The following is a 576,716-nucleotide window of genomic DNA, read 5'->3' as shown; positions in this document are numbered from 1 at the left end:
CTAAAACATACGAACGATATAGTACGAATATAACCATACATGTAACTGTGACTTGAACACAAATGTACCTACCTGAATCATGCAAACATGAACACTTAAATAAGGATGTAAGACAGTAGTGAGACTGTACATAAAGTAGTAAACCACATTAAGTATACCCTCACTAGGGGGCCCATGGACATTTGGAGAAAGGGAAAAGAAGTTTTTTTTTATGAGATGTGTGAACCATAAATTATCTATAGACTAAGTGTGTCTGCGCGATGTATAACAAATAGTAAAGATTGTAAATTATTATTATAAAAAACAAATATCGATGTAATTAACAAAACACAGTCTTTTTGTACAATCTCTGTGTAACATAGGCCATGAAGATCAGAGGCAATGCTTTGATTGAACCATCTCTCCTGTTTTGTTTCGTCTAGCGGTAGGCCGCCATTGTAGTGCTGTCTGATAATTAACGTAAGTTTTATCTGTATTTTTGAAAAATATAATACTAATTGTTATTAGAAAGTGTGTATTATTGACTTAGTTGTCACCTCTCATGATCGCAACCATTAATTATAATTATCAAAATTTTTACAGAACTTCGTAGTGCAGGGAGCTCATCTCCCCTAGCAGGGTTTAGTCGGCCATTACGCTGACAATTCATGTTATTAAATGTAAATGTGAAAGACTTCTCAATTTTGATCTTTCATTAATTTCAAAGTTAAAAAGCATAGCAATAAATTTCAGTTACTAAAATCCACAGCTCTGAAAGAGTTCAGTATGCTTCAATGTGGCCGCCTAATGGCAGATGAGATTCTCTCCAGTTTTGCCTTGCAAATAATGAACAAGAAATATTGAAAATCATTACATTCCGCAATACCTCAGTTAATCTTTGTGTAGTTTGGTACATAAATAACCAGTAGCCCCTCAGACCCATATTAATAATTACAGTTTGCGTAAGAATACGCATATTTTCTTTTCTAAATGGCAGCGCCCACGCAAACTATTTATTAGAAGGTGGTGAGTTGCGCATTGTGTTTGAAAAATATTATATCGTACGAGTGTTATCGCGGTATAAGTTAATTAAAAGTCTCATGCTAGCCCACAAATTTTAAAGCCACCCCAACCAAAATCATAAAATATAAATATAAAAATAAAAATATGTAATTATCCTGTTATAGAGTGGCCACACACACACTCCTATACACTTATAGCGTGATAGACATAAAACAGATACAGTGCAAAAGAAATAATGAAAATTGTGTCGCTCCTTAGTAGCGTTGCAGTATAATCGTGTAGCTGTCAAACATACCAAATACTATGTTGTCTGTGACCTCCCAGGAAGTACTTTAAATAAAAAATGTCTTTTCAAATAAACAAAAATGTTATAGTAAAACCTCATTAGCAGTATGTGTTTCAAGAATGTAAGCCTTATAGTCGTTACGTAGTCCTGCGACCAGCAAGCAAAAATATGCACACAATACACTGTGTAGTCTGTTCCCTATGAAAGTGAATTCGTAAAATTACTATCTTAATAAACTCCTTAGGTTGTTGACTGGATAGTCAACTTCAAAACATCGCTGCATGGGAAATGTGACAAAGCATAATAGTAACCTTAAGTGAAAAATTTAATGGCATAGACTACGTCGGAAAGTAAATTGTTTCTCAATAATCAGTTTTACACGAGATATGTGGTATAATCTTTTGTAATTTTTTTTGGTACATTAATGGCCAATTAGGAGGAAAGCAATAAGAAATTTCATGAAGCCAAGTCTTTTGGTGTATATCATTTCTAGAATTCTTGAATGTTCTGAATTTACGCATTGTGATGAAGAGCTTATAGTGAAAGTCAACATGACGCCGATTTGCAAATCTTGTCTTATATGTCAACGGTTCCATCTCAAAGTTCAGTGCACCCTGCCGACTCCTTTCAGGATCTCCGAAATACCAAGTATTATTGCTTTGTAACCTTTCCGTATTTATAAATACCTCTTCAATTGTCGGAGAACGAGTATCCTCTGAAATGTGTAACTCTTGTAGCACGCGAGCCAACTGATCTTGTACTTCGCGCATTTTTGTGTTGCGTGTTGATTTGTTTCTGACTTTGTTCGAATTTCCTTGTACTCCTCTGTGTCAGTAAGGGCTACCGGTTTTGTAACATTCAAATCAACAGCTCCCTTCGTAGATAAATTTGAGAGCTGATCCGAAAGATCGGCTACTTTTTTCGATAATGTGCTGATTTCCTCCGTGTGTTTTCTGAACCACGTTTTAGTGTGTCCATTTGTATTGTAATCGTATCTACCGTGTCCTTTAAGTTTTCCTGATTTTTTGCAAGGTTCGTAACCTTATCGACAGATGCAACTGAGTCAGTATTTGCCTGCAAGGTATAGTGATTTTCACGTACAATGTCCTGCAGCTCTTTTATGGCTGCTTCATGATTCTGTAATGTGTCTTCATGTCGCTAAAAGATAGGCCGAAAATGATCACAAATCTGTGTATTTACATCTTCAGAAACTTTTTGATATTTCGATTCGATTTCGGGTGTCTCAGTGGCTAAATCTTAACGTGTTAGTTCAAGTGGTTGTTAAGTTGTATGAAATTTTTGGAGCTTTTGGAGTGTGTTTGTTTCTGATATTGCACCATTGTGTCTAACTTTTGAAGCTTTTGATCTATTACTTTCTGATTTTGTTCCATTAGTTTCTGATTTTGTTCCATTTGTTACATAAATTGCAATAACAATGTGTTAATGTCTGAAACATGTTCCATTGTGTCTTTCGTCAGTGCGTTTGCACCGGCAACATTCATATTTTCAAAAGTAGAAAATGTGTTTTAACTTAACTGAGGGAAATGCAATGACGCAAAAACTAAATCTACGGTATTTGCAAGATTTTGTTCTGTCATTTCGCATTTCTGAGGCGAACAGTGACCAACCGATCGATCGGCAATACTTCTGTGATCACAAATTGTTTCCATTTCTACACCGTTATTTATCACCTGAGCCATATCCCTATGCACTATTACCAAATTATTATGTTAAACATTTGTAATTCATTACTAGGTAGTGCTAACAGCTACGCTTGTCTTCACTGAAATTCCTTAATTTGCTTTCAGCCTAGTGTTACACTTGTCACATGCCATAGTTGTCACACTGTTTCACACGATAACACACAAAAAACACAATTTGAAAAACAAAAATTGGAAGACACACTAAAATAACACTGAAAACAATAGATATCTAATTAGTTGCAAATGCAACTGCAAGATACTTAATGCAAATTTATATGCATCCCACAACTGCTTTGCTTATTCCAATACAGTACAACACTAAAAAACTACAACTACAAAGGAAATTCTCTATACAATTACGTGCTAGCAGTAAACAATAACTAATTTCTAATCTAGCACTAATTATTCAAACTACAAGAAAAATCAGTATATTGCAGTGCGGTATCGTCGGCTAAAGGCCGACAGGTGAAACTCGTTTATTTAAAAATTTTCTGCTTATATTGCTGAGAGAAATTTGCTATATTGAACCTACTGTCTCTTTGCTATTTTGTCATTTGAACACTGACCTACAGAATTTGCCATGAGAAACAGAACTCAAACTTTTCCTATTCATTAACTACTCACAACATTCAACGGTAATGCGATCTGACTGCTTTCAAATTAACACAAAAGAATGGCCCTGAATGAGAAGAAATCCTGACAATAACCTATACATATCATAAGTAACTTACCTCACAAAAACGTTCATTACACGAGCTACTGCAATACAGCAAGCACCAATACTGCCAGCTGAATAAAAGATTCTAACTACTGAAGGCCTCTAACTACTGATAGGCATGTAGTTAGCAGAGGAATGATTTTAAGATTTTTTTTGGAGAGCAAACAATGTATAGTGGTGGATATATTTATTGCAACACCCCTTACAATTAACAATTTTTCTTACAATAAATTAAATAACTGAGCTAAATTTGCCAGATTTCTCTTGATTTCTATCAGAAATGAATATACACAATAATTTTTGTCAATTTGGTTTTGTTCTTAATTTTTGTTTCTATAAAAATGTTTGTTTTCATAATTCAACACTTTTTTGAAAAATGAGTGTAAGTGAATATGTCAGCTATTCTGAAATATGAATGCTAATGTTGAAAGAAATACCGCATATTAATGTTGTAACATAATACTGATCGATTTTAGTGTTTGTACTGCCTCATATCAACACACTGTTGCATTTAATACTTTGTTGCTCCACCATGCCCGTTACTCACCGCTTGGCATCGTGAAGGCATTGAAACAATTAACTTTTTAATGTACTCCTCACTCAGTTCCTGAAACCACACACACACAAGGGTCTCCAACAGCTCCCGTTTATTCCACGGCTTTTTGGTGATAGCATTTCCCATAACCTTCCAACAGTTCTCAATAGGATTGAGATCAGGGTTGTTTCCAGCCCACTCTAATACTCAAACCCCATTTTGTCGAAGGAAATATTTTACCCAGAAATATTTTACGTGATAGTTAACCAAGAAAGTAATCTGCTTCGTGTTTGGTACAAATATTAGTCATAGGACTCACCTTCAAAGCTCTACGGCAAGGAGCGGAGTTATCCTGAAAAATGCAATTGAAAACATCTCCAAACTGGTCTCTAATGGTTGGCATAAGCTTCCTTTCAAGGATGCTTATGAAGCCATCTGCATTGCCAGTGCCACTCATACAGTCCAGACAACCTACTCTGTGACTGGAAATGCACGCCCAGACCATCAGTCCCTGTGGGACTGTATGTGTTACGCATGATGGCAAAAATTCTTCACCTTTTCTTCGACACACGAACACTTTTCCATCTGAGCCATGCAGATTAAATTTGAACTTGTCTGAAAAGATTACTTTGTTCCACATCTTTGCCCATTGTAGTTGCTGTTGTTGCATTACCTTGGTCAATAAAGGCTTCCTTCTAGGACGTCAGGCTGAGTTCAGCCTACAGTAGTCTATTTCTTACAGTTCTACTGGTTACTGAGATGTCGCAAATTTCTTCCCAGTCTCGCTTTAGTTCAACTGACGACGATTGTTGAGCGAAAGCCTTTTCCTGTTTGACAGTAGACGCCCATTTCCGACCTCTTCCTTTCTCACAATCAATATTTCCTTTTCCCCTGTATTTTTTCAGTAACCTCGAAATCGTGGACTGATTAAATCCTGTCTTAGAGGCTATCTTTCTGGTGCTGAGACCAACAGACGAATAAGCAAGTATTACAGCTTTCTTTTCTGGCGTTAATTAAACTGACCTGCCCATCTCTTCACTGCAGTCTCAACTCAGTATGGCAGTATAAACACTTGATTCATTGTAAAACCGAACGACAACAACAAAGAGTTGTGTATTGTTGGAAAACATGCGTGAAGAAGTCAGATTATTAAGGCAAGAATATGTCAACAATGTTTAGCAACAATTGGACTGGTATAACCTAAAGCAAACTGCTACAAAAGACAAAAAGACAAAGTGATTCATTCATGGTGATGCAATAAATATTTTCTCCACTGTATTTACGAAATTTTACCTTATCCAAGTGACAACCAATTCAAACAAATTATATTATCATCAGTAATAAATCTCCGTAACGGATACACATTCAGACCGTCCGTTAGCGCTAATACTGCAAACCTCCAACAATGCTAATTATTAACCTCTAACTTCCTTCACTGCTGTCTGCTCACTTCCAACTTCCATCACTGCTGGCTGTTCACCTCCAAGTGCAAGTCCGACCTGCCACAAAGAGTCTCTTACACAATGCCACAGAGCAGTCAGAGCTTTAATACAGAGTGCTACATAGTGCTACCAACATTCAAACACATAAACAGCCTACTTACAAGTGGAGCTGTTGAAGCAATATTTTCTGTTTCATACACGAATTATTGTTGCACTGTTTATTTTTATTGTAGTGGCTTTATTTCTGTCATTTGAATTTAGATTTGTCTTGTGTTACTCATTGTCGTACTTTCTCTTCTTTCCAGTGTTTTTCGTTGCCTTCGAAATCGCAAATGCTCTGGCATCTGAGCCATATTGTATCAACAGTGTTGTACTTGTTGATTTTCGGAACAGCATATCATGCCCAAAATTCCTGTCGCCGATAATTATTATTCATTGTTCATATTTCCTCCACTTTTAAAAAGCATTCTGGCTAGAACAGCCAGAGACAGTGGTCATGTGTGTGTGAGTTTTGTGTAGATGTTTGCATGAAAGTGTATGTGTGCTTTGCTGCCTTTCTGAAGAAGGCTTTGGCTGATAAATTATGTGAACACTTTTCGTCATGCCTGCCTTATGTTCTGCGTGTGAGTAGCAATCTGTCTGTTCTACAGTATAGTTTTCCCCACATAAAGTTTGTTGTTAATAATTCTCTGCACTTCAATGGGAACAATGACGTACATAATCACAATACCAGAAGAAAAAAATTACATTTATTACGACACATTAAGGTGGTCGTTTGTAACACAAACAGGAAGTCAAAATTCTGCAGCCAAAAGTTTTAATCACTTACTCATTTATATAAAATTGCTGACAGGCAACAAATTTAAAATTTGAAACTAAACTGAAAACGTCTCTCTTTGGTAACTCCTTCTATTTTGTGGAAGTTATCTATTACTGTAGGGTGTAAATGATGATGGGGAGGAATTACTGAGTAACATATGTCTGTCATTAATTAAACAAACGTAAAAACTAATAAATAATCAGCATCGAGGTATGTTCACAAAAAAATTGATGTCAGTATATAACGGCTGGTTCCATACCATAACGATTGATCATGCAAATGATACATTGAACATGAAAGTAACTAAGTGACTAAGTATTGGTATACCACAAACCGTGGTATAGACTACTATACTTTGAAAACCTCAAAATGAAATTAAAAACCAAAATCAAGCAAATGATCAAAATAGATGTACATGCAATGGTGATATGTTTTGGTTATTCCTGACAAGAAATATTCTGGAAAAGAAGCAAATAGGCTACAGTTGGAAAAGTAGGTCTACATGTTACACAGATCAGGCTACCCTTTCTAAAAATGACTTACATACGCGTCAGAGCAAAATATGCATTTTGTGGGGTCTAACCGCTTGAGATCATTCCCTTTATCACTTTTATAGCATTGCACGATGCTGTACATGTAAAAAAAAATCGTTTTTTATCCTGTAATTGGCAATGCACTGAATGACACATCTTAGGTAAGATTTCAGAGAGGGGAGATATGTGAACTACATTGAGACAATTGCACAGACAGTCTAACAAAATAAAAATTCTATTCTCTGTGGAGGTACACGTCTATGCACTTCACTTTGTTGACATGCACAAGATACAATAGTGTCCCTTGCTTCTTTCCTTGTTGCACATGTTTATAGGCTAACGAAGCACAAGTAGGTAAATTTCCTGCAGATGGGAGCATTAAAAATGTTGTGCATGCAAGGTGAAAGCTGAAAATGTAATGAACTGGAAGCTGTACCAGTAAGCAAATAAATAGATTAAGTGGAATTAAACGGATTATGAAAGTGTGTCTTTCACATCACTTCCTTCTCTTCTTCGTTATTCGAAATATGTCGAAAAAACACAAGTTACATTAATGAGCCAAGTGTGTCGTATTACTCATTCAAGAACAGAAAAAGTTTGAAGCTCTTTCCTGACACTATGTTCTTCATGTGAATACTGTAATTTTTAGTATTTAAAACAGTTGTTACATTATCCATGGAGATAAGAAGAGGAGGGAGTTGGCATTACATTACAAACTTGAAGCCGATGTCCGCCATCTTAGGTAGCCTAAAACATTAGGTTCACCGCATTCATACCACCATGGTTCACTGCCTTCATACTTCCCTGTGACGTCACTCTGGCGTGCTTGTGGCCAGTTTCGACCGTGCTGAGCGCTTTGATTGTGCAGAGATATAGTTGTTTCGTCAAAAATTAAAGCTTGCGTTGTTTATGGCTGTAATAATCAATCCGATCATAGACTAAACTTTAATGGAATTAGATTTCACTCGTATATGGAGCTGTTCAAGTAATATTTTCTTTTGTACACATGAACTGTGGTTGCACTGTTATCATAATGGGTATCTTTGTCATTTGACTTTTAGATTTGCCTAACTTTACTCAGTGTCGATCCTTTCTCTTCTTTTCTCTGTTTTTCATTGCCTTCCATATCGCAAATGCTCTGACATCTAAAGCACGCTTTATCAATGGTCTTGTCCCAGCACAACACAAGGCTATCTAGCCATGCTGATTGTTAATGGCAGCATCTCATGCCCTAAATTCTTGTTGGTGACAATTATTATTCATTTTTCATATTCCCGCCCCCTTAATAATATTCTGATTAGAACAACCGGAGGCAGTGGTTATGTGTGTGTGTGAGTTCTATGTGTATGACAGTATGAAGGTGTATGTATGTGTTGCTTCCTTTCTGAAGAAGGCTTTGGCTGAAAACTTATGCGAACTCTCTTTTCGTCGTGTCTGCCTGCTGATTGGCATGTGAGTAGCACTTTATCTGTTTCACAGTATAGCCATTCCCTCATGAAGTTTGTTGTAAATAAACCACTACACTTCAGTAGCAACAATGTTGTACATAATTACAATACCAGAAGAAAAAATTACATTAATTATGACACATTAAGATGGTTGCCTATAGCACAGATAGGGATTTACAAAGCTGCAACCAAAAGTTTTGATCATTTAGTCATTTATATAAAATGCCTGAAAGACACCAAAGTAAAATTTGAAACTGAACTGAAAACGTTGCTCTTTGAAACTCCTCTTATTCCACAGAAGATTATATGTTACTGTAACGTGTAAATGGTGATAGGTAGGAATTAAGTATTTAACATTTGTCTGTTTAATTTAAAAACCGAAAAAACTAATAAATGACGAACATTGAGGTAATTTACAAAGACATTGATGTCACAATAGTGACTCGTTCCACATCTTTGTGATTTATCACGCAAATGATACACGAAGCATGAAACCTTTTTTACCCTGTAAATTGATATTATTGGCCACAAGTAACTAACTATTGGTACATCACAAAGTATGGTATAGGCTTATATACTTCGAAAACCTCAAAATGAAATTCAAAAACAATCAGACAATCAAAGTAGATGTACATTCCAGTTGTACTATGTTTCGGTTATTCCTGGAAAACTGATAGAGTTACTGGCCAGAAATATTTCGAGAAAAGAAGCAAATAGGCTGTTGTTGGAAAAGGTAGGCCTACATCTTACACAGATTTGGGAATCATAGTGAAAAAATTACTTACACACAAGGTAAAGCAAAATATCCTTTTTATTGGGTCCTAACCGTTTGAGACCAATGCCATAATCATATTACTGGAAGATGTTTAAAAAATTACATCCTTTTTTTTACCCTGTAAATTGATATTATTGGCCACACACTGAATGATACATCATGGGTAAGATTTCAAAATGAGAAGATATGTAAACAATAGTGAAACTGATGCACTCTCAGCCTAATAAACTAAGAACTGTATTCTGAATGCAGGTATACCTCTATGCAGTTCTGTTTCTTAGACGTTTCAATAACTGTTCACTTTGTTGAAATGCATAAGATACGACTGTATACCTTATTTCTTACCTGATTGCAGAGTTTATGAACCAACAAAGAACATGTAGATTATTTTTTGCAAATCGTTAACATTAAAAACCTTATGCATACAAGTCGAAACCTGAAAACGTGATTAACAAGAAACAGTAGCAGTCAGCAAACAGCAATTAGTTTTGGAGATCCACCTTCTTTTGCTATCGATTCATTTATAGTGAGAGTGGAATAAAATGTATTATGAAAGCATCCTCTTGACATGAAACCCTTCTCTTCTTGGTTATTCGAAATGCATCATAAAAAAAGTTACGTTAACGATGCCAAATGTGTCGTAGTACTAGTGCAAATACGCAGACGAAAACAGAAAAATGTTTTAAGAGTTGCGTTGCATGCAGATATAGTAATCGATGGACGACAGGAAGTGGTATTCAATTCCACCTCTAATTTACGTATGCTTTAATGTATGGTGAAGGAAACAGTGTTCACGAAATTCAAATACTGTAAAAAGATATCTAAAATCTTATCAGTTTTCCTCACTTGCATCGAGAAATTTTAAAGAACTTGCTGCATGCAGTATGAAGGGAATACTGGACTCCATCGAAACATAACATCATTCGTATCTGTTATTTTACAAAAGACAGCTACACGTTTCAACCAGGAGTTGATAGACGTTACACAAAGTTTATTCAGTTTTCCAGGCCATTTGCAAGTGAAAATCAATCGGAGAAAGCAGCTTGCTTGGAATAAGCCACCAGTTTCTGAGGTAAAACCATGTATTTAACTAGCAACAATGACACACATTGCTGCTAATGTATCTTTCTGAATTTTTAGTAGCTCGTAATTGTTGCTGATAGCTTCTTTTAATTTTGTTGCAGGAAAATTAGTGATATCATAACTATAAATACGTTGTGTTTATCCGATGGCCATGATGAGAAGCGTCATGTAAGTATTCAGACTGATACCTCTCACAGAATTGTGGCCCCTAGGAAAAAGTGAGACGATTGCAGATGAAACTGAAGCAGAGTGAAATAGAGGTGGAAACAATGGTAGAATTTATTGCAGTGCTGGAAAAAAGAAATTACGTAAATGACAACCTGGAAAGTGTTCTTCAGGAGCATTTTAGTGGCTTCCCTTTAGAATTGATTGTTACAACATTGAAAAACAGTGGAGCAAAGAAGAAGTCCAGGTACAACAGTGAACTAACTAAACAATTTGCCCTCACTCTTCATTTCTGTTCTCATACGACATATAGATTTGTATGCTCTATGTTTCTTTTGCCCCATCCCAATATTCTTGCCTATCTACAAGAGGTTTTAAGCTATCTAAAACATAACACCAGTGACAAACGATACTCACGGAGTGTACACTTATTTTTGATAGTATGTTAATTAGGAAGCAGCTTGTATGGAACAACAAATAAGTGGGGCTGTAACAGAGACCCTCCAAGATAGAGGGCAAATAAAAATCACTAATGTCGTGTGTGTTCGAGTGCTGCATGGGTTGTTTGTAAATGGTTCCAGAAGTCAAGATGGTATTTTGCTCGATCTTGAAAAAGCGAACTGACCGCACCACTTTACCCACTTAATGGCGTGATATTTGGTGGCGGGAAAATATGTGTCCTTCTGGTACAGAAATATTCGCAGTTCGATTGCATAAGGCTGCACCCAGATGTAGCAGGCAGTCATTTGCTGCATGAATCACCAGATGTTGTGTGAAGAGTCGAGTTAACAGCAAAGGAGGCAAAGAGGGGAATCTAACAAACATGTTTTGAGTCACTTTTTTGTGGCATATTTCGTGTTGAATGTCCATTGCCCAGACATCGGTAGGGAGGAAAGACTGGTGGATGGTGTTCCGCACTATGGGCCACGAAACAGAAGGATATTTGGTCTCCAGTACAGTTCCTATACACAATGTCGCAGTTCGCATCGGGATAGTGATGAGTCTATTTTGATGCCACATAATTAATGAACTCAATGCAGGAGGTTCTAGTAGATATCAGTGTAGCTGACGTGTAAGAAGCGACGAAAATGCGTCGTTGCTGTGCGTGTGGTAGAGAGGATAAAGGCAGCGCCCAGGCGCTAAAAGTCCACACTAGTGGCAGGGGTCACCTCTCCTTCCTAGTGGCCTCATAGGACGTACATTGCATATGCTTGGCAACAAAAGGCGTGTTGGCATAGGGTGAGTCCAGAGAGCTCAGTCGACAGGCCCACGATGAGGGGTTCTTGGGCAATAGCATACAGGAGGGTAGAGAGGGTACAACCTAGCCAAATTGAGCGGTGGATAGATACCAGCCCTGCTAAATGTCTGTTGACTTGAACTCAGTCAATGAGCACCACTGTAGCGGTGCCAGATGACATCGATGAAGGGATGTGGGATGCCCATGCGGGCTGCCATCGACAACGGGAAATAATAGTGCACTTTATCAAAGGTGATACAGATGTCTGTAGCGATGATCATTGTGTGGAGTCTGTAGGTTGCCACTATCGCAGGTAAGTCATGGCATTCCCCTTTGGACGCTCGTATGTCAACCTGCTTCATACATTGGTTGCTCTGGGGAAAGGACATGAGGGAGTATCGTTTGGAGATGCATTACCAGTAAGTGAGCGAAGATCTTGTAATTTGCATTGAGTAGAGAGATTGGATGATAGTTTGTGACTGTTGAACTGTGGGATGGTTTGTGAATCGGAATGATGACATCCTCAACAAAGGCTCTTGGGACTGCTTAGTCAGATGTCATCAGTTCCTGAAACACAGTCATCCATCACGATGCCATGAGCTCTGGAAGGCTTGGTAAAACGCAGTTGGTAAGCTGTTGGTGCTGGGCAATCTGTTGACTGCACCCTTATCGACTGTGTCATTTACTCTGATTCGTGTGTCAGCCACTGTTTAAGTATCCTCCTCCATCTGGGTGAGGGTGACACAACATGTTGTAACATGGACTCATTCATACCGGCACTGACATCACCTCCTGTTTAAGTGCATTTGTAGTGTTCAAAGAATGCATTAACAATGTCAGTCTGATTGGTCTCCCATAGGTCATGTGGCATGACCAGAGTGTCGATGTGCTGTCGACAATGCCATTATCTTCCAGATTCTATGTGATGCATGGATGGAGTTTCCAGTCCCACATGGTCATGGCGTCGTGTTCGTATACCACTTCCTGCAATTTGGGGCATGCCAGTGCAATTTTCCTCGCCTTAGCTGTATGTTATCCCATCTGGTTGTCTGGGGTTCGTGGCTGGCTATCCAAATCTCAGTGAACTGCATAGTAGACGTTGACGTCTTGCAGAATGGCTTGTAAGATATGTGTGGACAGAATATTTGCCATGTAAAACTTGCCAAATGTCATGGAGCAGGAAGTCCCGCACCACTAAACGTAGTTCTTGGCACATAGTATAGTGGGGAGCCTGATGTCATGGGTGCAGAATGCAGTTAAAATCACTTCCTAGCAGGCAGTGTTGGTATCGCCCTAACAGAGGGACGATGTCATCAGAATAAAACTGGATCCTATCATGCCTTTAGGTGGTGTCCAGTGGGGTATTGACATTAATGAAGTGTGTCCCTATGGCAGTGAGTGCCATGTCCCTCCCTAGCTGATGGGAGGAAGGTGACATTGGTGACAGGAATCCATTTATGGACGTAGATGGCCATTCCACAGCCGAAGGGATCAATCTCAGAGCGTGGACAGTATAACCATTTATATCTGGGAGACTGGCCATGTGAACTTCCTGCAGGATGGCGAAATCAATGTCAGAAGTCCAGAGCGTTTCCTGCGTAAGGTGATTTTCACTCTTGCTGTTGGTCGTTGCTATCCAGTAGGCCTGGCGGATGACTGCCAGAGGTGAATCTGCCATGATGTCAGTGGAAGGACAAGGGCGTTGAGGTGGAACCTCGTTTCACTCACCCACATGGGGTTCAGAAGAGAGTATGACTAGCGGATGGTGTCAATGATGCAGGGCCCCATAATGGGTCCTGGTCCTTGACTCTCTTTGTTCCACACCATGGAGTAGGGTACCAGTGTGTCGTACATTTGGACTTCCGAAGATGAGGTAGTGGTTTGTGATGCGGTATTAGCAGAGTTAAGCCCATTAAAAATTTCAATGGTCTCACAGTGCTGTGGGGGATGGGTGCAGGCACACCAGTAATTGTTGATGTGCCCACATCGTCTCCACCAAAAGTCAATGCAACAGAAAACCAGCCAAAGTTGCAAATTTCACACGTTTATGTATTTGATGACTGGTTTTTTGCTGGGACCCTGTTTCAAATCATCCAGATAGTCACAATGGAATTTTAAAAAAAGAACCATATCAAAAATATATACATGTTATGAAGCATGAATGAACAGTAACGATACATAAGTGGTGGCCTTTTGAGCGTTTGGAAAGATGGCAGCATCGTCTTCATCCAGAAACATTTCCTCTTGTACTGAGATGGTTTGGTGCCTTCTCTTATGACTCTTTGGAGAACATTGTTTCCTCATGTGACCTTCCATGTCTGATGACAGCAGAGAATTACGTCACTCTGGCAAGATGGCTGCCATAGGGACAGTGAACGAGTCGATCTCCATCTTTCTACCAAAGACTGGATCAATTGTCAGCAGCGTCAGGACCGTCGGAACAGGGTTGATGGCTGGCTGAAGCAGTGGGTCATCCCAGGCATGTGACTAAGTTGTGGTATCTGGGCATCGTTGCGAAGCGGCAGTAGAAGCAAGAGCAATAGTATAGGTCAATGGTAGCAGTGTTGTTTGCGATGTGCATGGCCAATTGGTAGCAGGGAGTTACATAATGCGCAGTTGTAGGCGTTCAGATCTAAAGTGGCCTTCTTAGCCACACCCAGAACAGGTCCGTGATTGGCCATTGTATCTGATTGTTGCATGGCATCCGCCTATCTGTAGGAAGGATGGGACGTGGTTTTGGAGATCAATGGTGATCTGTAGGACGCCGTCTGGGACAGGATATGTCTGAAACTGAATCCACTTCTCCACAGTATGTTCATGGACTGTGCCATATGGTTGGAGTGCCGCAACGCTTCCTCTACTGGAAACTCGAATGGCAGTTCAAAAACGAATATCATATGCTTGCCTTACCCAGCATGGTCAATGGTCACCGTCCCGACATTTCCTAGACATGACAGAAGCGGAGCCCCTGTTTGTCTCACGTAGTATGTGTTCACATGCCACATCACTGACAATTTTAACACAGACAGAGATGTTCACAATCGAACAAGTGTATTCCTATTATGTCGGTCGCCAGAATCTTCGCTTTATCTCTCAGAAAACACTCTGGCTCATGAGCCTTGGGTCAGATGTAGTCGTTGCAGAAAGTACGTTAGAGTTCAGATTTACGGTAACGGTTCACCATGTATTCTAGACGCTAAGCCGGCATGTAAGTAATGGATGTCAAATGTAAACAGCGTGAGCTGTTGCTCCACGCACGGAAACACAACAATACATCCGCACTAGTGCACTGCCAAAGGCACACTGTTGGGATTCGAACGTTATACAGACATAACCTGAGCCTCATAACATGATACCTCGATTCGCTACGCCAAGCTGCAGCTGCGTTGTAACTGACTTCGTATTTTATCTTACATTCGTTTATAGGCTATTGACATATTATTGCAACAAATCCTAACAATAACTACACGTTTATCATTAATATAGAATGTGTCATTGCCTTAAAGAGGTTACTCTGATAATATGCGAGTTATAACGCGATAATAACGAAATACGGTAATTCTTTAACCGCCAATATCGTTCCAACAATAATTCGTTCTCGAGACATTTAATGTACTGGTGCTTAGAAACAACATATATTCATGTGGTGTAGGGTATAACATAAAACCCATCGAATATGGGCTTCTACTGAACACGACAAGTACAATATGGCGTCTTCGTTTCTGTGGTCCTCAAGTTTCCTGCTTGTATTGTAGGGAACATTCTTGCTTCCTATAGATTCTGCTTTACGTAACAGGTCGCCGAAATATCATACACTTTATTCCGTATTTCAAGTGGTAAAATGGGTCCTCAATGAGAAATAGCAGGAAGTGACGTCACCAAACTTGTAGAGTGCCAAGTCAACTTCAGCTAACTCGTCGTGTGTACCAACGGCTTAACCGACACCACTGAGAATGTAAGGAAAGTCAACATCTTTGTGAAGTCAGACTTACAATCCCACGTGAACTGCAACATCGCGAGGCCTGCTGATGTTCGTTACTCAGCTGTGAAATACTGTAAAGAAATCACGACTGGAGCTCGTAATCACTCTGCTTTTAGTCTTTATTTAGCAATGAAAAATTATACTTAATGAGCCGCCTTCCGTTTGAACTTGTTAACGAAAAAACAACCTAGTAGCGGATTACTTCACGGAGATGCAGTTTTGTTTGTTAACATGAGAAATACTGATTATACACCATATATTTTAGGTAATAGCCATGCAGTCAAAGAGGGGAATAACAGATGAACACCGAAAAGTTTTGTTTCCTCACACAGTCAGTTTCTCTGAGAATCAGCATGCATTACTTATTTAAATCTGATACCATAAGTACATTAATTACTAAAAACAGAACCTCTGACATAAAGTCAGTTGGGACATTGTAGCTTGAAATTCAAGAGAATTTGTCGTTTGTACTGAGTGTATCTGGAAGTACAAGCAAATTTTATGCAGGAAGCAGTGTTTATTAACTTTTCAAAGGGAAGTTTATGTCAGACTGTACCCTAAAACTTCAGACTTTTTGTTTCTTGCCGTTTTCAAGGGACTACGCAACAATTTGATTTTACATTTATCAGCGGGCACATTATGCACTGCATCAGAGGGGAAAAAAAACATTTTGCTAAGGAATGTGGAAGGGAAATTCACGTGGGAATTCAGACTGACTCAGCCCAATTGTCTAATTCAATTAAACTTCTTATCAGTTGTCAAAGACCTATCAAATGTTAAAAAATCTGTGTGTTCTGTACAATGAAGTTTCCTTATCAGTAAGTCACAACAGGAACCGGTAATGTGTGTTAAAACAGGGAGATTAGATTAAAAAATGTTGAAATCATCATTACTGATATTGAAATTAAAAAATTAAACCAAATATAACACATATATGGTTCTCAGTGTTTTCATCACAACTATGTATCTCTACAATTCTCAGCTTCTTTTGTGGGTGCACATTTACTTCTAAGATACTCATGTGACTTACCTTCTTTTCAGTTTCCAACAATTGCGTAAGTGAGATATGGTACTAACATCCTGATAATTGTCTTTACAGATCAAATCTTGATTCTAGAAAATCAGTCTGGAGCTTGCCTGGCAAGATATATGATATATTTAGTCCCTTGCTCCAGTATTCAGTTATCTGCATAATCTACACTGAAGAGCGAAAGAACCTGGTACAGCTGCCTAACATCATATAGTGCCCCTGTGAGCACGGAGAAGTGCCGTGACACGACGCGGCATGGACTCGATTAATGTCTGAACTAGTGCTGGAGGGAACTGACACCATGAATCCTACAGGGTTGTCCATAAACCTGGAAGAGTATGAGGGTTTGGACATCTTTTCTGAACAGCACGTTGCAAGGCATCCCAGATATGCTTAATAATGTTCGTGGTCTGAGGAGTTTGGTGACTAGCGGAAAGTTTAAACTCAGAAGCGTGTTTCTGGAGATACTCAGTAACAATTCTGGACGTGAGGGGTGTCGTATTGTCCTGCTGGAATTGCCCAAATCCGTCGGAGTGCACACTGGACATGAATGGATGCAGATGATCAGACAGAACGCTTACGCATGTGCCACCTGTCAGATTCGTATCTAGACATATCAGGGGTCCCATATCATTCTAAAGGCACATGCCCCACACAATTACAGAGCCTCCACCAGCTTGACAATCCCCTGCTGACATGCAGAGTCCATGGATTCATGAGGTTGTCTCCACATCTGTACACATCCATCCGCTTGATACAATTTGAAACGAGACTCGTCCGACCAGGCAACATGTTTCCAGTCATCAACAGTCCAATGTCAGAGTTGAAGGGTCCAGGTGAGGCATAAAGCTTTGTGTTGTGCAATCATCAAGGGTACACGAGTGGACCTTTGCTCCAAAAGCCCATATCGATGGAGTTTCGTTGAATGGTTCCCACATTCAAAAGGGTTGCACTTCTGTCACGTTGAAGAATTCTGTTTGGTCGTCATTGGACCCATTCTTGCAGGATCTTTTTCCGGTCGCAGCGATGTCGGAGATTTGATGTTTTACCAGATTCCTGATATTCACTGTACACTCGTGAAATGGTCGTACGGGAAAATCCCCACTTCATCACTACCTTACAGATGCTGTGTCCCATAACTCAAGAGGCGACTACAACATCACGTTCAGACTCACTTAAATCTTCATAACCTTGCTGTCTTACACAGGCGTTGTCGACTGTAGCGACGTATGCTGTCTGTTTACATATCTGTATATCTGAATACGCATGCCTATACCAGTTTCTTTGGCGCTTCAGTGTATAAAATGGGATGTTTATCGACTTCTCGTACAAAGCTAATGTTACAACCAGTTAGTTTATCTTCAAGTTAAACCAATATAGGGCTGTATTCGAGGAAATGATGCAGCTCCTATCGCCATGAGTTTTCCTACAGTCTCTTTCACTGACGAGCTGCCAGCAGTACGGACATCGACAGTTACAAGTGCATTTTCACGCCCTATGTTCCCATGCTGGCACAACATAACATGACCAGCTCCTTTAATGAGCCGTGGCTCACACAGACTGCACAATGTCCACATGTGCGGCAGCTGACATAAGAACAACCTTCGCCACAGAGCTCCACAGCATTTGAAGCGATCACATTTCCTGCCAGCCCGACACATGAGCACAACTTCTGCCCAACTCACATGACATTACGTTCTCACGTCAACAACTGGCAGCTGCGTTCACAACCACCACTACGCCTGTACCTACTGGATTTTCTCCTGCACCTCCCGTGCCTTGTATGTCATGTGGACAGATTCTTCCTTGTGCTGCAGTAAAGACATCAGATCATATACCAGTTTCTAGGTACATGCTGCCCACCATCACCATTTTCCAACGACGCTACAGCAGCCACCTGTCAGGCAGTTTCCAAAGCTTCTACAACTGCAGAATAACAACCCTACAACATCGTTCATGCATGTGGATAATATCCTGGATATCTATGGTGTGATGGGGACAACACACACCTCTTCTATTTGGTGAGTACAACAAGTCAGACCTGGCCAGTGATCTATTGCTCATGCCACTGTGCTAGCACAAATACACAGCCACAAGAGCTCACATCGTCAAGTGATTAACTTGTCCTCCTCCAGGGGCCATCCACTCCACTGATCATGAAGTGTCTTTACGAAACTGTATGCCTTCTCAACCTTGGTACCACTTACGAGCTTAGATCAACATGGACGAACTCCCCAACCTCGTATTTTGGTCGTTGTGACTCGTGAAATTGCCATCAGATTTTCAGGTACATCGGTTGACTCACAGAAACGCCTCTCTGGAAGAAAAGCTGCATCTGGCGGATCAGGCATACAACATCATCAAACTCTGCCAGTTCATGTCCTCCTGTTTTTCTGGCGCACCAAAAGTTGGTAGCACAGCGTTCTCCACAACACCTGCATTTCATCAGCTAGGCAGTAGAGGTCGAAAGTGCAGCACTCAACACCATCTGGTGGCCAGGCCACAGTACCTGCTGCCTTCCTTGCCCGGCTGACCACCCACTTCCATACCACAGCGGAACACCCTACCCTATGCTGCCAGCTTACCGGCCCAGGCGGAGCACACAGCATACTGATTACGTTGGTACCACATTACCACTGGGATGATGCACATTCTACATCTACATCTACATCCATACTCCGCAAGCCACCTGACGGTGTGTGGCGGAGGGTACCTTGAGTACCTCTATCGGTTCTCCCTTCTATTCCAGTCTCGTATTGTTCTTGGAAAGAAGGATTGTCGGTATGCTTCTGTGTGGGCTCTAATCTCTCTGATTTTATCCTCATGGTCTCTTCGCGAGATATACGTAGGAGGGAGCAATATACTGCTTGACTCCTCGGTGAAGGTATGTTCTCGAAACTTCAACAACAGCCCGTATCGAGCTACTGAGCGTCTCTCCTGCAGAGTCTTCCACTGGAGTTTATCTATCATCTCCGTAACGCTTTCGCGATTACTAAATGATCCTGTAACGAAGCGCGCTGCTCTCCGTTGGATCTTTTCTATCTCTTCTATCAACCCTATCTGGTACGGATCCCACACTGCTGAGCAGTACTCAAGCAGTGGACGAACAAGCGTACTGTAACCTACTTCCTTTGTTTTCGGATTGCATTTCCTTAGGGTTCTTCCAATGAATCTCAGTCTGGCATCTGCTTTACCAACGATCAACTATATATGATCATTCCATCTTAAATCACTCCTAATGCGTACTCCCAGATAATTTATGGAATTAACTGCTTCTATTTGCTGACCTGCTATATTGTAGCTAAATGATAAGGGATCTATCTTTCTATGTATTCGCAGTACATTACACTTGTCTACATTGAGATACAGTTGCCTTTCCCTGCACCATGCGTCAATTCGCTGCAGATCCTCCTGCATTTCAGTACAATTTTCCATTGTTACAACCTCTCGATATACCACAGCATCATCCGCAAAAAGCCTCAGTGAACTTACGATGTCATTCACAAGGTCATTTATGTATATTGTGAATAGCAACGGTCCTACAACACTCCCCTGCGGCACACCTGAAATCACTCTTACTTCGGAAGACATCTCTCCATTGAGAATGACATGCTGCGTTGTGTTATCTAGGAACTCTTCAATCCAATCACACAATTGGTCTGATAGTCCATATGCTCTTACTTTGTTCATTAAACTACTGTGGGGAACTATATCGAACGCCTTGCGGAAGGCAAGAAGTACAGCGTCTACCTGTGAACCCGTGTCTATGGCCCTCTGAGTCTCGTGGACGAATAGCGCGAGCTGGGTTTCACACAACCGTCTCTTTCGAAACCCATGCTGATTCCTACAGAGTAAATTTCTAGTCTCCAGAAAAGTCATTATACTCGAACATAATACGTGTTCCAAAATTTTACAACTGATCGACGTTAGAGATATAGGTCTATAGTTCTGCACATCTGTTCGACGTCCCTTCTTGAAAACGGGGATGACCTGTGCCCTTTTCCAATCCTTGGGAACGCTACGCTCTTCTAGAGACCTACGGTACACCACTGCAAGAAGGGGGCAAGTTCTCTCGCATACTCTGTGTAAAATCGAACTGGTATCCCATCATCCATCATTCTTGTCTTTTGCTCTGCAACTACCCAAACCTGAGGCGTGAGTCCCATTAGGAGCCAAAGTTCGCATCGACACTTCAGGGTGCTGATCACATTCTCAGTCAATCACTCCCGCCGCTCATCACACTGCCAGACTATGCATCTACAACAGGATCAGTGCGCTCTATTACCTCGTAGACACAGGCGCCGACACTAGCGTCATTTCCAAGTAAGGTACCCTGCCTGCACTCTTTCCATCTTCTACTCCTCTCCAGGGATCCAAAAATTCCGCGATTCAAGTCCCTGGCTCAGCCGAACTTCAACTGCATCTGCCTTTCGCCTTCCACTGTCCCTGGACATTTTTCGTCGCCAATGTCAACTGCTCCATTATTGGCATGAATTTCTTATGCAACTTCGGGTTCTCACCGGACCTTGAACAGGTAACCTTCCTGCACCACACTGCCAGCAACCAGACATCAGAGGTCTTCACTACCACCCTACCACCTCTCGCGCCACAGTGTGATGCCCTGTCTGTTGCTACAACCAAATGTGCCCACCTCACGGCAGAGCTCAGCGTCACCATGGCCCACCTAACAAATCAGCGCTCTGAGACCACCAGCCTACATGCTGAGAACATGCAGCTACAACAACTGATCACCACAACATCAGCTAAATTGACACGTGCACTCAAAGTAGCAGAGGATGTGGCCCCATTGCGGGAACATGACCACGCCAAAGATTGTCAAAAAGGGTACCACCAGATCCCATTGCATTAGGATGACATCCCCAAGACCGCAATAATCACCCCTTTCTAACTCTACGAGTACTGCTACATGCCATTTGGTCTAAAAAATGTCACAAGGACCTGGCAACGCTTTATCGATTCAGTACTATTCTTGTTCCTGTGCTGTATGCGTATCTAGACAATATTCCTGCTTTGTCAATTACAAAATTTAAATGGCTCCGAGCACTATGGGACTTAACATCTGTGGTCATCAGTTCCCTAGGACTCAGAACTACTTAAACCTAACTAACCAAAGGACATCACACACATCCATGCCCGAGGCAGGATTCGAACCTGCGACCGTAGTAGTCGCGCGGTTCGGGACCGAGCGCCTAGAACCGCTAGACCACCGCGGCCGGCTTTGTCAATTACATACAAGGCGCACAAACAATATCTGCCAAGAGTCCTCAATATACTCACTGAGAATGAGTCGCAATCAATGATGATAAATCACAATTGCGAGCCGCTAGTGTGACATTCCTAGGTTATGGAAGGGATCTGCCCCATGTCGGAATGAGTCGTCTTTATCCGTGACCTTTATCTGCCTGAGACTTACTGCAGTCTACGCCGTTTCCTAGACATGATAAACTTTTTTCGAGGACACATCCCGCATGCTGCATCCCTGCAAACACCATTAAGTGGTGCACTTTAAGGAAAGAACACTATGTGACTTCACAAGGTTCCATGGTGCGATGCGCTTTCGATGCATTAAAAACTGCTCCCAGAAACGCTGTCACTGTCGCACACCTGGTCTCCGACAATGATATTGATCACGGTGGATGCGACTGACACAGCCATCAGCTCCGTGCTTCTTCAGCCGGTCAAGAGTTCTGTGCAATCACTTCGTTTGTTCTCGCATAACCTGTTCACCTCCCAGCGTAAATTGCCCCAATTCGAGCAAGAACTTTTTCCCGTTTATGAAGCAGTTCGATATTTCCGCGAGGGTGCGTCAGTGACTAGATATACAGACCACAAGCCGCTGGCTGATGCATTGTTTAACCTTACAGCCGACCTCCCTTCCTGACGCTTCCGACACATGGACCTAATATGTTCATTACATCAAGGGCACAGACAAAGTTGTTGTCAACTACATGTCACAAGTTGGTAAGATGTCGTCCTCTTGGGACTTCAGTGAACTAGCTGTCCAGCAACAAAGAAATAATGAAGTACAGTATTTACTCCTTAATGTGTCTACCTCACTCTCAATTGAGACTCGCCGAATTCTGGGTTCTTCCTTACCAGTCTGTGATGTTTCCACAGGCACTTTCCGGCGTCTAGTTCTATCTGTCTTGAACCATAAATTATGTGCTGCTATCCATGACCTCACAAACCCTATTATTCAGGCCACCACATGCCTAATAATGGAGCATTTCGTATGGACAGGGGTTAGGGCAGACAGCAAAAACTAGACCCATGCATGCATACACTGCAAAGGCTCCAGGGTTGGCTGCCATGCGTACCCACTGTTGAGTTTGCGATACCTAAGGCAGGTTCTGTTATGTACAGCTCGACCTGGTCAGCTCGTTCCCTCCTTCAGATGGTTTGCGATACATCCTGTCTATCATCGACCAAATTAGTCGGTGGGTCAGGGCCATTCTGATCACAGTTATAACTACCGATTCTGTTGCATGGGCTTTTATCGCCTCCTGGATCGTGCAGTTCATCTGCCTTCTTCAGTCATGACAGACACACCAGGGACGACAATTTACAGCTGTTATTTCTCCAAGCTGTGTGACCTATGTGATGTAAACAAATTATGTACAACAGCCTACGGCAGGCAGTGCAAAGCGTGGGTCGAGCGCTGGCACCACACTTTAAAAGCGGCACTGATGTGCCATGACACCTCTTGGTCAGAGGCTCTCCCCTGGGTTCTGCTTGACGTCTGTATGGCCTATAAAGAGGATTTACAAGCCTCCCTATGTACAGGGAACCTCTCATCCTTCTGACACAATTAATTGAGGACCCCAATCCTCCAATATAGTCAGAACTTCCAGTGTTAGTAGAATGCAAAAAAATGGTTCAAATGGCTCTGAGCACTATGGGACTCAACTTCTGAGGTCATTAGTCCCCTAGAACTTAGAACTAGTTAAACCTAACTAACCTAAAGACATCACAAACATCCATGCCCGAGGCAGGATTCGAACCTACGACCGTGGCGGTCTTGCGGTTCCAGACTGCAGCGCCTTTAACCGCACGGCCACTTCAGCCGGCAGTAGAATGCATCCGACACTTTACTTCGCATGTTCACCTCCCAGCCACCAAGGGCACACACTGTCTCTTCGCGCACAAAGATCTACAAGTTTGTGACTATGTGGTGTTGCTTGATGACATGGTGTGCCCTGCACTACACCCGCCCTACTTGGTGCCACTTAAAGTATTACAGTGCTCGTTACAGACCTTCGATATTCTGCTTAAAGATAAAAGACAAACAGTGTCCATCTAGCAACTCAAACCAGCTTGGTGAGTCGACAAAGACGCAAATTCAGAAGACTCACTTCTTTGAGACCCCTCACTCCCAGTAGCCCTAATAAGCCTAGCTCTTCCTCCAGCTCTGATAGTACATGTGACGATGCTTTGTGTTCTCCACCCAGCTTGAAGGTTGTGTGATGTCACTTGTGAAAGATTCCCTTTACCTTCCCCCACCCCAGTGATTCCACTGACTGGCCAACGCATCTGATGACACCTGCATCTTCCACGTCGATGTGTCATCCTTTCCCGTCGAGGCCCTATTTCCACAGCTCAGTGATGACACACAGTTTTTCCTGCACTCCCCTCCATGCACACTGGACGATTTGATAGCCCAAGTCATGCTTCTAAGCGCATTTGCGATCTCGACAGATGCAGGAGACAGGCGTCGCCACCTCAATTGACGATGGTGGCCATCTCTCTATTCACGTGCCACTCACAGCACGCCATGCTCCTACATAACTGGGCAGCCTAATCCGGTTTCCTGGCTCGGCCACCAGCTCCACCCTCTGACGTGGCAGTGTGACTTTGTCATTAACGTGATCTACACCCACTTCTCCTCTTTCCTACAGAGACATCTTTAGGCACAACCGTAGATCGAGTGCCACGCCAGCCTACATCACCAAATTTTCCCGTACTCCGTACCGGGGAGGTGGGGCCTCTGTGGTGGTCATCACCCACCAAAATTGAGTGTCGACACAATGTGCTATCTTTGAATTCACAAAATTATTTGACTTCTCAAACTTGCGCCACCACTGCGGTTTTTCCCGTCCCTTTCCATCACTTGGCATGTGATGTTGTATTGTATACTGCCTTCATAATAAATACTGAGTTTCATATACAGTGGTGTTCAGGTTATTAATATGAAGACTGTATGACCTGTTACCCGTAACTTTATTAACCAGTTTAACATTTTGTATTTCTAAACCTTAAGGTCACAGAGATTCCACTGACATTCCATAACTATATTTTTAAAAAAAAATTGGAAATTTGTGGTACGGTCTTATGGGACCAGACTGCTAAGGTCATTGGTCCCTAAGCCTACACACCACTTAATCTATCTTAAACTAACTTACGTTATGGACAACACATACACTCATGCCCGAGGGAGGACTCGAACCTCCGACAGGGGGAGCCGCATGGACCATGACAAGGCACCCCCGACCGCACGGATACTCCGTGCAATGATATTTGAACAGATTTTGGCTTCCTGTATCAAACACTTCCCTGATTACAGCAAAAAATGCATAGCTAACAGAATCAAAATCAGGATAGCAAAGTGTGTGCCTATGGTTTTTTGGGTTTATCCAGTTGTCTATGCATTTAAAAATGTAAACAGTGTAATGCACAAAAAAAGGTCTTTTACTATCTGCAGAAGATGGATACACAAAACTGACTTATGATGGATTTGCAAAATGTGTAATACATATCTCTTGATGACATTATTATCTGCAACAAGTGGAACAATGTAAGAGCTAACAGCTTCTACACCTACTACTAATGTCTCTACTACATTAAACAAGCTTTCTGCATTCAGTTTCTTCACAGGCAATACCTTTCTGAAAAGGGAAAGAGTACTCGGAATCATTAATATCTGCACATCGTTTGCTATATCAGCAGTATCCAAAGTCAATTCAGTAATAGTTCCTACCCTAAAATTTACATATGTCTTGATGTGAATCTCATCTAGCATAAAAGTTCCTAACATGAAACTTCATCCTTCAACTGACTTAAGAAATTAGAATTCATTTGGTTCAGATTTATATTGCAGGTAAGTTTCCTCAGTGATTTTGTTGAGGTAGATTAACAAAACCAGATGATCTCAAAAACTTATAAGCATGTGGAGAAATAGTTAATTATATAGAACAAAGAATCAAAAGTGCTGGATCAAATTTATGAGGAATCTTGATTGAAGAGGCAATCTAGTTTGTAACTTCACGAGTGAGAAAATGTTCCTCTTACCTTCTTTCACTAACACATTTAAAGAAGGGAGTGAATGAATGGCATGCATAAATCAGCCTCTCTGATCACAATTAAGTCTGTACACAGCTTCATATCGTTTTCAACTTCAGTTACAATGATAACTGTCTTCAGAAATGTGTTGGCAACGATATCTACACCCTTCATATACAATTTAAAACTGAGTTTCCTACAGGCTGTTATATGCACAATGTTATCTGGAGTGTTCCCCAAATTAAAATACAGAAACAGTACAGAATTTTTTTACAACTTTACTCCACAGTTCTTTCACAGTCACTTTTTCTCACAAAATGATCATAATCTTGAAAACTGTCTTTTTTACTTATATGCAGAAGCTGTTTTTATGCTTTCAGATATAGCTGTTCTCAAAGCATCTGCTTCCAGCCTCTGCCTTCTTTGACTTGGCGGTTCCCATTGAACATATTGGCTTGAGCTCAAAATATGACACTTCTTTTCAACTTGGTTTCCCCAAAGTAAGCTTTAACATTCTCCCTGTTTTCCAATCAACTGCAGTGGTTTGGAGAATAAGATTAGTCCGAATAAAGCATTCTTGACACATCTGGAAAGCAAGTGAAAAGGAAATTATTCCAAAAAAATTTTGAAACAAAGTTATTGTACTTACTCATCATCTTACTTTAAAGATTTCAAATTAGCAAAAGTATGCTGCACGTCTTCGACAGCAAAACGAGATCAGTGCTTTCCACTTTAAAAATATTTTGTTATTCATAACGCAGAAAATGCTAGTCATCAAACTAAAAAAATTAGGAGCAGAATTTCTTGGATGCCAGATGACGTTTGTAATTACTGCAGGGAGATTATATTAATAAGCTGTTCATGCTGTTTCTTATACACTGCCACAAAAAATAGTAAATTCATTTAGAGGTTCTCAGTTCATTGAATATTTATTGTTGCAACAGTGCATATGGAGTACATGAAATGATTATATTTACAGTTAATAGAACCAGGTATTAACTCATGCCGAAACACCTATGTCAGTACATGTTGTAGCCTCCACAGGCGGCAAAGCTGGTGCTGGCTCTGTCATTCAGTCGACGTGCAGATAGCAAATGCTGTCCTGGGATACGTTATGCCATGTCTGCTCGACCTGATCATGTAGTTCTGTAAGAGCTGTTGACGAGTCACACAAGTCACTTCTCATACCACAATATCTAACACCTGCTCCATTGGAGACAAGTCCAGAGATTGTGCTGGCCAGGGAAGTTGCTGTACATCTTGTAGAGCACGCTGCGTTTCACAAGCAGTGTGTGGGTGTGCATTATCATGTTGGAGCAGTACATCACCTTCCTGTTGCAAGAACGGCGAAAGTACAGGTTTAACAACATTCTCCATGTGCCGAGCGCTGGTTAGCGTCCCATACAGGAACCCAAAGGCGAACACGAGTTGTAGCTTACTGCACCCAAGCCATAAGGCCTAGTATGGGGCTAGTGTGTCTTCAATGAATGTACTCTACAAGACAGCACTCACTTGGTCTACTTTATAAGCGCAAACGACCACCACTTTTGCGCAGGCAGAATCTGCTTTCATCGCCGAAGACCACGGCGTGCAATTCCATCTTCTGAGTGATCTTCCGACGGCACCAGTCGAGTCGTGCATGAAGATGTGTACCGTGAGCGGAAGACAGGCTAGAGGTTGAATAAGATTTTCGCTCTGCAGCGGAGTGTGCGCTGATATGAAACTTCCTGGCAGATTAAAACTGTGTGCCGGAGCGAGACTCGAACTCGGGACCTTTGCCTTTCTACCAACTGAGCCACCCAGGCACAACTCACGCCCCGTTCTCACAGTTTCACTTCTGCCTGTAGGTCCAGAGTTCGAGTCTCGGTCCGGCACACAATTTTAATCTGCCAGGAAGTTTCAGACTAGAGGTGATGTCCCACTGCCAATAACCAGTTTGTAACAGTTCTTGTTGACATATCTGGGCTCACAAGCCCTCTTATCTGTGTTACGATAGCTCTAGGATATTTCACTGCTGCCCTTACAATACCATGATCCTAGTGGGTGCCTGTGCTGCGTGGACATCCAGAAGCTCGTCAACCAGTGTGAGAATGTTCACATGACCACTGATATCAGCATCATTGCACTACCGACGCAGATCTTTCAGCTTACGTTGCGATCCTCCAAAAGACCATCCTGCCACTCGAGGGACACAATTTGATCCCTTTCAAACTCACTCAGTTGGCTGTAGGAAGCACAAGTGCGTTTCTATGGCATGGTTGCCTGCATGCTTCACACGTTAGCACCACATTGAGCCTTCTGGCTGTGAAAATTCCCCATTAAATGATAGATACATATGGCATTCTCGTAGTTATGCCGCAATGTTAACTGTTGCTGGACGACGTTGAAACCATTACCAGTACATATAGTATCTCTCGCGCGGCATATGCTGTCGTTGGATCAAAATCGACGTCCTCTTTCCAGGCGTACTAATTTTTTTCTGCTGGCAGTGTAGTTTCATGTAACTTACACACTATTAGTTAACATGCACTAAATCAATCTATACTACTGGCCAATAAAATTGCTACACCACGAAGACGACGTGCTACAGACGCGAAATTTAACCGACAGGAAGAAGATGCTGTGATATGCAGATGATTAGTTTTTCAGAGAATTCACACAAAGTTGGAGCCGGTGGCGACACCTACAACGTGCTGACATGAGGAAAGTTTCCAACCGATTTCTCATACACAAATAGCTGTTGACCGGCGTTGCCTGGTGAAACGTTGTTGTGATGCCTCGTGTAAGAAGGAGAAATGCGTACCATCACGTTTCCGACTTTGATAAAGGTCGGATTGTAGCCTATCGTGACTACGGTTTATCGTATCGCCACATTGCTGCTCGCGTTGGTCGAGATCCAATGACTGTTAGCAGAATATGGAATCGGGGGGTTCAGGAGGGTAATACGGAACGCTGGGCTGGATCCCAACGGCCTCGTATCACTAGCAGTCGAGAAGACAGGCATCTCATCCGCATGGCTGTAATGGATCGTGCAGGCACGTCGCGATCCCTGAGTCAACAGATGAGGACGTTTGCAAGACAACAACCATCTGCACGAACAGTTCGACGATGGTTACAGCAGCATGGACTATCAGCTCAGAGACCAAATGGCTGCGGTTATCCTTGACGCTGCATCACAAGACAGGAGCGCCTGCGACGAACCTGGGTGCACGAATGGCAAAACGTCGTTTTTTCGGATGAATCCAGTTCTGTTTACAGCATCATGATTGTCGCATCCGTGTTTGGCGACATCGCGATGAACGCACATTGGTAGTGTATATTCGTCATCGCCATACTGGCGTATCACCCTGCGTGATGGTATGGGGTGCCATTGGTTACACGTCTCGGTCACCTCTTGTTCGCATTGACGGCACTCTGAACAGTGGACGTTACATTTCAGATCTTTTACGACCCGTGGCTCTACCCTTCATTCGATCCCTGCGAAATCCTATATTTCAGCATGATAATGCACGATCGCATGTTGCAGGTCCTGTACGGGCCTTTCTGGATACAGAAAATGTTCGACTGCTGCCCTGTCCAACACATTATCCAGATCTCTCACCAATTGAAAACGTCTGGTCAATGGTGGCCGAGCAACTGGCTCGTCACAATACGCCAGTCACTACTGTTGATGAACTGTGGTATCGTGTTGAAGCTGCATGGGCAGCTGTACCTGTACACGCCATCCAAGCTCTGTTTGACTCAATGCCTAGGCGTATTAAGGCCGTTATTACGGCCAGATGTGGTTGTTCTGGGTACTGATTTCTCAGGATCTATGCACCCAAACTGCGTGAAAATGTAATCACATGTGAGTTCTAGTATAATATATTTGTCCAATGAATACCCGTTTATCATCTGCATTTCTTCTTGGTGTACTAATTTTAATGGCCAATAGTGTAAATCTGAACGATGAAAGTTGTTTGCACTACACTTTCAATAAAACTGCAGGCTGATAAAGGAGCCTTTATGGTACTGCACATATGCATTGAAATTAACTTCGATATCTTGTTGTAAATGTAACTTGACAGTGCTTACCAGACAACATTTTGATGGAGTGAAGTTCTCCTGTCGAATAGCATGAGTCCATTTCATCCTAGTACATCGTCCTTTGCAAATATGAACACAGATATCTTTTTACTAGTCTAGCCTGGTACACAGAACTTATTCACCATAGTGTGACGTAAAGCAAATACTGTCTGATGGTGAAAGAGATGTGTAGCAAAAGCAACACTTTCAACAACTAGAGCTTGACAGCAATCCACTCACACTAAAATACTGTCACCATATTACCAAATACATGTAGATGTAGATGAATGCCAATACACGCTCTATCTGTGGGTCATTTGGCGTGAAATCACTGAGACGTAGCGAAACTCTTGGCTGACCTTGTTTTCTAGGAGATTTTGCCCTAAAGGTCATTTGGCGTGAAGTCACTTGAGACGTAGCAAAACTCTTGGCTGACCTTGTTTTCTAGGAGGTTTTGCCCTAAAGGTACACAGCGCCTCTTCCTCGTGTGCAATCGCAGACATACGTAAATAAAAGAACACGCACAAAAGTTTTTGAAAAGACCGCATGTACGTATGGACGTTCTCCCCGCCACACGTTGCCTCACTGCACAAGCAGTCTGCTATGATTCCCTTCTTTGCTTGGGAGTTGGTGCTGCTTTTTTTGTGACGAAAAGGCGACAGAAAAAGAAAACGCAAATGCGCCTATAGGTAAAGAAATAATTAAATAATAGAGGTATGAGAAATACGAAGTGATGACATTTTGTTTGGAAATTTCAGGAGGTCACAGAGATATTTTAGATTTTCTGCTTGGGAAACTGCTGCGATAAGGCTGGGAATGACATTCTATTAGCTATTAACAGCTGACTTATATACCAGTTTGAACCATTTGCTTCACATTTCAAAACAAAGCATTCCAGTGATTATTCTTGAAACTTAAAAAAAAGGGGTTCTTAGTCGTTACGTGAAAGTCAACTAACTTTCAATGCTTCATTTGTATTTTATTTTATAAAAGTTATTTATTCCGTTTCGATCGTGAAACATTATCTGTAGATTAACACCTTTAGCCTCGACAAATTTGGGAATTTCGTCGACGCTAAAACCCAATTTATATTTTTCGCATCAACAATGTCCTTCTTTTCTATTTCTAGTAGTTTGTGAGGAGCTACACATAACACATCTTTTTTTTCTTTTTTTCAGATGTCCTGTAAGTGCCGGCCAGTGTGGCCGAGCGGTTCTAGGCGCTTCAGTCTGGAACCGCGCGACCGCTACGGTTGCAGGTTCGGATCCTGCCTCTGGCATGGATGTGTATTATGTCTTTAGGTTAGTTAGGTTTAAGTAGTTCTAAGTTCTTGGGGACTGATGACCCCCGATTTTAAGTCCCATAGTGCTCAGAGCCATTTGAACCATTTTTGTTCGGTAAGTCGCCATAACATGAATATTCGTCCAAAGTTTTAATACATTAAATGTGTACGCAATTGCGAATATGGACAACCATCAGGTGTATAATGGAATGATGACAATGAAAATTTGTGCCTGACTGGGACTCGAGCCTGGATTTCCCTCTTATCGGAAGGGGTTGCCTTATCATTTTGGTGTCTGTGCACGACTCATGGCCAGGCCCAATCTTCCATATGCTGTCAACCACGCGTCTGCAACCTGTATGCGTGCAACCATTGTGCCTATTCCCACAGGTGAGACATTTGTTTGAAAGTCACTTGCGTGGTATCGACAGATAAATTAGGTAGTGCTGTCAGTGCTTGTGTTATTCTAATTTACGATGCAAAGTTCTGCAAGCAGTTCCCAGGCATGTTAGATAGGGTCATGTCTGGAGAATATGCTGGCCACTCTAGTCGAGTGATGTTGTTATCCCGAAGGAAGTAATTCACAGGATGTGCACGATGGGGGCGAGAAGTGTCATCAATGAAACTGAATACCTTGTGAATATATTGCCAATATAGTGGCGCTATCAGTCGGAGGGTGACATTCATGTATCATACAGCCGTTACGGCACCTTCTGTGACCACCAGCAGCATATGTCAGCTGTCAGCCACACATAATACCAAAAAAAAAAAAAAAAAAAAAAAAAAAAAAGCAGCAGGGAACCTCCACCTTCCTGCACTCACTGGACAGTGTGTCTAAGGTGTTCAGCCTGATTGGGTTGCCTCCAAATACTTCTCCGATGATTGTCTGGTTGAAGGCAATGTGACACTCATCGATGAAGAGAACGGAAAGTTCCATGGGACTGGAAGAAGGCTCAGGTCATAGCAATCTATAAAAAGGGTAGAAAATTGGAGGCACGTAATTACTGACCAATTTCACTGACATCGATTTGTTGTAGAATCATGGAACATATTTTGTGTTCAGACATAATGACCTTTCTAGACTCTGAGAAGCTCATTTGCAGAAACCAGCACGGTTTTAGGAAAACAGCGGTCATGTGAGACAAAGGTGGCCCTCTTGGTGCATGATATACAACAGGCTCTAGATACCGGCTTCCAGGTTGATGCCATATTCCTCGACTATCGAAAGGCATTTGACTCAGTTCCTCACTGTCGCTTGCTCCGAAAAGTGCACTCTTACGGTCTATCTGCTGACATATACGGTTGGATAGAAAGTTTTTTAACAGACAGAGAGCAGTATGTCATCCTGAATGGGGAGACTTCAGCAGAAACAAGTGTAACATCAGGTGAGCCCCAGGGCAGCGTAATAGGTCTGCTGCTTTTTACGATTCACGTAAAATATCTGGTTGATGGTATTGACAGCGGCATTAGACTGTTTGCCGAAGATGCTGTAGTCTACAGGAAAGTAGTATCACTAGTATCACACGGAAGTTGTGAACAAATCAATGAGGATTTGCAGAAAATAAATGCGTGGTGTAAAGGTTGGCAGTTATCTCTCAATATCAGTAAGTGTAACCTACTGTGTATATCAAAGCCAAAATCCCCATTAATGTACGAGTACAAAATAAATACCCAGTCTTTGAAAGCGGTAACATCCGTCAAGCATCTGCGTGTGACTATTCAAAATGATCTCAAATGGAACGATCAGATTACACAGGTAATGGGTAAGGCGAACTCTAGATTGCGGTTTATTGGTAGAATCCTGAAGCGATGCAGTCTTTCAACAAAGGAAATTGCTTACAATACTTTTGTTCGTCCAGTCTTAGAGTATTGTTTGTCTGTATGGGACCCTTACCAGGTGGGTCTGATTCAAGAGATTGAGAAGGTCCAAAGAAGAGCGGCAAGATTCGTGACTGGTACATTTAGCCATTGCGAGAGCGTTACAAATCTCATAGAAAGATTGAAGTGGGACACACTTGCAGATAGACGACGTGTTAAATGGAAGGGGCAGATCACTTAATTCCAAAATCTGATCTTCACCGAGGATGCAGAGCATATATTATTACCACCAACTTTCATATCACACAATGATCACCATTCTAAGATAAGGGAAATTAGAGCTCGTACTGAGGCATTTAGACAGTCACTTTTCCCTCGCGTGATCCGCGAGTGGAACAGAAGGGGGGAAATATGACTGGCGCGCACTCTGCCAGACACCTCTTGGTGGCTAGCGGAGTATATACGTAGATGTAGATGCCAATCCTGAGCGGTCCATTTGGCATGTTGTTGGGCCCATCTGTACCGCTCTGCATGGTGTCGTGGTTGCAAAGGTGGACCTCGCCATGGACATTGGGAGTGATGTTGCGCATCATGAGCCTACTGCGCACAGTGTGAGTCATAACACAACGTCCTGTGGCTGCACGAAAACCATTATTCAACATGGTGGCATTGCTGTCAGGGTTCCTCCGAGCCATAATCCATAGGCAGCGGTCATCCATTGCAGTAGTATCCCTTGGGCGGCCTGAATGAGGCATGTCATCAACAGTTCCTGTCTCTCTGTACCTCCTCCATGTCCGAACAACATTGATTTTGTTCACTCCGAGATGCCTGGACGTTTCCCTTGTTGAGAGCCTTTCTTGGCACAAAGTAACAATGCAGGCGCAATTGAACTGTGGTATTGACCGTCTAGGCATGATTGAACTACAGACAACACGAGCTGTGTACTTCCTTCCTGGTAGAATGACTGGAACTGATTGAATGTCGGACCACCACCGTCTAATAGGCGCTGCTCATGCATGGTTGTTTACATCTTTGGGCGGGTTTAGTGAAATCTCTGAAGAGTCAAAGGGACTGTGTCTGTGGTATAATATCCACAGTCAACGTCTGTCTTCAGGAGTTTTGCGAACTGGGGTGATGCAAGACTTTTTTTGATGTGTGTATATGAAAATTATTTTAATTTCTATTATTGTGGTTGTGAATTGCAGTGTACATCTTAAATTCACTCTTCTTATTAATCACATGTATTTATCAAATCTACTTAATGTTCATACTGAACACTCTGGTAGAATAGATGCTTTTTTCACCTTAACTGCACTGCCTCAGAAAATTAAGCTACAGCACTGTACTGAATGAAGGTTTACAAAGTATGCTAGCAGTCTCAGGTGAACATCAACACAGTTAGAAACATTTCTAAGCGCCAAGCAGGAGTAATTGGTTTTATTGGTTGATTATCGAGATGCTTCTGCCATCTCAGTTTCTCATCCATCTGGGTCCCCAAAAGCTTGAAACAACACCAAATTTGGGCACATTAAGCTCTATTCCTGGTAGCTCTACATATTTTTGATTTTCTGGAGTTGCATAATACAAATTTATGAAACATTAAGTGTTAAGATGTGAGCTTATAACAACTCTATGCTTTCAACTTGCATCTGAGTTATGAAATCCTGGCTGAGTACACCAATTATTACTACTCAGCTATCTGAACATGGTACCTTTACAGAGAAATGTTTGTCTTTAACACTTGTATTTTGTGTTATTTGCAGTTATTTCATGACAAGAAAAGACACACTGGAGACTGCTGTAATGGTGTTAAGTTCTGGCACTTATGTACAGTGATGATGACACAAAGTTAATTTGTAAACTCAGTGACAATATTTTGGTTTAGGGGTTCCACATCATTATACGTATAAATTGAATCACTGTTGGCTGAACAGTCCATTTATTATTTCTCCATGTGGTGGCATCTTCTATGAACACTTCAAATAATACTTATTTTTTCAAAAGATGAACACAACAAAAACACTTCTTTCTCAAACAGTACATAACAATAGAGCTCACAAAAACAGCATGTTTGGAACAACTGATGTTCACCTTGTATGTCAGAAAATTTGCAGTGCAGTTGGTGCTAGAAAGCTAAGTAACAACTTAACTGAGTTTGGTTTAAAAATGTGTGTGAAATCTTGTGGGACTTAACTACTAAGGTCATCAGTCCCTAAGCTTACACACTACGTAACCTAAATTATCCTAAGGACAAACACACACACCCATGCCGGAGGGTGGACTTGAACCTCCTCCGGGATCAGCCGCACAGTCCATGACTACAGTGCCTTAGACCAAGAGTTTGGTTTAAATTTACATTTTTTATAGCCTCTGGTTATGTGTCAGAAGTTTATTGAGTATTACAATTTTCAATTACAATAGCTTAATAATTGAGGCCTCTGTGATAGCAAAATCATATATTATCAGCAGTGACAATTTTAAGGCTGTAAAACAAAAGCCATTATTGTTAATATAAATTTGAAAATCCCAGCTGAAAATTCTAGAATTCAATGTAGTTTTTGAATTTTTCAGTCTGTATTGTAATAGGAAGTACAAAAGAAAAGCCAGTGATAACTAATGTAATTGTCACATATTTATTCCTGTTTTAGTTTATTTATTCCAAAAGTGAAAGAATAAGATGACAGACTTCAGTTACCAAATAGTAGCCCAAGGGCAACTACTGCTACCTACAGATTATGGCTTGGAGGAACCCTGACAGCAATGCCACCATGTTGAATAATGCTTTTCTTGCAGCCACAGGACGTGTTGCTATGACTCAAATTGTGCGCAATAGGCTGCATGATACGCAACTTCACTCCCGATGTCCATGGCGAGGTCCATCTTTGCAACCACAACACCATGCAGCATGGTACAGATGGGCCCAACAACATACAGGATGGACCGCTCAGGATTGGCATCACATTCTCCTCACTGATGAGTGTCATATATGCCCTCAATCAAACAATCATCAGATACATGTTTGGAGGCAACCCGGTCAGGCTGAACACCTTAGACACATTGCCCAGTGTGTGCAGCAAGGTGGAGGTTACCTGCTGTTTTGGGGTGGCATTATGTGGTGCTGACATATGCTGCTGGTGGTCACAGAAGTTGCCGTAATGGCTGTACGATACATGAATGCCACCCTCTGACCAGTAGTGCCACCATATTGGCAACATATTCACAAGGTATTCATTTTTATGGATGACAATTCTCGCCCCCATCATGCACATCTTGTGAGCTACTTCCTTCAGGATAACAACATCTCTCGACTAGAGTGGCCGGCGTGTTCTCCAGACGTGAATCATATCGAACATGCCTGGGATCGATTGAAAAGGGCTGTTTATGGATGACGAGAGCCACCATCACTCTGAGGGATCTACGCCAAATCACCATTGAGAAGTGGGACAATCTGGACTAACAGTGCCCTGATGAACGTGTGGATAGTATGCCCAACGAATACAGGCATACATCAACGCAAGAGGATGTGCTACTGGGTATTAGAGGAACCAGTGTGTACAGCAATATGGACCACCACCTCTGAAGGTCTTGCTGTATGGTGGTACAACCTGCAGTGTGTGGTTTTCATGAGCAATAAAAAGGACGGAAATGATGTTTATGTTGATCTCTCTTCCTGTTTTCTGTACAGGTTCTGGAACTCACAGAATCGAGGTGATGCAAAACTTTTTTGGTGTATGTACATTATTCATTCCTATGTAAGGCTGAGACTGCAGTTTTATATTCTGGTGAAAAATTATATAAAAGGTTACCAGCAGACATCAAGCAGGAACTAAAAATCTCCAGATATTAAAAAACAATGTACAGGCATACTTTATTAACCACTCTTAGAATTTATCAGAATATTTACCATCAGCTTTTGTACAAACTTTATTAAAATACTGTACTGGTTTTGATCTATGTGGTCAGTCTTCTGGCACTGGAGGGAAATTAGATTTTAGGGTCTTGCTTTTTAATGTAACCTATCAAACATAGTTGCCTTTGGGTTTTCTTAAACAATAAACACTTGTAGACGTATCACATGCCACTGATGCCCTTTTGATAATTGGAACATCTCTGCTCTCAATGAAAAGGTTGCTCAGTGGTTGAATACTGTAACACGCCATGCGGATACTATAAAGGCCAAATTATCACACACGAATATCATTCCAACAATACAGCTCTAAAACTTCTAAACTTCACAAAACTGTCTGTAGCTACATCAGCATTAGTCACGGCACGTATCAAACATGAGGAAATCAATATTCCCTCATTTTACACATTATTTTGACTCGCACTAGTAACATGACCGTTTGCGTTCAAAGCTAGTGAGAGACTCTGTTCTTGTGGCCTCACTCCCAGTATAACTATCAGGTGACGAGCAGGAAACATCTCAATTCTGATTGGCTAACCATACTCGCTGCCAGTCAGAATGCTTGCTCATGATTGTACTCACACCAAAACTGGCCTGCACCAATCCTTACATAGAGACGCATCTATGTCATTCTGATATACAAATATTAAAGTAATGTTTAATAACTGAAAACAAAAAGGCAATAAATCTGGAAATATCCTTTAGATACAGATAATACTCCAGCTGACTTTCTGGCTGCTCTGTTACAATAGCAATCATACCTAGACATACTTCATCAGCAAAGTGTGTAAATTCCCTATGAACATTTTTCCATGACAGGCTTGCATAACTCTTGCAGGTTACTTAAGATGGTATAAAATGCAACCTTAAAATTTGACAGATGTACCATGTACACACTATCATTCACTCACATATACTCCCACAACAATCTTAGACACCAATAATAATTTTGTCTGATTTTTATATCACGAAAACAAAAAATAATTAAAGTTTTAATATGAAAATCTCAATTAATTAATTCTGCACCCTGCGAGTTCTGTTTATGTTTCTAGATAATACCAAAGGATAAACTATTATATTTCCTAACTGAATATAGTTTCATAGTTTCCTAAGTGTCAGTTTTTGACTTTTTTAGCAATTTTTTATCTATGTAACTATGATAGTTATATAGCTGAAATTTGAATACAATCTTCTCCTGAATGTCAAAAGGTTGTGTAGCAATTTTGAAAATGATCGAATAATATTTAATTTCATTTATTTAGGTTCTTATAGGTGGTGAACGTATGTGTCCAGTAAGAGACACTGGATAGCTTTCCCATGGCAGGTAGTGACAGATGCTCGTGTGTCTCCCAGTTAAGCTGGCAGATGTCAGCCCCCAAAGTTACATGCAGCTAGCTATCCTAAAACAAATGTTCACTTGGAACAGACTTGTGATGCTACAAGTCTAAAGTTATATAATAAACTGCCACAATCAGTCAAAACAGTCACTCTCTTTAAATTAAAGGAGGTATTAGAAACATGGTTTAAAAATAAAGCATATTAATCAACTGAAGAATATCTTGAAGTAAAGTATAAACAATGAAATAATGTAACTCTTAGTAACTAAATGCGTAAAACTATATAATTAATTCTTGAATGAAATAAACAAAGAAATAGAATAACTATCATTAAATAAATGTGTAAAACTGTATAATTAATTCTTGAATGAAAACCATATATAGATTATTACTGAAATCTTCTGATTAGTAAGAAGTTTATGTATTTATGTATATATGTAAAATGATGATGTGTGTAAAATGTTAAAGTTACTAACTACTAAAAAGTTGTATGCATATATATGCATAATGTATTATGTAAAAATTAGTAACAATACTCTTATGAATATGTAATATGTATTTTGACAAAGCCAATTGCATGGTAAACATGCTGAACAGCTAATAAACATACATTTAAAACATACAAAAACAGGACAAATAAGAGAGAAATTGCACATCACAATTTTAAAGTATTTCAAGCCAACTAAACACAGGAAAGAGATATTAACAGATCCTTTTAGAACATTTTTACATATTGCCCTCTTCTCAGCCCCATCCCCATTTCTAAGAATACTAGGGGTTTCTTACTCCTACACCAGTCTTAAACAAAAAAAGTTCCGTGCATACCAGGTTTAGTTAAAAAGGTTTCGTCAAAATGATCAACAAAAAATTAAAGCTCTCCTCTAATTTACCTCCCCCCTTTTGTTTCTTTCAGCTCTCTTCCAACTGCCTCCTCATGCACTACATTTTCCTCACCCATCTCCACCTCCCCTTCTCCCTATCCATCTCCTTCTGTTCCCTCTCTCTGTCCATCTCCTAATTTCCCTTTACCTTGTGCATGTCCTCCTCCCCCTCTCTCTGTCCATCTCCTATGTCAATTCAGTTTTCACTGCCACCTCCACTTCAATCAGAGGAGGTAGTTCTTGTCCCCTGTTTTTCTTTCCAAACAATAATTGGTATTTGTATCAAGTTTGGCTGACATCAGTTCAATGATTTATGAGATATGGAACATGCATACTGACTTTCGTTTTATAATATATTAGGATAATTTATTTACACACAATAGGTTCTAGGCAATTTTCTCCTCCTCTGTATTTCTAACTGCCCCAATGCAAACACAAATATGTTAGTTTCTGAAAATTTTTGTTTCCAAATATATCTTTCATTTCTAATGAAAACAAAAGAAAGTCAACTTGTAACAGAGTAGGGTGGGACTACCCAACTTATTCTTATACTACTCCTGACTTCAGTAGTACTTTCCTTTGAAAAACAACAACCTTTTTTTCGTAACTTTCAAAGCTAATTTGGATTGCCTGATGAATTGTTAAGTCATTAGGAAGAAACCATATAGGTAATTTCACCTTTTGAGCATGGCAATGTGATTTCCAACAACTTCATTGCAAATTATTGGCTAATATTACGTCCATCCATTGGCAGGACCATGTATTGTTGTTTCATTAGTTGCTATTAGAGCCCCTTATTTATAGACAATTGGATACAAAAGCATCAAATATACCGTAATGTATTTTATAATGTTATAAACCAGTAACAATTCTTTCATACTATCAACTTGCTGTAATATCGTTTAACATCATTGCATCTAATTTCTTTATAATTAATGTAATTCAAAATATGGAACTAATTGATAATGCAAACAAAGTATTTATTTATGCTACTGGATTATATATTGAAATTCCATCTACACTAAAAAATAATGTATTTTAAGTAGAAGCATGATAGAAATACTTGGGATAACGTTTCAGTTTCAGTACAATTAACAAAAATATTAGCATTGTTTATTTGAATCATTTCATTTATTTTTCCATGTAAATGACAAACATGCATTTGACATTGCATCCTATTTCATGTATTTCAATTGCAATCTCCAAATGATAACATTTTCTGTTAACCAGAACAACTTCTATGATTGTAATAAATGAAATTACTATATGCAACAATGTTTAAATTGTTAGTGAGAGTATATAAGACCTACAAGAAATCACATGAGGGAGAGCCAATAGGTATTGTGAGAATTTGATCTGAACTGTGTGACATAATCTCAAATAAATTTGTGTGTGACTTTTCACATTATTAGAGATTCATGATGTTCTTTGACACATCAGCACTTCATAAATTTATGGGAAGAATTAACTGCAGTGGAGCAATGAAAAGGAATTAATTTCTCACCAACATTTTTTAACAATCTGTGTTACACCTGCAAAATTTCAAGAACTTTTATTTCATCCATGTTTTTCAAGATTAGTATTTGATATGTTTTCACTATGTGCAATGAAAGTAGGGCTGACAATCAAGAGCTAGAAGAGGGGGTAAAATTGATACAAGATAATGAGGAGACAATTAAAGATAATGTTAGTGAAGCAAAAGTCTGAAAGGTGCAGGGAAGGGGAAAGGATAGCAGTGTACTATTGGAGACAAGAGAAGAATGCTATGCAGCAGAGATTACAGGGACTAGACTGCCTACAGGTGCAGCATTGGGAGGCTGTGTCACAGGGAGGTGGGGAGGGGTCATTAAACAGGGATAAAAAAAGAAGAGGAGGAAGGAAAGAAGAAGATGGGCATATATGTTAGCACAGAGTGGCATCCGAAGAGGGTGAGAGATGAAAGTAGGGAGGAGATGATACAAGAAAATGAGTGCAAAATGTTTGGAGGGAAGGGGAAAGGATAGCAGTGTACTATTGGAGACAAGAGAAGAATGCTATGCAGCAGAGATTACAGGGACTAGACTGCCTACAGGTGCAGCATTGGGAGGCTGTGGCACAGGGAGGTGGGGAGGGGTCATTAAACAGGGATAAAAAAAGAAGAGGAGCAAGGAAAGAAGAAGATGGGCATATATGTTAGCACAGAATGGCATCCGAAGAGGGTGAGAGATGAAAGTAGGGAGGAGATGATACAAGAAAATGAGTGCAAAATGTTGGGTGGAAGGTACAGGGGCAATATGTTACAGTAGGTTGAGGCCAACATAATTTTGGGAGCAGAGAATGTATTGTAAGGATAACTCCCAATTGCACTGTTCAGAAAATCTGGTGGTGGAGGGGAGGATCGAGGTGGCTTGGGTAGTGAAGCAGCCATTGAAATCAAGCATGTTCAGCTGCATGTTGTGCCACAGGGTGCTCTACTTTGATTTTGGCAACAATTTGATTGTGGCCATTTATCCTCATGGACAGCTGGTTGGTAGTCATACCTATACAAAAAGCTGTGCAATGATTGCAGCAGAGCTGTTATACGAAATGCTTCATTCACAGGTGGACCAGCCTCTTGTGGTGTAGGATAGGCCTGTGACAGGACTGGAATAAGAAGTGATGGATAAGTGAACTAGGCAGTTCTTGCACCTGAGTCTTCCACAGGGATATGATAACTGGGATTGGGACTGTCAGTGGGATAGGGATTAATTACGATGTTGTGGAGGTTGGATGGGTGACATAACGCCACTTTAGGAGAGATGGGAAGGATCTTGAGTATAATTTCTCTCATTTTAGGGCATTATGATAGATAATCAAAGCTCTCACAAAGGATGTGACACTGTTACTCCAGTCAGGGGTGGTACTGGGTGATGAAGGGAGTATGACAAAAGGAGCACTCTCTTGTGGCTGGTTCTTGAGGGTGGTGGGAGGATTGAGGTGTGTGAAAGGAAATGTCATGGGAGACCTGCTTGTGAACTAGATAAGTGGGCTAGTGCATGTGTGTGAAACCCCTGGTGAGACTCTCAGCAACATGGGCAAGGGAATTCTTGTCACTGCAGATATGCTGTCCTCGGGTGGCCAGCTTGTACAGGAGGAATTTTTTGGTGTGGAAGAAATGACAGCTGTCAAAATGTACATACTCTTGGTAGTTGGTGGGGTTAATGTGTACAAATACATGGATGAAGACATCAGAGAGGAGAAGGTCAATGTCCAGGAAGATGGTATGCTGGGTTGAGTAGGACCAGGTGAAGCTGATGGGAGAGAAGGTGTTGATGTTCTGAAGGAATGAAGATAGGATGTTTTGTCAATGATTCCAGATCATGAAGATGTAATCAATGAACCTGGACCAGACTAGGGGTTTGGCATTTTGGGAGGCTAGAAAGGTCTCCTCTATATGGCCCATAAACTGGTTGGTATAGAAGGGTGCAATGCAGATGGCCACGACTGTGGCGCAGTTTTGTTTGTATACCCGCCATTGAAAGGATAAGTACTTGTGAGTTAGGATAAAGTTAGTAAGTTGTATGCAGAATGAGATAGTGGGTTTTGAGGCTGAAGTCATAGGAAAAGTAGTGTTCAATAGTGATATGACCAAGGGCACAAGGGATGCTGGTGCATAGGGAGGTGGCGTCAACAGTAATGAGTAGGGATCCAGGATGTAAAGGAGTGGGTATGGTGGCAAGTCAATGAAGGCAGTGGTTAGTATCTTTGACCTGGGAGGCTAAGTTATGGGCAATAGGTTGGAGGTGTTGGTCAATTAGGGCTGAAATTTTTTCAGTGGGAGCTCAATAACCAGCCACAATGGGTTTTCCGAGGTTGTTGTGTTTGTGGATTTTGGGGAGTATGTAGAAGGTGGGTGCGCAGGGTGTCATAAGGGTGGATTCAGGGAAGAGGTTCTGGGGAGGGCTTATGGCTTTAAGCAAAGATTGGAGGTTATGTTGGGCTTCTGGGATGGGTTTGCTCTGGCAGAGTTTATAGGTGGAGGAGTCAGATAAATGGCAGAGGCTTTCCACCAGGCAGTCACTGTGTTTCATAACAACAGTGGTGAAACCTCTGTCTGCAGGTAGGATGATCAGACCAGGATTTCTTTTGAGATTGTTTAATGGATGATTCACTACCCAAGCCATCTAGATCTTCCTCTCTACCACCTGCTTTTCTGAACTGCTCCTGAAATTATCCCACCACAATCTACAGTAACATACTGTACCCACACTGTCTACCCAACAGTTTCCACCCTTTCTGTCGTATCAACTCCTCCCTACTCTCATCTTCCACGCTCTTTGTATGCCACCCTCTGCTAACACATATGTCCATCTTTTCCTTCCCTCATTCCTGTCCTTTTTTGTTTCCTGTTCCCCTCCCACCTTCTCCTACCCACTGCCTCCCCACCTTCCTGCCCCACAGCCTCCTCACACTGCACCTGTTGGTGCCACACAGCACTCTTCTGTTTCCCCCACCATACATTGTGTCATCGTCCACACATTTCAGTTTACTGGAAATTGCTCTCCTTGCAATTCTGTCATCTTTAACTCCTTGTAAACATCTTGATGAAGCTTTGAAATCAGCAGTGGTGTTCATACTTCTAGGTAAATGTATCATCTTTGCTTTCTGCATGTCACCACTGATAGGTAGAGCTGCAGCCCGTTTTCGCCAGAAGCATGTAAAAAGTGCCTTTTCCAAATCTTCGTATCTCCCTTCTTGCTCATGGCTTAATTTGTTTGATTTTGGACCCAGTTTTAAAAACTCATTGAAATACTGTTTCTTTTGCTGATAACTGTTCATGTTGTGGTATAGGCAATTCTGAAACAATTTCATAATTTGTTTTTTGTAGATTAGCATCCATCTCTCATATTAATTTTACTTTAGGATCTAGTACGTAACTTTTTCTTTATCTATTCTCCATGGTAGATCAAAAGTGACTGAAGGACAGAACCACTGTTCAATAATAAACATCAGGTGGCAAATTTTAACTTCTCAATTGCTACCACAACAGAAATTCTCATACTCAAAACAAAAGTGAAAGGAGTGTCTTCATTTCCACACTACCCTCTCTCATTAACCTGTCTTCGTCCCTTGTCTCCATGGTATTTCCCTCTCCCTGTACTGGCATATATCAAGGAAGTTAATGAAAATATCACAGGGCTTCTTTTCAAGCAACAGTGCTCAATACACCTATATAGAAGTCAATATACTGCTTTGGAATTTGTTACATACAACAGCAAATTATGTGAAAATGCATTACAAATATATAATGTTTAATTAACACTTTTTAAGTTATATATTTTAGCAGGACCAACAAAACCTTCCATATAATAAGAATTACACAGGACACAGTTATGTAAAAATGAGATTCAACTGTAATTCATGTATATGTGAAGGACATGCATTTAAAATGATTCCTTTCTGTCCTATAAAGTGGTACATATCTGAATTTAAATATTCTCTCTCATGGTCACATCTCCATTTCTTAATGGATATACCAGTCAAATTTTCAATTTCATTAACATATTTCACAAAACAATCAAACTTGATTTTTAGATTTGATAGTGTAGACTACTTGCTTTACTAAATCATGAATAAAAGTGAAAAAATATCTTTCCCCATGCAAACCATGAGTTGACTGAGATCCATTCAAATCAGTATGAATAATCTCTAATATTTCTGTTGCTTTACTTCTATTGTTTTCAAAAGGTAAATTATGTATTTTGTTTTCATTACAAACTATATAATTCACAAAATCTGATTCTAAATTTGTTGGTAATCCAGCTGCTAACTGATATTTATGCATTGTGTTGAAATCGTTAAAATTTACATGTCCAAGTAAACAATGTCATTTCCCCTTTACTGACATGCTATCCTTACTACTGACGCTATTTGTATTGATCTCTTTCTTGTAAATTTTACTTGTCATTTTATACAGTCTATCATCTTTCAAAGCAGCTACAAGTAAGTTATAGTATTTATCAAAATCCATTGAAATATTGCCTACAGAAACGATTTTACGTTTTTCTATTATTTTAGCATAGCTAATCAAATTCTTGTCCATGACTTTCACATAAAATACATTTTCCATTTCAGTGGGAATCACATCACCATAAACTGTAAAATAATGAATTGTATTTCCTACTCTTGTAGTTTGTAAAACTTCACCATCCACAATTTTTACATTCACAGGCTTATTTAAGGTTATGCATTCAGAAAAATAAATTTCATTATTAGTAGGATTTATGCAACTACCATCTAATGACTAATCAAAATTATTATGCACCACTATAGGTTGTACCTGCATTACAAAACTGCTCATGCTGGTTCCATTCTGTTGACATTCTTGGTATTCTGAGTGATGACTGTCTCTTGAACCATAATATTTGTTCCAACCATGTGACCAGTTATTGTTGTCCCTGCTGTGCTGATCACTTTGCCCATGTTGCCAACTGCTCCAAGCACCTCCTCAATTATATCTGCCAATCTGTCATGAACCTTCACTTGTTTCTGACCAGCAATAGTCCCTCTAGAAACGTTCTGGTTTGCTCACACTGACCATAACTGCTTCTGGTAGCTCATATTGGTTTTCTTCTGTGCATGAAATGTATTAGATTTTATACTTTCACTTCCATCCTTGTCCTTTAAGTCCATCATCTCAAGTTTACTTGTAACATATTTGATTGCCTGATCTTCTTTCAAGACATTGATCAAGTCCTTGACAAAGCTCAAAGGTTCTGACAAGGTTCTCAAAATGTAGTTTAGCTTCTCCTTTCCTGTCACTTTCACACATGCTAACTTTAATTCATTCACTGTTTGTTCAAAAATTCTGAAAAAATTGCCATGTCATTACAGTCTTTTAACCTCAGTTAGACCATTTTGCTTCCACACAAAATTTGTAGTGCTGTTCATTCTTTGGAGTATAATTCATCCAACTTTTTCACTATCTCAAACGAGGTTTCCGTATCACTCACGAGGTCTAGGTGCTTGTTCTAGACTGCTCCGAATATGTACTTGTGGCAGTCAGATTTTTTTCATCCTAACTATGCCCCTTGTTCATGCTCACTTTCACTCTTGAAACTACTGTATTGCATTTCTTCATTTTCAGATACATGTCCATTCTCCATTTCCAGTTCCCATAGTGTTCTCCAACAAACACTGGTATCTTAGTGACTGTTGTGTCCAATTCTACAAACCACATTTTTTGAATAACAATTTTCTTCTTAGTTCTACTTTTTTGAATGACTCTTTTTTTAGTTTACAGCCATGGACTGCAACCATGTTAAGAAAATTTATTTAGAATATCTAAATACAAATCATTTGTCTTTACATAGTGCACATACAGTGGAACTAACTGACTAACTTTGTGCAGCAAAAATATAAAACTCGTTGTTAATATCTCTATTGGCAACATCAATACTGTTGCAAGACTAATTGTATTTACTTAATTGCAACATAAAAACACACGATATCTCATACGACTCCTTCACTAGAAAATTAAACAACAGAACAGCATAAAAACAAATGAGGAAACATAAGTCAGAGACTGTACCAGAGATAATAATCACAAATGGCAATCACTCGCACACAGCATTACACTGCACATAACACTGCACTTCACCACTCCTCCCTTAGTGCCGACGGTACTTTCTGTCGAAACGGACATGTTGTCAGACTGGGTTACAATGGGTCATGCACAGACTGCTGATGGTGCATTACAGGTAGCTTCAGACGTCCGTTGAGGCTGACCTGTGATGTGCAGTGGAGTGGCTGAGCTTTGGTCATGTCCTTAGGGTGTGCAGATGCATCTGTATCAGTGTAGGGAGTGTGAAAAGGTGGTTTGAGCCTGTTGACGGAGATGGTGGTTGGTTTACCCATCACATAGATATTCAGTCTTGTCCACGCTACTGATGACACGATAAGGTCTGTCTTAGGGTGGCTGCAGTGGCTTGTGTACTGTGTCATGCCATAAGAAGACATATTGGCATTCCTGTAGCTTGTCCAACACAAATGGGCGACGAGTCTGCTGATCCCTTGGAGCAACAGCGTGTAGTTGCCAGATTTGTGTACGCAGCTTTTGTACAAAATCTCAAGTGTCAATGCCGTTGTCTGGCACATTAGCAAAGAACATGACAGGAAGTTGTATTTGCTGGCCACAAACAAGTTCTGCAGTCATGCTGTTCAGGTCTTCTTTCAGTGATGCACGGAGACCCAGGAGGACAATGGGCAATGTCTCTGTCCACCGCTGAGTCCTGACATCAAAGTGACACTTTTATTTGGCAGTGCATGAGTTCAATTAAACCATTTGCTGATAGGTGGTAAGCTGTAGTTCTAATGTGCCTTGTACCCAGTAGGATAGAGAGTGTTTTGAGCAAATATGAGTCAAACTGTCTTCCTTGGTCTGTTGTAATTTATAACGGCACTCCAAAATGGGCGATCCATCCCCTAAAGAATGCAGTCGTGACAGTTTTGGCGGTGATGTCGGCAATCAGGAACACCTCAGGCCAGCGTGTAAAACGATTGATGGCTGTAAGGCAGTAGGTGTATCCTTCTGATGGTGGAAGAAGTCCTACTAGATCTAGGTGGACATGATCAAATCTCTCATTTGGAGGAAGAAATGTGCTAATAGGTGACCTAACCTGCTGGTTAACTTTATTCCGTTGACAGTCCACACATTGTTTCACATATTGCTTGCAATCTTTGTCTGTGTGTGGCCGGACAAAAGCTCACTTCACCTTGTTGGTAGTAGCTCGTATTCCAGGGTGCAACAAGTTATGTAAAGAGGTGACTGCCTGTTGGTGAAAGTCAATAGTCACAAAAGGTCTCAGTTTGGTGGTGGTGACATCACAATACAATACTGTCAAGTAGGTGTACCACATTCCACCAGTCTACAGAGGAGATGGTTTACAGAGAACTTGTGTAACTCATCTTAGAATATTTCCCTAAGTGTGTGGGGTCCATACCAAACAGGACTAACATGAAATACTGAATGTATACAGAGAAAGGCAGCACAAATAGTCACAGATTTGTTTGACCCATGGGATAGTGACACAAAGATGTTGAAAGAACTGAACTGGGAGATTCCTGAAGATAGACTGAAACTATCCTAAGAGAGTCTGCTAACAGAATTTCAAGAACCAGCTTCAAATGGTGACTCTAGGAATATTCTACAGGGTTATGTAGCTAAAAATAGCTCACCTCCCCTTTGAATGTGAATGAAGTATTTTGACTTCTGAAATAGAGTAAACTGTTACAGCAATGGACATTGTTATGCAATAATTGGTTGTCAGCATTCTTCTTTCAGCATTTCAATGTATTTCTTCACTGAAGTTGGATGTTTCTCTTCACAATCTGCAAAATGACTTCCTTCATAGAAGAAAGAATTGAAAGCATATGTGGAAATGGGTTCAGTGAATGAAACTCACAAAATTTTTGGGGTCAAGTATCCAGATAGCAGACAACCAGTAAAGAGAGCAATACAGAGCCTGTACAAAAATTGCACATGTATGGATCTGTGAAAAATATACAATGACAAAGAATTCCATCAGTTCACATACCAGAAGTTATTGCAGATGTTTACAGAGGAATTATTTAGAGCCCAATGAAGTCTCCATGTAAATTAGCTCAACAGGCACACGCAAGTAGTTGCCAGTGAACACAGAAAAGTCTTGATTTGAAGCCATGTGTGACAACTGTGCAGAGGGGGGAGGGGGGCGGGGTCATGGGTTACTGTTGACAAGTGATCAGTCAAGGCTATCCAAACAAATATGGATATAAAAGGATGGTAATAAGAGGCAGATGTAATACCACTTACCACTATCACGGAATAAGTTGCTCTCCCTGTCTTCTGGCAAGTAATCTATATGCTATGTAAAAGTACTAGCAGGTATTTATTAATATGATTTAACTTATTTTTCTATTTTACTTTTAGAAATGTCAGATGACCTGTCTATTGAAGCTGTAGAAACTTTGACACCAATCTAGTGATTCACTTCCCTCTCTACCAGATGCACGTGCAATGTTAGGATGGGATTCAGACATATCTGATGATATTACTACATATTCAGACAAAGAATCACATAGAACCATTTCTGATACACAAATAAAAGAATGTTTGAAACGTATTCATTTTCAATGCACAAAAGACATAAGAAGTATAAATCCATTGAACAACACAACTACATCTCAACCTGATGTATTTTCTTTTGAATTAACATGACCTAAATTTAGTTTTAATTCATGCATTTGTCAAGTTATTGGACAAACAACTTACAATATATATGCTAATGACAATAATTTTCAATGATATTTTGACTGAAAATTAAAAGAATTTAGGAGATATGATCATTTTATGTGGTATTTGGCTATAGCACCTGATATATGTTGTATAAAATGGCCACGACAAAGTCAGTATAAGTTTCCCATAACAGAAATTATTTTGCTTAATTGTATATATCATGTATGTAATATTGGAAAACTCCATCTTTTATGTAATTTACATAAAGATAATATTTATAAACCACAATTATTATCAGCAGTTTGTCCTAAATGTTACATAAATGAAATTGTTAATAAGGAAGATAATGAGGCATTGAAAGAATTAACTAATGTACATGCATATGTTGGTACCAGACCCTATATCTATTCAACTTATTCTCCAAGTCAAGATCATTATGCTTTTCAAACAATGGAAATTAGGTGTATGGATGTTACTAATATGTCTGAAACAATATCGCAAATGAGTTCAATTCTCTTTTGCAAAGTATGTTTAAAAGCATAATTTGGAGAAAGAACACATACCAGAGTGTAATTTTGATATATTTTAGGTTAAAAAAAGAAGTAAAGGAAGACATATATTAATTTCATCCAAATCAAAAAGAAATTAATTTATTTGTGTCGAAAGCCATGTCCAACAATAAAATTAGAGATACTGTTTCATCTTCAGATTATTCAGATACAGAAGGTGTTATTGATAAAGAACCTACTAAAACTCCAGGCAAGGTCTGTAAGTTATTGAAGCAGAAGAAGAAGAAGAAGACACCAGTGCAAATTCAACATCAAAGAAAAGAGGTAGGAAAAGAAAACTTGAAAGTACTGACAGTATTGATTCACTACCATACCTAGAAATTATAACTCTATTAATTACAACTGTTAAGTTATATAGATCGGAACAGGAATGTATAGATTTCTTATATGATTGTATAACCACTTTATCAAAAAATATATGAGTATCACTATTCAAAATAGTGAATTGTATACAGTACAAATGGAAGCATTCCAAAGACCAGAATATTTAGTTAATTTCTGCAATATGTTCAAATTCCAAAGCAATTGGAAACAACATCTTCTGGCAAAACCAATATAAAAGCTATTATAAAATCATTAAAAAATTTTATAGAAAATTCACACAAAATACAAAACATGGAAAATTCATCTTCCTTTTTCTCAAAATGCAGGAAGTAATTGATAACACATACATTTCGTTCATAACTGTAAATGACATAATGGATCATGCAAATGTATCTTCCACAACAGCATCACTTCTATCTTTAGGCGGGCCAAATTTACTATGGTCATCGGACCTTATGACATTGACAGAATATTAATCTCCTCAAGTATTTCATTTTAAAACCAAGACGAATATGTTTCTTTGTCACGGTTGGACAAACCGGAAAATGTATTTATGATTTGTCAGTTTTAAAATGGACAGAAAATCAGAACATTACCAAGTAATGTTTGGTACAAAGCCAAATTAAGGGAAATTCAAATGTATGTGAATCTGGATAATCCTAATTGACTCAAGCAGTCCAGAATTTGATAACCAGTACACAAATTTATCTAATCAACACTTGCCAACAGAAACCCACAATTCACAACCCGCCCCCCCCCCCCACCACCACCACCACATTATCTGACGTCAGCAGTGTTCAAAGGAAGTGCAAATATATCTTGTTTTATCTTAATTCCTCAACATCCTTTACACTTGAAGTAGGTGATCTACTATGATCATGGTTCCTACCTTTCTTTTCTTTATTTTGGTTTAGGTACATTTAAATTACAAGCAATATGTTCAGAGGATCCAGGCAATATATTAGAGCTACACATTGCATTAGAGTCAAAACAAATATCTCTAAAATCATCTACAAAATATTTAGTAGAAGAAGTAATCCAAATTTCATCAGCATGACTTAATGCACATGTTTGAGTAACATCAACGATGGTTTGTTAGACCCTTTCCATTACATTATTAGTGATGAACTGTGGTTTCATTTTTCTGGTCAACTGAATTCATAGAACACAAGGTAATGGGCCACTGGAGAACTCTAACATTGTGTTTCAGCAACCCCTCCATTTAAATGAACATTTAAACAATCTGTGCTCAGGTGCAGTAAATGAAACATAAAAATAAAAGAAAGTCTGCTTGCACAGACTTTACTGCAGTGTGTAACAGCTTACAACTAACGGCAGACAAAGATGTACACACAGAATTAGCAGCAAAAGCAAAAGCATCTAAAGAATGGAAGATAATGCAACTCAAAGAAAAACAGTGTTACTTCTTTAAGATAACATTAACATTGTACCATTAACACAATCATTCTTCCTGCACTCCATAAGTGATTGGAACCAGAAAATCCCTGATAACTGGTACAATGGGCTGTACTCTCTGGCATGCACTTCACAGAGTAAAGGTGTAGACATAGACAGCTGTAGCTTTTGTGAAAGAGGAACAGCAGATCCAGTTAGAATTAAGGTAGAGGTGTTTCTTTTAAATGTCTAATAACTATTGCACAAATGAGTCACAAAGAAGTTCACAATTATATGTTGAGACATGAGGAGTTTGAATTATATTGGTATGATCTATATAGGCATGTACTGAAGCATGAGGACAGACTCAAGGTGATACAAAAATTTATAGAGCAGGCATTTAATAACATTAAAAGTAACATCAGTAATTTGAATTCAAATTTGGACAAAAGCAGTATTAGATTTACATTCAAAATTAGATCAGTAGAAAACTAAAATTTGCAGTTTAAATTCATATTTGAGCAGTGATGCTGATGGGGTAACAATCTAAATTCAATGACAGCTTGTTTAGAAAGCAAAATTCAAGATGTAAGAGAAAATTTGAAATTGAAATCAATTGCTTTTTATATGTTACACTGTAAAGAGGAAAACAAATGGAAGTGGTTATTGATTCCTATTAGGCTAAAGAATGTAGTAACGAATGTGGTAATAGTTTAAATTGTTAATATGAATGTGGATACAGTGAATGATATTATGACACACAGTCAAATAGATAGAACAAAAAAATTGACACGGAGAGGCACAGACACACACACACACACACACACACACACACACACACACACACACAGTAGAAATTCATTCATTTATTTCTGTGTCCGGTCAGCTTTTCCAGAAGGTAGCAACTCAGATGGCCTTGTTGTTTCCCTCAGTCAGGTCCTGTGTTGTGCAGGGTTGTTCAAGTTGAGGACAAATTAGCAGATGGGCTGGATGGATAGAACAAAAAAATTGACACAGAGAGGCACACACACACACACACACACACACACACACACACACACACAGTAGAAATTCATTCATTTATTTCTGTGTCCGGTCAGCCTTTCCAGAAGGTAGCAACTCAGATGGCCTTGTTGTTTCCCTCAGTCAGGTCCTGTGTTGTGCAGGGTTGTTCAAGTTGAGGACAAATTAGCAAATGGGCTGGGTCTTGTGTTGTTCTGCATTCACAGGATGTATCTCCATCAGCTGGAAGAATGCCCCATTTTCGCATGTTGGTCTTACAAAGAGGAACGCCTACCCTAAGATGACTGAGTGATCTCCGAATAGTGTAGGGTGGGTCATTTCCTGGAGCTAGCTCTTCCTTTACAGGGATCATAAGTTTGCTTAGCCCTCTCTACATCAGTAGCAACAGCCTTTCTAATAGTGGGGGGGAGCTATTCCAACAATTGGATAGATTTATTGACTGGAGTTGGCTTCATACATCCCGACAAGATTCGGATGGTCTCATTGATTGCAATATCAACCTGCTTGGTGTGAGTGGATGCACTCCACACTGATGAGGCAACCTTACACACTTTCCTCCAGAGCTTGCGAATGTATAACCTTGATACACATTCATTAAACATTCTAAGCAGCCATTGCAGAGTACTTTGATGTCATCAATGGCAGTAGCAATCTATCCTTTTCATAATATTGTCGCAGAAGAAGCTGACTAGCACTGTGGTGTGGTTTTGATACTAAACTGTTGCATGGAGGGTCGTGAGTTCAAAACTCACCTGGACTGTGCAATTTCTGAATTTGGTTCGAGTACATTCTAGAAGTATCGACAAATGGCAAGAATCATTGTACTGGAATGTTCTGTAGCTGTATATATACTGTATGTGTTCTGGCCGGAGGCAGTTCGCTCTGCACTCTTGTATGAGCAAGTGCTGAATAAACCTTCGTTAAGTGAAGTTAGTGTTCGTCATTCATCTAATCACACCTTTTTCTGCGTGACATTATTCAGGTGGAGGCGCTGGGAACTGGAACATGTGATAGCACACATTATCGACGACACAGTGGCTCCCATTAGGCCGCGACAGAGCCACCGTTTACGTGGCGAGAAACCAGAGTTCGAGCCATATTCGACATATCGCAATCTACCGGAGACAGAAGAAGAAGAGGACGTTACGATGACAGCAACTGTGTGCCACCACATGAGACATCCTTCCTGTTCTGTGGTGACGATGGTCAAGATCCAAACAAGTGGTTGAAGGTATATGAGCGTATAGCTAGATTTAAGAAATGGGATGACACCATATGTTTGGCTAACATATTTTTCTACTTGGAGGGCACAGCCAAGCAATGGTATGAGAATAACGAAGAGAAGTTCACAAGCTGGGAAGTATTCCAGGTGGAACTGCGCAAGTATTTCGGCGATACACAACGACAGAAGTGCAAGGCTGAAGATAAATTAAAATGCAGGGCACAGCTTTCAGGAGAAACTACTGCATCCTACATTCAAGTCGTCTGCGAGCTGTGTAAAATAGTGAATCCTAGAATGAAGGAGAAAGACAAGGTTGCACATCTCATGAAGGGTGTTGCTGAGGACATGTACCAAGCCCTACTCCTGAAGGAAATTTCGACAGCAGACGACTTCATAAAATGGTACCAGTATATCAAGACAATGCATCAAAAAGAAATTACACATAAGAAGTTTGAACGGCTTCCAAGCGTCGTATCGATGTCTGTGATGGAGGAAGCAACTGATTTCACAAGTGTTCTTCGTCAGATAGTGAGACAGGAAGTTCAGAAGGCACTTGGATTGCACGGCGAGCATAAAACCGAGACGCTTCATGAGGTCATAAGAGAGGAAGTGGAACAGATATTTAACCCAATCTCTCGACCTTCATTTCCCTTTAAAACGCTGAAAAAGTTGAGACCCAGGTGGAGTTCCGTTCCTACAATGCCGCATGAGAAACCTGTTTGGGCACCAAGGAAGACAGACGTCTGGAGGACCCAGGATAACCAAACAGTATGTTTCCACTGCGGACGACCGGGACATGTGGTGCGCTATTGTCGAGAAAGGCGGCGGATATTGATAACGCCCGCGCCAGAAGACAGCAGACCAATCTTTGCCGACACCAACTCCGGGGCGACCAAGATGAACAAGATGTGTGTGCAGGACGACGTAGGTTATCATCGCCGCAAGCTAGCCGCTGGAGAGGGAACTTCCCAACACGCCACTCAAGGTCTCCATCGCCGTTTAGAAGCTCCAGCCGATCACCTAGCCACCGCAACCCGGAAAACTAAAGGGTGCGACCTTCCTTCGAGGTGAGGCTGCCGAAGAGAAAAATCCTCCGCCGTCGACCACTACAAAAATGAGAGGAAACTACATCGATATCCTCATGGATGGCCTACCAGCCCAAGTGTCTTGTGGCCTCTGGAGCATCATATTCAGTCATTTCGGAGAAGTACCATCGCCAGTTGCAGAAAACTGTATTCGTCTACAACAAAACATCTCTGCTGAAGGTGGCTAATGGGAAATATGTAAAACCTACAGGAAGATGTACCATTCGTGCACCCACGTGTGGCCATACACAGCCCTTGGAATTCACCATCTTACAAGAGTGTAGTCATGACATAATTCTTGGATGGGACATTTTGAAAGCTTGTCAAGCAATTATAGATTGTGGTCACTCGAAGATTTGCTAGACGAGATGAGATGCTGTGGACAGGAAGATACGCATCTGAGTGTATGGAGGCTATGTGTGCTGGATGAAGTGATCATTCCTGCAGTCGGCGCTAGAAAGGTAACTTTCAGGTGTCATGCCATGCATCAACCCATGGATCTTGTAGTGGAATGTAAGAGAAGCTTACCACTGAAGAATAACTTGGTCATCCCAGCCTCTGTCGTCTCGTTTAAGAATGGATTCGGCGAACTGTGGACAATTAACTGTCACTGAGAACCACACATCCTTCCAAGACGCACGTGTGTAGCAAACGCTGAGCCGTTAACTGAAGAACAGCTGAGCGTCTATGGGCGAAATTAGCACTACCAATACGAGACAAGATCTTCTAGCTCGACTATCACCAGATCTCACTAAGGAACAACAGAAGAAGCTACTTGCCATTCTTCAAGAGTTCTCTGAATGCTTCAACCCACATGTGAAGAGCAAATTAGACAAATCGATGGCGAAGCACCGGATTAGCACTGGAGACCATCAACCAATAAGCCAGAGAGCATACTGTGTGTCAGCAATGGAAGGTCAAATAATTCACGACGAGGTAGAGAAAATGATGAAGAATGACATCGACATCTTGGGTTGTTGGGTGTTCTGCTGGATATCAGCGTCGTACTCGCATGATATTTCGGTAGCGTAACTCGTTACCTTCATCAGGTGCGACCTGAGACTACTCCTCGAGTGGACCTGGTGCAGTATTTACTCCTGTGGCCTTGCCCCTTCACCAGGCGCTCCCTCTGCGGTCCGCACCCGCTCGCTGCGATTTTCTGAAGAATTTCCATTTCCTTTTCCGTCCGCTTCAGTCCTGGGTGTTCTCTTTGCGGTCCACGCCCGCCAGACACGCTCCAGGGTGTTCCATCTTCGGTCTGGTGCGTTTGGAATCCCGTCTGTGGTACCAGGCACTCCCCCTGTGGTCCTCTCCCGCTCACTGTGATCTGCTGGAGCGTTGCCGTTCCATTTTCGGTCCGCTGCGGTTCTAGATGTTCCCTCCGCGGTCCGCGCCCGTCAGTTCCAACCCTGGCCGTTCCATCTTCGGTCTGGTGCGCCTGTAACGGAAAAGTGAACGGCAATGCACCAGAAGATCGCAGCGAGCGGGCGCGGACCGCAGAGGGAGTGCCCATAGGCGGAAGGCCACAGGAATAAATACTGGACCAGATCCACTTGAGGAGTAGTCTCAGGTCGCACCTGATGAAGGTAACGAGTTACGCAACCGAAATATCGTGCAAGTACGACGCTGATATCCAGCAGAACAACTGACAACCTAAGATGTCATTAGATCGCCGGGAAAGCCTGAAGAATTATATAAGAATGACATCATTCAACCTTCACAGAGCCCATGGTCGTCACCAGCGACCATTGTCAGGAAGAAGGATGGCAGTTGGCACTTTTGTGTTGATTGCAGGAAGCTTAATAATATAACTAAAAGGACGGTTACCCTCTCCCACGAATGGATGATACACTAGATTGTCTGAAGGGGGCTAAGTTTTTCTCAACCATGGACATATGCTCGGAATACTGGCAAATCGAAGTAGATGAGGCTGATCGTGAGAAAACTGCATTCATTACCCCTGAGGGCCTGTATGAGTTTAAGGTAATGCCATTTGGTTTGTGTAATGCACCAGAAATTTTGAACGTGTGATGGATAATCTTCTACGTCACCTGATGTGGACGATGTGCCTTTGTTATTTAGATGACATTATAGTGTTCTCAGCGACATTTGATTAACATATAAAAAGATTGAGGGCAGTTGTTAAGTGCTTCCAACAAGGCAGACTGAAACTTAATCCAAGAAAGTGTCTCTTTGGAGCGAAAGAAATCAAAATACTTGGACACCTTGTGTCAAACGAAGGTGTGTGGCCAGACCCAGGAAAGGTGAAATTTATAACGGAATTTCCTATTCCTAAAAGTATTAGAGACGTGAGAAGCTTCCTCGGATTATGTTCTTAATACCGTCGTTTTATCAAAGACTTTTGTATCAAAGCCAGTACAGTTCAAGAGTTGTTAAAAGCTGATGCTAAATTTATCTGGGGTGCTCAACAAGATTATTTCGATGTGCTGTGAAAAGCTCTGACGACTGACCCTGTACTTGGTCTGTATAATGAGAGAGCACCTACAGAACTACACACAGATGCCAGTGGGTATGGGATCGGTGCTGTTCTGGTGAAAATTTCGGATCGAAAAGAGAAGGTTATAGCTTATGCTACTAGGACACTTAGAAAAGCCGAGAGAAACTACTCAACTACAAAAAGAGAATGTCTTGCTGTGATCTGAGCCATGTGAAAATTTCGACAGTATCTCTATGGAAGGGCATTTACAGTTGTTACAGACCATCATTCACTTTGTTGGCTCACAGATCTTAAGGATCAAACAGGACGACTCGCCTGGTGGGCACTACGTCTTCAAGAGTATGGCATTACCATAGTGTGCAAAAATGGAAGAAAACACCAAGATGCTGACTGTCTCTCAAGAAACCCTGTGCAAGACCATCAAGACTTTGATGAAGATGGTGACTGTCTCGCTGCACTCCAGGATCTCTCTGCTGAGCAGAAGAAGGACATCAAGATATCTCAAATTATGCTTGCCGTAAATCGGTCAGATAATGTGAAAGGAAAATTTAAGGTAATTAATGGATTATATTTGCAAGAAAAACTTTGATCCGTTTGGAAAGAGGTGGCTACCAGTGATTCCTAAACACATGCGCTTAAATGTTCTATAGAAATTCCATGGCATACCTGAGGCCAGACATTCAGGATCTATTAAGGCATATGATAGAATCCGCAAGAGATTTTTCTGGCCAGGTTTATTTTGAAGTGTCCGTCAACATGTGTCGCACTGTCAAGAGTGCTAGAGGAGAAAGGCAGTTTCTCAGAAACCACCTGGCATACTCATACCCATCCCATGAGCCTAAACGCCTTTCCAGCGTGTTGGGATTGATCCCCTTGGACGATTTCCAACGTCTGCTGGTGACAATAGATGGATTATTGTTTGCACTGATTATCTGACACACTATGCCATTACAAAAGCCGTGAAAACAGCTGAAGCATCTGAGGTAGCCAAATTCATCATGGAAGACATTGTATTAAAACATGGTGCCCCAAGGTCGTTAATTACGGATCGAGGGAAAGTTTTTCAATAGAATCTTTTGACACAGATAAACCATCGGTTCAACATTACTCATCACATGACGGATGCCTCCCATCCGCAAACTAACGGGCGTACTGAACGCCTTAATAAGACCTTGACCAACATTCTATCAATGTTCATCAATGTTGAGTAGAGCAACTGGGATGAGGGGCTACCTTTCGTGACGTTTGCCTACAACACTGCCAAACAAGACACCACAGGATTTACGTAATTTTTCTTGGTGCAGGGGTGTGAGGTGACTACGATGATGGGCACTGTGTTTCCGTTACATCCTGATGACATGGACGATGACTACATCGGCCAGATGTTAACCAGAGCTGAGGAATCTCGGCAGTTAGCTCGACTCCGCATGCTGCTGGCTCAAGGAAACAATCACCGAAGGTCTGGCGTGAACCACTGCCCTGTTGTCTACCAGCCTGGTTGCCTCGTCTGGATCTTCACTCCTGTTCAGAAGATTGGTCTCTCTGGGAAGCTACTCAGGCGCTACTTTGGACCTTATAAGGTTGTAAGACAGCTGTCTGATGTTACTTAAGAAGTTGAAGATTTCGACCCCAATACAAGACAATGAAAGATCAGAATGAAGCCCTACAAGGATACTGCACCCAAGGTAAATTCGCAACTCCAGCGACAGGGAAGAGGTGGAAAGGTGACGCAGAGTGTAGTGGCAAAGCAAGTTCTAAGAAGATCACCACCAGGGCAAGTATCAGTCATCGGGAGTCGGAGTAAGCAGGACTGATGGCTCATTCTAGGACTAGGACGACCTAACACTGAGACACTGTTCACTTAAGGAGGTAGCAATGTCACATAAGAAGCTGGGTAGCACTGTGATGTAGTGGATACGATACTAAACTGTTGTATGGAGGGTCGTGAGTTCGAAACTCACCGGGACTGTACAATTTTAATTTCCATATTAAGTTCAAGTACATTCTAGAAGTAGCCACAAATGTCAAGAATCATTGTACTGGAATTTTCTGTAGCTGTATATATACTATATGTGTTCTGGCTGGAGGCAGTTTGCTCCATGCTCTTGTATGTGCATGTGCTGAATAAACCTTCGTTAAGTGAAGTTAGTGTTCGTCATCCATCTAATTATACCTTCTTCTACATGACAATATTGTCATTATTCCATCTAGATTTTCCATTGCTTAAAGTTAAGACAGAATGTATACAGGTTGGAAAGGTAAAGGCTGATGAAGTAAATGAAACTGTGACAAAATCCCCTGTATTAAATATACCTGAAATTTTTGAAGTAGGCTGCAGTATAGCCAGTGTGCAAAAGGCAACTTTCAGTGAGTATACATTGTGCATTGGAAGAGTATTTGTGTGTTGTATGAGGTTCAGTAGGCGCGATGTAGCGAATGCTGTATATCCATTTGCGTTAAATAGTTAAACTGGATTTCATCCAATGATTTAAAACTCAGATGGGAAGCAGGGGGTTAGAACAGTTCTGCACACTGTTAAGCATTCTGGTGGTACCTCCCACCCCCCGCCCCACCCTCTTTCAGAGTTTTGAATAACAGCTTGTAAATTCCAGTGTTCCAGTTATATTATATAAAAATGATTGTCAATGAATTTACAGATGTTCACAAAAACAACAAGATTAAAAATGGGATGTCAAATAGTGCTTAGTAATTTAAACTTTTTTGCATAATAACTGACATGGTGGGTTAGGCAATAGGGATTGTGTGGTTCATCAATAATTTACAAACTTTAAGATTACGTGGACTTGGTTCAAATGGCTCTAAGCTTTGTGGGACTTAACATCTGAGGTCATCAGTCCCCTAGACTTAGAACTACTTAAACCCAACTAGCCTAAGGACCTCACACACATCCATGCCCGAGGCAGGATCCAAACCTGCAACCGTAGCAGCAGCACAGTTCCGGACTGAAGCTCGTAGAGCTGCCCAGCCACAGGGGCTGGCATTACCTGGACTTTTATGAATAGAGTTAACACAATATATTTTTTCTAATGAAAATAACTGTACTCTTCCAGTACCTGTCATCCACTTTAGTTTATGACACACACACTGTCAGTTTCTATGGTTAAAATACTGTGAGTTCTGAATGCCTGTTTTGTTGTTTGGAACTGTCAACTATCACTGCCTTGCCTGCTTAGCATGTTATTTTTTGCAGTTTTTCTCAGTTTTTCAATTGTTACTAGACAGGGAAAAAGGAAGGTAAAAGAAGATTCTCGATCATGAAGAAAATCAGTTTCTTCAGGTTCTGGAAGCTGTGAAAAATGAGGTGCCCAGAGCACCTGCTAGTACACTGTATAAAATTCCCAGATCAGCTCTGGTGTATAAAAGTCCTGGAAAATACTCAGTTCAAAGACCTGTATACTGAGTGAAGAACGTGAACCTCACATAGGTAAGACCTATTGGAGAGTCAAAGGAATGGATTCCCCATTAATACAAGTCAACTAATAGAAAGTGCCCACAAACAAGTTCAGAGCTGGAGCTGGATATTCTATTAAAATATGGGAGGCCAAGCAAGAAAGACACTCAGAGATTACACAAAGAACTCCTGAGACAAAGACTCCATCAATATGCAATGTTACTGAAGGGGATATTGTTTCATGGACTGACAAAACTAAGAAATATTTGGAAGTGAAAAATCTGAAAGATTTATTTTTTTCCAATTGACAATGTGTATTTAACACAGATTAAACTGCTTTCGCCTTCTGCTAAAGGTGATTAAGTTGCTATGAACAGGTAACAGATATATTCACAAGATTGGGAATGACAGCAGCAGTGATGACTACCACTGTTGCTGGACAGATCCATTCCCACATGACATTTTTAAATATGAGACTCTCTGCTTTTATAACAAATCTTATACTAGATGAATAGGAAGTAGATAAATTTGAGTATGTATGGCTGTGTATGCCTATATTTTTTGAATTCATGCCAAATGTCTTCATACTGTGGCAAAAAGAACAACAGATCCAGCTGCCAACAACTTTTTTGGTGGATGATCATGGCTATTATCTGCCTTTCTTAATTTTATGACCAAAATGGTGGTATTTTAGTGTGTCTGCCAGCAAAATCAACACAGTTGATGGGTGTTGCTGTCTTTCATCCAATTAAAGTGGCTTGTATGAGGACATTTGACAGGTTTAAACATGCCAAGTGACAAGCATTATTTAGCACTTGTGAAAACATAAGTTTTGATCAAATTTTTTATTGTACTTTTGTTATTTTCTGTCTGTTTCACAATTTCAATACCTTTTGAAATATATTTAGAGCTTATTAAACTATAGGTTTGCCTGTGCATTCAATTCAGTCTGTCATTTCCTAGGTCTCAGTTTTGTTTGCATACTGAACTCAACACTCATAAGAACTGCGTACATGAGCACATATTTTTATAAGTAACTTTTTGCTGTCAGTAGCTGGAACCTGTCTTTTTTCTTGTCATTTGGAATCTGTCATTAGATTTAGGAAATATTTTTAATTGTTTCAAATTTCTCTTACATCAAATTACGTCTAAGTTTTGCTTACACATATCTCATGTTACTAAACTCATGCTAGTAATGAACTTAACACATTGTCAGAGGTTACATTCTTTTTGTGGTGAAATAAACATAATGAATTTCATAATATTCCTTTAGCTCTACATCTAAATCAAAAGCTAATACCTTGCAAGCCAACACGGTGTTTGGCAGAGGGTACTTTTATACCACTGTCACTTTCCCCATTTCCTGTTCAAGTCATTAATGGTTCATGGGGAAGACCGATTGCTGATGAGCTTCCAAGCCACCATTCAGCAGACAGTATGGTTTACTGACAGGTCACAAACATACATAGGTGCTGGCACTGGGGTATGTAGGGAGACTAGATAGAGAAATCTCTTGAGAGGAGCTGGCCACTGTACACCAGGCAGATATATGTGTGGAGGAGAATCCGCAAACTTGCTTGTAGCATCTACAGTTATTCAGACAGCCAAGCAGCCCTGCAATGAGTTCAAAGACTTTAGCAAAATGCCATGATGCCCTTGTGAGACTAGGGAAAAGCAACAGGGTAAACCAGCTGTTGGTCACCGTTCACTCCGGAATTAATGGAGAAGAACAAGCTGACAGGTTGGCCAGGACAAATGTGATGACTTTATTTATTGGACCAGAATCTGTCCTATCCATCACTGAGGTGATAGTAAAATCAAATCTATGTAGCTGGAAGAGGAGGCAGTGTGTAGAATGCTGGATTATCATGCAAAAACAAAAACTTGACAAATACCAAATTTAAGTTGAATTACAGTCTATGAACAGCATGGCAGGATACATTACAGAGCACTGGTGTAGAGAATGTGCAAGTTGCTTCTATACACCTCTAAGGTTGGGGAATTGTGTGCTTATATCAGAGACTTCACATATTTTAAAGCTAGAGAAGATCTGACCACAATTAATGTAGAAAAACATTTTGAATTGGCAGCTGTTGAACTAACAAAGCTAGACATCTATAAGAAGTTAATCATTCTGTGTGTGTTTGTGCATGCCACTTACCTAGTGGTAATGTGGACACTTTCTTAACAAATCAACTGAAGTCCTGGAAAGAATCTCATCTCCCAAAAGTAACATAATAATATGTGGAGTTATGAATATTAAGACAGGTGTTGAGGGTGAAATTAATAATAGCTTCCTAAACATATTGAGCACCTTTGCCATGGCACAAATGGTAAACACTGCTATAAAGGCATCAAAAAGATCGGCCTAAGTTTTAGACTATGTACTTACATATACAGACAGCAAAAATTGCAAGATACACAGTTTTCTGACGAATTGTTAAGTCAACTCTAGAATGAGCTGTGTATGGAAAATAATGTAGATGCTAAGTTCTGTAAATTCTGCACATTGTTTAAATTTGTTTTTGAGGAGATGTTTCCAAAAGAACCCATTTCTACTGCAGTCACTAAGGAAAATAGACTGATAATTGTGATTATTAGAAAGTCCTCCCAGGCACTTAAATTTCTCAGTTCTTTACAAAAGTGCTATACTAATCAACAGTTCCTAGATTAGTATCACAGGTATAACAAAATATGCAGGAGGGCACTGCTTGCTGCAAAAAGTAATCATTTAATGGCAAAATAATATATAATGCAGAAAGCAAATGTATAATAATGTGGAGTGTTATAAAACAATAAATTTAAAAAGTCAAACATGAGTATAATAATAACAAATCAAATGAGAGGCAAAACAATAGAAAGTGCTCAGGAATTAGCAAATTTTGTAAATAATTGTTTCTCTGGTATTGTGAGAAAATCTGCAGCAACATTTTCCTGAAACACTTATAGCACCTATGATGACTTACACAAGCAAAATAATGATGTTTCCCACAACAGAGCTTGTAGTCAGGAAGACAATACAAAAAATGAAAAATCAGAAGTTGGCAGGCATAGATGAGGTTAGTGTCTCTGTTCTGAAGGCATACATAGACAGCCTACAATCTCTACTGTCGCCATTTTCAAAAATAACTGAAACAGTCATGAAAGAAAGAATAATAAGTTATATGAATAAATACAACCTTTTTAATGAAGCCTAGTTTGGTTTCTGAAGAGGGAAGTACAATATTGACTATTACAGAATTCAAGAGAGTGGTTCTTGAATCTCTTGAGAAGAATGATTGTGGTACAGACATATTCTTAGACTTGTCCAAGGCTTTTAATGCTGTTGGCCATGAAATACTACTAGACAAGCTAGAAGCACTAGGTATTAGAGGAATAGTTAATGAGTGGTTCAAGTCTTACCTGGCAACAGGGTGTAAAAGGTGGCAATAGTTCACACATGTGCTGATAATACAATTTTAGTGAGACAATAGTCATAGAAGAAACATGTAAACATAGGTATTCCTGAGGATAGTGTACTGGGTCCAATTCTGTTCCTAATATACTATATCAATGATTTTCCAGACACTGTAAGATATGGAGAAAAAGTTCTCTTTACTGGTGGCAGCAGTGTAATAGTTACTGATAAAAAAAACCAGGAGTCTTATTAGAAAAAGCAATGTTGAACATAAAGAAAACAAAAACTGTGTCACTTTAAACATAGATGACAAATCTACAGATTTATATAGCACAGAATTCTTAGGGATACACATTGATTGTCAGCTAATGATGAATGAACACATAAAATTGTTGGGAAAAGAGTGTTATCATCATGTTATGCATTTAGGGATCAGTTTGTAACAGCCTATGTCTTATGGTGACATTCTATGCTTACATACATTCATTTCTTAGCAATGGGATTCTTTTCTTGGTATTAAAGGCACAAGGCATGGAAAGAGCTTGTAAACTATAGAAATGGCCCATAAGAATAATAATTAAGAAGTATTAGTATTGGTTGGGATCATTGTAAGAGCAATTTAAAAAACTGGGTATCCTTACAGCACCAAGTAGGTACATCTTCCAATTTGTTGTGCATATCAGGGAAAACATTCCAAATATTTCAATAAGAGTTTCAGCTATAATTATGGAACAAGAGCCAGTTTTGGACTTACATTTACCCAGGGAAAACAAATAAAAAAACTTGAAACATGTTGTATCTGGCAATAACACTGTATAATAAATGGAACAAGGAAATGAAAAACGTTACTACAATATGCTTTTTTAAAAAGGCAGCTAAAATGTTCTTCATAAATAATGCATTCTACACAATTAAAGGTTCCTTAGAATGTTCAGAGAAGTGGTTAGTAATGAAAAGAGATAACTACAACACCTTGTCACATTTCAACGCATGACCCCGATTTAGTACATTCACAAAAAATCATGTGTCATGATACTCTTAAGTATTTCATGTATCCTGTGTGTTGTATATTCTGAGCTATTGATTTTCATTGTACTTCCAAGACAATTCCAATAACATTGTGAAATTATACTTGGATAAATAATGATGATTAAATAAGATGTGTCAATGTTCTGCAACTTACTAACTAAAGATAAAAGCAAAATTTGTGTTCTTGTAATTCATGAGGATAAATCTTTTAACCTACCAAGTATAGTTTGTATTTTTAATCTATTAGACCTTTGTTTATTTTTATTTTTTTTTCTTTTTTTTTTTTGGCATGTGGCAATGTATTAAACGCAGTACATGCTCTAGAATCCACTGATACTTTACATCTTCCTTTAATAAGTGTGTGTGGGGTCATTCTGTAACTGAAAACCACATTACCTGCTTCCTATAACAATTCACTAGCCTCAAAAACAAATGTAATTCCTTGCTCATCAATGGTGTTGAGAAACTTTGTGCAGTATACTCTAATCTCCAATCTGTATTTACTCCATTCTGACTAATTACATGTCCCAATTAATTCACTTCCGTCAAAGCTACTCAGAGGCAAGATGCTAGATTTGTTACTGGTGGTTTTGATCAACATGTGAGTACAGTGGAACCTCTTTACAACGTTCCTCCATATAATGTTTTCCTCTACGTTACGTTCATTTTTTTCAGTCCCGACTAAAAGCCCATGTAAACAATGTTAAATTTTCCTCTTTACTGTGTTTCCTCTATATTACAATTTCCTCCATGTAACACTCATATTTTTGGAACCCTGGTCAATTATTTACCTCTTTGTAATGTTTAAGTGACTGGATGTAGACACATCATTTTCCGTTTTGTGGATTCACAGTTTGCACTGGCTCAGCAAGCCCACGCTGAGCATGTTTCATATGTCAGCGGCAGAACCCGGTCATGTGACATGTGACACACATTCTGCTTGCCATCTTTTTGGCGTCATTTCAGTTGATGCTTTGTATTCATAGAGTGGTGTGTGAGCTGAGCAGCAAACAGTTCATGTGTCTAGTGAGAGTGTGTCTTTGATATAATGTTTTTTTTAAGCTTTCATCAGTCGACATGAGTGAAAAGTGGAAGAACATTTCCCTGGAAGAGAAGGTTGCTGTTATTAAAAAAGTGGAGGCATCTCCTGGTGTGGGTAGTGTGGAGCTAGCAAAGCAGTTTGAACTGGCCCCCTCAACACTCAACACTATTATGAAAAACAGATCATCAATAATGGAAGGGTTTGAAAATTGAGGAAATTCGAAATGCATGCATTTGAAACCATTGACTTACAATGAAATGGAGGAAGTTTTATTAACTTGGTTTCAGAGAATTTGATGCCAAAATGGGGAGTGCTGCAAGAAAAGTGCTGCTGTTTGTGGATAGATGTGTGGCACATCCACCAGACGTATCCTTTCTGAGAAATGTGAAAGTAATTTTCCTGCCACCCAACTGCACCAGCCATATGCAACCTTTGGACTTGGGAATAACACAAGCCCTTAAGGTTAAATATAGGGCAGCCCTTGTAAAAAAGGCTTTGACCAAAGAAAACCGGGAAGCCAGCAGAGCTCACAACTGAAACTGAATGTTTTAAAGGCAATGAATTTAATTATGCACTCATGGAGGGAAGCCAGTGCTGAAACTATTAAAAACTGTTTCACAAAAGCGGGATTCTGTCAGAATGAGATGGCAGCTAGCTCCTGTGGAAGATGTTGCAAGTGATTTGCAAGAGTTTCAAGAGTTAATAGGCAGTTATTCTGTCACTTTTGAGGACTTTGTGTCTGTGGATGACAACGTGGCAACCACAGGAGTACAAAGTATTGAGGAGCTGACTGCAGAGAGAAGCTTGGAGAATAGCAGTGGTAGTGAAAGTGACAGTGACAACGAAGATGACCCTCTTCCCTCATATCCTAAGGCAGCTGAAGCCTTTGAAACATTCAGGAGATATATGATGGCCCATAGACATGAGGACAGAACAGTAGTTCAACTTGCTCATTTTGAGCAAGAAATGATTGCCGTAGAGTCTAGGAGAAATAGAAAACAAACATGCTTGCTTGAATATTTAAAAAAATCATAGGTATGTGGTTTTCAGATTGCATAGGTTCCTAGAGTTTTGTGCAAATTTAAGTTCCATTTCATAATTTAATTATTAAAGTTATTTTTTTGTAACTTAATCTTTTTTAATCTGTATCATTTACTGTGTTTTTATGTAATATGTTCAGTATATCATAAACAAAATTTGGCTCATATTCTATAACTGGGTCAACTGAAGAATAGGATACCACCTGTCAGCTTTGGACAACGATGTCATATCTTAGGAATCTGTTATAACTTTTTACAGTACAAACTGATCCATTTACTTTCACCCATTCACCTACCAGGCCCTATGTTTTAATTACAAAACACTAATCATTTGATACATTGATCATTTGCAATGAATATCACATTATAGTGTTGTGAAAATTTAAAATGTCATCTGTGGCACCATTTATCAAAGCTGATTAGTGGTATCCTGATCTTCAGTAATGCCCTATAATTATTAATTGGAATCCTTCCTCTTTATAGTGTTTTCCTCTATACAGTGTTCAGAATTTGTGGTCCCTTGAAAAACGTTATATAGAGGTTTCACTGTATTACAGAGATGCTTTGTGAACTGAAATGGGAATCCTTGGAGGGAAGGAGATGTTCCTTCTGAAAAACACTACTGAGAAAATTTAGAGAATCAATATTTGAAGCTGACTGCAGAACAATTCTACTGCAGCCAACATACATTTCACATAAGATCCACAAAGATAAGATAGGAACAGGAAAGGAAATGACAAATAGCGGTACAAGGTACCCTCCACCATATGGTGGATTGTGGATAATGTATGTACATTTAAATGTGAAAGACATTTTTCTATGTTCTGGGTCAGGCTTGCTGAATGCAACATTTTAAAAAGTTCTGTGACCATTGTATAAGTACCTTCATGTATTTTCCAAACAATAATATCATTGAGATACATCACGTATTGTTCCAGCTTCAGCCCCTTCAGAATTCCATCTCACAAGCATCAAAATGTGCCTGGTACACAGTTATCCTCCAAACGTTGTACAAAACCAAATCTCCCATGCCTTATCTTTCCAGTCTCCCACCACCTCCCAGCCTCATCATCTGGCCACATAACGCAGTACCACTCAGGGCTGGAGCAACTGAATTACATTCTCTGCCAGGCTTTTGATTATCTCTCATGCCCTGTAATGAGAAATGTCCTGACCACTATACTTCCAACCCCTCCCACAGTGGCATTCCACTGTCCACTGAACCTACACAATATACTTGTCCATCCTTACACAACCCCCGCTCCCAATCCCTTACCTCATGGCTCATACCCCTGTAATAGACCTAGATGCAAGACCTGTCCCATACATCCTCCAACTACCACCTACTCCAATCTGCTCACTAATATCATCTATCCCATCAAAGGAAGGGCTTGCTGTGAAACCAGTCATGTGGTCTACAATCTAAGCTGCAACCACTATGCTTCATTCTATGTAGGCATGACAACCAACGACCTGTCTGTCCACATGAATAGCCACTGACAAACTGCAGCCAAGAAACAAGTGGACCACCCTGTTGCTGAACACGCTGCCAAACATGATGTCCTTCATTTCAATGACTGCTTCAGAGCCTGAGCCATATAGATCCTCCCCACCAGTATCAACTTTTCTGAATTGTGCAGGTGGGAACTTTCCCTGCAATACATCCTATGTTCCCATAACCCTCCTGGACTCAGCCTTCGTTAGTCACTGTCCTCACCCATCCAGCCCCTGCTCTGTTCCCATTCCAGCACTACATGGTTGTCATTCCACCACCAACCCAGTCTTTTTATTTCTTTCCTTTTCCGCTACTCCCCCCCCCCCCCCCGCCCCCCACTTCTCCCCTTTCTCTCCTGACCACCGTCCGACCTGCAGCACTTCACTCTTCGCCAGCCCCACAGCCCCACCTCCATACCCCAGCCTCCTCCTTGCCCCCACCCAGTCGCCACTCCCATCATGCACTGTGTGTGTGTGTGTGTGTGTGTGTGTGTGTGTGTGTGTGTGTGTGTGTTTCCATTTGTGAGTCTAGTGTTGACAAAGGCCTTAATGGCTGAAAGTTAAGTTTTAATTGTGAGAATCTTTTTGTTGCGCCTATCTGTGACTCGGCATCTCTGCTATATGGTGAGTAGCAACTTTCCTTCTCATAATTGTTACATTCTATCCTGGATTTTCAATTGTTTGACATAACTTTTTCTATATTCTTGTAACACAGTGAGTGAAAGAAGGGCAACAAAGATTCAAATTACATGCACATGATACCTCTGGATTCTTACATGACAGAGCTGAGAGTAATATCACAAATCACAAAAATTTACTCCCAAGGTATTACAATGACCCTAATGGTGGCAGGCACTATTTACTATTTACATGTGACTGCTCCAATTCTGACTTAATTTGCTTCTCTATTTAGCTACAGTTTAATTTTATAGAAGGCTCATTATTTTCACAGCTTCATATCTTTTGTTCTTTCTCTCTCTTCACTTTAGGACTAACATGAGAAGGTACAGATAGGAATATATTGGGATTCAAGGTGGTTATTTTACAGTTGTACATTAAAATATCCATATAAGTCATGATAAAGTGACACAGAACAAGAGAAGTTTAAATTAGAAAAATTCCATTACATTTCACTTCATTTATAGGTGTACAGCATGCATTCACTGTCTCTGTCTACTTGTGAGGTTGCTTTATATCTTTCATGCTGGAATAAAATTTTCTTTGTGCTGCTCCAACTTTTGGTCAGGTTGATCGTAGAATGATAAATTTTGATTTTGGTCAGATTCTTACAGGAGACCAGGGAAAACCACAGAAGGAGTCTTCAGCTTCATGAGATATTTCATCTTTTTGTATGCTTTATCTTTTATTATAGTATTCCTGATAGGTGATACATACAATAGTGAGCTGAATACAGCACTTGTTCTGAATTGTTTTGACTACTTTTGATGTGTCTCAAGTGGGAGACTGAAAGATCGTTGAATTTAGATGTCGTAACATGCTACATGTTGAATAATGAAATATTATTGAAAACAATTTCAGTAATCTTTGATTATACAACATGTAGCAACACGGATAGTAGGTAGCATCGAAGCTCCAACCAAAGATGTAACATGCTTGGTTTGTCTAGGACCTTTGGGATGGTAAATGGTACTGCTCACATAATAGTCATCCAACATAAATGGCAGGAACATATTAACTATTATGTAACAAATGTCAACAAATATACAACAGCAATATCTTCCTGAGACCGGCAGCCTTGCTGCCAGTGCAGTTTGGCTTGGCTAGGGTGACTGTCTGGTCTGCTTAACACTGAAGCACTGTTGACAAATGGGCTGCACTCAGCCCTTGTGAGGCCAATGGAGCAGCTACTTGACTAAACAGCTCTGGTCACAAAAATCAACAAAGCCCAGGAGAGTGGTGTGCTGCCCACACACATTTTCTTTTAACTTGAGGCAGAGGTGCTTGTCGTTCTGTAAGCCATCTTAACTTAACAAAAACTATAATCTTGAGGATTCATGTAAAATGGTCTGCAGTTCAACTTGTTTAACAAAGGCAAGCAGATTTTGTCTGCCAGCTGAAGCAGTTCACTAACTAATTTCATGATTTGCAATACACATAATATTTAGTATCAGTTCAGCACTACTCGTAACAACAACAAATGTATTCACAAAGTGTCTTTGCAGTTAAATGCAGTGATGAAAAGCTTAAATTGCATATTATGAAGCTGTGTAATGCACACAGTTCATCACCAATGATACTACTTGGGAAATTTGATTGTCATCACAGTGGCAGCGACCCAGTAGTAATTGGTATTTATTAGTGTTTGTGTATGTGTTACTGAAGTGGGTTCTTCATGACACATCAACACATTGGGAATTTTGTCCATTTCCTTGGAGAATTATGCCCAACTGCTCTAAAACATATTGTGATAAGTGATCTGCAATTTGATTTTCTGGAATAAAGAATCCCCAAAAGTGCTCACATATTTGTCCACTCAATACATAGTACAGAACAATGACCATTTGAGTGTTATGAAATTTCACTCATAACAGTTACAAAGGAAGCTTTTATAATTTCCACCCTTATCTCCTCCTGACACATTCATAGCAAGCAGTCTCATTCTGAATGGTCTTTGAAAGGTCTTTGAAAACTGCATTAATTTCTTCAAATTTGAATCTAATTTAGATACAAAATTTTCTAATCCTCTAAATATCCCTGCATTTTCTGGATGATATTTTACATTATGTCCATTTATGGGGACCTCATCATTGATGACATAAAATATTATGTAAATGACACTCTCAGTAATATAAGTTTAGCTCTCCTGCAGAGAGGAATATATACACCCTGGCCTGCTTAGTTTGGTATGAACAATTTTAGTGTGTGTGTGGATTTCTGTTGTAGACGTATGTCTGTTTTCAGTAATAAAGTGTGTGTCAACTGCATTTACAAGCATTCTGCTTAATGCTGTTTGTGTTTTCCCGTTGGAATCAATACATATGTAAGGGAGTTTCAAAGTTTCCATAAAAATGCAAAATGCAGTCTATTAAATGCCGATTGACTGAAAGTCTGTTTGCCTTGCTATGTTGCACCTTCGTAGTTACGGTTCCTAAAAGTGACAGTGAAACTATAAAATCAATTTGCAAGAGCTAACATGGAAATCAAAATCATAACAGTGCAAGGTACCATTCAGAATCAAAGCTACAAATATATTTATTGTTGCTGCTTATGAATGGCAGAGGTGTTAGAGTACCTGGTCTTGATTGACATTTTCTTAACTGTAACTTTCTCATTGAATGGTGAAAGCTTAAGCTGTTTCAATTCACTCACAGTGAGGACTGCAGAACTTATTTCTTAGGGATGCAAGGCCATTGTTAAAGTATTGTGTACAATAAAAGAATAACAAAAATGAATCAAATTAATCAGCTGAAATTCAGGAGGATAGTAATCTTATTCTACACTACCACATTCAAGAATATGTTACGTGGTTTGTAAGCACAAAAACACACACACACGCAAACCATTTTCCACAAGACTACCAGCATTTGTACTGAGGAAGAGACAGTGCTCTCATTCTTTGTAGCCTCACATGCACCTCCATATGTGCACATGCACACAACAGACAGACACCACACTGCTGCAGTTCACATGCAATTTAGTGCAACTCTGATACAGCTAGATGAGCACCAACATGTAGGCAAGCGATTACTGAGGCATTTGTGTGTTTTCAATGTGCATGAAGTAAATATGAGAATGTTTTCTATGATGACTTTATTGCCTAACGCTCCAAGCAGCACCAACATGCTGTCATTCTTTTCTGGGTCACCAGAGTTCAAACACTGGTAGTCCTCAGTAAGAGAATGAAGAACGTGTATGGGGCAGCATGTCTAGAACCACCATTGTGGAATGGTGTGCCAAGGGGTACTGCTACTTCACAATAACATCATATCACAAATGTTGTAATGCAGAAGTTACACCATCATAAGTGGGAATATTTGAGCAGCTGCCCTGCAGTCCTGATGTTTCAAAAATGACCGGTATATTTGAAATGGCAATAAAAACTAAACGAGCAGCGATAGAAATACACCGTTTGTTGCAATATGCCTGGGACAACAGTACATTTTCAGGCGGACACACTTTCGAAATTACAGTAGTTACAATTTTCAACAACAGATGGCGCTGCAAGTGATGTGAAAGATATCGAAGACAACGCAGTCTGTGGGTGCGCCATTCTGTACGTCGTCTTTCTGCTGTAAGCGTGTGCTGTTCACAACGTGCAAGTGTGCTGTAGACAACATGGTTTATTCCTTAGAACAGAGGATTTTTCTGGTGTTGGAATTCCACCGCCTAGAACACAGTGTTGTTGCAACAAGACGAAGTTTTCAACGGAGGTTTAATGTAACCAAAGGACCGAAAAGCGATACAATAAAGGATCTGTTTGAAAAATTTCAACGGACTGGAAACGTGACGGATGAACGCGCTGGAAAGGTAGGGCGACCGCGTACGGCAACCACAGAGGGCAACGCGCAGCTAGTGCAGCAGGTGATCCAACAGTGGCCTCGGGTTTCCGTTCGCCGTGTTGCAGCTGCGGTCCAAATGACGCCAACATTCACGTATCGTCTCATGCGCCAGAGTTTACACCTCTATCCATACAAAATTCAAACGCGGCAACCCCTCAGCGCCGCTACCATTGCTGCACGAGAGACATTCGCTAACGATATAGTGCACAGGATTGATGTCGGAGATTTGCATGTGGGCAGCATTTGGTTTACTGACGAAGCTTATTTTTACTTGGACGGCTTCGTCAATAAACAGAATTGGCGCATATGAGGAACCGAAAAGCCCCATGTTGCAGTCCCATCGTCCCTGCATCCTCAAAAAGTACTGGTCTGGGCCGCCATTTCTTCCAAAGGAATCATTGGCCCATTTTTCAGATCCGAAACGATTACTGCATCACGCTATCTGGACATTCTTCGTGAATTTGTGGCGGTACAAAATGCCTTAGACGACACTGCGAACACCTCGTGGTTTATGCAAGATGGTGCCCAGCCACATCGCATGGCCGACGTCTTTAATTTCCTGAATGAATATTTCGATGATCGTGTGATTGCTTTGGGCTATCCGAAACATACAGGAGGCGGCGTGGATTGGCCTCCCTATTCGCCAGACATGAACCCCTGTGACTTCTTTCTGTGGGGACACTTGAAAGACCAGGTGTACCGCCAGAATCCAGAAACAATTGAACAGCTGAAGCAGTACATCTCATCTGCATGTGAAGCCATTCCGCCAGACACGTTGTCAAAGGTTTCGGGTAATTTCATTCAGAGACTACGTCATATTATTGCTACGCATGGTGGATATGTGGAAAATATCGTACTATAGTGTTTCCCAGACCGCAGCGCCATCTGTTGTTGAAAATTGTAACTACTGTAATTTAGAAAGTTTGTCTGCCTGAAAATGTACTGTTGTCCCAAGCATATTGCAACAAAGGGTGTATTTCTATCGCTGCTCGTTTAGTTTTTATTGCCGTTTCAAATATACCGGTCATTTTTGAAACACCCTGTATGTACATATGTGAGTATCATGCCTTTATTCCCATAAAAAAAGGCCTTGAAGGTTCATTGATTCCTGACAGACAAGGATTTGCAGCAGGCAGTGATGGACTTCGTCATGCAGTAAGACATGGTGTTTTACCAAAAGAGATCTTCAACCTGGTGCATTAGTGGGATGATTATCTCAATGCTCAAGGTAATTTTGCATGACTCGCATACTGACCCAGGACTGTATGGCCTTTGAACAGAATTTTTTGAACATGCCTTATATCTTTTCCACAAACTGGCAGATGGCTACAGACATTAAGCTTCACAATTATATATTGTACAAGTAAAAAGACGGAGTACAGAAAAATGGGGCTCATTATAATAAATGTATGAAATGGCTTCACAGTTGTGAATATGGACAACGATCAGCTGTATAATGGAATGACAACAAAATTTGAGCCAGACTGGGACTCAAACCAAGATTTGCTGCTTAACCTGAGCGGTTGCCTTATTGTTAAGCTATCCGAGCATGCTTCATCACCAGACCCAAACTTTCATACATAATCAAACATGTGTCTACAACCTGCTCTTGTACCATCCATTATGGGTATTCCTGTACAGAGGAGACATTTTAATTGAAGGTTGCTTGCCTGGTGTCAATTGCTAAGTTTGATATTGCAGTGCCTGTGTTGTTCACAAATACAATGCAATTTTATGATAAATGTTTAATATTACAGAAATCTAACCCAAGGATCATGCAGTACCTCTCACCTATATGGAGCAAGACTTCCATATTGCCGGCCGTTGTGACCGAGCAGTTCTAGGTGCTTCAGTTTGGAACTGTGCTGCTGCTACAGTCACAGGTTCGAATCCTGCCTTGGGCATGGATGTGTGTGCTGTCCTTAGGTTACTTAGGTTTAAATAGTTCTAAGTCTAGGGGACTGGTGACCCCAGATGTTAAGTCCCATAGTGCTTAGAGCCATTTGAACTTCCATATTTTTCGGAAATCCCTTTAATCCAACCTGAAAACTTAACACCACTGAACCTGTGGCTCCTGAGTTCCACATAACTCATAGTAAGAAGGGTTTAACTGCCTAAACAATGAGATCCAGACCCGCCACAGTCCTGTGAGTCACTGTGTCTAAAAAAACTGTTTCCTACCATGTACTACTATCTCCTATGCCAATAAAACAACACACTGCCCTTGGATATGTTTTTGTAGCATCAGAACGTATTTGGAATACCGTTCGGCGTGTTTTTAGTTCCCATTGCTTTTTAATGACTTATTGTTTGGGCTCTGTCCTTTCCCATTATGTCTATTACTTCTGCAGTCTTGCTTCCAGTGTCACATTTTCCCACATTTTCTATACTTTCAATACGATCCGAACGTCCAAAATGATAGCACCTCACGTCAGTATTGACTACAAGTTCTACATTCTAGTCACATAATTCTCAATAGACTCTTACTATCTTTGCAACAATCTATTTAGTTGTCAGCGTTCGATTATAGCTGAAGTGCAACGTAGGTCCATTATCACAGGCCAGTGAAAATTGATAGATGTTCTAATGCATTAATGAGGAACCACTTTATTCTGAAAAAAAAGTTGAAATTTTGGCTACCAGGTGTAAATCTGATGCTATGAATGCAAGAAATACGCAGAGACATGCTTCCATACGTAACAGATTAGGAATGGGACATGGACAGAAAAGATTAAATAAGTGAGAAAGGAATAATGTTGATTCTATTATTAATCACAGCACCCTATGGTGTAAAATGTACCTCGTCACTCCATAGAATAGTGTCCAGCCACATGTCATGAACTTTGATCCATATCAGAAGCCGAGGAGCAAATTCAGAATGTTGCTTCTGATCACGAGGTTTCAGTTGTTGCACCGTATGGATCTTGTATGGGTATCAGTGTAAAATAGACTGCAAAGTTTTACATATTGTTTATCATGGCATGGACAATTCTCGTGACACTGCAGGAGCACCAACACTACCTGGGGCACATGTTGCATGGTGTATTAAAGCAAAAGCAATTTCATCAGTAGCTTCAACCAGCACAGGACGCCTTCCTCTCCCAGGTATCACACCAAGCTCATACATGTTTTTGAATTTCATTGTCATCTTCTTTAAACTATTTAATGACATTGGGTCTCTCCTCAGACGTTTCAGTCGGCGATACTCTCTCAAAACAGCACTGTAATTGCTGCCATTCACATACAGGGTGTCCAGAAAAGGGCTCCCTGATTTCAAAATTAAATATCTCGAAAGCAAAGATCGATAGAGGAATGCAGTAAATAGTGTGTTTATTGTGAAAGCTGTAAGAAGTTTATACAGCAGTTTGAAATAATAGTTACAAAAGCTGCTAACAGATGACGCTGTACGCTGTACAGCTCATATCAGCATACATCAGTGAAATAATCTTATGAAAACAATCTTTGCAAACAATCACATCACAATGTTTTCAAAATGTTCACCATTGGCACTACAGAGATGGCGCAAACGAAGAATGAAATTCGCCATCACATTTCGTAGTGTCTCAACCGAAATGGATTCACATCCCACAGAGATCGCCGATTCAAGCTCGTCCAGCGTGGCGGGATGCTTCGGGTAGACCATGTCTTTCACTGTGTCCAAAAAAAAAAAAAAAAAAAAAAAAAAAAAAAAAAAAAAAAAAAAAAAAGTCACAGGGAGTCAAATCCGGCGAATTTGGAGGCCAATCCATGCCTGCACCAGTAAATTTGAGATATTCCAAAGCAATGACTCGATTCCCGAAGTATTCCTCAAGAAAGCGAAACACTTGTTCGGTCCGATGTGGCCGGGCTCCATCTTGCATAAACCATTCAGTACCTGGTCTATCCTCTAACGCTTGCTGTGTGGCGACAAATTGTTCCAAAATTGCAACGTAACGTGCACCAGTGACCGTTTCTCGAATGAAAAAAGGGCCAATAATGCCTCTGCTGCATACTGCAGCCCACACAGTAGCTTTAGGAGAATACAGGGGTTTTGCTTCACACCAATATGGCTTTTCGGAACCCCAAAATCGCCATTTCTGCTTATTCACGTATCCATTCAGGTGGAAGTGTGCTTCATCTGTAAACCAGATGCAGCCAACATCAAATCCTTCACTATCAATCATTGTGAGCATCTGATTGGCAAAGGCAACTCTTTGTTGCACAGCTCGTGCGGGTATGGCCTGGTGCATTTGAATTTTGAATGGAAACATGTGTAGGCTCTTTCTCAGTATTTTCTGCGTGCTGGAACGCTTCAAACCAGTCTCAGATGCAATTCTATGGACGGATGACATTGGATTTCGCTGAATAATTCCAGAAACTGTGGCGATATTTTCAGGCGTAACTGCGGTTTGCTTACGGCCAACATGCTCCACTAGATCATCAGTTACGCAGCCTGTTCGCTGAAATTTTGCGAAGAGCGTACGAATGGTTTTCGCATCGGGTCCTTTTGGATCATTAAGTCGTGCTTGAAAACTTCGCCTTGTTGCCGTAGGACTCTCTTCTAACCTGTGGTACTCTAGCACCAGAAAAACGCGTTGTTCAATGGAGCACATGGTTTTAATCTCTGCCCTCGGTACACGAACCTCCTTTCACGTTTCAATAGTGGAACTGATCGCTCTGGGCTTTAAATCACTATTTATACTAGGCATTACGTATGGCGATTACAGCGTCATCTCTTAGCAGCTTTTGTAACTATTATTTCAAACATCTGTATAAACTTCTTACAGCTTTCACAATAATCATACCGTTTACTGCATTCCTCTATCGATCTTTGTTTTCGAGATATTTAATTTTGAAATCAGGGAGTCCTTTTCTGAACACCCTGTAAAACAGTATCACTAACAGTACACGGTCTCTCTTCTCGAAAGCCATACTGTTCACTCACGTTATGGCTTGTCAAGTGACAGAGTGGATGTCATACGGTGTACAGGACCAAGTTTACACCTAGTAACCAAAACTGGAACCAGTTTTTTCCAGCGGAAATCGGTTCTACATTACTCCTTTAGCATAGCTACGAAGTTTCGCTGCCATTCGATAACTACAGCCCATACTGGACGTCTGTGAGTAGCTAGACTTTAATTACAACCGCTTGGTATTACCAGGGGCATTCGGTAATAATGCAGTACATTTTTCTCTCGGCCAATTTCGGTCGAATAAATACGGAATTTCTTGTGGGTCATCGTGGAAAATTCCTGCTTCCGCCCCTATAGTTTTATGAAGTTCCGATAGTTGGCGGTGCTACACTCCTGGAAATTGAAATAAGAACACCGTGAATTCATTGTCCCAGGAAGGGGAAACTTTATTGACACATTCCTCATCACATGATCACACTGACAGAACCACAGGCACATAGACACAGGCAACAGAGCATGCACAATGTCGGCACTAGTACAGTGTATATCCACCTTTCGCAGCAATGCAGGCTGCTACTCTCCCATGGAGACGATCGTAGAGATGCTGGATGTAGTCCTGTGGAACGGCTTGCCATGCCATTTACACCTGGCGCCTCAGTTGGACCAGCGTTCGTGCTGGACGTGCAGACCGCGTGAGACGACGCTTCATCCAGTCCCAAACATGCTCAATGGGGGACAGATCCGGAGATCTTGCTGGCCAGGGTAGTTGACTCACACCTTCTAGAGCACGTTGGGTGGCACGGGATATATGCGGACGTGCATTGTCCTGTTGGAACAGCAAGTTCCCTTGCCGGTCTAGGAATGGTAGAACGATGGGTTCGATGACGGTTTGGATGTACCGTGCACTATTCAGTGTCCCCTCGACGATCACCAGTGGTGTACAGCCAGTGTAGGAGATCGCTCCCCACACCATGATGCCGGGTGTTGGCCCTGTGTGCCTCGGTCGTATGCAGTCCTGATTGTGGCGCTCACCTGCACGGCGCCAAACACGCATACGACCATCATTGGCACCAAGGCAGAAGCGACTCTCATCGCTGAAGACGACACGTCTCCATTCGTCCCTCCATTCACGCCTGTCGCGACACCACTGGAGGCGGGCTGCACGATGTTGGGGCGTGAGCGGAAGACGGCCTAACGGTGTGCGGGACCGTAGCCCAGCTTCATGGAGACGGTTGCGAATGGTCCTCGCCGATACCCCAGGAGCAACAGTGTCCCTAATTTGCTGGGAAGTGGCGGTGCGGTCCCCTACGGCACTGCGTAGGATCCTACGGTCTTGGCGTGCATCCGTGCGTCGCTGCGATCCGGTCCCTGGTCGACGGGCACGTGCACCTTCCGCCGACCACTGGCTACAACATCGATGTACTGTGGAGACCTCACGCCCCACGTGTTGAGCAATTCGGCGGTACGTCCACCCGGCCTCCCGCATGCCCACTATACGCCCTCGCTCAAAGTCCGTCAACTGCACATACGGTTCACGTCCACGCTGTCGCGGCATGCTACCAGTGTTAAAGACTGCGATGGAGCTCCGTATGCCACGGCAAACTGGCTGACACTGACGGCGGCGGTGCACAAATGCTGCGCAGGTAGCGCCATTCGACGGCCAACACCGCGGTTCCTGGTGTGTCCGCTGTGCCGTGCGTGTGATCATTGCTTGTACAGCCGTCTCCCAGTGTCCGGAGCAAGTATGGTGGGTCTGACACACCGGTGTCAATGTGTTCTTTTTTCCATTTCCAGGAGTGTATATGCAGTCTTCAAAATGACGGCTGTATAGAGATGCGTTCCAAAGGGAGTGCTATCATTGAGTTTCTTTTGACGGAAAACGAGAGCATCGTAGATATTCATAGGCACTTGCAGAATGTCTGCAAATACCTGGCAGTGAACGAAACCACTCTGAGTCATTGGGCGAGGCGTCTGTCACCATCGCAACAAGGTAGCACAGACCTGACCGACCTCCCGTCTGCCGGCTGGCCGCACACATCTGTGACTTCTGCAATGCTGGAACGTTCGGACACTCATTCGAGGTGTTCGACGGATCACAATGAAACAACTCACTGCACGCCTGGACGTCTCTGATGCTAGTGCCTACTGACTCTTCACCAGTTGGAGTACTCAAAGGTGTGTGACCACTCGTTTCCTCGCCGCCTAACAGAAGACCATAAAAAATCAACGAATGACCTTCTGTTCAGATTTACTAGCGCATTACGTGGCTGACTGTGGCAAATTTTTGTGGAGCATCATCACAGACAATGAAACATGGATTCATCACTTCGAACGGGAAACAAAATGGAGGCGGCAGAGGGCGAAAAATTAATTTGAACCCAAACAGCGAAAAAAACAGAGCAAATGAGGAGAAAAATGAAAAAGAGGAAAAAATAAAACACCGAATTCGTTTCGAAAGCATACTGAACAGTTCCTTAATAAGTTGTTGCCCACTTTCACGAAAGTAAACAAATTCCCTCTATCTGCCTCAGAACTAAAGCAGCCACTGTTGAGACTTTTGACTTGGAGTTGAACGACCACAGCGAGCAACTCAATGGGCTGTAAGCAGTGGCCAGGGAAGGGAACACAACATCCAGGTCTCACCAGGATTCGAATCCTGACCCATCTCGGATGAATGATCAGAAGCAAATTGCTTCTACATCTGCTTCTATAATCCGCAAACCACGGTGAGGTGCATCGCAGAGAGAATGGCTTAGGCCACTGCGCAAGACAGTGGAAGCTGAAAAAGATGAGATTTATTTCTCATTCTAAAAATATTTCACTTAATACAGAAATGAAATAACGCCATGATTATCCAGATGACCTAGTTTTATGTTATGGCATGTCTCCCATCAGGATGGCATAATTTCTAAATTCAACGAAAAATTCATTCTAACCATCAAATGGTTCCACACCTTTATTAGTCCATTTTCTTCCAGTTAAATAAAATAAGTAGCTGATGCCAAATTTGGTTGCGCTGGTATATTCAGTTGAGTTCTAATTTTAAATGTTCAGCACATTCTTCATATGAACTGTTTTGGGAAATTTCAGAAATTGAGGACAAAAAATTAGAAAGTGGGGAAATTAGTTGCCCTCAGTCACTGTTAAAGGAACTGAGGACCGCATTCAGAAAATAACAATGTCTGGTCACCATAGTTTACTAATTAAAAGTATAACAGGAGATTTGCGTTGTTGTGCCGTTGGATGTTGTTCTTGTTGTTGTTGGTGGTGGTAGTGGTGGAGGGAGGGAGATGTCAGGGAGTACGATGCTAGAAAAAAAGAAAGGGTGTAATTTTTTAATTCTCGCCTGGAATGGCAAAACACCTGCTAGCACCTTAACAGCTTCCATAAAAACATACAGATCACTCTAGCGGTAAAAAATAATGAAGGGATTCGTTTCATGGGGTAGAAGAGAAGAGCATCTAGCGGCAAACTAGGGCGTTAAATGTACAGGAAACAGATGCACACTAAAAGACACCTGCATGCGAAGTCGCACCACCATCCAGAGCAAAGGAACGTTGTGCTACGTACACTGGCGGCCTAAGTTCACCAAATTACCAAACAATATGAAACCTCCAGAGAACATTCCGTGTCAATGGATACAGCAACAAGAACATACAACGAGCTATGGGATACAACGAAGATAAAACAGGCAACGAACAGAAGAATGCCCTCCTGTTCAGTGTTTATCTCATGTGAGAGGCTTCAGCGCATATTTAGGCAGGGTGCTGCGTCGCAGAATTATGTCTGTATTCCAGAGCAAGAGCGCCCATACGATCGTTTATAAGAAGGGGGGGGGGATGAAGTATTTTTAGTATTCAGGAAGACGAATGGCGACTTGTAAGTAGCCATAAAAAAGTTTCAGCTCTGACTCTGTTGAAAACCTGCGTAATACCTGCTTTTAAATCATTTTATTGAAAGAGAAACGCCTGACTACACTACATCTACACTCCTGGAAATGGAAAAAAGAACACATTGACGCCGGTGTGTCAGACCCACCATACTTGCTCCGGACACTGCGAGAGGGCTGTACAAGCAATGATCACACGCACGGCACAGCGGACACACCAGGAACCGCGGTGTTGGCCGTCGAATGGCGCTACCTGCGCAGCATTTGTGCACCGCCGCCGTCAGTGTCAGCCAGTTTGCCGTGGCATACGGAACTCCATCGCAGTCTTTAACACTGGTAGCATGCCGCGACAGCGTGGACGTGAACCGTATGTGCAGTTGACGGACTTTGAGCGAGGGCGTATAGTGGGCATGCGGGAGGCCGGGTGGACGTACCGCCGAATTGCTCAACACGTGGGGCGTGAGGTCTCCACAGTACATCGATGTTGTCGCCAGTGGTCGGCGGAAGGTGCACGTGCCCGTCGACCTGGGACCGGACGGCAGCGACGCACGGATGCACGCCAAGACCGTAGGATCCTACACAGTGCCGTAGGGGACCGCACCGCCACTTCCCAGCAAATTAGGGACACTGTTCCTCCTGGGGTATCGGCGAGGACCATTCGCAACCGTCTCCATGAAGCTGGGCTACGGTCCCGCACACCGTTAGGCCGTCTTCCGCTGACGCCCCAACACCGTGCAGCCCGCCTCCAGTGGTGTCGCGACAGGCGTGAATGGAGGGACGAATGGAGACGTGTCGTCTTCAGCGATGAGAGTCGCTTCTGCCTTGGTGCCAATGATGGCCGTATGCGTGTTTGGCGCCGTGCAGGTGAGCGCCACAATCAGGACTGCATACGACCGAGGCACACAGGGCCAACACCCGGCATCATGGTGTGGGGAGCGATCTCCTACACTGGCCGTACACCACTGGTGATCGTCGAGGGGACACTGAATAGTGCACGGTACATCCAAACCGTCATCGAACCCATCGTTCTACCATTCCTAGACCGGCAAGGGAACTTGCTGTTCCAACAGGACAATGCACGTCCGCATGTATCCCATGCCACCCAACGTGCTCTAGAAGGTGTAAGTCAACTACCCTGGCCAGCAAGATCTCCGGATCTGTCCCCCATTGAGCATGTTTGGGACTGGATGAAGCGTCGTCTCACGCGGTCTGCACGTCCAGCACGAACGCTGGTCCAACTGAGGCGCCAGGTGTAAATGGCATGGCAAGCCGTTCCACAGGACTACATCCAGCATCTCTACGATCGTCTCCATGTGAGAATAGCAGCCTGCATTGCTGCTAAAGGTGGATATACACTGTACTAGTGCCGACATTGTGCATGCTCTGTTGCCTGTGTCTATGTGCCTGTGGTTCTGTCAGTGTGATCATGTGATGTATCTGACCCCAGGAATGTGTCAATAAAGTTTCCCCTTCCTGGGACAATGAATTCACGGTGTTCTTATTTCAGTTTCCAGGAGTGTATTTATTCCTTTCTCTGAGAGCCAGGTGTATGTGTGTGTGTGTGGGGGGGGGGGGGGGTGCTATCCCTTCCCCCTTTGTTCCCGGGTGTGGACATCCTTGTTTGTTCCAGGGCAGTCCGAGATCTTTTGAGACCCACGAGAGATTCCGTAGATGCTCTCTCCGAGGTGCTCTTCCGAAGTGCTTGCTCTCAGGCACTGAGCCACACCAATTTAGCTTTCGTCAGAGTCGCATAAAACAGCGGATTTCCGCATTTGCGCCACTTATAGACCCTAGAAGGATTCTCCATTCGTCTCGGCTCCGCTCATACAATTCTACTGCCGCATCACGTGGGCAGTGGTCATAACGTTTTGGCCCATCAGTGTAATTGCGCCTGTCTGCAACTTAGCAATTTCAGCAAGACAACGCCCACTCGCACCCGGCGAAAGTTCTGCTACTTGTCTTCGTGCTTGCCCAACCCTACCATGCCCAGCAAGGGAGCCGGAAATCTCGCCAATTGAGAACGTTTGGAGCACTATGGGCACGGCCTTTCAACCAGCTCGTGATTTTGCCGATTTAACGCGCAAATTGGACAGAATTTGCTCGATTTCCCAGGAGGACATCCAACAACTCTATCAACTAATTTCAAGGCTAACAACTGTTTGTATAAGAGCCAGAGAGGGACCAACCCATCATTGACTTGCTCATTTTGTGAGCTCTTTCTCTTAAATAGGTCATTCAATTTTCCTGAAATTGTAATCATTTATTTGTACGTATACATCAACATCACAACTACCGGTTCCCATCTTATTTGGATAATTACTTCGTGATGCGTCAGTTTTTTGTCTTAGAGTGTATTTAAAAACTATTGTGTCTGAACTTGCAAACTGAAAAACAAATTCACTTTCTGACAGTTATTATAACTTTTATTGACTTTAAAAATTATAATTCATATCATGGCTCAGAGAATATATAACAAAAGGATTTTGATCCTGATTCCTGAACCAAATAACAATGACTTTGGAAGCTGATCACCCCTGTCTGTACATTTCATACAAAATTTATATTGCTGATACATATTATACAAAACAGCGCCAAGTCTTTTACACAGTTATACATCTGTAGCAGTTTGATCTTACAGTTTTTATTGCTGCAGACGTGAAGTAGAAGCTCGGTGGCGGCAGCGTTCTATCTTTCTACATGATGCTGTCTTGCAGATTTGAATGTTTCTGACACTTGGCTATGGTGAAGTGATTGCTGCAATGGATTTCAGAGCCTCATCATTAGTAGCCAGCATACTGTGACCCCATGTCCAGCCCTAAAGTTGACAAGAAGTAGCTGTTCTCTTTTCCGTTGCGACAAAGCCACTGAATGCCACCGGCCCCCCTCCCCTACCCCTCTCTCATTCTCTTATTCTCTCTCTCTCCCTCTTTCATTCGCTCTCTCTCTGTCTCTCTCTGTCTTTCGTACGCTCTCTCTTTGTATCTCTCTTTATTTTCTCTCTCTCTCTCCGTCTCTCTGTTTGTCTCTGTCTCTCTCTACATCTCTGTATCTCGCAGCTGAAAGCCTACCACTCTTCTCCCAGAAGATCCTAAGAAATTTTGGTACCATTCAGAAGAATCTGCTGTGCATTACCACCACTTTATCGAATATCCTAGTAAATGGCTACCCCGGTTCATGGTTCATGGTGCACATCCCAGTTGCAGGCTACCTATGTTGGGCCACAAAAATTCGATTTTCAACATTTCATATAATTCTTCTTCTGCTCGTTGGGTGTTAGGTCAGTTGTAGTCTGTTACGGTTCCCATCTTTTTCTCGGTCTCCCGGAATGTCAGTGCCCTTTCGGTTTAAAGTTTGTAATATAATTGTTGATGGAATTAAAAATTTAAAATCATGTCATAGTCTACTTTTCAAGAAGTATACTCTTGTGTTAAAGGTTAACACAGTAAGACAAGTATTACAGTAAGTAACAGTGTATATGTCTTGAAGCAAGTTAACTCAATATCCCGGAAGTTACCCAGATTATATCCATTCATTGTATGAGAATGAACAGCGCTTAGCGTCTTCCAACAAACTCGATATGTAATTCCAAACCTATTCGAAACTTTTTTCGCTTCCATGTTGAAGTCAAATATTTAAACACAACTCATTTATAAAGTTACGAGATGTCTGAAGTTGTTTTATACATGGGAGTTCTATTCTTTAAGGAATCAGTGGTTTAGTGGCATAATACTAAGTCCTTGATATTACAAAATGTGTACTACATGTTTTTATAAAATTGACTTTACATTTCACGAATCATTGCACTTATGAACACGTAAAAACTTACACATATTTGTTGGTCTTATAACAATATTCGATGTTAATCAGTGACAATAATAAATAAACGTAATTACGTATGAGATAAAAGGGAAAAAAACCCGCGTTGTAGTGTCATAATGGACTGCTTATAAGTCATGATCGAAATTCTACAGCTGATGCTAATTGAGTGTTCAAGAAGACCAAACAAGAAAGGTTAACAGTCTTCTATTCATCCCACAGAACAGAAGCAGTGTGTCCAAACTGTCTGCGTGTAGAGTAAATTCTGTGTCTAAGTGTGGCAAAGCGTTCTAAGTGTTTGTGTAGTGGGTGTGTGACAAGGGGATCATTAAACCTGTTAATCACGGATTTTGATGACTTAGACGTCTTATAGAGGGGCCTTTCCAGAGTACCTGGTTATCGGCTCTTCATGCGGCCCTAGTTTCCGAGAAAATCGATGTTGAATTTCGGGGCATACCTCGCATACCCGCAGCGTTAGTTCTGTGCCGACTGAGCGAGCCTAGTCCAGGGAATGAGGTTCACAGCTACCTAAATGGCCGTACGATTCAAACTTTTTTTTTCAATCTCAATTTACAAAATATCATTAAATAGTATATGCTATGCAAAATGATTCAAAAATATTCATTTTCGAGGTAGTAACTTCGTTAATAAATCAATCATTACAGCACACTTTCTTCAAATGGGTATTACATTTGCGGCTAGTAGTTAAAAACCCAAGTATCTGGGCAGCTCAAAGAGTTTTCAAAGACAGACAAAGTATCAGCAGCTAAGGAAAGTTTCCAGATAAAGAAGAAAGTACTCATTCCTAATTTTGACCTCGATTATGTAGCTACTACCGATGAAAGCGGCTGCCAGTACCAATAGGCAGACAATAGATCCCTTGCAGAGCAAGGGGCGAAAACCCATTGTAACAAGATTAATTTCTTCACTGCTTAGTATACAAAGTTTTCTTACCTGTGCAAGAACGATTTTGATCGAATTGTTCAAGAAAAAAGTTTGCGAGTTGCACGAAATCAGGTAAGGTCACCAAAGTGCTGTACTAACAGTTTTTTAAATCTGTCATCGTTCCATACGTGGGACAGGAAACTTTAATTTACATTATTGAATCTTAGGGAGGGCAGACTGATCAGACACGTTACGATCAAATCTCTGTAGATGAAAGACGAGCTCACATTTCCATCGTAAAAATTATCTCATCCAAATTTACTCTACTTTGCAAACCCTGCGATGATTATTTTTCCAGGCAGGTTAATAATTTTCACGAAAGTAATTCTAAAGGCCAATAGGGAAATCTCTCCAAATAAAGGTTTCATAAAAATACTTTCATTTATTATGCATCTGTTTAGTGCACCTGCTTATGATCAAATACGCGTGGTTCACATCGAAAGTAATCGAAAGAGAACAAGCTTTTTGAATCCAACCACCCTGTGTTTCCCGGCATCGCTTCCGAAAAATCCGTATGCCTGCTTTGTTTGAATGTCTGTGGTGGTCTACGAATTTGTGTGTCAGTTGCTTCTACGAGAAACACCATCCGAACTTCTGTTCTAGCATTGCAAGCGATAGCGAGTAAGACGATTCTGTAATCTATTCTTGAACAAATGAATAGACGTTTGAAGAAAGTTTTGCGTAATGATTGATTTATTAATGAAATTACTACGGCGATAACGACTATTTTTGATTCATTTTGCGTGACATACTGTTTAATGATATCCTGTGCAGCATTTCCTGGAGCCATAGTATAAGGAAGGACGGAAGCGATTGATTGAGTCACAGCTACATTAACACATTGCTCATCATTAATATTGTCACAGTTTTAATAAATTTACAACGTGTGTGCTCTATACAACAATTTCTTGTAAAATTTTCACATAGTTCAAACAACTGGTAGATTCAATAATCCAATAATCTGAACCGTGATGACTATTCAATACAGGAATCAAGAAGTAAGCAAAGTTTCAAAAATGCTCACATAACTAATCCTGATACTCTTGAATTCAACAGATCTACATGAATTAAAATTTACTTCAATTGCTGAAGGGGCATAAGAATGAAAGATTGCTCTCAGCAAAACCACCACAAGGATAACGGTAAGTTTTACAGAGCTCTTCAGATTTTACTTAACTCACACATAATCGTTCGAGATGTCGTGGTATAGCTACCACTAATGAACATAGAATAGAGGTAATATTTGGAACGGTTCCTTCCTTAGTTGCGTAGCTTGCTTAGGTTCGAGGCGCTGCGCGGTTATACGCAGTATTTATATCATCAGCCTTCGAGTTCCTTCATATTACAAATAGAATACAGTGTCTCATTGTGTATTTGAAAGAGGCCAGTGTTGGAAATAAGCACTACAAAATTTTACTGACGCAAACACCATGCATAAGCATGTTATGAATCAGGAAATAACCAAGCATACAACATACACTTTTTAATGAAATATCTATAACACCACAGACAGAAGGTGGATACCGGTGGGTGGTTTAAATCAGGCAGATGTGTCTGTAATACAGTGTGTTCACGAATATATTGAATCTCTATCGCTCATGTCCCACATGAAATACATACGAACAGTTTCGTGAGCACATAATAGTACGTTATAAGAATGGGAAGTCATGAAATGGCGACAAAGTCATCAGTGGGATACAGAAAACCTAGAATAACAGGTTAGATGTTGCCAACTTAGGCCATAGTGGCGAACACGGCATGAAAAAAAAAATGAAACGTACCGCTAGCTTGGTGGCCGTCAACTTCAGCCGCTGCGCTACATTCACTTTGTCGGCACAAAACTGAAGTTACAAGTATGGACGGTACGCATAAAACTTCACTATCAATTTTCTCGGAAGCTATCTTCCGCCACATGAAAAGCCGCTAGCTAGGTACTAAGGACAGGTCCCTCTACAACATAACTTGGATCAAAATCTGTGATTAATAGGTCTGATGATGCTCTTGTGAGGCAGAAAATGAGAACCAGTCTGGTATTCAGCAAGTGGGATGTGGTAAACCGCCTAAAACCCACATCAGGCTGGGCGGCACACCAACCCATCGTCGTTAACACGTCGGGTGGCCTCGATCCGGGCCATCATCCCTCCCCGTCTCGGATGTGGTCGCGTTAACACACTTGGCCACCCGGGCGGGTTTCTACAGGGTCCGGCAGGGAGGTGTTACGTTTTAGAGTCCGCCATAGTTTAAGTGGTGGGGGAACTAGCACACGTGCAATGGTTGATATGCATTCTTTATTAGTTACCATTTCAGTAACCATGGAGCCTTGGTCAACAGAACAGCGCATCTTTGTTTATGACATCTTTGTTGCAACCGCTCATTCGGTAGTGCGGACGCAGCAAAGACTTCGCGGTCAGTTCAGTGTTGGTCAAAACGGTGCTGTCCCGTCTCGCTCAATTATAATGAAGTTGTACCACAACTTTAGAACTACAGGAACGGTGAGAACCTGGAACATCTCAGGGAGATGTCTGGAAAGTCAGAATAGCAGAAAACATCAAGAAAGTTAGAAAAATTGTGGAGACCAGTTCTCAGCGTTCAGCGTTGTGACATGTTGCCACTTTGCAAATTTCAGACAGGTCAGTTCGCCATATTTTGCACTTTGACCTCCACTTTCATCCTTTTAAAATTGTGGTGGTTGAACAATTGATGCACAAATGATGCTGGTGACCTTAGAAAACGACGGTATTCTAATGCTGATTGGAGGAGGAAGAGGAGATTAGCGTTTAACGTCCCGCCGACAACGAGGTCATTAGAGACGAAGCACAAGCTTGGGTTAGGGAAGGATGGAGAAGGAAAGCGACAGAACCCTTTAGAAGGAACCATCTTTGCATTTACCTTAAGCGATTTACGGGAATCATGGAAAACCTAAATCAGGATGACCGGACGCGTGTTTGACTGTCGTACTCCAGAATGCGCGTTCAGGGTGCTAATCACTACGCTACCCTGCTCGGTAATAATGAATCGTGAGGCTCATTTTCACTCATCGGATACACTGAATAAACAAAAGTGCCGGTACTGGTTAGAAAACAATCCACGGGATCTTCACGAGAGGCCTGTGTATAGTGAGAAGGCAACTGTTTGATGCGAGTTAGCACTATTTGGCATCACTGAACCCTACTTTTCCGAGAAAAATGGACGCACTGTGACTGTTAACTCGCAGCGTTACCTCCCGATATTGCAAGAACTTTGTATACCAGAACTGGAAAGATGCCAGATTTACCTCGATAATGTTTGGTGTCAACAGTAAAGGGCTACTTCCTATATTTCAAGACCACCCGCGGCCTCCTAAAGGAGCATTTTCGAGGTCGCCTCATTTCTTCGCATGGGGATGTGGAGTGGCCTTCTCGATCTCCAGATCTTTGTCCACGCGATTACTTCCTGTGAGGCTACCTTAAAATCGGGTTTACATTGGGAAAAAAACAACGGACTCTAGACCCTCTTTCAGAAGCTATTACTCGGGAAATTCGAGAAACTCCCTTTGCTATTTGTGCAAGGTGTATGGACAATTTTCCACTCACCTGCAACAATGCTGCCACTGGGATGATGTCATTTTTCGCACCTGAATTGCAATGCATTGTTGTTTGTGCTTTATGTTTACTAAATGGCACTGTATTTGTAATCTCAGATAAATATAAAAACTGACATGTATCAAAAAAATGTCAGAATTTTTTGAAAAGTGTAACACATCCCTGCCAGAACCTGATGAGTGTGAATTACCGCTTAGTCTGGGATAATCAGCTTTTGAGGAGGCTTTGGACTCAATTCCAACTAAATCTGAACTAGCAGACCTTGAGAAACAAGCAGTTACCCTCTCTTCGTTAGTTTACTGAGGGCTATGCAGGATGATGCCTAACTCTGCCGTCAATGTTTCGCATGTTGTCCAGAGATATTTTTTGAGTATTTTAGTATAAAAGCCCCCTGCTTTCCGGAAGCTAGTTACGGAATAATAATTTCATTGTGATTTATTCAGTTTGTTGCACGAATTACCCATGCTGCTGTGGAAATACTCCACAGCCGTGAAAAGCGTGTTAGTCATCAAATGTACAACACAAAACACCGAGTAATAGAATAAAACTCAAAGTATATTACATATGTGGTTGAAATCACTGCGGGAACAGCTCAACATAGCGTTGTTGTTCCGTTATTTCATATGTTCAGTGAACCAGTAGACGAGGTGCATATAGGCCAAATCTTCATAAGTAAAACCATCAATACTGCTGTGAATCATTGTTAATTTTGAAAGGAGTCTACTGCGGTACACTTGCATGTGGTACCCGAATATTATAATAATACCATAAACGATGTATGTCTATGATAGGCTTTATAAAGCGGTTCGCTGACTATGTACGACCGTAGAGCCGAAGATACTGTTTCTGGTCTGATGTTCTAGTGTTGGAGCAAGAGAGCGCTTGGCGCACAGTTGTAGGTAGCTGTCTGTGAATGAAAGAGGATGATGTGGGCAGTTTTTGTGATGTTCTCTGTGATGCCACCAAGCGTTAGACTAATGTAGGAATTACGAGAACATGAAAGGAGAAGTCTTCATGCTACAAGATAAAGATGTCAAATAATTATGATTTCCATTTTGCCAGCGCGTTAGTACAATGAGTTGGCCTATGATTTGTAATTGTTGAGTAACCCCAAAATGTACGTAAGCTGATTGATAAACAGACTAGTTAGATATTTCACTTTTTTAATGTTTATAAGATTTGTTAACAGAGCTTTTTGTAATTTAGTGATTTGCATTTATGCTGGTGAGGTTAGATAATACTTGCTGTGTAAATCTCATTGTTCGTGAATCAATTAGTAAATATGATGTAATTCTATGACTAATGTAACTTTAGCGGTCAGATTTTTTGAAAAGAGAAACTTAACTTGCAATATAATTTTGCTAAAGAAAAGAATCAGTGTTACTAATTCATCACAATCAGTACCGCCTTCATTTCCAGGTCATATGTTTTTCAAACAAGTCTGATTTTTCTTAAATGTTTTCATTTATCAGCCAAATGAATTTCGTCTGAATTTGAAAGTATTAAGGCCAGCATTGCCCTTTGCTGAGCCTGTACCTGGCATATTATTTTATTTTTTATTAGAGAACAGAATATACCGCTGTTCACCGTTTCTGCTTTAGAGGTAAGACAGTTTAAAATGGTTCAAATGGCTCTGAGCACTATGGGACTTAACAGCTGTGGTCATCAGTCCCCTAGAACTTAGAACTACTTAAACCTAACTAACCTAAGGACATCACACACATCCATGCCCGAGGCAGGATTCGAACCTGTGACCGTAGCAGTGGCACGGTTCCGGACTGCGCGCCTAGAACCGCGAGACCACCGCGGCCGGCGCAATAAGACAGTTTAATTTATTGTTACGTGCAAAGGGACCAAGGTTATCAGTTCTGAACAGAACCAGAGGGCTCAGTGCCTAAGGGGCTGAATGCATTTTGCAGTGACTGTATTTCTTTATTGGTACTGGGAGTTGCATTGTCCAAACAGTTAGTATAAAATTTTTGCGAACAGTAACACAGAATAAGCACACCACTTGCACTTTTAACACGCTACACGATGATTCGTGTTTAGTATCCATTCTACGGTTCATACATTAATTCAACGTAATCCTAAATTTTTTTTAAAGAACGTTACAATTTACAGCTAATGACGTCTGGAAAACGAGAATCGAGCAGCGCCGAATACAAGCCTGAAATCGAAGAGTAAAGTGGGCGCCACTTACTGCTGACAACGGTAAGTAGCATGAGCGAATGGAAATAATTTGTTTCCAAACAAGATCGCAGTGCATACTGTTGACGCTTATTTGTCAGACATTTTCTGTACAATGCAGGTACAAATATAAAAGGCATTTAGAAATCAAGTCGAATACAATTACTCTGAAATGAGACAGAGGAGGAACACTGGTCCATTATTCCAAAATTCTCATTGCTATGTCCACGGACAACAGACGAAACAGATGCTCAAGACGTAACAGGAATTAAGTTTATTTCCTGCAAGTAAATACAAGTCCTTTTTAGTGGAGGTAACCTGAGAGCTCAAGGCCTAATTAAGAAACAGGTGGGCTGAAGAACGAATTGCAAAAAGAACAAATAATTTCTGGGTAAATGCCCAGACAACAAAATAACTTTTAGAAAAAGGCAAGTTCTAATAAGAATATCTGTTTATACATCAACTAATTAGTTCTGGTGGATAATCATGAATAATGACAAGTAGGACTGTTCCTCGAGTGAGAAGGTTTAGAGTTCAGTGTAGCCAAAGTTAAGAGCCAGTATTAATTACAAGTCCAATCTGTGGATATTGCGTCCTAGGCCACACATCGATCTGGTAATGTCCCGGAGTCTTGCTGGCGGTGAGCTGCGACGTGTCGTCCTGGATGCCCCGCAGTAAGTTCCTGATTGTGGCACAGCCGTTGCTCTCGGCGTCTGGCCCAGCGGCTTACTCGGTGAAGACTGCTTTCGGTGGTCTGTGTGAGGCCTTAAATGGGCTACCCGTCTTAGAATATTCCGCGCACTATTTTCAATTAAGTGCCCATGCTAGTTCGTTTACGTCGAGACCTCTAGCGGTGTATCTGACGCCTCCTTGCGGCTGCCGGCTTAACCTGGTTTCTGCTTGAAGGCCGACAGGGGGCCCCTACCCGGTACGGGACCCGCCATATGGATGTGTTGCGCAGGTAGCCTGTAAGTGTAGGCGCTCGGCCGAGATATATTACTCATGAAGAATCCCCGAACAATCTTTGAAATTCTGACGGGAAGTTCGAGTTCACAGTTCAAAAATGGATCTGAGCACTATGGGACTTAACTTCTGAGGTCATCAGTCCCCTAGAACTTAGAACTACTTAAACCTAACTAACCTAAGGACATCACACACATCCATGCCCGAGGCAGGATTCGAACTTGCGACCGTAGTGGTCGCTAGGTTCCAGACTGTAGCGCCTAGAACCGCTCGGCAACCCCGGCCGGCGAGTTCACAGTGTTTCAGCGTATACGTCCGCATCAGACATTTCATCCATTTTCATGACGATAGTGAGAAATTCGAAACTGGAAGAGGAGTTGGGTAATGAGATTTCATGCCACCGTGGTCCTAGAGCAAGTTTTCAGATCCTTAAAATGGGGAAACGATGATAAAATATATGCTTACAGAAAGTTTCCGAAGCACCTTCTGGTGAGATTGTACAGTTTGCCAGCAATGAAGATAAGCTTCAACAGCTAGTCAAATAACTTAACTGAACAAGTGTCTAAGTGGCCATGAAAGTCACTTGTAATAGGACTAAAATAAATTATAATGAAATCATATGTGTCTAGAGGACAGAATACTGTTTGCAGCAAGACGAATATCAACACAGACAGTGCAACGGTGTCTGCAGCGCCAAGCGCCAGGAATTGTCAACTGGGTGACCACTGTTGCGGCTTCGCTTGGTGCAGCAATAGAGACAGGCTGGCCCTCTGTAGTACATCCAGCGGTGACTCTGGATGAAAAATACGTCCTGGTTCTATGTGCAGGATGACGATGGAGGTATTCGTGTGTGGAGGCTCTGAGGAAAAAGAACGTTGCAAGATTGCATTTGTCATCTTTTTCCAGGTGCAGCAATTGGCGTAATAATTTGAAGTGTTCTTAGATATACAACGCATTCACCTCTGGTTTGCGTAGCTGGTAATTTGCTCAGAAGGTGTTACGTGTCCGTTTTTGTGGAAACAATCCCTTAACATATGTAAAATCATAATGAAAGACCCATTTGACAGGAATATTTAATCGTGGCTGATGAATGTTATACATAACATTACTAGTTGTTGTTGGTAAGGAAGCGAAGGAAGATTGGGTCTAACGTCCCTTCGACATCGAGATCATTAGAGACGGAGCGCGAGCTCGGATTGTGTCAAGGATAGGGAAGGAAATCGGCCGTGTCCTTTCAAAGAAACCATACTGGAATTTGCCTGGAGCGATTTAGGGAAATAACGGAAAACCTAAATCTTAATGGCCAGACGCGAGTTTGAGCCGTCGTCCTCCCGAATGCGAGCCCAGTGTGCTAACCACTGTGCCACACTGTTCGGTCATCATTGTTGGTAACTGACTAATGGGACGTTACTGTTCATTTATTCTTCTATTTGGAAAACAAGTATTATATATAAAGAGGACGTTGAAAGCAAATTTGCGGCGGTGCAGATACACTCGGGCAGTCAGGGGATCAAACGAACGAGCCAGGAGAGATGCAGCTCAATGGCTCGTAGGCTGCTAGACATAATTTTGTAATCCCGCTCCGGCCGGGGTGGCGGAGCGGTTCTAGGCGCTACAGTCTGGAGCCGCGCGACCGCTACGGTCGCAGGTTCGAATCCTGCCTCGGGCGTGGATGTATGTGATGTCCTTAGGTTAGTTAGGTTTAAGTAGTTCTAAGTTCTAGGGGACTGATGATCTTAGAAGTTGAGTCCCATAGTGCTCAGAGCCATTTGAACCATTTTTTAATCCCGCCTGTGGCACCCGGAGTATTACAGACAAACACAGAAAGGATCTTATGTGGAGCAAGTCTCCAGACATTACTGATTTACAAACTAGGACTGGAAGGAGGAGGAATGCTTTTTAGCAGGAGGAAATATTGTGCACAAAAGTAGAAAACTGAGATTCTCTCCAGAAAGAAGCAGACGCCACAGGTAAATATCTCGAAAATGAAATGGGAACAGACAGTTACGGACGTTTGAAAATGTGAGAAGGAGCTGGACGTTTAACTTCACAGAAACCAAACGTTCACGTAACTTAAGAGTCGCTGGGATTGGGCAACATAAATAAACTAGAGAGTAGACAGAAAAGCTCTATTTTGACGATGAGGACCCGCCTCGTTGGTCACAGAGAGAGAGGGAAAGAAAGTGAGATGACTTTTTTCTGTGTTAAATGGTAGAGCGCACGTTACTTGTTAACCAGCTAGACTATAGCCCAGAGGAAATTAATATATTCTAAGGAGCAGTTCTACCGGTCAGTGCTCGAAAGATACGAAGCCCAGCCAATCTAAATATAGCCAGGGAAGCAAAATGTGGCAATGCGAGGTTTGCTTTTACTAAACATTCGATTAGAAATTACTTGACCCTCGGGTGTCTTGATCTTCGGGAGGCTTCGCCATCAGATTTCGATTTTGAGAGCCGCCAATGGCCCGCCGCTATTTGAGCTGATGTATCGAGGGACTTTTCAGATTGATTTGCATTTTGCCATTGGTGTGGGTCGTTGGTGCCGACAGTGACTAATTCTGCAGCCACTTCAGCCTCCATCTACAGTGTACTATGGTGAGAATGAGTGACAACTGCGAGACAATGCGTATGGACATTAAAGTCACTTTTTAGTATTTTGATTACTTCAAGCTTCCTTTTACTGACTTGCAAAATGGTTCAAATGACTCTGAGCACTATGCGACTTAACTTCTGAGGTCATCAGTCGCCTAGAACTTAGAACTACTTAAACCTAACTAACCTAAGGACATCACACACATCCATGCCCGAGGCAGGACTCGAACCTGCGACCGTAGCGGTCGCTCGGCTCCAGACTGTAGCGCCTAGAACCGCACGGCCACTCCGGCCGGCACTGACTTGCCTTTTACAGTCAATGAGCAGTCTGCTTTCAGCTCCAACCACACATGCAACATATTCCGTTCTGTACTACTACCTGTCTTTTCAATTAACATCATGACAATCAAGGTGCAACTTCGCTTTTGCAATTATTTCACTTGCGCTATTATTAGAATCTTTCCCACCGACCATTTTGTCAGATGTGGCAAAGATATTATAATAATATTGTATTTACGAATAGTTTTAACGGAATAAACTGAAGTAATTCTGTATGTCAGATATGGGGTCCATTTACATATATAACTTCCTCCACCCACCAAATGGTTCAAATGGCTCTGAGCACTATGGGACTTAACATCGGAAGTCATTAGACCCCTAGAACTTAGAACTACTCAAACCTAACTAACCTAAGGACATCACACACATCCATACCCGAGGCAGGATTCGAACCTGCGACCGTAGCGGTCGCGCGGTTCCAAACTGAAGCGTCTAGAACCGCTCGGTCACTCCGGCCGGCTCCACCCACCAAGTCAACTTACACAGGCGTTACATTTCTGACATGTTAAGGCTGATGGCTGTGTCCTATTTTCGAGAACTGCACGATGTTATCTTTCAGCAAAATGGCGCAGTATCGCGTATTTTCAGTGCTGTCATAACCTACCTAGATACAGTTTTTGACAGTTGCTCTGGGTAACACGTTCTCCAGATCTCTCACCCAATGAAAACTTCCTCTGATGGACTGTCGGGAGCTAATCATGCCAACCACTACGATTTATGAACTCTGGCATAGAGTTGAAGCGTATAGAATGACGTATTCTTATCTGTGTCCAAACTCACAAGTAGATCGCACTTATTTATGGTACATGCAGCGCTCGACTCAAAAAGGTAAATGGCAGAAGCGGGAGTTCCAAATGCCCATACATTCAAAATATATAGCAGTTAATGCATCATTTCACCAACTACTGGCGAAGATAGTTCGTGATATGCAATGGAACTTACTTCTCGGTTTGTGACTTCTCCTTCTTTGTCAAGGACGTAAGAGCTGTTACTGAAGCTTTTTGATCAAATTTTTAAGCTGACGATAAAAATAGACATCGCAGGGTAGCACTAGCGGTGTTCATATCGTGAGAATCACTTTAATACTGCACAACGGCAATCTTTCTTCATCTTGAAAAATCTCGTATGATTGTGGACTTGTTTATCCTTCCCACGAGACAGGTAATACAAGAAATTTGTTCTCCTGCATACAGGGTTTCATCACATCCAATACAATATATTGGACGTTATCTCCGTTTATATGCAGAGTAAGAAACGTGAGAACTGAAAATGAAAAATAAGCTTTCCGTATAGAGATTCGATTCCACGACCCTGGGATTAGTGTTCTGTACTCTTTCCACCGGCTACTGTTTCGACCGAGCGAGGTGGCGCAGTGGTTAGCACTCTGGACTCGCATTCGGGAGAACGACGGTTCAATCCCGCGTCCGGCCATCCTGATTTAGGTTTTCCGTGATTTCCCTAAATCGTTCCAGGCAAATGCTGGGATGGTTCCTTTAGAACGGCATGGCCGATTTCCTTCTCCATCCTTCCTTAATCCGATGAGACCGATGACCTCGCTGTTTGATCTCTTCCCCGAAACAACCCAACCCTACTGTTTCGAAACTACGTTCCCGTAAGTGACTCATACCTCTCCGGATCCACACCAAAAAATGATATTTTTTTTTAGACGCTCGGTAATCTGCGGTTCCCAATTTGGTCATTCTCGTTTCTGGCCAAAATTCGATATACCACAAATTTTGAAGATATCTATGATGACGAGTGGGCGGGTCCTCTGATCAGTGCGACTCGAAGCCCCTCCGGATTAGAGCCGTTGTTACTGCCAGGGATGTCACCTTTGTGTTTTAAATTTCGCACCCTGTACACTCCCAACTCGCCTACAGATTTTATCATATATTCTTCCTATTATACTGGAAAAGCACAATAAGTAAAATAGAGTTATTTGCTATACTTGCTGGTGCTGCTTCTTAATCGCCAACAGTGTTTTCCCAGTAGGGACTCCCTCTGCCCCACTACCATGGAATATTATTCGAACAGTTCGATTTACTGTGAGAGTTGACAAAAAGAGAGAAAGAAAATAGCTTCAGCGTATGGAAGGAGCGCCGTGACCTCTGACAGTGCGCCCGGGCGGAGAGGCTCGGCGCCGGTTGCGCACGCAGCCGGCAGACTGCGCTGTCGTCGCGGAGGAGGGCCCGGCAGCGCTGCGCAGCCCAGACTGCACACTCGACACTCGACAGCTGACGGCGCGGGCGCACGGCCTGCTGTTCATCCCGACAACGTGCACGCACAGCCGGCACCATTTACTGTTGGCTCAGCTCGTCCGCCAACACGGCCAGACCCTCCTATGTCATGCCAGGAGGTGTCAAAAAGGGTGAGTGCGCCGCTCTGACTTCGCAGCCGCTCCGCGACGCCCCCTCTACCTGTGGCGCTTCAGCGTGCCGCACGTCGCTAAAAGCCAGCCAGTTGCCGACAAAGAAGCTAGCGTGGCTCTTACATAGAGATATGTGTCTGTTAAGTGTTTATAATTCATTTCATTTTCCTCGTTAAGACCTAAGTTTCGTCACAAACTGTTAATGCGTAGTAACATTACATCGAACGTAGCATCGTTGGTAACCGTAGAATATTTACCGCAATTTTGACGTATTCTGCTTCCTCTGCGTCTGCGTCTGATAATCAGCAATCAATAACTCGTATTACCATCATATCCCACTCTTCCTTTTCCACTCCACTCCATTCCATTCACAGAAGGTCCAGGCTTTGGTGGTCGTCCTAATAAATTTCGTCGTTGCGATCCTTTTGTATATAAGGAAAAGAACTTCGGTCTAGAAGACAGATTATCGAAATTTTAAGACGTGATTCACAACTGCGATCTTATAGTCTGCATTTGGAATTTTTTAGTGTCTTTATTGCATAGAGCGTAACTTACTTGAACAGTATTATCGATCGCTTGTACTTCTCTAGGACCCTGGAAAGGATTTCTTGAAATAACTGGCCTTTGTCATCGTGGGTTACTTCCGCTGCGCCACGAAGCAGACACTGTCGGTTAGAATCTCACGCCGGCCATGGGCGTGGGTTCTGAATGTACCGTTATTGTATATACGGTAAAATACAATTCGCAATTCTTCCTTGCTTATTTTTCATGTGAAATACAGTGAGCAAATGAACTTTTTGAAAAGTAATTGTATGTAATTAAAATATGTGGTAAATATTTCTAAAGATGCTAGAGATTTAAATATTAATGTGCTACCTGAATGATTGAAGTAGGCGAACGGAAATTAATATGAACTTACAGTGACTTCTTTCTTAAATAAACTTTATCTCCTCTGAATTATTCTGTTTTAATTTGTGTTTCGCATTAAAATATTCAGTTCGTCGATAGAGCTAGTTCGCAGTTGCTGAAGAAGAAGCTGATTTTTATACTCATAGAATTGATTATTATTTTGAAAAAAAAATTTGTGAGTAAATATTAACTTCGAAAATACACCATGAAACGATGAATGAAGCTTTACTGAATTTTCAACAGAGAGACGGTTCAATCCCGGAAGTGCACAGTCTTCTTTCGGAACGAAATAACCCATCTAGAGTGCTGGGTGCATTTCATTATGACTATATGCTTCATCTAGGACTTAACCTGCAGAGGAATACATATTTTGTATGACATTATTTCCTTTCTGCCTCGGTAGAGTGACAGTCGGTTTTCTGAAATTTGATACGTTTGTGTGACGTATTACAAAGGCTGAGGATGAGAACGGGTTTTTTACGGTTTTTGCATTTAAGATGACCTCATTCTTTCTCGTTAGTGTTTCCAATCTCAAATCGTTTCAGAGTGGACTAAATCGTTTTTCCAGTAATGCACGAAACAGAAGGTGACGGTTTGCCACAGCAGCGGGCGGACGCATGCCGTCCTCCCCCTGGTGGAGGAATAGCCTCTCCCGCCCACGGACTGCCGTGGCGCCCGTAGGTTGGGGCGAGCATTTCAGCCCTTGCTTGCTTCCAATTCTGAATCGTCCATTAGTTTCGTTGGGGAGCTCTATAATGCTATATTTATAACTATTTACTTGTTATGATCTCACATGTCGATCGCTTTTTTTTTAGTCTATGCAAAATTTGAAATTGTAAAGATATTACTGTATGTAAAACCGAAATTTACTTTGGATGCTCGTATTTATACAATGATCCCATGAGAATTAACTTAAACCTTAAAGACCAACATTACTACGCAGTACTTTACTATTGGTTTTTACAGTTTCAGGACGTTAGAGATCGAATCGTCGCATTACTGTATTTTCGACTTGCTCTAGGATGACTCGCCTCTCTTATACATTGACAAAATAAATTTTGAGTCAGTTTCCAGTAAAACGGTTGCACCCACATAGTGCAACAAAGAGCAGCTAGAGACTGGAACAGCTATGGAGAATTTATTTTCTGTTTTTATTTGTTAGCGGTTGGTGTAGAATTGGTGCTGGCAGCATCTTAATACAAGGGTGGGGTAAATAGCGTTAAAGTAACTTGTGTAAGGATACGCAAAGCACATAACAGCTGATAACAGATCGTAACAGCACATCACAGTTATGAGCTATAAATATTAAAATGCAATATCATGGAAGCGCCATTCAAACAAACTTCGAATTAAAATTTCAGCAACGGGAAGGATGGTTAGAAAACAACGAATTTTACTTATTGTGCCTATACAACATGCACTACTAGCCATTAAAATTCCTACACCAAGAAGAAATGCAGGTGATAAACCGGTATTCATTGGACAAATATATTATACTAGAACTGACATGTGATTACATTTTCACTCAATTTGGGTGCATAGATCCTGAGAAATCAGTATCCAGAACAACCACCTCTGGCCGTAATAACGGCCTTGATACGCCTGGCATTGAGTCAAACAGACCTTGGATGGCGTGTACAGGTACAGCTGCCCATGCAGATTCAACACGATACCACAGTTCATGAAGAGTAGTGACTGGCGTATTGTGACGAGCCAGTTGCTCGGCCACCATTGACCAGACGTTTTCAATTGGTGAGAGATCTGGAGAATGTGCAGGCCAGGGCAGCAGTCGAACATTTTCTGTATCCAGAAAGGCCTGTACAGTACCTGCAACATGCGCTCGTGCATTATCCTCCTGAAATGTAGGGTTTCGCAGGGATCGAATGAAGGGTAGTGCCACGGGTCGTACCACATCTGAAATGTAACGTCCACTGTTCAAAGTGCCGTCAATGCGAACAAGAGGTGATCGAGACGTGTAACCGATGGCATCCCATACCATCACGCCGGGTGATACTCCAGTATGGCGATGACGAAGACATCCCCATCTATTGACTCAGGGATCGATACGTGGCTGCACGATCCGTTACAGCCATGCGGATAAGATGCCTGTCATCTCGACTGGTAGTGATAAGAGGCCGTTGGGATCCAACACGGCGTTCCGTATTACCCTCCTGAACCCACCGATTCCATATTCTGCTAACAGTCGTTGGATCTCGGCCAGCGCGAGCAGCAATGTCGCGATACGATAAACCACAATCGCGAAAGGCTACAATCCGATCTTTATCAAAGTCGGAAACGTGATGGTACGCATTTCTCCTCCTTAAACGAGGCATCACAGCAACGTATCACCAGGCAACGCCGGTCAACTGCTGTTTGTGTATGGGAAATCGGTTGGAAACCTTCCTCATGTCAGCATGTTGTAGGTGTCCCCACCGGCTCCAACTTTGTGTGAATGCTCTGAAAAGCTAATCATCTGCATATCACAGCATCTTATTCCTGTCGGTTAAATTTCGCGTCTGTAGCACGTCATCTACGTGGCGTAGCAATTTTAATGGCCAGTAGTGTAGTAGGAAGAATACACGACTGTCACTCGGTAAGTAATGCAACACATTTTTTTTTGAAAGCTTGTTGGTTTTATTGAGGATTCCAATAAAACATATTGTTCTCCACTCTTTTGTCTACAAAACCCTGTTTTTCAACATAACTTCCGTTCACTGCGACGGCTATACAGCACCTTACTGTGAGGGCCGTTATGCCCGCATGGTACCACTCTACCGGTGAACTACAGAGTCAACGTCTTTCTGCATCAATAACCTCATCATCCACGTAATGCTTCCCGCTCAGTGTGTCCTTCATTGTGCCAAACAGATGGACTTATTCAATCAGACGACGAGAACACAGCGGGCACACACACATGGATGACTGTATCCACACGTTAAATAAATGCAAGAGTGACAGCTGTGTGCGGCCGGCCGGCACGCAGGAGATCGGACATGTTTGCACCACCTTGTTGCGATGATGACAACTGCCTTGCCCAACGACTCACCGTGCTTTTGTTCACTGTCAGAACTCCGTGCGTAGACACTCTAAAAACGCCTATGAATATCTGTGATTCTCAGGATGTCCGCCAGAAGCAACACAATGACGGCCCTCTGCTTGGAACGCACTCCCGTTACAGACGCCAGTTTGAAGGCTACGTATAGCGCCGCTACCTACAGGAACTTCATGAAACTGTAGGGGGCTGAAATGGGAATTTTCCAAGATGTCCCACAACAAATTCCGAATTTTTTCAACCGAAACTGACCGAGTAAAATAGGTGTTGCTTTACGTATTGAATGCCCCTCGTATCATTAAATTGGCATTGATTTTCGGGTGTACACTGAGCTGTCACCAGCAATGGCTATATCTCGGATGGGCATCCAGCCGAACTAAGCTTGGCTGACAAATAAGGGCAACAAGCGGTTTTGCGTTGAAAGATAGTCATCGACAACTTGACAATATGGTACAACACCGATGTTGACACATCACAAAAGCAGCGCATGCTATCCAAATTATCTGTTCTGTGAGGATGACGTGATGGTTTTGTGTTCCCAATGGTATCCAATAAACATGCCCACCAGAAGCAAAAAAATGGTTCAAATGGATCTAAGCACTATGGGACTTAACATCTGAGGTCATCAGTCCCCTATAACTTAGAACTACCTAAGCCTAACTAACCTACGGACATCATACACATCCATGCCCGGGCAGGATTCGAACCTGCGACCGTAGCAGCAGCGCGGTTCCGGACTGAAGCGCCTAGAACCGCACGGCCACAACGACCGGCTTCCAGAAGCCAGGCGCCGATTTTTCAGGCTGGCGCTAATCATCGACAAGCGGAATAGCCTGCGAACACCCTCCTTCCTCCCTCTCTTTCTCGTCCTGACAAGCCTATTGCATTCTAGGGCCAATAAAGTTCCACAAAAATGATGTATTTACACCGATAATTTTTAATAAATAGGATCATCTTTCCTCTTGTAAAACCAGTATTGCCCTGAGGAAGATCGATGTTTTATGTTTTATATTCGAAGTATTTTATTTTATACAGAGGCATGGCACAGAACCCTAAAGACATTTCATGATATATCCTAACACTTGTGCTCAACGGCTTGTGGGCTATGCCCGAAGAGCGCAGATAAAAATGTGTTAATTAAAAATGAGTTTTTTTTAGCCTTCAGTTTTCTGAGTAATTTGATGTGACCCGCCACTATTTCCTCTTTTGTGTCAACCGCTTCATTTCAGAGTAGCATTCGCACCCTAGATCCTGAATTACTTGTTGGATGTACACCGTCCAACAAAAAAAGGGAAGTACCAAGAAGACACGGTCGGATGTCAACGTAACTTCGTACTGTACCCACCATCGATGGGTATCTAAATTGATAGAACTGTAATTCACTATGACCTGCAAACGGTCACTAGAGTGTCGTTCGTGGTTAGTGTTGTTACCAGGCCTGTTAGGGTATATATGGGACGTGAACAGCGTCAGAAGTTGAGTGATTACGGTTATGGACCGTTAATGGGGCGTATTCGTGCGAGACAGCGTAATCATCACTTGACAAGAGTTTGAAAGAAGCCTCCTTGTGCCTCTCCATTTGGCCGGTTGGTCGTCTAGTACACCAGCCAGAATTGTGGGGCATTCGGATGTTAACGTGGCATGGTGGACTGCATAGGGACGTGGGGACAGGCATGCCCGTCGTCAAGGTTCCGGTCGACCACGCCTTCCCATCACAAGGGGCGACTGCCGTATCGTGTGGCAAGCACATTGTAACGCCTTCACATCTGCGTCTGCCATTCGAGAACAAGTAATGGAATCTCTGCGTCGTCCCACATCACTTGTCGGAGACTAGCAGCGGCAGAACTATGGAATTACCGTCTCACACGTAGATTTACCTTAGTTCCACGACAGAATGGCCACTTCTGGAGGGGCACCATAACCGAGAAACATGGATTGCTGATAAATGACGTCGTACTGTGCTCAGCGAGGAACGGCGGTTCCGCACGACCATCGCCAGGACGGTGATCGGAGCAGCGGTCCATTCTTCCGTTGTCTTGGAGAGACACAGCGGTGTTACTCCTGGAGTCAAGGTGTGGTGAACAATAGCGTTTGACTTAAAGTCGCAGCTGATTGTGATTAAGGGAACTCTGACGGCATAGCCGTACGTCATGGATATCCTGCGTCCTCATGTATTACCGCTCAAGCGACGGCACCATGGTGCCATTTTCCTACAGAACAATGGTCGTCTATATATGACATGTGTCTGTATGGAATTCTTGTGTTCAGGTACCCCTGTGTCCCAACATGAATCCAGATCTGATAGTATGTGTGGGTTCAGTTTGGATGTCATCTCCACCCCGCTGCTAGTACCCACGGATATCAAGCACCCAGTGAAACACTTGTGGGTCTTTCTATAGCATCACACTTCAAACACTTCTCTTCTCTTCTCTTCTCTTCTCTTCTCTTCTCTTCTCTTCTCTTCTCTTCTCTTCTCTTCTCTTCTCTTCTCTTCTCTTCTCTTCTCTTCTCTTCTCTTCTCTTCTCTTCTCTTCTCTTCTCTTCTCTTCTCTTCTCTTCTCTTCTCTTCTCTTCTCTTCTCTTCTCTTTCTCTTCTCTTTCTCTTCTCTTCTCTTCTCTTCTCTTCTCTTCTCTTCTCTCCGGTGTTCCCATAGTCCATAATTCGCTATCCTACAATGCTATGCTCCAAACGTACATTATCAGAAATTTCTTTCCTCAAATTAAGACCTACAGAACGGTAATAGGACGGAATCACAGTGGAACGCGGTTTTTTGCAGTAAAAAGTTAGTATCTGGTTTACTCATGGCTCTATTTGTTAAGGGGTTTTTGGTCAGACAACTCGCTTAATAATACGTGTAATATTAAATGATGGCATCTTACTACTCTGCCAGATGAACACCCCTGTCTAAAGATCCTTCTCTGTTCCCCAACGCATTATACACCGACAAAAGCCGAAAATGTTACGGCCTGCTGCTTAATACGTGTTGGTCCACCTTTGGAGAGCATTACAACAGCGATTTTGCGCGCCATGAACTCGACACGTCCCTTGACAGAAGGACGAAGTGTCGAATTCGATCTTCCGAAATTATTTCACTGTGGAAGATCGTAACAGGGACCTTACTGTCAGTATGATACGAATTTCGAAATGTCGGATACTGAGATAACCACCGCGGAATAGAAAAGCAACTACAATCTCTGCGTAGTGGAAAGGCATCAGGACCAGATGAGATGCCTATAAGATTCTACAAATATTATGCGAAAGAACTTTCTCCTCTTCTAGCAGCGGTTCATTACAGATCGCGGGAGCCACTGAGGGTACCTGGTGATTGGTAAAAAGAGCAGGTCATTGCTGTTTTCAAGTAGGGCAGTAGGACAAATGCACGTAATCCGAAGGCAGAGAGCTTGTGAAACTCAGCTGGCTCTGTTCCAGTGTGAGATCCACAGCGCTGCAGACGACGGCGCTCAGGTTGATGCTGTGTTCATTGACTTCAGGAAGGCATTGGACACTGTCTGCACTGGCGTTTAGCAACAAAGAAACGAGCTCATCGAGTACCGCACTAGCTTTGCAAGCGGATACAAGACTTCCTTGGAGATGGGACTCAGCATCTCTTTCTCGACGGAACAAAATTGGCAGATGTAGAGGTAATTACGGGGGTTCCTCAAGGAAGTGTGACGGGTCCGTTACTGTTTGTAATCTATGTAGAAAGCGTCGGAAGCTCTTTAAGACTGTTCGTAGATGATGCGGTTCTCCATAAGAAAGTAGCAACGCCAGAAGACAGTATCGATTTTCAAACTGACTCGCAGATCGTTGATGAACGGTGCAGGCTCTGGCAGCTGACCCTGAACGTGAATCAATCAATGTACGAGGTGCATTCAACTTCTAAGGCCTCCGATTTTTTTTCTAATTAACTACTCACCTGAAATAGATGAAACTGGCCTTACTTCTCGACGTAATCGCCCTGCAGACGTACAAATTTTTCACAACGCTGACGCCATGATTCCATGGCAGTGGCGAAGGCTTCTTTAGGAGTCTGTTTTGACCACTGGAAAATCGCTGAGGCAATAGCAGCACGGCTGGTGAATGTGCGGCCACGGAGAGTGTCTTTCATTGTTGGAAAAAGCCAAAAGTCACTAGGAGCCAGGTCAGGTGAGTAGGGAGCATGAGGAATCACTTCAAAGTTGTTATCACGAAGAAACTGTTGCGTAACATTAGCTCGATGTGCGGGTGCGTTGTCTTGGTGAAACAGCACACGCGCAGCCCTTCCCGGACGTTTTTGTTGTAGTGCAGGAAGGAATTTGTTCTTCAAAACATTTTCGTAGGACGCACCTGTTACCGTAGTGCCCTTTGGAACGCAATGGGTAAAGATTACGCCCTCGCTGTCCCAGAACATGGACACCATCATTTTTTCAGCACTGGCGGTTACCCGAAATTTTTTTGGTGGTGGTGAATCTGTGTCCTTCCATTGAGCTGACTGGCGCTTTGTTTCTGGATTGAAAACTGGCATCCACGTCTCATCCATTGTCACAACCGATGAAAAGAATGTCCCATTTGTGCTGTCTTTGGGTGTCAACATTGCTTGGCAACATGCCACACGGGCAGCCGTGTCGTCGTCCGTCAGCATTCGTGGCACCCACCTGGATGACAATTTTCGCATTTTCAGGTCGTCATGCAGGATTGTGTGCACAGAACCTACAGAAATGCCAACTCTGGAGGCGATTTGTTCAACAGTCATTCGGCGATCCCCCAAAACAATTCTCTCCACTTTCTCGATCGTGTCATCACACCGGCTTGTGCGAGCCCGAGGTTGTTTCGGTTTGTTGTCACACGATGTTCTGCCTTCATTAAACTGTCGCACCCACGAACGCACAATCGACTCTTCCATAACTCCATCACCACATGTCTCCTTCAACTGTCGATGAATTTCAATTGGTTTCACACCACGCAAATTCAGAAAACGAATGATTGCACACTGTTCAAGTAAGGAAAACGTCGCCATTTTAAGTATTTAAAACAGTTCTCATTCTCGCCGCTGGTGGTAAAATTCCATCTGCCGTACGGTGCTGCCATCTCTGGGACGTATTGACAATGAACGCGGCCTCATTTTAAAACAATGCGCATGTTTCTATCTATTTCCAGTCCGGGGAAAAAAAATCGGAGGCCTTAGAACTTGAATGCACTTCGTAACATATTGCCCATACGCAGGAAAAGAAATCCACTACCCTCCATCTACACTACTGATGACAAACTGCTGGAAGCAGTGTCATTAGTAAAATGTGTGGGAGTAACTATCCAGAGCGACAGCAAGTGGAATGACCATATAAAACAAACAGCAGGAAAACAGATGAAGATTGAGATTCATTGGAAGAATACTAAGGAAATGCAACTCATCTATGAAAGAAGTAGCTTATAAGGCGCTTGTTCGAACGATTCTTGAGTATTATTAATTCATACAGGATCTTCTCTACCTCGTCCATTAGTCCTACCTGGTGAGGATCCTCGCCAGGTAGGACTAATGGACGAGGTAGAGAAGATCCAAAGAAGGGCGATGTGTTTCGTCATGGGATTGTTTAGTCGGTTCGAAAGCGTTACAGACACGCCAAACAAGCTCCAGTGGCAGATATTGTAAGAGACGTGTTGTGTATCACGGCGAGGTTTACTACTGAAATTTGGGGAGAGAACTTACCGGGAAGAGTAGGACGACATACTACTTCCTCCCACATACATCTCGCGAAATAAGTAAAATGAGAAAATTCGAGAAATTAGAACTAATACAGAAGCTTATCGACACTCATGCTTCCCAAGTGCCCCAGTGCCCCAATGCCCCAATGACCAATGACCGATTTGGTCCCTTCCCCTCCGCCCCTCTCCCCCCTGTTTTAAACCAACCAACCATCTTCCCACGTGCCATTCTTGAGTGGGACAGGGTATGGGGATCAATTGATGGTGCGGCAGATCTAGCCGCATGTGGCAACAGATGTGTGTATATAGCAACGAGCTGGTTGTGTGTGAGCGCAGATTTGGCGACCAATAACGTTCCGTGTGCGCTACAACGGGTTAATATATGGTGAAGTTAGTGACCAAGACACTAACGTGAATTCACTATCATACTCCTCAAACCACTGTACCATGATTCTGGCCTCGTGACACATATAGCTATCCTGTTGGAAGATATCATCGCTATCGGTGAAGACAACGAAGGGATGCAGGTGGTCCGCAATGATGTTTACGTTGTCAATAGCTGTCATCGTACCTTTCATAACAGATGCAGGTCCCACGGAATCACAGGTGAATATCCGCCAGATGCCCCCATCAGTGTCGGTCCGTGGCAGTGCATGTTCCGAGCAACCGTTCTTCTGGATGACGGTTTTCGGACACGACCATCGATCTGGTGTAGCAAGAAGCATGATTCGTCCGAAAAGTGACATGTTTCCATTGATCCATGGTTCAATTGAGATGATGCCCAGTTCTTTTTGGGTCGTGGGCCTTACACCACCTATTGGCATCGAATTGGTTGAAGACAAACCTCCGAATGTGCCTGTGGTAAAGAAGGCACGCCAAGACTTCTACATCTGTATCATACACCACAAACCGCCTAATGGTGTGTAGCGGAACGTACTTCTGGTACCAGTAACTGGTCCCTGTTAGACCCGCGATTTTCTCATCGTTGTCATTAAGTGAGGTGCGAGTAAGAAGAAGTAATGTTACCCGACTCTTACCGGAAAGTACTCTCTATAAATTGCAATAATAAACCTCTCCGTGATGCTCAACGCCTAACTTGTAATGTTTGCGGATGATGTTTGTTGAACATTTCAGTAAAGCTCTCGCGCCGACTAAACGATCCCGTTACGAAGCGCGCTACTCTTCTTTGGATCTTCTCTGTTTCTTCTATCATCCCTACCCGGTATGGATCCCATATTGGTCTCTTAGACAAGTGCCTTGTAAACCACTTCCTTAGTGGATGAGTTATATTTCCTTAAGATTCCTCCAAAGAATCTGTCTGGCATTTGGTTTTCTTATATTGTTTTTAATTTTTTTGTTTGGTCATTCCCATTAAAGTCCCTCTCGATGGTTACTTCTAGACATTTTTCGGCAGATACTGTTTTCAGCAGCTTCTCACCAATACTGCAGTTGTACAGTAGTACAATATGTCCGGGGATGTCCGCTATATGCCGACGTTGCTGATACTGATCGGCAGCGTCTGAATCGAAACGGAGGGCTTGATGTCAAGAAGATACTACGTTGCGAGGTAGAAAGGCGGACCCTAGTCAATATCGACGACGCTATTCGAAGAAAGGCTTGGGTAACTCGATATCAATCAAGTCCTGGGTACTGAACTACGAGAGATTGTGATAGAAGACGGGATAGAATTGCTGTGAAGACATCTGGCAAGGAGAGGCCCCGAGCGGTGGAATCGACTTTTTGGAACCATCTACACGGTTGCTACAGCCATTCACCCCGGTGAGCCCTCGTTTGCGAGTAACTGACGAAAAGAAATCTCGGAATTTTGTGTGACACTCAATAGCATTAAAAAAGTTGAGTTACATAATCTAGTTGCGTGGTGTAGTAGATTCTATGACACCTTCGGAGGCAGGAGGTTATGGGTTCGAATCTCGTCAGGTACAGTAAATCTTTTATTTTTAAATATTTATCGAAATGATCAAAGTCGTTTCGATAAGATTTAAAAATAAAAAAAATTACTTCTCCTGACGAGCTTAGAGCCCACGACATTCTGCATGTGAAGCTATTATCCTGTCTTCTACACTAAGCAGCCAGTCTATATAATACGATAATACGACCTTTTGTTAATGTTATTGAGGATCATGTAAAACTCAGATTTTTTTGACTATTACCTGCAAACTCGGGCACACCACGGTGAATGGCTGCAGGGTGTGATACCTGCGATCTTAACCCAAATCACCATAGGTTTCATTCAAAGAAGTAGATCCCATCGCTGGGGAGCTCTCCTTGTCAGATCAGCAGTGGCGGTAGACTAAGAGCCAACAGCGTATATACGGTGATGGTAACACCAGAGTAGAGCCACAATACCCTCTACAGTGGTCCAGCAACCGGTATGGTGTACCCGCCAACCACGCAAATGTGGAATATGGTATTACAGTTTGTACACTGTTTCAGTTATTACAGTGTATACTAGTGAGTATAGGATAACAATAGCTATAGACATAGATTTGGAAGTGAATGTAGTTTTATTAACTATAACAACAGTTTCGGTGATAAACAATATTTTGCAGGATGTAATAATTTTCTCTTGATATTTATAATTTGTGTAAGAATGAATATAGCCTGTGTTAGAATTATAGCCAAATGGCTACAATGTAGTAAATAAACTGCGATGATCCTGTGCACACTGCAATCGTAACTGACGATGTAGTTGATGGTTCAAATGGCTCTGAGCATTATGGGCCTTAACATCTGAGGTCATCAGTCCCCCAGACGTAGAACTACTTAAACCTAACCAACCTAAGGACATGACACACATCCATGCCCGAGGCAGGGATCAAACCCGCGACCGTAGGAGTCGCGCGGTTCCGGACTGAAGCGCCTAGAACCGCTCGGCCACCGCAGCTGGCCGATGTAGTTGAATGATCATGGGAAAACGGAGGGGTCGTCTGATGCGAAGCCCCATGTTCAACGTTGTGCGCTGAACCGTATTTTCGGAAACACTTGTGCCTGTACCAGCATTGCGCTGTGTCGTCTAATCTGCCAAAGATCGCCGCCTATCTATTTCACAGAGAGAGTAAGGCTCCATGCTCCACGTTCTGTAATGAAGCGAGGACGTCCACGATCTGTAGTGCAGCGAGGACGTTCAACACTTCGTCGCCTGCTCATGGTTTCACCGTCTTACCACCACTTTCCATAGATTCTCACGACAGCTGTACGGTAAAAGCCGGCCAGTTTCGACGTTTTCGAAATGCGTGCTCCCAGGCTCCAGGCCACAACCGTCTGCCCTTTGTCAAATTCGCTTACATCATTGCATTTCTCTGTTTCTAGCCCGATCGTCGTTAGAATGATTCTCCATTCGTCTCTGTCTCGTGTGTATACTTTCCTTGCCCGAGGCGCAGACATTTTCCTCACGACGACTGGGAGTTGTGTTGTCCTTACATTCGTATCGTCATAACTGACATTCCGCTATTGAGATGGTTGTATGGACAATAAGTAAAACAATGCTTTCCTCACCGCGTCACATGTCCGTGACGCCACCAGGCGCTTTTCAGGCTGGCGATGATAATTGGCCATTTATGATTTTGGTCGTCAGTGTAAATATTTTGCCGCCCGGGGTGGCCGAGCGGTTCTAGGCGCTACAGTCTGGAACCGCGCGACTGCTACGGTCGCAGGCTCGAATCCTGCCTCGGACATGGATGTTTGTGATGTCCTTAGGTTAGTTAGGTTTATGTAGTTCTAAGTTCTAGAGGACTGATGACCTCAGAAGCTGTCCCATAGTGCTCACAGCCGTTTGAACCATTTTTTTTGTAAATATTTCTGAAGTGTACTTGCGGAACATCCGATAATTAGCACAAGGACGCTCCATTAACCAAGGAAACTAGTGATTATTCCAGTAGCTCCAGGTTAGTAATGTTTTATGAGCTGGCCTTCCATTGAAAACTCCAAGTTCTCGATCGTGAAGAGTCTGCTCCGCCGTGTTGAGAAATCAACCAAAATCGTCTTCCCCCCACGCAAGCCAAAATTTATCACCTTTTCTGTGAAAATTTCTGTTAAATTAACCCAACAAAATTTTGTAAAGCGTAAAATTTCGTACCAACATGCATTTAGAATTTACTGCTATCTCTTATAAATTCCGAGGTATAAAAACACATAAGTAGACGAGTACGTCTGATTTTTTTTCTGAGTACCGCTTTTCTAGAGCAATTTTGATAAAAGTGAAGTAACAACGGTAGAGCATAAAATTCCATATAAGACTTCTATATTCCGTACTTTTTGGTCGAATGTCTGAGTGAAGCCAAAACAAAGACACTCTTTAAATCACACAGATTTTTATTCGAATTTTCATAGTTAAACGAACAGTGGGAAACCTAGAAGTAGAGCATCACATTGACCAAAGTGAGGTCTAGTTCTGAAAAAAAAGAAAAGAGACGTCCTGGCAGATTAAACTGTGTCTCAGAGAGGATTAGAAACCCGGGACCATGCTTTTTACGGGCAAGTGCTCTACCCGTTGAGCTATCGAAGGATGACTCACTGCCCGCCCTCACAGCTGTGCTTTCACCAGTACCTCATCATTTACCTTCGAAACTTACCGGAAGTTCTCCTGCATACCTTGTGTGACTAGCACTCCTGGAAGAAGCATGTAGGCATGAAAGGTGTAGCTATATGTTGAGATGGACTACAGTTTGAACGGTGTCCAATATTCACTCTCACAGATAAGTGTCCAAAGTCGCTGATATCAAGATATGGAGCTGTAGTCCGTTGAGACCAAGATTGCAGAGCGCTGCTGGTGGAAACCGGCTGGTAGCTTGTTGAAGGCTCAGAGGGCGAAAGCGTCCATGGATGGCAGCTGGGTCTGAGTTCAGTGCTTTAACTGCTGGCTGGTTTGAATAGATGATCCTTGGTCGGCTCGGCGAAGTGCACTGCTTTCGTAGCGGCCGGGCAGCGCCCTAAATATCTGCCCAGCTGAAGGATCTCGGCTCGTCGCTCGGAGGACACGCGATTCGCGAAGGTAACTTGCAGCGATCCTTTCGTCGATTGGCGCGCTACTGGTGGACGAGGCTGGCACCTCCCATTGCGAGGCTAGTGCCACACCTTTCCGTGGCCGCTGTAGTAAGTTCCTTTGACAACAGCCGGCCATATTAGTCGGTCACAGTATTATTGCACCTGGGAATAAGGGCGATTTTGTGCAGTTATCGTGAGACAGGGCGTAATCAGGGATGATAGTACATACACTACTGGCCATTAAAATTGCTACACCACGAAGATGACTTGCTACAGACGCGAAATTTACCGACAGGAAGAAGATGCTGTGATATGCAAATAATTAGGTTTTCAGAGCATTCACACAAGGTTGGCGCCGTTGGCGACACCTACAACATGCTGACATGAGGAAAGTTTCCAACCGATTTTCATACACAAACAGCAGTTGACCAGCGTTGCCTGGTGAAACGTTGTTGTGATGCCCCGTGTAAGGAGAAGAAATGTGTACCATCACGTTTGCATCTTCGATAAAGGTCGGATTGTAGCCTATTGCGATTGCGGTTTATCATATCGCCACATTGCTGCTCGCGTTGGTCGAGATCCAATGACTGTTAGCAGAATATGGAATCGGTGGGTTCAGGAGGGTAATAAGGAACGCCGTGCTGGATCCCAACGGCCTCTTATTACTAGCAGTTGAGATGACAGGCATCTTATCCGCATGGCTGTGACGGATCGTGCAGTCGCGTCTCGATCCCTGAGTGAACAGATGGGGACGTTTGCAAGACAACAACCATCTCCACGAACAGTTCGACGACGTTTGCAGCAGCATGGACTATCAGCTCGGAGACCATGGCTGTGGTTACCCTTGACGATGCATCACAGACAGGAGCGCCTGCGATGGTGCACTCAACGACGAACCTGGGTGCACAAATGAGTAAACGTCATTTTCCGGACGAATCCAGGTTCTGTTTACAGCATCATGATGGTCGCATCCGTGTTTGGCGATATCGCGGTAAACGCACATTGGAAGCGTGTATTCGTCATCGCCATACTGGCGTATCACCAGGCGTGATGGTATGGGGTGCCATTGGTTACACGTCCCGGTCACTTCTTATTCGCACTGACGGCACTTTGAACAGTGGACGTTACATTTCAGATGTGTTACGACCCGTGGCTCTACCCTTCATTCGATCCCTGCGAAACCCTACATTTTAGCAGGATAAGGCACGACCGCATGTTGCAGGTACTGTACGGGCCTTTCTGGATACAGAAAATGTTCCACTGCTCCCCTGGCCTGCACATTCTCCAGATCTCTCACCAATTGAAAACGTCTGGTCAATGGTGGCCGAGCAACTGTCTCGTCACAATACGCCAGTCACTACTGTTAATGAACTGTGGTATCGTGTTGAATCTGCATGGACAGCTGTACCTGTACACACCATCCAAGGTCTGTTTGACTCAATGCCCAGGCGTATCAAGGCCGTTATTACGGCCAGAGGTGGTTGTTCTGGATACTGATTTCTCAGGATCGATGCACCCAAATTGCGTGAAAATGTAATCACATGTCAGTTCTAGTATAATATATTTGTCCAATGAATACCCGTTTATCATCTGCATTTCTTTTTGGTGTAGCAATTTTAATGACCAGTAGTGTATATAACTGACACTAAAGCATTAACAGTGTTAAGCGGTTTCCCTTAGTCATCGCGTGTTTTCGATGAAGGCCAAGTACAGTAATGTCGTGGTTTAGTAGTATCTGTCAGCATTGTTTCCAGACACACGATTCGCGCGCTGGCCAGTTCTGGTTTGTCGGCTGATGTGCTGGCTCCGGCGGGAGCTTGCGGTACTAAAACGCGCCGCCCCGTCAGTCGTGAGTGTGTGCCGGGTAGCGGTAGCGGCAGGAGCACAGCTGGCATTCGTGGCCTTCGTTCTCCAATTCCACTTCTGACCTTTACATCTCGGAACGTGTAAGAAATTGAGGAAAAATTGCAAATACATGTTTGTGGGAAATTTTATACTCTACACAATTTCTTCGAGCTACTTTACATGAAGTTTGCGTTGGAAAGGAGATACACGGGGGAGAAGCGATGTTCGGCTGGCTGCTTCTTCAAGGTGGCGCGTGCACGGACAGGCTCTCTAAAGCCTAGAACTGGGATCTTACAATAGAGGGCCAATTTATAAACCATATTACAAACTGGAACTGCGGATAATTACCATTGGGACAGCTTTTCTTGCACTAACTGGACTGTCCTACATTTCATACTGCACAGTTTAATCGCAGAAGTAGTTAACCATTTGTCTGCGGGCAAAGATGATCCGTGGTCGATACAAACAGTTCTAGGCAACGCAGCTATTGTAATATACTGAAGAAAACGGCCATGCTATCCTGCTGGTGTCTACATCTTTGCGTCTGTGCACACGAAACCATCAGTCGGGCCGAGAGAAGAGACTGTGTGAGCGTTTCAAGGTCGAAAAGATGGCCGCTCCATGGAACATGGAATCATAGATTTACAAATACTGCACAGTGATGTGTCAAACTGGGGAGAAGAGGATTATCTTCGTTCGCAGGCTTCTAAAAGTCGTTTCTCTCGGCAGATTATAGCGTGATTTTGAGAAGTATTCTACACAGATCTGGTCGAACGTCGGCATTAGTTCACATTACAGAAACAGTCCCAAAATGTAGCTTTCAAAACTCTTTTTTTTGTTTAGTCATCCCCGTCAACATGTAATAATGAAAGGTATGAAAATAATGCAATAAATCCATTAATGTTGTCAGATTTTAAATTGTGTAAGCAAATAAAATGTGATAAATAGCATCCTGTAACTGAATTGTAAACCAACAGGCAAGGAGATTTCATTTTTTCAGTTTCTGTCACAGTTGTGTTCAAAACTTTTTATGCGTTATGAACCCAACTGGGACATAAATTGAAAAAATAAAATTTAATAATCCAAGTTTTCGGTCTTCGCTCCTATATTATGTCGGAACTTCATAGATAAGTAGATTCTGTAGTCTCTCTCATCTCTTCCGGGTTCGATTCCCGGCGGGGTCAGGGATTTTCACCTGCCTCGAAATGACTGGGTGTTTATGTTGTCCTCATCATTTCATCATCGTTCCTGAACGTGGCGATATTGGACTGAGCACAGTTTGGGAATTTGTACGGGCGCTGATAACCGCGAAGTTGAGCGCCCCACAAACCAAACATCATCATCATGATCATCATCTCATCCTTACGACTTACCAAACGAACCAGAACTGCTCAGTTCCATTATTTCGATGATGAGGCACAGTTTTGTTAGTGAGTCGCAAAGTGTAGACCTAGTTATGTTACTACAGACATCACAAATATAGAATCATCATCAACTGTATTTAAAACTTAAAAATGTAATACTTTTCGTCTCTGGTAGTCTGTCTAGTGCTTTCTTTATTCTTTCTGGGTATTCATCACGGTCTCGCTGCCAGTCTTATCTGGAAAATACAAATAATTCTCCTATTATTAATTTTCTACGTCCACATATCCACCTGTCAGAGAATTCTGTGAAGTGAAAAGTAAATGGTGGATACACTTCGCAGTATTCCCTTTGCCATCAGTATTCCCTTTGCCACAGACATAACGGAAATAGCATCCATACAAGCCTTAATTGTGTGCAACCGCTATCTGTGACCGGATAGCATCAGAATATGCTATTTGGTGCTGACAGTTCGATTTCAGTCCCTCGCGCACAGTTAGAGCTCATCATTACGGATACAGCAATTCATCTGTCACGTAATTTGAAACGTGTTCATTTATTATTAAAGCTTCATGATTTTAAATAAGATTCTAGGGTTACTTCCACAACAGATCTGAAATACTGTCTGCTTTCTAGCTAGTGACACATTGCGTAGCTGACAGTGATCAGACGAAAACTTAGAAATGTGGTCGCCGATGAATTGTTATTAAATTTATGATGAAGATGAGGCGGGTCACTCATAGTTTAAGCATATTACTGTGAGAGATGATGTTCCTTTTTATAAGAGGGTTTTGTTTATTTAATATACGTGGATATTCTCTTCGGCTGAAACAAAAGCACAAAGCATAATTTGTACTGTCCTTTATGGTACTCTTTATTGTGGGCATGACACGAAATTCCAGGGCGCAACCGAGATAAGTATTTATCGGTGATCAGGTATCTACCTGTTTCCGTCGCCTTGGTGTCATTTTAGACATCTAACTGTCCGTTAAATCTAATAAGAAAGAAGTAGTAAAAGATAATTATAGGTGAATAGTGTAAACTAGGTTTCGAAGACTAGATGGTAATTCAGCCTGGCATTCGCTTAATGGTGTAGGAAACACAGTGGTAACAACACAATGGCTTGCCGGTGTACCAGTGCGGCGCATGGGTAAGATTTAGTGTGTGTCAAACTCAGCTATTCTCAATATACCCTACTCCTAAAACTGTACGATCCGTAACTTTTCTTCTTAAAAATTTAAATCTGGCTACCAGTTTACGACGTTTCATGTGCGGTTCATCTACGCTGACAGAAAAAAATTGCGACACCAAGAAGGAGTTGTGAACTATAAACGAAATTTTTCAGGCGTGTTTATACATCTGAAAGACGATGACTTTTGCACAACTCGCATAAGAATGGCGCTAGTAGCGCCACCATGAGAATGCAAATCAGGTGTTCTTTAAAAAAGCGCTGAAATGATCGTGAGCTTTAGTTATATTTGAGACTGGACGTGGTGAGGTGATGTTAGTCAAGAATGTCTTCAAAGCGACGAAGACGGCATTATCAGTGTCTCACAGAGTTTGAACGAGGTCGTTCAATAAGGCTGCGAGAAGCTGGATGTTCCTTCCGTGATACTGCAGAAACACATCGCAGGAATTTAGCACTGTAAATGATTGGTGACAGCGGTGGCCACGAGAATGAACGGTCGCTAGAAGACGATCTTGTGATTATCCCGCGCACTCTGATTGCAAATTTGTACGTCATTCTTGTAATTCGACCTCTTGTGCTGCCGTTTATGAGCAGTATTTCAGGAGGTGTTTCCCAACAGGATAAAACTACGTTCACACTGAGAGATTTGTCGCGGAGATTTGTGGCCAGCACATGTATCCGATGGAATGTGGCACAAGTTGCAAGTTTCTGGGACATGTACCTGCAAACCGGCACTAAAATTCAGAGAAATTCTCTGTTCTGCCACATGTGCCTGTACCTGTCCGCTTAGCGAAAACACGGCACAAATTCCAGATACATTTTCTACTGCACATACGCAGTTCGCGGGCTGACTCCTGCTGTATCTTGGGAACAAGCGAGCAGCTGTGTACAATCAGAGTGATTGTATACTTTCGATAGCAGGCTAGTATTTCCTTTTATTAACAGTTTACGAAGATGGAGTGATGAAAAAAAAAATAATAATAGAATGAAATTAATTGAAGGATTTTGCGAAAGGCATTCGTTGTGGGATCCCACAATCCCCGATTATAAAAACCGGAACGCGAAACAGGATGCAGTTCACCAGCTAGACCGTTTATTTAACGTTTCTGATAAGGAATTGGACAGAAGGCTCCATAACCTGAGGTCACAATTCCACCGTGAGTTCAATAAATGTGCTTCGTCGAAGACATCAGGATCGGGAAGAGAAGATGTGTACATTTCTGAATGGTATGCCCAAATATCGTTGCTCTTCCTGAAGGGTGTGAACAAACCCAGAAAGAGTTTATCCACATTTGAGGTAAGTTATAACATATTTATTTCACACTATTTTTAACACAAATATTTATTTACATAACAATGAATAATGTAAATGTGTTGTTTACTGTTGCGCGTGAAATAGAAAGCATTTTCTATGAACTTGATAATTGTTACTGAACTATCTTCGACAGTAAGCAAACAAATATCGCCTTTCCACTTGTAACAAAATATGCTGCAAATTCATTCATCAATTCTTAGCGTCTTCGGCAGCATTAATGCCGATTCTTGATAGCTATGGAAGTGGTAGGTGGTCTCTCCATCTCCCAGGTTTTACACTCCTTCTTTCTAAGTTTTCAGAATCAAAATTGCCTGGTTGTTAATAAGTTAGGCGAGCTTCTCGATTTCTTCTTAGGGAATTGTGTAGGTGAACGCAGCGCAAAGTCACAATAGTTGCTGTATGTGGATAAATGTGAATAGGTTTTAGTAGAACATGAGAAACAGACGATAGTATGCCAACTGAGCCTGTATGAGCCTGTAAATAAATATTATTTCTGTGCTGCCTTTGTTATGATTACCTGGGAAGTGTTTCATTACATGTTCTTGTATTGCAAAGGCATCCTCAGCAACAATTACGCAGGGTGTTGGCTCATCTCTTCCAGACAGAGGTGTCGGTTCTGGTATGTGCAATTCGCCTGCTTGAAGGGCTTTGTTGGAGGTTGTACGATCAAACACACTCCGACATTTGCTTATATAAATTGATAGTCTGCATCCACTAATGCCAGTAATTCAAGGCTGAAAGTGTCTTTATAGTTGTAGTAAGTGCTTCCAGCCTGAGCAGGACTAACATTTTGCATGTGTTTCCTGTCTAAAGCCCTTATGCAATGAGGAAAGTTCCAGCGAATCTCAAATTCTCGGGAAATTTCCTCCCATAGTCCTTCAGAATTCGGTTCCCTAAAAAAATATAAACAAAAAATCTGAAGAATGCTTTTTGCCCTTTTTTTTAGTGTACATCGGAAGAGAGATGCGAAGACTCGTCAACACCACTGGAAGAGGAACAAAGTACTTAACGTACTAATTCGAAGCCTTCTACCAATCTACCACGGAAGAAGGTTAAAGTTACAAATCAAAATTCCGCAGATGACGCATTCAAAGATTTTAAACGTACTAGCGAACACATTCTTGCGCAAATGGAGGCCAAGTTAATGTTTTTTTAGAAGTATGTAGAATGCGAACTTTGAGAAATTCGCAACAAAAAAGTCTTGCTATTCACCAAAAGAGGATATAAGACGTAATTTTACAGCTAAAGTTGAGGAGCTTTAAGAATTTGGAAACATGTCTTCAAGTACAGTGACTGAATTAAACTTAAGTGAGAGGCAGTCAGAAAATGTTTATATTTTAACATAATATAGCAATGTTATGTAATGCAGTGTTTGGTATTCTAAATAAAAGATCGATAAATATAACAGTTCCTATCTTTGTTTCTCTCTGAAGAATCTTTGTTATAACCTGATATACTTTTGGTATTATTTCACTGATTTTGGATTTGGAAATCATATGCAAGTACATGAAGTATCTATACAATCTCCAGTAGTTAAAAAGCGTAATGTAACGTGCAAGTACATAAAGTAGCTATACAATCTCCAGCGGCTAAAAAGCGTGATGTAACGGGAAGTTTTACTGCAGGGCTTCCAGCTTCTCGAAAATTTTTACCTTTCAGTGTGTAGTATTGTGCTGTCGTATTTAGTAATATTTCAAAGTTCATCGTAGACATAAGAAGAAAATTTTTGAAATCCTGTGTGTCTTGAACTTTTAGGTCACTCCTCACTGAACTGTAAGCTCCATGACTACACCGTTTACTGAGAAAGTTACGCACCCACATCCTACGTTCCTTTCTCCTCTTATTCACCCTTTTCACGATTATACCCATAGCGTTAGCGCAAAAAAATAGAAGTTCTGGATCGGACTCCATGTTCCGTAACACTGACGGGCTACACGTGGCCAGTAAGAACGCTCGCTAAGACTACTTTTGCCGGGCACATATCCCTGACCAAAGTCGTGGTATGCATGTGCCGGGATACTTTTCTCCGCGGCTTGTACCAGGCACAGATCTCCGCTACAAATCCCTCACTGTGAAAGTAGCTCAACGCTTTCCCACGTACCGCTGTTGTAATACTCTAGAGCAGGCTCGTCCAAACTGTGCCCCCGGGGCGCTAGCGCCCGCAATCGCCCGCGGCCAGCGCCCCGGGCGAATTCGTACGTTGCTGCAGTGGCCGAGCCGTGCCGCTCAGCTGGCCGTGCGGACCGCCCGAACGCCAGCCGATGGATATATTTGTTCGCCCGTTTTCCCTTCGAGCAGAGGACGTTTCACAAGTGCTTCAACTAGAGCTGATTGACCGACATTGCCATATCCGCCTGAAGGACCGCTTCCTTATGTGTAAAACTTTGGATGACTTTTACAGCTGTCTTCCACGAGAGAAATATCCTCTTTTGCACAAGCACGCGGCCAAAGTTCTCTCAATGTTTGGTTCCACGTATATTTGTGAGCGCTTTTTCTCTCTTTTAAAGCTTGCTAAAACTAAGAACCGTTCATTCCTTGGCGATAAAAATTTGACCAGTTCTTTGAGGTTAGCAGTCTCACGGAATATTGTACCAATCCTAGACAAAATCGTTTCCTCGAAAAAGAAAAACGTGTAAAATGTTAATTGTCTTCTTTAACAATGCTGACTGTAAGAATTAAAGCGCCTTATAACCTTAATTCTATTTTAATAAGTTTTCGAACTTGGTCAGTTAAAATTATTACGTACAAAACAGCAAACTAAGGATCCGATTTCTAAACTCTGAAAAGAGATACAAAAAATTGTAGCACGAAGTATAACAAAAAATACTTACTTGTAACTACTAACAGTAAGAATGAGACTCTATATCCCTTACATAAAATCAATTCTAAAATAGAATATTTTGTTTACGTTAGATATGACCGCGGGACAGTCCAGCGCAGAGCAGTGCTGGGCAGTCTCACTCGCTCTGGAGCTCTCTCTCTCTCTCTCTCGCTCGCTCGCTCGCTCGCTCCTATGGCGACACTAGCCACACACGGTCGCGGACGGGGCGCTGAACTACACTGTCTTGCGCCCCGCGCAATTCTTGGATGAGCCTTGGATGATACTAGAGAGTATCGACATGTTGCCTTGACCTACTCCATCACCAGATCTGTCCCCAATCGAGCACATATGTGACATTATCTGACACTTCCAGTGTCATCCGCAAACATCATTAACCCTCCCTGTATTGAATGACCAAGTGAACAGACGTGAAACGCCATCCCACAAACTGACATCCGGCACCTGTGAAACACAATGCATGCACGCTTGCGCGCTTGCATTCATCATTCTGGCGGTTACACCGGTTATTAATGCACCACCATTTCAAATTTGCAATAGCTTAACTCGCGTTTACATTAAACGGTGGTCCTGTACGTTAAATATTCGAATATGTCACCTTGACAAATGAATTCTGGAAATTTCATCAGTCTAGATTATTTTTTGCTGTTGGAATATTTTTGCCGTCAGTGTAGACTGTAAGGATGACAGATGACTTATTCCACCTGCCATTAAAATAGTGGAACATATAAAACCCTCTGTGAGGAACAGAGGTAGGGATGAAATAGTTCTTGATCCAGTCGATAAGCACGTCGAACAAAACATTAATCATATCCAGGAAATATCACACTAACTGCGTATAACACGACATGCGGCAATGGTTATGGTATCTATTCGGCAAGGAATTTTCTTCATATTTCGCATATTCTGCGGAAGCCACTTACTGTATACTTTAGAACTGCCGCGCGGGGTAACTGTGCGGTCTCAGGCGTCTTGTAACGGTTGGCGCGGCTTCCCCCGTCGGAGATTCGAGTCCTCCGTCGGGCATGGGTGTGTGTGTTGTCCTTAGCGTAAGTTAGTTTAAGTTATATTGAGTAGTGCGTAAGCCTAGGGACCGATGACCTCAGCAGTTTGGTCCCATAGTCCTTACCACAAATTTCCAATTTTTCCTTAGAACTACCAAATTGTTTGAGTATTGACCGCTATGTTTCATCTGTTCTTCCAAATAGTCCCATAAATAATCCATAGGCTTAAAATCTGACCAGTCAAGGCGGTATAGGGCGCCCGAGTGTACGTCTAACAAGGGATACAAACATGCAGCCCTGTGAACACAAGTATCCACAGCGTACTCACCATGAAAATGTTGATGAATGTCGAAATAAACATCCTAAATGAGTGGGACCAAGTCATGGTACGAAAAACGCCACCGGAACTTCATAGAATCACCTCCGGCCTTAATTACATCTTCCATACACTAAGGATTGAACGTTTCACTGGGCCGTCGTTGGATTTAACGTCGTCCTTCGTTTGGAAACAGACAATATCGCGACTTTTGCGAAGTACCCGGCTCCAAATGTCCATTTCATGCCGTTCTCTTTGCAGTGTTCGCTTGGAAACTGATAAAGATGGTCCTGCATTCACTGACAGCGGCAATTCCTATCGGATCTGAAACTGATTATTACTGACAAGGCGTGACAATTTTTTCCGGTCTCTGACAGTTACGACAACTGTTTGAACGGCATGTTACATGGGAGCGAGTGGTACACCATTCCTAGTACTACGGTGACTCAAACAAAGTGCTTCACTGATAGTTTAGCGTCTGGTACCATTTCTGTAGGTTCTAATGGGCTCCAAGACATCTAGTTTGATTCTTTAAGGGGATGGCTAACATTTTATCCTGTGAGCTTACCTCAGTTATTGAATTATTTTAGGAAATACTGACCACCAAATGAGGTAGTTATCCCACATAAGATAATTCCTAAGACATTAGTGATTGAAGGTATTCAAATTAAGGCATCGCTCGTAGCTTCAGTTCAACATAGTGGGAGACATTTCAATGTGGAGAACATACTCTTCGCCTAACTTACCTATATACCATAATCTTTTTCATCACCCAGCTGGACCTCGAAGTATGTTAAGGAGACGAGGTACTGGCAGAAGTAAAAGCTGTGAGGACGGGGCGTGAGTCGTGCTTGGGTTGCTCAGTTGGTAGAGAACTTGCCCGCGAAAGGCAAAGGTCCCGAGTTCGAGTCTCGGTCCGCCACACAGTTTTAATCTGCCAGGAAGTTTCATATCAGCGCACACTCCGCTGCAGAGTGAAAATCTCATTCTAGAAGTATGTTGTTGTGGTCTTCAGTCCAGAGACTGGTTTGATGCAGCTCTCCACGCTACTCTATCCTGTGCAAGCTTCTTCATCTCCCAGTACATACTGCAACCGACATCCTTCTGTATCTGTTTAGTGTATTCATCTCTTGGTCTCCCTCTACGATTTTTACCCTCCACGCTGCCCTCCAATACTAAATTGGTGATCCCTTGATGCCTCAGAACATGTCCTACCAACCGGTGCCTTTATCTTGTCAAGTTGTGCCACACACTCCTCTTCTCCCCAATTCTATTCAATACCTCCTCATTAGTTATACGATCTACCCATCCAATCCTCAGCATTCTGCTGTAGCAACCACATTTAAAAAGCTTCTATTCTCTTCTTGTCCAAACTATTTATCGTCCATGTTTCACTTCCATACGTGGCTACACTCCATACAAATACTTTCAGAAACGACTTCCTGACACTTAAATCTATACTCGATGTTAACAAATTTCTCTTCTTGAGAAACGCTTTCCTTGCCATTGCCAGTCTACATTTTATATCTTCTCTACTTCGACCATCATCAGTTATTTTGCACCCCAAATAGCAACCTCCTTTACTACTTTAAGTGTCTCATTTCCTAATCTAATTCCCTCAGCATCACCCAACTTAATTCAACTACATTCCATTATCTTTGTTTTGCTTTTGTTGATGTTCATCTTATATCCTCCTTTCAAGACGCTATCCATTCCGTTCAACTGCTCTTCCAAGTCCTCTGCTGTCTCTGACAGAATTACAATGTCATCGGCGAACCTCAAAGTTTTTATTTCTTCTCCATGGATTTTAGTACCTACTCCGAATTTTTCTTTTGTTTCCTTTACTGCCTGCTCAATATACAGATTGAAAACATCGGGGAGAGGCTACAACCCTGTCTCACTCCCTTCCCAACCACTGCTTCCCTTTCATGTCCCTCGATTCTTATAACTGCCATCTGGTTTCTGTGCAAATTGTAAATAGCCTTTCACTCCCTGTATTTTATCCCTGCCACCTTTAGAAGTTCAAAGAGAGTATTCCAGTCAACATTGTCAAAAGATTTCCCTAAGTCTACAAATGCTAGAAACGTAGGTTTGCCTTCTTCTAAGATAAGTTGTAAGGTCCGTATTGCCTCACGTGTTCCAATATTTCTACGGAATCCAAACTGATCTTCCCCGAGGTCGGCTTCTACCAGTTTTTTCCATTCGTCTGTAAAGAATTCGCGTTAGTATTTTTCAGATGTGACTTATTAAACTGATAGTTCGGCAATTTTCACATCTGTCGACACCTGCTTTCATTGGGATTGGAATTATTATATTCTTCTTGACGTCTGAGGGCATTTCTTGCTCACCAGATGGTAGAATTTTGTCAGGACTGGTTCTCCCAAGGCCGTCAGTAGTTCTAATCGAATGTTGTCTACTCCCGGAGCCTTGTTTTGACTCAGGTCTTTCAGTGCTCTGTCAAACTCTTCACGCAGTATCATATCTCCCATTTCATCTTCATCCTCTTCCATTTCCATAATATTGTCCTCAAGTACATCGCCCTTGTGTAGACCCTCTATATACTCCTTCCACCTTTCTGCTTTCCCTTCTTTGCTTAGAACTGGGTTTCCATCTGAGCTCTTGATATTCATTCAAGTGGTTCTCTTCTCTGCAAACATCTCCTTAGTTTTCCTGTAGGCAGTATCTATCTTACCCCTAGTGAGATAAGCCTCTACATCCTTACATTTGTCCTCCAGCCATCTCTGCTTAGCCATTTTGTACTTCCTGTCGATCTCATTTTTTAGACGTTTGTATTTTTTTTGCCTGCTTCATTTACTGCAATTTTATATTTTCTCCTTTCATCAACTAAATTCAATATTTCTTCTGTTACCCAAGGATTTCTACTAGCCCTCGCATTTTTACCTATAGAGTATTATTAATTGAAGTGTAAACAGTCATGACTATTTTTTCCTAAATATCGATTCTGTGTTTTGGAAACTACATGAATTTTTGCGAGTTTAAGTCACACAGTAAGCAGCTTATCATCTAGGCTGTTACGTAGGGATGAAGAAGCTTGCGAAGTATTGCCTAGTACGGAGAGCTGCATCGGATACAGTCGAACTCGGCAGCTTTTAAAGACCACAAGAAGAGTACTGTGAAAGGGTCCCTTAAACCCACACTCGAATTCGGCAGTTATGTACATACGTAGTAGGAATGGTGGTTGTCGCTGAAACAACAGGTTTTCGGTTATACCGGGTTTTTTCGTCTCTCTAGTTTAATTTTACTGTTGAAACTGCTGAAAATAACCGTTTTCAGAAATAACCGATTTTCGATTTTTTATTGTTATTTTTTTCAAGTAATAAACATAGACTTCGAACAAGGATTGAAAAATTCTAATGAAGGAGAAGGAGTAAGAGATCTGGACCAATATTATGTTCAGACTGTGGCAGAAATTGGTTTCCAGCAAAGAGCAGAAGGTCACAAGTCGACGACTTTCGTTCATCCTCACTTTTATAAATTTTTCGCCCTGAAGAAACTACAAAATAAATTGTTTTTACTATTCCAAGTTCAAGGCATGTCACTGAAACTATATGTGGATAACGCAAATTTGTTGTGCCTCCTCTTGTTTTTAATTTTTTAAAGTAAGTAGTGCATTGTAGTCCTTTGCTACCGCATTTCTTGAAATACTTCATAACTAGGCAAAGTGCTATTTTCTGATAGAACCAATTTCTGGGGACGACAATGAGAATTACTGTACAGACCAGGTCGGAGCAAGTCTTGCACACTGCACGTCCGTGTGTACCGTCTGCTAGGCCACATCACACCAACACGTACGTCATTATCTGCATTGCTATATCGATTTTGTATCATGCCTTTGTTCCTACTTCCTAACCGTCGTCGTTGTTATCATTGATCGTTTCTCCCAATATTTCAAAGCAATGGAAAATTTTGGAATAAACATTTCTCGTTTTCGAAAAATGTTTTACTTAAAAACCAAAAAATTTAGCAGTGCTGCTACGGCAAACTGATATGTCAGTTTCATACCCGGTTATTAGTACAAAACATGAAAAAAAAGATTTTTATAAGCGAGGCCAAATAAATACCGAAAGATACTGGTTATACAGAACTAAAATACTGGTACTGGTTTTAACCAGTCGGTTTTTCCCATACCTAGCAGATAGCAGGACTGCCTGACCCTAAGTTTGAGTAAACGGGGTGGTATTCCTGGTCCTAACCGAATTCACAGTCGCGTGAATGACAGCAACTCGCTAACATCTGTGAGAATCACATAATGTACCGTTGTGTAGCACAAGTCATTCATCGAGCCGAAAAATATGGCACAAAACCACGTTTTGAAACCTATTTTTAGTAAGTGTGGTAACATATATTTCACCTGCGATGATTATAAATTAAAACCTTAAGGAGAGTTCTACGAAATGAAGAACATGGATGGCCATGTTGTGGTAAAAATTTGCTGCGTTCTGTTAAATTATTTAGACAGCGAAAACTTATTTTCGCGTTTGGAAGGCGCTCATCACCACAAATCAGTTCCAAAACACTTATTAAACAGGGGAATGTTATCGAATACTGCAAAAACTGAAGGCGAAGCTTTGGGTGAATAGCGAACAAAGATCATATTCAAAGAAGTAGATGAGTCCGACAACTGTGAACACATTAACAATAGAGGATATAAGGTAAATTAGTAACAAATTACTCACTCTAGTTTGAAGGGTGTGCCGAAACTTCAAAACTCCGCGATGGAAATTTAGGTTGCCTGATCGCAGATGGAGGTGACAGCTACAAAAGGTGAAGGCTTTGTTCTTAGTCTCCCCTAGGGCTCACATTTCTTTCATGAATTCGTGCGTGGCGCACACGGGGCCCCGAACTATTGCTGCCCATTCTTCGTCCCCAGGCTTCATTTACTTACCCATGCCCCTCCCTCTCCATCCTCGCTCCTTCCTGCTGCCCCCTCCTTTCCCTCTCTCGGTGTTCTTACTTTCTCACTTAAGTCTACTATCTATTCACCTGCTTCCTGTATTCCTTGCAGTTTTTTCCCCTTGCCATTTCTCTTTCATCCTTCCTTTTTGGCGTTTTTGGTTGCCTTTGGGGTTTGACCTCTACTTCTAAATTTTTTCTCCGTAGTGTGAGTCAATTGTCTCCCTCTTTCCACGTCCGATGGTGATGGGGCTCCCGCCCAGGACCCCTCCCCCTGACGTCTCAGGCTGAAGGAATGCTACCACAACACAGCCTCCCTAGCGTCTACTTCCCTCCTGTTCTTCACTCTTCCTGCTGCCCTGGCTGGGCTGTGCTGTTTGTGTTATTCCTCCCTTGATTTCTGCCATCCTAGATCATGGAACCGATAACCTCGCTGTTGGGGCCTCTCCACCAAATCAACTAATTAACCAACTTTGCCCTTAATAATGATATGGAAGATAGTCATGTTGTTTATTCAGCCGACTCCACTTACAATGCCTATGACAGATACTAATGAATGATACTTTTCAGTATGCATCGAAATATTTTCTAGAGTTATTCACAATCAACAGTTACTCTGGAAGTTCATACAGGCCATTAGCGCTCAGACTTATAGAAGACAAGAAGAAGAAAAATATTTGAAAATGATACACTGTAATCGAGATGAACCAAACGGCGGTAACTGGCGTCGTACAGTCCTACCACGAGCGTATAAAGTTTGCATTCCTATCAGTCAAGATTACTGGTTGTGGGATTCTCCTGGCTCAAACTTGGTAATTACAACTGGAACTGTTATTTTAACAAAACCTTATCAGTGTTGAACGAGGGGGTAGGTCGAACTGGTTTTAGCGCTACGCGTGTGTAATCTAAGATGGTGGACGTGTCAGAGAATGTATTTCAGTTATGAAGGACGATGAACGATGTATGGTGAGCGGTACTGAGAATCCCAGCGGCTAAGAAGCCGCTGAAGTACGTAGCAGACACTTAGGTTACACGTCTGGTCGCATCATGTCGCATCCATTTTTAATACAAGATGTATCACAACTAACAGCGGAAACTGACACAGATGATCCTAAACGATAATGAATGCAAATAAATGGTTGCGCAAAGGAGAATTTTAAGAGATAACATCCACTGTGTGGTAACGAGCCGCCACCGGCTTAAGGATTAGGTTGTGGCCTAAGTGCGTAGCGTTTTCGTTTGGCATGCTGGTATTTCGCTAACTATGGGTTTATTTATCGAAGTTCAAAAAAAAAAAAAAAATATCGGATCAGTGATTCAGAAATTAGTACGTACTCCATGCGAACCCAACGCCGAGTGCGTCACTACCGCTAAGGAAATTGGTGTTCCCTGGCCCTTGCCGTGGCGGTGGCCTGCGAGGTCGTTAGCCCAGGCTGGCTGTGGCAGAAGTGTCAGCCGGCCGTCGCCGGCATCGACCGCTGGCGCCTGCAGCCTAGCAACGCCCGGCCTCTAGAAGGGCCGCCACCGAAGCTGGCGACTCCCCTCCCAGATGCGCAGTTTACTGGCGCCACTCCCCGAAGGATCTAGCCCAGACACTCTAGCGACACTCAGTCTGCCTTGTGTAACTACGGAGTTAAGACCAGCTGTTGCCTACAGATGGTCCAACTTACTAATAAGATGAGTCGAAAAATAGCCGGGTATTTTGCTTAACACATTGTGACATATCTTTTGCTAAAACCAAACAGGTGGACTTTCGTGCCTGACTGAAGAGTCCGCAAGAGACCTGATAATAACTCAAGTAATGTTCCTGCTTATAGACTCCTTGTAATAATTTCTAATGTTATTTCAGTTTAAAAGTTTGTGGAATTATTTTATCTATGGAAAAAACGACATCAGATTACTTCTTTCTTCCATACCTTTCAGCGGCACGTTAAGTGTGTGTCTTCATTGCTTCATTTTTGACAATAATAATTGGATCATTATGTTTCAAACTTGGTTTTATTTTGTAAAATGACAAATCTCTCAGTTCCCCTATTTTAATTACATAATACAACTAATTTCTGACCGTTTAAATTAAGCTGGAAGCTATTTGGTTGGTGAGGCAGCGATCGAGAAGCGTAAGTGCTCTATCGTAAGTTATTTTATTATTACAAAGTCGAACCTGCATATTAATTCGAACTCCGATTAACTTTTTACAAAATAATCTCTTTCTTTTGTATGAACATTAACTGCGTACACGATCATTCGTCACCAAGTGCACAGTTAATCAACATGGCCCTTTTGCCATTAATTTAATTTTTGTTCAAGCAAGTAAAGCCAGTGAACTTGATTTTATTTAATGTTAAAGAAATAATCAGTATTTACAATTTCAGTTGCAAATAACAATAATTTCGCTTCCTTCTTTTCTATGTCCTTGAGGTGGATTCTTTTGTTTGAGACTTTATGACGCACGTGGACAGAACACTTAATCAAATAATGCGAGAGGAACCACTTTAACATTTAACGGACATTTGTTTTTGGCCTAGTGTCGCACACGAGTGAACAATACGCAGATATGGTTAATGCTTACGGTTTGTGTCGAAGAAACCCATTGGCGCTTTGGAAATTTGTGGTAAGGTCTCATGGGAAGAAACTGCTCAGGTCATCGGTTCCTAAGCTTCCACACTATTTAATCTAACTTAAACTAACTTATGCTAAGGACGGCACATACACACCCATGTCGGATGGAGGACTCGAACCTCCGACGGGGGGAGCGTCGCGGACCATGACAAGACGCATCTTCGCTTTCAGACACGTCAAATTCCTGACCGTAGAGTGTTTACGCTACGCGACTTCTCAGCACATTCCGTGAAACAAGTATTCTTCAAAGTTCCTGATTTTCTTCTGAACATGTAGTTCAACAACTTAAGAAGGAATAGGACCATATTGTTGAAATGGTACAGTGTAGTCCTATTACCAACACACAGGGAATTTCTGCTCGTGTTAATGTCCGACGAACACTTGTATGGCGAAAGCGTTATCGTGCGGAAAACTTGTAATTGTTTCAAAAACAGCGAGTCCACATTCCTCACATTGGCGACAATGTAATACGATTTGGATTTTGTTACTGGTTAAATGACAATAATCATCTACATCCATTAACACTATTCACTGATGAAGCCACATTTACACTGGGTGGAAACCAAACACACGTAATAATCATTCATGGTCTCAGGAAAATTCAAGCGCTACCTTGGAAACCACGTTCCAAGTTCGTTTTTCGATCAGTGTTTGGTGCGGGATAATCGATAACATGTTGACAGGCCACTAATTTTAGAAGAGCTAATGACGGGACAGAATTACTATTTTATAAGTGCACTGCACTTCCAGCGTGACGGAGTCCCTCCACATTTATCAGACGTGGTGAACATCTCAACTGTACCGTAACTGCTGGATTCGTTGAATTAACTGGTCACCGAGATCGCCAGATCTTACGACATTACATTTTTGTGGGGTTGGATAAAGTCTGAGTTGTACAGAGGAAAGGTGAACAAGCGAGATGAACTACTTGGTCGCATCATGTTCATGGATGCTATTGCCCTCATTAGGGAACGCGCAGAGGCACACAGACAAGCAGCACATGCTTCTCTCAAGAGAGCACAAAGTCATTGAAGTTGACGGTGGAATACACGAACACTGAATGTTAACTATACAATAGCGATAATGCGGCGTGTAGGATAACGCTTGAAGGTGAATGTGTTAAAAATACGGAATTCTCCGTTGATTTTGGTAAAACGCATCTTGGAATGTTTACTAACCGTTGTACATGTGTGCACGTGACATTGTATTGAATAATACAGACAATAACAATGTACGTTAACTGCGTTCTATCTCGAAAATCGTTCAGAACATGGTATACGTCCGTACTAAGTCTTTTGTTTTAAATGATTGTTCCTGTCATATCCCTGACTCATCTTTGCAATGGTGCGATAATAAAGTTGGGACAATATTCCTTGGTATTCGTTCGTAACGGAACATTTGAAACCGGAGTTCAGCGTTTCTGGTTTTATGTAAATTGTAGGTGGATGGGAGAGAGGAAAGGAAAGGCAAGGAACTAACGCTATCAGCTGCATCGGGACTTTATGAATAATCAGCGGAGACGGGTGACAATGTGTATCGGATCGGGACTCGAACCTTGGATCGCCTGCTTACTAGATAGCTCCGTTAACCACTGCGCCACCTGCACCGTCTTTACCGTGAATTCGCAATCTCGGAAAGCTCCCAAGATAGCTACATTACCAAGAAACGCCACCTATCCGCAGTCTCGTTCATGTCCTCCATGCTCACTAATTTTAGATTCTCGCTGGAGGTCGAACGTCCATGCACATCTGCACCGAAAGTTTTGGATTCAGTGCCCATCGAGGCGAATCAATTACGTATGAATGCGTAGTATCTGCTCTTTCGGACATGTCTGAAAGAAAAGACATCACTGATTAATTTATTTAGAAACTCTAAATTTCAGTTCCTGTCTCGTTCACGAGTGTTCTGACATTAGCTTTGGTGCCGCTAACACCATTTACATTTGAACAGAACTGTGTTGATTTCTGTGTGGGATCGTTCGATAATATTCTGCTGCGGTAGTCGCTGAAGGCTTCGTGCATAACCCTCTTGTCCAGCCTACCGTGTTTCATTCAGCGTCTCTGTCTAAAGCAGCATGCTTTGTTTTACACCTTCTTCAGAAGTTTTTTACAACGGAGGTAAGCTTTCTTTACAAACTGTTCTGGCAGATACACATCTGTCAAGTACATGATCAACTATTCTTTTAAACCTGATTCACGGTCTTCTACATGCTCCTGCCCAAAGCAAAACGTTTCGAGTCTCTCACTGTGTTACTGCCTCTTCACCCAATCTGCAAAACAAATACATTTTTTCTACTTGATTTGGATGTCCTTTGTGCTTTACCAATCATTGTTGCGACAACTGCTTCATTGTCATTGACACCAGTTGTGACGTGATCGTCCTCAAAGAGGCCAGGTCTACATCTGAAGTATATTTAAATAACGGCATCATGGAACCACCTAAAGCAATTGTAACGAGTATTTATTCACTGACAAGTAGTGTTCACTAAGTGATCATCTTCAGTTCACGGATTAACACCACATCAAGTATAAGGAAGATTCCTAGACGTCAAATACGTAATTCACTTTAGTTACAGCATCTGTAACATACATAACTGTATGATACCACTCATTTTTCATGAGTGGGCAAATGCAAAAATCAGCAGTCCATAGACCATAATTGAACACACATCAATGTTACAGATGCTGCATCTAATGAAGTAATGTGTCTGACGTCAAGGAGTCTTCCTTAACCCTGATGTAGTGCTAATCCGTGATTCGAAGATTCCCACTTCAGTGAAAATTAGTTGTCTGTGAATAAACAGTATTTACAATAGATTTTGGCGGTACGGTGATGCCATTAAAAAAAATGGTTCAAATGGCTCTGAGCACTATGGGACTCAACTGCTGAGGTCATAAGTCCCCTAGAACTTAGAACTACTTAAACCTAACTAACCTAAGGACAACACACACATCCATGCCCGAGGCAGGATTCGAACCTACGACCGTAGCGGTCGCGCGGTTCCAGACTGTAGCGCCAGAACCGCTCGGCCACCAGCTGGCGGCGTGATGCCATTAGCTAAAAGCTCTCAGCTGTGCAGCGTTGTCAACAGAAGACATTCTGAAAAACTTGTCGTTCAGTTTAGATTGTTGAAATGGTAGAAGTCTTAGATAGATCGATTCATAGCATCGTGAATAACACTCTGCATATGGAATTACTGGATGCATAATTAGTGTAGCGCTTCTTTACTCCATGCCTAAAAAATTTCAAACCCATGTTTAAGAAAGTTAAAACATAATGTAAGTTAATTCAGAGTCGTTGTGTGGCTACAAACAGAACATGATCACACCATTACATTCGGAATAAAAATTGACACTCGATACGACGAAGGTGAAAGAGCTATCTGAAAAGTGATGGGCATAGTTTTTGTGGAATTCACTTCATATCACAACGATTTTCCATTTGGCGAGCGGAAATTTCTTTGCAGAAGCGACCAACATTTGCGAGCAAACAAGTCATTTCGTACCAGGACAACGCACATGCTCACACATGACCAGCTGCGATGATAAAAGTAAGTGACCTAGGTTTAGAAATAGTCATCGACGGACTCTGTTCCCCAAAATTACCACCACTTGGCTTCCTCCTAACCTCAAAACATTGCTTGAATGGAATAACGCTAGTGGACTGCAGAGGTTATCGGTGATTGAAACGGGTGTTATGCTAATTTGTAGACATTGATTTTCTGGCGCAGTTAGAAAAAGGAGAAAACGCTGGCCGAAATACATGAGTTCGCGAAGAATGTGCTTTTGTAAGTGAAAAAATTACGCTTTTATTTTTATCAAAATTGAGAATCTGTCTCATAGTATTCAACTTGTTTTCTTCATTTTTCTCTCGGTTACTAACACATTGACTTCGTTACATTCATTGTTTCGCATGCATTTGTGTCGATAGAGGTCACACTTCATATTGATGTTAATGGTGGACGTCATTTACGAACAGAATCAAAGTTTAATATTTAACACATGTTAAAAAAACTTGTGGAAGCCGACGTTGGGAATATCAGTTTGGATTCCGCAGAAATGTAGGAACAAGCAAGGCAGTACTGACCCTACGACTTATCTTAGAAGATAGGTCATGGAAAGACAAGGCTACGTTTATAGCATTTGTAGACTCAGAGAAAGTTTTTGCAGTGTTGACTGGAATACCCTCTTTGAAATTATGAAGATATCAGGGATAAAATACAGGGAACGAAAGACTATTTACAACTTGTACAGAAATCAGACGGCAGCTATGGGTCGAGAGGTGTGAAGGGGAAGCAGTGGTTGGGGAGGGAGTGAGGCATAGTTGTAGCGTATCCCCTATGTTATTTAATCTATACACTGAACAAGTAGTAAAAGAAACCAAAGAAACATTTGGAGTAGGAATTAAAATGAAAACTTTAAGATTAGCCGATGACATTGTAATTCTGTCAGAGACAGCAAAGGACTTGGAACAGCAGTTGAACGGAATGGATAATGTCTTGAAAGGTGGATATGAGATGAACACCGACAAAAGCAAAACAAGGATAATGGAATGTACTCGAGTTGAATCAGATGACGTTAAGGGAATTAGATTAGGAAATGAGAAACTTAAAATAGTAGGCGAGTTCTGCTATTTTGGCAGCAAAATAACTGATGATGGACGAAGTAGAGACGATATAAAATGTAGACTGGCATTTCTGCAGAAGAGAAATTTGTGAATCCTGACTATAGGTTTAAGTATTAGGAAGTCGTTTCTGAAAGTATTGTATGGAGTATAGCCATGTATGGAAGTGAAATATCGACGGTAAACAGTCTAGAGAAAAAGAGAATAGCAGCTTGCGAAATGTGATGCTACAGAAGAATGCTGAAGATTAGATGGGCCGGTCACGTAAGTAATGAGGAAACACTGAATAAGACAGGGGAGACAAGAAATTTGTAGCTCAACTTGATCAAAAGAAGGGATCCGTTGATTGAACACAGTCTGAGACATCATGGGATCACCAGTTTAGTATTGGAGGGAAGTGTGGGTGGTAAAAGTCGTATAGGGAGACAAAGAGATGGATACAGTAAACAGATTCAGAGGGATGTAGGTTGCAGTAGTATTCCGGGGTGAAGAGATTTGCACAGGGTGGAGTAGAATGGAGAACTGCAACAGACCGGTCTTCGTACTAAAGAACATAACAACAGGAAGTTATGAACATCTACGCAAAGATTGATAAATATCGGGTTGCTGATTCAAGATGTAACGTTTTCCATTCTAATACTGAAAACGGCAGACGCTTTGGGTGTCGCTGCGGTGAACACAGCCTGTCAGCTTACATTGATGGCCGGCCGAAGTGGCCGTGCGGTTAAAGGCGCTGCAGTCTGGAACCGCGAGACCGCTCCGGTCGCAGGTTCGAATCCTGCCTCGAGCATGGATGTTTGTGATGTCCTTAGGTTAGTTAGGTTTAACTAGTTCTAAGTTCTAGGGGACTAATGACCTCAGCAGTTGAGTCCCATAGTGTTCAGAGCCATTTGAACCTCACATTGATGAGAAAGCAGTGGACAAACACCAGGTCTAGTGGTCTGAAGCGACACTGGACGCAACATACGAGTTAGACAACCGTGGGCTGAGGGCAATCTGAACAGCAGCAACTACACCGAAAGGTTACACGCCGCAATTCAGGAGCAAAATTGCCCGTTTTTCGAGTCCAGCAACGTGCAAGAGCTGGCCGCGGTGGCCGATCGGTTCTAGGCGCTTCAGTCTGGAACCGCGTGACTGCTACGGTCGCAGGTTCGAATACTGCCTCGGGCATGGATGTGTGTGATGTCCTTAGGTTAATTAGGTGTAAGTAGTTCTAAGTTGTAGGGGACTGATGACCTCAGATGTTAAGTCCCATAGTGCTCAGAGCCATTTGAACCATTTGAACGTGCAAGATTTATTCGAAGAATACCAGTAATTGAAGCGTGGGCGTTGCTTCATACAATACCGAATTGTTAGATTTATGCACAGTTTCATACTGTCAATAATTTGTAGATACTACTTTTCATTAACGTGTGTACTGATTTACTGATTACTATTTCAAGATATGAAAAGGTGGTTCAGGAGATGAGACTCTCACGTTATAATCCACCGCCCATATATATATATATATATATATATATATATATATATATATATATATATATACTCCTGGAAATGGAAAAAAGAACACATTGACACCGGTGTGTCAGACCCACCATACTTGCTCCGGACACTGCGAGAGGGCTGTACAAGCAATGATCACACGCACGGCACAGCGGACACACCAGGAACCGCGGTGTTGGCCGTCGAATGGCGCTAGCTGCGCAGCATTTGTGCACCGCCGCCGTCAGTGTCAGCCAGTTTGCCGTGGCATACGGAGCTCCATCGCAGTCTTTAACACTGGTAGCATGCCGCGACAGCGTGGACGTGAACCGTATGTGCAGTTGACGGACTTTGAGCGAGGGCGTATAGTGGGCATGCGGGAGGCCGGGTGGACGTACCACCGAATTGCTCAACACGTGGGGCGTGAGGTCTCCACAGTACATCGATGTTGTCGCCAGTGGTCGGCGGAAGGTGCACGTGCCCGTCGACCTGGGACCGGACCGCAGCGACGCACGGATGCACGCCAAGACCGTAGGATCCTACGCAGTGCCGTAGGGGACCGCACCGCCACTTCCCAGCAAATTAGGGACACTGTTGCTCCTGGGGTATCGGCGAGGACCATTCGCAACCGTCTCCATGAAGCTGGGCTGCGGTCCCGCACACCGTTAGGCCGTCTTCCGCTCACGCCCCAACATCGTGCAGCCCGCCTCCAGTGGTGTCGCGACAGGCGTGAATGGAGGGACGAATGGAGACGTGTCGTCTTCAGAGATGAGAGTCGCTTCTGCTTTGGTGCCAATGATGGTCGTATGCGTGTTTGGCGCCGTGCAGGTGAGCGCCATAAATAGGACTGCATACGACCGAGGCACACAGGGCCAACACCCGGCTTCATGGTGTGGGGAGCGATCTCCTACACTGGCCGTACACCACTGGTGATCGTCGAGGGGACACTGAATAGTGCACGGTACATCCAAACCGTCATCGAACCCATCGTTCTACCATTCCTAGACCGGCAAGGGAACTTGCTGTTCCAACAGGACAATGCGCGTCCGCATGTATCCCGTGCCACCCAACGTGCTCTAGAAGGTGTAAGTCAACTACCCTGGCCAGCAAGATCTCCAGATCTGTCCCCCATTGAGCATGTTTGGGACTGGATGAAGCGTCGTCTCACGCGGTCTGCACGTCCAGCACGAACGCTGGTCCAACTGAGGCACCAGGTGGAAATGGCATGGCAAGCCGTTCCACAGGACTACATCCAGCATCTCTACGATCGTCTCCATGGGAGAATAGCAGCCTGCATTGCTGTACTAGTGCCGACCTTGTGCATGCTCTGTTGCCTGTGTCTATGTGCCTGTGGTTCTGTCAGTGTGATCATGTGATGTATCTGACCCCAGGAATGTGTCAATAAAGTTTCCCCTTCCTGGGACAATGAATTCACGGTGTTCTTATTTCAATTTCCCGGAGTGTATATATCCTGTTACAGGCTCTTGTTGCAGGAAATATTGTCTTTCAAAAGACATGACCCCACGGCTGCTCCAAAACATTCATCATTATTTCCAGAAGATGCAGGATCGGTACCTGGACGTCATACAGTGGCTGTATGTAGGTTTTGAACCAAATTCGGATGTCACAGATTCACGTACCATGAAACCGCTTCATTTTTAAGTAAATCGCTGAGCTACCATGCCGGCACCAACTGAGCTACCCAAGCACGACTCGCGACTCGCCTTCCTTAGTCTCAACAGTCTGCAAAATTCTACCATCGTCTGCTCCATTGTCACATTAATAGGCACAGCCAGTGCTGTTAACATCATAAAATTATTGATGATGACACAGATTAGAAATGAGTGCTAACGGAGATGGTGAAATGTGCAAGCTAGTTGCTTAAGTTTGGTAAGTGATGATATGCTAATTATGGCAGAAGAGACCCTGTGCTGAGTGGAGTGAGTTTCAAACATATCCCAAAGAAGAATAAGCAAAGTGCACACAGTAAATAATTTACTGACTATACTGATATATATGTTGTTCGGCAGCAATTTCTGCATAGTCGTTAAAATATAAAGGAATTCAAATTTTGAGGAAACTTCTTTGCGCCGGAACTGAACTTCAGAACTAGCAAGGAAACTCTCGGATAAAAGTCGAGTGTGTGTAGGATTTGATTTCAAAATGTACCACAGTGGAAGAGGCAACATGTACGAATGGGACAACATAGTTTCAAAATAGGCAGAATTAAAACGGCCATTGGCTTATTCAGACCAAACGAGGGTTCATACTCTGTGAGTAGCACATGTCATCACACCGATGATGAACGAGGAGTTTCTACGTCAAAAGTGCCGGTCAGTGTGCTACGCAGAGCGTGGGTGTACAGAAGTGTAGCGTGTGGTTGCCATCTCGCTAGAATGTAGAGAATGGTCAGAAACACTTTGAAAAGCTAGTAGCCTGCCGCTGTGGCCAAGCGGTTCTCGGCGCTTCAGTCCGGAACCGCGCTGCTGCTACGGTCGCAGGTTCGAATCCTGCCTCGGATATGGATGTGTGTGATGTCCTAAGGTTAGTTAGGTTTTAAACTGACACACAATATTTTTAGCACAACGCAATCTGACTTTCAAAAATCCCTACAAAAAAAAAATGGCCCTGACTAACATTAACCTATGCGTTTCACAAATCGCTTACCTCACAAAAATCTTGGGTTACTCGAACTACTGCAATACAGCGAGCGCCACTACTGCCAGTTAAATAAAAGATTCTAACTACTGAAGGCACTAACTACTGATAGGCATTGTTAGCAAATGAAAGATTTTGATAGAGAACAAATGATGTATTTACCTTAATAGTCATAATATATATAGGACTCAGCCATCTCTCGCCCCACATCCACCACTGCTGGCGGCTCACCTCCAACTGCGCAACGCTACGCGCTGCTCACATCCAGCTGCCCAACACTACAACGGCAGACAACAATGCAAACCAACCACAGACTGCACACAGCACAGCCAGTGATTTTCATACAGAGCGCTACGAGGCGTTACCAATATAAAAACCTTAACAGCCTTCTTACATAGCCCCATCCAGCTGCCCAACACTACAACGGCAGACAACAATGCAAACCAACCACAGACTGCACACAGCACAGCCAGTGATTTTCATACAGAGCGCTACGAGGCGTTACCAATATAAAAACCTAAACAGCCTACTTACAAGGTTTAAGTAGTTCTAAGTCTAGGGGACCGATGACCTCAGATGTTAAGTCCCATAGTGCTTAGAGCCATTTTTTGAAAAGCTTCTAAGAGTATTGCAGGGTAGGTTGTGCTGAGAAATAACTGTTAAGAAACATGTTCGTTGAGCTGCTCTGTTTCCGATTTAACTGGCGTTGAGGTTAACCAGTGAGGCCATTGCGCGCGCCGCCAGATACAGTCAGTGTCAGTTGTTGTCATATCGTACGTAGATCGTAGCACAGGAGACTGCTCAGCCTTTGACTCGAATTTGATCCTTACTGCAGTCCCACGTTCAATTTTTTGTATCGCCCTCTTGCTTGGTTTTAAGAAACCAAACGAAGAACACATTTTGCGACAACCATTCTGGAGGACTACTTGAATCTGAATGCACAATGGCATGACCGGCTAACTTCAATGCTAATTAACTGGAAAACGGCACAACGTATCGAACTTTTTTTCTTAACAATTATTTCTGAGCACAACCTACACTGCAATACGTTTACAAGCTTTTGAGACTGACCGCCCTACATACTAGGGTGTACGCCACTCCCACTTGTTCTCTCTGTTGATATTACGTAAACATTATAGTGTTGCTACCCCCAGCCAGGTTTTCAGTTGATTTCCCGAATAACAGTTTCTATTGTGGTGTCTTGCGGGAAGGAATTTACATAGTTACGTCTGCATGGGACGCTGCAGGTGGTTTGGGGCTGTCCATATATCTGGCCAGGATGCGCGCGCTTTAGTTCCCGAGTAGGCCATTGCAAGGAGATACGCAATGTAGTCACATGGGAAAATAGTTGTTAAAGAAGGTAGGCCACATTCTGGCTTCATGGGCAACAGAAAATATAGATTCAGAGTTATAATCCGAAAAGCATTTGCGCAGTGTAGTCTTTTGACGTCATTACCCTTCTCTTAACAAGGATGTTACGTAATCTGAAAGTGGTGAGTTACATAACCTACACCAACCGAACCCGCATCCTTCCCTCAACGCAGGTGTAAGCGCCGTAATAATCTGCTGTGTGACGAAACGCAGGTGCTCGTGTGTGTGCGGCGGGCTGTAGGCTGTAAGCTGCCTCCCCACGCCGCCCACGGCTGTGCCAGGGCTGCGACCTACCATCCCCACCCCGCCAATCCTGCCGGAAGCCGCCCACGCCTGTCCACGAACACAGAGCGTGGGCGGCGGCGAGGGCGGCGCAGCATGCTCCGTTGTCGGCAGCGGACCACTCGCAGTCACAACCCCATTCACATCCTCGGATACGAGTTACGGAATATGACACTGAAGCGCCAAACAAATAGCAGATTGGTGGACAAGTCCTGTATTGTCCACTAGCTGAAACATTCTGTAATACAGTTCCGCATCGTCGTCAAATGAATCAAATATGAGAACACGTAATATCAGACAACCTTCTCGATTGGACTGAACAGTTCCTAACGAACGGGACGCAGTAGGTCATTCATAACGGAGAGAAATCTTCAGATGGGAAGGTTTATTCTCGAGACCATTACTGTACAGAATATACACGGTGAGGCGCCATGCTTAATTCAACTCAAATAAATTTTAATCAGACATTTGTAATCTGTTTTCACCTACACGAACAGTGACCAAGGGCTCGTGAAACAAACGGCAGTGCGTTCAAGCTTTATTATCAACGGACATTTTTTGAGTCACCCGCTACGAATTCCTCTCCTGTGCCATCCTCTTCGTCTCAGAGAAGCACTTTTAACCTACGTCCTCTATTATTTGCTGGATGTATTACAGTATCTGTCTTCCTCTACAGTTTTTGCCCTCTACAGCTCCATCTAGTACCACGGAAATAATTCCCTGATGTCTTAAGATGTATCACCGTGTCCCATCTCCTTATTAGTGCTTCCCACATATTACTTTCCTCTACGATTCTGCGCAGTACCTACTCATTCTTTATCTTATCAGTCCACCTAATTTTCAACATTCGCCTGTAGCACCACATCTCATATGCTTCGATTCTCTTCCGTTCCGGTTTTTCCACAGTTCCACTGTTCCACTGTCACACAAATCTGTGCTCCAAACATACAGTCTCAGAAATTTCTTCTTCAAATTAAGGCCTATGTCTGATGCTAGTAGCTTTCTCTTGGCCAGGAATGTCCTTTTTGCCAATGCTATTCTGCTTTTGATGTCCTCCTTGCCCCGTCTGTCACTGGTTATTTTGCTGCCTATGTAGCAGAATTCCTTAACTTCATCTACTTCGGAACCATCAATCCTGATGTTAAGTTTCTGGCTGTTCTCATTTCTGCTACTTCTCATTACTTTTGTCTTTCTTTCATTTGCTCTCAGTCCACATTCTGTACTCATTAGACTGTTTACTCCATTCAGCAGATCACGTAATTCTTCTTCACTTTCACTCAGGATAGCAATGTCATCAGCAAATCGTATGACTGATATCCTTTCACCTTGAATTTTAATTCCACTCTTGAACCTTTATTTTATTTCCATCATTGCTTCTTCGATGTACAACTTGAACAGTAGGGGCGAAAGACTACATCCCTTTACTACACCCTTTCTAATCCGAGCACTTCGTTCTTAGTCGTCCCCTCTTTCTATACCATCCAGCCTCTTGTACATATTAACCGTCTCTCCCTATAGCTTATTCCTATTTTCCCCAGAATTTCGAACATCTTGCACCATTTTACATTGCCGAAACTTTTTCCAGGTCGACAAATCCTATAAACGTGTCTTGATTTTTCTTTTGTCTTACTTCTATTATAAACCGCAACGTCAAGATTACCCCTCTGGTGTCTTTACCTATCCTAAAGCCAAATTGATCGTCATACTATTTTCTGCTGCTGTTGATTTTACCCTATACTCATCTGACCAGAAATCCTTATCTTCTTTCCATTGAACTTCACTGACCGCCGGCCGCAGTGGCCGAGTGGTTCTAGGCGCTTCAGTCTTGAACCAGGCGACCGCTACGGTTGCAGGCTCGAACCCTGCCTCGGGTATGGATGTATATGATGTCCTTAGTTTAGTTAGGCTTAAGTAGTTCTAAGTTATTGGGGACCGATGACCTCAGATGTTAAGTCCCATAGTGCTCAGAGCCATTTTTGAACTTCACTGACCGCTGCTATATCAAGACTGAACCTTTGCATTTCCCTTTTCAGATTTTCTAGCTTGCTTACCACGTTCCGGCTTCTGAAATCCCACGCCCCGACTCGCCATCACTTCGTTGGCTATGAAATCTTTTTCTCGTCGTCTCCTCCGCCTTTTCAGTCCCCTCGCAGATATCAGAATAGGGAACTACTCCGGAATCTTTTGCCAATGGAGAGATGATGAACATTTTTTAGTTGCAGGTCACATGTCTTGTGGATACGCGTTACGATTCTTTAATGCAGTGGATTCTCTTTTGTAGATCTAATAAGAAATCTCAAAGTTAAATTGTCAAATACTGGGATTGTTTCTGTCATAGCGGCCGTTGAATGGCCCACCACCTGAAGGCTTACGCCACTCTCCGAGGAAACTTGTGCTACCTTATGTCTCGACGGATACTTGCTGTCGAGACAAAAGATACGTCAGTTGTGTGTTGCCTTTGGGACGAATCAACTGAAGCGCAGTGAAATAGCTTTCTAAGTACATCAGATTTGTTTCGATGAGTGCTTCAATTTGTTTACAGTGTGGTGCCTGGAAAATATTGTCATAGTCGAACTGCTAATCATACGAAAACCATTTTCAGGAGCACAGTGCCGTTCACTAAAGAAGAATTGGTCGACATGCACTTAATTTATGGTGAGTGTCACCTAAATGTACAGTGTCTGTCTAAAAGTATGGTGACACCTCTGTGTAATTCAGTTTGACCCGCTGCCATAAAAGGAGGCGAGGAATTTATATTTTCAACGTGGGATAGTCACTGGACGTCATCTAAGTAACAAATCCATCAGGGACATTTCATCCCATCTAAAGGTGTCCAAGTCGACTGTTGGTGAGGTGACTGTGAAGTGGAAAAGCGAAGTAACAGCCAAACCTAAACAGAGACCACACAGATCGCATGTACTAGACGGACGGGGACATCAGCCGCTATGGAGGGTGGTTGTAAAAAATCGCATGAAATCTGCGGAGGGAATCATCCCTTAGTTGCAAATTGCTATCAGCTGTCCAGCTAGCACAATGAATGTGTGTAGGTAGTTAACAAGAATGGTCTACAATGAACCAGCTTATCATTTGTCACAAGCCCTATCTGTAGTCAGAGCTGAGTACCCCCTTGAGGTGATGTAAAGAGCGACGCGTCTGCACACTGGATGACTGGAAAGGAGTGATCGTTGAATCACACTGTACCTTGCAGCAATCTGATGGAAGGGTTTGGGTACAGTTAATGCATGGAGAACTTACATGCCATCAAGTTAGTGGCAACAATGAATCAATGAAATACGGAGGAGGCGGCGTTACGGCATAGTTTTTTATTTTCTTTCTTTTTTTCGTTGTGATTGTATTCGTTTGCAACAAACTGAAATTATACACTGGATAAAATCTCAGTTTCAGACAAGGAGGGCGACGTGAACTTCCTTCAAAGCTCAGCTGGACGAGCAGTCAGTTAGTGGAATACGACAATTAGTCTGACTCCGACGAATCAGAGGAATAATACCAATTTCCTCCTGTGCAAAGGCTTGTACAAGTTCTGCCACCTGCATCTTTCCTAAACCAGCGAGATTCACTCCATTGGTCTTCGTTAAGATATTCACACTTCTCCTTTGTCATGAGCTTTATTACAATATCCTAGTAGTCTCCTCCTTCCCCTTTCCTTCTTGGCGGTTCTCTGTCGTACTTTGGTCTGCCAGCTTATGCAGATTAATTTGCAAACAACCGTAACAGTGTTCACTCAGCGGTGGAATTCCGAGAGGTTCAAAATGAATTAGTCTGTCTGAGACCAGTGGTCAGAATTTAAACTACACTCCTGGAAATGGAAAAAAGAACACATTGACACCGGTGTGTCAGACCCACCATACTTGCTCCGGACACTGCGAGAGGGCTGTACAAGCAATGATCACACGCACGGCACAGCGGACACACCATGAACCGCGGTGTTGGCCGTCGAATGGCGCTAGCTGCGCAGCATTTGTGCACCGCCGCCGTCAGTGTCAGCCAGTTTGCCGTGGCATACGGAGCTCCATCGCAGTCTTTAACACTGGTAGCATGCCGCGACAGCGTGGACGTGAACCGTATGTGCAGTTGACGGACTTTGAGCGAGGGCGTATAGTGGGCATGCGGGAGGCCGGGTGGACTTACCGCCGAATTGCTCAACACGTGGGGCGTGAGGTCTCCACAGTACATCGATGTTGTCGCCAGTGGTCGGCGGAAGGTGCACGTGCCCGTCGACCTGGGACCGGACCGCAGCGACGCACGGATGCACGCCAAGACCGTAGGATGCTACGCAGTGCCGTAGGGGACCGCACCGCCACTTCCCAGCAAATTAGGGACACTGTTGCTCCTGGGGTATCGGCGAGGACCATTCGCAACCGTCTCCATGAAGCTGGGCTACGGTCCCGCACACCGTTAGGCCGTCTTCCGCTCACGCCCCAACATCGTGCAGCCCGCCTCCAGTGGTGTCGCGACAGGCGTGAATGGAGGGACGAATGGAGACGTGTCGTCTTCAGCGATGAGAGTCGCTTCTGCCTTGGTGCCAATGATGGTCGTATGCGTGTTTGGCGCCGTGCAGGTGAGCGCCACAATCAGGACTGCATACGACCGAGGCACACAGGGCCAACACCCGGCATGGTGTGGGGAGCGATCTCCTACACTGGCCGTACACCACTGGTGATCGTCGAGGGGACACTGAATAGTGCACGGTACATCCAAACAGTCATCGAACCCATCGTTCTACCATTCCTAGACCGGCAAGGGAACTTGCTGTTCCAACATTACAATGCACGTCCGCATGTATCCCGTGCCACCCAACGTGCTCTAGAAGGTGTAAGTCAACTACCCTGGCCAGCAAGATCTCCGGATCTGTCCCCCATTGAGCATGTTTGGGACTGGATGAAGCGTCGTCTCACGCGGTCTGCACGTCCAGCACGAACGCTGGTCCAACTGAGGCGCCAGGTGGAAATGGCATGGCAAGCCGTTCCACAGGACTACATCCAGCATCTCTACGATCGTCTCCATGGGAGAATAGCAGCCTGCATTGCTGCGGAAGGTGGATATACACTGTACTAGTGCCGACATTGTGCATGCTCTGTTGCCTGTGTCTATGTGCCTGTGGTTCTGTCAGTGTGATCATGTGTCTATGTGCCTGTGGTTCTGTCAGTGTGATCATGTGATGTATCTGACCCCAGGAATGTGTCAATAAAGTTTCCCCTTCCTGGGACAATGAATTCACGGTGTTCTTATTTCAATTTCCAGGAGTGTATATTAGTAGTTTAAAAAATTCGGTTGCCTTAAGTAGTTTCTTCCAAAGTTTGTACGAATTTCCTGTGATTCGAGTATTGATCACCATTGCGCTCGTTGCTAAATCCTTGTGGACTGAAGTACAGGGTTTAAGAATTTCCGCCCGCATCTCGTGGTCGTGCGGTAGCGTTCTCGCTTCCCACGCCCGGGTTCCCGGGTTCGATTCCCGGCGGGGTCAGGGATTTTCTCTGCCTCGTGATGGCTGGGTGCTGTGTGATGTCTTTAGGTTAGTTAGGTTTAAGTAGTTCTAAGTTCTAGGGGACTGACGACCATAGATGTTAAGTCCCATAGCGCTCAGAGCCATTTTAAGAATTTCCGTTGTTCGGCTGAACTGACAAAACCGTACCAGTAGACAGTTCTCTCCGCTCACTGCAACGATCACTACGACGAGTGTGGCAACCAAATGTTCCGTGAGTTTGGGCTTATCGTGTACACCAGTCAAGGCGGACCAGGAACTGTGGTGTCGGCTATATACACTCGTTATAATATGAATCGCTTCTTTTCTTATAGTCACACAGTGTGTTGCACCCTGTTCCTCCGTGTGTAGTAATTACATCACGTTTGGTGAGAGGAAACAGTTTTCTCAAAAGGACAAGAAATTTAAAAGATTTGCTCATCGAAAACCGGCAACTTTCTCTAAACTTCTCACGCCTTAGCACTTACGAACTATTTATGTACTATTTAAAAGCTCAGTTCCCAAAAAGCAGCCGACAGACCAAAGGGCACTGATTTTATGACCAACCTATCTCTGTCTTGGGCAGCAGTTCTGGAAAAGCCACTTACGGCGTTAGCTTGCACGGCACTGATGATTCCTAACTGCCAACTTGATCTTGCCGGCATATCACTGCACGTGAAAGCTTTAAAATCCCTTCAAAGACTTTAGTTTAAGGAAAATCGTCATCTTGACGGTGATGAATAGCTTTTACTGTAACCAGGTAATGACTTGCAAAAATCAGAGAAAATTATTTCTATAAATATGCATCGTCGTTCGTTGTTTGTCATCTCTCGTCTGCCATCGTATCACACACAAAATTGATACGTAAATTTGAGCAGTCATTAATTTTCGAAGTTTCTGAACTGATTTTTATCCTCTATTGCTTTATATTTTCTGATGTAAATAATGATGAATTTTTATTGCCATCTCTTCAGGTTGTAACATTACAATTCCCACCAGCCTTATTTAATTCGTCCTACTCCACGTTCTATCCTGAGTGATTTCAACCATCTTGCTTGCTACCCCTCCTCTCCCCTAATGTATCTATCGTACCAATAATAACCCATTCAACCTTTTCGGCACTAAATCAAGTCTCCAGCCTACTAGTCTTGCATAACTACAACAGTACTCGCCTCCTACCACAGACTATGTATCTCGGTATTCATCCCACATCCTTCTTTCATATCACTCTCAATCCCATTCCGAGAATGGTACCAGGAGCACATAGCAGCTGCATCCTCACAGGGTTCAAAACCACAAGCATTAATACGTAACCACCCAGCATTTGGATTTTTGTATATATTTTTTATGTTAACGGGGCGTGATGTTCAGAACTCAAATATCAGTCCTCATAGCAGTTCGATGCAACTCTCGAAAATAGACTTTAAGGTTCCTGAACATGTTTAGAAACCTAAACTAACGTTGATTTTTTTTTCTACAAGCAGTATGGCACTGTAGTAGTGTGTTCGTCGGCCACGAGCTTGGCCTCAGTTCGAGTCCCAGCTGATGGAAATATTTTTTTTAAAAAAGTGCATGTTCTACGAGCGTTAACGTGGAAAGTAAAATCCGTAAAGATGAAAATAATTAATTTGTAATGTCCTTTTAATTTAAGAAGTATTTACAAAAGATAGGTAACAAAGAATCATATTTCTAAAGAAAACTGGATTTTTGTGTGTAGTTTAGAAATAAGACGACGTGTATTTTTCATTACCATGGCAAATAGATATATGTAAATTAGCAGTTAATTGATGAAGTTTATATTTAAATGACGCAGGTATTCGAACTCAAATGAAAAAAAAGAAAAAAAAATTCTATCCGAAACAAGATCAATCTCGAGCACTACCGATTTTTTCCGTCTTTGTGTATTTCACGCTTTACGGTAATGCCCGTAGAACATGGACCTTTCTATAAAAATTTGCGTCCCCCGGCAATCGAGCCTGGACCGTACACATGGCAAGCGAGCACTTTAACACGAAACCATCGTGCCTGCCGAAGAATCGACCTTAGTTTTGGGTATTACAGATGCTCAGAAAACTTCAAAGCCTTTTTTTTTTTTTTTTTTTTTTTTTTGAGGATTTTTGAGATTTGCATCGGGGCTGATATTCGACTTCTGAACTTCACGTACCATAAATACAAAAAATTAAAAAATCGGATTAGCATTTGATCTCTTTGTAAGTATCATCAGTTGCACTCTCTCGGAATTATCTGTGTATTCGTTATTGTTTTATTCAAAGGTTGAAGAGCAGCAATATATTGTCTGCAGTCCCGCTCCCTGTTGGGGATTTCAAAAGGACAGATAAATAAATAAAATAAAATCTTTTAGTTCTGCAGATATATATAATATGTGTCGTAATAAATAGTGAGACCAGACAAAGGTGAAAATATACGGTAATAGAAGCAACGTCGTTCCAGTAAACATGAATCCAGAAATGAGCCGCTTCAGTATGAAATATTATCTGGTTAGTTCAAAATTATATGAAAATTAAACTTTTCTGTTGACTCCCCGTCTCATTTGCTTCGAATTTGATCTATGACCAATGGCAGGGGAGTGTGGTACATGCGTGACGAGGCACCAGAACATTCCGCTGCAGCTGACGCCAGACGGCAACTAACACCCCACCAAGTCTAAGATGTTTAGGTTGAATGAGGCCTGTACCTTGGCATCCAAATTCACTGACCTCAGTTTATATCTGGCATCATCTTAAAAGTGAAGTTACAGCACTCTCGTTGATACGATTGAAGATCTGGAGCAGCGAAATCTACCATGAGAGTCAAAAAGTTTGTCCGGTCCGAATAACGCACATGCCGAAGTTCAGAAACGCCAGCGTTCAAAACCTTAGCGGTCTGTGAAGCTTCAGCTTGCTGTTTACATCGTCAAAAAATGGTTCAAATGGCTCTGAGCACTATGGGACTTAACTTCTGAGGTCATCAGTCCCCTAGAACTTGGAACTACTTAAACCTAACTAACCTAAGGACATCACACACATCCATGCCCGAGGCAGGACTCGAACCTGAGACCGTAGCGGTCGCGCGGTTCCAGACTGTAGCGCCTAGAACCGCTCGGCCACCCCGGCCGGCACATCGTCAAAAAGATGCAATATAATAGTTAGGAAACAGTATTGGTCGAGATTCATTGAAAATCACTATTCGAGCACGTAGAAACGGTACCTCCACGTTGTTTCATTGGCTGAATGGATAGGTTAACACTTTACGAACGTAAAGGACGGGCGTTTGAATCCAACTGGTTTCAATCGTCTTCTTTTATTTAGATCTGTGTATGTAATATTTTAAACCTTAATTCGCCACAAATTATGGAGTTAAAGGCTCTTCTAAGTTCTACATTCTTTCAAAAGATTCCATTTTATAATAGCCTAATCTTCAAACAAATAAACGAATGGTTATAGTAAAAATATTGAAAATGGATGTATTTATTTCTAATTATTTCGACCGCCACCTGGTGCCTCAATAGTTTTCAGCTAAGAGAAATGTATCAGCTGATTGTCATAAGTCACAGGTCTGCTTCAAAAAGACTGATGTGAATGTTCGCGAGCGACTAATTGCTCTCTTTGGAAACGATGTTAGTGAATGTGAGGCAGGATGTCGTTATGGTGTTAATGCTTTCACAGCAAGAAGATGGATTATACGATTTAGAAGTAATGGTGAGGTAGCGAGACGTTCAATACCGTTAAGACCACGAGTCTCTACTCGTAGACAGGATGAAGAATTGATCAGGGCGGCCCAGAATGCTTTTTTGCCACCCATCCGGGAAGTAAGGACAGCTTCACATTTCCAGGACTCGTCGAGAACTGCTCTCAGAAGATTAAAAGGACCATGGAATCAGGTCCCGTCGTGCTCTTTTCAAAGAACTGTTTTCTGATGAACAAGCTGTGGATACACTAGCAATTGTGAGTTCCTGGGAAGAGGAAAGTAATTTTCTCCGACGAGTACACAACTGAGTCCTCGAGCAGAGGTCCTGCTCTGTTTTACCGCACAGATGGGCGACGACGTAGGCGCGCTTCGTGGCCACACGCGCTGGAAGCGGACGCGTAAAGGTGAAATGTTTTGACTGAATGTCTTACGTGGGTGCAGGAACTTCAGAGCGTATCAAAGGCAAATTCAATTCAACACGCTATGAACATTTCCTTGAAAATGTAATCATCTCTGGAGCCCGACTTTGGTACCCCGAAGTACGTCTCATTTACCAACGTGATAATCATCCATTACACACTAGCATTAGGATTCAGAGCTTGTCTTAAAGGAGGAAGAATATTATTCAGTGCCTTCTGTGGCCTTGAAAGTCATCTTATTTCAACCCCGTACAGCACGTATGGGCTCAACTTAATAAGACTCCGCGGGAATTTGGCCAGAACTGTGAATGTCCTATGGCATTCGGTTCATTCTTCATGGGAGAGAACTGCCACGGATGCGGACTTTGTCAATATACTTGTCAATCCTTTGCCTCGATGAATCCAAACGCTTCTTGATGCCAATGGCATGTGGACAAAATACTGAAGCTTTACGTAGCCTACTCTTCATTTTATTTTATTTCATTTTTCTGTGAAAGGCCTACAGAATTATTAGGCCTACAGAATTAATTTCAAAATACAAATCTACTTGCTACTATGTTACTTCTATTTTTATGGGAAGTCAGATAAATATTATCTTCCAAGGAAGATTATTTTTAGAATTCAAATTCACAAGTCATAATTATTTACTGCAAAGAATATGGAAAAAAGTAAAAAGAAAAAATAATTAATAACAGAAAGTAAATAAAGCAAGAAACATTTGCGACGCGATAAAAAAAAATCTGTGGTGAGATTCGACTCAACACATACTACAGCTACCAGTACAGTAAGCTGACACGCTACAAAGACGCTACCCGTCCATTCTTTTTAGCGTAACTGTCGAATAGGCCTACCGTAGTTGAAGAACGGATATCAAACCGGAAACAATAGATACTGGAAGGCACACTCACTCGCTCGTGTTAACCACGCGTAAAGACTTAGTAAAATATGTCAATCAGCTGATACGTTTCTCTTAGCTAAAAACTATAGAGACACTAGGTGGCAGTCAAAGTAATTACAAATAAACACACCCATTTTCAATATTTTTACTATGGCCATTTGTCTGTTTGTTTAAAGATTAGACTATCATAAAATGAAATACTCTGAAAGAAACCTAGAAAAGTCTATAACTGGACAGTTTGTAACGAATTAAGGTTTAAAATGTCTTCTGCACAGCTCTAAATGAAAAAAATGACAGTTGACTACAGTTAGATTAGAAATCTCGTCCTTAAGTTCGTAAACCGTCAGCCTATCCACTAAGCCTTTTCTTTTTTTTGAAACTTTTCGTTACATATTTTTAAAATAAACCAGTTCTCCTTTTTTCCTTTTTTTTAAGTTTAAGGTGGGAGACTTCAATAGTGAGAAAAAAAAAGAACAGAAAGCTTGTAAGACAAAGTCCCCCATGTTATTCACGTAGACAACAATAATTATGCCATTGAAACAGACGTGAATCTCGTCGTCGTAGTAATTCTACTGCCGTGGAGTTCTTGTACAGGGTGATTTGTTTTCCACCATCTACAAACTCTAGGGATTGATCGATGAAAGCATACGGAACAGAAAATGTCTAATGAAGTTCGGAAATGCATGGTTTCCATGCTGGAGACCATTTATTCAATCATACCTTGTTACAGAGACTGCGGTCTTAATACGCTGTGTACTATGCAGCCACACAGTATGTGTCGAAAATGGTTTCCATGTGCCTCAACGCTTGTACGCGCTGTAGCATGTTCTATCTCACACGTTCATAATGGCCAGCCTGCAACCGAATAATGTCAAAGGCAGCATGAATACGCTGCTTCATTGTCTCCACATCTGGAATGGGCTCAGCATACACGATACTTCTGAGATGGCCCCATAAAAAGAAATCGCACGGATTGAAATCTGGTGAACGAGCAGGCCGTACAACTGGACCCCCTCGTCCGATCCATCGAAAAAATGGCTCTGGGCAATATGCGACTTAACTTCTGAGGTCATCGGTCCCCTAGAACTTAGAACTAGTTAAACCTAACTAACCTAAGGACATCACACACATCCATGCCCGAGGCAGGATTCGAACCTGAGACCGTAGCGGTCGTGCGTTTCCAGACTGAAGCGCCCAGAACCGCACTGCCACACCGGCCGGCCTAACGTGGAAAGGTAGGTCTTTTATTTCTTGTTAAGGTAGGCCAGGCATAAATAGACGGAAACTTAACTTAGAAGTTGACATTCGAGTTACCATGTTACTGTGATTCTTTTCTATTTAGGTATACTTCCACCCGGGCAAGTTTTCACCATTAATTATGATGTATAATATTTTCCGTCAGAATGACCACATCGACCCGACGTTGAGTTCGGCATTCACAGCTTGCGCCCCTGTTGGAGCTCCTCGGCGTTGTCTTTCACAGCTTCTGGGTCAGGACGCCGCGCGTTAATTGCAGTTCCGAGGACGGCAACGAAGCGGCGCAGGTGTAATTAGCGCACAAATCGAGCGAGCTTCGCCGACCTTTCCTAGAGTCTCCGAGGCGAGGCGTGGAGTCTGGAGTGCAGCCGAACGCAGCCGAGACCAGCCCTGCTCTCGCGCCGCGGCGCCGCATTCGTAAGCGCCGGCCCATTGTCCTCGCGGGCTCGTTATTCCTTTGTAGCGGCGCTGGGCGCCGGGGAGGGGCCGGCTTCCTTCTCTGCATTCTCCGCTGTCCACTCGGAGACACCTCTTATTCTCTTATTTTCGCCTTTGTCTGGCGCGCCAGCTGTTCCCTACCGCTACGCATAGGGCCCATGCATCTTGCTCTCTCATATAGTGGAGGGGGATTCCAGAAATGAAAGGGAAACCCACAGAGGATTTACTGAGTGGGACATCGTTTTCTGTTCTTTTTCCTATGCGACATCTTTTAAATAACGCGCATGACCTTTGTTGCCTAAAAACAACGTCAATTGGCGAAGCAACGAAATCCTCGATCATCGTTGCATGTGTTTTCTACTCTGATTATCTCTGCATGTTATATACACTCCTGGAAATTGAAATAAGAACACCGTGAATTCATTGTCCCAGGAAGGGGAAACTTTATTGACACATTCCTGGGGTCAGATACATCACATGATCACACTGACAGAACCACAGGCACATAGACACAGGCAACAGAGCATGCACAATGTCGCCACTAGTACAGTGTATATCCACCTTTCGCAGCAATGCAGGCTGCTATTCTCCCATGGAGACGATCGTAGAGATGCTGGATGTAGTCCTGTGGAACGGCTTGCCATGCCATTTCCACCTGGCGCCTCAGTTGGACCAGCGTTCGTGCTGGACGTGCAGACCGCGTGAGACGACGCTTCATCCAGTCCCAAACATGCTCAATGGGGGACAGATCCGGAGATCTTGCTGGCCAGGGTAGTTGACTTACACCTTCTAGAGCACGTTGGGTGGCACGGGATACATGCGGACGTGCATTGTCCTGTTGGAACAGCAAGTTCCCTTGCCGGTCTAGGAATGGTAGAATGATGGGTTCGATGACGGTTTGGATGTACCGTGCACTATTCAGTGTCCCCTCGACGATCACCAGTGGTGTACGGCCAGTGTAGGAGATCGCTCCCCACACCATGATGCCGGGTGTTGGCCCTGTGTGCCTCGGTCGTATGCAGTCCTGATTGTGGCGCTCACCTGCACGGCGCCAAACACGCATACGACCATCATTGGCACCAAGGCAGAAGCGACTCTCATCGCTGAAGACGACACGTCTCCATTCGTCCCTCCATTCACGCCTGTCGCGACACCACTGGAGGCGGGCTGCACGATGTTGGGGCGTGAGCGGAAGACGGCCTAACGGTGTGCGGGACCGTAGCCCAGCTTCATGGAGACGGTTGCGAATGGTCCTCGCCGATACCCCAGGAGCAACAGTGTCCCTAATTTGCTGGGAAGTGGCGGTGCGGTCCCCTACGGCACTGCGTAGGATCCTACGGTCTTGGCGTGCATCCGTGCGTCGCTGCGGTCCGGTGCCAGGTCGACGGGCACGTGCACCTTCCGCCGACCACTGGCGACAACATCGATGTACTGTGGAGACCTCACGCCCCACGTGTTGAGCAATTCGGCGGTACGTCCACCCGGCCTCCCGCATGCCCACTATACGCCCTCGCTCAAAGTCCGTCAACTGCACATACGGTTCACGTCCACGCTGTCGCGGCATGCTACCAGTGTTAAAGACTGCGATGGAGCTCCGTATGCCACGGCAAACTGGCTGACACTGACGGCGACGGTGCACAAATGCTGCGCAGCTAGCGCCATTCGACGGCCAACACCGCGGTTCCTGGTGTGTCCGCTGTGCCGTGCGTGTGATCATTGCTTGTACAGCCCTCTCGCAGTGTCCGGAGCAAGTATGGTGGGTCTGACACACCGGTGTCAATGTGTTCTTTTTTCCATTTCCAGGAGTGTATTTAAAGCAGAGTGTATGTGCGTACATATGTTTTTTTCTGGTATCTCCTCCCAATCCCCTGGATCGATTTCAGCCAAATTTGGCGCAGAAACAGCAGGCCTCACAAGTATCAACAGGGGGGTTTCTAATCTCCTAGTCCCACTAGGAGCGGAGATACGGGCAAAGTGTTTTTTTTTCCCAGCCCCTGGTATGGAGGAGGTTGCTCTGCACAAAATGCACGTTGTTGGGTAACAGGATTGGCCTGCCGAATCGACCTGCTATGTAGGAAGCCGGCCAGAGTGGCCGTGCGGTTCTGGGCGCTACAGTCTGGAGCCGAGCGACCGCTACGGTTGCAGGTTCGAATCCTGCCTCGGGCATGGAAGTGTGTGATGTCTTTAGGCTAGTTAGGAATAATTAGTTCTAAGTTCTAGGCGACTGTTGACCTCAGAAGTTAATTCTCATAGTGCTCAGAGCCATTTGAACCATTTTTTTTTTTGCTATGTAGGCCTACATTTCAGGGGCAAGGAATGGTTTTATTGGGCCCTGACATATAGGCTACCCTGAATGAGAAGTGTGGCGTGCTGGAGTAGGGAGTAGTATCAGCCTGGCTTATCAACTGGCTTTTCATTGCCGCCTGTACGTCAGGGGCAAATAAAACGATTTTCAAACCCCTGATGTCTAGCATGCTCTGGATGACATATATGTTGTAGCAGTAGTATCGACCTGTTTTATTGAAATGAGCATGGCTGGACCAGGTAGAGATGGATAGAGGAGCCGATGAGCAGTGCAATAGGGAGGAGCAGTTGGAAAGAGAGGGTGAAAGAGGGGAGATACATGAAGCAGGTGGAACGTGTAGGCAGTAGTGTGCAGGTGGAAAAGGAAGAGGGGGAGTAGGATATGGTCAGAGAGAGGCAGAAAATGTGGCCAGAGAGAGGGGATGAGGAAATTGACTGAGGGTGGAGGAGGAGAGGAAAGAAGGAGAATGTGGTGGGAAGGAGGGAGAGAGAGAGAGATGGACACAGAGAGGGAGAGGAGGTGTGTCAATGTATCTGTCGAATGCATAAGAGAGAGAAATTGCAGGAAAAAAGCTAGAGTGTGAATATTTCTTAATAGGTTACACTGACGGAAATATTATACACCACGAAGCAGCAGTCTATTTATTGAACACTGCAGAGGTATTAAGTGTTTACATTTTCATTCCATTCGGAATTGATGTCCATCTACAGCTACATCAGTACTCCGCAAGCCACCTGACGGCGTGTGGTGGAGGGTACTTCCGCTACCACTAACTGTTCGCCCTTCGCTGCTCCATTCGAAAACGGCACGTGGGAAGAATTATTGTCGGTAAGCCACTGTTTTAGCTCTAATTTCCCGAATTTCCTCATCATGGTCTTTGACTAGACGTTTGTGGAAGGAAGTAATATGTTGTCAGACTCTTCCTGGAAAGTACTCCCTGGACATTTTAATAGGAAACCACTCCGTGATAGCTCATATTTTCTTCACTGAACAGCAGTGCGACACAATGTCAAATGCCTTCCTGAAGTCGAGCAACCGGCATCAGCCTGAGCGCCGATGTCTACAGCGCTGTGGATCTCATGGAGGAGCAGAGCGGGCTGAGTTTCACAAGATCTCTATTTGCAGAACGCATATCGATTTTTGTAGAGATCTTTGTTCTCCTAAAACGTCATAAGACAATAGCATAAAACACGTTCCAAAATTCTACATCAAAGTGATGTCAACGGTATAGGCCTATGTGCATAGGTTAGGCGACACTTCTTGATAACAGGAATTAGCTCCTTAGATACCCTTCGTTGCTCAGGCGATCTACGATAAACAGCCGCTAAAAAGGGAGAAAATTATTTCGCATAGAATATTAAAGGATCTCATATGGTCCTGATGCCTCTACAATACAAAGCGACTTATTTGTTTTCCTAATCCACTATCAATTATCTCAATACCTGCCATTTCGAAGTTCATAGGGTGATTGAAATGAGGGACCGCCTTACGATACTCCGCAGTGAAACGGTTTCGGAAGACCGATTTCGGTCACCATGAATGTTCACACTGCTCTTCTTGCTGATTCCTGTCAGACAACAATTGTCTAAAGGTGAAGTTAGCCACTGTTGCTTCCGCTAAAGATTGACTCGTGAGCCCTCACTTGCATCTAAACGAAGAGAAAAATGGGATGAAAAAAAAAAAAAAAAAAAAAAAAAGCACTGTTCCTAGGGCCTCTTAATACGTGGTTGTATTTCAGATTATTGGTACAAACAACACATCTGTCCCACTAAACCTAAATAAACACCGAACGAGGTTGCACAATGGTTTGCACACTGGACTCGCATTCGGGAGGATGACGGTTCAAACCCGCGTCCGGCCATCCTGATTTAGGTTTTCTGTGATTTCCCTAAATCGATTCCGGCAAATGACGGGATGGTTCCTTTGAAAGGGCACGGTCGACTTCCTTTACCATCCTTCCCTAATCCGATTGGACCGATGACCTCGCTGTTTGGTCCCCTCCCCCGAATCAACCAACCTACCCTAAATGAAATTAGTCACAAGTTTAATATGGGTAGGCAGGAGTTTGTGGTGAAATAATCTTCACTTCACACAAGGTATTAAATTTAAAAAAGGAAAAACAAACGGGATTTGTTCTGTATTCGCTTAAACTTTCGAAATTCCACGAAAAATTTATAAAGTTTCTTTAGCACAATTCTAAGTTGAACTTCTGTGATCGTGAAGTAACGATATTCTAAGTATTGATTACTCTCAAAGTTAATTGAAGAACATATCTGAAAGTTTAGACTAGGCGGTCTAACATGAAATTAATCACTCCAAATCAACCATTCTTACCCAACGGTGGATTTTTCTAAGTCCTCACGAGTTAAAAATATTTGAGTCCTTGCGATCGTTACACGCGAAATTTTTTATAAGTCCACATTCAAATATTTAGAAAACGTCTGATACACACGAAAGGCTACGTCCAGCTGCACATACGTCCTGTCTGTGAACTTCGCTCCAAATGGCCGTGGAATACCAAGTGCCCCCACGCGAAAGTAGCCTCCCTTACTTAAAGCCTTCCACTGACGTGGGTCAAGCTCTCACACTACAGACTTACGAAAGCATACATTAACTATAAATTTAATGTTATATTACACATTACACATGAACCTGGACGAAAATTTCATCGATTTTCCAATACTGCTCCTATTTTTCGTGGAGATTTAATTATTCGGTCACAAACAGTGTTTTTATTCATATAGATGTCATTTTGCGTCGCTATGTCATCAATAAATATTAAACTAATTAGTCATACATCCCTAGTTACATCTATTTACTAATACTGCCCCTATTCTCACTATTTCATGTTTTACTCTCGAGAAAATTCGCTTTTTCATCTGCGGAAGGGGCATTCTGATCTGTGATTTAAAATACGTAGTATTCACAAAAAAATCTACAATAACAATTGGATAGTACTCACTGAGAACTATCCATCGACACCACGTTTGTACAAACCGCTAAAGGCGTTAATGAGTTATTAAGTCTTAAAGATCATGCTGTATGCAAATCATTTAACGTTAAATGACATCAGAACTAAATATCGTAGCGAGGGCAGGACTTTACTCGTGCGCTCGTGTAATTTTTGTCTTTAAAACCATGTGACAGGCTTCTCTGTCACTGGTTTGGTTTTTGTTTAGAGTTTTCCTGATTCAATATTTTCTTTATTCATTCGATTTGGCCATGTCGGCGACCTCTCAAGTCTGCTAAAATGGCAAAGTTTTTCCCACTGCGTGTTCAGAGCTTCAGCATGGTTGACCTGCATTCAGGTTTCTCATATTTTAAGGTCTGCCAATCATCGCCCCTCAAAGGTGCCGCCTGCTATTGACGTCACCCCAAAAGCTAGTCTCGCCTACATGCTCCCCCTCCCCCTCCCCCTCCCCCTCCCCCCCTCCTCCTTCGCTCTCACACTCCACACGGCACTCAAAACAAACTCTCTTGACGGTCGCAGTTCTCCCCAACTTGGCTGCTAGCGTTATAACAGATCGCGCGCGCATGGCCGCGTCTGCTGTTAAACATTTTCGTTGCCGTTTCTCACAGTTCATGACGAGTGCTCGCTGGTGGCTGGTATGAAAGTATACGTCTTCCAATAGCGTCCCAGATATGCTCAGAAGACAGGGCTGGACTCTCAGGGATCCCTAAATTCCTCGTTCCTTTCTAGCGTGAACTTCAGCGAGGACTCTTGTATTCTCCCGCCGGAATGTACCACTTGGCGAAAGGTTTACCATTCTTACCACATACTGGCGAGTTCTTCAGCCTTCCTTCAAAAGTTATGAGGTTAATACTAACGTTACATCCAAATGGATCCCACGGGAAGATTCGTGTATTTGGAGAGGTACTGCTCTCGAGAATTGCTGCTTCCTGTGACCTTCCAGCACTTCATCTACGAACGCATTGCCGTTAATCTGAAAGGGTAAGACACATCACTGAATGCTAAATACCACTCAATGTCCCAAAAGAACTTAGCTTCACACCATACAGGTCTCTGTTGCGTATTGTCAGAGATAAATGACGCATAGTAATTCAAGATCACAATCCAGATTCCAGCAATCAGTTCGTGACGGTACGCGGTGACTCTCTGTGTGAACCCTCTGCCCGGATTTCTGCCATCGTCAACCGTCCATTCGTCAGAATCAGTTGAGCAGTCGCACGATCTTCTCGTGGTGCATTCCTACCGGAAGGACTCGTGCCTGCTCTTCTTGCGACACTATTGTCCTATTTGCTCTACAGTCAGCACACTGCGCCTAAATACCTGCAAGATCTGTGTGGTGCTCCCATGTCTCTCACGCTAGTTTTTCGACGTTTCTGAAAGTCCGAATGACGACGTGTGAGCATGTTCTAGGCATGCTTTGTTGCGGTCTCCACCTGGAAAGTTTGTTACGTTAGCCTCCCCCCCCCCCCCCCCCCCCCACCCCTCGAATACCTATCATTTACTTACATACCTATTTACCTACGAAAATCGAGTTTTTTCTCTATATAATTCTGAAAATAAGCTTGCGTAAGCATGTGTTTTAATCAGCATATCCCACATGTATGAATGGAGAAAAGCGCGTAATTTCTTCTGCATGGCTTTATTGCTAATTACTATAATCAACTTGCCGGACAAATTAGTTACCCCAGCGCGCACGTACAGATGAATCATCAAGCCTTTACAGTTTAGAATCACGTGCTCAACCATGCGCGCACTGCCTGTACGTGAGTGTAAGGCAGCTGCAATCAATGACACGTTTGTGTTTCAAGCGGGCACTGTACGTAAACATGGTTAAATGTAAGGACTTGACATTGTGGCAAGAAGGGGTAATCTCATTTGGTCGTACTCGTGGCCATTTGGCGCGTGAAGTTGCTGGATTTGTTGATGTTTCGCGGAGGACTGCTCACCGTTTCTACAAGCAGTGGTGTAACACACATGGTCACGATACACGTCGTCAGAATTTTGGCCGGAAAAATATTCCGACCGAGGAAAGGGAGGTGCTTTTCAGGGCTTTCAAGACATGAGATATACGTCACTAGCTATGTGCGAAGTGCCAAAAATTATGTAATGTACTGGACCCATTCAGGTCTGAAGATGAGCTTAGATGACCGAAAGTAGTTACTGACCGGATTTATAACAAAAAATATATTTACAGATCGCTGCGAAACCTTCTTGAGAATATACCGAAACTGGTCAATTTTTTGTCGAGTATTTAAACGTCATAGCAGGAAGAGAGAGTTTCTGGGAAAGATGTAAAGCAAAAGCGCCTAAAACGCAGCCATGCTTTTGTGGAACTTAGCGACGACACCACTGTTTTTCAAAGATCTGAAAGTATTTTTTTAGCAAATATTACTAAAAAGACCGAGTGACTGGTAATTTGAATCGTAGTGGATGTTCTTTTAGTCACGTTAATACAAATAAAAATATTAAATTTAATCTAACATGAGCAAACTGTTTAAATGAGTTTTGAAATTTAGCATCACATTCATCCGTTTTGCACTGACCTTTAAATTAGGCAGTTATAAGTTAATTTCGATATGGATATAACTCGATGTTATTAGATTCGCCGACCGTAGTGGTCGAGCGGTTCTAGGCGCTACAGTCTGGAACCGCGCGACCGCTACGGTCGCAGGTTCGAATCCTGCCTCGGGCATGGACGTGTGTGATGTCCTTAGGTTAGTTAGATTTAAGTAGTTCTTAGTTCTGAGGGACGGATGATCTCAGAAGTTAAGTCCCATAGTGCTCAGAGCCATTTGTTATTAGATTCTGTGTCTATAACATTAATGTTTATGGAAATTACTGTCCGCAGCTCGTGGTCGTGCGGTAGCGTTCTCGCTTCCCACGCCCGGGTTCCCGGGTTCGATTCTCGGCGGGGTCAGGGATTTTCTCTGCCTCGTGATGACTGGATCTTCTGTGATGTCCTTAGGTTAGTTAGGTTTAAATAGTTCTGAGTTCTAGGGGACTGATGACCATAGATGTTAAGTCCTATAGTGCTCAGAGCCATTTGAACCATTTTTATGGAAATTACAAAAGAAAAACAGTTAAATGCGTGTTTGAAATGAACGCATTTGAACCAAAATGCTATATGACAACACAGATAATTAGTAAATTTAGATCAAAATGTCATTGGTGAGGTGGCAGCGCTTTACGTGAGAGGAGGCCCTCCGCTACTAGTTTTCCATTACCATCTTCTTCATGTCGTAGTATCACTTAACAATACTGGATGTATCGGAATCTCTGTTTTCCGCCACTGTTTTTGCCCCTGCTGCTCTCAGTAGTATCACGGGAGCTACTTCGCGCTATCGTCCCCTGAGCCGCATTCGCAGACGACGGCGTTTTCGGCACACCACTACCCTCCCTCTACCCCCCCCCCTCTCCACCCCCGCGCTACCTTTTCAGATTCCACACTTCGCTCTATAATAGTAAGAACCCATGTTACTAACAATGCAGTCAGTAGGCTCCACAGTTAAAAGCTATTTTCCTGCTTACAGTCATCTTTCTGCTATAAAAAGGAAAACTGCATGGGAGAGAGGGGGAACAAACTCGACTTACGTGGTCTCGCGACTGTAGTCAGAAGGGGCACGTAGCAGGGAAACACAAAAGCCATTGTCACGTTAAATTAACAATCAAACACATCACACTAATGTGATCATTCACAGAAAGGAGAAAAATTAAATGAATTTTGATGTGAAATGATACAAACATGAAACTTGGAAGTTAAAATTACACTTAGAAAAGTTTTCGTTCAGACTACTTGTCGATAAAATTAACAATTATGGCGTCACAGTCAATCCTGTTTACAGTTGCACTTTAAATTTTCAGTGCGGATAATGCGTTAATTATTCTTTTCAAAGATAATTTTAATTCCCATGAAAACAGAACACGCCCTTTACACTGAACAAACAGATACTACTGTTGACAATTGCATTCTGATTAGAACCATTAAGTTTGGATTAATTTATCCAGTTCTTGTTGTTGGAGGAACAACGAAAGCTTCGATGCAGTCCTTACAAAATTCATCGCCATCAATACTTTCATTATTTCGTGTTAAAATTTCACCTTGACTGTTAATGTTATTAGTACTGCATTCACACGCTTTGACAGCATCTTTCTTTTTACAATCAATAGTTCGTTTCGTATTATCTGCACAGATTACCCCCTCCACGCTGGTTACCGTATTTTTTTTTTAAATAAATAGTTAACATTCACAGTTGTGACAAGTGACTGACACAGCAATGTCAAGTTGTACGCGAATCGATACCACATACTACTACCCAGCGAACGAAGACCAAAAATGGCCGAATAGGGGAAAAAAGTCCTGTAGTCCCACATTTTTGTACAGCGGTGGGAGGGACTGTCATGAGGAACATACTAAAAATCCTGACCGGTGGGGTGGGGTCGGGTGGAGTAAAGGGCTGAGTTTAAAGGTAACTTTTAAAAGATTTTCTTGAATATCTCGAAAACGCCGCTTCTAGCGAAAATGCTTCTCCGTACGCTATTAAACGACAATAAATGCAACACATAAAAGGGCATACAGGTTTTTCTGGTGGGACAGTCCCCGCTCTGCAGACGATGGAAAAACCGCATTTCATTAAATATAATATTTAATTTTATATAATTGTTTCCTCTATTCCTGAGTTTCCCGGAACGCTTTTGTACTTCCCCCTTTCATCGATCAATTGAAATATTTCTTGTTACCCATGGTTTCTTCGCAGTTACCTTCTTTGTACCTATGTTTTCCTTCGCAACTTCTCTGATGACCCTTTTTAGAGGTGTTCATTCCTCTTCAACTGTACTGCCCACTGAGCTATTCCTTATTGCTGTATCTATAGCCTTAGATAACTTTAATCGTATCTCGTCATTCCTTAGTACTTCCGTATCGCTCTTCTTTGCATGTTGATTCTTCCTGACTAATGTCTTAAACTTCAGCCTACTCTTCGTCACTACTATATTGTCGTCTGAGTCTATGTCTGCTCCTGGGTACGCCTTACAGTCCAGTATCTGATTTCGGAATCTCTGTCTGATCATTATGTAATCCAACTGAAATCTTCCCGTATCACCCGGCCTTTTCCAAGTATACCTCCTCCTCTTGTCATTCTTGAACAGAGTATTCGCTATTACTAGCTGAAACTTATTACAGAACTCAATAAGTCTTTCCCCTCTCTCATTCCTTGTCCCAAGCCCACATACTCCTGTAATCTTTTCTTCTACTCCTTCCCCTACAGCTGCATACAAGTCTCCCATGACTATTAGATTTTCATATTCCTTTACTTACTGTATTACTCTTTCAATATCCTCATACACTTTCTCTCTCTCTCTTCATCTTCAGCTTGCGATATCTGTATGTATACCTGAACTATCGTTGTCTGTGTTGGTTTGCTGTCGATTCTGTTAAGAACAACCGTCACTGAACTGTTCGTAATAACACACTCTCTGCCCTACCTTCCTATTCATAACGAATTCTACTCCCGTTATACCATTTCATGCTTCTGTTGATATTATCCTATACTCATCTGACCAGAAATCCTTGTCGTCTTTCCACTTCACTTCACTGACCCCTACTATATCTAGATTGGGCCTTTCCATTTCCCTTTTCAGATTTTCTAGTTTTCCTACCACGTTCAAGCTTCTGACTTTCCACACCCAAACTGGTAGAACCTTATCCTTCCGTTGATTATTGAATCTTTTTCTCATGGTAGCCTCCTCCTTGGCAGTCCCCTCCCGAAGGTCCCAATGGGGGGACTATTCTAGAATCTTTGCCAATGGAGAGATCATCATGATTCGTCCGCCTTTAGGGGCAGTTTCCCACCCCAAGGACAAGAGAGTGCCCTGAACATCTGTCCGCTCCTTCGCCATCTTTGACAAGATCGTTTGCAGAATGAGGTATGACTTCTTTTGCCGGAAGTCTTCGGTCGCATCAAACCGTTCAGAAGACTGATGATAAAAAAATTGTTTATTGTAAAATGGAGTGGTTTAAGAACAAATATTAAACGTGAGTACCACTCCTAAGTGCAGCAGAGCCATATAAGGACTAAATGATATTCAGAGGATGTAACAGGTGAAGGGGGAGGTAGAAGTGTGAGGGAAAGTAGGTCGCCGGATTGTGGTCAAGCACTGCCCTCCTTCACAGGTCGCAAACTAAAGAGCAAGCAGGCGATTTCCCACTCTCTCTACCACACTATGTCAAAAGAAGCAACGACAGGCAGATTCACAGAGTTATATCGACCTTTCAGCAGTTCAGCTTATGAATCACTGGGGATACAGAGGGCAGACATGCCCGGGGCGTGTTTTTTTTTTCCACAATGCGCGTTGATACTAAATGGAATAAAGGTACAACACACTAATGATACTAAAGCCTATGGACAGATTCTACATAAATCTGTGCAAACTACACTGCAGTGACAAAAGCCACGGGATACCTCCTAATATCGTGTTGAACCTCCTTTTGCTTGGCATGGAATGGACTTAACAAGTCGTTGAAAGTGCAATCCAGAAATTGAGCCATGCCACCTCTATAGCATTCTATAATTGCTAAAGTTTTGCCGGTGCAGGATTTTGGGCACGAACTGACCTCTCGATTATGTCTCATAGATTTTAGGTGGGATTCATTTCTTGCACTCTGAGTAGGAAAATTAGTCTCTCGATTTGTCCAGAACGTTCTTCAAGCCAATCGCTTACAATCTTGGTCAGGTATGCCGCGATGATACAGCACGTCGTCATGGGAACATGAAGTCCATGAATGGCAGCAAATGGTCCTCATCTACAGAACATTAGCACTCCCAGTCAATGACCGGTCCTGCTAGATCAGAGGACCCATTCCGTTCCGCGTAAACACAGCCCACACAATTATGGAACCACCATAGCTTGCATAGTGCCTTGCTGACAACTTGGTTCCATGGCTTCGTGGGGTCTGTGCCACACTCGAACCCAACCATCAGGTCTTACCAGCTGAAATCAGGACTCATCTGACCAGGCCACGGTTTTCCAGTCGTGTAGCGTCAAATCGAAATGGTCAGATCCCAGGAGAGGCTCTGGCCGCTATGTTGTGCTTTTAACAAAGGCACTCGCGTAGGTCGTCTGCCCCCATAGCTCTTTAACCCAATGTTCTGCCGCACTGTTTTACCGGATCCGTTCGTCGTACGACCCACATTGATTTCTGTTGGTATTTCACACAGTGTTCCCTGTCTGTTAGCACTGAAAACTCTACGCAAACGCCTCTGCTCTAGGTCTGTCTCTGCGTTGTCCGTGGCGAGAGGTAATGAATGCCTGAAGTGTTATTCTCGGCACAGTCTTGACGACTGTGCTTCTCGGAATACTGAATTCCCAAATTATTTCCGCAATGGAATGTTCCGTGCGTGTAATTCCAACAACCATTCTGCGTTCAAAGTCTGTTACTTCCGTAGTGCGGTCATAATCAGGTTGGGAATCTTTTCGCTTGAATCAGCTGAGTACAAATGACAGCTCCGCCAATGACCTGCCTCTTGGGAAAAGCGACTTCCCCCATCACTAACATTGTTTGGTTTTCAGTTTACAGACAGACCACACCTCTTCAGCGTTTTCTGTCCAGTTATCTTATTTCACTAGACAAGATAACTTCGGTAAGCTTATGTTTATATAGTGAATTTATTTTCAGTTTATTGAATGAGTACTAATCTCAGTTGTTAAGCTATTATGTAAAAAGCTCAACAGCTGGAAATGTCAGCTGCCTTCCACACTGAATAGACTGCCACAAATGTAACTTGCTGTCAATATGTATTCGACAATGTTGTTTTATTGCCTTGTCTATCGACGGATGGAGTACTTTCACACCCTAAGAGCTGTCGAATGAGCAATCCGAGTATCATCTCTTCCAACATCTGAGGAGGCACAGAGGAATATTGTGAACGACTGGAGAAGGATGGCCTGGACCAACTGGGCCGTCAACAGCCGATTGTCGTATGCGAACTGAAAAGACAAACAACGAGGAAACGGTAGAACAGAGTAACAAAGTCCAAGAGTAATCCGGAGAGAGAAAATCTGGCCGGCCGGTGTGGCCGTGCGGTTCTAGGCACTTCAGTCTGGAACCGCGCGACCGCTACGGTCGCAGGTTCGAATCCTGCCTCGGGCATGGATGTGTGTGATGTCCTTAGGTTAGTTAGGTTTAAGTAGTTCTAAGTTCTAGGAGACTGATGACCACAGATGTTAAGTCCCACAGTGCTCAGAGCCGTTTGAACCATTTTAGAGAAACTCTGCCGTATCGAAAGCGGAGGCCTAGAGCCGGCATTGTATTACGGCAAAGAGACGATAACGAACGAATACATCACTGACGTGAGTTACATGCTGCTGTTCAGCTTAACTTACAAGGCACCGACAGAACACCGTACAGCTCCGCGGTGGGCGACTCACGCGCTTCATGGTTATAACAGCTCCACCCAGCGGTCGAAGCCCCACTTCCATGCTCTGTGGTGGGTATTGAAAGTCGCTGGGTGCGGATACCAGAAGGAAGAATACATAATTAAATTTTTGGTAATTTTTCAGTATACACGTAGCGAAATTCAGTACACAGAGCTGCCATAGCTGGCAGCAATAGTGGGTGTGTGTACGGCAGAGATCATCAGTCGTAGCGAAGCAGAGGGGTGACATGTCGTTCTGCAACCGATAACACCATGTTTTCTATGCGCAAGAGATCTCGAGAACGTGCTGGCCAGAGCAATAGTTGAACACCTAAGCGTCAAGATTGGCCAGGACAGAACGAACAAGCGGTATTGGGTTACCCAGTTGAAAGACAACTCCACAGCGACCTCAAGTATAGGACTCTGCCTCTAGTCTCATCCCGTCCGAAATGTAACTGCACTTTGCAGATTGCCTAATGCGTGAACCAGAGGTCGTATTATGTATCCAGCGACATCGTGGATTCACATATGCAGACGTCCATAGTGGTGGCTGCAGGATGGACCGGCACTTGTCTGCAACGATGTCCTGGAGTCACTTCTGTGTCCAGGGTGTTGCGGGTCGGCCACTGCCCCCGAGTAACGGCAGGTCACAAGAGTGGCTGCTGAGTTGGCTGTCCGAGGTGCTCCTAACTTCATCTCATTGTGAATGCTTGTCTCGGAAAAATAGCTCATTTACCGACTCAGGGTAAATGAACTGGATGTAAGACACTGCAGAAGCAAACGAACTGTTCGATATGCAATAAAATCACGGAGTGCAAAGTTTTCCAAACTAGAAGCCTATTAACATAAAGCAGGATAAAGGTGAGCAACAGCGACAGTGAGCCACGCTTGACCAGCTTTAATATCAGCATCACTAAATGCAAAAACTACACGACCACAACGAAACGCTGATGTATCTCGTAGAACATCAATAATCCTAGCAGTGTCAACATTCATACTGTAGTCCATCTCCGCATCAAAAACAGACTCGTAAATACTTGGACGGCAACGAAACACATGACGCACACAATGACGAGGTGTATAGCAAGGCATAGACTCGATGACGTAAGTCACAGATAACGGAGTTAGAACCATTTCAGATGTCCAGATACGTTATCCCGTACGCTAAGTGGTCTAGTACTGCGCGAAACGTGTGCGCCGCAGCTTACCATGTAAGGTCAACAGGCTGCAACAGCGTTTTATGACAGATTATGTACACTCCAAAAGAAAAAAAGAGACTCCCTAAGAAGCAATTATGCAAATTGGATGGAAATCGGAATCTCTCCAAACAGTTTGCAACAAGCCTTGTGCGAACTTGCAGCGCTGCTGTTGGTAAGATTCACATTAATATGAGCACCTGTCGAAAGCCTGATAACCACCTTATGCAGCTCGGGACGTGAAGAAAGAAAATCGATGTTGTTCTGGGAAGTATCGACAGGGATGTGGAGCCATGTCAACTCCAGTGCCGCGGCCAGCTTCACTATGTTGGGGATCTATGGCGCGAAGAGCCAGATCGAGGTGGCCCCACAGATTGTCGACAAGGTTTAAATCTGGGGAGTTTGGTGGCCAGGGTTGTGTGACACGTTGCATTGTCCTACTGGCAGATAGATACCGTTGTGGAGATTGCGACTTTTGCGGCAGTGAGCAGCTTCAACGAGGGGTATTCAGCAAGTCTGAAGACCATGACAACGATGGACGTCACTCTGGCACTCTATTCGACGCAGTTCGCCAAGCATTCGGACGACCATCGGACTCAATCTGCCGAAAACCGCTTGTTACCGGCCGTACGAGCGGCTCTGGAGCAGCGCAGTATGGCCCAGATCGAGCAGAACGCCCTCTATGAGGAAGAGGAAGGACTAGTTTATGGGCCCGGAATAGCGGATTGAACGTAAGTTGCATAATATTTCATGTATATGTAGTCAAAACTTCAAACGCGTTTTCCTCGAAATGACTTTTTTATCGCGCGCTATGGTAACTTCAAATCTACTGAACCGATTGGCACGATTCTTTGTTTCCGAGGAAGCAAACTAAATTGTCTAGGAGTTGTACCACTTTTCTTCCGATCCATCAACTATAAATATTTTTACTTGGCCGACGAAGTCGAAAAATCGATGAAAAACCCCTATTTTGTTTCAAATGGCTGCCATTTTGTTTCCTATGCTCCAAATAACTTAAGCGAGGTACAACTCCTAAAGAATCTTATATACTTCTCTAAAGTCAACTCAGTTTTCATTTCAGACGAGCCGGCTGATCTGTGACATACCGCGCGTGGAGGTCTACAAAGAAATTTTTTTTCGTTCCGACGGCGCTTCCGCCTTTGCTCTTTGACATTTCCGGTCGAAAAAATTCCAGTTTCTAGAGGAAATATAAATAAACATTTTAACCAAATTTGACATTGATATCTATAACACATCCCGAGAAAAAAATTCTCAAAGGACATGCTTTTTTAGGGCCAAATGTAGTAAACCTCCTCTTAAAGAATTTTAATTAAGATTTTTTTTCTGAGAATGAGTTTACATTTACTGATAGAGAGCCACATGCTAAACGTTGCAGTTCATTTTCCATTGTAGCGCCGTTCGAAATACTGCTTGAAATTGCGCAGTGCATCGCTCGTGTGAGGTAATATCGAAAAGAACGACAGATTGCAGCCGATATTGTCGTCGAGATTACCAGTCGTGTGTCGCTATCGTGTGGCGGGCAGCCTTATTGAAGTAGATACAATGGGCAGGGCAGGGCCGCGCGCCAGCAGGCGAGGTTGAGCCGTCAGCGCTGGCAGGTCCACACACGCTGCATTGCTCCAGGCAGGAGCCAGCTCTGTGTACCAAGTGCTGTGCATTATTACTGAACTCCTGCACTGAACAAAGTACAACACAATTACAATCAATAATTTACAGAAGTAGTACATAAGCCGTCGACGATACTAACACACCGGCCAGATCAAACAACAAACACAATCAATACAAGCCCATCGTGGAGCTGCCAGATTTTTTGTGAAGAAAATCGAGATTTTGTACGAAACCTAAACAAAAGCCACAGAAGCCTAAAATTCATACTGAAATACAACAATGTGTTGCATTTTACGTTCGATATTTCTGCTCGTTTTTCAATCTCCTTACTTGGATTTATTTCTTCCCCGTCGAGAAACCGACAGCACCTAAATGAGTAGTCCATCTTCACCACCAACTCTGTTCCATATTGACAAAAGGTTTGTTTCAGCTCGACGAGACTTCATGGAAGTGAAAATCCTTTCTGAAGCAGCATTCGAATGAGATGTACAAAACACGAAACACACAACTCTGAACAAGTTTTCACAGTTTTCATAACGAAAAAATTTCATCCTCTAATCGGACTTCAGCTTAAAATTTCTATTCTTCCTTAAGAATTCTCGTCTACACGAGGAGTCACGTGTACAAATTCTGAAACAAAGAACTGTCTCCCTGTTAATGAAAATAGTTTGAAAACTTTGTACACGCTTACTACGAACTCAAATCGTTCGTCAAGATAGCCCATACCATGCCGCAAATAATCAGCCGCTTCTCTTTTGAATGTTTTGACACGATAATTATCTACTGACTTCAAGATGACCGAGGATGTCACAGGGCCATAAAATTGGTCTTCCTTTTTTTGTTCAGAGATATTTTAAAATGGTTCATAATGTCAGATAACTCTGTTATACGTGCATCGTCAGACTGAAGTTTTCCATTTGTTGTTGTTGTGGTCTTCAGTCCTGAGACTGGTTTGATGCAGCTCTCCATGCTGCTCTATCCTGTGCAAGCTTCTTCATCTCCCAGTACCTACTGCAACCTACATCCTTCTGAATCTGTTTAGTGTATTCATCTCTCGGTCTCCCTCTACGATTTTTACCCTCCAATACTAAATTGGTGATCCGTTGATGCCTCAGAGCATGTCCTACCAACCGAACCCTTCTTCTAGTCAAGTTGTGCCACAAACTTCTCTTCTCCCCAATCCTATTCAATACTTCCTCATTAGTTATGTGATCTACCCATCTAATCTTCAGCATTCTTCTGTAGCACCACATTTCGAAAGCTTCTATTCTCTTCTTGTCCAAACTAGTTATCGTCCATGTTTCACTTCCATACACGGCTACACTCCATACAAATACTTTCAGAAACGACTTCCTGACACTTAAATCTATACTCAATGTTAACAAATTTCTCTTCTTCGGAAATGCTTTCCTTGCCATTGCCAGTCTACAATTGATATCCTCTCTACTTCGACCATCATCAGTTATTTTGCTCCCCAAATAGCAAAACTCCTTTACTACTTTAAGTGTCTCATTTCCTAATCTAAATCCCTCAGCATCACACGATTTAATTCGAGTACATTCCATTATCCTCGTTTTGCTTTTGTTGATGTTCATATTATACCCTCCTTTCAAGACACTGTCCATTCCGCTCAACTGCTCTTCCAAGTCCTTTGCTGTCTCTGACAGAATTACAATGTCATCGGCGAACCTCAAAGTTTTTATTTCTTCTCCATGGATTTTAATACCTACTCCGAATTTTACTTCTGTTTCCTTCACTGCTTGCTTAATATGCAGATTGATTTTCCTTTTAACGGAGTAAGAAGATCACCACATTCATTGCAAAGTCAAGATAAGTAAAGGACAGTTCATATTAGAAACACTATATGAGTATCTTTAGCGTTTACTCCTGCGAGAGAAAGTGCAGTTTAATTGGTTCAAAGTAATTCGGTACTCGCTTTATGGCCTGAGTGAGAGACAGTCAGCGTGTTGGTACGAGTTTTAAAATCTAGTGCCATTCAATGTCCATCCAAGCAAAAAATTCCTTTAGGTCACTGACTCTTTTGGTAGGCACATGGAATTCCTTACATATCTTAATAAAAATGCTTGTACATCAATTCGAAGTGCATTTGCTGTTTGCTTTTTGGCGTTATTCAAGACATGGATTTTCTTTCCGCAACTCGATGTACACACATTTACTCTTCCCAAAATTAAGACGTTGTCAGCAGAAAAACTTCTGATAATCGTCAGCAGTAAAGATGCTTTGGTAAGCTCACTTTTGATTCCTGCCACAGCTGAGTTACACGTTTCCCTATTACTGCTATAAAATGAGAAATTTTGTACGAACACTAATCAGCCAAAACATTATGACCACCGACCTACTATCTATATAAACCAGAGCAGGAGACAGGAATGTCACCTGACGAGGAGTGACTGCTAGGCAGGCACACGCACACTGGATGTAATATCAGTAAGTGTGCTCGTGTGTAGAATGGGGAAGGTGTGCACTCTATCTGAGTTTGACCGAGGACAGATTGTGATGTCTCAGGAGCCTGGCATGAGCATTTCGGAGACTGCATGACTTGTCGAGTGTCGAGTGTTCAAGGGGTGCTGTGGTGTGTGCCAAATCCAAAGTGAAACCATGTCCAGACATTGTGTGGTTGGGCGGCCGCCCCTCGTTATAGATGTTGGACGTCATAAGTTGGGGGGCTACCTTTGTTCTGGCGCATTTTGTTAGTGTGGGTTGCCTACATCAGGGGTAGGTATGCGCTCAGGGGCAAACCTATTGCTCTCCTTTGATTGACAGGTACATAAACTAGTGTTCTGTTAAGTGCCTGTCAACCAAAAGGAAATGGGGATGACTTGCAATAGCATTTAACAGAACAATAAACCATTACAGTCTGTCCTCGGTCAAATGCAGATAGATTGCGCGCCTTCCCTATTCTACACACAAGCATGCTCACTGATACTACATACAGTGTGCGTGTGCCTGCCTAGCAGTCATTCCTCGCCAGGTGACATTGCTGTCACCTGCTCTGGTTTATATAGATAGTAGGTTAGTGGTCATGATGTTTGGCTGATTAGTGTATGTACAAAATTTCTCAGTACCTGTCAATCAAAGGAAAACAATAGGGTTGCCCCTGAGTGCATACCTGCCCCTTATGTAGGCAACCCGCACTAACAAAATGCGCCAGAATGAAGGTAGCCCCCCTACTGTCGTAGGCTGGGCTGAGTGGTAAAACAGAATAGGTAGCAAACTGTGGCAGAACCAACATCAGGCTTTAATACTGGGCAGAGTATAAGTGTATGTGGACACATAGTGCACCGAACACACCCAATGATGGGCCTCGGTAGCCAACGACCTGTGCATGTGCCAATGTTAACACTTTTATGGCATCAGCAGTTATGAGTGAAATGAACAGGTGACCATCGGCTCTGGACGTTTGCTCAGTGGCAGAGTGTTGCATGGTCTGGTGACTGCTAATAACTTCTTCATCATGCCGGTGGGAGGATGCGTATCTGTTGTCTTTCAGATCAACAGCTTCTCGACACCTGTACTGTGGGATGGAGACAAGTTGGTGGCCACTCCTTTATGCTCTGAATATTCACGTGCACTTCCATGAGTCCAGTGGAACTTGTGCAAAGCGCCATGATGACCATGGAGTATCGTACACTGGTTGCAGACCATGCACACTGCTTCGTGGGCATAATTTTTCTTGACGGAAGTGGCATTTTTCAGCAGGCTAATGCGTACTATGACAAGGCTAGAAGTGTGATTGAGTGGTTTGAGGAATACCATAGAGAGTTGCAGTTGAAGTGCCGTCCTCTCCCCCCCCCCCCCCCCCAACTCGCCAGATCTGCACCTGATCGAACTCATTTGGAATGTGATTGAATGTGGTGTCAGAGCTCATCGCCCCCTCCCTGTAATTTAGGGGAATCAGGTAACTTGTGTGAGCAGATATGGAGCCAACTCCCTCCAGCAACCTACCAAGGCCTCACTGCTTCTATGCCACGATTTGTCGCCGCTGTCACCCGTGCCATAGGTGGACATACCATAACGTTCTGGCTGATCAGTGTACATCTCCTTCACGAGAAAAATAACGTACTACCAGTGGAAAGGTTTCCATCTGTCCTTTGCTGGATGCATCTGAAGAAGCTAATAAACAGAGTTATCGAAGTGCTTAATTATTTGCTCTTTTGAATATGGACCCAGTACAGTCGAAATTATTTTCGTTGCCTTTGTGTGCCCGCGTAAATTTCTCGGATATTTTTAAATCTGGAAACAAATGCGGGAGAAAATTGCTGCAACAGTCCACAGAAATTCCATCAGAGATAAAAAAAAGAACTTACTTTCACCTGCGATTTCGAGGTTGATTACTAAATAGAAGTTCTATGTTTTGCAGTGTTTGCGTGTTTTTAACCTCATTGTCGCCTGCATGAGGAGTACCGAAATATGAGGGGCACACGGTACAGTGAGCATTATGATCATCTTTACCTTTTAGAAGCCACATGTAAACCATTCACTATGGAACTTAGGTTTGAACTTCTTTAGTTTCGCTGTCTGATGACGAATCCATATCCGTAAAAATGATAGGTGAAGAAGATTGCACAACGCTACTTAGATTTTCTTGCAGAGATGACTAAGCTTTGTTATGATCGACTCCTGACTCGAAACTCGAAAGCAACGGGTGTTGAGCCAAGTTTGTCAACTTAGGTCTCTGCCTAAAACTAACAGCAGAATTTTAAATTCCAGTAACTTTACAAGGTTACCATTCAGTTTTAAACCCTTAATGAACAATTTAAAGTGGAGATCATAATATTATATGAAATATCGTCAATTTTTGTGTAATCGGGATTATTATGTATCTCGTCAAGATTTAATGGGGGGAGAGGTATTCAGTTACAAATTTGGGAAAACCGCGCCTAAATCGGGATACCTGGCAACCCTGGCCCACAACCAAATATCAGACTGGAGCTTCACGGTGTAATACTTTTCATTTGCATTAATGTACACTCCTGGAAATTGAAATAAGAACACTGTGAATTCATTGTCCCAGGAAGGGGAAACTTTATTGACACATTCCTGGGGTCAGATACATCACATGATCACACTGACAGAACCACAGGCACATAGACACAGGCAACAGAGCATGCACAATGTCGGCACTAGTACAGTGTATATCCACCTTTCGCAGCAATGCAGGCTGCTATTCTCCCATGGAGACGATCGTAGAGATGCTGGATGTAGTCCTGTGGAACGGCTTGCCATGCCATTTCCACCTGGCGCCTCAGTTGGACCAGCGTTCGTGCTGGACGTGCAGACCGCGTGAGACGACGCTTCATCCAGTCCCAAACATGCTCAATGGGGGACAGATCCGGAGATCTTGCTGCCCAGGGTAGTTGACTTACACCTTCTAGAGCACGTTGGGTGGCACGGGATACATGCGGACGTGCATTGTCCTGTTGGTACAGCAAGTTCCCTTGCCGGTCTAGGAATGGTAGAACGATGGGCTCGATGACGGTTTGGATGTACCGTGCACTATTCAGTGTCCCCTCGACGATCACCAGTGGTGTACGGCCAGTGTAGGAGATCACTCCCCACACCATGATGCCGTGTGTTGGCCCTGTGTGCCTCGGTCGTATGCAGTCCTGATTGTGGCGCTCACCTGCACGGCGCCAAACACGCATACGACCATCATTGGCACCAAGGCAGAAGCGACTCTCATCGCTGAAGACGACACGTCTCCATTCGTCCCTCCATTCACGCCTGTCGCGACACCACTGGAGGCGGGCTGCACGATGTTGGGGCGTGAGCGGAAGACGGCCTAACGGTGTGCGGGACCGTAGCCCAGCTTCATGGAGACGGTTGCGAATGGTCCTCGCCGATACCCCAGGAGCAACAGTGTCCCTAATTTGCTGGGAAGTGGCGGTGCGGTCCCCTACGGCACTGCGTAGGATCCTACGGTCTTGGCGTGCATCCGTTCGTCGCTGCGGTCCGGTCCCAGGTCGACGGGCACGTGCACCTTCCGCCGACCACTGGCGACAACACCGATGTACTGTGGAGACCTCACGCCCCACGTGTTGAGCAATTCGGCGGTACGTCCACCCGGCCTCCCGCATGCCCACTATACGCCCTCGCTCAAAGTCCGTCAACTGCACATACGGTTCACGTCCACGCTGTCGCGGCATGCTACCAGTGTTAAAGACTGCGATGGAGCTCCGTATGCCACGGCAAACTGGCTGACACTGACGGCGGCGGTGCACAAATGCTGCGCAGCTAGCGCCATTCGACGGCCAACACCGCGGTTCCTGGTGTGTCCGCTGTGCCGTGCGTGTGATCATTGCATGTACAGCCCTCTCGCAGTGTCCGGAGCAAGTATGGTGGGTCTGACACACCGGTGTCAATGTGTTCTTTTTTCCATTTCCAGGAGTGTATTAGCATAGGTATCGGGAGATTCACGTTCGATGCAGGGCTGGAATGTAGCCATTGGACTAAAAATATCGAAAGTTTGTTTCTAGGGTTCCTTACCTCAATCAGTACAAACGGAAACCGTATAGGATTACTTTATCAATCTGCCCAACTGTCTGTCTGTCTGCCCCACTGTCTGTCTGTCTGTCTGCCACACTGTCTGTCTGTCTGTCTGCCCCACTGTCTGTCTGTCTGTCTGCCGCACTGTCTGTCTGTCTGCCCCACTGTCTGTCTGTCTGTCTGCCCCAATGTCTGTTTGTCTGTCTGCCGCACTGTCTGTCTGTCTGTCTGTCTGCCGCACTGTCCATCAGCCAGTCTGTCTGTCCGACTATCAAAAATCCTTTTCTCAGGAACAGGTTGAGGTAACAAGGTTAAATTTGTCACACACTAAGGTCTACAGTCCTCTGGCAGTGTAAAAAAATTGAAGCTTCTAACTCAGTGCAATCAAAAGATTCGGTCATTTATGCCACATATTGTGACACTCGCAAACTCACTCATCAAAAGCAGTAGGGAACTTCCCATTGACCTAGACTGATGAAATTTGGTAAGAAGCAACGTTTCACAGTACAGCTAAAGGAAAAAAATGAGAAAATCGTTAATTCGTAATTATAGAAATTTTTTTGTCATTTGGTTTCCAACTGTCTATCAGTCTGTCTGTTACGACCCCTTTCCGTCAGGAAGGGGTGGCGTATCAAGTTGAAATTTATGTCACCTAGTAAGGTATATGGTTTCTTGGTAGTGTAATAAACGTTAGCTTCCTTGTCACTGCAATAGAAAGATACAGCCATTGATCTCACATTTTTTGATACTCGCCACCTCACTCATTAAAACCTATAGGGTACTCCCTGCTGACCTAGAATCATGGAATTAGGCACAAAGCGAGGTTTTACAGTACAAGTAAAGAAAAAAAATCAGATAACGGAAAATTTGTAATTATATCACGCAAATGAATATATCTTTTGTCATTTGTTATTAGATTTCAAACTTAAAATGTAATTGCGTAGGTTTCCGGGACCAGAGCTAAATGATATAAAAAATTTATAGGTATCGTACCGCTTCATAAAGCAAAACTCTATACTGAAGAAACCAACCAAGGTCTAAATTCTTGAAAGCCTCTGAACTATCGAGACCGATATCTTGCCAGCATCAGCGTCGGTAACAGGCAAGAGTCGTCGAGATTCTCGCTTCCCGGGATGGATGAACGATCTTTATATTAATTAAATTTGTACGGAACTCTCAGAACGTGAGACCATATCGCACTTGGCCAAATTTAGTTGTTAATGGAATCAGTCTGACTGAAGGCTTTTTGGTGATAAGGCTCAGATCCCAATCTCCTGAAGCGTTGGTTCTCGCTTCTAAAGGTGCGACTGGTAGGAAGAACATTTCCGCTGAGACGGGGACCTCGGTGACAGGCGCTAGATGGCCCGGACGTGCTCGGGGGTGCGGCCGTGGGCGGTACTTGTTGCGAGCGGCGCAACAGCTGGGCGGCCGGCCGGCGTGCGCGCTCGCTCAGGTGGCTGGATCGACCAGCTGCCTGCCGCCAGGGGCAGCCCGGCTCGCCGCGTCGATATCCACGTCGTTAGCGCGCGCGCACGTACACCCTCCCGCACTGCCCAGGATGGGCGTGTCGGAACGCAACCCACTTCCTGTCTGAATGGCTTCTGCTTCAATCACGACGGCTCACAAGGAACACTTTGCGTGCAAGTTCAATCTTTAAAAAGCTAATTTGAAAGTGTTACGTGAACAATTACACTACTGGCCATTAAAATTGCTACACCACGAAAATGACGTGCTACATACGCGAAATTTAACCGACAGTAAGAAGATGCTGCGATATATAAAAGATTAGCTTCTCAGAGTATTCACATAAGCTTGGCGCCGGTGGCGACACCTACAACGTGCTGACATGAGGAAAGTTTCCAACCGATTTCTCATACACAAACAGCAGTTGACCGGTGTTGCCTGGTGAAACGTTGTTGTGATACAACCATCTGCACGAACAGTTCGACGACGTTTGCAGCAGCGTGGACTACCAGCTCGGAGACCATGGCTGCTGTTACCCTTGACGCTGCATCACAGACATTAGCGCCTGCGATGGTGTACTCAACGACGAACCTGGGTGCACGAATGGCAAAACGTCATTTTTGCGGATGAATCCAGATTCTGTTTACAGCATCATGATGGTCGCATCCGTGTTTGGCGACATCGCGGTGAACGCACTTTGGAAGCGTGTATTCGTCATCGCCATACTGGCGTATCACCGGGCGTGCCATTGGTTACAAGTCTCGGTCACCTCTTGTTCGCACTGACGGCACTTTGAACAGTGGACGTTACGTTTCAGATGTGTTACGACCCGTGGCTCTACCCTTCATTCGATCCCTGCAAAACCCTACATTTCAGCAGGATAATGCACGACCGCATGTTGCAGGTCGTTTACGGGCCTTTCTGGATACAGGAAATGTTCGACTGCTGCCCTCGCCAACACATTCTCCGGATCTCTCACCAATTGAAAACGTGTGGTCAATCGTGGCCGAGCAACTGGTTCGTCACAATACGCCAGTCACTACTCTTGATAAACTGTGGTATCACGTTGAAGCTGCATGGGCAGCTGTGCCCGTACACACCATCCAAGCTCTGTTTGACTCAATGCCCAGGTGTATCAAGGCCGTTATTAGGCCAGAGGTGGTTGTTCTCGGTACTGATTTCTCAGGATCTATGCACCCAAATTGCGTGAAAATGTAATCACATGTCAGTTCTAGTATAATATCTTTGTCCAACGAATACCCGTTTATCATCTTCATTTCGTTTTGGTGTAGCAATTTTACTGGGCTGTAGTGTATAATAGGAAAAATATTAGTTGCTAATGACTCCTCACGTGCATCATGAGGACGACAGAAAATGTGTGCCCGGAAGGTGCAGGGACCAACTTTCTATGGAATGTATGTATTATACTTTACAAAACGAACATCATCGACATTCAAGAAATGTTATAAACAGACTGTTAACTTGCACCATGAGCAAAGAACGCCAGTGATCAGAAGGATTCGGACGATCAGAATTGAAGGTGAACTCCTTAGGAGTCGCAAACCGTGCCGGACCTTCATCTACGTATCTATTCTTAAAGGATACATATAGAATCATTTTGGTGTAACGGAGTGATGAGAACTGGTTGAATGTGATGGATGGTATGCAGCCGAATACGAAATAATTCGTCGTGAAAGTGGCTATCCTTCAAGGCATAGCTGCAGATAGCGTGTTAATATGTTTTATAAGCACTAAAAAAACAAACATACAGTGGCTGAATTTGCCCAGTGGTTCAAAAATGGTTCAAATGGCTCCGAGCACTATGGGACTTAACATCTCCTAGAACTTAGAACGACTTAAACCTAACTAACCTAAGGACATCACACACAACATTGCCCGAGGCAGGATTCCAACCTGCGACCGTAGCAGTCGCGCGGTTCCGGACTGAAGCGCCTAGAACCACTCGGCCACCGCGGTTGGCCCCAGTGGTTCCCGCTAGTATAAACTGCAATGTCACACACTGTTGAGGATGAATGGTTTGCTCTATAGGAGTAAGATTTTTGTACGAAGACCAGGAATCGAGTAAAAGTAAGTTGTTTTGACCAGCTGTTGGCCAAAAGCAGTGCTCAAACCATAGTTGTAGCTCTCTTACACCCATTTTCCCAATCTGCCCGTGTAAGATCACGCACGTGAAAAGGAACTGTAGCACGATTTAGCAACCAGATTAGCAGTGGGCACAATTATACACGAATGCGTTACGTTGATGTTAACTGATCTTGATACAACTCTCTTGGTACCTCTAATTTCCAGGGTTTCTTTCATATGCATTTATTCTTGAAATCCGGATTGGTCAGAGTTGAAAACAGATTCCTTATTGACCTGTGGGATAAATTTGTTCATCTCATCTACAACTTTTTGGGCCGATTCTGCAGCTTGCTGTGTATCGTCAAGTTGACGCTTTGTTTGAAATTTCCTTACCTTATATCTTCCGATTTTGTAGCACTGTTTGAAGTTACACAGCCATCCACGACAATGTGATGTGCATAGTGTTGTAGATCACTATCATACAAGTCCTGTAAATACACTCCTGGAAATGGAAAAAAGAACACATTGACACCGGTGTGTCAGACCCACCATACTTGCTCCGGACACTGCGAGAGGGCTGTACAAGCAATGATCACACACACGGCACAGCGGACACACCAGGAACCGCGGTGTTGGCCGTCGAATGGCGCTAGCTGCGCAGCATTTGTGCACCGCCGCCGTCAGTGTCAGCCAGTTTGCCGTGGCATACGGAGCTCCATCGCAGTCTTTAACACTGGTAGCATGCCGCGACAGCGTGGACGTGAACCGTATGTGCAGTTGACGGACTTTGAGCGAGGGCGTATAGTGGGCATGCGGGAGGCCGGGTGGACGTACCGCCGAATTACTCAACACGTGGGGCGTGAGGTCTCCACAGTACATCGATGTTGTCGCCAGTGGTCGGCGGAAGGTGCACGTGCCCGTCGACCTGGGACCGGACCGCAGCGACGCACGGATGCACGCCAAGACCGTAGGATCCTACGCAGTGCCGTAGGGGACCGCACCGCCACTTCCCAGCAAATTAGGGACACTGTTGCTCCTGGGGTATCGGCGAGAACCATTCGCAACCGTCTCCATGAAGCTGGGATACGGTCCCGCACACCGTTAGGCCGTCTTCCGCTCACGCCCCAACATCGTGCAGCCCGCCTCCAGTGGTGTCGCGACAGGCGTGAATGGAGGGACGAATGGAGACGTGTCGTCTTCAGCGATGAGAGTCGCTTCTGCCTTGGTGCCAATGATGGTCGTATGCGTGTTTGGCGCCGTGCAGGTGAGCGCCACAATCAGGACTGCATACGACCGAGGCACACAGGGCCAACACCCGGCATCATGGTGTGGGGAGCGATCTCCTACACTGGCCGTACACCACTGGTGATCGTCGAGGGGACACTGAATAGTGCACGGTACATCAAAACCGTCATCGAACCCATCGTTCTACCATTCCTAGACCGGCAAGGGAACTTGCTGTTCCAACAGGACAATGCACGTCCGCATGTATCCCGTGCCACCGAACGTGCTCTAAAAGGTGTAAGTCAACTACCCTGGCCAGCAAGATCTCCGGATCTGTCCCCCATTGAGCATGTTTGGGACTGGATGAAGCGTCGTCTCACGCGGTCTGCACGTCCAGCACGAACGCTGGTCCAACTGAGGCGCCAGGTGGAAATGGCATGGCAAGCCGTTCCACAGGACTACATCCAGCATCTCTACGATCGTCTCCATGGGAGAATAGCAGCCTGCATTGCTGCGAAAGGTGGATATACACTGTACTAGTGACGACATTGTGCATGCTGTGTTGGCTGTGTCTATGTGCCTGTGGTTCTGTCAGTGTGATCATGTGATGTATCTGACCCCAGGAATGTGTCAATAAAGTTTCTTCTTCCTGGGACAATGAATTCACGGTGTTCTTATTTCAATTTCCAGGAGTGTAGTATCGAGCATCCTTGAAACGCGCAGACATCAGTTTTTGTAACAAGTGCGTCTTGTCCTTTCCTTGAGTATCCGTACTTTTTCTTAGGCACTACAAGGTCGTATTGCTGCGGACTCATTCGAAATCAGTTCATAGTTGTGTTTTTACTGTGCTGCGGATGATCTTCCATGTAAGTAATTATGTGTAGTATCCGCTCCTTGGACAACGATTTGTTCTTTACTACGTTTCACTGGAGACGAGATTTGTGGCTCCCTGTCAGAAAAGGATGATGAACTACATGGCTCTATACCTCTTTCAATATCACGTTGACTTGTTAAGCACATACCATCATCGTTGTAAACCTCACGTACATTGTCCGCACAGTCGAGCATATACGTCACCATACATTCCACTGCCTCATCTTGAAGAAACGCTAATATTTCACCTGCCACTTCTTTCTCACTCTGCGAAGTTCCTTGGGTTTCGTTCTGACGAAATGTCAACATCGGAAATTGTTGTTGTAGATATGATGCAATGTTTGCTTTATTTATCGTTACCACTGCTCTGCTTTGTATCAACGCCAACAATACTGTAGCGCTGTTGTGGATTACCAAGGAGTTCAATCACTCTCCACAGCCTCATGCTGTACTCACCATTGGATACGTCTAGTCTCATGTAGCCATTAACAGCTAATATTGTGGCTGCATGGCAGACAATATCCCGGTCGCCGAATGCCGTAGACAACATTGGCGGCTTGCGACATCGCACTCACGGGTTTCATTGTTAGTCAGATTTCCGGCTTTGCACTACTTATATGAAATATTCTGAAATCTTAGGCCGATCAGATTCCAAAGAGAAAAAAAACACCACTCTTATGTTTATGCTTAACTTCATTACTACACTTGCACTTGCCTTGTCAGTTATCGTGATATTTTGAAATCGGTAGTAGGTCTACCACAATCCAGCAGGTGAGAAACCCATTGCGGGAATATAACTTTATTTTGTGAATTGGAAAGGAAAATGTAGTTACATTACACATGAATAAAATTCTTTTGTTCAAAAATAAAAAGAAGACTGATACACATTTTTAATTTTAATACATTTTCTGTAATGATAAGTCAATTACTATTTTGAACGGGAGCAGTTTCCTAATTATAGTAACTATGTACTACTCGTATTACTAATCAGTAATCAGACGCCAGTGATACATTTAATCTTAAAATTTATCTTTCCTGTCTTTATCAGAAGAATGAACTGATATTGTCAGTTCCTTATTAAAAAGAAGATAATCATATAATTTGTGAAAGACAGATTAAAATGAATTTTCACAATAATAATAGCTTTCATTGCATCAAAACTAGCACGACCTCCTTCATCATGTCAGAACATCTTAAATTGAAACCCCTTTCTGTTGCAGCATTTACACCTGACAGACATAACGCGAAATTAACAATATTCTCTACCTTTCAAAAGAAATACTAGAAACCTCAAATTTTTTAAAAAAATATTGCAGTCCATCTTTCTTCTAGAGACACTTTCTTCTTTACCCAGTCGTTGATATGCTGTTCCATTATGTTCCTAACGTATTCAGTCTCATTGAAAGCAGACGGAGGAATACCGTTCTGAAACAAAACCTAAGAGAATCCTGAACACGAGGTTCCCAGTGAGGCAGACTGTTGCAACGAATCCACGACAGATTCCTGAAGTGTGAATATTGACCTGAGGTTCAGTTCTTTACGTAATTCACACAGCCATCAAATGTTTCGAATGATATGAAGAGCTTTTTCTCCGTAATGATTCCGTCTGTCACTACGTTTTTTCACCATTTTAAACTACTGCTGTTATGAAATCTGTTGACCTTCCTAGAAATTAATTTTTATTTAAGACAGTCGTTTTATACAAGACTATCAATGAAACGAGAAGTTTCAGTGAGTGACATTTTATCTCTAATTTTTTTTAAATGGTGGGAACAAAAACTTCTAACTGATTTGCTAATAATCTGAACCACAATAGGGAAGAGTTTTAGACAAGAAATTTAGCAAAATTTGAGGTCAGTTGTCACGGGGCAGAAAATATGACGTTAGTCCTTCGAAAATATCTAGTACCCTTCTGAAAAACAGGAAGAGGAGATAGCTAACGTAGCTGGCGGTTAAATAACAGGGACTTATAATCAACACCAGTAAACCCAAAGAATTCTTTTAACGCAAGTTACAACATATTAGTTACACCATATTATTAAAGTTTGAATAAAGTTGCCTCAGCATCAGTTAACAGACCATCTGCTGACTGAACACAACTGTGCAAAACGTGAACATCGCAGCCAACACCAACAAGTGATTTATGTAATTTTGCTTGATGTTTCTGGTAAACATTGCGTTTCACTACGAACGATTCCACCAAAATTGGTATTTGTACCGTCTGCAGAAAATGCAATTACTCTGTCCATTAAACCACATTTCGTAAAAATTTTCTCAGTAAATTCTATCTGTGTATCAGATCTTTCGTTTGGGACATCGGTAACATATGAAATTTTGACTTATATGCCGAAAGCAGAAATATAAATGCAGCCGCTAAAGGAATCTTCATTGCTTTGTGATTCCGTGCAACAGTCATCTTATAAACATTTTCGCTTTTTGTAAATCATTAGCTATTACAGTAAGAGCACGGGAGCAAACACATTAATCATAATTGCTTCACATTTAGTTCTACGTAACAATATTTAGGTCCGTCGAAAAGCTTACGAATCAAAGAGTCAGTCCTTTGATCTAAAGATATGATTTTGACAGATGGCATGATAAGCAAATGTACTTTCTTCAGCAGCCAGTTTTATTTCGGCATTCCTGGAGTGTTTTAAGCGAATTCATGTTCTTGCCAATTGTAGACGCCGGTGACGCTTCCTTCTGCTTCTTCTTCTTATGGAGGTGATCGTTTATGCCGCTGCATACACCGTGAGCTATCGAAAACACAGATCTGCATACTATTCACTCAACTTTATGGTTTGTCACTTTCTTTAACAAATGGAAAATCTTTTTTGACGTTTCACTAAATGAAAACTTCTGCTTGGGCGTTTTCGCGAGACACAGTACCCTCTGAGTTTTAAATTCATATTCTCTTACTAGTTATAACAGTACGTAGCAAGTCTTTTCTCACTCTTACTATCCGCCGACTTTCACTTCTAAGTCAGAACTGTTGTCCGTTGTTTCAAACATCGGTAAACTTGAAGTTTTGTCACTGAGTTAAATCTGCAAATAATGAGCCGCCCTTTCGTTTGACTGCAGACTGTTATGGGCAAGCGTGCATACATAACAGCACTGCTAACACGCGCCACATTGCTCACATTCTTCACAGAATAAATCTCCAAATGGCTGAAGTCCCGTTAGGAGAAGTGGTTCAAGTGATGTTCCTTTTTACCTCCTTTGGTTGTCGTTTTACTTGTCTCTAATGCCATGAAGTGGAAGGTCATGGAGTTCGGGTGTGGGTAGGTAATGCCTGCATCTCTTTTCAACATACCTCTTACTCTTTAGCTAGGCGTAAGACGAGTTAAACTAAATGTTGTACATATTGTGAAACTATATATTTGTATACCGATTCACTTCCAGGAAAATCGTTTTCCCCAAATTTTTCATTAAATGAGAAATATTATTGCACGCATTTTATTTCTCGATTAGAAACCGGCACAGTTGTGTGTCCCTAACGATTTCCTCAGTACATCTTTTACATGAAACTCGGGCTGTCTTGGCAAAACAGAGACGTTGGATCAGCCTACGCAGTCCACATTACCATTAAATATTCTTTTCAATCATAACAGAGAAATGATTCATCGACACTCTGAGAAAGAAGGGAAGTTCATTCCTTGTAGGTAGCTCTTAAGTATTGTCTGCGAATTCCAACTTCGTGAATTACGCTTTTGTTCGGAATGTGAGGAAGGAAAAGAGGTCCAATACCGCATACTGAAAAATAAATTGCCCTATAAAAATGCATGAAGCGTTCCAATTGTACAGACTCAACTTAAGTGGCCTGACCAAGTGAATTGTGTGCTTTATCAGGGCACAGTGTTTGAGTTTCACTCTGGAGGGAAAGAGATGAAGAGGGCTCTTAATGCAAACTGGAGCACTGAGAACAAACTTTTATAGTCGATATTATTAATTTTTTTGTGGGAAATAAAAACAAACAAAGGATAATTGAGAAGACTGAATACAATGAGGAAAATAACTTTTTGATATCAAAAGGGGACAAAACCAAGCATTTTCAAACTTGAGATACTTCGTCAGTTGCGCCTATAGCAACAGACATCCTTCCTCAATTCAGCAGCCAGTAAATATTGGTTCTACAACTCAGACTGCTCGTGTGACATTGGAGAACGGTGTTCGGTAAAATTAAGAAAACTCATATCCCGCCGCAGACCATGCCCTTCACGAAGACAAGAAAAATAACAAATTTCTAGTTTTCCTTGCGGCACTTTTCTTTGAATAAAACTTGGTTTATGTCGCCTGTTTTTGCTAATATCTATCAACTTTTGAAGTGTCGGCATTTTATCCAAATCATGTAATACTGAAAACGTATGCCGTGCGCTTCTAGGCGCTCCAGTTTGGAACCGCGTGACCGCTACGGACGCAGGTTCGAATCCTGCCTCGGGCATGGCTGTGTTTGATGTCCTTAGGTTAGGTAGGTTTAAGTAGTTCTACGTTCTAGGGGACTGATGACCTCAGAAGTTAAGTCCCATAGTGCTCAGAGCCATTTGAGCCATTTTTTTGAAAGCGTGTGCGTAAAACTCATTTGCCTGTGCGAATGTAAATCATCATATACATTAAACGAATTCGCAATTGCGAATAAGGATAACCATCAGCTACAGAATGGAATGAGGATGAAAATTTGTGCGGAGCCGGGACTCGAACCTGGATTTCCCGCTTATCACGAGCGGTCGATTTACCACTTGGTTACCCGAGCACGACTCACGGCCAGACCCAAATGTCCATATGTCGTCAACCACATGTCTACGATCTGTACTCGTACTTCCATTACTACACTACTGGCCATTAAAATTGCTACACCAAGAAGAAATGCAGAAGATAAACGGGTATTCATTGGACAAAGATATTATACTAGAACTGACATGTGATTACATTTTCACGCAATTTGGATGCATAGATCCTGAGAAATCAGTACCCAGAACAACCACCTCTGGCCTTAAAAACGGCCTTGATACGCCTGGGTATTGAGTCAAACAGAGCTTGGATGGCGTGTACAGGTACAGCCGCCCACGCAGCTTCAACACGACACCACAGTTCATCAAGAGTAGTGACTGGCGTCTTGTGACGAGCCAGTTGCTCGACCACCATTGACCAGACGTTTTCAATTGGTGAGAGATCTGGAGAATGTGCTGGCCAGGGCAGCAGTCGAACATTTTCTGTATCCAGAAAGGCCCGTACAGGACCTACAACATGCGGTTGTGCATTATCCTGCTGAAAGGTAGGGTTTTGTAGGGATCGAATGAAGGGTAGAGCCACGGGTCGTAACACATCTGAAATGTAACGTCCACTGTTCAAAGTGCCGTCAATGCGAACAAGAGGTGACCGAGATGTGTAACCAATGCCACCCCATACCATCACGCTGGGTGATACGCCAGTATAGTGATGACGAATACACGCTTCCAATGTGCGTTCACCGCGATGTCTCCAAACACGGATTCGACCATCATGATGCTGTAAACAGAACCTGGATTCATCCGAAAAAACGACGTTTTACCATTCGTGCACCCAGGTTCGTCGTTGAGTACACCATCGCAGGCGCTCCTGTTTGTGATGCAGCGTCAAGGGTAACCGCAGTCATGGTCTTCGAGCTGATAGTCCACGCTGCTGCAAACGTCGTCGAACTGTTCGTGCAGATGGTTGTTGTCTTGCAAACGTCCCCATCTGTTGACTCAGGGATCGAGACGTGACTGCACGATCCGTTACAGCCATGCGGATAAGATGCCTGTTATCTCGACTGCTAGTGATACGAGGCCGTCGGAATCCAGCACGGCGTTCTGTATTACCTTCCTGAGCCCACCGACTCCATATTCTGCTAATAGTCACTGGATCTCGACTAACGCGAGCAGCAAAGTCACGATACGATACACCGCAATTGCGATAGGCTACAATCCGACCTTTATCAAAGTCGGATACATGATGGTAACGCATTTCTCCTCCTTACACGAGGCATCAGAACAACGTTTCACCAGGTAACATAGGGACTGATGACCTTAGCAGTTAAGTCCCATAAGTTTCACACACATTTGATCATTTGAACCAGGCAACGCCGTATGAGAAATCGGTTAGAAACTTCCCTCATGTCAGCACGTTGTAGGTGTCACTACCGGCGCCAACCATGTGTGAATGCTCTGAAAAGCTAATCATTTGTACATCACAGCATCTTCTTCCTGTCGGTTAAATTTCGCGTCTGTAGCACGTCATCGTCGTGGAGTAGCAATTTTAATGGCCAGTAGTGTATATTCCCGTACAGGTCACACGTTGTATTTGAAAGCAGTTTGCCCGTTATCGGCAGATAAATACTTTATTGCAGTCTTGTGTTATTCTGATTACGATGCGAAGTGCTTTTGGACATGCGACGGTTACAGCCGTTATGAAATACATTAAATGAATTCGTAATTGCGAATAAGGACAACGTATGCTTGACGACAAATGAAAGTTTGGCTCTGACCGCGAGTCGTGTACGGATAGCCAAATAGTTTGTAACAAAGAAAAAAAAACTGAGAAAAACGTATCAACGAATAACCTGAACGGGTGTCATCGGACGTCCGCCACGAACAAATTCAACGAACAATATAGAACAAATAGAGATTTTTTTAAAAATGGTGAGGCGACCGCTCGCGATAAGCGAGAAGTCCGGGTTCGAGTCCCGGTCCGGCACAAATTTTTATTGTCGTCAATCCATTCTGGACCCTATGGTTGTCCTTATTCGCAATTGCGAATTCATTTAATGTATTTCATAATATCTGTAGTCGCCGTAGCGCCTGTTCTTTTGGAGATGTATGCATGCATGTATGTCCAAAGGAACTTAACCCGAGTTACGTTATCTTTTTAGAGATTGGTTCCGTAAATCTTTTCCACACTTTTGTTGCCCCGAAGTACTGCAGAATGATTGGAAGAGCACTACAAAAGTTTGTTTCACTGTGAGCATTCCTGTCGCCTGACAACATTCTTTATTTTGCTGTGAACGGTCCCTCTCTCGATCTGTATGCACACACTGTAAATGCTCAATTCAACCTCCTGTAATTTCCGCACAGCTTTTCGAAACTTTCTCAGTGGTTCCGAATTGAGTCCCTGTCTCTCTTTAGCCTCCCATTTGGCTTAAGTTAGACGTGACGCATGCACTCTCCAGACAGAAAGAGAACACAATTATTCCAAACATTAAAACTCAAGAGTAAGACACTCATACGAGATGCAACACGTAAAAAAAAAATCCGCAGTTATATCCATTATACAAAATATGGTTCAAATGGCTTTAAGCACTATGAGACTTAACATATGAAGTCATCAGTCCCCTAGACTTAGAACTACTTAAACCTAACTAACGTAAGGACATCACACACATCCATGCCCGAGGCAGGATTCGAACCTGCGACCGTAGCGGTCGCGCGGTTCCAAACTGTAGCGCCTATAACCGCTCAGACACTGCGGCTGGCTGCGGTTTTGAGATTCTGTACCTTAACTCGTTAAAACAGAACCCTAATAGGATCACTTTGTTGTCTGCCTGGCCGTCTCTTAATGCCCCTTTTTATCATCAGGAACGGGGAGATATACCAGCCTGAAATTTATGTCAAATACTACGGATTACGAGGCCCTTGACTGTGCAAAAAATTTAAGCTTGCAAGTCATTCAAAAGATACGGCCATGTTTGTCACACATTTCGATACTGGCAAAATCACTCATGAAAATCTATAGATGAACTTCCTATGTTTGGTTCCCGGGTTCGATTCCCAGCGGGGTCAGGGATTTTCTCTGCCTCGTGATGACTGGGTGTTGTGTGATGTCCTTAGGTTAGTTAGGTTTAAGTAGTTCTAAGTTCTAGGGGACTGATGACCATAGATATTAAGTCCCATAGTGCTCAGAGCCATTTCCTACGTTTGCACGGAACCCTCATAGCGCGTGCCTACTCGCACTTGCCAATTTTCTTTCTTTTTTCACTTTTCTTTCCCAATCACCCTCTGCAGTGATCGGCAGCCCTGTCCGTCTGATCTGTTCGACCTTGGTTTAGCTGTGGTTGTTCCTTCGCGCTTCCACTTTAACAGTCTCATCACCTCTAGTCGACCCGGGCAGCTTTAGAAGGATCGAAATATCCCTGATGGATTTGTTAGTCAGGTGAGATCCAGCCAGTAGGCCACTGAACTCCTTTTGAACGATGCATTCTGCTGTTACTCCATCTCTACTGACAACATAATACTACCCGCCTCCTTTTATACTGGCGGGTCCGCCTCTCGTAACATTTAGTGATCACCTTCGCATTACATGAGGATGTTCGAATACTTTTGATCAGCTTGTGTATGTTGGTCATGGCAACAGAAATATCTTCGAGAGCGGAGGAAGGTCTGTCAAAACGTGATCATTCTTGTATTAAATTTGAAATGTTTTTTGCAACTTTGGTTGGAAAGTAGTGTGAGTTAATCAACGAATGCCGCTTGAAATGCAATACGGAAGTGTACAACGACGTTACTTAGCTCTTTATTCATTGAAGCAAACCAGTGACACTAAGTGTATTAACGAGGGCAAAGGAGTGTATTTTCCTCCGTGATAGGCTCCGGATTCATATGAAAAGAGACAGTGTATGTTTGCCATCAGTGATCGCTATGCGGCAAACTCACTTTTTCAACTTTGGTACTCCTTGCTCTGTAACAGAGCTAAAGCTGAAGTACTCACGATTTGAATATTTGTTTGGTAAATCATCTACTTTCAAAAAGCGTAGCACTGCAATGACAAGACTGTACACATGCTTCCTAGTCTGTATAGTTTCTTTTTCTTATTGGCTGGGGTCTACTAACACTAAATGCAAATGCTAAATGCAAATGCAAATGTCACGTACTGTGAGTCGAATTAAAAAAGTTTTGAATTTGAAGCGTTGCCATGTATAGTCGTATACAGGGTGTCCCAGGAGAATGGTCAGGAATACTGCAGTGATGATCATTTGAAGCAAAAATCTTCCTATGCATGTATGTCGTATTCAGAATGGTCTCCGATATAGAATGCATTTAATGTCCGCTGTTATTTATTTTCTGTGTTATTGTATTATTCAATGCACTGTAAGTTTAGTTAGTAAACCTTACATCATACGTATCAATTGGAAAACGCGCATTTTTAAGACATTCACGTCTAAGGTATATTGCACAAATCACATTACAACTGTTGTACAGTTCACAATAAATGTTCGAATAACCCGCCATCATATTCATTGCATTTATGCACTCTTGGAAGAACATGGCGTATTGCTTGTGTCGGTGCCCCTCTGCGGCACACTCTTAATCTCTCGTACTACCTCACTCACACCATGGGCAGTTGTCTACAGCGGGATAGTAATGGCAGAAAGACATCCCGAGAAAAGAGAATGTAAGCAACGAGGTGGATTGGGCTGTAATAAACCGCCAGAGAGGTTGGCATCATAAGTCCAAAGACAAAAGTCACTAAATGTATTACATCTCGTCATATCCCTAAATATTGACTAGTGCTCCTGGGACACCCTCTATATTTTACTTTCGAGGAAAACGACGATCTCATATTTGTGTCAAATTAAAACTTTGTCTGGAACCACAGGATGTTTTTTAATGGAACCCGACAGACACGCACACGCGTGTGCATTAAAAGACAGAGCCGCGCGGGATTAGCCGAGTGGTCTAAGGCGCTGCAATCACGGACTGTGAGGCTGGTCCCGGCGGAGGTTCGAGTCCTCCCTCGGGCATGGGTGTGTGTGTTTGTCCTTAGGATAATTTAGGTTAAGTAGTGTGTAAGCTGAGGGACTGATGACCTTAGCAGTTAAGTCCCATAAGATTTCACACACATTTGATTTTTTTTAAAAATACAGAAAAGGAAGAATAGCACTATTATACCATTTTCTATGTGCAGAGTTATGAAACGGAGTGAACTTATTGACATAATTGTAGGGAAAGCAAATTATAGGTTATGATTCTTGGTAGGTAACTAGCAAATTGCTGTTTGTCTACAAAAAGACTGTATACAACTCACATGTGTGGCCCGTACTCGAATGCCGATGAAGTGCTTGCAACCCAAATCAAGTCGAGCAGATAAAGGATACCGAAAAATGCAAAGAACGGTGGTGTGAATGGGTAGAAGCTTATGTGACCAGCGAGAGAATGAAACAAAAAGGGCTGAAAAAGTTTACCTGCCAGACACTACTTTTTGAAGACATTGCTCCTACTTTTTAGAGACACTGCACGCTGTGGAGACGCCACGCGCTGTAGAGACACAGAAACCAGCTAAGAAAACTCCAAGAACTGACTTTTAGGACAATTAACTAAGATTATTTTCCATCCCTGTTCGTATTTATCCTGTAGAGATGGCTGAGATATAATTAGGCAAACAATGGGTTACACAGATGCGTGCAAGCAGTAATCCTTCCCACTTTCCACGCCTGTACGGAACGGAAGAAGCCACAATAAATGATGAAATAAAAAGGTCTATTTGCCGCTTACTTCATGGTGAACTGCAGTGTGTAGATGTGGATGAACGAAGAGAGCTCAGCACCAAAACCTTTGGTGGATTCCTAAAGAGAGTTCAGCACATCATTATTTGGAGACGCGACTTAAGAGTTAAGACAGCAGACTGAAGAACTGAAAGCTATCATTGAACCCAGTCAACGTAGTGAAGACATAATACCGCAACAACAGTTTCTCATACACTATCAGAAATGGCAAGTGCGACACTAAGAAGCAAATGTCAGGTGTGTATCAAAGTTTTTGTGAAAATGTTCATCATATAACAAGTTTTAAATAATTAAACTTTCATTCCATTTGGAACTGATGCTCATCGTTAACATCAATAAGAGGTGTGACCCCAGATGGACATCAACACACTTTCTTATTCGTCATTAACACGGAAGCCAATAGCTTCCGAATGTCATTGTTGAGTCAGTTCGTGAATATTGCTGGCTGGAGCCACACTGGGCTACAAAATCAATGGGCTAGACAAACCAGTCTAGGATCCGTACAACCATGAAGGCGTTAGCGGTGTGAACCGCAGTGTGGGTGGGGAATTATTTTGCTGGAACCTGTCATTTGATAGCTTGCTCATGAAGGTTATAATAATGAGCTTTACTTTTCTTCCCATACGCTGGAGATCACTGAGACTCTTTTCAACAGTTACCAAATCAACCGTGTTATAATATCTAATAGCCCCTTACACCATAAAGTCAGGGGAGGTAAAGGAGAATCATTGCCTACTGTGACTTTTCCCCAGGTCCTTTACAGATACGTCAGTATCAGTGAGACCATCACATACAGAAGTGAGACTCATCACTGAACACTAGAAGCCACTCTTATCCCAGCTGACGCTGAGTCTGCTGCATGCATTTTTGTGTTGTTTCTTGCACGGTGTTAGTGGTACATGACAGCTGGTAACCCGAGGTCAGGACTCATTTTCTAATAATGTGTTTCCGACGGTTTGTGGAGGCACACTCTCTGTAGCTCCTCGACTGTTGTCATCTGTCACAGCCATCTGAACAATCCTACTGTGATCTCGTGGTGTAGTGGTAAGGCTTATGCCCACTCTTGTTGCAACGCTGTTATCCTGAGTCCATCTCGTCACCGCTCGTTCTTTTTTCATTGCTTCAAAGCCAAATGTCTGTGCAATTCGTCGGCATGAAGCTTCCATATCCATCATCACAGTTATTCTGTTCACAACATTCTTCATTTGTAAGGTTCAAAAATGGCTCTGAGCACTATGCGACTTAACTACTGTGGTCATCAGTCCCCTAGAACTTAGAACTACTTAAACCTAACTAACCTAAGGACATCACACACATCCATGCCCGAGGCAGGATTCGAACCTGCGACCGTTGCGGTCACGCGGTTCCAGACTGAAGCGCCTAGAACCGCACGGCCACACCGGCCGGCCATGTGTAAGGATTGGCTTTCTTTTTGTACTGAGACGAACTCACTTGAGGAGGAAATTTTCGTCAACGTATCTCACAGGTTTGGGAATACTGGAGTATCATTTTGGTAGCGTTCGGCCAAAGTTTTCATTCGGTAACACTTCTCATTTCAGTTAACGTGTTACTGAACGATTTTCATGATAGTAAAATTGACTTTCTCTCCAATGACGCTCTACCTATTACTTCTAAATTCGTTCACCTCTAGTGTGGACGTGTAATACGCGAAATTATAAACTGGAAAGCTTCTCAGTACTCCGCTAAAAGCGGTGATGGTAGCAGAGCCTACCTGTAACTGATATATTGTGTTGTGATTGGATTTTTCATACTATTGCAGACGATCGTGTTGGCGTAGAACAAAACTAAGCACGATCTGGTTGCGCAGATTCATTGCTTCTAGATTAGATTAGCGCGGCGCTGTGTTGCCACGAGCTGCCGTAATGACTTTACGCGGCAGCAAACGCCGTCTGCTTAGTGACCTACTTACGTCACAGCAGTAGTTAATATTCTCTACTGGATTCCCTTGAGTGCATTAACATTCATCGCAGGATTTAGCACCGTCTCCACGTTCCACGTCCTCCGTGGTTGTATCAAGTTCTTTAAAAGGTTCTCCCGCACTGAAATGTGCTCGATAAATCAGAAATTATACCAGCAGCCGTTACCTACTTTTGCCATCGAGCAGAAAGATGTACTGAATAATTTAACGTTCTCAGCATTTTGCCATACTAGCAGAGGATTTTCAATACTCCTTGTCCGCCACTGAACAGCATTATGGGTAATAATATCGTGTTTTCATAATGTAATCGTAAAATTCTTCAGCAATACGCGCTAGCTGCCTGGATAGAACCGAGCATCGAGGTCACGAATAGTGCGTTAATTACATACAGGGTGTCCATAGCGTTCCGCTATCATTTTAAAAAATCATAACTCGGAAATTATTAGGGGTAGAGAATCGCTGTTTGTAGTAAAACGTTTAGCAACTCTCAGTGATGGTTTATTCTTTTGTTTTTTTTGCTGCGGATTTGACTCTAAAATAATCCCTGGAGGACATCAGATTTGATGTGCGAACAGTGAAGCGCATCAAATCCACAAAGGCGCAGAGGGCGTCATCTTCACTCTTGCAGATCGGCTGTAAGAATAAGGAGAACAAGCAGCTGTTTTTGGTGATGAGGGTGGCTGACACTCAGGCCACCGTCTGCGGAACGAAGCTCGGCCCAGTGCTTCTGCTGCTCGGGGTTGGCTTATGTGGCACGCTGCTGTACCTTCCCCGACGCACGCGTGAAGTGCGCGCGCGAACACGCGAGCTCAAAATGCGCGCTACCCAAGACACACCCGCACAAGTGCAACAACAGCGGTGGACCGCACATCGCGAGCTACCGTGGCCGCGAAGTGTTTAAGGGGGGTAGGACGTCAAACGGGCCGACTTGGAGCAGGAGAGGCACCATACGACATTTTAATTTTCGCTATCTATACTTTAACAAATAAATTCATAAAACTTTGTCTGCACGACCAGGAGGGATTCAAGATTCACACTCAAAACAATGGAAGTTCAAAAAGATAACATAATAATTTTTTTTACATGTGAAATTTCATAATTTTTTTCGCTTACTATTGGCTGCATTTGTTGTTATTGGTACAGTTTCCTTCATAAGTAGGAAAGATTCTTCGATGAATTTTGCGCAGCATACAAACCATACCTACAGGTGTATGAAACTCTAGAATTTTCCAAATCAATTAAAAACTGTAATAAAAACTGAAATAGTTAAGTATAAAATTTGAGCTTTTTCCAAACATTAAGCTTAAAATATAATAGCTCATTCATTTTATAATAATTTAAATAAATTCTAGAGTTTCATACACCCGTAAATATGGTTTGTATTCTGTGCAAAATTACTTATGAACAAAAATGTACCTACAGCAACAAATGCAGAAACAGTAAGTGAAAAAAAAATTATTTTGTTATGTTTTTGAACTTCCACTGCTGTGAGTGTGAATCTTGAATCCTTCCCGGCCATGCTAACAAAGTTTTATGAATTTATTTGTAAAAGTATAATCAGTGGAAATTAAAATGTCTTGCTGCAAATTGGGCCATTTAGCCGAATGTCCCGTCCGGTGTTCGCACCCAGGCGCTCAGACGCCGACCGACACCGCCTGAAACGAGCAGACGCCGGTCGCCACAGCCTCCGCGTCTGGGGGTAGCAGAAGACAGCGCGGACGCACCAACAAGCGTGCAAGGGGAAAATCCACAGCCTTGGTGAAGACACCATAGCAGCGGGAGGCGCCAGTATCGCAAGCGCTACCAACGCCGTCCCTGACGACGCCTCACCCACCCTCGCCACACCATCCACCGTGGCCACACTCGTCGCCTCACTGTCCACAGCGCTCGAATAGGTTTCACAAATGGTCGAGATGCTACGACGAGTTTCCGAAGTAGTGATGTCGGCTGCCCGAGCAGCACAGCCGTCTATAGAACGGACGGCGCCAGAGTTCACTACTGACGCAATTCATGTTTCGATTCTTGATCTCAGGCCAGCCAAGGCTCATATTGCGCTTTCAGCACCACTGGCAGCCGCACAAGACACAGGAAACCTTAAGTGGAAATGAAGGAGACAAACGTAAAAGGAAAGGTTGTAAGGTGTCAGGCAAATCCAACACCTTCCATGAAAACCCTGACAAGTTAAGCAAATCCAGTAGTATATCACATAGCTCCGAATAAATCGTGACATTAAATTAAACAAAGTAATACGAGAACGAGTGAGCAAATGGAATACCGCAGACTAACACAAGAATGCCTAAATGCATGTCATACCTTCCCAACGTGAGACAGACGCAGTTCCGAGGGGAGAAACGAGAACAGAAGCCGAGAGCAGAACCGTGTTAAGCTAGAAGGCCCTACGATAAGGGACGGACACCCACGTCACCAGCTAACCGCTAGGACCACCCCCCAGCCCATGTTAAAAGATAGAGCCCTCCAGAAGAACAGTATAGATCTTATGATAACACTAAAAGGGCCACCCCAGCCGCAAGTTTCAGCGTGAGACTTTTTCGCGTCTCTGTTACGTCAGGACCACCCCCCAGCCCATGTTAAAAGATAGAGCCCTCCAGAAGAATAGTATAGATCTTACGATAACACTAAAAGGACCAGACCAGCTGCAAGTTTTAGCGTGAGACTTTTTCGCGTCTCTCTTACGTTGCAAACTTTAAAAACATTGCCCCACCACGAAAAGTATAACGTTTCTCATTGAATAGACAGAATTTTTGTAGGCGGAGCTTAAGGTTAACATTGAGACCCTGACTGGTCAGATGAAAACACAGCCAGATAGTTTTTTTAAACCAACTTCGGTAAATTGTAGTAAGGAGAAGTGAGAGGAGAGTTGCTTCCGAGACGGCGAGATGTGAGGAGCTGCGCCGCCCTGACGCTGCTTAAACACCGACAAGGTAATGAACGCACGTGATGCCGCATTTTTGAGTGCATAGGGCTTCACTCAGAACTGCAGAACTCTCATCTGTTACATCCCCGTTTTGTGTAATACTAGTGTCGATCGTCAATTAAAGCTCATAGAATTCACATTTGCTACGTAAGTTAAAAACTGAAACGCGATGATTTTTCTGTTATATAATTATTGAGAAGCCACATCAGCCACTGTAATTTACGACAAGTTAGATAAGTAATTAAAGATAATTGAGGGTCACTGTAGACCATTTTGATAGTTTTCTCTTTTGTGAAACTTAATTTAAACTTAGATTATAGATGTGATATGGCATAGGTCTCCTTCGATCCATTGTAGAACTTGTAAACCCATTCAGGGAATATTCGTTCACATTTTTGTTGAACGCAGTTGGTTTTTACCATCCTGTATTAAAACATTTCCTTTTATCAATAGTGCAATTTACAAACAATGTTTTGTGAGTAGAATAAAATCTCCAATGGTAAACGTAACTGCTTTTTCGACGTTATTTTACCAGCTAAGTAAAAATAGGAAAGCCTTGAACCCCTTCCACTAAATTTAGTTAGTATTAAGATTCTTTTACAGGGAGTGCAGTGGAGCTGACGCTGAAATCATTAAGTGTTTGGTTATATCATCGCTAGTCTCACTGAACTCTTCTGAACTCTACATGTCATGTGTGGTCTGGCGTCTCCTTACCAGCAATAGGTCCCAGGTTCAAACTAGTCAATTCCCTAAAAAACACGCTCAGAGCGTCGTTGTGCGAAAGTGGTAGGGAGACACGATATAGAACAAACAGAGACCATGCAGGATGTTAGAGAATGGCGACCCTGCCAGGATGGTAAAATACCATGATTGAAGGTCGACCACATGCCTAACTAGGTCAGAAAAATATCCTGTTAAAAAATTTTCGTAATAAAAAAAATTTTTTTTTGAAAGGCATAAATAGTTGAAACAGTAGCTGCAGCGATAGATAGTAATAAAGTAGTCAATAGAAAGTGAGACATTCTAGCAGGGACAATAGCATAATTAAGCTATGAATTTTAATATTGTTAGAATTAAGTTTTCTCCTCAATGCTAGCGCACAGGTGGCGGATACATCGTTGACAAGTTGGTTCTGACCCAACAAGTAAGTGAATGGATTGTCAAGTCGTGGGTGCAAAAAGTTTATGAAACGCGTGAGATCGTATGAGTGCATGTTGACGCGACGTAGGGCGTGTGAATTGCTTTTAAAACAGAAAATAAGGGATTCGGAAAGATTGGCAATGGCAGATCGAGACCTTGACCGAATTGAGGCAGAGACCCAGCATGAAAATGGACAGAGAATAGAGGACAGTACAACAGACGATGCAGTATCGCGAGAAATAGGACATATAACGCTCCATAAAGAGGATAATGTACGTCAAGACATAGAAAACATAAGTCAGCATACGACAGAGGAGTAGAGAGACAGTCGATGGGGATTCTAACTTGCGTCTTGAATACGTAGAACCCATAGTACAAGTAATCAGAACTCCCTCACTACAGAGTACAAGGAATGCGAGCAGAAACGTGTCACAGCACAGTTCAATGCAATCGGTTGCGAACCAACACTTGGACGGAAACACAGAGCGTAGGACGTCGGAAGAAAACGCAATAGGACTCACCAACCTGGCAGAATTATTACAACAAATTGCGGAAACCATGACAAGGCAAAATAAAGACATAGCGAACCAAATTCAAATTCAGAATGCAGAAACCACGAGACAAATGCGTGAGATTAAAGAACAAAACAAAAAAATTCAGTTACACCTAAGTCGTATTGAAGACGAGGCAAAAGAATCTCGAGAAGTGATAGGAAACTTAATAACAGGTCACAATCAATTGAGAACAGACATTGACAAGGTAAAAGCGGACGTACAAACATTGCGTAATGACACTCAGGACGAGATCAAAACATTACGTAACAACACCCAGGGAGATGTCAAGAAACTAGAGAAACAGATAAATGTAATTCTAGACAAGCAGCAGGTACAGCGCGTAAAATTGTTGAAAATAGTGTGTTGCACAAACGTATCACAAAAGCAGCGCTGAAAAGATATGATAACCGCATAGTCAAAATAGAAGCGCAAATGAAACGAAAATTTCAGAAATTGCGAACAGAGTTGTTGCAGACCATTGAAGAGCGTAGTGAACAGGATCGAACAAGCACTGAGTCTGCAACCACATCGGTATCTGTAACAACAGCGGAAAAACAAACAATTAACGAAGATATCATGCATTTGCGATTCCAATCACAGGCGGAAAGTAACATACGTGAAATCAGACTGCCTGCACCGCGGGTAGGCGAAAGCTACAGTGGACAATATCCAATGGATCTACTACAACCGGAAAGAACGACGGGAGGAATGACCAGAAACAAAAGTGGCGAAGAATCGCGAATTTCATATGGAACTATGACGAAGTACGACAACGGTCATTTCCTCACAGTCAGAAAATTTCAACACTTTCGAGAAGGAAACTCATTACATCCACGAACTTTTATTGATCAGTTCCGAGTAGGATTACCAGAACACTGGACGCTAGCACACAAATTAGACTTTATATGTGCACACATATCAGGAACAGTCGCAGAAACCATGTTGCAGCGACATGCCGATCGTACGAAGATTTCAGAGAGAAGTTTCTCTCACGATATTGGTCCAGCGAAGCACAGAACAGAGTGAAGTACGAATTATTACAGAACCCATATTTTGAAAATTCAGGAGAGAAGAGTCCCGTGAAATTTTTCGAATTAATGGCAAAGAAAAATCAATGCTTAGATGTACCATACAGTGACGGAGAGTTGATTAAATTATGCGTGATGAAGCTACCATTGAAATACCAGCAATCATTAGTAGGTCGCGGAGGAAATGACGTCGAAGCATTTAAAGGTATTCTAAGGGAAATAGAGTTCATATTTTCGGAAGATGACGCAAGAAAAAGACGAAGCGCACGGGACAACAAAAGCAAAAAGCAGCGGAATCCACAAGACACAGTACGAAGAAACAATAATTACGAACCATGTGATAACTTCGCACCAAGAAACGACAGTAGATTTCAACAAAGAACCGGTTATGGGTTTAGAAGAGAATATGGCAATAACTATAATTCACCCAGGAACGGCAACAACTATTACAGAGGGAATAACGACAACCGGAACGGGTACTGGAGAACCAATAGACCGACAAATTATCAACAAAGAAACCACTATCAACAAGCTGAACAAGAAAAGAGAACATAGATAGAAGAGGTGGAGGTAAGACCACCAAACCCCGATAAACGATCGAATTGACAGCTAAGCGCCCATGCCAAAGAGAATGACGCACTGACCCAGGACAATTGCAGCACCTTGAACAGAGAAGTAAAGATCTTATCACGAGAAGAGAAGAAGGAAGAAACAAATCCACAGGGACCAGATGAAAACGAAGACAAGAAAATAACAATATCGTGTTGGGACGAAATTAATTGGGAGAATACTGACGAGGAAGATGAATTACCAGAGGCATGCACAACGAATGTAGGAGGAAAGGACGAAGTAATGAGTATTGCAGAGCTATTTGAGATGGAAACCAGGGAAAGCGAATTCAATGAGGATAATGCGCAGTCGACAGAAGTTGAAAATAAGTTACGAGTGGGCACACAACCCAACGTATATAATGAAGGAAGTTATGAAGCGATAATTAGAGCATTTAGATGCGATTATGTGGAAGTAGCGACGAAGAAGGAGAAGATAGACGAGGATGAGGAAAAAGTAGATAATGTTGAAGAAAGCGTAAATGAAGGAAGAAATAGAGATGAGGAAATAAAAGAGAAAGAAGTAGCAGTCGAAGCTTATCCTACAGAAAGTTCGAATTCACAAGGGAAATTCCTAAAAAGACTCATGTATGATACAGTGGAGGATTCGTTGATGCAAGAAGAAGAAGAACAGAACCAACCCTTTAAAATTCAACCAATTGTGAAGGCCATGGTAAAGCATATCCCAGTCAATATTGTATTTGATAGCGGAAGTGAACTGACTGCGATTTCAGAAAATTTATTCATGCAGTGTAATGCCAATGAGGAATTGCCAGTTCTGAAAACATGTAAGATTAAAGTAAGAGGTCCTATTAGAAACAATGCTGTGGAAGTTACGAGACAAACAAGGTTAACTCTTTCGTGTCAGGGTCAAAAGATCGAAGCCAACTTCGTGATTATACTTAAACTAACTGTAGATTTGATTATAGGTGCAGACTTTTTAAATGAGAGACGAGCGATAATAGATATGGGGAAAGGTAGCGTAACATTCGGGAATGTCACACTTCTCTTTGAGCAAAAGCTAAAATTAGAAGAAATACCAGTTATAAACAAACAATTAAGAATGACGCGAGATAAAGAGGATGAAGAATTAGAATGGTATGCAGAAAAGGGGGAATCGCCTCAACTCATGTTAGAAGTCCATAAAGAAATCGACTAAAAATTGCAAGAAGTTCAAGGGATTTCGGAATACAGTAAAAGAGAATTAGAGTGTATTTTACGAGATAAAGCAGAGGTATTTTTACCTAAGACGGCAGTATTAAACACTTTCAGTACAAGTTTGAAGTAAAACAGCACAAACCATTTAGAGTGCCACCCTATACAATCCCATTAAGCTACAGGAATAAGGTATTTCAGGAGATATCTAAAATGTTAGATGACGATATTATTGAACCAGCTACCTCCACATATAACAGACCGCTCCATATTGTACAAAAACGAGATGGGAGCATTAGGTTTGTGCTTGATTCCAGACAGATCAACACAATCATAATCACTGAGACAGATCGCCCAGAAAAATTAGAGGAATTGATACAAAACTTCCACGGTGCTAAGATATTTTCATCAATTGGTTTACGGAGTAGTTTCTGGCAAATAGAATTGGCCCAGCATTTATCGTATTCGGTAAATGTTACCAGTTTAAACGATTGCCATTTGGTTTAAACATATCATCAGCGGCGTTTATTAGGGGATTTAATGCTATACTCAGTCCTGAAATTTTACAAAAAATTACTTGTTATGTTCATGATGTGATTATAGCAGAACCCTCTTGGGAACATCACAACGACACATTAAATCAGTTTTTACAGATCATGAAAGAGCATGGGGTCACAGTAAATATAACAAAATCCAAATTTGGAAGGCGAGAGGTCAAATTTCTAGGACATATAATTTCCTAGAAAGGGGTAATGCCCGACCCAGAAAAACTAACGGCAATCAAAGAATTCTGTACTCCATATAATAAGAAAACTCTCGGAGGATTTCTAGGTCTCATCGGATTCTATAAAAAATTTATTTGGATCGACTCTCTCGCAACACCACGCCTATGTGCATTGACTGGAAAAAACACGCCATGTGTATGGGATCAAAAAGCCAATGAAGAATTTTTAAAAGTGAAAAACGCACTAACAACAGCACCGATTTTAGCACATCCTAATCTAACACAAAATTTTTGTATTGCCACTGATAGCGTGAAAACAGGTTTAGGAGTTGTTTTATTCCAAGAATACGAACAGGCAGGGCTAAGATCATATAGAACAATTGCATTTGCCAGTTGGGTACTCACAAAAAGCGATAAAAACTATTCAGTCACGGAGCTGGAAGCGTTGGCCATTGTATGGGGCTTCCAACGTTTTCGATACTTCCTATTCGGAAGAAAAACAAAAGTATACACTGACCACAAAGCATTAGAATTTCTGTTATCCGCCAAACTAACTCATGGGAGGTTAGCCAGATGGATGTTAATACTACAAGAATTTGACTTCACTGTTATACACATACCAGTACCAGCGAATGTATTAGCAGATGCTTTATCACGATGTCCACAGGGTGCATCCAATAACATAGGTTTGGAAGCAGCAGAAGACCAGTTTACAATGTACTATATGAAACAAGTACCTTTCGAAAACTACATTACTACAGCATTGAAAAACATAGGCAAAGAACACGACAAGGATCCCGAAATACTAAGAATCAAACACAAGTGGAGAAGTAAGGATTTTCCAGACATTCGACAGCACTATCTCGTAAAAAACGATGTTTTATTTTTTAGACGAAGTGTTGCAACGAATGAATGGTTAATTTATATCCCAGAACCATCTCTCCAGCAAACAGAAACACCAAATACATAAGTTTTATGGTGCATACAAAGGACCTGTCATAATTAGCCGAATTGCTCATGATAATGCTGTGGAACTAATGAACCCAAAAACAGGCAAAACCTTAGGACTTCACCATCTGAGCCATATCAAAAAGTTTGAAGATAAATTTTACTACTGCTAAATAATCAGCACAATATTTCAAGATTATGTTGCAGATAAGATCATCAGGAGAAAGAAGAATGAAGAGAGAGGAAGGTGGGAAAAAGAAAGTAGTTTCAATAAAAACAAAACAAAAATAACACCAATAGTACCATAGATTAAGGTGAAGGGATAAAGTGTAGATAGTCTAACAGTATGAAATACTAAAATGCTATACACCACGACACTACAGCAAAATAAAAAACGAATTTGAGGATTCTTGTAGATGTTAAGACTCAAAATATCTTAGAATTGTAACATGGAAAGGGCACCGAAATTTGTAAAGCTTTTAAGAAGGCGTAAAACAATTTAGGTACTTGACATATGTTAGATAATTATAAGTAAAACTTTTTGTAAGAACCATTGTAAAAACTCCAACAAGGAAGCGATGCAACGACCCACAAGTTGCAACGTGAGAAGTATCAAGAAAGGAAAGGACGTAATTAGCAAGACACGATTCCTACAAGGCAGAAGCATCAAGACAAGGGAAAGGACAGCGAGACCAACAGAAGGCCCTTGTAGCCAAAGTGGGTAGTAAATAAATCTGCTGCCAAGCTGAACCACAGGGTGGCGGAACCCTGCTGGGACAGAACACGGAACCAGACAGTGGCAGAACCCTGCAGAGACACGACAGGACACCGAATGGCAGAAGGGTCTCCAAACGCCCCGACTCAGCGGAGTGAGCAAAAAACGGCCCGACGAGAAGACCGCTTGAGCAAGCCACCACTGGCAAAAAAAATGTGTAAGGGTCACACTACTGCTATTAAACAGCACACTGATGCACGAAACTGAAGAAAACTTCCACAAAGTAAAAATGACATGCCCAAACAATTTATCAAACTGTTACTAAGAGGAGAACTTCAAAGTGACTAGTTATCAATAAATATTTCCATATCCTGCCCAGAGAACAACCAAGAAACAAGTAAGAAGCAGAGAAAAATCAGGAAGAACAGAAGTTGAAGATTCGCAAGATTGAGACCAAGAAAGAAGATGGGTGGAGAATAGACGACAGACCTTCCCAAATCCCTATCCTATTGTAAACTAGTCGTCTGTGAAGTATTACAACGAAAAACCACCACTTTCAGCGACACATAACGATGACTTTCACACATACAAAGCCAGTAAACCATGAGATTCTGCACTCACAGCTCCATTCCATTATGGGACATCCACAACAGCAACACACACTTGCAAAACCAACAATGAACGACAAACGAAGTTGTACATCAAATACTTGCTACATCCATCTCGCTCAAGTCCATCACCTTCATGCAAAAAACATTCGCCAACCTCATGCTTAAACATTCATAGGATTGTGTGAATGTGTGAAATCAAATTATGTGATGTAGGAATTGTGCAAAAGAAATGTGTGAAAAATTAAATAAGTTAAGCACACCAGGCAGCTAATAAACTACAAAATAACAGTAATTGACTATGGACTTAAGTAAAAAATAGACTATCGATAAACATAAGTCATTAGTTCTGAAATGGACAGTATATAAAGAACAAAAGTAAGGCATAATAAACACTAAAACCATATGCCACTTATTTTCTCCTCATAAAAATAAAACAATAACTATATTTTACTTATTTTCTCCTTATAAAAACAAAGAATTAAAAATTATCTTGTTGGATGTTTTCCCTTTTTTTTAACATTTGTACCATTTGTCAGGATAATATCTCAATACTTGTGTATGTATATTTCTTTGTCAAAGCAATTCTTGGAAATAATTCTTATTTGTTAGTGTAACAATGTTGAAATGAGTGTCTAGAAACAAAAACATTTTACTTGTACATGATATTTAGAAAATGTGTTAGGAATAGATTTTACTTAATTACTACATTTATAAAAACAGTATTTCTAAGAAAATCGATGTGAAAGACTCCTCACTTTCGATAACAAACTTCTTAAAAAACAAACTTCACAATTAAATAAAGAAAGAAAATAATTAAACAATAATAATTATAATAGAATAAAAATATTCTTCCCTTGTCAATATAAACATATTTTTGATAATAATGTGGAAGAATATAAAAATATAAATTAGTAATACAAACTAGCATAGAACAGAATAACATGGCTGAACAGTAGGCAACAAAATTTAGATATCGGAATAATTTTTTACTGACTTAGACGATGATTCAATCATTGCCTAACTTCAGTGCAAAAATTAAGTTCGAAGGGTGGTGATATGTAAGGTGTCAGGCAAATCCAACACCTTCCATGAAAACCCTGACATGATAAGCAAATCCAGTAGTATGTCACATAGCTCCAAATAAATTGTGACATTAAATTAACCAAAGTAATATGAGTAATGAGTGAGCAAATGGAATACCACAGACTAACACAAGAATGCCTAAATGCATGTCATACCTTTCCACCGTGAGACAGACGTAGTTACGAGGGGAGAAACGAGAACAGAAGCCGAGAGCAAAACCGCGTTAAGCTAGAAGGCCCTACGATAAGGGATGGACACCCACGTCGCCAGCTAACCGCTAGGACCACCCCCAGCCCATGTTAAAAGATAGAGCCCTCTAGAAGAACAGTATAGTTCTTACGCTAACACTAGAAGGGCCACCCCAGCCGCAAGTTTTAGCATGAGACTTTTTCGCGTCTCTGTTACGTCAGGACCACCCCCCAGCCCATGTTAAAAGATAGAGCCCCCCAGAAGAATAGTATAGATCTTACGATAACACTAAAAGAACCAGACCAGCTGCAAGTTTTAGCGTGAGACTTTTTCGCGTCTCTCTTACGTTGCAAACTTTAAAAACATTGCCCCACCACGAAAAGTATAACGTTTCTCATTGAATAGACAGAATTTTTGTAGGCGGAGCTTAAGGTTAACATTGAGACCCTGACTGGTCAGATGAAAACACAGCCAGATAGTTTTTTTAAACCAACTTCGGTAAATTGTAGTAAGGAGAAGTGAGGGGAGAGTTGCTTCCGAGACAGCGAGATGTGAGGAGCTGCGCCGCCCTGACGCTGCTTAAACACCGACAAGGTAATGAACGCACGTGATGCCGCATTTTTGAGCGCATAAGGCTTCACTCAGAACTGCAGAACTCTCATCTGTTACATCCCCATTTTGTGTAATACTAGTGTCGATCGTCAATTAAAGCTCATAGAATTCACATTTGCTACGTAAGTTAAAAACTGAAACGCGATGATTTTTCTGTTATATAATTATTGAGAACCCACATCAGCCACTGTAATTTACGACAAGTTAGATAAGTAATTAAAGATAATTGAGGGTCACCGTAGACCATTTGGATAGTTTTCTCTTTTGTGAAACTTAATTTAAACCTAGATTGTAGATGTGATATGGCATAGGTCTCCTTCGATCCATTGTAGAACTTGTAAACCCCTTCAGGGAATATTTGTTCACATTTTTGTTGAACGCAGTTGGTTTTTACCATCCTGTATTAAAACATTTCCTTTTATCAATAGTGCAATTTACAAACAATGTTTTGTGAGTAGAATAAAATTTCCAATGGTAAACGTAACTGCTTTTTCGACGTTATTTTACCAGCTAACTAAAAATAGGAAAGCCTTGAACCCGTTCCACTAAATTTAGTTAGTATTAAGATTCTTTTACAGGGAGTGCAGTGGAGCTGACGCTGAAATCATTAAGTATTTGGTTATATCATCGCTAGTCTCACTGAACTCTACATGTCATGTGTGGTCTGGCGTCGCCTTACCAGCAACAGGTCTGAGGTTCAAACTAGTCAATTCCCTAAAAAACACGCTCAGATCGTCGTTGTGCGAAAGTGGTAGGGAGACACGATATAGAACAAACAGACACCACGCAGAATGTTAGAAGGTACTCAACAATTTTCATTGCGGAATCTGGAGATGAAGCAGTGCTAGTACCCGACAGAAACCAAGTGGTGAAAAAGAAACTCCTGGAGAACCTAACACATCACAGCATATCACAGTTTGCTGATATGCTCATAATGAAGTTTTTATTACTTCCAGGCACTGCAACAGCACAAAATCGAGAGTTTTGTTTTGTTATTCTTGGTTCAAATAGTTCAAATGGCTCTGAGCACTATGGGACTTAACATCTGAGGTCATCAGTCCCCTAGAACTTAGAACTACTTAAACCTAACTAACCTAAGGAATCGCACACATCCATGCCCGAGGCAGGATTCGAACCTGCGACCATAGCGGTTGCATGGTTCCGGACTGAAGCGCCTAGAACCGCTCGGCCACCGTGGCCGGCTTGTTCCTCTTCCAGTCAGAGGAGTTTGCTGATATTTTATATCCTATCGCTCCTCCAACTGATCGTATTCCATCATTAACATCCATAATGAGATTTTCACTCTGCAGCGGACTGTGCACTGATATGAAACTTCCTGGCAGATTAAACCTGTGTGCCGGACTGAGACTCGAACTCGGGACCTTTGTCTTTTGCGGGCAAGTGCTCTACCCAAGCACGACTCACGCTCCGGCTGAGCCATGGCTGGTCTGGGATCAGGAATCGAAACATGATTTGCGTCAGTAGTGGACTTTGGCGCCACCTGTTCCTCTGCCAGTATCTCGTCTCCTACCTTCCAAACTTCACAGAAGATTTCCTGGTAGAGGACTTGCCCGCGAAAGACAAAGGTCCCAATTTCGAGTCTCGGTCCGGCACACAGTTTTAATCTGCCAGGAACTTTCATATCAGCGCACACTCCGCTGCAGAGTGAAAATCTCATTCATGATGCCTCCTGTCTACCAAGAAATCGTCAAATCAGTCAAGAATTTCGTTTGATGCCCCATACAATCGTACTTTCGGTGCGATGGTGTCGCACTGGGTCAACGCTTTTAGGAAGTACTGCACCCAACTAACTGCTTTGTATCTGGCTTTCAGGATGTCATTTGAGAAAAGCGCGAGTTGTATTTCGCTTGGTCGATGTTTTCCCAATCCATGTTGGTTGACGTGAGATCGTTCTTTTAGAGATAATAGAGTTCCGCGGACATTTTGCATTGCGTTAGTTACGCGTCAAACACCATCAAATCAGAGCCGTTTTGCAAAATTTTGGGACATCAAGTCGTCATACGACGTGTGTGAGAAAAATAATGAGACTGGAAAAATTGAGAGTGATCTGGCAGCCCCGTGTTGTTGTACTTGTATAGACCGGTGTGTACATCCTTCCCAGATGATCTTTCCACGTTTCAGCTCCGTATAGCCACCACATGATTTTTTTTTTTTTGGACGCCATCAGTAAAGTTGTGTTTCTGTTGTGTGTTACGAAAATGGAACAGTGAAATTTAGAGCAACGTTATGCTGTCTAGTTTTGTGTTAAACTTACCATGAGTGTGACCTCTGAAAAGTTGCAACAGGCCTGTGGGGAACATTCATTATGAACAAAAATTTATCGCTGGCACAGATCATTTTTGGAAAGCCGAGAACACGTTGAAGAACAGCTTCGCTCAGGGAAGCCTTCCATTTCAAAAAAGGACGAGAACGTCGAATGTGTGCATGTTCTTGTGAGATCAGATCGATATTTAACAATAAACATGATGCGTGGCCTGTTAAACAATACCAGCGTACATCAAATTTTGAGCGAAGGTTTTTACAAGCGAAAGGTTTGTGCCAAAATGGCTCCGAAAAACGTTACAACTGAGCAGAAGGGCAATTGAAGAAACATATGCGCTGATCATCTAGAGATGATTGCCAATAACCACGAATAGTTCAGTCATGTGACCACTGGTGATGAATTCTGGATTTTCGAATACGATCCTGAGACAAAGCGGCAAAGTGAAGAGTGGCACACTAAGACATCTCCTCGACCGAAAAAAGCTCGAATGAGCAAATCGAAGATCAGAGCAATGCTGATTTGTGTTTTTGACAGTAGGGGTATCGGGCATAAAGAATTTGTTCCTCCAGGACAAACTGTCAATTAATTGTTGCAAAGATACCCTTGAAAGGCTCCGGAAAAGGGTGAATAGAGCGAAATCGGACACTGCGAACAAGAGGATGCTACATCATGACAACACCCCGTGTCACACGGCCACTTCCATGACGGTATTTTTGATCTCAAAACGCATTCCTGTTGCTCCACAACACTCCTGTTCACCTGATTTGAGTACTTATGAAGTTTTTCTTTTCCCGAAGTTGAAAAATGTCTTAAAAGATCGTCATTTTGGGATTCTGGAGATTAAAAAGAATATGATCGACATGTTAAAGGTCGTACCAACTGAAGTCTTTCAACACTGTTACCAACACTGGGAACGACGACTCCGCCGGTGTATAGCTGCCGAAGGGAACTACTTGAAGGGGACAATATCATTGTTTTAAAAAATTAAAAAATTTGGTAAATAAAAAATCAATTTTATTACTTTTCTCACACATATTGTTTACCCTTCTCTAGGCCGTACGATAATAAAGGTTAAAACCTAAAAAATTAAAGCAATAACCGCCCTCGGTTGCAAAAAATTCTTTTGACCTAGGTTTCGGCTCTATTATGGGTGCGTCCATCAGAAGTGAAACACTCAAACTGTCATGTCACGTATAAAATAAATATCAAGCGATGGCCTATGTGAAAAGAATAATTCGTTTTTCTTTAACTTCATCGAGGCGAGAGGAAACTTGGTACAGGAAATATATCTTTTTTGAAATATCGTTTTCTGACACAGGTATATACAGACATATCTTTAGAGTCTGCCAAAAATATACCGTGACGCTTCGCGAGAGTTCCGGGACAAGGTTTCATGGCCGTGCGATTCTAGGCGCTTCAGTCTGGAACCATGTGACCGCTACGGTCGCAGGTTCGAATTCTGCCTCGGGCATGGATGTGTGTGATGTCCTTAGTGTGGTGTCACCGTCAGACACCACACTTGCTAGGTGGTAGCTTTAAATCGGCCGCGGTCCATTAGTACATGTCGGACCCGCGTGTCGCCACGGTCAGGGATCGCAGACCGAGCGCCACCACAAGGCAGGTCTCGAGATACGGACTAGCACTCGCCCCAGTTGTACGGACGACGTAGCTAGCGACTACACTGACGAAGCCTCGCTCCTTTGCCGAGCAGATAGTTAGAATAGCCTTCAGCTAAGTCCATGGCTACGACCTAGCAAGGCGCCAATAGCCTTACATAGCTTGTATCTAAAGAGTCTCACTTGTATCGTCAAGAGCGATGTATACAACAAGGATGGATTAAAGTTAAGTATTCCAGAAGCTACGTACTTTTCTTTATAGCATTCATTACGCATCCTGTTACAGACCTATCTCTTGCCTGCGTGAACTAAACGCGTGCCTTTCGGCTACTTCCGTGGCGTGGCTGTCTTGCTACGCCACAACACTTAGGTTAGTTAGGTTTAAGTATTTCTAAGTTCTAGGGGACTGATGACCTCAGAAGTTAAGTCCCATAGTGCTCAGAGCCATTTGAACCATTTTTTGAACCATTTTGAACAAGGTTTCAAAACATTGACGTCCTTCAAAATAGAATGGTGTTATTTAAAACTCCATTTTCCTTTGCGTTAGGCACTGTCTTCTGAAACCTAATGAAAATTCATTTACGAAATTTTGCTCTGTCATACTGCGGTGTTTAAAGCATCACACTAAAGATGGCTTTTGTCCTTGGAAATCCCAAATATTGTGTAATCTCCGATACTCTGTGTCCTATGTGCATTGTACAGATTAGCATCCCACGTTCAGACTACTGTATGATAACTAGCGACTTTCGCAGTGTTCTGCGCTCGCCTGTCTGTAACAGACTGTTCAGAAATCTTGCCTACACTCGCACTACATGCTGCATTTAGCCACAACATTCGGGTGGCACACACGGCACATTTTCAAATGGGACAGTCTTTCCCATGATTTTGAACATTCAGTTTAATTGTAAATGTTCTGTTGGCTTGTTAACCTTGTACGACACTTCCAGCGCTACAGTCTGAGATTGGGAGGTAGGTCAGGAACCAACCGAAACTGCATGCCCAATTAACAGCGCTTTGCGGTGTACACAGTTCAATGTGTGCGCGACTTTAAGCGAATCCCGACAGCCGTTTCTGTAGCAATTGGGCTGATACTGTGTTTTCGCTTCAGGCACACAAAATAAGCACAATATGGTCTTCATGTCATTATTCTGTTACCATTTGTCTGTAATTCTGTCAGTAATCTCGCCTTCTGGGCATACAAAAAAGCGTCAGATGGGCAGTAAGCGAAGACTAGCCAACCCATGTCCCTGCAATACAAATAGGCTGATGCGGGGCAGCGGGAGCTATTTGTTTACACGCTATATAAGGAGGACATCCCAAATGAGAGTCTGCTTTTCGGTGGGTGATTTTTTTTTTTAATTTTTACTATACATGAGGTCTGAAAGCACTTACTTCTATAAACACGATTAAACACCAGCTTCTGTCTCGTTACGAAGGTCACAAATAGGGGAAGCAAGTTTCTTGCATCGGGCGTTGTCGCCCAGTAGTGCTCCTCCAGAGGTAACGGCTGTGCGGCAGTTTAGTGAGCGAGAGCGGCTGAGAGTGGTGAGGGCTGATTGCGCGCTATTTCGGGTGCGGTGCTGGCTGAATGAGGCGCGCATTGATCGGGGCCTGTGGCAGAGGCAGCGGAGTCTGGGTGGCGGGGGCGGCTGGCCTGGCGCCACGCACCGCCGCCTCACTTAGCCGCCGCCTGGCGCGCCAATCACTGCCCTCGGACCCCGAGCCACTTGTTAAATGAGCACTGCCACCAGCTGCATCGCTCCACTACAGCTGCTCCTCTGACCAAAAGCTCACGACGTTTAGCACCTTACAGGAATGTATCGGGTGAATAGGAACTCCGCCGCTGTGGCCGAGCGGTTCTAGGCGGTTCAGTCTGGAACCGCGCGACCGCTCCGGTTGCAGGTTCGAATCCTGCCTCGGACATGGATGCGTGTGATGTCCTTAGGTTAATTAGGTTTAAGTAGTTTTTAGTTCTAGGAGACTGATGACCTCAGATGTTAAGTCCCATAGTGCTCAGAGCCATTTGAACCAATACGAAGTCCATCGACGAAGTTTCGGATGTTATTCAGGAACGTTTTTCGATTTCGTAGTCGGTGATCCGCGGTCCCTCGTGGCTCGCTACAGAGCAATAAAGTGCCAAAGATTTATTTGGTTTATTATTCGAGTTTGCTTCTGTCAAAACATGTTGCTTGACAAAATATGTGAAGCACCCAGAAGACATAGTCGGACGCCAAAGTAACTACGAACACTTGCACACTGCTGTCCAATATGTAAGTGATTACAGTTGCAATTCTCTGTCGGAGCTAGAACGGTCACCAGGGTGCATTAATGTCGATCGTGTTTAATATTGTTACCAGACCTGGTAGGGTATGTAAGGGGCGTGAACAGAGTCAGATGAGAACTGATCGCTGTAGAGGACACGGAGATGTCACGCTCTTGTATGAGATGGCATTATCAGCACCTGACAATGAAAGAAGGCCTCATTGTGTGTACCCACTTGGCCAGCTGGTCTAATTGTCCCTGACAGTGGTCCTATGTTTGACTGCATGGGAGCGTGAGGCCAGGCAGAGTCGTCGTCAAGATTCCGATCGACCACGGCTGACCACCACAATGGAGGATCGGTGTACTGTGCACCAACCACATCGAAACCTCTTCATACTTGTGCCTGCCAACCGAGAGTAAGGAATGGAGCCGGCTGGACTGGCCGAGCGGCTCTAGGCGCTACTGTCTGGAACCGCGCGACCGCTACGGTCGCAGGTTCGAATCCTGCCTAGGGCATGGATGTGTGTGATGTCCTTAGGTTAGTTAGGTTTAAGTAGTTCTAAGTTCTAGGGGACTGATGACCTCAGAAATTAAGTCCCATAGTGCTCAGAGCCATTTTTTAAGGAATGGACTTCCTGCAACATTATGTCATTCCGCATCGGGGGAGGGGGGCGGGGAGGGGGACTAGCAACGGCCATACTAAGAAGTTACTGTTCCATGCGTAGGCTTGCATTAACAGCACAACAGAAACGGCTATGCCTGACGCGATCGGAAGCACGGACTGCTGATGAATGGCGCCGCATTCTTTCAGCGTTGAGTCGCGGTGTTGCACTATCCTGGATTACCGTCGTTGGCAAATATAGTGGCGAGCTGGTGAGAAGTTGGATTCTTAAATTGTTTTGGAGAGGTACAGCACGTTGCTCCGTCGTCATGGCGTGGAGAGTAAAACCAGGTTGGTAGGTAATCAGAGAGCGCGCAGCATAAGATTATGTTGTGGATGGGGCCGTAACAGTTATGGTGAGTAGCACCACTCATTTACACATTGCTTTAAAAGATCACAATTAAACAATACTGCTAAAGGCCTAGTTAAAGAACTTGAGATGCTTTCTGGGCTGAAGGCCCAAAACCACACCAAAAACAAGAACGGCTGAAGGCCCGGCTTAGAAATGAAAAGCAATTAAAAATAAAAGGTAAAATTTGTTTTCGTTTTTTAAAAAACATGCGATTGAAAAAAATTTGTGGTTGAAGGCCTACACTACACGTCTGAAGGACAACTATAATTAAAACACATTAATAAACAATTTTCCAACCAAGAAATTCCGTTTTACACTTACAACAGAACGACCGAAAGCCTAATTAAAGAAATATTAACTTATTGCACAGCTGAAGGCTACAAACAAATTTGAAACAATGGCTGAAGGCCTGAACAACAAGTCAGACAAACAATTTAAAATAAACGCCTTCCTTCTTACAAAAAATTTTCCTTTAAAGAATACACACAGCTGACGGCTTTATTAAAAGGGGTTCACGTAAATCCTCGGCTGAAGGCCACAGATAACACATCGAACAACTAATGGCTTAGGGCCTGGATTAAAATCAATTTCAGATAGAACCAATTTTAAGGAATTTTTTTTTCTTTTTAAAAATAAAATCAATCTTCAAAATTTTAATTTGACACGCCTGAAGGCCTTTATGTAAAATTTAAAAAAGAACTGAATTAATATGCGGTTGAAGGCCTCGCACAATACTTCAAACTAAAATGAACAAACAGAACAAGTCGTGCTCAGAAGTGTTCCAAGGGTGGCCTGAGAAGGTAGTTCAAACGTAAGGTGGGGTGAGACAGGCAGCCAAGAGTTGACGTTGAATAATCGGATGGCAACCCAAACTGGGGATGGCCCAAGGACCGACCAACAATTTAACCAGTTCCCTTCCATCTGACCAATGGCATAACGATGGAAAATATCGGTTGAGGATGAGGATATGAACTGCACTACGTCTCCAGAAATTGGCGTCTAAAAACAGCCAAGGGAAGAATAGCCACTCTAAGCAAATATGAACAAAACGACTTTAAAGGCTGTCGAACTACACAATGCGCTGGACAGCATCAACACAGGACAGTGCCGGGGAAGCACAGTAACCACCAGGGCAGGTGGCTGGGTCGATAATGGCCACAGGGCAGAAAATACTGCTGGTGAACATTACTGGTAAGTAACACTCAATTTAATAATTGATCACAATATAGGTAGACGGCTGCAAGATTCCGCCAACCCCAACACATCGTATGTTGCTGCTAGCCCGAACGGCCCAGGGAGCAACAACCCGCAAATGAATGAAGAGATATCACAGTAGTTGAGGCTTCATAACAGGTTAACTGATCACTCAACTTCAGCATCCAGGTTCGGTGGGCAACGAACTTTGTTGCTTTCGCAGCTAGCGCCTCACGATCATACAGCATGTTCACGCCGCCAGCGGTCCCGGCCTGGCTACACGCCGCAGAGAGTTCCTCGCTGCTCCATCCCAACTGACGCACCACCTCAATCCAGCACGCAGACAGCATTAAAGTAACTGCTCAATCAAAACCACACAAAGTACGCACGGTTCTGTGAAAACACTTCCACAAACAACTCGAACAATACTAAAATCAGTCATTGTGGAAAAACTAGGAAGAATCACAAGTCGACACACACAGAGAACCCGGAAGCGGCCGGCGACCAAGTACACGTCATCCGATTAGACGACCGACTGCACGACCAACCAAGGTCGTCCCCATTGAAGTTATGTTTAGCGGCAACGGTCGGGCGAGTCATGGTTGTCCCCTCTGAACTCCCGACAAACGATGACCTGGAAAACGAGACGGGAGTACCGCCAAGACAAGATGTCAAGCAATAACAGAATGAACACAAGCTTTGCGTGGCTCAGAGAGCCGTTATAACTTCAGGTCACTGTTGGTAGTAGCTGAGGAACCTCTGACGGCACACTAATACGCCACGGGCATTCTGCTTACTCATGTGTTATCGTCTCAAGCAACAATGGCGTGCCGCCATTTTTAACAGTACAAGCTCGTCCACACACAGCATGTGTTTTTATGAAATGTATCTGTGATATTGGGGTAGTCCCTTGGTCAACAAGATTCTCTGATCTGTCCCCCAGCAGAACATGTGTGGCACCAGCTCGATGTCTACTCCGTCCCAGTGCCAGTATGCAGGGTATCAAGGACCAGTTACAACAGGTGGGCCAGCTAGACTCAGGAGAGGATACAAGTGCTTTGTGTCATCCATCCCAACCGTACCACTGATGCATCCAGGCTAGAGGGGAGAGAGCCAGAGGGCGAGGGGCGCGGGTGGGAGGCGAGGGGGTGGGGGCAAGGGGTAAGTGCGTGTAATGCCATTCTGATAAATGGGCCCGTACTGCGAAGTTATTCGTAAATTCGACTCGATTTTTTACTCACTGAAATGATGTCACATACTCTTCCAACTCGTGAAGTTTCACTTCGTTTCTTCCTTGCTTCTAGATGAGTTTCTTTTTTTTCAGCAATGTACTTTTACAGCAGTGAAAAATCCTGTAATATGTGATCATGATATTGGTGAATTTTTGTTCATGTGAGATTCTCAAAACTCTTGTTTGACTTTGTTCAGAGCTCATGCAATGTCCCGACTACTTGTGGTACAATTGTCAGCAATGACTTGTAACAACATCCTCTTAGAGATCTGGTTTTCTAGCATACCACGATCGGCAAATATCTTCAACCCTGACACTGTAGGGTGCGCTTTCTCTTAGCCGTAAATGTGAAAGTATTGTTCTGTGGTTGTTGTTGCTGCAGGAAAAGCTTAGAATATCGTCGATGTGCCACTCTTTTATTGCATAAAATGAACCAAATCGAAGGTGCATATCGACCACTTTTCATGCGCTTCTGCATTAGGATACAACTTACATAGCCGGAAAAACAATCCGAGACAGAAAACAATACTAGAACAGTAATGAATGCATGCCTGAGGCCGAAGACTGAAGTGGGTATTGCTATTTTCAATAGAAAGGATTGTGTCTAGGAATCCTGCATAGTCGGTTCGCTAATCAAACAACAAACAACTCGTATTAATGAGCTTTATTACAATAAGCACTCCGTCTTCAGGCCACAAATGGCCCCGACCGCCGTCTCATCCTCAGTTGAGGATGCGGATAGGAGGGGCGTGTGTTCAGCACGCCGCTCTCCCGGTCGTTATGATGGTGCTCTTTGACCGGAGTCGCTACTGTTCGGTCGAGTAGCTCCTCAATTGGCATCACGAGGCTGAGTGCACCCAAAAAATGGCAACAGCGCATGGTGGCTGGATGGTCACCCATCCAAGTGCCGGCCACGCCCGACAGCGCTTAACTTCGGTGATCTCACGATAACCGGTGTATTCACTGCGGCAAGACCGTTCCCTCTTTTCTACAATAAGACAAGATACAATACTTCGATATATGTGTCGCAAGCAAAGGGCGATATACAAATAATTAGTCTTCTTCAGAATAGTCAAACGCAATTCTTAACGAAGTGGCTAACGGTGACGCTGCTGTCGAAATGGGCTGCCACCAGTCGGGCGCGGCGCTTATGCCCTCTTCACGTAGGGGCCACTGCTTTCGCGTCGTCGTCCTGGAGGGAGATCGGTCAGCGTGCGATTGGCTGACCTCTTCTCATAGCCTTCTCTTCTCTGTTGTGTCCGACTGGCGTGCCGGCGCTGACTTTACGCCGTAACAGAAAGTACCGTGAGTGAATGGAACAAATGTTTTCCTTGGCCTACTGACAACATTTGCACTATTGTGTACATATTTTCAATGCAGTATGCAAACAGAGGTGTACCGTGGTAAGAAATGTAATTACTCTGTAAAGAACCACCAGATCTCTTGTACGAGAATGCTCAGATAATGTCCCTGAACAACTTCTGAAATTTCATCGGTGTATGTCAGGTTCACCCTGTGTACCAACGTTTGTGAAAATAGCAACACTGACGATTGGCCTTCATGTATTCTGATCTGCAGAGAATCGACAAAAGTGGTTAAGATTACGGACAGGTGATGTACGGTTAGCTTTACAAGCAGACTCTCTTGTCTAGCAGAAACGGTATTATACCAAACACAGAGGAGATCCCACACCCCAACCCTTCCTCCTGCCTCCAATGAAAGGAACCGCAGAAATAAGGGTCGGAAATTACCGACGACATCAAAAGGCGCATGGGCGCGTCATTTGCTTTTAACGGGGGCTGAAATCGCAATAATTTAGGAGAGATTTTAATATAAATTGAAAATTCGATTGCTTCGTACTTAGGACAATACAAAATTTTCTATCAGAGCAACCCAAGTCTGCCGCTTTAGTAGATGCAACACTAAATAGGCAGGAAAAAACATGCCGATGATGAAGCCCAGAGCAGGAGCACAGGGTAACTCGAATCGGCCTGAATTGTACAAATAATCACAGGTCTGTAGCACACAGTTTTGTAGCTACTGCCATAAAACGACAGTTGACCGAACTAAATACTGTTTCACTAAAGACCACATTTAGTAATTAAATTAGCCGAGGGTAATGGTTTCAGATGAACGGTCAACTTCAGGCCAAATAAAGATACCCGTCCACAACAGGTTTGATTAGATGCCAATTGCTGTGGTGTTTAGTTGATAAATCTGGGCTATTAAACCAATGACGATGTATACTTATATGGTTTCTCCATCGCCTCTCCACTCCCACCATTAGGCAATAACAGTACTAAAATAACGGAATGTGACAAGCACCGCGACAACATAAATCACTCAGCCGAGCGCAGATTGCATTACCAGAAGGAAGTTCAGGTGATAGCAAAGAGTGGTTTTCACCATTGTCATCAGGGTACTGGAGGAACTAACAAACATACATTGTCAAACATATAAGATTGAGTCTTTTTTATTCTACAACAAAAATATTTGTAAAAACCAGAATACAGGAGGATGTATATGAAATAGTTCCTGATTGTCGGGAGTCATTAATTTTTTAAGTAAGTACTTCGTTCTCAACAAAAGTGTTTTTGGTTGAATTGAGTAAACTTTTTCTTTCGTGCTGAACTACACTGTCCAGTCACATTAATGTGAACACGTCAGAGTGCAATAACCACTCACAGACGACAGGTGGCAGAATTAGCAATGGAGTGTAAAAAAAAGCGTATCGATGGATGCAGGAAACTGCACTCTTCGTCGTAATGGGGAAACGGAGCGATTTATCTGACGTGGAAAAGGACACGATTGTTGGCTTTCGGGCCAGGGGTGGAAGCATTTCCAAAACAGCTAAGACTGCAAAATGTTCGAAAGTATACCGTGCATGGCAAAATGGCGCTATGCAAAACTGTCGCCGAGATGACGCGGGTGAATGAAGGCAGCGGAGATGTCTACGAGCATATAGACATGCAACTGATGCAACTGTTGAGCAACTGACAAACCAGATGAACTAGGGGGATGGGGGCTACCAACAGTGTCTCCTCAATGACCGTTCATCGAACGTTATGGGGCACAGGCCTTCGCAGCAGGCACCAGTTTTGTGCAGTCATGCTGATTGTAGTTCGTCGGGGACATCCACTGAGTGGCGGCATCTGGCCTTTTTAGATGAATCACGGTTTATACTCCACCGGACAGATGGGTGGTGACGTGTACGGCGTGAAACGCCTGAAACGTCTGAAAGCAAACACCCTGCAATAATCATCAGAAGGATCCAGGTCGGAGGAGAGAGCATTATGATCTGGGGAATGTTTTCGTGGCATCCCCTGGGTGATCTCGTCATTTTGGAACGCACAATGGATCAACAAAAATATACATCTGTCCCAGCGGAGTATATTCATGCTTTTGACAAGTGGTCGCGTTAACCCATTGGCGACAGTTGTAATCGCTTGAGGACAGCGGGTTGCTTTGTTATTATTACTATGTACGCTACTTTAACAATGGGCTTTTGTTGTGGTAAATAGGGGTTTCCTTCCACATTGGGTAATATTGTTATCTCTCTGCTACAGGTATTTAGTTAAAGACTGTTAAGAAGAGTCGAGTTTTTTGTAGAGCCTGATGGTTGTTTTTGTTTTTATTAGTGTTCTTTATGGCTGCTGTATAAAACTGTGTAGCGTTTAGTACTAGTGTAGGCTAAAATACTTAATTGCACTTTGTGTTCTACTGCATAAAAAATTGCTGTCCTCATTTGAGGACACTGGACACTTCCGTATTAAATGGTTTCCGGTTTTTTCAGATTTCTTTGTGAGGACTCGCCCAATTTTTAAAACTGTGAAAGGGGCAGTAGAAAGACGCAGATATAGTAGTTCTACCTCCAGGAATAAATGAGCGGACAAATGAGCAAAATATTGAAGATGATTTGTTAGAAATTACCTGTGAAAACCATATTGCAGGTACTAGCGAAATTTTCCTTCAAAGAGGAAACGAAGATGTTCTTCCTGTTTCTTCTAACAGAGCCCGCAAAGAGGAAATTAAATTTCAGGTTCCTAAATTTTGATTTCCTGAATTAGGGGGGAAAGCTTATTCTATGTGGAATGAACTGAAAGAAAAGTTGAAAACGAAAAAATGAGCTGAAACAAAAGTATAGTACAGGTTTTCCAAGAACTCTTTTCAGAAGAAATTGTAACTATGACTGTAGAGGAAACAGGAAGATACGCTAGGTAGTTTAAAAATAGAAAAGAATAAAGAGTAAAAATAAAATACATTTTTCAGTTGCACCTGATGAAATTCATGCATTTGTTGGGTTCTTGACCTTTACTGACTATCATTAATTGTCCAGTAAAAAAGATTATTGGTCTGACACTAATAATCTCGCTGTTCAAAGAGTGAAAGATGTAATGAATCGTAAAAGGTATGTTGAACTGAAATTTGTACTACATTTCAGGGTAATAAAAACAAAGGTGGCAGATCTTTCAATAATAAAACTATTAGCAGAGGCTGTGGTCCGAAATTATAAAAAATCGAGCCTTTCAGAAAAATCTAGCAGTTTGATGAAATGATTGTAAGATACTATGGATATCACCTGTACAGCAGTTGAACAGACTCAAGCCCATACACTTTGGATATGAACTATGGGTATCAAGTGGTGCCGATGGCTTCTGTTAAATCTTCTTACTATATTGAGGAAAGTACCACAAAGATGAGGATGCGGACCTACCATTGTGTTACAAAGTACTTTTCAAAATGTTGTCCATTATTGATGAGCCGAACAGTTACAATGTATTTTTTCACCTGCTCTTTCACCTGAATGAGTTAGGAACCATCAGAGAAAACAGAACAGGGAATTGCCCCTATCATTAGATAATGTAATCAAAATCGAAGGACGGGGATATTTTGAGTTCAGATTTGATAGAAGGAAATTTTGATCACGAAATGGGATGATAACAAGTGTGTTGCACTAGCAACTAATTTTGACACTGTGCTCCCTACCATCTGAATGGTACGAAAAGTGGCAGTTGACTCTAAATAACGAAAAGTGTGAGGCTATCCACATGAGTGCTAAAAGGAACTCGTTAAACTTCGGTTACACGATAAATCAGTCTAATCTAAATCCGTAAATTCAACTAAATACCGAGGAATTACAATTGTGAACAACTTAAATTGGAAGGAACACATAGAAAATGTTGTGAGGAAGGCTAACCAAAGACTGCGTTATATTGGCAGGACACTTAGAAAATGTAACAGACCTACTAAGGAGACTCCCTGCACTACGCTTCTCCATCTTCTCTTAGGATACTGCTGCGCGGTGTGGGATCCTTACCAGATAGGACTGACAGAGTACATCGAAAATGTTCATGAAGGGCAGCACGTTTTGTATTATCGGGAAATATGGGAGAGAGTGTCACAGAAATGATCAGGATTTGTGCTGGAAATCATTAAAAGAAAGGCGTTTTTCGTTGCGACGGTATCTTCTCACGAAATTCCAATCACCAACTTTCTCCTCCGAATGCGAATATTGAAACGTCCCCTTAGAAAAATTATACATGACTGTGCTTAAACTGACACACAATATTTTTAGCGCAACGCTATCTGACTTTCAAAAATCCCTACAAAAGAATGGCCCTGACTAACATTAACCTATACGTTTCACAAATCACTTACCTCACAAAAATCTTGGTTACTCGAACTACTGCAATACAGCTAGCGCCACTACTGCCAGCTAAATAAAAGATTCAAACTACGGAAGGCACTAACTCCTGATAGGCATAGTCAGCAAATGAAAGATTTTGATAGAGCACAAACAATGTATTTACCTCAATAGTGTTCAAAAGTCATAAAGTATATAGCAGTTCATGACATCCAGTCTTACAAATTTCACAACTCCGCCATCTCTCTCCCCACATCCACCACTGCTGGCGGTTCACCTCCAACTGCGCAACGCTACGCGCTGATAACAGCCAACAGCCCAACACTACAATGGCAGATAACAATGCCAACTAGCCAAAGACTGCACACAGCACAGCCAGTGATTTTCATACAGAGCGCTACGTGGCGTTACCAATATAAAAATCTAAACAGCCTACTTACATAGCCCCCATGCTCCCCACAAAAAAATTTACAAATTGTTTTGGGCAGTGCCCAATACAGATTTGAAACAATTTTTCATAATTACAATAACAAAGAAATGAAATGCCCACATTTATCGATACAATGTTGGTCAAAAGCTAAAATTTTCTCACAGTCCATAAAGACAGTCCTGATCGTTCATCACAGTAAAATTGCAGTGTTTTTCTCAAAGTCTGAGCAGTAAAAGAGAATGCACACGGAAGCAGTGGACTTCCATGCAGTCTTGAAGAAGTAGTGTTGTCCTTCCAACGGAAAGACAGTGCTGACTCTTGACAGGCAGACAAGTAATGGGCCACAACAGAGCAAACCCACAGCAAAGTCAGTCGAAGTTTTGAAGAATATTGGTAGGTAGGTCATCACAGAGCAGACCTACTGCAGTCTTTGTAGAAATAATGGTATTGGTGGGCCATCAAAGATGCAGACCCACTGTAGTCCTTGTAGAGACGGCCAGCAGCCATCTGTTGCGACTGTGCAGGTGCACAATCACCATCGAAGAGTCTTGCAGAGAATATAGCAAGTCCATAAACCACCACTTGTGCACATACAAAGTTTTTGGAATTGTCCTTAGAACCAGCAATGCTGTTAATCAGTCCCTTGCTGAATTATTAACACAAGTCCAAACACTATCAGTCATTACTTCTCACATATTGTCCATATACTATGACCAACAGAAACGTGTGCAGTGAAATGTAACTTACAAGTAACTTAATTTGATGAACTGGTGTCAATTACAATTTTATAACATAAGAATACAATAACAAAGGTACAAAATACATCATTAAAAACATAATAATACAGGCTTTACAAAAGAATCAAACTAACATATACATCAGTGTTACAGGAATTATGACATAAGTAAATACATAAAAGATCAGAATAACTTTTGAAACATCAACTTCACACAAGAGCATTAAAACAAAACAGAATAAATAATGTCTAAGCATCTTTACAAGGTAAATAACATATTACCAGAAAAATTCTACAACATAAATCTTATTAGCAAAACACATACAGACAGGAAAAACACAAATTCACATAGTGTAATAACACAAAAATACAGGACAGGGTTTGTTTTCAGTGTAACATTTGGTACTGCAGTCCAACCCAAAACTTCATTCCATAGATCTTTCGTCTTATTTCAACATTTGTTTCCACCAAAAATAATCCTATCCAAGCATGCTTTCTGTATTTATATGTTCATATATTTCTTACCTCATTATTTATTTTCCAGTATCTTACCTCATCATTTATTTCCAAGAAAATCCTACCTATACCTGCTTTCTGTACTTTTTCATATAACTTCTCAATGCATTTCTTCCAATTCATCGCAACTCATTCTCTTATATAGTCTACCCCCTCTTAAGCTAACTTAAATCTACTGAGCTCGGATGCTAAACTAAGGGACGAGGTAATGCAGCAGCACAAAACAATTAACACAAACAGTAACGACAAAAAAATGCCAATTGTCAAAGCAAGCTGCAGTAAATCTAAATTACCAAGCACTGCAACATTACAACTAATATGAGCCAATGTGCAGCAACAAGAAAAATAAATCAGTAGTAAAACTAGCTTAACAGAGTAATGCAAAGTGGAATTTAGTAGCATTATGCCTGGCAAACAGCAGCAGCAAATGTAATAACTTATATCTAAACATGACAAAGCTCAATCAAAAAAAATATTACACTGAAGATGGCCATGTCTAATACCTATGTCACATGTTAACACTAGAGTGATGCATCACAATTTATTCTACAAAAGAAATTACCAAATACTTGAAACGAAAATTCTGTATGTAATTCCTGTGAAGGGAAATGTCTTTTTATGCTCCTTCGTTTTTTTTAAGTACATCGTAAAGTTATTCTTAACTAGGTCTGTAGGCATAAAACATTTATATTACTACATCTATAAAATTTTATTTTAACCAATGCTGCAGGGCAGCTAGAAACTAGATATTAAACAAATTGAGCAATCTCTCAACTAGAAAGACAATAGATGTAAAAGTGTTTCTCACCATTTCATTAGGCATTTTAGTAAATATCATAAATTAAGAGCTCCACAGTGTAATCAAGTTTTCAAGTTTGAGCGTGTCATATTTGTGATGCTTTCGACAAAGAAATGTCAATAGCGAGGATAATGGCTTCTTTTTTTTTTCTACCTGTGCCTCTGAAAAGGCACACACTAATGGCTTTTTCTCCAGGCGTCTGACACAGCTGGCCGCTCAAGACGCATTACGTCAAGGTCACTTGGCTTTCTTACCGAAATATTTATGACACCAGTTTGCACTACAGTGACAGTCTCATATAAAAAATTTCACAGGTCTAGAATTTGCGTTACAAATCTGTAGAAACAAAATCTTGTAAATATAACAGTGTCCAAAAAATTTTCGTCGGCATTGTGGCACATTCACACATTTACACACATTTCATAACTCTTAAAGTACGATTCTTGGTTTCCAACATTCTTTTTCACAAGTCAGAGTTCCTAACCACTACTCATTATTCCTTACCTTATTACACACATACATATTTGTCAACACTTCTTCAATATTTCATCATAATAAATACGTAGCATAATCAAATTTCTCATATAGCATCAACTTATTGATCATAAACATACCGCAACAGCTTAATACACGTCATCATCATAACATCATAAAACCTCAGCCAAATCTCAAAATCATCATAGCTTCCTTCAATAATTTCAAAACCTAAAAAAATTCTCTGCTCATGTCAAAAGTGTCATCTACTTCAAACGTACTTTAAAAATCATGATCCCATACCAAATACATCATTCAAAGCTCTTGTAGTATCATAATGGTTCCAAAAAAATATGAACAGTTCACAAAGTACAGACAAAATACAATTTCATAAGTGTGAAGTTACTCAATTGTGTAATTGCGTAAACATGTGTCACTGATGTAGTAAAAAAAAATGTTTGTCTCTCAGTTAAATGGTCAGATAGCTGCGTAATTTATGTGTTAGAGAAATATGTTACTGATGTGTAAAGTTGTATAAGCAAATACCATATTAGCTAGGGCTCCTTGTGTTTGCTAGACACATAGTACACAATGTAGGCGTGCACCCCCTGAGGATTAATGTAATTATACCCTCAGGTGTTACAGATTACAGCAATGAAATGTGTCACGGAAAACCTTTGTATCATTGTACTTCAAATATCTTTAAAAATAAATGTTTTAAGTACAAAATTAATCACTCAAATACGTGTACTGTAGCGCTAAACTGTGCGTCTTGTTGTAAGATAATCTCTGTGGAAGTGTCGTAGTTATCGTCCTCCGAAAGCTAAGTTCTACAGAAGTCAATGTACTTACCTCATGATAAACAAAAGTGAAATGCTTTGCGTATAGATATCTTAGTTATTACGCTTATTGGCGTGATGAAGAAAGTACTGTGCTGTAACGTATTGTTGTGCTACGGAAAAGGCTGTCTCCTTGTAGCTATACCACAAAAGTTACTACTAAAACATGTTTTACTTTCCAGAAGAATTCAGAAAAACTGTGCAGATATAAAACAGATACACCACAAAAGCAACATTGTAAATTGTCACTCATTAGTAGCGTCGTGATAAAATCGTGTAGCTGCCACATAAACTAACCACTGTGTCATCTGGTATCTCTCAGAAAGTACTTTAAATCCAGAATGTATTTTCAAGTAAACCAAAATGTTTCATTAAAATCTCATTAGCAGTATATGTTCTAAGTATGTGAGCCTTATAGTCGTTACGTGATCGTGCAACTAACAAGCAAGAATGTACACAAACAATAACACTGTGTCGTCTGTTCACAATAACAATGCATTCGTAATTTCTGTTTAAATAAGTTCTCTTGGTTCTTGACTGGATATTTAACTTCAAACATTGTTGCATGTTAACACATTCTAAGTCTGACAAAGCATACTAGTAATGTAAAGTGAAAAGTTATATGACAAAGACAAAGTTAAAAAGCAGATTATCTTTCAATAAACGGTTTTACATGTGAAATGTGGCGTAAACCTTTACTCTTCCTAGTACGCAGAGTTTCAACTTCAACGCAATTATCAAGTGGTATATATCGGATTCTGTAAGGTCCATTGTAAACTAGAAAGAATTTGTGACTCAAGTGTTTCTTCTTATGTGACAATGAATGAGCTTTAATGAGAACTTTCTGACCAATATATAATTTCTTTGCATTTGCTTTACCATGTAGTTTTCTCCTTTTGTCTGCTGCAGATTTTATATTTATAATAGCCAAATCAATTATGTCTTTGTGTCGAAGTTTACGTGTATTCGGGAAAGGTACAAGCTCTCTGATTCTGTTCAGTGGTTCTTCATTCTTCAGTACAAGAGTAGGTGGTAGAGCAGTGGAGTCATGAGGCATTTCATTCAGCACGTTTTGAAATAAGTGTAAATATCTGTCCCAATGCTGATGCTTTCTGTGACAATAAAGTCTACAAAGCTTATTGATTTCTTTCGTAATCCGTTCGTAGGGGTTACAATGTGGTGAGTACAATGAAATAAAAACAGGTTTGATTTTATGATTCCGAAGCATGCGTGACCAAACAGCAGATCTGAATTGCGGTCCGTTATCTGAAATGACTTTACTAACGTGTCCAACTTCATGTAAGAAATTTTTAACAAAGGCGTTGGATACAGACCGTCCAGTGGCTTTTCGTAACGGTGTGAAAGAAACAAATTTTGAAGTAAGTTCAACAGCGACTAGAACATACGAAAATCCATTAGATGATCTGGCAAGCGGCCCCAAGAGATCAACAGCAGCAAATTCATTTAATTTAGAAGGAATGATAGGAAACAGCGGAGCACGATGGGAGATAGTAGATGGTTTCGCCTTTTGACAAAGTTTACAAATAGACAAGACTCTTCGAATTCTCTTTTCCATATTGTTAAAATATCAAGTCGTTCGAAGAATATGATAACATTTTCGTAGGCCAAAATGTGCATAGCTGAAATGAATGTACTAAATGAGCTTATTAACAAAATCGTCAGGAATGCAAAGTACCCATAGCTTGTCATCAACAGTGCAGCGTTTGAACAGTATGTTGTTTCTAACCAGATAATAATGCCGAATCTCGGTGTGTGTGTCTTTTCATGCCATTTGCTCTTGATGTCTTTCCAAATCGGATCTTTATCTTGTTCATGAGCAATGTCCTTTAAAGATGTGGTGATCAAGTTTTCAAAGGCGACTTTCTGAATGTAAAGAATACTGAAATTTTTCTCGAGATTGCCTTCTGTGTTACTTTTCTCAAGCCCAGCCGGTGCGCGTGACAGTGCGTCCGCAACAATGTTCTCCTTGCCGGGAATGTAGACTATTGTGAAGCGGAATTCTTGCAGAAACAATGCCCAACGTTTTAACCTGTCATGATTTAATTTTGAAGACATAAGAAATTGTAATGCACGATGATCACTGTATACTTTTACGTGCTTACCAGAAAGAAAGAAACGGAATTTGTTAAATGCCCAAATAATAGCTAAAGCTTCTAATTCAGTAACAGAATAATTTTTTTCAGATTTTGATAGCACTCGGCTAGCAAAAGCAATGGTTTTCTGAACAGTAGTGTCATTTTCTATGGCTTCTTGAAATAAATGGGCGCCAAGACCGAATTTAGAAGAATCCGTGCTAAGGCAGAAATCTCGTGACAGATCTGGATGAGCTAGTATTGGCGCGTTAAGTAGCGATTCTTTCAAAGAATTGAATTCCAACTGTGCTTGTTCGTCCCAGTTCCAAATAATATTTTTTCCAGTGAGAGAACAAAGTTTTGGTGTAACAAGAATTTGCATATTCGGAAAACGACGGTAAAAATTTACGAGACCTAGAAAACTGCGGACTTGTTTTTTTGTGGATGGAACTGGAATGGCTCTGATTGCTTCTAACTTTTCAGAATCCGGCTGAATGCCTTCAGAAGAAATAATATGTCCCAAAATCCTCACCTTTGACCTACCGAATTCAGACTTTTCCAAGTTAACTGTAATTCCAGATTCTGCAAAAATACGTAACAAACTGTTGAGGATGCGATTATGTTGTTCCCATGAAGTTTCTGCTATTAGAATATCGTCCACATATAAGGTGATGTGACGTTTTAAGAACTCAGGTAATATGGAATTTAGCCCACGAATGAATGCTGCTGAAGAAATGTTCAAACCAAAAGGGAGTTCCCGAAACTGATAACAGACGCCGAAACAAAGGAAAGCTGTGTATTTTCTACATTCTGGATGAAGTTAGATCTGATAAAAGCTGGATCTGAGATCAATGGAAGACAACACTTTTACACTATTAAAATTCTGAAGAAGTTCTTCCAACGTTTGCGGCCTGTCTGTTTCAGGAATAATGATAGTATTGATTTGTCTCGAATCTAAGACAAGCCTGATCGATCCATTTTCCTTCTCAACAACATGTAATGGATTGTTGTATGAGCTTACTGCAGGCTCAATAATGCCCTCGTCAAGCATAGATTGTATTTCTGTTCTAACACGGTCCCTATAATGTGCTGGAATTACGTATGGTCTAACACAAAATTTAGTATGGTCACGAACACGCAATTGGTATTGAAATCCTTTGATTGTTCCTGTTTTGTGAGTGAAAACTGTGGAATGTGCTTGTCAAATCTCAAAAAGGTCCTGCCTATCAGCGTCATTACAATTCTCAATTGTTTGAATTTTATTCTGAATTAACTCATTAGTTTCAAATATGCCATCGATATCATCCCTGTCAGTACTTGCAGAGTGATTGTTAGTGTCTAGTTCCGTAGAAAATTCCGAACTGTTGCCTAACAGAAGGTAAAGCCGATTAATTTCCTCGTCATGGTTTGAGAGCCAATCTTCAAATTTCAAAGCTATTGACTTAGCTTCTTTCTGTAAACTTATTTCAGCATCGTGAAAGTTTTAAGATTGCTTCGTATTCATTCAAAAAGTCTACTCCCAGTATAATTTCCGTCGACAATAATGGAACAATAAGAAAGTTCATAGAGAAGCTGTGGCTTTGACAAAAGAATTCTAAGTTGGTTTGTTGGCGTACATCTACACTTTTTCCAATGATTGCACCTTGTAATTTAATCTTACGTAACGGAAGTGTGGGGCAATCGTTCGATCTGTTGCATTTGCTAAAAGCTGTTTCACTAATTACTGAAATGGGACTGCCAGAGTCAAGTACTGCCGTAAATTTTACGTCATTTACAGTAATGTGAATCACAGGATATGCAATGTTGTTATGTTTTACGTCGTGTTCCTTTTAAGATGTCCCTAATGTCTTCCATTTTTACGTAATTACTAGCTACGGCAGCTGCGTCGTCAGTTTCATAAGTACGTTTTGTGGCTGCCAGCGGTATGAGTCATTGCCTATTGTGTCTTTGCTGGCGCGCGTCGTTATTCGGATTTGGAGACCTAACTTCTACAAATTCACCTTGTCGAGAGGCCCTGCTCTGTTTGAATCCCGCCAGTTCTGATGCAATTCAGGTCTGTTGTTACGATCATATCGTCTGTCGTCATGTCGGTAGAATCCATAGTTTCTTTCTTGTCGGTCACGTGGTGGAGCATTTCTCCCTGAATCGTAACTGAGCGCTGGACCGTTGCATCTAAAGTTATTCTTTCTCCCTTGATAATAATTGTTTTTGTTCCCATATTGTCTGTTTCTATGGTAATCTCTGTCATATTCATTACTACGGAAATGCGATCTTTCTCTGTAACTATTATTACTCTGCCAGTGGTTGTCATATGGGTGGTGTCTGTTTTGGTCACGATTTGCGTTGTAAGAATAGACTTGTCGTGTCCAGTTATTGTTTCTGTCGTCATGGAATTGTGACGGATGTGACCCGTAGTGATTGTTTTCCTGTTTTCGCATCCTGCGACTGTCTGTGTCAATTTCTAATTCTTGTAAGAGTCCCTGAAAAGCTTCAGTGTCGTCTTTGCAACGTCCTGCCAAAATAATATGTCGTAAATGTTCAGGTAATTTGATTAAGCAAGTGCGGATGAGTTCTGAGGGGCTGTATGGGTTTGACAGGTACTGATTCTTGTTCAACATGTCTTCAAAATATTTCACAAGACTGGAAAATTCAGATTGTTCGAAATGTTTCATCATTATGATGCTATGTTTTACTCGGTCTTGTGTAGCTTGAGACCAATATGCTGAGAGGAAGGCATGGTAAAATTCTCCTTCACTGTGACAATCGTGAATGACCGATCGCATTCTTACAGCTGGTTCATTCTCTAAATAGCCGCACATAAATTCTAATCTGTGCTCTAATGACCAGTTGGGAGGGAAACAATGAGAGAATTGATGGAGCCACGCTTGTGGATGAATGTCGTTGCCAGAATTCTTAAATGTTTTAAATTTACGTGTAGTAATGAACAGCTTATAGTCAAAATCATCGTGTCGGCGAGTCGCACATCGCTCATTGTTACTTCGTTTCGGCGGTTCCATCTCAAAATCCAATGCGCCTTGCCAATTTCTTTCATAATTTCCGAAGTGTCCTGTGTTATTATTGTGTGGCTGTTCTGTATTTCTATGTCCCTCTTCCCGTATTGGAGCGCGAGTGTCCTCTAAAATATGTAATTCTTGTATTACTTGTGTCAACTGATCTTCTGCTTCCCGGATTTCTCTTTTGTACTGTGTATTGATTTGATTTTGATTTTGTTTGAATTTTCTAGTTTGTTCATACTCTTCAGTGTCCGTGAAGGCTACAGGTCTTGTGTCATTCAGATCATCATCTACCTTTGTAGATAAGTTAGTGAACTGATCTGAAAGTTCGGCTACTTTATCCGATAGTGACATTATTTCCTCTGTGTGTTTTTCAGGACCAAGTTTCAGAGTGTCCATTTGTGTTAAAATCGTATCTACTGTGTCCTTTAAGTTTTCCTGAGTTTTTGCAAGTTGCGTAACCGAATCGGTAGATGCAACTGAGTCAATTTTAGCTTGCAAGGTGTCATGATTTTCATGAACAATAGTTTGCAGGTTTTTTATGGCTGCTTCGTGATTCTGTAATGCATTTTCATGACGCAAAAAGATAGGTTGAAAACACTCACAAATTTGTGTTTTTACGACATTTCAGACTTTTTGACATTTCGATTCAATGTTATGTAACTCAGTAGTTAAATCTTCACGTATTTGTTCAAGCGTGGTGTCTAACCTTTGAAGAGTTTGTTCCAGTGTGTCTAACTTTTGAAGATTTTGTTCCATTGTGTCCAACATTTTAGGATTTTGTTCCACTGTGTCTAACTTTTGAAGATTTTGTTCCATTGTGTCTAACTGTTGCTGTGTTTGTCTCTGATTTTGTTTCATTTGTTGCATTAATTGCAATAATAATGTATTTGTGTCTGGAATCTGTTCCTCTATGCTTTTCGGCAGTGAATTTGCACCGGCAACATTCACATTTTGACAAGTGGAAAATGTGTCTTGACTCATAAGAGAAAACGGTGAGAACCCAAAACCTGAGTCTACAGTATTTGCAATATTGTGTTCTGTCATTCCCGATTCCTGAGGCGAGCTGTTGCTGACCGATCGATCGATAATGCTTCCCTGTTCACTAATTGTTTCACTGCCTACACCATTATTTTCAGCCCGCTCCATTTCCCTATGCACAGTTACCAAATTACTACTTTGAACATTAGTTAATTCATTACATGGTGGCGCTAACACACTGCTTTCGTCTTCACTGTCATTTCTCAGTTTACTTTGGAGCCTAGTATTACGTTTTTCACACGCCATTATTGTCACAATATTTCACGTTACAACACAGAAAAACACAATTTGAAGAGCAAAAATAAGAGAACACATTAACATAGCGCTGAAAATAATATCTAGTTAATTGCAAGCGCTGCTGCGAAATACTTGGTGCAAATTTACATGCGTGCCACACCTGTTTTACTGTACAACAATGAAAGACTGCAACTACAAAGGAGATTCTCTCTACAATTACGCGCTAGCAGTAAACAAAATCTACACTAATCACAGAAACTACAAGAAAAAATCAGAAGATTCCAGTGAGGTATCCTCGGCTAAGGGTCGACATATGAAACGTCCCCTTAGAAAAATTATACATGACTGTGCTTAAACTGACACACAACATTTTTAGCGCAACGCTATCTGACTTTCAAAAATCCCTACAAAAGAATGGCCCTGACTAACATTAACCTATACGTTTCACAAATCACTTACCTCACAAAAATCTTGGTTACTCGAACTACTGCAATACAGCTAGCGCCACTACTGCCAGCTAAATAAAAGATTCAAACTACGGAAGGCACTAACTCCTGATAGGCATAGTCAGCAAATGAAAGATTTTGATAGAGCACAAACAATGTATTTACCTCAATAGTGTTCAAAAGTCATAAAGTATATAGCAGTTCATGACATCCAGTCTTACAAATTTCACAACTCCGCCATCTCTCTCCCCACATCCACCACTGCTGGCGGTTCACCTCCAACTGCGCAACGCTACGCGCTGTTAACAGCCAACAGCCCAACACTACAATGGCAGATAACAATGCCAACTAGCCACAGACTGCACACAGCACAGCCAGTGATTTTCATACAGAGCGCTACGTGGCGTTACCAATATAAAAATCTAAACAGCCTACTTACAAAATATTTTGTTGACACCGACCTACATAGGGAGGAACGGTCACCACGATAAAAGAAGGGAAATCAGAACTCGTACGGAAAGATATATGTGTTCATTCTTTCCACGCGCTATACGAGAGTGGAATAACAGACAATTGTGAAGGTGGTTTGATGAACCCTCTGCCAGGCACTTAAATGTGATTTGTAGAGTATCCATGTAGATGTAGATGTAGATCAAAGTCCACCGTTGAAATCCATCAGAGAATGAGGAGGTCAGTGTTCCACAACCACATCCACTGAACATGTTCAAGAGTTTCGTGAGAGGTATCGATCTTCGACGAAAATACAATAGCAGTGGGTGGTAAAAAAGTGGCATTGGTGTCTTTTTACGAGGATGCTAGATATGACTATTGTAAATTCGTACCTGGCTATCAAGAGGTGCCATGAAGGATGTTCTATTTAAGTGAAGGAATTCAGAAGATGGATTGCCAGAACATACCTCAAGGAAGGTCTTGAAATGAGACTGACTGGGGGAAGACAGACAAAAATCCTCTCATCTCCCAGGATTAATGTACCAGACATACAGTATGACCAGAAACTGCAAGTCATCCACAAGCATGAAAAGCAAAGAAGATGACAGTTTGAGAACTGTGAAGGAAATCCTGGAACACATTGTCGGAAGCTTCGTGCTATGCTATGCGTGTAATGGTTTCCCAAGTATTACACGAAACTTTAGCTAAATTTTGGTTTTGGAAAGATTTTGGGTTAAAAATTTTGTAAATTTGAGTTATTGTAAAATAAATAATAATTTTGAAATTATGTTATGAGTTTATTATTACCAATTTTCTTATCCCTACTAATTTCTCTATTAAGCAGTGTAAGGCTAAAACAACTGCCAATAGCTCAGTGTCCTCTAATGAGGACAGACCAAACTTTCACGTTCGTTGCATTCCTATAAATTGGGTTGCCAAGATAAATTTTTCAAAATTCAAGAAAAATGTTAATTGACGTAAATAGGGTGCTAATGCGTTAATGTGACTGGACAGTGTACGAGTAAGTACAATGAAATTTCACTACCTGAAAGAAATTCTTGCACTTATATTACCTCATTGTTCATACACTGTTACTGTGTTATATTATTTTCCTTTCGTCATTTTGTTTTGGGTAACCAAGTTAATGCATTCGAATGTAAAATGTAAAAGTACAACCAAAGAACGATGTTTCATCTTATATATCTTTCTGTCATAACCCACATAATGGTTTAGTATCAGTTTTTATTTTTATTTTTTTGATTAATAACAGTATTATCTCTTTCATAGCTTGCAACGGACGTTCTGTGAAACGCTGCTCGTTTGTCTTGTCATGTTACCATTCATCCTTTCATTCAGCTCATTCACTCATTCATCGTGTTCCGTGGATCCCACCTTGAATGAAATCCTTCAGGGTTGTGGAACGAGTCGAGACGTACACTGACGCGAGACAAGGACGTCATAGAAGCTTACGCTATTTAAATTTGATCCAGTAAACGAGTAATAAAACTGTCACCTCCTCCGTTTTATCATATGATAGCTATGTATCTGTTATTGGTAGCTTAATATTTACTTTATAACAATGATATTTTTCAAAGAGAAACGATAAAAAATATCCTGCTTGGATATTCGGATGATTTATAGAGTGTGGTTTATTATAATGTTTTTAATATTCTTCGGAATTTGTAGGGATTCCCGATTTCTTGCTTCCAAGGAGACATTCTATTTGATAAATGTTTCTGTGTCTTGTATTGTGACTCTGTATATCAAGTTTGATTGAAAATGGTTTTTATTGTCAGCAACAGAAGCATTTAAGGAAGGAATGTATTGGGAAGTGTAGGTAAGAGTTCAAAGATCCTTAAAAAGGCTTCTGCCAGATGTACAATTGTCTGTTTCACATAATATTCTTATTGCTAGCTTCTTCCAAACATGCAATTTGTTTACTTTAGGTGTACTGCCCCAGAGGCTAACAGCGAGTGAAAAATACACAAAATAACCCAACAATCTTCTCCTTAGGTCAACTCAGTAAGACGCGTTTCTAAGGCCATATCACGCCGAAATGAGCTGCTTTGTTTGTCTCCAATTTTATAGAGGGTGTTACTACAACATATTTTAGTCTGTCAGGAAGTATGCTCTGGATCACTGCTTGATTAAAAAAGATAGCTTAAAGGTAACCCTATAAAGTCAGCACGAGACTTCAGTATTCTGCTAGAATTCTGTAATCTCCCGAGCTGTAGCAATACTGAAACTAATATCTGTCTATAGGGCATGCAGTGTCTGCACAAGTAATTCTAATGCGACTATACTTCGTTGCTTATTACGTGGGTGGAGTGTCTGCAGCCACTGTGAGGAGGTAATCAGTGAATTTGATGACCAATTACTTGAATGCGTCATTATTTTTTCAAAACTGTTTCTGGGAGGTCAGTTTGGATGAATACTTTTGTTTGTCTCGTGTTTAACAATTTTGCAATTTTTGGAGCGTTGTATTTTTTGAACGTAGTGTGAGAGTTTGGCTATAATGACAGAGTGGAGGTTTCAATAACACTGGTGTTAATTCAGTAATATTGACTAATGTTTATTCTCTGAATTACGTAAAGCTTACTCTTTCAAGAAAAATATGTTTTAATCCCACGAGTTATCCACCTCTTGTCCTTGCTTCTGTTCAACTTCTCATTGCTTGTTTCAGTGGAAAACAAAACTCAGTGCAGTAGGAAAATGTGTACAAAAGAGTTACATTTTCCCTCCACAGTGTCTGCTTTTTAAATTTCTCCGCAGTGTTTCACCCGTAATCTCTCAAATCCTGTGGACGGGTTAGTGTTTATGGTCTCACTGTACAATTCTTTTCTTCTATGACATATATCTAACCGGGCAATAAATTTTATTGTTAACATTTGACCATTGTATATTGTACGACATTGCAATGCCTGTCTTTGTAAGATGTACGATGTTTTGACATGAAATACATTGGTGCAGTGTCTGTATTTGACAGTGTCTGTAAAGTTCGATGCAGTGATGCTTCTGACATGCATGCACGTCAAAATGAACTGACACTGCTGACGATTTATACCCGTATTAATTCATGAAATATATTCGTAAATTGCGAATATGGTACTGGGATCATCAGATTACTGCGCGGAGTGTACTCAGCAATGTACCTTATGTCGTTATTAATTGTCTTATTGAGTTTACTGTCTAAACTGTCACCTGTGCCATCTACTATTATTACATGATCTTCTCTTGCAGTGTCCTTCTCCAAAGAGCCTAAATCACAGATAACATCACTTAAAACTGCACTTTACTTAAAATTCTACTTCTCTGATAATCACTTCCAAGAGAGTGAACCAGTTCCGACAGTCTTGTCCCATGACCACTGTCCAGCAAGAAGTTTCCGTTCTTCTTGAAACTTTTCTTCCTCCACTTCGCTTACACCTTATGCCCTATGTTGTCAGACTGCTTCGGAGCTTCGTGGGATGTCTGAATGCTTTTGTGCCTAGTCTCCAAAGTTTTGAAACTATTGGGGACAGAGTCGAGCAAGGTCTCCTAGATCTTTTCACTGATATGCAAGGCTTGACTATAATCCAGTCTTCCGGTCTAATATTAGAATTACTGCTGCAGACCACAGCACGCAAGCCTTCTAACCCTTTCTGCAGAACTGCAGAATCAGCTCGAAATTTCTGGATAAGCTGATTTTTTTCCAATTTTGTGTAACAGTGGTGACAGTAATTCCATTTCCAGGAATGGCCACCATAATTTCTCATGTAGGTTTTATCAAACATCCCACATCAAAACAACACTGACATTCCTCTCAAACATTGCCATTTTTCATTAATCTATGACAGTGTGCACATTTGTCCATTATGAGAGGATATTCCGTTAAAAGGCTTTATTGGCTCTGAGCACTATGGGACTCAACTGCCGTGGTCATCAGTCCCCTAGAACTTACAACTACTTAAACCTAACTAACCTAAGGACATCACACACATCCATGCCCGTGGCAGGATTCGAACCTGCGACCGTAGCAGCAGCGAGGCTCCGGACTGGAGCGCCTAGAACCGCACGGCCACCGCGGCCGGCAAAAAGCTTTATTCAAGAAATGATAACACCTAAGGTATTTCTGAAATGGACTATCTACGATATTGTTTAAAAACAAGAATTATTTCACCACAATTACTTTATGTAATTTAAATGTTCCATATTTCTTAATCTTGAATGCTTTGTGCAATCAAATTTCCTTACAAAAGAAAATGAAAATTATTCATGAAATATAACTTTTTTAGAAGAAAGAATTTAAATTATTTATCGTGAGAGATATGTGTTCACACAATTGGTAAAAACAAAGTAACTGGTAAGAAGTGTCGATTGGAGAAGATGTTTAAGATACGTCTAAATGATTACTGCCACTGAAAATAATGTTGGGGTACTTCACAGGCAGTACATAAGCTAGATAAACCGTAGTAACTGTCAGATTACATTAAAATAAGTTTTTGAGTCATCAGTCTTCTAGTGGTTTGATGCGGCCCTCCACGAATTCTCCTCCTGTACCTAAAGTTGCATCCCAGAGTAGCGACGCAAACTACGCCCTAAATTAATTTTTTGATGTATTCCAATCTCTGTCTGCCTCTACTGTTTTTACCCTCCCAGCTCCCTCAAGTACCATGGAAGTTACTCCCTGATGTCTTAACATATGTCCTCTCATCCCATCCCATCTTCTTGTCGGTGTTTGCCATATATTCCTTTCGTCGCCGATTCTGCGGTAAACCTCCCCATTCCTAATGTTATCAGTCCAGCTAATTTTCAACATTCGTCTGTAGAACCTCAACACAAACTCTTCGATTCTCTTCTGTCCTGGTTTTCCCATTGTCCATGTTTCACTACTGTACAATGCTGTGCTCTAAATGTGCTTTCTCAAAAATTTTATCCTCAAATTAAGACCTATGTTTGGTATTAGCAGATTTCTATTGTCCACGAACACCATTTTTGCCAGTGATAGTCTGTTTTTATGTACTCCTTACCCTGTCGGCCGTGGGTCATTTTGCCGCCTAGGTAGTAGAATTCCTTAACTTCGTCTACTCCGTAATCCCCTGTTCTAATAAGTTTCTCGCTGTTCTCGCTTCTACTACTTCTCGTTACTTTCGGCTTTATTCAGTTTACTCTCAAGTCATATTCTTAACTAATTATACTGTTCATTCCATTAAACACATCCTGCAGTTCTCCACTTTCACTGATGATAGCAATCCCATCAGCAAATCTTACCACCCATATCCTTTCCTCTTGAATTTTAATTTCACTCTTGAACCTTTCTTTTACTTCCATAATTGCTTCTTCGGTGTGTAGATTGAATATTAGAGTGAAAGACTACATCCCTGTATAAACCCTTTCTAATTCGAGTAGTTCGTTTTTGGTCTCCCAGTCTTACTACCAAGAAGAGAGCGGATTAAAATAATAGTTTTGTAAACTACTCAAAACTAGTAATTGCACAAATTTAGTGAAGGTTTTGTGATACTAAATATTATAAATTAAGTTCGATAAACAATGATATTGCGATGTGTTTTACTATTAAAAAACGAATTATCTTCTAGGTGGAAGTATGGAAACATTGTGCAAAAATTAAATTCTGCAACTAAACAATCGCGTCTAAACCATTGACCAGTTGGGAGAACAATTCAATAATTGGACGATCCTGAAGTGCAACAAACATATCACTCGGAACCAATATCTGCACAAACGTGAAAGAAAACACTCAGAAAAGGTTAAAACGACAGAAGAGAAAGAAGACAAGGCCTCCAGTAGAAATGGAAGTATTGCTTGAGGATATAATCTTTAAGTATTTATTTTCTCTTGTGTGATCAAAGGACAAAAGAGAAAAAAAACAAGGGCTCTAATAGAATTTGTAGTATTGTTCGAGGACATAATCGTTAAGTATTTTTTCTCTTGTGTGATCTTTCTTAAAACTGGGATCTGCTGCAAGTTCTTTATAGGATATCACGTTGTGCTACAAGTAATTACAAGTGGGAGTCACATTAATGTTGACAAATTTTCTAAATATGTAATCAGAACAATTTGACTGTTTATAAAGTTTATTCGTTGGTTTTGCATACTAACTTCCATCCACAGACGTTTGATTCACGGATCTTGAATAATAGCTTCAATGCTACTACGTGGGAGTTGTATGAATACGCTCCACAGGGGCAAGACGACCACTACATTGTTCCGTTGACAACCCAGCATTGGCGGTACCGCCTGCGATGGTGCAAGAGCATAGGAACGGGTCCAACGAGGATTCGGATCGCGTGCTGTTCTCTGATGAGAGCGGATTTTTTGAGTAGTGATTCTGGACATATTTTCAGATGACGAGATAAGGGGACGCGTAATGCACCAAGTAACGCTGTCGAACATGGTAGATTTGGTGGACTACAAGTTATGATGTCGGGAGGCATAACGTTATCGACGCACTGACCTATAAATCTTTAAACAGGATACAATCATCGTTCAACGTTATAGTGACATTCTACTCCTCTCAATGTTTGTCTTTTCAGAGGTGCGTTCTATTCGTCACTAATTCTATGGATGACTCTACGCGACCGTATCGAACAGCGCAGGAATAAGAGCTCTTGGAACTAACGAATATTCAGCGAATGGACTGGGGTTCCCATTACTCCGACTTAAATCCCACTGAGAATGTGTGGGATGCGCTGGGGAGCTGTATAGCGCCCACGTGCACGCAAGAACGTGCAGCAGTTGTCAACAGCACTGGTGCAGTAATGGAACTCCCTGCCACAAGAATGACTTACCAGCGTTTTGGCTAGCGTAGGAGTACGTTGCAGAACATGCCGTGCCGCCTGTGGTGTCACACTACCTATTAAGAACCAGGTCCTGCCTTTTATAAGGTCCAGGGCATCACCACAAACCTCGGTGACTTCAGGTAATTATTACCTTTGAATAAAGGTGTCATATCTGTCCATCTCACTGCGTACTTCCTTCCGTTATTTTCCGTGAGATAATGCAGCAGTTCATTTGGTTAAAGTTTCAACGACCTACGTTACTTGACAGTGATAATCAAGCGAAAGTTACTTTCGTTCTTACATTTTGCACAGTAGTGTATATCAGAGCTTCATCATCAAATATCTCCCACACAAGGAAAATATCGAATGTTTTCTTAAGTTTTATTGCATCAAACAGAAAATGAAAGTTAATGAACGACATTTTTGTTTGTATATTTAATTACAAGGCTAGTTATCTTCTTTTTTTAAATTTATGGTACCGGTATCGAGAACATAGCCAATATCAGCGGCCCTACAGGTGATACGTGAAAATAACACATGATAATTGCTGTAGGCTATACGTGATGGGAGATGGAATATGTTTATAAGTACGTATGCTTTGGGTGGAGTGTTCAGTACTTTCTTAAATTTTGCTTTTAAGCCTTGACAGAATTTTTTCAGATGTTCCGTTAATTTTATGTACTTTCTAACACACTTACATTTGACAATAAATGAGACAAATCGTGATGTGAAATATCAGTGGCATATTTTCGTGTTAAAGATGCCAAAGATCGTGTATATTTTTCTTTTGTTTTGGTAATTTGTGCGATCTGTATTTTATTTATTTATTTGGTCTCCGGCAGCTATCGGCCATTTAACCAGATAAACGTTAAATAAGAGACACATAGCGCAACCAATATATTGACGACATAACAGTGCACAACAACATTAACGATTAACACCACACGCTATTACATGAAGCCACAAAAATAGGAGCACTAGAAATACAAGTGTTCAGAGCTTATACATATAAAATACCTAACAACAAAAAAGTTAACTTAGTTCCCAGTGTAACGCTGTTATTACACACATAAAAAAAAGTTTTTCATTACCTCGGTTCCGAGAGTTCCGGAACCTGTACAGAACATTGGAGTAGAGATCAACATACAGATCATTTCCGCCCTCTTTATTGCTCGTGAAAACCACACATTACATGTTGTGCCACCATACAGCGAGACCTTCAGAGGTGGTGGTCCAGATTGCTAATACCCAGTAGCACGTCCTCTTGCATTTATGCATTGCCTGTATTCGTTGTGGCATACTATCAACAAGTTCATCACGGCACTGTTGGTGCAGTGTGTCCCACTCCTCAACGGCGATTCGGCGTAGAGTGGTTGGTGTGCCCCACTCCTCAACGACGATTCGGCGTAGATCCCTCAGAGTGGTTGGCCGGTCACGTCGTCCATAAACAGCCCTTTTCAATATATCCCAGATATGTTCGATAGGTTTCATGTCTGGAGAATATGTTGGTCACTCTAGTCGAGCGATGTCGTTATCCTGAAGGATGTCATTCACAAGATGTGCACGATGGTGGCGCGAATTGTCGTCCATGAAGACGAATGCCTCGCCAATATGCTACCGATATGGTTGCACAATCGGTCGGAGGATGTCATTCACGTATCGAACAGCCGTTACGGCGCCTTCCATGGCCACCACCGGCGTACGTCGGCCCCACATAATGCCACCCCAAAACATCAGTGAACCTCGACCTTACTGCGCTCGTTGGACAGTGTGTCTAAGGCGTTCAGACTGATCGTGTTCCCTCTAAACACGTCTCCGACGATTGTCTTGTTCAAGGCATATGGACGCTCATCGGTACAGAGATCGTGATGCCAATCCTGAGCGGTCCATTCGGCATGTTGTTGGGCCCATCTCTACCGTGCTGCATGGTTTCGTGGTTGCTAAGATGGACGTCGACAAGGAGGTCGGGAGTGAAGTTGCGCATCATGCAGCCTATTGCGCACAGTTTGAGTCGTAACACGACGTCCTCTGGCTGTACGAAAAGCATTACTCAACACGGTGGCGTTGCTGTCAGGGTTCCTCCGAGCCATAATCCGTAGATAGCGGTCATCCACTGCAGTACTCGTATTAGCCCTTGGGCGCCCTGAGCGAGGCATGCCATCGACAGTTCCTGTCTCTCTGTATCTCCTCCATGTCCAAACATCACTTTGATTCACTCCGAGACGTGGTTGAACTACAGACAACACGAGCCGTGTACCTCTTTCCTGGTGGAATGACTGGAACTGATCGTCTGTCGGACCGCCTCCTTTTAGTAGGCGCTGCTCATGCACGGTTCTTTACATCTTTGGGCGGGTTTAGTGACATCTCTGAACAGTCAAAGGGACTGTGTCTGTGACACAATTCCGCAGGCAACGTCTATCTTCAGGAGTTCTGGGAACCGGGTTGTTGCAAAACTTTTTTTGATGTGTGTATAAAGATATATGGGTAGCTTACAAGAAGTTGGAAAGCTCTTTGCTATATGAAGCATTATTCAAAGAAAATAGAATGGTGGCACTCCTAGGAAACTCTGCGTTCAGACAAGGTAATAGGTGTAAAAAAATTGTCTGCGTGTTTCCAGTTTATTTCATCCAAAGATAAAGTGATTGATACCACCTTCTGTAGTGTTATTGCACTCACAGAGCGTTATTTGAGTAATTTCTATGGGGTGGTGGTGAATTGGAAAGCTTCCATGGCTGAATCTCCGTATTTCTTTCCCCTACTACTAAAATATGTAAAAAAGATAGTTTGTATAAAAGTAAAATATGTAAAGATTAATACGAGGAGCATAAAGTCTTATGTTTCGTTTAAACGGTTGCTTGGTCTTTAGTTTGTTCGTTACGAATATTACTCGGATATTTTTTCATGTGAGTAGAAGTTTCTAGTTCGTGCAGAATGTATAGATATTTGCCTTCATCAGAAGGGTCAGGAACTGATATGTATTGTGCTGTCTTTCGTTTCGTGATTTTGCTCTCTCAGATGTGTGCTCAGTGCTTTTCTTTTCACTGCTGTTCATGTCCTATCAAACTTTCCTTTTAAAATTTCTTCCTGTTTGACCGATATGTATTTTCTCACAGTCACTATATTTTAATTTATCAACTGCACATATGGAAATATTTGTTGGTTGTCGCTAGAATGGTGTGTGCCGTGTTCTCACTGTTCTTCTATACGCAAATGAAAATGTCTTTCATCAACTATATGAAGGCTACAAGATACGGTGAGGATAAAACGTAGAAAATAAAAGACCTGTTAGAAGAAGCAGTGACGCCGTCACAGACAATAAATGGTTCTGCTGTATCTCTATATAGATAAATTAAAATTATCCCCAAGTTTTTATCTTAAATCACGTAGAAGTTACAGCCTTTTTGTAACACCCCGAACAACACCTACTTAATTAATAATTTTAATTGATGGACTGCATAAATTCAGATTGGTAAGAAGCGACCACAAAAACAGCGGTTTCGACAAAATTTATTCGCAAGTATAGATCCGCCATTTTCTTTTGGAACCTTTAATATAGCAGTATTGAAATTTTGTTTCAACGCAATCAACGTTCTCATATTTTGACCAGATCTTCAAACATTAGTACTGCGCGTCTATCATAAATCTCAGGAGACTCATAAGTTCTGCGTCTTAAAAGGACGTAGTTGAATATCAAGAGATTTACTTAGTTCTTCGCTCGCTGTTCGTACATCGTTTACAGAGAGTGCAATACTGGTTAAACGTTAAAAGCAAACTGCAACCTTCCTTCATTGTTCTATGCATGTCATTTCGCGATGCGAAAGTGGGTTACGGTTGCGAATCGAATATGAAATTGTCACTTTGAGGTGTGATGATGATGATGCATATTTAAGAGTAGTCTAAAAAGAATAGAAATGCCACGTTGGCACCCCTAACCTCATAGTGGCTTTACAAAGGTGGAGTAATTGTGGCAGGAGGAGTAAGGTCGTAGCGAAAATTTCGTCACTGTAGTCAATTGCGTTGGGACAACGCTTTTGAGGGCACCTTGGCGACCTGGCGACCTTTCGGCTGTAGGCAGGGGCGCCGGCGCGGCGCGGCGCCTGCTCGAGAAAGGGAATTTCCTTTGTGAGGGGCGGCGGCCTGCCGTAGCCACTTGCTGCCGCTCGAGGCGGGGGCAGGCTGCTCGGTCTCCTCGGCACGTGCGCACAGTTTCATCAGACGATCTCTCTAACCCGAGACCGCAACTTCATCTTCGGCGTAAATGCCGTGAGGAGAATCTACCTTTTCGCACCTGTAGCATGTACAAAAAAATTAAAAGACGCCCAGAGGGCATAGCTGAAAAAATCGTCCAGCAAAATGGAAGTGGCCAACTGAATGTGAGGCTTCGCGGAGAAAAAAGGTACTAACATCTACATCTACATACATACTCCGCAATCCACCATACGGTGCGTGGCGGAGGGTACCTCGCACCCCAACTAGCATCTCCTCTCCCTGTTCCACTCCCAAACAGAACGAGCCCTAATCTCTCTTATCTTATCTTTGTGGCTTTCCGTGAAATATAAGTTGGCGGCAGTAAAACTGTACTGCAGTCAGCCTCAAATGCTGGTTCTCTAAATTTCCTCAGTAGCGATTCACGAAAAGAACGCCTCCTTTCCTCCAGAGACCTCCACCTGAGTTCCTGAAGCATTTCCGCAACACTCGCGTGATGATCAAACCTACCAGTAACAAATCTAGCAGCCCGCCTCTGAATTGCTTCTACGTCCTCTCTCAATCCGACCTGATAGGGGTCGCAAACGCTCGAGCAGTACTCAAGAGTGGGTCGTATTGGTGTTTTATAAGCGGTCTCCTTTACTGATGAACCACATCTTCCCAAAATTCTACCAATGAACCGAGGACGACTATCAGCCTTCCCCACAACTGCCATTACATGCTTGTCTCACTTCATATCGCTCTGCAATGTTATGGCTGGACGGAGTGGCCGTGCGGTTCTAGGCGCTACAGTCTGGAGCCGAGCGACCGCTCCGGTCGCAGGTTCGAATCCCGCCTCTGGCATGGATGTGTGTGATGTCCTTCGGTTAGTTAGGTTTAATTAGTTCTAAGTTCTAGGCGACTGATGACCTCAGAAGTTAAGTCGCATAGTGCTCAGAGCCATTTGAACCATTTTTGCAATGTTACGCCCAAATATTTAATCGACGTGACTGTGTCAAGCGCTACACTACTAATGGAATATTCAAACATTACGGGATTCTTTTTCCTATTCATCTGCATTAATTTACATTTATTTATAGTTAGAGTTAGGTGCCATTCTTTACACGTCACAAATCCTGTCCAAGTCATCTTGTATCCTCCTACAGTCACTCAACGACGACACCTTCCTGTACACCACAGCATCAACAGCAACAGTAACATGGGTGTTACGTGTCTGAATTCACTTTACAGTATTTTGGTTGCATCAAGACACGTGACCAACAAACGAAATTGCGCTGCGTCGATTGTCTTGCCCCAAATATCTCCTAATCAAGATTTGACAAACCTTTCATTGAACAACTGTAGGAATAGGTATCGTATCACTATAATGCTCTTTTGGAGTATTGACAGCTGTAGGAAAGTACGCAGCCATTGTTGCGTTAGCGTCTCTCCCTAGAAGGCCTCGCAACCTGTAGTGAGTTTTGAGTCAGCACGCTGCCTTCAAAATTTTACAATACTGCTGAGGTCACATGGCGCAAGGCACCAGCTAGGCACACTAAAGTGCTATGTTACCTTACGCTGAATAGCTACGTGGCTGCAAGTGGCGCCTTGTCAAAATTATACTGGGGCGAGCCAGTATAAATACACTGCGCAAAAAACGTTCTAGGGTCACTTTTTTGAAACATCATCATTTTATCCCATTGCGACGATGAAGTTCGAAATGTGGCTCGAAGGCGTGCACAGCCTTGCTTTGTAACGTTGCAAAAGCGTGGCGGCCTAAGAATTTATCCACGGGCACTGCGATGCTTCAGACAGCGACATGTCGACATGTGCAAATAAAAAGACAGAGCTTACAAGTTCTTATGGGAAGGTGTAAGGTGGATTAATGATGTTACATTACCACCATATCTCACCAAAATTCTGTCCAACGCCATAACATCTCCCCTTACCCACTTCTCACCCTTCCCTTGACGCCTCTGCGACGGCGAACCGTAAGCTCAGCGTTGAAATAACGCAATTTTATTGTGGGTGGCCAATAAAAACATTTCGGACACTTTGGACACATCGCAGCTCACGATCGAGATGAAAAGGCCCCAGAAGGTGGCATAAAGAGTGCGAATGAAACCACCCCCTCTCTTCAAATGTTCGGCTGGCCCCTGTGGCCGAGCGATTCTAGGCACTTCAGTCCGGAACCGCGTTGCTGCTACGGTCGCAGGTTCGAATCCTGCCTGGGGCATGGATGTGTGTCATGTCCTTAGGTTAGTTAGGTTTAGGTAGTTTTAAGTCTAGGGGACTGATGACCTCAGATGTTAAGTCCCATAGTGCTTAGAGCCATTTGAACCATTTTTCAAATTTTCATTTTCAAATGTTTCATTATCGAACACGGCAGTTTGCAATGCGATGTGCAACAAGACGGCGTTCTTAACAACCTTTGACTCTGGTGGCATCCTCCGGACGATTCAACCCTTCCCTAAGGATACCACCGGGCTGCAGTCCTACTTTATATGATCTTACCAGCTTGCAATATAGTGTGGCCACAATTTTAGCTCTATTGTACGGGGTGGAACCAATGCACACAGTTCAAAACTATTCGACGAAATTTGTACGCGAGCCAAAGCAGAGAAGGGTATTTACTGTTCTTCATCCATCTTTCTTCGCTTCCTTCTGTGGCGTGTCCATCGGGTCTGTTACATCGACACACACCTGAATAAAGCGACAAAGGGTCTCTCCAAGAGCCCCCCCCCCCCCCATTTCCGCGAAAACGTTGTTGCTACCTGCGCACCTTTGCTGAATGTTGCAAAAATGTCCCTGTATCTACAAATACCCATAATTACTCTCACCACACAACAAAATACACAAACTATTTCCGTCATCTGACATTCCCCGAACACCACAACCACCCCCTAAATTACTACACTAATATGGCAAATCAATTCAAGAAACTACACGTATGATACCCCTACGATAAGCTGTCACACAAATAGACTTCACCCACATATTTTAAGCCACAGCCCAATGCCTCAAGCAAAATACAACGACAAAATCATTTATTGTCTGTTCAACATTCAATTCACATAGTCTCATTATTGTGGTATGTAACACCAAACACCTAAAATCTACATCTACATCTATACTCCGCGAGCCACCTTACGGTGTGTGGCGGAGGGTACTTATTGTACCACTATCTGATCCCCCCCTTCCCTGTTCCATTCACGAATTGTGCGTGGGAAGAACGACTGCTTGTAAGTCTCCGTATTTGCTCTAATTTCTCGGATCTTTTCGTTGTGATCATTACGCGAGATATATGTGGGCGGTAGTAATATGTTGCCCATCTCTTCCCGGAATGTGCCCTCTCGTAATTTCGATAATAAACCTCTCCGTATTGCGTAACGCCTTTCTTAAAGTGTCCGCCACTGGAGCTTGTTCAGCATCTCCGTAACGCTCTCGCGCTGACTAAATGTCCCCATGACGAATCGCGCTGCTTTTCGCTGGATCATGTCTATCTCTTCTATTAATCCAACCTGGTAAGGGTCCCATACTGATGAGCAATACTCAAGAATCGGACGAACAAGCGTTTTGTAAGCTACTTCTTTCGTCGATGAGTCACATTTTCTTAGAATTCTTCCTATGAATCTCAACCTGGCGCCTGCTTTTCCCACTATTTGTTTTATGTGATCATTCCACTTCAGATCGCTCCGGATAGTAACTCCTAAGTATTTTACGGTCGTTACCGCTTCCAATGATTTACCACCTATGGCATAATCGTACTGGAATGGATTTCTGCCCCTATGTATGCGCATTATATTACATTTATCTACGTTTAGGGAAAGCTGCCAGCTGTCGCACCATGCATTAAGCCTCTGCAGGTCCTCCTGGAGTACGTACGAGTCTTCTGATGTTGCTACTTTCTTGTAGACAACCGTGTCATCTGCAAATAGCCTCACGGAGCTACCGATGTTGTCAACTAAGTCATTTATGTATATTGTAAACAATAAAGGTCCTATCACGCTTCCCTGCGGTACTCCCGAAATTACCTCTACATCTGCAGATTTTGAACCGTTAAGAATGACATGTTGTGTTCTTTCTTCTAGGAAATCCTGAATCCAATCACAAACCTGGTCCGATATTCCGTAAGCTCGTATTTTTTTCACTAAACGTAAGTGCGGAACCGTATCAAATGCCTTCCTGAAGTCCAGGAATACGGCATCAATCTGCTCGCCAGTGTCTACGGCACTGTGAATTTCTTGGGCAAATAGGGCGAGCTGAGTTTCACATGATCTCTGTTTGCGGAATCCATGTTGGTTATGATGAAGGAGATTTGTATTATCTAAGAACGTCATAATACGAGAACACAAAACATGTTCCATTATTCTACAACAGATTGACGTAAGCGAAATAGGCCTATAATTATTCGCATCTGATTTATGACCCTTCTTGAAAATGGGAACGACCTGCGCTTTCTTCCAGTCGCTAGGTACTTTACGTTCTTCCAGCGATCTACGATAAATTGCTGATAGAAAGGGGGCAAGTTCTTTAGCATAATCACTGTAGAATCTTAAGGGTATCTCGTCTGGTCCGGATGCTTTTCCGCTACTAAGTGATAGCAGTTGTTTTTCAATTCCGATATCGTTTATTTCAATATTTTCCATTTTGGCGTCCGTGCGACGGCTGAAGTCAGGGACCGTGTTACGATTTTCCGCAGTGAAACAGTTTCGGAACACTGAATTCAGTATTTCTGCCTTTCTTCGGTCGTCCTCTGTTTCGGTGCCATCGTGGTCAACGAGTGACTGAATAGGGGATTTAGATCCGCTTACCGATTTTACATATGACCAAAACTTTTTAGGGTTCTTGTTTAGATTGTTTGCCAATGTTTTATGTTCGAATTCGTTGAATGCTTCTCTCATTGCTCTCTTTACGCTCTTTTTCGCTTCGTTCAGCTTTTCCTTATCAGCTATGATCCGACTACTCTTAAACCTATGATGAAGCTTTCTTTGTTTCCGTAGTACCTTTCGTACATGATTGTTATACCACGGTGGATCTTTCCCCTCGCTTTGGACCTTAGTCGGTACGAACTTATCTAAGGCGTACTGGACGATGTTTCTGAATTTTTTCCATTTTTGTTCCACATCCTCTTCCTCAGAAATGAACGTTTGATGGTGGTCACTCAGATATTCTGCGATTTGTGCCCTATCACTCTTGTTAAGCAAATATATTTTCCTTCCTTTCTTGGCATTTCTTATTACACTTGTAGTCATTGATGCAACCACTGACTTATGATCACTGATACCCTCTTCTACATTCACGGAGTCGAAAAGTTCCGGTCTATTTGTTGCTATGAGGTCTAAAACGTTAGCTTCACGAGTTGGTTCTCTAACTATCTGCTCTAAGTAATTCTCGGACAAGGCAGTCAGGATAATGTCACAAGAGTCTCTGTCCCTGGCTCCAGTTCTGATTGTGTGACTATCCCATTCTATACCTGGTAGATTGAAGTCTCCCCCTATTACAATAGTATGATCACGAAACTTCTTCACGACGTTCTGCAGGTTCTCTCTGAGGCGCTCAACTACTACGGTTGCTGATGCAGGTGGTCTATAGAAGCATCCGACTATCATATCTGACCCACCTTTGATACTTAACTTAACCCAGATTATTTCACATTCGCATTCGCTAATAACTTCACTGGATATTATTGAATTCTTTACTGCTATAAATACTCCTCCACCATTGGCGTTTATCCTATCCTTGCGGTATATATTCCATTCTGTGTCTAGGATTTCGTTACTGTTCACTTCCGGTTTTAACCAACTTTCCGTTCCTAATACTATATGCGCACTATTTCCTTCAAGAAGAGATACTAATTCAGGAACCTTGCCCTGGATACTCCTGCAGTTTACCAATATTACGTTAACTTTTCCTGTTTTTGGTCTCTGAGGACGGACGTTCTTTATCAACGATGATAATGTCCTCTCTGGTAAGCCGTCAGGTATTTTATCGTTTCGCCCAAGGGAGGGTCCCTCTAACCTAAAAAACCCCCGTGTGCACGCCACACGTACTCTGCTACCCTAGTAGCTGCTTCCGGTGTGTAGTGCACGCCTGACCTGTCTAGGGGGGCCCTACAGTTCTCCACCCAATAACGGAGGTCGATGAATTTGCAACCATTATAGTCGCAGAGTCGTCTGAGCCTCTGGTTTAGACCCTCCACACGGCTCCAAACCAGAGGACCGCGATCGACTCTGGGCACTATGCTGCAGATATTAAGCTCAGCTTGCACTCCGCGTGCGATGCTGGTTGTCTTCACCAAATCAGCCAGCCGCCGGAAGGAACCAAGGATGGCCTCAGAACCCAAGCGGCAGGCGTCATTCGTTCCGACATGTGCTACTATCTGCAGCCGGTCACACCCAGTGCGTTCAATAGCTGCCGGAAGGGCCTCCTCCACATTACGGACGAGACCCCCCGGCAAGCACACCGAGTGCACACTGGCATTCTTCCCCGACCTACCCGCTAATACACCATCACTTCTGCGGGATTGATGCGTATTATAATGCGTGTGCAGGTCACAGGGCTGTGACCTGCCTGTCCTTCGTCTTATTATCCACTTACCCTTTTACAGGACTGGTGCTGCAAGGGTAATAGTGACTCGGGGCACCTGGAAAAGGACGTATATGTCTGACTTATACAACCATGGTACGTGCCACCAGCTGCAGGTTACCGCTAACCAGTGACGTCATTTCATCAGTTAATACTGACCGTGATACCGAGTAATGAATGTCTTAATTTTTCCCTTTGCGGTGTAAGGGCTTGATAGCACTATTCACGGAATTCAGTAACTTAGCATCGTGTTGTCCTCTTCGAGCCTGACGTTCGAGAGCTTTCGTATTGGCTTCCTGTACCTGCCTCCACACTTCGCGTATCGTCCTTGTGAAACTTAATACCGGCTCTCCTCTCATTCCCTCTTTAGGTATGATTATCTCAAATGGCGACTGCATTTTCCGACCATATACCATCCCATGTGGTGATAGGATTGCGCTTTCACTGAACGCAGAATTATGAGGTGCAACAGTGTATAGCAAAGAAGTATCACGATAATTGTTATGGATATTCCCATAGCGGCTTAGCATTTCCCCCATTGTTTGATGCATACACTCAATTCTTTCATTTGCTTGTGAATGTAATGGACTTCTGAATAGACAATAGATAAAGCAACTGTTTCCTTGTTTCTGACATAAAACTGCGGCCCTTATCCATGATTAGCGATTAAGGGACCCCGTAGAATAGTAACTAATTATTCACCATTGCCTGTGCTACCATTTGTGCTTTTTGATTCACGGTCGCTACCACCTCACGTATTACGAAAAATCTAGAATGGTGAGAATCTAGCGGTTTTCCACTGGCATTTGTGAATGTGGCACTAAAATATCCATTGCAGTCATCTCAAAAAAAAATTAATGGCTTCCAATAACCTTTGCAGGGCATACACTAATTAATCAACTCAGCCTGCTGTGCACATGGTACGCAACTTTTAACTCTGTTCCACATCCTCTCTACGCGTCTTTTTTTTTACTTTTGAGTCATTTCCCTTGTGACTAGTTTGCTGTGGCCCACCACGAATTCCTCTCCTCTCCCAACCTCTTCACCAAATAGTAGCCCTTGCAACCCACGTCCTTTAGCCACTACAGTTTCCTCTAGTATCGTGGAAATTATTCTCTGATGTCTCAACAAATGTCCTATCATCCTGTTCCGTCTTCTTGTCAGTGTTTTGCGTATGTTCCTTTCCTCGCCGATTTTTCTGAGAACCACATCATTATTTACCTACTAATTTTCTACATTATTTTGTAACAGCACATCTCAAGAGCTTCGATACTCTTTTGTTTCGGTTTTCCCACCGTCCATGTCTCACTACCATACAATACTGTGCACCAAACGTATATTATCATAATTTATGGCCGGTGTTTGACACTAGAAGACTTCTCTTGGCCAGGAAAGTCCTTTTTATGGCCTTATTGTTCCATCCATCATGGGTTATTTTACTTCCAAGGTAAAAGTATTCCTTAACTTTGACTACTTCGTGATCCCCAATTCTGATGTTAGGGTTCTCGCTGTTCCCATTTTTATTACTTCTCAACACTTCCGTCTTACTTTGATTTTTTGATTTACTGTCAATCTATATACCGTACTCATTACACTGTTCATTCCTTTCAGTAGATCCTGTAATTCTTTTTCAATTTCACTGAGGATAGAAATGTCGTTAGGAAATATCCTTTCACCTTGAATATTAATCCTACTTTCGAACTTTTCTTTTATTTCCGTCGGTGTTTCGTTGTTGTTTAGATTGAACAGTGTTATACGCGTCGTATATTACCCTTCTTTCCCTATAGCTTACCCCTTACATTTCACATTGTCGAATGCGTTTTCCAGCTTGACAGATCCTATGAACGTGTCTTGAGTTTTCTTCAGCTTGCTTCCGCTTCAGAATTGCCTCTCTGGTGCCTCTACCTTTAGTATAGCCAAACTGATCGTCATCTAACAGATTATTTTTTTCCTTTCTTCTGTATAATTTTCTTGTCGGAAACTTGGATGCATGATTTTTTAGCTGATTGTGCAATAATTATCGGCTCTTGCTACCTTTGGAATGGTGTGGATCATATTTTCCCGAAAGTCTGGTGGTATATTCACAGTCTCATACATTCGACATAACAATGCGAACATTCGTTTTGATGACACTTCCCCCCAATGGTTTAAGAAATTGCTATAGAATATCATATACCCCTTCTGCGTTATGTAATCTTAAGTCTTCCAGAGCTCTTTCAAATTCTGATTCTAATACTGGATCCCCTTTCTCTTCTCTCTCGACTTCTGTTTCTCTTTCTGTTACGTAATCAGAGTCCTCCCCATCATAGAGGCCTTCAATGTACCCTTTTCATTTATCCGCTCCCTGATCTGCATTTAACAGTGGAATTCCCATTGCACTCTTAATTCTACCGCCCTTACTTTTAATTTCACCAAAGGTTATTATAACGTTTCTATATGCTGAGTCAGTCCTTCAAACAATCATTTCTGTTTTGATTTCTTCATATTTTCCATGCAGCCATTTTGTCTTGGCTTCCCTGCACTTCCTATTTATTTCCTTCCAAGGTGGCTTGTATTTCTGTGTTCCTGAATTTCGCTGACTATTTTTGTATTTCCGTCTTTCGTCGATCAACTGAAGTATTTCTTCTGTAAGCCATGATTTACTCGCAGTTATTTTCCTTGTACCTCTTTCCAACTTCTTCGATTGTCACGGACTGCGCAGCCCTCCCGCCGGAGTTTCGAGTCCTCTCTCGGGCTTGGGTGTGTGTGTTGTTCTTAGCGTATAGTTTAAGTTAGTTTAAGTAGGGTGTAAGTCTAGGGGCCGATGACCTCAGCAGTTTGGTCCTTAGGAATTCACACTCATTTGAATATTTTCTTCGATTGCCCTTTTTAGAGATGCCCATTGCCCTTCAACTGAACTACCTACTGAGCCATTAACTATCGCAGCTTATGTAGCCTTATAAAACTTCAAGTGCATCTTTTCTTTTTTCAGTATTTAGGAATCCCACTTCTTTGAGCACTGCTTCTTTCGAACTAGTCTCTTACACTTCAGACTACGCACAATCACTACTGAATTGTGATCTGTGCCTATACCTGATGCTTGGTATGCCTTTCAGTCCAACATCTGATTTAGGAATCCCTGCCTGATAATGATGTAATATAACTGAAATATTTCCATATATCCCGGCCTTTTCCAAGTTTACCTCCTCCTCTTGTGATTCACGAACAGAATATTCGCTATTACAAGCTGAAATTTATTGCAGAACTTAATTAGTCTTTCTCCTATCCCATTCTTACTACGGAGTCCATATATCCTTCCATAAACCTTTCTTCTACTCCTTCCCCTAAACCCCGTTGCAGTCCCAGATGGCTATTACATTTCCATCTCTCTTTACTTACTGATTTACCCGTTCAGTATCCTCATATACTTTCTATATCTCTTCGTCTCCTGATTTTATGTTGGCATGTACACCTGATTTATTCTTATCGGTGTTGGTGTGCTGTCGATTCTGATTAGAATAACCCTATCACTGAACTCTTTACATTAACTCACTCACAGCCCTACCTACCTATTCATAACGAATCCTACTCCCGTTATATAGTTTTCTGTTGCTGTTGATATTACCCTATACTCGTCCGGGCAGAAACCCTCCCTTTTCACATTTTCTTGCTTCCCTAACACGTTCAGACTCCTGAGGTTCCACGCCCCGACTGGTAGAACGTTATGTTGCTGTTGGTTATTCAATTTACTTCCCATGGTCATCTCCCACTTGAGTCACTTATGCCAGAAGTCTTCGGCACCAGTGTACGCCACCAGTAATGTCTGGCTTCTCGCAGTTCTCTGGTTCTGACTGGATGATACATGACCATATGCCTGTTCTAAAACTACTCCTCACATCAGGACTGCAAGTACGACAAGCAGTCCAAGCTTTGTCATCTTGCATCATAAACCATCATGTACAATGAACTGTTACTGCATTGCAAATTGTTTACACTCCTCGTGAGAAGCTTGTGTTTTTTGGCACTTTGGAATGGTAGAATCTACTGTCCGTAAGAGACCAATCAATCTAATGACGCCATCTGTGCTACTGTGATATATACCAGGTTTATGGATCACTTTGATATCAAATTCGCTCAGTTTCAGAGCTCAATGCGTTAGCCCCAAAGATGGATGCTTTAATCCAAATTAACATTTAATTACTGTGTGATCTACTACAACCTTACACTTTTTACCATACAAATAAAAATGCAAGCATATCATGCTATATATTAGGCTTAGCATCTGCTTCTCTGTGGTAGAATAGTTCCTCTCCGCTTTGTTTAATTGTTGGGATACGTAGGCGACTGGATGTTCCTTCCTCCACACTTAACACACAGCGAAATACATGATAACTAACGTCACATGATAATACCATGCATTCATTTTCATAGCTGGAATGACAAACACCGCAGCAGTTATCAACTATTCCTACAGCTTTCCAAATGCGCATTTGCATTTCCATGTCTAATGAAATTTTATATACTTCTTCAATAAATGCATCAGGGATTGTTCTATTTATGCAAATTCCAAGACAAATTTTCCGGACTTATTTACTGACCTTAAAAACGATTACAATTCTTTCTCTGTATGAGGTGTTGGAAGCCTTCGTACGGCGTTCACCTGCTCATACCCCATGATGAGAAATTGCAGCATTCAGTTAACTTACTTCCTGCAGCATTGAGAGCTAGGTGTGCTCTACATAAGATTTTAAATACCGTATCTGCCTTATCCATCTCACATGCTCTTCCATATATTTTCTAAACACAAAATCATCCATTTACATCACATACTCCTTTAATTATAATACTGTCAACACCACATCCAAAAAATGTTGAATGTGGCTGGTGCATCCTTTAATCCAGATGGCTTATGCAGATACTGATAGTAATACAAGGAACTGTGAATGTCATTTTAGGCTGCTTCTTCGGTGCTATCTCTAGTTGTTGACAGCCACTCTGTAAATCTGCACTGACGGAAAAAAAAACCTAATACACCCTTATAGATGTTTCCAATTCACTCAAGATTTATTGTTGCAACAGTGCATGTGGCGTATATGAGATGATTACATTTACAGATCAATAGCACAAGTGGTTCTGCGGTACTAGGTACGACCCATGCTGAAACATCCAAAACAGTATGTGGTGTAGCTTCCGCAGTTGGAAATGCGGGCTCTGATTCAATCACCAAGTTGATCTTGCAGATGGCGAATACTGTCCTAGTATACGTTATGCCAAGCATGTACGACCTGTTCGCGTAGTTCTGTAATAGTTGTTGGTCGACGAATCGGATGAGTTCTATCTCATTCCATCGCATACCATAGGTGCTCGTTTAGAGACAAATCTGGAGGTCGTGCTGTCCAGGGAAGTTGCTGCACGTCTTGCAGGGCATGTTGAGTTTCAAAGGCAGTGCCTGGGCGAGCTTCATCCTGTTGGAACATCATCTCACCTTCCTCTTGATACAACAGTACGAGAACGGGACTAACAACATTATGTAGGTACAGAGCGCTACTTAGCTGCAGAAACACCAAAGGTGAACTAAAGTGGTAGCTAATGGAACCCCAGACTACGAGGCTTGGGATGGGGCCCAGTGTGTCTTGCACGAATGCACTCTACAAGACAGCATTCACCAGGTCTACGTCATAAATGCAGTGCAGATTTGTGTGCAGGAAGAATCTGCTTTCGTCGCTGAAGTCCACGGCACGCCAGGTCTTCTTCCATGTGATCCTCTGACGCCCTGGACGTGGATGCTGGGCGTGAGCGGAAGACGGGCTAGAGATGTACGTGCTCGTATTCCTGCTGGTAATAACCGCTCGGCAATAGTTTGTGTTGCTACGTCTGGACTCACAAGCCCTCTTATCTGTAACGTGGTAGTTGGACGACCTATCACTGTTAGCCTCATAATACGTCGATTATGGCGGGCGTTTGTGCTGCGTGAACGTCCAGAACCTCTTCTACAGGTGTGAGAATGTTCACAGTACCAGCATCGTTGCACATCTAACGCAGCACGTCCAGCATGTGTGGCGATTCTTCGAAAAGTCCATCCGACCCTCGGCATTCCACGATTTTACCTCTTTCACACTCGCTCATTTGGCTTTAGGACGCACTAGTGTACCTCTATGGCGTGGTTGCCTGCTTGCTGCACACGTTTGGACCACACTCAACCTTCTGGCTGCGAGCATTTCTTATCGAAGGGCCGGCACAGATGGCGGTCTGATAGCTATGCCACTATGATATCTGTTGGCGGACGACGTTGAAGCCATTATCAGTACATCTCCTGTCCCCCAGGTGGTATGCCGATATCAGATCAAAATCGATGTCGTCTTTCGAGGTGCACTAATTTTTGGTTCCAGCAGCGTATTTCGGAAAAATACTTAACATTGCCTCATGTGATCCAGGCGAGTCTGTAGTGGTACAGCTATTGAGGGGCTTGTGGTACAGCAGGAAAGATATTTCCTCATTCTGTTCGAGCTCATTTTCGGCCCTGTCATCACAGTTGCAGCGAACGGACTGGTATGTTCCTCAATAATACCATCTCGTAACTACTGATCAGTGAAGTCCTGTATCAGCGGCTGTAGGTGATGGGGCATCGCATATGCCTTATTGTACATCGGTGGTTGATTCTATGTTCCGTCACCGGGGTCACTGGTAAAGACCCACAAGGATTAAACTGGTTCTCAAAGTCCAATAATAATTCTTCTGTTACTACTTGCTCTGCCATTTTAAATACTTCATCTCCTCCCATAACACGGTTGTACCTTCAGCTTGTTTATGTTTAGCGTCTGAATTTATGATATTCATATCACCGTTCTCTAGGGCATCTAAACTGGCGAACAGCAACCATTTGGACAAATCCATGTCTTCGGTCCGAAAATTATCAATACAGACAGTTACTATCCACTCATCATTTGTCTCCCATATGCACAGAACACTACTGTTCACAGAGCACTGTGCTATAGTCCACAAACATTTTCTCTAGCTGTTAATGATCTAATTTTTCACCCTAAATGCCTAATTGTTGATGTTTTAGCTATGTTTGATTTAACCTCCTAAATGTCCAATAATAATTCTTAGGATGGTAATAGGGGAAATTTTTTTCTCAGTGCCCTATCTACGCACAACAAGTTTACTGGCAGCACTGTGCCTATGTTCAGGCGTAGCATCTTCTCTGCCTTGCGGTGTTTTACCGTGTGAACTGATCTTTAACGCTCTTGGGCATAGTTTAATTGGTCTATCTTGCACGAACTATGAGCCTTACGGCAATGTGTCGATGACTACAGTTTTTCCCAAACGGGACGATGTGCCACCAAATTCTACTTCACGCTGTCCAAAGAGAAATTTAGCGTGATGTTTTTAAAAGTTACTGCACGATTTTGGGGTTAGATTTGCATCAACTGTACGAGGTAAAACGTCCGTACATTCCCAGAATTGTTTGGCTCCACCTGAAAACTTAATATTGCTGAGCTTAGCGAATGTTTGTCATTACTACCAACGCTGCATAATTTATACCGCGAGGGATTTAACCACCTCATTTCCACGAGGCCCAAACTTGCCACGGACACTTGGTCACCTGTGGCTATCAAGAATTTGTGCTCCCCTCCATCAACTACTCCAATTAAGTAAGATTTCACCTCCGTATACATTTTCATTGAGTTACTGGCGACGCCGTTTGGCGACCCTACGGACTCCCATTGCAGTTAAATTGCTGGTTAATCCCACTACGTCCCTTCTTATTATGTCCTTTAATTTGTCTACAGTCGCATTCTCGATGTCCAATTTTCCCACGTTTCCTACATTTTGGCTGACAACAGTCCCGCCACATGTGGCCCCAATGTCCATACTAGTAACACTTGATGGCATTGAAAGAAGTATTTCTCCTATCATGGATTCGACTTATCCATCTGTTTCTTCTAAAACAACAGCTATGCTTATAGCTTTAACTAAGTTCTGCGTAAACCCTGCGCATACTTTCCTCCAAACATCGGCTGGTAATACTCATAAAATGCGTCTAATGCCCTATTCTCTGCTTCTTGCAGAAGGATCCTATTCGTGTCGCCATTATCTGTAAAGTCATAGATATTAACACTGAGTTTTATTCTTCTGGTAAACCTTCCGGGATGTAAGGTCGTGGTCCGTGAAACTCTTCAGCTCCTAACGTTTCGTCCAGAGCTGCGCTGGACATCTTCAGAGGGGTGTTTCTCCTCCGGTGAGTCTTGCCGACTGACGGGTCGGACGTCTGAGAGCGACTTATATATCGTAGAAAGTGGGCGTGACCAGAGTTACACGTGATATGCAGAGATAATCTTTGTCAGAGATAAAACTTAACCATTGATCGTAACCTCGTCACGGGTAAAACTGTCTAGCAATTCTGTAGTGCTACTGTCCAAATATCACTAAGTTTCATGTTCTCTTCTTTCCGATTAAAATTATCCCTATGTTTATATATTTCAATTGCTTCTCTACAAAGCCGTGGGTAATAGTTCGTCGTAGATACAATTTTTGTTTCGGAAAACTTCACTTGATGATTTCCTGGCTGAAAAGCGTGTTCTGCTACAGCCGATTTATCTGAGTTTTATTAATGCATTCACGAAACTTCCGATAGATTCATCCTGTTTCTGTGTGTTCGGTACTTACAACGATTGTGCTTTCTGTACTATGGTACTAAGCCCTTCATGCGCATCCCTCAGGTTCTCATGGTGCATTACATGTGTCTTTGCGTCTCCTATTAAATGTAATGCGGTCATTTGAAACAAACGGTCATCTGTACAACAATCGAGTTTTGCAGCTGTCAACAGATTATCCACCAACTCTACCACATCCTTTTCTGTCTTGCCCAAAAAAGTTCAACTAGGCCAGCAGTATTAGCATTCAGGTTGGACGCCAATAAACTGTACAAGAATGTGTCCCCCTTCACAGCATCGAACTGTCTCAGCAAGTATATATTATTTGCCCTCATTTGAGCTACTGTGGTGATGAGTATTTTTGAAACTTGGCTCAAAGGTGGCTACAACCTTCCTCCGTATTGGTGAAAAAGTGTGGCGCCCTGAGACGCATCCTCGGGCTCGCCGACGCTTCAACAAAAACGTATCGACACATACGAAAAGAAGACCAGAGTTCAGAAGTTCATGTGTAGTGTAAGGTGGGTTAATGATGTCACATTAGCAACAAACTTGCCCACAATTTTGTCCAACGCCACCTGAGGTAAGTCACAAGATGGGAAGCCCGTCACATTCCCTCTTATTAAAAAATTTCATCCCTTCTTTTGACGCCTCTACGATGGAGATGAAATGGCGACACCCACCATTGAAATCCTGCTGCTTTCTTGTGTGTGGGCGAGGAAATGGTTTTGGACACCCAGCCACTCAGAATACACACGAAAAGGCATCAAGGGGTGGCATAAAGGGCGTCAGCGATATCTTCCCTTTCCTTGGGCCGTTGATCACGTCACATTTCGCGGTCGAAAATACAGTGGCTGTGCGATGAGCAATAGAACAACATTCTTGACAACCTTCGACGCTGCTGACACTGCCGGACGTTTCAACCCCTCTCTGACACTGTGGGGCTACACCTCAAAATGGTTCAAATGGCTCTGAGCACTATGGGACTTAACATCTGAGGTTATCAGTCCCCTAGAACTTAGAACTACTTAAACCTAACTAACGTAAGGACATCACACACATCCGTGCCCTAGGCAGGATTCGAACCTGCGACCGTAGCAGTCGCGCGGTTCCGGACTGAAGCGCCTAGAACCGCTCGGTCACCGCGGCCGGCTTACAACGTGTTCTCACGACAGAGATGCATTGTCAATAATAACTGCAGGGTCTATGAATATTTTCGAAACCTTTGAATCAGTGGAAGATGGACGAGGAAAGACAGTAACAGAAAGCGGGGACTTGCCTCTATCAACGAACGAAATGGACAAGTTGACACTTCGCTGAGTAAGAGGCAAGAAGTATATGGACACGCGCAGGAGCGATTTGATGTAAAATTCAAATACCAGCGCACACAGATGAGAAAAAAGTGCATTCTGTGTGAATAAACGGTAATTATTTGATATAATTAACTACATTAGAGATAAGAAAGAGCAATCTTGTCGCCACTACGATTGAAATAGCTTGGATTGGGCACCGACGTGTCAGTAAAACTCGGGGTTGGCCAGACGCTCATTGGCATGTTTTTATTATTGTCGTGCTGCGCATGAGACTCTCCACCTGAGAGACCGCGCAGGCATCGGGCTTTCGCATCCACCGTGTCAAGGGTGGATGCGACTTCGACACGGGGAAAACCACTGCTTCGGGCAACAACGCTTGGACGGCGGTGTACACCTTTTCTGATGTGGATTTTAACAGGGGATACATGGGCCGCAGTACAGAAGAGCCATTGTGCTTCAAAACGCATCTCTTCACAATAGGACTCAGAATACACCCCCCTAAATTTGTATCTCTCCTTACTGCATCTCACCGGGTACAACGATTATTTTGGATGTACCACTACCGCCAACAGAGCACCGGTATGGCATGTGGCTGGGTTATTCTCTTGTGTCGGATGTTAACGTGGGATGAAATGGGAAGCCTGATTAGGCTGCTATCGCCACTTACAGGCGAAACATTCCGGCGGCCGTGTACATACAGCATTTGGCACGTGTCTAGTACCTTTAGCAAGACAATGCTCCACCCGTACCGTCTCCCTAACTCCTCCCCATCTCTCTGCTCTCCAATTGTGCCAGGATGTTTTCTGAGAACACTACACGGACATGCGGTGGTCTCGCGGTTCTAGGCGCGCAGTCCGGAACCGTGCGACTGCTACGGTCGCAGGTTCGAATCCTGCCTCGGGCATGGAAGTGTGTGATTTCCTTAGGTTAGTTAGGTTTAAGTAGTTCTAAGTTCTAGGGGACTGATGACCACAGCAGTTGAGTCCCATAGTGCTCAGAGCCATTTCATTTCTACACGGACATGAGGGTGCACATGTCACCCTCAAGACCACTGGCGCTTAATCGTGCCGAACAAGTCTGAGACACCATCGAACAGTGTGTATACGTCTACGAACGAGCTCCGATCAAACTCTCTGTATTGTGGACGGCGCCTGAGTCGTTTCGAATCAGGATGACCTCGATGCTTTTAGTATCTCGCGAATTTGTCTCTTTTGGATTTCATTCCACAATGTAATGTTGCCTTCATGAAGGCGCAGTGGGTCGTTACACAGTGCAAGGTTTGTGTCTGTCTTAAATGCTTATGGGAATGTATGTGCTACGGCAACCGCATAGTAATAACGTGATAAAAATTGCCCGGTGAGGTGTGAAATTGTTGATAAATGATCGCAGAATTCGAGACGTAGTCATTAAGTTTTAGTTAAATATGTGTAATTATGTTTGTGTTTGTTCTCATGTCGCTACAGCACTGTGCCGAAGGATTTTTATGTGTACCACTACTGCAGACAGGCCCTTGAAAACCACTCACACGATAATTACAACTCTGAGTATCCATCTTTTGACCCCAACACATTAGCTTTCAGACAGATGCATTAACGTGAAAGCAGTGTGTGTGTGTGTGTGTGTGTGTGTGTGTGTGTGTGTATGTGCGTGTGAGAGAGGGAGAGAGAGAGAGAGAGAGAGAGAGAGAGAGAGAGAATGATATTTGCGGGCAGCACAGTTCTGGAGGAGAGAGTGTTGTGCCTAGTGTACCTAGGAACATATTACGTTTTACGGTCGGTATTTCAGTCTAGTGACTGATTTTAGAATTACATGATGGAACGCGCACTGGAGAGTGACATAAGCAGTTGCCGCCGTTTTCTACGCTTTATGTTGTTGTTAGACGTGAAATTGTCTTTTGTGCAGCATTTGTAAATATTTGGAATTCCACATATTTAAGTGCTATATAATACTTAAAAGCAATTTGGAATATGTTATTAATTCTTCAATTACAGAATTATACGTCAATTAAAATTTTATATATTTTTAAAATAACTTAAATAGCAAGTGGACGGTGAAACCATGTTTCGTTAATGGAGCACCATGTTGTACCTTGAAGCAGAAGCTCTTTTACCATCGAAAATGTGATAGGTGCAAATTTAGTGAGTTTCTTTAATGTCTTAACAATTTCACCTGTCTTGAAACTGCAAATTTCTGTTGGTTTCCGGTACTTTCAGGATCAAATAGTATTTAAGTTAAAACGTAATTTTCATAATATTTCTGTTTAATATAATTTCACTTCATGATTATTGGTGTGTAGTAAAGTTCTTTGTAATAGACTGAAAAGATAAGGTTTTATCGAGTGCAAGGCTTTTAACTTTGAATAGAATATTAATTGTTCGTAGGTAGCCTAAAAATACTTTACCTTGGAATACGTTTTCACGTTAGAAAAGACCTCAATTTTCTGGGGCAGTTTCTGAAAATTCGGAGAAAGGGAGGAAGACTGCAGCAAATGAAAAGTGAATGCCTTCATTTAAACATCAATTCCTGGGCTGACTAGAGGCGAAAGTAAGAAGTGTGTTCCAAGGGACAACACCCTCCCCTACTACAAACTGTCCAGCGTTACTCGACACCAGTGTATTGCCTCTTTAAGGAAGGAGTCTCATATTAGACATCGCAACAGAGTGACTCATTACACAGTAGGATGCGCATTGCATCTTGTTAGTCCCCACGTTTCTAGAGGAGGAATGGACAGCAGTTCTCTGGAGAAGTATGAAACAGAGTTCAGTTGCAGTCTTGATGTAGGTAAAAGGTAGAATGGAACCGCCAATCTGATCCGAAGGCATGCGCGCTTTTTGAAGCGTGTTGATCTTGGGGAACAGATGTTGATGCCGTGGCTTATCTGTCTCAATGCTTTTGGATGGGACTGCTTTGTGAGCTAATATAGAATGCGACGAGAAGTCTATCGCCTAAATTGACAGTTGTTCTTAATAAAAAAAAAAAAAAACGCGGTGCAAATGAGTGCAAGTGATCTCGTCAGTTTTTCTAGTTTGTCTTAAAACCGTGAAGACTTATCATTCAAGAAACGTGATAGAGATCATACATCGAATGGACTGTAGTAACATTAATGCTAATCAGTTGTAAGAAAGTTTAAAATACTGTAAAAGTTGTGTGTCCAGAATTTTATGCTTCTGAAATGATTAACCATAATAAAATTTAGATGTGGTCTTAAGTCAGCGATTCGTGTGAAATAACAGCTTCCCTACAGCTGGCGCATCTAATATTTCTGTGTATGTGTAATTGCACTTTCCACTCACGGATTAACATATAATTTCAACTTCCACAGTTTACCAGGTAAATCACGCAATATATACCATTGAAATTGTATTTAATGTGTACTTTGTAAACGTATAATGGCTTTTCTGAAAACTAAATATTTTACTTCGTTACGAGTAAGAAACAGCGATTTAAAATAAAAGATTCACGAGAGGTGTCAGACTTTCTCTGCATTGTAACATCTCCGCCCTTGTGGAATCAACTGTGAAAACAACCTTGACAGTCATAGGGGTGGTAACTGATCTTTTCACAATGAACTGTAAATTATTTTAAAATAGGCGATACTGTAATCATAATTGATGAAATTCTATTAGAGTTCGTTAAATATAGGGAAAAAGCAAAAGTAATATTTCAGAAAGCGTTACTGGAGATTCTGAAAAGTGACTTTTTTCAAATATCTACGAGCTTGGGGGAGGGGAGGGAGGGGGGGAGGGGGGGGGGGGGGGAGGGGGTTCATTTCATACACGAAATATACTGAAAAATACAATCGTTGAGAGTGAACGTGATGTTTTGTTAATTTTTAAAAGTCTGTTTCGACAAAATTCTGTAAATTGTAGTAGAACAAGTTTAAGCACTTGAAAAATACGAAATACGAGAGACTACAACGCACGGATTGTAGTATAATAAATTCTTGCACTAAAAACGGATATCATTTCGTGTAAAATATTCCAACTTGTCGACATTTCTAACCGGTTTATAACAAAGGCACCTCAGGCTCTGCGGAAGGACGCTGCGGTGCTTGTTATTTATTCATCCCGGTTAATTGGCACACTGCTTGCCTCCAGCGACTCCGCTGAGCTATTGTTTTGCTAGTGCTCTTGTCCTTGCAGTAAGTAGGGTGCTGTGAAGCAGGAATCTGACATATACTGGTCAATGAGAAAAGTATCAGAGATCTCATGTTAAAAAAAGAAGCTTGTCACACCTAGTGTCGATACTGAGCTTGTTTCAGATCTCGTAGACAGTAATAACATAATCGTGGAACGATTTAGCCTATCTGATATCCTCCGCTCATTCAAGCCTGCATCCACAGGAAGTTCTGACCGCAAAATTGCGTCATTGGTGCCTTAATACGTGCTTAACTACTTCATGACACTCAAAATACAAAATGTACATTATACGCTGAATTATTTGACTCCACGATTATTTCTCGTTGAGGTAACGATATTAATAAAAACAGTAAAAGTAGAGTTCTGTCACCGACTGTGAAATTTACTGATACACAACGCACCAACGTTCTGTCAATTCACTGCTGCTTTTGTTATCCTGAAAGATCTAAGGGGCACTCAAAGGAAAACCGGACACACCCCACTAAGGGCCATGGAAAGTAACCATCATACACTTTAAGACATTTATCCCACTTGGAGACGAGACAGTAAATTCCTGTTTCATAGAACACGGTCTGACGCTGACGGATCCACAACGGCAGCCATTCTTGCACTTCCTCGTCCGAGTGAAACGGACGTCCATGCAAGTCATTCATCAGATCTACAAAGAAGCGCAAATCACGTAGCCTTCGTCCGATTGGGAATGCGCGGGCTAGTGTTATCCTGCGACAGTATGCTTCCTCTTCTCGTCGATTTCCTGGAGCGTGGAACCACAGTCTACCGCAGAGCAATGAAGGCACTTATCAGAAACTGTACGCGCCATTATGTCAAACGCCCAGGGATGCTATCGGACAGAATCATTCCGCTGCACGAAAACGCACGCCCCCACAGCGCCGATCGGACGAAGGCTGGGTTTGGGAAACACTGCAGCACCGTGCGGTTTTCACAACTTTGACACCGTAGTGAAAGACATACATGGACGTCGGTTTGGTCGGACTAGGAAGTACAAGAGTGCGTGCGGTTGTGAATCCATCAGCGGCCGACCGAGTTCAACGAAACAGGAATTGATTGTCTCGTCTCATTGCGATAAGCCGGCCGAAGTGGCCGAGCGGTTCTAGGCGCTGCAGTCTGGAACCGCGCGACCGCTACGCTCGCAGTTTCGAATCCTGTCTCGGGCATGGATGTGTGTGATGTCCTTAGGTTAGTTATGTTTAAGTAGTTCTAAGTTCTAGGGGACTGATGACCTCAGATGTTAAGTCCCATAGTGCTCAGAGCCACTTGAACCATTTTTGAACCATTGCGATAAATGTCGCGGGTGGTGATTATTTTTGAATGGTCCCATTGTGGCGGGTGTTCGGTTTTCATTTGACTACCCCTCGTAAATGGTGGAGAATTGATGTAAGTCCAAGCGTCCTTCCATGCTTAATGGGCGGTAAGACAAGAAGGTAGCTTAAAGGTAAGTTCCATGTCGACGTCAAGGTTAGTTGGAACGCAACCACCCACTGGACAAAAGCTGGGAATGGAAATCGGTCGTGGCCTGGTTTGAGGAACCAACCCAGCTTTCCCTTCAAGTACTTAATGGAAATTACGAAATAAATTTCGATCATAGAACGATAATTTAAAAATCAGGACCAACTGAATACTGCGGTCTAAGTTTCGTTCTTGGTCGGGTACAATGAGAAACAAGTATTGCTGCTCTTCATCACTGTGATTCCCACAGATAGCCAGTGCTTAATTCACAACTACTATCTTCTCTATTTATGAGAGCTTTTTGGGCTTAATGCTGACTTTAAGCTACATCACCAGACTGGCGGAAAGAAACAGTAACACCCGTCTAACACCGGCACTGACACTGTTAATGGCCTCATTTCGACGAAGATATTGCACAAGTTTCTTCGTGTAACCCATATTCAGTTGAACCGACTAATTGATCGTTAAATCTCATAGAATCACCAAACTGAGGGAATGATGACTGATAAGCTCCTCTTGCTCTTTCAAATAGTGGGAGAGATTTCTGCTGTGGGACAAAAATCGGGTGATATAGCGGCTCAGTCGAGGTGCCTATTGGCTACTTGAGTGTTCGTCGAACATGGAACGAATGGGTACAGCCCAGTGAACTCAGCTCGTGTCGTAATGCAAGATTTGGAAGTCACCGACACTTTTGAAATAAACATCCTGGTTCATAATCACGCTAGTGTGAATGAATGGGCCCAAGTCATGGCCCGAAAAACACACCCCAAAGCATTCCAAAACCATCTAAGGTCTGAACTCCTCCCTCCACATAATGCGTGTTCAATGCTTCGTTCGGTCGTCGGTGCACACGACGCATTATATTATTTGAAAAGAGGCAAAATATCGACTCGTGAAGTCACATGGAGTCACAGTGCACGACTTTGGTCAACCGTTATGCAGTTTCAGCGTTCTTTGGCCAACTGAAGCTCTGCAGCTTGTGTGCCGATTTGATTAGTGGCCTTCTGAGACGAACCGAGTAGAAATGTCCACAGCACGCAGTTCAACTGCTCGCTCGGAAACTAACTGCGATTGATACGAGCTTTCCGAGTATTGAACCAGATACGCGATTGGATTCAAGACTTCCTTGCAGTCGCTCTGAGCGGAACAAAATCGACAGATATAAAGGTAATTTCGGCAGAGCCATAAGTAAGTGTGATAGGACCGTTACTGTTTACAATGTATATAAATGATCTAGTAGAAATCGTCGGAAACTCTTTAATATTATTCGCAAATGTCACGATTGTGTGTAATGGAGTAACAACACCAGAAGATAGTATCAACTTGAAAAATGACCTACTGAGGGCTGATGAATGCCACGGGCTGTGGCAGCTGATCCTGAATATAAATAAATGTAACATGTTGCATATATATGGGAAAATAAATGCACTACTGTACAACTGCACTAGTGATAACAAATTGCTGGAAACAGTAACCACCGTAAAGTATCTAGGTGGAACTATCCAGAGTGACCTTAAGTGGACTGACCATATAGAACAAATAGCATTGAAAGAAAATGCCAGGTATATTCCCCATCGAGGAAATATCTTACGAAAATGTCAGTCATCCACGAAAGAAGTGACTTACAAGGCGCTTGTTTGACTGATTCGTGAGTATTGCTCTGGGACTGTTTCCAGATATGACTGATAGGAGGGAGGGACAGAGAGAGAGAGAGAGAGAGAAGATGCAACGAGGGGCGACGCGATCCGCCAAGCAATCATTTAATCGGCCCGAGAGTGCAACAGAGATGCTCAACAAACTCCAGTGGCAAACTTTACAGCAGAGGCATTGGGCAACACGGAGAGGTTTACTGTTATAATTTAGAGAGTGGTTTCTGGGAAGAGTCGGACAGTTTAATACTTCCTCCTAAATAATAATTTAGAGAGTGGTTTCTGGGAAGAGTCGGACAGTTTAATACTTCCTCCTAAATAAATTTCGCAGAATGACCAGGATGAGAAAATTCGAGGAATTAGAACTAATACACACTCTTCGCGACAATCATTCTTACCACACGCCATTTACAGAGAACAAGGGATCAGTTAGTAGTACCGGAAGTGCGCCCCGCCACATACTGCCGGGTGGCTTGCAGATCATTGATGTGGATGTAGTCGTAGACAGTGCTGCGTGACATGGCTGCGAGAGAAACGCCAGCTTTTGTAGACACGTTGGACTACCCGAGCTGATACGGCACACATTTGCAGGTTTATTCACGGGGTGATCACGTGCAAGTCGCAACAGGATAGCTCCTTTCTGCCACTGGGTCGTCTGTTGAAGTCGACCCTTCGTACTGCGATAATTTCACACAGCCGAGTGTCACATACCAAAGGTTTTACTGCCATGACTCAAGTCAGCGGTGGAGGGTAACATGACCGTATGGAAACATTTCTACATCATATACAGCGCAACAGATCGACCAGTGTGATGTTTTAGGGGGTAACTGATATTTTGTTCAGTGAGCTTATCTGTACTTCGCAGTATTTTTACTTACTCGTTACACAGGTTTATAGCTGCGTCAACTGACTACATGAAATACAGAGATTTCGTCTAAATGTAGCTCTGTATTTAAAGCGCTGCGTGGTGGCGTCAGACCAGAGGCTGCTGGAATACGAGAGGGACTACAGGACCGGCTGTCGCATTCCACGATTTCTTTCTTTCTTGTTCGTTTTGTTGTTTTAAAGACGTGGGCCGCACCACGTACTCTACACTAGTGCACTCTCACCCGCGCGGACGCATTCGGCCAGAGCTTGAGCTTTTCCTTTGCACACTCACTTGTCAGCAGAGCTTTGCGGAGTGCTGGCGGCAGCCGCTTGCCTGTGTTTCTTGCTGTAGCCGCTGTGCACTGACGGCGCTGCTGTTGCAGCCGTGTTCCCGACGCTGGCGCTGCACGGGCATGACTCGGCGCGGATGACGGCACACGACGAGTACAGCGAACGCCACCAGCGCAAACTCAGGGGCAGCCTGCGTGAGTCTGCACGCACTTACACCCACACCCACACCCACACACGCACCCACAGCACCACTCTCCTCCTGCACGTTACACTTTGCTTACATGCAGTTAGTTTCTTAGCTCTAACAAACAGCAGTCAATAAACCATAGACTCAGAACACTTCGTGCCTCGTACCTCTAACAGCCCAGGGCCATTTCTAGACCGGTGCACGTTCGCATGCACCAATGTCGAGTACCCGTATATTAACGTCGTTTGATACGTGGCAGTAGTTCTGTTAGGTAGTGAGGTTCGACAGGTGATATGGGCCTTGCTGAGTAAACCACTTCGTGATCTGCTGGAGTGATTCAGCGAAATGATAGAAAAACTAATTGGGATGTCCTGAACTCGCTGCTCACGAACAGAAGTACTTTTGTAACTCTTCTGCCGGCTCATTTGACTTCAATAAAAATTATGCATTTAATTCGCGAAGGCTAGGTTTGAGCTTCGTGGGACATAGCTTGGAAGCTAAAGTTGTTCCTTGCGAGGAGAACTCAAGTGCCATAACCTGATATTCCAGAAACTTCACTGAGTGGAAGAGGGATCAAAATAAGTGAACACATCTCTCAGCTTACCTGTAAATATTCGATCGTTTTGTAGAAAACGATGGTCAAAGTTTTCGAAACCTTTGTACTCTTTGGGGACTAAGTAACCTAACCGGAACGGTGGCACAGTGGTTAGCGCCACAGCTTCAACATCTCTTGTTTCCCGTGTCCTAAAACCGATTACTAGTATTATTTTTATTTTTCATTTATCCACTCATGTCCTTAAAAGATAACTACACGAATGTTTTCCAGTGTATACTGAAATAACGTTGTCCTTATTCCTATGCTAATTGTACATGTGGTGAATAGAAAAAAACCACAATAAGTGATTGGAAAAATTATTTGAAGTTGTTTTCGGTGAATTTTCTGTAGTGTATCTTGTTTCATTTGGTTCATAATCAATTGCAAGCACCAGGTTTTTGAAAAATGATCCGTTAAGCGTCGAGTGCCGCGAAATTACTGCTAACGTTTGAAATCTTCAGCAATGTTAACGACGCTTGTTTTCCTTGTGGTAGTCGTACGAAGAATGACGCTGTGTCAAACCTGTCTTCGTGTGATGCTCCTGATATTCATAATTTCTATGTTTCGAATGATTCAAATGGCTCTGAGCACTATGGGACTTAACTTCTGAGGTCATCAGTCCCCTAGAACTTGGAACTACTTAAACCCAACTAACCTAAGGACATCACACACATCCATGCCCGAGGCAGGATTCGAACCTGCGACCGTAGCGGTCGCGCGGTTCCAGGCTGTAGCGCCTAGAACCGCTCGGCCACGACGGCCGGCTGTTTCGAATGTTTCTATGATCTGTATCATCCAAGCGAACGCACCAAATATTCCCTAAGAATAAACATATGAATAATAGATGTATGATGCTTATAATGAAACCCAATTGTAATTTGCAGTTAATACGCTGAAGCCCCAAAGAAAGTGGGATATGAATGCGTATTCAAATAAAGAGATAAGTAAACAGGCAGAATACGGCGCTGCGGTCGGCAACGCCTATATAAGACAAGCGTCTGGCGCAGTTGTTAGATCGGTTGCTGCTGCTACAGTGGTAGGTTATCAAGACTTAAGAGAGTTTGAACGTGTTGTTATAGTCGGCGCTCGAGGGATGGGACACAGCTTCTCCGAGGTAGCGATGAAGTGGTGATTTTCTTGTATGACCATTTCACGAGTTACCGTGAATATGAGGAATCCTGTAAAACATCAAATCTCCGACATCGCAGCGGCCGGAAAAAGATCATGTAAGAACGGGACCAACGACAACTGAAGAGAATCGTTCAACGTGTCAGAAGTGCAACTCTCCCGCAAATCGCTGCAGATTTTAATGCTGGGCCATCAGCAAGCGAATCATTAAACGAAATATCATCGTTATGGGCTTTCGGAGCCGAAGGCCCACTCGTGTACCCTTGATGGCTGCAAAACACAAAGCTTTACGCCTCGCCTGGGGACGTCGACACCGACATTGGACTGTTGATGACTGGAAACATTTTGCATGGTCGGATGAGTCTCGTTTCAAATTGTATCGAGAGGATAAACGTGTACGGGTATGGAGACAACCTCGTGAATCCATAGACCCTGCATGTCAGCTGGGGACTGTTCAAGCTGGTTCAGGCTCTGTAATGGTGTGGGCCTGTGCAGTTGGAGTGATATTGGACCCCTAATAGACTAGATACAACTCTGACAGGTGACTCCGCGCATTCAGAATTGCTACAGAGTGGCTCCAGGAACACTCTTCTTAGTATAAACACTGGCCACTCTTCTTAGTATAAACACTGGCCACCAAACTCCCAAGACATGAACATTATTGAGCATATCTGGGATGCCTTGCAACGTGCTGTTCAAAATATATCTCCACCCCCTCGTGCTCTTACGGATTTATGGAAAGCCCTACAAGATTCCTGGTGTCAGTTCCCTCCATCACTACTTCGGACATTTAGTCGAGTCCATGCCACGTCGTGTTGCGGGACTTTTGCATGTTCGCGGGGGCCCTACACGGTATTAGGGAGGCGTACCAGTTTCTTTGGTTCTTCAGCCTTTGTATTCCCTAAGTTGATGAGATGTAAGAAACATTCGTTTTGTGATCTTCTACGGACATGAGTAGAGAAATGGAAAGAGAAAACAAATAAAAACAATGATTGTGTTTCGAACATGGGACACGAAAGTGAGAAGCCGCTACGCTAGCCACTATGCTACCAATTGAGATGAGCTGATCGCGAGCGAAAAGTCGTTTAAGTTACGTCAGCAATTTTGACGGTCGTTTCCTCAAAGACGGACGAGTATCTAGGGATAAACCGTGACAAGTGTACGCTTATTTTGGCTCCTCTTCCATTGAGCGAAATTTCTGGGAGTCGGGTTATGGCACTTCCCGTGTTCTCCTCGTTAGCAAGCTCAACAGTAGCCATTACCCTACTTGCAGAGCAGCACTGTCTTTGCCACCGCAAGTATGAACATTTATCACAAGACATCACATGTTTATAAAGATCTGAATCATACGACAGAAACGAGCAGCGTGTGTGAGCGGAATAGACTAATGTAAGATCATATATTGCTTTCGCTGTGACGATTATAGTCTTCATTTTCACAGCAATGAAATAGAGTTTCTTCTTATGGCTCATGGAGGACCACAGCAATGGAGATACCTGGAAAATAGATTGTGGAAGATAAGCAATATATTAAACAGATAGTGAAGGAAATGAGGGTAAAGATGAATAAATCGTATTTTAGAAAACTTAGAAAAAGCTACATAATACGTGAAGTATGTGAACAGTAATCGGCATCGACAGAGAAAACATGAAACGGCAAGAAGTAATGTCCCGAAATCGTTTGGAACTAGAATAAAGTTCTTCTGAATCGAAGTCCTCGACAGTTATGCAAGATACATGTTCTAGAGCAAAAGGACAGTCATGCCTTTTACGGGCATGTAGGCGGAGTAGCTCAATGAAAAAGTAATATTGAAAATACGCAGAGAATGGCAACCATTGTTCGGAATAAAGTAAGCTAAGAGAAGAGGACAAAATAAAATTGTGGACATGAATTACAGAAAACTTTGGGTAGCTTACTACAAATGCAAATTAAGTTCTCTATATCACATGATACTCTCTTTTCACCAAGGAAAGGGGAATTTCAAAAGAAAATTAAATTTGTGCTCATGAACTGTCGGTTTCTACATAGTAAATGAAAATTATAAGTGGTGTAATGTCAGTTAGACAGCGAGATTATTGGGAAGAGATGAAATATTGGGACATATAGCGGCCAGACCCATTTCCATCTTTCACATCTGGCAATGATTTCTATTAGTGAAAAATGTCAAACTGCACAGTGATTGCAGGTGCACATTAACTATTCTAGTACAACTGGAGCCAATATGACCCTATAACAACAATGAAATTATACATCCTCCTTGTTTTAAAGCCGTTATTTTCAGAATGTATTGCTTTCTCTCATTCATTTCTACACATTAAAAATTATTCATATTTTTGGCACAGAGTATCAGTGGGCCCAATATTACCCAAATTTTGTTTATTTATTTCTTGAATGTGACATTTACGAAGACAAAATGATGAATTTTGCGTTGAACAGGTTTTATCCGAAATATCTGCTATAATTAAAATACTTTTTCCCGCCTTTTTTTTGTATCTATTGTTAGGGTTTCTTGTCTCAGACGTTGTTGTAGCATTCCTTGTGCCACTGGGGTCATTGTGACCCCTACAGACGTTGGAAAATTACATCTCCCTTATTTTCAAAGCTATTATTATCTAAATACGACTTTAGACCTCTGAGTCAGTTGTATAAAATGATGTTTTGTCAGTTTTATATTTACAACACATCAAAATTTATTCATGTTTTTTGTGCTGAGTACCACTGGGGTCAATATGACCCTAGTCTAAATTTTTGTTTCTTGAATGTAGTATTCACTAAAATAGAACTATGACTGTTACATCAGACAACTATAGTGTATGTTTTATGTTAGTTCCTTCAAATACAAACAATATATCCTGTGTAAATAACATCAAGCTCTATGATCCTAGTGATACTCAGTGAAACAAAAAAATCCTGGTAGTAGGAGGGTTAATCTGTAGGTCCCCTATAAATGGCTGGGTAAGGCAATTGAAAGGACAGAAGAGAGGAGTGTATGACCACCAAGGAAAGCAATGTTGCGTTCAAGTAAATTTTCGTTTCAAATCTGACATTAGAATTAATAGAATTAGGGTAATGAGCAAGAAAACATAAATCATTTGTATTGGATTTGAACCCTACTTCTCTTAAAAAGTAGTCCTGTATCTTCACCACTAAGCATCCTTGTGAAACATGAAGCAACAAACAGAACTGTTGTGTTGGTTCTTACATATGGACATAAAATAGGGACGGAATATGGCCAATAACTTAATAAAGAACTAAACTGAAAAATCTGTTTGTGGGAGAGACAATAAATACTATTACGATCTACTATAAAGGTATTTTTTCCACTTCACTTTCAGCATTAAAAGTACTTTTTTGAAAACATTTCGAATTTAGATGATCAGTCAGTCCATTTCTCTACGAGATTCATAGCAATGCAAGGAACAGAGATAATATTATGTGCAACAGGCTAAACAGTGACTGTAAATTTGCACTAGCAATACTTATGTTAACTGCCTTCAGTATGGTTTGTAATACATATTACTGCTGTATCTCCTGAAAGCCTCTACAACTAAAACGTTTTTAGAGGTATAGCTTGTTCCAAATAAATATCTTCAGTTGTTACAGTTGTTTAATTTTCTGCAAGTGAGATCTTTCCCTCAACATGTTTGTTCTGTTTATATCTTTCCCTGTAAATCAGTCCTAAGTCACACCTTACTGAATGCATCTAGTCTCCATTATTTCAAATTACAAGCTCCTCAACATCACATTTCTAAAAGCCACATGTCTATTGATTGTACCACATTTGTTTAAACAAAGCACTACACTCCAAATAAACACGTTCTGATGCTAGACTTATATAGTTCCATTAGGCCTCTTTATGGCAATTTTTGTATCTTAGACAAATAGTTAATTCTGATAATTTTTATTGCCTTCAACTTGTATCTGTTTTTCAGTGTTAATATGTAATACATACACTTACAAAAGTCTTTACCTTTTTATACCTGCCATGAAGCATTATATTTATTAAAAAGCATAGTAAAATGGGAAACCTCAGTGAAGTGAACGATAGAATTATGTAACTTAAATAAATTTGAAAATCTAAAAACATATAAAAAGACTAGCTGTTATTACATTCCAAGACAACTCTGGTCACATTAGAGAGAATAGAGATCCCTACATATACACATCTGTGTGAATGAGCTAGTTAGGGTATAAATATGTAACTTTTTTATTTTGTTTATTTGTTTGCAACAACTCTGGTCACATTAGAGAGAATAGAGATCCCTACATTTACACATCTGTGTGAATGAGCTAGTTAGGGTATAAATATGTAACTTTTTTATTTTGTTTATTTGTTTGCTCTGGAAAGATTAACGGTATCAGGCTTGTTACACATTTTACATTACAGTGATTATCACTCACATTTTAGAAGTCCTCACATTTAGAATGGAACTCAACACTTCCCAATAACTGATACACATGATGGAAATAGTAGTAGCTACAACAGAAAAAAACAGTTAACACTACATGATGAAAAGCAGATCAAAAATTAAATTACAGGCAGGTAGGTTTAAACTGGGGGTACTGACAGCAGTGGACATGAATGAAGGGGTGGGAGAGGTTGAGACAGAGGAAAGTGTAATACATAACAAGAGATCAACAGAGGATGACAGAAACTGTCATAACAACCCAGAAACTAAAAAGATAAAGAATCGTAACTGGGAGCAGAAAGAGGCTTTTATGTTATTGTTTGATAGGGATAAATGACCAGATATATTAATTTTACATTAAATATTATGATATTGACAAAAGAAAATGCTGAAAGAATAATGCCTCTTCATAATGTCTTCATCAGCATTTAGGTTTCTGTTTCTAATGACCTCATTGCAACCATGGAAAAATTCATGTCATATAATCATAAACACATATTTCTTAACTTAAATTCTATAAAACTAACGCCATTTACAGTCTCTACTCTATAGATACACTAAGATATAATCAGATGCTCAAGTTAGATCTGTGGTCTGGGTTTGAACCACTGTTTATTACTTGTTCCTGTCAAGTCAAATTCTCTCCAAAGTAATTTCCACTAGTTTCTACCCATTATTATTCTTTTAGTTTTCTACATAGTATTTAATGTAACATAGTTAATGGTACTTCCAAATTAAGTTTTTCAGATTCACTTCTTTAATTTTTAATTACAACTTTTGTACATGATGTTTGTACTTAGAATACCAAAATAGACTTTAGATCACTAGAAATACATTTTACAAAATTTCCAAATGTATTGTTGACTTGTAGTTTGAACACCATTTTATTCACTTCTTTTATACTATGACTTATGAGCATAAACTATTGTATTATTAATTAATATACCACTTGTTTTCAATTTGAAATATTTTAATGTTAATAACTTCATCATACAAAAAAATTGATGTTGGAAAACTTACAACACATTCTATTTTACCTAAAACACATTCAGAATTTCATGTCAGTTTATTGCAAAGAAGTTCTATAGAAGAAATAAGTACTGACCTCAAATACAAGAATGTATTTTTTTTTCATGGCAAGCATTTAACTTCAGATCAAAAACTGATTTTATAGTTACCAACCATTGCTACTAAAATTTGTATTGAGAATCCAATTACATATGCAGTTTATAGGTCTACACTTTTATTTAATATTGGGTTTGGTGCATAATATGATAAATTAAACAACACTACTAAAAATGTCTTTGACAAGACAGAAAATATATAAAGCAGATTTATTAAGAGAAATCAATTGAAAGCAATTAGACTATGAAGAAGAAAAGACAGAAACTTCTATCTCACAGACACCACATTTTGTATGTTATGAGGACAAGCAGCACTGTAAGTAAGAACAAAAATAAAATTATACATGCCTCCCAAGAGTTTTTCATTTGTTTACTAAGTTTAAGAAGATTCGTTAGGGACACAGATAGAAATGAAAATTGAAATAGTCCACAGTTAATAACAATTGAATTGAAAAGGCCTGGTAAATGAAGGTATTTAAACAGAAACTGTTAAACCCAAGGCAAACTAATACAAATTGAACTTGGAAAATGTTTACAAAATATCTGCAGTACAGGAAATTCACCAAAACATGAACAATGCTGTACTTATTGTATTTGACAAAAATGGGACTGAGAAGGCATAATAAACTAAGGAGCTATCATCTTCATATATCTTCAAAATAGTCATTAATATATTGACAAACTGCATAGGAATAAGTTGGATTTTCATCTGTCAAAAGAAAAATCTGATTTTAGAATTCGATGGAACATTTGGAAACTGTGAATGAAATCATGGGAAGGTCCAATGAGTTTTATTAACTCTTCCCCTAGAATTGTCGATATTGTAAAGAGTTTGATTCAGGGTCAAAAAATTTGTACCACCAGCCTCTGCAAAACAAAATGTTCATTCCACCAATATTAGAATATTGAAAATTATACACATCAGTACTGCAGCTTCCATTAAGCTTCACAAAGATATTGAGAAAATGAATATTGATAAGGAAGCAAGCAAAAAGATTTCACAGTACAATATTTTATCATCAGTTCAAGAAGAAGCTTCCGATCCTATAAACTGAAAAGCTGAGGAAGCAATACATTTTAATAGGACATATCCATATTATCTTCATTTTACAAATGACTTTATACTGTAGGCTGTAGCACAGTGGACTTCAGCAATGTGCAAGAAATTTTCATGGAACAAGTTTTAAAATTAACCTGAAAATCATGTATATGATTGATGTGATTTATTATTTACATATCGAAAGAAAATTGTAAATTTAACAATGAAGCCATAGAACTGGGTGAGTAGTAGTTTAATTTAGGGCTGTTGAATAAGACAACTTGATGAATGGCTTTGAATAAGCTAAAGAGAGTTCCCAAAACTAATCTTTTGATGTCACTGAAAATGAAAGTTTACAGTCAGTGATTACAAGCAGTTCTGACTTAAGGCAAGGAGATAAAAAATGTATCAGAGAACCGACTGAAGTTGAAGAGATAAACATGACTATAATGAAGAAGAAGTGGAGGAGAGTGTGAGTGTAGCAAGGCTAAGCGATGGTGGAAGGACAAAGTGAATTGTTTATTGGATTCCACGAGATAAGGAACGACCGAGATAACGACCACGTTTATTGCTTACTTGTTATCCGTTTCTAATCCAAATTCAGTACTCACTTCAGCTATATTGCCTAAAGTGCATGTCGATATTCTAAGCTTTTAATGAGAAGACTATCAGCTTTGTGTACGTTACTTATTCTTTTTCTGTGAATTCTTTGCATAATTCAACTGTGTTAAGTGCATTTAGTAACCTTATTTCAGAATGAAACTTAAAAATGATTAAAGATAACATTCACCTCCACCTGACAAATGTATTTTGACACTTGTGTTACTGACAATTATACAGATGTCGTCACTATTTATTTGATCTATAGGAATATAATCTTCTTCTCATGGTCGCCTCAAACTTGACAGCCGCATCAGGAATACAGAAATACCAGTCACTTAGGAATGAAATAAAGAAGGAATACAGGGAAGCTAAGGCGATACAGCCACATGAAGAATGCGAAGAAATCGAAAAATAAATGATTGTTGGAAGGACTGCTTCAGCATATAGAAAAGTAAACACAACCTTCGGTGAAATTAAAAGTAAGCGTGGTAACATTAAGAACGCTGTTAAATGCAGAGGAGAGAGTGGATAGCTGGAAAGAATTCACTGAGGGTCTTTGTGATGGAGACGACTTGGCTGAGGACGTGATAGAAGAAGAAACGGGTTTCGACAGGGAAGAGATGAGGTATCCAGTATTAGAATCAGAATTTTTGAGAGCTTTGGACGACTTAGGAAGAGGGGATAGATAACTTTCCATCGGAACTTCTAACGTCATTGTGGCAAGTGGCAAAAAGAAAATCTAATGTTCACATTGGTGTGTAGAATGTATTACATTGGTGATATACCATCAGACTTTCGGAAGAAGATAATCCATCACAATTCCGAACATTGCAAGAGCCGACAAGTCCGAGAATTATCGCACTATCAGCTTAACACCTCATGTATCCAAATCGCTGACAAGAATAATATACAGGAGTATGAAAAAGGAAATTGAGTGTCTATGAGATGACGTTCGGTTAGGCTTTAGTAAAGGTAAAGGCACCAGAGATGCAGTTTGATGTTGCGTTTGATACTGGAAGCAAGACTGAAGAAAAATCAAGGCACATTCCAAGGATTTGCCGACCTGGAAAAAGCTTTCGACAGTGTAAAATGGTGCAAATAGTTCGAAATCCTGTGAAAAATAGCGGTAAGCTATAGGAAAAGACGGGTGATATACAATGTGCACAAGAACCAAGTGGAGAATAATAAGAGTGCTAGACAAAGAACGAAGTGCGCTTGATTAAAAAGAGCCTAAGACAAACATTTAGTTCATCGACCCTGCTGTTCAATCTATACATCGAAGAAGCATGACGGAAATAACAGAAATGTTCAAAAGTAGGATTAAAATTCAAGGTGAAAGATATGAATGACAAGATTCGCTGATAACATTGCTGTCATCCGTGAAAGTGAAGAAGAATTATAGGACCTCTTAATGGAATGGTCTAACAAAAAATAGAATATCGATTGTGTGTAAATCGAAGAAAGCAGAACAGCGAGAAAATTGGCGTCATGATTAGAGATCACGATGTAGTTGAAGCTAAGGAATTCTGCTGAGGAGACCACAAAAACCAGACTAGCACTGGTGGAAATGGCATTCCTGGCCAAGGTAAGTCTACTAGTATCAAACATAGGACGTAATCTGAGGAAACATTTCTGAGAATATACGTTTGGAGCGCAGCATTGTACGGTAGTGAAACGTAGACTTTGGGGAAAACCGGAACAGAAGGTAATCGAAGAACCTGAGATGTTGATAATTAGATGAACTGATAAGGTATGGAATGAGGAACTTCTCTGCTGAATCGACGTGGAAACTACCGTATGGAAAACACTGACAAAAAGAAAGGAGAGAACGGTAGGACATCTATTAAGACAGCAGGGAATAACTTCTATCATACTAGAGTGAGTTGTAGAGGCTGAAAGCGGTAGAGGAAATCAGAGATTGGAACACATGCAGCAAATAATTTAGGACATATGTTGAAAATGAAAAGGTTGACACAAAGGAGGAATTAGTGTAGGGCAGACCGATGACTGATGACTTAAAAAAACGAGGGGGGGGGGGGAGGGGGGGATGTAATGCTTGAGTCCGAGGGTTCGTGCTGTCATTGATGCTATATTAGCATCAATGCTATATTAGGTACAGACGTACTATTTAAAATTTCTGCCGCATCGTGACTGGAATCAGAGTTCCCCGTTTATCGGGAGCGGACGCCTTAACTACTTCCGCTACACAGTACTTGAACGCTCCCCGGAACCTCCTTGTGTCACATTGTCTACATCCTTATTTCATAGTTCTCTATATTCACCACCTAATGCTCTCCAACTTTACTAATTGTATTCCTGCACAGGGAGAATGAACCTAGGAGGAATCGAGACCACTGTTGCTATAGTCGAGTACCCGTCTAGGCTTGTAATGCTTTACTTGCATGTCTCAAAGAACAGACATTATTTACCATTCGCAGCTGTACGAAATAATTCGAAATTTATTTACCGCCTGTCAATTCTTTGCCACCAGCTGTGTTAGGTATAGGGATAGCCAAAGTGGTTAAGGCGACTCTTCGCAGTAAGCTGGAAATCCGGTTCGAGTCCTGGCCCTGCACGAACTAATAGGTGGTACCTTTATACGTAATACAACTAATGTCACGGAATTCGACGACAGCGAATAAATTTGGAATTATTTCGTACAGCTAAGGATCGTGAATGATCCGTTCTTTCAGACATCCAAGTAACATTCAAGCAGTATATTTGGCATGTGATAGTTATCATGTTTACTTTAAAAGTGTTTTGTTCCTTTGCAGTTATTATTCGTTCACATTACATTTGTGCTTTTTCCTGCTCTCATCTCCCGTTATGTTATTCATTCTCTACTACATCGTTGATTTTAGAAAAGAGAAATTCCTTATTGACCAAGTCGCGATTTTCTGTTGCTATGCAGTTATCGTCTTCTGCCGTTACGTTTTACCTGCTTTCGAGAATGTATCTTCCACGCTGCAACGGAATATGCGTTATAATAAAACATTGCAACAGATTAAAAGTTTATGGCACACTGGATCTTGAACCCGAACCCTGTATATTTTCGGACTGGACTCTAACCGGCTCCACTATCTGGTAATTTTAAGAAAATCGATTACTTCGGTATCAGATTCCTCTCATTCCTTTTCATATTTCGTTTTATTGTTTAACAGTAAGTGTTCTTCGGAAATACTGCTGCTTCATTATCCATCTTGTAGGTTCATTAGCATAATTTATTTACGTCAATGCGACGGCATTCATCCACATTGCCTACGACACTGAAACAATAAAATACAGTGTTGGTGGTAGTAACTGTTGATAATGGTCTACAACGTCTTATCGCTCATGAAATAACTGATGAGTGAAAGTTCTATGTGTGTTGATATTTTCTATATCTATATCCATACTATGCAACCCACTGTAAAGAACAAGATCGAGGGCACTTATCATACTATCAAGCTTTACTGTTTCTTCCTGTTCTATTAACGTATCTAGCGGGGCAAGAACAATTGTTCAGATGCTTCTCTGCCTGCTGTAATTAATCCAAGCTTGTATTAGTGATTCATACTACAACGATATAAAGGGAGCTGTATTTTGTTTCTTCATTCTCACTTCACTGGAAATTTGTAATTAGATACTCGCGGGATGGCGTCTGTATTCAATTATCTGCTACTACAGGTATTTCAATGATGCTCTCACGTGCGCCACACAAATAAGTGACAATTCGTGCTGCTTTTCTCTGTAACTTTCGGTATGCCGTGTTAGATTTCGCTGGCATGGGTCCACTACACTGCAGCAATATTCTAGTTTCAGCTGCTGGACTGTTTTTTAAGTGACTCCATTTTCCGTATATTCTGTCCAGTCTGTCACCTGCTTTACCAACAACTGAGCCTCTATAACCACTTCAATTCACATCGCTAGAAATTGTCACATCCAGCTGACTGATCCAGTTGTCACTCTTTGTTATTGCAGTCATACGATTTTGCATGATGTGAAGAGCATAATGTTTCATTAATGGACATTTAAAGTTGTCAATGTTTGCATCAATTGGAAATCGTTACAAGACTTCCAGAATATATGTGCGGCGGTTTTCGCACAGAACATTTTTAGAGATAACTGCGCCATCTGCAGAAAGTCTGAGGCTACTATTAATTATCTCTAACAATATGAACAGCAAAAGTCCCAACACATTTCCCTGGGGCACTCTTCAAGTTGCTTTTTCGTTTCTCGATGATTTTCCACCGAAGATATGATGTTTTGACCTCCCTACAAAGAAATATTCATTGGAGTAACATACGTTTGAGAAACATCAGTGTGGCAATATTTAGTGTTTCCCGTATCAATGTGATACTAGGCCAAAGACAACGCTACCAAATGCAGGAATACTTCTGAAATTAGCATGGAGACGAAACTTCCAGACACAAGCGGAAATCAGACGAAAGTGCAACACTGGTTACGTTTTAAATGACCGAAATGATTGCTTATGGTAAAATAAATACTCCTTTTTAATAATCGAAAAGAACGATTTAAAATTTCCTAAGCTTCTACGTCTAATTAACTACCTTTCAAGTGTGGTCTAGATCTGTGTTGTTCCAATAGAGTACAAGTAACTGTATGTAGCTTCTGTCATATAATGTGCGTATGCTGTTTTTTGTCAGTTTGATAATTAGTATAACATGTTTAATCGTCCTTTTACTTATTTGGTAACTGCAGTTTGAATTACAGGATGTAAATTTTTGCTTCGTTTATTATTTATGATGTTGTTGTTGTTGTGGTCTTCAGTCCTGAGACTGGTTTGATGCAGCTCTCCATGCTACTCTATCCTGTGCAAGCTTCTTCATCTCCCAGTACCTACTGCAACCTACATCCTTCTGAATCTGTTTAGTGTATTCATCTCTTGGTCTCCCTCTACGATTTTTACCCTCCACGCTGCCCTCCAATACTAAACTGGTGATCCCTTGATGCCTCAGAACATGTCCTGCCAACCGATCCCTTCTTCTAGTCAAGTTGTGCCACAAACTTCTCTTCTCCCCAATCCTATTCAATACTTCCTCATTAGTTATGTGATCTACCCATCTAATCTTCAGCATTCTTCTGTAGCACCACATTTCGAAAGCTTCTATTCTCTTCTTGTCCAAACTAGTTATCGTCCATGTTTCACTTCCATACGTGGCTACACTCCATACAAATACTTTCAGAAACGACTTCCTGACACTTAAACCTATACTCGATGTTAACAAATTTCTCTTCTTCAGAAATGCATTCCTTGCCATTGCCAGTCTACATTTTATATCCTCTTTACTTCGACCATCATCAGTTATTTTTCTCCCCAAATAGCAAAACTCCTTTACTACTTTAAGTGTCTCATTTCCTAATCTAATTCCCTCAGCATCACCCGACTTAATTCAACTACATTCCATTATCCTTGTTTTGCTTTTGTTGATGTTCATCTTATATCCTCCTTTCAAGACGCTATCCATTCCGTTCAACTGCTCTTCCAAGTCCTCTGCTGTCTCTGACAGAATTACAATGTCATCGGCGAATCTCAAAGTTTTTATTTCTTCTCCATGAATTTTAATCCCTACTCCGAATTTTTCTTTTGTTTCCTTCACTGCTTGCTCAGTATAGAGATTGAATAACATCGGGGAGAGGCTACATCCCTGTCTCACTCGCTTCCCAACCACTGCTTCCCTTTGATGTCCCTCGACTCTTATAACTGCAATCTGGTTACTATACAAATTGCAAATAGCTTTTCGCTCCCTGTATTTTACCCCTGCCACCTTCAGAATTTGAAAGAGAGTATTCCAATCAACATTGTCAAAAGCTTTCTCTAAGTCTACAAATGCTAAGAACGTAGGTTTGCCTTTCCTTAATCTAGCTTCTAAGATAAGTCGTAGGGTCAGTATTGCCTCACGTGTTCCAATATTTCTACGGTATCCAAACTGATCTTCCCCGAGGTCGGCTTCTACTAGTTTTTTCATTCGTATGTAAAGAATTCGTGTTAGTATTTTGCAGTCGTGACTTATTAAACTGATAGTTCGGTAATTTTCACCTCTGTCAACACTTGCTTTCTTTAGGATTGGAATTATTATATTCTTCTTGAAGTCTGATGGTATTTCGGCTGTCTCATACATCTTTCTCACCAGATGGTAGAGTTTTGTCAGGACTGGCTCTCCCAAGGCTGTCAGTAGTTCTAATGGAATGATGTCTACTCCCGGAGCTTTGTTTCGTCTCAGGTCTTTCAGTGCTCTGTCAAACTCTTTACGCAGTATCGTATCTCCCATTTCATCTTCATCTACATCCTCTTCCATTTCCGTAATATTGTCCTCGAGTACATCGCCCTTGTATAACCCTCTGTATACTCCTTCCACCTTTCTGCTTTTCCTTCTTTGCTTAGAACTGGGTTTCCAACTGAGCTCTTGATATTCATGCAAGTGGTTCTCTTTTCTCCAAAGGTCTCTTTAATTTTCCTGTAGGCAGTATCTATCTTACCCCTAGTGAGATAAGCCTCTACATCATTACATTTGTCCTCTAGCCATCCCTGCTTAGCCATTTTGCACTTCCTGTCGATCTCATTTTTGAGACATTTGTATTCCTTTTTGCCTGCTTCATTTACTGCATTTTTATATTTTCTCCTATCATCAATTAAATTAAATATTTCTTCTGTTACCCAAGGATTTCTACTAGCACTCGTCTTTTTACCTACTTGATCCTCTGCTGCTTTCACCACTTTATCCCTCAAAGCTACCCATTCTTCTTCTACTGTATTTCTTTCCCCCATTCTTGTCAACTGTTCTCTTAATGTATCCCTGAAACTCTGTACAACCTCTAGTTTAGTCAGATTATCCAGGTCCCATCTCCTTAAATTCCCACATTTTTGCAATTTCTTCAGTTTGAATCTACAGTTCATAACCGATAGATTGTGGTCAGAGTGCACATTTGCCCCTGGAAATGTCTTACAATTTAAAACCTGGTTCCTAAATCTCTGTCTTACCATTATATAATCTATCTGAAACCTGTGTAGGAACTCCAGGCTTCTTCCATGTATACAGTCTTCTTTTATGATTCTTGAACCAAGTGTTAGCTATGATTAGGTTGTGCTCTGTGCAAAATTCTACCAGGCGGCTTCCTCTTTCGTTTCTTACCCCCAATCCATATTCACCTACTACGTTTCCTTCTCTCCCTTTTCCTACTGACGAATTCCAGCCACCCATGACTATTAAATTTTCGTCTCCCTTCACTATCTGAATAATTTCTTTTATTTCATCATACATTTCTTCAATTTCTTCGTCATCTGCAGAGCTAGTAGGCATATAAACTTGTACTACTGTCGTAGGTGTGGGCTTCGTATTTATCTTGGCCACAATAATGCGTTCACTATGCTGTTTGTAGTAGCTTACCCGCATTCCTATTTTCCTATTCATTATTAAACCTACTCCTGCATTACCCCTATTTGATTTTGTGTTTATAACCCTGTAGTCACCTGACCAGAAGTCTTGTTCCTCTTGCCACCGAACTTCACTAATTCCCACTATATCTAACTTTAACCTATCCATTTCCTTTTTTAAATTTTCTAACCTACCTGCCCGATTAAGTGATCTGACATTCCACGCTCCGATCCGTAGAACACCAGTTTTCTTTCTCCTGATAACGACATCCTCTTGAGTAGTCCCCGCCCGGAGGTCCGTATGGGGGACCTACGGAATGTTTTACCCAAGAGGACGTCATCATCATTTAACGATACAGTAAAGCTGCATGCCCTCGGGAAATATTAGGGCCGTAGTTTCCCCTTGCAATCAGCCGTTCGCATTACCAGCACAGTAAGGCCGTTTTGGTTAGTGTTACAAGGCCAGATCAGTCAATCATCCAGACTGTTGCCCCTGTAACTACTGAAAAGGCTGCTGCCCCTCTTCAGGAACCACACGTTCGTCTGGCATCTCAACAGATACCCCTCCGTTGTGGTTGCACCTACGGTACGGCTATCTGTATCGCTGAGGCACGCAAGCCTCCCCACCAACGGCAAGGTCCATGGTTTATGATATCTCGCATATTTATTGAAGTAAATTACAGAGCTTGTCAACGGATTCGTCAGTTTCAGCTACCGGCACCAAATGTTTCGCTCACGACTTTCGGATTTTGTATATTTCTTCATATCTGTTAGTGTACTTTTGGATATGTACTGGCACAAAGATCGAAAGTTAGCAGGTGACGGAGCGTATGATACGTTGTATAACTTTTGTCTGTATAAGTCTGCTCGCACAATAGTTATAATAATCAATTTTAGCGGCTCTGAGATCTGCGTTATGAGAAAATGGATACCCAGTCGTTAGATTTATTGAGGATCAATCCTAGTGCTGTAAAAAAGAGAACTTTATTTACTGAGTTGACGAAGAAGTGGGAACCACAATGTTGACTAATTACGGAAAAGACATTCTCTGTATGCGAAAATGAGACGTAGAGTCAGTTAATGACCCAGCACCGACAGTGCATTGTCTTGATCAAAATCAGATGTATGTGAAAAGCTCAGTTGTAGAGATTTTTTTCCACATCACTACATGCTACCGTGAAAACAAGAGAGGCACTTAAATCTGATCAACATGGTAGACATGGATGCGAAGAAAAAAAAGTGGGTTTATAAGAGTACAGAATATGGGTAGTGACTAAGACAAGAGAAAGATTATTAAATGTGATTTCAAGAACTCATTATTCAGAAGCTCCATGAGGAGAACACATGCTTGTTTCATATCGACTGTTAAGAAGTTACTGCTGAGCTATATGATACGTGACATTGATTTTGGAAACCTTGTTCTGGAGTAATGGCATAAAGGCACACCAAGGTACGGAAACGTCTGGGAATATAAACAATGAATAAAGGGAAATAGAGAAATTCGACCTAATGTTCAGAATATGCACCCTGCTAGGATTGTAACATGAATTGAGAAATTGAGTCGAATTCAAAATGCCAAGGCTTTGAAGGCAGCTGGTTGTACAGCAATAGAAGTGATTACGAAGGAAACAGTGCTTGATAAATCGTTATATATATATAAGAATGAACTTTGACAACTAAAATATGGTTCCAGCTTGCCAACTAGATAGACGAAGAACTAAAAGAATGCTAGACACAACAGTCGCTCAGTAATGAAATGAACAGGAAATGCCAAGAGCGAAATGTGTAGTGGTAAATAAAATAATGTGATGGGATTACAAAGAGATGTGGTTGAAGGGGGATAAACTACTGTTTTTGAGAAGGAGAAGAGAAAATCACTAATTTTAAGTTCTGAGGTTAATTGCCTCTGCTCAGAGCAGATTTACGAAACGAATACCAATATTATGGATCAGGGTAGACATTGGAGTAAATGATTTATTTGGAATGAATGTGTAATTCATTATCGTTGTCCATATTCGAAAGGGAATTAAAATGTAAATCCATAGTGACATCAAAACAATTTCATAACATATCATAGAATGAAGGCTTTCACGTCCGGATGACATAGCTGCTGGTAAATCTTTCGGTATGAGAGGTCGTGGTCCATGAAATTCTTCTGCTCCTGACGTTTCGTCCTGAACTGCGCTGGACATCCTCAGAGGCACTCCTCCGCTGAGTCTTGCCGACTGACCGGTCGGACGTCCGAGAGCGACATAAATACTGTAGGAAAGGGGGCGTGGTCGATGTAACATGTGATGACTAGAGATAATCCTTGTCAGAGATAAAACTTAACTATCGATTGTCGTCTTGTCAACGATAAAATTGTCTAGGGATTCTGCAAGCTACTGTCCATATGTCGCTAAGTTTCATTGCTCGCTTTGTTGCACAACGAGGTAATTGTACCAAAGGCAGTAAAATAGGGACGTCGAGCTAAAAGATGCGGAAAGTGGTCGATAAGGATCTGTACCGTTGCTTACCGAACAACATACAGTCCGTTTCGCCATACTGTTTGCTTATGTCACTGGTGACCATTAATTACTGGAAATAGCAGCAACAGTTAAACCTCTGTGAGCATGAGTCTGGAGCTATTTGAACTGCAGTGACAACATACAACTAGTTTTAGGACGGCAGATACTATACCGGGATTCACTGGAATAATCGGATCGAGATTTACGCAGTTGGCATTTAAAATGGCAACACCAGCAGTGATGGCGAACAACGAAATTTCAATTATTTTTTGGGTTCAGTAGGGGAGAGTGTTATGTCTCGAGGATAGTGTGCTTCGGAACACAGGATGTTTCCTGATCGGTGGTTCAATCCAGTGACCGAGTTTAGAATCAAATGACGGACTGAGCACTAGAGACTGCCATAAGCTTTCTCCGGCATTTCCTTCCGTTTTTGTTGTTGTGAGGCGTGAGGTTGCGCTTTGTGCAGCATTTATAAATATTAAGAGTTGCACATATTCAAGTGTTGTGTAATATATTAGACCTATTTTGAGGATATTGTTGATTCTTCAGTTACAGAGTTTTATGGTGGGTAAGATTTTCTATATTCTTAAAACCAGTTACGTAAAGCGTGAACGGTCAAACCATACTTCTTTAGCTGTGAATCACGTTGCGCCTTGAAACGGAATGTATTTTTACATCGTATACGTGATATCTGCAAATGGATTGAGTTTCCTTAATGTCTTAATAATTTCCCCGTGTCGAAAATTGAAATTTCTTTTGGTTGCCAATAGCTTTTGTCTCTAAATGTTTCTAAGCTAAAACTGATTTTTGATAACATTCTTCTTAATTTTATTTCACATACTAATTGATTGGTATGAAGTAGAGTAATAATGTAACACATCGTCCATTACGTACAATACTGACAAAAGTTTCTCGATTTAAACAGTTTGGTCCTAGGTATATGGTCACACACCTTGCACAGTTTTCAAATTTGGAAAAATCTTTAATTTTCCAGAGTAATTTTTGCATAAGTGGAGATCAAAACATTTCGGTTTGAGGGCGTTGCTGCAGTATATTTGCAACGTAGCGCAACTCTGAGGTGGGCATATAAGACACAGACCTGTAGCCAATGGATTAGTGCGGCATTCGCGTCTTTCCGAAGTCCGTGCGATAGATGCGAAACGTGAAGTATGGTGACATTATTACCAAATTCGTCCAAACAGAACCAACGTGCTGTTATTCCCTTGCTCGCTGCCGAAGCACAAATGCTGGTAGACGATAATCCGGTAGTGAAGATCGTGCAGCGCCATATCTCAAACGCTTCGATTCTCTTCCGTTCCGGTTTTCCCACAGCCCACGTTTCACTACCATACAATGCTGTGCTCCAAACGTACATTCTCAGAAGTTTCTTCCTCATTTTAAGGCCTGTGCAGTGTGTCTGTCGAAAACCACCTTTGTAGAATGGTGCGCCAAGTTTCGTGCGGGTGTTGCTGCTTTATAAAAACGCACGTCGCCTCATAGCAAATACTGTAACGCAGAAGTTACGCCAACTCAAGCTGTAGACACTCGAGCAGCCGCCCAACAGTCCTGATCCCTTCCCATGCGATTATCACACTGTAGGTCCCCTAAAAATGACCTTGACTGGTCGACGGTTCCTGTGGGACGATTATGTGCAGGAGGCAGTTACGGACTTCGTCACATTGCAGAACACGGTGTTTTACTGCATGGGTACCTTCAACATCGTGCATCGATGGGATGATTGCCTCAGAGCTCACAGCGATTTTGCCTGATTGGCCTACCGATTCAAGATTGTATGGCTTTCGAATAGAAACTTCTAGAAATTCCTAGATGGGAAACCCGTTGCGTAATATCTCCTTACTTATAATATTGGTATTTGAATGGCGTTACAACTATCTACTTCTCGCTCTCGCTGTCTTTTTTTTTTTTCTTCTGACTGGTTTGATGCAGGCTACCACAAATTCCTCTCCTGTGACAAACTTTCGCTTTCAATTATTTGCTGGATATAGTCCAGTCTCTGACTTCCCCTAAAGTTTTTACCTTCTACAGCTGCCTCTAGAACCACGGAAGTTAATCCCTGACGTCTTAACAGATGTCCCATCGTCCTGTGCCTCCTTATTGACAGTTTTTTTTCCGTATATTCGTTTCCTCGCTGATTCTACGGAGAACCTCCTTACCTTATCATCATCATCATCATCATCATCATCATGTTTTCTGCTATATTAGCAGGTCCCTCGCCTCTCCATTTCCTGTGATACATTGCTTCCTTCTTAAGGCTGCTGTATGTTGTACCGTCGATCACGTCATCCAGTACTAGAAATCTCTTCCTTTCTTGCTCCCTTTTTCCTTCTACATAACTTTCTGAAACTGTTTTTATCAGTCCCTCATTCTTTCTTAATATATGCCCAATCCAATTTCTTTTTTTTCCTTTTATTACTTCTAGTAACTGTTTTTTCTCTCCCACTGTTCTCAGTATCTCCTCATTTTTTACTCTGTCCATCCAACTTATTCTTTCCATCCTCCACCATGTCCACATCTCAAAAGCCTCCAGCGTTTCTCTGTCTTTCTTCCTCAAAGTCCATGTTTCAGCGCCATGCAGAAGAACACTCCATACAAAACATTTTATGAGTCTTTACCTCACTTCTCTGTTCAGACTGCTGCAGAAAATTCTCCTTTTCTTATAAAATGTCTCTTTTGCCATTGATAGCCTTGTTTTAATTTTTGTGCTGCACTTCCCGTCGGTGTCTATCCTGCTTCCAAGAAACTTAAAATTTTGCACCTGTTCTAATATTTCCCCATTCAGTATAATTTTTATTTCCTCCTAGTGCCAATACTTTTGTTTTCTTTGTGTTAATTTTCATTCCATAATTTTTTCCGTTATCTTCAATGGTGTCCACTAAATCCTGTAATTCAAAAAAATGGTTCAATTGGCTCTAAGGACTATGGGACTTAACATCTGAGGTCATCAGTCCCCTAGACTTAGAACTATTTAAACATAACTAACCTAAGGACGTCACACACATCCAGGCCCGAGGCAGGATTCGAACCTGCGACCGTAGCAGCAGCGCGGTTCCGGACTGAAGCGCCTAGAACCGCTCGGCCACACAGGCCGGCAAATCCTGTAATTCTTTTTCCCCTATGGATAGAAGGACCATGTCATCAGCAAACCTCAAACACAGTACTCTTCTTCCTCCAATTTCTACCCCTTCGTCATCGAATTCTCATTGGTCAATCATATTTTCCAAGCAGAAGTTCAAAAGGGTAGGTGATAGACAGCATCCTTGTCTTACTCCTTTTCTTAGTCCGATCCAGTTTGTACCTTCTCCTCTCACTTTAAATCAGGCTTTTTGATTCAGATACGATGAGTTTACAAGTCTTCTGGTTTTCCAGTCCACTCTCTTCTCCCTCATTATAGTCGCCAGCTTGTCTCAAGCTACATTGTCAAATGCCTTTTCTAGATCGTTGAAGCACATATACGAGTAGAGGTCTCTTCCTTTTTCAATAAAACTTTCTCCCAAGATTCGTAGGAGCCCTATTGCATCTCTGGTGTCCGTATTCCGTCTGAAGCCAAACTGCTCATCGCCAAGATTCTCCTCCGTTACTTTTTTAAGTCTCTTATTAATTATTCTTACCATCACGTTGGCTCCATGTGAAATGAGGCTGATTGTCCTGTGCTCACTGCATTTCTTGGTTCCCTGTTTTTTCGGCAATGGAATCATTACCGTTATCAGAAAGTCCTCAGGCCATTCACCACTGTCATATATTTTATTACATAAGCTCAACATTTCTCTTATTCCAACGTGGTTCAAGCATTTTAATATTTCTCCCGGTATCGTATCTGTACCTATAGCTTTGCCATTTTTCATTGCAGCTATGAGGGACTTTACTTCTTCCATTATGATGGTTGGTCCTTTCTCGTCATCACTTACCCTCTTGACTGATTCAAGTTCCAGAGTTTCTGGTTTGCGATCTGTGTCGTATGGCTCTTTTAGGTATTCTTCCCATATCTAGAGAACATCGTCACGATCTTTGTACCCAACCTCTCCGTCTTTACTCAGAATTTCTGTAGTAGCACTTCCTGCTCTGTTTTGATCCCATGTCATAGTCTTTACTCTGTTGTATAGTAAGTCGTATCTTCCCTTCCAGTCCAGTTCTTCAATTGCAATACATTCCCCTTCTAGCCATTTTTTCCTAGCCTGCTCTGTTTCTCTTCGCAGTTGATTATTTAACCTTCGGTACATCTCCCTTGCATCTTCAGTGTTCTTGATTTCAAATTTTCTTCTCTCCTCCATCTTGGAAATCATTTCTTGTGTGACCCATGATTTTTTTGCCATTTTACCTTTTACATATCCTATATTTTGCTGTCCTGCTTTAACGATTCCTTCTTTCAGCATATTCCAGTACTCGTTGTCATTATCAAGTGGTTCTTTGTCTCGTAATGTGTTAAGAAACTCAAGTGCCAGCCCTTCTGTAATTTATTCTTTGCAGGATCTTATTTTCTCTAGGTCTCAATTCTTCACCATGGTCGCCTTCTTCAGTTTTTTCATTACCTTATCAGTCCACCTAATTTACAACATTCTTCTGCAGCACCAAGCAAAAACGTTTCGATTCTCTTCTGTTCCGGTTTCCCCACAGTCCATGTTTCACTAAAATACAACGCTGTGCTCAAAAACGTACATTCTCAGAAATTTCTTCCTCAAACTAAGACCTACGACCTTTGCAAACTAAGACCTATTCCTGGCCATTTTGACAGTGCTAGTCTACTCTTTGTCTTCCTTGCTCTGTCCTACTTAGGTTATTTTGTTTCCGAGGTAGCAGAATCACATGATCCCCAAGTCTGATGTTACGTTTCTGGCTGTTCTCATTTCTGTTACTTCTCATTATTTCTTCTTCGATTTACTCTCAGTCCATATTCTGTTACTCAATATACCGTTCATTTCTTTCAACAGATTCTGTAATTGTCCTTCACTTTCACTGAGGATAGCCTATCTTATTATTGATATCCTTTCATCCTGAATTTTAATCACGCACTTGAACTTTTCTTTCATTTCTATCATTCTTTTCTTCTTCGATGTAAAGACTGAACAGCAGGGGAGAAAGACTACAGCCACGTCGTACATCCTTTAATCTGTTCACTTCGTTCTTGGCCTTCCAATCTTACTGTTTACACAGGTCTGGAACATAATGTATATTAGCAGTCTTTCCCTATAACTTACCCGTGTTTTTCTCAGCTTATCCCTATTTTCCTCAGAATTTCGAACGTCTTGCGCCATTTTAAGTTTCCAGACACACAAATCCTATAAACATGTCTTGATTTTTCTTCAGTCTTGATTCCATTATCAATCACAACGGCAGAACTGCCTCTCTGGTTCGTTTAACATCCTCATAGCCAAACTGATCGTCGTCCTGAATTTTCTTATGCATTCTTCTGGATATTATTCCTGTCAGCAACTTGAATGCATGAGCTGTTAACCTGATTGTGCGATAATTCTCGTACTTGGTCATTCTTTCTGTCTTCGGAATTGGATGCATGTTTTTCCGAAAGTCTGATGGTATATCGCTAGACTCAATCACTCTACAGACCAACGTGAATAGTCGTTTTGTTGGCACTTGCCCCAACGACTTTAGTAATTCCGATGGGGTTTTATCTATCCCTCATGTCTTACTTGATCTTGTTTAAAGCTCTTTTAAATTCTGATTCTAATACTGTATTTCCTATCTATTCCCTGTCAGCTCCTGTTTCTTCTTCTATTGCGTCATTAGGCACCTCACAGTGTCCTTCGATGTACTCTTTCCATCTGTCCACTCTCTCTTCTGTATTTAACAGTAAAAAGTAGAGTTCCCATTACACTGTTAATTTTACCGCCCTTACTTTTAATTTCACGGAAGGCTGTTTGACGTCCTTACGTGCTGGGTCAGTCATTCCGACAATCATCTCTTTTTCGATTTCTTCAAATTTTTCATACAGCCATTTCTTCTAAGTGTCCGTGCACTTCCTGTTTGTTTCACACCTAAGTAACTTGTATTTGTGTATTCCTGAATTTCCCTAACCGTTTTTGTGCTTCCTTCCGTCATCGATCAACTAAAGTATTTACCCTGTTCACCTAAGTTTTCTTCGCAGTTATCTTCCTTATAGCTATGTTTTTTTCAGTTTCAATGATTGATCTTTTTAGAATAGGCCATTCCTCTTCAGTCTTCAGCTGAACTGGCTACTGAACTACTAATTATCGCAGTATCTATAGCCTCAGAAAACTTCAAGCGTTTCACATCATCCCTTAGTACTTCCGTATCCCACTTCTTTGCGCATTGATCCTTACTGATAGTATCTTAAGCTTCAGCCTGCTCTTCAAAGTTACTACATTGTGATCTGAGTCTGCAGGCCGGAATGGTCGAGCGGTTCTAGGCGTTAGAGTCTGGAACCGCGCGACCGCTACGGTCGCAGTTTCGAATCCTGCCTCGGGCATGGATGTGTGTGATGTCCTTGGGTTAGTTAGGTTTAAGTATTTCTAAGGTATAGGGGACTGATGACCTCAGAAGTTAAGTCCCATAGTGCTCAGAGCCATTTGAACCATTTGATCTGAGTCTACATCTCCTTCTGGGAACGCCTTACAATCTAGTATCTGATTTCGGAATCTGTGCCTGACAATGATGTAATCTAATGGGTAATCTTCCCGTATTTCCGACCTCCAAGTGGCCTTACCTCCTAGTCCTGTAATTGTTGAACAGAGCATTCTCTGTTCGCTTCGTACTTTTGTACTGAAATGCTTATCATTTGAATATCCAAGCATACAAGTACACTTCATGCTGATTTGACGTTTACTGCATATGGCCTTCATTCTAATAAGATTGAAAAATGAACATCGCTTTTTGTCACTGATTGTTTCAGTAAGAGTGGGAGCATCACTGTGATGCCCGTCTGAGTGTGCTGTTAGAATTGAGAGAGCATTTGTTCCGAGGAGCCAGGCAACACATCACTTTCTGTAGCATTTATAGATGCTGATCTCGGTTACATGCAGCTGTGGTCTGTCATTACATTTCCACAGACAATATTGTAATTCCTACACAGCGCTGCACGTGATGTTCTGTTGACTGTTTAATAGCGTTTACTCACAGAAGCATGTTCGGTAGACAGAGAAAAAGGGATAGCACTGCTTAACTTCCTGACAATGACGAGGTCGTTACAGCAAAAGAAAATAGTTGTAAGGAGAAGGAAATCAATTGTGTCCCATTTCTCAAGGACACCAAAATTCGCTTTAAATGATTTGGGGAACCGCATAACTAGAAATATGGATGACTGGAGGATTATTTAATGCTCCCCTCCCTCCCCCCCTCCCCCCCCAGCCCGCCACCACTCCATCCTCCTCTCCTCAGGAAGGGATTCGAGTTCGTTAAACACTGCACCATCTCAGTTTGTATACGACACTGAGGTGTCGTATCGTTCTTAAGGTGCATTTACACCTGTGCGCCTTGTTCCTAGTCGCCGTGCGACTGTGATCGCCCCACACGCAAGGAGAGACACGCGTGTAGGTGCATGCCTCTCCCTCAGTATGCACGTGCGAGTGGATTCCATTCACAGCCGTTTTGACACTCAACGCCTCTACTTGCGTCTGGAGCAAGTTACAGCCGCACGGCGACTAGCCGCAGGGCACACTGGTGTAAATGTACCTTAAGTAGTACACTCTGCGGCCTTCTAAATTCAAAGAAACGACTGAGAAAGATATTTGCACGTGCGGCACGCTATTTTATGTGTATAGTTGCAGGAGAAAACGTGGCAGGCGACCTGATGCATATTTCATATGTCTGACATTACTCAAGTACGAGGCCGGTCTAGGATAATATGGAATATAGAAGTAAAAAGATTCAACAGCCATGATCACTAGCTGTAGCTTTATGTTTGGTGCCGGTTTCAGCAATCTAAGTTGCCATCACCGTATCTGATGCAAATACACTTCAATAATCTCCATCGTCTGTACAAATATCGTGTCACGTTATAAGAAATCATTTCAGGGACATGAAGAACGTGATACATCGGCATGTCATGTATAAAACAAGGTTTATATAACATGTCCTGCATGTTACTCGAACTACATAAACTCATGTTCATACAACATATGAATGGAGTCGGTGCAACATGGATGACATTTTATTTAAACCTAGTTTTATAATTAACATGCTGGTGCATCACATACTTCATGTTCCTGCAATGACTTATTTTGATGTGACATAATATATCGTACAGGTGATGGACATTCCTTGAGTCCGGCCACTGTGGCCGAGCGGTTCTAGGCGCTTCAGTCCGGAACCGCGCCGCTGCTACGGTAGCAGGTTCGAGTCTTGCCTCGGGCATGGATGTGTGTGATGTCCTTGGGGTAGTTAGGTTTAAGTAGTTCTAGTCTAGGGCACTGATGACCTCATATGTTAAGTCCCATAGTGCTTAGAGCCATTCGAACCATTTGATTCCTTGAGGTTTACTCGTGCTTGCATGAGATCCGATGATGGCAACTTAAACTGCCGAAACTAGTCCTCCAAAATAAAGTAACATTTAGCGATCTTGGCAGTTGACGTGTACACTTCTATATTCCAAAACGCATATTTATTCACGTGGTGCACAACAGAGACAGCAGGAGGACTCAATGACAATATCTCTGTGTAAACAGCAACAAATGTGATCAAAAGTATCCGGAAACCTGGCTGAAAATGACTTCAAGTTCGTGGCGCCATCCATCGGTAATGCTGGAATTCAATATGGTGTTGGCCCACCCTTCGCCGTGATGACCGCTTCCACTCTCGCAGGCATACGTTCAATCAGGTGCTGGAAGGTTTCTTGGGAAATGGCAGCCCGGTCTTTACGGACTGCTGCACTGAACAGAGGTATCGGTTCCGTCGGTGTCCCAAAGATGTTCTATAGGATTCAGGTCAGGACTCTGTGCGGCCCATTACCATCGCAGGGATGTTATTGCCATGTAACCACCCCGCCACAGGCCGTGAAATTTGGGCAGGTGCTCGATCGTGTTGAAAGATGCAATCGCCATCCCCGAATTGCTCTTCAACAGTGGTAAGCAAGAAGATGCTTAGAACATCAATGTAGGCCTACGCTGTGATAGCGCCAGCCCCCTCCATGAAGAACACGACGACACCGCAACACCACCGCCTCCGAATTTTACTGTTGGCACTACATACGCTGGCAGATGACGTTCATCGGGCATTCGCTATACCCTCACCATGCCATCGGATCGCCACATTGTGTACTGTGTTCGTCACTCCACACAACATTTTTCCACTGTCCAGTCTTCCAATGTTTACGCTCCTTACACCAAGCGAGGCGTCGTTTGGCATTTACCGGCGTAATGTGTGGCTTATGAGCAGCCGCTCGACCATGAAATCCAAGTTTTCTCACCTCCCGCCTAACTGTCATAGTACTTGCAGTGGATCCTGATGCATTTTGGAATTCCTGTGTGATGGTTTGGATAGATCTCCGTCTATTACACACTACGACCCTCTTCAACTGTCGGCGGTCTCTGTCAGTCAACAGACGAGGTCGGCCTGCACGCTTTTGTGCTGTGCGTGTCCCTTCACGTTTCCAATTCACTATCACATAGGAGATAGTGTACCTACGGATGTTTAGGAGCGTGGAAATCTCGCGTACAGTAGTATGATACAAGGAACACCCAATCACCTGACCACATTCGAAGTCCGTCGAGTTCCGCAGAGCGCCCCATTCTGCTCTCTCACCATGTCTAATGACTGCTGACGTCTCTGATATGGAGTACCTGGCAGCAGGTGGCAGCACAGTTCACCTAATATGAAAGAGCTATGTTTTTGGGGTTGTCCGGATACTTTTTATCACATAATGTATCTGCATAACACCCTTAAATTCCTCAATCGTGATGTCAGTGTTGTCACATGCAGAGCAAAAATGTGTGTGGGCGTTAACGACATCAGAGAGCTGTCACATAAAGAACTGCGGTACATTCACAGTCCTATGAGCTGCTATACATTGTCGAGTGGATTATTATGAACATGTGATAATGTCCATAATAAATTACTTTTGCGGCGCACAGAACTATTAGACGAGTTAACAGTATGTCAACCTGTTGCTCCAGGACCTCGGTGAATGTCTAGAACGTATCCATGAAATATACAGAATATAGGGCAATGAGTATGGTATATCATTCAGCAAAGAGTCTAAGAAGAAGAATGACACAAGATTGCAATTTAAAGTTGAGAGAACTGGATGATGAGCAGTTCGGCTTCGGAATGGGAATAGGTTCAAGACAGGCAATGATTCACCAATACTTCGTGAAAGATCCCTTAAAAACGTAGGGAAATATGTGCAGTTTATCTGACTTGTAAAAAGACTCTCATAGAGTTTGGTTCACTAAAGTTTCGGATGTACTCAAAAAGATCAGCACTAACAAGAAGACAGGACACTAGCCAGAAATTTAAACATAACACGGAATAAAGGTGTCAGTAGGACATAAGGTGGCGAGGTTAGACAAGTCTGCTCGATTTAGGTGATGTAGCTAAAAAGTGATTCCAATAAAAAAAGTTGTGTGATAACAGGAAGAAGTATTATGAAATGTGTAAGATTTACTAATGCCTTGGCATTACTAAAGAAAAATGAAATAAACAACATTCAAGGAATGCAGCCGGATGACGTCTTCAACAACCGCCGCTATATCGACAGGTGTCATTTTGAAGGGAAACCTGTGGCAAGCAACCGAGCGCTGTATAAGGGAATTTAAAACGTCGATTTGGAGAGTAATTCCGGAAAAACACACACACACACACACACACACACACACACACACACACACACACACACACGCACACATACACACATACACACTGTAAACACTTGCGCCAGCTCATGACCAAAGATGCTAAAATTAATAACCAACTTTGTCTTTTGACAAAGGGGAGGATTCCATGCAGAATTTGAGCAAGATTTCCGTCTCTATTTGTTAGGTTACCCGCTAAAAAAATGGTTCAAATGGCTCTGAGCACTATTGGGCTTAACATCTGAGGTCATCAGTCCCCTAGACTTAGAACTACGTAAACCTGACTACCCTAAGGGCATCACACACATCGATGCCCGAGGCAGGAATCGAATATTCGAGCTACCCGCTAATTTAATTTCACCTGCTTCCTTTTCAACACTATCCCAATAGCTAGAAGTAAATGCCAGAATATCCGTGATGTTATATTGCATATGGTGACCGCTGGCAAGACAATGTTCTGCAATAGCATATTTGCTAGGCTGTGACGCTTTTGCTCATTACACTGGTCCTCCACAGCCCTCTTAGTCTGACCAATATATGACATGTCACAAGTACAAGGAATACGGTGGACACCCACCTACCGCAAACAGAGATAATACTTTACGGTATCTAAAGGACCCTAATCTTAAATGTTGGGCGAGAAACACATTTCACATCATATGTCAGCAAAATACAACCAATCCTGTTGGAAATGCTCCTTGCGCAGGGCAAAAAGGCTGTAGACTTTGGTACCACCTCGGTACTATCGTTAGTCACCCGCTGTATAGTTGATCGATAGCGCAAAGCACGTCTTACCTTTCATTCTCTATAACTATTATGGCAAAAAGTGGCCTCAAAATGGGCTAACTCAGCCGACAAACTCTCAGGATCTGAGATGACGTTCACCCTGTGAAGCAACGGACGAAGCACCCCGTGGCGATGAGCCGGACGGTGACAATTATCAGCCTGTAAGCGTGAGTAGGCTTCCTATAAAAGGCATGTGCGAACTTACCATCAACCTTCCTCTTGACCAACACATCGAGGAAGGGAAAGCAGTCATGTTTTCCCACCTCCCTCGTGAAAAGAATATTTGGGTGGACTCAATTCAGGTGTAACAAAAAGTTGTTCAAATTCTCACAGCCATGAGGCCAAACAATAACTGAGAAGGCTGCTTAACATTCACCTAGAACTGAGCTGGATATTGTTATTTTACTCGCGGACAGGGAAATGCCACAGCGTTTTTGGACAAGCAGGATTACTTTTAGAAGATGCAGCGTTTACCATCTGATTCAGTGTATCTCAATGTCGGTGCTGATCCCACACAAAGAATTGAGAGAAAGACCAACAGCCTCCTGAAGAAAGGTTCTTTGTCGTAGGAGACTACCAAGAGTGTTAAAGATCGACAAGAAAGGGGTTCCTCTTCGGGTGATTGTAACATGGGTGCTCCCGACATATCATATACTGGTGCAAAAAGTCCTTGCTACTCTGCTGGTCCAACTAGTAGTTCCGGCCGCTGTGACCGAGCGGTTCTAGGCGCTTCAGTCCGGAACCGCCCTGCTGTTGCGATCGCAGGTTCGAATCCTGCCTCGGGCTTGGTGTGTGTGATGTCGTTAGGTTAGTTAGGTTTAAGTAGTTCTAGGTCTAGGGGACTGATGACCTCAGATGTTAAGTCCCATAGTGCTTAGAGCCATTTGAACCACTAGTAGGGCGGCGTGGCGTCACATTAAGAAGTTGGCGGAATTTTTTACTTCGATTAGGAAGAATGCTTTTGAATAGCTCTAAAATTCTGCCAGACGAAATCATGTATCGACATACAACCAGTGATACTATTTCGATACCTCACTGGAAGACACAGCAAATGTACCTAATTAGTAATGGCACTTAAGATTACTGTAATGTACATGTAATTGTAATGCACCTCATGATGGCAGCATGCTGCAGAAACGCGTCCTGCTGATTAGATATTCGTAAAAAGTGACTGAAGCGGTAGAAATTATTTCATAAATATCATAGACACGACAGATTAAGAGGTTCTTCTGCAATAGTTCTCCACTTATTTACCGAGGATGAGTTCCTATCTTCAGACCAAAACAACATTCAGAATTCACATACGAAGCTGCACTGGATAGCTGAATGCAGCATTCACATATGAAGCTGGACTGCGCAGCCACACAAATAATACTGAAAGCTATACTTCAGTAACTGTGTTGCCCCAAATAAATAATTCCGTTCTCGTAAGGAAGAGTTCACCAAAGAAGATACAGGAAAAGAATGATGATAAAAGTAATATGTTGCACTCAATTCAAAATGAATGTCGAATGATAATATGGCAACGAGATAGAATTAAATCGTAGAGGAAATGGCTCGATTCGGGATAGTCGAACAAAAATAAATGATAACACAATACAAATGTGTAGATTTTCAATCCAAATTTTTATCACACATGGACCAGAACTCTTTTTGTGAAAATAATAGAACAGGATATTAATATGGAACGTAATTTAACTAGCGTGTTACATTAAGAGATTATATTCGCCTGTTCCTATGTTTTCTACTCACACGTTTCCACAAGCATTATAATATCGATTCATTGAATTCTGATGGTAGACATGGTTTATAACTACGGTATGCTATTTGAAACATACATTCAAAATTAAATAATATGAAATAAACGCAGATATTTACTGATTTTAGAAATGCACTCTCAGAACACTGCCGGGAGTATCGCATATTTAGTTTCACTGTTTTATTGTTTTAGCTTCTCTTTCCCCATGTGGGAACTAGGCTTAGTTTCGTTTGAAGCCTAGAAAAAGAACAGAATAGATAAACATAGTATTACAGTCTGCAAGGGGAAAGGGAACGTGGGTAGATCGTGGAGATAATAGTGGCTTAGCGAATAAACCGGGCGCTAGACAAGAGGAAAGTACTTAATAGTTTTCATTACGGGTCGATGTATTCTTCTGATACATAGGCCCTATTGCTGGTGAACATCCAGCAGCTCTTTCCACTCAGAAATCGTCTAGCAGATGTCGCTTGCAATGTAGTGAGTGCAACCTAGAAAATGCAATACAGGTTGCGTCAAAAGCGGAGTTTCTGCCATCGACTTCCCATTATTGAACTGCCATTCCTCTCACAGATATTTCTGCACATACCGGTCGTCTGCCAGTTTTGAAAAGAACATGCTACCGGAAACGTCGGTTTTAACTGTAATTGCGATTGTGATTAGCCGGTAGTAGCCCACCGTAAATAATAAACCATTTTGCTCAGTGCTCACTATTCGCAGGCGGTGTAGCTATTTTTGTGCTCTGTGAGCACTGATCGTCGCAAATCTTTAGCTTCAATCGAGATGAATATTATTTAACGGTTACTGAGTTCTGTGACTTCGAATGAAAATTCGGACTTTCGCTGTCACGAAATTTCATCTATGAATTCCATTGGAAAAAACTACATGTTCGGTTTCAAATTATGAGTAATAGTGGATGGAATGATTGTAAAAAAGTCACCAGAAAAAAATTATGTGCGCGGTGTAATCGTTCTGATAATAATTTTAAATCACCATAACTTCAAATGAGTGCTCTGTTCTAAGTTTTACAAGTTTTTTGAGGTGGTCGAGTTTCACTTCTAAAAATAAGCCAAAATGATTATCGCACTTTAAGTGAAGAATCCTAATAGCCCTCAGCATCTTGAAGTTCCGCAACCGTTGGACTGACAGTGTAAACTGTCTTTAGTTTTGCATGGCATACGTCCAATACAAGATCGATTCTGAACGCATGATGGGGGGATCAGCGGGGGCATTCTCTCAGAAAATAATCGACTGTCTTCGCCATGAAGATGTTTGTATCTTTTAACGCGAGTCCTATTCCTAGCCGTGGTGATTTTCGTACTGCGGTGCTGTTCACGGCGAATGAAGACTGCAGCGCCCAGCCAGGTACGGAATACTTCATTAGTGCTTCACCATCACCAAAACTATGTGAAGTTAGCATAGCATACCATCAAATTGCAGTTTGTTAATGAGAGTAGAGCCAGTTGTTGCTGGGACTCAGGCACGTTTTGTATTTATACTTTTATACGTTAAACCATACTCCACAACATTCGGGTTAATGCAAAGTATGTGAACCACGAATGTTTTATGTTCTGCTTACAATGTTTCTGCCTAGTGCAAATAAACTACAATGGCGGTTGAAAGAACTTATTAGAACTAGTTTGGTAGTTGGTATGGAAGACAATTCATTTAATGCTACAGTAACGTATTCGATAAGAAAATGGTGCGGGTTAACAATGAAAGTATAATACTGATGAGTTACTGTTTTTAGAGCAAATGAATGTACATACAACTGAATGGGCAGCAAAGTGTATAACTATAAGAGTATGAACGAGGTAGATATCTTTTGGTAAACTGGAGAGAATTTATAAAACTGAGCCCGTGATGTACCTGAAACTAAGAATGTGTGACTATTTCTGATTTATGAAGTGAGATATGGACTTTTTATGTGAAAACCGTTCAAAAACTGAGGGTTGTTCAGCGATCAGTAGAAAGATATCTGTTGGGAATCAAGAGGAAAGACAGGATTGATCCGATAACAGACTGGAGTCGAAAATGTACACTACTGACAATTAAAATTGCTACACCAAGAAGAAATGCAGATGATAAACTGGTATTCATTGGACAAATATACTATACTAGAACTGACATGTGATTAGATTTTCACGCAGTAAGGGTGCATAGATCCTGAGAAATCAGTACCCAGAACAACCGCCTCTGGCCGTAATAACGGCCTTGATACGCCTGGGCATTGAGTCAAACAGAGCTTGGATGCGATGTACAGGTACAACTGCCCATGCAGCTTCAACACGATACCACAGTAGTGACTGGCGTATTGTGACGAGCCAGTTGCTCGGCCACCACTGACCAGACGTTTTCAATTGGTGAGAGATCTGGAGAATGTGCTGGCCAGGGCAGCAGTCGAACATTTTCTGTATCCAGGAAGGCCCGTACAGGACCTGCAACATGCGGTCGTGCATTATCCTGCTAAAATGTAGGGTTTCGCAGGGATCTAATGAAGGGTAGAGGCCGCGAGGGATTAGCCGAGCGGTCTTAGGCGCTGCAGTCATAGACTGTGCGGCTGGTTCCGGCGGAGGTTCGAGTCCTCCCTCGGGCATGGGTGTGTGTGTTTGTCCTTAGGATAATTTAGGTTAAGTAGTGTGTAAGCTTAGGGACTGATGACCTTAGCAGTTAAGTCCCATAAGATTTCACACACATTTGAACATTTTTTTGAAGGGTAGAGCCACGGGTCGTAACGCATCTGAAATGTAACGTCCACTGTTCAAAGTGCCGTCAATGCAAACAAGAGGTGACCGAGACGTGTAACCAATGGCACCCCATTCCATCCGGGTGATACGCCAGTATGGTGATGACGAATACACGCTTCCAATGTGTTTCACCGCGATGTGGCCAATCACGGATGCGACCGTCATTATGCTGTAAACAGAACCTGGATTAATCCGAAAAAATGACGTTTTGCCATTCGTGCACCCATGTTCGTCGTTGAGTACAGCATCGCAGGCACACCTGTCTGTGATGCAGCGTCAAGGGTAACCGCAGCCATGGTCTCCGAGCTGATAGTCCGTGCTGCTGCAAACGTCGTCGAACTGTTCGTGCAGATGGTTGTTGTCTTGCAAGCGTCCCCATCTGTTGACTCAGGGATGGAGACGTGGCTGCACGATCCGTTACAGCCATGTAGATAAGATGCCTGCTAATGATACGAGGCCGTTGGGATCCAGCACGGCATTCCGTATTACCCTCCTGAACCCACCGATTCCATAGCATTCCGTATTACCCTCCTGAACCCACCGATTCCATATTCTGCTAACAGTCATTGGATCTCGACCAACACGAGCAGCAATGCCGCGATACGATAAACCGCAATCGCGATAGGTTACAATCCGACCTTTATCAAAGTCGGAAACGTGATGGTACGCATTTCTCCTCCTTACACGAGGCATCACAACAACGTTTGACCAGGCAACGCCGGTCAACTGCTGTTTGTGTATGAGAACTGAGTTGGAAACTTTCGTCATATCAGCAAGTTGTAGGTGTCGCCATCGGCGCCAACCTTGTGTGAACGCTCTGAAAAGCTGATCATTTGCATATCACAGCATCTTCTTCCTGTCGTTTAAATTTCGCGTCTGTAGCACGTCATCTTCGTGGTGTAGCAATTTTAATGGCCAGTTGTGTAATTATTACTGCAATGAAAATTAAATATCTGTGGGTGGGACGTGTAAACAGGCGCATGGTTGGCAGATGGTCAAAACAAAAGACTGAGACGATTAATATGTGAAAAATCTGGAGGAGGTATTTACCTGATGTCAAATGGCTGTTAATGACTTCGGAACAAGCACTATCTGATCAGAGGTACCCGCACACTCCAATGGAACGTGCAATGTCAGATGACAGAAGAGACGGACGCGACAGTATGACAGGAGGCGAGGATATTGTGTTATCAGTACAGAAACAGTAACGTCATAACATCACAATGGGACGGTCAGCGCAGCTAAGCGACTCAGAACGTGGGCTAGTCACTGGATGTCACGAGAGTAACAAATGCATCAGGGACCTTCCAAACCGTTCTAGTGATGCCCTAGTTGACCATTCGTGTTATTGTTAAGTGGAAACGCGATGGAAAAACCATAGCTCAACCAAGACCAGACAGACCTCATCTGTTGACGGACAGAGAATGTCGAACATTGCAAAGGAGTGTCGAAAAAATCTCACGAAATCAGTGAATGGAATCACTCGTGAGATCCAGAGTGTTACCAGCAGCCCAGAAAGCTCGATTAATGGGCCTAAGGTGTTAAAAAGAAACGGACAAAATGGTCGAGCAGCTCCTCGTAAGCCATACATTTCAATGAAGTCAGTGCTAAGAGACGCTGGAGTTGGTGTAAAGATGCCTCTAGTCGGTGGATAACTGGAAACGATTGATTTGGAGATATTAATCACTCTGTGCTCTGTGGCAATCAGTGGAAGGGTTTTCATGAAAAAATCCAACAATGAAGTACGAGCGAGGTATATATAAAATGGTTCAAATGGCTCTGAGCACTATGGGACTCAACTGCTGAGGTCATTAGTCCCCTAGAACTTAGAACTAGTTAAACCTAACTAACCTAAGGACATCACAAACATCCATGCCCGAGGCAGGATTCGAACCTGCGACCGTAGCGGTCTTGCGGTTCCAGACTGCAGCGCCTTTAACCGCACGGCCACTTCGGCCGGCTTGAGGTATATATATTTATATTTCGTATGGCTAATAGAATACAGCAGCAAGTAAGTAATAGCACAAACAACGTATAAAAACAATGAATGGTCAATATGTTACAGGCAACAAACAATTATTAGATCTAAAAAAGGAAGTAAACACAAAATACACAAAAATACATAGAAATTATAGTAATAGTCTAGTAATAGGTATTTCAGAAGGAAAAGAGAAGACCAGACTCATTGTTGTATGTCCAAGTCCCTCAGCCAGCCAGAAGCATCTCCCTCCAGGAGGTGCAGCTCCTGCATTGTGCCAGGGAATCTCCTCGTAGGGCAGTCCATTGCGATATGATGTAGAGTTTGTGGTTTCCCACAGTCGCAGTTGGGTGAGTCAGTCTGTCCCCATTTGTGCTTCCAGTAATTACATCTACCATAGCCTGTTCGGATCGATTTAAAGTTGTCCAAGATTTTCTGGGAGGACCGAAGCCCTCGGGCCGTACGGTTGGGTCCGAGACTAAGTTAAGGTGATCAGGGTTAGACATATCCCATTCCCGACGCCAGGCTTCGTCGATATCATAATTGTCCTCGATCAGCTGTTGCCCTAATCTCCATGATGGCTTACGGGACTTGAGCCTGTGGATGGGATTCTTGCAGTCTTCGTGTAAGGGTAGGTCACGGTTGTTAGCGCACTTTTGCCATTCCCTTTTCAGTGCAGATCTTCGCCTTAGATGAGGTGGGGCTATGTTAGCCAGTACCGGGAGCCATTGGTGGGGCGTCGGTTTAATAGTGCCTGAGATGAGCCTCATGGTGTCGTTTAGCTGGGTGTCCACCGTTGCTGTATGAGTGCTGTTTAGCCAGACCGGAGCGCAGTATTCAGCCACCGAATATACTAGTGCAAGAGCAGATATTCTGAGAACTGTGGCGCTTGCTCCCCAGCTACTTCCAGTGAGTTTGTGTAGGACATTATTTCTGGTTTAGATTTTTGCTGCGCATTTGTATAAGTGCTCCTTGTACGTCAGAGATCGATCCAATGTAATTCCCAGATACTTTGGGAGGGGATTGTAGTTAAGCAGCTGGCCTCTGAACTCTACGTGGGATGCGTAGTTTGCCTGTCTGTTGTTGAGGTGGAAACAGGAGACTTGGGTTTTAGAAGTATTAGGTCTGAGCCTCCATGTTTCGAAATATTCATCCATTTTGATAAGGTCTTCCTCAACAATTCTTCCGGAATTGTGGAAGTCTTGATGTTGACATGTGAGAGCAATATCGTCTGCATAGATAAACTTATTAGAAGATGTCTCTGGTAGGTCTGATGTATATATATTAAAAAGTAATGGAGCTAGCACGGATCCTTGGGGCAGGCCATCATTTAACCTATATTTCTTGCTTATCTCCATCTAGGTGTACTTCAAAAACCTATTTGAAAGCACATTGTTGATTAGGGTAGCCGTTTTCTTGCAAGGAATAATGCGTTGGAGTTTAAGAATCATTGCCTCCCTCCACACTGTGTCATATGCTGACGATAGATCTATGAACACGGCGACTGTCTTTTTCTTCCTTTGAAATCCACTCTGAATATGTGTGGTAAGAGATAATACTTGATCACAGCAGCTCCGACCGGGTCTAAATCCGGCTTGTTCAATAGGAATGAAATTCTCAGCAATGGGTTTTATTCTGTTGAGAATAAGTCTCTCCAATAGTTTGTAGCATACACTTAGAAGAGCTATAGGTCTGTAGTCCTCTGGGAGCTTTCCATCTTTGCCAGACTTAAGAATGGCGACGATCTTGGTTTGTTTAAATAATGGTGGTAGTGTTTCCGATCGTTAGATGTCATTGTAAAACTGAGTTAGCCACAGTAGAGCTCGAGGTCCTAGGTGCCGTAAGGACTCGGGGTAGACCTCATCTAAACCAGCCGCTTTACCCATTTTCATTTCTTTCAGTGCTTCTGTGATCTCTAGGATGGTAAAGGTTTTTGGGAAATTGTTGTCGGGTGTGGATTGTCGGAGCTTGGTTCTCAGTTCTTTCTTTACTTTCATAGTCTTATCCTTGTTGCTGCGTGGTGTTTTTCTCGTAAGGTTAACTATTCTGTTTGCTACCTCTTTGGGGTGTATGTTGCCACCCATACAGGTTTTAATAGAGCTTTCACCTAGGTTTTTAAGAAGGCACCAGGCTTTCTTGCTGGAGTGCTTGAAGTCCATATTTTTCATGAGAGTGTGCCACTTTTCTCGTCTTGCTGAGTCCAGGCATTGGAGAAGCTCGTCCGCAATTTCAGGTTCGTTGTTTTGCGAATATGCATTATATAGGTCTATGCATTCTTGGCTCCAGCCGGGAATATAGGTTTTCCTGTAGCCTCTGGGAATGTGTTTTTTGGCAATGGCTAGGAGTAATCCCACAAAGCGGTTGTAGTTCTTCGATGCGGGTGGGATCCATTGGATGTTGTGGTCCATTTCGGCGGTAAAGGCTTCCCAGTTGGATTTGCCAACATTCCATCGAGGTTTAGGTGTAGATCTCACTATTGGAATCTGTATACCGACATGTAGCAGGACGGGCCTGTGCTGGCTACGAGGAAAATCAGGCAAGATCTCTTTATTGCAGCGTAATGGTAGCTTTTTAGCGTCTCTGGAAACAAAGCACAGATCGGGGTTGTAGTCTCTTTTCCATCTAGCCGAGTGGAAAGTCCCTTTATCCTTTAGATCATGGATCAAGAAGACGTCTTCTATGTCCGCCCACTGCATTACTCCCTCCCCATCCTCATTGGTGTTGTTATATCCCCACTGGGTACTGCGGCTGTTGAAATCGCCCATTATCACTGTAGGATGTTGTATGTTGGAAATAGCAGAGTCATTCCATGACTGAGTTGGGGGTTTGTAGAGGTTGATGACTTCAATATCAGCAATTTTTGTTCTTATGACGTAGGCGCTTGGGTCAGTGTGTATTTTTATATCGTGGACCTGGTCAGTGTTGTTTTTAAAGTAGGTGGCAGTGCCATAGTTAGCGAGGTAAGTTGCTGCAGCAAGGGAATAGCCTGGAAGTTTGCATCTATTTTTCAACTGCTTTTCGTCGGCGCAATGTGTTTCCTGGAGCAAGACAGCATCCACTGAATGGTTGTCCAGGACTTTAATTAGGTAATCAGATTTAGCTCTACTCATTCCTTCTACGTTGAGTTGTAGGATTTTAAGGACATCTCCAATGTCCTTGGTCAACAGGTTCTGAGAGGAACCGTTGTTTCGGGTATTCGCGTTCATGTCTGTGCTGATTCTGTAAAGCTGGGAAATCCTCACAGGTCCAGCAGCCAGATTTGTAGACTATTTAGCCGTGATAAAAAATCACGTTGCCCAGGGTGCACCACAGGGAGGCTAGTCTACATTGCACCCCACGAACGAGGTATAGTTGCGGTATGATGGTGTATTTCGTATGAAAGGCAATGGTTTATAGACAGTTATATTCTGAAATGGACTGGCCTACCTAAAGTCCCGAACTGAACACAGTGAAACGCCTTTGGGATGAGTATGAACATCGACTTTGTTCCAGATCCCCAATGTCTGATTTCGGCTCTTGGGGAAGAATGAGCTGCCATTCCTCCACAGACATTGAGACACTTCATTGAAAGTGTCCCCAGCAGAGTTCATAAAAGCGAAGGTTGGACGTATTATTGTAGACTAAAACGTATCCGTGTACTTTTGATCAGATAAAGTACGTTAAGGATTATCTATCGCCATACTTCAAACGAGCACCATAATCATGTCTCGGTAAGCGTAGGCAGGTCAATTTAGCATTGACGTCTGTGTGTGATCTCTGGGCTACTGGAGCAAGTTACACATGCAGGTGTGCAGAAATGTCATTTTATTCAATGCCTTTGTTTAGTAATACATGCTTACAGAAAAGCAAGAATCCCCGAACATACTACACTTGAAAATGTAGAGGAATGAAGAGTTGTTATGGCTTTTACTCGGGCATATGGGAATAAAGGTCAACTAGAGACTTGACGTGGCAGTGTGAAAGGTAAGTGAGGAACAAAAGGTGACACAGTGTGCTATAATTCTGAATGCTACCGCCACACTGTTGAGGCATAGCGTGTGAACGCCAGGAAGAGTGGTTGATTAATTCACTACCTGGCCAAGGTATACTACCTTCTTCACACTCAGGAAGTTGTAACGATACAGAGTGTCCCACGAAGGAGTCCCTGATTTCAAACTTAAATATCTCGAAAACTAAGATCGGTAGACGAGGGCAACAAATTGTATGACACTTCCTGACAGATTAAAATTGTGTGCCGGATCAAGACTCGAATTCGGGACCTTTGCCTTTCGCAGGCAAGTGCTGTACCAGTTGAGCTACCCAAGCACGACTCCCGTCCTCTCCTCACAGCTTCAATTCTACCAGTACCTCGTCTCCGACCTTGAAAACTTCACAGAAGCTCTTCTGCGAACCTTGCAGAACTAGCACTCCTGGAAGAAAGGATATTGCGGAGACAAAGCTTACCCAAAGCCTTGGAGATGTTTCCAGAATGAGATTTTCACTCTGCAGCGGAGTTGCGCTGATATGAAACTTCCTGGCGGATTAAAACTGTATGTCGGGCCGAGACTCGAACTCGGGAGACGAGGTACTGGCACGAATGAGGCTGTTGGCAGGGATGGTGAGTCATACTTGGGTAGCTCAGTCGGTGGAGCACTTCTCCGTGAAAGGCAGTACAACCGTTCTAATCTGCCAGGAAGTTTCATATCAGCGAACACTCCGCGGCAGAGTAAAAATCTCATTCTGAAAACATCCCCCAGGCTGTGGCTAAGCCATGTCTCCGCAATATCCTTTCTTCCAGGAAGGTTAGTTCTGCAAGGTTCGCAGAAGAGCTTCTTTGTAGTTCTGGGGGTAGGGGACTAGGTAGTGGCAGAATTGAAGGTGTTAGGAAGGGTCGTGAGTCGTGCTTGAGTAGCTCAGTTGGTAGAGCACTTGCTCGCGAAAGGCAAAGGTCCCAAGTTCGAGTCTCGTTCTAGCACACATTTTCAATTTGCCAGGAAGCCTGATATCAGCGATCACTCCCCTGCAGAATGAAAATCTCATTCTGGAAGCAAATGGTTTGTTTATTGTGAAAGGTTTAAGAATTCTATACAGAAGTTTAGAAATAGTTCGAAAAACTGTTAACAGATAGCGTTATAATTACAATACGTAGTGCATATAAATAAAGTGCCGCAGCTCAGTGATCACTTCCACCGTCGAAATATGAAACGAGCTTAGCGTACCAAAGGAAGAGGTTGAAATCATTTGCTCCGATGCTGGTGTATTACAACTATATTAAAAAAAAAATCAAGTCCTACGGCAACAAAGCGCAGTTTTCAAACACGATTTAATTTTTCGAAAAGTACCTGCTGCAAAAACCATTCGCAAATCCTTCCCCGAATTCTAACGGACAGGCAGCGGCGAATGTTGGTCCCCAAGGAAAACTCTAGCTACTCATGAAAATGTTGGCATAGTCTCTGGAATTATTCAGCAAAATCTAAGGAAATCCGTCCGAAGAATTACAACAGAGGCTGTTTTGAAGTGTTACAGCATGCAGAAATTACTGAGGCAGAGCCTACACAAGTTTCCATTCATAATCCAATGTCACCAGGCTATACCAGTACAAGCTGTGACACAGAGGGCTGACTTTGTGCACGAGGGTCTCACGATGATTGGTATTGAAGGACGTGATGTTTGCTGCACCTGGTTCACAGATGAAGCACACTTCCATATGAATGGGGTTCTGAATAAATAAAATCCCCGGTTTTGGGGTTCCGAAAATCGCCATTTGTATGAAACAAAACGACTTTATTCTTCCAGAGGTACTCCCTGGGCTGCGGTACGCAGCGGAGGCGTTGTTAGCCACGTTTTGTGCGAAAAACGATCACTCGTGAACGGTACGTTGCAATTTTGGAACAGTTTAGCGCCACACAGCTAGCGTTGGAGTATCGACCAGGCACAGGGTGCTTCATGCAAGAGGGGGCCAAACCATGTCGCACCGAAAAGGTGTTTCGCTCTCTTGAGGAGTACATGAGGAATAGAGTCACTGTGTTGGATTATTGCAAATATTCACCCACTCTGACTCCTCATCACTTGGTGTTGGGAGTGCCTATATTGTTGGCGACACCCCTAATCGATTTCGGCTTCCCGACCAATGTTCAGTTTTTACTGGGAAGCTTCACGCTGTTCTCCAGGCTGTCCAATACATCCGTCGCCATCAGCGGATACAGTACATTATATGCTCAGATTCGCTCAGCTCTCTCCTCAGTCTCCAAGCTCTCTACCCTGTCGACCCTCTGGTCCACCGGATTCAGGACTGCCTCCACTTGCTCCACTTGCGGGGCGTCTCTGTGGCATTCCTCTGGATTCCAGGACATGTTGGTATCTGTGGAAACGAGGCGGCCGATATAGCGGCCAAGGCCGCAGTCTCTCTTCTTCAGCCTGCTATTCGCATGGATCCCTTCGCCGATCTACGGAGTATTTTATGTCGTCGTGTTGCTCTTCTATAGCACGCACATTGGTCGACACTTCTCAATAATAAATTGCGGGACGTGAAAGCTCTTCTCTGTGCTTGGACCTCTTTCTGCCGAACTCGTCGTCGGGAGGAGGTAATTTTAACTAGACTCCGGATAGGGCACTGTCTTTTTAGCAATCGACATCTTTTGAGTGGCGATCCTCCCCCGCTTTGTCCCCACTGCTCTCAACTGTGGACGGTGAGACACCTTTTACTTGAGAGCCCCTATTTTCCTCCGTTACGCGCCCGTCTACAGCTGTCGCCTGATATATCTTCCATTTTAGCAGATGACAAGCGCTCAGCCGATCGCGTTCTCGAGTTTATTAGTGTCAGTGAGATGACGTCAGTCATTTGAAGCTCTTTTTGGAGGCAAACAACCCCCTTATATAGTGGTTTTTTAAGCTTTCCTTCTGTTTTTAGTTTCCCCACTTTTTTTGCGTTTCGCTCCCATTGTTGCTGGTTTCCAGTTTGGTTTTGTTTTACCTTTTCCTAAGTCACAGACCGGGCGCTAATGACCGTAGCAGTTTTGCGCCCTAAAACCATAAAAAACTCTGACTCCTTGTGACTACTTTTTGCGAGGTGTATTGAAAGACCCTATCTACCGGAACCATCCCACCACGCTGGAAGAGCTTCAATCGGCGATCTGTGCGGCGCATTAATTGATTTCCGTTGAGACACTACAGGATGTGGTGGAAAATTCCATTGTTCTTTCGCACCAACTCCGTACTGCGAGTGGTGGACATTTCGAAAAGATTATGATATAATTTGCTAAGAGTGGTTGAAGACGACGAGTTTAGCTATTCACGCTTATATTGTACGAACTGCAGAGAGTGCAGCGCCATCTCTTAGCAGCTTTTCGAACTATTTCGAAACTTCTGTATAAAATTCTTATAGATTTCACAATAAATATAACTGTTTTTCACTCGTTTATCGGTCTTAGTATTGTAGATATTTAATTTTGAAATCAGGGAGTCTTTCGCAGGACACACTTACATACAAGGTTTTGAACTGCATGCTACCTGGTTGCGCAAGTATATATGCCATGAGGATAGGACTTAGCACTGAGCGGTAGTTGTGGCGTCTTAATTACACTATGATTAACCAGAAAGGGCATTTGTAGTGATAGGATTTAGGAATCAGTCACGTTTACTTACGGAAATCTTTGGCAAGGATGTTTAAACTATCATGTGTGATGATAAATAAAGCTGTGTTCCACTCCAGTGCTTCTTCCTACAACTGAGCTATTTCTTGTGAGGGGATGGGGGGGGGGGGGGGGGGCGAGGACTACAGCTAACTGTACAAGCATTTGCGGAAAAGTGAGTGTAAAGACTTGTGTGCAGTCGTTCACCTGAGCCTGTCCTAGAGCTGCTTTGTTCAGGAGAACGAGTACGGGTATAACCTCACATTCTACTATCACGTGATCTATAACATACGTATTTCTTGTTGCAGGCAAAGCGGACAGCAAAGACAGCCCCGACCCCCCAGAGCACCACCAGCAGCAGCAACAACAACAGCAACAGCAACAGCAACAGCACTACCAGCAACAGCAACATCATAACCAACAACAACAGCAACAACATAAGCAGCAGCAGCAGTCACGGCATTCCAAGAATTCGGATAGCGGTGGCAGCGGCGGCGGCGGTCCAGGTGGCGGCGGGGGCGGTGGTGGTGGCGGCGGGGGTGGTCTTCCGCCTCGGACAGGTGACTGTAGCACACTTATGCATTATAGACTGTAGTACCGGGTGCAGCTACTTGCGTAGGTAATTATCTTCTGACAGTCAGAGTTGGTAGATATGCTAATGAGTTAATGCGGAGCCGATTTACACTGGAAAAAATGTGTTCCAATTTTTGCCACCAGCTACAAAACTAGCGATGTACACTGTTCGTATGACTGTATGACATCCACACTGTCATTTGACAAGGCGCAACGTGAGTGAGCCGAATGGATATCGAGAAGAGGAACCATGCGCTCTTAGTGAAACTGTTTTGTATGAATGGCAGCAATTACAGCGCTGCATTGAGAGAACAGGCCCGATGTCATTAAATGGTTTAGAGAAGATGGTAATGAAATTTGAAAACACGGGTGAGTTTGGTGTGGCACCTGGGAGGGGTAGGCTTCCTAACCTGATGAAAGTTACTGACCAGGTCTCTGTTACTGGAACTGACCACACAGCACGTGCCCTGGCTGGCGCTAGTGCGGTGCCACGAGAACTGTCCATCCCGTGGTACGAAAGTTCTCTGTCTATTTTACATTTGTACCCATACAACACCCAATCGGAGCAGTAACTGAAAACTCAAGATAAGCAGCAACGTTTTGAATTTGCTCTTCTGCTTCTGGCACGGATCGAAGTTGATGACAGGTGGCCAGACAATATTCTACGTAGTTACGAGGTACGTTTTTCACTACAGGATGCAATGAATACACAAATAGTTCAAATGTCTCTAACCACTATGGGAGTTCTGAGGTCATCAGTCCCATAGAGTTAGAACTACTTGAACCTAACTAACCTAAGGACATCACACAAATCCATGCCCGAGGCAAGATTCGAACCTGCGACCGTAGCAGCAGCGCGGTTCCGGACTGGAGCGCCTAGAACTTCTCGGCGTAGTGAATACACAGATCTGCCGAATTTGGGTACTGTTAATGCACGTGTTGTGGACGAAGAGTCATTGCACTCGGCATAAGTGACTGTGTGGCGTGGGTTGACAAGCATCTTCTCGGTCCGTTATTCTATGAGGAGAACACACGCAGAGGGCCTGTCAGATGTACCGTGACGTCTGCATGTTATCGAGACCTCCTTGTACAGCATGCAATTCTCGATCTGGAAGACTGTTCTCATGCAAGATAGGGCAATACCTCATCTCGCTCACACAGTGAAAGAAATTCTTAAGACACCCTTCCACCAACGTGTTATCTCCAGAGGTTTTTCTGATGGATGGCCTGCAAGATCACCCGATCTGAATCCACGTGGCTTTAGGCTCTGGGAATATCGAGAAGAGAGCGTTTTCGAGTAACAGGTTAGGTCTCTGAAGCCCCTTATACAGGAACAAGTTGCTCAGATGTCACCGGAAATGCTGCGAGTAACTGCTGATCACGTCGTTTTACGGATGCAGTGTTTCGTCGACGTCTCTGGTGCTCACACTGAACAAATTGTGTAAACGGTGGCTAATAATAAAGCCTTGCTCCACTAAGCCCACGTTCCGTTCCTAATACATTGCTTATGTATAATTACACACATCAAATAAAGTTTTTGCATCACCACGGTTTCCAGAACTCATGAAGATAGACGTTGACTGCGGATATTGTATCACAGGCACAGTCCCTTTGACAGTTCAGAGATGTCACTAAACCCGCACAAAGATGTAAACAATCACGCATGAGCAGCGCCTATTACACGGAGGGGGGGGGGGGGGGGCGCTGACAACCGTTCACTTCCAGTCATTCCACCAGGAAGGAGGTACACGGCTCGTATTGTCTGTAGTTCGACCATGCCTCTCGGTCGATACCGCGTTTCTATGGTGTCCTCACTGTGACTTTGTGCCAGGAAGGGCTCTCAACAAGGGAAGTGTCCAGGCGTCTCGGAGTGAACCCAAGGGATGTTGTTCGAACATGGAGGAGATGCAGATAGACAGGAACTGTCGATGACATGCCTGGCTCAGGCCGCCCAAGGGCTACTACTGCAGTGGATGATCGCTACCTACGGATTGTGGCTCGGAGGAACCCTGACAGCAACGCTATCATGTTGAATAATGCTTTCCGTGCAGCCACAGGACGTCGTGCTACGACTCAAACTGTGCGCAATAGGCTGCATGTTGCGCAACTTCACTCCCGACGTCCATGGCGAGGTCCATCTTTGCAACTACAACACCATGCAGCGCGGTACAGATGGGCCAACAACATGCCGAATGGACCGCTCAGGATTGGCTTCACGTTCTCTTTACCCATGAGTGTCGCATATACCTTCAACCAAACAATCGTCAGAGATGTGTTTGGAGGCAACCTGGTCAGGCTGAACGCCTTAGACACACTGCCCAGTGAGTGCAGCAAGGTGGAGGTTCCCTAATGTTTTGGGGGGCATTATGTGGGGCCGACGTACACCGCTGGTGGTCATGGAAGGCGCCGTAGCGGCTGTACGATAGTCCAACCATATCGGCAGCATATTAGCGACGCATTCGTCTTCATGGACGACAATTCGCGCCCCCATCTTGCACATCTTGTGAATGACTTCCTTCAGGATAATGACACCGCTTGACTACAGTGGTCAGCATGTTCTCCAGACATGAACCCTATCAAACATGCCTGGGATAGACTGAAAAGGGCTGTTTATGGACGAAGTGACCCACCAACCACTCTGAGGGATCTAAGTCGAATTGCCGTTGAGGAGTGGTACAATCTGGACCAACAGTGCCTTGAGGAACTTGTGAATAGAATGCCATGACGAATATAGGCATACATCAATGCAAGAGGACGTGCTATTAGGTATTAGAGGTACCGGTGTGTACGGCAATCTGGACCACCATCTCTGAAGGTCTCGCTATAAGGTGCTACAACATGGAATGTATGGTTTTCATGAACAATAAAAAGGGCGGAAATGATGTTTATGTTGATCTCTGTTCCAATTTGCTGTACAGGTTCCGGAACTCTTGGAACCAAGGTAATGCAAAACTTGTTTTGATGTGTGTATTTACAGCCTGTGGAGTAAAATTGCCTCGTCACTCCATAGAATATTGCCCGGCCACATGTCATCAACTTCTAACCACACCAGTAACAGAAGAGCAAATTTAGAACGTTGCTGAGGATCATGAGGTTTCAGCAACTATACCGTCTGGGTTTTGTAGTGGTAACAATGTAAAATAGACAGAAAACTTTCCATACAATTAACCATATTTCTATGCTTCTTTCTTGAATACACAGCGCTAGGTTTGCACCAGATGGCCAAAACTGGAACTATTTTTTTTTTTTCCAGCGTTAATCAGTTCCGTGCTAACGCATTAGAATGTCTGCCAAGCTTTGCTGCCATACGATTGCTGAAGCCCACATTGGAGCTCTGTGAGTAGCTGCACTTCAGTTATAAGCACTCGGTGTTTCTCAACCAGCAACACCCTCAGAACACCGTCTCGGTTCTTCTTCCACACAGAAAAGATTCGATATCGGCGTGCTGTAGTCAAATTCCAAATGGTTCAAATGGCTTTGAGCACTATGGGACTTAACATGTGAGGTCATCAGTCCCCTAGAACTTAGAACTACTTAAACCTAACTAACCTAAGGACATCACACACATCCATGCCCGAGGCAGGATTCGAACCTGCAACCGTAGCAGTCCCGCGGTTACGGACTGAAGCGCCTAGAACCGCTAGGCCACCGCGGCCGGCCGGCAAATTCCAATAGTAGTTTTGTAGCATGGCAAATGCCGCTGGTTGCTGTGCTGCGAACAACACCCCAAAAATTACAATGAATTTAATGGAACACTGAAAATGTTAAAAATCTCTTCGGATGCCTTGGGAGCTTCGAATATATATTTGCTGCTCGGCAGAAAAAGGATATAAAAAACTACATTGTTCAAAGCATCCAGTTGGCGCACAGGTCCTAACTCTGGGTCTGAAAACTTATCTTGCGTTTTCTTATACTATGGTATCATTAAATACGAGCATTTCGCACATAATATACCTAGCGTCTCTCACATCTCGTGAAGACAGCGTTCAACAAGACTGTTATTCTCATGCGGCTAACACCACAGATCATATGGACTGGAGTACAGACAGGGAATAGTCGCAGACCCTGTCTTTTTGGCCGACTAAAAGTGAAAGTTGATATCGAGATTGCAGTTGCTACTGTTAAGGCTACGTGTGTGGTAGCCACTGTTGTCAAGTGTGCAAAAATGCGCTGTTCGGCGTTGTTATGTTAATATTAGCTGCTCCATAGTGCTACTTCTATTGCAACGTAACAGCGAAGAAACCAGTGTTATCAGTTTTTTCCTACCCTTTACGGCTCTGCCAGTTGTCTTTCGTTAACCACTGTTAGCATGAAACTTAATTCGCTTTCATAATAACAGCTCTCGAACGCATCCCAACTGAAGAGATTTATGAGATCGCCGGCCGATGTGGTTGAGCGGTTCTAGGCGCTTCAGTCGGGAACCGCGCGACCGCTACGGTCGCAGGTTCGAATCCTGCCTCGGGCATGGTTGTGTGTGATGTCCTTAGGTTAGTTAGGTTTAAGTAGTTCTAAGTTCTAGGGGACTGGTGACCTCAGAAGTTAAGTCCTATAGTGCTCAGTGCCATTTATGAGATCTAAGTTCAAGCGTTCTGAGATGGCACAGTTTATGATTTCAAACAACAATAAATTTTTTCGTTCACATATCGCGTTTACTACCTGTTGACCAATGAGTCTGTGGCGTGGTGCTATTTGGAAAGCTTGCTAATGTTAGTCCAGATAATCCCAGGTCCCAGAGCCGAGGATCCTGTTTGACAAAGTGGTACTTGCGGTATCAAACGATTCTTTAAACAAGCTACTGTAAGCTCTGTTAAAGGAATCTGACAGCTCTGTTAGATACCAGGACACTGCCACTTAATACCACATACAGGAAAACTTAATCTAACACTTATTTTAGAGTCTGAGATAGTTATGAGATACATATGAACTTAAGCTGCTATTGTTGTTCTGAAGAACGATGTAACGCCACGAATAAGTTGTTACTGAACTTCACCTTCCGTATTTCCTGCAGCTTGTGTTGCGTTGAGAAGGAGTTCGCTAGTAATTTCAACCACCCATTTCTGTTTTGTAAATCCTTTGTTTTTGTTTTGCTTCAAGAAGCTTTTTCTGCGTCCCTAAGATGGCATCGGTAGTAGTAGCTTTTTTCACATCTTCACCTACAAGATTACTCTGCAATTCACAAGTAGGTGCCTGGCAGAGGTTTCATCGAACCACCTTCAAGCTGTTTTTCTAGCGTTCCACTCTCGAACAGCAAGCGGGAAAAAAGAGCACTTAAATCTTTCCGTACGTAATCTAATTTCTCTTATTTTATTACAATATTAACTTCTCCCTATGTAGGTGGGCGCCACCAAAATATTTTCACATTTGGGGAGAAATATGTTTGAAATTTCGTTAAAAGATCCTGCCGCAGCGAAAAAAAGCTTCTGTTTTAATGATTGCTGCCCAAGTTTACCTATCATATCCGTGACACTCTCTCCCCTATTGTGCGATACTACAAAACATGCTGCCCTTCTTTGAACTTTTTCGATGTCCACCGTCAGTCCTATCTGATGCAAATCCCACATAGCGGAGCAGTGCTTCAGGAGAGGAAGCCCACGCTTACTGTAAACATTAGTAGATCTGTTGCATTCTCTAAGTGTTCTGCCAGTAAGTCAAAGTCTTTTAATTGTTTTCCTCCAAACATTATCTGTGTGTTGTTCCAGTTGAAGTTATTCGTAATCGTAAACACTGTGTGTTTCGTCCGTGGATCACATGTCAAGTTATTACAACTTTGAAAAATATGCGTGTACAGATATTTACGTAGAGATCTAACTGAACTAGAATGGAACAGAAGAATGGCAAGTAGCTTCTTCTGTTGTTCCATAGTGAGATCAGGTGATAGTCGAGCTAGAAGATCTTGTCTCTTAGTGGTAGCGCTAATTTCGTACACTGACTCGGCATGGGAGGTTTATGTGACGCTCAGCTGTTCGGCAATTAACGGCTCAACGTTTGCTACGCACATGCGTTTTGGGAGGATCTGCGGTTCTCGGCGACGGTTAACTATCCACAATTCACCGAATCCGATCTTAAACGAGACGACAGAGGCTGGGATGACCAAGTTATTCTTCAGTGGTATGCTTATCTTACATTCCACTACAAGATCCATGGGTTGATGCATGGCGTGACACATGACTGCAGGAATGATCACTTCATCTAGCACACATACTCTCCACACACTCGGATGCGCATCTTCCTGTCCACAGTATCTCATCCCGTCTAGCATAATCTTCGAGCGACCACAATCTATAATTGCTTGAGAAGCTTTCAAAAAGTCCCATCCGAGAATGGCGTCATTACTACTCTCTTGTAAGACGATAAGTTCTAGGGGCTGTGTATGGCCACTTATACCCACACGAATGACACATCTTCCTGTACGTTTTACATATTAGCCACCTTCAGCACAGATGTTCTGCTTTCGACTAATACGGATTTCTGCAACTGGCGACGGTACTTGTCCGAAATGACTGAATATGATGCTCCAGAGTCCACAAGAGCTTGGGCTGGTCGGCCATCCATGAGGATATTGACATAGTTTCCAATCAGTTTTGTAGTGATCGACGGCGGAGTATTTTTCTCTTCGGCGGTCTCACCTCCAAGGAAGGTTGCAACCTTTAGTTTTTCAGGTTGCGGCGGCTAGGTGATCGGCTGGAGTTTCTAAACGGCGATGGAAACTTTGATCGGCGTGTTGGGGAGCGGCTAGTTTGCGGTGATGGTGACCTATGTCGTCCTGCACCCACATCTTCTTGTTCATCTTCGTCGTCCCGGAGTTGGCGTCGGCTATGATCGATCTGCTGTCTTCTGGCGCGGGCGTCATCGAATATCCGCCGCCTTTCTCGACAATAGTGCACCACATGTCCCGGTCATCCGCAGTGGAAGCTTACTGGCTGGTTATCCTTGGTCCTCCAGACGTCAGTCTTCCTTGGTGCCCAAACATGTTCCTCATGCGGCATTGTAGGAACGAAACTTCGCCTGGGTCTTGACTTTTTCGCCGTTTTAAAGGGAATTGAAGGACGAGAGATTGTGTTTAATGTTTGTTCCACTTAGTCCTTTATGACCTCTTGAAGAGTCTCGGTTTTTTGCTCCCTGTGCAATCCAAGTGCCTTCTGAACTTGCTCTCTCACTGACAAAGGACACTTGTGAAATCAGTTCCTTCCTCCATCACAGACATCGATACGACGTTTGGAAGCCGTCAGACTTCTTGCGTGTAATTCTATTTTGATGCATTGTCTCGATATACTGGCACCATTTTATGAAGTCGTCTGCTGTCGAAACTTCCTTCAGGAGTAGAGCTTGAAACATGTCCTCAGCAATACCCTTCATGAGATGTGCAACCTTACTTCCTCCTTCATTCTTCGTCAGATAGTGAGAGAGGAAGTTCAGAAGGCACTTTGATTGCACCGCGAGCAAAAAACCGAGATGCTTCAAGAGGTCATAAGGGAGGAAGTTGAACGAACATTGAACCAAATCCCTCGTCCATCATTTCCCTTTAAAACGGTGAAAACGTCGAGACCCAGGCGACGTTACGTTCCTACAATGCCACATGAGGATCCGCTATTTTACACAGCTCCAAGACTTCTTAAATGTAGGATGCTGTAGTTTCTGCTGGACGCTGTGCTGTGCACTTTAATTTATCTTCAGCCTTGCACTTCTGTCGTTGTGTGTCGCCGAAATATTTGCGCAGTTCCGCCTGGAATACTTCCCAGCTTGTGAACTCCTCCTCGTTGTTCTCATACCATTGTTTGGCAGTGCCCTCCATGTAGTAAAATACGTTAGCCACACACACAGTGTCATCCCATTTGTTAAATCTGGCTATACGCTCGTGTACCTTCAGCCTCTTGTTTGGATCTTGGCCATCGTTACCAGAAAACCTGGAAGAATGTCTCATGTGGTGGCACACAGTTGCTGTCATCGTAACGTCCTCTTCTTCTTCTGTCTCCGATAGATTGCGATCTGTTGAATATGGTTCGAACTCGGGTTTCACGCCACGTAAATGGCGGCTCTGTCTTGGCCTGATGGGAGCCACTGTGTCGTCGATAATGTGCGCTATCACAAGTTCCAATACCCGGCCTCTCCACCAGAATAATGTCACGTAGAATAAGGTGTAATTAGATGAATGGCGAACACTAATTTCACTCAACGAAGGTTTATTCGGCACTTGCACCTACAAGAGCGCGGAGCGAACTGCCTCCGGCCAGAACACATACGGTATACCAGGTGTACCGGTATGAAAAGAGCGTTAAGATACAAATGTGTCGATAGGGGACATTTGTTGTGAACGGGCCTTATTTTTTTTGTTTGGTTGGTATGACATCTGTCAAAGATATTTTGTATACATCAAGTCATGGAACAAACAACATCATATGTTTTCGTCGTGTTAACAATGCCGAATTTTGTACCAGAAAGTGGTGATTTGCGGCAAGCATTAATTTTTTGTTTTCACTTGAAAAAAAGTGCTGCAGAGTCGCATCGAATGCTTTTCGAAGCATATGGTGATCATGCTCTATCAGAAGCAACAAGCAAAAGATGGTTTCAACGGTTCAGAAATAATGATTTTCATGTATGAAATGAAGAACGTGGAAGACCACCAAAAAAGGTCGAAGACGCCGAATTGCAAGCAATGTTGGATGAAGATGATACTTTGAGTCAGAAGCAAATGGCACCAATGCTAAATGTAGCACAACAAACAATTTCTGAGGCGTTTGAAAGCTATAGGAAACATCCAAAAGTGTGGAAAATGAGTGCCACATGAATTGAATGAAAGACAGATGGAAAACCGAAAAACCATTTGTCAAATTTTGCTTCAAAGACATGAAAGAAAATCAGTTTTGCATCGAATTGTTACTGGCGATGAAAAACGGATTTATTTTAAGAATCCTAAATGGGAAAAATCATGGCTTAATCCGGGACAACCATCAACATCGACTGCAAAACCAGATCGATTCGGCAAGAAGACAATGCTCTGTGTTTGCTGGGATCAGAAAGGTGTGGTGTAACATAATCTTCTAAAACCAGGTGAAATTGTGGATACTAATCGCTACAGACAACAAATGATCAATTTAAACTATGCATTGATCGCAAAAAGACCAGAATGGGCCAGAAGACATGGCAAAGTAATTTTTTTACACGACAATGCACCTGCACACAGAGCAAAACTGGTTCAGGATACAATCAAAACACTTGGCTGGGAGCTGCTACCCCACCCGCCGTATTCACCAGATCTGGCCCCTTCCGACTATCATTTGTTTTCATCAATGGGACACTTCGATTCCTACGAAGAAGTCGAAAATTGGGGGTCTGATTGGTTTGCTTCAAAAGACGAACATTTCTATTGGCGTGGTGTCCAGGTGTTCAAAATGTATAGAAAGCAATTGTCAGTACTTTGATTAAAATGTTTTTACTTTTCAATTCAAAATTAGTATTTCATTTTCACAAAAAAACGCTCATTTCATACCGGTAACACCTGGTATACAGTTACAGAACATTCCAATACTATGATTCTTGACATTTGTGGATACTTCTAGAATGTACTGGAACCGAATATATAAATTAAAATTTTACACTTCAGGTGAGTTTTGAACTCACGACCCTCCATGCAACAGTCTAGTATCATAACCACTAACCACGGTGATAATTGTACTCGGCTTCTTCTGCGACAATATCGCGGCTATCGAAGTATCTCATCAGTGTTGGTCAGTGGTGGCTGAAAATGACAAGCATATCCTGGGCTTACTGTTGCGCAGTCTGAGGGTTTGGTACACTATTCCTGTGGCACTTCTTATTGTCAGTGTTGTTTTGCCTCTCTTTGCGGATTTTCCTCTTGTTTGGTTGGTTTCTGTATCGTCATCAGGTTGCTGTAGGAGGTGGCTACTCCCGGAGCAGTTCAGGCCAACGAGTGGTCGGCCTGCGGTGTATTTGGCGGCTCAAGTCCTTAATGAGCCTGTTCCGGGAATGTTCCGCCTTGTCGTAGAACTGGCGTGCTGTCTGAATCTCTCGCGCAGCAGCGGAATGCCAGTGTCTTGGTGCAGCTGTTGCGTGGTGTATGTTCTCAGAAGGCTCAGAGCCAGCTTGAGCGCTCGGTTCTGCACCCTGTGCAGCATTCCGATGTTAGTGTCGGCCGCATTTTCCCGCGTTGTTGCTGCGTACTGGTCTGATCAGTGTCAGATACAGTGTTACGTCAGGGCTTGGAGGCAGCGACGACGACGGATTGAGTAGAGGGTATAGGGCGCGAAGTCACCCTATTGCTGTGCTCTTTATGTCTCTGATGTGCGGCAGCCATGTCAACCGATGGTCAGAAGTAGCCCCTAGGTAGCGGCCGGTCTTTCTCCACGGTAGGGGGCCTCACATGATGGTGACCGGTGACAGATGTGGAGGCAGCAGCTTCCTCGTGAGCACCACTGCCTGGCTCTTGGTGGCTTTATACTTCAATTTCCATTTGGTTGACCAAGCGCCAAGGACACCGCAGCCAAGTTGCAAAAAGTCGCCTCATTTCTGCCGCGTTCATACTGCGCGCGAGTAGCACTGTGTCGTCGACATATGGTGCCAGCTTCACGCGCGCCACCCGCGGAGCGTCGGCAGCGTAAAAGGAGTACAGCAGGGGGCCGAACTCCACCCCTGCGCACTCCCGCTCGTGTCGGCCGTTGCGTCGATCTTCCGCCGTCAGTAAGGACGTACACTGTCCGTCCGGCGAGGTAGGAGCGGATCAGGACTCCGCGTGACGTCGCTGTTCCGTCTGTACACGAAGATATTGTGCCACACGAAGGCCCTAGAAATATCGAGTAGCACCGCCCCAAGGTACTCTCGCGTCTCCAGGGGCGCATAGCTTCTTTTACCAACCGTAGGAGCTCGTGGGTGCTGGAATTTGCGCTCCTGAACCCAAACTGCTCGTGATCGACTCTTCTTCGACTGTGACGCAGCAGCCTTTCGATGTAGAGCCGCTCGAACACCTTCGAGGGGGACGGAAGCAGGCTGATGGGCCTGTGGCTGGTGGCCAGATGAGCATCCTTTGTCTTCGGTACTGCCTCTATTTCCTCGTCCTTCCATGTAGCTGTAGAGTTTTCAGCAAACGTGTCTGCCAGTCCATCTGGGCAGGAGACGGCGCTCTAGTCGACCTGTAGCTGAGGGATGCGTTGCCGCCGGCGAAGGAAGCTCTTCACGACTCGCCACGGGCCACCGTCTTGTGGATTAAGTGTGGACACCAGGCCACGCCAATACCGGTTTCTGTCTTCCTCAACCGCCGCATTGAAGTCACGCCCCGTACGGTTCAGAAGGCGTTTGGCGTCCGGCTGGCGTGTGAGGTGCAACTCGCAGAAGACCCTGTTCTTCTCCCTGATCGCCTCCACAATGTGAGGCGAGAGTTTCCGGGAGTGCTCCTGCTGCTGACGTGGACGTCCTGGTGTGGCTGCTTCGGCCGCTCGTAGTAGCTGACGACTGAATAACTCCACTGCGGCCGGCCGCGGTGGTCTAGCGGTTCTAGGCGCGCAGTCCGGAACCGCGCGACTGCTACGGTCGCAGGTTCGAGTCCTGCCTCGGGCATGGATGTTTGTGCTGTCCTTGGGTTAGTTAGGTTTAAGTAGTTCTAAGTTCTAGGGGACTGATGACCACAGATGTTAAGTCCCATAGTGCTCAGAGCCATTTGAACCATTTGAACTCCACTGCGGCGTCGGAACCTGCGGCGTTAATATTTAGGAAAGTCCTCTAGCAGGTCGAGAACGACGTTCATTTTCTTGTAGCAGCGGCGGTGGGTAGGTAGTGCCGTACCTACGATGTCGATCTCATAGATGACTGGCAGATGGTTCGAAGACAAAGCGCAGCATGTTTTGGGGGAAATGTGTTGCTAGATGTCGTTGAGGATAAAGACGTCGAGCACGTCCCGCTGCCCTCTGGGCGGGTAGATCGTCGGATCGAATGGCCCTAGTGTGGTGGCGCCGTTTTGCTGAGCGGCGCGCAGGAGGCGACGACCGCTGACTTTTGTGAGACGGAAGTTCCTCTGCGTGTGCCTAGCGTTAAAATCACCAGCAATGGAAAGCATCTCCCCCTCATTGTCAACAGAGCGTCGATGTCAGCAACTTCCAGGTTCAGCAGGGCGGTTGGTATACCGCGATGAATGCGATCTGCTCAACAGCGTTGTTGACGGCCACTCCTCTGCGTCTAGCTCGGACAAGTGTATCGCATCATGCTGCAACAGTCTCTTGATGTTTACGGCGGTGCCACAGCCAGCCGTAAAAAAAAAAGAAAAAAAAAAAAAAAAAAGAGAGAGGTCCAAATGTATGTGTCTGAGCACTATGCGACTTAACTTCTGAGGTCATCAGTCAAAAATGGTTCAAATGGCTCTGAGCACTATGGGATTCAACTGCTGAGGTCATTAGTCCCCTAGAACTTAGAACTAGTTAAACCTAACTAACCTAAGGACATCACAAACATCCATGCCCGAGGCAGGATTCGAACCTACGACCGCAGCGGTCTTGCGGTTCCAGACTGCAGCGCCTTTAACCGCACGGCCACTTCGGCCGGCGGTCATCAGTCGCCTAGAACTTAGAACTAATTAAACTTAACCAACCTAATCACACACATCCATGCCCGAGGCAGGATTCGAACCTGCCACCGTAGCGGTCGCTCGGCTCCAGACTGTGGCGCCTAGAACCGCACGGCCTCCCAGGCCGGCGTCAGCCGTCATTGCGGTAGCAGTGGTAGTTTGCGGCAAGCATATTTGTGCCAGCTTTGATGTGAGTTTCGCACAAAAGACGTACGTCAATTCCTTCCTCCTGCCTGAAGGAACTGGCGAAACTCACGTCGCTGGGGAATTAAAGCCACAGATTGAGAGTCTGTGGATGGCGATTATCCGTGGTGGTCCTTGGCGACGGTGCTCGCCTGGACGGCCGCCGTGACTGCTGTCACCAGGACAGGCAGTTGCTGCAAGAGCTCGTTCAGCGATCGTGGAAGCGATCGGAATTTTTCGGTGTCTTCTCTCGGTGCAGAGGCAGCCATGGCGGCGTCCACACGGCTGGGGTAGAGCTCTGCGGCTGGGCGACGGCTTCTGCCTGTTGTGCGGCACGTTAAGGCCGGTTCCCACTAGAGCGCGGCAGCGCGTCGTGCGGCAACGGCAGCGGCAAGCGTTTTCCGCTTTGACGCGGCGGCTCGCGGAATTGGCGTTCCCATTTGGAAGCGGCAGACGCTAGCGGTAGCCAATGACGGACAGCCACTGTGGTACGGGGTGGGACCCACCGAAACGACCGGTGTGTTTGAATAACTATATCTTACATCTACATGGAGGAAAGACGAAGTTGGGTGAAGACATACCAATTTTTCGTTTTCTGTACAATGTACTCTTTCACATATTTCATTATTCATGTTTTCTCATTTCAACATAAACAGATTTCATGACTACCGTTCATGATTATTCACTATCTCCTAACACATTGAAACAATGAACGATAAAAGAGATTATTCAGATAGCTAAGCGAGACAAAAATTTAAAATGTGATACGGTAGCAGGTACACGAAAACAGTAAGAACACAAAGGCTAGGCGGAAGGGATGAAAGTGGAAGCCACCTGATAGAATTTCCCACAGAGCATAATGTAATCATCGCCAGCACCTTGCTTAAGAATCATGAAAGAATATATATTTGGAACAGAGTTTCGAAACCAGATTTTAAATTGTAAGGCATTTCCTGGTGCAGACGCAAACCTGACTGAAGACTGTCAATAGCAAGATAAGCGTTCTGAAAAAGAAAATTTGTTCACATCGAATATAAATTCTAATGGTTGGATACTATTTTACAAAGGTATTTGTGTGGAGTGCAGCCTTGTATGTAAGTGAAACGTGGACGATGAACAGTTCTGTCAAGAAGACAATGGACGCTTTCAAAACGTGGTGATCAATAAGAATGCTGAAGATTAGATACGAGGATCGTGTGACTAAAGAAGAGTTACGGAATTAAATAGAGGAGGAAGAGGAAATTACGGCACAACTTTGACAACAATAGGGGTTAGTTGACCGGCCGTATTATGGGGCGTCAAAGAGTGAGGACAAAGGGGTTGGGTGATAGTATTCTGATAATAATCATCTGTTGAAATACTATCTATTAATGTAAGCAGTGAATTTACTCTTCCATGCACTTCTCCACAAAGCATTTAAACCAAAATTGAAATCAGCTGAACACCAAATCTTTCAACCACTGTCTGACAACTACTGGATTCACTTTCAACTTTCTATAACTATCACTGGGTAGCCACACACACATACAGATATAAGGAGAACAGAAATAAACAAACATTAGTTTTCAGCATATAATTCTTTAGGTTGGCAACATGTACATAAACAAACCAGACAGGAAGGGACATGAGGTGAACACACTGTAGTTACGACTTAAAATCAGAGTTTTCGGTAAAACGTCTACTGCTAGTGACAGAAGAAAAAAGAGCGAACATGAAAATGTGCTTATGTTCCATAATCTAAGTTTTAGTTCAACCTCCAGCATGTGACCAGGTGAGGGGAAACGTGTATGTCCGCCAAAAACTCGATTCACTATAAGTAATCAGTCATTCACATAAAAAAAGATGTGAACTGTTTTATAATCTGCAAGTATCACATATCAAAACAAAACTGAATCATTCTAGATTCCACCGAAGATGCCTTAAAGTAAAAGGCGAAACACGTCTCCAATCAGTGAAGTACACTGGATAAAGAAAAAAAAGTTTGTTACTTACCAAAGGGAATAATCAATAGCTGTAGATATTTAGTAAATTACATCTTATGACATACCAGCAAATTAGTTTCGGTTTAACTTCTCATTCCACATACTATTAAATGCTGTTTAGAAAAAATTCACCTCTCCCTTCTGAAAAGCCGGCCACGGTGGCCGTGCGGTTCTAGGCGCTGCAGTCCGTAACCGCGGGACTGCTACGGTTGCAGGTTTGAATCCTGCCTCGGGCATGGATGTGTGTGATGTTCTTAGGTTAGTTAGGTTTAAGTAGTTCTAAGTTCTAGGGGACTGATGACCTAAGATGTTAAGTCCTATAGTGCTCAGAGCCATTTGAAACATTTTGAACCTTCTGAAAAACTGTAGTTACTTTCATATCTCGGTAGATAAACAGATTTAGGACATTTATCATGCGACGAAATACATGACTTTTCACAAGTTATCGTCTGCAAAAAAAACACGTTTCGATTTCTTGAACCGTTTACGAAATTTGCAGTTGATACAACCACATGGTTTACGACGAGCAGTACGAAGTACCGGTCGCGTCGCGAGCAAACCGCGCGCGGTCACCGCACAGCCCGTCCGCCGATATATCATTCAATATCTCAAGAACGGTGATAGCTATCGATCTGCTCTCACCTTTAAAAACAATTTCGATATGTTGACTAAATTTCATACGCAATAATGTATTACCTAAAATGAACTGTACGCAAAGTCCACGCAATGCGTTTTTACCTCCGCACACTCATTCAAATTTCGTGTAAAGGTTTACATAAATGCGAAACAGCAAGTAACCACGACGAATAACGAAAATAAATTCGGTTCTTTATCAAGAGAAGATATCAGGCTGTAACATGCCCAAGAATAAAATGTTTCTACCGTATAGTTTCCTTGGAATCGGATGATAAGTATTTCATAGCTGCCGCCGCGTCCGCGCCAGCGGTTCGGCGAAAGTTCGTGTGGCCCGGGGTGCCGTACCTGACGTCACGCTCAGCGCGTTCTGTGATTGGCGGCGCGCACCTGAAGCGCGGCACGCGGCAGCGGAAGTGGTTCGACATGGTCAAACCGCGACGCAGAGCCCGCCGCGCCTTGCCGCTGACGCCATCTCCATGGCAACCACGCCGCTGACGCGCGGTTTTGACGCGCGGCAGCCCTAGTGGGAACCGGCCTTTAAGGCCGGTTCCCACTAGAGCGCGGCAGCGCGGCGTGCTGAAATGGCAGCGGCAAGCGTTTTCCGCGTTGACGCGGCGGCTCGTGGAATTGGCGTTCCCGTCTGGAAGCGGCAGACATTAGCGGTAGCCAATGACGGACAGCCACTGAGGTACGGGGCAGGACCCACTGAAACGCGCGGTGCGTTTGATTAACTATATCTTACACCTATATGAAGGAAAGACGAAGTTGGGTGAAGACATACCAATTTTTCATTTTCTGTACAATGTGCTCTTTCACATATTTCGTTATTCATGTTTTCTCATTTCACCATAAACAGATTTCATGACTACCGTTCACGATTGTTCACTATCTCCTAACACAGTGAAACAATGTACAACAAGAGAGATTATTCAGATAGTTAAGCGAGACAAAAATTTAAAATGTGGTACGGTAGCAGGTACACGAAAACAGTAAGAACACAAAGGCTAGGTGGAAGGGATGAAAGTGGAAGCCACCTGATAGAATTTCCCACAGAGCATAATGTAATCATCGCCAGCACCTTGCTTAAGAATCACGAAAGAATAATATATATTTGGAACAGTTTTCGAAACCAGATTTTAAATTGTAAGGCATTTCCTGGTGCAGACGCAAACCTGACTGAAGACTGTCAATAGCAAGAAAAGCGTTCTGAAAAAGAAAATTTGTTCACACCGAATACAAATGCTGATGGTTGGATACTATTTTACAAAGGTATTTGTGTGGAGTGCAGCCTTGTATGTAAGTGAAACGTGGACGATGAACAGTTCTGTCAAGAAGACAATGGACGCTTTCAAAATGTGGTGATTCATAAGAATGCTGAACATTAGATACGAGGATCGTGTGACTAAAGAAGAGTTACGGAATTAAATAGAGGAGGAAGAGGAAATTACGGCACAACTTTGACAACAATAGGGGTTAGTTGACCGGACGTATTGTGGGGCGTCAAAGAGTGAGGACAAAGGGGTTGGGTGATAGTATTCTGATAATAATCATCTGTTGAAATACTATTCTACTATTTTGTCTATTAATGTAAGCAGTGAATTTACTCTTCCATGCACTCCTCCACAAAACATTTAAACCAAAACTGAAATCAGCTGAACACCAAATCTTTCAACCACTGTCTGTCAACTACTGGATTCATTTTCAACTTTCTGTAACTATCACTGGCTAGCCACACACACATACAGATATAAGGAGAACAAAAATAAACAAACATTAGTTTTCAGCATATAATTCTGTAGGTTGGCAACATGTACATAAACAAACCAGACAGGAAGGGACATGAGGTGAACACACTGTAGTTACGACTTAAAATCAGGGTTTTCGGTAAAACGTCTACTGCTAGTGACAGAAGAAAAGGAGCGAACATGAAAATGTGCTTATGTTCCATAATCTAAGTTTTAGTTCAACCTCCAGCATGTGACCAGGTGAGGGGAAACGTATATGTCCGCCAAAAACTCAATTCACTGTAAGTAATCAGTCATTCACGTAAAAAAAGATGTGAACTATTTTATAATCTGCAAGTATCACAGATCAAAACAAAACTGAGTCATTCAAGATTCCACCGAAGATGCCTTAAAGTAAAAGGCGAAACGCGTCTTGAACCAATTAAGTACACTGGATAAGGAAAAAAACGTTTGTTACTTCCAAAGGAAATAATCAATAGCTGTAGATAATTAGCAAATTACATCTTATGACATACCAGCAAATTAGTCTCGGTTTAACTTCTCATCACACACGCTATTAAATGCTTTTTAAAAAATTCATCCATCCCTTCCGAAAAAACTGTGGTTACTTTCATATCTTGGTAGTTAAACAGATTTTGGGTATTTATCATGCAACAAAATACATGAGTTTTTACAAGTTATCGTTTGCAAAAAAAAAGTTTCGGTTTCTTGAACCGTTTACGAAATTTGCAGTTGAAACAACCACATGGTTTACGACGAGCAGGACGAAAGTATTGGTCGCGTCGCGAGCGACCCGCGCGCGGTCACCGCACAGCCCATCCGCCGACATATCATTCAATATCTCGAGAACGGTGATAGCTATCGTTCTGCTCTCAGCTTTAAAAACAATTTCGATATGTTGACTAAATTTCATACGCAATAATGTATTACCTAAAATGAACTGTACGCAAAGTCCACGCAATGCGTTTTTACCTCTGCACACTCATTCAAATTTCGTGTAAAGGTTTACATAAATGCGATACAGCAAGTAACCACGACGAATAACGAAAAGAAATTCGGTCCTTTATCGAGAGAAGATATCAGGCTGTAACATGCCCAAGAATCAAATTTTTCTACCGAATAGTTACCTTGGAATCGGATGATAAGTATTTCATAGCTGCCGCCGCGTCCGCGCCAGCAGTTCGGGGGTCCGTACCTGACGTCACGCTCAGCGCGTTCTGTGATTGGCGGCGCGCACCTGGAGCGCGGCACGCGGCAGCGGAAGCGGTTCGACATGGTCAAACCGCGACGCAGAGCCCGCCGCGCCTTGCCACTGACGCCATTTCCATGGCAACCACGCCGCTGACGCGCGGTTTTGACACGCGGCAGCCCTAGTGGGAACCGGCCTTTATGCGGCCCGTGGTGCAGCCAGGGGAGGAGGACCCTATGCGCGCCGTCCATGTTAGAGGCACCACGTCACGGACTGCGCGGCCATCCCGCCAACACTTGGGGATGTGTGTGTGTGTGTGTGGTGTGTGTGTGTGTGTGTGTGTGTGTGTGTGTGTTGTTCTTAGCATAAGTTAGTTTACGTAGTAAGTCTAGGGATCGATGACCTCAGCAGTCTGCTCCCTTAGGGATTCCCAAACGTTTGAACATTTTTTCCGACTTCATTGGCTGACTGCTTCTTGGTCGCTGTGGTCGACTGCTGCTCTTGGCCTTTTGGTTTCCCCTGGTGCTGATGGGGCGGGGGGGGGGGGCTGCAGGCGTGTCCCCCTGATGGCATCCGCGAAACTTTCTTTGTTTGACGGCGCTGCCTTTCCTCGCGGGTTGTTGCTGCACTTCCTGTATGCCTTGCACCCCATGTAGCTCGCAGCGTGTGGTTCACTGCAGCTGCAGCGCCGTGGCAAATCTTTTCTCTTGAGAGTGCACTCCTTACTCTTGTGCGGTCTCATCAGTGCAGACACCTCTGTCTAAAGACCGGTGCGGACGGCGGAGGAAACTTTCTCTCTAAACTTGCTTCCAGCGTCGGCAACTGCTCTTATCCAGCAACCTTCTTTACTAAAAGATTATCTATATTTCTGTTAGATGAAGACCTACAACAAACCCAATTTATACTGTATTGTAATTATACTGTATAAAATGCTCAGTCCAATAACTTTTAAGCTTAAACCTCCAGACATTTTCAAACGGAACTGAGGGAAAGTAGTAGCCTATGGACTGTCTCTTTGTATTTACTGTACCTTTGCTGAGTTCCATTATCTCAGGAAAATTTGGTACAGTTTAGTTATTACTTATGTAAAATACAGTGCTGTCTGTTTAGCTTTATATCTTATTTATTAAAGTAAATTAATCTTGCCGGTTTTTATGACTTTCGACACTAAAATTACTTTTTCTTAATAATTCAAAAGAGGTAGCTTCATTAAAACTCCAACCACATGTTCCATGATAAAGTGAATCTAACAACAAAGGTGCAGCGTTCCCAAACTTCAATATTGCATACTTTTAAGATTTGTTCAAATGGCTCTAAGCACTATGGGACTTAACTAGAGGTCTGCATCATCTCCGATTTTTACCGGCGAGTCCCGCTCGCCCCTCTGGCTCTCGAGAGTATGCGGCCGAGCGTCCTCTTCCGCCGGCTGTGGGCAGGCGATCGCCAGCGCTCGGCCGAGTGGGCCAACGCTCGGCCGGTCGCCAGTAACCGGTGGACTGTGCTAGCGAGCGGCGCTTCGTCACACTCCTTGAGATCAGAGGCCACCGCTTCACATTAACCATTCACTTATTTCTTTTACAAATGTCTTTCGTTGTTTACTACCAGTTCTATGACCTAAATAATACCCTTGTATATGTTACATTTGATGTTTGTTAATATGTTGCAGACTACTGGAGTTTCGCCTTTGAGGTTATCATGTATTCCAGTAATTGTAACGTATTTAGTATTTTGTTCCGTTCGGTAGAAAAACGGGAACACAGTAGTCTAATCATGACTATGTGTAGCCTATCTCAAAACTCGGCCACATATACGTTGCACGAATATTGAACGCAGGATCGGGAAGGAATGACGGAGTTAAAAGTAATACTCACGCAATTTTGTTGCACAAACATTAATTTCTGAACAAATGATGACCTGTAAATAACGTTACAAGTGAATCAGGACTATACAATTCGTTTTTCGTCATTGGTGCTCCCTGATACACAGGCGTCATTTGTGTTCCTGGAGCTATTACTACAGATGGCGGTTTGAACTTCTTCCTGTGAAGTCAATGAAAGTGGAATCGTACATTTATAGAGTCTGAGGAATGTTTCCTTCCTTGTTATTACGTGGTATGTTGTGAATACTTACGTAATTGTGATGGGTCAATAAGAGATCATCCACCTTGTCTGATTCCAGGCACGATCTTTTGCTGGACAGCAGGTGACCGGCCTGGCTAAAATTTCTCTCGCTGGCAGCACTAGTGACAGGAATACAGAGAACTCTTCTGGCTACTACCGACAGCCTTGGAAGTAATCCCGCGTACGTTTTCCACCTCTGCAAAATTTGTCCTTCGGCACAGCTACAGTGGGATTTGGAGAGCGAAAGGTACCTGTCGAGTTCATTGGTAGTAACTGTGTGTCCATCTTCGTCGTCCTCATTCGAACTCCAGTCCATCCTGGACTTTTTCATGGGAAGAACTTGGTCACTGTTTGCTTGAATGGACTCTAACATGAATGAAAATATCCGTAACATATTCAGGTCACCTTAAAATATGTATACACCGTAGTTAGAATTACTGGTTACTAAACGACTATATTTACGGTGACATTTTATGTATATCGCACAAATTACATCAAAACGCATTGTGGAATGTTCAAGCTGCGAAACTTTTCCCAAATATCACATTTTCATTTATCATGTAATAAATCAACATGGCAGATCAAGATGGCAGATTAGACAAACAAACATTCGTTTACTAATTGGTTTCAGTGAATGAACCTTACCATTTACGGGCAGTTCCGAGTACAATCGTCGAACTATAGCATACGCGGCTTGCTTTTCGTCTGCTGTGAGTATCTTCAAATGAAGCCGTGATGGCCATGGAACCGTGGCAACGTAATGGATAGCCTCAAGTTTGCACTTCTCTGTGATGAAGTATGCTGCTCTCCTTTTTATTTTCACCATGAGCTGAAAAGGAAACCCAATATACATAATTGCACTCTGATAATTCAACAGTTGTATAAAGGATCGTAACCTATAGAAAGAGTTCTTACCTCGTTGTCACTGTCTATTGGTTCACAATGATGCAACAGACTCTTGTACCACGGCAGCACACGTTCCAGCGTTGTTATCTTCGCAATTTCCAAATCCAAACTCGCTTCTTTAAAGGGGGTTAGAAAAGCGACAACATCTCGCACGCACCCTTCTTGGAAGGTTTCTAAGAGTGTCGATTGCCCCCGGGATTCTAGTAGATCTCGAATATCGTCGATTTGACTTATGACTGAATTGAGCATTAACAGTATACTGTTCCACCGAGTTACAGCTTCTTACCTTACAGCGTGCCGCAGACGCCCCGAGTGACCCGATCTCTTCAAATAGCCTACTATAGCTCTTGCTGATAGTAGACACGACAGGATTTCAGGGGCTTCGTCTTCTAAAAACGTCTCTTGAAACGTGTAACGAAGCGCAGTCATCAAGCAGTGATCAAAGCAAGGCAAACGGTCGTGAGATTCGAGTGCCTTCTTCATATTAGCTCCTTGGTCGGCGACAAAGTAACATTTCGTAAGACCATTCTTGTTAATTCCTAACTCAAGCATCCGCTCTTCGATTTCGTGCCGTATGTTCTCTCCTGTCTTAGGTACGTCCGGAAACTCGGTTGTTATCAAAACAAGCTTTCTAGCCGCCACTCACCATCCACATAATGCAACGTCACAGTAAAAAAATTTCTCTTCTTGTAGTTATCAGGCCACAGATCAGCGTCTAAAGCGCACATTTTGTTCTTTAAGGCACACATTAGCTTGGGCACCATTGTCACCCGTATTTTGTCTGCCTTTTCTTTAATTTGCTGCGATACAGTGGTAGGCTGCGGAAGAACATCTTCTATACTGACTTTGCCGTAAGTGGCGCCAACATTGATGAGCTCCTGCGAATAATTCTTGAAGCCAATCTTACTACATGTATTTAACGGTAGCAAATCTATTCCTCTCATATCGACCAACCTATCAACAACAACTTTCTTTATGCTACTTGGTACTGCAAGTGGCCGGTGGACTTCTGCTCCGCATTTACTTTTGTAGTGCCGAAGCATACCTGTTGTGCTTGACTGGTATGAAAGTATGGCATCACATGCGGTACATTGCATGAAACCAGCAGAAGCCTGCGTGACAGGATCCACTACAAGTGCAAACGATTTCCAAGCTTCACTTTTCGCCACCTCTTCCGACATGTCTTTCTTCTTCAGGACTAATGAGCCGCTCCTAATTCTCTCCATAATACTTCTCTTCGTTTCATGAATGGAACGTTTACGACCTATACTTGGTTTATCCGTAACGCTGTCTGCGGTGCTCAAAGCCAGGTCGTCAACTGTGATTACACACGGTTTCTAATGCGATTCAGCATTGTAGAGCGCGCTAAGGTTGTACTGTCACCGGCCGAGATTGTGAGTACGCTCGAGCGCCCGGCAGTGCTCGACAATCCAACGGATAACTGAGAGGTGGAGCACAACCGGCCACATGGTGCATTAGACGGCCACAGCCGCATCGCAGCGTGGGCCTTTCCCAGCCGTCGAGCAGCGGCACGAAATCGGAAATGCTCGAGCGGTTGTTTTCATCGAAATGCAGAGCTCTAGTACTGAATATGGACTGAGAGTAAATCGAAGAGAGCAGAAAGTAATGAGAAGTAGCGGAATACCGAGGAACTTAACGTCAGAGTTATGAATACGAAGTAGACGAAATTAAGGCATTCTGCTACTTAGGCAGAAAAATAATCCATTAAATGGACGGATCAAGGAGGACATAAAAAACAGACTAGCACTGGCAAAAAGGTTTTTCGTGGCCAAGGGAAGTCTACTGGTATCATACATAGGCCTTTTTGTACTTCCTTCTTTCTTCGATCAGCTGAAATATTACATTTTTTACCCATGGTTTCCTCTCATTTACCTTCCTTGTAACTGTGCTTATCTTTCCAACTTCTGTGATTGCACTTTTTAGAGATGTCCATTCCTCTTCAAAAAGAGACCTTCAAGCGCATCTCTTCGTTCCGTAGGATTTCTGTGTCCCACATCTTTGCTCATTGACTCTTCCTGGCTAGTCCATTACACTTGGCTCAAATGGCTCTGAGCACTAGGGGACTTAACATCTGAGTCATCAGTCCCCAATTGTAATAAACACTGTGTCCGGATGGCGCAGTGGTTAACAAAACTTCCTAGTAAGCAGGACATCTCGGGTTCGAGTTCCGGTCGGGCACATATTTTCACTCGTCGCCGCTGATACTGCATAAAGTTCCGATGCAACTGACACCAATAAATCTTTCCCTTTCCTTTCATTTCCTTTCTCCTCCTCCATCTTCGGTTTACATGACGTCTATTGGAAGTTGAGATCGTTAGCATGACGCCACATAACGTAGGCGCACATATCTTCATTCGCCATCCTGATTTACACGTTGGTACCACTGATGAAAAATTAACTTCGAGAACATCTTGCTGTGAGAGACGCATTTCGTCCCGTGTAAACAGTTCGAATTCATACGCTTCTGATCGTTCATGATCGGATGGGAAAGTTAATTTAATCGTGGCTTGGCGGTAGGAAAACGTCATGATGGTCGATGGAGACGTACACGAAGACAAGCCGCTACGCAGAATGAAACAAACATCCACTCGCTCGCAAGTAGCACAACAGGCGAGGCTCAGCAGGCAAGACGTGCTCGTCTCACCGCTGCCGAAGGCAGACTTCTCCTACATCACGGATACCCTTATTACACCAGAATCGTCTCTCTCAAAATGTTTGATAAAATACTGAAAAAATACTCACAATAAAATTCCACCACAAAATTTCTAGTGAGGATGGGATCCTCTGACTCTTGAGTATGAGCCGCCCCAAGGTGCTTCCATGACAGCTTATCATGCTGTAAAAACGAATTTCCATGAAGCGTTACGCAAAACATTTCAGTGAAGTTATCCAACACATTGACGAAGCGTACCATCAATCTAAGTACAGCCTTTCCCGCAGATCACGATTTTTCTCTTTGCATTTTCGTGACTGACATGAAGTCTGTGCTTTTCAGCTCTGCGTGCGAGTCCTTGGGTTGTACAAACGTCTGAGATTATAAAAATCTTGCTTGCTTAATAAATGAACCCCCTCTAGCTCGAAGGCAGACTTGGCGTGCTATAGCAACAGTGTTCATGGCACTACTGGGGTGGAGGAGGTACGTCTTCGAGGTATAGACTCAGCTCTACAGCTGCTGCGGTGTGAGCCAGTCTTCAAGCAAATGAAGTTGTATTTTGAGCACGCATAAAGCTGAGTCCCACGCTTTATTTGGCAAAAAAAATTCTGCCTGTATTTACAAGCCCTCCACATAGCCTCTGATTTCTTGAGGATGCTGTCTCAAAGTTTACTGGCTTGTGACGCCATCGTATAGTCATATTCCATGCCATATCCTTGTCGGAGTTATCGATCTGCGGTAGCTAACTTCCCTGGTTGTTACTCATGCACGTGGCGGCTGTTTTTTGTGCACGTGTCTTTTACAGTCCAGTGGTCGGATATATCTCACTGGCTTGGAACAGCGTTGGCTTCCAATTTTCTGAAAGTGAGTACTTTCTTCAAGACCTTTCCAAAGCTGCACTCTTTGGCACCGAGCGATACGCTCACTAGCGATTGTGTTTCCGGCTAATCCTTCGAACTGTGGCAGATCTATTTCCGATGTAAAGGACGGATGCCCTTATTATGGGTTTCTTCCTCTCTTGACTAAGCACGGCAGGGTCGGATGTCAATGTCACATGGTACACGTATACATCATTTGCAGGTATGTAAATGATTATCGTTGCAATTATCTGTTACAGGTAGAGGGTCGTCAGAGTGCATTAGTATCGTTACCAGTCCTGGTAGGGTATATAGGGGCGTGACCAACGTCAGATGTTATGAGATCACTGTGAAGGATACGGAGATGCTATGGATTCCTCTAAGGTAGCGTTATAGGAGGCATAGGGAGTTCGAAAGGACCCACAGTGTGTGTGTCTGTTTGATCGGCTGGTTGAATCGCGCAATATCCTGAATAGTGTCGCATTCCGATGTGACAGTGGCCCTATATATTGCGCGGAAACACAAGGACAGGCAAACATGTACGAAGGTTCTGGTCGTTCACGTCTGACCACCACAACGTAGGAATGTGCATCAAACGTATTGTAACCACTCATATTTGGGCCTAACATCCAAGAACAAGTAATCGACTCCTCGTAACATTTCGCGTCATTCCGCAGCATTGGTGAGAGACTAGCACCAACCGGACTAGGGAATCACCGTCCTATGCACAGGATGCCATTAACACCACTATACCGAGGACCGGGAAGATGGATTGCTGATGAACAGCGTCGTATTGTGTTTAACGATAATTCCCGGGTTTGCACCATCCCAGACAACGATCGTCAGAAAGTATGGCGGCGACTTCATAAAACGTAATGTTCTTCCGACGTTACTCCTGGCGTTATGGTGTGGGGAGCGTTTTTTTTTTTGTCCTCAGTCTTCTGACTGGTTTGATGTGGCCCGCCACGAATTACTCTCCTGTGCTAACATCTTCATCTCAGAGTAGCACTTTCAACCTACTCCTCAATTATTTGCTGGATGTATTCCAGTCTCTGTCTTCCTCTACAGTTTTTGCCCTCTACAGTTCCCTCTAGTACCACGGAATTCATTCCCAGATGTCCTATCATCCTGTCCCTTCTTCTTATCAGTGTTTTCCACATATTCCTTTCTTCTCCGATTCTGCATAGAACTTCCTCATTCCTCACCTTATCAGTCCACCTAATTTTCAACATTCGTCTGTTGCTCAAATGCCTCAATTCTCTTCTGTTCTGGTTTTCCCACAGTACATGTTTCACTACCATACAATGCTGTACTCCAGACGCACATTCTCAGAAATTTCTTCCTCAAATTGAGGGCGATATTTGATATTAGTCTGCTTTTGATGTCCTCTTTGCTCCGTCCGTCATTGGTTATTTTACTACCTAGGTAGCAGAATTCCTTTACTTCATCTAATTCGTGACCATCAATCCTGATGTTAAGTTTCTAGCTGTTATCATTTCTACTACTTCTCATTACCTTCGTCTTTTTTCGATTTATTCTCTATCCATACTCTGTGCTCATTAGACTGTTCATTCTGTTCAGCAGATCATGTAATTCTTCTTCACTTTCACTCAAGATAGCAATGTCATCAGCGAATCGTATCATTGATATACTTTCACTTGAATTGTAATTCCACTCCTGAACCTTTACTTCCATCATTGCTTCTTCGATGTACAGATTGAACAGTAGGGGCGAGTGGCTACATCCTTGTCTTACACCCTTTTTAATACGAAGACTTAGTTCTTGATCGTCCACTCTTATTAGCTCAAATGCCTTAGTTCTTGGTCGGCCACTCTTATTATTCCCCTCTTGGCTGTTGTAGATTTTGTATATCACCCGTCTCTACCTGTAGCTTACCCCTACTGTTTTCAGAATTTGGAACACATTGCACCATTTTACATTGTCGAACGCTTTATCCAGGCCTATAAATCCTATGAACGTGTCTTGATTTTTCTTTAGTCTTGCTTCCATTATTAACCGTAACGTCAGAATTGCCTGTCTCGTGCCTTTACCTTTTCTAAAGCTATCAGGTATTGAAATGCCTGGGCTAGCAGGACAGAGTGGATTAGGTTGTGGAAAGGAATCAAAATGAGTTCCTGTCAGTTGCACTCAACATACAAACTTTATTAATCAACACACAATATTACAACAAGCATGCAAAACACCCAAAACTTGAATGGACCTACTTTGATTAACTTTAGATCGGCTGAAGGCCACATTCAAAATCCAAGAGAGAAGGCTTAAGCAAATTTGAAATACAAGGTTCTTCTGGAGGGTTCACTCAAGAATATTTTCTAAAGCTTCAATCTGATCGACTGAAGGCCTTAGCAACTTAATTTTAATGGAACTAGGTTGGAGATCACATATTAAGCAATAAGGGGAGTTTCAATCAAAAGGCAGAAGGCATTATCTTAAAACCTCTCCAGCAAAATTCGGCTGAATGCCCCATATAAAAATATAACAATCTCATGCCTTAAGGCCAAGACAAGAACATTAATTTAAGAGATATTGATACTCAGCTGAAAGCCACACATCAGCCAAATAACTAAAATCCAAACAGGGAAATTACTGCGCAAGGAACGGCACTCAGAAGTTTCCAGTGGTTGGCATGGGATTGTATGGGAGGGGTACGAGGTAGTACTGCTTAGTGGGCTCAGCCTGTCATGTTCTTTGTGAAGTCGGCTAGATTTTGTAATTACTGAAATAACGTCACATACGCTCTCAATCTGTGAAGTTTCACATCATTTTCTCTTCGCCTTCTGTGTGCTTCATTTTTTCTGTCAGACAGGGTATAGGCTCAAGTAGCGTTCGATGCGGCGATTATTGTTGCTGTTGTTCCGAAAAACCGCCTGTTCTTGCTTTAGCCACGAACGCTGTGAATTAGTGTACTTGGAACACCTGCACATCATAAAAAAGGAAATGAAATGACGGTATGGAGCTACTGGCCGGGAGACCCCATGTGGTGTTTTCGTCTGTGTGGTCAGATTACAAACGTGTCACCTACACAGCTGGAAGGAGGACAAGGGCCGACATGAGAGCTTCCTCTTCCAAACCTCCACAAATATGTTAGTTACCACTGGTGACAATGGACAGGCCATCGTCATCCCAACGCCGTGTACGTAACAGTATACGTTAAATAAGAATAGATTGTCGTGGGCACGAATTCAAAGGTTTTCTTCATATGGCCTCAGCTCTTCTCGTTGATGTTTACCCACGTACCCTAGCAAGGAGCGAAATCACGTCTAAACGCACTCTGAGGTTTCTGTGGCCTAGTCGGAGGTTTGGAATCAGTTGTACGAAATGCGCTGAATTCCGTATGTGGTGTAGACAGTTGGCAACTGAAAAGCTGTTAAGTGTTTTGCTGTCTCGTTAGTCGGCGATCCAATTTCGCAAACTCAAGAAGGTGTAGCTGCTTATGAGCACAGTAATCCATCTTTTCCTTGAAAGCGACAGAGAGGAGTTTGATGCTCTTCCTCGTCACTCTGTTGGTTATTTCGTTTTCTTTTCCCCAGTAGGCGTCCTCCTCGAGTGTGAAGTAAATTTTCGGCTAGTATTTCTGAAGCGGCAGCAGTACTGAAGAATTCCATTTTTTGCTGTAAGATGGCTGTCTCAGAGATTTCTCGAAGACATTTGAACGCTTACAGGTCCCTACGAAATTAAGTCCCTTCTCAGGGACAGATAAAGCCGCCTCACCACTGTCTTCCCCATAGAGATAGGCCTAGTTACAGTTATTATTCGTTGTTCAACTATCGTCGGCTTACTCGCTAGGTGTACTTATTTCCCGGCAAATGTGCATGTCACCAATTCTGGTGCACTGTTGGCATTAACACACACCATCCAATCAAGGGGGAGTGTTGATACGGTGTCGCCTGTATCGAGTCTTTCCTGTGAACGGGACCTGACTGTCTCGTCTGGTGGCAGCAATTTTAATTTTATGGACCATCTTCGCGAAAGAAGATATATCAGAATCGTTTCGTCATCCTCTTGAAGATACTCAGTCATCATGAGCGCTTCAGGATGGAACAAGTTAGTTTGCCGAAATGTGTCACTATCTTGACGGCTGAATACACAAGAGCAGTTCTAGCCGGTGATTATATTGAAACTTTCCCTATTGAACAAGTTATAACACGGAAACTAATTACGATACGAGGACCAAACATGGTAGCATTGATGTCAAGGATATGAGGAAAAGAAATAACGCAGAATCAATTCAACTGAAATACTTTTAATTTGCTGCTATGGTATATCATACCATTACATACCGCTACCATTACTGCTACAAAAGGGCAGCATCAGTGTCCAGAACAGGTTGAAGATGCAGGATTGCATATTGTACAGCAAAACGAAGCAAGACCATTGGTATGCTGGCTACCTCTTGATATGCTGTGCTTCAAATCAGCACATGTGTGAATGTTCCCCTGGTAAACTCTGTTCTTCAGGTAGGCCTGCAACCAGAAATCACAGGGGGTGAGATGTGATCGTACTGGCCAAGCATGTGGAAACGATCGGCTGATAATTCGATCTTATCCAAATGTGTTTCGCAGAAACAGATGAACTTTACGAGTGATGTGCGGTGAGGCCCCATCTTGGATGAGAACTGTTGAGTTCAATGCGTCTCTCTCCTGTAGGGAGGGAATGACATGTTCAAATCAAAATGTTCAAATGTGTGTGAAATCTTATGGGACTTAACTGCTAAAGTCATCAGTCCCTAAGCTTACACTCTACTTAACCTAAATTAACTTATGGACAAACACACACACCCATGCCCGAGGGAGGACTCGAACCTCCGCCGGGATCACCCGCACAGTCCATAACTGCAGCGCCCTACACCGTTCGGCTAATCCCGCGCGGCAGGAATGACATGTTGCCGACGCGTATCGCAGTAACGTTGGCCAGTAACACTGCACGTCTTTGGTCCTAGAGCGCCAACCTGTTCAAAAACGAATGGGCCAATGATGAACGTATCCGTGAAGCCATCCCATACTGTGACACTTTCACCATACAGAGGAACTTCATGCATATTGACTGGAGATCAAGATCCCAAACTCGGCAATTCTGTGTGTTCACTCGCCCGTCAGAGAAAAATGAGACTCGTCTGTCCTTAGGATGGTCCAGGGCCAGCCTTCGTCAACTGCAATCCTTGCGAGAAAGTGGAGAGCGAAGTCAACACGTCGTTGTGCGTCCCGTGGTGCAAGCTGCTGTACGATATGGATCTTGGACGGATACCATTTTAGATTGGTTCGGACCACCTTCTATATAGTGGACCACGATATGTTCAACTGTCGTGAAACAGTACATACACTGCCTGAAGATAGGGAATTGCGTGCAGAGTTGTCATCAACCACCTGTGTTGGAACCGGTCGTCAGCCTCTTCCCGGTGCGACGCCCAGTTCTCCAGATGATTCGAACTTCTTCGTCATGGTCCGCACAGCAGGTGGAGAGAGAGAACCCTTCCGTAATCCTTTCAGTCGGCAATATTGTCGAAGTACAGCTGCAGCATTACTGTTGTTTTGATAATAGAGCTTCACAAGTAATGCCCTGCTCCTTTTGTGCAAGCTCATGTTGACCCGTCAAAAAGTGCACTGCGACTGGTCATGCTTGTGAGACTGTCAATCACTACGACTGTTAGAACTGGACGGTGGAGCTGTGACGCATGGGAATCATGAGCCCCATACTCTGGACATTAATGTTATCAAGCCCGGTCTTCGTACGGTAATTAGTTTTCGTGTTATAATGTGTTAAACAGGGGAAGTTTAATTATAACCAGCCGGTACATAATAATGCATCAGGAAGGTGTTTTCTCATGCTCGCCATTCACCCGTTTGGCTATGCTTCTTACATGAACACTGTATCCTTCCGATGCGCTTTTTATTTTTTCCAAATAAGTGCATTTCTGACCCGTTTCACTGATTTAAGGATATCTGGGATGTACTTTTTGAGTATAAAACGTGAAATCTTTTTTTAAAAAAAAAACCCTCATCGCATTTAAGTACTGGGAAAACATCTGCAATACACGATACAGATAATTGACATCTTAAGAGCTGGCCTTGCTCCTTATCCTCCACAATATTTCGGTTGGTTTGGATGTTGTTCCTCCTCCATTAGGAGTGTTCTAGTGAATTGAGTTGATGCAATGATGTTACTAAGGGTCGACCTTGACAGTACGCCGTTCGCATAGGTAAGCCTTATACAAGCGGGAGTATATTAGTTGTTCCTGAGGCTGCCTGCTGAAAGCTGTTTTGCTTCAACAGTCATCAGCTCCATCGGCACGTGGCACACCTAGACACTGAGGTTCTTATCTGGGCGTGTAAGCGACGACTCCAGCTTGCTATACATACTGGTGGAAAAAATCACAAGACGAGAAATTAATTATGTAGAGTAATGAAATTTTGGGAATACATTTGTCAAGATAACATATTTAAGTGATTAAAATTGAGAGATGACGGATTAATGTAATCACGAAATAAGCCACTGCAAATGTGAAATGAGGACGACGGTGTAAACCTGCATCCGGCCATACTGACTCAGGTTTTCCGTGATTTCCCTAAATAGGATCAGGCAAATGCTTGGATGGTTCCTTTTAAAGGGCACGGCCGACGTCCTTTTCCGTCCTCCCTTAAACCGATGGAACTAATGACCTCGCTGTTTGGTCCCCTCCGCAAATAAACAAACCAAACAATAACTGGCCGACAGAATTTTGAGCTCAAGCATGTAAACGTGCATACATTATGTTAGGCAGGTCCCGGATGTCGCTTCCTGGGATGGAGTTCTATGCCTGTTGCACTTATTCGGTGGATACAACGACGGTTAATGCTGTTTGTGGTTGACGCTGGAGTTGTCATCCGATTATATCACATAAGTGCTCGATTGGAGACGGGTATCGTGATCGAGCAGGCAAAGGCAACACGTCGATATCCTGTAGAACATGTTGGGCTGCAGCAACGGCATGTGGGCCAGCGTTATCCTGTTGGAAAACACTCTCTGGAATGCTGTTGATGAATAGTAGCGCAAGAGGTCGATTCACGAGACTGGCGTACAGTTTTGCAGTCAGGGTGCCTGAGATATCCACGAGAGTGCTCCTGGTGTCATACGAAATCGCGCCACAGACCATAACTCCAGATGTAGGTCCTGTGTGTCTAGCACGCAGGGAGGTTGGTTCCAGGCTGCAGGCCCTCAACTGTCCTCCTCCTCACCAACACGATGTCATCACTGGTACCGAGGCAGTGCCAGCTTTCATCAGAAAATACAACTACTTCCACCTTGCCTCCAATGACACTGACGTGACATCACCGAAGTCGCAAGTGGCCGTTATTTGGCGTCACTGGAATGCAGGCTACAGGGCGTCTGGCTCGGAGGCGCAGTTGAGGTAACCGATTTGTAACAGTTCGTTGTCTCACGGTGGTGCCAACTGCTGCTCAGATTACTTCTGTAGATTCAGTGCAATGCGCCAGAGCCATACGTCGGACACGATGGTCTTCCCACTCCGTAGTGCTACGTAGCCATCAGGAGGCCGGCGTTCTTGCGACCCTACATTCTCGTGACCACCACTGCCAACAATAATGTAGAGTTGCTACTCTCCCTCCAAATATTTCTGCAATATAGCGGAAGGAACATCCATCTTCTAGTAGCCCTATTACATACCTCGTTCAAGCTCAGTGAGCTGTTGTTATGGTGCCTTTGTCGCCTTAAAGGCGTTATTGACTAATATCAATTAACCAAGTCCAATATCGAAGTTAACTAGCGCTCAAGACCGTTACAGCACGTACTGAACGAAAACCTGGCGCGAAAATTAAACAGACATCATCTTTCAGATGTAGAAACACGCCTACCAACTTTCGTTTATGTCGCACAACTTCTTCTTGGTGCTACGATTTTTTTCCCCGTCAGCGCATGCTACACAATATTGCACACCGAGCGAGGTGGCGCAGTGGTTAGACACTGGACTCGCATTCGGGAGGACGACGGTTCAATCCCGCGTCCGACCATCCTGATTTAGGTTTTCCGTGATTTCCCTAAATCGCTCCAGGCAAATGCCGGGATGGTTCCTTTCAAAGAGCACGGCCGACTTCCTTCCCCATCCTTCCCTAATCCGACGAGACCGATGACCTCGCTGTCTGATCTCCTTCCTCAAAAACAACAACAACAACAACAATATTGAACTAACGCTCCGCACAGTACTCTCCGAAACACGCACCGAGCTCACGATTACGAGATCTGCTTGTACCCATCAGGACTCAACTCAGAAACCTGCGGTTCGCCAAAATTGGCCTAGTTTACTGAGTTGTTCGCGATTTGGCACTCGTTACGACTACACTACTGGCCATTAAAATTGCTACACCAAGAAGAAATGCAGATGATTAACGCGTATTCATTGGACAAATACATTATACTAGAACTGACATGTGATTACATTTTCACGCAATTTGGGTGCATAGATCCTGAGAAATCAGTACCCAGAACAACCACCTCTGGCCGTAATAACGGTCTTTATACGCCTGGGCATTCAGTCAAACAGAGCTTGGATGGTGTGTACAGGTACAGCTGCCCATGCAGCTTCAACATGATACCACAATTCATCAAGAGTAGTGACTGGCGTATTGTGATGAGCCAGCTGCTCGGCCGCTATTGACCAGACGTTTTCAGTTGGTGAGAGATCTGGAGAATGTGCTGGACAGGGCAGCAGTCGAACATTTTCTGTATCCAGAAAGGCCCGTACAGGACCTGCAACATGCGGTCGTGCATTATCCTGCTGAAATGTAGGGTTTCGCAGGGATCGAATGAAGGGTAGAGCCACGGGTCGTAGCACATCCGAAATGTAACGTCCACTGTTCAAAGTACTGTCAATGAGAACAAGAGGTGACCGAGACGTGTAACCAATGGCACCCCATACCATGACGCCAGGTGATACGCCAGCAAATCCACGCTTCCAATGTGCGTTCACCGAGACGTCGCCAAACACGGATGCGACCATCATGATGCTGTAAGCAGAACCTGGATTAAATTACGTTTTACCATTCGTGCACACAGGTTCGTCGTTGAGTACACCATCGCAGGCGCTCCTGTCTGTGATGCAGCGTCAAGGGTAACCGCAGCCATGGTCTCCGAGCTGATAGCCCAGGCTGCTACAAACGTCGTCGAACTGTTCGTGCAAATGGTTGTTGTCTTGCAAACGTCCCCATCGATTGGGGATCGAGACGTGGCTGCACGATCCGTTACAGCCAGTTGGATAAGATGCCTGTCTTCTCGACTGCTAGTGATACGAGTCCGTTGGGATCCAGCACGGCGTTCCGTATTACCCTCCTGAACCCACCGATTCCATACTCTGCTAACAGTCGTTGGATATCGACCAACGCGAGCAGCAATGTCGAGATACGATAAAACGGAATCGCGATAGGCTACCATCCGACCTTTACCAAAGTCGGAAACGTGATGGTACGTATTTCTCCTCCTTATACGAGGCATCACAACAATGTTTCACCAGGCAACGCCGGTCAACTGCTGTTTGTGTATGAGAAATCTGTTGGAAACTTTCCTCATGTCAGCACGTTGTAGGTATCACCACAGGCGCCAACCTTGTGTGAATGCTCTGAAAAGCTAATCATTTGCATATCACAGCATCTACTTCCTGTCGGTTAAATTTCGCGTCTGTGGCACGTCATCTTAATGGTGTAGAAATTTTAATTGCCAGTAGTGTATTATTCGCCACGTCTTGCCGGCAGCACACAGCACTTCGTGTAGAAATCCGTCTGCTGGAGCCTGGTAGCAGAACGACAGTCTACACGGTGCGTCAGTAACGTTCAAACGAGCTATTAAACTGTAACTGCTTGTGCAAAAGCTTCCTACATCGTCTGTAATTCTTCCTTAAGCACCCTGTAGAAATCAATGAACAATAATGTTGCTAATAGCTGGCATTCTGTTTATATTCTAATGAGCGTGCCCACAGTGTTATATTTATAATGGATTACTTTTGATGTTTCTTGTTGCAGACTCCAGGCCGAAGTGAGATGTCGACGGACGCCGCCAACCGGCGCCGCAGTCGGCGCTTTTTTGGTGTGCCGTTTAGTTTCCACACTAACACACTATTTCAACGTCTTTAGAAAACTATATTTACTTTCTATTTAAATTACCCTTACGTAAAAATGTTTGTGTATAAATACATGTATGACGTTTAGTGATCGACGAGAAACTACCGGTCTTCAACGATGCTTAGGAGGTAACAATCTTATAAAGTCTTCACCCACCAACTGTAGTTCCCAGTAAAAAACTGTTGTGTAGTCTATCGTTCCCTAAGACCCTAAGGAACGTAGAACGCAAAATTTTAATGCCGCCAATTTTAAAGTATTCTTTCGGGACAAATGCACAGCCTAGAAAGAGGAAATGCTGTCGTATAAAATATTCAGAGATGCTTACGTTTGGTGCGTAAGATAAGAACCAATTATTGTCACTTTCATATGTTACCAGAAGAAATAAGGCAGTCGTTTCTGGAATTCATAATTTGCTTTATGAGAAAGGCAACACTATCGCTAGAAAAGTAAAACCTAAAAACACGTTGACAGTACAGTAGCTACGAAAGTGAAGAGATTATATGTTGTTTTGCTTTAAGCTTGAGAGTCATAAGTTGCTTTTTAGGGATCAACAATGTCTTTGAATTGATCAACTTTGCTTGTCTAAGCCGTATTAAGATAACGCGAGGACAATGAAGACTTCATTGTAATTAATTTCAAAGACTGAAAATCTACGAGAACACGAAACGACATACATGTTGTTCTGCTACACATTAATTTCGAAGCACAAATTTTAAAATTCTGCACAGTTTCTCCCACCCACTGTTTTCCGTAATGACTATAAATATATTCAATCGGAAGTAACACCGTGTTTCTGATTCCAACAAAAACCTTATTGACAACGTAAGATTTTAGAGATGAGTTGATGAAAGAAAATATCGGCCACGTACGATGTAACACGTATGTGCGTATCCAACAGTGTGACTCAACAGCTGTCATGTCTGACAATGGTTCTTGCGTATTTCCCAGTCTTCATTCGCAAAATTTTCTCCATCTTTTATGTAAAATTAATACATTAACGCATAAAATATATTCTCCAGTGAAACATTTACATAAGCATGTTTAAAGACTTGATTCACTGTTTCAAATGAACTGAACGACTCCACTATTACAAAAATACTCAAATTATATTAATTTTTTTAATAAGACTTTTTTGATCAAAGACAACTGTATTCGATTACATTCGATAACCTACGGCACATCGCACACTTCTTTCGTTGTATGATTAACCGGCTATCAAATGCGTTGCACTTGCAGTCAGCAACTGGTTGAACATCGTCGCACTCCCCACTTGGCCGGGAGCCTTTCGCCATTGGGAGTGCTGGGAATGCGAATCGTAAACTCCCGTATCCATGACCCATCCATTAGTCAATTATGAACCTCGAACAAGCGCTCATCAAATTACACACTGTATCAAGAGCAGATTCAATACAAAACTAACGTTTCGCTTCAAGGCCCTTCCTTTTTGTACGTTTCTGTGTGTACGGTTGTGAAGAATCCTGCCGACTACAAGAACGTGCTAAATCGGAGTATAGAATTTTTAGAAAGCTTATTAGGCACATAGATTCTAAAGTGAGGTTGCAGTCCTGTATTCATAATACGGATCGGCAAGTGCTAAGTAGTATTCAATTTGTACCATCATCAACGCCAGCAGAACACCACAGTCAAAAGTTAGTTTAGTGTTTGGATTTAGTGCACGGTAGACGCGAAGGTTCCAGATTACGAAGTACGAAAGATAATTACGGTAGAAAAGCGCTTTCAGCACTCAACAAATAAAGGCAGAAATTGTACGCTGTAGCGATATTTTATAGAGAAGCTAGTTATTTAGAATCAGAATTTGTAAACGTGAATTGGTAAAAAAAAAAAAGTGAAATAACTTTGTATTTAATGTTAAGAAAAGCTACGTACGCTGTACGCAGCGATTGCAATGACATTAAACTTCCAAAACTGGAAAGAATTCCTGCCACTGAATTTTATTTACTAAAATTCATCTGTAATATGAAAACTGACCTAGAACTACTTTCAGTGGTATAAGATCTTGTCTCTGTATCACAAAAAGGCAAGAGATAATAACTCTCTTTCAAAATTTACGAACCACACAACGATAAGCATACTAAACGAAAGTACTACAAATCTCTTGGCAACTGTCGCTCACAACTGTTCATTTATTTTCTTGAAAAGGTACAATTTCTCTCAGCTTTTTCAACGTACTTAGCAAAAATACTTCTCTAATTATTTACGAAATAGAACTATTCTACGAGAACATTATTCCACAGCTTCTTTATCATGATTCGTCTCATTAACACCCAGTAATTTACTACCATCTTTTCATATATCTTGTTTTTCTACGCTAAAGGTGCCATTTCACAGAATTTCTTCGCTCGTTAAAATGCAAATAAATGCGTCATGCAAAGACTATCGTCTGCTGCATCTGCACGGAGTTTTTGAAACGGTTGATTTGAAAACTACTGGGAAATATATCTAGGGTGAATGTATGTGTAGATATTTTCTTTGTGAGATGGTTGATTTCAAAATTATTGGGAGATACACTCTCGAATAACTTTATGTGAAAATATTTTCCACACTGTGAACTGGCTGCCTTATTAATATCTTTACTTCGCTTATATAACTCTGTTGGTTCTATGTGAAATTTTTCAATTATATCTATGTGGATACTGATTATTGTACCATTTATGAAGCTTTGATCATCTATGAACCCATTGTTGTTTATGACAAAAAAAATTAGTTAAAATCTTTTACTGTACTTGCAGTTATCTAGTGCAGTTTCTGCCCCAACTTCATAAATTAAATGAAACACTTTGTCTTTTTCTAAAGAACAATATGTCTGTCATCCTGTTACTTCGAACATATCATACTGCACAAATAACGATAGCTTTCCCATTGAAATTGTCTACTCAAATTATTCCAGAACATTGGGCAAAATGCTGTTGTTGCATGTTTAATGAATTAATTTTTGACTGCTTGTAAAGTATTTATTTATGCATATTAAGTGTTTACGGAACTGTTAATTTGTATATTGTATGGAGAAAAATAAAATAATAAAGATATGTACCACATCTTTCATTTCAACGTGGGGAAGCTACATTTGTTTGGTATTCAACGATTTTTTCTGAGTTAAGTATTACTAAATAAAGAGGTATTCTCATTGGTGGCTGGAGACAGAGTGAGAAACAGGAAGAGAGAGAGGTTTTATTTCATATATTCTTTAGCCTACCAGTGTTCCAGTTTGTCATATGGTGGTACAAGGTGAGTACTTCCATTATTTCATTATGGAATTTTTGGATTTGGCAGTACTGGCTTTATTTTACACATACGAGAGATATAAAAAAATTTGGAAACACCAAAAACATAACAAATTACCAGGCCTAATACGGTGTAGGATAACCATCGGCATTTGAAACAGCTTCCGATCGTCTCGGAATGGATAAAATAAGATCCTGTACGCTTTCCATGGGAATCTTATTCCGTATTTCTTACAAAATAGTGGCAAACGCAGGTAACGATGATGGATGCGGATAGCAATGACGCACCCTGCTGCCCAGTGTCGACCACAGAGGATCAATAATACTGAGCTATACTGACTTATTGGTGGTAGAGGCCTGAGGAGACGAGTAAATTAATTCTCGTGCTCATAAAACCAGACATGGACGATTCGAACTGTATGAACAGGGGCCCTGTCATCTTGAAACACAATATCCACATGGGAAACACACTGTTCCATGGGGTGGGGCAGGTCAGCCAAAGTGGTCATAATCCTTGGAAATAATGCTGTCCTGGGGATTACCCATGAGGCGATGGAATATCGCAATATGGCTACCAATATCATCAGCGAACCCACCACGTTTCATCTTGGGCCATAAACCCGACCAGAAATTGGAGAGAGTGCGAAAGAAGACTCATCCCACCAAATAACTATGTTAGTTTGCTTCATATTCCAGGTTTTACGGCTTCGGCTCCATGTTTCCCTGTTACGGGCATTCACGTAACTGATGAGCGATTTTCGAATTCCAGCTCGCCCTACAATTTCTTGCTTATGGAGATCCCTTCGCGTTGTTTTCGTTGTGAAAGGGTTCACGAATGCGACATTCAGTTCTGCAGAGACTTCTGCAACTGTTGTCTTCATATTTTTCGTCGCAAGCCCGTCACTCGACACACACTTCCGTCTGCATTGTGACTTACCGGATGCTTTTTCCTCTTTCCGTATATGCGGTATAAATCTTCGTTACGATCACGGAAACACTCAACATATGAGCACCAACCATTTGCCCACGTTCGAAGTCACTTATGTCCGACATAATGCACTCACAACACAAAAGAATGTTGTGACCTCCACTGATACTTGCAAAGTGAGGTGCCGTTCGTGGAAAAATACAACAGTGCAGCTTACAAGCTTGCATTTATGTTCAAGCAAGCGTTTCCCCCCGGTGTTTCCACATTATTATCTAAACTCTGTACTCCGATAGCAAGCTGTGTGCTATTGGCGATAAAAGTCCATGACAGATGAACCGCAACCGCGAGGACGAGTTGCAGCTAGTTATAGGTTCAAGTAACTTCAACGGTAGCCTCACCAACATTGCTTTGTCACAGTGTTTTGGATATAATTAAGTGGACTTTGTATGTCCTATGCCGCCAATGTTAAATTATCGAATTTTGTGACCCATTATTTTGGAAACTTTTTAAGACACCAACTTACAATTATCCATAATTATTGAATGCACCTTTCTAGATACACTGAACTAGAATTATTACTAAAATTATATAGTGGGACAAACTATCTTTTTTTTTCAAACACTCAAGTTTTGACAGAATTTTGTAAATAAATGAACATAAAAACAAAACAACTCAGGATATTTTAATTATTCTAGTTCCATATGTGTTGAATCTCACACTTTGCACGCTATGAATATTTCATGTCTCTACCATCAGTACGTTTTTAGAAAAAATGAGACATTTATTGCAAAAAACGTTTTTATTACGAATTCTTATAGAGACTTACATTACTGCATCTTTTATGCGCTAGAATTTTCCTGGGTCTTCTTCAGTGTCACAACAGCCCAGTGCTTGCCTCCTCTTTTTCTTTCTTGCTTCTTTTATCATTTGGTGAGCTGCTAACTCTGCTTATGTACACGAAGTTCATCCAGTTCCCGCAGTCCTTTAGATGTGTTCTGCCCAAATCTTACCCCTAACTTCTCCAGAACCTTAAGTCTTTTGTAGTTCCCACCATTGAAAGTTATTACAGCATCAGACACTGCCAACTTTAGAGTAATAAGGCCAACAAATACATTTTTAGAACCACGGCACCACGCAACATTATTGACAGACTCATTCACATTCTGGGTCTTCCTATGTAAACACTTCTTTAGTAGCTCAGGATTTGCCAAATCTCTGTAAATTGATTTGATTGCCTCCATTACTGCCAAAGGAAGAGAATGTTTATGTGCCAATTCATGCAGGCTGCCAGAAAATTCAGCTTGCCTATATTTACACAAAGTGTTTGGTGGAGGTGGACACAGAGCATGACATGGCTTTTCATCAGTTGATATTCGATGAAAGAAAGTGTTCCACACAGCTCTCTTCATCCTCTCTAAATTGTCACAGTTATTTTTAATGTCCTTCCACAATATTCCTGTAATTCATCAATTACTTTTTCTGTTAGTCTTCCAGCACATTTTATTGTCTTGCCATCAAACAGTTTTGTATTACCCACCTTGGTTTTTAGGTTATGCAGACGTGTTTCCATCCTTTTCTTGACATGTCCTGCACACTCAAGTTTTTGTATAGGAATGCCATATGGCTTACTGTTTTGTACTGCAGTGAAAGCCTTGCTGTCTCCATCGCCTAAGTAATTCACATGTATGACACACATCTCCTTCTACAAACGCTGAAAAGTGTTAACTGCTCCATTTACCTCCATTCCTCCACTAGAGCTATCATAACTTTTATACATTGCTGCTTATGAAGTAATCTGTTCTTCTGGTTCACTGTACAACCTTGGCAGTACTTACTGAGAACTTCAAAATCCAAAACTTTTCCAATGTCAATACTTCTTGCAGATGTAAAACCATTTTTGGAACCAAACCCACGCTTTTGCCAGGATCCACTCACAGCAATGCTGATGTCTGTGTCAAACTCACTTTGTTCAACAGCTTCTGATGTAGCAGCAACCATTCAATCTGCAGCCACAGCATTTACGGAGTCTCCAATTGCTGTTACATATTTCGTATACCTAGAAGGTGGTTTTGGCAAATTCAACCCAGTGCAAAGAATGTTAGCAGCCCTTGAACTTTCACCAATGCGTCTAAGGCCATAGAACAGTCACCTTAGTTTCATACAATTCATTACCTGACCCCTTTGATGAAGTATGAAATGCTTTTTCGTTTTTGCGCTTCTCACAACACCTATTCTATCTCCAACATCCAATATAAAGTTTAACTTCACCACCACAAAGATAGCAAGAGACAGTTTCAGAAACAACTTGTGCAAGGATTTGCAGATCAGTAATGACGTTTTCTATAATATCATTACTTTTACCACTGTCACCGGTTTCTAAAGTTACTTTCCTTTTCGATGCACAAGGGGGCGTGATCACTTCAGGAACATTATCGTGGTTTCCTTCACTGCTAACACACGCGTTTTCAAATACATCAGAAGAAAATGCAGGTCTCACATTTCTGTTACCCGCAAATTTGCGTTTCTTGAAGTTACTTTTAGGCTTAGTCATTTTATTTACGTATAAAAAGCAATAGAAGTTAGCTTACTACAAAAAATAGCCTATAATCACACTACTTTCAACGAAAACTAGTATCAGAAAGAAAGGACCGATTTGTTTATTCGTAATGCCAACCTCTGAGACGTAGCAGTGGGCAGAAAGCAAAGCAATTTGCAGCCTTCTAGACTGTGTAGTTCCCAAGATATGACTGCTCAACTGTGGCAGTATATGCATAGCTGTGAAGTTTGACAGTCACACGTCAACATTCAAAATACTATTTGAAGGTTTCAGAAATATCTGAGTTTGTATTATATACCAAAACGTTCAGGAAAATCCAAAGTACATTACGGAGTAGAAAACAGAAAATGTCAAATTTCAATGCAATTAATGTACAATGTCCCCTTAAGTAACTACAGAGATCTGGCACTGGAAGCATGGGTTAGCACAAGGGGCCTACGAGATTAAATATAAAATTTACATTACATATTGACGACATGTATGCAAACATTTTTAAGAAAACAGTATTACATGGAGACACGTACTTACTGATTACTTAAAATTGTACCTAAGAGTCCTCAAGGCTTACAGTTACATATCAACATTCTTTTACGTATCGACTATATATAATCCATGAATTACTGGAAGATAACCCCACATTAACCTGCGTTTCATTAATTTATTCACTTGTATGACAGGTTTGTTATGAATTACATTGGGATTGTTGACTGGGTGACAGTTGGTCAAAAGACTCAGTTTAGAGGTTATGTATACTTTTTTTTGCCTCCAAGAGGGCTATTTACATGAAAGTAAGCACCAGACTCTGCAGGAAGGCCGGAACATAACTGGCACAGAGGCAGACAGCACACAGCCACCTGCCCTATGGTGGAGCTCATGTACAAGAGAGGGAGAGACAGAGACAGAGAGAGAGAGAGAGAGAGAGAGAGAGAGATTATGTGCTCCAGGCGAGGTTGTTCAGGCCCGACGGGTCAAACCTCCAGCCCCAAGCCTCAAGGGTGGGGCCCAATTCTCTCAAGGTTCGGTTATCCCAATTTGTGAAGTTGGCAAATATCAGACTGATATAGTAAAATACATTTTGTGTCGTATAATAAATAAAAAAAATATTACCCCAACACCAGCGTAACCAATCTAGTTTTTGCTTTCCACGCCAGTTCTTCAGTTTTATCAGTCCTGCATACCAATCGTATTCAATTCAGTTTCGTGTTTAATATCGAATGCACAATATCTTCTTTAGACATTGCGCACTAAAGCCATCTTGTGATGATGTACATGAATTCTACTCGTAGTTGCGAATATGGGTAACCATCAGCTGTATAATGGAATGATGGTATTGAAAATATGTGCTGGACTACGACTCGAACCCCGCTAATCACGAGCTGTCGCCTTACTGTTAGGCATCCGATCACGCTTCACAACGAGCCCAAACTTCCATATGTCATCAACTATTTACATCTGTATGGATACTCTGCAAATCACAATTAAGTGCTTGGGAGGGGGTTCATTGAACTACCTTCACAATGCTCTGTTATTCCAATCTCGTAGGGCGCGCGGAAAGAACGAACTGACACCTGTATCTTTCCGTGCGAGCTCTGATTTTCCTTATTTTATCTTGCTGATAGTTTCTCCCTATATAGGTTTGTGTCAAAAAAATATTTTCACATTCAGAGGAGAAAGTTGGTGATTCGAATTTCGTGAAAAGATTCCTCTGCAGCGAAAAACGCCTTTGTTTTAGTGATTTCCATTCCAAATCGTCTGTCATTTCAGTGACACTCTCTCCCGTATTTTGCGATAATACAAAACGTACTGTCCTTCTTTGAACTTTTTCAATGTACACCGTCAATCCTATCTGGCAAGGATCCCACACCGCACAGCAGTATTCTAAAAGAAGACGGATGTGTCTACAAACTGCACTCGTACATCCACCATATATATATTCTGACTATCTGAAAACTTTGGTGTTAGCACTCCAACTGCCAACTGGCTCGAGCGGTGACACCAAAGTTTTCAGGTGGTCTACATAACCAGTTATGTTGGCCACTGATAAATATATATAGGGATCATGTCAACCCTTTCAGCATCAACTGCAGCCTGTAGATGGCGCATTAAAGCGCCAAAACTGGTAGCTACAAAATAAATAAAATCGTAGGTATGGCTGTAGGCGTTTCATTTTCTAACAATAGTAAACGGCCATCGTCCCCAAGACCTCCTGTCAAAAGCCTAGACATATAAAAAAATTTTGATGGAAAGTCGCTTGCCCGGTTTTGGCGGATAAGCCTCGATACGGCATAAATTTTCACTGTCATCGTTCCATTACAGGGTTCATGGTTGTCCATATTCGCAACTGCGAATACATTTCATCTGTTTCGTAACAGCTATAATCGTCGCAGTGCTTGTTACTCCGGACATGCATGCATTCATAAAGGTGAAGAAATGAAATAACATGAAAGAGATACGTTGACCCAGCTGATGCTTGGAAGTAAAGAAGGGATGTTCTTTTGTTTGCGTGTAGAAAAGTCAACTTACACGAGAACTCTCATGTTTCTTGACGTGACTTTATTTATTGGTCAAAAAGGCTTGGCCTTCAGAAGTTCGGCTCTGAAAATTGGATGTACAAATAATGGAAAATTCCTCAGAGTATTAGAGCTCTAGAATCACTATGATCCAATTCTCACAAAACATATTAGGAAAGTCACAGATGAACAAAAAGCTGGAAATTCTTTACAAGAGCATTATCTATCAAGCGATATAATGAATCTACTTTTAGTTGTGTCCCTCATGCCAGGGGTGCCATCTTGGAACCGAGAGAAAGTGAGAAGTGTTATTCAGTTATTGTTTATCCACTTCTGATTCAAATCATACTGAACAAACATTTATCCTGTGTTTTATATTTACTTCAAGTAGAAAATTGGTAAATGTGAAATAAATGAACGTCTATTGGAATTAGTAGATTGTAATCAGAAAACGAGAGCGGTTATTGCACATTTAATTCGATAAACACTTCTGAAATGCTCAATTCCTGTCAGTGAATGCCGTGAACCAGGTTATGAAACGGAAATAACATTAAAGGGTCTCACAGACACATTTTCTTCAGGGAAATCCTCTTGCAAAATTTCCTATATGTGCTCATCATAGATGTGAAGTTCATACATTCAACTTCTTTACAGCCTATTCAGTACCATCAATAACGATGGAAAATTCTGAAACAATGTGTACGAAGTTCTTTATATTCCATGTCTGATACGTGTTGTAGTGCTAAGGGCTGACGCTGCAATTCCAATTGCAGCTTACCTGGATAAGATTGCCATTGTTGTTAAAACTCTCAGTAAGTTACATTTGTTAACTGAAATATGCTTCGAGGTACAACGTGTTCTAGATTATGTGAGATCACCGATGTGTTTAATCATAGTATCAGTTTAGCTAAAATTGTTGGTACTAACTGAACACAGAATCAAATTACTACGAGCTCGAAATATTACCATTGATGTTGAGGTAAAACACTTTGAGAGCTAATTAAATGACTTAAAATATGTTCGTGAAAAACTGAGATGCCATTCTCCCTATCTAAAATTGTTACCATAGGAATTAATATCGATCTTGAATTTCGAGACGTGCGCACTAAAAGACGAAAGCAGATTATGACCAAATCAGTAAAGAAGTGACAGATGTGAATTCAGAATATTTATTCAAGATAAGTGTATTTTATGTCCTTATTGACAGTCTAGTGTCTAACTTGAAAACTCGACATCAAACAGTGAAGATTTTTGGTTGAAATATTTGGGTTTTGTGGAAATACTCAAAGATAACTGACGATTATGTCAGTGAGGCACGCAAGTTATTTTCCAATGAATACCATAAAGGTGTCACAACAGATTTAGAAGAAGAAATTAAATACTTCAGAAACAACCCATACATCAACGCTGAATACATTACTTTGTCCAATTGGACTTCTTGAACGAGATGCATGAGTTTCATGTTTTAACCTTGTTTCCAAATGTATGTGTAGCTACGTGCATCTTTGACACTCTTCCAATGGCATATCGCAACGTTACTGGCGGCAGACATTGCGTCAATGTGCATTACTTAGCCTTTTATTTTAATGTGAAATGGAGGTAAATTTAGACATTTAAAAAGTAAAACAAAACTAATCATACACACATTTTACAATAATTCATTACCGGTAGAATATGAAGTCGACCTTGCAAATTTATCAGTCGTATCAGTTTCCTCCGTTCCCATGTAGGGCGTGGGTGAGGTAGAGTAGTTCCATAGCTGTGGTGGTTTTGGGCTCTTAAAACTGTCTTCTTCACTACTTTTCAAAGCATTTAATATTATTCTTTGTCTCCTATTTCATGACATAATCATGGCGCTAGTATTCTTTCTCGATATATTAAATCTTTGCACACTCATTCATGATTCATCTGATTGGTGTGTTAGTTCTTACAAAGCCGCAGTAATTCCAAGTAATTTTGATTGTAATTAAACATTATACAAGGTGCATCATGATAGCTATTATTAATTTTCTGAAATACTAAGGGGCATAATATTAAACATTTTTCTTAAGAGAGCTTCACCAGTAATACGCCGTTTTTAACTTGCACTGGGATGAAGCAAGCGTAATAAAAGAGCTGGTAGGACTTCATTGCAAAACGATTGTGAAATTTAGAGCATGATCTTAGCAAGGGCTGCCGGCCGAAGTGGCCGAGCGGTTCTAGGCGCTACAGTCTGGAACCGCGCGACCGCTACGGTCGCAGGTTCGAATCCTGCTTCGGGCATGGATGTGTGTGATGCCCTTAGGTTACATAGGTTTAAGTAGTTCTAAGTTCTAGGGGACTGATGACATCAGAAGTTAAGTCCTATAGTGCTCAGAGCCATTTTTTTTCACAAGGGCACATCTCACAGATGTACTATTAACTGTTTTATTTCTACGAAATTATTGCAATTAAATACAATGAAAATTGCAAAATATTCGTAAATATTATTTAAATTGGTAGCCACAGTAATCTACTTTAATTGTGATTGGAAATGTCTGTGGAAATTAGAAATGTGAATGCAGAAGAGGTGCTCAGAAAACGTTACTTACTACAGGGAGAAAAATTAACTTTCGGTGTCAGTTCTATAGTTAGAAAGCCTGTCTTTCTCCACTTTCGTAGAAAAACAATTCTGTGTATTTTAATACCCGAAACTAAGTAAACAGTTTTCATAGAAGATGTTCTGCCACCAGCAGTAACAAACCAGCTTCAGAAGTTTATTGTTTCTGTGGTAAGAATAACAGCTGAAACGATAGCATCCACATTCAGAATGATGAGCTCTGGCTTTTGTACAAAAAACGAAATCTTTGCAGACACTGTGCTATTGATAAGTATAGTTTACAGTCTTATCCTCTACGACATCAGAAAATCAGGAACAGTTACTCTCATACACCTAAATATAAACTTCCAGCTCTTCATCCAAACACCATGCTTTTTCTTCGAGGCATCCGCTTTCTAAACACAATGCAATGACATATCGCAGTCTCCATAATTTTCTTAATGTCCTCATGTTCAACACGGGATAACATTGCAGCCAACATACAACTGAAGTTAGTATTGCTAATAGTGGCTCGATGATACTGGTGAGCGCTCTGAGTCTATCTATTACACTATCAACAACCATTAATTCGCTCGGCAATATCCAGTACAACGCATAGTGCCATAGTATAAAGCAGCAGAAAAATGTTCTTGTCGGAGTACAAAAAGGCGAATATGTTCCTCTTGAAAAGACTCCTAGAGAAAAGTGCAGAAACAGTTGCCTTACTCTTCATTCCTCCTTTCTCACCAAAAATTTTGACATGCCAACATATTCATGCTCTTTTAACACATAACATTCTAAATCCTTTTATCCAGTCTTTCTTTGTAGTGAAACCTTCATACTCAGCATGTCCCCCTCCCCCACCCCAGGCCAATGTCTATATGTTTCTCTCCTAATGTCACCTTTTTCTCCCAGTAACGGTATTTGTCACCGCCATGTCTCTCTCTCTCTCTCTCTCTCTCTCTCTCTCATACACACACACACACACACACACACACACACACACACACACACACATACACACATATTTACATTGACACTGTCTCCTTTTGTCTTTCTATATCACTGCCACAGTCACCACCATACCTCTTCAGGGGGTCCAACTTATTTTTCCCCCTGTACCCACGTGTTTAAAATTTCTGTCCAAAATGCATCCCTACCCCCCCCCCCCGCCCCCCCCCCCCCATATCTATGTGTTATAGGTTGTTGAACTGGGACGGTCCAGACCCTGAAGTCTATGGTCTCATCTCATCTCCCTTTTCCATTTCTGCTGCCTCCTCTCTCTTTTCCTTTCACTGCTTCTATCTCTGTCCATCTCTCTTTCTCTTTTTTTACTGCCACCGTCTCTCACTGACCATAAATCAAAAGCAAGGGCAAGCAAAAGGATGGATTATCCCTAATGGGTCATAATCCTCTCAGCAGAACAATAGGTTAAGAACCTGTCAATCAACAGAACAATAGGTTTGCCCCTGAATGTATACTTGCCCCTGATGTAGGAAACCCACAATGTGGGACGATGCCATTGTTATTGTCCTCAATTAACACTTGTTCTCTTTCACTGACACATTCTCTCCATTACCCGCACTGTCTCCTCTCTCTTTCTCTCCCACTGGTACTGTCTGCCACTGTCATTGTCTCTGTGTTGTTCACTTTTAGCACAAAACAGCACGAATATGTTCATATGCCAACATTTTTGGTGAGGAAGGCGGAATGAGGATTGAAGCAGCTGGTTTCCCCCTTTTTTTCAGGCTTTCCAAGAACAAAACATTCGACTTTTGTGCTCTGTGACAAGCATTTTCTGCAGTTTCTCTTCTTTTGCAGCTGCAGCAATGAACGAATTTTGTAAGTCAGTAAAGTTTTGGCAGTAAATTCATATACTCGAGACATTAATATTTTTTGACACATACAAGCAACAAATAAGAGTACTTATAATATAAAATTAACACAAAATCATTTGCTTCAGGTTTTTTCTCAAGACTTTCCTCATAGACTGCAGTTCATTGCAAGTGCTCAGCTTATGATTTGTATCATGAAAGAGTAAACTGTTAATAGAAATATTTTACTGAATCTGCAGCCTTTCCATTTTACATAACTTTGGCAGTGATTTTATGTTAAGACCATTGTTAGTCCATTTTTATGACTGCAGTACCACTTTGGGTATACCTGTATAGTTGGGAAGTGCCACTTAAATGAAGCCAGTGCATTATAAAGTTTCATTGGTGGAAAAATGCTTACTAAAGACATAGTCTGGTGACTTCACAATCCTTGTGAAGACCCTAGAACCCTGCCACATGTTGACAAAGTCACTTAAAACTGCATTTACACCTGAGACCAAATACTACATGCATGTTATACTGCAAAAGTACAACTCTTAACCTCTGGATCTTGCTAACGGATAATGATATAAAAAAAATTCGATGTGACCCGACCCAACATTATCACCTAAAGAATATATTGTAGAATTTTCAGTGATCTTCAATCACAGAAATTACAGAAGTAGCCATCCCCACAATAGGTACTTTTGGAACCCAAAAATCATGGTTTTTCTGGTGTGTAACGAATACAGATTTTCGAAAACGGGAAAATGGTGTTTCTAAATGAATGTTACAGAATGCCCAGTTAAAATTTGAGCCATTTGGTATGGTTAGAATATATTGTAGAATTTTCAGTGATCTTCAATCACAGAAATTACAGAAGTAGCCATCCCCACAATAGGTACTTTTGGAACCCAAAAATCATGGTTTTTCTGGTGTGTAACGAATACAGATTTTCGAAAACGGGAAAATGGTGTTTCTAAATGAATGTTACAGAATGCCCAGTTAAAATTTGAGCCATTTGGTATGGTTAGTTATTTAGATAGCTGCAACACACGCTGCAAAAATTATAGAAACCAGTTTTCTGGTATTCTGTATAAGTATGGTAACTTTGAACCTTTAGATATCGGTAACGGATTACAACATCGAAAACAGTTTGTAAATTCCACGAGAATATTATCTTAAGAACATACAGTAAAATTCTCGACTGTCTGTCTTGAATGGAAATTATAGAAGTGGTCACCACCACAACTGGCAGTTTTCGTACCCAAAAGTCACGGTTTTTTGGGGTTTTCTGAGGAATCGGCCATGAACAAATCGTGGTTTTCTAAGACCCCTGAAGTCCACCCCAGGCAACACCTAATGAAAAAGAGCTTCTGTAAAGTTTGGAAGGTAGGAGACGAGGTACTGGCAGAAGTAAAGCTGTGAGGACGGGGCGTGAGTCGTGCTTGGGTAGCTCAGTTGGTAGAGCACTTGCCCGCGAAAGGCAAAGGTCCCGAGTTCGAGTCTCGGTCCGGCACACAGTTTTAATCTGCCAGGAAGTTTCAAATCCTCGCTAGGTCGACTGCTACTCAAAACAGTTCACCCTGTATCTCTGTAATCAATAGATTTCGAGAATGAGTCCCTGAAGCAGAGCATTTTCACGTATTGTGCACGGACCGATCGCATTTGTGAAGATATCTTTAGTGTTCAATAAGAACTTTTTTCTATTTTTTGTTTTACTGCGAATAGGCCATCTGAGGACCACGTTGCAATTTCGGTTCTTCGTTCTTTGTTCTTTTCTTTTCTTTTCTCTCAGTATGCCTTCATCTGTTCACCATGTTTCTTCTTTCTGTCTTCAGACCATTTTGAACCAGTCTTTTTAGCTACCCTGCCTTGGAACCCTTTCATTTTCAACACAGGGTTATTACAAATGATTGAAGCGATTTCACAGCTCTACAATAACTTTATCATTTGAGATATTTTCACAATGCTTTGCACACACATACAAAAACTCAAAAAGTTTTTTTAGGCATTCACAAATGTTCGATATGTGCCCCTTTAGTGATTCGGCAGACATCAAGCCGATAATCAAGTTCCTCCCACACTCAGCGCAGCATGTCCCCATCAATGAGTTCGAAAGCATCGTTGATGCGAGCTCGCAGTTCTGGCACGTTTCTTGGAAGAGGAGGTTTAAACACTGAATCTTTCACATAACCCCACAGAAAGAAATCGCATGGGGTTAAGTCGAGAGAGCGTGGAGGCCATGACATGAATTGCTGATCATGATCTCCACCACGACCGATCCATCGGTTTTCCAATCTCCTGTTTAAGAAATGCCGAACATCATGATGGAAGTGCGGTGGAGCACCATCCTGTTGAAAGATGAAGTCGGCGCTGTCGGTCTCCAGTTGTGGCATGAGCCAATTTTCCAACATGTCCAGATACACGTGTCCTGTAACGTTTTTTTCGCAGAAGAAAAAGGGGCCGTAAACTTTAAACCGTGAAATTGCACAAAACATGTTAACTTTTGGTGAATTGCGAATTTTCTGCACGAATGCGTGAGGATTCTCTACCGCCCAGATTCGCACATTGTGTCTGTTCACTTCACCATTAAGAAAAAATGTTGCTTCATCACTGAAAACAAGTTTCGCACTGAAAGCATCCTCTTCCATGAGTTGTTGCAACCGTACCGAAAATTCAAAGCGTTTGACTTTGTCATCGGGTGTCAGGGCTTGTAGCTATTGTAAACGGTAAGGCTTCTGCTTTAGCCTTTTCCGTAAGATTTTCCAAACCGTCGGCTGTGGTACGTTTAGCTCCCTGCTTGCTTTATTCGTCGACTTCCGCGGGCTACGCGTGAAACTTGTCCGTACGCGTTCAACCGTTTCTTCGCTCACTACAGGCCGACCCGTTGATTTCCCCTTACAGAGGCATCCAGAAGCTTTAAACTGCGCATACCATCACCGAATGGAGTTAGCAGTTGGTGGATCTTCGTTGAACTTCGTCCTGAAGTGTCGTTGCACTGTTATGACTGACTGATGTGAGTGCATTTCAAGCACGACATACGCTTTCTCGGCTTCTGTCGCCATTTTGTCTCACTGCGCTCTCGAGCGCTCTGGCGGCAGAAACCTGAAGTGCCGCTTCAGCCGAACAAAACTTTATGAGTTTTTCTACGTATCTGTAGTGTGTCGTGACCATATGTCAATGAATGGAGCTACAGTGAATTTATGAAATCGCTTCAATCAATTGTAATAGCCCTGTACTTTTTCTGGAAAGGCTTCTCTGTTGTTTCTATCTTCCATTTTTATATTCTTTCTTTCAAAATCCTTTTGTAATTCGTTGATCCAGCTTGTGATATGGTGATACCATATGCTCTTCCCATTTTCTGCAAGCTTTCCTCTATTGAGGATTTTTCCAAAGCACTCTCTTGAATTATCTGCCCTAGATATTTGAATTTTCTTACTTCGCTAATTAGGCAGTATCTGTTTTCAGAAATTTTGGAGCATTTTTAACGTTTGTTATAAATTTTGTTTTATCTGCAAAAATTCTTAAGCCAGTTCTGCCGGCTCCTTCTTGCAGGAGATTTATTTGTGTAGCAGATGCCACATTTTCGGAAAGTATAGCAAAATCATCTGCAAATGCAAGACAGTTGATTTCGATCTTTCTGCTTCCTCTTCGTAACCTTACAGGTAAGATGTTGAGTTCAATAAACTGTTCATTCCAAATTCTTTCTGTTTTCTATAACACGCTATTGAAAAGAGTTGGGGATAGGCCGTCACCTTGTCATACGCCTGTTTTTATTTCGAAAGGCTGTGAAATTTCTCCCATAAATTTTACTTTATAGACTGTATCTGTGAGCGTTTCACGGATTAGGTCTGCCAGTTTGGACTTTACGCCAAATTCTCTAATTATTTTGTCTACAGTTTGTCTATCAACAGAATGCAAAGACTTTTTGAAATCCACGAACAGAACTACAATATCCTTTGAATTAAGTAATCTGTGGCAAATTACTGACATGAGATTAAATATTTGTTCTGATCATAACCTTCCTTTTGTTTCCTAAAACCACCTTGATATTCATCTAGTGTTGTTTCTGTTCTGCTTAAAAAAGTCATGGAAAATGCTTTATACGTTACTGGCAGTAAAGAAATTCTTCTGTAATTGCTTACATCACCTTTATTACCTTTTTATGGAATGGGTGGATCAAGGCGATTTTACATTTCTCTGGGATTTTTTCTGTTTTCCAGATTTCTTCTACAGGTAAATTAGCTTCTTTGCTACATTTGCCTAGCACCACTTCAGAAGTACAGCTGAAATAGAATTTTCTCCTATGGCTTTGTTGTTTTTGAGAGTTTTAATTAATTCTTGAATTTCTTCTATAGTTTCTTCTATAATTTTCATTAATTCTATGGTTTCTTCTATAGTTTTCATTAATATCTGAAAATTACAATTTATGGCTTGGTCCACGATGGTTCAGAAGATAATGAAAATATCGTGCTAGTATTTCCCAATTTCCAGTATTGTTTAACCCAATTTTGCCATTTTCATTTTTGAAACAGACATTTGAAGATTGGTACCCCTTTAATTTGTTCTTAAAACTTTGATAACCATCACAAATATTGTTTCTTGCCAAATTTTTGTCTATTTCCAAAAATTTCTCTTTTCCAAAGGCTCGTTTGGTATTTCTGATTAATATGCCTGTTTCTTTGTTGTTTAAATTGCTCATTATCTCCAGTTTTCTTTGAGTGTCTCCATTTTTCCCACTTTTTAGTCCTCTTTGCTATGGCTTTTTCGCATATCTCATTCCACCCTGTTTTCCTTTTATTTTCGTATCTTTATTGTATTTTATTATTTATTTTTGTATCATTTTATTACATGTATTCTATATTTTATCTTAGTAAATATTTTTTGTTTATCTCTAATATTCCCCGAATAGTATTAAGTCATAAAATCAAATATATTAAAACTTCCAATTAAAATAATTAAAGACAGTAAAATCAAGGCTAATCTAACGTCATATGAAATGGTTTGAACAACAGGACGTAAAGAACCTAACAAAGAATAATCTGAATTCGAAGATCAACCAGCAATCATTACAGTACGAACACTAATCTTTGTGTTTAAATCATGTCAAACCCTCTTCAAAATAGCAATAAAATTGAATTGTTATATTTAGATATGAGACCCAACCGTACATCTTGCCCTGAGCGCAGTCCTGGTTCTCACGCATTCCACTGGGTAGCAGCTGTGGTGCATGTAGCTGGTTTATAGGCACAGTACTGGAAACGGTAGCGTCTGCTGATGCCTTGATTGCGGCTCTGAACACTATGGACTTAACAGCTATGGTCATCAGTCCCCTAGAACTTAGAACTAATTAAACCTAACTAACCTAAGGACAGCACACAATACCCACCCATCACGAGGCAGAGAAAATCCCTGACCCCGCCGGGAATCGAACCCGGGAACGCGGGCGCGGGAAGCGAGAACGCTACCGCACGACCATGAGCTGCGGACGCCTTTATTGTGTCTGGTACGTGAGGCTACAGAGAATTTGTTCTGGAATATTTGAAAAACGCGACGAGAAAAGTACTAACAAAATTTTATATCAGAATCTTAAAACACTTTCAATTTGGCGGCGTCCTGTACAGTGCTACTGTGCTGATGCAGTTCAATACTGTTTCCAAGTCAAGGATGGCAGCGATTAAAGACGAAACACTAGCGGTCCAAATTCTTCCAAGAAACGAGATCTCGACAGCAAAACTATGAATTTTATACTGTTATAAGAAAAGTGCCATCAGAAAACAGATCATGATGCCATTTTTCCTCTTGTACGTCAGGATGGTGTGTACGTTGTAGAAACATTGCTGTGATAACCATTAAACCCTTGCTAGGTCGTCATCTTTCTTGTCCTACTTGGTAACACACATTTCATCATTCTTCATAGCTTGTTTAATAAATGAGTGAATAACATTTCAAATGTTGAAGATAAATGTGGTTAAATATGCTGTCGCTATTGGTTATGGCAATTACTGAAACTCACATTATTCAGATGACATATTTTAACCGCTGAGTCACTGCAAGATATTACTTCCTTGCCTCAGTGCCACACAGCAAGGAAATCTTAAACGCAAATACAATAAAATATAGTTTCCCAGTTGAGCCTCCCTTGAAACGAAAATAGAGTATGTGCCACATCGAAACTATGCTGGATCTCGAATCGATCCCGGATATCTTCGGTTTACTCTGTCATATCAGATATCCAAATATGGATACTACATCGTCTCCACCTACGCGCAAGTCAAGAGAACAAAGCACCAGGGCTCAACAGTATTTGGAACACTAAGGCGTAACTATTAACAAATTAAAGCTTCAAAACGACCAGTGAGGCGTATTTCAGTCACTTGAATTTACATCTGCAGATGTATTCGCAAACTTCAGTACAGCTCTGAGTGAAGGGTTCTTTACACTGCTATTTCTCCCTCCCTCTCCTAACATTCGCGAACAGAGCACGTGAACCATGACAGTATGACTTCGTTTAAGCCATAATCTAACAGTCACGATTAAAAAAAATACGAACTAGGATTCCTTAACTTACTGCCGTTACATGGTACGATGCTGTCACTTTCTGTGGCTTCAATTTTCTTATTACATTTTTCATTTACTGTAAATGCTAAATGCAATATTTCGAATAACTTGAACTATGACTTAGGCTTCAATAGTCTAGCTTTTGAGATTTCGAGGCAATGTCAGCGTACTAGTCTCGATTGACACCACCGAACCGCACTTGATTCGTGAACTTCTTTTACAGATGGCAGATTTATGTACTCGGTTTGCTGCATTGATCCGTAATGACGTTACAATCAATGTAATGTTTATTACTGACACATTAATGTCGAAATCAAAGAAATTAATACAGTTGGCCCTACTGTAATTCTTCACGTGGGGCGAGTAATGATGGATGTGGAAGGGGAAGGGAACAAAGTGCGCTTCGAAGATTGAAAGAGATAACAGCTTAATGGAATGTTTCGCACACGTGCAGCAGAACATGACAGAAAACTCTAACGAGCAGTAGCCTTCTAATGGATCAATGTTGATTATCTATGGCTAAAGACTTTTATGGGATGCGACGGCAAAACATTTGTCTGGTTGTAAGTAAATGCAGTCAGATCTGTAGCAGATTTTTTTGCTGTGATAGGGCGCCATGCAATCAACAAAACCTACGTGATAATCAGGAGCAGTAAGACGCCGGACTATTTTTCTTCAGGTATCTATTACCCAGCCCAGAGTCACATAGCTATTCAACAGACCACTGAAAGTTGTGTAAGTATAAAGACCGGTGGTATATCTTATGGAAGAAAATACAACGGCGTCTCATATACGGGTTGTGCACCAAACACTCTATTGGTCAGATGGAGCTGTTCGCCAATAAGGGCACTGCACGACCTTATCATGAACTACTGTGGACTCTCAGTTCATCAGAGACAAGGTAATGTAGAAATAAATGTTTATCGATTGAGGGTATTAACTTATACACGGTGTTTCAAAAGTGTGTCCAATATTCCTCGAGCAGACAGATCTACTGAAAAGTAGGAGCACACATACATCCATAAGTAAAAAGTTGTTGAGACATTTTACTTATGTCGAGAGTGGTCAGTATTCGGTGGAGTGAGCTATATTCCTATTGACGTTCATTGCTCGTGTCTTGCTAGCTGTGTATACCTTTGTATTTAGTTCTCTGATTGTGATGCTGTTGGTAGACATAGCACCTACATCAACGATTCCGTACACGTCATTTTGTGGTTATGCTGGTATCTGAAAATAAATAGTGATTCTCTCAAGTGTGAATAGCGTAAGTGATAAATCCGAGTCCTATCGTTCCACACCACCGCATGCCATAGAAAAGAAAATGATCAGTTATTTCTTACGTACCAGTTACAGTGCATGGAAAGTCTTAGTCCACGAGACACAACACCAGTTTATAGTTCAGCCGATAGATTATATAATAGATTATATAACGGACGCTGAAAATCTATAGTTCAGAGCTTCTTCTGTACTTCGCGATCAGACAGGTTTCTCACAGAGTAAGATAATAATTTACCACAACAAGAACTTACAGGCAGAAGCACTTCCTCCAGCTATCATGGAAGTAACACATCCAGTATGGTGGCATGGCAGGAATTATGGGTGGTAAAATCATCAGAGTATTGATTTTACCAGACAAATTAATAATGCTATGCAGCTGCTAAGAGAAATGAATACCTAAGTACAGGAGATGACGGGTGCCGAAAAATACGCGGAAAAATAGCAAAGAGCATATACGAATATATTTCTAACCCCTATTGTCATCATCTACGTATATGATTGATATCAGACAGCATGTCTCATTAACTGAAGGTGGGCGTGTTCTACCAGGTGATCAAAAAGTCAGTATAAATTTGAAAACTGAATAAATCACGGAATAATGTAGATAGAGAGGTACAAATCGACACACATGCTTGGAATGACATGGAGTTTTATTAGAACAGAAAAAATACAAAAGTTCAAAAAATGTCCGACAGATGGCGCTTCATCTGATCAGAATAGCAATAATTAGCATAACAAAGTACGACAAAGCAAAGATGATGTTCTTTACAGGAAATGCTCAATATGTCCACCATCATTCCTCAACAATAGCTGTAGTCGAGGAATAATGTTGTGAACAGCACTGTATTGCATGTCCGGAGTTATGGTGAGGCATTGGCGTCGGATGTTGTCTTTCAGCATCCCCAGAGATGTCGGTCGATCACGATACACTTGCGACTTCAGGTAACCCCAAAGCCAATAATCGCACGGACTGATGTCTGGGGACCTGGACCTGGGAGGCCAAGCATGACGAAAATGGCGGCTGAGCACACGATCATCACCAAACACGCGTGCAAGAGATCTTTCACGCGTCTAGTGCCATCCTGCATAAACATCGTACGTTCCAGCAGGTGTTTATCAGCCAGGTTGGTGATGATGCGATTCTGTAACATATCGGCGTACCTCTCACCCGTCACGGTAGCAGTTACAAAACTAGAATCACGCATTTCCTCGAAGAAAAAAGGCCCGATAACGGTAGGTGTGGTAAATCCAACCCATACCGTGACTTTCTCCTCGTGCAATGGAGTTTCCACGACAGTTCTAGGATTTTCGATAGCCCAAATCTGTAGTTGTGGGCGTTGACAGACCCTCGGAGCGTGAAATGAGCTTCGTCGGTTCACTACACGTTACTCAACCAATCGTCATCTTCCGCCATCTTTTGAAACGACCACACCACAAATGTCCTCCGCTTCATTAAATCGCCAGGTAACAGTTCATGATGTCGATGGATTTTGTACGGATAGCATCGGAGGGTATCCCTAAGTGCCAACCAGACAGTAGTGTATGGAATGACGGTGCGACATGCGACTGCATGAGCAATGACTTCCCCGTGACGAACCCGCTACAGTGTCCATTTCTTCCTGAACTGTCTCTGCAGCATTACGCCTTGTGCTCGGTCGGCCACTACGGGGTCTATCGTCTAAACAACCCGTGGCTTCGAACGAAATCATTCTCGCTACAGCTGCATTTGTCAACGGACCGTAAACTGTTCGAATCCCCTTCCTATAGCGATAGGACCGTAACGCTGAACTAGCACATTCCCCATTCTGATAATACAGCTTCACTAAAAGCGCCTTTTCAGGTAACGTCAACATGCTGCGACATGCTGGTGCTTCTGATTCTCTCTCTCATTACAGCTCCTTTTATACACGACTGTCATGTGCAGACACAAACATTTTGCTGTCCAGCGCCATCTATCGGACATTTTGTGAACTTTTTTTTTTTTTTTTTTTTTTTTTTTTTGTTCTAATGAAAACCCCACGTCGTTCCAAGCATGTGTGTCGATTTTAACCTCTCTATCTACATTATTCTGCTGTTTATTCAGTTTTCAAATTTATACTGACTTTTTGATCACCCGGTACATACAGCAAACTTGAAATAAGAGCAGTGTGATACTTCACGTTCTGCTGAAAGCTATGGTGATCCGGAGATGGTGTCATACTAAATCCGTGATACTAGTCATAGGATAACTTGTTAACAGTGTGGCATATTTCTGCGGCGAATTTACCACCACCGTGGCGCTATGAGTGACAATAAAACGTGCATAATAACTTGTATATAGAGGCAGGATATCCACAGCATGGATCCGCAGTGGTATAAGTTGAGGGCAGATCTACACTGTGCATCACTTGCTCATACAGAAAAGGGAGGGGACAAAAATATAGAACACCAAAAACACAGCACATTACCGCCGCCAGTACGGTGTAGCAAACATGTTGACATTCAAAACAGGTTAGTCGCCTCGGAATGAATAAATCCAAGTCCTGTGTTGTTTTCATGGGAATCTTGTACCATTCCGAGCTATGACACAGTGCAGTCACAACTACTCAGAAGACTGTTCTGACCATGCCTGACACTTGGGAGGAATTGAGGACACGGCACAGGTGCAGTTGGTGGTCAAATCCGACGGTGCAACCTGCTGGCTTGGCTAGCATCTGCATGTATCTTCGAGCATGCATTCATAGTGGTGTTTCCTCACTTTTGTCAAACCTCTGTACCTGGTGATGCTAGTGTGAAATCCGTTCTACGCCACATTTGTGTGACGGAAAAATCTCATGTGCTCGAACAAAACCATAGTACTGGGAAGTGACGAAAGGAACGTTCATTATTGCGCGTACCAGAGTAGTTTCAGGGTTAAGAGGGGACACCGGCAAAATAACCAGCTGGTATAAGGTTCAAATGGCTCTAAGCACTATGGGACTTAACATCTGAGGTCATCAGTCCCCTAGACTTAGAACTACTTAAACCTAACTAACCTAAGGACATCACACACATCCATGCCCGAGGCAGGAATCGAACCTGCGACCGTAGCGGTCGCACGGTTCCAGACAGGGGCGCCAAGAGCAGGTATAATGATTCAGAGGTACTTTAATATTGTAAATAGTACAGTACGAAATAAAATGCTGAGGAGCAACACCTGGTTTGACACTGAAGCTCAAAGCAGGATGAAATATTTTGAATAGAGAGACAGGGAGAAAACCGCAGGAGACGACACTGTTTGTCTCAAAGAAAATGTGAAACACAATTCCTGCTTAACAGAAATTTGTAATAAATACATTCTAAAAGAAGATGAGAATATTGTTCTGGTAGCTCAGAACATAAATTTTAACAGCTCACTGACGAAGCGGTTGTCCAACATTAGCGTGAAGGTCCATGTTCAATGACTGAGTTTAGAAGTGCAGCGGTTGTCACTAAATTAGCTCAGTATATATGCTGGCAGCTTATATTTGGGAGCAAATGCACATGAAGTCCGAACATTAAACGTATATTTCTGATACATGTAGACACACTGATCACTTGCAACTAACGATTGTGTTCAAAATTAGTTTATAATGCATGGCGTGCAGATTTCTGTAATGCTCACTCTGAAGAAGAAAGAGACCTGAGAAACTAAAAGTTTCTATAGGCTTGATGATATTTATAATAAAGCACTAAATAGTTGTGATCCAATAATGGATAATGTTCTCAGTCACATTTATAGTGAATAACTACATTATGAGCATTTTGTTAGTCATATTAAAATATATCACTAGGCATCTCTATAAGAAACGTGGCTGTACAGTTGTCAATAACAACCGACTAATCTCTCATCTCTCACAGTTTCTCAACATTTTTGAAAAAATAATGTACTATCGCGTTATCACCCACTTGTGCCATGATATGTTTTTTAATCAATAATAACTTGGATATCGAATGGCCAGCTCTACTGAGAAAGATGTTTATATGTCTACTATGGACACAATAATATTAACGTGACAAACAATAAAAATACCTACAGCCGTCCTTATGATTTTATTTTATTTTGTCGTTACCAGTTTCGAAGCTTCATTGCGTCATCTTCAGGCTGATTTGATGCGGTACAGGTTGATACGGTCCCCATGCATAACCCATCAGTTGCCAGCATTACTGGATTCGCAGATAATGTGTCAGCCCTCCAACCATCAACTGTCAACTCAGCGACAAAATAAAATCAAATCATAAGGACGGCTGTCGGTGTTTTTATTGTTTGTCGCGATAGTAAACGGCCGTCGTCCCAAAGACGTCCTGCTAAAAGGATGGACTTACAAAAACAATAATATTAAGTCATAACCCTTCATCAGCGAGAATCTTATAGATGTTATCGAAGATTTAATTCCGTTAGCCAAAACTTACTACTAGAGAAGCTATATTTTCATGGTAGACGTTTTTCATCAAGTGCTTGGTTTAGGTACTATTAGAGAAATAAATGCAGAACGTGATACTAAGCTGTTCACAAAAGGACAGCACGTCATTTGCATGGAGAAGAATTACACTAGGTGTTTTTCTGGGTTAGATCGCAAGTCCACTACTCTTCTTGTTTCCTGTTTAGGATCTATAGGGTGTTCCAGGAGGAATGGTCAGCATTCAGGGATATGAGAGGAGCGATCATCTGAAGCAAAAAACTTCATATCGATATACGCCCTATTCCGAATAGTTTCGGAGATGGAAAACATTTAATGTACAGTGTTATTCATTTTCTGTATTACTCAATACACTGCCACATTTACACATGTGCAACAGTTAGTAAACGTTACAACATGCGTTTTACGAAGTATCAATCGAAAAATACGTATTTTTAACACATTCACCTCTAAACATTATCGTCGACATCACATTGCAGTATTGTACAAATCATAATAAATTTTCGAATATCCGACCATCAACTTCTGCATCTAAATGTACATTCACAGCGTTACTCTGCGATTCACAACTAAGTGAATGGCAGAGGAACCACCTCCTGCTGTCGAAAAGCGCACGGTAAAAACAACACTTAAATCTCTCCGTGCGAGTTCTGAATTATTTTGTTATGATGATCATTTCTCCCTATGTAGGTGGGTGCCAACGAAATATTTTCGAATTTGAAAGAGATATGTGATGATTGAGATTTCATGAGAAGATACTCCGGTAAGGAAAAACACCTTTTGTTTTAATGATTGCCATCCAAATTTGTGTATCATATCCGTGGTCCTCTCCTCTATTTCGCGATAATACAAAACGATATGTATTTCTTTGAACTTTTTCAATATTCTCCGTCGGTCCTATTTGATGTGCATCCCATACCGCGCAACAGTTCTGCAGATGACGACGGAAAAGTGTAGTGTAGGTACTCTCTTAACTAGTTGCACTTGCTAAGTGTTCTACCAATAAATCAAAATCTTTGGTTCTCTTCCCACACAACATTATCATGTGATAATTCCAATTTAAGTTATTCGTTATTGCAGTCTGTTAGTATTTAGCTGAATTTATTGCCTTTAGATTTGTGTAATTTGTCGTGTAATCAAAATTTAGCTGATTTCTTTGGATGACTTCACACTTTTCATTATCCAGTGGACTTGTGCACTTTTGGGAAAACATGTTGAGTCGCTTGTCTCAGTTTCTCTCAACGTTCCCCAATGAGAGCAGTAGTGTCCATGATGCGACCTTGCTGTTCATTTCGCATTCCTCCTTTCGTTTTAACATCTCAAACTTCATCCAACCCCAGAAATCAAAATCTACTGGGTAAAGCCTGACAATCTTGGCTGATAGTTAATTGCTCAACCACGACCTATTCAGCGAATGGAGTAAGTGTGGTTGAGCCGTTCCCTCAGACGTCTGGAAATATGTGAAGGGGCTCCGTCATGCTGGAAGTACACCGCAGTTCGCGCAGCCAAAGCAACGGGCTCATGGTATTCATAAACAAATTTTACAAAAAATCTGGGCAACTGCGTCCCGTCATTCGTTCTTTTAAATGACTGGACCTATCAACAAGTTACCAATCAAGCCGCATCAAACACTGATCGAAAAGCGAACTTGGAAATTGATTTCCACTGTAGTGTGTGAATTATAAAGTAACCGTCGATGATTATTACGTGTTCTGTTGATTACATTCCGTGCAGTGTGACTTCATCAGTGAAAAATAATAATGAAAGCAAATGATGAGTGTATATTAACCAGTGATAAAGTTCAAGTCATATGGCATGTGACGATTGTGGATACGTTGTATGTGAAATAGGTACAAGTTTTCCACATATAATGTTCACCGTACACGTACGTGTAGGACAACTGCACGTCCAGCGGGATAGATTATTGCAGAAAGACATTTAATATATGAAATCTTACATTGCACTAACGACTTAGTAGACATGCTAACATATTTAGGCTCAGTAACTTTCGTCTTACGAAAAACTGTCAGCTTTAAAGAACAATAAATTAAAAAGTTAACACTTTTTATTTTTTGCTTATTGATTCATGTGGAATAATATTTTGAAAAAACTCAGGCTGAATCTATTCCTTGAGTAATATAACTCAGTTTGCACACGCTTCATAGGGAAAAGTTATTGACTATTATCTACCTATAACGTGAAAGGTGTGAAAGATACAGGGTGTATCAAAAACACGTTTACAGATATTTACAGTGTAAGCAAAGAGAGAGTAACAAGCATCTTGTGCCAAGAAGAGAAAGCTTAGTTTAATGTAAGGAGCAAGCTCTAATTAAAAGATGGAGGTGATTTACAAGGATTGCTGAAAAACTCTTCACTGCATCAACACAAAAAAATCTGCACTATTCACGCAAAATACAAAATTTTAAGAACAGGACAAAGAAAAAGTATTATTTAGCGCGAAACGAAAAAACTTCTAAGGTAAACGATATTCGGGTATAAGACGGATGATGTTAGATACTGTAATGGTTAGCCATTATTTTCGTGACATCTTCCCAACCGTAGCACAGAGCACACGGGCAAAAAAGGACGAAGAAAAATAGATTTATCAGGTATTGTTAGACAGGCATCCCGTATTCCGCCAGTAGACATCAGTTTCGTGAATTTGACTAACAAAGAGATCACAGTATGCTGCTTTCCCAATTCAAATTATGTTCTGAATAGATTTATGCATTTTATGTTCCTTATATCACTCCTACACATTTTAATGAAATTCCTATTTCCGTATATGACCAGATAATGCTGCAGTAACATGATTTTAAACATTTTACGAATTCACATGTCAATAACTTATAACACCTCAGTAGTAATACTTCGTTTGTTAGCATTGTTATATCAATTAGACACAAAAATAACAGTTTAGACAACATTTTGTTAGTAATGGGAAACATCCGATCTACCTTCGGTACTGTATGTCGCAGGAAACATGAAATGAGCTGATTTTTCTATAAAATTGTGTTGGAACAACAGAGAAAAAAACTCTCGCAAGAAACACTGAAGGTTTATGCGAGGAACGCTGACGCTGCAACTGGCGTGTTTAATTCTAATCCATAAATTTCCGTTCTTATGTTGTCGATTTGAGGCACATGGTCAAAATTTCATGCGATTCTAGAGACTGAAAACGGAAGTTACCTTCAACTGCACAATACTGAATGTTAATGACATATATATATATATATTTGTACATACTTCAAACTGAATAAGAAGCATTCCTGTGAAGTAAGAAACTCCGTAACCCTGGCTCCTAAGGAACCTAATAAAACTAAAAAGAAAAATCTTCTACTGTGGAAATCATTTAAAAAATTGTAAAATGCAGCCTATTCAGTGCTTTTGTTTCCTACGTTACATTTTACAAACGAAACTATGGAAAAAATTGCTTTCGATAACATGCTAAGAAATTAGCATGTTAGCATGTAAACTAAACTGAAGTGATTCAAATATAAGTAAAATATAAACACATACGAAATAAATGTTTCTTGTGGAGCTGATTAATTTTTAATATGTTACCTTACTTTTTGATTGCAGTCCAATCAGCCAATGACGGAATGCAAAAGGCAAAGGCGGCTACTGTATTCTATACTGTAATTTGCCGGATTGGAAAGTGTCCGTATTCACAGTCGCTTGTTGATGTTAAAATAATACTTCAGAAGATTGTCTCACAGAACGTTAAGCAGAAAATTATTTGTTCATTGGCGACAAACTGGCGTTACAGAAAAGTGTGGAAGAGGAACGGTGAATCCAACTGAGTTCCCGTTCGACAACTCTTACGTCACTGTGGTCACAAATAGCAACGAGAGCTTTGAATTATCAGCGCTTTCAGAATCAGGCTGAATATTGTGAAGTAGCCCATTCCGGTCAGCAGATACAATCTAAGAATTGATAAAACGTTACACAAGCCTGCAACAGGCAGACACCTGTTACATGCCGAATCTATAATCTTTCTTACTGAGTCTTCCGATTCAAGTAGTAACAGTTATCCTTGTGAAATGTGTGTCAAATTACAGCTTGCCGAAGCGGAGTCTAATCCATCAAGCATCTACGCCGAGACCTACATCAGTTCCCGTTTGGCCACAGGCGCACTGATAATTGTGCAAGTTGAACTTCGTGCACAGAGTTGCTTCTAAACTGTTGGAATTTATATGATATACAATGAAAGACTCAATTATTTTAAGTTGCAGTCTTTTTCTGCGACATCGGTTTCCTACAACTCCAATGAAATGAAGCAGCATTCGTAATCACTACAATACCAACATAGCACTATTCCATAAGCTAGTGTGTTTGATGAGCAAATTGTCGTCCACCACACCAGATAATAAAGAGAGGGCGGAATGGTATGCTCTAAAAACAACTAAAATATACACGAATCTATACACTAGGCGCTTCAGTCTGGAACCGCACGACCGCTACGGTCGCAGGTTCGAATCCTGCCTCGGGCATGGATGTGTGTGATGTCCTTAGGTTAGCTCGGTTTAAGTAGTTCTAAGTTCTAGGGGACTGATGACCTCAGCAGGTAAGTCCCATATTGATCAGAGCCATTTGAACCATTTGAATCCTGTAGAAAGAGAAGGAGAAGTCGTTGTCGGCTGATACTCATATCCTAGTTTTCATTTTAGCCCTGCACTTCCATTAATACATAGCACTTTAGGCAAGAAGGTGCCTCTGATGGCTTAGCAGACCAATGCTGGCGTGAAACATACGGCCACATAGATAACACATAATAGAGGGTGGAGGGCGTGGCTGGTCCTGGCGGAGTTTGCATCTCTGACGGTTTTCATTTTCTTGCTTCCTACGTTTCTGCTCAAAATGTAAGACAGCGACTGAATCAGTTGTACGCCAGCGATTACTATCTTCTGCTGCGGTGCACCAACTACTCGGTTCATTATTTAGATTCTTGAACTGATCGTTATTGGGCTTCAGATGAGTACCATTGGGCCTTTTACATGTGCTCATTTCACTATGCAAAATTTGTCGAGATAGTCCGTTGTTCCTCATCCGCAGGACATGCACAATCCATACGAGATGATGACCAATAACGGTGGCACCTGTACTGTACATATTGCTTTCTTAAGAACAGCAGTGTTTGATACGAAGTCATCCCATTTGATGATCGTAATGTATCTGAGCTTGGTTGAAGCGTTATAGCTTAAGACCACGACGAAATAGCTTCCAGGTTTCGCAACCATGGAGAAGGTATTTTTTTTTTGGGCGGGGGGGGGGTTAATCAGTCTTCTGACTGGTTTCATGCGGCCTGCCACGAATTCCTCTTTTGTGCCAACCTCTTCATCTCAGAGTAGAACTTGCAACCTACACCCTCAATTATTTGCTGGATGTATTCCAAACTCTTACTGTTTTTGCTCTCTACAGCTCCCTGTAGTACCATGGAAGTCATTCCCTCATGTCTTAACAGATGTCCTATCATCCGTTCCCTTCTCCTTATCAGTGTTTTCCACATATTCCTTTCCTCTCCGATTCGGCGCGGTACCTTCTCAGTCCTGATCTTATCAGTCCACTTAAATTTCGACATTCGTCTGTAGCACAGCATCTCAAATTTTTCAATTCTCTTCTGTTCCGGCTTTCCCACAGTCCATGTTTCACTACCATACAATGCCGTATTCCAGACGTATATTCTCAGAAATTTTTTCCTCGAATTAAGGCCTGTGTTTGATACTAGTAGACTTCTCTTGGCCAGGAATGCCCTTTTTGCCATTGCTAGTCTGTTTTTGATGTCCTCCTAGCTCCGTCCGTCATTGGTTATTTTACTGCCTAAATAGCAGAATTCCTTAACTTCATCTACACTCCTGGAAATGGAAAAAAGAACACATTGACACCGGTGTGTCAGACCCACCATACTTGCTCTGGACACTGCGAGAGGGCTGTACAAGCAATGATCACACGCACGGCACAGCGGTCACACCAGGAACCGCGGTGTTGGCCGTCGAATGGCGCTAGCTGCGCAGCATTTGTGCACCGCCGCCGTCAGTGTCAGCCAGTTTGCCGTGGCATACGGAGCTCCATCGCAGTCTTTAACACTGGTAGCATGCCGCGACAGCGTGGACGTGAACCGTATGTGCAGTTGACGGACTTTGAGCGAGGGCGTATAGTGGGCATGCGGGAGGCCGGGTGGACGTACCGCCGAATTGCTCAACACGTGGGGCGTGAGGTCTCCACAGTACATCGATGTTGTCGCCAGTGGTCGGCGGAAGGTGCACGTGCCCGTCGACCTGGGACCGGACCGCAGCGACGCACGGATGCACGCCAAGACCGTAGGATCCTACGCAGTGCCGTAGGGGACCGCACCGCCACTTCCCAGAAAATTAGGGACACTGTTGCTCCTGGGGTATCGGCGAGGACCATTCGCAACCGTCTCCATGAAGCTGAGCTACGGTCCCGCACACCGTTAGGCCGTCTTCCGCTCACGCCCCAACATCGTGCAGCCCGCCTCCAGTGGTGTCACGACAGGCGTGAATGGAGGGACGAATGGAGACGTGTCGTCTTCAGCGATGAGAGTCGCTTCTGCCTTGGTGCCAATGATGGTCGTATGCGTGTTTGGCGCCGTGCAGGTGAGCGCCACAATCAGGACTGCATACGACCGGGGCACACAGGGCCAACACCCGGCATCATGGTGTGGGGAGCGATCTCCTACACTGGCCGTACACCACTGGTGATCGTCGAGGGGACACTGAATAGTGCACGGTACATCCAAACCGTCATCGAACCCATCGTTCTACCATTCCTAGACCGGCAAGGGAACTTGCTGTTCCAACAGGACAATGCACGTCCGCATGTATCCCGTGCCACCCAACGTGCTCTAGAAGGTGTAAGTCAACTACCCTGGCCAGCAAGATCTCCGGATCTGTCCCCCATTGAGCATGTTTGGGACTGGATGAAGCGTCGTCTCACGCGGTCTGCACGTCCAGCACGAACGCTGGTCCAACTGAGGCGCCAGGTGGAAATGGCATGGCAAGCCGTTCCACAGGACTACATCCAGCATCTCTACGATCGTCTCCATGGGAGAATAGCAGCCTGCATTGCTGCGAAAGGTGGATATACACTGTACTAGTGCCGACATTGTGCATGCTCTGTTGCCTGTGTCTATGTGCCTGTGGTTCTGTCAATGTGATCATGTGATGTATCTGACCCCAGGAATGTGTCAATAAAGTTTCCCCTTCCTGGGACAATGAATTCACGGTGTTCGTATTTCAATTTCCAGGAGTGTATTTCGTGACAAACAATCCTGATGTTAAATTTCGTGCTATTCTCATTTCTACTGCCACTCATTTCTATCGCCTTTCTTCGATTTATTCTCAATTCATATTTTGTACTCATTAGATTGTTCATTCCATTCAGTAAATCATGTAATTCACTTCCACTTTCTTTTCCCATGAATCCTATGAACGTGTCTTGATTTTTCTTTAGTCTTGCTTCCATTATCAGACTCAACGTCAGAATTTCCTCTCTCGTCTCTTTACTTTTTCTAAAGCAAACTGACCGTCATCTAGCTCATCCTCAATTTTATTTTCCATTCTTCTGTATATTATTCTTGTAAGTAACTTGGATGCACGAGCTGTTAAGCTGGTTGTGCAGTAGTTCTCGCACTTGGCAGCGCTTGCCTTCTTCGTAATTGTGTGGATGATGCTTTTCCGAAAGTCAGATGATATGTTGACAGGCTCATACATTCTACACACCAACGTGAATAGTCGTTTTGTTGACACTTCCCCCAATGATTTTATAAATTCTAATCGAATGTTATCTATCCCTTCAGCCTTATTTGATCTTAAGTCTTCCAAAGCTCTTTTAAATTCTGATTCTAATACTGGATCCCGTATCTCTTCTAAATCGACTCCTTTTTCCTCTTCTATCACATCAGAAAAATATTCCCTCTCATATAGGCTTTCAATGTATTCTTTCCACCTATCCGCTCTCTCCTCTGCATTTAACAGTGGAATTCCCGTTGCACTCTTAATGTTACCGCCCTTGGTTTTAAAATCACCGAAGGTTGTTTTGACTTTCCTGTATGGTGAGTCTGTCCTTTCTACAATCATTTCTTTTTCGATGTCCTCACATTTTTTCTGCAGCCATTTAGTCTTAGCATCCCTGCACTTCCTGTTTATTTTGTTCCTCAGCGACTTGTATTTCTGTAATCCTGTGTTTCCTGGAAAATTTTTGTACTTCCTTCTTTCATCAATTAACTGAATATTTCTTCTGTTACCCATGGTTTCTTCGCAGTTACCTTCTTTGTACCTATGTTTTCTTTCCCAAATTCTGTGATGGCCCTTTTTAGAGATGTCCATTTCTCTTCAACTGTACTGCCTACTGAGCTATTCCTTATTGCTGTATCTATTGCCTTAGAGAACTTTAAGTGTATCTTGTCATTCCTTAGTACTTCCGTATCCCACTTCTTTGCGTATTGGTGCATCCTGACTAATGTCTTAAATTTCAGCCTACTCTTCACCACTACTATATTGTGATTTGAGTCAAGTTCTAAGGCTTCCGATTTTTTTTCTAAGTAAGTACTCACCCGAAATCGATGAAACTGGCGTTACTTCTCGACGTAATCGCCCTGCAGACGTACACATTTTTCACAACGCTGACGCCATGATTCCATGGCAGCGGCGAAGGCTTCTTTAGGAGTCTGTTTTGACCACTGGAAAATCGCTGAGGCAATAGCAGCACGGCTGGTGAATGTGCGGCCACGGAGAGTGTCTTTCATTGTTGGAAAAAGCCAAAAGTCACTAGGAGCCAGGTCAGGTGAGTAGGGAGCATGAGGAATCACTTCATAGTTGTTATCACGAAGAAACTGTTGCGGAACGTTAACTCGATGTGCAGGTGCGTTGTCTTGGTGAAACAGCACACACGCAGCCTTTCCCGGACGTTTTTGTTGCAGTGCAGGAAGGAATTTGTTATTCAAAACATTTTTGTAGGATGCAGCTGTTACTGTAGTGCCCTTTGGAACGCAATGGGTAAGAATTACGCCCTCGCTGTCCCAGAACAAGGACACCATCATATTTTCAGCACTGGCGGTTACCCGAAATTTTTTTGGTGGCGGTGAATCTGTGTGCTTCCATTGAGCTGACTGGCGCTTTGTTTCTGGATTGAAAAATGGCATCCACGTCTCATCCATTGTCACAACCGGCGAAAAGAAAGTCCCATTCATGCTGTCGTTGCGCGTCAACATTGCTTGGCAACATGCCACACGGGCAGCCGTGTGGTCGTCCGTCAGCATTCGTGGCACCCAACTGGATGACACTTTTCGCATTTTCAGGTCGTCATGCAGGATTGTGTGCACAGAACCCACAGAAATGCCAACTCTGGAGGCGATCTGTTCAACGGTCATTCGGCGAGCCCCCAAAACAATTCTCTCCGCTTTCTCGATCATGTCGTCAGACCGGCTTGTGCGAGCCCAAGGTTGCTTCGGTTTGTTGTCACACGATCTTCTGCCTCCATTAAACTGTCGGACCCATGAACGCACTTTCGACACATCCATAACTCCATCACCACATGTCTCCTTCAACTGTCGATGAATTTCAATTGGTTTCACACCACGAAAATTTAGAAAACGAATGATTGCACGCTGTTCAAATAAGGAAAATGTCGCCATTTTAAGTATTTAAAACAGTTCTCATTCTCGCCGCTGGCGGTAAAATTCCATCTGCCGTACGGTGCTGCCATCTCTGAGACGTATTGACAATGAACGTGGCCTCATTTTAAAACAATGCGCATGTTTCTATCTCTTTCCAGTCTGGAGAAAAAAAATCAGAGGCCTTAGAACTTGAATGCACCTCGTATATCTACTCCTGGGTACGCCTTACAATCCAATATCTGATTTCGGAATCTCTGTCTGACCATGATGTAATCTAACTTAAATCTGCCCATATCATCCGGCCTTTTCCAAGTATACCTCCTACTCTTGTGATTCTTCAGCAGGGTATTCGCCATTACTAGCTGAAACTTGTCACAGAACTCAATTAGTCTTTCTCCTTTCTCATTCCTTGTCCCAAGCGCATATTCTCCTGTAACCTTTTCTTCTACTCCTTCCCTACAACTCCATTCCAGTCCCCCAAGACTATTAGATTTTAATCCCCCTTTACATACTATGTTACCCTTTCAATATCTTCATACACTTTCTCTATCTCTTCATCTTCAGTTTGCGACATCGGCATGTATACCTGAACTATCGTTGTCGGTGTTGGTTTGCTGTCGATTTTGATAAGAACAACCCTGTCACTGAACTGTTCACAGTAACACACTCTCTGCCCTACCTTCCTATTCATAACGAATCCTACTCCCGTTATAACGTTTTCTGCTGCTGTTGATATTACCCTATACCCATCTGACCAGAAATCCTTGTCTTCTTTCCACTTCACTTCACTGACGCCTAGTGTATCTAGATTGAGCCTTTGCATTTTCCTCTTTAGATTTTCTAATTTCACGCTAAAACTTCTGACATTCCACTCTCCGACTCGTAGAACGTTATCCTTTCGTTGATTATTCAATCTTTTTCTCATGGTAGCCTCCCCCTTGGCAGTCCCCTTCCAGAGATCCCAATAGGGGACTATTCCGGAATCGTTTGCCAATGGAAAGATCATCATGACACTTTTTCAATTACAGGCCACACGTACTGTGGATACACGTTACATGTCGTTAATGCAGTGATTTCCAATACCTTCTGCATCCTCATGCCGTTGATCATTACTGATTCTTCCGCCTTTAGGAGCAGTTTCCCACCCCTAGGACAAGAGAGTGCCCTGAACCTCTGTCCGTCCTCTTTGACGAGGCCGTTGGCAGAATGAGGGTGACTTCTTATGCCGGAAGTCTTCGGCCGCCAATGCTGATTATTAATCAAAATTTAAGCTGCGGCGAGATTCGAAACCAGAACCAAAGACGTTCGGATTATGAATCAAGGATGCTACCTGCTTGACCAATACTATTCACGACCGTTGTTAACAACTTTACTTCTGTCAGCACCTCATCTCCCATCTTCAAACTTCACAGAATTTCTCCTGCCTACATTGCGGAACAAACAGTTCTGGAAGAATAGATATGACAGAGACATGGTTTAGCCAGAGTCTGGAGAATGGTTTTCAGAATGAATTTTCAATCTGAAGGGAAGTATACACTGACTTGAAACTTGCTGGCAGATTAAAAATGTGCGCCGGAGAGGGACTCGAATATGCTTTTCACGGCCCTGTAGTCTACCGATTGAGCTAACCCTTTTTTTAATTATTAAAATATTTATTTATATTTTACGACAGAGATAGAGTTATTACTTCATAAAACTTTGCAGACATAAGAAAACCATTCGGCTATAAGCTTCTCGTGAATAAGAACTACAAAAGATGTACCAGGAAGTCTGCGATGAAACATTTGAGCCCCGCACAACCTATCAGTTTGGCCACTAAGCTAATAAATATTTTTCAAGAAAGCAAATGATGACACATTTTGATTGTTGAAAAGTTTGTGCTATTTGAGACAGTACTTTCCGATAATGGCGACGAGGGTTTAAAAAACACGCAGCTGTACAAGCATGTCTTATGACGTCAGCACCAGAACTGACGATCGTTTGGAAGATTAGGAGGCGGGCCACAAGAGGCAGGCCGGGCTGAGTAGCCGTACGAGCTTTGTGGTGTCTTCAATAGGTGGCGGCACCCTTTGAGGCGCAGTGATTGGCGGACGCTCAGAGTACGAGTATTTTAGATCGCAAGTCAGGTAAAAGCAGGCCCTGACCTGTGGTCTAGAAACACCGATTGCTGGCGTGAAACACGGAAGTGGCCAGAAAAAATACTAAATAAAACTAAATCTAATAAAAACTTAAACTACTTAGTGACATAGAAGTCAGCAACATAGTTACAAAGAGAAGATTAAGAAGAATGAGTGAGTGCAAACGCACCCACGAATGTAGTTTTTAAATTATTACATGTTAAATGTTTTCTGTGTATAATGAACTTTAAAAAATAATATGTGGACAACGCCTTAGGCAGTTTTTACAAACTACGTGTTCACTGAGCGCAATCGGACTACAAGAGTAGCTGTTTTAAATATATTACCTATTTTGAATCACGAGCTCGAATGTATTCCGCACATAAAAACTTAAATTTTCACATAAAAAGGATGTGGGTAGCGGCAGCATTACTAAGTAGACATAGTTAGGGACGTATTGGTGTAATTATTTTAATTGTTTATATTTGCTAGTGACTTACAGAGTAAAGTAGTGCCTACTTGGACAAAATCATTATTTTTTAAGTTAGAGATAAAGTGGAAAGCTGAGGAAATCAAGTTCAAATTCATATAAAATACGTGTGCTTGAAACGTCCCCTTAGAAAAATTTGTGAATGATTGTGCTGGTAAGCCCCATACGTTATTTGATTTTCAAACAGCTGAGCAAAACTGAAAGTACTCAGACATTTCTCTCTTTACTTATTCTGATCATCACTAAACTGATACACAATATTTTTAGCGCAACGCAATCTGACTTTCAAAAATCCCTACAAGAGAATGGCCCTGACTAACAATAACCTATACCTTTCATGAATCACTTACCTCACAAAAATCTTCCTTACTCGAACAACTGCAATACAGCGAGCGCCAATACTGTCAGCTAAAAAAGATTCCAACTACTGAAGGCACTAACTACTGATAGGCATAGTTAGCAAATGAAAGATTTTGATGGAGAACAAACAATGTATTTACCTTAATAGTGTTCAAAAGTCATTATACAGGGTGAGTCACCTAACATTACCGCTGGATGTATTTCGTAAACCACATCAAATACTGACGAATCGATTCCACAGACCAACGTGAGGAGAGGGGCTAGTGTAACTGGTTAATACAAACCATAAAAAAATGCACGGAAGTATGTTTTTAACACAAACCTACGTTTTTTTAAATGGAACCCCGTTAGTTTTGTTAGCACATCTGAATATATAAACAAATACATAATCAGTGCCGTTTGTTGCATTGTAAAATGTTAATTACATCCGGAGACATTGTAACCTAAAGTTGACGCTTGAGTACCACTCCTCCGCTGTTCGATCGTGTGTATCGGAGAGCACCGAATTACGTAGGGATCCAAAGGGAACGGTGATGGACCTTAGGTACAGAAGAGACTGGAACAGCACATTACGTCCACATGCTAACACCTTTTTATTGGTCTTTTTCACTGACGCACATGTACATTACCATGAGGGGTGAGGTACACGTACACACGTGGTTTCCGTTTTCAATTACGGAGTGGAATAGAGTGTGTCCCGACATGTCAGGCCAATAGATGTTCAATATGGTGGCCATCATTTGCTGCACACAATTGCAATCTCTGGCGTAATGAATGTCGTACACGCCGCAGTACATCTGGTGTAATGTCGCCGCAGGATGCCACAATACGTTGTTTCATATCCTCTGGGGTTGTAGGCACATCACGGTACACATTCTCCTTTAACGTACCCCACAGAAAGAAGTCCAGAAGTGTAAGATCAGGAGAACGGGGTGACCAATTTATGCGTCCTCCAAGTCCTATGAAACGCCCATCGAACACCCTGTCAAGGGTCAGCCTAGTGTTAATTGCGGAATGTGCAGGTGCACCATCATGCTGATACCACATACGTCGACGCGTTTCCTGTGGGACATTTTCGAGCAACGTTGGCAGATCATTCTGTAGAAACGCGATGTATGCTGCAGCTGTTTGGGCCCCTGCAATGAACTGAGGACCAATGAGGTGGTCGCCAATGATTCTGCACCATACATTTACAGTCCACGGTCGCTGTCGCTCTACCTGTCTGAGCCAGCGAGGATTGTCCACGGACCGTCCGTAGATTCACTGCCCCGTGTTTTGTGAAACCCGCTTCATCGGTAAACAGGTAGAACTGCAACGCATTCTCTGTTAATGCCTATTGATAGAATTGCGCTCGATGATTAAAGTCATCACCATGTAATTGCTGATGTAGCGACACATGAAACGGGTGAAAGCGGTGACGATGCAGTATGCGCATGACACTACTTTGACTCAGTCCACCGGCTCTCGCAATGTCCCGTGTACTCATGTGTGGGTTCATGGCAACAGCAGCTAACACACCAACTGCACCCGCTTCTCCTGTGGCGGGCATGTTACGGACCCGTTTGTTTGCTACGACCATACCTGTTGCATACAGTTGGCGGTAGATGTTTTGCAATGTGCGGCACGTTGGATACTCTCTGTCCGGGTACCGTTCTGCATACACCCTGCTGGCTTCAGCTGCGTTTCGTCGACACTCGCCATAGATGAGTATCATCTCCGCCTTTTCAGAGTTCGTATACACCATGGTCACAGTTCCTACAATACTACACTATCACAGACGTCTGGTAACACGGTGTACTACAGTTGGTCTGCGTGCGGAGACGAATGCAGAATAACAATAGCAGCAAGCGCTACATGCGGACACTGCGACAGCTAGAGCAAACCACAACAGTGCACTACAGCCACACTCGTAAACACGGTCGTCATCGTAAACATGTCCCTGCAGATGCTGCTCGCCGACCGTGGCCCGTGTTTGTAATTAACATTTTACAATGCAACAAACGGCACTGATTACGTATTTGTTTATATGTTCAGATGTGCTAACAAAACTAACGTGGTTCCATTTTAAAAAACGTAGGTTTGTGTTAAAAAACATACTTCCGTGCATTTTTGCATGGTTTGTATTAAACCATTACACTAGCCCCTCTCCTCACGTTCGGTCTGTGGAATCGGTTCGTCAGTATTTGATGTGGTTTACGAAATATATCCAGCGGTAACGTTAAGTGTCTCACCCTGTATATCAGTTCATGACATCCAGTCTTACAAATTTACTATCTCTGATGGACACTCGTCCAGATCATCCGCTCTCAAAACTCCGCCATCTCTCTCCCCACATCCACCACTGCTGGCGGCTCACCTCCAACTGCGCAACGCTACGCGCTGTTAACAGCCAACTGCCCAACACTACAATAGCGAATGTTCCTACAATGCAAACCAGCCACAGACTGCACGCAGCACAGTCAGTGATTTTAATATAGAGCGCTACTTGGCGTTACCAACATAAAAACCCTATCAACCTACTTACATATTTAACATTAAATTTACATTTTTAAGTTGTTCCACAAGTCGGAAGCGTGTAAGGTTGACTCACATCAATGCCAGGATGTCAACAGTTATGGCCATCTTTGTGCAAAGGCTTCCTTGTTGGCACTTGTTCGGCTGCCGGGATTGAGATCTGGAACAGGCGCTATGTATATGCGGCTGTAGGTCACATTACGAGTGAGTTGAAATACTCTAAGTACAGAGACATGGACTTGAGATATTCATGTGTGTCAACAGTGGAAACTCTGAAGTATTTTCTGTATGTGGACTTTGAGTATTTTGTGTTAAGGAGTACAGTCTGAACTTTAATTCTTTACTGTGATTGTTCTTGCAAGTGAGCTGCACTCAGAAGTTATACAGTCCGGCACTGTGGAATTTTAACCTTAAGCTTGATCTATGACTTACTGACTATTTTCCATAATTTTTCGGAAGTTTAACACGATACTTTTCTGTTTCATTTAAGCCCTCACTCAGTAAACCATTATTTCACTGAACGATTATCAACTGTGATAAGCGTTACCTTGTTTAAAGTAAACTTAGTTTTGTTAAGAGTAAAGCCACTGCGAGTGATGCACATTATTTTCACAGCAAATTCCTGCCTGCGTTTATTTGACCTTGTGACTGAATTTTTTGGTGTATAACGTGGCAGATGTGTTGGATGGCCCCTGGACTGTAGTGTAGTCGACACTTAAAAATCCTACCACGCATTTCAGAGACCCTATAAATAGCGACTTTTGATTTTACAATTTATGATTCGTGCTGGTGCACGTGGTGGCTCATGAGCTGTCGATTGAACGATTATTTTGTGGAAGCAATAAACTTTAACTTCCGCATTCATCATTTATTATCCATATTGTCGCATATGGTTGGTCTTGTCTGAGAACATTCACATTTGCCATTTAATAAATATTCCGTCAAACCACGTATGTAGGCTAGGTGTAGGATAGTTCACAGTGAACTGACTCAGTAAAGCAGTGTAGCGATCTGCAAGAAATGTGTTGTTGGTTGGGTAACAGTATCACCCACCGTGAAATGTCGGTCTGAGAGTCGACGAGCTGGCTGAGTGTTGCAGCTGTCACCGCTGCCAAGCCCCCGCCTTACATCGGCGGCACCCCTCACCACAACGGAGCGGTACAAAAGTTGCAGATGTCAGCGGCAGCAGAGCAGCAGTCACAACAAACGAGGTAAGTGTAGCGGCGGGCGCGCTATTGTTGCGATTTTCGGCACTATCGCAAGCCAAAGCGATGGACCACGAAACGAAGAATTCCCAAGAGATGGGAGAAAGTAGCAGAGCTAACCATGATGGAAAAGTTTAGTTCGTTGATCAGTCAGGTAAGCTCTATGAAAATGGGTATCTAAAGTTCTATGGGAAATCAGACAAGTGATATACACTGATGAGTCAAAACATTATGATCACTGCCCAGCGCGAGGGTGAATGCCTCCTGGTGGTGTTGCAGGTACGCGAAGCAGTAAGGAAAGAATGTAAGCGGAAGAGAGACGAATGGGCAGTAATTATGGCGAAGATACGGGCCGCAAGTGCGGAAATCCACAGATATAAGCGTTTTTGTCAAGTTGCATATCGTTGTGGCGCTGCGGAGGGAAATGTGAATCTCTGGAACAGCGAAGTCGGTCATCTGTTGGCGTACCACTCTTGTGAGCACCTGTGGAAACCGGTTGAAGGATGGCGAAATAACGAGTAGGCCGTATGATACTGGGCGACGACGTCTCATCACAGAACATAGAGGTCAGAGGATCCCCTGCTGTGTAATCCGGGATAGGTAGCGATCTGTGGCAGATTTGATGACAGAGTACAGTGTTGGTAAAGGCACAAGTGTCCCAGAGTACGTCGATCAGAGGCCGTTGTTGGACTTGGAGGTCCACATCGCACGACGTCTACGTGTTCCTGTGTCGACCCAATGACATCGTCAGTTATGATTGCACTGGGTAGCATCGCTGAGTTTTCACCGTGGATCGACAGAAACGTGTCACTTGTCGAATGAATCGCATTTCTTGTTACACCAGGTCTATGCTGGGCCCTTACACGCCACCGTGGAGGCGAAAGGGTGCACGAAACATGCACTGCGCCACAGATTAAGGTCAGTGAGGACAGAGTTATGGTACGGAGTACAATGAGTTGCACTTCCATGGGATCTGCGGCGGTAATCGAAGTCATCATGACAGCAGTGAACTACGTGAACAGTATTACGGGTCACCTGCGTCGCTTCACGCTTGAAGTCTCCCCCCATGGCGACATCTACCAGCAGGATAGCTGTCCGTGTTGCAAGGTCAGAATCGTGCTACAGTGGTCTGAGGGGCTCTATAATGAACTGACATTGATGTTTTGGCCAGCAGATGAGCCTGATCTGTACCCATAGGAATACACATCAGGCGCCTGCAATTTACGAGAATTGCTTGACCTGTGCGTAGACATCGTGCCACATACTTCTGGAATCCTGTCAAGGACTTGTAGAATTCATGCCAAGCAGAATCTTTGTTATATTGTGTTTGAGAAGTGGACCAATACGCTATTAAACAGGTGGTCATAATGAAACTTCCTGGCAGATTAAAACTGAGCTACCCAAGCGCGACTCACAACCCGTCCTCACAGCTTCAATTCTGCCAGTACCTCGTCTCCTACCTTCCAAACATCACAGAAGCTGTTCTGCGAACCTAGCAGAACTAGCACTCATGGAAGAAACGATATTGCGGAGACATGGCTTAGTCGCAGCCTGGGGGATGTTTCCAGCATGAGATTTTCACTCTGCAGCGGCGTGTGCGCTGATATGAAACTTCCTGGCAGATTAAAACTGTGTGCCGGACCGAGACTCGAACTCGGGATCTTTGCCTTTCACGGGCAAGTGCTCCACCAATTGAGCTACCCAAGCACGACTCACGACACGTCCCGCTTCAATTCTGCCAGTACCTCGTCTCCTACACACAGTTTCATATCAAAAAAATATTCAAATGTGTGTGAAATCTTATGGGACTTAACTGCTAAGGTCATCAGTCCCTAAGCTTACACACTACTTAACCTAAATTATCCTAAGGACAAACACACACACCCATGCACGAGGGAGGACTCGAACCTCCGCCGGGACCAGCCGCACAGTCCATGACTGCAGCGCCTGTTTCATATAAGCGCACACTCCGCTGCAGAGAGAAAATTTCATTCTGTAAACATCCATTATGCTACGGCTAAGCCATGTCTAAGCAATATCCATTCTTTCAGGAGTGTTAGTTCTGCAAGGTTCGCAGAAGAGCTTCTGTGTAGTTTGGAAGGTAGGAGACGAGGTACTGGCAGAATTGAAGCTGTGAGGACGGGTCGTGATTCGTGCTTGGGTAGCTTAGTTGGTAGAGCACTTGCCCGCAAAAGGCAAAGGTCCCGAGTTCGAGTCTCGGTACGGCACACAGTTTTAATATGCCAGGAAGTTTCATATCAGCGCACACTTCGCTGCAGAGTGAAAATCTCATTCTAGGTGGTCTTAATGTTTTCGCTCATCAATGTAGGAAGATAAAAAGTCTATATATGATTTAGGAAGTTCCGTGGGAGTTTCAAAGATGAATTAAAAACTGAATTTGAAAGCTGTATGGGAAGTTTAAAAGATGAAGTGGTTTGTAGAATTGGGGATTCGGGCAGTAAAGTGGTGGATCTAACTGTGAAGTTTGCGGGTGGGGGTGGGGGGTGGGGGGGGGGGGGTGAGGGTGTTAGCCAGAACTGATATGGCCGAGATTGAATTGAGGGCTGAGATTGACTCAGGCAAGCAGTTGTATAAAGCAAAGTCGTAAGAGACAAAGCAAGCCCTGACTGAGGTGTATACGAATATTGTGGCTTGCAATGATGAAACGAAAACTTTGTTAATGGGTGAACTGGCTGGCACAGTTAGCAATACAAGGAAGGAAAAAAAAAGATGTGGTTTCTGTTACTGTAAAGAGTATATTACTGTAAAGAGTAATGTCGAAATCAACAAAGTGAACAATACGATAACTAATTTGGTATTATGCAGTGCTTCTGGAAATATGGGTAGATTACGATGCAGATACCTAGTGGAAAATTTTTTTCAGGAGGAAGCAAACACCACGCTATGAATTTCCTTGCAGCATGCAAAGACTATTTCATTGAAGGGGTGAATCATGAAAGTCGAATTAAATTTGTTACAAAATTGTTATAAGCTTCTGCTCAGGCTTGGGCAAATCAATGTGCTGATCACTCCACTTCACAAGCGCCTGAACAGTTATTTTAAATACATAATAAAGTCAAGCCAAGCAATCTAGATTACAGAACGAGTTTCTGAATTGATCAATGGGTCAGTGCACAAGGGGGACAGATATAATATGAAAGAGTTTTGTCAGGAGGAGCTGAGAAAGTTGGGACATTCAGATAGATCATTAGGGACACATGAAACGTTCTAGCCGGATTGCCTGGAAGACAATTAAGAAGCTAAATAATGACCCTAAGCAGCAAACGGAAGCACCAAGAGTAACAGCGAACCAAATAGCGCACCAACTCGTTCTTAATGGGAAAACGAAGACTCCAGCAAAAACCATGCCAATAAGAAGTGGCGAAAGTGACACGAACTACTACAGCCGTCCATTTACCATCGAAGAGCAAGAGTCAGCACTTAAATCTCTTAAACCCGGCAAAGCAGCAGGGCTAGACGACCTTAGGAATAAACAGATCCTTAAATTTGGCGAGTACACGAAAAACTGGCCGCTCCTGCTTTTCAGTACCTGTATTCGGCTAAACAACATCCCGAAAAACTGGAGAAAGGGCAAGGTCATAGCCATTCCAAAACCCGGCAAACCATTGGACGAGCCAAAAAATTTCAGACCGATAACATTACTTTGCTGCTTGTACAAGGTGTTCGATCGCATGCTGCTGAATCGACTTGTGCCTAATATTGATCATCAGATAATTCCAGAACAAGCGGGCTTTCGCCCTGGCAAAACTTGCACTGGACAGGTCTTGAATCTTACCCAGTTCATAGAGCATGGGTACGAGAACCGTCTAATTACTGGAGCCGTACTTGTTGACCTCTCATCCGCGTTCGACACTTTAAATCACAAGCTGCTGCTCACTAAAATATACGCTATGACTAATGATTTCGGGCTGATACAAATTATATCAACTCTTCTCAGCAACAGACGGTTCATCGTAAACCTAGGAGGGAAGCAAAGCCGATGGCGTATCCAGGAAAATGGACTACCCCACGGCAGTGTCCTCGCACCCACTCTTTTCAACATATATGTGAATGATCAACCAGTTGCACCAGGGACTAGGAGCTTTGATTACGCGAACGATCTTGCAATAGCCGTGCAGGGTCGGAACTTTAACGACATAGAAATTAGCCTTACGAATGCCCTCAACGGTCTAACGTCATACTACGAAGCCAACTGCCTACGCCCGAACGCAGCAAAAACATTATCCTGCATATTCAATCTTCGAAACCGAGACGCCAAACATACCCTAAACATCACGTGGAACAACCAACGGATCGCGTTCAGCAGCACTCCTTGTTATTTAGGCGTCACCCTTGATCGCACACTTACTTACAGACATCATGTAGACAAGGTCAGGGGCAAACTATCAACAAGAAACAACCTGCTGAGTAAGCTCATCTCCACAAAATGGGGTGCCGACCCACATACTTTACGTACGTCGGCACTTGCACTCTGCTACTCGGTTTCTGAATACGCTGCCCCAGTTTGGGAAACATCAGCGCATGCGAAACGAGTGGATCCTCTGCTGAACGATCCCTGTCGCGTAATCACGGGATTACTAAGACCCATCCCTGTTAGCCAACTTTATTTGCTTAGTGGCATAGCTCCACCCAACATCAGACGCGCTATAACAAGTGAAGCAGAGCGCTTCAAGCAGCTGCGCGACCAGCGCCATCCTCTCTTCGGACAAAACCCTCCACACATACGTCTAAAATCAAGACCGAGTTTCCTCACCTCAGTTCAACCGCTCGAAACCTCAAAACAAAAGGCCAGATTCGTGAAATCTTCTCGGGTGATCAGCCGAGTAAAGGCGTCGTCTTCTCGCAACGTTTCGAAGGGTTTCGTACCCATCATCTTCAAGCGAAGTGGCTTCGCTTGAAGATGATGGGTACGAAACCCTTCGAAACGTTGCGAGAAGACGACGCCTTTACTCGGCTGATCACCCGAGAAGATTTCACGAATGGAATACGCCGAGAAAGTCTCAAATCACATTTAAAAGGCCAGATTGTCAAAATGGCAAGCAACACTGCCTACGGGAGACCAGGCGCCTCTAATCTCACCCAACGAACAACTGGCCTCTGGAAATGAACTAAAATGGCCATTATGGAGAACCGTCAACCGCTACGAACTGCGGTGGGCAGATGCAACGTAAACATGTGTAAATGGGGATACCGAGACGGGACGGACACGTGCCAGTGCGGACAGACCCAAACAATGGACCACCTCCTGGAATGCAGCAACATGGAGGAAGTGTGCAGGAAAGAAGATCTGGCAAACGCTACGGCAGTGGCAGTTAAATGCGCTGAATTTTGGCGGGACGTGATATATATACTATGTTTGTCTTTATATTGTAATGTGGCTCCCCATTTTGGGTTTGTTTTATTTATACATATGTGTATTGATTTGTATTTGTATTTGTGTGTATATGTAATATGTGGGTTGTCTATGGCTTGGACACGATTAAATAAATAAATTAGGGACACACACTGAAATGTCCACATTAACATGAAGATTACGTGAGAATCTGCGGTGGAGTCAATACACTGCCATACGATCTCCACTGAAAGTTTCATGGGTTTTATTTAGAGGATGGATCACGCATTGTGTCACAAGCCAATGTTTGGTGGTAATTATTACGGAAAGAATCAGAGAAATTACCAAGATAATAGGAATAACAGAAATTGGGGGAACAATCAGCAGGATGAGAACAGAAATAGGAACCAGGATGAAAGCTGTGCAAGGAACAGAAGAAAGTTTAATGACAAGAACAGGAATCATGGGAGTCCATGGGAAAACAAGTACAGGAATGAACCATAGCCAAAGCGTGAAGACAGAGCTAGGATAATGTCACTGAATAATGGAAAGCAACAAGGACAGAATTCTCAAAACTGAATTTGGTTTCAGCTGATGTCCGCTTTGGGACAAGAAATAATGTAAGACATGGGAACAAGAAATGGGAAAATGATTATAGGTGTAATAGCAGGGGATTCTATAACGGTAAAAATAGAGTAATAAGGGAAGAGAGGATATGTGAAATGGAAGCAGTCATGGGAGGGTGTTTAAGCAGCATAATCGATGAAATGCTCATAAGAAAAATTTGAGCACAAAAGCAAGGAATCAAGAGGGCGAAATTAATATTGGTGGTTTGTTTAATGAAGGGGACTGCAGTGTTAGGAATGTAGACGGCAATAGCACTGGTTTGGCATCTGTATTAAATAGTAAATCAGAATCAGCTGTGTAGCCTAAGCAAGTAAATGTGTGTTGTTACAGATGAAAGTGTAGCTTGCTGTTGCAAGTGTAGCTTACTGTTGTAATAATAATGATGTGGGTAAAATGGAATCTGCTTCAGTGGACATCATATATGACACGTTAATGCTTTAAGGATCAGTTCTATGATCTATACTATTTTTACTTTAAGATTTTTAGAGGGGTATTTTTCTGTGGGATGAGTGTATGTTGTGGGTATTTTTAATAGTTATATTTAAGAATTTAGGTGGAAATAAAAATGTGTTTTGTGCAACTGTGGGAGTTGAATTATGAGCTACAAATCAAGGAGAAAGTAAAGTTGTTGTTCAATTGCTGCAACAGGTGTAATTACTGTATAGTTACGAATATGATTAATTTGGACAAGCAACGGGAAAGAACTGAAATCAGAAGGATGCGATATTTCTACTGTTGTTGTATGAGTGTTGGTCACACACCAAATTACCTTTGGTGTACAGGGGTCCAGTTATTAATTGCAAAGGGGTCAGCTGATGGTGACTGTAAAATGAAAAAAGTAGTCTAGTATTATTAATATGAAATATCAAGGTAACTTTATTTATTCATAAGTAATTTTGGTTTGTAGGGTTATTTATTCACTGGGGTTTGATTAGGTTCTAGCAGATCGTTGTGTGCAGTTTTAATACGTTTGTAATTTTGGGCATCGTGTCAATTGACAACACTGTTCAACTGAAATTTGGTCTCATCTGAGAAAGGGACACGATCCAGATAGCCATCATTTTCCTCAATCTCAGCCAGCATGGCAACAGCAAAGTCATACCGGGCACTGTAGTCCATTTGTTGGAGGGACTGCCCACTATGGACTTCGTACACACGGGAAAGAAGTTTGCCAGACTACACTGTCTTGCAGTTTGATTTGTAAGGCCACAGGCAATTGTAAGTTTACATCCTGACAATAGTCACTGTAACTATTAAGCCTTCCATCTGTCTACCTGGCCTTGTGTCTGCTACACTGATTCTGTCCTCTGACAGTGGTTGTTGTTGCTAGCTTGCTAGGTTATCACTTTTATCAGGATCTTAAATAAAGGTAGATTGCTGAAATAATTTAACGTAATGTCGGCATGTCATTACTGTAGTCAGTTATTGATGGATGATTAATATACCAATACTTGATTAACTTTTATTAAAAAATCGCAGAAATTTATTGATTATAAATCAGGACAAACAGCACAAGCGAGATGACAAAGGAATCATGAATTTTTGGCAAACACAAATAGAAGCAACAAAAAATTAGTACTCCACTGGGTGGAATTTGGCTTTTCAAAGACTAAGGTGTGTCTGTTTATCCCATTTACGCTGGCTAAAAACATGGACAATGGAATCTGAAATTATCTAACATTGAATAGACTTTGATCGATTTATTTTACGCAGAAACTACATTGGTGCAGCTGAGAATAAGTGAGGAGACTGTGATTTTGTTTGCCCTAACAAGCCGGAGAAGCTATACTATACTCGTTTCTCGATGCTTGGCGCTGTCTCACATGGTGGTTGTGGAGCAAGCATCTGCAGATTACCGTTATACGGCGCCTTTAAATCGTTATCGCAAGCATGAAATGTGCAAAGTCGCGGTCTGGTGATCTGTTAGATGAATCGCAACTCCGATGGAGCCCCGACATCTCGGAAAAGTCCAACGTGTGACACACCTGTTCGCTGGTCATACCATGGAACAATTTGATTCACTTACACAGCAGTGTGCACAAGGAGATGGAATGTTAAGGCAGCAGACCTTATATGAATAATTTTGTCCTTGGCACAGAGAGTTGTCTGAGATGACTGTGGTCTAAACTGTTGGTGCAGCTGAGACTTCACCACAGGCTCCCCAGTCAAGATCTGTGCTACGTCACACTCAGGATGAGTCTCCCAATTGCAACGCACTCGTAACAAGAGTCAAGACCAGAATCTCCTCTCCAGGCCATAGTCTGAATCAGAAGCCATGTTTCTCCACTTCTCCCTTTCCATGAAATCTCGATAAACTTGCAAAGAGCACCCTCGCAATCACGCCCTACAAGGGTTTCGTGCCAATCACAAGACTCCACGAGCGCCATATGTACCCTCTAGCTCGACTGCACTACTCTCTGGCTAATCCTAACCAAAGTTAATAATATTCTTTTCCCTGATGGCGAAGAAACCAATCCCTGACTCATAAATTCCGGCACAGGGAGGAGAAGACGTTGCACTCGCAATTTGTTTATGCCGTGGCCACTTTAGGGAGCATGTTTTGAGTTTTCATTTAGGCCTAAAGTGAACAACACATTTATTACAGAGATCATTATCTAGATGGACTGAATGTTACAGCATGTCTGACCAGGAGCCTCGGCTGAACGAAGATAAGTGCTTTTCTGTCCCAAATAGAAAGTTTCAGAGGAGCCATAAATGTTGCACTACATCCTAAAATTCTTCGGAAGTCCTGACACTTCCCAAAAACTTGGCTGGCAGAGGGACAAAATCTCCTGAGCGCTCTGTAGGTAGTGTGTGGTACAAGGTGATCATGCAGACTCAAGAGTTTTTAAGGAGTCTATCTTTTACATAATGAACATTGTCATAACGTCTTGTCTGGGAGAGCACTTCTCTCCTGCACCCCTGTCCTTGCTGTGGCCAGTACGAACTAACAGGTAGATCCAGGGTCGTAGTTTTTCGCCTCTTCGGCCAAAATCATTGTCTGCACATTAGCGTGAGAAATTCTTTGAACCAGGATTCTGTCTGCGGTAAGTGCTTTGAGACGTTCTCTTCCTAATAGCGACACTTTGCTTCCAAGCCCTAAATGTCTTCTGCAAGATTAACCGTTAAAAAACCAAGCTGCCTGTTTTTTCTCAACTCCAGAAAATACTATTTGAAGGAGAACTACCATAAAGATCCCACATGCATTAACAATGTACATGTTCCCATCAGTGCCTGCTCATGTTGACAACATACTATCATCTAACAAAAATGACGCCAAGGGTGTAATAACAGCATTAAAGACGTTATGGTGTGGCCAGGCATAATGCATAATGGCCGAAGGCCGATGCATATCCTTGCACAAGATATTGTTGCAGCACAGCGAGATTATTCTGGATCATACCCGACTGTTTAAGGGATGTGGTAAGTCCCGAATTTCTGATTATGGACGACAGTGCCTGCCCACACAGGACCGCTGAGTGTTGGACACCCTGGAAAGTGACTATATTGAACAAATTAAACGGTCTGCACACTCCCTGGACTCAAACCCTATGGTATTGCCTGGGATACTCTTGACAGGCGTGTTTCTCAACGAATAGACCCTCTCCAGACCGTGCAGGAACTGAAAACCGCCTTGAGAGAGGTGTGGAACGGAGCACCCCCAAGAACTTCACAAATTTTTGTTAGCCAGCATGAATAACAGGAGCAGAATGTGCATTAGTGCCCGAGGAAGGCACCTGTGTCAAACATTAATGTTATTTATGTCTGACAAACTGCTTTCCTCGTGGGGAAATCTGTACCATTTTTTGTGATGAATGTACAACATACATACTACGTTTAGTGTTATCCTTCATTTCCTGTAATTGTCTCTATTACTTACTATTGTCTAGCAGCATATTTCAGTGACTGCAAAATCGTACGAAGATCTTGGCTGTGTGAGACCACTTACCAGTATGACGTCGCTCTCGCTCCAGCCTGGATGCTTCCACTGATTCAGTTGGGAAAGCTGGCGTAAAGCCGTTGTATCCTCTCCTGTGGCCAGCTGGCTCTCGACTGTTGTAACTGGCCCTATTTATAGTCTGGATACTGGAAGAGGGAGGAATGAATATAGAATATCATTGGAGAAGGAGCACAAGCTCACTTACAAAAGGATGGGAAAGCAAATGTGGTTGATGTCCTTTCAAATGGACCATTCCGGCATTTGCCATAACCGATTAAGGGAAATCACGGGAAACCTAAATCAAGATTACCGGACGGGGGCTTAACCGTCGTCCTCCTGAGTGCAAGTTCATTGTGCTAACCACACACTTCGCTTGGTCTGTACGATGGCAATCAGACAGAGTTTACATCCGACCGCATCCCACACAGATCTGTGGCTCCTGCCAGCAACGACAGCGCCTCAACATCATGCGGACAGTCCATAGGGACACGTGCCATGTGTGAGCAAGCATTGTGCGATCCAAGGACGCCACCATGATACTGTCTCATGAGATTATATATGACAACAAGCAACTGTGGGGGCGATCGGACAACCAAGACCGATAATATAGTTCAGTTTCTGATGAGCGGTTTGCAAATCAAAGTTGTCGGATCTGTAAAACATATAGATCGAAAATCACAAGGAAATTATACACAGATATTACAAAATAACCATAAAAGATTATGGTAGATCGAAGTTTAGGTGTAAAATACATACAGAGTCATTAGTACAAGGAAGCAAATCAGCAATATAAAGTATACCCATAGCATGAACAGCATTATAGTGTTCAATTGACATAAGGGAAATGTGAAACTGTAACAAAAAAAAAGCATAATACAATACACTGTGTCGGTGCTAACGTAACGTGTGTATAAGTTAATCGCATTTGGTTTGACATTGTGCTTTTATCACTAGGTTTCTAATTATTTATATTCATTTATTCATTACTTAACTTGTGGTCTGACGTTAGATGCTTATTGCTCCGAACACCATATTACGTTACCACCTAGACCTTATATTGTAATGGCGCTGGTCTATAATACTGTGATCTGTCCATAGTATTTTAGGAATGCAATGTTTCAGTTGTTTCTCTTTGTTACCTACATGCATTATGATATGTACTTCGTTATTGTTTCCGTATTCGTATCAACTAGTATGCTTGTTTTATGGCGATATTTTTTTTTTCTACGCTGAAATTGTCTTATAACTAATCCACTTATATAGGCAGCAGGTAGTACAACTGATACACAATATGTTCTTTTATAATGTTCTGAGAACTTTAATTTTAAAAATTAAAGAATATTTGCTTTAGTTTTTTTAAAAGGTTTATTATTCCAGTGTACTCTGGTGTGGATTAGTTGCAGGTGGTTATTATAACAAACTTACAATTCAAGCACCGCGTTGCGTTACCACTGGCACCTTGTACTATGTTTTTTGTTACAGCACTACAGCACTTCTTATTTACCTTTTTAGATATTATGTGAGCTGAATACTGTAATGCTGTACATGTTATCAGTAATCAGTATGCTTCACATTAGTACTATTCTTCCTAGGGTGGTCCTTAGATCGTGACCGGGCCAAATATCTCACCAAATAAGCGTCAAACGAAAAACCTACAAAGAACGAATCTTGTCTAGCGTGAAGGGGGAAACCAGATGGCGCTATGGTTGGCCCGCTAGACGGCGCTGCCATAGATCAAACGGATATCAAATGCGTTTTTTAAACTAGGAACCCCCATTTTTTAATACATATTCGTGTAATACGTAAAGAAATATGAATGTTTTAGTTGGACCACTTTCTTCGGTTTGTGATAGATGGCGCTGTAATAGTCACAAACATGTGGCTCACATTTTTAGACGAACAGTTGGTAACAGGTAGGTTTTTTAAATAAAAATACAGAAAATAGGTACGTTTGAACATTTTATTCCGGTGAACGTGCGGGTCATGGTATGGTGCTTTGACGACCAATCCACCTGTCATGAAATATGCTATTCAATACCGCTTCAACCGCACGTGAGCTATGTGCTGGACATCCATTATGTTGGAAGTACATCGCCATTATGTCATGCAGTGAAACATCTTGTAATAACATCGGTAGAACATTACGTAGGAAAAAAGCATACATTGCACCATTTAGACTGACATCGATAAAATGGGGGCCAATTATTCTTCCTCCCATAATGCCACACCATACATTAACCCGTCAGGGTCGCTGATGGTCCTCTTGTCGCAGCCATCGAGGATTTTCCGTTGCCCAATAGTGCATATTACGCCGGTTTACGTTACTGCTGTTGGTGAACGACGCTTCATCGCTAAATACAACGCGTGCAAAAAATCTGTCATCGTCCCGTAATGTCTCTTGTGCCCAGTGGCACTGTACACGACGTTAGAAGTCGTCGCCATGCAATTCCTGGTGGATAGAAATATGGTAGGGGTGCGATCGATGTTGCTGTAGCACTCTCAATGGCACAATGGCACTTATAGTTATTAACTGAACAAGTTATTTCCGGCTTCTTTTCAGAATGTGAAGTTACCTCTTAAGGATGGGATTCGCTAATGAAATTTCTATACAAAATTTAAGATTGTTATTGACTTGGCAGAATGGCTGAGAGCCGCGCCTACTCAACTTGAATAATTATCCATAGCTACGGTCGAGGCTGTCACGTGTGAAATGCAGTAAAGTGTACTGTTGTGGAGGAAATATGGGGTTCGCAAGAGCTGTAGCGCACAATACCGTAAGCTGCAATGATTGCTGTGTGCGCCGCTCACTGTTGACAAATAAGATAACTCTCGTTCCATCTGGATTGACCTTCGCCGATCAAACTCTCCCTATGCCTTAATGAAGTCAAGAAGTCCTATTCGCCCTTAGTCTAACTATTGGTGTGGTACACCGGTCAGATAACCAGCCCACCGCGATGCAACTCAAAAATTCACTCGCAGGCGTTTAACTATAACTCTGTCCGTTCACACTGCATAATAAGTGTGGCGGCCAACACAGTGAACAACGCTTAATCGCAAGGACTCAATATAGAGTCGCACTCCGATTCGCTCTTGGCAGAGGTGCTCTCCCAGCGAAGTACTCAGGAGAGACTTGTTCCTCACTCTTTGAGTACACGTATGAGCGCGCATGCTCTCGTTACGTGTTCTCACTCCAAGAGCGACAATGGAATGTCGCCTCTCCATGCCAGACGTGAAGGGGTATATCTTTCAGTCTCTTCCATTACTCCTTCAGCTCAAGGCGTCAGAAACATCGTCTGTCAATCAGCATTCCTCTTCTAAAATGGGAGAAAGACATTTCGTTTAAGGTGACCAGTCCGGAAATCTGTAGCATCGGCATTTGGCGTTTTCTGTCTCCCTGTGAAAATCTCTGAAACTGCATGCTCAGTTTGTAAAGAATGCATAGGCTGGGCGTTCCCACACAATGTAGTGTAATTTTCTTTTAAGCCTGAAACACCCCCGTTTAATTCCTTCATTGGGTTTTGTGTAATTTATCGAAGCTGCCAAGCAGTTAATTATTATGATTATATGACCATGTGCTTAATGGATGAAAGGCTATCGGTTTTTCTGCTATGGTTTCAGGGGTATTTCAACTGAGTGCGGCTGTTTTGCAACTGAATAGTGGAATGATTGAAAGTTTGTCTATTATTAAGGACCAAAAAGGTTGTGATGTACAAACTGATATATATTTCCTACTAAAACACAACCGGTTGAATGAGCCAATGGGATGTCCATTGACATTCCACTACTACCAATTCCTGACTCATCCTCGTCCTCCTGAACTATATCCATTTTTCTAATTACTTCCTATACATCCTTTTCTTTCAATTCAGGATCCATTCTCAACTATTCACTATGCACAGACAAGAAAAAAAAATAACCTCCTAGTAATCCAAATACTCACTAGTTAACTAATAACCCAGACTGGCAAAATAGACCTCTCCATTGAACAGCATAAATTACAGAAGCCTACCCAGATCAAACATCAATGACCGCATTTATACACAAATCTTAAAGTAACATACACACAACTTAAAAGACCTATAAAAATGTAGTTTACAATAAAGTTTACAATAAAGACACTATTCTGTGCTGTACAGCGTGAAAACACGCGCATATTAGCATACCATGCATCAGAGTAAATTCACAAAAAAAAAAAAAATGTTAAAAAATATTGTTTTTATAATTTCTGCAATCGACAAATTTAATTTGAAGTTCCTTCCGCGCTTTGAAGATAGTACAATATGGTTTACTACCGCGCCAGCAAATCGTCCTCACTCACCCCTCGACGCTCGTCGAAGTGGCGATGTTTTGACGTTTGAAGTCGCGCTGCTAGTCGTGTTGACGTTGGCTCCTCCGCCGCTTCGGCTGTCAGGCGATGCCTTGCTGTAGCTGGTGTGTGGTGCCGTGTGCAAAGCGAAGCTCGCGGCGAATCGCGCTGACGCAGTCTCGTAGTTCGGTGGTTGGCGACAGGATGGAGCTGATGTCACGTATTTCGTTGATCGGCGGGTAGGTGGCGCAGACGTCGTATACTTCGAGGGTTCGCCACTAGATGTCGAACTTCGCGGTGTCGTTGTTTCTACTTCAGCCACTTGGCTCCGCTGTAATCACCGATCAGTGTGGTACATCTCCGCTATCCAAAACCTTGCTGTCGCGGCGTGTGGACCTTCTTCACTGCTAGAGATGCTTTGGCTAGCCACTTACGGAGACTGGGTGACGTCATCCAACAATTACGCCAGTCAACTCAACACTCGCAAATGCAGTAACAGTTTATGGGTCCACGTCATATCGAGTGATTTACACCGTTCAAAAGATAATTTCAGATACAAAGTCAGTTGAAAACAAGTTCCTGATACTTCCGAAACGGAGTTTTGGCCGCTTCACTCGCGATTATGCACAAAAGCGCCTGTTCTTAAAGTATGAATTTTACAGCAATTAAGATAGGTTTTCCTGTCCATACTTCAATACATTGTTTATTACCACTGCGTTTGTCACTTGAACTTGTAAAAAGAAATTGTTTATTGTTCCTCAGTCACTTTTGCACTGTATTGTCTAAATAACGTGCTTCGTTCCCGCGTTTTCTAATTTCATCATAAATGTGATATTACACTGTTTGTGGTTGGAATACTATAATTTTAATCACGGTAACGACAATACCAAATTATATTGGCTCTAAAATCGTCTGCTAGTTGCCAATGTCTTTCCACTGAACCAAAAATGGAGCTTAATAAATCATTGTTCGGATCGGAATATTGCAACCGTCCTTTTCATGGGAGACAAGATGAAACACCCTCGTTTAATTCCTTCATTGGGTTTTCTGTAATTTATCGAAGCCACCAAACAGTTAATTATTATGATTATATGACCATGTGCTTTATGCATTAAAGGATATCAGTTTTTCTGCTATGGTTTCGGGGGTATTTTAACCGAGTGCGGCTGTTTTGCAACTGAATAGTGGAATGATTGAAAGTTTGTTTATTATTAAGGACCACAAAGGTTGCGATGTACAAACTGATATATGTTTCCTACTAAAACACAAATGCTGAGGCAGTTGCTACCTTCGTCTTACACGTCTAATTACAGCTATCTCTTTTAATTGACTGCTGATTTTCAGTACATCGTCACACACAATGTTGATGATTAACATTCACAACACTCCTCACTGCAATCCATGGTTGTTGCTGGCCGACGTGGTTGACGCGAAACACGTAATTCGGCACTTGTCACTTTCTGTTCTGTATCACTCACGAATCGGTATTAGTGAGGGTCAACCCCACGACGGTCAGGGGGACGTGCTCACTCGTCATACTCCGGTGAATTTTGGCGTTTACAACTCACTCGACCACCATTCTTGCCTGTATCTCCCGCAGTACCGCTCGCTCGACACACTCCGTTACTACTCCGCACTCAACACTCGTCTCACTCGACACTCGTGTCACTGCCTTCTGCAGTGCTTGACAATCAACTCCTGTCTCAATCGACCCGGATGTCGGATACTAGCATCTATGTTCATGGGATCACGGATCCCTTACAAGCCGAACACGGGGTCGTTCTTCCTTTCACTCGGGCAAACGCTGTCCTCTCCATGGGCGGCCGAGTTTGACTCGTCCTCTGAAGGGACCGGCCTCCCGGCGTGTGGTCTGGCTCTCTCAAACTAAAAGCTCCAGTTATCGTCGTGTCTGGAATGTATGTGTGTATGCCAGCCTTGAGTATTTCAACCACGGTGCGCTTACTTGTTATTTGCATATCGTTTACATGAATTCATACAACAGTGACTTTATTTTATCGATTTTGGGTTCGAATGAAGCGTTTTGATGCGCGGAATATGATTGTGAGGGCGGAATATGTAAGCAATGAATGTCAGGAGACCAGGACATCTTACATAATTCCCTCCTTCTAACAAAATTTTTGTCTGGGGTTTATCAATGCTGAGGAAAACATTGACAAAGTCAGGCAAAAATTGTTCTTTTAGATTTTCCAATAAACTTTTCTCAGCCTTTCTTAACAATTTTTCTAATGATTTCTTTATAGCTATTCTTTCTATTTTTTAATTCTACAATTATGTTTTTTGTTAGGCAAATATAGACTTTACAAAGGTTGTTATTCTTTGTTGTTGCCAGTATGTGTCTCTGTTTTTCTTTTTCATTTCCAAAAATTGTTTTTACAATATTAATTTTTCTAAACTTGTAAGTGTACAGTGTATTATGTCTTGGTGTGGTTATCTCTTTTCTTCAGTTAGGCTTTGTGTCAATGTTTGCAAAAGCTCTGTTGTGTTACTTCGTTTTATTTATTTAGGCATTATCTTTTTCTTTGTGTCACTTTTTTTTATTAGAATGAAGAAGCGTTTCCTCTTAATTCTATTCTCAGTATTAATATTATTACTGCAAAAACGTGTTTTTGAATGTTACTTAAAGAAGAAAAATCCTGCATAAATCCTTTTCTAATTTTACATATAAAAGAAATAAATAGACTTTCCATGAGTTTGTGAGATTGTATAACTATACTAACTAAGTTTCTTTACAAAAGGTTTTAAGGTATCTATAAATTATCGACTTAACATACATAATAAAAATAATTACTTTTACAAAAAAGGAAAAAAATTATTTTTACAAATATATCATTTTATTAACTCTACATTCGTCTTTTATCAGTCTTTTCGTTTTGTGCTGCGTCAGTTTCTGTGCTCGACGATCCCCACTGAAATACAACTCATTTGTATGGGTGTCACAAATCATGAGAGAAGCACTCAAGCATGTGATGACGGGTCTTACTTGTTGACATTGTCATCATGGAGTGGTACTTTTAACCTATGATGATGACTGTGGTTTACTGCATAAACAGTGATGTCTTCACATTCCTTTGCTGGCACACCTGGGACGGTATGGCAGTCCAATTATCGTAGCTGACTACCGACGATCGGCACCCAATATTGTGCTGTGACATCTTGATACTTCACACCTGGTTCGGTATGGCAATTTGATGATGTGTTAGGGAGAATACTGTTCATTTGGCTGAATTTATTTCTAGATAATGTTGGTTGGTACTGCTTAATATTCGGTTTCCTTTTCGCTTGTATTTGTTTGACGATTCAAGGTTTATTTTTTTGGAGAGGTGGTTGTAGTAGTTGCCATACCTCAAAGCTCATGGAAAGACGTTTGTAGCAATTTGCTTTGTAGGATAGGAGTGAGAGGTATCTTGCATCTTCTGTTCTTCTCTTCTTTCTTGCATTCTTCTGTTCTTCTTGGGCTAGGAATATGTGAATTTTAGTGTAGGAGTGATGTACGATTTGTAGGATCTGACTACCTTTCCAACTGTTACTTGATGAGTTTGTAGATCTTAGCAATTTTTGGTACCTTCGTTGTCGTCTCGTCGTATTATGATTCTCCCCACGCTCTTCCATTGTGTAGCAGTGTCGTGACATATGAAATTTCCGTGCTGCACGTTGTCCTCCTGAAGTCCAACCTGGTTGCAACCTGCATTTCCAGTGTGGCGTTGGTCTTTATGTTGTTTTTATTGCCCTAAGTGCTTTCTCACCATGTTTGTGCCCTCTCCGTCGCTATCTCGAAGCATCTGGTGTTAAGGGAACTGGAGATTGGTGTTGGTGGCGAAGTCCCTCTGATGCATAGAAATATTTACAATTTTTGTTTTACATATATTTGTTATTTACAAAAAAACTCTGATTTTATATAATGCAAAAATTTTCTGATAGTGTCAAAAATTATTGTATATATATATTATTTCTTTTCTTTATTTTAATTATGTCCTACCACTTCTTCATTCTCTTAATTGCTGTGTACCATTTAATGTTTGTGTGCATGTTGTAGTGTACTTGATACTACAAGAGATTGCTAGTGTGAATTGTGTCTCTTTTTCTTTTAATTAATGAGTTATTTTGTTGATTCTTAATTTATTTTTTGATTTTGTGGTTAGTATAAGATAGGGTGGACGTTAGTTCGTCCAACCTCTTCCGCATTTTTCACGTCAATCTTTACGTTTTGCAGTATTCGGTGGCCTAAATTCTACATCTGGTTTCTCTTTGCTGTGTTGTTCTTGTCTCTGTGGACTGTAGTTTCCTCTGTAATTATTCGCGCCCTGGTCTCGCCAGTTGCTATTTCTAACATCGTGACCTCTTTCAAAGTACCCTTGACTGTTGGCATTTTGATTCCTAATCCCACATCCGCCACTGTATGAGTGACCATTACCGTTCCTATTTCGGTACCAATTATTCTGGTTATCGTTTCTATGCCAATTGTCTCCATTGTGACACTGTCCTTGTCTGTTAAATAGCCTGAAATTATTGGTGTTAGGATTACGATCATCATTATTGTAATATTCGTTCCTAGTCCTCTCCTTTTGCTGTTCCCTTTCCCTTCTTTTTTCTTTCACCTCGTCTTCTTTAAACATAAATTCAAGTTCCCTTAAAATCTCTTTGAATTCTTCGGTATTTTCATTTTTCCCTACTGTCGCCTGTTGATACTTTACCGGTAATTTCGTTCTACGTAGACGTATCAGCTCTCCGTTACTGTATGGCATTGATTCTTTTTGTCCATTGTATCAAAGAATTTTACCACGCTTTTCTCTCCTGAGTTTTCATATGGTGTCATCTGAAGTAACTCGTATTTAATTTTGTTTTGCGCCTCCTTAGACCAATATCTTTCGAGAAATGTTGTTCTGAACTGTAGGTAAGACGTACAGGTAGCCACGATCTTATGCATCACCTCTGCTACTGTCCCTGACATGTGTGCGCAAATGAAGCCAAGTTTGTGAGCTACGCTCCAGTGGTTTGGTAAGCCTACTTTAAACTGATAGAAGAATGTACGTGCATGCAAGCTACCGCCTTCTTCCTTGAAATGTTGAAATTTTCTAACTGTAAGGAAGTGGTCTGTATCATATCTACTCATAAATCCGGTTTGTGGCTGAGTCATGGACTCAAATAATCTGCCACTGCTTGTGTCGTCGTGTTTATTCTCTGGTAATCTGCTGCTTGTCTACCTATTCTCAATTTCATGACTCGTATCCGCGTCATATCGTATCATTGGTGAACAGAAGTGTTGTTCGTGTGTTTCTACTCTCGTCGTTCGCGGTATAGTACCTGTGCTGCTATTATGTTGTGTCACTGGATTTACAGGTTCAGTTGCCTGTCTTTCGATTGGTATCGGCTGAATGTATGTGTTCCGTTTTTCTAGATACCGTGCCTGGTCCTGTGGCATGTCATGTATTAATTTAATCGGGTTTTCTGTTTCGATTTCTGCGCGAGTGTTACGTCTAGCCTTGGTTCTACTTGAAGTTTATTAGTCGGCGCGTGTTCGTGTAGTGAATTAATGCTTGACGTATCAGTTGTTTCGCTACAGGCATAGTCGGTCTCGATCTTTTCTTCGATAGTCTGTATCAACTCTGTTCGAAGCTTTTCAAACTGATCTTTGTTTTTAAGTTCTATTTTATTGATCCGCTGATCATATTTTTTCAGTGCAACCTTTGTGACCTTGCTTTGAATTGCTTTTTCTTTCGAAATTTGTATTGCTGTTCGAGTGGCTTTTTTCGTAAAACCTTCCATCTTTTGTCAACGTTTACGATGTCCAATTGGACCTTGTCCAATTCAGTGCGTAATTGCTGCCGACCTTGTGTTAGTACCTGAATTCTTTCTCTAGATTCTTTCGCGTCTTTGTTTATCTGAGTGATCTGACTATCAATTCTGGCGATCCCTTCTTCCATCTGGATTTTAACTTGTTGGATCTGTGTCTTAATCTCTTGTCTCAAGTTCTGATTAGCTTGTTTCAATTGCTGATTATCCTGTTTCAATTCCTGATTTTGTCATCTGTGTATTAATAGCCTGATTCTGTTTCGTTATCTGTGTATTAATATCCTGATCCTGTTTCATCATACTAGCGTTCATTTTTTTAAACATCTCCATGATCGCGTCCCGCCCTGTAACAGTACCTTCTGATGAACTATATATTCTCGATTCTACTCGGTCAGTTACGTTGTTTACTGGGCTATGTTGTGGCGTTTCTAAGTTTGGTAACTGCAATAACCCGTGCTGTCTGTGTTGAGGACTAGTTGCGTTTGTCATTGAACCATTACGCAGCGCAAACAACTCCGCATTCTGCCCTCTCTGTTGTGTATGTCATGTGTTTGAAGGTACAGTTGCGTCTGTTACGGAACCTTTTAGTGTCGGCGCAACGTAACTCCGCAAAATTCTGTGTCTGTTGTTGAGGCATATTTAGAAAGTGTACGATAGGTTCGACGTATTCTAAATGTTACCCCTCTTCCTCACTGTCTCCTTCTCTTTGAACATTAGCTAACTGCCGGTTCATTGATTGTGTTGACGTGAATTCTGTCCCTGAATATGCAGCAAACAAACGCGTTTCCTGTGCTCGTTTCGCTTCTAATCTTTGCCATTTCCTACGTGGGCTGTCTATTTCTGGCTCAGAATGTGCCCTACCTAGAATTTCATATTTTGGAGGTTCAATGTTCTCGTCCCTTCGATTCCCATCTGTCTGATCTGTCTCCATTTTATCCCAGTCTAACTGAGCCTGCTGATTCTGCAGCTCCCCGACTGTCCTATTCTCTGATTCACCGTCTGTCCTATTCTCAATAAGCTCGTTTACTTGCTGTCTATCTGGTTGATTCTCCCCCATCTTGACTACTTGCTGTCTCTCACGTAACCTTTTGACTTGTGCTCTCGTTAACATGGAAATTCTTTCAACACACCACAACCATATCTACAAAACTGTACGACCACTTAACAGTTCCTTGAACCAACAACAACAACGTCGTGACTTCTCGGCTAATGTTCTGTCTGCTCTGCTACGTGTGTGCTTGCAAAGGGAGAAAAATGTTATTTCTTAATTCTAACTTATATGATGCTGCGTCGCACTGCGTCTCTGCATCACTCTGCGTCTGGGCCTATCACCTGAAAATCCTATGCCCTAAGAGTTACACAACCGAGCGAGGTGGTGCAGTAGTTAGACACTGGACTCGCATTCGGAAGGACGACGGTTCAATCCCGCGTCCGGCCATCCCGATTTAGGTTTTCCGTGATTTCCCTAAATCGCTCCAGGCAAATGCCGAGATGGTTCCTTTTAAAGGGCACGGCCGACTTCCTTCCCCGTCCTTCCCTAATCCGATGAGACCGATGACCTCGCTGTCTGGTCTCCTTCCCCAAACAACCCAACCCCAACTCTAAGAGCTACACAAAAATCTCAACACAATAACACACGCCCTTTTCCCTACAATTCTGCTTTCTTCACTACCAGTATGTAATCTGATCCCTATCTTTGCAAATAGCTATTTAATACATCAAAGAAAGTTCTACAAAGTGCTACTGCTGCCCTAACTATACTGACCCTTTCCTATCCTGGTAGCTTACCTATTTTACCTATCCTGGCAGGGTCGCCATTTTCTGTGAGCGTGTGGGTGCTGTCATTCTGTGTAACGGATTAATCTGAGATGTACCCTTTACCCTGTGGCTCCTGTAAGATGCAATTTCCACCCCCACCCTACTACAGAAGTCAGACAGACGCTCCTAACGTTCTAAAGAGAAATGCCTGAAAAACTTTCAGCAATAAATATCTTCTGGAGTCGTCCGCTGTAAGGAAATGATACAAAAATTCACAAAATTTCGTACGTAACTAATGGGATACTTGGGTACTGCAGTAGTGATAGTTAGTGTAAGAAAAACATGAAACTAACGAAAATTATTATTTATTTTGCAAAAATTCTGAGTAATCACAATGGCACTTATAGTTATTAACTGAAAAAGTTATTTCCGGCTTCTTTTCAGAATGTGAAGTTACCTCTTAAGGCTAGGATTCGTTAATGAAATTTCTATACAAAGTTTAAGATTGTTATTGACTTGGCAGAATGGCAGAGACCCACGCCTACTCAACTTGAATACTTATCCGTTGGGATGTTGCTAGGTACGGTGGGGCTGTCACATGTGAAATGCATTGAAGTGAACTATTGTGCAGGAAATACAGGGCTTGCAAGAGCTGTAGCGCACAATACCATAAGCTGTAATGACTGCTGTCTGCGTCGCTTGCTGCTGACAAATAAGATAACTGGATTGACCTTCGCCAATCAAACTCTCCCTATGCCTTGATGAAGTCAAGGGCTCCTATTCTCCCCTAGTATATCTATTGGCGTGGTACACCAGTCAGATAACCAGTCCACCGTGATGCAACTCAAACTTTGCTTGCAAGCGCTTAACTATAACTCTGTCCGTTCACACCGCACAATAATTGTGGTGGACAACACAGTGAACAACGCTTAATCGCAAGGACTCAATACAGAGTCGCACTCTGATTCGCTCTTGGCAGAGGTGCTCTCCCAGCGAAGTACTCAGGAGAGACTTGTTCCTCACTCTTTGAGTATACGTACGAGCGCGCATGCTCTCGTTACGTGTTCTCACTCCAAGAGCGACAACGGAATGTCGCCTCTCCATGCCAGACGTGAAGGGGTATATCTTTTGGTCTCTTCCATTCCTCCTTCAGCTCAAGGCGTCAGAAACATCGTCTGCCATTCAGCATTGCTCTTCTAAAACGGGAGAAAGACGTTTCGTTTAAGGTGACCAGTCCGGAAATCTGTAGCATCGGCATTTGGCGTTTTCTGTCTCCCTGTGAAAATCTCTGAAACTGCGTGCTCTGTTTGTAAAGAATGCATAGGCTGGGCGCTCGCACACAATGTTGCGGAATTTGATTTTAAGCCGAACACGGGCTCGTCCTTCCTTTCACTCAGGCAAACGCTGTCCACTCCACGGGTGGCCTAGTTTGACTCGTCCTCTGAATGGACCGGCCTAACGGCGTGCGGTCTGCCTGTCTCGAACTAAAAGCTCATGTGACCATCGTGTCTGGAATGTATGTGTGTACGCCAGCCTCGAGTATTTCAACCACGGTGCTCTTACTTGTTATTTCCATATCGCTTACATGAATTCATACAACATTGACTTTATCTTATCGATTTTGGGTTCGAATGAAGTGTCTTGATTTGTGGAATATGATTGTGATGGCGGAATATGTAAGCAATGAAGGTCAGGAGACCACGACGTCTTACACTGTTTCCTTAAATAACATAACTATCCGGCGAACAGTCCGGACAGTTGGATGATGTCGTCCAGTCTTCCGAGCAGCATACATAGCAAATGCTCGTCTGGCATTTCGATCACAATAGTCATACATCAACATGATATCGACCTTTTCTGCAATTGATAAAAGGTCCATTTTAACACCGGTAATGTATCAGAAGAGCAATGCTGATTGGCAGACGATATTTCTGACGCCTTGAGCTGTATCATGAAGCAAATACCATCCATACCGGCGGAATGTTACGTGATGCCACGTACTTATACGTTTGTGACTATACAGCGCCATCTGTCACAAAGCGAAAAAAGGGGTCCAACTAAAACATGATTTCTTTACGTACTACACGAGTATGTAATAAAAAATGAGGGTTTATATTCAAATGTCAAATGTGTATGAAATCTTATGTGACTTAAGTATTAAGGTCATCATTCCCTAAGCTTACACACTACTTAACGTAAATTATCCTAAGGAGAAACACACAGACCCATGCCCGAAGGAGGACTCGAACCTCCGCCGGGACCAGCTGCACAGTGGTTGACTGTAGTGCCTCAGACCGCTCTGCTAATCCCGCGTGGCTCCTATTTAGAAAAAAAGCAGTTGATATCCGTTTGACTTATATATATATATATATATATATATATATATATATATATACATATATATATATATATATATATATATATAGATAGAGAGAGAGAGAGAGAGAGAGAGAGAGAGAGTCTTGGTCATACCTCAAAGAGCTAACGTGAGCAACTTTTTGTAATGTTCTTCAGTTAAGGTTGAATTGCACAGTATTCTCTTACACACATTCTAAAACTTATAATTTTGATGACGCTCTGTTCATCGAAGCTGTTTAAATATTTCATCAGAATACATGAAATGTAAGTTCTTAGTTTTCTGCAAGTCGTCACGCTCGGACAAAGTAGTCTCATACCATATACACCTGGTTACAACAGGCGCGGAAGAAATTGCGATGTTTTCAGAAAGTTTTACTTTCAAATGTGAAATAATCATAATATTTACCCTGCAAATAACTGCACTTTTTCAGGATTCAGGGATGATAATTCACCCTCTACTCTGACGAGGAATGTGTCAGATACGTCAGACACCTTAATTTTTGGTAGATAACCATTTGTACTTCTCTTTGTACTCCACCTACTTTCTTTCTGTATGCATCAGCATATATACGGGGGCGAGGTACTTATTACTTGTTTTCACTAGACCTTAAAATGGATAAGATACGAATTCGAATGCTTCTACATAAATCCTTTACCATTTTACTAAACTGTTACAGTTTTCTAAGTTTCTAGGCCATTGCTGAAATTTCGGGTAGATCAGTAAAAAGGAGTTTCTGATGACTGTGGTTCAGAAATAATCACGGGACAGAATACGAGAGATTTGTCGCTCTTGGCTGCGAGCCCCTGGCAGCTGGGAGCGGCGCGCCGCGCTACCCTACCACAGGGCGCTGCTCCGCCCTGGCCTGGTCCGGCAGCCGCCGCTGCCGCCGCCGCTGCGTGCGCAGAACCGGCGATCGATTGCCGCCCTGCCACGCCTCCAGCCGGCTGACCCGGCGCTCCCAACTACCCAGACAGCACAGCTATTACAAAGACACTGGCCGATCCCATTCACATAAACGTGTCACAGATTCCGGCCTCGGGTAAGATGTTCCACAGAAATGTATGGACACTCGAGGCAATTCTGACACCAAGACGTATCTTGGAAGCTAGGCTGAACAAAGGCAAACTTACTTTTATAGCATGTGTACATTAAGAGAAAGCTCGTTACAGTTCTTCTCGGACAACCATCTATAAATAGTTGAAAGTGTCAAGGATAAAATACAGGAAGAGAAACATTATCTACAAATTGTACAGAAATCACACTATAGTTACCCTAGTCGAAGAACATAAAAGAGGAGAAATAGTTAAAGAGGTAGTGAGACAGGAGTGCAGCCTATCTCCAATATTATTGAATCTACACGTTGACCAAGCACTAAGGGAAATCAAGGACGAATCTCGAAACGGAATTAAATGGTTCAAATGGCTCTGAGCACTATGGGACTCAACTGCTGTGGTCATAAGTCCCCTAGAACTTAGAACTACTTAAACCTAACTAACCTAAGGACATCACACACATCCATGCCCGAGGCAGGATTCGAACCTGCGACCGCAGCGGTCGTGCGGTTCCAGACTGCAGCGCCTTTAACCGCTCGGCCACTCTGGCCGGCGAAACGGAATTAATATTCGTTGACCAACCACTAAGGGAAATCAAGGACGAATTTCGAAACGGAATTAATATTCTGAGGGAAAAATAAAATTGTTAATGTTTATTATCGTCACAGAGACAACAAAGGACCTGCAAGAGGAGTTGAACGAAATTGATGATGTTTTGAAAAGCGGTAATAAAATGAACTTCAGTAGTACACCAATGGGCATTCAAAGACAAGTTGACGATGTAACCTGATATCTTGCCCACCTCTTTAGGACAACTGCATGTGGTAAATTCAATGTAACCTCTCCCCTTCTCTTCCCCCCTTCACTCTCCCTCCTCCCCCTCCTCCTCATCTCTAGATCAATTGTGTAGCTTAAAAATAATGGGAAGAAACTGAAGAGGGTGTGGGGCATGGTTCTGTTGGTTGGGTACGTGAATGCAGCAACTGTCACATGTGCCCTCAAAGGTTTTCACCCCTTCACTCTTCTAAGTCAATTCGGCAAATGCAGGAAGTTACCCCAATGAAATTGACCCCTACTACCGTCCCCCCCCCCCTCTCCCCCTGCCACGCCGGCCAGCCTAGGGATGGTAAATGGTAAGCATCATCATCAGATAGCACTTGTGCTCTGTATGTCAAGGTTCAGCATCATGAAGAGTTACAAGAAATCAGCCCAAACCTCCTCCCCCCAACCGGCGACAGAGAAAAAGAAACACTTTAGTCGATTTATCACCTCACCCACCACTTAGTTTGCAACACAGCAGGAAACCAGCAAAATATCAACGTACGAAGGGCGTTAATAAGTAATGCGACTCACTCTTTTCTCGTTCAATGTCGGTTGAAGAAAATGAGGAATTTGTTGTGGGACATCGTGCATTATTTCCGTTTCAGCCCCTATAGCTTAATGAAGTCCTTACATGCAGCGGCGCTATATGTAGCCTTCAAACTGACATCTGTAACGGACGTGCGTTCCCAGCAGAGAACTATCATTGCAAATATTTTTTTTTAATTCCAGTCTTTGATCACAATATCAACTCTTTTGACGATGACCGGTTTCATTCAGTAATGATCATCCTCATTTTCGCAAAAATTTCTCTGTGGACGATGTGGCCTATTCTACACCTTATTTTGGATCTATGTGACGATGTTGTGCTGAGTGTGTTTGTATGCTCTGACGATGCCATCACTTTAGGACATGGTGTAGAAAAGATCTGAGGATGATCATTACTCACTGAAACCGGTCATCGTCAAAAAGAGAATTGATATTATGATCAAAGACAGGAACAAAAAAAAACATTTGACAGTATTGGATCACTGTTCATAAGAGCTACTATGTCGCAGCTGGTGAATCATTGCGCCTTTTCTTAATTTTTTTTTTTTTTTTTTTGCCGGAAAACCAGAGCAGCGCATTTGTTCATAGGTGCTTGTAGAATGTATACAGAGACGTGTCAGTGTACAAAATCACGGTGAGTCGTTGGGTGAGGCGTCTATCATTATCGCAGCAAGGTCACGCTCACCCATCCGATCTCGCGAGACACACCACCTCTCCTCCAAAGAAAAGTTCAAAGCGGTACCCTCAGCATGTAAAGTCATGGTGACAGTCTTCTGGGACTCTGAAGCGGTTATTGTGTTTGATGTCTTCCCTCATGGTGCAACGAGCAACTGTGATGCATAATGTACTACCCTCAGAGATTGAAGAAACGACGTCAGCGTGTTCATCGCCACCAAAATGCAAACGAAATTCTCCATAAAGACAAAAAGCTCAAACAAGTCTGCCCACCCGACAGGAGCTCACAGAACTTCGTTGGAATAGAATGAGATTTTGAATCTGTAGCGGAGTGTGCGCTGATATGAAACTTCCAGGCAGATTAAAACTGTGTGCTAGATCGAGACTCGAACTCGGTACCTTCGCCTTTCGCGGGCAAATGCTCTACCATCTGAGCTACCCAAGCACGACTCACGATTCTGGAAACATCCCCCAGGCTGTGGCAAAGCCATATCTCCGCGATATCCTTTCTTCCAGCAGTGCTAGTTCTGCAAGTTTCGCAGGAGAGCTTCTGTGACGTTTGAAAGGTAGGAGACGAGTTTCTGTCGGAAGTAAAGCTGTGAGGTCGGGGCGTGAGTCTTTTTTGGGTAGCTCAGATGGTAGAATACTTGCCCACGAAAGGCAAAGGTCCAGAGTTTGAGTCTCGGTCCGGCGCTCAGTTTTAATCTACTAGGAAGTTTCATTGGATTATTCTTCCTCGTCCATCCTACAGTCCGGATGCCACACAATCAGATTTACATCTGTTTGGCCCATTGAAGGACGCACTCCGTGGGAAGCAGTACTTGGATGCTGGGGAGGCGATTGATGCAGCATGATGTTGACTCCGACATCGAGCAGCAGAGTAGCACCATGCGGGCGCTGGGTATAGAGGCCCTAACAGTAAGGCTCTGTAAGGACGCCGCATTGAACGGAGATTATGTTGCAAATTAGGATTTTTTAGCCAAAATAGTGGGGAATAATATGGTGTATTGGAATCCAGAATAAAACAAATCTGCTGTTAGAAAAAAAATGTTTTGCATTAGTTATTGAACACCCCTCGTAGTAAATGCGATCCATCATCAGTACTGATGTTGCTTAAGAATTATGTACATATCTAAACTCATTTATGTACTCTAATACATTAGCTCAAATCAACAAAAATAAATAAATTTAGATCCCTCCAAATTGAGTGATTAAGTTTCAGGTTCTTTTGTAAATCAGATAAAGCGGAATAGATATGACAAGAATACTTTCTCGTTATTTGAAATACACTATGTGATCAAAAGTATCCAGACAGCCTCAAAAACATACGTTTTTCACTTTGGGTGCATTGTGCTGCCACATACTGCCAGGTACTCCATATCAGCGACCTCAGTAGTCATGAGACATCCGCGGTAATCACGGACTTCCAATGTGGTCAAATGATTGGGTGTCACTTGTGTCACACGTCTGTACGGGAGTTTTCCACGCTCCTAAACATCCATAGGTCCACTGTTTCCGATGTGATAGTGAAGTGGAAACGGAAAATGAAACAGCACAAAAGCGTACAGGCTAGCCTCATCTGTTGACTGACAGAGGCCGCCGACTGTTGACGTGTGTCGTAATGTGTAATAGGCTGACATCTATCCAGACCGTCACACAGAAATTCCAGACTGCATCAGGATCCACTGTAAGTACTATGACAGTTAGGTGGGAGGTGAGAAAACTTGGATTTCATGGTCGAGCGGCTGCTCATAAGCCAAACATTACGCCGGTAAATTCCAAACGATGCCTCACTTGGTGTAAGGAGCGGAAACATCGGACGATTCTACAGTGGAAAAACATTGTGTGATGAATCACGGTACAGAATGCGGCGATCCGATGGCAGGGTGACGGTATGGCGAATGCCCGATGAACGTGATATGCCAGCGTGTGAAGTGTCAATAGTAAAATTCGGAGGCGGTGGTGTTATGGTGTCGTCGTGTTTTTCATGGAGGGGGCTTTCACCCCTTGTTGTTTTGCGTCCCACTATCACAGCACAGGCCTACATTGATGTTTTGACTTCCTTCTTGCTTCCCACTGTTGAAGAGCAATTCGAGGATGGCAATTACATCTTTCAATACGATCTAGCACCTGTTCATAATGCACGGCCTGTGGCGGTGTGGTTACTCGACAGTAACATCATTGTAGCAGACTGGCCTGCACAGAGTCCTGACCTGAATCCCGTAGAACACCTTTGGGATGTTTTGGAACGCCGACTTCGTGCCAGGCCTCACCGACTGACATCGATACCTCTCCACAGTGCTGCACTCCGTGAAGAATGGGCTGGCATTCCCCAAGAAACCTTCCAGCACCTGATTGAACGTATGCCTGCGAGAGTGGAAGCTGTAATCGGAGCTAAGGGTGGGCCAACACAATATTGAATTCCAGCATTACCGATGAAGAGCACCACGAACATTTTCAGCCAGGTGTCAGGATACTTTCTATGACATAGTGTATATAATACACTTTTTCCTTTGGTGACTCTTTTTGTACAGTACGAGTATGTTCATAGTGACTTTTTTCCTTTGTAAGCGAATAAAATGTAACACTAATAAAATAGCCTGGGAAGCAGGAACAGGGAAAAAACTATGCAATATATATGGCACACACACACACACACACACACACACACACACACACACACACACACACACTTTCTTCGGTAGTAAATTTTTACACAATATCTCCTGATATATGTCTTACTTGCTTATATTAATAATAAGGACTAGTAGCATTAGAATAAAATTAATGCATATGCAGAACAAGTATATTTGTGTAGCACATTTCCCTTGGCATTTCGTTACATGCAACAGAGAAACAACACAACTTGTTATTTTAGATACTAAAATTATATTTTTGTAGCCCTACGGTGAGCCTTTCTTGGATACTGAGATGAGGTCACTAAGAAAAATGCGGTGGCGCATCAGGCTAGTGAGTATGTTGGGTGGTGTCATTGTTCGGTGAAGTGTCACCGATCAGTTGACAACAAATCTTACGCTGAAAACTACGTGATATTAAGAAAATACTAATCTCACGGGGGCTCTTCTTCGATTTTATAAGAACTAACGATAAAACACGAGAAGTGTTCGGTCGTTTGATCATCGAACAGCTCGCTTCCGACTTTACACCGAGGCCCGCTGAAACGCGCAGAAATACTATTAAAATTATATTCATGAATATGAGTATGAGCGAAGTAAGCGATTTTGCAGTAGTTATACACAACTAAGTGTATCGAATAGGTTAAAAATATTATTGCCAGCAGACAGGAGCTCCTCGAGCTCTCACAAAAAGGGTATAGGAACGTTTGCCAGACAGGTGGAGTCACTCATTTACTTGTTAAAAACAACATAGAGGAGCAGTTTCACAAAATCCTCAAGAAGTTTGATATCTTTGATAAAAAGATATATCTTGTTTTCTGTATATTTTCTCATACAGTGTGGTTAAGGAGTAACAAATTTAATGTGAGAACTTTTAACATTGTAGCGCGTCAGTAATCGTGAGTAATTGCAAGTCGAGGTCGATTCTTTATAATCATTAAACAATTTAATGTTTTATCGCCTCCTTGAATGCTTGAAGTCATAGCTTAAACCTAAGCATTTAGTCGCATCATTGGCGTAATAATTTTGAATCCGGTATACCATGCCAGCTTTAGAAGAATTTCATAAATCATAGGTTAGACAGCCTCCCCCCATGAACCATGGACCTTGCCGTTGGTGGGGAGGCTTGCGTGCCTCAGCGATACAGATAGCCGTACCGTAGGTGCAACCAAAACGGAGGGGTATCTGTTGAGAGGCCAGACAAACGTGTGGTTCCTGAAGAGGGGCAGCAGCCTTTTCAGTAGTTGCAAGGGCAACAGTCTGGATGATTGACTGATCTGGCCTTGTAACAATAACCAAAACGGCCTTGCTGTGCTGGTACTGCGAACGGCTGAAAGCAAGGGGAAACTACAGCCGTAATTCTTCCCGAGGGCATGCAGCTTTACTGTATGATTAAATGATGATGGCGTCCTCTTGGGTAAAATATTCCGGAGGTAAAATAGTCCCCCATTCGGATCTCCGGGCGGGGACTACTCAAGAGGATGTCGTTATCAGGAGAAAGAAAACTGGCGTTCTACGGATCGGAGCGTGGAATGTCAGATCCCTTAATCGGGCAGGTAGGTTAGAAAATTTAAAAAGGGAAATGGATAGGTTGAAGTTAGATATAGTGGGAATTAGTGAAGTTCGGTGGCAGGAGGAACAAGACTTCTGGTCAGGTGACTACAGGGTTATAAACACAAAATCAAATAGGGGTAATGCAGGAGTAGGTTTAATAATGAATAGGAAAATAGGAATGCGGGTAAGCTACTACAAACAGCATAGTGAACGCATTATTGTGGCCAAGATAGATACGAAGCCCACGCCTACTACAGTAGTACAAGTTTATATGCCAACTAGCTCTGCAGATGACGAAGAAATTGAAGAAATGTATGATGAAATAAAAGAAATTATTCAGATTGTGAAGGGAGACGAAAATTTAATAGTCATGGGTGACTGGAATTCAAGTGTAGGAAAAGGGAGAGAAGGAAACATAGTAGGTGAATATGGATTGGGGGACAGAAATGAAAGAGGAAGCCGCCTGGTCGAATTTTGCACAGAGCACAACATAATCATAACTAACACTTGGTTTCAGAATCATGAAAGAAGGTTGTATACACGGAAGAACCCTGGAGATACTAAAAGGTATCAGATAGATTATATAATGGTAAGACAGAGATTTAGGAACCAGGTTTTAAATTGTAAGACATTTCCAGGGGCAGATGTGGACTCTGACCACAATCTATTGGTGATGACCTGTAGATTAAAACTGAAGAAACTGCAAAAAGGTGGGAATTTAAGGAGATGGGACCTGGATAAACTAAAAGAACCAGAGGTTGTACAGAGATTCAGGGAGAGCATAAGGGCGCAAATGACAGGAATGGGGGAAATAAATACAGTAGAAGAAGAATGGGTAGCTTTGAGGGATGAAGTAGTGAAGGCAGCAGAGGATCAAGTAGGTAAAAAGACGAGGGCTAGTAGAAATCCTTGGGTAACAGAAGAAATATTGAATTTAATTGATGAAAGGAGAAAATATAAAAATGCAGTAAGTGAAACAGGCAAAAAGGAATACAAACGTCTCAAAAATGAGATCGACAGGAAGTGCAAAATGGCTAAGCAGGGATGGCTAGAGGACAAATGTAAGGATGTAGAGGCCTATCTCACTAGGGGTAAGATAGATACCGCCTACAGGAAAATTAAAGAGACCTTTGGAGATAAGAGAACGACTTGTATGAATATCAAGAGCTCAGATGGAAACCCAGTTCTAAGCAAAGAAGGGAAAGCAGAAAGGTGGAAGGAGTATATAGAGGGTCTATACAAGGGCGATGTACTTGAGGACAATATTATGGAAATGGAAGAGGATGTAGATGAAGATGAAATGGGAGATATGATACTGCGTGAAGAGTTTGACAGAGCACTGAAAGACCTAAGTCGAAACAAGGCCCCCGGAGTAGACAATATTCCATTGGAACTACTGACGGCCGTGGGAGAGCCAGTCCTGACAAAACTCTACCATCTGGTGAGCAAGATGTATGAAACAGGCGAAATACCCTCAGACTTCAAGAAGATTATAATAATTCCAATCCCAAAGAAAGCAGGTGTTGACAGATGTGAAAATTACCGAACTATCAGCTTAATAAGTCATAGCTGCAAAATACTAACACGAATTCTTTACAGACGAATGGAAAAACTAGTAGAAGCCAACCTCGGGGAAGATCAGTTTGGATTCCGTAGAAACACTGGAACACGTGAGGCAATACTGACCTTACGACTTATCTTAGAAGAAAGATTAAGGAAAGGCAAACCTACGTTTCTAGCATTTGTAGACTTAGAGAAAGCTTTTGACAATGTTGACTGGAGTACTCTCTTTCAAATTCTAAAGGTGGCAGGGGTAAAATACAAGGAGCGAAAGGCTATTTACAATTTGTACAGAAACCAGATGGCAGTTATAAGAGTCGAGGGACATGAAAGGGAAGCAGTGGTTGGGAAGGGAGTAAGACAGGGTTGTAGCCTCTCCCCGATGTTGTTCAATCTGTATATTGAGCAAGCAGTAAAGGAAACAAAAGAAAAATTCGGAGTAGGTATTAAAATTCATGGAGAAGAAATAAAAACTTTGAGCTTCGCCGATGACATTTTAATTCTGTCAGAGACAGCAAAGGACTTGGAAGAGCAGTTGAATGGAATGGAAAGTATCTTGAAAGGAGGATATAAGATGAACATCAACAAAAGCAAAACAAGGATAATGGAATGTAGTCTAATTAAGTCGGGTGATGCTGAGGGAATTAGATTAGGAAATGAGGCACTTAAAGTAGTAAAGGAGTTTTGCTATTTGGGGAGCAAAATAACTGATGATGGTCGAAGTAGAGAGGATATAAAATGTAGGCTGGCAATGGCAAGGAAAGCGTTTCTGAAGAAGAGAAATTTGTTAACATCCAGTATTGATTTAAGTGTCAGGAAGTCATTTCTGAAAGTATTCGTATGGAGTGTAGCCATGTATGGAAGTGAAACATGGACGATAAATAGTTTGGACAAGAAGAGAATAGAAGCTTTCGAAATGTGGTGCTACAGAAGAATGCTGAAGATTAGATGGGTAGATCACATAACTAATGAGGAAGTATTGAATAGGATTGGGGAGAAGAGAAGTTTGTGGCACAACTTGATCAGAAGAAGGGATCGGTTGGTAGGACATGTTCTGAGGCATCAAGGGATCACCAATTTAGTATTGGAGGGCAGCGTGGAGGGTAAAAATCGTAGAGGGAGACCAAGAGATGAATACACTAAGCAGATTCAGAAGGATGTAGGTTGCAGTAGGTACTGGGAGATGAAAAAGCTTGCACAGGATAGAGTAGCATGGAGAGCTGCATCAAACCAGTCTCAGGACTGAAGACCACAACAACAACAACAGGTTAGACAGAATTAGTCAGAAATTTACAATGAAAATAGTTGTTCGAAGTTGATTTTGACAGGCGCTATTATGCCATCTGTGTTCGTGTTAGTACAGGCTTTGTATCAATTTAGCATTGGATGAGAATTTAAAAATGATTTGTCCTCTATGGCTTATGTAAATATTGCAGCGAAAAAGAGCAAGAGAGACTCTCATCTCTCTTTATGACAATTGAGTGATAGAAGGAAAGTTACATAGTGAAATTCTATGAATGGGCTTATACTGTGTGTTATTTACACGTTTTACAGTTTAATGAAATTCGTTTCGCATTCCACACTTGGGTCATTTAACCACATTTAACAAAACTGAAGGTTACGTTGTCTCTTGTTTACAACAAAAACTATTCCAGTTAAAAATTAATTTTTTTCTATGATTTTATACATACCAAAGCTATACTGACAGCGATTGGTCGGCGGCTGTAGATCTATTATGTGACTGCGAGAAGGCGATTCAGGTGTGTGACGTCGACAAGCAGCAGGAGGTCGTTGACCCTGATGACATTTGACGCGACGGCCCGAACTTCGGTGTTGAAGTTGGAGGAAACAGCCGACGTTTGCACGCCAAGTTGTACTGGCAGAGCCTCTTTCTACATCTTCGAAAGGCTCGCCGCAGAAGAGCATGAAACAGTTGAAGGCAGAATCAATGCTACATAAAAACTTTGACCTTTGCTATGCTGCCCTGGAATAAAATCTGATTAATATATTCATTTTATTTGAAAATTTAACTAGATTATGTACACAGTAGTGCGATATGCAGTCATTGGGGATTTGTATTTTCATCTGTTTGTCACTAGGCTGCCCTGTTTGCTGACCATAAGCTATTACATCATTCACTTTGTGTCTTCAAATGTTTGGCTGTCCGCATCGACTCACATCATCACTTCCGCTGGAGGTTCGAGTCCTCCTTCGGGCGTAGGTGTGTGTGTTGTTCTTAGCATAAGTTAGTTTGAGTAGTGTGTTAAGTCTAGGGACGGTGACCTCAGCGGTTTGGTCCCTTATGAATTCACACACACACCATCATCATCATCACTTCCGTGTGTACCATGTATTTTCGGTCTTAATAAGCATGAACTCCACTTCGACGTATCAAGTTCACATATCTGTCTCTTCTCATTTACTCACACGTAGAAACATCTTAGACTTCCTTTTAGCCCCCAGATGGAAAATTATTTTTTTCGTGATACAAAAGGTCAAATAACATTTGCAATTGTTACAAAGTTTGGATTATGAATAAAACCTTTGTTTTCTGAGATATTCTGCTATATGTTTTTGTACTAACAAGGAGAGGTCCCCAGTGGTGCAACAGACTTTTTGGAACGACCTATATGGTGCTGTAGGTTAAGAACCCAGGTATCACACCCTGAAGCCATTCACTCTGATGGGCCCTCGCTTATAAGTAAAAGCCGAAAAACAATTTAGCCTGCTGGAGTAGAGCAGTAATTAATGTTAAAATTTTGAGTGCAGCTGTAGCGTAGGTGACAGATTTTTATCCTGTCACGTTCCTATACATTCTTTTAATTTTTATTTTTCTTCATTTATTTGCTTCAGATGTAATGTTTTTAAATTTTCTAATCCTTTGCCAGGTCATTTGAACCATTCTATCTTTTCTCAATTTGGTTCAAAATCATTTATGGATTTGCAGTTACCAATCACAAATCAGTTATTTTTTGTTTATTTTTGTGTTTTTCTCTTGTATTTGTTTTGTGAGTGTGCGGCATTTAAAATGTCAGACGACGCAAATTCATCAATCAGCAAATGTCATTACGAAAGAACGGAGGAATATGATGAAGAAATGTTGAGAACATTCACGAATTCCTTACGCTATGCATTGTCTATTTAGGAGGAGGATCACTCCTTTTGCCGCGGTGGTCTAGCGGTTCTAGGTGCTCAGTCTGGAACCGCGTGACTGCTACGGTCGCAGGTTCGAATCCTGCCTCGGGCATGGATGTGTGTGATGTCCTTAGGTTAGTTAGGTTTAAGTAGTTCTAAGTTCTAGGGGACTGATGACCACAGATGTTAAGTCCCATAGTGCTCAGAGCCATTTGAACCATTTGATCTCTCCTTTCCGACCCCCCCCCCCCTCCAGATTTTATAAATGCAAACGGAATAGCGACGGGCGAACGATTCGACTTGTGATGGAGCGTGTTATTGTTCAGGAAGAGGACCTTATTTTAAACAGCGAGACTGATGAAGACGGTTTGTATGAAGAGGAAAGCATTTCCTTATTACTATCTATTAATTTTCGGGTTCCCTCGTCCGCTATTAACATGTAAAATTTGTTGTTTGCAGTGTATTCTCGACGATGAAGGCGTTGATGAATGTTTTAACCAATCCAACTGTCAGGCACCTCCATCGACATAAACTCCACTAGAAAACGAAGCAAAATCAGTTGCCTTCGTTGAAGCTCATTCCGATCACTCATTGAAAAGTATCCAGCAAAGTGGTTTCTCGCGCTTATGCAGAAAAGGATACTTGAGAAAATGGAAAAATGATGTCAAACAAGGAGTACTAAATTCGTAAAGCTGTGTCTGATTGATACCGAAACACTTGAAAAATTTAAGGATGCTCGGATGTGCCACGAACAAGTGACAATGCGTACACTGCAACATGGACAATGTTATCTCCGTTCCGTGTCTATCGGAAAACTTTTCATTCTTTGCAAGTGGGAAGTGGACAAATAATTTTAAAATAAAACATGCTGTACGTCAGAAAAAAGTGACTGAATTCCTTCGTGCAAAAAGGCGTCGCAGCAGTTGAAGAACCTGATGCAGAAGCAGAACGATACAGTAAACAAATAGTGCTGATAATAGGCGATTGCAATCCAAACCTTGCTATCAATGCCGATCACATGGGTTGCGATTACGAATCAATGTATCACCGCCGGCCGCGGTGGTCTCGCGGTTAAGGCGCTCAGTCCGGAACCACGCGACTGCTACGGTCGCAGGTTCGAATCCTGCCTCGGGCATGGATGTTTGTGATGTCCTTAGGTTAGTTAGGTTTAAGTAGTTCTAAGTTCTAGGGGACTGATGACCGCAGAAGTTAAGTCCCATAGTGCTCAGAGCCATTTAATATATCACCAATCACTGGAGTTACGGGAATCAAAAACAGTTTTGGAGCAAAAGAAAAATTTGGCGAAAGCTACACATTGGTATATTGCACAACATGCTTTGACATCCACTGGTCAATTGCTACCAAGCGTATTCTTATGTATGGAGGAGGTCGAAAATAAATTCGGACCTATGGTTGCTAAAGAAATTGGAAGTTTGGAGGCGGACTGCGGAAATATGGTCGTCACCTGCCGAAAATCAGGAAAAATAACAATAGAGCTGTACATACAATGTTTGCAATCTGCAATGAATCCAATACGTTAAACAAAATGATTTTTTGTTACTTGTTGATTCATGTAGTGATCACATGGGTAACACATTAGACGTCGAAATATTTGTTTCTCTGAGCATTACGGGACTGCTGAGGTCATTAGTCCCCTAGAACTTAGAACTACTTAAACCTAACTAACCTAAGGACAGCACACAACACCCAGCCACCACGAGGCAGAGAAAATCCCTGACCCCGCCGGGAATCGAACCCGGGAACCCGTGCGTGGGAAGCGAGAACGAAATATTTGTGAACAGTGCTGGAAAAGCTACATGTACTATGAAAATTGTTCCTCCAAAGTGTACTCCCCTGTGTCAGCTATGTGACGTGTGTTTTTAACGTCAAATGAAAAATATTATTAAAAAACTCCAGAGCACAGCTGAATTACTTCAATATGAGCGCGAAATTGCTAAACGTGAAGACGAAATCAAAATGCATTAATTGTTCATAGAATTCTGTGTGCACTAGCCTTTCTAAACAAAAGGTATGGATGGTACAGACTGAAGCTAGGTAATGAAAAGACAGTATTTCGTAAGGAGAATTAAGTATGCTTCCCGTCGAGTTTGATGAAGAAACTATGTGAAGGTAGAGAGACAGCTTTTATAGTTTGTCCATTGTGCGAGAACAATTTGTGTTTCAAATGTTTGTATGATGATTATCACCCTAAAAACTGTACGTCTCGCAGCGAAAAATAAATTTTTGTTACTGTTGCAGAATCAATAAGAGTGCTAATAATTATTTCGTTTGTATAGTCACTTGATCGGTATTTTTAAATGGTTAAATTTTGCAATATACAATTAAAGAAGAATGAAAACCATATGGACAAAGATTCCAAATGAAAAAAGAATGAAACCTGACAGGATTCGAACCTGTCTATAACTGTTTTCCGGGCCATTACACTATCCATTAGGCTACTGCAGCAATTATAAATCTGCTCTTAATTTAATGTACTAGACGAACAAGCTAAATTGTTTTCCGGCTATTACTTGTAAACGAGATCCTACCAGGGTGAATGGCTTCAGGGTCTGAAACCTAGGTTCTTACCCTACACCAACATATAGGTGGTCGCAAAAAGTCGGTTGCCCCACTGGGGACATCTCCTTGTAACCTCAATGAGAGAATAATTGCAAACAAAATATTTTCCTTAAACAATAAAATTACGTGTTTGTGTGTTCTGGACACCATTGTTCTAGACCCATATGTGATGAATTCTAACATGCCTCGGAACGAATCGGAAAGAAAAGTGGTTAAAAGAAATCCACCACACACGGGAGAGAGGACATGAATCCAGATTCATTCAGAAAAATGCCTGGCGTCAATTACGATCAGATGCGCAGTAAACAATTCATGACCCTCATTCCAACCAGTACCGTGGCATCAGATTATTTACGTGTAAAGAAACTAAAGGATCACTTAATTACTGCAAACAAAAATTATTCATCTTAATCTAATTAAAATATATAGCGCTCTTCATAGGTAATTTCAGGTTTAAAATTTACTCTGTCTTTCGCGTATCTTAAAACTAACGTGCTATGCCCTTTAGTTTCTGTGCATTATTCGTTGTTTGAATGAACGAAGATTCTGTCCTCAACTGTTTCACTTACTGATTAGAGAATACAAACAATTCAATTTTGTGAACCACAAAAGTTCGCGTCACACCTCAGAAGCGTCATACTACCCTCGAAGTGTCCATCACTTATGAGTTGGCATTCACTATGCATGCACACATTTTTAATGTACAGTCAGGTAGCAGTAGCCAGCCGAGACACAAGCAGCAACAGGGAAGCACTCCATATTGAGACTTTTACGAGTTCCTAACCCGGAGCGAATTTTATAATTTCATCTGTGTGCTTTAATAGTTTATTTTCTTGAGTTTCTGCGTATTTATTTAATATCTAATAGCCACAGTTCTCGCGTTTTCATTTGCGTCGGAAAGTAAACCGATTTTTTAACATATCAAAAGTTCCTAATCAGGGGCGAATTCTTTACTTTCACCTGAGTGCTTCGGTAGTTAAGTTTTTGAATCTCTGCGTATTAATCTAGTTTATTACACACAGTTCCTGCGTTTTTGTCAGGGTCTACAATAGAGTTGCGCAGCATGTGCCGATAGACCGTTTATCTGCAGAGTTCAGTTTTCCACGGTCTTTAGTATGGACAGGGACTGCGATTGTTGTGTGCTGATGCGAGCCGAGTTGATGACACTTCGCTCTCAGCTCCACGCTGTGATGGCCTCGGTTATTCAGCTTGAAGCTCCAGTGGACGGGCACCACTCTTGTGGGCCAGCCGTGGGGATCCAACGGACGTCCAGCATGTCCGAATCCTCCAATCGGTCCTCACCGGTGGCCAGCCCAGTTACTACTCTCACTGAGGTTGACTCCTCACCTATGGTCGAGTGGGAGGTCGCTCCGAGGCTTAGCAGGCAGCGAAAGACTTCCCAGGCGGCGGCACGTAAGGCCTCCCCGGTGTGTCTGACAAACAGGTTCCCGGTGGTGTCTGTGGCTGACAGTGTCGCTGAGCCAGATGCTGTCGCCTGTCCTGTGTCAGAGGAAACCTCTCAGCCTGCAAGATCCGGACAATCACAGAGGGTGGGATTGTATATAGATGGGAGCTCCAACGTTAGGCACGTAATGGAGCCCCTTAGGGACATGGCTGCCAAAAAGGGAAAGAAAACCAATGTGCACCCCGTGTGCATACCGGGTGGAGTCATTCCAGATGTGGAGCGGTTTCTCCCGGATGCCGTGAAGAGTACAGGATGCAGCCAACTGCAGATGGTTGCTCATGTCGGTACCAATGATGTGTGTCACTTTGGATCAGAAGAGATTCTCTCTGCTTTCGAGCTGCTAACAGAAGTTGTGAAGGCTGCCAGTCTTGCTTGCAAGATGAAAGCAAAGCTGACTATTTGCAGCATAGTCAACAACACCGATTGAGGAAGGTCTGAACAGAGGATCAGACGGTTCTACGACAGTGTAGGCTGCAGATTCCTCGACTTGCGCTAAAGGGTGGTTGGGTTTCGGGTTCCGCTGAATAGGTCAGGTGCCCACTATACGCAGGAGGCGGCTACACGGGTAGCGGGGACTGTGTGGCGTGGACTGGGCGATATGTTGGCGGAATACATGTTTAATTCCGGAGGTACGCATAAAATATCGCCTGAAATTGTGCTAAACGCGTTCTCTGAAAATTATTTCGAGCAGATAGTTCATGAGACCACGCGAATAGTAAACAGTTGTGAAAACACATTCGACCTCTTAGCAACAGCCGCGCGGGATTAGCCGAGCGGTCCAAGGACGCTGCAGTCATGGAGTGTGCGGCTGGTCCCGGCGGAAGTTCGAGTCCCCTCTCGGGCATGGGTGTGTGTGTTTGTCCTTAGGATAATTTAGGTTAAGTAGTGTGTAGGCTTAGGGACTGATGACCTTAGCAGTTAAGTCCCATAAGATTTCACACACATTTAAAAAAATCTTAGCGACTAATAAACCTGAGTTAGTAACAAGCATCGAAACGGATACAGGGATTAGTGAACACAGGGTTGTCGTAGCGAGATTGAATATTGTAACCCCCAAATCATCCAAAAATAAACGAAAAATATACCTATTCAAGAAAGCAGGTAATAACTCACTTGACGCCTTCCCGAGAGACAATCTCCACTCCTTCTAAATTAATAATATAAGTGTAGACCAGATTTGGCTTGAATTAAAAGTAATAGTATCGGCAGCAATTCAGAGATGTATACCAAATAAATTAACAAACGACGGAGCTGATCCTCCTTCGAACACAAAACGGGTCAGAACATTGTTGCAGAAACAACGGAACAAGCATGCAAAATTTAAACAGACGCAAAATTCCCAAGATTGGCGATCTTTTACAGAAGCTCAAAATTTAACGCGGACTATAATGCGAGATGCTTATAACAGTTTCCACAACGAAACTTTGTCTCGAAACCTGGCAGAAAATCCGAAGAGATTCTGGTCATATATGAGGTATGTTAGCGGCAAGCAACAATCAATGACTTCTCTGCGCAATAGCAATGGAGATACTATCGAAGACAGTGCTGCTAAAGCAGAGTTCCTAAAACAGCCTTCCGAAATGCCTCCACAAAAGAAGACGAAGTAAATATTCCAGAATTCGAATCAAGAACATGAGTGACGTAGAAGTAAATATCCTCTGAGTAGTGAAGCAACTTAAACCACTTAATAAAGCAAATATTCTGGTCCAGACTGTATACCAATTAGATTCCTTTCAGTGTATGATGATGCATTAGCTCCATACTTAACAATCATACACAACCGTTCGCTCGACGAAAGATCCCTACCCAAAGACTGGAAAGTTGCACAGGTCACACTAATTTTCAAGAAAGGTAGTGGAGCAATCCACTAAATTACAGGCCATATCGTTAACGTCGATATGCAGCAGGATTCCGAAACATATATTGTGTTCGAACAGTATGAATTACCGCGAAGAAAAATGGATTTAGAAAACATCGTTCCTGTGAAATACAACTAGCTCTTTACTCGCATGAAGTGTTGAGTGCTATTGACAAAGAATTTCAGATCGATTCCGTATTTCTGGATTTCCGGAAGGTTTTTGACACTGTATCACACAAGCGGCTTGTTGTGAAACTTCGTGCTTATGGAATATCGTCTCAGTTATGTGACTGGATTTGTGATTTCCTGTCAGAGAGGTCACAGTTCATAGTAATTGACGGAAAGTCATCATGTAAAACAGAAGTAATTTCTGGCGTTCCACAAGGTAGTGTTATAGTCCCTTTGCTGTTTCTTATCTATATAAACGATTTGGGAGACAATCTGAGCAGCCGTCTTCGGTTTTTTGCAGATGACGCTATCGTTTATCAACTAATAAAGTCATCAGAAGATCAAAACAAATTGCAAAACGATTTAGAAAAGATAACTGAATGGTGCGAAAAGTGACAGTTGACCCTAGATAACGAAATGTGTGAGGTCATCCACATGCATGCTAAAAGGAATTCGTTAAGCTTCGGTTACACGATATATCAGTCAAATCTAAAGGCCGTAAATTCAACTAAATGCCTAGGAATTACAATTACGAACAAATTGAGTTGGAAGGAACACATAGAAAATGTTGTGGAGAAGGCTAACCAAAGACTGCGTTTTATTGGCAGGACACTTAGAAAATGTAACAGATCTACTAAGGAGACTGTCTGCACTACGCTTGTCAGTCATTTGTTAGAATACTGCTGCGCGGTGTGGGATCCTTACCAGATAGGACTGACGGAGTACATCGAAAGACTACAAAGAAGGGCAGCACGTTTTGTATTATCGCGAAATATTGGAGAGAGTGTCCCTGAAACTATACGTGTTTTGGGCTGGACATCATTAAAAGAAAAGCGTTTTTCGTTGCGACGGGATCTTCTCACAAAATTCCAATCATCAACTTTCTCCACCGAGTGCGAAAATATTTTGTTGACACCGACCTACATAGGGAGAAACGATCACCAAGATAAAATAACGGAAATCAGATGTAAGTGTTCGTTCTTTCCGCGCTGTATGAGATTAGAAGCCGCGCGGTTCTGGCGCTGCAGTCTGGAACCGCGAGACCGCTACGGTCGCAGGTTCGAATCCTGCCTCGGGCATGGATGTGTGTGATGTCCTTAGGTTAGTTAGGTTTAACTAGTTCTAAGTTCTAAGGGACTAATGACCTCAGCAGTTGAGTCCCATAGTGCTCAGAGCCATTTGAACCATTTTTTGAGATTAGAATAATAACAGAGAATTGTGAAGGTCGTTCGATGAACCCATTGCCAGGCACTCAAATGTGATTTGCAGGGTATCCTTGTAGATGTAGAGCTTGATACCTCCTTTTTCCTTTGAATTGTCCACAAGAAAAAAATACCTTAGTGTCTATACAGAAATTTACAAAAAGTTGAAATGACGAAGTGAACTTATTTTCTCTCTCTTGTGACAGCGTATCATACCAAATATGTAAGGATTATTAATATATGCACAAAAATTGACATTTATATTTCAAATTATATTTCATTTATGTCCCCCGTAAATTCACAAGAGGAGGCCACGAAGTTGGGATCACAGATTTACCTCAAATTTTGTAGACCTTTAGTAGGCCATTAAAACAATGTGCAAGTAGTAAGGTGCACTACTTTAGCAATTCCGAGAAAATCACAAGAAACGTTTTATGCGTCTCTTATATGGCTTGTCCATCTGTCCGTAGGTGTTAGACGTTTGATTTCATGGTGGCGGAGGGCTCAGCCGGCCTGTGGCTGTGGTGAGGCGAACAAGCCTTGTTTGCGTCTCGCCCGTTGTGGTGTTTGCGAGCGAGCGCGCTGTTGTTTACTTTCGCGTAGCGGCTTGTCTCAGAGCGACTTCATTGACCATCATGGCGTTTTATTACCGCCAAGCCACTATTTAATTAACTTTTCCATTAGGTCACGGAGAATCGAAGGCGTATGAAGTTGAACGTTTTATACGGGATGAAATGCGTCTCCCGCCACAAGACGTTCTCGGAATACATTTTCGATCCTCAGTACTGCTGTGTGCATAAAGCTGGAGAATGACGAGCTGTGCCGGCCGAGGTGGCCGAGCGGTTCTAGGCGCTCAGTCCGGAACCGCGTGACTGCTACGGTCGCAGGTTCGAGTCCTGCCTCGGGCATGGACGTGTGTGATGTCCTTAGGTTAGTTAGGTTTAAGTAGTTCTAAGTTCTAGGGGACTGATGACCACAGAAGTTAAGTCCCATCGTGCTCAGAGCCATTTGAACCATTTTTGAATGACGAGCTGTGATCTGCGGAACGTTAACGATCTCAGGTTTCGATATTCTGACGGACATATAGGAACAGTAGTGGTTGATCACGCTGGTTTTGGCCTCCGAACGTTGCGGGTTTCGAACTCCAGTTTGAAGTACCGTCGGACGCTGTGGTGGGCGCTTTTAAACTTTACAGTATCATCCAGCGTCAGTCACGTGGCTGAAACGTGGAAGACATTCGAAGCGTACTGTGTCCTCAATGGTGTCCGTCAGATAAAACCTGAACTACGGAAACACGTGCCTTCCTAATTGGTTATTGCCGGCTGCAGATCTATCGTCATGTACGATGGTCAGCCGCGCACCTGTCCAGGTTGTGGCCAGGAAGGCCATGACCGTTCTGAATGTCTCCGGCGTAGAATGGTTCAGCCGCCAATCAGGGACGTCGCTCCTACTGCAGAGCCCGCTGTGTTATTTCTGTCTTACGTGTCTGCGACGGTGCTGCCTGCTGCACCCCTCTGAATCACTTGGTACCGGTATCAGCTCCTCTCCACGACGCGATTGACGTTTCGCCTGTCTCTCCTAAACCCCAGTCGGAGGCAATACAAATAAACGACAACCGTCAGCAGGCAAAAGCTGTCTGTCCCGACCCCATGGTTGTTGATAATGGAGCTGTACCTACCTCCGCCTTTCTGCCATCTGGCCACATGTCGGACTATTGCCGCCCACCATCCGACACGGATCGTAAGAAGCACTTTTTCCTTGCCCGTCCGTACTGTGATACTACTGGCGCGATTGACATCTGCGAGGGCGACCTATGGTTTCCTTCAGCAGCACAGGTCACCGAATGTGGTTGAGGGGACGCTTCCCCAGGTCGACTGACGTGCCGTTTGGCCATCGGTGTGCGCTCCTTATCTTGACACTGATATCCAGTCCGCTTGCTACCTTACTCTAAATGAGAAGCCGCTCACGCCTTCACAAGATTCATCTCGCATACACCCTGTTGTGTGTCACCTGTGATATTGTGTACACCGTCCGATGTGGCCGAGCGGTTCTAGGCGCTTCAGTCTGGAAACGCGCGACCGCTACGTTCGCAGGTTCGAATCCTGCCGCGGGCATGGATGTGTGTGATGTCCTTAGGTTAGTTAGGTTTAAGTAGTTCTAAGTTCTAGGGGTCTGATGACCTCAGATGTTAAGTCCCATAGTACTCTGAGCCACTTGAACCATTTGATATTGTGTACACACGAGCACCGCCTGGTGTGCAGATCGCCGACAGGTGTCTGGTTCTTGGTGGGAAAGATGTTGTACCTTATTACCCGTATGACTCCTCATCAGATACCTACTCAACCAATCAGGGCGTGCCGGCCGAAGTGGCCGTGCGGTTAAAGGCGCTGCAGTCTGGAACCGCAAGACCGCTACGGTCGCAGGTTCGAATCCTGCCTCGGGCATGGATGTTTGTGATGTCGTTAGGTTAGTTAGGTTTAACTAGTTCTAAGTTCTAGGGAACTAATGACCTCAGCAGTTGAGTCCCATAGTGCTCAGAGCCATTTGAACCATTTTAGCCCAATCAGGGCGTCACACAGCACACCATCAATATCAGGGTCATCCTTTGCAGACTTTCGATGGACACAGTCATCAGAAGGGCTACAGCGTTGTCTCTTCCGTCTCCTCGTCGATCATTTCTTCTTACTATCCGTGTCGGATGATGGGCGGCTATCGTCCGACATGTGGCCAGATGGCAGAAAGGCGGAGGTAGGTACAGCTCCATGATCAGCAACCCTCGGGTCGGGACAGATAACTTTTACCTGCTGACGGTCGTCGTTCATTTGTATTGCCTTCGGCTGGGGTGTAGGAGAAACAGGCGAAACGCGTCGAATTGCCCTGAATGGTACCTAGTGGTTCCATCCTGAGAACCAGAGCAAAAATTGCGATCGCACTACGCTCCTAAGGAGTAAGATCACTGTCAATGGGATAGCTGGCCCGTTATGTGTTTTAGAGTAATGTTGAGGCGTCCGTGGGGTATCAGCAGTGTCAAAGATTGTCAGTAACGTCGTGCTGTTGCTCATCGCATTCTTTTCTACTGCAAACTGCCTCAAGGGAAGAGGTGGACTCATTGACACCGTGTGAATAGCGATGTGTCTTAAATATTTTCTTCGGCCATGTAATTTGAAATGTAAATGTCAATTGTTGTGCATATGTTAACAGTCCTTACATATTTGGTATGATATGCTGTCACAAGACAGATAGAATAAGTTCACCTCGTCGTTTTAACTTTTTGTAAATTTTAGTATAGACACTAAGATATTTCTTCTTTTCTTCTTTCTGAATCTTTTTAAGAATATTTTTGTCTTGTGGATAATTCAAAGGAAAAAGATGTAGCAAGTTCTACATCTACATCTACATGGATACTCCTCAAATCACATTTAAGTGTCTGGGACAGGGTTCATCGAACCACCTTCACAGTTCTCATTTATTATTCTTTTCCCTACGAGCTCTGATTTCCCATGTTTTACCTTGGTGGTCGTTTCTCCATATGTAGGTCGGTGTCAACAAAATATTTTCGGATTGGAAGTAGAAAGCTGCCTCTACTACCCCTCTGAATCACTCGGTACCAGTGTCGGCTCTTCTCAACGACACGACAGAAGGTGTTAATTAATGTAATATTTTGTATCAATATGCATCTTTACAAAGCAATTTTTCTCTATCACAGCATTAATCATTCAATCAGAATTTTTTTCAGTTGAAGGACATCAACAATTCGATGTTTAGCCTGGCTCTTCCATTGCCCAAAACCCTTCACCTTTACCTTCCAGTGGCCAAGAAACATTGTCTGGGCCACAAACAGTCAAACGGAGACAAGTAAAAGTATTGCTCGCATGTCATCGGTATAGACATTTCTACATACAACGATAGTTCACTATGCAACTACTATGTCTTTTATATCCATGTTCTATCACTAAATCCCTTCTTTCTTTTCCGGATGGAGAAAGTACTCGAAGAATCCTTTCGACATTCACGCATCTCATGACACATGTACATTACTCCATTCAGATTTCTTATTACAAGTAAAAGTATTGCTCGCATGTCATCGGTATAGACATTTCTACATACAACGATAGTTCACTATGCAACTACTATGTCTTTTATATCCATGTTCTATCACTAAATCCCTTCTTTCTTTTCCGGATGGAGAAAGTACTCGAAGAATCCTTTCGACATTCACGCATCTCATGACACATGTACATTACTCCATTCAGATTTCTTATTCACCTAACTATTCAGTACTATATACGTAATATGCTGCAAATGTTATGTGTTTAAATTTTCATCAAACATGTTTTCCAGTCAATTCGTTCAAAACAGTCTATTTTAAGAGTAGTACACCAAAAGTATACCGCCGATGAGAGGTAGACAGATAGGAGTGGCGCAGAAGGCACTTTTCATAATTTTCGGTTTGATCCTTCCCCCATTACGTGAAAACTGAATGTTAGACGTCTCTTGTAGGAAATAATTTCACGTGATGTAGTGGTTTTTGTTATTAATATGTGTGTTTTTCGAGCTATAGGGTGTGAGATAGGGCGCCTTTGACGTTTTCTCACAAGTGTCAAAATGTCACTGCTTTTCAGCGTGCACTAGTGCCAATACCACTTGTCATTAATAATGTATAGAGGGGCCATCTTCTTAAAATTTGCAGGTCTAGGGACACAAGTGAAAAACAGAAAAAAGCGCGGTAATTTAGAACCGTTTCGCAAGTTTCGTTGTAAAACCGACCTCCAACGAGGCAGCAAACATGAGACTTGAATTCAGCACCAAAAAATCATATAGGACCCTGAAAAGAAACTTCAGCAATTTTGTTACGAAACGTCTGGTTTGAACTCAAATTTACTGGGCTACCTGTCTCTGGCGCTGAACAGACTGTCTTCCTCGACGAAGCGGCTCAGGTGGTCGGTAGGCGCCACTTTTCTTGGGGTATTTGGTTCGAACCGGAAGTGGGAAAGATGTACTTCGATCAGTTATCGATTGATTTTTTAGGTCCTCACCACGTCATTTGACTTAATTAGAGCTGTCTTAAAGATTTCCTTAATTGTTTGGTCAAGTGGCTCGCGAGTGTATTTAAGGTTAGTGAATCACCTTGTGACATTGCTCACTGCAGTGAGAAGTGGGTAATTTTATCTCCCTTACATGTCTGATTAGTGCCACCTCTCACAGCATGTCCCACACAATCCTTACAGCAGCTGGTAAAAGTAGAAACGAACACTATTCCTGCAGACAATATTTGATGTTTCGCTTGCCTTGTGACCCACGTCTAAGAGACTAATTTATGATGGGTGTAACCTAATGCTTTCATCCATATAGATGGCTTATGTATGTGCATGTACCTTACGTGAAGTTTCTCCTGGGCGTGGTTGTTGGTGTAAATCAATAAGAGGTTTATATGTGCACCCTTATTTTATAACTTTTGTAGTTAGATGACACATGCCTCTTATGATTCAGTGAACTGGCAAAACCGATACCCGTTTTTTCATTTACAGAGGTCTATTTCATCCATCCGTTGCGCATACTTTAAACTACGTATCTGATTAAATGAGGAAACATGAAATGTATTCGCAGTTGCTAATATGCACTTCCATCAGCTGTATAATGGAATGACGACAAAAAAAGTTTGTGACAAACCGGGTCTCGAACTCGGATATCCCGCTAACCGCAGCGGTGCCTATACGTGCACGAATCACGGCCAGACCCAAACTTCCAGATGTCGTCAACCTTACGTCTACGTTTTGTACTTGTACATACATTATGTATATTCCCATACAGGGGAGATATTTTAACTGAAAGTCGATTGCCCGATAAACACAATATATTCCGAATTACGATGCAAAGTTCATGCATGTCTGAATGAACATTCATCGCAGTTCGGAATAACACAGACTCTCCAACATAGTATTTGTCCGCCGATAAGAGGCAGGCAACTATCAAGAAAAATATGTCCCCTGTATGGGAATGTACGTGACGTATGTACGAATACAGGATGTGGACAAATGCACCGCCAAAGCCACAAACCACGAAAGAAACGATCGCCAAGGTGACTAAGCGGTCAGACACGGCGGTCTTCCTCAGAACCCTACCAGGCCAATACACGAGCGTTAAAAAAATACAAGAATTGCTGACCAAAAGTATTGATCCGGCAAAAGATAAAATTAGAATAAATAAGGTTAAACCTAGTAGAAACTCAGTGATTGTGGAGGTGGCTACAGAAGAAGACAAAGAAAAATTGTTAAAGAATCCCAAGCTGAACTCGGTGGTCAAGTGTGAACCGCCGAGAAAAAGGAACCCGTTGGTCATCCTATACTATGTACCAGCAACAATGACAAACGAGGAACTGTACCTGAGCATAAAGGACCAAAACTTTGACCAAATGAATGAAAATGAGTTCAAGGATTCTTTTAAACTGAGATTTAAAACGGGACCTCGGGTCCGTGATGTTGTACATCACGTCGCCGAGGTCACAGCACCAATGTTGAAGCAGATTATAACAATGGGCAGACTGTGTGTTGGCTTTCATGCTATTAATATTAGGGATTACCTTGTGGTACCTCGTTGCCATAATTGTGGAGACCTGGACCACATTCTAAGGCACTGCACCAGGGGGTCGGCTTGCTCCAGGTGCGGCGAAGATGGTCACACACGAAAAGAATGTAAAGCCGCAAGTGTATGCATTCCCTGCAAAAGACGTGGGAAGAAAAGCTGCGGAGCCTCAGGACGAAATTGCCCTACGTACCGCATGCTGGAGCAGAGACTAATATCCAGAACGGACTATGGCTGAGTACGTCAAACAGAACAGGATGCCAAAGCGAAAATCCCCTAGCAAAAGGAGGAGGGATGCCAGTAGGGCAAACAGGTTTAAAGAATTCATAAAATCTCTTTCGAGGGATCCGATACCTGAGACAGTTGACAAAAGTATCCAAACAGATCCACCGAAAATCGATAAATGTATCCAGACGGAAACTATCCCTATGGCTACTCCCTCCTCTCTCAGCAGGGAAGTGAAGCCGACAAAACACCAGCAACGGCAAAGGCATCCTGTGCCTGAGGTCCCAGCAAATGAAAGTAACCAGAAAGAACAAAAGCCTGTGCAAGAGAGCACAATAACAAGCTCTCTAGACAACCCAGTGGTAAGACTACCGGCAATAGATCCGGTACGAATATATCCAAATTTAGAATTTAAGATGCAACTGGCGAGATTGGAGCAGCTGGCTACCTTGACCACTGCCTTACGACATGTGGTCCGCGTAGGACACGAACATGGAAGAAGAGTCACCTTCTCGGTAATGGAGGCTGTAGACAGAATACAGCTTAAGTCAGTGAATCTCCCCACCGACTTCGGAGCCCTGCGAGACTTACTAGAGAAAGTGTTCGAGAGAAGAGGAGAAAAATTTGACCTAAACGACATTTACGAACAGTCAGTTCTGGCTAATGGACGTATTACGTATGACTGGAACAAGACATGGCCAGAAGACCACATACATACATACTTTCCGTAGATGACAAAAATTACCATTGGCCAACTCAACACACATAACAGTCGACTTGTGATGCAGGAGCTGCGAAAGGAAGTGGAGGAGAGGAGGCTGGATGTGCTCTGTCTACAAGAGCCGTACTCCCTGGCTGGAAAAATTACATTTGCATCCGCGACGTGGCAGGTCATCAGCCAAGGAGATAATCCGAAAGCGGCAATAATAATCACGAACAAAGCCCTGAAAGTAACTACACTATCACAGTTCACTAATAGTCACTGCAATGTCGTGGAGCTGCTATCTCCCAGTGAAACAATAATACTAATTAATATGTACTTTCAGTACGGAGATAACATTGAAACACACCTTGACCATCTAGCTACAGTAACTACGGCATTGCAAGGACGAAGGATGATAATCACTGCTGATATCAATGCAAAATCCCCCCTGTGGCACAGCGGCACAAGGGACACCAACGGAGAGAAAGTAGAGGATTTTATCATGGCATCACAACTAGTGGTAGCCAACAAGCCTGGTAATCCTCCAACCTATGCAGGGGGAGGAGGACCAGGCACGAACATTGATATAACTCTAGCCACCCCCAATGCAATTAACACAATACAAGAGTGGAAAGTAGAAGAAAACGCCACTACAAGTGACCACAACCTAATCACATTCACTGTAGGTGGAAGAGGGTCCCGCTGGGCCACGGGGTGGGAAATGCAGTTTAATTACAGAAGGGCCGATTGGGAACGACTAGCGAGGGAGTGCGTCATTCCTGCCTTGCCAGAAGGTGGCGCAGACTTTGACATAGACGTAAACGACCGAGCAGAAGAACTGACCAATGCAATAACTAGCGCGGTGGAAGCTGCCGTACCGACCAGGAGGAAGGCCATAGCAGCCTCTCCATCACCATGGTCGCCCGAACTTGAGGATGTGCGCCGGTCTGTTAGAAGGTTGAGAAGATATTACCAGCGCAGTGTCGTCTGGCCGGAACGGCAAAGATGGCTGATGCAATATCGGGAGACTAAACATCGATTTCAGAAAGAACTCCAGCCTGTTAGAATACAAAGTTGGGAAAATTTCGTCCAGAGCCAATTGGCATTGGACCCCTGGGGTACACCGTATAAATTAGTACGAGAGAAGATCCGCTCTCCACTGAAATTATTAACAGTCAGGCACGGACACAGGATGACGGAATCCTGGCAGGAAACTGCTGAGGTCCTCCTCCGGTCCCTGCTGCCTGATGATAGCGCGGATGGGGAATCTGATCAGCAACAACAACTAAGACAAGACAACCTCAATGAATACATCAACAATACGGCAGTCTACCCTTTCTCGGAGGAAGAGGTGGCTGCCCACATAAAATCACTTAAAAGGGGAAAAGCTCCAGGGCCTCCAGGGCCAGACGGCATTGTAGCTGAGGTGGTGCAATTCCTAGCTCCCCAGCTAACTGCACCACTCACTCACTTATACAACGAATGTCTGATACAACAAAAAATTCCAAGGGTGTGGAAGTCCGCGAATGTAGTCATTATTCGGAAAGGGTTAGATAAAGATCCAACAAATGTAAAATCCTGCAGACCAATCTGCTTGATTAACATACTAGGGAAAATATTAGAAAAGCTACTAGCTGACAGACTGGCTGCACATAGAGTGCTGCGTGGAGTGAGCGACAGGCAGTTCGGCTTCAGGCCTGGGCGATCGACATCTGATGCAATCGCCCTGGCTGCTGAGGTCTGTGGCTCTACCCCACATAAGTACGTGTTGGGCATCATGGTTGACATCAGTGGCGCCTTCGGCAACCTGTGGTGGCCTTCGCTCTTCTCCTGCTTGCGGGAGAAGGAGTGCCCAGGGCCGCTATATGGTTGTCTGAGGAGCTATTGCGAGGAACGGGAGTCTGGCTATCATCTTCTAGCAAGACGATTGGAAAATCTATAACAAAGGGTTGTCCTCAGGGTTCGGTGCTAGGGTCCCTGTTTTGGGACATCCACGTGGAGGCTTTACTAGACACCCTACAACAAAGTGAAGAAGTGCTAGAGGTGATAGCCTATGCAGATGACCTCCTCCTGTTGGTCGGCGGCCGTAGCCGCGAAGACATTGAACCTAAAATAGAGAGTGCCCTAAACAAGTTACAACTATGGTGCCAAAACACCAAAATGACGGTGTCACCAAGTAAGTCCACCTACTTACTATTGAAGGGACAATTAATCCGTAACCCGACTGTACGAATCGAGCGCTCGCCGGTTCTTCGGAGACGTGACGCACGATACTTGGGCATCATCATTGATGAGAAGTGGAATTTTGGGAAACACATCGAAACCGTAACCCAGAAAGCCCTCCAAACACTGAACAACCTCATATCCATAGGACACAAAAGATTTCATCTTCCACCTCATCTCATAAAACTCTATCATAACAGTATATTAACATCGATAGTGGGTTGCGGCTCGGGAGTCTGGGCACACAGGCTCACGAGGGTGGTGCCCGCCATGACAGTGAGAAGGGTTCAGAGGAATATGATTCTTAGATCGGTAGGGGCTTACAGAACAACACCAGGGGGAGCACTACTAGTTATAATGGGGCTTTGCCCCTTGGACATCAAAATCAGGGAGCAGGCTGCATGCTTCTGGATTAAGAAGGGAAATGTAACAAAAATAGAGGAGATCTTAGGCATTGGGGCAGGGGACAAAGGTGAGATTAGGCAAAGGGGAGTACAACTATGGCAAGAACTGTGGGACGCGGATGAAACAGGGCGCAGGACACATGAGCTGATACCAAGCATTAGGGAACGGCTAAAAATGAAGAACTTTGAACCCACCAGAGGACAAATACATTTTCTCACTGGACATGGACCTTACCCGGCATACTTATGTCGGTTCGGGAAAAGGGCCACACCCGCGTGTGAATGTGGTGAACCGGAGGGCTCTCCCGATCATGTGATTTACGAGTGCCACCTATTCAATGATGTTGCTTCTACACTACGTGACCAACTACTCGACCATGACACTTACCACCTGGTAAGACAAGAAGACACCTTCCAAACACTGAATAGACTTGCCAACGAGGTATCATAGAAAGTGTTGAGGGAACACATGAGGAAACAAAACTAAATAGCACAGATTACGACAAATACTCCCATACCGCCTGTGCGTGGATAGGCCGACCCTTTAGTCTGGAATCCGCCACGTGCGGGATTAGGGGGAGTGGGGAATAAAAATAACCTGGATTTGACAATACACTGGAGATGACGTAGGTTAGAATTAGTTAGTAGGAATTACACTAGAAATCTAGATTTAGGAACCTGCAGCGATTAACATCTTGGCCTGCCCAGTGTCAGGGGCACGCCCATCGGGATTAGCTCGATGGGCAAGGCAATAAAGTAGGTTTGTACATTGCTGACACATCTGTGACGCTGCAGGAAGTAGTACGTAGGTTTAGTTAAAAAATCAGCTGAATATAGCTGCCCATTGAAATTAGATTATAGCTGTAGCTCACAACTCAATATATTGTAATTAGCTGCTAATTGTAACTAACAGTAGCAAGTAAGACCCACTAATCAAATAAGGAGGTGGGTTGTGATGTATAAATATTATTTTTTAAAAAAATGGTTGACGACGTATGGAAGGTTGAGTCTGGCCGTGATTCGTGCACGGATAGCCAAATGGTAAGGCGACCGCTCACAATAAGTGGGAATACCTGGTTCGAAATCCCGGTGAGGCACAAATGTTCGTTGTCGTCATTCCATTACACAGCTGATGGTAGTCCATATTCGCAACTGCGAATGCATTTAATTTATTTCATGAAGACTGTAATCGTCGCAATATCTATTCCTTCTGACATGCATGCAAGTGCGCGGGAACTTTACATCGTGATACAGAAAGTTAAATGGACTTGTAGTCCGGGGTGATAGGTTACAATACAGCATCACCGGTCTATTGCGGTCTAACTGTGTCGGTGAGGCAGTAAATTTCCACAGGGCAGTGACTGCGTCACTGCAATTCACTTTGGAGGTGTGGTGGTGGGACTTGTAGTCCCGTACCAGCCTCTGACGGTGATGGTACTACATGAGTCAGGCGGAAAAATTTTGCCTAACATGGGCGGGTGAAGGTGTGGCAGTGGGACTTGGCCCGCATCTCGTGGTCGTGCGGTAGCGTTCTCGCTTCCCACGCCCGGGTTCCCGGGTTCGATTCCCGGCGGGGTCAGGGATTTTCTCTGCCTCGTGATGGCTGGGTGTTGTGTGCTGTCCTTAGGTTAGTTAGGTTTAAGTAGTTCTAAGTTCTAGGGGACTTATGACCACAGCAGTTGAGTCCCATAGTGCTCAGAGCCATTTGAACCATTTTAGTGGGACTTGTAGTCCCGTACCGGGGATGGTGTGTGATACAGAATAACACAGACTCAGTAATATCGTAAATGAGAAAGTTTCTGACTGCGGGAAAGTCCAGCTAGGATCGGACTTTAATTAGACAAGCCGTCTCGAGGCTCACAGCCGGCAGCTTTCAGGGCCCCGCAAGTTCTGTAAATTACGGGCCGGTAGTCTGTGGACAGGTAGGTGAAGCGCGACAACGTCGCATATGTGTTCTATAAGGTTAAGATCAGTCTAATTTGGTGACCCAGACATGCACGTGAGTTCGCCATCCTGCTTCTGAAACCACTGTATCACTATTCTGGCCATGTGACATGGACAGTTATCCAGTTGCCAGATGGCTTCGCTATTGCGAAAACCTCAAGCATGAAGGGATACAGGTGATCCACAATAATGTCAGCACTGTAACATGTAAAGGTTATCTGCTGCTCGAAACACTTGTGTCTGCACCAGTATTGTACTCCGAAAGCAGATCTGCGACGGATAGACACTTATCCAACGTTACAGCTTTCCTGTGACGCGGAGTGAATGTCCAACACCTTGTCGCCTACTCGTCAATTCATCGTGCTTCCGCCATTTGCCAAAGATGCTCGAAACAGTAGCGTGCGACCGACGGACCAGCTTCGCGCTTTCCGAGATTCTCGTTCCTAATCAACGAGCCATAACAATACGCTTTTTCTCAAAATCATTCATATTAGTGTGTTTCGGTGTTAGGGGCCCATAATGTCGACAGAATGTTTCCCTTTTCATCTCTGCTAGCGGGGCAGTGGGTTAAATAATCTTCGTCTCCATCGTTTACAAGAGCCTGAAAAATATTTCTGCAGTCGGCCAGAAAATGATGGAGAACATACTGACCATAATTTCCAGTCTGCCCACATTATTCTTGTGCTCACTGAAAGAAAGTATTCCTATTTGCTATTTACTCAGCGGGATCAGGAACTATAACTACAACAATTAAAGTTTTGAGCTGTAACTGATTAATATAGTCAGCAAAATACCACATGCACAAACATAATAGTAAACCTGATGATAATAATAATAACAGTGCCCTATCGGAAGCAGCGCTGTTAGCTGTTCAGAGGCGACCCCTACTGTAAATTCCAAGTACAATGGTCTGTAGCCATGACATCTAATCATCAAAGGTAATAGGTCGCGCAAAAACGGAAAATAATCACACCATTTGCAACGCTGTTTTGTCAACATTACGGGAGGCATACAAACAGTTACTTCCGTGAAATCGAAGCGTTCCAGGGCGGTGTACAGCCCCCACAAGTTCACTTCCCACTTTGACCGAAAACATGCGTTTGGTAGGTGCCTAAGCTCTGATGTCATCCGAGGCAGAGCGTATGCCGGCGTTTGACTGACGCAGACAGATTGATAGCTCGGCACCAAATTTCTCCTCTATTGCTCCTCAGGCCATATTTATTACGTGGGCGCATCGGACTACCTAACGGAATACGTGCTGTCAACCGCTCTAGGCTTAGTAAGAAGCCTCTAAATCGCTGTTTTCTCGGTAACGCATTATTTAATAACTCTGTTTTCTAATGATTTGCAATCTTCATAATTTTATAGAATTAAAATTGAGTTGGCTTTAGCTACTGACAAAGTTTCTGGATGACTGCATTCAAAATTTGCCGGCTAGAATTTTTAGAACAGAACCGACAGTAAAACATGACCTCTGAATTACCTCTTTAAGAGTCCTTGTATTGATTGTTATTTACCATACAGTCTTGAAACTTGGTGCAGATGTATTATTTCCTTAATATAATCGATTACTGTAATTAAAACTTTCTATAACAATTGCAAATGACACATGTAATATGAATAGAGACGTTTCTATTCCAAATTTAGTTTTTAGTAAATAATTTGAAAGCTATTAGAGGTAGCATAATTGAGTCATATAGTTAATGTTTTTATATCAAACTGAAGCTACACACGAATTTTCATCTTTCTCATTCTACTATTTAGGGCCTTCAATTTTTCGTAAAAACGCTTATTGTGACCAAATTATCGCACCGATCAAGTTGAGCCTTGTAGCTTTTGATTGTGACATAAATTTGCATATTCTGAACAGTTTTTAGTTTTCTAGCTGCATTATTTAGTGTCACTTATTTTTTTCTTGAAATAACAAATGGTTCAAATGGCTCTGAGCACTATGGGACTTAACATCTGTGGTCATCAGTCCCCTAGAACTTAGAACTACTTAAACCTAATTAACCTAAGGACATCACACACATTCATGCCCGAGGCAGGATTCGAACCTGCGACCGTAGCGGTCACGCGGTTCCAGACTGAAGCGCTTAGAACCGCACGGCCACACCGGCCGGCCTTGAAATAACATATTTGGCAAAACGTATTCATCTGTCCTTCTGAGATTTAACAATTTTAATATTAATACACGAAAGTATATACTGACAAAGTTTGGAAAAGCTGTTTCCGGTTTTAATTTCACTCTTAGATTATAGCAAAATACTTTGTATGCTACGCACACTTACGTTATGGCGACGTGTCGCTAGTAGCAGTGACATGGGGTAAGTGCCGGCATACTCGCTCACTTCTGTACTTCTCAAAAGATACAGCGACAGTTTCACCACATGCTCTACTTTTATGCTTTCAGTATCTCATCACGTGATCACAACGACAACAAGCTGTATTCAATGGGCAATCATCACAATGTTTTATCAGTGTACAAAATGGCTTTAAATCTTTGGGGCAAAAAAGTGTCAGTTACTACGGAAACCACATATTCAGTAATTTGCTGGGACGTGTAAAAAGATTAGATACAGAAAAAGAAAAGAATTTTCACGAGCCTAGAGGAATTACTGGTAGCTTAATCCACCTGATGTGTTGACAGCTTCTTTTGGAGCCTTACACGAACTCACATAATGTAGAAGTACCTTCATTACAATCCGCGTAGGTAAGCATTATTAGTTTTATTTTGATAATGTTTGACTACAATAGACTAGAAGTTATATGTACTTAAGTGTGGATAATTTTTTGTGATATTAATTTTTACAAGAAAATGTAATTTGTGTATGTTTCATATACTGAACACCATTTCAGGTACATGGAAGGAACATTTGTACAACTCTTTTGTAAATATTTATTATTTACTTATAAATTTCTTGGATATAGGTCTATGGAATGAACAGTGCACGTAAGCTAATCTGATAGCGTAAGATTACAGCTTTACCATAAGGGAGCAAATTACGTTCAAGAAGATAAAATTTGGATTTTGCACCTCTCCTATTTAAAGCAACACATCTATCTTAAAGAGATTTCAAGTTGTTATAAGCAACAATTTCTATCATATAAACAGAATATATGGAAATAATTTTGAATTATGTAGGAGAAAGGGCTGAGAAGATGAACAGAAAGAATTTAGGTAATCTGGAGAAAATCTATGGAAACACACTAACATTAGTAGTGAGAATTTGCTTCCAACTAATGTAACGTCCGGCTGATATAGTGCAGTTAATGATTATGCAGCAGCAAACAAAATTCTGAGTTCAGCAGGAATGAATGATACAAATATGTGTCTCAAATCTGAAGTAATTGATGAAGTAATCCATCGCCTTAACATGCAAAGTATATAAAAGTATATGGTCTCTAATAAATGATCAGGTTGTCTTTCACAAAAAAAAAAAAACAACGGAAAATGTATCAACACAGCCAATTTGACTGCTCCAGATGTGTTTCAACTGGAAAAATAATAGAGTACTACAGTCATGTGTCGAGATTGTAATTGTGAAACTGTTGACATCTGTAAAAATGTTCTGGAGAACATTGAGGAGTATAAATCCTATGTTGAAGGTTCAAAAGGAAAGTGAATGAAAAGTTGCTGTAAAAAAAACCTGGACCCACAATTTCTTTCAGAAACAATAGGTATTGTCAGCATGTACACTTGATTTATTTGCTTTTCTGACATTCCACATGTCTTACATATGATGTAAATTACATCGATCGGTAAGACTTCTATTAATTATGTTCTGTTTTTACTGTTTTACAGATATCGTTTGAATTAGGGTGTAATGCTAATAAATGTGTTGAAACAAATTATTATTTATTAATATGTATCTGAAAAAAACATTTTTCGCCATTTGTGAACTTCAATACTTACTTTATATTTGGAATTTTTTACAAAAGATCTTAAACTACACAGTGGTTAGCACACTGGACTCGCATTCGGGAGGACGACGGTTCAATCCCGCGTCCGGCCATCCTGATTTAGGTTTTCTGTGATTTCCCTAAATCGCTTCAGGCAAATGCCTGGATGGTTCCTTAGAAAGGGCACGGCCGATTTCCTTCCCCATCCTTCCCTAATCCGAGTTTGTGCTCCGTCTCTAATGACCTCGTTGTCGACGGGACGTTAAACAGTAATCTCCTCCTCCTCCTCCTATTAAACTACAATGAAGTATATCAAAGAGTTGTTAATCATTTTCCACAAAAGACAAGAGTTGGGATGGAAATCCTGATCCGACACACGCAGTTAAACGTTAAATTCAATTACACTTTCAATAAGCTGCTTAGGTCATTTCTAACAAACATGCATGAAGATATACATTAACAGTTCAGACGACCAGTACAAGCACAGAAGAAAAATGTTATGAAGAGACTTGTACCATGCATACTTCACATACATCACACTACTTCAAAAATCTTCCAGTGCCATTGCACATACAGTCTAGAGATGTGAGAATAGTGATGAAGTATGTGATGTAACTAGTTACAAGTATAATGTTAGAAGACTTCTAACTACATGTGTTACAGGTTCAGTAATGTTACAGACTTTATATGCACTGCCTGTTTGACTATAGATGTGTAGTGTTACGTCTATATAGAAATGGAGAGGTTTTCATAATATTCTGATAGAAAATATTTATAGATTCTAAGCCTTACGCCACACACTTTCGTAAAGATTTCGTAAAGATTCCTTTCTAATAGTTACAAGTTAGGTTATGTAATACAGGATAATATTTATAGTTCGTTTAATCACTTATTGTACATATGGGAAAATACTGTAATTTTTAGGGTTAATTAATTCAAGTTTTTTAAATTTTTGATACTTTATTCCAAATTTGATTTTGTCGGATTTGTTCAATTTAACACTGACAACTTTATACATTAATCTCACCTGCAATCTACTCATCATGTTCGTTGACTGATACTGAAATGAAAGTACCTACTTCAGAGAATCCTTCATGCATAATCCGAGGCCTACATTAGTTTACAGCATGAGACTGCAGCAATTGCGTTTAGTGTATCACTATTGAAAAATTAGATTAGACTGCACAGCTTCGCTACAAGTCAAACAGCTTCAGACTGTCGACTGCCCATCAACAATGCAGAAACCATTGTAAAACCATTTTAAGAAAACAATGACTTCAGCTGTCACTCCGTGTTTCGAAATATAGTACCTCTTTTGCCTTTCTGAGGCCATTTCCTACAATGTACAAATGTTTGGTGTTGCTGTGTGTACAATGAAATTAGAGAAGTCGTTAAATTGTTTTCTGTTATCTTTATTAGAAACTGCGTTACCAATAAAGTTGCGAACAATTGCCATCCCTTTGGATCAATATGAAAGAGTGATTCAATTGACTAATGGAAGGGAATGAAATGGTGAGGGTAGCTGTGAAAGCTAACCTTTTACGTTGATTGTGTGGGCATTCCCATCCTTGTATTAGTAGTTGATACTGACAGCGACCAGTATAACAAGGAATGAAACAACATTTTGCTCCAGCAAGGAGGGCTGTGTTGTTACACAAGGTGTTCAAGAACCGCATCGTTCACAATGATAACTGAGGAAGTCAGGTAAGAGGTCACGCAGGCTTCTAAAGAGGCAACTGTAATCAAATCTCCAAGTGCGGTCACATGTGAATAAACAGACTATCACGACTGTACAGTCTTTGCAAGAAGATACGGATACCTAAACCTGTCTGGGGATGAATCGTTGTCGTAGTACGTGCATAAGCCTGGTACCTCGGATGCTGAATGTTAGTTAAAGCGGAAAAATGAGAAAAATGAAGTGCTCCAATGACGTTATTGGTTAGGGGACTCGGTGTATGATTGTTCGGCTGTTTCGCGTGGCTCTCTATTATTTGCTTTGTTTTATTATTACTCGTGTAACAACTAATATATGAGGTAAAATATGTTGCTACGAAAAGAGCCCCGAAATACCGTTTAGTGATGCAGTGCTGTGACTTTCTTTGGATCATTAATTTTCAACAAAACAAAATAGATTATGTTCTTATTGTTCTGGATCTGGCTTTCTATTAAAGGAACATTTTTTCGTAACTCGCCATAACGTCCAACATATCTTCCTGACTTTACAGTTATTGAGAAGGTTACTGAAAATTATTTCGTTATCAGTACTGATGTTACAGTACGCAATGTTTGTTCAACATCAAAATTTTTCAGTGGATTTTTGTTAATAGTAAAATACCAATAAGTACCACGACTAACACGAGAACATGAGACTATTATCAGAGAAAAAGATGTTTTTACTATAAGGTTTGCCAGACCAGAACTACGCACAGCAAGATTTCTTTTATGTTATGAAGGTAAATTACCTTTTAGCACTGTTAATAATATATTATCAGCAGCCCGCGTCAACCTGTAAAACACATAATAAAATCTGCTGCTCTGCTCTGCAATTCCGAAAGCTGAAAGAAATAATTTTAGTTCACTAATACCTGCCCGCTTCTTTGCGGTATGATTGATTTCATTTAATGCAGTTTGAATGCGCCGCGGCAGCGGCTCGTTCGTTCGTAGCGCAGCTCTGCACCACTAATAATATTTAAATAACTGAAAATGTCTTAAAGGGATGGGATAAAATACCAGGCAAGCTTATTACAAATCATAATGCTAGGTTTCACTAAGTAACTCTATTCAAAACATTTAAACAAATCAAGTTATTACACACCTTTCCAAAGCTATGTCTAATGGCGTCCCTCTCACAATCTTGACAAAAGAATGCTACGCAAGCGTACAATATAACGTCACAGGCTCTTCCTACTCACGTAACTACAAGAAGATGACAGAGAAATTAATGTTCGTTCTGTTCTATTTATACTAGCCACATATTCTCATCTTTGTTTGATATTTAATAAGTATCGTCTGTGGCAGTTTCAGTACTCGCCGACACAGATATTATCTAAATAAAAAAAACCAGTACATAATTCTATACAAGAACAAAACATGACATATAATGGTTTCTCTTTATTACATAATATGTCTTTTGCTAAGAGACGTTACAGCTGCCTGACGTATTTTTATTTGTCGTCACTTTGGCGACTTGTGCATCGATGAAGCTGAGAAGAAAACTCAAACACCCAGTCTCCAAAATTGCTGACGCTGCCAAGAATTGAACCAGGGTCCTTCGCGATCTAGAAGCAGCAACGTTAACCACTAGGCCTCAAGTTCGGACAAGTGAATTACAAGTAACTAAAACAATACACAATTCACTGCGTCAAATAAAGATGAAATAAACAGGTAGAAAGGCCAAAATGTTATGCATCTTAAAAACGAAAACTAGTTTCTAAACAAGCAAAATAAAGAAACACATACATACACAAGCCCAAGCAGATATTTTAATGTCAACTTTTAATAAGAATTACACCTGTCAGGAGTATTAACATATTTGAAGAACGTTACCGTACATTTTAACGAGCCAGTGTGATTACTTTCTTCGTCTAGGTTACTCAAAGTATACGTTGCTGACGTCCTTCACTTTTCCCCTGAAACAGAACGTGACCACATTATAAAATACCAATGTTGAAAGGAAATTCTTATCTTGCAGCCGTCGCCGCAATACACATCACACGTGGACATAATGAACGACAAACTAGGCTGGAATGACCGCAGAGGACTAAGTGCAAAACTTCGTCGTATATGATCTACTGCTCGAACTGTGCGACCTGTGAATAAACCCTTACACAATGCTGGGAATTGCTGATGGCATAATAGAATGCTTTGATCTGTAGGAGATCAAGTGCTGTATTCTTGATGAAAATCCTGCCATGCTGATCTAGCTGAACTGCACTTATTGCAACGGAGAACACGAGAGGTGTTTTATGTTGTCTCGATCTATATTCGACGCACAATGGGTAATGAACGAGCGAACTAGCTTCAGGAGGGAGACCATCACCGTAAACTGTACGAATCGGCAACTTCTAACTGGTGTAAAGGTAAACTCTTAGTTTCAGTGCGAAAGTTAAAATATTACCCCAAGTTTCTATACCGATTCATGTAGAAGACAAACAGGATGTTTCTAAAATGAATATAAAAAATTAGAGGGCTGGTAGAGTGGGTCATAACAAGTAACTTTGACATAGCAATCTATGTTCATATCCCCTAGTGTTTGGCGGTAGGCGTAATTTAACAGCTTCACGCACCGCCGGGAAGGTAGGCATTTAGCCCGCCATCCAAGTCGAAATGGTGGCAAGTATTCCAGGCGGGATAGCACCAGGCAATTTCTTCCGGCATTTGTTGAGGCTTTGGCAATGCAATGCGAATACCTGTTCTATACCATGTCACACAGCAGAATCTGCTTCGCCCTCCATCAGTGTTTTAACAAAAGGGGACATTCTTGTGTCTGCTACTGTGGTGACTGGATGGAAAATAGAGATCTTTTCTTGGGAGGAAAGGGCAGACATGCACCGTGCTTACAGGATGACGAATGGAAATGGTCTCGCTGCTCTACGGTCGTACGTTCAGCAGTTTCCCAGTCGCCAAGTGCCAGATTCACGCACGTTCACCGCCATCCACATTCACTAACAACGTATGTAATGACGCATGTGGATTTAAGGCTCACATCAAAGCCGGATGCTTTCATTTTGTATGTGATACAGGTGTCAGGATTGTACGGACGCGGTCATCAACGGACAGTGCGCATATCAGATTTTGAGCGCTAGCACAGCTGAAAAACATGCCCTCAACAAGCTTGCGGATTGTTGCTTGAGTAATGGGTGTAAGCCATTCCACAGTCTGGATTGTGGGGAACGAAGATGATTTGCACGCTTACCGTCCTCAGAACGTTCACGCCCTTAACTCAGAAGATTTTACGCATCGCATTGACTTCTGCCAGTGGTTCTTGCAGAAGTGTGACATTCAAACGGAACTTTCGAGCTTTGTACTTTTTGGGGATGAGGTATCCTTTACTGGGGAAGGTGTGTTCAACAGCCACAACCAATTTGAGTGGGCATGAGAAAATAAGAACATCGTCTTTGTTCATGGTTACCAAGAGCACTTTGCTGTTAAAGTTTGGTTCGCTTTGGTAGGCGATAATGTGACTGATACATATATGCTCTCCCGACGACAGAAGGCAAATAGATTCCTAATCTTCTTAAGGGAAATACTGCCAGAGTTATTGGAACATATCCTACTTAACATCCGACAGACTTCTGTTGGAAATGGATAGGGGGCGGTGGGTCGATTGCATGGCCTGAACGTTCCAAAAATTTTACGTAACTTGATTTTTTCGTCTGAGGACACCTGAAATCTGTGGTTTACGAAGCACCTATCGAGATAGCTGATTGCACGAAATACGGCAGCCTGTGATGCAATCCCTCTTTGCCAGGGCTGTTTGAAAGGGCGTGACAGTCCGTCAGGCGTCGTTGCACAGAATGGATTCAAGCAGGAGGGAGTAATCTCGAGCAGTTATTGTAACTACTTGTAAATAAAGGCCATGAGACTTCATCCCCACCTGTCTTTTACCTCGATGTCACAAAGAAATAGGAAATATTGCCCTGCAAACTTGCCATCATGTCGACCTAGATGGTGGGTTGTATGTCTGTCTTCGCTGTAGTGCGCGATACTGTTAAATAACGCTAAGGGATGTGCTCATGGGTTGTGATGCGAAACTTCCTTCCTTTGCCACACTCTACCAGCCCTCTTATCTTTGCTTTCATTTTAGAAACACATTTACAGTATATGTATGCCGATTCTGGTGGACCAAAGAGCATATTGCATTAAAAATAATGGGTTATGAACGAAGATTCTACATTCGCAGTATCCCCCCCCCCCCCACCAAAAATGTATTTATACTCCCAAAACGAAATTATCATTTCAAAAATTTAAAAATTAAATTAAAGACCTCTAAAATTTATTCAAACTCGTTAACATTGAACACTCAAGTTTTGTTCGTTTTTTTATCCTGATAAATAAAATTTAATCCAATAATTTTATTTGTTATCATCATCATTTATAAAGATTCTAGTATAACACTCTGGAAGAATGATTTTAGATGTATCATCCGAAAGTAATAAAGCTTTTTCTCCAAATTTAGTTGGTAAAATTTCAGCTTTTGAAATGAGATGAGATTTGTGTTTTTAAGCTCTGTCAATTTAGTGAACACTTCTGCACAACCATAATTGTTAAGTTCAGTTAACAGATCTCCAGTGGTACCTTTCATGTTCATTTTTGTTTACACAGAAAAAAATTAATAGTTTTCAGTTTCTATCTTCTCTAGTTTTCTGAAAATATTTCAAAAGGAAATCAAAACAGGAGGTTAGAACTTCTTTGATTTTTCTAATTTTTTATTCATTTATGTAATTAAATATTTTCAATAAGCATTATATGTTGTAATCATAAGTTAAATTCCTTTACAATGGATGATAATATATAAGACTGTATCATTAGGTATTTTTCATTAAATAATGAAAAGATTATTTTTTTGTTAGGGTTTCAAAAACAATGAAAATAAAGTAGGACATATCAAATTCGGTAGAATTATAATAATTAGTTCAAAATTTCTTTTTCCTTGTAATCCAGCAAATTCATTTGTTTGTAGTTCAAAGAAAAAATTGGAATTTTTTTGGGGTGTTTTAGTCTTTCCTGTTCTAGTTCAAGTGAATATTCTGCTTCATGTTTAACAATTGGAACACGAATTTCCATACTGTTAACAACAATTTTATCTTATTTTGAAAGTGTACTATTATATTATCAGTAGTCCAACAAAGAATAGAATATTCTTGTCCTTTTCTTGAACTCCAAGTAAAAATTACTGTAAAATCACCCCTCATATAATTTCTTTACAATCTTTAAAAAATCCACCAAGCAATTCTAATAGATAAAGAACTTCATGTTGTTTTATTTTAATTTTGCCATTGTTAAGAATATGTCCCTCCATATTTAATTCATTTGATACAGATGAAGTTAATTGAATAAGAGCTGAGGAAGACATAAACTGATGTTCTATTCTAGATAAAATATAGTTTCCTTTTTTAATTGTAATAACACGAAACAACTTCAAAACATAATTATCAATCAGTTTAATATTCGATTTAACAGCTTAAGCTGAAAAATCTCTTCCATCTATGTGAATAGTATCAAATGTCATATAAAGTTGTGAGTAATTAGGATGAATCCAAAAATCATCAATATTAATATTGATCTCTGCTTCCTTGTAAGGAAGATCTAAATTATTTGTTGCTTTCTCATTAATGGGAAAGGAGTAAAATTGACACCTCTTGATTTGGTTCATGATTTATTAAGGGAAAAATTATTAATTCATTTCTAAAATGAGTGTTACATAACCACCACTAAAGTCAATCAAATTATCATTTTCATCAGTTATAGTTATTTCTAAATTCTGAATAGTATAGAAAACTGGAAAATTTATATGATGATTTGCTTCATAAATTATTAGAGTACCAAATTCAGCATTAGATTTAAATGAAGCAATAATATTAGTTTCTCCATGAAAATGGTTATTACGATAACAAACATTCCATCAGCTAGATTAAAGTTTATATTTATTAATTCAAATCGAATAATTCATGAACAACTTCAACAACAGTCTTTTATTTGCATTAATAATTTGCTTATAAAATCCTATCACATTCACAATATTATCTTATATTATGTCCACACATAATTTTCCATCATTTTCGATAACAGTTCTAAATAAATTTTCATCTGCTTTAATATAAATTTTTGACTTTTTCGATTGAATAAATTTTTCTAAAATTTTCAAACTATATTGATCAACAGGAATTTCTATCGTTTCTCCATCCCAATACATTTCATTATTTTTTGATGTAGTATTTGGAGTTAAAAAAAGTTGAATAAAAACCAACTAGTGAAACACTTTTATAAATTTCTCATATTGGTACAGATAATCTGTTTTTCAGAGCAGATGAATTATCACAAAATTGAAACAATCGCATCATTTATATTAGTAAACATTATGTGAGTAAATGACAAATGGGGAAGCAAAAATAAGAATTCCTGAAAAGAAATTAGAAAATAAACATGTTGAACTTTTGCCAAATTCTATTTGATGTTTAATTATAGGAGCAAGTGGTTGTGGAGAAACAACATTTGTGACTGATAATTACTTTCTAGCACTGGGATGGTTACCTTGGAGGAAAATTAATCATTTGTATGTCTATCCTAAAAGTTTAAATCAGTCAAAATATCAAGATCTTATAAAAAGATATGAAAAAATTGAAGACTTAATTACTGTAAAATTGCTGCTTTTATTGAAAACTAAGATAAAATTATTCTGTTAGATAAATGTGAAGATAATTCAGCTGTAGTTTTTGATGGCTTTGTACCTGGAAATCAATTTATAGTTAGAGAATATTTTACTAAGGGAAGAGATAAATGGACAGAATGTTTTTATTTAAGTCAAACATATTCAAAAATACCAAAATACTTAGTTAGACATAATTCTAATTCTTAAAATATTTTTTGACAAGATGGTACAAATTTAAATCATATTTATCATGAATTTGTTGGTGGCAATTTAAAGTTTGATGATTTTAAAGACATATGTAGTAAATGTTGGAATAAAATAAAATTTGCTTTTGTTATGATAGATATGACAAGAAACAGTAATAATGGTAAATACACAGAAAAGTATAAAAATTATTTAAACACTGAACATGAATGTTGAATTTAAATGTTAAAAATAAAAGTTGAATGTGTCCACTGAACACAAATGTGAAACGTGCACCATGATCATAAAATAAAAAACGATTATTAAGTTTTTGTCCTTAATAAATATTTGCGAAATACGATCCAAAAGTTGTTAAAAAAACCAAATGAAATAGAAGAGCAAAGGAACAATTAAAAGAAGAATTTAACAAATGGGAAAAGCAACCAAGAACAGAAAATGAAGAAATTAAAAAGATGAACCAGTTACCGATAAAATTGAAAAGGATAACCAAGGATCTGAAGGATTAGGAGGAAAAACTGTAAAGGCCATTGAAGAAAATAGAGAAGTTGAGAAACAAATGGTTCCCAATAATTGACATTATTTAGAAAAATTTAATGCCATCTCATGAATTAATCAACATGATAGTGAAGGAAGAGATAATTCATTAAGTGAATAATAATAAATAGTTTGTTAGAGAATTATTGAAAAGAAAGGACAAAATTAAAAGACAAAGATGTTAAATAATAAATCAAAGTGACAGAACACTAGAATTTATCAAGTATAGTGATGACCCAGCTGTTAGATTATGACCTGTTGGTCCTTATAAATATATTGGTAAATTGCCAGTAGTATTCAATGGTGATAAACTAAAAGTTGGTGAAAATAATATGAAGGAACAGAAAGAGCTATGAATCTTTTAACTAAAGAACAAATAACTAGCCACAGAATTTGATTCTCTTGATTTACAAAATTATGCTAGAATTTTACTCGACTCAAATGCTGTATATAACGAAAATAATCCAAATAAAATTAAGTTACATAAATGAAATAGATACAATAATTTGATTAAAACATCTGTTGAAAAATACCTAGATTTCCAGAAAGAAATCTTGATCATTCCTTAGGAAATGTTTCTGAAGATCATGGTAAAAAAAGTATTTAGTAAAATCAATGTGTTGAGATCGACAATGTTCATCAGATAATTGATAGACTAGCATTGTAGAATTAGCTGAAAATAAAAATTATCATAATGAAAAAGTAGGAATCACTCAAATGTTAACTGATAAATTTAGTGATTCTATTTTTAATAATCCAAAAAGAAAGTTAAATTTTTGACTAATTTACCATAAATATTTTGGAAAAGTGAAAAATATGAAATAGGATTATTGATACTTTATTAATATATTACCATTTGAAATGTAACTTCCAGGCTATCGATTCTGTGGCCTGGGAACAAAATTAGAAGAAACATTAATTAGAGGAGATAAAGGAATTAATCCATTAGATGAGGCATGTAATGAACATAATGTATTCTATAGAGATAATAAAGATTTATAAGAGATGTGAAGCTGATAGTAAACTTCAATTATTTGCAAAAGAAAGAATGGATGCTTCTGATGCTTCATTAGGAGAAAAAATAGCTTCAATTCCAGTTAGTGGAGGAATTTAGTAACGTATGGTGAACAATAATTAGGACTGGGTATTGAAAATGGGGTATCATAAAAATTAATTATTAATTTTTAATATACATAACTAATAGTAATGAAAAACAATGCAATACTGATTTTATTGTGCCCAATATTGACAAAACTAAACAAAAATCGATGAAACCTAAACTCAATATTAACAATTAAATAGCATAAAACTTTATAATTGATGCACATAACAGAAACGTAGAGAAAAAGACGGTAAAAATTCACTTGTTACATTGGCTGTTCCTGTTGTGAGAAAAATCATTGAGCATCTTATGAAAAAGAAAGAAGATAGACAACTATCTCAAAACAAAGGCGGATTTCTTCTGTTACTTTTGGCTGCATTATCATATTCTTCTGCTCTTGGGTCACTACCTGGCAGATCTGCAGCAATTACAAATGTGGTTATAGATAAGAATAAAAGTAGTAAACAATACGAAGAATAAAAAAGATATTCAACATTTTGCAGCCCTGTCAGCAAATGTGTAAATATTAATTTTAATTTTAATAATTAACAGCCTTAGTTGCACCATTTGCCTAGAATTCACCTAGGTTTCAGTCAGGATAACCCAACCTTCATTCAGACTAACTAACTACCGTTTATTGATTGGCGACTCCATGGGGTGTCCAGTGCACCACGACCAGATAGTGGATATACTTAGAAGGAGAGACAGCATTGGTCGTATTTTTTTGTTTTATTAACCGCACCCTCAGTGCTGTAATATAAATTTAAATTGGTAAGCACTGGTGTCAACAAGCTTGTCCATAGTGCACATAGTCAAGCTAAAACCACAAATCCATAAATTATTGTCAGACTATAAAACTTAACTGGAACTGCCTCAGCCCCATTAAACAACCCCAATGCAGCAGCCATGAATTCAGTGCTACTGAAAAGGACTTTCCAAAAGTTTTAAATAAGGATGGAAATAAAGAATTTGTTCAATGGCTAAAATGTGGTAATTCATAAAATAATTGCATAAATAAAACTTGTGTAATTTTTTAAAGTGTAATAGAAAATTATGCATGAATGGATAGTGATACTGATAATTTAAAAATGTTTGACTTAGAATATAATATTCATTATGCTTGGTGTTTCATAATGAAGGTATACTTATATTTTGGTATTCAAATCAAAGTTAGAAAAATAACTTAATGACAGGATCAACTGAAGATTATAAATATGAGTTGATGCAAAACATATGGTTATTATTAATTTTGAATGTGAGTTGTATATTTCTTCATGAGTATTATTTTAAATTCAGTTCGGAAAAGGTATATGGAATTTTAGTTTTATATTTTAAGAAATCATTGATTTTTTTAATCACTGACTTTCATTATTATTAGAAAAGTTGAACCTTGGTAATGTAGTGAACACTTAACCTTGTATTTTTTCAAAAAAAGATGAATTTTTGTAAGGTAGATGAGTAGTTGGGGCTTAAAACTGGTGAATTCATTATATCAGTAATCAATTGTACTCATATATAATTATCAGAATTGTTGAAATAATTCTGATGAGTTCAATCCTTAAAGAATCTTCCATTCATTGACATAAATTTACTGAATTGGGTATATAATTAATTCTAAAAAATTATTTGCAATTTAGATGTCTCTCAAATGACAATATACTTATAATTAAAATCATGTAATCTTAAAATAACAAAGATTGGTCTTAGATATTGATCGCTTGGTTGTGCAACAATGTGTGCTAACAAGCTATTTATTCTTTCATTTCTTTCACATAAAATTTATATCGCTTTATGAAATTGTTGATCTAATTTTTGTATATAATTATGCTTAATTTTGTTCAGTTCCTTTAATTATTTTATATGTCATTTACAGATTCATTTTACATTAATATTTGTTTGGTATTCACCATGTCTCCGAACGGATGGTAAAACTACTTCATAAAACAATTCTAGGAGATTTTCTACTAATCTCATTTCTGGCTACATAATTAAATAGTATTATCCTTGTTTATTTATAAAATTTGTATCTGACTGTAAGGATAGCTGCAAGCTACGCATAATTACTTAATAATTTTTTGGATTTGTCTTTAACATTCTATTTCAAGGTATTTCCCCAATTAAAATATTCCAGTATATGATAAATATCTTTTGCTTTGAACTATGGATTATCTGTGCTATCAATAATTATCATAACTTTTTATCATTGTATATAGCTGTATGACTTTTTAGATCAATAAGCGACATCATATATATATAGTAAAATGTGATATATTTTTATTTCTTAATTCCAATTATTTTTCCTTGCAAATGGAAAGCAAAAATAAAAAGATTTGTTCATTTTGCAATCAAGGAAAAGCGATTCATAAAGAAATTAAAATGTAAAGACAATATGCAGTCAAAATTGAGCTTCATTGACCACATAAAAAGAAAAAAAGAATACAGGGAAAATAAATAAGAATGAATAAAACAAATTGTTCATAAATGGCATAATAAAACATTTCTCAAAAAGAAAAAAGAAAGAAATAATCAAAAAGTTGAATGATTTTGAAGAAAATTCGTTTCTAAAATTTATTTGGAAATTCATAAAAAATTATCATATCTTATTATAATATCAAAAACTGATTAATTTTGTTTTGTTTAAATCTTCTATGCAACTGTTTAGTACCCATAAGAAATCTTATTTTATTTGTGTTAATCTATAATGACCATGTGGTAATGTATTAAATCCATCTTGTAATATAACATGTATATTATCAGCAGCACTTAGAACAATTTTCTTACTTTCCACTGAATATTATTCATGTTTAAATGATCTAATCAAATTAATTTTTCTATATGTTTTTATTTTGTTATCTAAACAGTTTTTATATTCAGTAGAACTAATTTTATTTGTGACAGCAGATTTCTCACTACTTAAGATTTTTTCTCTCCTTCATCACAAACTTTATAAGCATACATTTTCGATCTTAAACTATAGTGTTCTAACGTATTTTTTTCACAACTTTTTATCTTTCATATATCGTAAAACTTAATTATTTACTTGTGGAGTTCCAGTTGTGTCACTTGTGTCAAAGTAATCAGTCATAGATATCATATATTTATAAAATTTTTGACTTCTTATATCATGAAAGAATCAATATCCAAATAGCATATACAGACATTTTACTATAATTTGGTTTCATAAGAGTATAATTAAAATCTTGTATTCTTATTTTCGAAATATCTAGAGTGCATATGCCAATATGAATTGTTTTGTCAATCATTATTTTAATTTTTTTCATGTGCACTGCTATTAAATTTTCTGAAAATGCATTAGTAGATTCATAATTGAAATATAAGTCATATATTTTCTTGGCTCCATAATTATTTTGTATTTTGTCAATTACTAATATTTTCCATTGATTTCCAAATGCTGAATTAATCATTAACTTCTAGAAATATTTTTCAATATCTTTAGTTGCTGTATTCTTATTTCTGTATTAAAATTTCTTTAAACAATCTGATTGCTCAGATGAAAAGATTCTATGAATTTTCTTTAATATTAAGCCAAGATTTAAACATTGTTTAAGTTAACTATGTAAAATATAGATTTCTTTATTATTTCAAATTGTTAATAATTAATTTCCACCTGCTGGTCGAAATGGTAAATCTTCATGCAAATCATGCAATTTCATTGAATATTCAAAATTAACTTCTAAAATACAACCATATTTAATATCGCTGACATTTCAAGTATTTTTTCAGCTTTAAAATATTTTGTTTCTGATCAACTGAAATCCAAGCATCTAAGTATGGAAAATTATTTGATTGTTTTGCTAGCTTAAAATCTTTCATATAATTAGTTTCTGGTTTAGTGTATCTTTTAATACTTAGAGAAATTGCATCCTGAATACCTTTCTCAAGAAATAAAACCGTATCATAATTGTTTAAAAAATGTAATCCAATTTCTGACATTTTTAGCATAGAATTCCAAGATAATCCTGGTACAGTAATATACCAAGTAAGATAGAGTTTATGCTGACCTTCAAAATTTTCTGCTGCTTCTCTACATTGTTCTTGTCTAAGAGTGGAAGATAATTTATCAATACTTGTAGCAATAAATTTAAATATATCCAGAAATCTTAATGATAATCCATCTTCAACATATTTACTAAAGATATACATTTTTGTTCATTATTTGGAATAGGATCAATATTTGTATTATCTATTGCCAATTCTCTGCAAAACAAATGAAGATCGTAATTTGTTAAATTTTGAATGTAAATTGGAATATATTTAGGATTTTGATAGTTCAGATTACAATCTTCATATGCAACTGCTCGATATCTTCCCTTTTAAATAGCAATGATGTCTTACCTATTCCACTTTTAATACCTTTCTTTTCTTGGATATAACAAGTTTTTGAAATTATAAAATTTATTTTTTCTTTATTTGTCATTAAAATATTTCCTCAATATGTTTAAGCTGTTTGTCTAGATTCTTCTTCTTACATTTCTTTGCTGCATCTTTATCTGCATATGGAATAGGATCTCTATAATCATGATTCGAATATTTAAGATAATAACTGAATGAAATTGGTAAATGTTGTTTTTATTGGGATTGGTATGAGATTTTTCAGGAATTCGTTGACATGTGTTAATATCTTTTAATAAACATTCAAAATCTGCATAAATTACAAAAAGTATCCTTAATGAATTATAATAATTTTTATTTTCAATTTTTCCCCTTTTACAGATGTATCTATTTTTACTTCTTTCTGTTCTTTGCAATAGTTCCCATGATTATATAATTTATTATATAATTTTTCTTATGAATAAAAATATTTTATATATAGGTCAGAAAGATAAATTAAATGTCATTTAGAGTTGCTTGTGAACTAATTCATCTAGATACATTTTTATCCCACATTAATATGAATTACTTTCATATTTAATCAGATGAAGTTTTTCTTGTTTATTTTGTGTATGGTAAAGAGGATGTAGAAGAATTGTTTCTTCTTCTTCATTGCTTTCATGTGCATAAACATTATAAGAAATATATGATTTCTTTTGAAATTTTAGAATATGTCTTAACAGAACTGGAAAACTAATTTTCTCTTTTTCAAAAATTTCAGCTAATTGTAATCTAATATTTTGGTAATTACTAACTCTTTATGCAGGAACATTTGCTAGACATAAACCTGATTTTGTTGAATAAAGAAAAAACTTTTTATCCGTTTTTTGGCAAATCGACAAGATTGCAACCCTGAGTTGATACCAATGGTCATCACTTCTCACACCTTGTACAAAGGGACAATCATGACACCTTTCTGAGCTTCACTGACCTTCAGAGAAATTACTGTTACACTTCACTGGATTTTGTCTTGACAGCTGCGATCAGAAAATAAGTACCAAACTATAGCATTCCATTTAAAAAAACAAAGTTGAACTTCATATCTCTGACCAGCAACAAACTACCCTCATATTATGGCCCCTGTTACTTCTTTTGTCTCACAAATTTTTCAGCTCCTATCATACATAGGTGGCAATAGTTAGTGACTCAACCTGTATAAAGGGTGCTTACTACACCTTTGAATTTTATCTGTCTATGCTCCGCATCTTCATACCCAGGTATGAATATTTTAAGTTGACTGCTCAGATAATCTCTAATGTGGTTCTTGTCAAACTTGGCATGCACACTTGGCATCCTACTTAGCTGAATATTCCTTTTAATATCTGTACCCACAAAGTTCTTACAAAGTGATCCCCAAAGACTAGCTCCATAAACTATTTTCATGACCATATCAACACCTGTTATCAGTTTCATTTTAATACACAGTCTAATAAATAAATAATGAAACATCTAGAGTGGGAGGAGGGAACAAGAAGAAACTTCACAGGTTGAGAGGGTACCATTATCATCATCTACATTCATAGATTAGGTTCAAGGAATCTGATTTGTCTTCATCTCCTCAGATCCATTGTTTCCTGTTTTTGAGATATCTTCCTTCCTGCACACTGTTTACACTTTCATTCTGTTTCTGCTTATGTGTAGCCATTCTTTCAGTTATTGCAAATACTTTAAGCTCATTTTTAATATCTTCATTTCTTAGACTAACTTCTAGTTTGCATCCTTTGTCCGATCTGAGAAATTTCATTTATGATGTCACTACTCAATTTATGTATTCCTTGATTGCTGTCCAGTCGGGAGCTCCGTAAAGGTGCACTGAAATAGCCAGTGTTTTACAGAGTTTCAGTTGGGTTTTCCATCTATTTGTTTAATGGTTTATATTCATTCACAGACATCCTGAGGTCATGCACGATGAAAGGAAATGTCGCAACCCAAATAGTTAAAATTTTTAATTTGCTCTCTTATTTGTTTTGTTTACTATTTTTGATAGGATCTGCTGTTTCCCTTTTCTATAGATATTTCCGAAGTTATAATTTTTACAAATGTTCTTTAATTTTTCGCTGTAATTATTTTTCTGAAGTGGCTATTATATTACATGTGTGTGTGTGTGTGTGCATGTGTGAGTGTGTGTGTGTGTGTGTGTGTGTGTGTGTGTGTGTGTGTGTGTGTGTGTGTGCATGCGTGCTTACGTGGATGTGTTCCACATCTCCTCATAAACTACTAGACCGATACAAACTTGGTACACATATACCTTAAGCCTAGTTTGCACGACGACATTGGGTTGCGCCACTTGTTGCACGGAATGACTTGCACGCAAGTGGTTTCATATTTTACTGTAGACACAGTGACACCAGTATACACTTTAGTTTCGTAGTGTTGTGGGTCCCTGAGTCGTGTCTGAAATGAACGTTTTGGCAGCTGCACTTCACACGAGTTGTGATGGAGTTAAAGCTTGTTGCGTGGAATCGCTGCATAAGAAAAAAATAAGAAACGTGGTTCGATTCGTTTCTGGCCGAAGAAAAGACGACAGCACGGTTGCTCAGCATCCTTGGTAAAATAATTTATAACGGAAGATCCAAGAAGTTCTTTTAATTATCTTAGAATGTCACTAGAACTGTTCACAATTCTTCTAAATAGAGTTAATTTTCTGATAAGGAATAAAGGTATTGTAATGCATGAAGCACTGTCACCAGAACTGAAGTTACATATCATATTGTGTGCATTACAATCGAGAACACTCGGCATGCTATAAGATGCGGTTTTAGTTGGTGATGACGCTTTTCCATTAACACCATTAATTATCAACATTAACAGTAATAATTGTTGACATTAACAGCAATAATTATTCGAAGCAGGCAGCGTTAAGAAGAGTATGGTTTGCAAACTACTCTCTTGAAGATAGATCTGTACAGTGGCAATATTTCAAAATTCTAACATACCTGAATGGGGAGCACTGCTGCGACGTTTTAAATAGATGAATATTGAATAAAGAATGCTACTTCCTGAATTTGTATAGCCTTCCCTCCTGTCAACAATATTCTTAACAAGGAGTTGGCCAACTCGAACGATGGGATTAAGTCTTGTAGACGAGAACATTGCCACAGCTAGAATTACGTTTGCTTAATTTTTCTTTATTCTGTTGTATATGTGCTCCTAACTCAATAAATTATGCCCTGCAGCTCAGATACTGTCAAACCATGTATGTTATGATCGCACATGAAGATCTCAAAAGCAGCAATATGTTACTTATTTTTGTAATCAGCATCACTGGAATCCCACAAACACCTATGCCAAGCGTAGATATCCAAACAGCGAACATTATTCTCCGTTCTCCACTTCATATTTCAGTTTGTCTACACTCTACGAACACACGTAACCTCAAAACTCATGAAACTGGTTGTCGCCAAAGTTGGAACACGCCGAAAGTGTCTAGTTTCACCATGTGCAGTGGCCGCTAGCGCAGTTGCCTGCAACCTAGTGTGATCGTGTAACCTAGGCGACAATCACTATGAGGGTGAGAACCACCCATCTAACAAAGGGGTCGCAGTGAAAAATATCCGCAACTCGTGTCGCTTGAAGTCCCAAACTTCATTCATCTAGTATTTGTGAATGAGAGCACTTAGCGTCCTGCAACAAACTTTGCACATAAGTTCAAACATCGAAGAAAATTTTTCTCTTTCATAAGTCATGCAAAATGATGAAAGGAGAAAGGTTTATCGCTTACTACTTTTCCAGCTGTTCATGCCATAAAAACATCGCGTAAGGCAATATATTATAATTTATTACTTCTTCACTAGTAAGTGTATTCAAGACGCATTTTACAGAAAGTATCTACATATACCACCGAATCTAAATGCAAAATTATATCTTTGTACGATACATAGTTCAGGAGCTACGATGTCGTAAACAATGAGATGCGTGAGAAACTTCCCCATCATGCATGACGGTTAAATTTATTACTTCCTTTGATACTAACCATATTCGCCATAAATTTCTTGGACGGTACCTACAGAGGACGCTAAATATACCTTGAAAATTACATCATTGTACGACACATCGTTAAAGAGATATGACGTCATAAACATCAAGCATAAATGCCAGACGCTACGCTGTACTGTTGTGCATGCGCAGCTATAGATAAATACCTGGGCAATTCCGGGCTTCTGTGCTAGGAGCCTATTTGTGTTTTTTTCCTGTTTTGTTTTATGTTCCTAATTCCACTTCTTAGACTTGCCATTTACATATAAACTGAATAAAATAGGGGAAAAATTGCAAAATTGTTTAACTCCTTTGTTAGTAACAGTGCCAGTCTCATTTTGTTCTCGGTTTTTGCAACAAATTTAGTTTCATTGTATAAGCTTTTTATGGCCCTTATCAGGTGTAATATTTTTTGTAATATTGACCAGAGTTTTGTACTATCTAACCTGTCAAGTGCCTCCACCTAGTTGGAAAAAACAATGTACGTCTCATTATTTAATTCTCTTCCTGGAAGTGAATATATCACCGATTATCGTTCGACCAAATCTAAATACATCTGATCTTCAGTTAAAATTGTTTCCGCTGTTCGTATCAACGTTGCCTGGAGACAACTCGGTGTCGAGTATAGACTCCTAATGAAAGCTAACCCATGAGTGCTAGAAACAAGAATCACACAGCAAATTCGTCAAGGAAATCAAATACACTTTGGGCAGTGGTGGAGCCTGAGGATGGAGGCTGTGGGTGCCACTTTCTCTTACATAAGGCGCAGGCGGTTCATACAGATGCATGCCATGTGTGGGTGAGTACTGTCTTGCCAAAAAAATGACTTCACGATATGTTGCATGACAGGTAACACATGAGAACGACGGATGTCCGTGACATGTCGTTATGGTGTCAGTGTCCTCTCAACCAGAGGTGACCTGGATTCATACCTGATGGCTCCCCACACAGTTGTCGTTGCCCTACTCGCTGAAGATTGTCATCCGAGCTAGTGCAGAGCCATTCATCAGCAGTCGATGTTTCATGATCACGGCACAGCTCCAAACGTCTCTGTTGTTGTGCTTATGGTGCTTATGCATAGCACGGTAGTTCCTGTGCTGCCAGTCTCCAACCAGTAGTGTAGCATGGCACAGGTTGTTCCAGGCAGTCCATTAATTGTTCTCAGATGGCAAGGGCAGATGTAAAAGGGTTAAGATGTGCTCGGTGCACAGAACAGTAATCCTCCCTTGTGGTGGTCAGACGCGATCGGCCGGAACCTTGACGACCAGTACGCTTGCATGCCCTCACGTCCCCCTGCAGCCCAACATCGGGCCATTGTCACGTCCGAATGCCCCACGAATTTAGATACAGCTCGATTCGACCAGTCGACCAAATGGAGACCCACAATGAGGCAGGTTTCAGAATCTGTAATGTGCTGATTATGCTTTCTCACGTCAGTACATGCCATCTCAGTGTCGTCCACAGAGATCACTCAACCGCTGACGCTGGTAACGACCTTTATATACTCTACTAGGCCTGGTAACAACACTAAACATGAATAACACTAATGCGCTCAGGTGGCCCTTCTACGTGTCGCAGAGAATTGAAAATGTAGTCATTTACGTCCACACCAATGGTGTGTGTGTGTACGAACCGACATTGACGTGTAGCTATGTCTTTTGGGTGATTCATTTGTTTGTCAGGGAGGGTATTTATGCTTTTTAATCCAGACAGTCAAAAAATGGTTCAAATGGCTCTGAGCACTATGGGACTTAACATCTGAGTTCATCAGTCCCCTAAAACTTAGAACTACTTAAACCTAACTAACCTAAGGACATCCCACACATCCATGCCCGAGGCAGGATTCGAACCTGCGGCCGTAACAGCAGCGCGGTCCCGGAGTGAAGCGCCTAGAAGCGCTCGGCCACAACAGCCGGTCCAGACAGTCCGGTACCCGTATTCAGTGACGTTGTTATCGTCCCGCTGGATACAAAATACGAAACTTTCTACAGAAACGAAAAATTTAGAAGGATATGGCATTCAATACAGAATTTTCCGCCTGTGGTGCTGCTGTGTTATGAACATTGGCAAGTTGTGTTTCTCTGTTTCTCCTCCTTATTACTAGCACTGTATTGCTGTAATTTCTTGTCCCCTTGTTGTCCTTTCACATGTCGGCAAAACAAGGAAGTGCACTACCTTTAAGGGATACCGGCAGAATGTTCGGAAAAGTCAAGAGCATGTACTTTACAGGTGGATGACGTCGATGGAGAACTCTCGACGACGTCGGAGGGTGGCAAAGGAAGCGTGGGCGGCGTCATCCAACGTCAATGCAGAGGAAGAGGTCTGGCAACACTTTCTTAAATATGTGACATAATTTTTTATTTCTTATTAATTCTATTGTTGTTTTATTTAAAAATAAATGTATTTATGCAGACACTTACAAAATTTCGCAACAGTTCACAAATGTATTTTTCAGATCGAGACAGGATTCCGCACGATCTTCTACTGCATTGAGAGAATAATTCACCTAAGAAGTAAATACCGTTAACTTAGTACTACAGCATACTTTTTGCCATCCACAGTACAGGGGATAATAACAGTAGTTTGATGAGCTGAATTACGGTAATGACGACAGGATTTTTTGGATGCACAGTGTCGAGAGCCTCAGACCCCAAACTTTAATATGATAGAGTCTGATTAAAATGACTACAAGTTTAAAAATTGATGGAATTAATATACAATACTTGCTCCCGAACTCACACTCACACGCACAGACACACACACACACACACAAACACACACACACACACACACACACACACACACACACACACACACACGCAGACACACACAGACATGACATAACAGCAGTAGTTTTATTCATCAGTGAATCAATACTACAAGGCTTTTAGACATATAGTATTATCCCTCGCAATATCAACGTGTTTGTCGTAACTTATATTGCAGAAGGAGGGGAACATTGCACCTATAAAAAAGTTAATTGTTGTTGACTAATATTAACAGCAGACTTTTTAAAGAGGCATTGATATGTAAGTAGGATCCAGAATTTGAAAATATCGCTTAGTGCACTCTCAGTGATGCCAGCACACTTTTCATTAACATGCACTATGAAGCTTTGGGGGTGGGAGGAAAGGAGGAGGGCGGGTATACTGTGTGACCAACAAAAAAAAAATTTAAAAACACAGATTTCCTTAATTATTGTTGACTTTCATCCATAACATACTTTTTAAAGAGGCATCGTGTGTAAGTAGGATCCTGAACCTGAAAATATTGATATTAAATTCACTGTGAATAGTCGTTTATAGGCTACTACTGAGACTTCAATTTGTAGGTTAAGTTTAACTGAAAAATTTAAAATGTTTATGGTATCTGGTAAAATACTTTATCAAAAACTACAAATGGGACAGGGTTGAGGTCAGAGATGGTTCCACACACGGGGACAGATCTGGCTACAGGACTACCTCAACATGATGCAGGCACTTCATTGATGCGCCATGTGTGGTCGTGCATTGTCCTGTTGAAAAATGGCACCACAACATTGTCGTATGAGAGTTAACAAATGAGGACACATGATGTCCATGGGATATAGTTACGCCATCATAGTAAAAGGTAAGGAATGAGAAGATTCTGTGCTGAATCGGAGAAGAAAGGAATATGTGGAAAACACTGACACGGAGAAGGGACAGGATGATAGGCCATCTGTTAAGACATCAGGGACTTACTTCAATGGTACTAGAGGGAGCTGTAGAGGGCAAAAACCGTAGAGGAAAACAGAGATCGGAATACATCCAGCAGATAATTGAGGATGTAGATTGCAAGTGCTACTCTGAGATGAAGAGGTTGGCACAGGAGAGAAATTCGTGGCGGGCCGCATCAAACCAGTCAGAAGACTGACAACTCAAAACGAAATAGAAGTATCCCCGACCTCACTACTAGACTTGACCTGAAGTCAGATCCAATGGGTCCAACGGCATTATAATAAGAGTGACACATCGGAAGGATAAGACCTCAATTCAGGTCGCCATCGTACTCACCAAAGATGGGCGCCCGGAGCGTGCAGAACCACGATTCTTCTCTAAACGCAGTGAGACGATATCCATCAAGAGCCCATGCTGCCCGGTCGTGGCATCACTCCAGACGCAGCCGTTTGTATTGCAAGTTTAACGAAAACCTATGCATGGGACAGTATTTTGGTTGTCAGGCTATTATTAGACTCTGACTAATGGTTCGGGATGATATAGAATGTTGCAGGGTCCCCTAGAACTTAGAACTACTTAAACCTAACTAACCTAAGGACATCACACACATCCGTGCCCGAGGCAAGATTCGAAACTGCGACCGTAACAGCGGCGCGGTTCCGGACTGAAGCGCCTAGAACCACTCGGCTACAGCGGCCGGCATGTTGCAGCGGATCCGTTACTTGTTCTAAGATGGTAGACGCAGATGTAAGGAAGTTACAATGACCTTGGTGCACAGTACGGCGATCCTCCCTTGTGGAGAACTGACGTAATCGTCTGGAACCTTGATGAGTAGACTGCTCTTTCATTCCCATGTAGCCCAACATCGAACCACAAATTTTCTTATGCACTGTTCGACCGCCCCCCTAAATGAGACCCACATTGAAGTCTCTTTGGAACTGTATCAGGTGCCGACAACGCTGTCTCCCACGAGAATGCAGCATCTCAGTGTCCTTCACAGTGATTATTCAATGTCTGCAGATGTTCACGACCCTTTTAAAACCTACGATATATGGTAACAACAGTAATGCATTCTGGTGACCGTTCTACCTGCCAGAGACAACTGCAACTAGAATTGTGTGATTGTGTGCACGTGTGCGAAGATGCATTGAAATCCGACTGTCTTCTGGATGCTGCACTATTTTTTAGGTAGTGTAAAATGAGAAACACTGACAAACGAATTCTGCAGAAATTTAGATGTACAGGGCATAAATGGATGCACCCAAACGACGATGATGCATTTCTTTGTAGTAAAGTGGTCTGACAACGAGAAAGGTCACGTGACGCTACGACCTAGCGACGTTTCATTACTCCTGTACCAGTACCTGTGAACAACATCATGTGTAATATATCGAAGAATATGCACGGACGATATAAAGCGTAGAAAGGCCGTGCTGGCAGGGACAGCGGATAAAGCCCTGGGAGGAATGGAAGGGCTGTAGGTGGAATGCGCACACCGCGACCTATCGGCCTGTGCCAGCAGCAGCCGCCAGCAGCGCCGGCACTGCGTCGCCCGAGGGCAGCGGCGCGGTAAGGCGCTTTAGCGGCCCGCCTGGGTTGGGGGCAGCCATTGTCCCTGGCTCTGCAGCTCACCAGATCACCGTAAGCCGGCAGCGCCAGCCCGCCTCACACCCACCTCTCTTTTTGTCTCTACATGCAAACCTGCTCATGGCCCGCTGCCACTGGTCGCTACCCATTCCCGATCACGTCGAAGCGGCGTTGAATGAGAGTTCAGGTGTCAGGTGTTTGTTGTCAGTGCTCTGTTTCGACTCATTTGTGTGGACTTTTTTTGTGTGTGTGGTACAATTAGAATGGGAAATGTGATTTTTAGGCTTTTACAGGGTGAAAAGTGTTTAAATCGACAAACTCTGGGAGATTGTAGGAGACATAAAAAACAAATATTTTTCCCTAATGTCATTTTTTCCTACGGGGGTTATTTAACCTTCTGTCGGGCGCGGTGTTTGTCGCAGCGAGATCGTGCGCGGTGTATCAAATTGATCACACCGTTTATTCACGTGATCATTATTAAATTCTGTTCACGAAACATATTATAAGTGCCAAATATATTTAAAGAAAGACAAAGATGACATACGAGCACAACTGCGGTAGAAATATTCATCATTCTGATTTCTTATCGTCAATGTTGGGCTTTAGTAACAAATGATAAAAACGTCGCTTTTTCATTTGCTTCTTTATTATATTTCACTAATAAAACACATAACAAACGACAATTATCTTTACAGAAAGGCTATTATGACACTGGAGCAAAACAACAATGATATTACAACTCATTCATTTGTTTCATCGTCACTTTTTGACTGTGGTAACAAATGCGGAATTTTTCCGCATTCATAGCAAAAAGGTTCAATGTGTATCAAACAGATAGGCTTCTGACACATTTTGCAACAATATTTTGTCAGTCTTTTTTTTCTGTGCAGGTATTACACCTTTTCCTCTTGATCCCAGTCCCTTGTTCTTCGTTTCTGCTTGTGTCTTCTGCTTCTTCCTTACACGTTGGCCTATAGTGTTGTAGCTGCAGTTGAAGATCTCTGTGAATTCCTGAGGTGTCCAAGCATCTACGAACCAAGAGAGGTAGAACTAACGCATGTGAGAGTTCCTTCAGGAATCCTTTTCTTCGGATAAAATTCTCGTTGTTGCCATAGTAAATTACTTGTGAATTGATTCCACTCATATTGATCATTGCAAAAAATATGACCATGGGCCAACGGCACACATTTCTTGCTACGTTGTATGAAGCGGTCAAATTATCTGTAGTGTCGACTCCACCTTTGACGGTATTGTAAAATGTTACAATAGATGGCTTCTGTTTATCTCCAGTGTCAGCATCTACCGAATTATCTTCATGCAAACTTGATGCCAAGATAACACACTTCCCCTTTTTAGAACGTAGGAAACTCGAGTACAGCCTTTCTTGAAGCCAAAAAGTGAACTATGGATAGCCCTGCCTTTATTGGTAGCAAATTCCAGAGGAATCTCACGCTTGTTTTTCTTCATCGTCCCAACAAAAGAAAGATTTTTTCTTCTTAGCTCTTCTATCGAACCAATACTAGTAAACCAATTGTCCGCTGTCACATTTCGACCTGACTGATAAATTGGTTCACATAGTCGCAGATCAACATCTGAAGGTTTATTGCTAACGTGGTACAATCCTTCTGGCTGCAGCCCAGCGTATATTTCCAGATTATAGATATAAAATACTTGGGAATCCACAAGAGCATAAATCTTAATTCCATATTTGTTTGGTTTGGTAGGTATGTATTGGCGAAAACTGCATCTTCCACGGAATCCTTCAAGTTTCTCATCTACTGTAACGTTTTCTCCGAGGGTGTAGGATTTCTGGCAATTCTGTACAAACAGAGAAAATATTTCCCGATTCGCTGTTATCTTCTCTAATTTTCTCCTTTCATCGCGAGTCACACGATTGTCAAATCTAAGGCACTGCATGATGAACTTGAAACGTTTTATGTTCATAACGAGATGAAATTTTTTAATTCCATCCCCATCACTTCCCCACAGATCTTCTAAGCTTTGTCTGTTACTTTTGTTAACACCAGCCAAAAACAGAAGACCAATGAAAGTTTTTAATTCAATAATATGTATAGGTTTTATGTCTCTCTCTCGCTGAAAAGAAGCTTTGATGCTCTCAATATACTGATTGGTATACAGAACTATAATGGACAAAATGTCGTCACCTATGAGGCAATTCCAACATTCCAAAGGCGTTCTCAATACTTTCGCCACACCTATAGGACCAGGTAACTTTCGAATAATATTGTGGGCCCTGAAACATACTCTCTGCGATGGTAGAACTTTATTCCATTTTGTCTCTTTGTCCCTTCCAGTATAATAATGCTGGGTTTCTTAAAGTACTTCCTCGTCGTTTTCACTGTCGTTTTCCTCTGTTTCTGAATCTTCCTGCCGAACTTCAACTGCGTCATCACACTCTGTCTACTTCATCTTCAAAATCCTCTTGAACTTCATAATTATCCTCTTCGAACAACATTTTTTGTATTTCTGCAACATGATTTGGGTCAAGGAGGTTGTACGTCTTACTGTAGCCTGCCATGATCAAGTGTCTCACACCTAAAATGATAAAATTCCTATAAAATAACGCAGTCAGGTGCAGTGTATCAATTTGATACCTGATACTCAAACATTCTTAACTGACGATTAAACGTTCCAAAAAGAAAATAACTGCATTACACATTGTATATTAACATTGTACTACTTACTAAGTTATGTTGATAACCAAAGAAATGAATTGTTGAAATGCAACACGAACGGGCGCAGTGTATGAAACTGATCAATCAGCACATATATCAACAACAGAGCAGTCGTATCGACACTGAAGCACACAACAATGACAAGCGTTCGGAAAAGGCGACTAGGCGTTGACAAATAATTTACAGTAAACTTCGAGGTGTATCAATTTGAACAGCCGCGCCCGACGTAAGGTTAAACCGTTGGAGGCCGTATTACGCTCTTCAGTTGATAGAGGCCGTATTACGATCTTCAGTAGTTAGAGGGCGTATTACGCTTTTCAGTTGTAGGCAACTGCTGTCCACCAGTGTAGTAGTGCATTGTCTCTGTTTACTAATGGAGCGATGCACCTGGAGTGAGTACACTGATATGGTTGGTGAGTACTACATAGCTCACCACAACGGACGAGCTGCACAGCGGGTTTATCAACAACAATATCCTCATCGCCGTATCCCACATCATACGACCTTTGATGCTGTGTACCAACGTCTGCGTGAGACCAGGTCATTTAGCAGATTGCCTGGACAGGGATGCCGTCGCACGGTAAGAACGCTACAATTTGAGGAAGCCGTTTTGCAGCATGTGGAGCGGGATCCTTCAATCAGCACTCGTGCAATTGCACGTCACATGGGGACGAATCAGACGAATGTAAGAACAGTCCTTCGAGAGCAATTGTTACGTCCATTTCACTTACAGCGTGTCTACAACCTGGAACCAGTTGATTATCCACCCAGAGCACAGTTTTCGCAGTGGTACCTGGAACAGTATGAAATGCATCCTACATTTCAATCCTCTGTGTTGTTTACCGATGAAGCAACGTTCGGGTGTGATGGAGTCTTCAATATGGGATGGCTCTGAACACTATCGGACTTAACATCTGAGGTCATCAGTCCCCTAGAACTTAGAAGTACTTAAACCTAACTAACCTAAGGACATCACACACCCATGCCCGAGGCAGGATTCGAACTTGCGATCGTAGCGGTCGCGCGGTTCCAGACTGAAGCGTCTAGAACCGCTCGTCCACTACGGCCGGCGGAGTCTTCAACATGCACAATTCGCATGTTTGGAGTCAGGATAATCCACATGCCACATTTTCTAGCTCTCATCGAGTGCGTTCTTCGTTAATGTGTGGGTCGGTGTTGTTGTAGACTGTTTAATTGGGCCGTATCTGCTACCTAATTGTTGTCTCTTGGTCATAAAAAATGGAAAAGTGCTTGTTGGTTTAATTAATTTGCCGCCAGAGAAATCTTCCTCTACCGGGTGAAATACTCCTCATAGGAAAAAATGACATTAGGGAAAAATATTTGTTTTGATGTCCCCTACAACCTCCCAGAGTTTGTCGGTTTAAATACTTTTCACCCTGTGTAGTAGTACAGTGTATGTAATATAGGATACCACAACCATGTTTTTTACTAGAATTGATTAATTTTTTTTCAAATGGACACTATGTATGTGTCATTTTGACGAAATCCTAGAAAGTGCAGAAATCCATCTAATGATATAACTGAAAAGAACGTTATGAAGTTAATGTTATTACTGTTATTATCATTGTTTTAGCTACCTAGTGACCATGTGACAGTTACAGTTCCTTCTCATTTGCCCTTCTCTTTTTCTGGAAAATGCTTTAATCTGTACAGCATGTCTCTCTCTTCTTTCTTCAGACCACTTCCCATCTTTTTGCTTACTGTTTCTGCCTTGGGAACCTCGAAAATTTATCGCTTGCCTTCTGAAAATGTCTCATTCTGTTTGCTTCTTCTGGTTTTGTGTTCTGTATTTCTATATCTCTGTTAAATTATTGGATCCATGTTGTCGTTAATTTCTTTCTGAGAGATCTCCTAAATTTTTTTTTGACATCCTATTGTCATTTATAGTCATAAATGTCCAAAAAATATCAGTATTCTTACTGTTTCTGTTAATTTCTCTATATTTTGGTTATTGATGTATTTCCTCATTGTTTCTTAACTTTTGCAGAGCAGTGTCTTTGTCTGATTAAAAACGTAATTATTTTTAGTAGGAAACACATAATAAAATGAAGTGTATTAAACAATGCCTTGAGTCACTAATATTTTTTTTATTACACTGCACTATACATTCCATACATCGCAGGCCCACCTTCAGGTGTATCTAGGTACAGTACGACACCAGTAATCCGAGCTGTAACTGTTTGAACTACCAGTTATCTTAATCGCTTTGACGAAAATTAATATTTTACTGTATAACTGAAAGTAATGGTTTTGTTCGATAGTTATTACGGTATACAGTACACCGTATGTTTCGTTATAGTTCTAAAATCAGTTCACAACGAATCTATTAGCAAACAAAATCTTCCAGTGGTTAATCAATACAATACGCGCACTGTTGTACGCACAATACATACATTGTTTTGTTTGTGCTGCCTACGTTCCGTCTTCCGTGTCTCTTGTTTTGTGCGTGGGGAACATCAAAAATTTCAGAATAAAAAAAGTCTTTAGTTTTAAACTTCGAGTCTGTCCTCGAGAATGAAGACGTAAGCAATGGCTCACTGACAACAGAATTTAGTGGTGAAAACCTATCAGCAGACCCAAGAGCAGTGGAATATTTATTGAAAAATTCGAAATTTAAGCAGAATCATATGATTCTGAGTTTCTATACAACAGAGATAAGACAAGCCTAATTTGAAAGTCTTTACCTGAAAAGACTTTAGCTTTTGAAAGAGAAACTGTAAAGACCGTATTAACACGCTGAAATGTGCTAACTCTATAGCAAACCACAAAATACCTCTAAGCTAAAACTTATAAGCTTTCAAAAATGTTAAAAACTTCCCATCTTTTTCGAGAACCAACCAAAGGCCTGGGTGATAGCTGCTTTGTTTTGCAAATGGTATGATTCAATATTCAAACCTGAAGTAAAAAAAAAAAAAAATCAGTATTCTTTTCCTGCCGCCAAACGTAAATAGTTTGCTGCTATCAATGGACCAGTCGGTTGTCGAAACTATGAAGCGACAATAAAGAAGACAACCGTTGAGGAAGCTTTGAAAATGAAGAGGAGATGGAAATTAAGAAGGCATTGCGAATCATCACCAAAAATTAGATTTAAAAGACTGCTCTTACATGGCGCCAGGAGCATAGAAGTTGGTGAAGACAACCACTTTGAAAGTACTTGGACTAAATTGAAAGGGGTTTCAACCAAGGATGAGGTACAGAAGAAGATGAAAAGAAGAAGCGTGAAAAGGAAGAGGAAGAAAGAGAAGCGAAAGGTGACGAACTGACCCTATATGTAGGTACAGTACGGTACACAACCTAAACAACAATATTTCTTAGTTATTAAATTAATATTACAGTAGTAGATGTATACAAATTTGGCTTTTTTTCTTTTTTCTTAGAAATGACTTGTTTACATCATTTCTGCAATTATTCGGATATTTGATTATACGGATAGAGTCTCGTCTCGAGTCATTCACGTAATTGGAGTTCTACTGTAATTTGATTAATTCTCTTGCTCTTAAGTGAGGTAACCCTTCAGAATAGTGCATTCTTGTTAGTAAAAGGATGAATGTTAAATTTGGAAATTATGAAACAAGAAAAGGAATGAAAACGAGAATAACTGAAAATCCGCTCAAGTTGAGTAGAACATTCTTGTATATTATAACTTAATGCTGATAATTATGTATCATAACACAACATCACTTCGTTCAAGCCTTTCATGCTTATCTATAGATGTAAACAGTTCACACATACGATATAAGACAGAGTTCATAATGATGTGGGACACACAGGACTCGGTTTTGCGGAAGGGGGGGGGGGGGGGGCTCTGAGCACTATGGGACTTTAGTATCTAAGGTCGTGAGACCCCTAGAACTTAGAACTACTTAAACCTAAGTAACCTAAGGACATCACACACATCCATGCCCGAGGCAGGATTCCAACCTGCGACCGTAGTGGTTGCGCGGTTCCAGACTCTTCGGGAAAAGGACTTAATTTTTAATGGGAGTTGAAAGTACAGCCAAAGCTTTGATATATTCTGAACTTTGATAATGTACACGTTCACTGCTAGTCTTAACACAATCGTGCACAGAACCTATCTTTCTAGTTAGCAATTTATGGTAACGTTTCTCCCTGAATCTGAACAGCTACTAAGAATGGAGTGTTCTTAAATGAAAATGCTGGCCATACTAGTAAGTTTATCGATGTCTAATGCGCTTAAGTTTTTAGTCACCGATCTGCTCAATGTGCCACGTAGAATTACTGTCTTTCTCATACACAAAAGTACTTAAAAATCAGTAATTTCTATAAAAAACACACTGGAATAGATATGCCTTCACTTTAAAACACTTTAAGAAAATGTGATGACGATGATGTCCCATACTTCTTTACAGAGCGTAGGGGAACGACGCGGGAGAACCGCGCCGCCTTACTAGGCAAGGTCCTAGTGGAGGTGGTTTGCCATTGCCTCCCTCCGACCGTAATGGGGGTGAATGATGATGATGAAGACGACACAACAACACCCAGTCATCTCGAGACAGGAAAAATCCATGACCCCGCCGGGAATCGAACCCGGGACGCCGTGCTCGGTAAGCGAGAACGCTGCCGCGAGACCACGAGCAACTAAAATCGGCAAATTATAACTTCCTTCGGAGCTTATGCTACACACAACCGTACCATTGAAAGTCTGGGCTCCGACTACTTTAGACTACTGTAAGCATTCTATATCTCCAAGAGAAAAGATACTCCAAGAGAAGATACTCCGCTCTGATTGGTCAGTTTTCTTTAAGGCCAATAGAAAACCATTATTCTCCCGCGTTAGCCCGCGCTTTTCATGACTAACAAATCAACAAATAACACACTTTCGAACTGTACTTTTCCCCGAAATAATTATTTAACATTCTGATATTTTGTTTATTCTTTACGTTATTAACTATCTTCATTAGTACTATCTTCATTAGTACTCGAATTAGCTTTCCTTTTACCATAAACTTACTTAACATAAGATACAAAATTCCTTGTCGTCTGCATTGACACCATCTTAAAACTGTCTCACACTAGTTTGAACAGCGTTCATCAGTAGAACAATGATCTACGTATTTATTTTAGACCACATTCACGCATCATTCACACTACTAAAAACAGCTACAAAACAGTACAAACAAAAATAAACAAAAACGTCTTCAAGAAATAAATATAGCAATTCACGAAAACATTCTCTTGGCCTGTTTCTTGAATGTCTCTGTGCACTGCTGGACTCTGGTGGTCAAAATTCTTAACTACATTATAGTTTTTTTTGTTTAGTCCTGTCTGCTACTGTCCTCTAGCAGATGAAAATTAGAACTGCGTTCTCGATTGAACCCGCTTCAGACCATCTATCACTGTGCACGCATGAGTCATTCTCCCGATACACAGGCTCTAAACCGGAGGGATACAAGGCGCCACGCCTCACTATCAGTTGTTGGAACTCTGTTAACGACAAGTTTCTTCTGGTGTAAAATCTATTTCAGTCTTACTCAGAATTTTGTTGAAAAATTTATGCTCAGAATTCTGAATAAATTTGAAATTGATTTTACACCAGATGAAACTGCCTTGTTGGAAAAAGGACTTAATACAATGTTATGCCTAACCTGTAAGATAAAAATGTTGTAGAAAGTATGACTGTAGATCTTAAAATAGGCTTTAACAGCGTCAAAGTAGACGCTTCTCGACAAACGAGGGTAGCTCACGATGTACATCGTATTTTTGAGAAACATGCAGTTAAAAACTCCTGTCAATATGATTGCAATAAGAAATTGATTAAAATTATTAATGTCAAGCTAGAAGAAAACAATGCCCTTATAATGAAGTCTGACAAAGGGAATACTGTAATCCTTGCTACTCAGAACTAAAGACTAAGTCTAAAAGCCGAGAATAATGTTTCGGAGGTAAATGAGGATTCGACCTCCTGATACAAAAAGAAATTAGGCTTGCCGTTAACAGCGCTACGCTATTGGTTAAACCATTTCATAGAAAACAGCTTATTGAAATGAATCCACAAACCACAAAATTGCGTTCCCAGCTTAAAGTACGAAAAAGTCACCATCCGATACGTTCGATTGTGAATAGTATGAACATGAAAAAATTAAGAAATACTTTGTTTTTCGAAATAGTTATTCTGTTGTCAATAATCAAAATCTAATCACTAAAATCGAAGATCTGCAGCGTGACCAAGATACTAGATTGTTTTCATTAGATATTACGAACCTGTTCAAAAACCTTTGACATCATTGAAAACAATCTACCTATTTTTTTTAAAAAAAAAGATATTTCTGGTGAGCAAACCAATGACCTAATTCGTTTTCTAACAATAGTAATAAAATACAACTATTTTGTTTTCAGTGGCAAACTATACCATCAGCCTGACGGTCTGACAATGGGTAACCCACCGGCAGGCATCTTGGCCGATACTTTCATTAATTCGCTGGAAGAAAAATTCTTCAATAATTTTTCAGCTGCTGATCTGGATATCTGGTCTTATGATCGGTGCGTAAATAACATTTCTATCACATTCGGTGGTTCGCGGGAAGGAATTCAACATTTGTTTGAAATTTTTAACAGGCTTCATGAAAACATCAACTTCACTTATAAATTAGAAAATAACGACTAGGACTTCAGTATTGCTATTGATGACGACAGACTGTCTTTCGGTATTTTTCGAAAATCCACTAATATAGATCAAATTGTGCCCGCTAATTCAGTGCATCCTCATTCCCGTAAGAAAGTATTTTTCCATTCAGTCGTTCATCTAGCAGTTTCTGTATCTTTGTCATCCGTCAAGCTTAATGAAGAGATAAATATTATGAAAACTATTGCAGTTAATAACGGCTGTGATTCCATGTTACTTGACAAGATCTTCAAAGTTAAAACTGACATAAAAGTGAGTAATTTAGGCAGCAGTGTTATTTCTGACAGTAACGAGTACAAACATGTTTTCTCGATTCCATTTTTAGGCCCTGTTTCGTGTAAAATTCTTCGTCTTTTGATTAAAAAAATGTGGATTCAAAGTTACCTTTTCCACTAAGAATAACTTGCAAAAAAATCTCATTCAAAATCTCAAATCTCCATTCGCTCCTATAAACAATTCATGAGTGTATAAAATCACTTGTGACACGTGTCCCGTTTAGTACGTAGGACAAACCGGAAAAATTTTTAGCGTCAGGTACAACGAACATTTATTGGGAAAAAGAGGCACTAACACACACAATTCCACTTCTGCTGATCAGATGCTAATTTCCAGACGCAAACCGAAATGGGTTGAAGAAATTTCAATTTTACTTAAAGAAAAGAAAGATCATAATCTCGAAGTGCTCGAAGAGCTGGACATTTTCAAGCATATTTTAAAGAGCAGTGGCCTCATCTTCAATGAACAGAAGCAACTGCATAACAAAAGTTTTTTCGATGGTTTTAATCCACTGCTCGCGGAATCTTGAATTCTCTATTTCTAACTATATTTTCATGTGTCTGGTTCCGAAATATTTTCTTCGAATCTCATAGACGTGTGCCAGTGTGCTACTAAAGTTACCTTGATGCAGATATTTTTTGGCTTGTACAGCTGTTTGTATAATTTTTCTATTTATTCTGTCCTCTACGTAATAGTAATTTCTGTAAAGCCTAATAGATGGCTCCGAGTTCTTCTTGGCTACTGTGTATTTTCAAAAATGTGTTAAGATCTCTACCTTTGTATTTTGTTTTTAAAAACAACTGTCGTTTTCAATTACTTCTGTTACAATGTTTCAAATGGTCACATGCCATTCACGGCCTATAGGTGGCGCAGCTTGTATTGTTCTCGTGGCAGTGATGTAAGCCACTCGGCCAACCAGTCTGACGTTGTTCCTTGCTAGGCACACGAGGCAAAGCCTGGAAAGTGTTTTATTTTATTTTTGACTTGAGGGTAGCTGCTCCAAATTCTGACTATTGGTTCCTCGCAATGTAATTTTATTTAAGTAACCGTTATACGGCATGACAATTGTCATCTCGGTTAACGCGTTTTTTGTCGTGCTTAATTTACTATGTATCATTTTATAGGGTTTTTCAAAGGTTCATTCTGATGAAGACACCCGCAGTAGGTGTCGAAACCTAGGTAAATTTACCAAACAATTATTTGCAACCAGTTGGCTGTGTAAACTTATGTTCAGAATGAAACGTTCATTTCATGCTTGGTCAAACAGAACGCATCTAATGAATGGTTTGCTCATCAAATGTCACTCCTGACCAGTAGCGTTTAACACCCAGTAAACTCAACTCTTTGTGGATGCAGGTGATTTCTATCCATCACCGTCTGTACCATTCGATTGGAACTGATGCAATCTACTATAACTATCAACATGTGTCGTCTTGGATACAGTCTAAATCTTTTACTTCCGATTTTGCCTTTGAAAATTTTTCTGACTGTGCGGCTGGTCCCGGCGGAGGTTCGAGTCCTCCCTCGGGCATGGGTGTGTGTGTTTGTCCTTAGGATAATTTAGGTTAAGTAGTGTGTAAGCTTAGGGACTAATGGCCTTAGCAGTTAAGTCCCATAATTAAAAAAAAATTCTGCTAGTCCCCACGACTTATTAAATATGTAATCAACCGTGTTTGCTTTGGGTCCTTTCGTTAATTCTTAATTAATTTGCATATTGGATTTTCTTCTACTTATTTCCGTAACTTTTCTCCATACCTAATCCTTCAACTTTCCTTTCCTGTTTCTCCAGATTTCATGCGCTCCAACAGAACTTAGTAAATGTCTTGATAAAATCTTCCAAAGTCATTTATTCGTCAACTTATTTCTGTCACGGTGTGTGGTCATTGCTATTCCTTTGTCATTAATTACGGTACTGCCTTAGTAGCAGAATATATTCACTGATTTTAGAGTTATATTGAGATAGAAACTATTTGACGTTTACTCTCACTTTGCTACCAGATCTATGGATTTATGCACCTTCCTTTTCATACTGCTTAAGTTTATCCGTAGCTTATGAGGAACACATCAGTTGTCCTTTACATGAAACATTTTCTCAATCTGTAATATTAGGGGTTAATAAGATCCAGTTCGATGCATTTAAGATTTATTTCTATTGTCCCATTTCATTTCTAGTGTTCTTTCTATAAACAAATTACAAAAAACAAGTATGAGAGGTGCCACCTCATCAGCGGCATCTTATTTTAGCGTTTTTCTTAACACTATTAATATTTACATTGTGGTTTTTGTGTAAATTGAGAATCAGTTTTTGTTTCATACTATTTTTTGATCATTTCTCTAGTCTTCCTATCACTCTACCAAAAATCTTTTCTAGGTTATCGAATGCTGAGTATTCGATTTTGTTTATGCAAATTCTTATTCTTAAATTTTTCCTAGTGCTCAAGTAGCTACTCTTTTTGTTTTATTTCTTTAGGTTCAAACTATATGAGTATCAATTGTACTGAACGGGAACCATTCTGTTACTAGTTGCCAATAGATCTGCGTACATCGTGACATGGCGTGTGGCAGATCCTCTTCCTCATAATCATTCAATTAGATTTCCACACACTTGCTCATACTTAAGTTCCCGCCTGTCGATGCAAACTGTTCAACCCGCACTGCTTTGAAGAGAGACACTTGCTGTGCTGTTACAGAGCCGTGACCGCAGCCCGTGCCCCACGGCACTGACGGACTACCTGCGCCACTGCAGCATGCACGGCGTCCGCTACATCGTCGAAGAAGGCCGCCATTGGTCTGAGAGGTGAGAAGGTGTTCTTTACATACGCTCTGGCTGCAACAGAATTTCTGTCATCTCCTTTCTGTGACACATTGTACTTTGTTGCTTAACCCCGACGACTGGATCTAAAGTGCGTACGCTCGAAGGCATTTCCCCTATTTAGTGCTTCATTTAAATATTACTTAATACTCTGACACTAAGAGGGAAATCTCTCTGCTTATAGCTTTCATACGCCTTCTAGCGAATTGATAGTTACAGTTCGAGACAAAGGAAATGAAACAGTGTTTTCATATGCCATCGACAGTGTCCACGAAGCAAAATTCAGAAATGCAGTTTCTGCACGAGGACAAGAAGAGGAAATATGTATATTCATTGACTGATAGTGATCTAAGGTCCCGACTATCTTGCAGATAATGAGAGTCAAAATTCTGGTCACCTGAGTATATCCAACAACTGAGGTGGCCGGTATGGTTAACGACACTGAACATTGATTTTGAATGACGTGAAAACATTCGGGAAATATGATGGTCATAATGATGCTCTTTTTCGACGTTTGTTTTTATTTGAACTTTAAAAGGTAAATCTTAGAAAAACTACAATCTTAGTAAGACAGAACAGTCGGGACCCGAATTTATCTGTATAAAAATAAAAGCGCTCTCACTTGCTATGTATGACAAATGAGTAAAGAAATGGAAGTAGCACCACGTTTATCAAATGGACATAAATACAGTTCATATTGTCTTGGAAAGCAAGAACTGTTTTAGTAGCAATGAGACATGCCACATGATACCGTAAATTGAAAATTAAATTTCTAGAATCCGTAAAATGTTTTCCAATTAATTGCACGTGAAAATTTATTTTCATCAGTCTTCAAGATGGCTCGAATAACTTCATATAATTATTTTATTTGCTGGTAACTCTGATGGTAGAAAGTAGGCTTTTATGCTTTGTTTTAGTAGAACATAAATCTTTTTCACACTATTTCGTCACATTGTATCACGAAAGCCATGCTTAAACCAAATCTAGTGGTGTACAATTATTCAGGCTACTAAATCATCGTATTAGTGGAATAAAAGACAATTCAGTCTGCTATAGACTGTCAGGAAACCTTCTCACAAGACAGCCTTAATTGGCTTCGTGCCCTGTGAAACACACATTCAGTACCCATTTCGGAAGTGCGGTACTGGATAATGAAAAATAAAAACAGCGAATGAATTGTTTCACTTGAATGAAGTTTCCATTCGCTTACTATAATATAGGCTTCATTGCGGTGTATGGTCGCAATGCAGGGGTCATACATCAAGAAGATATAATCTTGGACCACATTCTTGAGTCAGCTGGAGTGCATTCTTACAGTCGTATATACAAACGATGATAAATGTATCACCGTTTGTAAGGGACTTCAGCGGTCAGCTGGATGCATTAAACGTTTCTCATATGATGCTGCAGTAAGGCCGTGATCTGTATGCTGCTGCCGTTCGGAAACAGTAAGTTTATGCACCTCCACTGGTCCATCGGTGTCAACATGGAGATTCAGTTCACTTCTCGCAAGTAATTGAGCAATTATTCCCATTGACTATCCAGCTTCCCTGAAGCCCACAATACATCCTCGCTGAAATGTAGTTAATTGTATTAACTTGCTCATCGACGTGGTCCTGACATATGAGAGCTGGTTAAACCAGTAAGATGATCGAAATTATACACTACAGGTAGATGCCGTGTTTCTTGATTTCCGCAAGGCGTTCGATACAGTTCCCCACAGTCGTTTAATGAACAAAGTAGGAGCATATGGACTATCAGACCAATTGTGTGATTGGATTGAGGAGTTCATAGATAACAGAACGCAGCATGTCATTCTCAATCGAGAGAAGTCTTCCGAAGTAAGAGTTATTTCAGGTGTGCCGCAGGGGAGTGTCATAGGACCGTTGCTATTCACAATATACATAAATGACCTTGTGGATGACATCGGAAGTTCACCGAGGCTTTTTGCAGATGATGCTGTGGTGTATCGAGAGGTTGTAACAATGGAAAATTGTACTGAAATGCAGGAGGATCTGCAGCGAATTGACGCATGGTGCAGGGAATGGCAATTGAATCTGAATGTAGACAAGTGTAATGTGCTGCGAATACATAGAAAGATAGATCCCTTATCATTTAGCTACAAAACAGCAGGTCAGCAACTTGAAGCAGTTAATTCCATAAATTATCTGGGAGTACGCATTAGGAGTGATTTAAAACGGAATGATCACATAAAGTTGATCGTCGGTAAAGCAGATGCCAGACTGAGATTCATTGGAAGAATCCTAAGGAAATGCAATCCGAAAACAAAGGAAGTAGGTTACAGTACGCTTGTTCGCCCACTGCTTGAATACTGCTCAGCAGTGTGGGATCCGTACTAGATAGGGTTGATAGAAGAGATAGAGAAGATCCAACGGAGAGCAGCGCGCTTCGTTACAGGATCATTTAGTAATCGCGAAAGCGTTACGGAGATGATAGATAAACTCCAGTGGAAGACTCTGCAGGAGAGACGCTCAGTAGCTTGGTACAGGGTTTTGTTAAGGTTTCGAGAACATACCTTCACCAAAGAGTCAGGCAGTATATTGCTCCCTCCTACGTATATCTCGCGAAGAGACCATGAGGATAAAATCAGAGAGATTAGAGCCCACACAGAAGCATACCGACAATCCTTCTTTCCACGAACAATACGAGACTGGAATCGAAGGGAGAACCGATAGAGGTACTCAGGGTACCCTCCGCCACACACCGTCAGGTGGCTTGCGGAGTATGGATGTAGATGTAGATGTACTCCTTTAGTAATTCGATACAGTTGTTGTGGGTTGAGCAGTTTCACCTTCAGTATGAGTTTCCATTCCGTCTCCGGACGGGGGACCTATGTCAAGCCTATAGGCAGGCTCCTTAAACACATTGAAATTTATGGCATCTAAATAAGATTTGTCTACAAGCTGACGAATGTAAGACCAGTGTTTATTAACAATGCGTCCAAACGTAGCAATACGGAAAGACTTGTCGAGAAGCGCCAGTAGTGTCACAGTTATCTGCCATTGTTACTCCAACGTAACGAATCTGAAGATTTATGTAGCACACACAACGTGATCCGAAAGAACCTTTGGGACTGGTTCGAATGTTTTCGTGATGGAAACAACGTGTTGATACGCTGGGTTCGTTTCGATCGTCAACAACCACGACACGCGACATCAAATAAGTGGAACAGACGTTGAGAAACACCATGAGGAGCTGTTGTTTAGCAATGTTCTTACCCACACACGTCACAAATATAAGGCCCTGACATTAGTGGTCACGTGTCATCCCCTACACGAATTCGTGACACGTAACTGTCTGTAGATCAAACCTTGTATTTTAAATACACTCCTGGAAATGGAAAAAAGAACACATTGACACCGGTGTGTCAGACCCACCATACTTGCTCCGGACACTGCGAGAGGGCTGTACAAGCAATGATCACACGCACGGCACAGCGGACACACCAGGAACCGCGGTGTTGGCTGCGCAGCATTTGTGCACCGCCGCCGTCAGTGTCAGCCAGTTTGCCGTGGCATACGGAGCTCCATCGCAGTCTTTAACACTGGTAGCATGCCGCGACAGCGTGGACGTGAACCGTATGTGCAGTTGACGGACTTTGAGCGAGGGCGTATAGTGGGCATGCGGGAGGCCGGGTGGACGTACCGCCGAATTGCTCAACACGTGGGGCGTAAGGTCTCCACAGTACATCGATGTTGTCGCCAGTGGTCGGCGGAAGGTGCACGTGCCCGTCGACCTGGGACCGGACCGCAGCGACGCACGGATGCACGCCAAGACCGTAGGATCCTACGCAGTGCCGTAGGGGACCGCACCGCCACTTCCCAGCAAATTAGGGACACTGTTGGTCCTGGGGTATCGGCGAGGACCATTCGCAACCGTCTCCATGAAGCTTGGCTACGGTCCCACACACCGTTAGGCCGTCTTCCGCTCACGCCCCAACATCGTGCAGCCCGCCTCCAGTGGTGTCGCGACAGGCGTGAATGGAGGGACGAATGGAGACGTGTCGTCTTCAGCGATGAGAGTCGCTTCTGCCTTGGTGCCAATGATGGTCGTATGCGTGTTTGGCGCCGTGCAGGTGAGCGCCACAATCAGGACTGCATACGACCCAGCCACACAGGGCCAACACCCGGCATCATGGTGTGGGTAGCGATCTCCTACACTGGCCGTACACCACTGGTGATCGTCGAGGGGACACTGAATAGTGCACAGTACATCCAAACCGTCATCGAACCCATCGTTCTACCATTCCTAGACCGGCAAGGGAACTTGCTGTTCCAACAGGACAATGCACGTCCGCATGTATCCCGTGCCACCCAACGTGCTCTAGAAGGTGTAAGTCAACTACCCTGGCCAGCAAGATCTCCGGATCTGTCCCCCATTGAGCATGTTTGGGACTGGATGAAGCGTCGTCTCACGCGGTCTGCACGACCAGCACGAACGCTGGTCCAACTGAGGCGCCAGGTGGAAATGGCATGGCAAGCCGTTCCACAGGACTACATCCAGCATCTCTACGATCGTCTCCATGGGAGAATAGCAGCCTGCATTGCTGCGAAAGGTGGATATACACTGTACTAGTGCCGACATTGTGCATGCCCTGTTGCCTGTGTCTATGTGCCTGTGGTTCTGTCAGTGTGATCATGTGATGTATCTGACCCCAGGAATGTGTCAATAAAGTTTCCCCTTCCTGGGACAATGAATTCACGGTGTTCTTATTTCAATTTCCAGGAGTGTACTTGTTAGCCACGTATTATCATAGCTCTAGAATGAGATTTACACTCTGCATCGGAGTGTGCGCTGATATGAAACTTCCTGGCAGATTAATACTGTGTGCCGGACCGACACTCGAACTCGGAACCTCTGCCTTTCACGGGCATGTGCTCTACCATCTGAGCTACCCAAGCGCGACTCACGATCCGTCCTCACAGCTTCAATTCTGCCAGTACCTTGTCTCCTACCTTCCAAACTTCACAGAAGCTCTTCTGCGAACCTTGCAGAACTATCACTCCTCAAGAAAGGATATTGACATGGCTTAGCCACAGCCTGGGGGATGGTTCCGAAATGAGATTTTCCCTCTGCAGCGGGGTGTGCGCTGATATGAAACTTCCTGGCAAAATTGAAACTGTGTGCCGGACCGGGACTGGCACTTGGGACCTTTGCCTTTCGCGGCCAAGTGCTCTACCACAAGAGCATTTGCCAGCGAAATGCAAAGGTCCCGAGTTCCAGTCTCGGTCCGGCACACAGTTTTAATCTGCCAGGAAGTTTCATCATAGATCTTGTCCTCTCCGTCTGCGTTTATAATGTTCACCGGTATCTGTAATTTACTACTCGATTCTCGGTGAGCTTCACACTTAAGAGTAACACACCATTACGTTCAGCTAAAAACTCATCTTTTACAAGAGCAAGGTTCACAGTTCTGACAGGATCGTTCACCCAATTAGGACTATCATCGTTATGTCAGATATTGTGGGTGTACGGCACGTAGCGAACGCATTATTGTAGCCAAAATAAAGACAGAATCAATAAATACTGCTGTAGTCAAGGGTAAATGCTTACCACCTCCGATGAAGAAGATATGGAAAGATGAGAAGAGAAAATTATTTAATTCGAAAGCGGAGACGAAGATCTTACCTTGGTGGCCGACTGGAATTCTACAACAATAAAATAAATAAAAGGGAAAACAATAGAACATGGAGTGGGGAGGGAAATAAAAGCGCATTTTTAACTATTGCAAACACATGATTTGATAATAATGAAAGGTTGTATGGGTGAAAACACCTGGGGCCACGAGAAGGTTTCAGGTAAACTACATAACAGTAAGATAGGAATAAAGTGAAGAAATGGCATACAGTTGAGAAATTAAGACATGGCATCTGGATAACTTGAAAGAACGAGAGGTTACTGAAATTTTAAAGAGAAGCATAAGGTAACTATTGACTGAAACAAGGCAGATGAATGCAAAAGACGATGAATGAGTGGCTTTAAGATAGGGGCGGCCGAGATTTCATCTCGCAGCCCGTGCCCTGCCATGAGTACCAAAGCTCTGTCTCGTTGCACATTTCCCCCACCGTCGCGCCACGCTGTCTGAGAGTGTGGGATGGAAAGGGGGGAGGGGGATAGGGGAAAACGGTGAATGCACCGCATTTAAATGTCAGTGCAGTCGTACTGCATATGACTTGGTTTCATATTTCACATTTCTCAACAAAATGGTTCAAATGGCTCTGAGCACTATGGGACTTAACATCTATGGTCATCAGTCCCATAGAACTTAGAACTACTTAAACTTAACTAACCTAAGGACAGCACACAACACCCAGCCATCACGAGGCAGAGAAAATCCCCTACCCCGCCGGGAATCGAACCCGGGAACCCGGGCCATTTCTCAACAACATAGATCACAAACAATTATTTAATTATTTCTGGCGCACTGAAGAAATGATATAATTTTTATGTAGTACAAACTGTCGGCATACGGACAGCCACAGGCAATTTTAGAGTTTTGCACTCAAGTTGCCACGTGATCGTGACTTACTTAGTTTCATAACTGGAAAAAGATCTTTCACACAAATATGTCGATCAAAATGTTATAGTATTTTTGAAACCTCATTAGGAAGACGTGGGAACTCTACCTGATGAAAGCAATGTAGATGTTCTGAACTGTTTTAACGTAAAAAGATTTGTCATTAAAACTGCAGCTCAGTCAGTTACGACTGTATCTACCCAGGGGCGCTTTCAATTGAAACTGCAAACAGTCTCTAAAACAGATGTAAGATTGACAGTGAGCACAAAACCTTTACAAAACATCTCTGGTATTCTTTCAAGGCCACAATGAATTCTTCAAACCTCCTGTTTCCTTTAACCCCAGAAAGCTTAGGGAATTGGACAGTCTTTGTCAGAATATGTCCCTTCTCATACGTGATTTTCTTTTTAAATGCATTCACATCAAATAAGAAAGAAGGTACCTTGTAATGTCTTACTATGGAGAGTGTGCAGTCAAGTCCACTTAAAATGTGAAGTCAGCAATACATTCCGGACGTTATAATTTTCGATTCTGAATTTCTTTCTCCTTCACAAATACAGCAACAGCGAGTTTTACCTTGATTTAACCAAAGTACTCTGCAATGATATCTGAAAACTGTTACAACTGATAACGGAATAATGTACGCGACATCAGAAATTTTACTATTTATACCACCAATTTCTTCACATGCTCGGTGCCTGCAAATTTATTGTAAAGTGCTTCTTGATGTATAGAACAAAGAATCCCGTCTTCCGATCGTAGTAATTTTTTGCTCTTTGATCATCAATTAATCTTTAAATTCTTTCCACGTGATAGTGCAATGTCGTTTCACATCATAAATGCAGTACCCGATGCTTATACGAATTGAGAACTCTCATTCTTCTCTTCCGTCATTCCCTTTCATTTCAAAGGTTTGTGTCGATAGATCGCTAGACTGCCTCCTTATGTGCAAACAGCCACTGAACCTGTGAACACCCTTCACACCAGGAACAAACAGCGAAGGGAAACAGCGCTGACACCACGATTCTGCCGAACTCAGAGTCGTGCCTACCGAAAAATGCCGAACCGCAGTGTTAAATGAAATATCGCGCTGCTGGGGTACTTCAGAGAAGAACCGAGCAAAGTTGACTTATAGGGCGGTCCTTGGCCTGCACGCGACCCACACGTGCAGCACAAGTGACGTTGGGCACGCCGTGGCAGGCCCTGCTTTAGAAGGTGAAAAGGTGAAGACATAAGTGGAACAAATAGACAAGAAAACAGATCCAGGAGAAATTGGTGGAAAATACACGATGCTCTGAGTTTCATCAATTAAGTAAGAAAGTATAAAAATGCTGAAAGTGAATTATTAAAAATGGGACGTATATAAATAGTGAAACAGGAATGGATAGAGGTTAGATGAAAAATTATAAACGCTTCATTAAATTTCTGGCCGGCTGTAGCATAAATTCCGCTTTTTCTTTTAATATTTCGGCTCTGTATGGATCAGCCATTTTCAGAGTAAGACGAGACTGACGCTCCAGCACTCGCTTCTTAAAAGGACAGAGTATACAGCTGGAACGTCAGTCTTTCGGTTCACTCTGAATATGGCCTAAATACTAGAAGAAGAAGCGGAACTTATGCTGCACCAAGTCCGAAATTTGATTGATCAGTCACTGAGCCGCTCAATGCTATAGAAGTTTGCGTGATTAGGGGAACGATATACCAAAAATAAAAAATAACCGCCGCACCACGAAAGAATTGTCCGAATGGAAAGGAAATCGGTAGATGTGATGCACATGTACAGAACGAAAAAATAATTGCAATTTTAGAATATTGTAAGATTTATTCAAGAGAAAGAGCTTCACAAATTTAGCAAGTTAGTAACACGTTGGTCCACTTCTGTCCCTTATGCAAGCAATTATTCGGTTTGGGACTGACTGACAGAGTTCTTGGATGTTTTCCTGAGGGATATTGTGCCAAATTCTAATTTACACTTTAGAGCGTCAACTGCCCATAATGCTGCCAACGTTATCGATTGGGTTGAGATCCGGCGACCTTGCTGACAAAGGTAGGGTTTACAAGCACCAAGACAAGCAGCAGAAAGTTTCGCCGTGTGCGGATGGGCGTCATTCTGATGAAAGGTAAGCCTAGGACGGCTTGCCATGAAGGGCAACAAAGCGGGACGCAAAATATCGCCAACGTACCGTTTTGCTGTAAGGGTGCCGCGGATGACGACCATAGGCGCCCTGCTATGAAGTGAAATGGCGCCCCAGCCATCACTCCGCTGGGCGCCGTTTTATATACCATCTGTCCTAGAGCGCTCATTGGATAGTTCGTAGGGTGGTAGGGAAGTAGCTTCCCATAATGCTCCCAACGTTATCGATTGGGTTGAGATCCGGCGACCTTGCTGACAAAGGTAGGGTTTACAAGCACCAAGACAAGCAGCGGAAAGTTTCACCGTGTGCGGATGGGCGTCATTCTGATGAAAGGTAAGCCTAGGACGGCTTGCCATGAAGGGCAACAAAGCGGGACGCAAAATATCGTCAACGTATCTGGGGTATGGTTTATTTCTATTATTTTGGAAAACGAATGGCTACTTATAAGTAGCCATAAAAAGGTTCCAGTTCCGATCCTGTTAAAAATATGCGTAATGCCGGCTTTTAAATCATTTTCGTGAAAGAAAAACACATGACTATATTACACTTTTCGCTTTCCCTCAGAGTTGCAAGGAAGGTTAGGGGGAAGGAGCTTGCCCTCGGGTAAGGGCGCTCTTGCATCACCCTCCCTGTGTCGGCACCCGGGCTCGACTCTGCTGGAGAGGTGGAAGTAGGAGTACTTGGCCAGGACACGAATCGCATCCCTCAATCTCTCTGCCACCATCTCGGAGGTTGGCATTTTGCTGATGCTGAGGAGGTGCGTCTGTATGCTAGTTATCGACTTTTTGAGCGTGCTCAAAGGTGGATCTCAAGCCTTACTTAGTTGGTACCTAATTTTATTGTTTATTCATCAATTTATCATGCATCAGGCTCTCCATAGATTATTTCATACCTCAATCTCAGAATGCGTTGATCTGTATTAACCGCTTAGCGCTGTCATAATTCATGCTTCGTCTCATGTAGTTTTCTGTGACAAGTGGTTCAAAAATTCAAATTGCTCTGAGCACTATGGGACTTAACATCTGAGGTCATCAGTCCCCTATAACTTAGAATTACTTAAACCTAACTAACCTAAGGACATCTCACACATCCATGCCCGAGGCATGATTCGAACTTGCGACCGTAGCGGTCGCGCGGTTCCAGACTGAAGCGCCTAGAACCGCTCGGCCACACCGGCCGGCACAAGTGGTTCTGTTGGTTGTTCTTCCTCTTTGTGATTATTGTGTTCCGTGCTTCTTTCCTGTATAGTCTGAATAGTTCGACCAACGTACATTTTCCCGTCCTATCTCGGCTTGTGTTAGACTCCAGATTTCTGGAGTCCTAGGGCGTCAGTAATAGACTCCAACAAGGCTTTTGTCTTGGGAGCCAGGCGAAATAAACACTTGATGTTAAATTTCCAGAGCATTCTTCCAATTTTTGCTGATGTGTTACAGACGTAAACGATAAACACTGTCGCAAAACGTTTCTCTTCTTCTTCTGCAAGATGTGGCCTAGGTCTAGCTGGTTCTGTCGGTGCTCATAAGTAACCGTTATTCCAGAAAACCATCTCATCTGTCACAGAACACCGCTTCACTAAAGGACGTAGAATGAATTATGATCGACAAAGTTGTTAAAATGGGCCAACACATTGTGACATTGCCTTCTAAGAGAGTCTGAAGATCATCTCTCTCAAATGTCATACCATTTGGAGGCGACGATCCAGTTGAATATCCCAGAACATTTCGAAAGAATGTAATAATCCCAGTTCCAAGAAAGAAGGTTCTGACAGGTGAGAATATTACCGAACCCTTATTTCAATAAACAAGAGTTGCAAAATATTAAAAAGAAATATTAACAGGAGAATTTAATGACTGGTGACAGCAAACCTGTGGGGACGCATGTAGTAACATGGCAGACAACACTGACCTTACGATTTTTCTTACGTGATAGGTTATAAAAAAGGCAACCCTTCTTTTATAGGATTAGCATATTTAGAGAAAGGCTTTGACAAAGTTGAGTGAAATACAGTCTTTGAAATTCAGAAGGTGACGAGTATAAAATACAACTTTTAAAGAAATCAGACTGCAATTAAGAGTCAAAGAACACGAGAGGGAAATAGTAGCTGGCAAAGATGTGAGACAGGGGTTTAGCTATACTCCATGTTATTCCATCTCTACACTGAACAAGAAGCAAAGAAAACTAAAGAGCAATTCTGAAAACGGAATTCAAGATCAGGGATAAAAAATGTAAACTTAAAGGTTCGTAATTCAGAGATGGCTAAAGACAATGAAGTTCAGTTGAACGTAACGGATAGTGTTCGTAAATAAGGCTATATGATCAGTATCAAAGGACTGTAACAAAATTAAATCAGGCGATGCTGAAGGAAGTAGTTCAAAAAAAGAGGCAATAAAAGCAGTTGATATAGTAGATGAGTCTTGCTATTTAGCGAGAAAAGTAAGTGATAATGGCCAGAGTGGAGAGGACAGAAAATGGTAATGGAAAGAAAAATCTTACTGAAAAAGCCAAATTTATTAACGTCTAATACAAGATAAACTCTTGAGAAACATTTTCTGGAGTATTTGTGTGAAGTGCAGTCTTGAACGGAAGTAAAATTTGGACTATAAACTGTTGAAACAAAAACAGAACAGAAGTTTTTGAAATGTGGTGCTAAAAAAGGACGCTGAAGATTACATGGATACATCGGATAGCAACTGAGGAGTTACAGATTCGACTTGAAGAGAACAGAAATTTGCGGCACAACAACACTAATGGCTCAAATGGCTCCGGGACTTAACATCTGAGGTCATCGGACACCTAGAACTTAGAACTACTTAAACCTAACCAACCTATGGACGTCACACACATCCATGCCCGAGGCAGGATTCGAACCTGCGACCGTAGCGGTCGCGCAGTTCCAGAGTGAAGCGCCTAGAACCGCTCGCAACAACACTAAAAGAAGGGCTCGGTTTATATGACTTATCCTGGGGTAGAAAAGAATAGTTAATTCCTAATGCAGGGCAAAAGTTGTACGGGGAGCCTGAGGCTTGATAAAAGGAAACTGGTTGGAATAGATGTAGGTTGCAGTAGTTGTGCAGAGATTGAGAGGTTTGCTCAGGATAGGCTAGCGTGGAGAGTTAAACTAGTCTTCGGTGTGACGGCTTCAACAACAGCATCAAAATCGTTAACAACATATTTTATAATTACCAAGAAGTTGAAGTAATTGTTGTCTTCTGCTTAAATAGATTGTGTGTGTTCTATAATGGTACCAGCTGCTGTTTTGGTCTTCAGTCCAAAGACCTATTCGTGTAGTTTTCCATGCTACTCTATCTTGATACTCTAGCTTGTGCAAGCCTTTTTTATCTACGAATCAATACAACACACAACCTTTGGAACCCGCTTACTACAGTAATCGCTTCGACTCTCTCTAAAATTTTTACCTCTCACACTTCCTTCCCGTACTAAATTGATGCTCCCTTGACGTTTCAGAATGTCTCCTATCAATCGATCCGTACTTTCCGTGAAGTTGTGCCACAAATTTCTTGTATCCCCATTTCCATTCAGTACATCCCCACTAGTTACATCAGTTCTCAACTCATCTCCAGCATTTTTTGTAGCATCGCATTTATAAAGCTTCTATTCTCTTCAGCTACATGTACTGCTATACTCTGCTAAGCACTGTGAAGTACATCGCAGAAGGTACGTCCCGTTTTATCAGTTACTGGAGTTTTCTTCCGATCCATTCACATACGGAACACTGGGAGAACTATTGTTCAAATGACTACGCTCGTGCTGTAATTAATGTAATCTTGTCGTGACGTTCACTATGGAAGCGTTGTTGTTGTGGTCTTCAGTCCTGAGACTGGTCTGATGCAGTTCTCCATGCTACTCTATCCTGTGCTAGCTTCTTCATCTCCCAGTACTTACTGCAACCTACATCCTTCTGAATCTGCTTAGTGTATTCGTGTCTTGGTCTCCCTCTACGATTTTTACCCTCCACGCTACCCTCCAACGCTAAATTTGTGATCCCTTGATGTCTCAGAACATGACCTACCAACCGGTCCCTTCTTCTTGTCAAGTTGTGCCACAAACTCCTCTTCTCCCCAATTCTATTCAACACCTCCTCGTTAGTTATGTGATCTACCCATCGAATATTCAGCATTCGTCTGTAGCACCACATTTCGAAAGCTTCTATTCTCTTCTTGTCCAAACTATTTATCGTCCACATACATCCATACATGGCTACACTCCATACAAATACTTTCAGAAACGAATTCCTGACACTTTAATCTATACTCGATGTTAACAAATTTCTCTTCTTCAGAAACACTTTCCTTGCCATTGCCAGTCTACATTTTATACCCTCTCTACTTCAACCATCATCAGTTATTTTGCTTCCCAAATTGCAAAACTCATTTACTATTTTAAGTGCCTCATTTCCTAATCTAATTCCCTCAGCATCACCCGACTTAATTCGACTACATTCCATTATCCTCATTTTGCGTTTGTTGATGTTCATCTTATATCCTCCTTTCAAGACACTGTCAATTCCATACAACTGCTCTTCCAAGTCCTTTGCTGTCTCTGACAGAATTACAATGTCATCGGCGAACCTCAAAGTTTTTATTTCTTCTCCATGGATTTTAATACCTGCTCTTAATTTTTCTTTTGTTTCCTTTACTGCTTGCTCAATATACAGGTTGAATAACAATATGCAGGGAGGGGGTTGTAACGTATTGTAAGAGTCATCATTTTAAGTCGGGTCTTGAAACTTCGTTAATAGGCTTTCTCGAGATAGTTTCCGTCTATCTTCAAGAGTTTGTCAGATCAGTTCCTTCAACATTTCTCTGTGACATTTTCCCTCGGATCAGACAAACCTGCCACCGTTCAGTGTCCCCTGTCAGTCCTACCTGGTACAGATCCCACACACTTGAGCAAAATACTAGCATGGGTTGCACGAGTGATCTGTAAACAATCTCCTTTGTAGTCTCACTGCATTTTCCTAGTATTCCACAAATAAACCAAATCCTGCTAGATGCTTTACCCACGACTGAGGCTATGCAATCGTTCCGTTTCATGTCCCTATTAAGTGTTATCCTAAGGTATTTCTATGAGTATATCGATTCCAGTTCTGACTCACATTCATAGAATACTGTGTTTTTCTTGTGAAGTATACAATTTTATACTTCTTAAGATTTATTGCAAGTTGCCAATCTTTGCACCATTTTGAAATCTTGTCAAAATATGACTGAATATTTGTGCAACTTCATTCAGACTGTACGTTATTGCATCATCTGCGAAAAGTGTGAGATTAGTACTACTATAGTCCACAAGGCCATTAATATACAACTTAAACAGCAAGGGAACCAACACACTTTCCTGAAGTACACCTGATGTTACCTCTACACTACTCGATGACACTCCACCATAGACAACATTTTGCGTCCTCCCTTGCAATAAATCCTCAATCGAGTCACAAATTTCGCCTGGTAATCCATACGATCTACTTTTGATAATCAGCGTAGACGTGCTACTGGGTGAAATGTTTTTCGGAAATAAAGAGATAATGCATCTACCTGATTGCACTGAGTCATGGCTTTCAGGACGTCGTATGAGGAAAGTGCGAGTTGGTTTTCACATGATCTATGTTCCTGAAATCGATGCTGGTTTGCATGGAGGAGGTTATTCGGTTCGAGATACTTCATTATATTTTAGCTTAGAATACGTCCTAGAATTCTACAAGAAATGGATGTCAAGGATATGGACAGTAGTTTTGTGGATCGTTTCTGCTACCCTTCTTGTAGAGAGGGGTGACCTGTGGTTTCTAACAACTACTGGGTGCGGATTTTACTCTGATGGATCTCAGACAGATTGCAGTTAACGGAGAGCCTAACTCTGCCGCAAATTGGGTATGGAATTCCAACGGATTTGTTTTTTTTTAACGATTTCAGCTGTTGGTCAATGCCATTGGTACTAATACCTAGTTCATTAATCTTTTCAGTAGCACTAATATTAAATTGGGGCATTACTCCTGGATCTTCCTTTGTAAAGGAACAATAGAAGACATAGTTAAGCATTTCTGCTTTAGATTTGCTACTCTCAATTTCATTTCCCTTCTCACTCGTGAGTGACTTACACTAACTTTGGCGCCAACGACAGCCTTTACGTACGCCAGAATTTCGTTGGGTGTAGTGAAATATGTTTCAACAATACTGCGTCTTGGTAGTCACAAGAGGCTTGACGCATTGCTCTCTTAACATTCAAATTAGTTTCATTCAGCATCTCTGTAGCCATATGCTATGTTTTATATTTGTTTCACAATATTCGCTGTCTCTTTATAAGTTCCTTAACAGTGTGTGTACACCATGAAAGTTCTCTCCCGTCATGAACTGTTCTACTTGGTACATATCTATCGATCTTCTACACTTGAGCCGTAGTTGCTCCTGTGCTAAAAATTTAAAGTTCCTTATTGAGAAATGATACTACTGCTTCTGTGTCTAGTTTTCTGACCATATAAATTTTCTACGTGTTTCAGTTGCATTTGAACTTTGGTATTCGGTCCGGCACACAGTTTTAATCTGCCAGGAAGTTTCATATCAGCGCACACTCCGCTGTAGAGTGAAAATTTCATTCTAATTGATTGTTGGTTTGGAGGAGATAGTGTTTATGGCTCCGTCAACAGCGAAGTTATTAGAGGCGGAGCACAAGCTTAGATTAGGCAAAGATGGGGAAGGAAATCGGCCGTACCCTTTCAAAGCAACCATTCCGGCATTTTCCTGAAGCGATTTAGGGAAATAATGGAAAACCTTAATCAGGATGGCGGACGCGGGTTTGAACCGTCGTCCCCCCGAATTATAGCCCAGTGTGTAGACCGCTGCGCCACCTCGCTGGATTTGGATGATTAAAGTCTCCTCCAACGATTACATTATGATTAGGGGACTAATGTATAATCAAACTGATGTATTCTCTAATGTTACATCTGGTGGTTGCTAAACGGACGCTATTGTAAGTTTTTGCCCACGCTTGGAGTTGAGTCTTGGCCAAATAATCTCACATGAAGGTTCAATTCGTATTCCAGTGTATGTGAGCTTCTTGTCTACTAAGAAGGCCACCTCCATTTCCTATTTCCCTGTATTTCGGTATACATTTAAGTGTTTCGCAAATATCTCGCTACTGTCAACTTCAGGCTTTAACCAGCTCTCTGTGCTTAGTATTATGTGAGCTTCATTGATTTTTAAGTGTGCTTCAAACTCTGACAAATTGTTCCGAATGCTTCAGCAGTTAACCACTAGGATTTTAATATTCTCACGTGCAGGGGCATTTCTTTGGATCTTGCACTGGTACTGCTGGATTTGTTACAGCTATCGTTATATGAATTTGACGGTGAGTTGACTAATCTGGAAAAAAAGTGTCTGCACCACACACATAGTCCGCTACCGGTGTATTCGCCTCTGATGCCTAGCGCATTTCTTACCCATTTAGAGGGACCCTATGGCACAAGTCTAGGAAGTCGCAACCTGGCTTGACACAGAATCTTTGCAGATTCTGGCTCAAGCCTCTCACTCGACCCAGAACGAGATAACCACCATATATTCTGGTGGCAATGCACATTGTGAGCTTCGTTGGAACTCAGTTAGCAAGGTTGTTATTCTCAACCTTCTCCGCTGGTGGCTAGAATGATCCAAGTATGACATCGGAGATCAGACGACAGTCATCAATTGTTCCGACGTGGGCCACACTCTGCAGTTGGCTGCATCCTGCTCCCTCAATGGGTGCCGGAATAGCCTCTTCAACACGTTGAATGAGGCCCTCAGTCATAGAGTGCACCTGGTGTTACTTTACACATCTTGCTGTCATTTACCTGCCCCTGGACACAGGAAGCAGCAGATTCTCGAACAGGTGAAGCGAGTCTCACTGGCTCAGTTTCGTTTCAGTGGTAGACAGCACCTCGAACTTGGTGGTTAGTTGGATGGCTGCCACATCCTGACTTCTCAGTTCTCTGTCTCCCCTGTACAGGACACCTAGACCTACCACTGACACGACTCTCACAGACAAGTTGACGGGTAATGGTGGACGTTGTGTTTCCTGCAAGAGATACAGCATCCACAGGAGAGGATTTCTGGTACACACGGTATCCCTCCCATGACTCATTCGCAGCAGCTTATAACTTGACAATAGCTATGGCGAATTCCAGCTGCTTACGAATACTAACCAGCTCATTCTTTCCACGATAACAGGAATCACAGTGAAGCTCCATTTTCCCTGGTGCAATGTTTTACAAAATAGTAAACAAATAACTTTATACTAAACCCACTGATTCTCTTTTAATTTATGGGTTTGATACGCTACAAGAGTTACCAGTAGCGTTTGATACTAAAGTGATTTACAGTCAAAAAAGAGATATCTATTATGACGATAGAAAACTTGTCAAAAGTTTGACTGTCTTTCTGGAACGTTTATCTGCTTCAGGTCTTTAAGAACATTTGGCACCAGCGTTAAATGCAGATAATATACACTCCTATTAAAAGAGAGAGCTAATGTAACGCGATATGCTACCTGTTTACAGTACCTGTAAATCGCAAATATTGATTTGTTAGTAATAAATTATTACAAAACATTCGCGATTTGCGAAAATCTTTGTAAGCGTCTGAAACGTTTCAAAAATATTCTCTTCCCACGTAAATATATAATGAAATTTGGGAGCTATTAGTTATTAACGAGGATACTGTGCCACAAGTTTCTGAAAAGCCCAGATTAAGTTTACAGTTGACAATATATTACCACGCAATATATCACGTTCCTGGAAAGCTCAAATTATTTTTACAATTGACGATTAAATTCTACACAATATGTCACGACACTCTAACGTGTTTAGATAAAATCAACACGGAAAGCACGTTTAAAATTTACGTCAAGATTCTGTACCCGAATTTTCAAAGTGAATTTATGTGACACACTTGATTTTAATCGAAGACAAAGAAAATACCGGGATTTGGACTGTATACGTACAGTTAAACTGCTCCTCCAAGTCCTTTGCTGTCTCTGACAGAATTACAAACTCAAGGTTTTTATCTCTTCTTCCTGAACTTTAATTCCAGCTCTGTTGTTTGGTTTCCTATACTGCTTGCTCGACGTACAGACTGAATAACGCTGGAGACGGGCTACAACGCTACAACCCTGTCTCACTCCCTTCGCAACCAATGCTTCCGTTTCACGGGCCTCGACTCTCGTAACTACGTCTGGTTTCTGTGCAAGTTGTAAATAGCTTTTCGCTCCCTGTAATTTACTTCTGCTACGTTCAGAATTTCAATGAGAGTATTGCAATCCACACAGTCAAAAGTTTTCTCTAAGTCCACAAATGCCATAAACGTTGGTTTGCCTCTCTTTAACCTACCCTCTAAGATAAATTGTAGGGTCAGTATAGCCTCGAATGTTCCTAGATTTCTCTGATCTTCCCCTAGGTCGGTTTGTACCAATTTTTCTATTCTTTTGTAAAGAATTCGTATTTTGCAATCATGACTTATTAACAGACAGTTCAGCAATATTCACACCTTTCACCATCTGTTTTCTTTGGAATTGGCATTACTACATTCTTCTTGAAGTCAGAGAGTATTTAGACCGTCTAATACATCTTGAAGACCAAATGGAATAGTTCTGTCACGGCTGGCTATAACAAGGATACCAGGAGTTCGGACAGAATGTCGTTTGCTCCAGGGATCTTCTTTCAGCTTAAGTCTTCAAGCACTCTATCAAACCCTTATCGGAGTATCGTGTTCTCCGTCTAAGCTTCATCTGCGTCCTCTTCGCTTTCTATATGATTGCCTTCACAGTAATTTCCCTTGTGTAGCCCCTTATACATCTCTTTCACAGCTGCTTCTCTGTTTTCTAAAGGCTTCTTTCACTTTCCCATAGGCGGTATCTATCTTCCCTCTTGTTATATATGCTTCTACATCCTTACATTTGTCCTTAACTAATTTTTACATCCAATCAATCTCCTTGTTAGATGTTTCTATTTGCTTTCGCCTGCTTCTTTTGCTTTAGTTTTATATTTTCTCCGTTCATAAGTTAAATTATATATCTCCTGTTATATCTAAAGGTCATTCTTTCCTCCTAGGCAATATTCATCAAGTATTTTTCGTTGTCTTCTTTTTGCGCTATCGAATTCCAGTCCCACATCACTATTAAATTTTCCTGCCTCTAAACAAAATGAATAATTTGTTTAACTCATCATACATTTTTTCAATCTCTTCATTACCTGGGGTGCTATTGGCATATAAACTTTTACTTCTGTGGTAGGTGTTTCGTTCGTGTCTATCTTGTCTACGACAATGCATTCATTGTGGTGTTCATAGTAGCTTATCCGCATTACTGTTTTCTAATTCATTATTAGGCCTACTTCTGCATTACCCCTATTTGATTTTTTATTTATAAACCTGTGCTCACCTGGCCCAAAATCCTATTCAAATGGTTCAAATGGCTCTGAGCACTATGGGACTTAACATCTGACGTCATCAGTACCCTAGAACATAACTACTTAAACCTAACTAACCTAAGGACATCACACACATCCATGCCCGAGGCAGGATTCGAACCTGCGACTGTAGCAGTCGCGCGGTTCCGGACTGAAGCTCCTAGAACCGCTCGGCCACCGCGGCCGGCCAAAATCTTGTTCCTCATGCCACTAATTCCCACTATATCTAACTTCAACCATCCATTTCCACTTTTTAATTTTCTAACCTACCTGCCTGATTAAGGGATTTAACGTTGCACGTTCCGGCTCGTAGGTTGCTGGTTCTGTTTTTCCTGATTACATCCTACTGTGTAGTCCCCATTTGCAGATCCGAATGAGGGACTATTTTACCTCTGGAATATTTTACACAAGAGGGTGCTATAATCATTTAACCATAAAGTGGAGTTGCAAGCCCTCTGGGAAAATAATGGCTGTAGTTTCCCCTTGTTTTCAACTGTTCACAGTTCTGGCACAGCAAGGCCATGGTGGTTGATGTTGCTAGGGCAGATCAATCAGCCATCGAGACTGGTGCCCCTGTAAGTGATGGAAAGACTACTGCCCCTCTTCAGGAGCCACACGTTGGTCTGATCTCTCAAGATACTCCTCTGTTGTGGTTGCATTTACGGTACGGCTATCTACACTCCTGGAAATGGAAAAAAGAACACATTGACACCGGTGTGTCAGACCCACCATACTTGCTCCGGACACTGCGAGAGGGCTGTACAAGCAATGATCACACGCACGGCACAGCGGACACACCAGGAACCGCGGTGTTGGCCGTCGAATGACGCTAGCTGCGCAGCATTTGTGCACCGCCGCCGTCAGTGTCAGCCAGTTTGCCATGGCATACGGAGCTCCATCGCAGTCTTTAACACTGGTAGCATGCCGCGACAGCGTGGACGTGAACCGTATGTGCAGTTGACGGACTTTGAGCGAGGGCGTATAGTGGGCATGCGGGAAGCCGGGTGGACGTACCGCCGAATTGCTCAACACGTGGGGCGTGAGGTCTCCACAGTACATCGATGTTGTCGCCAGTGGTCGGCGGAAGGTGCACGTGCCCGTCGACCTGGGACCGGACCGCAGCGACGCACGGATGCACGCCAAGACCGTAGGATCCTACGCAGTGCCGTAGGGGACCGCACCGCCACTTCCCAGCAAATTAGGGACACTGTTGCTCCTGGGGTATCGGCGAGGACCATTCGCAACCGTCTCCATGAAGCTGGGCTACGGTCCCACACACCGTTAGGCCGTCTTCCGCTCACGCCCCAACATCGTCCAGCCCGCCTCCAGTGGTGTCGCGACAGGCGTGAATGGAGGGACGAATGGAGACGTGTCGTCTTCAGCGATGAGAGTCGCTTCTGCCTTGGTGCCAATGATGGTCGTATGCGTGTTTGGCGCCGTGCAGGTGAGCGCCACAATCAGAACTGCATACGACCGAGGCACACAGGGCCAACACCCGGCATCATGGTGTGGGGAGCGATCTCCTACACTGGCCGTACACCACTGGTGATCGTCGAGGGGACACTGAATAGTGCACGGTACATCCAAACCGTCATCGAACCCATCGTTCTACCATTCCTAGACCGGCAAGGGAACTTGCTGTTCCAACAGGACAATGCACGTCCGCATGTATCCCGTGCCACCCAACGTGCTCTAGAAGGTGTAAGTCAACTACCCTGGCCAGCAAGATCTCCGGATCTGTCCCCCATTGAGCATGTTTGGGACTGGATGAAGCGTCGTCTCACGCGGTCTACACGTCCAGCACGAACGCTGGTCCAACTGAGGCGCCAGGTGGAAATGGCATGGCAAGCCGTTCCACAGGACTACATCCAGCATCTCTACGATCGTCTCCATGGGAGAATAGCAGCCTGCATTGCTGCGAAAGGTGGATATACACTGTACTAGTACCGACATTGTGCATGCTCTGTTGCCTGTGTCTATGTGCCTGTGGTTCTGTCAGTGTGATGATGTGATGTATCTGACCCCAGGTATGTGTCAATAAAGTTTCCCCTTCCTGGGACAATGAATTCACGGTGTTCTTATTTCAATTTCCAGGAGTGTATATTGTTGAGGCACGCAAGTCACCCTACCATGTAAGGTCCTTATGTAGTTCCTAAAAATAGCCTTGTTCACATAAAGCCTTTAAATGAGTGACATTGATCGTTCCATAACAATAGTCAATGTACTAGCAAAGAAGGGAAAACAATCGGCTCGGAGCCGTTTAACTTCCACTAAATTGTACTGTGCCAGTAGGGGTAGGTATAACATTTAGCTTTTTTCGTTGCTATTTCCTGTAGCTACTTACGTTCTGCTGGCCGCAATCCACTGCAATATCTGGAAACTGAGTGATTATAGAAACGTTATTTGTGATATCCCCGACAGGCTGCTGTGGGCAGTGGGAGTACTGGCAGGCCTGGTAGGAATGGTGCTGTTCATGCGCGAGGTGTGGCAGCAGGTGGCGGAGTCGCCCACCGTGGTGTCTGTCGCCTCCACCGAGCACTACCTGCTGGGCACCGACTTCCCCGCAGTCACCATCAACAAGGTGCAGCGCTCCGCTGCCACCCGCTTCTACCACAAGTGGTGAGTGCTGGCAAGTTCACCGACACACGTGAAGTTGTTGTGTAGATATTCTAGACGAAAATATGATTATGCTCTCTAGGGGTGCCTTTTTGTTACTGCTCACACTCTAAATATTCGATTCCTGTTTCCTATTATTTTTATCATTGGCTATATACTTTTAATTAATACACCTAGATTACGTGTACCAAAATATTTGTTTATATTTATTTGTAACTTCCCGACACACAGGTTTAATCTGCCAGGAATTTTCATATCAGCGCACACTCCGCTGAAGAGTGAAAATCTCATTCTTTTATTTATTTGTTCAACCAGATCTATTTAGGGCCATCAGACCCTCTCTTACACCAGACCAGGATTTCACACATCTATTGCCTTTTATACATCATAGTTGTCTAAGAAATAATTGATTAACTGACCATTTTGGCTGATCAAATCAAACGCAGGGTACAATGTTTGTTCCCCACTGGTGATGCTGTATTCGAAGACGAAAGAGCCTCTGTTCACATACCTCGCTTCGTTTAGAACTGGTTTTTTTAACACCACGATGAATTTTCTCACGTCTCCTGACCATCATTGTCACCGTATTCGAGTATTATTGAGCCTTTACGATCTATTTACTATAGAAGATTGTTGATCCTTATCCACTTTTATGATCGTTACATGAACGTGCCACTGTGTCGCAGGAAGAATGGTATAAGATTCACTTGAAAACCATACAGGACATGTATGTATCACTGCGAGACGACTGGAAGCTGTTTTCAATGACAACGGTTTTCCTATTCCGTATTGGGCATGGTAATGTGTTTAGTTTGTGGTGTTTCGATATTTTTGTCCATCCCCTTGTGGTAATACACTTCATCTACATCTACATTATACTCCGCAAGCTACCTAATGATGTGTGGCGGAGTGTACTTTCGGTACCACTGTCTGATCCCTCCAACCCTGTTCCACTCGCGAATAGTGCGTGTGAAGAATGATGGTCGGTAAGCATCTGTATTTGCTCTAATTTCTCGAATTTTCTCCTCATGGTCAATACGCGAGATATATGTTGAGGGGAATAATATGTTGTCCGACTCCTGAAAAGTGCTGTCCCGAAATTTCAATACTAAATCTCTCCGCGATGCACAATACCTCTCTTGTAACGTCCGCCAGCAGAGTTTGTCTAGCTCTCTCGCCAGCTAAACGATCCCGTGGTGAAACGCGCCGCTCTTCGTTGGATCTTCTCTATTTCCTCTATCAACCCTACGTGATAGGGACCCCAGACAGATGAACAATACTCAAGAATCGGGCGATCAAGCGCCTTATAAGCCACTACTTTCGTGGATGGGCTACATTTCCTTAAGATTCTTTCGATGCATCTGAGTCTGGCGTCTGCTTTTCCCACTATCTGTGGCCGTTCCACTTAAGGTCGCTCTGGATAGTAACGCCTAAATATTTTAAGGCACACACTGCCTGCAGCTGTTTTTCATCAACAGTGTATCTGTACAGTAGTGGATTTCTTTTCCTATGTATGCGCAATATGCTACATTTATTTACGTACAGGGTCAATTACCAGACCCTGCCCCATTCATCAATTGTCTGCAAGGCGTTCTGCAAATTCTTACTATCTTCTGGCGTTGCTACTTTGGTATAGACAACTGCTTCATCTGCGAATAGCCTTAAAAAGCATCTGACGCTTTCTACCAGATAATTTGTATATATTGTAAAGAGCAACGGTCTTATCACACTTCCCTGTGGTACTCCCGATATTACCTTTACATCTGTCGATTTTGTTCCGTTAAGAGCGACGTGTTGAGTTCCGTCTGCAAGAAAGTCTTGAATCCAATCGCAAGTCTGCTCCGATACTCCGTAAGCTCGTATTTTTTTCATTAAACGCCAATGTGGGACGGTGTCAAATGCCTTACTGAAATCAAGGAACACGGGATCAGCCTGAGCGCCGTTGTCCACTGCGCTGTGGATCTCATGGAAGAACAGAGTGAGCTGAGTTTCGCAGGATCTCTTTTTGCGGAATCCATGTTGATTTTTATAGAGGAGATGTTCATTTTCCAAAAACGTCATAATTCTTCAGCATAAAACATGCTCCATAAATCTACAATAGATTGACGTCAATGATATAGATCTATAATTCTGTGGATCTGTCTTACGGGCTTTCTTAAAAACGGGAATGACCTGCGCTTTTTTTCCAGTCGTTAGGTACCTTTCGTTGCTCATGCGATCTACGATAAGTTACTGCTAGAAGGCGAGCAAGTTCTTTCGCACAATCTTTATAGAATCTTATAGGTATCTCATCTGATCCTGACGTCTTCCCATTACTAAGCGATTGTAGCTGCTTTTCAGTTCCGCGATAGTTTACCTCAAAATCTGCCATTTCGACGTTTGTACGACGGTTAGGGACAGTGTTACGGTCTTCCGCGGTGAAGCAACTTCGGAAGACCGGCTTCAGTATTTCGGACTTCTCTCTGTTCTCTTTCGTTTCGGAGCCGGTGTGGTCGCTGCGAGAATGAATAGATGATTTTGACTCACTGATTTTACATACGACCAAAATGTCTTAGGGTTTTTCTCAGGTCTGTTGACAACGTCTTACTTTCAAAATCATTGAACGCTTTTCTCATTGCACTCCTTATACGCATTTTCGCTTCGTTCAGCTTTTGTTTGTCAGACAGGTTTTTACTTCTCTTGAATCTGAGATGAAGTGCTCTTTGTTTACGTAGCGTTTTTCTAACGTGGCTATTAAATCATGGTGGATCTTCCCCATCCCATAAAACCTTACTCGGAACACTCTTGTCTAGGGCATATTGAACGATGCCTTTGAATTTTTTTCCATTTGTTCTCCACATCTTCGTCCCCATCAACGAATATTTGATGCTGATTGCTGAGATATTCTGAAATTTGTATCCCGCTACCCTTGCTGAGCAAATATATCTTCCTACCTTCCTCATAGGACCCGCAGTCATAGATGCTGTCACAGCCTTATGATCACTGATACCTTCCTCTACAGTAGGTCTGTTTGTTGCCAGGAGGCATAAGACGTTACCCTCAAAAGTTGGTTCTCTAACTATGTGCTCAAGGTAATTTTCGGACAAGACGTCCAGAACAATGCCATACAAATCCCTGTAGACGAATCGTCTTTGATTCCAAGGGAGGGGTTCTCTAACCAATAAAAGGCCCATGTACACACCACACGTACTCCGCTATCCTAGTTACCGTTTCCAGCGTGTAGAGCGCGCCTGACCTATTGAGGGGAATCATACAATACCAGATAGCGTAGATCGATAAATCTGCATACGATACCGTCGCAGAGACGTCTGAGCCCTTGGTTTAGACCTTCCACTCTGCGCCAAACCAGAGAACAGCGATCAACCCTGGATACGATGCTACAAATAGACAGCCTGCACCCCGCGTGGGTTGCTAGTTGCCTTCACCAAATCAGTCAACAGCCGAAATGAGCTGAGGATGGCCTCACAACCAAAGCGGCAGGCGTCGTTCGTGCCGACATGTGCCATGCATGCAGCCGGTTGCACCCAGTGCGCTCGATAGCCGCCTGCAGGGCCTCCACGTCATGGATGAGACCTCCCGGCAAACATACCGAATGCACACTGTATAATTCTTTCCCGAATTGCTTGCTATCTCCCTGAGGGGCTCCATCGCCCGCCTAGCATTGGAGCTCCCAATGACAAGCATACCCATCTTGTGTACTTGTCCGGACTAGGCAGGAAAATCGACCACTGTCCCAACAGGAGAGGCACCCCGTGCTGGCTCAGAGTTATCATCAACACTGGATAGCACCTCGTACCTGTGGCTAAGACTTAGGGAGCCAGCCACAGGGCCAGCTCCCTCTTTCGCCTTCCGCCCAGTGACACGGCAACCCACCACTGTCTGCCACCCACACTGGTGTGAGGATGGACCGGTCAGATGTTGTGTATCTGAAGCCGTAGCGACGTCCTGGTGATCAGCGGATTCCAGTGGCACCAAAGATGTCGCAGGTCTCGTCACTATAGCGCCGACGTCACTGCAACTTTGAGCATTAGCTAGAATCTTGTCGACTACAGCCAACGCAGCTTCTAGCTGTTCACGGACAGCAGCCAACCCTCCTTGTGTCCGCTCACAACAAGCACAGTCCCTAGTCATATCGTACTGTGTATAAAATAGATATAAGGTCTCAACAGGCGCTACTGAGTTTGAAATGTACACAAAATATACCAAAGGAGAATAAAGTAACACTAAAAGCTGCTGTGCAGATTTCTCACTGCTCTCTAAGACCGCACGCTATTAAACATAAATAAATTTCTCTACCGAAGTTGATGTATTTACAGGTACCTGTTATTAGAATTACTGCACGAGATAAATATTCAAACTAGAATGCCCTACCCTGTAAACTGTCTACTAGCACAAAATTAAAATTTAATGGCTTGACGGAGTTTTTGGCGACGGGAAAAGTTACACAAGGAAGCCGCCCTACATAAGGATATTCACAAGGCTTACGCAAAAACAAAAACTACGATTAACTTGTAAGTAGGCTGTTTAGGTTTTTATATTGGTAACGCCACGTAGCACTCTGTATGAAAAATGACTGGCTGTGCTGTGTGCAGTCTGTGGCCAGTTTCCATTGTTGTCTGCCATTGTAGTGTTGGGCAGCTGGATGTGAACAGCGCGTAGCGTTGCGCAGTTGGAGGTGAGCCGCCAGCAGTGGTGGATGTGGAGAGAGAGATGGCGGAGTTTTGAAATTTGTAAGACTGGCTGTCATGAACTGCTATATACACTCCTGGAAATTGAAATAAGAACACCGTGAATTCATTGTCCCAGGAAGGGGAAACTTTATTGACACATTCCTGGGGTCAGATACATCACATCATCACACTGACAGAACCACAGGCACATAGTCACAGGCAACAGAGCATGCACAATGTCGGTACTAGTACAGTGTATATCCACCTTTCGCAGCAATGCAGGCTGCTATTCTCCCATGGAGACGATCGTAGAGATGCTGGATGTAGTCCTGTGGAACGGCTTGCCATGCCATTTCCACCTGGCGCCTCAGTTGGACCAGCGTTCGTGCTGGACGTGTAGACCGCGTGAGACGACGCTTCATCCAGTCCCAAACATGCTCAATGGGGGACAGATCCGGAGATCTTGCTGGCCAGGGTAGTTGACTTACACCTTCTAGAGCACGTTGGGTGGCACGGGATACATGCGGACGTGCATTGTCCTGTTGGAACAGCAAGTTCCCTTGCCGGTCTAGGAATGGCAGAACGATGGGTTCGATGACGGTTTGGATGTACCGTGCACTATTCAGTGTCCCCTCGACGATCACCAGTGGTGTACGGCCAGTGTAGGAGATCGCTTCCCACACCATGATGCCGGGTGTTGGCCCTGTGTGCCTCGGTCGTATGCAGTCCTGATTGTGGCGCTCACCTGCACGGCGCCAAACACGCATACGACCATCATTGGCACCAAGGCAGAAGCGACTCTCATCGCTGAAGACGACACGTCTCCATTCGTCCCTCCATTCACGCCTGTCGCGACACCACTGGAGGCGGGCTGCACGATGTTGGGGCGTGAGCGGAAGACGGCCTAACGGTGTGCGGGACCGTAGCCCAGCTTCATGGAGACGGTTGCGAATGGTCCTCGCCGATACCCCAGGAGCAACAGTGTCCCTAGTTTGCTGGGAAGTGGCGGTGCGGTCCCCTACGGCACTGCGTAGGATCCTACGGTCTTGGCGTGCATCCGTGCGTCGCTGCGGTCCGGTCCCAGGTCGACGGGCACGTGCACCTTCCGCCGACCACTGGCGACAACATCGATGTACTGTGGAGACCTCACGCCCCACGTGTTGAGCAATTCGGCGGTACGTCCACCCGGCCTCCCGCATGCCCACTATACGCCCTCGCTCAAAGTCCGTCAACTGCACATACGGTTCACGTCCACGCTGTCGCGGCATGCTACCAGTGTTAAAGACTGCGATGGAGCTCCGTATGCCATGGCAAACTGGCTGACACTGACGGCGGCGGTGCACAAATGCTGCGCAGCTAGCGCCATTCGACGGGCAACACCGCGGTTCCTGGTGTGTCCGCTGTGCCGTGCGTGTGATCATTGCTTGTACAGCCCTCTCGCAGTGTCCGGAGCAAGTATGGTGGGTCTGACACACCGGTGTCAATGTGTTCTTTTTTCCATTTCCAGGAGTGTATATTATGACTATTAAGGTAAATACATTGTTTGTTCTCTATTAAAATCTTTCATTTGCTAACTATGCCTATCAGTAGTTAGTGCCTTCCGTAGTTTGAATCTTTTATTTAGCTGGCAGTAGTGGCGCTCGCTGTATTGCAGTAGTTCGAGTAACGAAGATTTTTGTGAGGTAAGTGATTTGTGAAAGGTATAGGTTAATGTTAGTCAGGGCCATTCTTTTGTAGGGATTATTGAAAGTCAGATTGCGTTGCGCTAAAAATATTCTGTGTCAGTTTAAGGACAGTAATGTACAATTGTTCAAAGGGGACGTTTCAAACTTTCTAACCACAGTTTACACAGTAAAATACACACATATAGTTAATTTCTTTGCAGAAGTACGTGAAAAAAAAGACTAAATTAATTTATTGTTTATCAGACAAGTGCTGCTGCTGCTCCTGCTGCTGCGCCTCCTCTCGGCTCGGCGTCTGCCGCTACTTCATGCCAGTTTTGACTTTTTGGCCTGCCGCCATTTTGCAGTATTAGTGCCAGCAGCTTAATTAGCTGATATGCAGCTGCAGTGAGACGGGCAGCAGCTCAGAGGGTGGTGGTGTGCGGCCTGTGTGGCAGGGGCCTGCAGGCGGTGCTCAGCGCCGGCGACTTCGAGGCGTTCGTCCGCCAGCTGGCCGGCCTGACGCAGCCGGAGCGCTTCCGAGGCGCCCTGCCGCACCGCCTCGCCGACATGACCGCCTTCCTCGCCGCGCGAAACCTCTCGCTGAGAGACGTCATGTGGCAGGTGCGTGCAGCAAACGTTGCGAGTCAATAACGTGTTGGTCCGCCTCAGACCCTGATGCAAGCAGTTATTCTGCTTGGCACTGATTGGAAGAGTTGCTGTATGTTCTCCTGGGGTATCTCGTGTCAAACCCTGTCCAATTGGCGCGTTAGATCGTCAAAATCCCGCATTGGTTGGAGGGTCCTGCCCATAACGCTCCATACGTTGTCAGTTGGGTAAAGATCCGGCGACCTTGCTGGCCAAGGTAGGGCTTGACAAGCACGAAGACGAGCAGTAGAAACTCTTGCCGTATGCGAGCGGGCATTACATTGCTGAAGCCTAAGTCCAAGATGGCTTTCCATGAAGAGCAAGAGAAGTAGAACGTCGTCGACGTACGATGGGCGACAATCTAACCGCTCTCCGCGACGTCTTCAGACACATCTTCGGCTTGGAACCCAACTGACTGGAATAAACTGTCATCAGTATTGAGTTCCGCTTCAAACTGAGCTCCAATGATCTGCGAAGACGTGTGTAGAGACTGAGGCGGAATACCAACATGACTGTCTTCTGCCGTATCGACCGACAGCCGGAGTGATGGTACGGGGTGCTATTTCTTTTCTTAGCAGTCATCCGCGGCACCGTTACCGGACGGTGGTTCGTCGACGATATTCTACGCCTCGCTTTGTTGACATCCCTCGCAAGCCACCCTGGGCTTAAATCTCAGCAAGATAATGCCCACCCACACACTGCGAGAGTTTTGCACTGCTTGTCTTCGTGACTGTGAAGTCCTATCTTGTCCAGCAAGGTCGCCGGATCTGTCCCCAACGAGAATATTCGAAACATTACGAGCAGGATCCTTCAACCGTCTCGGGATTTTGCCGTTATAACAGGCCAGTTGGACAGAACCTGGCGTGATATTCCTCAGGAGGATATTCAACAGCTCTGTCAATCAATAGCAGCTTTCATAAGCGCCAGAAGTGGACCAAAGCGCTGTTCACATACTTAACCCGTGAAGCGCTTTCTTTTGAATAAATCATCCAATTCTTCTGCAACAGAAATCATTTGCTTCTCTGTACATGTACATCACATCTACCGATTTCTGTCCCATTCGGATAATTCCTTCGTGTTGCGTCGTTTTCTTAGTCTTAGGGTGTAATCAAAATTTAAAAAAAGAAACATTGTAATACACAGATGATCAAAGCCAACTGAAACGCCACAAAACAAATCAAAACTTCCATCGCTTGACATTAAACGTGTTACAACAGATGATTACAATTGAAGATAAATCAGTATCCACACTATTTGATAACAAGTAATCGGACACCTATTGGTGGACATAAATATGGGGTGTGTCCACCCTATGCCTTTATGAAGTCTTGACTTCCATTGAGGACACTTTCACTGGGGTGTCTGAATGCCTGTCGAAGAACGGCAGACCATGCTTCCTCAAGAGCCGAAACCACAGAAGGTAACGATGTTGTATGCTGGGATCTGTGGCGAAGGCGACGTTGTAGCTCATCCTAAAGGTAGATTCAAGTCGGGACTCTAAGTATGCCAGCAATATTACTGACAAACCATTGCCTCACTGACACTGCTTTACGACAGAGTGCATTGTAATCCTGATACAAACAACCACCTTCCTCAGCTGTATGCAGTAAACAATGTTATAACACGTCTTATTATCCTTCCGGAAGTATGAATTCCTTAATGGGAATAAAGGGTCAACACCCTGATCACAGAAAATATCTACATACCGTAACATTCACTGTTGGCGCTACACAAGAGGGCGGATAACGTTCTCCAGACATTCGCCAAACTCAACCCGTCCATCGTATTGCCATACTATATAGCGTGATTCGTCGCTTCAGATCAAATGCGTTTCCAGTCACCCATTGTTCAGCTGCGTCGTTCTTTACATCACCTCAAGCGTCGCTTGGCGTTGACTACAAAAATGAATGGCTTATAATGACCTACTCGAAAACTTTACCCTATTCTATTAACTCCCTACGCACAGTCATGGTGCTAGCAGGACGATCGGTAACACACTGAAACAGTGACTGACGGCCGAACAACAGGGAACTGACATGCATTGAGACTAGAAAATAGTGCATTGATAATGGCTAGGCACTTGCCGAAATCTGGATTTGCCAAACAAACCTCCAAAAAAAGGACGTCTGACTGCTGCGCTCTACAATTTATAAATATCACAGTCGCTAAGTGCACCCACGTTCCTAACGGAAGGTAACCTAACACTAAAACTCACAAGTGATTCTTCCTACTGATTTCATGCAAATTTTTCCAGTCACCATCTGTTCCTGTCCGTTTCCACTTCATAATTACGCGATCAAAAGTCGACTTGGTTATCTTTAGAAGGTATTTGAAAGGTCCCTGAACGATTTGTTACTCCAGTCACATCCGAAGACTGATCCACGTTCGGATGAATGAGCTCCACCGACGAATCCATTCAACTGTTATTGCTTCTCTACTGCCTAGACAATACTCACCATTTTCTTTTATACTGGAGGTCCGCCACTCGTGACATCTAGTCGTCAATTCCTCGTTACATAACGGTGTTCGTATACGTTTGATCAGATAGTGTACATTTGTACACAGAAATCGCTGAATGGTATTTTAGGAAAGTGCACAGTGTACTAAAATCATTCTTTCCTTCCCCCAAATAATTAGAGACTGATGCTCTGAATGTAGTAAGGCATAACATGCAGTTATACCAGCAGCTCCGACACAGCACGTAACTGTTATGTCGACGTTTTCCCGCACTGTTACTCCACGTAGCTACCTTCCAACTACAGTTAGATGTAGCATGTCGGGTAGCAACTGATGAAACTGCGCTTCTAGGCAAATCAGTTTCAGGCTTTATATTGTTTACTGTCCAAAAGACAGATTTTAAGGGTAAATGAGGACTACACTGCGCTGTTTGCACGTGGCATCAATAGCGTGATACTTCATTGGTGCCAACAAACTGCCTGCGACGAGGTCCGCTAGTTACCTTAACGCTGTTAACATCCAGACACTCGTCTTCACAAGAACAAATATGCCTAGAGGTCGCAGTTCCCACTATGGGAGTCCTCCATGTCCCTTGCTTGTTATTGTCTTCTTGACTGAACAGGGTAATTTTGTTTAACTTCAGTATGCGCCGATATAGTAATAAGTCTGATGCAAAATTCATTAACATTTGTAAATTCTGAAGGATTAGTCTCTTGAGCTTATAGCTAACCAGGATTAAAATACTTCTAGTTATCATCCATTTCTAAATCCAAATCTCCGCACTTCGACTATCGCTTCATTGGGGTGTATTTACTCTTCGACACGTCGTGTCTACGTGACAAGGCAACGCAAAAATATTAAGCGTCGTCTTGCCGACTCAAAACGAGATGCGCCCTCTCGTACATCCTCTCCGCTTTTGTGGGAGTACCATGTCTCTAATTGTGTGGTATCAGACGCTACGTGGTCCATAAGAGGACGGTAGGAACAGTTTTCTCGATTCCGCTCGGTAGATCTTACCCCGCGATCCACAGAATACTTATTTTCGTTGCAAACTTCATCTTCTGTTCAGCAAATTCCATTGTGAACAATGAGCAAAACAAAGATACCATTGTGTTTCGCTTTTTACGTGAGAGCATTCATGGGAGAGACCATATTTGCTCCAATTGAATTTCGATCGATTATTCCTATTACTATGTATTGCGTTTACTGAATGAAAATGTGGAACTTTATCACAAGTATTAATTACTGAAAAAATACCATCAGTCTGACCGTGTTGGCCTACATACTCTCCGATATTGTGAATAAGATGGGATGAATTCTGCATAATCGCAGTTTGCGCCTCATAATTGCAAGACGAACGGCAGCAACAGCCGTCTACAATTTTGTGCATTTATCCCGTGTCTTCTTCAGATGTTAGAAGGACTTGAGGCTTCTTACACAGTAGCACTGCATTATTGAAGAAAAGTGTTTTAGTAACAATCAACTTAAGTTGTATGAACAACTTAACTTGGAACGATCACATAGATAATGTTGTGGGGAAGGCGAAACAAAGACTACGTTTTATTGACAGAGCACTTAGAGGATGGAACAGGTCTACTAAAGAGCGTGCCTACGCTAGGCTTGTTCGTCCACTGCTGGAGTTATTTCTGTGCTGCATGGGGTGCTTACGAGGTAGGATTGACGGAGAACATTGAATAAGTTCGAAGGAGGGCAGCTCGTTTTGTATTATTGCGAAATAGGGGAACGTTAATCACTGATACGATAAGCGAGTGGGGTTGGCTGTCATAGGCATTTTCGTTGCGGCGAGATATTTTCACGAAATTTCGAACACCATCACTCTGCTCTGAATGTGAAAATGTTTTTTTGCCACCATCCTGCAAAAGGAGAAAAGATCGCCACAATAAAATAACAGAAATCGCAGCTCGTACAGGAAGATTAAAGGGTTCATTTTTCCCACACGCTATTAGTGGAACGGATGAAAACTAGTCTGAAGGTGGTTCGAAGAACTCTCTGCCAGGCATTCCAGAGTATTCACGTAGACGTAGATATGCATGTAGACGGTGGATGAACAGAATAACGAGTAACACGAAGACCATTTCGAGTCTGTTTACGTCATAAAATCGCAGTGCCGCTTAATATGCCTCGTGGAAATATCCATCAAATGATATGGTTTTCGTAAATTATTTAAGGTGAACTCTGGTTTGATCATTCCAAAACTGACATAATTTTCTTTCCTAAGGATGGTTGGATGGTTGGTTTGGGGGAGGGGACCAAACAACGAGGTCATCGGTTCCATAGGATTAGGGAAGGATGATGAAGAAAATCGACCGTGCCCTTTTGAAAGGAACCAACCCAGCATTTGCCTGAACCGATTTGGGGAAATCACGGTAAACCTAAATCAGGATGGCCGGACGCAGGTTTGAACCGTCGCCTCCCGAATGCGAGTCCAGTGTGCTAACCACAGCGCCTCATTGCTCGGTATTTCTTACGCATCTTTGAGAATTCCAAGCTGGTGCTCTCATGATTTCTGATCATCGGGACACAGAATACTAAATCCTCTTCGATTATTCCCTGTGAATGCATTTCGTTTTGTCTACATTTCATTGGCAGTGATTTCTGAAGAACACAGACTGTCGTGTTATGCGGTGACTGTAACGAAAAATTTTCAGTCGACATACCGCCAGGCATTCGAGGCATAAAGCAAGGCATGACTTACTGGGCTGTTAACCCCTTAACTAAGTACGGGGTTCTTTTCCACATTGTGCTCCATGTGGCACATACACTGAGATGGCGAAAGTCATGGGATACCTTCTGAAATCGCGTCGGACCTCCTTCGGCGTAGTGCAGCAATAGACTCAACAAGTCGTTGGAAACCCCTGCAGAAATTCTGAGCCTTGCTGACTCTATAGTCGTCCATAACTGCGAAGGTGCAGGATTTTACACACGAACTGGCCTCTCGATTTTGTCCATTAAATGTTCCATTGGACTTTTTGTTGTGCGGTCTGTGTGGCCAAAGCAATCGCTCAAACTGTCCAGAATATAATTCAGCCGGCCGGAGTGGCCGTGCGGTTCTAGGCGCTACAGTCTGGAACCGAGCGACCGCTACGATCGCAGGTTCGAATCCTGCCTCGGGCATTGATGTGTGTGATGTCCTTAGGTTAGTTAGGTTTAATTAGTTCTAAGTTCTAGGCGACTGATGACCTCAGATGTTAAGTCTCATAGTGCTCACAGCTTGGGTTGGGTTGGGGTTGGGATACTGCCTGATGGCCGAAGACTTCTGGCATAGAAAGTGACCTTCATTTTGCCAACGGCCTTGCCAAAGAGGGCGGAGGTGGGGTTGGGTTGGGTTGGGGTGGGGTCGGGATACTGCCCCTAAAGACGGAAGAATCCGCAATGATCAACGGCATGAAGATGAAGAAGACAGTGGAAACCTCTGCATTAAATACACATAGCGTGTATCCACAGGACATGTGGCCTGAATTGAAAAAGTGTCATGATGATTGGTGAAAGGTTCCGGAATAGTCTCTCATTCGGGGGCCGTGATGTTAGAAGCTCAATCGTGGTAGGGAAGCTAGAAAATCTGAAAAAGGGAAATGCAAAGGCTCAATCTAGATATAGTAGGGGTGGTGAAATGGAAAGAAAACAAGGATTTATGGTCAGATGAGCGTAGGGTAATGTGAACAACAGCAGAAAATGGTATAGCGGGAGTATGACTCGTTACGAATAGGAAGGTACGACAGAGAATGTGTTATTATGAACATCCAGTGATAGGGCTGTTCTTACCAGAATGACAGCAAACCAACACGACAACAACATTTCAGGTATACATTCCGACGTCGCAAGCTGAAGATGAATAGATAGAGAAAGTATATGACGCTGTTGAAAGGGTGATACAGTGCGTGAACTGGGATGAAAATCTAATAGGCATTGGGGACTGGAACGCAGTTCTATGGGAAGGAATAGAAGAAATGGTTACGGGGAATTATGGGTTTGTGACATGGAATGAGAGAGGAGAAGGAGTTCTGTAGTAAATTTCAGCCGGTAATCGTGAATAAATGGTTCAAATGGCTCTAAACACTATGGAACTAACATCTGAGGTCATCAGTCCCCTAGACTTAGAACTACGTAAACCTAACTAACCTAAGGACATCACACACATCCATGCCCGAGGCAGGATTCGAACCTGCGACCGTAGCAGCAGCGCGGTTCCTTGCTGAAGAATAGCGAATACTCTGTTCAAGAATAATAAGAGGAGGAGGTATACTTGGAGAAGGCCGGGTGATACAGGAAGATTTCAGTTAGATTACATCATGGTCAGACGGAGATTCCGAAATCAGATGCTGGATTGTAAGGCGTACCGAGAGACAGATATGGACTCACATCACAATGTAGCAGTGATGAAGAGTACCCTGAAGTTTAAGAGATAAGTCAGGAAGAATCAGTACGCAAAGAAGTGGGACGCAGAAGTTCTAAGGACTGACGACGTGCGCTTGAAATTCTCTAAGGCTATAGATACAGCAATAAAGAATAGTCCAATAATGAGTACAGTTGAAGAGGAATGGATATCTCCAAAAAGGTCAAACACAAAGCCGCAAAGAAAAACGTAGCTACACAGGGTAAGCATGGGTAACACAAGAAATACTTCAGCTAATCGAGGAAAGAAGGAAGTACAAAAATGTTCAGAGAAATTCAGGAATACAGAAATACAAGTCGCTGAGGAATGAAATAAACAGGAAGTGCAGGGAAGCTAAGACTAAAATTTAGCCATTTAATGGCTGCATGAAAAATGTGAAAAATCGAAAAGGAAATATTAGTCGGAAGGACCGACTCAGCATTTAGGAAAGTCAAAACAACCTTCGGTGAAATTAAAAGCAAGGGTGGTAACATTAATAGTGCAACCGGAATTCCATTGTGAAATGTAGTGAAGAAAGCGGATCAATGGAAAGAGCACTTTGAAAGCCTCTATGAGGGGGAAGATTTGTCTGATGTGATAGAAGAAGAAACAGAAGTTGATTTAGAAGAGATAGGGGATCCAGTATTAGAATGAGAATTTAAAAGAGCTTTGGAGGACTTAAGATCAAATAAGTCAGAAGGGATGGATAATATCTCTAAAAGCAGTGGGGGAAGTGACAACAAAACGACTATTCACGTTAGTGTGTAGAATGTATGCGCCTGGTGGCATACCATCTGACTTTTGGAAAAATATCATCCACACAATTACGAAGACTGAGAGAGCTGACAAGTGCGAGAATTATCGCACAATCAACTTAACAGCTCGTGCATCCAAGTTGCTGACAAGAATAATATTCAGAAGAATGGAAAATAAAATCGAGGATCTGTTAGATGACGATCTGTTTGGCTTTAGTAAATGTAAAGGCACCACAGAGGCAATTACGACATTACAATTGGTAATGGAAGGAAGACTAAAGAAACATAAAGACACGTTGTTACAATTTGTCGACCTGGAAAAAGCGTTCGACAATGTAAAATGATGCCAGATGTTCGAAATTGTGAGAAAAATAGGGGTAAGTTGTAGGGAGATACGGCTAATCTACAGTATGTACAAGAACCAAGAGCGAATAATAGGAATGGATTACCAAGAACGAAGTGCTCGGATTAAAAAGGTTGTAAGACAGGGATATAGTCTTTCGCCCCAGTTGTTCAATCAGTACATAGAAGAAATAATGATGGATATAAAAGAAAGGTTCAGGAATGGAATTAAAATTCAAGTGAAAAGATATCAATGATACAATTTTCTGATTACATTGCTATCTTGAGTGATAATAAAGAAGAATTACATGATCTGCTGAAGGAAGGAACAGTTTAATGAGTACATGGTGTGGAGTAAATCGAAGAAAGACGAACGTAATGAGAAGTAGTAGATATTAAAACAGCTAGGAACTTAACATTAGGAACTGGTGGTCACGAAGTAGATGAAGTCAGCAAAATAACCAATGATAGACCGAGGAAGGATAACATCAAAAGCAGACCAGCACTGGCAAAAAGGGCATTACTGGCCAATAGCAATTCTACCAGTATCAAACACAGGCCTTTTGAAGAAGAAATTTCTGAGAACGTACGTTTGGAGCACAGCATCGTATAGTTGTAAAACATTGACTGTGGGAAAACCGGAACAGAAGAGAATCGAAGCATTTGAGATGTGGTGCTACAGCGAATGTTGAAAATCAAGTGGACTGATAAGTTAAAGAACGAGTAGGTTCTGCTCAGAATCGGAGAGGAAAGAAAAATGGGAGCAAACACTGACAAGGTAAAGGGACTGGATGATAGGAGATCTGTTAAGACATGAGGGAATGACTTCGATGCTACTAGAGGGAGCCGTAGAGGGCAAAACCTGTAGAGAAAGACAGATTGGAATACAGCCAGCAAATAATTGGGGACGTAGGTTGCAAGTGCTACTCTGAGATGAAGAGGTTGGCACAGGAGAGGAATTCGTGGCGGGCCACATCAAACCAGTCGGAAGACTGATGACTAAAAGAAAAATGAGCAATGCTACCAATGAGAGTGGTCGTGTCCCAGTCACACTTAATTTGCTTTTACTTCATGGTGCAGTAGTCTGAATGTGACGAATTAGGTTCCAGTTCAGCATTTAGGAAATATGTCTCGTCGGCAATGGCAGATACTTTACTTTCGCCGCAGCATTCCACCGACGCGGCTGCTGTGTTTTGCTCAACCGGAAGGGGAAATAAACCGCCTTCCTCACGCAAACTCTTAAGTGCAGCTCTTCCCAGCAAACGCGGCTCTCGCTTCACTAATAATGCGTCGATACCACGAGAAATGTGATGTACAGTTACACAGTGAGGCAGTGACGTGTGCTGTGAAATACAGGCCCTACCTGTAACTTGCCAAACGTGGCAGCTACCCATGATGAGTTTTGTGTTTGTAGTAGCACAGATTAGCGAAGCAATGCACGCTGCATACCTGGCAGAGTCTTTACACACGAAGGCAGGGGAAGTTCTACTACATGCAGTTTGTCATCAGTTCACAATAATTATTTCATTCATATGCCATTGCAGCCTGAGGCAACGATGGTTTAGTGTCATGTCCAGCAGCAGGAGATTAATATCTCACCATGCTTGTTTCAAGTACTTATTGCTTCTTGAAGACTGAAAGCGCAAATGGTTCAAATGGCTCTAAGAACTATGGGATGTGAGGTCATCAGTCCCCTAGACATAGAACTACATAAACCTAAATAACCTAAGGACACCACACACATCCATGCCCGAGGCAGGATTCGAACCTGCGACCGCAGCAGCAGTGTGGTTCCGGACTGAAGAGCCTAGAACCACCCAGCCACAGCGGCCGGCAGAGTGAAAGCATAATATTTATATTACACGTACTCGGCTTGTTTTTTTTTTTAAGTATTTGCCATCACTCACGGCGCTGTGAATTATTCAGCTGATTGTAATTATACAAGAAACAAAATTTTCGGATTAAAAGAAGTATCATTTATGTTTTTTTAGATGTCTCCCTTTCGCAGCAGCTGTTATTTCAGTATAATTCGATGTATTTTTGTTGTGTATGAATTAAAAGGTACGCAAAAAATACAGCTAGAGGTCGCCACCACACATGCACAACCAAGTGCACGGCTTTTCTCAGTTCAGTACAGTTCTGCGCCACTTCTACCAGCACGTTGTGTACGTCCGGCGATAGTGTGAAGAGTCGGTAGAGAACGCCGTCAACGACGAACTACTTTGCTTCCGCCTTTTTCTGGTGGATGAGGGAATCCTTCCACCGTCAGGCACCAAAACACATCACGACACAGACTCCCAGACTGTCCTGCAGCAGCAGTTAGACAGTTCAGTACAATGCCTGCACCCCACTCACAAGGTAACCTCCGCATCGCACCCCCCCCCCCCCCCCCCCTCAAATTTAGTTATAAGTTGGCACAGTGGATAGGCCTTGAAAAACTGAACGCAGATCAGTCGAGAAAACAGAAAGAAGTTGTGTGGAACTATGAAAAAAAATAAGCAAAATATAAAAACTGAGTAGTCCATGCGCAAGATAGACAACTCAAGGAGAGTGTGAGCGTAGGGGCGCCGTGGTCCCGTGGTTAGCGTGAGCAGCTGCGGAACACGAGGTCCTTGGTTCAAGTCTTCCCTCGAGTGAAAAGTTTAATATTTTATTTTCAAACAATTATAATGTGTCCGTCCGCCCGTCAGATGCGAGGTAACTGCGCCGACTGTGAAAATGTTGCATTCATTTGTTGCAGTTTATGTGACAAACTCTTATGCTTTCATCACTTTTTTGGGAGTGATTATCACATCCAGAAGAAAACCTAAATCGGGCAAGGTGGAAAAATCTTTTTACCCATTCTGCAAGTGTACAAGTTAGGTGGGTCGACAGCATATTCCTGTCATGTGACACACTTGCCGTCACCAGTGTTGTATAGAATGTATCAGACGTGTTTTCCTGTGGAGGAATAGGTTGACCTATGACCTTGCGATCAAATGTTTTCGGTTCCCATTGGAGAGGCACGTCCTTTCGTCTACTAATCGCACGGTTTTGCGATGCGGTTGCAAAACACAGACACTAAACTTATTACAGTGAACAGAGACGTCAATGAACGAACGGACAGATCATAACTTTGGAAAACAAAGAAATTATACTTTTCACTCGAGGGAAGACTTGAACCAAGGACCTCTCGTTCCGCAGCTACTCACGCTAACCACGGGACCACGGCGCTCCTGCGCTCACACTAACCTTGATGTTGCCTGTCTTGCGCATGGACTACTCAGTTTGTATATTTTGCTTATTTTTTTCATAGTTCCACACAACTTCTTCCTGTTTTTTCGATTGATCTGTGTTCAGTTTTTCAAGGCCTATCCACTGTGCCAACTTATAGCTAAATCTGAGGGGGGTGCGATGGGGAGGTTCCCTTGTCAGTATCGTGCTCTGAAAATTACTTTCCAGCCTACAGCCTAGGAGTTGCTATCTACAGAGAACTGAGACCAGTAACAGAGTGTCTACTTAATTACGTTAATTTACAAGGACAATATCATAGAATGCCAAGAGACGGCAAAGTTACATACATATCATTTTATTAGGTTTAGGACATCAAGTGCCACACATCAAAATGTACCAAAACTGAGTATCGTTTTGTAACATGTTCTTAATAAGTGATTATCCTTATTTTTTGCTTTGTTGCCATATTTCCTTATTAGGCAGCCGAATCAAGCATTTAGTACGTTGCAAGTGTGCAATGACTACCTTGAATAATCTATACCATTTCTTTATGTTCGAAAATAAAATCCAATGGCAGTTCTGGAAAATATTCTGCATACATAGTATATTTCATATTTTGTACACTATTGCCTTTCAGTGTGAAGTTTCGTACGCATTACTTAGGGCGTTCACAACTCCTCCAGCCTTTAAAACATGTAGTATAGCATCGAACGAGAGCAGCAGTATGCATCCCCAATACGATTCTTTAAGGATGACGTCATTTTCCTAAAATTCTCCCAATAAAACGATTTCTAGGAGTCGCCTTCAATACTACCAACCTGACGTGCTCATTCCATTTCATATCTATTTGCACCGTTACGCATAGATACTTAATCAATGTGACAAGGTAAATCAGCACCCTACTAATGCTGTATTCGTAGGTTGCAGGATTGTTTTCCCTTCTCATCCGCAGTAACTTACATTTTTCTACAATTAGAACAAAGTGTAATTGACTACACCTAATAGAAATTTTGTCTGTCTCGTACACTCCTACAGTCACTCAACGACTACGGTTTCCCATACACCACAGCGTCATCAGTAAACAGCCGTAAATTTTCGCTCACCCTGTCCGTCAGGTCATTGATGTATGTAGAGAATAAGAGCGGTCCTATCACGTTTCCCTGGAGCACTCGTGACGACACACTCCTCTCTGTCCAACACTCGCCGTCGAGGACATGTTGGGTTCTATTGTTTAAAGTCTTCGAACCCATTCACATATCTGAGCACCTGAACTGTATGCTTAGTTCTTCAACAGTGTGTAGTGACGCACCCAGTGAAACTTTTGGAGGAAATGTAGCAATATGAAATCTCTATGTTGCTTTCCATCCATGGTTTGTAGGATATGATTTGGGAAAAGGCAAGATGAATTTCATAAGAGCGATATTTTGTAAATCCGTAATAATTTCTGGACATAAATTTTTCTGTCTCAAGGAAATTTACTATATTCTAATAGAGAATATGTTCCAGAATCCTGCAGGAAACCGATGTTAAGGATATTGGTCTGTAACTATGCGGGCAGTTCTTTTACCTTTCTTACATGCAGGAGGCACCTGCCCTTATTCCCGGTCACTTGGGGCTTTTCGCTGGGGGAGGGACCCCGGCCAATATTCCTGAATTCGAATCAAGAGCAACTGCCAACATAAGAAACTTATAAGCAGACATCCTCGTTGTAGCGCAGCAGCGTAAAACACCTAAAAAAGGCAAGACCTCCGGTCAAGACTGTGTACCAGTCATGTTCCTTTCAGAGTACGCTGATACACTAGCTACATACTTAGCAACCATATACAACCGTTCGCTCGCCGAAAGATCCCTACCTAAAGACTGAAAGTCGTACAGGTCGAACAGACACTAAAGAAACAGGAGTAATCCGCTGAAATACAGACCCGTATCACTAACGTCGAGTTGCAGTATGATTTTGGAACACATATCAAATAGCACGTATTCAGAAAATATCGTTCCTGTAAAAAACAACTATCTCTTTATTCTCACGAAGTAATGAGTTCTATCGAGAGGGTATGTCAGATTGATTGCATACTTTTAGATTTCCAGAAGGCTTTACACACCATTCCTCACAATTAACTTCTAATCAAATTACGTGCACCGCCACAGTTGTGCAACTGGATTGATGATTTGCTGTAAGATAGGTCACTGTTTGTAGTAACTAATGAAAAGTTATCGAGTAAAACTGAAGTAATATCAGCCGTTCCACAAGGAAGTGTTACAGCCCCTCTGCTGTTTCTGATCTACAGAAGCGACATAGGACATAATCTGAGCAGTCCTCTCAGAATGTTTGCAGATGACGCTGTCATTTACCCCCTTGTGAAGCCATCAAATAATGCAATCCAATTGTAAAATGATTCAGAGAAGATATCAGTATGATGCGTAAGTGGCAATTGACTCAAAATATGAAAGTAGTAGTTAGAAAAAAGTTCAAAGAAGGTCAGTTCGTTTTGTATTATAGCGAAATAGCGGAGAGAGCGCCACGAGCATGATATGTGTGTTGGGTGGCAATTAACAACAGCGTTTTTTTTCTGCAGGATCTTCTCGTGAAATTTCACTCACCAACTTTCTTCTCCGATTGCGAAAATATTTTGTTGGCGCACAGCTACATATGGAGAACTGATTATCTAAATAAAAGAAAATAAGAGAAGCCAGAGTTCTCACAAAAGATTTTAAGTACGCTGTTCGAGAACGAATTCGACGCACCCTCAACCACGCCCTTAAATGTGAATTGCATAGTATTCATGTAGTTGTAGATATGAACGTAAAATGGAAGCTAAGTGAAAGGCGAATGCCGCCGAGTATGCTTATGTCAAACCGCATTGGGATTCCATCCGGATATAGCAACTTACTCGTTTTCAACTCTTTCAGTTGCTTCTCTACTCCACGGTGCCTATTTCCATCTCTTCCATTTGGGAGTTTGCGGGACTCTCAAACGACGGTATGTTTGTACGATCCTCCTGCTTGAATCACTTTAGGTGTGAAATTTAAAACTCCAGCTTTCGTTTTGCTGTGTTCTTTTGCCACCTTAGACCTGTCGACGAGTGACTAGGCACAAGCCTTCGACGCACTTAGTGGTTTTCTTGTATGGCCAGAAATTTCTCGGCTGCCGGCAAAGTGTTTCGCTAATGTATGACGCTGGAAGTTGTTGTCTACATTGGTCTTCTTACGGACAAACGAATTTCTACTGAATTTTGCCAGGAAGTTTCAACAATATTGTTATTATAATTTTTCCATCGGCCCTCGTAATGTTGTCTATTACAATATTAAAATAAATGGATAAACAATCTGAAGGTCGTTTTCCAATGTGGAAGAGGATGGTTCCTTTAAATACACACAGTTGATTTACTTCATCATCCTTTCTTAGCCCGAGGTTGTAGTGTCATTGTCCACGGGACAAGGAAGCCTAACATCTTCGTCTGAAGTGCAATAACGCCTGTTCCACGTGCACTAATTGACTCACTTCTCTGAAACATCTCGTTTACTTTCAGGTTCACTTCATTCATTTTCTGTTGATAGTACGCCCTTTCACAGAATTGATGAATTCTCCCAAATATGGAATTTCTCGAATGCGTTTAACTAACAGGATAAAGCACACAGATTTGAAGGCTGCAAATTCAACTAAATATCTAGGAAATACAATCACGAATAATTTAAGTTCGAAGATCACATAGATAATATTGTGGGGAAAGCAAAACAAAGCCTACGATTTCTTGGCAGAGTACGTAGAATACGCAACAGGAGTGCTAAAGAGGCTCCTTACACTATGATTTTCCGTTCTCATCTGAAGCATTGCTTTACGGTGAAGGATACGCATCACATAGGATCAACGGAAGTCATCGAAAAAGTTCAAAGAGGGGCAGCTCGTTTTGTATTATCGTGAAATAAGGGAGAGAGTGTCACGGGTATGATACTCGAATTGGGGTGGTAATCATGAAACAAAGGCATTTTTCATTGCAGTATGGTACTCATGAAATTTAAATCTCCAACTTTCTCATCAGAAAGCGAAAACATTTTGTGGGGGCCAGCCTACATAGAAAGGAATGATCTTAATAAAATGACAGAATCAGAGGTCTCGGGGAAAGATTTAAGAATTCGTTTTTCCCGCCGCAGTTCGAGAGTGAAACGGTAGAGAAGTAGCTTCTAGGTGATTCGATGAACTTTCTGCTAGGCATTAAATTCCGAACTGCAGAGTAACTAAGCAGATGTAAATGGATTTCGTCTTTTCTACCACACAGCGTAATTCCTTCTTCGTCGCTCATAGTATGCGTGCATCGTATTAATTAGCTCTTTATGTTACAATGGATTTATGTTGAAGCGACGTTACAGTTGTGATTTGTGATTATCACTTCAGTATTTTCCGCTTACCCCACTACCATTTTCATTTAATTTTTCGTGTTCCCATCACTTTGCTTCAAGCCTGCTGCTACCTGTAATTTTTACCACCTATTTTCCTGTCTGCAGTTTCTTTCTTGACCCTGATTATTCTCGTAAGTAGTGTGATATATCTGATTCTGAACAGCTAATCCGTCAGACTTCCAGGTTGACAGTGATTCGCTTGAATCTGGACTCTGTTACTGCTTATTCATGCACCAAAGTAAAATCCCGCAGACCGGCAATTATGACTAAAAATTTAATTTCCTAATCGTGCCTTTACACAACTCTGAAAGAGCCAATGAATTCAGCAGATGATATTTCGATAAAGATGATGTCATATAAAATAATCCATTACCCATTGAGTATTGTCAAATACATGAAAATACATAACACAGTTCACGTCTATGAAGAAGCATGTAAAATCTTATGCACTTCCGTAAAGATTTCTTATATGAGATGGTTTCTGAAGGTTGCAAGAAAAGGAGAAAAAGAAAACAGAGCTCCACACGATATGCATGATACATTGAGAGGTTAAATTTTTGTCCGTTAGCAAAATAAATTTCCTCAGACAACACAGCATAAACGGTGTTTATCGGCTGTCAGTGTAGCACAAATATCAATCAACTCGGGGCCTGCCCAGTTGACCTACACTTCTTTCATCCTGCCGCAACTGACATTCTCTGAACCGCTCTTTTCACTGCGAGTGTTGTGATGGACATAAAACAGGATCAATATTTAATTAAGAAGAGAAACAGGGTAAACGTCTCCATATTTAGCGCAAATGTATGGGACCTACAGTGTGCTGTCGTAAAGGCAGCAGTTATTATAAGCTGAGTGGATGACTCTGCGCAATTACGGCAAATTTCATTTGTGATCTCCATGTACTCTATTCCGTATTTTTTTCATCTATAGTAATCTTGGAAATGAAAGCCTACAAATTGTATTACGAATCGAAATATTCAATCACAGGATGGTATTGTGTTTCTGCAATAACCAGCAGCCGTCAAACCGACCGACAAGTGGTCGATGGCCGCTTTGTTGGGTGGTGCTCGAAGGCTTGTGGCACATGCAGCCAGAGGTCTTGATTAGTTGTTTGCTTGCTAGTTAATTTGCTATTGATGGGCTCTCTTACTAAATTCTCAGAGAAAACATCACTATGGACAAACGTACTGAATGAAAAAAAGACTTACAAATGCACTCCTCCCAGAACAATTGAAGTTTCGTTAAGTACCTCGATGTCTCTAGCTTGCTACTCGGATGGTAATAAAATACCGTTTCCACTTTCTGTTACATGAAATTATAATCCTTATTTTAGGCAATGTATTGTCAGTATTGGTGGCATTTTTAGTCCGAAGATTGGTTTAATGCAGCTCATCAAGTTAGTCGTCTTGTGCAAGCGTTTTCATAGCTGCATAGATACTGCTCCGTACATTAATTTGAACGTATTTACTGTTTTCGAGCATTGGTTCCCCTCACTTCTCTCGCTTACCAGTTTACTATACCCTGATATCTCAATTAATTCCTTCTTTAAATTAAATGGTGCCATAAATTTCCTTTCTTCTCGATCCGGCTAGTACCTCTTCATTAGTTATCCAATCAACCTATATAATCTTCAAGATTATACACTACTCAAAAGAATAAGGGGAACATAACTTTGGGCGTCTGCCATATTTTCACGGGACGTTGTGAGCTGAAGTAATGTGTATTCCCACCGTGAGCTTTTATCACGGCATGTTCTATGTAAGTCTACGGAGGTCGCTATGCGGTGTCCGTTCCCATTCTTCGCTGAGAACCCTTGAGAGTTCTTGGAGAGCCTTTGGCAGGACACATCTGTCAGGTCTGTCCCACATATGCTCAATAGGATTTACATCGGGACTTACCGTTGGCCATTACACTACTTCAGTGTTTCGGCTTCGGATCCAAGGTGACTCCAGCCACATAGCACATGGCATTATCGTGCATGAGGAACATTTCGGGGCCACCACTATATGCAACAGACACCACATTGTCCAACAGGATCTGCTCTGTGTACTTCCTGGCGGTAAAGCGGCCATGGACAACTACAAAATCCATACGACTGTCAACACTGATGCCTCCCCATACCATCAAAGAACATTGGTTGAATCTATCGATTTTACACACAACATTTGGCAGGTACTATTAGCAGCACGATACTGGCGGTGCTTTGCAGTTTTGATAACAAATTGATATCAAAATGATTGTTGTTGTTTTCAGAGACTGGTTTGATGCAGCTCTCCTTGCTACTCTACCTTGTGCAAGCTTTTTCATCTCCGAGTAACTACTACAACCTACATCCTTCTGAATCTGCTTAGTGTGTTCATCCCTTGCTCTCCCTCTACGATTTTTACTCTCCACGGTGCCCTCCGATATTATACTGGTGCTCCCTTGATGCCTCAGAACGTGTCTTAGCAACCGATCCCTTCTTCTAGTCAAGTTGTGCCACAAACTCCTCTTCTCCCCAATCCTATTCAATACCTCCTCATTAGTTATGTGATCTACCCATCTAATCTTCAGCATTCTTCTGTAGCACCACATTTCGAAAGATTCTATTCTCTTGCTGTCCAAACTATTTATCGTACATGTTTCACTTCCATACATGGCTACACTCCACACAAATACTTTCAGAAACGACTTCCTGACACTTAAATCTATACTCGATGTTAACAAATTTCTCTTCTTCAGAAACGCTTTCCTTTCCATTGCCAGTCTACATTTTATATCTTCTCTACTTCGACCATCATCAGTTATTTTGATCCCTAAATACCTAAATAGCAGAACTCATATACTGCTTTAAGTGTCTCATTACCTAATCTAATTCCCTTAGCATCTCCTGATTTGATTAGACTACATTCCATCATCCTCGTCTTGCTTTTGTTGATGTTCATCTTATATCCGCCTTTCAAAACACTGTCCATTCCGTTCAACTGTACTTCCAGGTCCTTTGCTGTCTCTGACAGAATTACAATGTCGTCGGGAAACCTCAAATATTTTGTTTCTTTGCCATAAATTTTGATTCCTGTTCCAATGTTTTCTTTTGTTTCCTATACGGCTTGCTCAGTATACGGACTGAATAGCATCGGGGATGGGCTACAACGCTGTCGCACTCCCTTCCCAACCACTGCAACACTTGCATGCCCCTTGACTCTTATGACTGCCATTTAGTTTCTGTACAGATCGGAAATAGCCTTTCTCTCTCTGTATTTGACCCCTCCCAACTTCAGAATTTGAAAGAGAGTATTCCAGTTACCATTGTCTAAAGCTTTCTATGAGTCTACAAATGATAGAAAAGCAAATTTGCCTGTCCTTAATCTATCTTCTGAGATAAGTCGTAGGATCAGTATTTGTCTTGCGTGTTTCACCATTTCTACGGAATCCAAACTGATCTTCCCCGAGGTCGGCTTCTACCAGTTTTTCCATTCGTCTGTACAGAATTCGTGTTAGTATTTTGCAGTCGTGACTTAAACTGATAGTTTGGTAATTTTCACACCTGTCAACGCCTGCTTTCTTTGGGATTGGAATTATTACACTCTTCTTGAAGTCTGATGGTATTACGCCTGTCTCACACATCTTGCTCATCAAATGGTAGAATTTTGTCATGGGTGGCTCTCCCAAGGCTATAAGTAGTTCTAATGGAATGTTGTCTACTCCCGGGGCCTTGTTTCGACTCATATCTATCAGTGCTCTGCCAAATTCTTCACGCAGTATCACATCTCCCATTTCATCTTCACTTACGTTCCATAACATTGCCCTCAAGTGCATCGCCCTTATATAGACCCTCTGTATACTCCTTCCACCTTTCTGCTTTCTCTTCTTTGCTTAGAACTGCGTGTCTATCTGAACTCTTGATATTCATACAGGTGGTTCTCTTGTTTCGAAAGGTCTCTTTAATTTTCCTATAGGCAGTATCTATCTAACCACTAGTGATATATGCCTTTACATCCTTACCGTTGTTTTCTAGCCATCCCTATGTAGCCATTTTGCACTTCCTGTCGATCTCATTTTTGAGACGTTTGTATTCCTTTTTGCCTGCGTCATTTACTGCATTTTCATTATTTCTCCTTTCATCAGTTAAATTGAATATCTCTTCTGTTACTCAAGGATTTCTACTAGCCCTCGTCTTTTTGCCTACCTGATCCGCCGCCACCTTCACTATTTCATCTCTCAAAGCTACCCATTCTTCTTCTACTGTATTTCTTTCCCCTGTTCCTGTCAATCATTCCCTAATGCTTTCTCTGAAATTCTCTACAATCTCTGGTTCTTTCAGTTTATCTACGTCCTATCTCCTTATAATGCCACCTTTTTGCGGTTTCTTCATTTTTAATCTACAGTTCATAATCATTAAATTGGGGTGTGAGTGCACATCTGCCCCTAGATATGGCTTGCAGTTCAAAACCTGGTTCCTAAATCTCTGTCTAACCATTATATAATTTATATGAAATCTTCCAGCCGGGCGGGGTAGCCGCGCGGTCTCGGGCGTCTTGTCACGGTTCGCTCGGCTCCTCCCCGTCGGAGGTTCGAGTCCTCCCTCGGGCATGGATATGTTTGTGTGTTTGTTATCCTTAGCGTAAGTTAGTTTAAGTTAGGTTAAGCTGTGTGTAAGTGTAGGGGCCGATGACCTCCGCAGTTTGATCCCATAGGACCTTACCACAAATTTTACAAAATTTGAAATGTTCCAGTGTCTCCAGGCCTCTTCCACGTATACAACCTTCTTTCATGGTTCTTAAACCAAGTGTTAAGTTATGCTCTGTGCAAAATTCTACCAAGCAGCTTCCTCTTTCATTCCTTACCACCATTAAAAAATTTTCATCTCCCTTGACTCTCTGAATAATTTCTTTAATTCGTCGTAGATTTCTTCAGTCTCTTCATCATCTGCGGAGGTAGTTGGCATATAAACTTGTACTACTGTGGTAGGCATAGGCTTCGTATTTATCTTGACTACAATAATGCGTTCACTATGCTGTTCGTAATAGCTTGCCGGCGCTCCTACTTTTTTATTCATTATTTTGTATTTATAACCCTGTATTCACCTGACTAGAAGTCATGTTCCTCCTGTCACCGAACTTCACTAATCCCACTATATCTAACTTTAACCTATCAATTTCCGTTTTCAAATTTTGTAACCTACCTGCCCTGACATTCCACACTCCGATTCGTAGAACGCCAGTTTTCTTACTCCTGATAACGACGTTCTCCTGAGTAGTCCCCTCCCAGAGATCCGAATGGGGGACTATTTTACCTCCGAAATATTTTATCCAAGAGAATACCATCGACATTTAACCATAAAGTAAAGCTGCATGCCCTCGGGAAAAGTTACGGCTCTAGTTTCCCCTTGCTTTCAGCTGTTCGCAGTATCAGCAGAGCAAGGCCGTTTTGGTTACTGTTACAAGGCCAGATCAGTCAATCATTCAGACTGTTGTCCCTGCAACTACTGAAAAGGCTGCTGCCCCTCTTCAGGAACCACACATTAGTCTGATCTCTCAACAGATACCCTTCCACTGTGACTGCACATACGGCACGGCTATGTGTATCGCTGAGGCACGCAAGCCTCCCTACCAACGGCAAGGTCCATGATTCATGGGGGAATCATATTGATATGCAAATTAATTACGACGATCACCCACACACCTCCAGATATCATCATGCGTTTTTCCCAGCCTGTACGTAGGTCACCCTCCCCACACCTCCCCCTAACCCCTCCCTCACCTACCCTATTGGTTTTGGAGGGGTTGGGGTGGGACGTCATAACAGCCCTCGGACAAAGAAATTACTGGGGCTGACCACAGGCCCCTCCATACCGCATCTGCATAGGGCTGCAAGGCTGAGTGTGACACGGCAGGTGGTAGGCACTCCTTGGGCCTCCACAGCCTGGCGAAATGCTCGTTTTCAACCAGTTTTTACAGTAAATTGCTTCCATTCAGCATCTGCACCTAGCACTCATCGGAAGTTTATATCAAAAGCACAGAAGATTAGCTCTCCACCCTTAGCACTATCTGTAATTTGACATTGACGTCACCAGCAAAGACCCACTCAGAATGAGTCTACCTTGAATTTCTGATCGTTTCGAAACACCACCGATGCTTCTCTCACATTTCTAGAGTCATTGAAACGGACAGATAGAAACAGGTCGAAATCTGTTTCATACGCACCCACCAACATTACAATACGTTCAGATGGCATAAGCGAATTGCAGTACCGCAGATTTGCAGTTCTGTGCTGTACTGCCTTACTAAAAACTTACTAAACTTTCGGTATCTGGTATTAGACTCGTTTCGAACTGCAGTATCTGGTTTTAACTGCTGTTCATCCAAATCAGGCACCCAAGCGTACCAAAGAGTATAACTTACATTTGTTAATCGTTGTTCCTTTTTCATTACCGTAGACTCTCAGGCGGAACCTGCATGTGTACTGAGGTACACTGTTAGCGGTCCTTTGCGGTGCCCGCCCAAATCAACGAGTTGCATCATACCGCCTAAGTTTGCGCTTTTAATCACTCATAAAAGTATTCAGTTTTTGGCACAGCATAATGGATTCCGACGTCGCCGAAGTTTCTTGTGGATTACTAAAATAAGAAAGACTCTACATAATTTCACCAACCTTAACTCAAGGCTTTTTCCCCAAATTCTTTTGGTCCTGACTTGTGTAAGATTCTTATTTATATATAAGGAATTCGTGTGTGTAGGAAGGGACGCTACTGCTCCTTCTATCGGAATTAAGCGCAAGTATTCGGCTGGTGATTATGAATGTTCTATTATTAAAATCAGACCAACCTAGACAGAAAAAAGATTATTTAACATTTTGCCGTAAAAATAGTCTAATTCCAACGTTCCTGGAAAGAGAAAAGTTCAAATTTCTATGCTTACAGTGTGAGCACCGTGTGCTACACGACAAATATCAAAACAGATACGAGTTACAATGTGTGAGGTCTGGAGACCTGGGAGCCGATGGACGATGAAGTTCATCTTCTGGTTCTCCTCTTCCAGTCCAACGTTCTGGAATGGTGTCATTCAGGTAACGTCGGACGTACGAAGAGAATTTTTATTGTCCCTATGCCTAACAATTTTGAAAGTCTGTAATATCGCATTGTTGAAGATATGAATTTGATAACGAGATACCAGCTGCTTCGTGTGGGGCAGGAAATGAGCCACCGTTCTGATATTTGTCGTGTAACACATGGTGCTCACATTGAATGCATAAAAAATTGAACTTCTCCTTTTCCAGGAACGTTGGAATTATGTTAATATCTTTTGTAGTTTGGAAGCAATAAATGTTTGAAACCTGTTCCTTCTTTTTGAACAGCCCTGTACATACACAAATACTCAACGTCTATAACCTTTTTCGTTAGTAATCAGTAACAGAAAAAATATCTCTGTTTCTGTTCTATCCATTACTGGCATTCACTTTATTTTTCCTCCTATTTTTTTAATCCCATAATATCAGAGGACGCGACTGGATCCCTAGCACGTCAGCATTCCAGCTGCCTGAAGCAGCTTGAAGTTAAAAATAGTGGATTACGTACAGTTCCTTTTAGTTTTTATGATAGATTCAAAATTTCTTCCAATATCAGAGCGGTTCTTTGCAGCTGGCACCGTCCTGCGAGTCGCTGATGGTCCGCTGCCTCTGGCGGAAGCAAATCGTCAACTGCTCGCAGCTCTTCACTCGTCAGAAGTCGGACGCGGGCTTCTGCTGCTCTTTCAACTACAACACCGAGTGAGTACGTTTTTTGGTCGACCACATCTGAGACTCACACTGAGTATGCCTGACATCTCTGTTTAACTTCGTCCTTCGTTTATTACGGTGCCAGACTGAAATTTACAGGAAACCGTTAGACCACTGATTATTTCCGTACGGCCCTTCAATTTACGCTCTTTACTTGGCCTCGAAGTCCAGCCTTTCCGCATTTCTTGCACTGAGGTGATAGCAGTCTTACCGCATGTATCCCGAACGTTCGGGACGATAATATTTGACATCAATGGGAAAAATACTTCTGTCACGAACTTTGGTTACTGAATCTATTTCTTCTGAACCCCCCGCTTTGCCTATAGCCCCAGCTAAGACTTCGAAAATTCTGCACGTACTTTCCTTGATACTTCGGGTGATAATCTCCATAAAAACGTATATAATTGCCTCTGCTCTGCTTCTCGTGAAAGGTCCCTATTTGTGTCGTCACTTTCCGTTAACTCATGGGTATTAACATTGAGTTTTCTTACTTCATCCATGAAGCTTTTGATGGACTCCATTTGTTTCAATGATACACCATGTCACAGCTCCAAATAATACCTATAACTACTCTGCCTTCTATACCGTTGTATTGCAGAGCATTTCTCAGGTCCTCTTGGTATAATATATTACATATGTTTTAATGTGACGTATGATTCGTAACTTGGCGATATGTAACAACTGTTCAGCTGCCCAACAACCTAGTTTTGCAGCTGACAACAAATTGTCCGCAAGTGTCAACACGCCCTCCCCTGTCTCGCCAGAAAAAGGATCGGTTAGACAAGATGTACCGGCATCCAGGGAAGGCGCTACACCTGGACGAGGATCTGTTCTCCTTCAAAGCACCTAACTGGCTATGCAAGTCTCATTTGAACAACATGTTCTAGCAAAGTCTGCACCACTTACCGAGTAGTAACCATCAGTTCCTCTGACTTACTCATGTAAAGTCTGTATTTACCACATTATGACAACATATAACATGACAAACGTAGAGAGACTGTTCATTGTTAGTAATACTGTAAAACCCTCAACATTATTTACTCTTTACGACTAAGCACTAACGATGCTCACTAGTGGCATTCCTTGGCATAATGACGACACCTTCTACACTTAAAACAAACTACAAGTGACACGGATCTACGCTCCCCGTACTCAGCAGACTACATTGCCCACACATAACTGGGTGCAAAGCAGCATTTTCTGGGGTGTCGGTTAAGCTGTTTAGTAAGCCCCTAAGATGATAAAGTTTCGTTCCGTAGTGACCTACTTAAAAGGGAACCTCACTATACTGTCATGCAGATTTAAGAGAAGTAATGACGTGAACTGGAATACATCTTATTGAATGAAAATTACTAGGGATGGCTCAACGAGACGTGAAACTACGAGTACTACTACTCACGCAGATATATTACTGAAGGAACTCATGTAATTGCAAAAGGAAACTAGTGGTCAGCATAAGAATTTGGTTTATTGCCGTAAGACACACCTAAAATTATTTGCCCACTGAATAAAGCATTTTGTTGTTGTTGTGGTCTTCAGTCCTGAGACTAGTTTGATGCATCTCTCCATGCTACTCTATCCTGTGCAAGCTTCTTCATCTCCCAGTACCTACTGCAACCTACATCCTTCTGAATATGCTTGGTGTATTCATCGCTTGGTCTCGCTCTACGATTTTTACCCTCAACGCTGCCCTCCAATACTAAATTGGTGATCCCTTGATGCCTAAGAGCATGTCCTATCAACCGGTCTCTTCTTCGAGTCAAGTTGTGCCACAAACTTCTCTTCTCCCCAGTCCTATTCATTACCTCCGCATTAGTTATGTGATCTACCCATCTAATCTTCAGCATTCTTCTGTAACACCACGTTTCGAAAGCTTCTATTCTCTTGTTGTCTAAACTATTTATCGTCCATATTTCACTTCCATACATGGCTACACTCCATACAAATACTTTCAGAAACGACTTCCAGACATTTAAATCTATACTCGATGTTAACAAATTTCTCTTCCTCAGAAACGCTTTCCTTGCCATTGCCAGTCTACATTTTATACCCTCCCGACTTCGACCATCATCAGTTATTTTGCTCCCCAAATAGCAAAACTCCTTTACTACTTTAAGTGTCTCATTTCCGAATCTAATACCCTCAGCATCTCCGGACTTAATTCGACTACATTGCATTATCCTCGTTTTGCTTTTGTTGATGTTCATCTTATACCCTCCTTTCAAGACACTGTCCATTCCGTTCAACTGCTATTCCAAGCCCTTTGCTGTCTCTGACAGAATTACAATGTCATCGGCGAACCTCAAAGTTTTTATTTCTTCTCCATGGATTTTAATACCTACTCCGAATTTTTCTTTTGTTTTCTTCACTGCTTGCTCAATATACAGATTGAATAACATCGGGGAGGGGCTACAACCCTGTCGCACTCCCTTCCCAACCACTGCTTCCCTTTCATGCCCCTCAACTCTTATAACTGCCATTTGGTTTCTATTCAAATTGTAAATAGCCTCTCGCTCCCTGTACTTTACCCCTGCCACTTTCAGAATCTGAAAGAGGTTATTCCAGTCAACATTCTCAAAAGCTTTCTCTAAGTCTACAAATGCTAGAAACGTATGTTTGCCTTTTCTTAATCTAGCTTCTAAGATAAGTCGTAGGGTCAGTATTGCCTCACGTGTTCCAATATTTCTACGGAATCCAAACTGATCTTCCCCGAGGTCGGCTTCTAATAGTTTTTCCATTCGTCTGTAAAGAATTCGAGTTAGTATTTTGCAGCCGTGACTTATTAAACTGATAGTTCGGTAATTTTCATATCTGTCAAAACCTGCTTTCTTTGGGATTGGAATTATTATATTCTTCTTGAAGTCTGAGGGTATTTCGCCTGTCTCATGCATCTTGCTCACCAGATGGTAGAGTTTTGTCAGGACTGGCTCTCCCAAGGTTGTCAGTAGTTGTAATGGAAGGATATGTACATTTAATTAATGGTCAAAAGGTTGTAATTATGAAATATAGCCTTGGCAATGTTGGGTGGACACATGAAAGCATAATATGAAACTGTGTCGTGGATATGGTCGTTAATTGTGTAAACGGTCAGTGATTTAATGAAAGAAGGCCAGTGAAGCAAGAACGAACATGAATGGATTCATCGGAATGCATGGTGGGTGCAACTAGCTGGCTGCGAACGCTAAAACTGCGCAGTTAAACCCTAATACATTCGCTTTCCTCTAGGCTCAGTGATTGCATCACTAGCTCAAGCTTGCGAATCGTAGACACCGAGTGTAAAGATGGCTGTAATAATGGCTGGAAACACGACCTCAGTACTTTTCTCGCTGGAGCCCTTTGTACAAGTGATCTCTTCGAACTCTACGGCAAGTGTCTTCTGACTTCACTCTTTAAAACACGACTGGTTCTGTCAGCTTAGGAATCCCGCTGGCCAGTTTTAGAAGATCTTGCGAGTACCGGCCAATAATAATTTTATAAACAAGTTTAACAAATTTCTACTCTCTCGGATTTTGTCATGGTTAACAAGCATGGCGGGGGAAAGAAGATGGAGAATGTCTGCTACTACATAACGTATATCCAAGCCCGACCAACAAAAAGCCTCGAAGGTAAACACACGAGGGAAAATGCCCCTTGTACCAAAACAATTACTGTGAACCAGTCACAGACCCTCTCATTCGGATTTAAACGAACATTCATGCATGGGAATGCCTCGACTCAACGGCCAGTCTCACGGTGGTCTCCACCTGCAGTGGGCGGCTTTCAGGGCCAAACAAGTTAATGATACTCCAGTCTTTCTAAATTAACTTCCCTGTCACTAGACGGCTAAAGAAGGACCTCAAGTTTTCAGAAAATAACAGGTCTCCATTACCGAAGGGAAAAGAAGTAATTAACTTAGTACTGCAGTCACTGGCAGTAGTAAACATTGTCTACAGTTTTCACGTAGCGTTAAATAATTGACTTCATTGCCTATTTGGCTGTGCATATCACGCTATAAAATAGGTTGTGAAACGGGTTTGGTATAAACTGCCACATGACAATATGTTTCTCTAAAGGTCTGAATTAACCTTCATATCACCGTCTGCGTCTACTTTCACAAACCAAACTTCAACAATGTACTCCACTTGTGCATAACACTCGAAGGGCAAACAGCCAGAGTAAACATGTTTGTTTGGACACACCAAGCTGCGCTGATGGTGCTGACCCAGGACATTGTTTGACGTCACTGGCTCTTCAGGCACCAGTTACTACTGTTCCAGGATGATGGCTTGGTATCGTGCGCTGGACAGTAGGTCTGGGGAACTAATGTTTGCCGGCCGAGGTGGTCGAGCGGTTCTAGGCGCTACAGTCTGGAACCGCGCGACCGCTACGGTCGCAGGTTCGAATCCTGCCTCGGGCATGGAATGTGTGTGATGTCCTTAGGTTAGGTAGGTTTAAATAGTTCTAAGTTCTAGCGGACTGATGACCTCAGAACTCAAGTCCCATAGCGCTCAGAGGCAACTAATGTTTCCGTGGTCGTGGAATCACAAATTCACCACTATTATCAATTGTTTTATTCATCAAGAACTCATACAGCCACCAAAGACGGTGTCTTAGTCTCTTGCTTTGAACCTGGGAAGCTGAGATCATCTCAGCAGAACACGTCTCCAGCACGGGGCGGCCGTCAGCGCGAGGACGCCAGGCAGGGAGGTGGTTACCGTAGAGATGGAGCATCATCGCTCAGGCGATCGCGTGGCGACTTTAGGCATCCACACGAAGCAGCGCGCGAACGTGAGTCACCCTGCAGCTCGCGATAGGTCAGTTGCGGGATGCACCCAAGTGTTGACTGCATTCGAGGATCCTTTGGAGACGTTCAAAAGTGAACCGATGGCAACCTGAAGGAGGCCATAGTGCCTAGTCGGATGGTGGCCGCTCAGGAGCGGGCAGCGTCAGGGCTACATGCGGCCGATAGACGAGTGGCGCAGCGGCTAGTTGCAGACGGGGTTGAATGACCCACATCGGGTCTATGGCTAGCGTGTAATAGCTCTCTACATAGTTCGCAGTCGATGATAGATACTGCTAGGTCTGAGCGACGAGTATTTCTGCCAGTCTTGTCCATTTTTTTTTTTTATTGAGAGGGACGCGCCTCATGCCACGTGAGGAGGCCCAGGCAGTGCGGCGTCCACGGCCTGGCATGTGGTAATCCATTCACCATAGCGGCGCCTTGGTCCCTGTATCATGCTGAGTTGACTTTATTCCTTTCTGGGCAGCATCATTTTGTAAGCAGCTTGCTGGCCTGCATTGTCACAGGTTGAGAAAGCTGATAGGAAGGGTGTTGGTGCAACAACAATCGATACCGACTTGTTCAGCAGAAAATTAATACATCCAGTAACGGAGCAGCCCAGTAATGCATCCCTCTCTTTAATAACCAAAGGACTATAAAAAATTTTAAACCTTAAAGCTGATTTATACTGTGCAGCAAAGTAAAGCAACAATGAGTCACAGTTTATCACATCATTATAAAAACAGGAGGAGGACTATTTACATTCAACATGAAGAGCACTAGGACTACGGGCCATAAGTTTAACAAATCCTCACTTTATTACAAGTGTTAGATTGCAAATTATGATCAAGGAATGTTCAAACACATAACAAAATTAAACTGCGATCAGTTTTGACTATCGGAAAAAGGGTCAAACAGCTCCATACGAAAATAATACCAACAGTAGCCACCCTCAGGCACGAAACATAAAATACAATTTCAGAACAGCTGATTTTCTGAAACAGAGGAGACAACTTCTAACATCACATTGCAATAACTTTCTTTCAAAGCCCTTAAATAAAACTCACACCAAACTAAAACAAAATTCTCTTCCTAATACGTAAAAGATAAAACCCTTACAAGAAACCTTAAGCTAATTTAAAAAATTTGACTAAAATGATACAAGATATATAGCAGTAATATTTTTAAACATTTACAGGGCCGATGGTGCAATAGAAACCAAATTACGAGTGACCACAAAATTTTTTAAACTGATCTAAATAGTGAGAATCTGTTTCACCATCTTGGTATTCAAAGGAAAACAAACATTTAAAAAATGTTATGAATACCTTTAAACAAAATTGATCGCTCTAAACTTAACAGTTTGCTTATAATATTTTTAAAAAATCATCACACTAGGCGCCCCTGAAATGGCAGATTCTCACCACGAATAACAGAACCACAATGCATAGCTTACATGATTCCAGTAAAGTGGTTCTTCGCCATCATGACGCCATGATGAAACTAAAACAGAAGACAAGCCTCTCCTGCGCCGCATCTGTCTTCAGGCCGACACTGGTACGGAGCAGCATGATGACAAAGCAGACTTAACTCGGCGGCGTAGAATGCTTACTTCCGCACAGCGCCACGAGTTCTGACACAAATGGTAGAGGGACACGCTTCTCACTATGATGACTAAACTGCAAAACGTCAAATCAAAGTCCACCAGATAACATATTACATCACACATGGAGTTGTTCGCGGTACCTCTTGGCCATCACTGAGCAAACTGAGGAATCCACCAGCAGAGGTCCGTCAATGTCACTTGCCCTTTAGAACACCGACTGCCGCGAGACGGTCAGTGTCTGCTCTCTTTAAGTGTGTGCGTGCTACCCCGGCAGACCACGCGCTCAGGCAGTAAACTCTGTGCTGTCGACACCGACCATCTCAGATCCCTCGTCAAAACGTCCAGTAATTAGCCTGAGACATCTTCAGATATATTTATCACGTTTAATATTTATTTCTACAGAAATATTTGTAATTCGCTGTCGTCGCTGGTCATTCGTTCACATTTAATCACCATCACCAGTCTTTGCCTCGTCGCCTGGGTTTCTCGCCGTGTCTTTGTTCATCCGTCGCCTTCACCTTGATGATCTGTTCTGTTAACTGTGAAAGTTTACCAAATCACCCCCCCCCCCCCCCCAGTGAAGACTCTGCCCTTATGAAATCCATAGATTCCCATCTCAACGGACATTGCTGTGCCACTTTCCGCATTTTAAATCCACGCCAACCTCCTTGTCCCCAACAACCGCCTCACACCCGCCGCTCGGCAAATGCCACTTCTGTGCACAACGAAGTGAATCTAGAAATCGCAGTACAAGAGGATACACGGGAAACAAATTCTGACTGACGTACAGATACGTTGCAGACACGGATGGCGGCATCTATATGGTCGCTTATACGCTGTGCTCCTGTCTTCTGCCTGTCCCTCCGCTTTTGACAACTTCGTCTAAAACGAAGCATTAAATTACCTCCTATGTCATAAAGTTGAACCATCCAAACAGAGTGTATTAAAGAAGGGCCAAGATTTTAAATTTGCAATTTGTTTATAACTGTTTCGGTGTGTTCGAGGACGTCAACAAAATTAAAACAGGGGAAAGGAGTGTATTCCTATTATATCAGAAGACTCTCAGCAGATTAGATAACTTAATGTGACTCAGGAAGTAGTAAACGTGTTTTTCTATTCGGCAAGACGGAAAACATGAGTCGAATATAAATGTGTTATACTTCTGAACGCAACTGCAGGTAGGCGGTACGTGTAATGTATTATATAATGATTAAACTCATTGTCGACCTTAGCTATGTAACAAGGTTGTACGCTGTAGCGAAAATAATGTTGATTCGTGTTCTGTTTCTTGCATAGTGGTTACAATTATAATTCAAAAATATGGAAAGAGAGGCTGTACGTGGTCCTTTAGTGGATCACTGTCAGTTTCATGTCACTTCTGCAAAACATTGACTCATTACATTTTTGTTAATTTTTATTTTGAATCGTTAGTTTTGTGGCTGGTTTGTTGCGGCCCGTCACGAATTCCTCTCCTGAGCCAACCTGTTCATTTCAGAATAGCACTCGCAACCTGTGTTCTCAATTATTTTCTGGATGTATTCCAATCTTTGTCTTCCTCTACAGGTTTTATCCTCTACAGCTCCCTCTAATACCACGGAAATTATACCCTGATTTATTAACAGGTGTCGTGTCATCCTGTTCCTTCTTCTAGGCAGCGTTTTCCATATATTACTTTCCTCGCCGATTCCGTGGAGAACCTCATCATTCCTTACCTTAAGAGTCTACATAATTTCCAACATTCTTGTGTAGTATCACATCTCAAATTCTTCGATTATCTTCTGTTCCGCTTTCCCAAAATCCATGTCTCACTGCCACCAATGCTGTGCTCCAAACGTGTACTCTCAGAAATTTCTTCCTTAGAGTAAGATCTTTGTTTGATACTAAGAGACTTGTCTTGGCCAGGAATGCCCTTTTGCCATTGCTAGTCTGCTTTTTAGGTCATTGCTCTGTCCAGCATGAGTTATTTTGCTACTTAGATAGCAGAATTGCTTAACTTCATCTACTTCGTGATCAACAGCTATGATGTTACGTTTCTCGCTATTCTGATTTCTGCTTTTTCTCTCACTTTTTTTTCTTTCTTCGATTTACTCTTAGTCCATACTCTGTACTCATCAGACTGTTCATTCCTTGCAACAGATCCTGTAATTCTTTTTCACTTTCACTGAGTATAGCAATATCAGCAGCGAACTTAACATTGATACCCTTTCACCCTGAATTTTAGTCCCGCTCTCGAACCTTTTTTTATTTCCGTCATTAATTCCTCGATGAAGAGATTGAACAGGAGGGTCGAAAGACTACATCCCTGTCTTACATTCTTTTTAATCCGAGCACTTCGTTTTCGTCTTCCATTCTTATTATTCCCTCATGGCTCTTGTACATTGTGCATATTATCCGTCTTTCCCCACCCCTATTTTTCTCTGAATTTCGAAGCTCTTGCACTACTTGACATCGTCGAACGCTTTTACCAGGTCCACAAATCCTATGAACGTGTCTCGCTTCCATTATCAACCGCAACATCAGAATTACCGTTCTCGTGCCTTTACCTTTCCTAAAGCCAAACTGACAGTCATCCAAGAGATCCTCAGTTTTCTTTTCCATTGTTCTGTATATTATCCTTGTCAGAAACTTGAATGCACGAGCTGTTAAGCTGATTGTGTGACACTTGTCGTATTTGTCAGCTCCTACAATCTTGGGAATTGTGAGTATGATGTTTTTGCGAAAGGCTTATGGTATTGGCCAGTCTCATGCATTCTACGCATCGAGGTGAATAATCGTTTATTTCCCATTTACCCTATAATTTTAGAAATTCTGATGTATTGTTAGCCATCCGTTCTTCCTTATTTGATTTTAAGTCTTCCAAATCTGATCTAAATTCTAACACTAACAGTGGATCACTTCATCTGGTAAGTCCTCCCCCTCATAGATGCCCTCACTGTACCCTTTCCACCTATCCACTCTGTCCTCTGCATTTAACAGTGGAATTCCCATTGAACTCTTAGCGTTACCGCCCTTGCTTTTAATTTCACCAAAGGTTGTTTTGACTTTTCTGTATGCTGAGTCAGTCTATTCGACAATTATTTCATTTTCGATTTCTTCACATTTTTCATGCAGCCTTTTCGCCTTAGCTTCCCTGCACGCCCTATTTATTTTATTCCTAAGCGCCTTGTATTTCTGCACTCCTGAATTTCATTGACCATATCTGTACTTCCTTCTTTCGTCAACCATCTCAACTATTCTTGTGTTACTCGTGATTTCTTCGCCGTTACATTATTTATATCTACGTTTTTCTCCCCAACTTCTGTGATTACCCTTTACAGAGACGTCCATTTCTCTTCAGCTGAACTGCTTACTTACTTTAAAAGCTATAAATGGCCACACCGAGAGACGGAGGCAGTACTTGTCCCAGCAGCCAATGTGCTACAACCTGATCGCAAGCAAATTACTCCAACAATATAGCCTTCTCATGATATGCGAGTAGTACTCTCATTTTATCAACCAAGAAGTGTCGGTAGGAATATGCTGAGTTCCGAGCGCTACCCACCACAGTCAACGACCTGTGCTGCCACATGTACCTTCAGCCACTTGTCGCTCCCGCGGTGACCTACTTCGGCGAGGCAATGACGGCGTCACCTGATACCGACCACCCTTGAGAAACTTCTGTATTAGCAAAGAAGTTCCACGAGACAGAGTAATGCGACAGTCATTTTCATCATCACACTCCTGATAACAGTATTTATACTCCTCCCCCTTCCGCCGCCTCCCCCCCCCCCCCCCCCGCCTCTCCTTGTGCCAGCTAGAAATCGTCGGACAGCTGGACAATGTTACGATCTCAGTGTGTGCGACACACTGCCACGAAGACAAAGTTATCCCTATGACGCAGTTGCCACCTACACCACCGGGCCTCCAATCGCAACTGCTGCCTGCCTGTACAGGCTCTGACCGTCACTACAGTACCCCTCGCTGGGGTCCAGCCGCCTTCATATGTGGCGTGGGTCTAACGAAGGTCCTCCTAGCTCTGCGCTGCTAGAGTCCGATACCATCAGAGCCTAGCGCCGCAGCCACAACGTAGCATTCTCCTTGTATAGGTTGAAGGGGGAGGGGCTGGTGTGGGGGGGGGGGGGGAGGATGGAGAAAGGAAAGAAAAGGAATTCATGACGTCAGCTGCATCGAGACTTTATGTGGAGTCAGAAGCGACGTGTGGAAATGTGTGCTGGACCGGCATTCGAACCCAGGATCTCCCGCTCATTAGGCAGTTGCGTTAAGCACTTCGTCACCCGAATATAGTGTTACTGGGACTATGTCGGCACGCTTATCGGCCGACCCACGATCCCACCTAGCGCTGCCGGCCGAAGTGGCCGTGCGGTTAAAGGCGCTGCAGTCTGGAACCGCAAGACCGCTACGGTCGCAGGTTCGAATCCTGCCTCGGGCATGGATGTTTGTGATGTCCTTAGGTTAGTTAGGTTTAACTAGTTCTAAGTTCTAGGGGACTAATGACCTCAGCAGTTGAGTCCCATAGTGCTCAGAGCCATTTGAACCATTTGAACCACCTAGCGCTACCTATTTGCAGTCCCCGTCAATATCTCCATTGCTCGCTCCTTTGAGATTCCCGCAGAAGCTTAAACGTGACTGGCCATTCCCAGTGAAAGTGGTGGGTTCGTCATCGAGGGGACTCAATTACATGCCTAGTAAGTATGAGATCCCGTGTTCGGATACCGGTCTGGCACAAATTTGCGCTGACTCTGCATTAAGTTCAAATGGTTCAAATGGCTCTGAGCACTATGGGACTTAACATCTGAGGACATCAGTCCCCTAGAACTTAGAACTACTTAAACCTAACTAACCTAAGGACATCACACTCATGCATGCCTGAGGCAGGATTCGAACCTGCGACCGTAGCGGTCGCGCGGTTCCAGACTGTAGCGCCTAGAACCGCTCAGCCACCTTGGCCGGCTCTGCATTAAGTCCCGACATAGCTGACATCATGAATTCTTTCCCTACCCTTTCCTTTCCTTTCTCGCTCCCCCTTCCTCCCTCCCCCCCCCCCTCCTCTCATCCACCTTCAGCTTACGTATTATGTATCAGAGCTGCGAATCTTTTCTTGGCTGCATTCGTTCGTGTAACACTGATCGAATACGAGTGCCAGACCTATCCCCAGTTGGTCATGTGTGGACGTGGTGTGAAAAATTCCGGTCTGGTTTGGATTACTGGTAACGTTGACCACTTGCGGCCACAGATTGAAGTAAAGAAGCAACACATCCGATCCCCCCATTATTGTCTCTATGCACGACTGAAGGGTTTTATCGTGGCCATCCATGAAACTAAAACATTACCAAAATCCGTTTCCACTGCTCCTCTCTAGGTCTGCCTAATTCAAATCTCTATTGTATTTAAGGGGAAAAGAAGTACTTCCTTTTGTCAACATCTTAATTTTCCTCTAAGACATCAACATGTATGGTCAAATATCCTCCGTCAAACGTTAAAGCAAATGCTTCCATAATCTCGTACTTACACTTTTTCCTTTTTTCGTTTCTCATTCAGTGACTCGACATTCTTTTCCATTCTCCTAATTACTTAATTATTACTCTTTAACTCCCTCTCTTTTTTCTCTCACGTTCCTTGCTCCTGGCACTCACAGTCCAAATACACAATCTTCTAGTTTTACTGTTCATAAACTAATATAATCAGTGTGTTTCCTGCTATAGGTAATACTGTAGCTGAAACGGTATTACCGCTACTTATATAGTTATTGCAAAGAACGGTAAAATTTCTTATAACAAGTGTGTCGTAATGAACATAATGTAAAATGAATCATTAGATGTAGTTTTGTTGCCGGCCGGTGTGGACGAGCTGTTCTAGGAGCTTCAGTCCGGAAACGCGCTGCTGCTACGGTCGCAGGTTCGAATCCTGCCTCAGGCATGGATGTGTATGATGTCCTTAGGTTAGTTAGGTTTAAGTAGTTCTAAGCATAGGGGACTGTTGACCTGATATATTAAGTCCCATAGTGCTTAGAGCCATTTGAATCATTTGTAGTTTTGTTAGGATAAATAAAGATAGAAATAATGTAACTATAATAGGCTCTACAAGATATTCGTATCTGAGACAATCTAACCAAAGTTGATGCGCAATGACCTGTTCAAGTCACGAATAAAATTTTATTATTGGCTTAATTATTTATTAATTTAATAAGCTCACTGGATAAAAAATTAGTCACCCTAGTGCACACGCACGTATGAACCTTTAAGCCTCCACAGATGAATCAGTGTTCTAGTCACGTGCTCAATCGATAGGGTGCTTCCTCTACGTGAACATAAGGCAGAAGCGGTCAGTGAGATACTATGTTTCAAACGGACATTTTACATAAACCTGAATAAGACTAACGACGTGACAGAGTGGTAAAAAGGTACAATCGTGCTTGGCCGTACTCATGGGCACATAGGGCGTGAAGTTGATGGAGTAGTTGCTGTGCCGTGGCAGGCTGTTCAGCGTGCTTACAAGCCGTGGTTTAACTCACTTAGACGCGAAACACGACGTCAGACTTGTGGTTGGAAAAAGATCTTGACTGAGAGGGACCAGCCCGCATCTCGTGGTCGTGCGGTAGCGTTCTCGCTTCCCACGCCCGGGTTCCCGGGTTCGATTCCCGGCGGGGTCAGGGATTTTCTCTGCCTCGTGATGGCTGGGTGTTGTGTGCTGTTCTTAGGTTAGTTAGGTTTAAGTAGTTCTAAGTTCTGGGGGACTGATGACCATAGATGTTAAGTCCCATAGTGCTCAGAGCCATTTGAGAGGGACCAGAGACGCGTTTCACGTCTTGTGAATCAAAATCGCTCCAAAAACAGACAGGAATAGCTGCGGGAAGTGAATGAAGGTCCATTCCCAGCGGTCAGCGAGAAAATATTGCGGCGGGAAGTGCGTGTAATGAACATTTGGAGTCGGTTATCCCTTATGAGGCCGCTGCTGACACAGGCACATAAAGAAGATAACAGCAAAGTTCATCGGGCCGGAGGAATATGTGACTGGTTTCCTAAATACCCCCCCCCCCTACCCTATTACATTCTGACTGGTCTGCAAAATCACCTGACTTGAGCCCCATTTAAAATCTATGGAACATGTTCGAAGAGCGGGTAAAGCCCCGACATCAACATCCCCGCAGTTTGGCGGAACTGCGCGATCAAATGCTGAGCGAGTTGCTTAACCTGCATGTGACGTACCTGCACAACCTTTTCGAATCACTACCTAACCGAAACAATGCGTCTCTCCAATTCACGGTGTTAAATGATGTTTGTAATGATTTCTCTAAGGGTGATTAATTTTTTTCGGCAGCGCACGGTTTTCCTGCTTGACAAAGTATCGAAACAATATTAGATAAGCTGAGGGATACGATTAGCACGTCATTCACGTCCTGCGGAGTATCGCCTCACTTGTGCGACTGGATTCGTGATTACCTGTCAGGAAGGTCACAGTTCGTAGTAATAGACGTAAAGTCATCGAGTAAAACAGAAGTTAAATCCGGCATTCCCGAAGGAAGTGCTATAGGTCCTCTATTGTTCCTGATCTATATTAACGACATAGGAGACAATCTGAGTAGCCGTCTTAGATTATTTGCAGATGATACTGTCATTCACCGTCTTGTAAAGTCAGCAGATGATCAAAACAACTTGAAAAATGATTTAGATAAGATATCTGTATGGTGCGAAAAGTGGCAATTGACCCTGAATAAGGAAAAGTGTGAAGGTATTCACATGAGTACTAAAAGAAATCAGCTAAATTTCGATTACGAGATAAGTCACACAAATCTGAAGGCTGTACATTCAACTAAATACTTAGGGATTATAATTACAGATAACCTAAATTGGAACGATCACATAGATAATATTGTGGGTAGAGGAAACCAAAGACTGCGATTCATTGGCAGAACGCTTAGAAGGTGCAACAGGTCTACTAAAGAGACTGCTTACACAACGCTTGTCCGCCCTATTCTGGAGTATTGCTGTGCGGTGTGGGACCCGCATCAGGTGGGACTGACGGATGATACCGAGAAAGTACAAAGAAGGGCAGCTCGTTTTGTATTATCGCGAAATAGGGGAGACAGTGTCACAGACATGATACGTGAACTGGAGTGGCAATCATTAAAACAAAGGCGTTTTTCGTTGCGACGGGATCTTCTCATGAAATTTCAATCACCAGTTTTCTCCTTCGATTGCGAAAACATTTTGTTGGCACCCACCTACATAGGGAGAAATGATCATCACGATACAATAAGAGAAATCAGGGCTCACGCAGAAAAATTTAAATGCTCGTTTTTCCCCCGTGCCGTTCGAGAGTGGAACGGTAGAGATACAGCTTGGTTCATTGAACCTTCTGCCAGGCACTTTGTTGTAAATAGCAGAGTAATCACGTAGATGTAGATGTAGATTCATGCCGAAAGATTTGGATGTGATGGAAGGAAACGAGAAGAACAGATGTTTCTATGATGACGATGTGGAGATGGCATCGGGGAGCCTGATCGTATAGTCAACACAAAAGAAGCTTCACCTTACGAGGCCGTTTATTTTTTCCTTTGAGTATGTTCTGACTGACGCTGCTCCATCGACAGAGGGGGCTAAGCTGCCGGCGTGTGTTGCGCCAGTGGCCCGCTGCGCAAGGTGGAGGGCGAGGGCTACACGCAGGGCCTGACGGTGCTTGTGGACCCCCTTCTGGACGACTACTACGTGGCCGCCTACTCCTTCCACGGGCTGCAGGTGCTCGTCCACTCTCCCGTCGACTACCCGTTCGTCGCCACCAGGAGCGTCATCGTGCGGCCCAGGACGGAGACCTTCATTCAAGTACGTTTCCTAAACGCCTAAATATAGCTCTGGGTGAACCTTTCCTCCTGACTGGTTTAATGCGATGTGCCACGATTTCACACATTAACCCAATCTCTTTATCTCACAGCCCATATCTTTACTTACACTATTTTCCACTAAAATTGCAATACAAGGAAGAAAAGCAGACAAGATTTTCACCCGAAATAAAGTCGTTGAATGCGAATATTTTGGCATCACTTGCGTTAGCTATAGGTGTACTATCAATCAGTGACATGAAAAACTGTACCAGATCCGGACTTGAACCCGGATTACCCCCTCATCGCGAGTGCTCGTATTAACCATTTCGGCTATTCGTGCATGCCTCCTGGACTGACCCAAACTTTAATATGTCATACTGTCTACATCCTTTTACCATAACAACCTACGTCCATCACTTAATGCTCGCAGCTTTAATCTGTATTGCAGCACCAGATACAGTGAGGCGATGAAAAATCGAGACCCATAACATTACGGTCTTGTATCCGCCTCAGTATGTGATATTTACTTGCATGTCTCAATGTACAGACATACACTGATAAGCCAAGAAAATTATGACCACCTACCTAAAAGCCAGTTTGTCAACTTTTTGCACGGATAACAGCGGTGACGCGTCGTGGCATGGAAGCAGTGAGGCTCTGGTAGGTCGCTGGAGGGAGTTGCTACCCCATTTGCACACAAGTCACTTAATTCCCGTAAATTCCGGGCAGAGGGGCGACGAGCTCTGACGCCACGCCAGTCACATCCCAGATGTGTTCGATTGGGTTCAGATCTGGTGAACTCGGGGGGGGGGGGGGGGGGGGGGGGGGACAGTAAACTGAAACTCACCACTGTGTTCCTCGAACCACTCCGTCACACTCCTAGTCATGTGACGTAGCGCATTATCTTGTTTAAAAATGTCATCTTGTTGTTGTTGTGGTCTTCAGTCCTGAGACTGGTTTGATGCAGCTCTCCATGCTAATCTATCCTGTGCAAGCTCCTTCATCTCCCAGTACCTACTGCAACCTACATCCTTCTGAATCTGCTTAGTGTATTCATCTCTTGGTCTCCCTCTACGATTTTTACCCTCCATGCTGCCCTCCAATGCTAAATTTGTGATCCCTTGTCATTGCCATAGGAAAACACGATCGTCGTGAAGAGGTGTACGTGCTCTGCAATAAGTGCACGATACTCATGCCCATCTTGGTGCCTTGAACGAGCTCCTCTGGGTCCATGGATGCCCACGTGAAGGTTCCCAGAGCATAATGGAGAGGCCGCCAACTTGTCTCCTTTCCCAGAACAGGTGTCACGGAGCTGTTCCCCTGGAAGATGATGAAGGTATCGGGATTCATGAGATCGTGAAACTCACAGCCACTGCGCCAACGTTCAGTGCCGATAGTCCTGTCCCCACTTCAGTTGCAAGTGCTGATGTCGTGGTGTTAACATTGGCACATGCACGGCTTGTCGGCTGCCGAGGCCCATGGTTAGGAGTGTTCGATGCACTGTGTGTTTAGAAACACTTCTGCTTTGCCCAGAATTACAGTCTGATGTTAGTTCCGTCACAGTTCGCCGCCGGTCCTGTTTTATCCGTCTTCCCAGCCTACGACCACTGATATCTGTAACGAGGGGTTGCCAACCAACCCCACGACGTCTGGACGTGGTTTCACCTCAGTTTCACCTCGTTTCGAAGACATACACTACAGCACTCCTTGAACACTCGACAAGCCGTGCAGTTTCCGAAATGCTCGTTCCTAGCCTCCGGGCCTTCACAATCCGCTCTCGGTCAAATTCAGATCGAGCGCCTTCCCCATTCTATACACGGACAGCACTCACGGATACAAGATGCGCCATGCGTCTGAGTAGCAGTCTTCCTCGCCAGGTGACGCTGCTGTCTCGTTGATTGGTTTATATCGATAGTAGGTCAGTGGTCATAGTGTTCTGGCTGATCACGGTATGTCACGATAGACGGCCGTCCGAAATTAATTTGAAATAAATTCGCTGAATGCAAATATTTTGGCATGAACTGTATTAGGTATAGACATACTACCTATTAGTGACATGAAAATTTATGCTGGACCAGGACTCAAACCCAGATGTCTCACTTATAGCGACCTGTCGCCTTAAGCACTTCGGCTGCCCGTCCACACCTCCCAGCCCGACTCAAACTTTCATACATCACACTGTCTACATCCTCACACCTTATGTCACTAATAGCTACTAGCTGTATATCTATACCTAACACTTCAGGTGTCAAGATATTCGTATTCAGCGAATTTATTTCGAATTAATTCCGGACGGCGAGCAATCGTCATTAATGTCTTTTCATTCAGATACGTAAGCAAAATAAGATTTTAGTTATTATGCTGATGGAGTAGGCCGTAAGAACACATGATTAAATTTTTAGATAGTTGGAAGTAAACAGCGTGGGCAAATTACCATCTCTGGCAACGACAGTACCTCTAGAATCAAACTGAGCTTAGATGACTGAAAGGTACATTATTCCGTGCTGCTTCAATTCTATGCCAGAGTTCATCAATAGTAGTGGCTGGCTTGTGATGGCGTGCCATTCTCTAGGCAACTCGTTGCCAATACATTTCAGTTGCTGAGAGATCTAGAGAACGTGCTGACCAGAGCAACAATCAAACGCCCTATCTACCATAGTAGGTCACGTAATCCACGGAAAATAAGTTTTCTTGTGATGTCTAGTTGAAATACGCGTATGTCAACGACACCTCAAAGTGCACAGCCGCTAACTGTAAGATGTTTTGTGATATATATTACAAAATATGTGAACCAGAGGTGATCGTGTAGATTACTCAGTGAGAACGCCAACCATTCTGGCAATTATTGGCTCCATACGACGATGTCGAATGTAATCTGGTGACGTTTGTTGTGCACGGAGCTTACGCATACTGACACTTCCATCGTGATATTGTACTCAGAATCAAGACTCGTCCAAAAAGACGGCTTGGTGCCACTTCCGTGTCTAGTGCTATCGTTTACCCAACCACTACCAAACGTCTGCCTGTTGTCGTGTCAGGATAAGCTGCAACAATTGTCGCCATTTGGGCATTCCGTGGTGCTCTTACTTCATTTCACTGACCATGTGGATACTACTTCTGCTGCAAAAGAAAAAAAAAAAGCCCATGGCCTAACTTCTACGTACTTTGTACGGTGTCTCGCGGATAGACGACGAGGGCTGGTGAGTTGGCTAGATAGGATCTAGTTTCTAGGTGGTTTCCCACATACCAGTAGGTAAATACAGAACTACCACCCACGGTCACGCGATTTTCTTATGTGTGGCTGAGGGAAACATTTCAGACACTCCGCTGCTTAGAATCGACAGCAAAAGTGTCGACTTATGTCATAAATGGCGTCAATGTAACCAACCCTTCTTCACATGGGGCGTTGATTCCCGCACATTTCGTGGTCTAAAACGACAGTTCGTACTGCGATGAGCAGCAGGATGACGTTCTTGACACCTTTTGACACTGCTGACACTTCGGACGCTTCAATCCTTCTCTAAACACGTCGTGGTTCAGCAACCCCACTCACCGTGATCGCACTCTTTTCGAGTGCCGTGTAACAGGTATATTTGCTCTACTGCACAGGTTTGAACCACTTAGGGACAGTTCAAAATCATTCGATGAGACTTGAACGTGATCTGAAACAGGAAAGAGTGCTCCGGCTTTTTCAGCCCTACGGTTGAGAGCCCTCCTGTGACGTGATCACAGAGTGGTGCTACATAGACACATGCATGAAGAAAACGAAATAAGCACCCATCTAAGACCACCCAGTTCGGTACCACCCGCCGAACTTTGTTGAGCATCTTAAAAATGTACCTGCACACAGGAAACCCGTGACGAGAATTATAGGTGGCTACAGGCAGACTATGCACCTGCTCTTGTTCATGCTAGTACGCCATCTGGAATCGAACCGTGTTGAAGAGGTTTCCTAACTGCCAGCGCCTTGGACTTCGTCACAGAATATCTCTGTTCTGGTACATGTGTGAAAGGCTCACCAGCGCAGGTCTGTGGCACTGAGGATATTGCCGAAGTGAATGTGTGAATATAGCACCTCTCTGTGATCACGGCACAGGAGAGCGCGAAAGAGGAGCGCTGCAAAAACCATAAGCACACTTTGCTATTTCAGATCGCGTGAAAATTTCGTCTACGGGTTTTGAACTGTCCATAGTGCTTCCATCCTGTGTACCAGAGCAAAAACTGCTGCCGAACTGCACTCCAAAGGGGTGCGATCACGATCAATGGGGTTGCCGGCCGATGATGTGCTTAGAGAAGCGTTGAATCGTCCGGCGGCGCCACCAGTGCCAACGGCTGACGAGAATGCCGTTACGCTGTTCATCACCCTGCGAACTCTCGTTTTCGACCACGAAATGTGTGAGAACGCCCCAAAATAATCTGTGGTTTCATGAAGCCCTTTCTGCCACATCCCAAGGCCATGTCGATTCTGTGCGGCGGTGTGACTGAAATGTTTTACTGGGCACTCCATAAGAAAAACGCGTGGTCTGAACGCTGGGCGTAGCGATTCTGATCTCCATCGCACAGGTGTGGTAAGAGAGGATGCGATGACCTTCCCATCATGTAAAACATCCGCCATGGCGTTCCGCAGAATTTTGGTGAGATTTGCTACCAATATGACCTCATTGACCCACCTTAAACCACACATGGAATTTTATTTTTTTATTTATTTTGTTTATTTCTCAAGTAAAGACTTGTTGCCTGTTATTATATAGCAGGTCGTACATTATGTGATTTTATATATCATACAAATTCAGTTGTATAACTAGTACTTTTTTTGTTGAAAATTTTTCAGAAGAATAAAATTTGAAAAAACAACTATATATTTTGTTTAGACTTGTAGCTAACTTTAGATGATAATAAATTTAAAAGTGTTTTTAATGTAAGAAACAAGAGATAGCAAGCTTAGATACAATGTGACAGTTCTTCCCTGTATACCTTCTGCGTGTATGATAACATCTGCTCCATTTGCTGTCTTGGCAGTGGTAATACTTAATTTAATGTATTGATTAGTTAGGTTACAATGTGTTTCCGAACTTAAGGTAACAGTAAAGATTGGGAGTTGATTTAAAATGTCATAGTCAGCTGCATCAGGCGTGACGGCTCGGTAAAGCTTCGAGCCAGTCATGCATGATGCAATGAAAGAAAAAGAAATGTCACATTCTCAGATAGTGTTACACGCTATGAAATGGATAACGAACAGCTATATAGAGAGTTAGATTTTCAGATTGATTTGATTTGGTGCTGTACAACCTTCTCTTACATTTGCTACGTTTGTACGTTTATCTCGTCTTCGCTTCCTGTGTGGGAGATAGCATCCGATTCCGTGTCTGTGCTTATGTCTGTGTCTTTCACTATGTACTACTGATCTGTCCAATGTGAAGCCTGTCTTATTCTAGCGTATGGTCTCTCCTGTTTGTATGCCGCATATAGTGCTCGCTATACTTGGTTTGCGATGTTGTTTATGGAGTTCCAGTCATCCTGTCTGCGTATTAACTGTCCTGTGTCCTGGTTTCCTAACTCCGTCTTGTGTGTCCTAGGGCATCGCAGATGAGCAATATGTGTTCAAATGTGCCATTCTCACCAAAGGCACGAGTCTATTTTAGGCCAAACCCGTGGAGATCACAGGATACGGGCCATGGGCCGAGAGAAACTACATCATGCCACCTGTAAGATTTATGTACTTCAAATTCATCGGTTCTCGTATACTGGCGAAGAAAGAGTAGATTCGTCTACCCTTATCAGTTGTGTCCCAATCTGTCTGCCATGTATCAGTTCTCCACTTGTTTAATTTCCGTTTGTCGGTCATATCCTGTTGAGTTATTTCTCTTATTTTGTCGCGTCTCCCCCTCTTCAGCCAGTGCGCAGCTGCTGTTTGACGAATTGTGGTATCTATAGGGAAAACTCGTAGCATCATGCACAGTGCCTCTTCGAGGTCGTGCCGAAAGCCCCGGGATTCTGAGTGGTTTTATGCGTACCTAAGCATAATCGATGTACCAAAGCACTAGCCTCAAAACGCGTCATTGACTTTAAAAGTGCTGTCTAATATGTCCCCTTTGTCTAAAGGGGTAGTCTGTCTCTTATAGTGTTCAGTCTTGCAGGTTTATGCGTCAGTCTCGTCGCTTTGTTAATTGCCAGTCTGGCATACTCGTTAAAGTGTAAATGTTCGTCAATACAAATGCCAAGGGTCCGCAGCTCGTGGTCGTGCGGTAGCGTTCTCGCTTCCCACGCCCGGGTTCCCGGGTTCGATTCCCGGCGGGGTTAGGGATTTTCTCTGCCTCGTGATGACTGGGTGTTGTGTGATGTCCTTAGGTTAGTTAGGTTTAGGTAGTTCTAAGTTCTAGGGGACTGATGACCGTAGATGTTAAGTCCCATAGTGCTCAGAGCCATTTGAACCATTTGAAATGCCAAGGTATCTTGTCATAACTTTCCTTTTTATAAATATGCTGTTTAATCTTATAATTGGATTTCTTTTCAGTGTCCCTCTTAGTAGTACGTAAACGTTTTTGTTTGTTGCTATTGTGAGTTTACTGTTCGGTCACCATTCAACGATGAACGCGAGGAGCCGCGTGTCTTTACTCTCTAATTGGAACCTGGAGTTTGCAGATACCATGACCATAAGGTCATCAGCGTACGCAACCACCCAGTTTTCCATGTCGTTGTCTTATAGTGCATTCCGTAGTGATTCTATGGCTATGTCCCAGAAAATCGGTCCGCATATGGATCCTTGCGCACAACCCTTTGTTACCTTCTATATAACCTTTTGGCAACCAGTCTTCGATTCCACTATCCTGTTTTTACAATAATTTCTCAGGATGGCTCTGCGTAGAGCCAGTGGAACATTCATCTCTCCAAGTCATGCAAACAGCGCCGGCCACCAAAGGATGTCAATTAGGATTTCTACTATAGTTGTGTTGTCTGTGTCATTTCTATGGGACTGCTTACTGCGTCGCCGGTGGATTTATGTGTTCGAAAACCTAACCGATGTGAGCTATGGCTGAAGAGCTGCCGGTGCGATTGAAGTCTGTCACATAGCAGTCTCACCTGTATATTTGCCAGAATGTTAATGAGGCATATTGGTCTGTATGTCTTAGGGTCAGTCGGGTCTTTGTCCTTCACTTTTTTTATTTTAATAGAATTTGCCGCCTTTCATGTATTCGGTATTCGTCCTTCTGGTAGAACATCATTCATTAAGTCAGTCAGGTATGGCACGATAAGTGGAGCAGTTTGTTTGATGGTTTCGGGGTGGAGCCATCAGGGCTCAGAGCCTTTTTGTTCTTAATTTTGTGTATTGCCAGTGCAACTTCCTCACGAGCAAAGGGGATGGTGATACCTTCGTTTTAGTATTTGTTGTAAAGTGATCTGCGAAGGGCGGGGTGAAGTTGGTTGTCCGGAGTATATCATAGTCAGGAAGTAGTTTGTTGAGGAGCACTGTGCTGTGCATCTCCAGCCTCTTGTGGTCGTACCAGCTGGTTTCTTCAGTGTTGGTAATACTGTAGGAGTCTTTATACGTTCAGCCTGTACTTTAACAGTTTAAACGCCCCCCCCCCCCCCGCATGTAGTTCTGTAAGTGTGTCCTAACATATGTGTCCCAGTGGTCTCCTCCCCTGGTCTTATGTACTTCTTCTTTGTATCGTGTTCTAGCGTCACGATAACGCTAAAGCCTAATTTCTCTTTCCTGTGATGTCTTTGACTTTTGGTAGTATCGTCGTTTATCACGAGTGTCTTTTCATAGTCTTGTTAATGGTGTTGACCATGGTTCCCTTTGTTTGTGTGGCGTCGCGTGCTGCAAATATTGCTGTAGTTTGTGCTCTCTGTAAGATACCTTTAGGAATGTGAGTTCTGTAGTCTATGCTTCCTTGGGTGACACTCTTCAATCACGTGCCTTAGTTTTTGCCAGTTTGCTTTGCTTAGCAACAACCTTGACTGTCTGTGTTTGTCTTAGTGTATATAATTGTTGCGTCACTGAGTCTCTCTTATCGAGCACCTGCTACTTCGTTCCCTGTATGCGCTGTTTGCCAGAGAAATGTCTGTATTGCTGCCGACACCACTATTTCCGTGGTAAGTTGGCGGCTGGCCTGGCCTGTTTAAAACGAAAAGATTAAATTCGTTTATAACGTCGACTATTACTTATCATCTGGCGTCCGTTCTGTCAGAGTGCCTGAGGGTTGACCTAGCATTTATGTCTGTTAAGATAAATAGTCGTCTGCCATTTGCAAATCGAGCAATTTCTTTTATTACTTCAGCAATAGGCTCTATATCAAATTAGTACGAGTCGTAGATCCAGGAGATGATCCATGTTTCCCTGCCTGAAGTTACTTGGACCGTAACCGTTTGTTGTGTGCATAATTGCTTTAATGTAATATTATTGTTGAATACAATGATTGCAGCCTTGGTCTTGTTCGTGCCTGTGATTTGCATATACTGCCTCGGAAAGCCTGGCATTCTCCCATATCGTGTGTACTGTTCTTGTAGGCACAATATGTCCGCGCATATCTCGTTCACCAGCTTACGAAATTCTGAGGCCACCGTCGTGCTACCCATACAGTTTAGCTGGAAGACTTTCACTGTGGAAATTTAGTAAAAACAAAGAACTTCGGCCCGCTCTGGGTGTAGTCGAGGTACACGCGTCAATGCGTCCTCACCAGGTCCTTGTGGACATTGTCAAGGTTAAGGTCTTCAGTTCTTCGTTCACAAGATTTACGTAAAAGATTAGAGTGTTCTAGTTTATCTATTGGTAGGTTTTCGGTTCGTAGAATTATTCTGTCTGTTTGTTCAGTCGTGGAGTAGCGTATTGTGTCGTCCAATGGATTATTCAATCTTGTTGCCAGTCTTAGTGCAGTTTGAGAAACTTCTTTCTTTTCCAGTCGACTTAGGTGTAAGTTCTCTTCGATGTCATCATAGTCTATTTTGTTTCTTACTTTATGACTTTATAGCTCTGATTGATGTACTGAGTCGTGGTGTTTATCTCTTGATGTAGTTTCCGGTTTTAGGTGATGTGATGTCTCGTCAGTTGAAGATTGTTGTGGTTTTTCGGTGTGAGCTTTTCGTGTGTTCATGTTGTTTCTTCGGGTCTGCGATCTCCATTTCCAAACGCTGAATTTTGTCTGTTGCGTCAGGGGCATTTGCCGCTGCTAATTCCCCAGCCAGTCTTTCGCTTTCACTTGTTAGTTCGTCATTTTGTCCACGAAGTCTGATTGGGCCAAGTACTAATACCCATATTTTGTTCCTGACTGGTGCAGTAATTGAGATGGGCACCCTTTTCTGCTTTAGCTCTGATTGAAAATCCACCAGAATTTCGTCTACAGGTGCTATCATTTTTGATTCCATGTTTGTACCAGCACGTCTAGGTCTTACATTCCCCGTCGAACTTGTTCGTCTGATCGCTCCTTGTTCCCGTGATGGTGTGTTGTCATTTCTGTTTCCTGCTGATATTATAGTAATGTTTAATTTTGGCGTCTGACCGCCTTCATCGGTGTTTGATGCAGCCGACGCCAGCTTGGCCCACGATGAATGCTCCAGTGCTCGCGTGTTAGCGCGGACTTGGAGCTTAACCTAGTGGACAGCCCGATATGCACGTGCTTAAAATCTTTCACAAAATGAAGTATAGGGAGCCCACATCAGGCAGTACTTGGTAACCGACAACCAGCTCCCGATATCTGGGTCTAATGTACGTGAGAAACAGTCTTACGACCTAGTAAACACTGTTAACTCTGCTTTCATGTTCAGGTAATGTGCCAGTGTGCCAGTGTCAAAGGAGCGCAAGGAAATGAGAGCCACACGCCAGCTGAAAATTCCTGAAGTAGGCAGACGGCTTTTCAGGATTCCTTGTCTATGCATGACTTCCGAAATATCAGATGCTAACCGCCCCCCTGGCCAGAAGATACAGTAACCTCAAAATCACAAGGTGGGCTGTTCCCAATGCTTCGGCCTGTTTCCTAACCGAACTAGCAGCCACAGTACTTCCACTTTTAGCGTTAAATCAACATCTAGCGCCTTAAGAATTTGTAGCAAGCACATAATGGGATTAGGAAATTTAGCAAAAAATTCGGATACAAGTTCGCCTCCTTCGTGTCTAAAGGAAGGACTGGCAGAACTTAACCGGGAAGCGGGCTCACGTTGTTCAAGCTCAGTGGCTTCCTACTGCAACTGCACGGTGTTAAGATCTAACTGCCTGGCCTGATTCAAGAGTTTTCATATAAGAACGCCATCCTCTTTAGTAATCTGTAACTGTTTCAAATCGCGGAGCTTATTTAGAAAACGATTAATCTGTGCGTCTATTTTATACACCAGAGTTAACGACGGATGGATATCTTGCAAAATTGTCATAGTATCACTCACACGAAAGAGCCCAGAACAATAAGACAGGGCAGAACTTACCTCGCCACTTTGCTCCGAAGTTAACTGCAGCGGTCTGTCCGAGATGTTCCGTAACCGTGCGGTAAGCTCCGACACCGTACCCTCAGTCAGCTGCGCTCGTATTTGTAGCTCAAATTAACAGCTCTCTATTTTTCTAATAATTCAATTCGACGCACCCACCTGCTTGCATGAGACCAATTCCAGCGTCTACATCTTCCCGCAACATAATGATTACACAGAATGGCAAGCAATTAAGATACAAACCAAAACATTTAACACTAGCATTACAAGACAACTGTGAAGGTTGTTAACACCTCGCTGACCCCTCCTCCCCCCCCCCCCCCCCCTCTCAGAGAACAATCACGCTCTCTGCTACCACTGAACAGGATTTTGCCTGGGGGAAAATAAAGGCCAGCACAAGGGTTGTGGTATGAAAGGGACACCAAAGGGTAATAGTACCAACACCATTCACAGTAAAAAATATTTTAACATAAATTTCTTTAACAATTGGCATGCTTAGTTTCATATAGCTTGTTTACGATAATGAAATCTAAAGATCTTTTTATCTCGCCTAACTTGAGCAATCTCAAAAATAAAGATCTCTTAAAAAGATAAAAATGAGCTTTAACAAATCCATGAAAATGGTATTTTAAATAAAATGTTTGCTTTACATATTTAGCAATTATTAAGTCATTTAACGTTTTTAACCACTAGCAGTTCCCTGAATTTGTGCCAAAACTTGAGGCAAACAAATAGTGACATTACGAAAATGACTGATTAAATATATAACATCAGGAATACTAACACAAATAACCCCATTACTTAGTTCATATCAGAAACAATTATTTCTCAAGGCACACAACCGGCTAAACTCGCAAATCTCACATTCGGAAATTAATTACTAATAATTTATAGAGAGTAAACGAATTTCGTGCACTCGCATGGAATGTAAAAAAACTGCTAACCACGCACTTCACACAGTGCAACTGCCAAATGGCTAGCCAATTAAGCGAGGCAACCTAACAAAACTTTAAACATAATAACATTAAAATAACTGCTATATACATAACTTAGTCCATAATAACCCAAGGCACCGACACGTTCCCCTAATATTACAAATACTGCGCAGTATTCTTCCTCCATAAACTGATCGACCCAGACCATTTGGACCGCCATAAACAATGTGAATCGCTCCCCAACAACATGGGTGGGTTGGGGGAGGGGGGGGGGGGAGGCGACCAGTTATAGGAACTAAGCAGTAGTGCACTAAAACAGACTAAGCTTATATCATTACTAAGGAGGAATATGTGGATACATCGAAAACTCGTACTGCTTAAAGTGGCTTGGCCTGTGAGCACTGACACAAGGTTAATGCACACACTGTACCAAATCATGGCTCCCGCAGGATACGGTAGCCGATGTGCAGTGACCAGTTTTCGTCCAAAGCGCTGGGCGAGTTCGTTCATTTGTTCGGAAGGGGAGGCCGATAAGTGTTTTGCACCTTTCAGCGGTCAGCGATGACAAATCGAGGCACGCACCATGCAGTCTTTCTCAAACGATTTTACAGAAAGTATTCGGTACAAAAGTTTCGTTTTTGCTTTGCTTATAGTTACATATTTCAGGTTCGTGGTAGTGTGCCCATCATTTCGTTAATGATCATAGTTATTTTGATCTTTACGTGAAAGTAAGACACTGCGAGTAATTCGGAAAAGTGTGCAATGAAAAATAGAGGTATCTATGATTCTGCATTTGGTGCATATTACGTAATATTTTTTTGCATATGAGATTTAGCAAACACACTGAATTTTTCTTTAGACTTGGGTAGACGTATCTATCTGTCACCAATCTCGAGAAAATTAATCTGATGTAGCACATTCATTTGCGATCGCGCCGCGCCAGCGATAAAGCCAGGGTGAACTATCCACAACATTGCTCATATTTCATAAACGGTTTCAGATATCGAAATGAGATTTTGGCAAATGATAGCATGCAAAGAGGAGAGAATTTAACCATATCATCATTACGTAAAACTTCGAAACTGCAGTGTTATTCCAATAACTACAGATCTTTTCAGTGTAAGAATGTAATTTTTAAGGGCTGTCTATAGCTGGTGAAATGAGAAATGCCATGCACTTCGGAACAACATATGTGAAGACATCACACGTTTTCTTGCACCAAGTATGTGCTTTTTCGTAAGCTACTTACTTAACTTCTCACTTAATAAATAACTGTTTTAGAATTTTCTCACAGCTTTGTCTACCTATCATGTTACTGAGGTGAGACAGTGTAAACTCCGCTGCATGTGTATTTACCATTCATGACAGTTCACTGAATGTTACAAATGGTTAACAAGCCAGGCGAAAATAAATCACTGCATTTGCAGTGCAATTCTTTCTATATACTAACGAAAGCAGAGGTGACAGTAGATCTTTTGAAATAGGGGCCATGCAAGTGTGGGTGTGGAGAGGCCCCACTTAAGATTTACAGAATACGTGAGTGTAGGCTTCAGTTTAGAACGGCACTTTCCCCTCCAGCGCTCGGCATTTTACCTACAGCACTCTGAGTGAACCCCCACCACTGTTGCTCTCCCCACACTTCCCCAGCCAACTGCGCAGCGAACAGCCACGGCATTTTGCGCGCACTATACTGCCAGTCTGCACTAATAAGGTTAAACCTATATAATTACAGCAAGCACGACACAGCAAGGGAGTGTTCACAGTTTTGAATGGTAACAGTTTAGATCATGAAATTCAGCTTGTAACACCGAAAATGCTGGGTGCATTGCACCTGCTACCGATGTATAATTTTTTTTAATTGTATGTAAATATTTGTAATTTAAATGTTTTCCTTTTAATAGGTAAGGACATTGCTTCACTGTATGTGTACATTTGCCAGCCGCGGTGACCAAGCGGTTCTAGGCGCTTCAGTCCGGAACCGCGTTACTGCTACGGTCGCAGGTTCGAATCCTGCCTCTGGCATGGATGTGTGTGATGTCCTTAGGTTCGTTAGGTTTAAGTAGTTCTAAGTTCTAGGGGACTGATGACCTCAGATGTTAAGTCCCATAGTGCTCAGAGCCATTTGAACCATTTTTTTTTTATGTGTACATTTAGGTAGAGGTCTGCTGACGTTGTATTGTATTTATCTGTGTTTTACTGTGGAACTTATAAGCTCTGGGGAAAAGCAAAGGAATTGTTATTTGCATCGACTAGCAACGATAATAGCAGTGCTTGTGCGTCGTAAAATCTTTGGGTAGGGAGTTGTTGCGCAGAGCGCGCGAAGAACAGAGACGGGTTCCAGCGCTTGTACTGTGCGGAAGTGCGGGGTTAACGCTCTCGCAGTAGAGAGTACCATTTCGGCGGCATCATGTACGCGCGCCTGCCAGATGACTAGTAGCAGGAGGAAGGACAGTGGACGGGCGGAAGAGGCTGGATTAATTACGATTGCCCGTTCCTGTAATTAGCCGTGGCCCCACAAGATGCTACCGTCTTCAACAACAGCAGCAGTTCCAGCAACACAGATTCGTCTTCGGCTCCGAGTTTCGTCGCACGCACAGCACTGAAGTCAGACTGTTCACTGGTAGAAAGTATTAACGGCTAACCCAGCAGCGCAACTGAAGGTGATTTGATTAATGAACTTTATTTAAATAATAATCAGTTAAATTCAGGACGATTGTGTCCTCATTGCAGGGTCCTTGTTCCCTTTTTTCCTTATATGCTAACCGAAGTTTGAGAATCTATCGCTGGAAAAAATCCAAATCTAAAGAAAATGCACAAATTAAGAGTGCGGAAGTTTTATTTATTTTACATATAGCTTGGAGCACATGGCTGTTTGGTCTGGTACGTATTCTAGTATTTAATTCTGTTCAAGTCAGTAAAAAAAAGGCTCAGTTGTTCAAACAATAATATGAAATCCAATTTGAAAATTAAGTAACTGCAAAGTAAAAAGTGCTTGCCTTTCTCTAAATTTCTTTGATGACGTTATTTTGAGCTCTCTGAAAGTCATTGTTCACGTAACGAAGTTCAATATTAACATACAGTTAAGTGCATATTTTCAAATCATTACTCGATTGCCCTTTTCATAATTTAATGACAAACTTAATGTAAAAGTGTCTTCTAAGTTTTCTTTATCATTACATACTCACTTAAAATAAGTGTCAAAAAAACGTGACAACCTTCAGTTGCCACGTCGGTGTTTAATAATAAATGTTTTTCTTTCCCATCATCTTGTACAGGATTTTGGATGTAAAACCGCCCTAGTGGGCTGGCGACCGTAATTATTTCCTTTTCGTTCATTAGTGTGAAACGCGTACGTTTCGTATGTATTCATTACCAGCGATGGCGAGGCATGACAGAATCTCTGACCAGAGAGTTATTTATCGTTGCTAGTCTGCGCTTGACCGCGCGAGTCGACAGTTGGATAGTAGTAGCAGTCTGGTGTAGTAGTCGGTGCTAGTCGGCATGCGTCGGCGGCGTGCTCTTCCTGTGACACTGGTCGGGATTGTGCTGGACAATCTGTATTCTGATAGAAGGTAATGAAGCAGTATTGCGCTCAGCTAATAACATATGTTAATTGTAATTAATTTGTTCAAAAAATGCCCCAATAATAATTTTTCTATAAAGTAAATTTTTTAAACAAAAAGATTCACTTCAAGTTAAATAATATTTCCTATGCATTCCCTCCAAGAATCAAAATTAAATATAGGCCAGCATTGCACGGAGCTGTGCCGATAAATAAGAGCAGATATAGATGCAGTTTTACTGAGGTAAGAATTTATCAGGTTTAATTATTTCACAGGACCGAAGGTCAGCGTTGCTGCCCTTATAAAATTTGTCAGGTTTAATTATTTCTGTTGAGATGTTACATTCAGTTCATGGTTCATTATTTAATTAACATTATTGTGGGTTTTTGGTCAATTTTCATTCCTCAATTTTTGTGTGGAGTTTACATTCTGGGCAATTATTATTCTTTATTTTCACGGGGAGGTTACACTTGACGCATTTTTATTATTCACTTTTGTGGGACTTATTAATTTTTTGTGGGGAGGTTACAAGTGTAACTTTTGGATTCATGATCAGTGGTACCCCTTTTCTGTCCAGTGTTCTTCGTGAGTGAATGCACAAAATAACTTTCATTTTTCCAAATTGGTTCAAATGGCTCTGAGCACTATGGGACTCAACTGCTGAGGTCATTAGTCCCCTAGAACTTAGAACTAGTTAAACCTAACTAACCTAAGGAAATCACAAACATCCATGACCGAGGCAGGATTCGAACCTGCGACCGTAGCGGTCTTGCGGTTCCAGACTGCAGCGCCTTTAACCGCACGGCCACTTCGGCCGGCTTTCCAAATTGTAGCCCTGTTCGGTTTAATTACTATTTTATTTTTAGTTGACCTTTCTATCAGAAATATCGGCTGTACACTGTCCCCCTACTTATCGGTATTACTTCTTCGGGAAAGATAGCCTCATCCTATTAGAAAAATTTCATCAGGTATACACGCGATCCACGGTCACATTTTATATCGCAAACAGAATAGGCCGATTAGTAAGGGGGAGGTTACAAGCTGACCAATCTATTCCAACAAGTTACATGCAAATGTATGCTCCAGCCTACTAAACTTGTGAGACATTTAACCAGCAAACACAATTAAAAGCATTAAGCTCGATTCATAAGAAACATTCACAACCAGCTTGTGATGCAACTCCCTACATTATAAACAGTCGAAACATTCAGGTTTGTCGATGAGCAGCAAGAGTGGCCCTTTCCAATTGCCGGAATTGGTCCCATCATGCAGTGTACACAGCGGTATCAATAGAGACGAGGCCACTAGTTCACAACTCCACGGACCATCTCAGTGAAGGACTATTGTAGCCGACCAATGCGACGCTAGCCGGCTTTCACTCCCCCTGTGGCCCCACTCTCTCTCGCGACCGCCGTCTACATGCCGCCTCCGCAACCGCGACCTCTAGTTTCTCTACTCGACCTCTCGAAATTTTCGCAAAGATCATCTTACCTGAAGAACGGCTAAATAGCCTTGTGAAATGGGTCGAATCTTTGTGAAATTCCTTGTGGTTAAAATCACGGCGGTGCCGTACAAGCAGAAGTATTTTAATTACGCTGGCAGCAGCCCCGGAAGGCTAGCTGTACATACCTCAGCTCTGTGTCTGCAGCGTGGAAGCGCGGCGTGCGCGTGCCGGCAGGTGGACGTGACGGTGACGGAGAGCGCGCCGGCGATGCGCGGCCTGCAGCCGTCGCGGCGGCCCTGCCTCTTCGGCGAGGACCCCGCGGCTCGCCGGCACGGCCCGCGCTACTCGGCCGGCAACTGCCTGCTACGCTGCCGCTCCCGCCTCATCCACGACGCCTGCGGCTGCGCGCCCTACCACCACCTGTACACGGGTGAGTAGCTAGCGCCTGGCCACACTGCCCGTCTTCAGGGACTACCCGCTGCAACTTCTAGCGGCAGCGGTGCAAGTGGCTGATGACCGTATTGCATGAGCGAAACTGCTCATCAGAACAGCGACACTGCTTAGTTTGCTACGAGGGGCGTTCAGTAAGTAATGCAACACACTTTTTTCGGCCAATTTTGGCTGAAAAAATGTTGAATTTGTTTTGTGGGATATCGCTTAAGGGGACTGATGACCTCAGATGTTAAGTCCCATAATGCTCAGAGCCATTTGAACCATTTTCATATCGCGTAATATTCCCGCTTCATCCCCTACAGTTTCATGAAGTTCTGGTGGCTGGCGTCGGTACACATATCCTTCAAAATGGTGATCGTAGCGGAGGCGCAACCCGACCACAGACCTGTAATTTAGTTTCCTTTGACGAAAACCAGAGCGTTTTAGTGACTCATGGGCGCTTGCAGAATGTCTGGCAGTGAACAAAAGCACACTGAGTCGCAGTGCGAGGCGTCTGTCATCATCGCAACGAGGTCGCGCAAACCTGTCCCAATTCCCGCGTGCCGGTCGGCTGTGTCTCTTGTGAAGTTGGAGCGAGCACAGACTTTCATTCGAGGTGATCTACGAATCATGATCCAACACCTCGCTGCTCAACCGAACGGCTCTGTTGGTAGTGCTGACACAGGCGTCCAGTAGTTGGAAATCTCAAAGCTGTGTGCCCGCTGGGTTCCTCGCTGCCTAACAGAAGGCCATAAAGAGCAACGAAGGACCACCTGTGGGGCATTACCAGCGAGTTACGAGGCAGATGGTGACAGTTTTCTGTGTAACACCGTCACATGCTAAGAAACATGGTTTCATCACTTCAAACCGAAAAGAAAACGACAATCCTCGAAGTGACGCCACACCACCTCTCCTCCGAAGAGAACGTTCAATGCCGCTACTCAGATGGTAAAGTCATAGCAAGGGTCATCTCGGACCTGGAGGCGTTATTCCGTTTGATGTCCTCTCTCGTGGCACAACGACCAACTTCGAAGTGTACTGTGCTACCCTCAGAAAACTGAAGAAACGATTTCAGCGTGTTCGTCGCAACGAAAATGGAAACTAACTTCTCCTCCATACCAACGCAAGGTCTCACCCAAATTTGTGCACCCGAGAGGAGCTCATAAATCTTCATTGGACTCTTCATCCTCATCCAGCCTACCGCTCGGATTTCGCACGTTTCGTCTTCCATCCGTTGGGCCCACAGAAAGCTGTAAGCGTATGTTGGGCCGTTTATTGATGCAGCAGCACTTTGGCTCCGACTTGCTCCAGTAGAGTGGTGCCTTGTCGGCATACAGGCCCTGCCAATAAGGTGTAGTAATGCCGTCCCACTAAACGGAGATTAGGGTTTTGTAACGAAAAGAATGGCGAATAATATGATGTACTGGAATTCCGAATAAATCCGTTCTGCTTTCAGAAAAAAACCGTGTTGCACTATTTGTTGACGCCCCTCGTACTAATCTCTGGGAAAGAACGTATTCATGACTGTGCAACATGTATTCTAACACAGTTACAGGTTTCTTTCATTTTAGGGTACAGTACTTCAGTCCGTGAAAAGGGAACCCTTCTAGAGTCACTCTTTTGGCTGTCTGTCTTCTATATATCTGTCCCTTTGTTTGAAAAAAAAAACCATTGTGACCTGGTTATAGGTCTTCATATGTAACGCAGTACATTTGCCTCAGATATCTTAAAGGCTTTAATCAAACACTTGGAGATTGATTTCATATCGTAACTATTCCAGTCTCTACCCTTAAATGTTAATCCCACAAACTTTCCCAAGATGTTATAATATTATGAGGGCAAAGAGATTGTTTCGTGTTTTATTACTTCTTTTTTTATTAGGCCATAACCCCTGTCAGGAGGCAAATAGGACCATGTATTGGGAAATAAAGCTGAATCTTTTTAAATACCGTTGAGTTTTCAATGTAACTCATAAGCATTGCCATCATTGAGGAATTTTTGTTTTGGGAACCACAAGAATCAGAAAATAATCTCATACTAAGACTTTCTGCCCCTTTATTAATTAGATCTTGCTCTAAAGAATTTAAATGGTCTCTGAAAGAAGTAATTCCATTTGTCCTGCCTTTTGTGAATATTTTAAGATCGTACAGTTATACAATTAGACTTGCCTGGGGTAAAATACTTCTGCTCTAGACACTTTGGATAAAGGATGAGTCTTCTGACAGTCGAAACAAACTGTCACAGTGTTGTTTCTATTTTCATTTAAAATATTGAAAAATCTTTTTTCACTTATTTTTTGCGAGCTATAATCTGCTCTTATATTATTTTTAGTTCTAGATCCTGAGCTGGCTTTACAACAAAATGTGCACAAGCTGAGCAGCTTTAATTATCACGATTTCCAAAACCTAGTTTGAGACATGTGTAGAATACCCTTTCATACATTTTAAGAGAACAGTCCAACAACCCTTTCTTGACTCGAGAACCGTTGTGTCTGCAAATAATTTCTTTAAGATCTGACTCTAGTGCAACACATGACTGCTTGACTTTATTTCTGTAGTAATGACAAAATCTGCATTTAATATAATGACGTATCATAATGAAATGTCTCTGCTCTTCGTTCCTTTCCTGCAGTTTGTCAGCTCGTCTACCTCGATTCTCATTAGGCAAAACACCCTGCAGCTTATATATTTTGGCAATATGCCTGAGTGTCTCGGGTTACTCCTGGGAAAATACATATGAAATAAATATAACCTGTTCAGACAATTACTGTCATTCTACAAAAATTTTGCTTAGGCTATAAATAACATCAGAATTACCTGTCACGTTTCTATATGTTTAGACATATACAGAAGTCCCGGCCTTCCTCTTGTCTTCTATAGTATGAGACTGACACAGATTTTTGGTTACTTTCATCATCTTCCTTCCCACTGAGTCTTTTAAGCAATTTAACTCTTATGTATCGTAGCAAGAAATTCTTCAACTTCTTTTCATTCAAAGTCAGTGTATATCTAAAATTTATAAGGTCACTGAAACACAGACATCCTGCTTTGCACGCTGTTTCCTTTGTTGTTTCAAAATGGTTACAACCAATATTCAGATCTTCATTTGAGGGTGCAACCACGCATTTCTTACCGTTTTTGGCATTGATGACACCAGCCTTGCCTTCCACTTTTCACCTACTGGACTGTTTCAGAATATTTTGAATCTTCCATATGGATTGTTGTCTAACAATCGCTTTTAGCAAACAGTTGATTCATCTTGTTGATTGTTGTCTGATTGCCTGAAAGTAAAACCAAGCGAGTGTAAACGCTGTTAAATTCAACTTCTAAATTTTAAGTTTAAAGTTTCAACCATGCAGTATAAAACAAGGATTAGGTGTGGTTTTTAGAACCTTGATAAATGGAAATGTCTAGTTTTGTGAAAATTAGCTATATTCAGCCAATTTATACAACTGAAAACATTCAGTTTTAACGAATTTTCTATTAGCCATGTGTGAGATTTATGTCAAGGTACTATAAACAGTTACAAAATGCATTTTGAAAAACTCCTCAGTTTATATCAAATACTAAGGTCTAAATTCTCCTCCAGCAGCATTAGATATAGCTCTCACCACAGCAATAGCCACCCATCCGTTACCATGACAAAATATTCGATTACCATCAACGCTGAGAAAAAACCTTACAACCTAGAAAAACACGTATTTAAACTTCTAAGTCAGAGCAGTCGAAAGACACGGCCGTTTATTGAGATATCTTTTTCTCTAGATCAGGTGGAGATACCAAGTAGAAATTTATTTGATGTACTAAGGTGCATGATTCTTTGGTTGTGAAAGAAATTTTGGTTTCTGAGCCAATACAGTGAAAAGGAACAGCCATATATGTCACATATATTGATGCTTGCAAACTGGCACATCAAAACCTGCAGATGAATTATTTACATACATAATGAAATTTGTATGGAACCCTCAGAGAGCGAGTCCTACTCGCACTTTTTTCCTGAATAAGAAGATGATTACGGTTATATTAAACAAATACAGCACTAGCTGCAATCCTCTGTACTTCAGTTTTGTTTTTTGTTTATTTATGAGGGAATTCGAAGCTTGGACCAGAAGAGCAGAGCATAGAAGCTTTTAAAATATGGCGCTAAAGAATTATATTAGATGCGTAAATCGGGTAACAAATGGCGAGGTTCTAATTGGAAAGAAAAGATACTGATGTTAAGACTTGATTAGAAGACGGGTTCGGTTGATGGGACACATATCTAAAAATCATGAGTTTGGTAATGGTGGAATGTGTGCGTGTGCAGGGAAGGGGGTTTGGGGCATTGTAGAGGCAGAGCAGTGTCTGACCGCAGCTAGCAATTTCAGATGCACAGTGACAACAACAGTAAACACTGTATTCGCGTAATAAACTGAAATAATGCGGTGCAGCGACAGAAAAATACGAGTGCTTACTGAAAATGTAATGCCTCTGAATTTTTTATTTTGTTCTCAATATCGTTTGAATTGTTACATGTCACGCATATTACTGGTCGATTTTCCCGCCTCGCTGATGCGAGTTGAAACTCTTCCGCTAGAGAACTCCGAATTGTAGCGTGTAACATGGCGGGGTGTAACGTAATTCTGTCCGTGCGTGAGAAACAGCGTACTGTAACCGAGTTTCCAACCGCAGAAGACGTGCCTACAACTGAAATCCATAGAGAAATGAAAGCTGTATATGGCGATACAAAATTGTAAAGGCTTTCGTGGCCACTTCTTGACAAACTGCCTATTGGCTTCTGTCTCGGGTTCTTCGGTCGACGTTCATCTAATGATTTTACCGACGTTTCGCGAAATGGAACAGCTGGAAAGTGTTCTGAGGAGCAATGGTCGTCCACAAATTATATTAGAAGTGTAACAGAGTCGAACACTCGGCGAAGTAAAGAATCAGAAAAAGAAATGTCAAGCATTTCTGCCATACATTCCCAGAATGACGGACAGAATCGGCCGTATATTGCGCAAACATGGCGTAAGATGATTTGCGAACCGACAAGGAAGATCAAAGAGTGTCTTAGATCGGGAAAGGAGAAAAGGGACCCACTTGCAATGTCGGAAATATACCGTATACTATGCACATGCGGAAAAGTTTATGTCGGAATGACTGGACGATCAATCAACACCAGGATCAAAGAACATAAGTGACATTGCAGG

The 576,716-nt window shown here is 42.2% G+C and overlaps 2 protein-coding genes across 3 annotated transcripts in view; both read left to right on the top strand.

Annotated features, from left to right (window-relative positions):
* Positions 1 to 99,008: 99,008 nt before the first annotated feature.
* Positions 99,009 to 352,674, top strand: LOC124547636 (zinc finger protein squeeze-like). 2 transcript variants are annotated; one of them, XM_047125120.1, is made up of 4 exons: positions 99,009 to 99,161; positions 269,548 to 269,649; positions 314,386 to 314,637; positions 349,536 to 352,674. In XM_047125120.1, exons 1-4 carry the CDS (start codon positions 99,140 to 99,142, stop codon positions 349,550 to 349,552), a joined length of 393 nt encoding a protein of 130 aa, XP_046981076.1. In that variant the 5' UTR covers positions 99,009 to 99,139; the 3' UTR covers positions 349,553 to 352,674. The 2 variants fall into 2 exon arrangements, with proteins under 2 accessions (XP_046981076.1, XP_046981077.1); XM_047125121.1 differs by lacking the exon at positions 269,548 to 269,649.
* Positions 352,675 to 469,324: 116,650 nt separating this feature from the next.
* LOC124595074 (sodium channel protein Nach-like) overlaps positions 469,325 to 576,716 on the top strand; it is a 176,650-nt gene continuing 69,258 nt past the window's right edge. Inside the window, exons 1-7 of the mRNA XM_047133659.1 lie at positions 469,325 to 469,330; positions 487,406 to 487,512; positions 509,069 to 509,266; positions 516,053 to 516,218; positions 539,404 to 539,546; positions 554,544 to 554,739; positions 571,301 to 571,526. Coding sequence (XP_046989615.1) covers positions 469,325 to 469,330; positions 487,406 to 487,512; positions 509,069 to 509,266; positions 516,053 to 516,218; positions 539,404 to 539,546; positions 554,544 to 554,739; positions 571,301 to 571,526 — 1,042 coding nt within the window. The remainder of the gene's footprint in view (positions 469,331 to 487,405; positions 487,513 to 509,068; positions 509,267 to 516,052; positions 516,219 to 539,403; positions 539,547 to 554,543; positions 554,740 to 571,300; positions 571,527 to 576,716) is intronic.

Source organism: Schistocerca americana, chromosome 1 (genome assembly GCF_021461395.2).
Source record: "Schistocerca americana isolate TAMUIC-IGC-003095 chromosome 1, iqSchAmer2.1, whole genome shotgun sequence".
Lineage (NCBI taxonomy): Eukaryota > Metazoa > Arthropoda > Insecta > Orthoptera > Acrididae > Schistocerca > Schistocerca americana.
This window is presented reverse-complemented; position numbering and strand designations above follow the sequence as displayed.

Excerpts from the sequence above, each read along its gene's own strand:
- LOC124547636 (XM_047125120.1), top strand. The coding sequence starts at position 99,140 with ATGCCAGGAGGTGTCAAAAAGG. Across the intron at positions 99,162-269,547 it reads GCCAGGAGGTGTCAAAAAGG|CCGTGTTCCCGACGCTGGCG; the intron begins GTGAGTGCGCCG and ends CTGCTGTTGCAG. Across the intron at positions 269,650-314,385 it reads CAAACTCAGGGGCAGCCTGC|GCAAAGCGGACAGCAAAGAC; the intron begins GTGAGTCTGCAC and ends TTCTTGTTGCAG.